General features: G+C 42.7%; 9 protein-coding genes and 2 pseudogenes across 22 annotated transcripts; 4 read left to right on the top strand and 7 right to left on the bottom strand.

The window, feature by feature from the left end:
- Positions 1-7,388: 7,388 nt before the first annotated feature.
- On the bottom strand, positions 7,389-9,506 carry CCL20 (C-C motif chemokine ligand 20). Its single transcript, XM_066622663.1, has 4 exons — positions 9,473-9,506; positions 9,179-9,293; positions 8,295-8,372; positions 7,389-7,416 (listed from the first exon to the last, which is right to left on the bottom strand). Exons 1-4 carry the CDS (start codon positions 9,504-9,506, stop codon positions 7,389-7,391), a joined length of 255 nt encoding a protein of 84 aa, XP_066478760.1.
- A 35,718-nt stretch (positions 9,507-45,224) lies between these two features.
- Positions 45,225-57,381, top strand: SLC19A3 (solute carrier family 19 member 3). The gene is made up of 5 exons (XM_066621985.1): positions 45,225-45,374; positions 47,106-47,923; positions 52,000-52,209; positions 53,146-53,287; positions 57,211-57,381. The coding sequence occupies exons 1-5, from the start codon at positions 45,225-45,227 to the stop codon at positions 57,379-57,381; spliced, it is 1,491 nt and encodes a 496-aa protein (XP_066478082.1).
- Positions 57,382-68,948: 11,567 nt separating this feature from the next.
- On the bottom strand, positions 68,949-107,806 carry AGFG1 (ArfGAP with FG repeats 1). 11 transcript variants are annotated; one of them, XM_066619223.1, is made up of 15 exons: positions 107,548-107,806; positions 102,271-102,364; positions 96,268-96,383; positions 94,878-95,040; positions 89,658-89,811; positions 85,342-85,461; positions 84,671-84,745; positions 83,155-83,358; positions 80,055-80,238; positions 79,283-79,362; positions 78,925-79,017; positions 78,137-78,184; positions 76,813-76,968; positions 75,181-75,263; positions 68,949-69,660 (listed from the first exon to the last, which is right to left on the bottom strand). In XM_066619223.1, exons 1-15 carry the CDS (start codon positions 107,712-107,714, stop codon positions 69,601-69,603), a joined length of 1,797 nt encoding a protein of 598 aa, XP_066475320.1. In that variant the 5' UTR covers positions 107,715-107,806; the 3' UTR covers positions 68,949-69,600. The 11 variants fall into 11 exon arrangements, with proteins under 11 accessions (XP_066475320.1, XP_066475321.1, XP_066475325.1 ...); XM_066619224.1 differs by having other exon boundaries at positions 76,813-76,965; XM_066619228.1 differs by having other exon boundaries at positions 80,142-80,238.
- Positions 107,807-115,760: 7,954 nt separating this feature from the next.
- On the bottom strand, positions 115,761-120,946 carry MRPL44 (mitochondrial ribosomal protein L44). The gene is made up of 4 exons (XM_066621095.1): positions 120,743-120,946; positions 119,608-120,076; positions 117,908-118,086; positions 115,761-116,051 (listed from the first exon to the last, which is right to left on the bottom strand). Exons 1-4 carry the CDS (start codon positions 120,892-120,894, stop codon positions 115,880-115,882), a joined length of 972 nt encoding a protein of 323 aa, XP_066477192.1. The 5' UTR covers positions 120,895-120,946; the 3' UTR covers positions 115,761-115,879.
- An 8,582-nt stretch (positions 120,947-129,528) lies between these two features.
- Positions 129,529-155,168, bottom strand: MFF (mitochondrial fission factor). 4 transcript variants are annotated; one of them, XM_066620105.1, is made up of 9 exons: positions 154,985-155,168; positions 153,584-153,746; positions 148,445-148,665; positions 146,280-146,452; positions 145,462-145,550; positions 139,570-139,728; positions 133,305-133,364; positions 131,653-131,737; positions 129,529-130,342 (listed from the first exon to the last, which is right to left on the bottom strand). In XM_066620105.1, the coding sequence occupies exons 2-9, from the start codon at positions 153,619-153,621 to the stop codon at positions 130,211-130,213; spliced, it is 957 nt and encodes a 318-aa protein (XP_066476202.1). In that variant the 5' UTR covers positions 153,622-153,746; positions 154,985-155,168; the 3' UTR covers positions 129,529-130,210. The 4 variants fall into 4 exon arrangements, with proteins under 4 accessions (XP_066476202.1, XP_066476204.1, XP_066476203.1 ...); XM_066620107.1 differs by lacking the exon at positions 139,570-139,728; XM_066620106.1 differs by lacking the exon at positions 153,584-153,746.
- Positions 155,169-161,172: 6,004 nt separating this feature from the next.
- Positions 161,173-258,004, bottom strand: COL4A3 (collagen type IV alpha 3 chain). Its single transcript, XM_066621517.1, has 52 exons — positions 257,903-258,004; positions 236,551-236,607; positions 233,529-233,618; positions 231,628-231,672; positions 230,040-230,084; positions 229,751-229,813; positions 227,787-227,840; positions 226,871-226,897; positions 226,501-226,578; positions 225,747-225,809; positions 224,360-224,395; positions 224,211-224,252; positions 223,586-223,663; positions 221,944-222,006; positions 218,078-218,134; positions 216,484-216,528; positions 215,599-215,652; positions 214,362-214,403; positions 213,312-213,399; positions 212,542-212,577; positions 211,887-212,051; positions 209,115-209,207; positions 208,420-208,515; positions 206,448-206,518; positions 205,081-205,269; positions 203,880-204,048; positions 200,543-200,635; positions 199,391-199,495; positions 198,328-198,425; positions 198,016-198,166; positions 196,585-196,698; positions 194,677-194,844; positions 192,783-192,872; positions 191,256-191,390; positions 187,292-187,390; positions 187,057-187,146; positions 186,753-186,892; positions 185,547-185,673; positions 181,859-181,939; positions 180,820-180,918; positions 179,436-179,486; positions 177,154-177,339; positions 175,820-175,950; positions 173,353-173,425; positions 171,363-171,434; positions 171,149-171,268; positions 169,955-170,053; positions 168,608-168,820; positions 167,793-167,970; positions 166,869-166,983; positions 164,782-164,954; positions 161,173-161,257 (listed from the first exon to the last, which is right to left on the bottom strand). Exons 1-52 carry the CDS (start codon positions 258,002-258,004, stop codon positions 161,173-161,175), a joined length of 5,034 nt encoding a protein of 1,677 aa, XP_066477614.1.
- LOC136646826 (5S ribosomal RNA) lies at positions 206,657-206,776 on the top strand (annotated as a pseudogene).
- Positions 258,005-263,678: 5,674 nt separating the features above from the next.
- COL4A4 (collagen type IV alpha 4 chain) lies at positions 263,679-336,625 on the top strand. The gene is made up of 46 exons (XM_066621516.1): positions 263,679-263,710; positions 263,850-263,892; positions 269,545-269,622; positions 280,661-280,795; positions 283,490-283,534; positions 285,509-285,625; positions 287,000-287,068; positions 288,014-288,049; positions 288,604-288,666; positions 290,672-290,707; positions 291,272-291,313; positions 292,716-292,796; positions 292,968-293,021; positions 294,304-294,363; positions 295,792-295,836; positions 296,286-296,339; positions 296,498-296,567; positions 296,649-296,753; positions 298,047-298,211; positions 299,271-299,363; positions 299,519-299,682; positions 300,088-300,160; positions 302,064-302,170; positions 304,060-304,243; positions 305,331-305,399; positions 306,695-306,802; positions 307,593-307,811; positions 310,611-310,772; positions 312,242-312,412; positions 313,815-313,958; positions 315,982-316,089; positions 317,302-317,483; positions 318,435-318,498; positions 319,546-319,620; positions 320,748-320,855; positions 321,482-321,589; positions 324,102-324,173; positions 325,542-325,670; positions 326,000-326,107; positions 326,839-326,994; positions 327,098-327,196; positions 330,282-330,416; positions 330,846-330,962; positions 331,108-331,296; positions 333,920-334,206; positions 336,362-336,625. The coding sequence occupies exons 1-46, from the start codon at positions 263,679-263,681 to the stop codon at positions 336,623-336,625; spliced, it is 5,025 nt and encodes a 1,674-aa protein (XP_066477613.1).
- Positions 336,626-346,854: 10,229 nt separating this feature from the next.
- Positions 346,855-379,696, bottom strand: RHBDD1 (rhomboid domain containing 1). Its single transcript, XM_066620714.1, has 7 exons — positions 379,614-379,696; positions 370,378-370,851; positions 368,901-369,033; positions 363,108-363,196; positions 361,035-361,058; positions 358,633-358,755; positions 346,855-348,283 (listed from the first exon to the last, which is right to left on the bottom strand). The coding sequence occupies exons 2-7, from the start codon at positions 370,808-370,810 to the stop codon at positions 348,162-348,164; spliced, it is 924 nt and encodes a 307-aa protein (XP_066476811.1). The 5' UTR covers positions 370,811-370,851; positions 379,614-379,696; the 3' UTR covers positions 346,855-348,161.
- Positions 379,697-394,296: 14,600 nt separating this feature from the next.
- Positions 394,297-394,413, bottom strand: LOC136646551 (5S ribosomal RNA; annotated as a pseudogene).
- Positions 394,414-420,375: 25,962 nt separating this feature from the next.
- On the top strand, positions 420,376-504,573 carry IRS1 (insulin receptor substrate 1). Its single transcript, XM_066621925.1, has 2 exons — positions 420,376-425,701; positions 503,501-504,573. The coding sequence occupies exon 1, from the start codon at positions 422,098-422,100 to the stop codon at positions 425,677-425,679; it is 3,582 nt and encodes a 1,193-aa protein (XP_066478022.1). The 5' UTR covers positions 420,376-422,097; the 3' UTR covers positions 425,680-425,701; positions 503,501-504,573.
- The last annotated feature ends 840 nt before the right edge of the window (positions 504,574-505,413 follow it).

Genomic DNA, 505,413 nt, shown 5'->3' with positions numbered 1-505,413 from the left:
TGGGCTGAGGCTGTAGTCCCGTCCACACCTACCTGGGAGTAAGCCCCTTTGGCTATAGTGGGCCTTACTTCTGAGTAGGCTGTGGGAAGAGCATGGCAGTGGGAGCCTGGGCTCTGCTGAGTCCAGAGGGGGCTGAGGCTGCATCCCATCCACACCCACCTGGGAGTAAGCCCCATTGACTCTAGTGGGCCTGAGTAGACATGCACAGGCTGTGGGAAGAGCATGGCAGTGAGAGGCTTGGCTCTGCTGTCCAGAGGGGGCTGAGGCTGCAATCCTGTCCACACTTACCTGGGCGTAAGGCCCATTGACTCTAATAGGATTCCTTCTTGGACAAACCAGCAGGTTTGCAGCCAACTAGCTGAAGAGAATCTATTTTCAAAACTGACCATCCTGTGTTGTTTGCTTCAGTTGTGGTCATTCTTAATCCTGCTCAGGACCCAAACAAACCCCACTGAAAGACAAGTATGTCCAGGGAGCCTCTGAAGACTGTTTTCAGAAATGATCACATAGACAGTTATGAACAAAATACGCACAGTAAGAAAGCCAAGTGGTGACAGACATGAAAAGATTTCCATTTTAAATTTAAAAGACAGCATTATAGGTCAACACAATTATGGTATCCAGTCAAAGTTTAATAATCCATCACTCTTTCAAAGCATTCCTGTGACTCCCTGCTAACTTTTCCTTTGAAGACAGCTCTTTCATGTTTCAAAGACAGGAAATGATACAATAGCAGAGGGATTCTGAAATACTTTGTGGAATAAGATATCTTGACTCTTTAAATGGATTTGTTTGTTTGATTGTTACATTTGTGTTTAGGAATTAATATGTGAAGTAATGGTGAGACAGAGGCCATGTACTATTTTAATGAAACAGCTCTTCTAGGGAGTAGAGTAGAGAGACCTTTATTGGCATTAATTCATGTTCCAACAAATGAGTCATAGTGAGTCAACAAAAAAAGACATAGTGGAAATGGAAAAGGTGCAAAAGAGAGCGACTAAGTTGATTACGGGGCTGGGGCACCTTCCTTATGAGGAAAGGCTAAGGCGTTTGGGCCTCTTCAGCCTAGAAAAGAGACGCTTGAGGGGGGACATGATTGAGACATACAAAATTATGCAGGGAATGGACAGAGTGGATAGGGAGATGCTCTTTACACTCTCACATAATACCAGAACCAGGGGACATCCACTAAAATTGAGTGTTGGGCGGGTTAGGACAGACAAAAGAAAATATTTCTTTACTCAGCGTGTGGTTGGTCTGTGGAACTCCTTGCCACAGGATGTGGTGCTGGCATCTAGCCTAGACGCCTTTAAAAGGGGATTGGACAAGTTTCTGGAGGAAAAATCCATTATGGGGTACAAGCCATGATGTGTATGCGCAACCTCCTGATTTTAGAAATGGGTTATGTCAGAATGCCAGATGCAAGGGAGGGCACCAGGATGAGGTCTCTTGTTATCTGGTGTGCTCCCTGGGGCATTTGGTGGGCCGCTGTGAGATACAGGAAGCTGGACTAGATGGGCCTATGGCCTGATCCAGTGGGGCTGTTCTTATGAGTCATTAAAGTAAAATAAGATGTAAAATAATAGGAAAAACAGCTCTTCTAAAGTGTTCTGAATAGGGACTTTAGAATAGTTTCCTGGTTCACATGCAGCAGCAAATGTACTTTGCAACATGTGCAATGGTTTGCTATAGTTATTGTTTGCTATAGTTATAGTTATGTGAAAAGGCTTATTTGCAAACACATGGTTCTCAAGTTCAAGAGCAGCCTGAGCCGCATTTTATTTGAGTCTGGGTTTTGTAGCTGAAGACACTTCAAATAAAAGCTATAATTTATATAAAAGCTATAATTATATAATTTATAATATATAAAAGCTATAATTTCTGAACTATTCCTGTAGTTAGCTATTCTTAGGCCAAATGTCATTCTTCATTCAAATGTGTTAATTTAACCTCCTCTGGGTAATGCAGCTGTCAAGAGTTTAAATACATAGTCTTGTAACATGTAGTTTGGTCATGTGAAATATTTTTAGTTACATTATATCCAACACTTGTCCAAGGAGTTCAAGTATATTGTACAATCTCTCTCCCCCTCCCCCTCCTCTTTTATGCTTACAACCATTCTCTTAGGTAGATTAAGCTGAGAGAGTGACTCAGGCTGCAATCCTAACCACACTTTCCTGAGAGTAAACTCCATTGAACAAAATAGGACTTACTTCTGAGTAGACCTGGTTAGGATTGTGCCCTCAGGCAGGTTCATGACTGAGTGGTCCTACTGGCTCATATCCAACACAGCAGCCACTATACCACACTGGCTCTGTTATTATTTATCCTCAGAACAACCTGGTAAGGTAGGACAGGGTGTCTGGGTGTGACTGGATTATGCAGTATGTTCAATGGTAAGTGAGGACTTGAGGCCACAGAGGCATTTATATCACACTGGCTCTCAACAGCAAAATGCTGACATATGAAAGCAAAATTACAGATCAGTATTCAAAATCCTTTCTGTAGTTTCAGTGGATACTGAGCTAGAGCACTGATAACAATACAGTTATTATTGCTATGGTTATTATTTATGATGTCATCCAAGTCTTGGGCACTTTTTAAAAGCATTTCATTAAAATGTGAGGTTAAAACAGCTTTTAAAGCTGTTTTTGGGAAAGGGGATTACATTGTTGCCTCCAATGAGCAAACTCCAGCCAAAGTTAAAATACTGTTACATTCTCTTGTCCCACTTCTCAGAGTGATGAGAAGCTCCAGAAGCATAGCATTTCCTGGATTAATCCTTCTTTTAGAGAAGATACCACAGGACAGTTCTGTCGTCTTTGTCGTTTTTTTTAAATTTACAGATATACAGGTTTGAGCATTGGATGGAATAAGAACCACACTCCTATTTCAAGCAACATCTGCTTTTAAGCTGCAACAGCTAACTGCCAGCTCTTCCTCTTGGCTTCCATTCCCATCTCTCCCAGATCAAATCCTAGCTTTCTCTCTTTCTCTGTCTTCCTCAGAATCTCCATCTGATGCTGTCCCTTTGTCTTACAAACAAAGGGAGGGAGGAATCACATTCAGTCTTAGCTTGCCCTGCTCTCAGGTATAACCCTCTTTTGTCCATTCTAGGCAACTGGCTAAGCATTGGTTCAGGGGCTGTCTCCAATGCCATGCTCGTTCTCAACATCAAATCCCAAACTCACAAGAGCACTTTTGCACCATTGCATTCAATGGGAGATGGATGGGAATTGAAAGTGCTTGATGTTGACTGGCTTGAGTCCAGTACATTTTATTGATTTTTACTTTGGAATTGTGCCATTGTGTTTTTGTGTGGTTTTTATTTATAAGTGGTTTTATTATGTTACCTCAAAAATAGGAATGTGGGGAATAAATATATAAATAGCTAAGCATGCCTATTTGATGGCTTGCAACACTGTTGGAAGAATGAAAAAAAAGAAACCAATCCTCCATTACGTTAAAGTAATCATAGTTACAAAAGGTGGTGGTTTTTGCTCTAAAATGACTTCCTCCTCTTAAGTTCCACTGTGACCTAATTATTGTCAAGTAGGTCATTTGGTGGTATTGAGAACTGCATCACAAAAGAGCAAGGTTGACTAAGAAATGGTAATAATTCAAAAGGGGGGGAACCCTTCATATTTCTATTGTTGTTGATGTCTGAATACTGTTAGCTTCCAACAGGTTTTTTCCTCTTTAAGAAATTAAGGGCACAATTGTTCTGCCAAATATCTTAACTCCCTTCTAATACCCACTTTTTGGCTAATTAACACCCCCCTTTTCCAAGAAGCACAGCTGTGGTGTGCAAAGGAATAAACACAGAACTTCTTATCTATAGCAATTAACAAGAATTTATTGCTACAAACACTTACACTCCCTGCAAGTCCTCTTGTCCAGAGGCTTTCCCTCCCCAAAACTCCACTTAACTTAGTGGGTAGAGGTCTGAAGCCTTCAGTCAAAGTCCAATCCAGTCTCCAAAGCACAGTCCAGTCTTCCCAGTCCAATCTTCTGCAGTAGAGTTCCTTCTCTCCAGCAGTGTCTCCTCCAGCAGGGTCCTGGCAGTCCTCTCTTCGGTGTCCTCCAGCAGAGTTCTGGCAGTCCCCTTCTCCCAGTGTGGGTCTGTCTGGATTTCCCTCTGGGTCAGTGTCCAGCTTCTGGCTCTGGGTCAGGGTCCTCCCTCTGGTCAGCATCCTGCTCCTCGCACTGGGTCCAGCTTCCAGCTGGGTCAGGGTCCTGGGTCAGGATAGCTCTGTCTCCTTCCAAAGCGGCCTTTTATCCTTGGATGTCTCATGATCCAAATGCAGCTCAGCTGTGAGCTACCTCATTAGCTCCAAATTAGGCTCAGGTGAGCCATCCCTTCAGTCCAAGTCCATTCAAAGTCCCATCAAGGTCAAATGAAGCTCAGGTGTCCATCCAGGTCTCCATTGGCCTTGATTGACTACAGCTGTGGAGCCAGCCCTGCCCTTCCCAGAGCTGTCAAACAGCTGTCAAAACAGGGAATCGCTGTCAACACCACATCATCCACCTGATGATCTTCTGATCTTCCATTACAACAATCCTAACCCCTTATATGTCAGTGCTTTCCAGCACTGGCATAGCAGTGCCAATGGGACGTGTGCTGCATCCTGCAGTTGGGTGTCACTCATGGAGGACTCCTCAAAGTAAGGGAATGTTTGTTTCCTTACCTCAGAGCTGCATTGACCTTATGTCAGTGCTGCATCACAAAACTGACATAAGGAATTAGGATTGTGCCCTTAGGCTGCAATCCTAACCACACTTTCCTGAGAGTAAGCCCCATTGAACAAAATAGGACTTACTTCTGAGTAGACCTGGTTAGGATTGTGCCCTAAGACTGGCACAATCTTTGTAGCAAATCAACAGCTTAATTTTGCATTTCAGGTGCACTTAAGTAATATTCAAGTGCTGCAATGAGGAGTGATTTGGACATCAACACACACACACAGAGCATTCGATTATATGGTGGTGAGGTGGATGACTGAGCACATGTAATTGTGTGACTGGGCCAGCAGTCAGTGAGGTAATATCCTTCACACTAACCTGCTCATTGCCTTGGAGACAGACAGAAATCCTATGCAGACTTTCTTGAAAGAAAGCTCCATAGAATAACATTGGACTAACTTCTGAATAAACTTGCATAGAAGTGCTCTGCAAGTCAAGTCCATTCTCAGTGTTTTGCCACACTCTAGGAAACAAAATGCACTGCGTGACAGGAGCAGACTTGATTCTCATTGGTCTTCTCACAAGGACTAGGGAACAAGTTTGGCCATGAAAATATTACTGCTAGGCAACCTTGGGTGGTTCTCTGGGTTAACACGTTTGTTCATTGGCACTCTTGTTCTTCATTTACTAGTTCAGGCACTGACAGAAGAGAGGGGGAAGGACTGATGCTATACAGGAGGAGAGAGAAGCCCAGCATGAGCATCAATAGCACAGGGGCTTAGTCTAATGTAGCATATACTCCAACTGTCCTTATTGCCTGACATCTGTCCCTGCTTTAAAAAAAATTTTTTTTAAGTCTTTTTTGGTAAGTATTGGCTCTCTAGAAGTAAATCTCTAAATTGATATTTAGAGATTGATGTTTCTTCACCTAGTGCACACCTAGATTTTTAAAAATATAATGTAAGCTGTAACAGTCTATTTTAGGTTCATTTGGCACAGAAGAGCCTGTAGTAATGTTACTGAGATTCAGACAGCAATTGTTGATGAGGAAATGTATAACAAGTATGTGAAACAGTGTCCCTATTTTTATCTGTGAAATCTGAAAGCATAAATGAGGAGGGGTAACAGAATAACTCTGAGGTAGCATATCATATGCATGGCTGTGGTGATGATGTGTGTCCTGGGCTGGGAGATTTTCCAGATAAATGGGGGGGACAGGGGCATGCTATTTTAATAGCTTACCTAGGTCCTTGGTGGGCTTTGCTTCTAAGTAAACATGTAGAGGATTTTATTATTAAAGACTGAGAGCCCAATCCTAACTAACTTTACAGCACCAATGTAGCCATGCCAACGGGGCATGCGCTGTACCGTGCAGTGGGTGGGCAGTCATGGAAGCCTACTCAAGATAAGGGAATGTTCTCTTACCTTGGGGCTGCATTGCAGCTTCATTGCATTGCACTGCATTGTGCCTGAAATGCACAATGCACATTCCATTGTGCCTGAAAGTTGGTTAGCATTGGGCTATTAATGGTAGGTGCAGCATGTGACCCAAGGAAATCCTAATTCACAGCTCAGGCTCTTGGCCCTACACTGCAGTGACTCTTTCATTCATCATTTATTGAGACCAGATTTCTGAAACCTAGGAGCCCTGGGGCTCCCTGAGACTCCTTCAAGGGCTCCATGAGCACAACATAAATGGCCACTGTCTCCTCCACACTGTCCCATTCTGCTCACAGCCAGCAATCTGAGGCTTCCTGAGATGCCACACAGGCAAGGTTCCCCAAGAGGAGTGAAAGAACTCCAGAGGCCAAAAATTCTGATAACCACTGTTTTAGACATTTAAATTAGCATCTTCACATCTGTCTCAGTTATCCATGAATCTCTTGAATACATAACATGATGCCCACTTCTGATATTACATTTCCCTACCTGAGTTTTTCAGAACAGTTTTATATGGAGGTTTTTGAAAACAGTGTAGTTTATTTTACTCAAAAGTAAGCCCATTTTGTTCAGTAAGACTTGGCCTGTATGCCAGTCTTATAAAAAAAACAACACACCCCTAGTTATAAAATCATTACATTTGCGCTTTTTCTGGCCAGAGTTAATATCGTAATGAGTGAGGCTTTAGTTCAGATTTTGGTGGCTTTCCCTCTGGTTTTGCACATATTTTAGGCCTAAATGTCTCAATGCATAAGATCCCATAATATAACAAACAATACAGAGGTATAATATAAACTTATGTGTTTATTTTCCAGTTCTCAAACATACAAAAAACATTTTAATATTAGTATTTTCGTTATTTTGCTTATAAAGAACATTACTTTGTCACCAAAAGGCATACATGCATATATACTTTGTTCATCTAAGAAACAGGTAAAAATAGAGTACTATGATGTTCATACTAAACACCTCACAAAACAGACAGGATGTATATTGCATCCTATGGGGCACACATTGTATATAATACAATTTAAAAACATTTCAATTAATCACAAAATGTGAACCTACATAAGCAAACAAAGCAACTTCCGTGCGATGCTTCATTCAACCAAATAACGTGATGCAATATGAATCACTTTTGGGGGTTCCAGAGAATCCAGGGATTAGCAGTCAGCAAGCACACAACAGTGTACAGGGAAACAATTCCAACCTAGTTTAGGTTTTTTTGGTCTAGCTATGCCTCTAGCTCCATTTCAGAAACTGTGTTACTGTGACATCTTCTTCAGCTTTTCACTGTAAAAACGAGGAGAAAACAAACTGATAAGCTCCTGCATTACAAATAAGAGGAGAAACGCTATCCCCACCACTGAATGAGGGCTGAATGTGCTGCCCATTCCTCCTGGAGAATTGAGGAATGAAATGCAATGTTTCCAAAATGTGCACAGAGATCCAAAGAAGCAGGTCTGGCCAGGTATGTGAAGGAGAGGTCAGTGGTAGACTAGAGTGTCCCAGCAAACCGGTCCCTGCCTAAGGGCCCAATCCTATCCAACTTTCCAGCTCCAATGCAGCCCTGAGTTAAGGGAACAAATGTGACCTTGAGGAGGCCTCCGTGACTGCCCCACCACCGGATGCAGCACATGGCCCATTAGCACAGCTGCATCAGTGGCATCACTAGAGTTTGTGTCACCTGGTGCAGGAGGCCAGAGCCTCACCCCTCTGATGAACCTCCTCCCATGCAGTGGGCAGGGCAATGCCCTGGGTGGTGCACGTGGTGATGTACTATCATCCTGCCCTGCTGGTTTTGGGGCTATAATGTTTGATAGAATAGAGATATTTCAATGCAGTTTGTTTCATTGAATTCAGCATGAAATTATGCATCAATTGATATATAATATGATGGTATTTATTTGAAAATACCAAGATTTTAAAAATGTTGGTGAGTAGTGGTGTCACCCCCCTTTGTGCATCATCCAGTGTGGCCCACACCCCCCTAGCGACACCACTGGACTGCACTAGCACTGGAAATTTGAATAGAATTTGGCCCTTAGTCTGCCTCATGAACAGGCCAACCCTCCCTTATGGGCAGCTCCTATACTCTGTTAAGCACCCAGCCTTCTGTAGTTAATGCTCAGGCATTTTCCACTTTTTCAAATAAATCAATGCATGCCTACCTCAGCCAGTGGAGGTGTCTCTTCACCCAGCGATCTTTAGGATTTGCACAAGCTTTCAATCCACGCTTCGTGTGAAAACTGGAAAGGTGAGGGAAAGGGGGGAATTATAATTACTAGATTCTAAGAGAGGAAGTATAATCAAACTCTTACAGAGCTATAGGCAAAAGAACCAAGAGGGAGGGTCATATTTTTTCACTATGCTTAGAAGACAATCATGTAATGCCCAATAATAGCAATATCAGTGTAGCTGGGGTTTCCCAGGTGAAAAAGCTGACTGAGGTATTGCACTTGCCCCATACAATGCCTTTGCTATGACACTTGGGCCTCAATCATATGCACCCTTACTGAGAGTAAGGTGGCAATCCCATTCACACTTACCTGGGAGCAAGCCCCATTGACTGTAATTGGACTTACTTCTGAGCAGACATGCATCGGATTGCTAGCTTGGGGGACTGGAGATGATAAAGGCAGCTTCATTTTGAAGCTGAGCTGGATGTCTATGTTCCTGAAAGCCCTCCCTATGAAGCTGTCTTCTACAGAGTCAGAGCAGTGATCATCCAGCTTGTCTCTACTGTCTTATCTATGCAGACTGGCAACAGCTCTCCAGGGTTTCAAGCAATGTCTTTCCAAGCCCTATCTAGGGAGTGAACAAGGGAGTTTCAACATGCCAGCATATGGTCTCCCTCTGAGCACTCCCCAGGGAAAGAATTTCATTGGTGCAGGGGAAGACACTGCTTTGTAAAAAAAAAAAAAAAGTTAACAGTGGCTGACTACTCTAGCCTTTTGCAGTGTCATTAAGGGCATAACATGATTTTTAAGGGCCCCCCCAAAGCCCACCATATTGTTCATGACTAGACATAGTTTTTCTCAATGAGTTAACTTACATGATAGCGTCAATGTCACAGACTTCACTGGAGCGCTGCTCTGTGAATCCCGTAATAGCCCATCGAGGCAGATGTTCCTTGTTGTAAGAGAGGCAGCAGTCTTGGTTACTTTGGGCTGGAGTTAGGAGAAAAAGACATCTTTAGGAACAAGCAACCCTTGATTTATACTCCTTGCTCTGCCTATATATGCATTTTGGACCAATTACCTAACACTTGGCAATGTTGCAAAGAATATTCTGAGCAGCTGGCTTTTAGATATTTCTTCAGCAGGAGCATTGCAGAAACCACACTTACCTTCACTAGTGCCTAAGAGTAGACACAGGCCCATGAGAAGAGCTATGGTGAAGGTCTTCTTGTCACTCATGTTGCTGTTGATGAGCACCTGAGCAAGTTGGCTGTTCTGATCTGGTTGATCTACCTGAGCCGAGCTCTTTATAACACCTGCTTGAGAATTGAGGGAATTCACCATGGGGTGTGTGTTCAGTCTTGCAATTGTGGGGTTTTCCCCACTAACCAGTCTCTGGTTTGACCTGCTTTACGAGAGCATCTAGGCACTGGTTAATCAATTGGAGAAGTATTTTTGTCTTGAGATTATAAACGGAAAGTTCAGCTAAGCCAAAGAGGAAATAGATAACATTCTGTGATGCCATTGCTCTCTGTGGAAACACCTGAGCTTGTGAGCAGGAGGAGCCATGGCAAGCACAGGAAATTCCCAAAGATGGGCAATGCAATGCTATGCACCTTTATTCAAAAGTAATTTTCAGTGTGTGCAATAGTTAACCCTAACAAATGAATTTAAGATTGCAGTCTAACGCTAGGATGCAAAACACCAGACATGCGCAAGGGTTTTTCCATTTCCTCTCCTGCCAGTCACTTCTCCCCCTGCACCCCCCACCAGAGCTGCACCCCATGTGGCATGAGGGGCTGCCTCTGGAAGCAAAATTGGGCCACACTTGCTAGCCCATGAATTTCCCCAAATTCCATCCAAAGTACTGTTCAACAGTATTGAGATATATGTGATTGGTATGATACACTCTCTTGCTAATCAAGATTAAAGGTTTGTATGAATTCTAAGAGCAAGTTCTAAGAAAAGACAGAGGTAAATGGTGTGGCATCTGGACCCCACTCCCTTGCTCTCTGCGTCGCTTTTGTCGCTGGATAAACTGGGACTGAACTAGAAAAAGTCGCTTCACTGCCACCACCCAAAGCTAGAAAATCCAGATGGAAACAGGACATGAAAGAGGTGAACAGAGAGCCCCCATATTCAGGGGGAATCTTATTACAACCAAGCTGCAATGGAATGTGAGTAGCCTGGTAAATGGGCCACTCACTCCCACCCAAGTGAATAGAGACCAGCAGAGAAAACACAAAAAGTGTGTAAAAATTCAAGAAGTTGATGAAAGCCTGAAAAAATCAAAATAATGGAGGTAAAAATAAAAGATTAAACAAAGTACAGATCAATCAGAGAATGGAGAAAACATGGGATGGCTGCAAAAGTTGGCAAAGTTGCTAAAAGGTGACCTAAAGATAAATCAAAAGCCCTGACACAGCAACTCAGGTATGATCCTTAACCTGCTTCTTTACACTATTCCAAGCTCCTGGTTCTTGCATTCACACCTGCAGCAAGCTGAGTGGGCAAGTCCCCCACAGCACCAGATACCTCTCATGGCGACCCCACAAAGGGTGTGTGGGCACCATCTCCACTTTATGTAGCCTGTGGGAGTTAATGCTACTTTACCTGTGAGACTGAGCCTCACCTGAGGGTCAACTGAGCCTAATTTTCTGAGAATCAGGTGGGTTTCATGGTCCAAGAAACTGGCACAGAGCCAGGTTCTTTGTTTCCTTTGGTCCTTTGTTGGTTGGACAGAAGATGATGCTCCAACACAGGATGCTGACTCATCACAGAAGTCTCAGGTGGAAAAGGGGGGATTTTAGGGATTTTCACTGTACAAGTTAATAACTTTACTCATGACTTTTTCCTTCCACTTCAGGCTACTGATTCCATTTTTAAGCCATTTCTGCCTAACGTTGCATATATGCAACAGGGACCAAATGTGTACAGAAATGGGTTTTAAGAAAGATTCAAATTATCAGTGTAACACTGGACAAATAATTTGGTCATGCATATCTGTCCTAATTTTACTTCCTCTGCATTGCTCTCTGTCCTGGTGAAACATTCCAAAGCCTGTGCAGTATCATAGCTTTATATGATAGTCACTATCACTAGCAAAATAAAGAATATGCTTACTTATAGAGATAAAACTGGATTATATTATAACAACGGTGCAGCCATCTGAAATGTCAGTTTTCTATGAATCCAGATTGCTGTTAAAACCAGTTAAGCAAACAGGAGAACAGATATTTGTCCTACTTGGAGATAGGTCTGACTTATCAGGTGGGCTATATTCAGAATTAAGGATCATTCTTGGTTCTAACTACGTGGGTTGCAAGACCATCCTCCCTGTAGCTTGCTGCTGGACTGTCAAGGTTCCATCTATATCATGTGGGGGAAATGTCTCTGGGTTCAGTGCTGCCCTATTCACTAAACTCAGGGAGAACAGAAGGCCTGGTCATGGAACATGGTGGCACTGGGGTCATGATTAGCTGGTGAACTCCCATTTCCCCTGTACCTAGGTATAGCATACCCAAGATTGTCAGGCCTGGTGAGAGTTTATGCCTGCTGCAAATGCATGTAAAAACCTCAATAATGTGCAGAATATAGAAGTGATGGGGGAGGGACTACTTTTTTCCCCATCAGCCTTCTTTTGAAAATCACTGCACCAAGCTGCTCTCCCCAATCAAGGCTCCAGTAGATTTTTGATCATTGTTACAAACATTGTCAGTTTGACCTAGGTACAGGGTGCATTCCATTCAGTGTAGGTACAGTTGGTGTATAGTGCACCTGGATGGATGATCTGCAAAAATAAATCTGGGGAATTTTGCATGGCAATGGGCACCTGGGTACAACCATTCTGTATCTAGGTGCAACATAACATGTGAACAGCACCATGAGAAGAAAGAAAACATCAGAGCCTCATTGCATGCATTTGTGTGTAACTTGTAGTTGTCCTGAAGAGGAATGGCTTTGATCCTTTAGTCTGGAAATAACATTTCATACTTGAAATACAGCAATGTCATACTCTTAATCTGCAAGGTTCTATACCTAACTTTGGCTGTAATCCTATACACACTTACTCGGGAGTAAATCCCACTGAACTCTAATTTACACACAAACATTCAGAATCAGAAGCTCCAGAGCTTCTTCAGAGATTCTACTTTGAACTAAGGAGAACATGAAAGCACTGGGTGTTCTGGTACAGTAAGTCTTAATAGAATATCTGAAGATACACTGGAGCAACAATTTTCAACTTTTTTCGTCTTTCAGCACACTGACAAGTCGCTAAAATTGTCAAGGCACGCCATCGGTTTTTTGACAGTGACAAGGCACACCACACTGCTGGCAGGGTGGCCCACATACCTCAATGGTCCTATTAATAATAAACCCTCCCCCAAACTACCGCAGCACACTTGCAGATCATTTGTGGCACACGAGTTTTCCACAAAACACTGGTTGAAAAATCACTGCTCTGAAGTTTCATGTTTTTACTAGTTGAAACTATTTCTGATAGATTTTATATTATCACATTATATATAAATATAGTTACTTTTATAAATAAAATAAATATAAATATGAGGGTTATCTATGGTTGCTTTCTTATATGCCTGATGTTGTGTTTTATGGCACAATCCTGTGAGTATTCGTTCAACAGAAAATCTCACTGAGTAAGTTTACTCTCAAGTAAGCGCATATAGAATTTCAGCCTTATTCTGTTTTTCATTGATATCCTCTTTATCTTGGTTAAATATTCCTATACTCTGGGATTGTCCTAGACTTGTCTAGCCTGCCTGCCTTGTACTGCTGGGAAATTCCACCACTCAAAACAATATTCTTTATGGGTGTACTGCGAACGTGGAAACTCCCCGTTGAAGTAAATGAAGGAACAATATCAACTTTGTTCCTGGTTAAAATACCTAATTGAATTGCAAGTATTTGTATCTTTCTGATTATTATAGGCAATAAAACAGTGGCAGCATGTTGGCAACCTTCAGTCTCGAAAGACTATGGTATCGCGCTCTGAATGGTGGTTCTGGAACAGCATCTAGTGTGGCTGAAAAGGCCGATTTGGGAGTGACAATCCCTTCCACACTGGGAGCAAGTGCAGTCTGTCCCTGGTCTGTCTCCCTGGCTATGGGCCTTCCTTCTTTGCCTCTTTGCCTCAGTCTGTTGGCCAAGTGTCTCTTCAAACCAGGAAAGGCCATGCTACACAGCCTGCCTCCAAGCAGGCCGCTCAGAGGCCAGGGTTTCCCACCTGTTGAGGTCCACTCCTAAGGCCTTCAGATCCCTCTTGCAGATATCCTTGTATCGCAGCTGTGGTCTACCTGTAGGGCGCTTTCCTTGCACAAGTTCTCCATAGAGGAGATCCTTTGGGATCCGGCCATCATCCATTCTCACGACATGACCGAGCCAACGCAGGCGTCTCCAGCTTAATTGTATCCAGCCTGTGACAGTTTGTATTTCTCTTGAAACATCTCCAAAATTAGAGTGTCAGACAAGTACTTATTCATGAAGATTGGTCCCTGGTCCTCTGACATATTCTGAATAGGGAATTACTATCATGTTCTTTGGCTTAATGGACATGGCTAACTATATTGCAGGGGTAAGCCTGCTAGGTACATAGCCTTGTGTCTTGGCTGAAAGCCAAATCTGTGAAATGGTCAAGGTGTCAAAGTGCCACAGACTGATGGCCCAATCCTAAGCACATCTACTCAGAAGTAAGTCCCATTAGAGTCAGTGGGGCTTACTCCCAGGGAAGTGTGGATAGGACTGTAGCCCGAGACACCACATTAGCCCTGTTCGAACAATACAGTATATCCACAGTGAGTGAGCATGTGTTGAAATAGGAGTAGGTTCAAAGCAGCATCTAACTGGTTGGACTGCACACATGCCCAATTAAATACACAGACAGCAGGGTTCCCAGTTGTAGGGAGAGAGCCCTACACTCTACAATTGCATTCGTACATACACCATGCAGACATTCATGCAGAATGTGCAATCATTCATTCTGCATATGTTGTGAGACCAGAGCAATAGCCCCCCCCCGCCCCCCCCTTCAAGCAATTGCAATGATACTTTATCCTGGTAGGAGAAGAGACACCTTGAAGAGAGACTTTGAGAGTATGCACCTGTTCCTAACACCTTCTATTTGCTCTTACTACACCTATCCTAATACACATCATAAGCTTCTCTCTCTTTCCAGTTTTCCAACTAACATTTGCTAAGGGTCCAGTTCAAAAATGTTAAGATCCCACTACAAACTGCTAAAAAATGTTACCCCGTTGTTTCCCCAAATCACACATGGAGAGTGTTTTGGAATCATGGAGGATCTGGCAAGGAGGTAGGCTGTTGTATCAGCAGTGGCCCCTTTAAGGGTTAAGGCCTGGGCATTCAGCAGAGGGTGTGCTGCACAGCTGCAGCCACTTGAATAGGGCCCTCAGGCATAAAAGCACCTGATGAAGGGCCACCTTGGTGTGGGTAGTAGAAGGAGGAAAGGAGACTGGGTTAATGGCCAAAGGATTATGAAAGTGCTGGTGGGTGAATGGACTTTAGAGCAGAAATTGCTGGAGATACTGAGATTGGTGTTTGGCTGCCATGCCTAAGACCTGTGGAGGACCAAGGTGTTGCTGTAGTGGTGGGAGGAGCTGCTGGCAGGAGAGCTGTCTGTGACAGATCAGGAGAGAGATCTTGGGGTGGTGGTGGACAGGTTGACCCAAATGTGCTGTGATGAAAAGTGTTGACCCAATGTGCGTGGCAGTGAAGAAGGCCAATTCTATGCTTGGGATCATTAGAAAAGGTATTGAGAACAAAACAGCTAATATTATAATGCCATTGTACAAATTGATAGTAAGGCCACACCTGGAGTATTGTGTCCAGTTCAGGTCACCACATCTCATAAAGGATATAGTGGAAATGGAAAAAGTGCAAAAAGAGAGTGACTAAGATGATTACTGGGCTGGGGCACCTTCCTTATGAGGAAAGGCTATAGCATTTGGGCCTCTTCAGTCTAGAAAAGAGATGCCTGAAGGGAGACATAACTGAAATGTATAAAATTATGCATGGGCAGGATAAAGTGGATAGAGAGATGCTCTTTACACTCTCACATAATACCAGAACCAGGGGACGTAGTAAAATTGAGTGTTGGGAGGGTTAGGACAGAGAAAAGAAAATATTTCTTTACTCAGCGTGTGGTTGGTCTGTGGAATTCCTTGCCACAGGATGTGGTGATGGCATCTGGCCTGGATGCCTTTAAAAGGGGATTGGACAAGTTTCTGGAGGAAAAATCCATTACAGGTTACAAGCCATGATGTGTATGCGCAACCTCCTGATTTTAGAAATGGGCTATGTCCGAATGCCGGATGCAAGGAAGGGCACCAGGATGAGGTCTCTTGTTATCTGGTGTGCTCCCTGGGGCATTTGGTGGGCCGCTGTGAAATACAGGAAGCTGGACTAGATGTGACTATGGCCTGATCCAGTGGGGCTGTTCTTATGTTCTTATGTACCTCTGGTTGTGTGAGAGAAAAACTTATCTCACTTTGCCATGCATACTTTTATAAATCTTAATCATGAATCTCATTTGCCATTTGATTGCCCCTTCACCTAGTTTGGAGAGTTCTTTTGGAGCACTCTGCTTTGGTTTTTACCATCCTGAATAGTTTAGTATCATCTGCTAATCTGCCCACCGCACTGCTGATCCCTAACTCTAGATCATAGACAGGTTTAAAAGCACTCATCCCAAGACAGCTTCTTGGGTACCCCAATTCTAACTTCCTCCACGTGAAAACTGTTAAATTTATTTCTGCTATCTGTTCTTTAACCAGTTAGCAGTTCAGAAGAGACCTGACCTCCACTGCTAAGTTTATTCAAGAGCCTTTGATTTTGGACTGTGTCAAAAGTTTTTTGAAAGTCCAAGTATCACAAGGAACTTCTCCATCCACATGCCTATTGACCTCCTCAGAGAGTCACTATAGAAGGGTATCTCTGAGTTTTTTTTGTGCAGAAACCATACTCAGTTTCCTTCAGCAAGGCTCATTCTTCTATATGCTTAATTAATTTTCTAGTATGTTTTCCACCAGTTTTTCCAGAACCCCATTTGGTTGCCCATTCACCCAGTTGGAAAGTTCTTTTGGAGCACTTCACAATCTGCTTTGGTTAAGCTGATTGACCTGGTCAGTTCGGGCATAGATGTCTGCCTTATGTCTTCTGTATTGAAGACAGAGACAAACAGTTGATTCAACTTCTCTGCAATTCTCATATCCTCTTTAACCTTTCCTTTTATTGCTGCATTATCTAATGGTCCAACCACTTCCCTGGCAGATTTCTTGCTTCTGGTGTATTTAAATACAGTAAGTAGTTGTTTGCCTTGAAGTTACATTCTGCTAAATACCTTCCTGCTATATGAAACCCTGATTGTTACAGCCTTTTGCGTAACACAGTGGTTCTCACACATGACCGGAAGTGACATCATCAAGCAGGAAAAATTTTAACAATCCTAGGCTGCAATCCTATCCACACTTACCCAGGAGTAAGTCCCATTTACTAACATTGTTAAAAGAATATACATAGTAGCTTGTTAAAAGTACTAGTCTGTAACATTTCCCCAAATGCAGTCACATGCTATAGTAGCATCAAGTCTAATATATTAAAAATAAAATATTGAAATGAATGGGGACCCACCTGAAATTGGCTTGTGACCCACCTAGTGGATCCTAACCCACAGTTTGAGAAACACTGGTGTAACACTTATGGTGCAGTCACTGACCAAATAACACACATCTGTGAAATAATGGTTCCCACAGACAACAAGGAAGTAACATTAAAGTGCAAGCCACAAACTACTTATACTGAAATACACAGATTCCAGTAGCGGTAAATGTGGTGAGCAACTTCCTCCTATATGTGTCAGACAACCCAACCCTATGCAGACATAATTTCCATTGACTTCAATTGGACCTACTCCAAGTAAGGGGGCATCGGATTGCAGTCTTCTAGCACAATCCTATGCATGTCTACTTAGAAGTAAGTCCTATTGTGTTTGGGTTTACTCCCAGCCTAAGGCTGCAATCCTATACAACCTTTCCTGGGAGTAAACCCCACTGAACACAATGGCACTTACTTTTGAACAGACATGCACAGGATTGTGCCTGTTACACTTAGTAAGGTGACATATGCACCTTTTCATTTGGAAGATCTTTAATTGGTAAACAAAGGCAGTATATTGATTTCTATGTTTATACCATCGGTGTTCTAGGCTGTGATCTGCTATTCTTTGAAGTACCAGTGTCAAACTGTCAGGAGTATTGGTTTAACAGCATTCTTTTAAAACCTTACTTGAATGCAACTTGCATTGAAATCAGTTATACTTACTTTCAAATAAATGTGTTTGGGATTAAAGTACTAGTCTGAAATTCTGTTGATGTATAAATAGGAAGCATTTCAGCTACTTGCCCTACACTACCACTTCATTCTGCTTTCATATGTGAAAGGTACCTTGGGACATTAAAGTGACTCTCAGCATCTTCAGAGTCTAGTTATGTACTGTTAGTGCTTTTAAAATATCACAGAAGTGTATCTAAATTCTAGTTTTGTTAAACATGCTGTGGAAGAAAATGGGTGCAGTGTATTCATGGCTAAGTGTTGTAAACTGTGAATTGAGTAACCCCCTTTTGAATGCTGCCTCTGTTATGAATTCATTGGTAGAGGTGTTTGAAAACTGAGTTATTTATCTTACTCACAAGTAAACCCATTGTGTTCAGTCAGACTTAGGGTGTAAGTAAATCTTTCTTACTCACCAGAAACAAGCACCTTTATTCATTGGGTCATCTTTGACAAATCACTGCCTCTCACCTTAACCCTGTATCTGCAGTGTAGGGGTAATAATGTTGGCCTGACTTCCAAGGCTGTTGTATGATTTAAGAGATAACAAATACATATTTTCATGTATTGATTTAATAGTGTTCTTTAAGTAATTTTTTCAAGATTTGGCCCTTGTAAGAGTGCAGCTGTTACTCAATTGTTGCAGGAATCAAGTTGATTTTTCTATAGCAGGGAAAACTCCAGGAACTCTACTTCACATTAGCACTTTTCTTGCACTGTGTGCGTTGTTGCTATATGGGTGTCACAGGCACTTCCTAGAGCAGTGATTTTCAAGCTTTTTCGTCTCATGGCACATTGACAAGGTACTAAAACAAGGCACAGCATCAATTTTTTTGACATGCTGTTGGTGGGGGGCTCACATCCCCCAATGGCCCTACTAATAAATGACCCTCCCCCAAACACCTATGTCACACCTGCAGGCCATTCATGGCACACCAGTGTGCCACGGCACAGTGGTTAAAAATGGCTATCCTAGAGAGTGATTCTGTCCCATCCCCCTATGTTTGTAACATTTTACATATTACACTGAAGAAAAAAATTAGGAGCTGAGTACAGGTTGTGCCTCGTTATCCACTGGGGTTCCGTTCTGGAACCTCTACTGGATTAAAAAAAAAAAAAGGAAACTATGGATACCAAGACAGTGGAAAAATAGCTTTAAAGACACACTTCCAGGTTTCTTACTCCTCTATTGTCACCCCTGAACACATTTGCATAGACACTATATGGCATTTAGCCACTAGATGGGGAGAATAATAGAATCTAACGGAATGAAATTAACAGTGCCAAGGTAGGAAATTGAATTTTGGTGTTTTTTCCTTGTTACAAGGTGCTTAAAGGTGGACGTCTGCATCAGTGGTAAGGCAAATCAGTGGATAACAAATCATTGCATTTTGATATCCCACCTATACAGTAATCTTAGGAACACAGGAATATCATGTTCCACTTAGCCTGGACATGTTTCTGTAGCCCTTTCAAACAAACAAAATAATGTTAAACACTAGTAAAGCTACTTTCTCCCTTCTGTCATTTCTAAAAAGATCATTGAAATGATCTTTTGTGCATGTTTCCAATTTTGTGGTAGTGATTTTCGTAAGTTATTTAGACCATGTTGGATGACCTTGAAATTCCAACTGTATAATAATAATAATAACAGGTATTTATATACCGCCTTTCTTGGTCTTTATTCAAGACTTTATTCAAGGCGGTTTTCATAGGCAGGCTTTATTAAATCCCTTATTAAATAGGGATTTTTACAATTTCAAAGAAGGTTCTTTCTTTCAAGAATGACTACATTCAAGGTGTTTCATTCCGATCTGGCTTCACATTCTGGCCTCCATCCTCCCACGCTCAGAGCAGATGGAATTACCTCAGACCAAAAGGAGGTAGTCGTTTCTACATACTCAAGGGAAAGCCTAAGTACACAGGAGTACATACATTTGCAGATTAAAAGAAAAAAGTAAAGACCACCATCTCCCCGACAAACCCACCTGTTACAAAATCAGCAAGCATGGAGGCCCCCACAAAATGAGTCACAGAATGCTGAAGAAATACAAGCTTAGAAAACCACATCAGAACAGGGGGGTGGGCGGCCAAAAGAATTGGCTTGCTTGAGCTAACTAGTTGTTATTTTGCTATTCATTTTAATTTTTGTTGCATTATTTGTCACTATTTATTGTTATTTGTAACAATATTAACATTTGGTTGCAGGCCCACTTGTTTTCAAAATTTCTAGTCCACCGTTCCATGCTGAACATGAAACAAGCACAAGACAGCTTTTTCTGATCAAAGCATAATAAAACACACAATAGCAAAATACACAAACAATAAAGCAGTTGCAACTATGTGAATGTTCTGTGACTGGGTTTCCCATGACATTTAGATGCAGAGCAGTAGGGGTGCTCTGTGATGCAACTGCTTTTAGCTTCAGAGTGAAAACTATACAGGCTCCCATTTGTCTGCATATACGATTCCCCTTCCATTCTAGCTTCCGCTTTGGGCTGGGGACAATTGCATTGGGAAATCAGCAAAGGCCCCCATATTCTCACCCACTGGTGTAGCAAGGGGCGGCATCGCCTGGGGCAGTGACGTCACAATGTCACGTGATGCTGTGACATCACATGATGCTGTGACATCACTTCTGGGTTTGGAGGAGGGTGGCAGCAGCTTCACAGTGTGGCTGCCACCCCCTGTCCCTTCTTCAGCAGCTTCCTGGCCAACCTTTGGTTTATGCCAAGCCGCTGCAGGCCCCCAAGCACAGTACTTGGAAGAGTCAGCCTGGAAGCTGCTGCTCAGTGGCACCCCCATTCCAGTGGCACCTAGGGCATGAGCCCTATTTGCCATACCTTAGATACACCACTGCTCCCACCCCAGACCAAACTGGGCCCCCTAGGTTTTGAAAAGAGGAAATCACAGAGGGAGTGCCAATCACGACACTGTTGCATAACATCTCGCTTGTCCCTGAAAGTCTTAGCTGCCAAGGGTAATTGAAGATATTTCAGACATGTGTGTGAGGTTGCTTAGCTTTATGACACTCAGGCTGCAATCCTAACCACACTTTCCTGAGAGTAAGCCTCACTGAACAAGATAGGACTTTTGAGTAGACCTGGTTAGGATTGTGCCTTCAAGTAGCCATTTTTTTTTAAAAAAAGCTATAGTTTTACTATAGCAAATAAATGTTTGCTATAAAGTTAAAGAAAATGAAATTTCAACGAGCTATTTTAAGCCTCTAAACAGTTTTGGGGTTAGGGTTTTTAAAATTATTTCCTGAATAATAAGGATCTGTTGATTTCTTAGCGGTATCATTTTAGATTAACCCACATGGCAATTAAGGGCAGTAATAAAGGGCACAGCATCACCGATAACACCCAGTTGAATGTACACACATCCGGTGTTTTGCTCTCTTGAGTGAATGGTTTGTGAAATTTCTTTGGCAGCATCACAAAGGAGTTGAAGCTGCAGCCCAAGTCAGTACGTAACAGCTAACCGAGATCCTTTCATTGGTCAAAGTTCAGCTTGTATAAACTGACTACGTTCCATTTCTCTATGCTCACACGAAAGGTGGGCAGGTAGCCACAGACTCCTGGTTTCCTGCTTTTGTAGAGTTTGTTCCTATTGTTGAATTTGCATTGAAATTGCACTTTTAACATTATACAAGTTTCTATGGCCACAAGGCTTGGGGGGCGGGGAACCCAGGAAAGGGACCAGGAAGAAAGGACAGAAAATAGGAAGCGAAAAATCCCTGGTGTAACTTCCCACTGTGTGGGCTACAAGGAAGAGTAGAAAGCTACTCACAGAATTTGAAGCCAGGTGAAAAACATTGTAAACATGTTGCTGTTTGATTTGCTGCTGGTGTAATCTGGAGCAAGGCCAACTTCCATGTGCCTGTCACGCCATGCTGAGAAGCATCAGCCTGAGGGCATAATGTGTGGGCTTAACTCTGTCATAAATCTTTCCTCAGAATTTACTCAGAATATTGAGGCTTAGGCCTCAGGCGACACCACCACCCAAATGGCACCCTTCCCACTGGCTTGTACCTTGCTGAAAACAGGTTTCCATCGAACTAACAAGTGCATTCGAACAATGTGAAAATACATACAGAACTGGACTGCATTTGTGATAACAGCTTTAGAATATGCGGTTGAAAATCTGTATACATTATAAACTGAGCAACTACCACTGCTTTAGAGTGAATGTGGAATTTCAAAACCCTCATGTGGAGCATTAAAAGAAGTACTTTTGTCCATTAAATGCTCACGGTCTTCCCTGATCATTAAACATGATTTTTCCTCTTAAGCTGCACCTCTGCACCTGAAAGTAAGCCCCATAGAATGAAGTTGTGCTTTCTTCTGAATGAGCATGCCTAGAATTACAGCCCAATCCAATCCCAGGCCTGCCCAGAAGGTGCAGCAGCTCTGGTGCTGCATCTGCTGCATGCTGTGGGCTTGCCAGGACCAGGCAGTGATGGAGAAGTAAGTAAAAAAAATTTTTTTTTGCTTACCTGTTCCACTGCTGCATTGTCTTCAATGGGTCTACTCAAATCTGCACCAGCTGTTTGACTCTCATAAATCCAAGTGGGTCCAAGGGGGCATGTTGAAACCAAGCTGATGGTCGAGGATATCAGCTCTGCTGCTGCCCTAGCCTCCCCTCAACACACCCCTGGCCTGTCTTGATCCCCACCCCACTTACCCATTGGCATGCATGCAAGGCTGCCAGCCATTTGGTGGCCCCAACTCATGTGCCGTTGCAGTGGCTGCCGCACCAGCAGCCCAAGCCTTGTTATGACAGAGTGTGAGTTCTGTCAGCACAAGGTCCAGATAGGACTGGGCCCAGCCAGTGTTATACTTGTGCTTACACTGATCCACGGTCAACAAGAGGATATTCATTCTTACTATATCTGAAGTTAGGCTTGTCGTGGGAGATAGGACAGCCATACTTCTACCCACTGCTTTGCCCAAGGGATATCTGCACTCAAGCAATAGAGAAGGGAACATGCATACCCTTCAAAGGACTAAAAATATTTTTTTTTAAAGCAAAATGCTCATAAAATGGCACTGCACTGCTGGAGAAAGAAAATAAAGTTGCCACCACTTTTTTAAATTTCTAAAAGGCAAAATAAATGAGGTATGGTGACCCTTGACCCTAGACTGTAAAGTCACTGGATGGCTAGCCCAGTATAAGCATAGCAACATAAGATAGTGGGGGGGAAAACTGCTTGGTGTTTAGAATCATTTTGCAAGTCTGAAGCACAGAGAATAGTAAAAGCTGTTTGACTTCATTTAAAGAGCAAAGTTGCTAGTCTGACCGAAAGAAGCTGGCTGAAGCCTTAGCCCAGGGAATTTACACTTTGTAGCTCAAGAGATAGCAGGTGCTAGGTAACTTCTGAAGAGGAATGAGGTCGCTCCTTAGCAAAGCAAGGGATAAAGACAAAAGTTAAAAAGCTTTCATACTTTATGCTTTTAGGGGAAAAGACATATGGAAACCAAGTGACCTTTGATACCAAACCAAAGTACGTACTCAAGGTAACTGGTCACAATAGTTATATAGAATTAAGACATAGAAGTCAACTTGCTTGATTTTAGTGAAATTGTTAAAAGAAGTTTAAAAATCTTTGCTTTGCAGAGGTTTGCAGAACACATAGAAAAGAGATAAGATAGGTCAATCAAACAAGGCCATCCTAATTAGGATGAGTCTGAAGGGGATGTATGCCAAGAAATGAATCTGAAGTTCTGCCAAAGATGAGGTCTTCACACCTGTGTTTAAGTATTTTTGTACCCTCTTTAATGAGGATGGTATGGAGACCTGTCAAGGAAGTCCTAATTGAATTGATGGATGTGAATAAGATTCAACACTGGGTCAAAACTGAGTAAATGGTAATATAGCGTACCCTGCTGGTTTTTGAAAACTTTTGGGAATTGTGCAATTTTGGCTAAGTTTTAAGGTGAAACTCCTCCTGTATGTAAATCAGAGCCAATCAATGGTTTTGCCCACTTATTGCCCACCTATTTTCTATCTTTTATGTAAATAGTATCTTATCTATATCCTATTAGGAATTAGCCCCATTTCTGATGTCACATTTCAGCAAATGGGAAGTCTAAATTTTCAGACAAAGGGCTGAGAAATCTATAAGAGTTCTGGGCACTATCAAACTCATTTCCATGCTTTGGACATGAGTCCCGTGGACCAACTGTATACAATTCAAATAAATGCTGTGAACCTTCATCCCCGTGTACCGAGTTGTTCTTGAGTTGCTTATCAGCCCTGCAACAATAAACACTCATGTATTCAAGAGAGACAGCAAGAGGATGCTCAGCCTTGAAAGGGTTTAATTTCAAAAAAAATAATGGTAGTTTTAAGTTCACCAAATGGCACTGGCATGTTGGGAGGAGTTGTGGCACATAGGATTGCAGAGGTTGCCAGAACTATCCAGTTGGAGTCCATGACATTAGCACAAACACATTTCACAGTACCAGCAGTCACAAATGATGCCTAGAGAACTAGAATCACATTTTCCAAGCCTGGGAAAATGCAATATCCTTGCAACAGAAACATTATATTTACGGATATTTACTGTACAGTTAATTGAGTGGGAAGAACCTTAGGTGGAATTGCCTGCTGAAACGCTACTGTCTAGTCCAGTGTTTCTCAAACTGTGGGTCAGGACCCACTAGGTGGGTCATGAGCCAATTTCAGGTGGGTCCCCATTCATTTCAATATTATATTTTTAATATATTTTTAATATATTAGACGATGCTACCATGGTATATGGCTGCATTTGGGGAAATGTTACAGACCAAGTTACTATGTATGTTCTTTTAACAATGATAGTAAATGGGACTTACTCCTTGGTAAGTGCAGGTAGGATTTCAGCCTAGAATTGTTAAAAGTTTTCCTACTTGATGATGTCACTTCCAGTCATGACATCACTTCTGGTGGGTCCTGACAGATTCTCATTCTAAAAAGTGGGTCCCAGTGCTAAATATGTGAGAACTACTGGTCTAGTCATATCCTATTTGAATCATATTCACAAGATGAGCCTTAGGAGATGGGAGAGCAGCAAACTTAAGAAAGCAAGATAAGACACCAGCAGCAGATTAATTTGGATGGAAATGTTGTTAGACTGTTGGGAATATCCTGTAATTATTCTATATAGATTCTTATCTAGATTGCTATTCATTATCCTTTGCACATATGGCAGTTTGCCACTAGCCACTAATCTTTACAGCTGCTCATTTTGACATAAATTTCTATTCTGTTGCAGGGGGTGGGAGAGGGTGGTGAGATGATGTTCCAGGGGGTGGGGAGGGATTTTTTGGTGGGATAGGGTGGAATGGGGGAGGATTGGGCCCAGGAGAGGGATTGGATTGGTGGCAGCAGCACACACCAAATCCTAACCCCCATTCCCGAGCCTCAGAGTCCTTCACGGGCTTCTTGGTTTGCACCAGCTAAATACAAACCCAAGTAGTCCTATAGGACAGGCTGGGGCTCAAAAAATATCCCCTTACCCCAAGGTGATCTCCAGGAGCCTCCCAACCTGTGCTGGATAAAGCACAGGTCACTGTTGCCTGGTGTTGTACTGGTGCAGATTAGGATTGGGCTGCCCATCTTATAAGGAACCAGGGTACTGCCAAGGAATCCTTTGAGGTGTTCAATGAAGGTTTGTTTCAAAAGAAGTCCTTTCAAGTCACCTTACTGTGAGATTCTTGTCAATGCTGGCTGATGCTACGATGAGCATCTTAAATTGGTTTAGGGCCCAATCTCATCCCATTTTCGAGCAGTGGTGGAGCTGTGCCAACAGGGTATGCACTGCATCTTTTGGGGGGGGCAGTTGTGGAGGCCTTCTTAAGGGAACATTTATGCCTTTATCTCAGGGCTTCTTTGCAGCTGCATTGGTGCTGGAAATTTGGATAAATTGGGACCTGAGTCTCTAGAAGCTGATTGGGCCAGAACCCCTCCCCTGAGAACATCTTTCTGGGGGGGGAGGAGGCAGGAAGTGGCTTCTACATATGGAAAAGTCATCAACCACCCATTTCCTTGGGGAAGTGCTACCCATCTTGGTCTGTTATTGGATTTAAATTGTTTCTTAGCTTAGCAATTTTTAAGTGTTAGAACCATCTTAGTGTAATACTAATATGAACTAGCTAGAAGTCATTTTAGAGCCCAATACTATACGGTGCGCACTGGCTTACAGTGCTGCACTGTATAGGCTTACAGTGGGCAGGAGGGAGGCGAGACCTTTGTCTTTGGGGTCCTGAGCCTTTGTATTGGGCCGTCAAACCATTGGGCACGAGAGGTAGGTGAGGGAGTGGGGGGCTGGGGAGGTGGCATTCTGGGGTGGGACAGGTGGCCGGAGGGCAGGGAGAGGGTGGGGAAGAGGGAGGAGGAGGTTGGGATGCCAGGCAGAGGGAGCAGGAGGTTGGGATGGGGGGGGAGGAACTGGCCAGGGAGGAGAGTGGGACTGGCTGAAGCCTTTTCCACTGGAGCCTATCCTCAAATGTTGGACTGAAAAGCCTGAATTGGGGGTTCTCAAATCTGTGCCTGCAAAATAACCAGCACAGACTTGAGAAGCCCCATTTAAGAGTCTGCACCCTTACTCAGGGGAAGGAGACGAATGTCCCCTTCTCCTGAGAAGACTTCCAGCGGCTTCCCAGCGCCTGCAGGATACAGCTATCACCATTTTGATGCTGTTGTTCCTCCGGGCACCAGGAAGCTTAGGATTTGGCTGCAAGTTCCTTGTGCTATTAGACCAGTGGTTCCCAACCTGGGGTACATGTGCCCCCAGAGGTACTTGCCAGGGTACTTGAAAAGGAATTGAATAATGGTGGGAAAAGGCAGATCTGTATTAGAATGCCTTGCGGGGCTAGTATACCAGCAAGCAGAGGGGCAGTGAGAAGGCTTTCGATTGCTGCTCATTTGGATGTTTCTGCTTTTATATTTCTGATGTTTTGCTATTTTAAGATTTTGGTTTTGTTTGGGGACAATGACTTTTAATTTTCTTGTAATTGATTACTGTTGATATTAAGTTGCAAACTGCTTTGAGGTCCCCTTGGTGGCATGTGATGGGGATATCCCTTCTGAAACAGGTAAATAAAAATCAGATAAGCTCCAATTGTCAGGTTTCACAGTTCCAAGCTTGACAGAACAATTGATGCCACATAAATTCCAAGGAACTTGCTTCACGTGGATGTCCTACTTTACAGAAACAATCAGAAGGTGTTACACTTTTCCCACATTAGTCTTATGAAAATTTCAGCCTGCAAATTTCTCACATTGCAGCACAGCATAATTTGCTCTCCGGGGGAGGTTTTGTGGGTTGGTTTAATCCACCAAAGAAAATAATTTCTTCATAATAGTATGTGCAGGACAGTAACTACTACACTTGTACAATTTTTTTAGGCGTTTCCCTAACATATCACATGGACTTTGAAGTCTAAAAATGAAAGCACTTTGGGGTCACAAGTTACTTTACATAAATATACTTTTGGCCCAAGTATGTCTTCCTTTTAAAATAACTGCTCTTTGAACAGAGATCAAGGCAGCACAAAATTCACCAAAATAAATGAAACAATTAAAAGCCATTTGACCAATTGTATTCAAGGAAGTAGCAGCATGGGGTCCCATTTATGTAGCCATAGACTGGTAGAACTTGCAGAATCCTGGGAATTTCTGTTTTCCTTTGGACATGAAATACTATGAGTATATTTCTCAATTCAAGTCTATTGAATTGAGAAATAGACTTTGGCACAACAAGAAAGGAGCAATATATTTGTATTTTTGCTGAGTAAGCACTTTGTGCTAACTGGGACTTTCCTTGAAGGCAAAGTTCATTTTCTAGCCATAAATGCACTTTGCGTTGATCTGTTTGCTTTGTCATTTTGCCAGTTTGCAAGACCACTTGGACTCCCTGTGTGTTTGATGTCTGCAGAGAATCTTCCCCCAAAATGCACTAATTCAGTGGCAATATAGAATGCATGCAATGGTGAGTAATCACAGGCAAGATGAATGTGGGCAAAATAGTATGTCTGAATGTTCACAGTGCACTAGGAGAGTGGGGATATGCTATCCTAAAATGTTACAATTATCTAGAAATAAATGGGGGAACAAAATAGAAAAAAATCAAATAGAAGCATGCAAAATAAATTTTACAATTCTGTTCTGTACATTGAAGAAATATGCGTAAACAATCTATCCTCTCACAAAAATTCTGTAGGTCTGTTTAAAAAAAACATAATCAGAAGAATTTGAGCACCTATGCTGCATTCTTTATCCTGATTAGAACAAGTGAGTTTTTGGGAGAAGGAAAGAAAAATGAAGGCTCCCTATGCAAACTGTCCTGAAGTAAGCCCCATTGCTTTTGAGGAAACATACAGAGGTTTGCACTGTTACTCAGAAATTCCTAGAACAGTGCCAAAGGAAAATGGACCAAAAAAAATGCCTTTGATTTGATTTGATGTGTTATGACGTGGTAGAGTGTTCATATGGTGAATTGTTCGTATAGATGTTTTTAACTTTTTATGTGCTTTAAAAAATAAAACGAGAAAATATGAGGTTCTTTAAATAATTTAAGGGTTTTTTCCAGGAAGCAGAGAGGAAAAAAAATGGTTTGCAAAGAACATTAGAAACAAGGACACTTGTAGAGATTAAGGAACAAAAATTTAGAGTCATAGAGAACCAGAGAGGCACAAGGGGATGAAAGAAAAAGCATTCCCCCCCCCCCCCCCGCATACCAACCACAGGAATCAAGGTCAAACTAGATGCTACACAGAATGTGTTCTGTGGTCCGATGTGTTTTGGGTTTTGCTGTGGGTGGACATGAAATGGGGCAAAGTCATGTCATGGAAAGCTTTTCCCCCCACCAAAAATAGTGCACAGTGGGGAAGGGACCACAATTAGATCCACAGAGAAGGCAAAGTCCTAAAACTCCCCCACACCTCTGCCATAGTTTTGCTCCACCTGCCACAATATTGACAAACTTCCCTACAAAATACACAGGCCACATTCTGCATTCCTCATGATGTTTAGGTTGCATTCTGCATTCATCATGATGGCCGGTCCAGAGACCAGAACAGAAATTACTCATTCATTTTCATTTTTTTTCTTTGCAGATATGAGGACTATATGTTTGATGTTTAAAAAGAGTAAATTTCCGTGGTTCTGTGGACAAGCACAATGAGGCCAATTTGCTGTTTTGATGGGCTGTGTGAATAGCACAGCTATTTTGAAAAGTTGGCTTAGTTGGCCACCTCTGTGGAAACTTTCTCAGGTATCCAAAACCAGGCAAGTCTACACACATGTCAAACCTTCCAGTATGTCAGGCTGTCCTTCCCTTAAACTCTTTCTAGCATTCTTACCCACAGCCTCAGATTTTGGGGCTAGCCCCCACTCTTAACATAAATGAAAATTATGAGAAACCCTTTCTGTACCTGATTCGTGACTTCCCTCCCTGGTCTACACAGTCTCAGCCATGACCAAGGCATGTGAGTTGCTAAATGCCCTGCTGATGCCCAGGGAAAACATAGTATTAAATGCGCCAGTGCGTCCCCATCCACTCTGCTCAATTTCTTGGGTGCTGAAGCCTGGCCAGGCAGCTTCCAAAGCGGCTCCCACATAGATGGAGTGTATGCTGTAAGCAATCCGAGATAGCCAAGAGCTCCCCATGTGCCTCTAAATATCCTCTGAAACTGATGAAGTATTAACAAGGAGGAGGTCAGGTGCCTGGGAGGAGATTGTTGCTGGTGGTTGGACTGGTGTAAGCTGGGCAGATGCAACAGTTAAGGAAGCCACCACCGCACCATCGTCCATGACCCTTCTGGTCAGTCTCATCCATCTGCAGGTGCCAGTATATTGTGTTAAGACTCAACCTGCAATCATCATGCCACAATGCTTGTTAGGGGGGATGCAAACCTGGATTTGGCAAGCAGCTTGTTGGGGGGGGGGAATGCGCCCCCTTAAAGATACCCAGATACTAGGCTGCCCAGTGAAGCCTCACAAGCCAAAGGGCAACGTAAGCAAATTTCATGTTAATCCTCGCACATGATGCTGGGGGTAGCTCACTTGTGCCCATCAGCAACTATAAAGGCAGCTTCACTAAAACCCGCCAGTATCTTCCATATTTTGCAAGTCCCTAGTGTAATCCCACCATCTGCTCCTGGGCCTAACTGAAAGGCCTTTTTCTCTAGCACCAGTAGTGAAGGCATGAGAGACAAAAGGAGGGGGAGAACCTTCCTTTGGGAAGGGAGATGACCAGCCAAATCTGCTGAACCTGCATGTCGTCCTCCGGCAGCTGGATCTGAAAGGTTATGCCACCCATGCTCAGGTGGCATACTGGTCCATGTTGAGCCAAGGTCTCAGAGGACTGCGCTCAGAGTCTAGGCGTGCCCCTGAGCCGTCTGCCAGGATGCTCTTTCTAAAAGGGGGGAAGAGCCTCAGCTCTGTCCTTATTTATTCAAGAGACATGCTGGGCAAAAGTGTCTGCATGTTTATTTCAAAATGCCTATAGAAGTGAAGCTGTCCCCAGATGCTTGCAGATTCCCAATGCTGGCTGCAACTTGGAACTTACAAAACTAACAAAATACCTTTGTCCCAGGCCAAGAAACTAGCAACTACACTGCTACATTGATTTAATGGTGACCGATGGTCGGGTCAAAGGCTTCAACCAATGAAGTAAACGGGGGGCATCTAACTGGTGCCGCTCCCCTTTCTGGCTGCTGGCGGAGGCAGTGCCTCCTCTGCAGCTATCCCGTGCTCACCCTCAGGGTCCAGACGAGGGCCAACTGCACCCTAAGGTGAGTGGAGACTGCTTGCTTTATGCTGCAGAGCCTGCAGGCATGTGCTCATGAACAACTGCTCCTAGAAAAGCTGCCAGCCAAGATGCCTTCGAAAGTGCATGGGATCTGCACCCATGGCATATGTCCCAGCACCTAGGACTACTAAGCCTTGTCGCTAGCTATCAGGTGACTGCTACCTTTCCAGCTTCCCCAAGTCCCTTTGGGTGGCATAACCAGCCATGTCTCGAATCCCACTGTGGGATTCTCCACCCTCAGTGGGGTTTTACTAGATAGCGAAAAGCCCTAAATCTAGAAATGCTGCTCACAAGCATAGCCCTGCTGAGCACAATACACCATAGCCCTGACAGGTATGGTGTCTTATGTCCTCATATTCTAAACTGGTTGGCCCCAGAGGGCACATCCAAATTACGTCTGAGGCATAATTTGCTAGTCCTTTTGGACCTCTCAGTGGCTTTTGACACCATTGACCATGGTGTCCTTCTGGGACGGTTGGCCAAGGTGGGGATCGGGGGCACTGTTTTGCAGTGGTTCCGGTCCTTCTTGGCTGACAGGTCCCAGATGGTAGTATTGGGGGACTCCTATTCGGCACCCTAGCCCTTGAGGTGTGGGGTGCCACAGGGTTCTATAGGGTTCTGTCCCCCATGTTGTTTAACATCTACATGAAACTGCTGGGAGAGGTCATCTGGGGATTTGGAGTTGGGTGCCATCAGTATGCTGATGACACTCAGCTCTATCTCTCCTTTCCACCTGACTCCAGGGTGGCTGTCTCTGTCCTGGAGCGTTGCCTGGAGGCAGTTGGGATCAGGATGAGGGTGAACAAGCTGAGATTAAATCCAGACAAGACAGAGGTCCACCTGGTGAAGAAATCCACGATGTGGGTGCTGGACTCTGCTCTGAATGCACTCCCCCTGAAAGTGCAGGTTCGCAGCTTGGGGGTTCTCCTGGACTTGCAGCTCCTCCTGGATGTCCAGGTGTCAGCTGTGGCCAGGGGTGCCTTTGCCCAGCTTCAGCTGGTGCGCCAGCTGCGGCCGTACCTGTCTCAAGTGGATCTGGCCACGGTGGTCCATGCCATAGTGACATCAAGATTAGATTATTTTAATGCGCTCTATGTGGGGCTGCCCCTGAAGACAGTCCGGAAGCTACAACTAGTGCAGTATGCGGCAGCTTGGGTAGTTGCTGGGGGCTGGCGGTTTGACTCTGTCACGCTGCTACTCCAGCTGATGCCCAGGGAAAACATAGTATTAAATGCGCCAGCGTGTCCCCATCCACTCTGCTCAATTTCTTGGCGGCTGCACTGGCTGACCATTCATTTCTGGGCTGAATTCAAGGTGCTGGTTATGACTTTTAAAGCCCTAAATGGCTTGGGACCAGCGTATTTGAGAGACCGCCTTCTTCCGTATAATCCGGTCCGTTCTCTAAGTTCATCAGAAGGGAACCTGTTGGTTGTGCCGTCATTGAGAGTGGTGAAGGGAATGGCGGCCAGAAACAGGGCCTTTCGGTGGTGGCAGCTGCACTATGGAATTCCCTCCCCTTTGAACTGAAAACAGCTTCTTCATTATTAACGTTCCAGCGGGGCCTGAAGACTTTTTTTATTCAGGAAAGCCTTCGAGGCACTATAAGGGCTGTTTTTACAAATTTATAACTTATGTCTTTTACTGCGTGCTTTCAGTCTGCTCCTATGTATTTCATCTTGTTTTAGTTGTTTTTACGTGTTTTGCGTTTTTAATGTTTATCTGCTTTGTATTTTTTAACTTGATTATTAGCCGCCTTGGGTGCCCTTCGGGGAGATAGGCGGAATACAAATCCAATCAATCAATCAATCAATCAATCAATCAATCAATCAATCAAAATCCCTTTAGCCAAATTGCCCAATACTTGCAACTCCCTCCCCTCCCCAGCCCAGGGGGGGGGGCAATATCCCTGTAAGATACTTTGAGTTTCTCTACTATCCCAACCACCAGACCCCAGGCTGCTCCTTGTCAGGTGCATAGTCTAAATTGCCTGGGTTTTTTTTTTTTTGGGGGGGGGGGCAGTAGCCACAGCCACCCGTGCAAGTAAAGTGCTCCCTTTTAGGCCACCGGGGGGGGGCTGAATTGGGCTGGGGGTAGTGCTCTGCTACAGGCTGGTGCAAGATGGGAAGCCCCAGTTCCTTGCATCCCCATGTGCCCATTTAGGAGCTACTGGATCTGTTCTGGCTTGCACTCACAGGAGCTCATCTTATGCCTGTATACTCATCAGTAAGTCCCATTAAAATCAATGGAACCACACTCCCAGGAAAGTGTGGACAGGATTGTAGCCTTAAGTCCAGCTATGTCTACCCGGAAACGAGATCCCTTATACTCGGTGGGACTTATTCCTTGGAAGATGGAGCAAGGATGTTCAACAATATGCACGAAGGCAGCAATCTCATATCCCTTACTTTTGGAATAAGTCCTGTTGAAAGCAGTGGGACTTATTTCTGAGTAAACATGCATAGGATTGCATTGGAAAAATGTGCTAGAAATGTAGTAAAATTAAACATATCGTAAAGGTGGTCATGTTCACTTCATCCCAGGAAATCAGAAGTGTACAAATACTGGGGGAGGGCTCTCCTAGGCCCTGTGAGCTACACATTTTGTCACCATTTCAGTCTGGCTGCAGCATTTGGTGCAGCACCCACCTACCTTCCCTTTGTTGGATGTCTTCTTTTTTCCTGTACTTTTGGCCTATCATTTCATATTTATAACACCCCCGAAGCTCTTCAGCAAGTTCAGCTGGGACATGCTCCTACAGCAATCTTTGTCCTTTGTCTGAAATGCAATTTCTCACAGTGATCTGCTCAGGTGAATTGGAGTCTGGTGTAGCCGCCTACTGAGATTGGCACATGCCTATCGACTGGGCAGCCAATCCTGCCTATCTAGATAAAATAGTGGGATGGGAAGATGGGTTCTACCTCTCTAATCAGATGACTCTATACCATCATTAAACTTAGGTGACTTAAGTTCAAGCACTGACAACTGTATGCAACATTTGGGTTTTAGAGGTAGTCTATCTCTGACTGTAAGGGAGTGGCAACAGGATACAGTGGCATCACTAGGGGGGTGCGGGCCGCACTGGGTGACGCGCACGGGGGGGTGACACGCACTGGGGTGAAACGCTAAAATTGCGGTGGTTAGGAGTAACCCCATCATATTATATACTGTTGGATGCGGAATGTTGAGCAGAATGCAATGCAAAAAACCAGAGTGAAATATCTCCTTTCTATCAAAAGTTATGGATCCCTATGGAAAGTGAAAGTGAGCCGTATCGTGCGTTTACTCGCAAGTAGGCCAACTTGCCTTAGCCTGTCAGAAAGGGCAGGCTGAGAGGAATCCAACTATACCAGAATGATCCTGATCCAATGAATGCAGCCCCCAAAAACACCTGAGAAGGAAGCCCCTCCCTCCCTCCAAGCAGATTAATGTATTGAGCCCTATGGAAAGCGAAACTAAGCCTCATGGTTGCGTTTACTCGTGAGTAAGCAAACGTGCCTTGGCTGGTGTGGAAGATCAAGTGAAGGAAAGTGCAAGGCTACCAGAATGGTCCTGATCCTATGCACCTGGAGCTAAACAAGTGCTCCAGAAGGCAGCCTCCCCCCCCACTAAAAAGGATCAAAACGGAGGCTTCAGCTGATAATGTGAACCTTTTTGAGACTTGCAAAGCCAGGTGGATCCTGACAGTGATCTGGTTTAAACAGAAGTTCTTAAACTGAACTGGGCACTGGGGAGGGCTGAAAACCTTACTGATTTTTTGGGGGGAGAGTGTTATTGCAGGTAGGCTACAGATGAAATTCACTTGGTGGAACAGGGCTGTCTTCTGCTTATTTAACTATTTGTTTTACTTTAGTTATACTTATTTATTTTAATTTGCCTGATGATGTTACTTCCACCATCACTTCTGGTGGGTCTTGGACAGATTGTCATTCTAAAATGTGGGTCCCGGTGCTAAAAGTTTGAGAACTGCTGCAATAAGGTGTTAGTAAGTTGACACCCGGGGGGGGGGAGGTGACACCACTAGTGACCAAAATCACAGTTTGCAGGAATAATACCAGCGTGTTATATATCAATCAATGCGTAATTTCATGCAGAATGTGTTCTATCTTTGTTCTATCAAAAGGTACAGCCAAAAAACCAGTGGGGGCGGAGTGATGGCACATCACCACACCCACCACCTGGGGTGTTGCCCTGCCCACTGCATGGGGGGGGTGACGTGCTGGCATCCCACACCGGGTGACGCGAACCCTAGTGACGCCTAGTGGATACAGGTATCTTGTCTTGTGTGCTCCGTGAGGTATCTTAGGCCACTGTGAGATACAGGAAGCTGGACTAGATGAGCCTGTGGCCTGATCCAGCAAGGTTGTTGTTATGTTCTAGCTAGATGCTTTTAGGGCATTTTAGTTGCCCTTTTTATTCTAAGCTAGTCTGTGACCTTTGCTCTTGAGTTACACCCCAGCTCCCTCTGCTGGGCATCACTCATTACTGTATCCTTTGGTCAAGCTTTTTCTTTATTTCCACCCATCCAAGTTTAGGAATTTCCATTAGCTTCTGTGTACTTTTTCCCTCTACCCCAGTGGCATAGCTAGAGGGGGTGCAAAACACTAGGTTTTGCAGGGAGCCTCACTGCAGCATGCAAGCAGCCCCTCCCCTTCGGAGCCATTCTGGGTGGTGGGAGCAAAACGGAAGCATACACTTTTCACCCTCTCTAGCTATGCCACTGCCTTCCCTTTCCCAAATTTAACTGGTTTTTTTGTTTTGTTTGGGATTTTTAATAATCTAGTTATATTCTACTCCTTAACTGCCTAGACCATGGACATTTCAGTGCTTGTTTTAAATTTTTAAAAACCCCTGAGGTTCTGTGCTCTCCAAGGAGGGGGGGATTTTTCCAGATGGTCCCCGACTGCCTGGTCTCTGTGAGATGTGGCAGTGGATAGAACTACCAGTTCCCTCCCCCATTCAGTTGCTCACTCACTTAAAAAGAAAAGCAGAGAGCAAGAAGAGGTATGTGAGAGTTAACCACCAGGCAATACTCCCCTAGGACTGCCTGCCTGCTGCCAATATATTCCCTGGCGCACCCTGAATGCAATTCAGGATTAGCTGGTTGCCTTTTAGAGCAGAGTAGAAATTTTTACTGATTGGCCTTAGTAGAGGTTTCTTTTGCCTACTTCAGCTTCTTGTGGGTCACAGCAGTCAGGTCTTGTGCAGGTATGGGGTTAAAGATTGGAGTCAGTGCAGTGGCATTGTTAGGAGGGTGCGGGGGGGGGTGCAGACTGCACCAGGTGACACACTTGTGGGGTGATACTACTACTGCCAAAATTGTGAACACAATTTTGTGAAATCTTGGTATTTTTGAATAATACCATCATGTTATATATATCATTTGATGTATAATTTAATGCAGAATGAAACAAAACAAACTGCATTGAAATATCTGTAATTTATAATAGTTATAGACAAATAACCAGAAAAGGAAAACACAACCGCCTTATGTTAACAAAGAGTGGATTTTTAAAACTCAAAACTGACCAATAAGGCTGTTTGTTCCAAGAGCCCATGAGGTGGTGTTATGACACAGCAGGAAACCAGTAAGATGTTAGCATGAATCAGCTCTCATTTCCATGTATCAGAGCTAATACAGGAACTCTTATTCAATTGTGCCAGCATCATCAAGTTGGCCACTGGTTTTTTTGTTGGTTACTGATTTGTTGGGTGACCTATACAGGTTGAGACTAATTATTCACATGGGTTCCTTCCAAGCACAAACAATGGCAAAAAAACGCACTATAGCAAATCAATTTAAAAAACAAAGTTTCTTTGCTCCGGTGATTTAAAAACAGCCTTGGTGACCTTTTGACTCTAAGATCAGTCATTAAGAAGACAATTCATCAACTAGTCCTCCTCCAAGATCTTAGAAAGCTTCACTCAGCCCCTCCCTTCACCAATGCAAAATGATCACCTTTCTTTCACTTGCTCAGGGGGAAGGGAGGGGTCCGCTGGAGAGAAAAGGATTGATGGATTGTCAGCCAGCTGCCCCCCCCTCTCTCATTAAGGAGGCTATTGTTAAAGGACTGTTCAGTTTTTTAAACTGATTTTAAAGGGGTGCATTTTCCCCTTGTCCAGGGATCAACACATTCCTTCTCATTTCCAGGGGCCATTCGTGTTGAGTCAAATCTGTGTATAAAAAATCCGTGTATAAATAGGCTGGACCTGAACTGTTATATATTAAAATAAATAAATCAAATTAATGGGGGTTACACAAACTGTAGTGGTGCAACTGCGTTTAGGTTGTGTTTATGATATTGTAATTTATTCTGTATGGTCTGCTATGAGAGGAGCTCCATCATAGGGGTGATGCAATGAGCTCTTCTACCGGGAGACACAAACCCTTGTGATGCTTCTGGGTCAGTGTGCACCCCGAGGACAGCTGACCAGTTAAAGAAGACCAATCCCAGAAGTCTTTGCGGCTTGGGATGAGCTTTGAACCCTTTGAGCAAGGATTGTGGAGTCTACCTCAAAGCTTTGTGACTCATAGCTTCCTTGGCCCTCCTCCCTTTGTCCTGGCGTGTAGACAGTGAGAGGGTGGTGATTGTCAGTAAGCAATCCTTGCCTTTCAGTCAGGATGGAAACACCCAAAAGGGCTCTAAGACAGTGGCTGTAGTCTCCTGCAGTGTAAGAACCCACACTTAATTGTGGAGAGGGGTAGAACTTTAGGTTACAGAGTTCCTGTTACAGATTTAGTTACATAAATAAACTATGACCTCTTTAACCCACACTATCCTATCTCTTTCCTTAATCTGGGTATGTAGGCAAACTACTGCCTTTTCTACATGTGTGGTATCACAGGAATCAGGCCAAAAATAATCTTATGGTGGAAAAATTCCCATCAGAACTCAGCTCAGTTCCAGTTAATTCAGCCAAACTTGAGCACACAATACATTTGGCTAGGCTCCTAAATTTGATGAAGGCCCCTATCATCAGACTCTTTTCTTTTTTTAATAATCTCTCCATGCCTGCTTCTTTATTCCATGGCCTGCAAGCAAAAAACAACAAACAAAAGAAAAAAAAACAGGAAGCCCATTGTAAGATGTAGCTCAGTGAGCACATAGTTACATGCAGCAGGCCCCAGATTCAATCACTACCCTCTCCAGGTAGGGCTGGTAAATAACCCTGCAAGTCAGTGTCAACAAGATTGAACTAAAAGGAGCAGAATGAAAGTATCCCTTTAAAATGGTTCACTTCATTCAAGGAGTAGGTGCTAAAACCAAGCCGGTTTTTCAAGGAGGCATCAGCTTTAGAAGTTGAAAGACCGGAGTAACAAGAATATGGCATGAGATGTGCCGTACCAATGAAAACAGAATCAAAGATCAAAAAGATTTAAACTGAAAGTAGATCAGATAGAATGAAAAAAACCAAGAGGAGAGCAAAAGCAATGTGGAAATTATATCTGGAATAAACCATATCTCTAAAGGTTGGTGGGCTCCAACTGGCTTTCAAATGTTGGAGGCCTGGGATAAGCCCTTGCTTATAAGCTGGAAGAATACTATGGCAACTGAAGGAAGGGACATAAGCTACTTTTTCATGTGAGGAAAGCAGAAAAGACCATCCAAGAATTGGAGACTACACTATGAATAACTAAACAAGGAAGTAGAGGTCTGCAGAGGTTTTGGAAGAGATTCGGAAATGCTAAGAGGAAGAGAAAATCACAGGTAGGACTATAGGAAGAAGCTATCAACTTGTGCATACATTGCTATTGAAATTTCAACATTTCAAAATCCAGGGCAGAGCTGGAACTTTCCCTTTGGAAGCCGCTGTGGGAATTTTGGTGAAGGAATTTAGATAAGATTTATCAAATTCTGTATGCATTTTACAAGAACCAAACAGCATGATGCTCTTGCACAACAGGTGGAAAATCCCATCCAGGTGAAAGAAGGTGCTCCAGCAAATGCCAAACAAGGCAGGCTTGTGTGACATACTACAGAGAGAGCCAATGCAACAACGGTAAGGGAAATGAAACGCAGATTGGAAACAATTTATGATGTCCTTTGTGTTTGGTTTTACAGGGTGGGGAGATGCTGGCCTATACGGTTTGTGTTGCAGCATTCTCCTTTTACCTAGAGGGGCTTAATACATAGTAATACAGAAGAATATATATTCCTCTTCTGGAATAAGCCATTGTCACAGGTCATTTTTTATTTTGTGTAGATCTGATCTAGAGTTTGATCACCTCTGGGCCAGCCACGGTAGTCCTGCTGTGATACCACAAAGGCTAAAATTCCTTGCAGTTTTCATGACTACATTGTCTATTTTTGTTAGAACTGTACATTGCTGCTGATTTGCCTCAGAACTGTATCTTCTTTTCATGTGTTGTAAGTGTACAATTATTCTTAGCCTTATCCACAAAAATCATCCACAAAGCTGACTTTTAACAACGTGTTCTTGAAAGTTTAGAATGCCCCAAATGGGATGCAAAATGGGTCATAGGCCTGTGATAGGCCAAAGAAGTACCGTAGATACTCCAGTATAAGCCGATCTCACAGATAAATTGAGGGCATGTTTTGAGCCAAAAATCATGGAATTTTCTATGACCGTCAGATAAATTGAGGGAGGTAGTTTAAACTGAGGGAGGTGTCTGACTATAGTTTTGTCTGGTTTTCAGGTCAGGTCCTGAAAAATAACCCACCAGTAATTGGGCACAATCCTAACCAACTTTCTAGCACTAGCATAGCTGTGCCAGTGGGGCATGTGCTGCATCCTGCAGTTGGGGGGCTGTTACAGAGGCTTCCTCAAGGTATGGCAATGTCTGTTCCCTTCAGTGGCGTAATAGCCAGGGGTGGGGGGTGGTCCGCCCCAGGTACCAGTATTGGGGGGGTGACACCACAATTGAGCCAACATCGCTAACATCGTGGAGGTTACGAGTAACCCTATCATGCTATGTACCATTGGATGTGGAACTTCCTGGAGAATGCAATGCAAAAAATCAGAGCAAAATATCTCCTTCAAAAGTTATGGCCAAAAAACCAGAAACCAAAAAATGCATGGAGCCCTATGGAAAGTGAAACTGAGTCATATTGCGTGTTTACTTGCAAGTAGGTGAACTTGCCATAGTTCGTCGGAAAAGGCAGGCTGAGAGGAATCCAAGGACACCAGAATGGTTCCTATCCACTGAAAGCAGCCCCTCAAAAACACCCAAGAAGGAAGTCCCTTCCCCCAAGCAGACGAATGTATTGAGCCCTATGGAAAATGAACATAAGCCACATGGTCACATTTACTCGCAAGTAAGCAAACATGCCTTGGCTGTTGGTCAAGTCAGGCAAAAGGGAATGCAAGGCTGGCTGCATAGTCTCCATCTGATGAAAGTGGAGCTCAACAATGCTCCAGAAGGCAGCACCCCCCCCCCCAACTTGTGCTGGTGAGGTGGGCACTGGGACGGGCTGAAAATCTCACTGATTTTTTTGTGGGAGAGGTGTTATTGCAGGCAGGTGACGGAAAATTCACTTGGTGAAACAGGGCTGGCTTCCCCTTATTAATTATTTGTTTTTCTTTAACTTATTTATAATTATTCTATTTTGCTTCATAATGTAACTTCCAGCCATGACATCACTTCCAGTGAGTCCTGGACAGATTGTCATTCTAAAAAATGTGTCCCAGTGTTAAAAGTTTGAGAACCACTGCCTTAACTCAAAACAGGCCAATGAGGCATCGGGGTGGGGGGTGACACCCTAGTGCAGTGTTTCTCAAACTGTGGGTCGGGACCCACTATTTGGGTCATGAGTCAATTTCAGGTGGGTCCCCATCCATTTCAATATTTTATTTTTACTATATTAGACTTGATGCTACGATGGTATGTGATTGCATTTGGAAATGTTACAGATCTGTACTCTTAACAAGCTACTATGTATATTCTTTTAACAATGGTAATAAATGGGATTTACCCCTGGGTAAGTGTGAGTGGGATTGCAGCCTAGGATTGTTAAAAATTTTCCTGCTTTATGCTGTCACTTCTGATCATGACATCACTTCTGGTGGGTCCTGACAGATTCTCATTCTAAAAAGTGGGTCCCGTTGCTAAATGTGTGAGAACCACTGCCCTAGTGACCAAAGTTCTGGTAATTGTGGCTTTTAGGAATAATAGCATCATATTATATACCATTTGATGCAGAATTTCATCCATTGCTTGTGGGGAAATATTCACTCCATTTATTTTCTGGTCATTATTATTATTCATTTCATGTCATGACTATTACTATCTCTGTCTCACCTACCTCACAGGGGGGTTGTTGTGAGGACAAAATAAGGGGAGGAACCATGTACACCACCCTGAGCTGCTCAGAGGAAGGGTGGTATAAAAATGTGACTCAATCAATTAATTAATAATATAATTAATAGTTAATTAATTATGTCATATGGGGTGACAAAAATTTATGGGCCCCGGGTGTCAAATGGCCTAGCTACGCCTCTGGTTCCCTTATCTTGAAGTTGGATTGCCCCCAGGTCAGTGCGGGAAAATGGGTTAGGATTGCGCCCATTGTTACCTAAGAACGGTAGTCTCTAATTTTTTATAAATAATAATAATACATGTATTTATATACCGCCTTTCTTGGTCATCAGATTTCTCCTCAGACTTTATTCAAGACGGTTTACATAGGCAAGCTGTTCTAAATCCCCATAGGGATTTTTACAATCGAAGAAAGGTTCTATCTTTCAAGAACCACAACATTTCAGATGGATCTTTTTGATCTGGTATCACATTCTGGCCTCCAATTTCCTCCCACGCAAGCTGACAAGCAGCTCCTTCATCTCTCACATGGAGGGCAGCCAAGACTCTTCTTCGCGCACACCAAAGAGCAGGTGGAATAACTCGGCTCAGCTTGTCAGCTGCTTCAAGGTCTCACCATTCACGGTGCCGGTGGCCTCGAACTGGCGACCTGTGGATGTTATCTTCAGGCAAACAGAGGCTCTACCCTCTAGACCAGATCTCCTGATATTTAAATACAGTAAAATATCCTAAGTCTGATTTTTATTTAACTTTTAAAATTCTGGTCTTCACATCCTTTGCGTAAACACTATCAGAGTAAGTATACTGTAAGCAACATACCAGTAGAACCATTAATAAAATCCTTCTTTAAGCTGCCTGGTGTGTTAAGCCAGAGGCACTGCATATAACATACAACATATAACACATAACTGGGAGTGTGCAATTCAATTCACAGTGGAGAGGCAAGCAACAAGGAATGACTGTGAGCAAGTGCAGCTACACATAGTTGCAACCCTATTTACTCAGAAGTAGGCCCATTGCTTCCTATGGGTGTTATTCTTAAGTCTCCACTTCTCCCATTCCCTGGATTGGAAAAGGAAGCAAGGGATGGAACAGAGATGACGTGTTAAGAAGAGGAGAGAGGTGGGGCTAGAGTGTCTCTGACATTCTAGCCCACCACTTGCTTTACCTCCATACTGCCTCTTCCACTCCATGCCCCTCTTCCTTTTCCAGTCCAGCAAAAGGGAGGAGCAGCACAGGCAAGTGGGTTGACAGAGATGGGCCCAATCCATTGCCTGAGGCAACTGCCTCACTTAGCCTAATGAATCCATAATGAATCCTAATGTTTCTTTTGTAATATTCCTTTACCTGGAATGAAAGGTGTTAGACAGGGGGATAATTTTTGCTTACTGACAGCGGTTGCTGAGGAAAGAAAGCACACCTCTGACCTGATCCTCTCCTATCCACCACGCCCAGGGACCATTGTAACATAGAGAATTAACAGGGGCAGCACTTGCCCTGTTTTCCTGATGAGGGTCAGTCAATTCATGAGTTCAACTGAACTAGGAACCTTAGGCAACAGATTGGCAGGGGGCCCATCGCCCACTTGTCTCCCCTGTTACTCCTTCTGTCTGTCCCCGAATAGGAAGAGGATGATGGAGAGGGATAGAGCATCAATAAATACTTCCCAGGGCCAGCCCATCCATGAAGCAAATGTCGTGGCTTCCCTTAGTGGCAGATGGCAGAGAAGTCACAAGTTCAGGGTGCCTTTCACTCCAGCTCTGCTTCTGTCTCCCTCTAGTCTGCTGCAGTTACAAGCCACATTGATCCACTTCCCGCTGAGCAAGAACTGGATAATCCCTTCTTTTACTTTGGATTGTTGCACTGTTTTCCCAGATCAGGAACTGTAAAATTTCCCATTTTACTTAATGAGACTTTAGTTGCATGGTCCCATTAAATAAAAGAGGAAGTCCTACACTTCTTGGCTTGGGAAAACGGCATGACGGAACAAGGTTGGGGGCTTATTTTTTAGCATGCCGTAGAGGGACAGCAGCAGCAGACCTCAGAAGGCTTTCCAAGCAGTCTGCTCCCTTTTGCCCCCCTTCCAGGCCCACCACTGATGTCTAAACCAGGCTTGAAACCATATTGATATTGCTAAATTGAAATAAATCCAGATATATCACTAATGGTTCCTACATACTGCAATCCCCCCTCCTCCTGTATCTTTCTCACTCCCAGCCCCTTCCTGAAACTCAACCCCCCCTCCTCCTGCATCTTTCTCACACTCAGCCCATTCCTGCAACTCTTGTGGAGAGTGCAGGGAGTTGCTGTGGGTTGGTGGCAGAAGTTCCTTTATGCAAGCTTCCTTCCTCTTTCTCAATGTTTGGATGTAAGCCAGAAAGTTTGATTAGTCGACAAACCGCGATTTCCTGTAACATGTCCACTCAGGTCATAGGCGAGACATTGATGTTCAGAACTCCTCAGCCACCTAAGAACATAAGAACATAAGAACAGCCCACTGGATCAGGCCATAGTCCCATCTAGTCCAGCTTCCTGTATTTCACAGCGGCCCACCAAATGCCCCAGGGAGCACACCAGATAACAAGAGACCTCATCCTGGTGCTCTCCCCTACATCTGGCATTCTGACTTAACCCATTCCTAAAATCAGGAGGTTGCGCATACACATCATGGCTTGTACCCCATAATGGATTTTTCCTCCAGAAACTCGTCCAATCCCCTTTTAAAGGCGTCTAGGCTAGACGCCAGCACCACATCCTGTGGCAAGGAGTTCCAAAGACCGACCACGCGCTGAGTAAAGAAATATTTTCTTTTGTCTGTCCTAACCCGCCCAACACTCAATTTTAGTGGATGCCCCCTGGTTCTGGTATTATGTGAGAGTGTAAAGAGCATCTCCCTATCCACTCTGTCCATCCCCTGCATAATTTTGTATGTCTCAATCATGTCCCCCCTCAAGCGTCTCTTTTCTAGGCTGAAGAGGCCCAAACGCCGTAGCCTTTCCTCATAAGGAAGGTGCCCCAGCCCCGTAATCATCTTAGTCGCTCTCTTTTGCACCTTTTCCATTTCCACTATGTCTTTTTTGAGATGCGGCGACCAGAACTGGACACAATACTCCAGGTGTGGCCTTACCATCGATTTGTACAACGGCGTTATAATACTAACCGTTTTGTTCTCAATACCCTTCCTAATGATCCCAAGCATAGAATTGGCCTTCTTCACTGCCACCGCACATTGGGTCGACACTTTCATCGACCTGTCCACCACCACCCCAAGATCTCTCTCCTGATCTGTCACAGACAGCTCAGAACCCATCAGCCTATATCTAAAGTTTTGATTTTTTGCCCCAATGTGCATGACTTTACACTTACTGACATTGAAGCGCATCTGCCATTTTGCTGCCCATTCTGCCAGTCTGGAGAGATCCTTCTGGAGCTCCTCACAATCACTTCTGGTCTTTACCACTCGGAAAAGTTTGGTGTCGTCTGCAAACTTAGCCACTTCACTGCTCAACCCTGTCTCCAGGTCATTTATGAAGAGGTTGAAAAGCACCGGTCCCAGGACAGATCCTTGGGGCACACCGCTTTTCACCTCTCTCCATTGTGAAAATTGCCCATTGACACCCACTCTCTGCTTCCTGGCCTCCAACCAGTTCTCAATCCACGAGAGGACCTGTCCTCTAATTCCCTGACTGTGGAGTTTTTTCAGTAGCCTTTGGTGAGGGACCGTGTCAAACGCCTTCTGAAAGTCCAGATATATAATGTCCACGGGTTCTCCCGCATCCACATGCCTGTTGACCTTTTCAAAGAATTCTATAAGGTTCGTGAGGCAAGACTTACCCTTACAGAAGCCATGCTGACTCTCCCTCAGCAAGGCCTGTTCGTCTATGTGTTTTGAGATCCTATCTTTGATGAGGCATTCCACCATCTTACCCGGTATGGATGTTAGGCTGACCGGCCTATAGTTTCCCGGGTCCCCCCTCTTTCCCTTTTTAAAAATAGGCGTGACATTTGCTATCCTCCAATCTTCTGGCACTGTGTCCGTTTTGAGGGACAAGTTGCATACCTTAGTCAAGAGATCTGCAACTTCATTCTTCTTAGTCAAGAGATCTGCAACTTCATTCTTCAATTCCTTAATAACCCTTGGGTGTTATTAATAACTCACCTGCTGCGAGTCATATAGCCGTTCTAAGCTGATCACTGTTCCATCCTAAACTGGAATGGCAGTGTCCCGATCACACCCTCTCCATGTAGCCATTCAAATCCAAAGAAAACACAATCTGACTGGAAGTGAATTGTTTTTTGCTGCACTGTTCATGTCTTGACATACATAAAAAACTCTTTTTGTCTGCCCCCCACTCCCCAGTTAAGATTCTCTTGCAAAATGGTTCACTTTACAAGAACAATCTTTTTTTTCCCAGTGGAGAACTTCTTAGTTCCATGTATTTTTATATGTTCTTTTTACTATGTTTTAGCTGGAAGAGTGATGGATTGTTGGAGGAAAATACAAAGCAGAAGCTGGGTTTTCCCCACCCTCATCCTTTGCATATATGGCTTCTTCTCCATGATGAGACCATCGGAGCCTTTCCTCACTCCTTATCTGACAGGACCTGACAAAAACTTGACTATTGATCAGGTACAGTGAAACGTGTGTTATTTATCTTGGAAGAAGATCATGTTTAGCTTGCCTTTCTTTGGGAATTCAAGCTGGCTCACAACCATAATTCAAAATACTATGAAAAGAATACAAAGTACCAGCAACCAAGGAAGATCAAAGATAATTCTCAGCCTTCTCCCAAACAACAAGAGGAAAGTGGGCCAGATGACTCTCTCATGATAAGGAGTTCCATAGAAGGAAAGGCACTACAGAAAAGGCAGGGAGGAGCCTTAACTCAGTGCAAGAGCATCTGCTTTCTGTGCAGAAGGTCCCAGGTTCAGTGCAAACAAGGCAAAGGAAAATCATCATTTGAAGCCTTGGAGAGCTGTTGCCATGCGGTGTGCACAATACTGAGCTAGATGGACCAATGCTCTCTTGGAAGTCCCATCTAGTTGAACCTCAGATGGTGGTGGGTCTCCTGGAAGATTTCAGAATATGGATAGACACATTATTTGCCCTCTAGATCTATTCATTATTGTGTGAAGAAAGTATGGGCTTGTTCAGACACTCACTGAACTATGTGGCAATTGTTTATCTGCCAATATATTGACCTGGGAAGCCCTGGGAAATCACTGCTTGGCAGCTAGGCAGTCTGCTAGTTGCCAATGCTAGATGTAGCCCACACTTGGCCATCCTACTTATGGAAATTAAGTGGGATGTGAATAGATGATGTTTCCAAAGTCCTATACTCCAAATGTGCAACCTCTAGCCTGCTAGTTCTTACATATCCTAACTCTGTGTGTGTGTGTGTGTGTGTGTGTGTGAGTGAGTGAGAGAGAGAGAGAGAGACTCCTTTCTGTCTGTCCATGAGACAGACCCCACCTCTTTCAGGTTTCACTACCTCTTTTTGTTTCACTAGGGTGCAGATGAGTGGTGTAGGCCTTACCTTCAGCCCCTTCCTCCTTTGCTGACAGGGCAGCATCAAGTATGTGAGGCAGCCAAAGAATTAGGATCTTTGAGATCCTCTCTGTTTGAAGCCAGATTCAAACATGTGGTTTACTAAAATGTGTTTCCTTGTGGGTGGAGTTCCCCATCAGTAGCACTTCTGCAGTGGGTTGTTGTACAGACTATGTCAACATAATGCATATGAAGTGCTTTGCACACCCAAAGACCCATATAAATAATGCTTATCATCATAATCATCGATAGAGGGTCCTGGCCCTTCCCTTAAGGAAAGCCACTTCTGATGTATATGATACTTAGGGCCAAACTATGCAGTACATGAAAGGAGTGAGATGTCATTTTTAAAAACTTTTTAAAAAATATAATGCAAAGTGGAGAGAAACAGGGGGGCACCACAGCAGGGGATGGGGACTTAGCACTTTGTCCTCACAGCGGTGGCCCTCCTGTGCACCATTTACCATAGAAAAAGTGGTTTAGTTGTCAGTTCAATGGAAACAACCACAGTCTCCCTGTTTCACGTGCCCTCTACGTGCCATTTCAAAAAATTACGGACCTCCCCACTGTGACCAACTCATGCTTTCGGCATCTGGTGCATTCATGCATTATTCTGGTGGGCCACTGTGAGATACAAGAGACTGGACTAGGTGGGTTTTTGGCCTGATCCAGTTGGGCTTTTCTGAAGTTCTTATTCTGTGTTAACATGTAGTTTGGCCCATAATGAAGTAGCTTCATTATCTCCTTCTATGTTCTACATGCCTAATATTTCTAGTCTCTCAATGTTACAGGATTCCTGGTTTTCCCTTCCAGATAACGCAGCACGTTTTCCCAGTTTGGACCTACTCCTACTTGGCTCTGCTGTTCCCTGTGTTCCTGATCACAGACTACATACGCTATAAGCCTGTCATTATTCTCCAAGGAATTAGCTTACTTATTACATGGCTGTTGCTGTTGTTTGCACACGGTGTGTTGGCTATGCAGCTGGTTGAGTTTTTCTATGGAATGGTGACTGCCACCGAGGTGGCCTATTATGCCTATATATACAGTGTTGTGAACTCTGAACATTACCAGAAAGTGACAGGCTACTGCAGAAGCATCACTTTGGTGGCAACTACCACAGGTTCCTTGCTGGGGCAGCTTTTGGTCTCTTTAGCCCACGTATCTTATTTTTATCTCAATGCCATCTCACTGGCTTCTATCTCCATGGCATTTCTCTCGTCGTTTTTTCTGCCCATGCCTCAAAAAAGCATGTTCTTTCATAGAAAATCTTCCCCAGAAACTTGCACTGGACCAACAAATAAGAACCCACCAAATGCATTAAGCCAGGCAAACTCTCAACAGGACAAAAATACTGCAACATCATCCATCAATCCCCTGGATTCACCTGAACAGCAACTACCGAAAACACAAGGCCAGATTCACTTTCTGCTTGTCCTTGTGCAACTGTGCAAAGATCTGAAGGAATGCTATACCACCAAGAAACTTCTTTACTGGTCAATATGGTGGGCATTAGCCACTGCTGGTTTCAACCAGATTTTGAATTATGTTCAAGTGCTGTGGGATCATAAAGCACCTTCTCAAAGCTCTGAAGTTTATAATGGGGCTGTTGAAGCAATAGCAACATTTTTATGTAAGTATATTCATCCTGTGCTTACATTTATTTGTACATTTTAGTACAGTAAATAAATTAATATAATTTTTTGTTATCCAACATGGCATGAACAATGCAAAATACAAGAGATATCAACGAATTTGCCTCACTCCAGAACTCCATATGCATTCAGAAGTTTATAATACACACCAACTATCCATTCATCTCAACAGAAGCAGAAAATTTACATGAGGGCCAATTAAAATGCATGCAGATCTCTTGTATGCTGCTGAAATCAGCCAGGGAACTCTGTATCCATCAAAGCAATAGTATTTGTAAGAAAGAGATGAGGGCACAGTATACAGGTTGTGCCTCGCTAGCCACTGGGGTTCCGTTTTAAAAAAACAACCAGTGGACACCAAATCAGTGGAAAAATAGCTTTAAAGACCCACTTCCAGGTTTCTTGCGCCTCCATTGTCGCCCCAGAATGCATTGGGGCGCTAGACATTTAGCACTAGATAGGGTGAATAATGGAATCTAATGGAATGAAATTAGAATTATTTAACAGAGCAAAGGTAGGAAATTGGACTTTGGTGCCTTTTTCCTTGTTACAAGGCATTTAAGTGTGGACCCTGGCTTTATATCTATTTACTAACCACAATTAGTGTGCCTTCCCCGTAATCAGTTAGATTTTGTCCTTGTTCAATTTTAGGGGGAAAAAACAAAAACAAAAAGCAGAAAGATGGGGATGGAAAGGTGAACTCAAGAACCAATTTCAGAAAATGGATCTGCTCAGATATTTGAAGATACTGTACTGTACAACTGTGAAAGAATCTCATATAGTAAATTAAATAGGAATAACACAGCCTAGCTGTTATGTATGTAAGTTATGCAGGATCGAAATCCTGCATAACTGATTGGCCCAGACTTATGGCTGGCCAATCGGGTGATGGATCGAAATCCTACCATCCGATTGGCCCTCTAGTTAAGGTTTCAACTGCACCAATCATGGGAAGTCTGGGCGGAGCTAAAGGCTATAAAAAGCTAGGGGTGTTTGCCTTGTGATTCATTGCCAGGTTGTGTTCTGAAGACGGAATATCCATATTGAGTTGTTATCTCTATGCCTTCCTTTATCTGCATGGACCCACTATATAACACTAGCCATTCATAAACAAACTCTTCTGATACGAGGCTGGTCCAAATTCCTATGCCTGAATTTTTTTTTAAATTAGATATTTGCTTTTAAATGAGCTTCAGGCACCACTTATTCTAAACATAGTATTGGACAATTCCTCATAGTAAACCATATTTATTTTCAGTGACTTTCAGTAGACTCTTTGCATACTTAGTTCAGAAACTTTCAGAGACTGATGGAGGTCAGATATTTGTGCCATTGTCGCCTTTATAATTTGTAAAGAAGTGAGCTTCAGTACAGGAGAGTAGCATGCATAATCTTCAAAGAACCAAGTCAGCCATTTTCAACCAGTGTGCTACAGCTCATTGGTGTGCCACAAATGGTCCACAGGTTTGCTGCAGAAGTTTGGGGGGGGGGGGGGTCGGTGGTCATTTATCAGTAGGACCATTGGGGGATGTGATTCCTCCACTGGCAGTGTGGTGTGCCTTGTCAATTTTCACAAAACTGACAGTGTGCCTTGTCAGTGTGCCATGCGATGAAAAAGATTGAAAATTATTGATAAGCAAATTTAGAGGGTAGCCATGTTAATTTGCTGCTGCAAGCACATCAAGAGCCTGATGAAGCGAAAAAGCTTCATCTGAAATAAATGTGCTAGTCTTTAGGATGCTAAAAGACTCTTTGTTATTAAAAGTTAAAATATGCACAAAATTAGGGGGGATATTAAGTGGATGCTTTATCCACTAAAAAAAAAAAATCACTGAGTGTGCACTAATACTTCGTAATAGTCTACAGAGGAGAAGCTCAGAGATGGCAATTTGATTTCTCTAGTCCAATAGATCTGGTACCTCTGCATAGCCCATAATCATTCTTGAACACAAGGCTTCTCCCCTCTATCAGTTGAGGTTGAACACCTCTCTTTTCCTCTCTATTCATATGAAAGCACTGACATAGAAATTACTGATGTGCATTTTTCAGTCCCTTTTGCAGATGACCTACTTATTTTTGCAGCAAGACAAGCGAAAGAGTTGCAACCCGGTTTCTAAAAAGTTGGCCCTATTTTTGATTAGCTGGTTTTGAATTCACATTTTACTGTAAGTGCAGTCCTGCATATACTGGTTATGGAAAGTAATTGTTAGGCACACAAATAAAAGCCCAGAAAATTTATTTTGTAAAGTTAGAGGTAATTGGAGTGAATTAAAATTGGAGTGAATATGATTCTAGATGGTGGGAGTCATTTTCTAGCCTCTACAGGTTGAATGATTCATTCATTTTGAAAGGAAAGGCAGCTATTAATATTAGGCACTGCATAAGAGAACCAGGGTGGAAGGAATTGGAAAGGATATTTTGATTTTCCCCTTTGTGTTTGTGAATCATCTGATTTGGTTCTTGTGGACAGACAATGGAGAAAATTGCTAACTGGAAAGGGCTCATGAAACTTCATAGATGTTGTGTTATTCTGGGTCAAATGTAAAGTGCTGGTTTTGGCCTCTGAAGCTATTTGTGGCTTAGCAAAAATGAACCATTTCTCCTTCTCTCAGCCCACATACCAGGTGTGGTTTGTAGTTCAGGCCCCTGTAGAGCTAACCTTTCTTCAAAACATTAGAACATTGACATGAGCAGGGCTTTTTCTGATGCGGCATCTAGGCCTGGAAATATATCGCAGGGCTGTTTGCCTTTCGTAAAGGTTGAAAAACCCTTTTCCCTCAACTCATCCTTAACTGGTGAGCAGGCAACCATGCTGGTCGTGCTGGTTTGGTTCTGTAGCATTAGGGCTAATTGTTTTAGGTTTTGTGAGCCATTTTGAGCACTGGGAAAAGCAGTAAAGAAATATTTAGAAATAGCAGTATCAGCTTTGAGTTGGAGAGCCCTCTAGCAAGGCACCCTCAGGAGGCCACTTTTCTCCTTGCCGCCAACCACTGCTATTGCTGCATCTCACCACTGTTGTCCACTCACTTGCCAGGGAGCAATCTGGGGACCAAACTGGTAAGAAGGCAATGGCAGCTTCCACAATTGGGTCACTTGCCCCCTTTGGAACAGAAGAGGGGGGCAAGCAAAAAAAGGGCAACCATGAGGAGTGGTTGGGGGGGGCTCTTGGTGGTGGACTCTCCTGCAAGGGTGTGGGCTTCAGCAGGTGCTTAATCGTATCACTCCCTGATGCCAGCCCCAAGAAAAGAAATAAAAAAATTAAAAAAATAAATAATAATAAATAATAATACAGGTATTTATATACCGCCTTTCTAGGTCCTCAGATTTCTCCTCAGACTTTATTCAAGGTGGTTTACATAGGCCGGCTAATTTAAATCCCCGTAGGGATTTTTACAATTGAAAGAAGGCTCTATCTTTCAAGAGCTACAACAATTCAGATGTTTTGTTCTGATCTGGCCTCCATCCTCCCACGCTCAGAGCAGATGGAATAACTTGGCTCAGCTTGTCAGCTGCTTCAAGGTCGCACGGTGCCGGTGGCCTCTAACTGGTGACCTTCGGATGTTATCTTCAAGCAAACGGAGGCTCAACCCTCTAGACCAGACCTCCTGCCCGCCAAATGAAATCCCCTTTTGTTCTTGGTCCTCTCCTTTGCTGGGGCTCCCAGATCTCAGCCTCCAAGTTCTGGCAACATGCTCCAACCAAATGCTCCACCTTCCTTCTGGCTTCTTCCCTTCTGTCTTCCACTCTCTCTTTAGGCTTTCCTCTTCTCCTCCCCCCTGATCTCTATACTTTTTCCACCTGTTCTCCCTCTTCCAACCTCTGGCACTTTCTCACTTTTTCTGCACATTCTGGGAAGTCTCCCATTCCAGCTCCATTCTCCTTCACTCACTGAACCTGATGCCAATGGCGTCGCTAGGGGGTGCAGGCACAGTAGGTGGTCCGCAGGCCACCTTAGGTTTGACATCCTGCCTTAGAGGGAACGCTGGTAGCACTGGTTATATTGGTTCTTTTTAGCATGTCTTTCAACTTTGCAGAGTAGAACTGGCCTAAACTCCATTTCTCTTTCCAGGTTCAATAACATCATTGATTGTGGGCCATGTGAAATTGGACTGGGATCTAACAGGGGAGTTGGCCCTGGGAATCTTCTCCGCACTGGATGCGGCTTCACTCTTTTTGATGCATTTTACCACCAACATCTGGGCCTGCTATGCCGGCTATCTGGTCTACAAGGCTTGTTACATACTCCTTATAACAATAGCCACGTACGTATGTACAGGACCACCTTATCTGTTTGGGTTATTTCTTAGAGAAAAGACTATACATGAATAGTGGCTTTAAAAGCATGAGGCAAGAGGGAAGGGGCAATAGAAAGGATGAACACTGCACCCTGTGAAGCACAAAAGTTCACAAAAGGGGAAAATTTAAAAAGTTTGTTTGGCAATTACTGTTATGTATGTAAGTCATGCAGGATCAAAATCCTACCATCTGATTGGCCCTCTAGTTAATGTAAGTTCTGGCCAATCAGGTGATGGATCAAAATCCTACCATCTGATTGGCCCTCTAGTTAAGGTTTCAATTGCACCAATCACAGGAAGTCTGGGCGGAGTTAAAGGTTATAAAATGCCAGGGGTTTGCCTTGTATTTTGCCAGGTTCTCTTCTGAAGATGGAATAAACATATTGAGCTGTTATCACTATGCCTTCCTTTATTCGCATGAACCCACAATATAACAATTACCCTTTCAGTTGACCACCCAGCAGTGCTGTATGTCTTGGTCAGTCCCCCTTCCCAGTGCCAGGTTGCCTGGGCTCTCTGAAGGACATTGCACATTTGAGGATGGACTGGTACTGAGAGCTCAGGAGTTCGCTTGGAAGGGCCTGGCCTGGTGGTCCCTTTGAGGGATGTTGTCAACTCCTATCCCCACCAGGTATATGTCCAAGTCTAACTTATCAGGGCCGTGTACAAACATGCAACACATACCCCCATTCTCACCCCCACTTAGGATGCACACTGACTTCAACCACATATGCAACTCAACTCATTCAGCCTCTGTACACAACAGACTTATACAATGCTTTGGCAAAATGGCTTTGCATATACACTCCTACTAACCCAAGTGGTTTTCTTTTGTAAGAAAAATAAATAAAACTACAAACCGTTCAATGTTACTGTCGCTATTCTAACCAGTTTAAATTTTAGATTTCAGATTGCTGCCAATCTCAGCATGGAACGTTATGCCTTAATGTTTGGATTCAACAACTTTGTCGCACTGCTAATTCAAACTATTATGACCATTATCGTGGTAGACTCCAAAGGTTTGGGACTCCATATTGAGACTCAGGTAAGTTGGAAAGTTGATGTTAACAGCATGGATATTGCTATTTCATTAAGTTTTAAATGATGTACATTCATTCATTCCAAAGTTACAATCCGGTTGACTCAAGGGTGCCTGCTAATTCTGTATTAGATTGTGGGCATGGTGGGGGTATGCTTAGAGTCAACAAAAATTAATGGTATGACCCTGGAGTATGCACACATGCACAGCAGAATATGAAGTTTCGCTTCTCTGTATAGTATTAAATCAGATCATGCTCATGCTATTAGTCTTATCCTCTCTTTTAGTACTGTATTTCAGGAAGTCTCTGAATCAACAATAAGATGTTCAAAGGTTGACAAAAGTGGATATTGCGTTAACACTTCACTTTGTTTTTATGATAGTATAAGTAAGCTGTCCTGATCCAGTGGACAAATTTTTTAAGCCTCGTGAGTTATTAAACTTTGCCCCTAACATACAGTATCTTGTTTGTAGTTAGTCAATGATCAAAGTGCTTCCTGCAACCTTTACTTAGTATACTCTTATCCTGGTGACCTTCTCTGCCAATGCTTCGCTCTGTACTTAACATGACACACACACCCTGTTCAAGGAGTGCAACACTTCTGGGGGCTTTCCATAAATTGAGGGGGACCTACACAACTATATATTGTTGTAACAATCAAGAGCATGTTTAGAAATGGGATATGTGACATGACCTTGATGGACTTCAAGTTGCTGATAAGGAATGTTCACTGGTCCCTTGCTAGCATGTTGTACCAGCATGAATCATGGGGAAATGTTTATGACACATTGATGGGAGTTCAGTTCTTTCAACTTATACAATGACATGGATCATCAGCTACCATCTCGGTCTCTTTCCGGTCATGATGCCTGCATGCAACTATGCCTCTATCAAAAGGTAATCACAGCCTCTCACTAGTATTCTGCAAAGAAATATAGTAGCTTTAGATTGTCCAGGCTGTGAAAAGGGGTTTCAAATTCTGCATCCAGGTAATCCAAGCCCTGGCCCAGGCATAAATACTTCAATTGCACATATTTGCTTTACTAATTCTGCATAAATTATTCTTGTTTTGCTTTTCATGGGGAAGCACAAAGTAAGTTATAAAGGTCACACACACACACACACCCCAGCCACCAAACATGTGTTCAGCCTACCCATCTACTATTTTAGCAAGCACTGTCACACACTTCTGAGTCTTTCTTCACAGCTATAAGGGCTTGCTGTTTGTTTTAGAATTCAAAGTTAAGATTCTTAAGAAGCTGGATCTGTGCTCAACACCACGTTTTGCACCTTTTCTTCATTCATTCATTCATTCCACCTTTATTGGCATAAACAATCCAACAAGAAAACAAAATTAAAACATTCAGGATAGCCACCAATCATTGATCAGGCAAAGAAATACAGAGAAATTTACACCTTGACAGTGCCTTAAATATATATTTTGCTACATTTGATGAGCGGCACTCATTTCTCCCGTCTAACATGTACCAGACCAAGTCTGTATCTGAACCATGAAAGCTTTCCAGAAATGGATATAGAAATCGATGGTGTAAATCAATATAGTGGGTATAGTACAGAAGTACATGGGTCAAGGACTCTTTTGAGGTCAGGTCGCAAGAACATGACTGGGGACTTTCCAATGGTCTATTAAATCTTGCTTTTAGTACATTTGTAGGTAAGATATTAAACCTATCCAGTGTAAAGGCTCTATGAATCTGAGGTGAACACATGAACGATAGATAGCTTGAACCCAAATCAGAGGGCCATGAAAGACCAATATATAGAGGCGAACAAGACTTACGGGTTGCAGCTTGCAAATCCTGTTTCTCTATATCAAATAATTGGGTCCGAATAAGATTGTAAGCTGCAGACATGGGTAATCCTCCTATCAGATCAGTTGATAGACCTAGGAACTGGAGTCTTTTATGAAATAAGGTTAGACCAGGGAAAAAAGAAACATCAGCAAGAATATTGGAGAGCATGATGTTCTCATTTGCCTCGAAACCAACCCTTAGCCAAAATCTCAAGAATCTCAGCCAGGCCAGTGTTTCAGTTTTATGCAGACCAGCTTCAAGGCACAATGCTGTGTAAGGGACGCAGTGAGGTACTGCAAAGATCTTATAGAGGAATCTGGATTGAACATGTTCTACTAGAGTGGAAATGGCTGAAATCCAGATAGGGGTACCAAACAGCAATCGTGCCAGAACCTTGGACTTAAAGATCTGCACTGTTGCTGGGATATAAGAATTGCCCCAGGTGTAAAAAAAACCGCAAAGTAGCTTGAACTAATAAATTGCTTGAGTTAATAGCAGTCTGGCGATGGGGTGACCAAGTATGCCTATAATGAAACAGAATTCCCAGGTACTTGAAAACTTTAACCTGTTCGATTACCTTACCACCAAAGGACCAAGAGGTAGGTTTCCATTGGGAACCGAAAGCCACTATTTTAGACTTCTCAAAGTTTAATTGCAATTTATTGGATGTTAGATATTTAATACATGAGTTGATTAAACGCTTCAAGCCACCTTTTCTGCTTTGCACCTTTTCTGATCTTCCTTGGAACTACAGCACACACATAATTCTGACACATAGTAATCTTGACAAAGAGTCAAGTTCTCCAGGTAACGGTTTACAAAACAATGGATGTTATTCTATAAATAACATGTTCCCTTCACATGGGGAATAATTTTTGTCAATGTCTTCTCACTGTGTATCTCCCTAACCTGGTCCCATGAGTTAGAGGACACTCTGGTGCAGGACACTCTTGAGTTGGAGGACACTCTGATCATGGCCTTAGAAAGTGAAGATGAGCAACAACAAAAAAAATCACTTTCCCTTGCATGTACAGAACGTATGGTGTTTATAGAATGACACCATACAACCTTGCACATATCAACTGTAGATCTGTACGGTAGCAGAAAAGTACCTTTTAATTGCATTGTTTTCTTCTGTGCTAGATCATTTATGTTTCAACCATCAAATGACAGTCTCATTCACTTAAAGGTTGTTTGTAATTAGACCTGATTAATACTATTAGAGCAGGGTTCTCCAGACTCTGGCCAGCGGGTGGGATTTGGTACCTTGCCTAAGCCCTCTTCTGCATGAATGGTGCTTACCATTCCACAGGGAAGCTTCTGCAAAGCCCCTCTGTGCGCCCCTAGTCTTTGTGCTGGCCAGCTGCTCCTGCGTTCCAATAACCCAGCAGGCTTTGCGCCCAGTTTTCTAGGGAGACATGGCTAGCTGGTGTGAAGACTGGGGCACATGGAGGGGCTTTGCAGAGGCTCCCTGGCAGAACAGTAAGCACCATCTGCGCTGGGGAAGACTTCGCCAGCGTGCAGTGGTCTCCGCTTTGGAGACCACTGTACTAGAGCAACCCCCATATGATATAGTCTTAAAAGGAGAGGAGTTTTCACACATGTAGGAACTGAAGGCTGAAGTGACACCATAATCTGGGGCTCCTGCCACCAGTAATCCTTCCAAGAGGTCTATACTGATGCATGGACCTCTTTGGCTGCCATGCTGGAACCCCACACACAGCAATGACATCATACATCATTGTCGGACTTCTGGTAACCCCAGACTGCTTAGCGCTTGGCTTCCCAGGGCTTTGAGCCACGCACCTTAAAGGGAACACTGCTTGCCACACATCTGGGAGGATCTCCAAGGTGGACCTCTGTCTGGTTTTAGCCTTGGTGGTGGTAGCAATTACCATTTTATTTCAGAAAAAGGTGGGCTGGGGGAGGAAGGAGAGTGCAGGATCCCCTTCGCTCCATCATCCCACCAAAGACAATGGCTGTTCTCCAACCAATGCTTAGAAAGATTAGGCATTACACTGATGGATCAAATGGTTGAAAATTCTACTTTAGCATGACACAAAGCCAAATGTTTTCTCAGGAAATATCTCACCATCTCTCCTTCTTCCTTGTAGTTCCTAATATACGGAAGTTACTTTGCGGTGATAGCTGGGATTTTCCTCATGAGAAGCATTTACACTATTATCTCAGTTAAATGCCAAAAGAAGGCTGAAAACCTTACTGGAAATTCTCCGAAGACTGAGACAGAAGACCAGAATGCAGACCTCTATGCCACACGACTGTGACTTTACCACTTGTAACAAAAACTGTCTTGAAGGCAAACCAGACATTTATTATTATTATTATTAACAGTATTTATATACTGCTTTTCAACTAAAAGTTCACAAAGCGATTTACAGAGAAAAATCAAATAACTAAATGGCTCCTTGTCCCAAAAGGGCTCACAATCTAAGAAGATGCAAAAGAACACCAGCAGACAGCCGGACTACTTGAATAAAGAGAGCAGGGCTTGGATATTCCTGAATGAATTTGCCAAGCCACAGTAATTACATACAAAGTAGCATACCCAATTCTCATTTAATTTTAAATAGTGGATTTATGACACAGAGGTTAATAGACTATCGTTTAATTCAGTTTCTTCAGAATATCTTCAGCAGTCAGATTCATCTCACAGTCACAGTTTCCTCAGTACACTGGATAGAACTGCAAGTTGACTGTTTTCAAGTGAAATTAGGAAATGTATTTTTTAAGTACATCCAAATATAGGCCACTGCTTGTTTAGAGAGACATATCTGGACTCACAGAATTTCTTCACTTGATACGTCTGTGGCAATGCAAATACAAACTGACAACATGCTCTGTTTAAATTCTTAGCTGTGCTAGGAAGTAAATATTAAATGCTAAGACACAGATATTTCAGATACAGTTCCTAAAATTTTATCCCCAGGCAAACAGCCAGCTGGCAGGACAAAAGGCTGAAGTTCTCTCTCCCACCTGTCTTGCTCCTATCACACAATAGACATATTGTAGAAATTTTACTGCCACTCAAAAAGGCAGTCTACCAATTTGCTAATGAAATACAAATCCAACAAACTTTTACATTCAAAAGAACAGAAGAACCCCACTGGATCAGGCCAGAGTCCAGCTTCTTGTATCTCACAGTGGCTCTGCAGATGCCTCAGGGAGCATGCAAGACAGCAGGAGAGCTGCATCCTGTGGCAACTCCCTTGCACCTGGTATTCTGAGGTAGCCAACTTCTAAAATCAGGAAATTACATATACCCATCATGGCTTGTAACCTGTGATGGACTTTTCCTCCAGAAATCTGTCCAATCCCCTTTTAAAGGCATCTAGGCCAGATGCCACCACCACATCCTGTGGCAAGGAGTTCCACAGATTACACTCTGAATAAAGAATTTTTTTTCTTTTGTCTGCTCCAACTCATACCACTCAATTTTACCAAATGTTTCCTGGTTCTGATGTTGTATGAGAAGGGGAAAGAACTATCCATCCCATACATAATTTTATGTCTCAATCATGTCCTCCCTCAGGTGCCTTTTTCTAGACTGTAGAGCATCGATTTTCAACCTCTTTCATCTCATGGCACACTGACAAGTCTCTAAAATTGTCAAGGCACACCATCAGTTTTTTGACCATTGACAAGGCACACCGCACTGCCAGTAGGGACTCACATCCCCCTGTGGCCCTACTAACAAATGACCTTCCCCCCAAACTCCCATGGCACACCTGCAGACCATCCATGGCACACCAGTGTGCCTTGGCACAGTGGTTGAAAATGGCTGCTGTAGAGCCCCAAACGCTGTAGCCTTTCCTTATAAAGGGAGGTGCCCCGGCCCAGTAATCATTGTGATCACTCTTTTCTGCACCTTCAATTCTGTCTATGGAAATGACAGAAGGCATGCATTCAGATGCCATCCGTTTGCTTAAAGTTTTCTTAAAGGACTACCACCTCAACAGAATGTTAAACTATCTATTTTTCTGCCATGCTAAGGGACCAAATCTCTTTGGATTTGGGTGGAAATGTTTAGTCAAGCTAAATTATAATACTGTTTGTAAAGCTCTTATTATCTTGATGGAATCCTAACAATTCTAACAATCAATAAGCATTATTATCCCCATATCATGCCCTCAGACCACCTAGCATGCTCTTGGTGGAGAAGAGATTAGAATTGGGGAAGTCCAAATTAGCACCTTGGTCTCTTAGCCTCTTGCATGCAAAGACTGTGGGGGCTGTTGAAAAGTAAGCTTTAAATTTCAAAAGTGACTTTGCTGCTTTAATCTGTCCCTTGACCTGCAGGCAAACAGTTCCTTACTAGTTTGTGCTGAAAGTTGACTTGCAGGGAGGATCCAACTGACAGGTACAGAGGCACTAAATGCTATCAGGTTAACATACTAGGCCAAACAATTAGAAACCAGATCCAAAAGCTTAGTTCAAACAAGATTATGCTCTGAGCTGTTAGTCTGCATCTGCAGACTCTAGATATGTCACTGAATACTTTAAATACAAGCATTTCCTGCAGTACGAACCAAAGACCTAACCAAACCTGGATGGTTTCAAACCCAGAACCTTTTACACTCCCAAATGGAATCATAGGGGGCTCCACTAGTGAATATGCGGAGTCTCAGGGAACCCCAGAGCACCTGTGCATGCACAAAGTGGCACAGTGCCAAACAGGTGGCGCCCACTTATAGTGTGGTCATGGAGCCCCTGAAGGGGACTCATGGAGCCCTGGGAGTCCTAGGAGCAAACTTTGAGAAATGATGGTTTAGAGCAGTGGTCTCCAAACTGGAAACCACTGCGTACCAAAAAAGCCCTCTCTGTCCCTACCATTCCACCACACTGCCACATTACTTACCACCCAATCTGGGTAAAGCAACAGTCTGGGCAGTCATGTCTGGTGCCCATCGCCTCAGCAGGATTTCTGGACAGATGCAACTGCTCAGAACATTGCTTTGTCCAGATCGGGTGGAAAGATGTGGCAGTCACTGGAGGCCTCTCCTGGGAAGTGGCCTCCAAAAACTGGAAGTAGCTTCCAGAAGCTTCTGTGGGCCATTCTGAGGCCAATAGAGTGGGTCACTGGCCTGTACAAACCAGGAGAGGCCTTGGAGGCTCCTGGTAAGTCATTGCAGGGAGCCTTCAGAGGCATAGGAGCCTCTCATTGGACCTTCTGTATCCATGAATGGTTAAATCTGTGAATACAGAACCTGTGGACGCAGAGGATCAACTTGATATAGATATGCTTCTTCAAGCAGGCCCTAGGTCCAACACAGAGGAAAATTGCCCCTCTGAAGTCTGCCACAGGCGAGGTCATCCAGGATCGGGCGCAGCAGATGGAACGCTGGGTGCAGCACTACTCTGAGCTATATTCCAGAGAAAATGTAGTCACCGAAGAAGCACTGAACAACATTGAGTGCCTGCCTGTGCTGGAAGAGCTTGACAGTGAACCAACCCTAGAAGAACTTCACGTGGCCCTGGACTCCCTTGCCTTTGGCAAGGCACCTGGAAAAGACAGCATCCCTGCTGAAGTCCTAAAATGCTGCAAAGAGATCATCGTCACTGAGCTGCATGAAATCCTCTGTCTCTGCTGGAGAGAAGGTGGAGTACCTCAAGACATGAGGGATGCAAACATCATCACGCTGTACAAGAACAAAGGTGACAGGGGTGACTGCAACAACTACTGCGGCATCTCTCTCCTTAGCGTTGTAGGAAAGCTGTTTGCCCGAGTTGTACTAAAGAGGCTCCAGGTACTTGCAGAGAGCGTCTATCCAGAATCGCAGTGTGGATTCCGAGCCAACAGGTCCACCACTGATATGGTATTCTCCCTTAGACAACTGCAGGAGAAATGCAGGGAACAACGACAGCCACTCTTTATAGCCTTCATAGATCTCACAAAGGCTTTCGACCTGGTCAGCAGAGACGGCCTCTTCAAGATTCTCCCCAAGATTGGATGTCCACCCAGGCTCCTCAGCATCATCAGATCTTTCCACAAGGACATGAAGGGCACTGTTGTCTTCGATGGCTCCACATCAGACCCTTTTGACATCCGAAGCGGAGTGAAGCAGGGCTGTGTTCTTGCACCAACCTTGTTTGGGATTTTCTTCGCTGTCCTGCTGAAGCAGGCCTTTGGAACTGCAACAGAAGGCATCTATCTCCGGACCAGATCAGACGGAAAGCTCTTCAACCTCTCCAGACTGAGAGCAAAATCCAAAGTCCAGCTGAAATGTCTGCGTGACTTCCTCTTTGCCGACGATGCAGCTGTCACTACCCACTCTGCCAAAGATCTCCAGCAGCTCATGGATCATTTTAGCAAGGCCTGCCAAGATTTTGGACTGACAATCAGCCTGAAGAAAACACAGGTCATGGTTCAGGATGTGGACTCACCTCCCTGCATTACAATCTCTGAGCATGAACTGGAGGTTGTCCATGACTTTGTGTACCTTGGCTCAACGATCTCCGACGCTCGTTCTCTCGATACCGAGCTAAACAAGCGCATCGGTAAAGCAGCTACCACGTTTTCCAGACTCACAAAGAGAGTCTGGTCCAACAAGAAGCTGACGGAACATACCAAGATCCAGGTCTACAGAGCTTGCGTCCTGAGTACACTTCTGTACTGCAGCGAGTCATAGACTCTTCGCTCACAACAGGAGAGGAAACTGAGCGCTTTCCACATGCGCTGCCTCCGACGCATCCTCGGCATCACCTGGCAGGACAAAGTTCCAAACAACACAGTCCTGGAACGTGCTGGAATCCCTAGCATGTATTCACTGCTGAAACAGAGACGCCTGCGTTGGCTTGGTCATGTCGTGAGAATGGATGATGGCCGGATCCCAAAGGATCTCCTCTATGGAGAACTCGTGCAAGGAAAGCGCCCTACAGGTAGACCACAGCTGCGATACAAGGACATCTGCAAGAGGGATCTGAAGGCCTTAGGGATGGACCTCAACAAGTGGGAAACCCTGGCCTCTGAGCGGCCCGCTTGGAGGCAGGCTGTGCAGCATGGCCTTTCCCAGTTTGAAGAGACACTTTGCCAACAGTCTGAGGCTAAGAGGCAAAGAAGGAAGACCCATAGCCAGGGAGACAGACCAGGGACAGACTGCACTTGCTCCCGGTGTGGAAGGGATTGTCACTCCCGGATTGGCCTTTTCAGCCACACTAGACGCTGTGCCAGAACCACCTTTCAGAGCGCGATACCATAGTCTTTCGAGACTGAAGGTTGCCAATACAAGATATGCTTCTTAATAAAAACAATGCTGTAATATCGCTTAAAAACACTGTGGACATGTTCCTGGAAAACGGAGTGCTGTGTGAAACCATGTTAAAGGAGGTCATTGTAACACTGTTCTAATATAGATGTGTTACTACACTCACTCATTAGGTCAGTGCTAATGTGTAATTCATGAGCACAGCTGTCCCACAACTGCTATGTAGGAGATGATGGCAAGAGCTACCCCCAGAAGGAGTCAAGCTGTGACTCATCCTTGAGAATTTACAGGCTTCTTGAAGGCAGCATGTAGGTTGGATTGCCTCCTTCTCCATTTTCTCTCATGAAGCATTTCAATAGCAAGAGATTGGTGCCATGCTGGCTAAATCAGCTAAATACACTGATCTCATTGGCACAAGCACTAGCCAGAATATATAGCATCCATTGGCTGAAAGCTCAGCATAGAAAGCATTACTTTTCTTCATGGATTCTTCATGGATTTTGCTTCATGGATTTAAAATGTACTTGCTTTATAATACTGTAAAAATCACACCCAGGACAGAGTGCTATAATACAATAGTAATACTGTAATGAGCTCACCTTCAAACAATAGGACCCCTAACAGCCCAATCCTGAGCTTCCCAGCACTTGCTAGAGCAGCGGTGCCGAAGTGGCTACCCCTGTATCCAGAGGGCACTGGGAAGTCACCAGAAGTCTCCTCAGGGGAAGGGGACCTTTGTTCCCTGCCCCTGGAGAAAGCTCCAAGCCCGCAATGGAGCTTCTCAATTCTGTGCTGGCTTGAAAGACTTCGCAGACTCGAGACATTGTGTGTCAGGTCTTCTGACACGAAGTTCAGGATCCAGTGAAGCACTTAGGGCATGACTACCACCATAGGAGAACCTGATATTTAGTGCAAGATAATGTTTGGTCAATTTGTATTTCTTTTGATCCTAGTTTTTGATACAGAATATAACACATAATATATGACTTTTTGTGCCTACAAATATGCTGTAGAGACACAATCTTGTTTACGTATATCAATTACCCAATGGTAAAATTGGTTTTGTTATAAGTCATTTCACTTAAAGAAGTTGCTGTTTCCAAGAACCTACCAGCTTTAAATAAGGACTTGCTGTATATCTCATTTGAATCTTGTATGTTCCAAAAACCTTAAGATCTGAAGCTGCAATGAGACTTTATGCTCCAAGCCTAGTCAGTACACCGTAGTAAATAGAAATGGGGCATGTGCAATTTTAGCTAAAGCCTGTCATCTCACCCTTCTCCACCTGAGGGCAGCTCAAAATCCAGGGAGTTCTGAAATGCCATTATCACAGGGACAAAACTACTGATCAAACTTCTGATTTTTAGTTTGTTAAGGCTCCACAGAAAAGGTCAGGGAGATACCTTGCACCTCTCTTTCTTGAGTTATTTAACCCTAGCCAACATGGGGCAGCTAAAATATACTTCAACATTTCCATAAGATTAACTTAAATTTGTCACTATACCCTCACTTGTGAACATCATACTAAGATAAAAAGACTCCAGGACGAAGAAAACAACTGGTTGCATATTCAGATCCACATGGTTGCATATTCAGATATTTGATGGTAAATGTGAAGAAGACTAGAGCAGCAGCGGTTAGCTAAGGGGACTGTTAGAAGCAAAGATGATCATGATAAATTGATTTGGACCCGGGACACACAGATATTAACATGCTGCTCTTGTTTAGGAAAAATGACATCTCTGAGTTTGTACTGTGGTTTAATTTTACTGTATTTTATGACACTACATTCCAACAAAGTGCTTATCTTTTGAAGAAAATCAGTTTCCAGAGCTGACAAGAGAGATGCATAAAGAAAAGTAGCTTCTGCACAAGTAGGTGATGCAATGTGGGAGCACATCTCAACTGACACTACTCCTCTGGTCCCACTGAATTGCCCAGGTAATTCTTGATGGGGTGTGTGCAGTCTCTTCTGGAACTTTTTGTTATGTACAACATGCATGTGACTAGAGCTGGATGGGAGACAATAGACATAAGAACATAAGAACAGCCCCACTGGATCAGGCCATAGGCCCATCTAGTCCAGCTTCCTGTATCTCACAGCGGCCCACCAAATGCCCCAGGGAGCACACCAGATAACAAGAGACCTCATCCTGGTGCTCTCCCCTACATCTGGCATTCTGACTTAACCCATTCCTAAAATCAGGAGGTTGCGCATACACATCATGGCTTGTACCCCATAATGGATTTTTCCTCCAGAAACTCGTCCAATCCCCTTTTAAAGGCGTCTAGGCTAGACGCCAGCACCACATCCTGTGGCAAGGAGTTCCACAGACCGACCACGCGCTGAGTAAAGAAATATTTTCTTTTGTCTGTCCTAACCCGCCCAACACTCAATTTTAGTGGATGTCCCCTGGTTCTGGTATTATGTGAGAGTGTAAAGAGCATCTCCCTATCCACTCTGTCCATCCTCTGCATAATTTTGTATGTCTCAATCATGTCCCCCCTCAAGCGTCTCTTTTCTAGGCTGAAGAGGCCCAAACGCCATAGCCTTTCCTCATAAGGAAGGTGCCCCAGCCCCGTAATCATCTTAGTCGCTCTCTTTTGCACCTTTTCCATTTCCACTATGTCTTTTTTGAGATGCGGCGACCAGAACTGGACACAATACTCCGGGTGTGGCCTTACCATCGATTTGTACAATGGCATTATAATACTAACCGTTTTGTTCTCAATACCCTTCCTAATGATCCCAAGCATAGAATTGGCCTTCTTCACTGCCACCGCACATTGGGTCGACACTTTCATCGACCTGTCCACCACCACCCCAAGATCTCTCTCCTGATCTGTCACAGACAGCTCAGAACCCATCAGCCTATATCTAAAGTTTTGATTTTTTGCCCCAATGTGCATGACTTTACACTTACTGACATTGAAGCGCATCTGCCATTTTGCTGCCCATTCTGCCAGTTTGGAGAGATCCTTCTGGAGCTCCTCACAATCACTTCTGGTCTTTACCACTCGGAAAAGTTTGGTGTCGTCTGCAAACTTAGCCACTTCACTGCTCAACCCTGTCTCCAGGTCATTTATGAAGAGGTTGAAAAGCACCGGTCCCAGGACAGATCCTTGGGGCACACCGCTTTTCACCTCTCTCCATTGTGAAAATTGCCCACTGACACCCACTCTCTGCTTCCTGGCCTCCAACCAGTTCTCAATCCACGAGAGGACCTGTCCTCTAATTCCCTGACTATGGAGTTTTTTCAGTAGCCTTTGGTGAGGGACCGTGTCAAACGCCTTCTGAAAGTCCAGATATATAATGTCCACGGGTTCTCCCGCATCCACATGCCTGTTGACCTTTTCAAAGAATTCTCTAAGGTTTGTGAGGCAAGACTTACCCTTACAGAAGCCATGCTGACTCTCCCTCAGCAAGGCCTGTTCGTCTATGTGTTTTGAGATCCTATCTTTGATGAGGCATTCCACCATCTTACCAACATCAACATCTTATGGATGTTCCAACATCAACATGTTATGGATGTTAGGCTGACCGGCCTATAGTTTCCCGGGTCCCCCCTCTTTCCCTTTTTAAAAATAGGCGTGACATTTGCTATCCTCCAATCTTCTGGTACCGTGGCCGTTTTGAGGGACAAGTTGCATACCTTAGTCAAGAGATCTGCAACTTCATTCTTCAATTCCTTAATAACCCTTGGGTGTATGCCATCAGGGCCGGGTGACTTATTGATCTTTAATTTATCAATGAGGTCTGAAACATCTTCTCTTTTAACCTCTATCTGACTTAACTCCTCGGTTAGGAGGGGCCGTTCGGGCAGCGGTATCTGCCCGAGGTCTTCTGCCGTGAAGACAGATGCAAAGAACTCATTTAATTTCTCTGCCATCTCTAAGTCTCCTTTTATCTCCCCTTTCCCTCCCTCACCATCCAGAGGGCCAACCGCTTCTCTGGCGGGTTTCCTGCTTCTAACATATTTGAAGAAGCTTTTATTATTCCCCTTGATGTTGCTGGCCATGCGTTCCTCATAGTCTCGCTTGGCCTCCCCTATCACCTTCTTACATTTCTTTTGCCACAGTTTATGATATATCTAATAAGATCATGTGGTGGTATCTAGAGTAACTTTCCTGAATGGAAGAGCACTCTAGGAATGCAAGCTTCCTCTGGGGGCAGAAGATGCATTCCATTCACATGTATGAAACACTCCCTCCTATTCTTGGAAGGAGCTTGCATTCACACAGTGCAGTTCTGTTTGTGGAAGTGTTACTCTGGATGCTATCCATGATCTTAAAAGTTCAAAATTAACTGTACTTGAATTCTATAAATTTGTATACAAATGCAGGCTTTTACAAGTTTCATTAGTGCAAGAGCACAGATTTACAGGAACAGATTGCAAAGTGAAACTGGAAAAAAAACTTTCATTAGGCCAGCCTTTCATCCATAACAAATTAGATTGCCCTTCAGTGCACCCCAAGGTTCCCAATACAAGTCAAGCAACAATGCACCAACTAGTGTTTTCAATCACATGCAACAAGTTTTTATCTGACATCCATTTCCACTGTGTAAAGTTCAGTTTGATTTTAACTGAAAAGATCAAACGTAACCATAAATATTTATCAGATTCAAAACATAACACACTGAAGACATCACAGAAAATGGAAAGTGCAACTGATTGTTATCAAGTTTGACAAGATGTGAGATCTGCATCAAGCTGCCTTAATCAAGAAACTTAAATCATTCCTGATCTATATATTCCCATAAACAAATACTTTCAAATGTTAGATGAGGATCAAAGAATCCTTTAATTTTCTGCCAATTAAAAGTGGACATCATCACTTACAAGAGAAAGAAAAGCAGAGAAAGTAAAGCATAGAAGAATCTCACTGATTAGTAACTTAGGAGGAGGTAAAGCAGTTAGACTACTGTAAATACTCGTCTATAAGATGAGAAATTTCGACCAATAAATCATTCAAGGGGTCAGGACTGTTCTGACATGCCTTGTCAGTCGGAAGCTTGGAGAAGCTTTAAAAGTGCTTGCAGAGGGGCTGTTAAGTATCTGAGGAACATTTCAGTGATGGCAGACAGCTTACAAACAGGAAGCTTTGTTTACATTTGTCAGAGCTCCGTTTTAGTCTTCTCAGCATGCTCTTCAACTCCAGACTAAGAAGTGCCTCTTAAAACTACAGTGAACAGTAGAAAAAGTTGTCTGGTAGCAATTGAAGCAGGGTGTTATGTGGTAAGCTATTTATGTTGCTTTATATTGGTGCTGCATTTGTTTTGGATGGCTTTTAAAACTGCAAATGCTTTTCTGCAGTTTCAAACCTGGATTTTTTTGTTTTTGCAATTCAGTGCAATGTTCAAGTCTGTTGGTTTGGGGGGGTGAAAGGCACATAGTACAACATTGTTAATGTCTTTAAAAATCGTGGCATAGCTCAGATTCTTTCCCCCTTTTCAATCAGGCTCTAGGGCAAGCTGCAGCTCCTCCTCAAAAGTATCATTCCCCAAGTTTTACTTGACTTATCCAAGGGTCGTGAAACATTCCATATTTTTGGCTGAAAACCTGCCCTTGCCTTATCTGTGAGATCCAATTATAGGTGAGTGTCTGCGGTAAATATTTCACAAGGCATGTTAAACAACTACTTGAACTATACAACAAAGGGGAATTGTTTGCTCCTCTCTCTCTTTTGTATTTAAAATAGCCACCCACAATTACTACACCTCTCTGAACAGGGCATATTAAACACTTGCACCAACCTTTCAAGTTCATAATTTGAAATGCAACACAATGTTAATGAAAAGTGATTCAACAATCAACATGGCACTGAATTTAGAGGAATCTTCATAAACAGATACATTTTTACTTCCACTGAAACCATTCATACAAGTCATGCTTAGAGCACGTATAGGTGGAAGCATATTCCTGATATGTAACACAGAACCTTAAACAATGAGGCAACAAAACTGCAAGACATTCCAATTTCACTGTACCTGCTCCATTTCAGAACCATGTGAGATATGTTCGTTCAATCTAGTTCTAATCTTCGTGTTATTTTATTTCATAAAATATAAGTCTTCATTTGGTACATTTATGCCTTTGTAGCACAATAGTATTTAAATTGAGAATCTGCATGTCTATGCACAAGAATATGATCACATAACCAAGCACTAAAGGGCACCAGATGATTCCCCAAAACACATGAGATAGGACCATCGGCTTTAACTATGAAATCTGCAAGACACCTTGTAAAGAAGTGATTTTTGATCCCAGAGAAAAGGTGCATAGGTAACATGAAAAATTTAAGAATGAGCAAAAGTGGGGAGCATTTGCTGGTGGATAGACTTCCGTAGTGCTGCATGACTCTTCTTTCAACTTTGTAACCAGGATGTACAAGGTTAATTTGCACAATTCAGTTTAGACATAATAAGCAATTCCCTGCATTCGGTACTGTACACTCTTGAAATTGAACCAGATATAGCACAACAATATGACTAGTAGTGGTGGTTCCTGGCACCTTACAGCTTCTGGTTTACACCATTACCTAAGCAGCCATGGTGGTACTGCACATATCAAGGAAGTAACTTGGAAGATTCAATGACTTGATTTAATACAGAACACTGACAAAGAAACTTGCTTTTTCTAATATTTATTTTTTCCACCTGCAAACTGTAGCAAAACATGATCAGCTTTATTATGCAGACAGGTATCCCTCTACATTATAGAGAATTTAGGCATGTATAAATAGAAGAGCTCTTCAGGAAAAGGAAAAAAAAAAACACTTTGAGAAATGAATAAAACCTTCAATTTTGAACTCATAACTCCCAATAGCAATGGTTAAAATGATGTAGATCATTCATTCCAAGAGATATGACAGCACTTCAAAGTGGCTGATCTATTTCCCCCAGTAACATTTTTCACATAACAATGTGTTAAAAGTTACAAATACTGATATGCACAAATAACTAATTTCTAAGAAAAAAATATGTACAGTAATGCAGCATCATGAACGTGGTATTTGTAATAACTTAATATTAGCCAATTTTAATATACATGATACCGTTAACAATCTTCTGCCGATGCACAGATTAAAGGATGTTATCTACAGCCCTCTGTTTTGCACATTACCTGGTGTTTCTTGGTTTAATACACAATGCAGGCTTTTTTTTTTTTGAAAGACTTCTCTTGTGTTTAAAGCTAAGATCAGTGAAACAAAACAATAGTGCAGGAGGCGCAGAGATGTTATGTGATCACATAAAAGTTTTTCGGTAAAGTGTCTATAAGGCTATAAGAAAGGATTGGTTGACGAGCTTCCTGTTGGAAATTGCCCTGCTGGTGCTCCTGCCTGGAAAAAAAGGAAGGGGAGAGAAAAGTCACACACACACAAAATAATTGCATAAAGTCACTGTGAAGTATAATATTTGGACAGACTAATATTCAAATACAAGCAGTTTTGTTTTAAGTATTTCAAGAGAATTTGCAAGAGTAGACAAAATCTTACTGAACATCCACATCCCAGCTATGCTCTGAAAAGCACTCTCATAATCTGGTACTTGGGTGAAGTATTCCATTTTTTAAATACAAGAAGTATTCATAGCACAGCAATAACTATAAAGAGATATGGTGGATGGGGTGGGTTTAATGACATCATTGTTTTCTTCAATGTCGGGCCTCATAATAAATCTTAGCATCAACCCCAGCATTTGGGCAATACCAAATGGTTAGCATTTCCTTAACTACTGCATCAATATAAAGCAGTTATTGGGTGAATGTGAGTTTCTCCCATGTATTGGAGTCAATGAGATAGAAGTACTTTGTTTTTTCCATTTACTTTTAATTATGATAGAACAGCATTTTAATGATATACTAAAGTTACACACATAACATGAAGACAGAGCTAAGAACAGTAAGCAATTGTCCCTTTAATGAGAAAAATATGAGGCAAAATGTGGCACAGATTAAAGGAGAGTTTCACACTTCTGATATTCCTTTGAAATCAGCTATGATGCCAATAGGAATTTTAGGATTGTAAGCTTTAAGAACACCCTTCATAAATGATCTCCCATCTTAATAGACTTATGAATCTTTCAGTATTTTAAGTACATGACAAACTACTTCATAATTTTAAAGGCTATCAAATAATTTAATATACAAAACAAAAAAAGTTTTTGGTAATTTCCCTTGAGAAATCTTAATCTCCTTCTCAGATTTTTTATCCCTTTGTGGTGACACAACTGCATTCCAATCTCCCATCAAACAATAACTTGAATATGAGTAATTTAAGAGTACATCCAATAATTGCCTAAAAAAAAACTCCTCTTTCTTGATTTGGAGCATACAAACCCAAAAGTAAAGTTCTTACTCCTGAAATTATAACTTCCACAGCCAACCACCTGCCTTTTTCATCTGCAAACACAAGTTTTGGTTTTAAATAATCTTTAACATACATAACCACTCCATTTTTCTTCTTTGAATTTGTTGAAAAAATTCTTGTCCTAACTTTCTCTGTATTAAGTAGTTTGTATGACCTTTTTTAATGTGCGTCTCTAAAAGGCAAATCACATCTTTTTTAAGTTTCTTCAAATAATACAATATTTTTTTCCTCTTATTTGGAGCATTAGCTCCATTAATGTTCCAAAATAAAAACTTATACTCCATAGCTAATCTTCTGAACTAATTATTTGAAAGTCTATTTGGGTTTGTTGCATATCCTTTAGATTTTCCTGTTCTCTTCTTTCTCCTCCTCCTTCGAATTCCTTCATAAAATCTTTAGCTTTCTGAACTGTATCTATTCTATACATTCTACTCTGAAATCTAAAGATAACTCCTTCCAATTCACACCATCTAAAGATAATTTTCTTCTGTTTCAAAACATCTACCAGAAAGCCATATTCTTTCCTTTTCTTTAGAATTCTAAGTGGAACCTCCTTCATCACAATAATCTGTACTCCTTCTACTGTAAGCTTCATCTTTGCATGTTGCTGTAAAACCCTATCTCTTGTCCTTTTTCTTATGAAATGCACTAATATATCTCTTGGAAGCTTTCTCAACCTTGCAATCCTTGTATTTACTCTGTAGACTCTATCTCCAACTCCATCTCATTAGGATCACTTTTCAAGCAAATTGCCAAGATTTCTCTCATCCTGGCTCTTATCTCCTCTCCTTCCTGTTCTGTTATAGCTCTGAATCTTAAAATATTTTCTTTTTGCACCTGTTCCATCAATGCCAACATATCCTGATTCCTATCATCTCTGACTTCTAAATCCTCAAATTTTGTCTCATGAACTTTCATTGTATCATTTATCCCTTTTATCTTTATCTCTGTTTCTTCCCACATTTTATCCCAACGTGACATGTTTGTTTGCATCTGTAAATTCATCTCCTGCATTTTTTGATGTAATGTTTCGAATCTCCCATCCATCCCTTCTATTTTTTTCTGCAAACGATTTTCCATGTTCATTAGTAAGTCTTGAATAGCTTCCAGATTCAACTCTTTCCCTGATGATCTTGGTGGGGATTTCTCTTTATGTATCTGTTCCAACGTATTACGTCTCCTGGTGGACATTTTCCCTTTAAAAATCTCAGTCTTTCACAATTCTCAGGTAATGATCTTAAATTTCCACAGATGTTCCAATCTGTAACACTTCACAAGTAGTTATCTTAATTTGCCACCAGATATCTGTATACTCCTTTATGCAAAAAGCTCAACAAGCAGCCTTTTAGTTTAATTCTATTATTAATGTTGGTAACTTAAACAAAGTATTGTAACCATAACAAACTTCTCACTTCCCAGAAGAGATGGTAAACACAACTGATATGCTCAGGGAGAGGAGAAAAAAAACTTTTTCAACACAACAAAAAACGAGACTGTCTTTCTTCTGTCCCACACACAGTAGAGTTTTATAAGAAAAAAAAAACTCCAAAGTAATAAATTCCAAAAGGGTTTTATAAAAACTCTTCTCTTCTCGACAGTCTCGATCCCAGCTTGAAAATCCACCTGACTGGGCATTTAATTCTTAGTCCTTTAATACTTCTTATCTTGTTAATGTTGGTCCTTCTTTATCTTTCAAGTCCAAATATTTCTTGCTCTTTCCCAACTCTGTTCTCCTCTACATGCCCCAGAAAAATAAAGCTGTAGGAAGGGGGGTCAGGCTTACATTTACGTCCGTGGCTGAGCTCGATAGTCTCCAACTCCTTTGCTCTGAAACTGTTTTACACCCAGAGCCTTCGCCCCAGGAAGACAAAACAGGAACGTTCTGGAGTTAATTATGGTTAATCTCACGCCAAGATCCCTTTCAATCCAGGGGTGTTTAAATTAAATCCACAGACGTATCTGCTGATAAGCAGAGCTTCCAGCAGCCGTCAGCCCGCCATGCCTCCCTAACCGGAAGTTTTTAGGGGTTGAGATATTTGGCGACAAATGAATGGAAATATAAAAGAGTTTACCTATTATTCAGAAAGACACAGATCATTTTCAAGAATAGATATGTTCTGGATGACGAAGGATATTGCAATAAAAACTTCTAAAACAGAAATTCTATCAAAGACTCTTTCAGATCATAATCCAATAACTATGACTATTAAGAAGAAACCTACAACATATAGATGGAGATTGAATGAATTGTTGTTACAAAAAGAGGTTATAATAAAGGATGCTAAGAAGAAATTAAGGGAATTTTTTAATTTGAATTTAAATACGGGAACAGAAATGAGGATAGTTTGGGACGCTAGTAAAGCCTTTATGAGAGGATACTTTATTCAGAAAAGTATAGAATGGAAAAAAGAGAGACAAATTAAGTTTCAGAAAATTGAGGAGGAAATTAAAAAGAAGGAATATGAGTTAATAGAAGTCCCAGGAGATAAAAAAAATAGTACAACAAATAAAAGATTTACAGCATCAATTATCTTTGATGATGGTGAATCAAATGGAAATTAAATTAAAGTTTGTGAAGCAAAGATATTTTGAGCATGCCAATAAACCAGGGAAATGGTTGGCCTACAAATTGAGGAAGCAGAGAGAGAAGAGAGTAATTTTAAAATCGCAGGAGATGGGAAAAATGTATACTGATCAGGAGGATATAAAAAAAAATTACAAATTATTATGCTAATTTATACAAAAGTCAAAAAATAGATCAAGTAGAAGTAAAGAACTACTTGGATAAACAAAATTTACCAAAAGTGTCTGAAGAACAAAGGGAAATTTTAAATAATAGAATAACTCTGTGTGAAGTTGTAGAGGCAATAAAGAAGATTAATATAGATAAAGCTCTGGGTCCAGATGGTTTAACAGGTAGATTCTATAAATGTTTAGAAGAAGAAGTAAGTTTACCATTGCTTAACACGATGAATGATATTTTGCAGACTGGGAAAATGCCAGATTCATGGAAGGCAGCAAATATAACTTTGATTCCTAAAGAAGGACAGGATTTGATGGATATAAAAAATTACAGACCTATTTCCTTGTTGAATAATGATTGTAAAATATTTACAGCAATTTTAGCAAACAGAATGAAGAAGATATTACAAAATCTTATACATGAAGATCAATGTGGTTTTTTACCAAAAAGACACATGAGTGATAATATTAGAATAGTATTGGATTTGCTGGAATATTATGATAAAAGGATAGAGAAACAATTAGCATTGATTTTTTTGGACTTTGAGAAGGCGTTTGACAATTTGAGTTGGACTTTCTTGATTGCTGTCTTAGAGAAGATGAACTTTGGAGAGAACTTTATTCAATGGATAAAGTCAATTTATACATCACAAACTGTGCAGGTAGTGGTAAATGGAGAATTATCAACAATGTTTGAGATTCAAAAGGGAACACGACAAGGATGTCCATTGTCGCCACTTTTATTTATACTTGCCTTAGAAGTGTTATGTAGAGATTAGAAAGATTTAAAATTGATAAAAAATTATATGGTTTTGAAGAGGGAGAGACAATATTGGAGAAACAATTAAGATCAGATTAGCAGGTAATATCTAAAATATATAAATTGCTTTTGAAGTTTGAAACAGAAGATGAACAGGTTAAGGAATGCATGATCCAGTGGGCAAAAAATGTGGGCTATGAACTTTCAATGGACAGATGGGAGAAATTATGGATAAAACAGACAAAATTTACTTTGAATGTTAACATTAAGGAAAATATATATAAGATGATTTATCGTTGGTATGTGACACCAAATAAATTAGCCAAAATGTATGAAACTATGTCCAATAGTTGTTGGAAATGTAAGAAACAAGAGGGAACATTTTACCACATGTGGTGGACGTGTTCAAAAGTTAAAAAATATTGGTCACAAATTCACGCACAGATACAGTTGATCTTAAAAACAAATATACAATTGAAGCCAGAAGTATTTTTATTAGGTATGACAGATGAGTATGTGGAAAGAAAAAATGAAGTTTTATTTTTGTATATGATAAGCGCTGCCAGAATACTTTATGCTCAAAATTGGAAGACTATGAATATACCTTTGGTGGAGGAATGGTGGATAAGACTTATGGATTATGCGGAGATGGATAAATTAACAATTTTGCTTAGGGAAAATTCAACAGCAAACTTTTTGAAGAATTGGAGTCCAGTTATTGATTTTTTGAATCAGAGAGAGGATGGGGATTTGAGGTATTTTGGATTTGAAGATTGATTTTGAAGTATTAGTGGTATAGATTAATATTTGTTAATGTTTGGACTGTATGTATTTGGATTATAAGTATGGGAATGTTTTGGCTTCGCTCGTGCTGCTTTATTAGAATTTTGTTTTTTATTAGAATTTTGTATGTATTTGTTTTTCTATTTTATGTTTATTATAGTTAAATAAATAAATAAACAGAAAAAAACCATTTAATATACACTTACCATAAAAGGATTACTAGATACTCCAACTTGCCCAAATGGTGTTACTACTGGTTTCGCCTGTCCAAAAGCAGCAAAGCCTGCACCTTTGTAATAAGATTCAGAAGTTAACTTTAGACTTGCAATCAATTAACTAAAATAATATTACATATATACTTTCTAGCAGTTAATCCCTTGAGTACTGTGATCATATACTGGCACAATCAAAGGAGTAGTATCAATCTCATAACATTAAATACCACATAATAAGATTCACATTGTTAACTTGCTCCTTCACATTACATTTTCCTCAAAGAAAAACATCTCACAAATTAGACTACTTTAAGCATTCCTTGAGTTTTCAAGGAACAGTTTAGAGTAGACGAACTATCCCAATGTTCTCTTGTCCCCTACTACTTTGAACCTAGGGTCAAACTTGACGTGTGGCAAACTACATCAATAAGAGTCATGTCTAGAACTGGCAGTGCATCTTAGCAGACTCAAAGCAGCCATTGTGTGAATTCTGACTGGGATCACTACATGCAGGGAGGAGGAGAATACTGCTTTCCTGTCATACCATTCTTCCCACCAAAAGTGCATCCCAGAGTGGTTATTTCCTGCACACAGAAACCTCCAAGGCACAAAGCTGAAAAGGATAGGGCTAATCTCCCCCTCCCTGTGGACTTGATCCTCTTGCAATTGCTCTTAGTCAATTAACAGACACTTCTATTTTTAAGAATGCCTCTTATCGATGATTTGTAGCACATCAGGTGTGACCCTTTGACCTAACCTAGGCTACATAATCACTTTCTTGAACAGCAGTACAATGCAATCCTCAACAGTGCAGACAGAGAGGGCATTAACCCTTTGCCTGTTCCATGGTTCTGATCCCATTTCCTCTTCCCCCCCCCCCCAAGTTGCTTTTCTTGAAGGAAAACTCTTGTTGGCACTCAAGGGGGGTGTTTCTCTGCAGTAAACAGGAGTTCCACGGAAGCCTGATCCAAATCAGGACCAAGATAGGGGCAAATGATCATGGTATCAACTCAGGATTGCCTGCAACTGCTATTCCTAAGGCATTTGAGATGATTGCATGATAAATATTGTTGAGCTCTGACTTCAGACATGTCTGACCTTTATAATATTTCCTGGACATCTTAAGCAATCAGTATCTTACTTTGAAACAGTTAAAGAACATCCCTCAATAAAAATCATAATATAAAACTGTGCTAAAACCAAGTCCATGCCTGTTCTACTAGCGAGATCTTTTAAGAGTAAAAATCCAATAAAACATCGCAAAAAAATTTTCAGTGTTTGCCAAGTAGCAACTTAGCTGGAATTAAGAAGTTTTGTTCAGGCCAAATGTAATTCACATCAACTATCATTCCTACATTTAAAAACAGGGAACCTAAGAAGGTAAAAGATGCAAGGCTAGTCAAATGAATTTCCCCCACAGCTGTGCACAGTGTTATGCTACCAGACACATCCTTAGACTACAATATAGCATTCAGCTGATTAACTGATGAAAGGATAATCAGGAGTCAAGGGAGCAGAAGGCAGGCAAGAATATCTTCAGAGATAAACAGCCTCAACTACCAAGATGTTCTTAAGTTACTATTGTATTCCCACTTTTCTAAATAAAAACATGCAAGCATTTACCATTTGGTTGCTGGGTGAAAGCAGTCTGAGGAAAGGCTGCCTGGGCTGGGAATGCAGGCTGTTGGAAGTTACCACTAAAGCTAGTAGGAAGACTGTACGAGGCAGGTGTTCCAAATCCTGCAGGCATGCTCATGGATGCTGTGCCAAATGTTGCTGCTGGTAGGGGAAATGTAGCATTCAATGACTTTTGAATTATGTTTTACTATTACTATGACATCACACTAAGCAGCACTTCCGGCTTAGCTCCTTATAATGCAGCCAGTCACATGGCTAGCCTTAAAACCATTAAGCTTCTGGATTTTCTAGGAATACAGCCAAAAATGGTTTGGTCTGCTCCTTTGATCAACTTTACATTTGCCAATATTTCTCCCTAGAAATCTTCACATGTTTTTTGAAAATTCAGAATGTGGAAGTTCACTAGGTACTGCAGACAAGAGCTAACTAGTATGGATTTTAAGAATAGCTTATAGGATCTTGACTAAGATCTTTTAGGGAACAGTATTATGTTTCCTAAAACATTATGGCAGCCCTTCATCTGAAGCAGTCTAGCAGTAACACACATTTTAATTTTTGTATTAAAGACAGCTTAATATATTAAAAGGTCTCCTAACCAAAAGTCTCTAAACCAATTCTTATCTTATTCAGACAGCTAATATTATTTTCTTTTGGTTGTGTGTCTTGATTTTGCTGTAGATAACTGGCACATCTTAATTCTAAGTTATCACATTCAGCCAATTGGTATGGCTAGCCAAGACAGACATGGCACAAGAGCTTATTAAAATAATTGTGGAATAAAGAGGCACACATTAAGAAAGATACGAAACAAATAGTGCACCACCAGAGCTTACAGAAGCTACTATGAGCAGAGAGGTTACTTAACACACAAGCTTGCTAAAATGGCAAAGCCAAACACATTGCAACTATCTGCAATGGTTTGGAATAACTATTGGTTTATCTTCAACTTTGTAAACACAAGCTTCAAAATTCACTCACTTTTAAAGCATCTACTGTTGTGACCATGGAGGTAAGACATAACAGTTTTGGCTTACAATCCTAAGCACGCTTACTAAACAGCAAGTACCACTGAAATGAACAGCATGTACTCTGAAGCACATGTGTTTAGGACTGGGATGTAAATTAAAATTTACACCAAAAAATGCTAAAAGTATTTGAAGTGCATCACCATCCATGTCCACTCCATTTCAAAACATGGAAGAAGGGTTGAAAATGTTGTACATGCAGAGGAACTGTTTATTGGCAATAAGCTTTCACAAGCAAATACAAAGTTAGCCACATGAAACTTATATAAAGTGTGGCCACCTACCAAAATGAGCCTGAGGAAATATACGAGAATGCATTGCTCCTGAGAGGCCTTATGGGAAGCCACAAAAAGACCAGAAAGTGTCAAATGATTTATGAACATCTTGCAAAAATATTTTGCATGACAAAATGGTCAACAATATACCTTCTTAGAACTTCAGAATAATTGTTTGGAAGTGATTTAGTCAAAAACGGACACATTTTAACAAATTCATTCATAACAGCATTCACTAATATAAGCACTCTAAGATACTATTTAACTATGCATAAGAAATGCTTTTGTCATCATTATACACGGTATTTGCTAAAGAAAAATGAAGTATCTTTAAAGTAGCAGTACGGTAAGAATCTGAAGCACAAATATGTTACTGAATAGGTTCATGCTTCAAAGCAGAAAAATAGACAAGTGGACAGTTCTCATTAGAATACAAGTGAACCCTCGATCTAACAAACTGTGATTTAAATGACCTAGGATGTCTGCCTCATTAAAAGCCAGTCATATACACTTTCCACATGTGCATATCCACTGACATCAACGCATTTGAACAGACTTTAAGCAATAAGGGACACCCATTCCCCCTCTTAGTCCATTAAGTCGAGGGATCACAATATATGCAACTGAGTTTCTTTTTTAAGGTGACACATCTAACTGCCATAAAATTAACCTTTTTATTTCATATGAGCATGAGTATATTTAGTATGTTAATCTGCCTTTAAGATACAGATCTATAATTTCAGAAAGCAAGAACATTAATTTCTAACATACATAATTGCACAGTGTTTTTTCCTAACCTGTTGCTGCTCTGTTATTGTTTTGGAATGGGTTCGTAGAAGGTGCTACTGCAGCTACAGGAGCAGCCACAAATGGATTTGTGGAAGGTGTTGCTGAAAAGTGAAGAATTGGCATTGTTAGACTGTTATACATCACTCAAAGTGCCATCAAAAGAACACACAATGACAATTCTAATTTTAAGATAATTTTCATCCTTTTCTTGTTTGAATAAGGAAAAGCCTAGCCTGGCATAAGAAGCTGCACGAAGTGCCTTCAGGAGGTTTCTCAGAACTATTGATACAAGAAAAGAAATGGATATTCTTAACTGGATACCTGAAACACAAGTTAGCAATATTGCTTGGTAACATTTTACAATACCTCCAAATTGAGCAGGAACACTTGATGATGCAGGCTGTGTCTGTGTATTAGCACCCCCTGGTACTGTTCCAAAAGCATTACTGAAAATAATTCACATTCAGCAATATCAGAGTCAGTTACTTAGTAATTAGACACCTACAGCTAATTACAGATGTGAAAACACAAGAGGCCGTTTAGTTACTTATTGGAAGAAAACCACTGTCATATTTTAGCTACAACCATTCCAAATTCCCAGGTCAAAAGCTAACTGGTTTTAGTTAAAAGCTAAATTGTGTGTCCCCCCCAGCAACAAAAATACATGCCCAGCAATAAGACAAAAGAAACACGGATAGGCTGTCAAGCATAAACTTGCACTTTCAGACATTTACAACAACTTTAAATATTTCATTTCTTCTGACATTGTTGGTATCACACACTGCAAATATCTCACTATCAAAAGAGTTAAGCCAAATAAGGTATCATAACAAATGCAATTACTCATACAAAATGGCTTATCACTAAAGATAATTTAGGGGTTTTTCTTCTCTTGCCAGTCTGTTTCAATTTTATCCTACCAACCTCTAGTTGGCAATATTTATAACCAGTTTTAAGTCTTTTGTTTTATCATGCCATTCAACCCCTGCCATCCACCCACTTCATGCTGCAAGTGAACCTGCAATTTTCAAACTATAGGTTTTTAGAAGCACTTGCACTTCATTCAAAAGTGTACAATTTCATTTTTGCTGTTTGTAAACACAACTGGTTTACATGAACTTCTAGCAAGAAAGAGTACCTGCTAACATTACTGGTGGAAGTATATGCATTACTAGAGGTTGCTGTGGAGCTGAACACACTGTCTAATTCTGCTAGTGCTGCATACTTGTCTGAAGATGCACTTGACTGACTTGGGGCTGACACAGCAGGACCTGCTGGTGCTGAACTGACAGCACCGAAGCCACTTCCTTGCTCACTACCACCTAGGGGGAAAAAAAATCAGATGAAAATTTACGTATAGGATTATATTTTATTTGAACATAATGCATGGTAATAATGGAAATGACAATTTTAACTGGCTAGTCTATTACTAGAGAACTGGAATCATGATTATTTTCCCCTACAAATATTTCTTTGTACAAGAAAGTCTGATGCCATGTTCCCAATAACTGCAAAAGGGTCTGAGAAAAGGAGGTGAATCAACCTTATGCCTAAATGTATTTTGTCAAATTTAAGAACTTACTCAGTTTGTTCATGATGCAATAGATTGTGATCCAGCTCAGGAAAACTTTCTACCTCCTCCTCAATGTATATCACTATAGCTAAATTTGGAAACTCAAAGTCCTCTGTGGATACATACTGTGAACCCAGGCTGAATACTTGCATACAGTCCATTTAATGAAAGATCAGTACACCTTAAAGTTGTCCTGTTAGGAATGTTATTCATATTATTATTATCAGTATTTATATACCGCTTTTCAACAAAAGTTCACAAAGCGGTTTACAGAGAAAAATCAAATAACTAATGGCTCCCTGTCCCAAAAGGGCTCATATACATTCATATACCAAGCACATGTCTTCTATTTGCTCCAAAAGGTCTAAAGAGGTATATTGCAATCTGAAGAAACTGAAGAAACTGCAATCAGGTATATTGCAGCCTGATACAACTGATGCATATTACTGGTTTGTCACATGGCAACAAATATTTGAAGCAACCTTTGTGTGCTAAACCAGTGATAAATAACTTTGCCTTGAGTGGTTAAGATGACTAAAGGAGGAAGTCATTGCATCTTGGCACTGCTGTCAACAAATGAACTAAAGGAATGGACATGGGCTTCCACTTGTACCTTCCCTGAAGAAAATTTTTTTTGTTATTCCTTGTTTTGATGCATATTGCAGGTATAATTCAAGTCATAATGTTTGGAAGAACATTTCAGGGCATATGCTCAATAGACAGCATGGAACCAAGAACAAAAATTAAACATGCAAAACCAATAACTACATCACTTTAACCCCCCAAACTACTTGAAACAACTTATTTTGTACGGTTAAAATTGTAGCTAAGTTATAGACTCTACGACCTGTTTGAGCATTTTGTTCTTTTAATTGGCCAGACAAAGTATATTTTTAGTGAAGAATCTGAAATTGGTTTGCATGATCTGCTCATGGAACTTTAGATTATCTACTTTTAGATTTAAATATATTTAAAATTTTATACTGCTTATATAAAGGATGCTATCCTCACTGTTCAATAAAGTTCATCTGAAATAGATCCATAGTTATAATTCACAGGAACGATACTGCATACAGAATTTTGGTATTATTCTGAAATTTTATTCTTAAAACTGCTATTCAAAAGAATGGGTTCCATTCTAAAACCAAATCCATAAATATGTAGGGGTGTGTGTACGCATGCATGAATGTATATGCACACACACACACACACACACACACACATATGAATCTGATCTGGAACTCATTAGAAATTGTAAGAGAAGGGAGAGCATACGCATAGTGGTTAAGAGTGTTGGACAGGGTTCAAGCCCATGCTTAGCCAAGGAGATCACCAAGTGACTTTAGTAACTACATGTCAGCCTCACTTATCTAAAATAACTGTTGCTAGGATGAAATAAGTATGGGGAAAAGACTGATGTATTTCAGCCCAAAGTCCTTTGAGGAAGGGTGGAATAAAAGGTGCAGCAGACAACTTTCAAGACAAACAGAAGTGAGGCTTTGCTGTGGCACTATCCAATTTTGTCTATAGCTCAACATGCCCCACCACCACTCAGTCCAAGAACATCAAGTATCAAGGCTTTTTGCATTCCCTAACATTTGTAATCCAGCACTATAATCTGAATCTAACTGTATTCAACTTGTTATTGTCCTGCAATTGTGACTATAGCCTTAGGACCCTTTTGCAGCTTTTGTGAAGAATGAGTTCTACTGTGACCTCTTACAGGGTTGGTTGATGACCCCTTGTGAACTTTCAGACTACTGTGCATCTTTATCCTATGCAGGATAAAACAAGCTGGCTTCCTCAATCATTTTAACATGGTCTCAGGATTATCTATGCTATTGTGGATGACATAAACATGGGTTTAGGTAATGCAGAAGTAAGTAATGCACTATAGCATGGGTCTCCAAACCCCAGCCCGGGGGCCAGATGCAGCCGGAGGCCAGCCTCAATCCAGCCCGCGGCCAGCCTCTTGTCCCCTGAAAGCCTCTTGGCTGAACATGACTGGAACTGTGCTCTGGTTGCATCTGGAGGGTGTTCTAAGGGCCAGAGAGTTTGAATGAATGAGCCCATTCACTCATCTAAGTTCCATCTCTAATTTATTTATATAAATTTTATATTTAAATTTTTTTTCTGACCCTCAGCACCTTGCCAGATATTTGATGTGGTCCTCTGGCCAAAATGTTTGGAGACCCCTGCACTTTAGGGTAAAAAACAAATCTGAAGACTTATTCAGATTCACAGGGTCATTATGTTCAGCAACACTATTAATCCCATATATTGAGGTCTGCAATTATATAAATTTAACTTATTTTTCCAGTAATCGTTTCCTTGGAAGCCTCATCTCTAATCAGAACAGCTGGGTCTTTACCCACATATTTTGACGTAACCTTATCCAATAACTTATAGGATCTCACTTGCACTCTGGGTCCTGATTTTGCAGAAAAGAACCAAATATACCAGGGACCAATACTTTTCTGTACTACTAGAGCTACTGTGTTTGTATGACGGCCCGTGTTACCAAAATCTGCAAGCATCATGCTACTGTTAGTGATAGATCAAACAGTGTAAAGCAGTAAAAATCTCATCAAGTCTACATTGAAAATCACAGTAAACTACTGCCATGATAAATACGAGGAACAGGTCAAAGAATAAGAATTAGTACCTTGCCCTGTGCTGAAGATATTATCTAAATTAGCAAGAGCTGCGTATTTATCTGCTGACTGGAGATTCGGTTTATTCACTGCAGCTTTACTGGCTGCAGTTGTGTTGCTCTGAGAAGCACTGAAGGCTCCAAAATCAGCACTGGAGGATTTGGGGAAGTTATCAAAGTGTGCAAAATTAGCATTCATTGATGCAGCGCTCCCACCTGTAACAAAATAAGTTAAACATAATGGATACTTCCAAGCTCAAAGAAATATCTCATCAAATGTTTTTGGTGGTCATGTATGAGGATATTTTAATGGGGTCATACGTTAAAGAAGCTTCCTCTATGCCAAATCTTAATTTATTGAAAAACAAAAATGCCAAGCTTGAGAAACCGAGTAGTCATTAAGGGCACAATTCTAACCCACTTTCCAGCACCAACATAAGGGCAACACAGCTCCTAGGTAAGGGAGCAAACACTCGCTTACTTTGTGGAGGCCTCCGTGAATGCCCCCCAACTGCAGGATGCAGCACATGTCCCATTGGCACAGCTATGCCAGTGCTGGAAAGTGGGTTAGGATTTGGGCCTAATTTAGTTGACACCAAAACAGAGCACTGCAGAAGCAGAGTTGTAACATAACTAACCTCAGCAATTCATATGAGCAGCGAGAATTCATTTTAGGGTTATATGTTCTCACACTTATTACGTTGAAGAGAAATGTTTGACGGAACAATGGCCATTTCTTATATCAGTGAGATACTTTTAAGCCAAAAAGTGAAAATTGGAAAAGCTAAGATGAAAACTTCCTGAAAATTTTTAGCAACTCCTTTATTTCTAATGACTACTGCCATATGCAACCCACCACTGCAGCCTGAGGAATAGCAGAAGACCACCAAAATAATCTGTATACCATTTTTTTTCTAAAGGGAACAAAACCCCATCAGTACTTGTATCAGTAATGTGTCCAATGTTTTCAAACTGAAAACTAAAAAGTTTCAGGATTGACATAAAAAGTCAATGGCTGCTATCAGTTGGTCATCAACTGCAGAGGAATATCAGATCCATTGCTGAAGAGGAGTTTGCAAGATCTGCAGCCTCCTTACTTGTACACTGAAGGTCACAAAGACTATTATTCTGCATGGGTAACCTGAATCCAAACAACACTGGAAAGGCCTTCACAAATGTGTTCTCAGGGAGGGAGGAAGAGTACAGTCAGAACAGTCTTAATGCCTCAGAATACTGACTGCTTTTATATAGATACCCTAAAAGGCCAAAATTCCACATTTTTCCAACAAAAGCTGATAGTTCAGTTAACATTATCAGTTTATTTACAGGAAGAACTTCATATTTTTTACTTTCACTTAATATTTTGGGAGGACTATTAACTAAGAACAACTAATCTAACGACCTACAGCTAGCACATTTTAAACCAAGGACTAATACAAGAAAGCCTGGAAATACACATGAGAGTAAGAACAAAAAAGATGGCATTTGAAAATGAAGTGAGCTGAGTTTCCCACTTGGTGGAACTTACTGCGCACAGCCTGGAGAGGAAAAGCGGAAGTGGTAAATTCACCAAAACTGCAGCTAGATGAAAGCGTTCTGAACGCTGGAGAGCCAGAAATTGTGTGAGGGTTAAAGTTAACAAAAGGGAAAAACAAAATTTAAAAAGAAAAGAGTCTTAAGACAACACACTTAAAAGGGAAAGGAAAAAAAGAAAATAAGTCAGCCACATATCAAGACAAGCAGCAACTGTAAGTCCAAGCAAACATTATACAACATGTCCAAATTAAAGAAAGAGGAAAGCAACAGCCCTTACACATGAGATTTTTCAAAAATTAAATATATTTCTGCTGTATTATTTTCTCTTCTAGTAGAGTATAATTACTACTTTCATCATGGATCACAGATATATATTCCGTATATTTTAACCTAAATATGATCCAATATTCTATAGTGCCAGGATGTGACACATTTATTTCATGTGTAGGGATGAAGAGGCTGCAGTGCAAAAACATCGTGCAAGAAAAAAGAAACACAACCCACATCAAATATAGCAAACAAAAAGCAGCATTCACTGCAGGTTTCCCCAGAGCTCCAGAGTGTTTGTGTTAAGACACGAAGAGGCAGGAAAAAGTTAAGAGATATTTAACTGTGTCCAGATTAGTTGCATTAGAAACACTAACAATGTTAGAGCATTTCTACCTGTATTTTGGTGCTGAAAAGCAGACTGAGTTGCTGTGGGGAAACCACCAAAATTACTCGAACCACTAGACTGTCCAAATGCATCAAAGTTTGCAAAACCTGCGCTTGCAGAGTTCTGCGCTGTAAATTGCAAATGAACAAAACATGTTAATGGTATGGAAACAAAAAGATTAAAACCGAATCAGATTATGGCAGGCTTTAAGGGCATCTATACTGTCAACATGCCACTGAAATAATCGATCACTTGTGAAATTATAGTGCCAAGTGTAAGGGACAAAAATTGAACTGAATATGCACTTCCTGATTCGAACTGCCTAATATAGGACTACAAATTATTTAAACGGTACATGTATAAGGTACTTAATACATTTCCACTGACTTTAAAATCAATTCTATGTGCTGCAGCCATTTTCAGTAAGAGTGTTAGACATTGATCTTTATTCTATTATACTGCTTAAGATCCATTATAAAACAGCTTTGTTTTTATTGAAAAATACCATTTACTGAAACATCTTTTCCCTATTTGAAACATTTTTGCTCAACTCCAAAACACTCTGCAAAGTTTCTGTGCAGCTCACTCAAACAGCAACTCCACCCTGATGCATGGTAAACTGCATTCAAAATCGTAAAGAGTTTCATAACTGGGCAATGTGACACAGAAGGTAATGATCCCACTGAACATACTCATATATGACATACTCTCACTTATACTTAGATCAATGATTTTCAACCTTTTTCATCTCATGGCACACTGACAAAATAGTACTAAAATTGTCAAGGCACACCATCAATTTTTTTATAATTGGCAAGGCACACCATGCTGTTTGTTTGGGTGCTCACATTCCCAAATGGCCCTATTAATAAATTACCTTCCCCCAAACTCCCACAGCACACCCGCAGACCATTGGCAGCACACCAGTGTGCCACAGCACAGTGATTGAAAATGGCTGTTTTGGATTTTAGCACTTGAGAAGACACTACACCTTAAAAGGAGATACTATAGCTAATATTTTTCAAGGGAATAATCTAAAAGGAAGGGCAAACAGGTATTCAAATACAAGATATATTTAAAAGTAACTTAGGATTTCACTAGTTTAATTCCTTTACAGGATTGGGAAAGTTAAGCAGGCAATAAAATACAGGTAAATTCACTGCATTTGTGTACAACACACAACACAATGAAGAGAGGCAAAAACTGTATATCCCGATTACAAACATTAAAACTGCTCCTAGAAGGATGCAGTCATGTTTGTTCAAATCAATTTCTCCCTATGTTGGTTTTTGGACCTTGTTGCCCCTCCTGGATTGCCAGGTCACAAAATAAGTCACAATTGATTGAATTCCCCTGTTGTGGTCTAGAAATAGTAAACATATGCAATTTTTGGTACTTTGGCCCCAGTTTCCAGTCCTCCACACTGCTTTTGCCTGTTTGTTTCCTTCGTGCCAACTGTGCACCGCTCCCGCCCTACTTTCTCTTTGGTTCCTCCTTTCTCCAATGCCCTGTCTTCCATCACCCATTGTTTCTTTCTGTTCTTACTTTTAAAATTACTGCCTATTCTGTTCCCACTTCTCTTAGCCATATGGTCTCCTTCCCACTCCACAGTATACTGCCCTCTGATGCTTCTTCAGAGTCCCTCTTCTCTTCAATTGCTTGTCTCCTCCTCAAACATTATACTACACCCTAGGCTTTCCCTTCAGGTTACTCTCTTAGTAAAGTGCTTACTCTGCCCCTTCCTACAAACCTTGTCCCTTAGATCCTCTACCTCCCAGGACCTCATCCCATTTCTGCCCTGCCTGATTTAAATCCCAGTCAAACTTTCAACTTTCATTTTCTCACAGAAATTGTACTGAAAGCTGCTTTATTCCCTAAGTAATTGGACATTCCAGTCCTGAACAACCAGTGTCAGAGACTTCAATGCCGCAAGCACATACAATGTATTGTAAAGAATGCTGAAATCAGAAGACATCAACATTCTTGCTTATAAACCGAACCAGACACTCAGACAGTTTTATGAGAAGTAAGCTATATGAAAAGTAGGCAGAAATGAATTAAGTGAAAGCTGGTGTGGTACAAAAAATATTCTATGAGCCAAGATGTCTCTAATTCTAACCATGCCTTATCAATGGACTCACCAGGTAGCCCCATGTAAGACACTATACTCTTAGTATCAAGCCCGCCCCCCCCCCCCGCACTAAGGGGATATGATTATGTACTTCACAGGGTTGTTTTAGTCATTGAGATAGTATTCAAAACACTGTCCATTCAATTGAAAGGGAATTCAGGTAGTTAGCCAGAGAAGAAAAGGCTGAGGGGAGACATAATAGTGCTTCAAATCCCTGGAGGGTTATCACATGAAAGAGGGCAAAGATTCATTCTACCCAAGAGAGCAGAATGAGAACTAATAGGTTTAAGTTGCAGGAGGGGAGATTCTGGCTGACTATCAGGAAGAAATTCTTAATGGTAAGGCAGTTTGACAAAGGAAACAAATACCAATGGAAGTGGTGGTGGGGTTCTCCCTCACTAGAGCTCTTCAAGAAAAGGTTCGAAAAGTACCTTTTGGAGATACACTACAGAAGATTTTCCTGCTTCAAGCAGGAGGCTGGACTAGATAGTCTTGAAAGCTCTTCCAACTCTATTACTCTAAAGATTATCCAGTGAAGGTACAGCTGGACTTTTGTATCCATGAGGGATCCATGACTGGACATTCCCTCCCCTCCCCTCCCCTCCCCTCCCCCCTCCCCCCTCCCCCGCAGATACTAAAACCTGTGGATCAGCAAGTTCGCAGGTTGGGTCCAACAGGACCTCCTGATATGACCAAAGGTGTTCTCAGGTCACATCTGAAGGCCTTCTGAGGCCTGGAGAGGTCACATGCAACTCCTGTGGTGTTCTGATTTTCATAAAAACTGAGGCCTCTTTAAGCCTCAGAAAGCCTCCTGGATGCAACCAGAGAACAGCTCCCGTCATGTCTGTGAGCTCAGGTCAGGCCCACCAAAGCGAGTTCAGAACCTATGGTGAGTTAAATTTGAGGGTTGTGAACCCGCAGATAAACAGCAGAACCGTATCATTAGCATACTTGTATTTCCACTCAAACACTTTAATACACAGGTTGAGCTGATTCAGAAATGTAAACTGGTACTTAGCGCACATCACTATACTGTAACAAAAAGCAAGACAGCCCCATAAACCATGAACAGTGCCAATGGGCATAAGGAAATTAGCTGTTTTCCCTTTACCAAAACAAAACAAAAACTTGCAGACTAAAAAGGTTGAGAAATTTACATTTAGATTCCCAAGCAAAGTCAGCTGAACCTACTGGCTGCCTGAGGTAGTTTCAGAGTAACACCCTCATACTTCTGCTGCCCCACTCTGAAACCCACGCACCTCTTACTGCTCCATCATCTGTGCACACTCTTTAAATGAAACAGAAAATGTGGAGTGTGTTGGGATCACTCCTACTGTGCTCCATATTTCCTCCTTCATTTAAACTTTGAAGAGCCCAAACAGAAAAAGGATCCAGATAAGCAGATAGGATTGCTGTGTTCAGATTCTTGGAGGACAGTGATCTGGTCCCTGCTTTCTCAACTTGCTACTTCCTCTGCTGGAGCACTTCAAAACAAAGCAGGAAAAGGGGGGTGCACTGGGAGCAATCCCAGCATGCTTTGCCATTTCTGCTTTGATTAAACAGCCTATGTACAAAAAGGGGCAGGTAAAGAGGCCAACTCTGCTGGCAGCAGACTAGGCAGCAGTCACCTTTTTGCCACCATCCTATGCAAAACATCATTTGTGCATGGAAAGGCCAATCATGCATCCAAATGTCATTTATCAAATTCACTGTCCACCTAGCTTCATTCAATTGCAACTGCCTTTCTTGCTATGTAAGGCAACAGACCCCAAGCCATGTGGGTTTCCTCACTTGCGGTTCTCACAGTTACACCATATTCACACTTAACATTATTTTTCTTGGAGAAAATGCTAGGGGTACATTTGACAGTACATTATTACTTTAATCCACCTTCAACTCTCTGAGTCTGCCAGTTAGAAGCAAGGACAGATGATCTGGCCAATCAGTCTAATTTCTAGCTGACTCAAGTTTTGTGCTTCATGCTGATAAATTCAAATTGTCATCGGGCTGTCCTTTGAGTGGGCAAAAGTGACCTGTTAACAGTATAGTTTAACAGTATAGTTTAACTGTGATTACTGAATCAAATATTGTTTAGAGCAACACTTTATTTAAAAAATGGTCAATTTGCATTGCAATGAGCTGGTTTCAGGATTTGGTATCAGTACCAACTTCAGGAACAGAATATATCCTTACCTGTATGACTGTTGAAATGTGCAAAATTAGCAAAATTAGCTGTAGCTGTGGACTGAGGAGCAGGAGCAGCAAAAATATCCGAACCAAGGTCACTGAGAAGATCAAACTGTTTCTTTTCTTGGGACTGTCCCTGAGACCGAATTACAACAGGAGACTGTAAACAACAAGTTGTAGTTGGTTAAACAAGTATGTAGATACCAACCTAGAGTTTAATTCCTAATGGCAAAGAACACAGCACTTTAAGCCAAATTAATGTTCACCGAGATCAACCTAATCTAACACATTATGAGATTTTGTGACAGTAGAAGATTTGGTAACACCTCTGGCTGACCTGATGCAATTCTTGCACAATACTCACAAACATTCTATATGAGAAACACTGTTAGTGTTTTATGCTACAATCTATTCTTGTGAGTTGGCAAATTTAGCTGAGAAAACCCTTCACTGTCCCTAGGTACATATGAGCAAGGCAGAAAGAACAAAGGACTTTAAAGGTGACTGGAAAAAGAGTCTAGGACAACGTTTCTCAACCAGTGGTTGAGGAAGGAGCTGGGGAGGAGGTAGCGGTTGTGGTGCATGTCGGCACTAATGACGTGGGCAAGTGTAGCCGGGAGGTCTAGGAGGCCAAATTTAGGCTATTAGGTAGAAAGCTGAAAGCCAGGACCTCAAAGGTAGTGTTCTCTGAAGTGCTACCTGTTCCAAGCGCAGGGCCAGCTAGGCAGGCGGAGATCAGGGGTCTCAATGCGTGGATGAGATGGTGGTGTAGGGAGGAGAGGTTTAGATTCGTTAGGTACTGGGGAACATTTTGGGACAAGTGGGGCCTGTACAAGAGTGACAGGCTTCACTTGAACCAGAATGGAACCAGACTGCATAACATTAAAAAGGTGGCAGAGCAGCTTTTAAACTGATCCCTGGGGGAAAGCCGACAGGAGCCGAGGGGCATCTGGTTCGTGACTCCTCATCCCTATGGGATGAGGATGGGGAGGTTAGAGAACAAGGTAAAAGCAGAGTAGGAGAGGAAATTGAGAATGGTAGCGTGATGGGATATGATAGACAGTTTGGCACAATGAGAGGATTCAGGGATAAAGGAGCTAATAAGCAGCCCATCCTGGGGCATTCCATGTACAAATGCTTTTATGCAAATGCCCGAAGTCTCCGAGCAAAGATGGGAAAACTGGAATGTCTGGTGACAAGGGAAAACACTGACATAGTGGGCATAACAAAAACCTGGTGGAATGCGGAGAATCAGTGGGATACCACAATCCCGGGCGATAAACTCTACAGGAAGGACAGGGAAGGGCGTGTTGGAGGTGGGGTGGCCATTTATGTTAAGGAAGGGATAGAATCCAGCAAAGTAGAGACTGAAGGCGGGTCCGACTCCATAGAATCTCTATGGGTTAAATTACCAGGCCTGAGGAGTGATGTAATACTGGGGGCGTACTATTGTCCTCCAGACCAGAAACCAGAAGGGGACCCTGAAATGAGGAAACAGATCAGGGAGGTGAAAAGGAGGGACAGGGTTGTTAACATGGTGGACTTCAATTATTCTCATATTGACTGGGTCAATTTGTGTTCTGGTCACGAAAAGGAGACCAGATCCCTTGACATGCTAAATGACTGTGCCACAGAGCAGTTAGTCATGGAGCCCACCAGAGGATATATATTGTGTGGTACTTAGGATCTGGTTAGAGATGTCAATGTTACTGAGCCACTGGGGAATAGTGATCATGCTGCGTTCCGTTTTGACATACACGTCGGGGGAAGAATACCGGGCAAATCTCTCACAAAAACCCTTGACTTCTGACGGGCGGACTTCCCTCAAATGAGGAAGCTGGTTAGAAGGAGGTTGAAAAGGAAGGTAGAAAGAGTCCAATCTCTACAGAGTGCATGGAGGTTGCTCAGATCAACAGTAACAGAGGCCCAGCGGAAGTGTACACCACAAAGGAAGAAGGGCTCGACTACGTCTAGGAGGGTGCATGCATGGCTAACCAGCCAAGTTAGAGAGGCCGTAAAGGGGAAGGAAGCTTCCTTATGTAAATGGAAGTCTTGCCCTAATGAGGAGAATAAAAAGGAACATAAACTGTGGCAAAAGAAATGTAAGAAGGTGATACAGGAGACCAAGAGAGACTATAAGGAACACATGGCCAGCAGCATTAAGGGGAATAATAAAAGCTTCTTCAAATATGTTAGAAACAGGAAACCCGCCAGAGAAGGGGTTGGCCCTCTGGATGGTGAGGGAGGGAAAGGGGAAATAAAAGGAGACTTAGAGATGGCAGAGAAAATGAATGAGTTCTTTGCATCTGTCTTCACAGCAGAAGACCTCGGGCAGATACCACTGCCCGAACGGCTCCTCCTGACCAAGGAATTAAGTCAGAAAGAGGTTGAAAGAGAAGATGTTTCAGACCTCATTGACAAATTAAAGATCAATAAGTCACCGGGCCCTGATGGCATCCACCCTAGAGTTATTAAGGAATTGAAGAATGAAGTTGCTGATCTCTTGACTAAAATATGCAACTTGTCCTTCAAAACATGTGACACGGTGACAGAGGATTGGAGGATAGCAAATGTCACAACGAAACTATAGGCCGGTCTGTCTAACATCTATACCGGGTAAGATGGTAGAATGCCTCATGAAAGACAGAATTTCAAAACACATAGACGAACAAGGCTTGCTGAGAGAGAATCAGCATGGCTTCAGTAAGGGTAAGTCTTGCCTCAAAAACCTTTTAGAATTCTTTCAAAAGGTCAACAGGCATGTGGATGCAGGAGAATCCATGGACATTATATATCTGGACTTTCAGAAGGCGTTCAACATGGTCCCTCACCAAAGGCTACCGAAAAAACTCCACAGTCAGGGAATTAGAGGGCAGGTCCTCTCATGGATTGAGACCTGGTTGAAGATCAGGAAACAGAGAGTGGGTGTCAATGGGCAATTTTCAGTGGAGAGAGGTGAAAAGCAGTGTGCCCCAAGGATCTATCCTGGGACTGGTACTCTTCAACCTCTTCATAAATGACCTGGAGACAGGGGTGAGCAGTGAGGTGGCTAAGTTTGCAGACGACACCAAACTTTTCAGAGTGGTGAAGACCAGAAGTGATTGTGAGGAGCTCCAGAAGGATCTCTCCAAACTGGCAGAATGGGCAGCAAAACGGCAGATGCGTTTCAATGTAAGTAAGTGTAAAGTCATGCACATTGGGGCAAAAAATCAAAACTTCACATATAGGCTAATGGGTTCTGAGCTGTCTGTGACAGATCAGGAGAGAGAACTTGGGGTGGTGGTGGACAGGTCAATGAAAGTGTCGACTCAATGTGCGGCGGCAATAAAGAAGGCCAATTCTATGCTTGGGATCATTAGAAAAAGTATTGAGAACAAAACAGCTAATATTATAATGTCGTTGTACAAATCAATGGTAAGGTCACACCTGGAGTATTGTGTCCAGTTCTGGTCGCCACATCTCAAAAAGGATATAGTGGAAATGGAAAAGGTGCAAAAGAGGGCAATTAAGATGATTACTGGGCTGGGGCACCTTCCTTATGAGGAAAGGCTACGGCATTTGGGCCTCTTCAGCCTAGAAAAGAGATGCCTGAGGGGGGACATGATTGAGACATACAAAATTATGCATGGGAAGGTTAAAGTGGATACAGAGATGCTCTTTACACTCTCACGTAACACCAGAACCAGGGGACATCCACTAAAATTGAGTGTTGGGAGGGATAGGACAGACAAAAGAAAATATTTTTTTACTCAGCGTGTGGTCGGTCTGTGGAACTCCTTGCCACAGCATGTGGTGACGGTATCTGGCCTGGATGCCTTTAAAAGGGGATTGGACAAGTTTCTGGAGAAAAATCCATTACAGGTTACAAGATATGATGTGTATGTGCAACCTCCTGATTTTAGAAATGGGCTATGTCAGATGCAAGGGAGGGCACCAGGATGCAGGTCTCTTGTTATCAGGTGTGCTCCCTGGGGCATTTGGTGGGGCTCCTGTGAGATACAGGAAGCTGGACCTCAGGAAGATGGGCCTACGACCTGATCCAATGGGGTTGTCCTTACGTTCTTATGTGGTGTGGGTACCACCAGTAGTACATGAAGTGGTATCCAGTAGTACTTGTGGGACCCCCAGACATCTGCTGCCCAGCAGCGAGACCAGTGAAGTGACGTGACAAACATAAGTAGGAAGCTTGGCTTAGTGGGCAGAGCTCCAAAACATGCTTTTCACCCACTCTAAAAAGTGCTCCTGTCCACCCTGAGCCTCTTACTGGTTGGTGTTTGTCACTTCAAATCTGGCCTCTCAACCAAGAAGTAACTGGCAACCACCAGATACTTCTGGTGGTACTTCCAATAGGTGGTACTTCCAATGCAAAGTGGAATAGCAGGGAATAAATGTTGAGAAACGCTTGTCTAGGAAATACAGAAGCTTACACAGAGGAAGCCTATAGTGGAATGAAGCAGTGGACTACAAAGAACCTGAAGAAAAAACAGAGAAGACTAAATTCTGAAGGCATAAGGCAGGGGTTCCCAATCTGTGCGTTGTAAGATCCTGGAGTGTCACAGAAAGCCTGCCAACTGGCAGCAAGACAGCAGCATGAGCCTAAAGAGCAGCAGGAAACTTGGTGCAGGAGGCAGAGCTGCTGTACATGAAAACTGTGTGCTTGAAAAAGCCCTTCTGGGCCTCTTTACTGCTATTTTTAGGCTCCACTCAGCCCTGCAACCTAGAAGTAAGTGGCTAGTTACGTCATCATGTGACACGTTTCGCACCATCGCCATCTACTTCCAGGTTCCAGCGTTAGGGAAGGGCTCTGCCAGCTGGGTAAGCTTGGGAAGCAACAGCATAAGGCATTGAGGAGAGTTTAATGGAAATACGAGTAGGATAGATGGCGACATGGAAACACTACACAAGGCTTAGGATATGATATTGACAAGGCAACTGGGAGAGATAAGACTACTGAAAAGGCAGAGTTGCTGGTTGAGTGTCACAATGGTCCATGACAGAAAGAATGTTAACAGAAATCTGAGGTAACAGCAAGCAGTAGAGGCACAGTGCTGAGTGGTCAATAAGAAAGTGGTCCTGTGACAAAACTTCTCATAGGACTTAGAAGCAAGAAAAACTATGAGCAGATGGCAGAACTAATACTGTTGGACAGGGAACTGAGCAATGTTTCTTGACAGCCTGTGCCAATCTACAACAATGAGAAGTGTGTGTGTGTCTCTTCTTACTCACTTGGTTAGGTGTGCCCTTATTTAAATGCAATGCTGGTGCAGTTTCTCCAAGGAGAGATTTAAGCGGCTTGACTTCAGGTGTACTGCTTGTACTACTAGCTGATGACCCAGATATAGATGCATGGACTGATGCCACAACTTTTGCTTGTTCTGGTGGAACATACCTAAGACAGAGAGATATTTCTTGAGTATTTAATACTATTGTCCCAAATCTATTAATATACCCAAAATCATTCAAAAGCACTGTACCCAATACCCTTGAACCCTGTGAAGTTTTAGACCAGGGGTGTAAACATAAGACCTGGGGCTGGATGCGGCCCTTAAAAGTTTTTTATCCAGCCCTCAGGCTCTCAGCTTCTGAGCAGTGCTGAGGTGTTACTGCTGAAAGGGCAGTCCACATGAAAATTGGGCTGTCCCTTATCTTGAAATACGATCAAGATTTGCATGTTTTCTCTTCTGTCATGTTTGTGTGTGTGTGTGTGTGTGTGTGTGTGTGTGTGTGTGTGTGTGTGTGTGTGTGTAAGTATATAAGTGAGAAGTATATAAGTATATAAGTGAGTATATAAGTATATAGGTGAGAAAAAGTGTTTATTTTTGGTTATGACTTGTTCAATGACATCACTTTCTGTCTAATGACATCACTTTCGGCCCTCAGCAGACATGATGAATGCTATTCAGCCCTCTGTATGAAACGAGTCTGACACCCCTGTTTTAGAACCTCATTAAGGTTGCTTCTCCAAAATACAGCTATCAAATAGAGGCTATTAGATATGCCTCCATGTGGAAGCTGATCCAGACAGTACATCATCTATATAATGGTTTGCATTACGGATTAGTCCTTATTTGGTACATCTTCAGACTGTTGCCAAATATGCCTAACTCCAGCTTGTAGCCTGGAAACGGTCAATACAATAAAGTACTGTAAACAAGAGAGCTTGTAAACTCTCTTGTAAACTGAGCAGGCACCATGCAGAAGTAGTTTCAAGAAGTCTCTACAAGACAAGAGGCCATAGGCACCAAATGTTTCATAATGCAGTTGTATTGCACACCTTGCAAGACAAATCAAATTCAGTTCAAACTACAAACCAACAAAAACTTACAAAAGATTCCAGGTTTATGGGAAAATCTGCCAATCCTGGTTTAAAGGATAATAATAAAGGTAGGCAGGCACAGGCGAAAATCACTTCAGGATTTCAAGTATAACTTTTACAACTGCATAGTCTGTATGTTTATGTCAGTATCTGATAAGACACTGCTCTTGAGTCAAAGGAACATGATACACATTTGAAAAGCACCAGACATGGATGACATTTTGCTGCAAGAAAGCTTAGCATTTTATAGTATTAAAAACCCTGAAACAATACTACTAACAAAGATAGATGTGTACTGACCATCTTTTCTTTTCATATTTTTCTTGTAGAAATTCCTTGACTTTCTGAGGATCCCTGAAGTCTGGAATTGCTGATGATCTATCATCAAATAATCCTAGCCAGATCTGTTTACACACCTTTTGGGGGGAAAAAAACCAGTTTAAGATTAAATCCCCTTTTTGCATAACAGTTGCAACAAATTAAGAGACAGTAATCAGATCCTGCTGTGCGTACTTGCAAGGTTGTTTATTTGTTCTACAAGAATAGTAATTAATACCAGCAAGCAGAACATGCATTATACTTAAGAATATATTGATGTTACTCATCTAAATGCTGTTGATCCCAATTTACATAATCTGCACCAAAATTCCGCCATAAATTGTGTGCACTTTTAATTTGCACAGTTAATGAAATATTTTTAGCATGGTTCATGGTGCTCTCTGTATTATTCTACATCTTGACTGAAACTTGCTATTCACAAACAGCAAGAGATCCAAGGCACTGTAAATAGGAATAATGGAGAGCAAAGAACAGAAGGTAGCGTGCACACACTTAGTGATTCTCAAAAACACAGAGTAGCAGAAGCCCAAGTTGTTGCTGTGTCCAGTGTGATATGACAATTGTTGAACACATGGATTGAAAAAGGTCATCTATTTCATGTTCACTATCACTGCTTCTAATTGAAATGGAAATTGAATTTTTGCACATTCTTGTTGCCAACTGGCATTTAACAGTAATGAAGCTTCCCCTGTGGTGGTCCTTGTCGTAAACTTAGGGGGGTTTGGGGTGCTCAGAGTTCTTGGTTCTCAAATCCTAAAGCCCTCAAGGCCCCTCTGCTCTGTAGTACTGCCACCACCCTGTATGTGCCAGTGCCTCAGTCCAGGGACACTGAGACCCTCTAGGCTTCATTCTATCCCTTGCAGGCACTGAGCCCTTTCTCCAATTAGAGCTTCAGTCCTCAAGTTACTAGACCTCAATGAGCACTTGGTAGCTTGCTGAATGGCTAGGCAGGATTCTGAACCCTTGTCCCCAACAGACAATGAAACAGCTTAGTAAAAGATATTTTAATTTATTAAGTACATAAGGTTACAGTAAGGCAGCAAATGCTAGAGGCATAAACATCTAGGATATATATCAGCAATAAAATAATAAAGCTAGCTGGCTAGCTCTATTAATACCTATCTCTCACCTGGGTCAGTTACTCTTGTAGATCTTTTAGCTCCAGAGCTACCTATGAGGGCAGGTGCCCATGATGGACAATGGAGCTCAAAGGCGTGCAGGATGTCATGACCGGAAGTGGCATCATCAAGCAGGAATGTTGTTGTTTTTGTTTTTTTTACACAGGCTGCAATCCTACCCACACTAACCCAGGAGTAAGTCCCATTTACTATCATTGTTAAAAGAATATACATAGTAGCTTGTTAAAAATACAGGTCTGTAACACTTCCCCAGATGCAGTTACATAACCATGGTAGAATCAATATATTAAAAATAAAATATTGAAATGAATGGGGACCCACCTGAAATTGGCTCGCAACCCACCTAGTTGGTCCTGACCCACAGTTTGAGAAACACTGCTCTACTGTATAATCTGTTTTTCAGTCTCTGGGGATTATTGCCAAAAACTAACTGGAACAACTCAGAAATGTCTGAAGCTTAGAAAAGGTCTCACTGAGCTCTTCCTGTGTTAATTTAAACCAGAGATGGCTATTACAGATCATCCGGCTTTATCCGCAGGTCCAGCATCTATGGATTTCACTCACCACAGATGCTGTGGATACTGGGGTCCACTTTTAAAAATACTTAAACCAGTTGAAATAAGTTAGAAATTAAGTTTCCCCACCTTTGCACGGCAAAATTGCTGTTTTCAGGGTTGCAGGGCAGTCCTGAGCTCCCAGAAGCCATTTCTGGTTTGTGTGACCCTTGGCCTTGGCTCATCCAGAATGCATCATGCAATCCATTCTGAGGCAAGCCAGGGCCAAGGCAAGCAGTTGCACAACCTCGAAGTGACTGTTTCAACAATTTTTAAACCACACTCCCCACCCCACCCCCACAGATACCGAGGGATGACTGTATGTTCTTTGTACTAATCTCAAATTCTAGCAAAAACAAAAATGCATACAATCATCATCGCTTATAACCCGTGATGGACTTTACCTCCATAAATCTGTCCAGTCTCCTTTTAAAGGTATCCAGGCCAGATGCCATCACAACATCCTGTGGCAAGGAATGCCACATATTATGTGCTGTGTAAAGAAATACTTCCTTTTGTTTATTCTACCTCTCCTGCCACTCAATTTTAGAGGATGCCCCCAGTGCTGGTGTTGTGACAGAAGAAAAAGGACTTCCCTCTAGCCATCCAATTCATAATTGTAAGTGTCTCAATCATGTCCTCCCTCAGGCACCTTATTTCTAAACTGAACAATCTCAAATATTGCAGCCTTTCCTCATAAGGGAGGTGTCCCAGACTACTAATATCTTGCTCGCTCTCTTCTGCAGCTTTTCCAGTTCCATTATATCCTTCTTGAGATGTGGCAACCAGAACTGATCATGATACTCCAGATGCAACGTTGCCATTGACTATACTCAAATTTATGCAAGTTGTTCACTTGTAAGTTGTAAGCCAACTTACTTACACGGAGGCCTCAAATCACGGAGGCCTCAAAATGGACTCTGGAGAGCCTAGAAGTGCCTCTCAAGGACCTCCAGAGGTCATACTGAGGCATGCGGAGGTTGCATATGGCCTCCATGGGCCTCAGAAGAGCCTCCGGATAAAACTGGAGCACAGCTCCAGTGACCTCTGGAGAAGTGGCCTCCGAAGCTTTCAGGGGCCTTTCTGAAGCCCACGGAGGCTGCGTGCAGCCTCAATGGGCCTTGGAAAGGCCTCTGGATGTCTTAGAAGGGCACTTCCGGTTTTTGCCTGAAAATCGGAAGTGCCCTTCTAGGAGCTCCGGAGACCATTTTGAGGCCTGTGGAGGCTGCGCGCAGCCTCCACGGGCCTCAGAACAGCTCCAGTCATATGACGTTCAGAGCTTCGCGGAGCCTGAATTTCGCATGACTTGGTTTCACACAAAATTTGGTATTCATGTGGGTTCCAGGAATGGAACTCTCACAAATAACAAGGCTCCACCTATAGTGAAGTGAACACGCATGCACACTCCTGCCAAGTTATGTCTTGTCAATGGCTCTCATTTATGATACACTTCTGCAGGATCTCCAGTAGCCTATGCATGCATCACACAGGGGATAAGACACTTGAATGCATCCATGCACTGAGGAGGCAAGTTGAGATTTAGCACATGTAGCCAGACACACCCTGACAAAGAGTCACATTACATGTTATATGAAGCCTGTCCTGAACAGGTGGACATTAAAGAAAGGAAACCGATGGATAGTGGAAGATCAGGTTGGGACTGCAACATATGGGATGGGAGGCATTAACACTTTCCCACTATGATAATTTCCTTATATGATAATTATAAGCAGCTATTTTCTGTGATTTTCAGGAAAACAGCATGAAGAGAGCCTTCAACTCTTTATCACCACACAATGTAATTCCAATCTTGATAAGGATTTTTTTTTTTTTTTGCATTAAAGGGTCACTACCAGTTTAATTTGGCTATTAATGATATGATTAACATAACATGTACTGTAGTTTGGCCCTATTACACCAGCCAAAACGCGAGATATTAAGGCTGAAATCCTATGCACAGTTATTTGGAAGCAGGTCCCACTGAACTCAATTGATTTTATTCCTGAGTAAACATACAAGATTGCATTCTAAGTTTACTGCACAAAGACCAGATATGCCAAATCACACAAAGGATAGAACATTAAACCGTATTTTCATTCATTGTCTCAAGAATGAGTGCAACAATCCCACTCCTGCTTATATGCTGGTTAGCTCTACTTCTTGCATTCAGCATTTGTCTGCAAAGGCAAACCCTGAATGCAAGAAGAGGTGGCTCCTGCAATTAAAAACTTAGAACATCCCTGGGTTCCAATCACAGAGAGAAAGTCTACCCACATTTACAGTTGCCTCTACAGACGAATGTAAGGAAATAATCAGCAGCAGGTGGAACCACTACTGAAATTCTGAGAATACCATCATGTGTTCCCTTCTTCATAAAAAGGATACTTCTGTTTAGAGGTTTAGGTGGAAAGAACTCCATCACACTTTCACACGTTTAGGTTTCCAATTTCAGCCAGCAATATAGATTTACATTTGCAGAACATATCTGTACCTATCTAATAACCATTTCAAGTGGTCCACCTATTCTAACATGACCAAGAAACAGAATTCAAGATAGGACTACGCAGACAGGCGCATTTCTTTACCGGGATCACCAGGAATGAGGGAACAGAATTAACCCCTAACAAAGATACATTAAGACACATAGCTTTTACTATAGTCCAGGATTCCTGTCCTGGTCTGGTGATTGCAGGAATGGTGACTAGCACAATAATCCTACCTCTGAAATTCCACTCTGAGCTAGTGGAATATCTGCCCAGAAAGGACCAGACTGTCCTGACTCGACATATAACATCTTGAGACTTGACTTCTTGTATCTTTATTTATTTAGAAGATTCTATACTGCCTTTCCCCAGGCTAAGAGCCTGGTGCTCAAGGCATTTTACAAGGTTAAAAATACCTAATAAAGCATAAATAAAAACAATACTTAAATACAGTGGCCAAAAATGGCAGGTTAAAATATAAAATGATCAGGCAAACAGATTAAAAGTCAGATTAAAAAAACATACAAAATTTTTTAAAAATCTAACTTCAGTTGATAAATTTGGTCTCTTATAAAACTATTATTGTTTCTAAAACAACTAAATCCAGTATCAGAACCCGCGCTTTAATAGCAAGAATTTTATTTATTGTTATCAAACCTACAACAACCATTCTTTCTGGGAATTTTAAAGATCAAACTTCCAAATTTAAGGCTGTCAGGCTTGTCATGGTGAGCAGATCACTGCCTTCTGGCATGAATGGTAAGGAAGTATAGCCTTCCACCCAACTATGGAGTTAGAAAGGGAGCCAGGGATAATCCTGCAGTTGCATGGCAATCCCCACTGCCTTCCCAGTAACAATGGTGTGAGGAAGGCTGGGGTAACCTGCCCACTGTATTACTGTGGTGCAGGAAATACTTTGGTCATCCTGCATCTTCCTTTTACATTGTGAAGCAGAAAAGCAATGGGGGGAGGCTTTCTTGGCCACTTGACAGAGATACCCTGGGAGCCTCATCCAGCAGGGCCCTTCTTACATTCATCTTCTTATGTTCTTAAGTGCATCCAAATCCACATTTTCCTGCTTTGCAGCAGGAAAGGAAATGTGGAGGTGGAGAAGACTATATTCAGTGGAGGCATCCTGGGTGCCCCAGGCTACTGCATTCAACAAAGGCAGGACATAAAAGTATGTATGTTGGGAGAGGGGGGTTTCCTAGCTATGCTGGTTGGCAGTGGCAAGTGAACACAATTGTAGCTTGACAACTAAAGCCAGCCAACAATTGTGGAATGTGTTAGATGTACATTCAGCAACTTTCCCCTTCCCTCTGCCATTAAAGCACAGCAATGGCATGTCACTAACATTGTGCAATATGGGTGGGAATCTACATTTCTCAAGAAGTTCCTTCTACTTTTAGCAGGAAATCCCATTCATACTAGAAAATGTGCTGTACACTTTGAACGATGAGGGTGGAGGGAATAGGTTTCAGGAAATGACTACATCAGTATAAGAACAGAAAACATTCCTGCTGCAGTCACCGCATTTCATCTCAGCTAAAATCTCCAAATGTACTCACAAAGATTCCTTTTTGACACTCATAGAGAACAGCAAATCCAAGTTATCTTGTTTTCTGAATGAGCATTTAAATTATGTTGTCTTTTTTTCTTTTATCTTTTCCTTTCATGATTGACTGAATTCATTTTAAGAAAATTAATTATGTAGAATCATATTATTCTATATAGACTCAACATAGAATCGTATTATATAGAATCAGTTATATATCCTGAAATACTTACTTCATTTCCATGTTTCTGCAGAAATTCTATTTCTTGTTGCGTGAATGTGGTCATGGAAATGGACTTCACTCTGTGAGGTGGATTTAAACCTCGCCTATAAAACAAGTTATAAAATAGTCATGCAAAAAGCCTTCTAAAAGAATAGATGTTTTGCCATATATTAATTTTTAAAGTTACCATTGGTCCAAACAACCATAACACATTTGAGAAATCTTTAAAGAGGTTGAAAAAACAATCTGTTTTCCCCTCAATTTTAATTCAAGTTGATGAGAAGTTAGGCCTAATAAGCTTAATTTGTTTACAGCAATTTTCATAGTTCTAGAACCTGCTTTACAGGCATTAACTGATAGAAGCAGTTTACAAACCTACAGTTAGTCCATTCTATATTTTAACAGATGTTGTTAAAGTCTAAATTGCTTAGAATACTGGATGTTTTGAAAAACTTCAAGGATAAAAACACCTTCAGCAGATTCTTTCTGAAACTTCTTACTAAAGACTTCACCAATTTAAGTCTAGTCAATGGGTGGATAGCAGAAAGGTAAAAGGCTAGAAAACTTGAGGTTCAATACGCTCTTTTTATATAATAAAACTAGAAATCAGAGTACTGAGAGCTAGAAATCAGAGCTAGGCAGGCGGAGCTCAGGGGTCTCAATGCGTGGATGAGATGGTGGTGTAGGGAGGAGGAGTTCAGATTCGTTAGGTACTGGGGAATGTTTTGGGACAAGCGGGGCCTGTACAAGAGGGACAGGCTTCAACTGAACCAGAATGGAACCAGACTGCATAACATTAAAAAGGTGGCAGAGCAGCTTTTAAACTGATCCCTGGGGAAAGCCGACAGGAGCCGAGGGGCATCTGGTTCGTGACTCCTCATCCCTATGGGGCGAGGATGGGGAGGTTAGAGAACAAGGTAACAGCAGAGTAGGAGAAGAAATTGAGAATGGTAGCGTGATGGGATATGATAGACCGTTTGGCACAATGAGAGGATTCAGGGATAAAGGAGCTGATAAGCAGCCCATCCTGGGGCATTCCATGTACAAATGCTTTTATGCAAATGCCCGAAGTCTCCGAGCAAAGATGGGAAAACTGGAATGTCTGGCGACAAGGGAAAACACTGACATAGTAGGCATAACAAAAACCTGGTGGAATGCGGAGAATCAGTGGGATACCGCAATCCCGGGCTATAAACTCTACAGGAGGAACAGGGAAGGGCGTGGTGGGGTGGCCATTTATGTTAAGGAAGGGATAGAATCCAGCAAAGTAGAGATTGAAGGTGGGTCTGACTCCACCGTAGAATCTCTTTGGGTTAAATTACCAGGCTTGTGCAGCGATGTAATACTGGGGGCGTGCTATCGTCCTCCAGACCAGAAATTGGATGGGGACCTTGAAATGAGGAAACAGATCAGGGAGGTGACAAGGAGGGACAGGGTTGTAATCATGGGGGACTTCAATTATCCTCATATTGACTGGGTCAATTTGTGTTCTGGTCACGATAAGGAAACCGGATTTTTTGACGTACTAAATGACTGTGGCTTAGAGCAGCTAGTCACGGAGCCCACCAGAGGACAGGTGACTCTGGATTTAATATTGTGCAGTATGCAAGACCTGGTTAGAGATGTAAACGTTACTGAGCCATTGAGGAACAGTGATCATGCTGTGATCCATTTTGACGTGCACGTTGGGGGAAGAATACCAGGCAAATCTCTAACAAAAACCCTTGACTTCCGACGGGCAGACTTCCCTCAAATGAGGAGGCTGGTTAGAAGGAGGTTGAAAGGGAGGGTAAAAAGAGTCCAATCTCTCCAGAGTGCATGGAGGCTGCTTAAAACAACAGTAATAGAGGCCCAGCAGAGGGGTATACCGCAAAGAAAGAAGGGTTCCACTAAATCCAGGAGGGTGCCCGCATGGCTAACCAGCCAAGTTAGAGAGGCTGTGAAGGGCAAGGAAGCTTCCTTCCGTAAATGGAAGTCTTGCCCTAATGAGGAGAGTAAAAAGGAACATAAACTGTGGCAAAAGAAATGTAAGAAGGTGATACGGGAGGCCAAGAGAGACTATGAGGTACGCATGCCCAGCAATATTAAGGGGAATAATAAAAGCTTCTTCAAATATGTTAGAAGCAGGAAAACCGCCAGAGAAGCGGTTGGCCCTCTGGATGGTGAGGGAGGAAAAGGGGAGATAAAAGGAGACTTAGAGATGGCAGAGAAATTAAATGAGTTCTTTGCATCTGTCTTCACAGCAGAAGACCTCGGGCAGATACCGCTGCCCGAACGGGCCCTCCTGACCGAGGAGTTAAGTCAGATAGAGGTTAAAAGAGAAGATGTTTCAAACCTCATTGATAAATTAAAGATCAATAAGTCACCGGGCCCTGATGGCATCCACCCAAGAGTTATTAAGGAATTGAAGAATGAAGTTGCTGATCTCTTGACTAAGGTATGCAACTTGTCCCTCAAAACGGCCACGGTGCCAGAAGATTGGAGGATAGCAAATGTCACGCCTATTTTTAAAAAGGGAAAGAGGGGGGACCCGGGAAACTATAGGCCGGTCAGCCTAACATCCATACCGGGTAAGATGGTGGAATGCCTCATCAAAGATAGGATCTCAAAACACATAGACAAACAGGCCTTGCTGAGGGAGAGTCAGCATGGCTTCTGTAAGGGTAAGTCTTGCCTCACGAACCTTATAGAATTCTTTGAAAAGGTCAACAGGCATGTGGATGTGGGAGAACCCGTGGACATTATCTAGTAGTTGGCAACCTTCAGTCTCGAAAGACTATGGTATTGCGCTCTGAAAGGTGGTTCTGGAACAGCGTCTAGTGTGGCTGAAAAGGCCGATTCGGGAGTGACAATCCCTTCCACACTGGGAGCAAGTCCAGTCTGTCCCTGGTCTGTCTCCCTGGCTATGGGCATTCCTTCTTTGCCTCAGACTGTTAGCCAAGTGTCTCTTCAAACTGGGAAAGGCCATGTTGCACAGCCTGCCTCCAAGCGGGCCGCTCAGAGGCCAGGGTTTCCCACTTGTTGAGGTCCACTCCTAAGGCCTTCAGATCCCTCTTGCAGATGTCCTTGTATCGCAGCTGTGGTCTACCTGTAGGGCGCTTTCCTTGCACGAGTTCAAGGACATTATATATCTGGACTTTCAGAAGGCGTTGGACACGGTCCCTCACCAAAGGCTACTGAAAAAACTACACAGTCAGGGAATTAGAGGACAGGTCCTCTCAAGGATTGAGAACTGGTTGGAGGCCAGGAAGCAGAGAGTGGGTGTCAATGGGCAATTTTCACAATGGAGAGAGGTGAAAAGCGATGTGCCCCAAGGATCTGTCCTGGGACCGGTGCTTTTCAACCTCTTCATAAATGAACTGGAGACAGGGTTAAGCAGTGAAATGGCTAAGTTTGCAGACGACACCAAACTTTTCAGAGTGGTGAAGACTAGAAGTGATTGTGAGGAGCTCCAGAAGGATCTCTCCAGACTGGCAGAATGGGCAGCAAAATGGCAGATGCGCTTCAATGTCAGTAAGTGTAAAGTCATGCACATTGGGGCAAAAAATCAAAACTTTAGATATAGGCTGATGGGTTCTGAGCTGTCTGTGACAGATCAGGAGAGAGATCTTGGGGTGGTGGTGGACAGGTCGATGAAAGTATCGACCCAATGTGCGGCGGCAGTGAAGAAGGCCAATTCTATGCTTGGGATCATTAGGAAGGGTATTGAGAACAAAATGGCTAGTATTATAATGCCATTGTACAAATCTATGGTAAGGCCACACCTGGAGTATTGTGTCCAGTTCTGGTCACTGCATCTCAAAAAAGACATAGTGGAAATGGAAAAGGTGCAAAAGAGAGCGACTAAGATGATTACGGGGCTGGGGCACCTTCCTTATGAGGAAAGGCTATGGCGTTTGGGCCTCTTCAGCCTAGAAAAGAGACGCCTGAGGGGGGACATGATTGAGACATACAAAATTATGCAGGGGATGGACAGAGTGGATAGGGAGATGCTCTTTACACTCTCACATAATACCAGAACCAGGGGGCATCCACTAAAATTGAGTGTTGGGCGGGTTAGGACAGACAAAAGAAAATATTTCTTTACTCAGCGTGTGGTCGGTCTGTGGAACTCCTTGCCACAGCATGTGGTGCTGTCTAGCCTAGATGCCTTTAAAAGGGGATTGGACAAGTTTCTGGAGGAAAAATCCATTATGGGGTACAAGCCATGATGTGTATGCACAACCTCCTGATTTTAGAAATGGGTTATGTCAGAATGCCAGATGCAAGGGAAGGCACCAGGATGAGGTCTCTTGTTATCTGGTGTGCTCCCTGGGGCATTTGGTGGGCCGCTGTGAGATACAGGAAGCTGGACTAGATGGGCCTATGGCCTGATCCAGTGGGGCAGTTCTTATGTTCTTATGTTGGGAGAATTAGGACAGACAAAATAAAATATTTCTTTACTCGGTGTGTGGTTGGTCTGTGGAACTCCTTGCCACAGCATGTGGTGATGGCATCTGGCCTAGATGCCTTTAAAAGGGAGTTGGACAAGTTTCTGGAGGAAAAATCCATTACGGGTTACAAGCCATGATGTGTATGTGCAACCTCCTGATTTTAGAAATGGGCTATGTCAGATACAAGGGAGGGCACCAGGATGTAAGTCTCTTGTTATCTGGTGTGCTCCCTGGAGCATTTGGTGGGCTGCTGTGAGATACAGGAGGCTGAACTAGATGGGCCTATGGCCTGATCTAGTGGGGCTGTTCTTATGGGCTCTAAGGCTGCAATTCTATCCACACTTTCATGGGAGTAAGCACCATTGACTATAATGAGACTTACTTTTGAGTAGACAGGCACAGGATTAGACTTTTAGGCTTCAATCTTATCCACCCTTTCCTGGGAGGACACTCCACTGACTATAAAGCACTTACTTCTGAGTATACGTGCAAAGGCTTGCACTGTTAGGCTGCAATCCTATGCAGTTTCCTGGGATTACTCCATTAACTATAACCCATTAACTATAACGGAACTTACTTCTTGAGTAGACAGGCAAAGGCTTGGGCTCTTAGGCTGCAATTCTATGCACACTTTCCCGGGAGGAAGCCCCGTTGACTATAGTGGGCCTTACTTCTGAGTAGACAGGCATAGGCTTGGGCTCTTAGGCTGCAATCCTACCCACAGCTTCCTAGGACGAAGCCCCACTGCCCGCAGCGAGCCTTACGCTGAGCAGAGGCCCGGGCTGGGGCCTCAGGGGGAGAGAAGCGCCTTCGCCCCCTCCCACCGCCCTGCAGGAGCCGCGGCGCCCACTCACAGGATGCCGGAGCAGGAGGTGCAGACGAAGCTGCCCACCGTCATGTCGGTGTAGGTGGGGCCGCGCTGGTCGCAGTCGAAGCACTTGCGGTTGGGCGCGAGGCTGCTCATCTCCCTCAGCAGCTTCAGGTGCTTCTCCTCCTGCTTCCGCTTGGCGCTCGCCGCCATGGCTCCCGCCGGCCGGCCGGGCAATCAGCCCCGGCCGCACACCACAACGGGCGGCCGGGGGGGCCGGGACCGTCCCGCTCGAGGCGCGGCCGCGGGGGCAAGCCTGAGCCTGACCTCGCGCCCCGGCGCGCGCGCGCACCAACCAACCAACGGAACGGCCGCGGCGGGCGGGGAAGGACGTCTCGGAGCGGGCCCGGGCTGCTGGCCGCCTGGCGAGGCGAGGCGGAACCTGTGCGGCGGCACCTTTCCCAGGCGAGACAAAGAGAGGAGCGGCGCCGCGGGCCCGGCGAAAGCCCCGCTCCGTGGGGTCCTGGGGCCTCCCACAGCGCCCCCTCCCGCCCGGAGGACCGCCCGAGCGCGAAGCCTCCGCCTCGGGGAGGCGGTCACCTGGCCCGACCCTGCCTGCGGGGGGGGGCAGCACCTGAGGCGAGGCAGAGCCAGGAGCCCGCCGGGGAGCCGCTCTCCGAGCTCGCCCGGGCGCTGTCCTGGGCACGCTCCCTGGGGAGGCCCCGCCGCACTCAGGGAGGCTTCCTCGTGAGCAGGCTGAAGGGGACGGGGCTGCATGTTGCCTGAGGGCGCGCTGGAAGCGTCCCCTGCCCGCACACTCACACGTGTAGGCACTGGCACACAAGATGCGCGCACGCACGCACACAAGATGGCAGCTCAAGTGTCACTTCTCTCACAGACACACACATGTAAGCACTGGCACACAAGATGCGCACACACACACAGAGGCAGACAAGATGGCAGCTCAAGTGTCACTTCTCTCACACATTCACACATGTAAGCACTGGCACACAAGATGCACACACACACACAGAGGCAGACAAGATGGCAGCTCAAGTGTCACTTCTCTCACACATTCACACATGTAAGCACTGGCACACAAGATGCACACACACACAGGCAGACAGGACGGCAGCTCAAGTGTCACTTCTCTCACACATTCACACATGTAAGCACTGGCACACAAGATGCGCACACACACAGGCAGACAGGACGGCAGCTCAAGTGTCACTTCTCTCACAGACACACACGCACACACACATAAGCACTGGCACACAAGATGGCAGCTGATGTGTCACCTCTCACTGACACATGCACATATATGTTAGCACTGGCAGATAAGATGCATACACACACACACACACACACACATGTAAACACTGGCAGACAAGATGGCAGCTCAAGTGTTTGAATCAGTATGATTTATTCAGTTAATAAATATAGTAGCTATTAACATAATACGCAATCAGAAGGCCTGCTATAATAACATTGACAGTCCAATTCTAACCTGCACTGCTGTAGTCGGGCCACATGGCCTGTGCTGTATCCAGCACAGAAGGCAGCTAGAGATCTCTTCAGGGTAAGGGTTTTTTTTCCCCTTACCCCAAGTAGTGCCCCAGCCTGCCCTATGGAGCTACTCAGATCTCTGCCAAACATAGCTGGCGGAAGTCTGAGCAGCCCAGCATAAGGCTGCGCTGGCCTGGGAGGGACAATAGGATACAGAAGAGGAGGCTGCCAGTCCCACCCCTCCTGAGCCCGATCTGCCCCCATTCTGCCCTCCCTTGCCCAGAAATGCCCTCTTCTGCCTTTGAAATGGCCTCCTACAATCTTCTCCCAGCTCCTTCACAAAACATGCCACCGCCAGCAGCCAGGGGCTCAGAACTAGTGCTGGTTGGTGGGGTGGCGCAGATCATCCTGCTGGCGCTGCTTCCTCCCATGTTGTAGTTCAATGCTTTGTGGAGCTTTTATGATGGCACACACCGGTGTAGCAACCGCTGCATCAGTGCTTCAGGGTAATAAGATTGCACTGTGAAATTCATTTCAGTGGTAAAGGTTGGCATTTGGATTCCCTACAGCAGCCGTTTTCAACCACTGTGCCATGGCACACTGGTGTGCTGTGAATGGTCTGCAGGTGTGCCATGGGAGTTTGGGGGAGGGTCAGTCAGTAGTAGGGCCATTGGGATAGGTGAGCCCCCCATAAGGAGCATGGTGTGCCTTGTCAATCGTCAAAAAACTGATGGTGTGCCTTGATAATTTTAGTACCTTGTCAGTGTGCCACAAGACAAAAAAAGGTTGAAAATCACTGCTCTATAGGAAGTGGATTGCAATTTCACAGTAGAGTGCAAAAACTAGCCTTATTTAACCTGAGACGTACTTCTGACAATGTTAACCCTGTTTTGCTTATAAATTACTATACTGCTAATGGAAGGGTAGATAGACAAAGGATCTCCTCTATGGAGAACTCATGCAAGGAAAGCGCCCTACAGGTAGACCACAGCTGCGATACAAGGACATCTGCAAGAGGGATCTGAAGGCCTTAGGGATGGACCTCAACAAGTGGGAAACCCTGGCCTCTGAGCGGCCCGCTTGGAGGCAGGCTGTGCAGCATGGCCTTTCCCAGTTTGAAGAGACACTTTGCCAACAGTCTGAGGCTAAGAGGCAAAGAAGGAAGGCCCATAGCCAGGGAGACAGACCAGGGACAGACTGCACTTGCTCCCGGTGTGGAAGGGATTGTCACTCCCGGATTGGCCTTTTCAGCCACACTAGACGTTGTGCCAGAACCACCTTTCAGAGCGCGATACCATAGTCTTTCGAGACTGAAGGTTGCCAATATACAATATATAATGGAAGGGGTGGATTTTCACCAATCCCCCTTCCCACTCCACTCTGAAAGATTGCCACAAATTCAGGAGCAGATTTCATGGGGCTGGAGAGGAATTAATGAAAATTACCTCTCCTCCTTGTGCAAATGGAACTTTTATTCATGGTACAACTGAGAACCCCATATGTTGCACAAGGATTGCAAAACTGAAGAAAAACACACTGGTTCCTAACATCAGCAGAGGTTCTCAAACTTTGAGGGAGCTTTACTCCCTCAGTAAGTTCTTGTGGGGGTGTGACAAGGGGGTGTGCTTTGCACTCACTTTATGTAGGCAGGGCTGCAGGAGGTGTAGGGAGCCCTGCACAGCGCATCCTGAGGCTTGGAACGTTCACTAAAAGCAGGTGCAAAGCACCTCCTGCAAAATGGAAGTGTTTTGCGCCGCTTTTAGTGAACATATTCTCTTAGTGAACTTTTAGTGAACTTTTTAGTTCACTCTTAGTGAACTTTTAGTGAACGTATTCTCGGCATCACCTGGCAGGACAAAGTTCCAAACAACACAGTCCTGGAATGTGCTGGAATCCCTAGCATGTATGCACTACTGAAACAGAGACGCCTGCGTTGGCTCGGTCATGTCATGAGAATGGATGATGGCCGGATCCCAAAGGATCTCCTCTATGGAGAACTCGTGCAAGGAAAGCGCCCTACAGGTAGACCACAGCTGCGATACAAGGACATCTGCAAGAGGGATCTGAAGGCCTTAGGAGTGGACCTCAACAAGTGGGAAACCCTGGCCTCTGAGCGGCCCGCTTGGAGGCAGGCTGTGCAGCATGGCCTTTCCCAGTTTGAAGAGACACTTGGCCAACAGACTGAGGCAAAGAGGCAAAGAAGGAAGGCCCATAGCCAGGGAGATAGACCAGGGACAGACTGCATTTGCTCCCGGTGTGGAAGGGATTGTCACTCCCGAATTGGCCTTTTCAGCCACACTAGACGCTGTTCCAGAACCACCTTTCAGGGCGCGACACCATAGTCTTTTGAGACTGAAGGTTGCCAACATAATAGTGAACATTCCAAGCCTCAGGGAGTGCTATGCAGGGCTGCGCAGGGCTCCCCGCATTTCCTGCAGCAGCCCTGCCTTCTTGAAGTAATTGCAAAGCACCCCCCCTTGCCTCCCTTAGCGATGCGATCGCATTGCTGCCTCCCTCCCCTTCCCTGCCCCTTAAAGGGACGGGGAGAAGCGTTACATGAACTGGTGGGTCACAACCCACCAGTCTGAGAAGCACTGAGCTAGAGGGCTAAGGGACACCCTGCCTCCCAGAAACAACTTTGCTCCCTCTATTGGCCAGAAAAGGAGCAGATGCAAAGAGCAGCTTTCCCCTCCCAACCGGAAAGAACACTTAGCTCCAATTGGCAGATTTAGAATGAAAATAAAGCACCTTAAGATCACTTGATAAAAAGGCAGAGCATAATGAACATGCACATGAACAGAATACATCTTCCACACATATAATCCTAGATAGATAAGAATTTGTACATGCAAGCAGAAGCTATGCATACAATTCTCCCGCCCACTGCTAAAGTATGGGTATTGTATTGGCAACCTTCAGTCTCGAAAGACTATGGTATCGCGCTCTGAAAGGTGGTTCTGGCACAGCGTCTAGTGTGGCTGAAAAGGCCAATCCGGGAGTGACAATCCCTTCCACACCGGGAGCAAGTGCAGTCTGTCCCTGGTCTGTCTCCCTGGCTATGGGCCTTCCTTCTTTGCCTCTTAGCCTCAGACTGTTGGCAAAGTGTCTCTTCAAACTGGGAAAGGCCATGCTGCACAGCCTGCCTCCAAGCGGGCCGCTCAGAGGCCAGGGTTTCCCACTTGTTGAGGTCCATCCCTAAGGCCTTCAGATCCCTCTTGCAGATGTCCTTGTATCGCAGCTGTGGTCTACCTGTAGGGCGCTTTCCTTGCACGAGTTCTCCATAGAGGAGATCCTTTGGGATCCGGCCATCATCCATTCTCACGACATGACCAAGCCAACGCAGGCGTCTCTGTTTCAGCAGTGAATACATGCTAGGGATTCCAGCACGTTCCAGGACTGTGTTGTTTGGAACTTTGTCCTGCCAGGTGATGCCGAGGATGCGTCGGAGGCAGCGCATGTGGAAAGCGTTCAGTTTCCTCTCCTGTTGTGAGCGAAGAGTCCATGACTCGCTGCAGTACAGAAGTGTACTCAGGACGCAAGCTCTGTAGACCTGGATCTTGGTATGTTCCGTCAGCTTCTTGTTGGACCGGACTCTATTTGTGAGTCTGGAAAACGTGGTAGCTGCTTTACCAATGCGCTTGTTTAGCTCGGTATCGAGAGAATGAGTGTCGGAGATCGTTGAGCCAAGGTGCACATAATCTTTTGTTTAAATGCCTGCTATGCATTCAGTCAGTGGGACCAAAGTATTTATTTACTTTTGCTGGTCCAGTGAGCTCTTGTGCTTTTCTAGGCTGACACCCAGGCAGCAAATGATGTTTTAGTAAAAGTTATCTATATTACCAACTTAGCTCTATCAGATATAAGGAAATATTTTTCTTAAAAGACAAAAATGGAATTTCACTACAGCAAACCTAGCCCCTGTAGTGACACAGGGGTTAGTTTCCAAAGTCAACACCTAAGATGAGGGTCACATATACTGAAAATTATGCCTGAAAATCCGTTAAATCAAAAAAAACATGCTGTCTCTTTAAAAAACTAGAATCACACTATGACAGGTATGCAAGAACTGGGAGCAACAGGGAGCATCAGTCTCATTTCTCTGTCTCATGCTCATTCTAGCTCCAGGGCATTGCACTCATTGAGTGGAATGGCAGGCACAATTATTGGTACTATGTAAATCAGTGTTTCTCAAACTGTGAGTCAGGACCTACTAGGCTGGTTACAAGCCAATTTCAGGTGGGTTCCCATTCATTTCAATATTTTATTTTTAATATATTAGACTTGATGCTATCATGGAATGTATTGCATTTGGAGAAATGTTACAGTCCTGTACTTTTAACAAGCTACTATGTATATTCTTTTAACAATGATAGAAAATGGGACTTACTACTGGGTAAATGTGGGTAGGATTGCAGCCTAGGATTGTGAAAAATATTCCTGCTTGATGATGTCACTTCCAGCCATGACATCACTTCCGGTGGGTCCTGACAGATTCTTTCTAAAAAGTGGGTCCCAGTGCTAAATGTGTGAGAACCACTGATGTAAATCATTTTTTTCTTTTTGGGGGGAGGGGGCCTAAGCACTCTAGTTGAAGTCACATATGCTGACAGCACATAAGCACATAAGAAGAGCCCTGCTGGATCAGGCCAAAGGCCCATCTAGTCCAGCTTCCTGTATCTCACAGTGGCCCACCAAATGCCCCAGGGACCACACAAGACAACAGATGCAATCTGCATCCCGGTGCCCTCCCCTGCGTCTGGCAATCAGAGGCAACCTGCCTCTAAAACCAAGAGCTTGCATATACCTACTATGACCTGTAACCTGTAATGAATTTTTCCTCCAGAAATTTGTCCAATCCCCTCTTAAAGGCATCCAGGCAAGATGCTGGGTCTATCGTAATTTCTATTATTTAAGCAAAATACAGGGTTACAACATCCAGCATCTCCAGGACATGTGTTGCAATATATGATAATTTTCTGGATATTAGAACACCTCCATTTTTATAAATATCAAAACCAGAAATTGGGGCTGATGTGCTCACTGAACCAGTTTTCGGGATCATCAAGTGCTAGATATCACAACTTTTACTGTATTTACCCATATGCTCTATTTTCAGTATCTTTCATGAGTCCTGAGGAATCAGGCCAAAGGCACATCTGGTCCAGCATCCTATTTCCCACAATGGCCAACTAAATGCCCCAAGACAGCCCTAAGCACAATCTTGTCTGTGAAACAAAGCATGTTTTGAATGATACTGTCCTAAGAAATTCCCCATGAAAGTTTCCCTGAGATCAGCAGAAATCATTTTCAAGTAAATGCATGTAGGAACAAGGTGTCTTAAGCAGATTGTTTTTTCTGAGAACATACCTCCCAACTCTTGAAGCATACATCATTTTTTTCCCCTTACCAGAAAAGGGGAACTACTCCTTATTCTACTCTCATAAGCACACACTCTTGGGGAAAAAAATTGTGCATCCTCAATGTAAAGAATCTCAAAGCAGTCTGAAGGTCATTTATAGATTTTAACAAATTCAGTAGCACTGGAGGACTCTATTAGGCACAGGAAAGCATTTTTTGTTAAAATTTGAACTGTGGTGTGCTTTTAAACTCCTTTGCTGTTAACTCTTATTCTCTTTGCACTCCTCAGTATTGTTCTGTTGGCATCTGAACTTCCATTAACCCTCCTCCTTGCTTTCTCTGCACCCTATAATGCATAAACCAGGGCAGAAGGTCTAGTTTAGAGGTAGAGCAGTTGTCAAGCCCAAAGAACATCTGAAGGTCGCCGGTTCAAGAACACCAGAAGCTTCTGAGACTGCAGTGAGACTCTGAAGCTGACGAGCTGAGCTGCGCTGTTTCTCAGTGTGGGAAGCAACAGGGCCAGAATGAAGACCACACAGAAAAAGATTCCCCCAGAAAGTAGTATGTTCTTGAAAGACAGAACTTCTTTGTTTATTGTAAAAAAAAAACCCCTCAGAGGTTTAGAGAAAGCCTGCCCATGTAAACCACCTTGAATAAAGCCAAAGGAGCAATCCAATGGCCAGAAAAGCGGTATATAAATACCAGTATTATTATCTCTGTGCTCTCTCTCTCTGTTCCAGTTCTCTTTTCAGTTTCCCCATCTGTAGGTCTTTCTGTACACCAACTGTTATTCCTCTCTGCCACCATCGCTATTTTTTGCACCCCTTCCTCTCTTCCATCTGCCACACTACAGTTCGCATTAGTAAACGGAGCAGCATGGCTTACTACTTACTTGCCCCAAGGTAGAAAATGTGATGCCAACTTTGTGCTTCTTAGTCCAGGGGGAGAAGATGAAGACACAGTGTTGCAAAACAGGCATTTTCCATCCCCACACTTTGAAGGGTTATGGGTGGAAAGGACTATAAAACAATTGGGGGGAGGTAATTCTCCATAGAAATTTGCTCAGCAACCACTTAAAAATTGACCTGCTTTACATGGTAGGCTCACTGTACATGGGAGAGAAAAAGGACATCTGGGATCAAGCACACTTACTAGGGAATAACTCCATTTTACCACAGTGAGATTGGAGTAGTATAGGATTACACTGTATTATAAGTGGCAAAGCAATAAATAATGTATTTTCACACCTCATGGAACATTCTTATGTATAAGATACACATCAGAAGAAACACATCAGTTTCATTCTATAGTGGGCTATGAAACTCTACATAAGCTACTGTAAGTATCATCATTCAATGTAACTGCTCTCCAAAGTGATGCTAAGAAATAGGGAAGTCTTATACCACCACCAAGTTTATTTGCAGTTGAGAACATTTGCAAGTGGGCTTCTGAATCCAGGTTTTACAATAGTTCACACAAATATTGTTGCATACAGGAGAAGCAACCTTTAATGCCTAACTGCTGCTCATCGCATTTTCTGCTCTCTCTTCGAATTTTGGAGAAGAATAATCCCAGGGTCGTCTGTTTTCAGTGAACCCATAAAGTTTTCTCAGGGCCACACGGGCAGCCTCTTCTTCAGCAGCCAATATTGTTTCACCAGTTCCTTCTGCCAAAAGCTTCTTATCACTGGAAATTTAAAAAAAGGAAATACTTTTATCAGGAGTCTTGATCACAACAGAGCAACCTGCCATATATAACAGACGTCAGCAACACAGCATTCCTTTTGCCCCACAACTTCAGGCCATGGAATGAATATTTGCGGAATGCAGTTATAGTTCAGTGACATTGAACATGGTTGTAGTGCCGTAGAAGAGAATTGTAGTAAGCTCCAATGGCTCAATGAAGCCTAGTAGGTCTGAAGGAATTATGTGTAGTATATGTATTGTTCTCTGAATGAGAGAAGGTCTAAATCAGAAAACATGTTTCTTCAGGTCATAAAACGCTTAATATAGTTTGAATAGATGCAAAATTCAGATGTAAAACAAACACAGCATGCAGAAATTAACTTATATTCTGTATTCTCAAACCAGGTTCACAGAGAAAGTAGATCATGCATTTCAGAACTGCACTATATGTCACAAAGTTGAATGCTCACCTCCACCAGACCCGCCAAGCCTCCCTACTCCTAGAAAACTAGCTCATCAGGGAGAAGACCAAGGTACTATTGTCTTCTAAGCTGGTTTTCTATGTGCAGGGAGCTTTTAATTTGGACAAACATTCAGTCATGCAAAACTCTACCTACACGCTGAAATGACAATGTCCAAAAACAGTTTTAGCACATGATCTGCAGTCTGTACAGGCACACCTTAAAGCTACAGTAACTCTACGGTGGTCTATATCTCAACTGAGAGCTTTTTTGAGTCATATTAAAATCATGAAAAGCTGGATGCATGTTTCCAAGTACACAAGTAAAATAGGTGTTGAGGTACTTACTCCTACAAATGGAAACACCATGAATGGCCGTGTAAAGACAGTTTAGTTTTTTACAACAGCCAAAGCTTGAGATAGAAGCTTGCATCTACCTGTCATACTTAATAGAAATTACTCAGGGCACAAGAACCCAAGACGGAGGAGAAAGAATTACAAGGCTAAAGAGATCTAACCACTCAGTGAATTTCAACCAAATATCTGGCAGGGAACAAACAATTATGCTTATATAAACCATAAATGAATTTGCAAGATTTCTATGATCACTCAAAACAAAGGGGGGAAAAAACCAAGTAGAGATAGATCAGGGAATGCCAAAGAGCAGAGGTGATGATGAACAGGAAAGAAATAGCAATGGAGGAGCAAGTGACTAAGGTTAGGGCAAAAAAAAAAAAAAAAAGATAAGGCTTGGTTACGCAAGCCTCTCTCCTGTTCAAATCTATCACAGTAATTCAGAGACTTTACAATTTCGAGAACTCTTGGTCAAAGCAGCAACCACTGATCAGAGAAAAAAAAATCCGAAAGAGGTCTTATATTGGAAAATTGAGGTGATAGTCAATACCCATATCTTGTAAAGCTTCCAACCTCAAATATTGAGTGGTAGCAAGTCTACAATTTTTCAGACGCATCTGATACTTTATAAAAATGTGGGGACAGACAAGAGGGCCAGTTCAAAAGATCTTGTGAACCAAGTGTGGTGAGGGTAGAATTCTACCTCCACTGTCTACTGAAAGCATCCATCTAATCTCTGGGTTTGCTAAATGTACACGTGTGTGTGATCATATTTGAATCACACACATGAAAAATCCAATGTATGAAGGTTCAGATAGCACAAATGATTCCCAAATTTTATGTGTGATACTGATTACCTGGTTTGGACTGATGCATGATTCATTTTCTATATATAGGGGTTATTTAAACATCCATGTATTTACAGTCAGTAAGCCCAGATACAGCACAAGTGTTTCCCAGTGTGCGGGCAAAATATCCTGCCCTCCCCCCACCCCTGAAGCATAGGTATAAGATTATCCAAACCAGCCTAAACTTTTACTAACCAATATAATCCAACAAAGTACACAGGAAGTGCAGTGCTAGCTCCTGACTGTCTGGTAAGCCTTGGTTCTGGGACAGGCATATTCCTTTTGGCCAGTTCCTCTATCAGCAAGCCCATGGGATTGATAATATTCCAAATCTCAAATAGCTCTTTTCCTATCATTTGAGGAATGAAAAAGTCCTGAAAATGGAAAATATCAAGAAGTCAATATATTTTACTCCTGGTACATACAGTGAAGATCACCAAAGAGAAAACAAAGATTAGTAGTAAATGTACAGAATTTTCAAAACAGTGTTACAAAGTACCATGGTTATAAATGCTTCTTGTTCATTCTCATTGGTAAAGGTTACCAAAACCAATAGTTTTGATGTCAGATCAAGTGCCTCTTTTTCACATGCATATTTTGAGCTCTCAACAGCTTGAAACTAATATAGTACTATTCCTGTAACTATTCCTTACAAAATGGAGGGCAGAACAGCTAAGGTTTTAACATTATCTTTGCAAAAAAAACAGCCAATTCTTGCTACAATCTTTGCTATTTCCTCATGCTGTCAGCTACAAACCAATACACTTGTCAGCAATCTCATAACAGATGACACTTTCCATTAGCCCATGAAAAGATATTCTCCTATACAGGAATGTAGCTGAGGTAGGTTCACTGCATTCAGAGACAAAAAATACCATGTTGATGATAATTTGGGGCTAGTTCATACTAATGAGCTAGTACTCTAGTATGTTACATCACATTTTTTCCAAATGAGAGTTTTGTTTTTGCATATTATAATAGGGGAGTACAGATGGGACCTTGGTATCCACTGATTTGACTCATTACTGATACCGAGCTCCACCTTTAAATGCCTTATAACAACAAAAAAAGCACCAAAATCCAATTTCCCACCTTTGTACTGTTAATAATTATAATTTCATTCCATTAGATTCCATTATTTGCTCCATCTAGTGGCTGAATGCAGTATAGCACCTATATGAATGGATTCTGGAGTGACAATGGAGGAGCAAGAAACCTGGAAGTGGGTCTTTAAAGCTATTTTTCCACTGATTTGATATCCACTGATTTTTTTTCATCCACTGAAGTTTCCAGAACGGAATCCCAGTAGATAACGAGGCACGACCTGTAATTAAGAAACCTCTTTTCAGTATATTCTACTCCAATTCGCAAATCTAAGTTGGAGCAAGGCTTCAGTTTTGTAAACATGCCAGAGAGTTGTTCACAGAGATTAAATGATAATTAATAATGCTTAACATTTTCTGAGTTTACTTAGTACTTCATATGCATTTGTCTAATCAATGGAATTCTATAAGGGAAGGATTATTATTCCCATATTGCAACAGAGAGTGACAAGGCTTGCCTATAGCCATAAGTTTATGGCAAAGACAGTACTTGAACTTGGGAATTCCAAATTGAACTATTGCATGGGGGAGAGAGAGCACTGGTTCTCATGGACACAACATATAAACAGCTCTGCTTCCAGCATTGTTTCTTCTTCAGACATGTATATAGAATAGAAGCTAAATAATTAAGATGGGTTGTAAGAGATTATATTCCATTGATGCTTGGGCAATAGAATGCAATTCATTACTCTCTATGTGTTAGGATAACAGGGAGTACTTTAGCCTTGGATGGGTGCCAAAGAACTATTAATTCCACTATACATAATACTGTTATGCTACACAATAACTTACCCTGACAAAGATCTCTGTTCTCTGAGGCCCGCTGCTTTGAAGCAGTGCTCCTATTACAGCAAAAAATGTCCGCTGAAGTACATTCGGTGGTTCAGGAAACTGTGCACAAAGCGTCAAGTCTTGTAGGGACAGGTTTCTGGCCAGATAAGACACTAATTCTTCACTGGTAAGGAAGTCAACAAAAGCCTCAATGCCTGCTGGTGGGATTTTTGGATATGCCTCTTCAAAACACTGTGTGAGGTAAGAGCGTGAAAAAGAGGCCCCTTGCTGAGAAAGTTCATGATTATCCTTGAGATGAAGAGCAACTGCTTCCTTCTCTACTCCCAGTTCTTGACGCCTAGCTTCTTCACGTTTAATGTAACACTTATTCACAAATGCAGTTTTGAGGAGGTCCAATGAAAACTTCTCATTTAATCGGTGGCTAAAAGCCTGTATTTCCGCATGGTAATCCCAGTTAGGCTTCTCAGAGCTACATAATAAAAACATGTGCAAGAAAATAAGAAATAGACTTCTGGGCAAAGCCAATTCATCTAGCTCAGTCTACAAATATGGTTTTTATGGGGGGGGGGAAATTCCGTACGGCTCCGTTTTGCCCCCCCTGCCGCGAATGGCTCCAAAGGGAGGGGCCGCTTGCCTGCCACACTGAGGCTCCCTGCCATGGGTGCTCCGCCCCCCTCCAGCTACGCCACCGCCAAGACTTACCGCTGCAGCAGCTGCAGTCCCGCAGCTGTGTCCCTGGGCTCCCATACACTCCATGGTAAGCAGATCCACAAGCTAAGGAGCTACCGTGGCAGGCCAGTTCCCCCCAGATGTGACACTGTGCTAAGGAGAGTCGTGTGTGCATGCCTGGGCCCAGCACACAGTGGCGCAGCTGGAGGGGGGCTCCCGCCAGACTGAGCGCTCCGTCCCCCCTCCTGCTACGCCACCGCCAGCATGTATGGCTTGCCAGTAGGTGCAGCGGCTGCAGCCACAAGCTGGGGGTCGAGTCCTCGGCGCCCCATGAGGGCCGCGTGCCTGGGCCCGTGCGCAGTCACCCCCTCACCGCCCTCTCCCGGGCCCCGCAGACACCGGACCGCCCCCCTCCCAGGCCTTCCACCGAGGAAGGGGCCCCACAGCGCGCCCCGCAGACCCTCACCGGCGCCTGGGCGGCTCCAGCAGCCGCTGCTGCTCCAGGTAGGCGCGCAGCCAGCGCTTCTTCTCCCGGCGCGGCTGCGGGCCCGGCAAGGCGGCGGCCAGAAGGCGCGGGGAGCCCCGCAGGAAGGCAGGCCGCAGCAGCGCCGACGCCATGGCGGGCAAGGGACGCGGTGCGCAGCCTCCACCCGCCGGCTGGCAACCAGCGCCGCGTCCTTTCCGGGCCGACCACGTGGGTGCCCGCGCCTCGCAGCGCTCCAGGGAGCAGAGACCTCTCCCCGGCACCCGAGGCAGCCCCTTCCGAAGCCGGGAGGCGGCGCGCGCCTTGTCAGCTGCGACGGACTTTCCTCCAGCCGTCTGTCCAGCCACCTTCAGAGGCACCCAGGCCAGCTGCCGTCGGCGCGCCCTGTGGCAAGGGGTTCCGCGGGCTCGTCACAGCTTGTGACTCGGGGCAAGGGGAAAAATATCTCCTTAACCCAAAGAAACCTCCATAAGAACAGCCCCACTGGATCAGGCCATAGGCCCATCTAGTCCAACTTCCTGTATTTCACAGTGGCCCACCAAATGCCCCAGGGAACACACAAGACAGCAAGAAACCTGCATCCTGGTGCCCTCCCTTGCATTGGCATTCTGACATGGCCCATTTCTAAAATCAGGAGGTTGCACATACACATCATGGCTTGTAACCCATAATGGATTCCCCCCCCCCAGAAACTTGTCCCATCCCAGTTTAAAGGCGTCCAGGCCAGACGCCATCACCACATCCTGTGGCAAGGAGTTCCACAGATCAACCATACGCTGAGTAAAGAAATATTTTCTTTTGTCTGTCCTAACCCTCCCAACACTCAATTTTAGTGGATGTCCCCTGGTTCTGGTGTTATGTGAGAGTGTAAAGAGCATCTCTCTATCCACTTTATCCTTCCCATGCATAATTTTGTATGTCTCAATCATGTCCCCCTTCATGCGTCTCTTTTCTAGGCTGAAGAGGCCCAAACGCCGTAGCCTTTCCTCATAAGGAAGGTGCCCCAGCCCAGTAATCATCTTATTCGCTCTCTTTTGCACCTTTTCCATTTCCACTATGTCCTTTTTGAGATGTGGCGACCAGAACTGGACACAATACTCCAGGTGTGGCCTTACCATCGATTTGTAGCCTGTTCCTCCAGCCTGTTCCTAAGCTGTGCTGGATACAGCTGTGCAGCTGTGCTGCAGCGCAGCTGAGCTGTAGGTCTGTAACTGGTATGATAAGGAATACTCTCACTTCTCTCTTAAATTGTGCCATATTACTTAATCCTTTCTAGATTATATTTCTTATGCATTTCCACTGTCCAGGGGAGGGGGAATCCTGTGGGCATGTGCTGTACAATTTAGCATCATATATTAGAACAATGTACACAAGGCTTCTTTTATTAGGCCAATACATGCCCCCTACCATTCCTTTAGTTTTTCCCCTCCCTCTTTTTTCAACTAGCCCTATTCTAACCCTGACTGAGAAGATTACCCAGTTTAGGTTACCTCCTTAACTATGTAGAACAGTCTCTGCTTTATGTAGATTGGGAGAATTCCAGAATTCTTTACAGGTCTCTTTTAAGATAACTGTGACCTGAACTACTGAATCTCCTTTGAAATCAACTGTTCTCACAAATTGTTAGGTTTATTCCTACATGCAGATTTGGTGTCATTGCAAACAATGGCGTCTAAGAAAAATTGGCCTTCCACATCTGTGACCATTTTTTATGCCATGCGTATAAGATACCTGATAACAGAGTGTTCTGTATTTGAATACGTCCTTACAGATCTTCCCCAGCTAGTCCAATATCTCACATTGTGGATCCTTCCACCTCTTCTGCATGCCAACTGAAAGGGTGCACCCTTTTGCAACAGTGTGTTTGGCACCCTGGGTTGCCTCTTCTGGATTTTCTTTTGTGCTGCATTTGACCGTTACATGAGAAGTGAATTTTCTTTTTCAAAATGCCTTCTGTAACTGCTTCTAGTATTTTATGGTGCAGAGGTTATCTCTTCCAAGCTGCTCTCAGGTTGCCATTGGTCTCCGACATGCATTTTACCCAATTCTGATGACCTTGTGTAGGATCTTATATCAACTGCATTCTCTTAGACTGTTATATGGGATTCTGGAGAATCTCTAAGGCACCCCTTGCTCACCCAGCACACTCAAGAGGATCCAGCCAATTCAAACAGGCCTCAACAAATGACTCAGCTCTTTTCAGAGGCATCTGAGCTTCTTTATAAATGCAGGTCTTTTCTTGGAACACATGGTGTTTTGGCATAAAGTGTGCATCAAAGTTGGTGAGAATAGGCTCATGGTCATGTACGAGGTCTCGTACATCCTCTTCAGCAAAGATAAATATTGCAGATTTCTGTGTGCCCATAGTATAAAGATATGATTTGTGTAGCACAATTCATCCTTCCTTGTGGAAATCTGTGACCAGGGAAAGGAAACACATTTCTCTTTCTATTCCAGCCAAGACACAACTTGAAAGTGTGCCATTGAATTGCTTCTTTTAAGAATGAATCCGTGGATTTAAAACTAAAACAAAGAACATGTCATAAGTCTAGCTGTCAGCAGGGCTCATGAGAGGGGGGTGCAGGGGGTAATTTGTACACAGGCCAAAGGTCCAAAAATGGGGCCCAGGAACCAAAGGAGGAAGCACAGAAATTCCCTGGGATATTGCATTTTCCAATCCCACCAAGATTTGCTGTCTGTGTGGGATGCTGGAGATGCTACTGTAGGTGCACGGTGGTGTCTGCAAGCCATATATGCTGGGCTAAGGAATGCATACATGACAAGCCTTAAAACTGTTGGAAAGATTTTGAGATTCTTTTTACTGACACAATGCCAAACAGTCACAGACCTTTTTAAAGGGTTTGGAGGCTTTATTTCTACAATAGTTACACAAGCCAATTTATTCAGTTTGGATACAAATGTTCACTCTAGTTACCCATCCTGTTTCTCAAAGAACCACACCCAGAAAATCACATTAAATAAAGTGAGATAAACAAGTTACCCATGTGACACTATATGTCATTTCCACCTCCTCATTGGGCCTATTATGACAGGTTTGGTGCATGGTCCCAGCTCTAATTAGGAGGTCATTCTGCCCTGCATCTCAAAATATCCCTCGCCCACAACTTTGGTTATACAAGATCCCGGAATTTTCCCTTTGGGAAAGTTATGATCTACATGTTCTGCTAACCATTATCTCTTTAGGTCACTTTGACATAATGGCCCTCCTATCTTGTTTTGGAGGGGAACAACAGTCATTCTCTTGGCTCCAATTTCAGTTATTTTTCTCAAACTAGAGAAGATAATCCTCTAAAATCTCTATCAAAACAGTGTCAAATCAGAGGAAACTGCAGCTGGCGTAAGTCAATTCTCATGACATGTTGTGGGCCTGGTAGGAAAGATTTTGAATCAACCATAATATACCAGATGACAACCTCTTTTCTCTTTTGAATGATCCATTAACATATTGTACTGGAAAAATGATTTAGTGTTCTGTGATGCAAAGTAGGAACCATCTAATAAATACATGCTCAGTCCACTATTTTTATTAAGATTCAATACAATAATTTCCATTTTTATCTACAGTACACTTGTCCTTTTTGTCCATAACAACAACACCGTTACTGAGACTGTGTGGCATCTCAACTGTTGTCTTTGTAGGAATAAAGATTCTGGAGGAATATAATGTTGAAAGAGTCTGTTCAAATCAGTGTCAAACCAATTCTTGGTCAAATGGAAATGACTGGACTTTGATAATCCCTCCATGCCTTTCTTGAATTGGACCATGAGTCAATGTAATCATATGGACGGTGGTCACACAGAAATGTTCTACATTCTCTCTCACTTGTCTCCTGTGCATGGACCTTTCCAAGAAAGAAGTTAGAGTGGAAGCAGTCAGAGACTTCTTGAACTGCCATCCTTGATGTCGTCCAGCTGGAGCAAGGGTGGCCCACCTATAAGAATGTTGTATTGCAGGCAAGGGAGAGTTGGGATACATAAGGCAAGAATTAGGAGGGCTTGCAGGTCTGGCTGTGTTTGCCTCTGTCCAAGAAAAGTACCAGAGTCTAAAAACAGACACAAACTTCTCCCCACTACAGCAGCAAGGGCCCCATGAAAACAGCAGCACCCCTCTGTCTCCACACTACAGGAAGATGGAGGAAATGTTGAAAATGGACACAAGACAGTAGAGATTTTCACAGTGTTCTGTTCTTGAACTGTATTTGTTTATTACGTCTCTTTTCCACCTTAAGTTTTTTGTTTGGAAGGAGTTGAAAATGGTGATTTGAAGATGTGTTAAAGTTTCTCTGCATATGAAAGTGTTTCACTTTCTTCTCCTACCCATTTCACTCTCCTATATCTGCCTCAGATTACAAACAGATGTTTTAACCATTCTTCTGAACTCTGCCCTCAGTTTCCCCCAACACCCTTCCTTCCTTCCTTCCTTCCTCAAGGTTCTGCACTCCTTGTCCCTTGCACAGTTTCTGACCATCTACCTCAGTTTTATTCATTCCTTTCCATTTCCCACCATCTCTCTCTTATTCCTTCTCCCTTCAAGATCACACTTTTCTACCACTTGGCTCTTTTATTCCTTTCTCTCCTCCTTTCTAACCTCCTCCCTAAATTCACCACCATCATTCTCTTTTATTCCTCCTTCTCTCCTTTGGTAAACTTAGGGCACAATCCTAACCAGGTCTACTCAGAAGTACTCAGAAGTAAGTTGTATTTTGTTCAAAGGGGCTTACTCTCAGGAAAGTGTGGTTAGGATTGCAGCCTTAATTTAGCCATTTTCTTTGTTACATTAATAGACTCAATATGCCACCACATACCTGTGTTTTATTCCTTTTTTTCTATACCACAGAGCTTTATTCCCCCCCCCCCCCCCCACACACACACTATCAGGTTCAAGCAGTCCACTTTGCTCTTTTTGATTTTTTTCTTCTTTCTTACAGTATCAGGCTCAATCTGGTGCCACATGGCTCTATTTTCGTCCTTCTTTTCTGTCTTTATTAGGCTAAATTTGGCCACTACTTACTAGTGGGCACAATCCTAAGCACTCAATTAGCTGGTGCAAGTCCCGTGTGCTGGACCAGGAATGTTGCAAATGTGGCACAAGGCATGTCTGCGATGACTCCAGAGTTGGGGAGACTGGCACAAGGATGTGTGGCAGCCTCTCTGTGCCAGATCCAGGCCAGTGACAGGTGAGTTTGCACTGGCCAAGGGAGGCCAGCATGGAGGGTTGGGGAGGGTGGAACGGGGATATTTCAGGGTGGGGGAGAGTGGACCAGGGGGTGGACCAGGTCCAGGAGGCAGGTGGGACTGGCTTGGGTGACCTAGGTTATATTCAAACCCCACTCCCAAGCAGCCTAGCATCACACCGGATCTATGCCAATGATTTTGCTGGTGCAGATCCAAGCAGCCCCATTGAGTTTGTGTATTCAGTGTGTTGACTGCCATGATAGATAAAAATATTCAGTTGCAACCTGCCTTGTGTTTGTTGGCAGTATGGAGTGTGTGAGAGATATGTATATTTAGTGTATGGAATAAACAGTCATTTTTGTTTTCTTCTACTGTGTCTAGCTTAGGGTGGGTAAGAAAACACACATTATTAAAATATAAAAACATCTGTAATGAGCCCAGGAAACCCCAGGGAAATCTATAGAAATTACAGAAAAAGCCATCTCTTGGGAGATATGCAAAAAAGGGAGATCACTATGCTACTTGCTTAGTACATCAGAATGCCAGGTGTGAGGGAGGGCACCAGGATGCAGGTCTCTTGTTGTCTTGGGTGCTCCCTGAGGCATCTAGTGGGCCACTGTGAAAGCTGGACTAGATGGGTTTTTGGCCCAATCCAGCAGGGCTCTAATTACAGGTCCAGCCTATTTATACACGGATTTTTTATACACGGATTTGACTCAACGCAAATGGCCCCTGCAAATGAGAAAGAATGTGCTGATCCCTAGAGAAGGGGGAAAATGCATCCCTTTAAAATCAGTTTTTAAAACTGAACAGTCCTTTAACTACAGCCTCCTTAATGAGAGAGAGAGAGAGAGAGAGAGAGAGAGAGAGCAGCAGGCTAACAATCCATCAATCCTTCTCTCTCCTGCAGACCCCTCCCTTTCTCCAGCCTGAAAGAAAGAAATCTGAAAGAAAGGTGATCATTTTGCATTGGTGAAGGAAGGGGCTGAGTGAAGCACTGATGGATTGTCTTCTTAATTACTCTTATCTTAGAGTCAAAAGGTCAGCAAGGCTGTTTTTCAATCACTGGAGAAAGAAACTTTGTTTTTTAAATTGATTTGCTATAGTGTTTTTTTATCCACACAAATAGTGCTTGGAACCCAGGCAAATAATTAGTCTCAACCTGGATGTTCTTGCTTGACTGCAAGTTTCTCAAGATATACTCTGAAAGCCATGAAGACTAGAAACTTGCTTTTTAAAAGGGATACTGAAATTTTCTTAATTCTGTGAAAGGCAGGGCAGCAGGTGAATCTGTGGTCATCATGACCACTCCATCTATGATTCAGGCTTCAGTATCCTCAGCTGCATCCTGAGGCAGCCTCAAAGGCTGAGGTCTGACTACAGTTCTTTTGCAATGCAGTGTGAGATTAGAAAGTTCATACTGCATTAAGAACAACTTTCATAATGGTCATTCCTGGAACTTGTTTTCCATATGATGGCCTATCCCAAGCCCATGTGAATTAATAAGAACAAAATAAATTATTTTTTCTGCACTTCTAAGTAACCATAACCATCCTCCTCCATAATGTAGATTGATAATTTCCCAGCAGTCATGAGTCCCTGCACTTATCATTTTAGAAATTATGCCTCAGTTAAAGAGGATGATGATAATCTCTGGTTTAGTCTCCATCTTGACACGCTGTCTCATCATCGGTACCCGCTTAAATTACCCTTTCCCAGGATCTTCTGCTATAATCTCTGGTGATGGGAAAGATTTGATGATTTCTCCACTCTGTTCTCAACACAGAAATAAGAGAATACCAGAATTGTCTCATGCATAGAGACAATCTGGTGACAGAGTTATCCATGCTAAGCTAACCTACACACTGAACTCCTGAAATAGTAGGACATAGTAGAAATGGAAAAGGTGCAAAAGAGAGCGACTAAGGGCGCAATCCAAACCTGTGCTGGAGCAGGCAAGCCAGGAGGCTTGCGCTGCATCCAATGTGGGTTTGTGGGCAGCAGCGGCTCAGCCAGAGGCAAAGGGAAACTCTTCCCCTTACCTCTGGGTGTTGCTGGCCCCAATGGGTCTCCTCGGACCTGTGCCACTTCTGGAGGTAACGCAAGTCCAAGGAGAGCAGAGCGCTTGAAGCCGCTCTGTTCTCCGCACGGACGGGGGTTGGGATCCGACATAACTGCTCGGTCCCAACCCCGCCTCTAGCTCCCCACACAACCGCCCCGAGGGCCGCCCATTGCCCACCCTCCCCTCTGCCCAGAAAGGAAGGACATCAGGATGCAGGTCTCTTGTTATCTGGTGTGCTCCCTGGGGCATTTGGTGGGCTGCTGTGAGATACAGGAAGCTGGACTAGATGGGCCTATGGCCTGATCCAGCGGGGCTGCACTTATGTTCTTAAATGCATAGTAGGTAGGGCTGTCTTTGAAAACTGTCCAGTCAAAAGGTCAAGCGATGCAAGGGATACCTACAACTATGACATAGAACTCTGAGAAGCACAAATGAACACAAGATCTAATCAGTGTGGAAGTAACACACTTCTGATTAGCAGTCAGTGGTGATAACAGATGACTTTGTAAAAAAAAAAGAGAATTACTTTCTGCAGTGATCTAGCATTCCTGAGTCAGTTTGTATCAACATTTACTAATGAATTCCAACTCAGGAGCTTCATGGTGGAGCCTTCCTTCGAAAAAAAATTGTTGCTGTTTTTGGAATAATCTTTAAGGTGCTACCACAGTGTTGTTTTCGCCATTCAGAAAACAATTGTGCAAGCATACTCAAATGAAACTCAGAGCAGACAGTTCATTTAATAACACTCAGGCAATGCTGCCATACTATGAAATAAGTTGACTGAAGAAAGAAGGTCCCACTTTAAATAATACAGTAAAATCAGAATACATGTGGGGGAACAACATGTTAACATGGATGTTTGTCTTCCCTACTTCTTTGTGATTATAAGCCATAAGGTTCTGTTGTGGGCCTTCTACAACCAAGGGGTGAAGGAAAAGCTATTCCTTGGTTCACATGTGGAGTCATTTGCTTTGGAGAAAACTTTCCGCACTGTACCAACTCCACACACCTATTGTAACACACTAGTTTGGATTTTAAAAGGAACGACAGGAAGCTGAAATCCTGCTTGGTAGCAACATCAGTTCGATTTTGGTGCTTTCAGTTTCAAAGTGAATGGGGAACATAGTTTAGCAAGTTCAATTCTTAAAGTTTTCAGCAAATCACTCTGCTCATTTAGTTTTTAATCATGTAAAGCATGAGGGGGCTTTAATTTTCATTGTAAATATATGCTTTTCATGTCAATTTTATCTTACTCAATGGTGCATTGTCACTGATAGAAGTTTTCACATCATTAATGTGGGGAAATCTAATTTGTAAGATTGGTTGGTTTGAAAGGGTCCATAAGCAAGCAAGAAAATATAGCCTTCATTCTGGTGCAGTGACTTGAGATGCAATATTACAGCCTTTTTGTTTCTTCACATAAAGAAGGATAAGTGCTTTTCAATGTACATATCTTTTACGCACCAGTAGAACACAGGGCACACAGCTCTTTAAAAAATGTAAGCACTGCTTGGGTTGACTATTTTATTAAATACACTACCATAATCTTTAGATCACTCATGGACAGACTTGCTTAAAAATGTATTTTTTTTTAGAAAAAACATTTGCAAAATTAAAGCTAAAATACATTTTACACACACCTCTGATAATCTGCTGAATTATATTAGCAAACAATGTCTTAGTATGTACATGTGCTTGAAGAACAAGTGAGATACTCATGAACCAGGATGCTTTTAATCTTGCACAACAGTGTGTCCAATTTGGTTAAAAGAAAACAAGTGCAATAAGGTTAGCTATAAAAGGTGCTGCATTTAATAATGGAATAACAATGAGAAATTCATACTTAAATTATGCCGTTGTGCAGAATTTCAAAAGTCCAATTTTGTCCTTATAAAGAGAATCATATGCAGGACACCCTACCTAGATTGAAATGGCAGCAATTCCTTTTGCAAAATAATTCAATCCAAATGTACACCAATACATGCAAAAGAAAGATAACAGAATGTTACAACAAATCTGAAAAAAAGTTCCAGCATCCCTAACACTGTAATTATGTTACAGCTGTTTACTGTGGCAGACGTTTCCAGGGCATGGATCATAAGTCACCATACATTTCAGAGACGGAAACAAAGGACATTGCAAATTCTCTGTATTTCTTGACTGTCAAATCTTTTGAAGAGTTGTGGTCTTTTTTAGCGCCGAAGCCAGAGCCAACCATTTATTAGCCAGAAAGCTACAGTAATTGAGTACATGATCATTTCTCTTTTAGCACGTTCTTTGTTTTCTTCTTCCAGAAGCTGTAGGCGACGATTAAGTTTAATTATCTAAAGATTAAAAAAAAGACAAAGATATGCAGTTCAGTTGTTATGCTTCCACAACTGTTAATTACCTCAAGATTTCTCTTTCACCAACTTTAGTTCTGGGTGATCACAAGGCAATCTGCAGCTCTAACAGGTCTTCTGGTTCCACTCTCCTAGACTGCTAGATGTTATTCCCTCATTTTCCACATCAATGCAGACAAAGTGATTTACCATAGATTCTCACCTATAAGATGAGAAAGTTTTGCCAATAAGTCAACTGTAAATCATCTCCTTGCCTTATCTGTGTCACTCAAGGATCAGGGCTGTTCAGGCAGCCAGGGACAGCAAGAGGACAATGGAAAGATAATTAGTGGGCTATTTGTCTCCAGGATAACAAGGCTGAAAGCTGCAGCCAAAAGTTAACCTTTCAGTTCTCCTGAGAGAAAAGTAAGCCAGGCTCAAGGCCTCCATTTAAATCAAGCAAGCCTTGTTCTCTTTGGCAGGATCACACCCAACCCTTCTGCACCATTTTGCAAATCTTAGGCAGGGGTCTGGTTTTTAAAACACCATGATGTAATCCTCATTTCCATCTGAAACAAAGTCCAAGGCTGCTGTTCAGCACACCATTACTTAAGAATAACACCCATGGAAAGCAGTGGGTCTACTTCTGAGTAAATCAGGTTGCAACTATGTATAGCTGCACTTGCTCAGGCACAGTCCTTGTAGCTTATCTCTCTGCTGTGAATTGAATTGCACACTCCCAGTTATGCGTTATAAGTTGTATGCTATATGTTGAACCTATAGCTTAACACACCAGGCACCTTAGAGAAGGATTTGATTAATAGTTCTACTGGTATGTTGTTTACAGTGCACTTACTCAAAAGTTGTGAAGAACAGAATTTTAGAAGTTAATGAATAAAAATGTATCGTATAATTTTTCACCATACTTTTAATAATTAGAGACAGTACAGTTCAGTACAGTTCTCAGGTAACAATTATTGGTAGGTTATTTTTCAGGATCCGGCCTCAGGTAAAAATCAGACAAAATTATAGTCAGATACCCCCCTAAGTTTATCTTTCCCCAACTTATCCAAGGCTTATAGAAAATTCCATGATCTTTGGCTCAAAACCAGCCCTTGACTTATCTGTGAAATCAACTTATGCTCAGGTATCTGCGGTACGTTTCTAGCGCTGGAGGAACCCGAGCATTTCCAAACATTAGCACAAGTTTAGTACTACGCCCCTTGCACCTCACATTCATTATCATAATAGATAAACCATTGACCGTAAGATGGCAAGTGGCATACTGACCACCATACAACAGTTTTCAATACCTGTCGTCTTAAAGAAGCAGCATCCACAACTGTCAGATCTTCTGGTGTTCCGTCAAATGTTGTATCCACATTTGACATTGTGTATCTATGAAAAAACATATGCTTCAATAGCATGCATGTACAGGAATTGCAGGCTAATGGATCAAGCATGCTGCACATAGCATTCAATGCATACCATCATGAAGAAGCAATGCTCAGTCATCATGGAAGAGCAGCTATTTACAAGTGGTTATTCCTGCACAAATTCTTATTCTATTTTAAATGGTACAAGGTAGCTTATGAAAGACATTTCATTTCTTCTTTTTCCCTTCTTCCACTGCATCCCTCAAATGGGGAATCTTCTAAACCAGCAATTTGCAACCAGTGTGCTGTGGCACACTGGTGTGCTGCAAAGGGTCTGCAGGTGTGCCATGGGAGTTTGGAGGAGGTTGATTTAGGGCCATTGAGGAATCTGACCCCCCCCCAGCAGCACAGTGTGCCCTGTCAATTGTAAAAAAATAAAAAAATAAAGGTGTGTCCTGAAAATTTTAGCGTTTTGTCAGTGTGCCAGGGATGAAAAAGGTTGAAAACCGCTGTTCTAAACCTTACCAGTCCAATTTGGATGGAATTTGAAATGTTTTCTGCCTCATCAGCCTCATTTACATAAGGTTGTATCCTGAGTTAGTCATGGATAAGCTTTATCAATGAGACAAGTTATTTATGAGTAACTAAAATCCCATTTATTTCAATGGAACCTGGGAATCCTAACTTTCCACCCTAGGTTGCAGGTGGGCCTAGCACAATCTTTTACCAATGGAATTCAAAGAGTTTCTTTCCTGCAAAACAGAGCATAAAATTGTCCTAGTCACCTTTCTTTTATAAACCATCTGTACAGTCATAATCCATTTTCTAAGGTGGAACAATAAAAAGGAATATTTTTCTATATGGGCAGCAAAGTGAGCCCAACACAAGTGATTGCAATTTTATACTTCCAGGTCCACACTAGGGATTGGAAAGGAAGATGGTACCTTTTTTCCAAATGCATAGAAAGACCCTTTGTTCAGTATATTAGACCCAAGTACATTCAGGAGCAACTGAGAAGCAGAAAATGCTCCGTACAACAAGCAGCATTATTAGGGGAACACTTTTCGAAAGAGCTTCAACTTGATTTTTCAACTACAAATGGAACCTCCCTATTTTAAATATATATATCCCAATCTCAAGAATTCTACACAAGTTTATTAGGTAATATACTATCAAATTGGTTTAACAGTTTATCAGTGCTTTAGTTATCTTGCACAAAATTTCCAACCTAAAATGACACTAATCCTGCTAAAATCAATGAGAAATCTATCAATGACTACTGGAGCATGGAATCATCCCTTAAAGAACTGCAGATATGTTTCCATAAAAAGAAAGTTAGTGAAAGGATTTTAAGATATTGGAAAGGGAGCTCAATATATTCAAAATAAAATGCATAAGACAGTTTTGGCACCTCTTTGTGCATGTGCGTGTGTGCAAAAACATACCAAGGATGCAATATTAAGCATACTTACAAGGATTAAGCCCTGCTAAACTCAGTGTGCTTGAGTAAATAAGTCCAGAAGCAGGCTGTAGCTAGGTTTGGTGAAAACCATGATAACCTACATTCAGCTAACTATATGCAAGTTTACCTGGCGTCATGTTGAGGATTAGAGGAAGTGGCAGCAGACGACCCACCACGTAACACTGGCCTAGGGCAAGTTTTGTAGATAGGAGACAAAAGACATAAGCAGAAAACAAGAAAACAGAGAGAAGAGGTAGAAAAAGTCAAAAGAAAGTTACAATATTTACTATACTGCACTGAAACACTATACCAGTGGTTCCCAAACTGTGCACCATGGTGCTCAAGAGCACCACAAATTCACAGGGGTGCCATAGGATGTCCCTGTGGCCTATTCTTACTGGTTCTCCTGGGTACCACCATCTTTAATCATGCAATTCAAGATGAACACCTGGGATAGCCATACAATGGCGCAGCTGCAACAGGGCCCTGTGACTGCAGGGTACCATGACTGCAGCAAGTTTGGGAACCTCTGTATTATAGTTTTATCCCTATTTAGCTTAAAGTTTTATAAATACTATTACTAGAATGCAAAGGGACTGCAATTCCAAAGTTAATTTTTGGGAAGAAATGTTGGAAGAGAAACTTGCACAAAGACTTATTTTTAAAACTATACAGATGATCTTCCATGCCAAAAATGCTTAGAGGAAAAAAAAGACTGTTGATGCTCAACCACGTATAACATTCTTCACCCACTTGCAGTATGCCCAGGATGCACTGCAGAATTAAACTGCAACTTTCCAGGAAACAATTCAATGTGCAAAACTACAACCATGGATATGTTAGGAAGAGTCAGTGTCCTTCCATTAACAAGAGAAAGAGGTGTGGGTGGGAACAAATATGAGAACATAGCAGATCCAAGTGGTTTTATCTTAGGTTTCTTCTACTTGAGGAAGCTGCTTAGTTTGCATGGGCAAGGGCCAATTTTGGCTGATCTCTTCCCTCTCAATCTTCAGCTATCCCTCTGAAGCTATCTGAATTTGTTCTAAACATTGGGGGACTCTCAGATATAAGCTTCTGTGAGGTACAAGGGGCTTGATGGGAAAGGACAACTAGCATCCAATGCTTCTTCCCTTGTGTAAGCTGGGCTTCTGTGAGTGGAAGAAATCTTAGGATACAGCTGAAGATGATTCACAACTCAGCATGCTGCAGGTTTATATTCTTCAGGTGCTTTAAAGGAGAATTTGTTCCCCTCCTCACTTAAAGACTAGAACAATTTTCAAAAAATGTTAATTAATAACGGCAATTTTAAATAAAAGAAGGTATACCATTTTTTCCAAAAGATCTGGGAACTCATTTGTCAAACTGTATTTTGAAGGTCAAAACCTTTAAAAAAAAGAGCAAACGGCTGGCCACCAAAACTGGCCATACCCTCTAAACAGAGGGTGAAAATGACACAACTTTTGCATCTGTTCATAAGTTAATTTTGTTAGTAGTCATAATACATTTTGTTAGAATACAAGCTTTCTTTTTTTTTTTAAAGCATCGTAGTCTTGCTCCTGACCTATTCAAGTGCTAGTTGCCAGGAGCAATTTTTTGGGCCCTGGTGCCTACTGGGCATCTGGAATTTTTCACCTCTAATCAGAACCAAACAGAGTTGACAATATTCACCCATTATACTTGGTATGCTGCTATTAGACTGAAACACAAGGTTGAACTCTACCTTTTAACAACTCAACATGAGGCTGCTGTTCTCTTTTCAATGAAAAAGAGAGATTATACTACTATTCTAAAATATATCTGATGAAGACACACACTCCACATTTAATATCTTTACTCCACACATGCATGTTCATCACTTACTGACTTGCAACAACTAGCAATGACTTACATATGTGAAATAGCCACCACAATTCAAATAGCAGAGATTTCCTGTCACCTAGCATAGGCTCACATACAATTCAGCAAGCAGTGGCAATCCTGGGGCTTCTGCCACCCCAGGGCTATCCCTGTAAATGCCTTCCCCCAGGCTTCTGGATGCAACCGAAGGCATCCTCTGGTTGCGTCCAGAGGTGTTCTATGGGCCAGAGAGGCCACATGCAGCCTCCCTAGGCCTCAGAAGGTCTTCTAAGGGCCTTAAAATGTCACTTCAGATTTTCCCTGAAAAAACCAGAAGTGACACGGAGGGCACTGCCATGTGCCATCTCTGACCCTTAGAATGCCTCCGAATGGGGAAGCAGAGAGTAGGGGTGGCCCTTGGGGCTGCACAGCTGGGGGTGTGCAGATATGCCACTGTCAGTGAGAGATGAGATATCCTGCTGCTACACTGTTTGTTTAACAGGTTGTATTTTCACAACATTTTTAAAATTACTATTGTTAATTGTAAAACGCTTTGGAAGCTTTTGTTTCAAACTGGAATCGGGATAGAAATGTCTTAAATCAATCTCCAGGGACATACACACTGTGTGCATGAATTGGCTGTTATATGCAAAGTTTGTAGGTCTGCGCTACTCTTGTGTTGCTGGGCAATGCACAAATGCAGCTCAGTTTTAAGAACACATGGAGAGAGAAGACAGTATGTACATACCATCTTAGTTCCAGTTGCTAGAAAGTGTGGTGTAGAGGTAGAAACAGAGGACCTCAGTGTCCCTTTGCCCCTCACAACCCCAGAAGGAAAAATATCAGAACATGTTTTAAAAAATGAAGACAATTGTCACAGAGGAACTCTGCAGATGGTGGCAGGTTTATCAATATACTGTATAAACTGCTAACACTGAATCAGACCATGGTTCCCAACTAATCCAGTGTTGTCTGCTCTGATTGACTGTATGGTTTCAAGATCTCAAGTGAAGGTAATTCCCAGACTTGCTATCTGAAGAAATGAACCAGAGACCTGCAGGCAAAACATGTGCTCTGCCATTGAGCCTGACCCACTTGAATCTTGTAGTGACACTTGTTGACATTGTTTCCCTTTAGTAAATGGATCAATGCTTCATCATAGCAAGCATTTCAGCCCTATATTCATCTTTGTTTCAAACCCTACCCACAATGCTCCGTTACCATTTCAGTCTCTGAATGTTAACTATTTCGGATGGTATGTAGTATCTTGCTGAAAGCATTTATTATTTTTTTTACCTTTTTATACTACAAATTGAATTTTATTCAATTTAGAAACTAGCATTTTGAACAGTTAGTGTTTCAGAAATAAAGTTACTGAAAGACTGCTATAATTGTGAACAATTTTATTGTTTTAATTATTATGCTATAATCTCAAAACAATACCTCAGTTAGCTTCTTTTGGTCATCACTACTACAATGCTCATTTTAGAAGACCAAAGCTGTACTGAAATTGTACACATTTACTAGGGAGTAAACCCCATTAAAGACCGCAGAACTTACTTTCAAGTAAACATTCATAAGATTGTACTCTACAAAAATGTGGTTTAAAATCTAAGATATATCAAAAGGCTCTTTTATTTTTAAAAATAATTTAAGAACAGCTACAACTACAAAATTTTAAAATGGAAAGAACACTAAGCTGCTTTAAAGAGTGTAGAAATATGTTCTCATATTTTATAACAGAGTACGGGTTGTGTCTCATTATACACGAGGGTTCCATTTCCAGAACTCACATGGATGGCAAAAACGCACTAAAGCAAATCAATTTAAAAATAGGTGATTTAAAAACAGCCTTTCTGACCTTTTGAAATGCACACAGAGGCAATCGGTTTCTCCAGGTGCTGAGGCTTCACTAGGAGGCAGCAATCCCTCCCTTCACCAGGAGCAGCAGTGAGGGAGAAAGAATGGAGGTGATAATCACTGCCATTTAGCCTTCTTTCAACATGCTCAGGGGGAAGGGAGGGGTTTGCCTTGTGCCTGGAGAGAAAATGATTGATGGATTGTCAGCCCTCTCTCACATTAACGAGAGAGATTAATGAGGTTAATGAGAGACTCTTAAAGGACTGTTTTCCTTTAATTTAAAGGATACTTCTCATCATGTTGAGATACAAGAACCTGTAAATAATCTGTGAATCATGTAATCACTTGCATGACTGTCTCTCTACAACAGTAAAAAGCAGTTTTTAAAACTGTGATTTTAAAGGGATGCATTTTTCCCCTTCTCCAGGGATCAGCACATTCCTTCTCATTTGCAGTGGCCATTTGTGTTGAGTCAAATCCGTGTATAAAAAATCCATGTATAACAAGAACAAGGTTGGACCTGTATTGTTAAAAACTAAAGTGGGTCAATTTTCACCATCCAAACTACATAAAACAAGGAGAAGCCCAGCAATGTGAACAGGAATAATTTGGATATATTATGTAATTCACTAAATTCGCAGGCATGTTCATGAATGTTCTTGTGATAATAGACTTATGTGATAACGTACGGATCCAGGTAACAGATGTCTTTCATGTAGGGCAGGTATATCTTGTCACTATTCCAAGTTTACACTGGGGTGCTAGTGTTTACCTGAACTCTCCTCTAAGATCAGTTTCTCCCAGAACAACTTCAAGGACAGGGAGAAATTATAAACAGAGAAGAGTTAATTAATATTAGTTACGCAATGATGAATTCTCAACATTTTCATTCATAATAGTAGTACATGCACCCAACCAAAACAGGAACTGTGTAGAATAAAACTTCCACCAGAAAATATTTTGAAAAGAAAAATTAAAACAAACCTAAAACTAAGTTATTGAAAATAGAACAAAGCCAAAGTTCAATCACTTAAAGAAAGAGTTTGCCCAACACTTAAAGAAAACATACCTTAAACCACAAGAAGAATATACTAGGAAAGTCAAGAAAGCAACAATATAACATTATATAAATAAGCAGCATTTTGCAGCCATGCAAGTGATACATTTTCCAAATTTCACATTCCTACATGAATACTAGAATAGCTTCATCCAACAAAGAAATGTATATTAAAGAGGAAACATGCGCACACACAAGAAGATGTCATCCTTGATTTTAAGAGTGAACTTTGGAAAGAACTATAGTAAGAAACCATTTTTATAGTTCCCAGTATACCCCAGGGACATTAACAACAGTAATTAGGCACATAGGTTCTGGCTGCCTAATTTACAGAATTTGAGAATTGAGTAGTGAGGCAAAGGCTGTTTAGAAACTTTATATCTTTATATTAAACAAAAACGCTCTTCTTCAGAAGACAAGCTGGCAATTCATAGCTTTTACTATGTGGAAAGGAGTGGGTTAGGTCTCTGCTGATTTCTCTGGTCACTTTTGCTCCAAGACTAGTACAGTATATGCTTTCCCACTAGATTGGTGCTTAATGTACCCCAATCCTGGAAGTAGGGTAAATTATACTAAAAGGAACATGACCTTTCTACTTGCACAGGTACTCTTCAATTCAACATCCACTAAGATCATAAGATCTCAGGAGCTGTACAATGCAACGTGAGGACTGTGACTCTAAAATGTGCTAGCCAAAATTCCCAATAGCCAACTTGCAAATTCTCCAGTATTCACTCCATATGCAATAGAATATCTACATTTCTGGTTTTCAATCTGACAAGTAATTAAACACATTTGGGGGTGGGGCCCTGCCTTTCAAACACAAGCATAAAGAAAGATTCTGGACAGTTATGTCTGAAAAAATAAACCTGGTTTGTCATATATAATGCTTACTATATAAGCATTTATACTTACTTACCGCTAAAGTTTTAAGTCACAGATTAAACTTCCTCCCACCCATCATTACTTGATGGGCTAACAAGAAGCAAAGAGGTCTTGGAGTTTTGGAAGAATGGCAAGCAGAGCCTGCAGAGGCTCTCTCCTCCAAACATCATATATTTAAGATCACTTTCTTTTCATTTTGTATCCCAAGTTACTATATAGCTTTTCTCCAGGGTGAAGCTACTGCAGCTCTTTTTCTACAGCAAGAACTAAGATAACGGAAACAAACAGCACTTAGCCAAAATCAAAGTCAATTTGTATTTTTATCTCTAGAATCTTTAACAAGACTAATGAATCCATTTTGGCATAGGGGTGTTGCCGTAAAAGGAATATTCTGAAATGTGATTGAGGGAGGGGGGGGGAAACCCTCTCCAAACACTGAAGTGAAAAGATTTACTTAGTCTGGCTTGTGCAGGAACCTTGATTGTATTCTGTTGTCATCCTGTGTCCAATTTGTTCTGGGGGAGAGGTGGGGATTTTAATTCATTATTTAGACATAAAGTCTAGTTAGAGATTTAGACCAATTCCCATGAAATGTGAATTTTGGAAATGTCATTTACAAACAGCAGAAGCAAAAGAAAGCCAAAACATGTTAATTTTATGCCAGGTTCTTTAACAAACCAAAACCAACTAACTAGGAAAAAAATGTAAATTAAAAAAGGCAGTAAACTGGGCAGAATCAGTGATGGCCAATCACCTGCGATTTTCATCCAGCACATCCAAGACTTGCTGGTAAGCCCTACGGGTGGAAGACTGGATAAGCGACAAAATGCCTCGAGCAGAGTAAAGATTAGATCCATCTTCAGAGTACATTTGGGGAGGACAGACACGAACCTGTTGAGGTGATGGTGTCACACTGTTTGCGCAAGCGTGGCAAATGGAGAGAGAAACACTTGTATCAGGTGTAAGTCAGGAAAAGTTTTACCCACCAATCAACCCTTTTGGAAAAATTAAGCTGATCCCATTTTTTCTTATGCCTCCCACATCAACAGGTAAAATACCATCAAGGAAGAGAGTTAGTGGGTATCTTGCAATTTCATCTTGAATTTCTTTGTATGGACCAAAATAAAAGTCATTTTCAAGAGAATGGTTTTGATCCATCATGCTTAAGAGATTGTTGCATTGAAACCAATAAGCACAGTAATATTAAGGTTTGTTGTTTTTTTAAAAAGTCTCTTTTCAGCAGATACTAGCTATAGTTAGATTTTTGACATGCTGTGTGACAGAATCATACATCATAGAACATCAAAGCTTTCTATATCTCAGGTGTTCATAAACAGGAGGAAGGGGCACAAGGTGGAAGTGCTTTGAACACTGGACGTTTTTAGATCAACAAGAGTGATATTAACTGTTACACAAATAGGCTGCATGCAAATGCGAAGAATATGCAAACAGAAGACTAAACACACATACCCCTTCACAAGTCCCTAGAAGTACTAGACATCGTCCCAAATATTCTGACAAGCAAAAATATCTTTCAACAGTCATTGTGAAAACAAAAAGTTGAGGTACTGCCTCCTGGAAAACAAGTCTGGGTGCAATCTGGCACCACTAACACATATGAGAATTTCACTATTTCAACAGGATACTGAATAATTTGTAATTCTTCAAGACTGACCCTCAGAGAGCTGTTAATCCCACCAAGATTTCAGGGAAGTGCAATTCTGAAGAGGTAGAAGAACAAAAGTAGAGAGCAAAATCTTGTGCTAGTTTTAAAGCTTGTGTAATCATCTTTTTTTGGCTTTAAAAAGTGATATTTCTTCCTTTTCACATTTGATTGCCATTCAATTTTGAGATTAGACCAGCAAGTGAAAATATTACAGTTAATTGCTATGCCTCACTGCAACGGCTAACCAAGAAGTAGTATTACATAGTTGTATTTCTGAAGCAATCTGGAAATGGAGTTCCTGGCAGAATCATCAATAGCACTTTTGTTGGGAAGACTGCATCAAAATGGAAATGTTGCAAAAACATCTTAAAGAACTATTTTTTAAATGAGTCTTATGAACATTACCAAGAGGGGGCTCTGGCAGAACCACCAAAGAATTTTCAAAGACAATCCAAGAACAGAATACTCTAATTTTTGCTAAAACTACAGGAATTAACATTCTAGAAAGTGTTAAAGGAAGAATTTGATTGCGACAGTGGGTAGGTTGAAAGAAAATAGAACTGATATCCTGGAAAGATAAGTACGTTTGGGTGTACAAAATTGTACATATGCAATGTCCCTGCCTACACATTCAATGAAATGCCCTGCTAAACTTATGCGCTGTGTAGACATTTATGAACACCTCCTTTGTAGAGTCTTTGTATAAATGTGTCTAATGAATAAACTGAACATTTCAGAAGAAGGATGTCTGTTACACTCTGCCTTGAGCAGGAGCACTCCTGAGTGGTTTAAGATGGACAATAGGCAATCCTGCAATCCTGAGCATATTTAATCAAAAGCAAGTCTTAAAAGATTTAAGGGGAAGATTGTTTAGAAGTAAAGCACTCTCTCACACTGTGACCATGGCAACAACAGAATAGAGATTGTCAGATGTCAAGCTAAAAGCGACTAATTAGTCTACTGCATACCAGTAAAGCTGTAACTGAATACTAATTTCACTAAAATTTCTATATTGCCCAACAGCATATCCCTGTAAGGCAAGTCACTGCTATCATTCAGATCAGATGCAATTCTAAATATAAACCACGCTGCATATGCAAAGTTAGCTACTACTATGAAACAGCATCACAAAAATTACCTGGCAGGTTTTAAAATCGTGCAACCGGATCCCATAAATAGATACTCACAGGTAAGCCTCACTGCATTTAAGAGCTTACTCCCAAATAAGCATGCATAAGATGCATAAGATGCAGTGAAGCCCAAGCCCATTATATTAATTGTTAGTGTACATGCGGACGCAATTTGGTTCTGCATGTTTTCCCCACACACTGAAACAGTCATGATGGAGGGAAGAAATGGGAGATCCAGACCGGAAATATGGTAGGGAAGGATTTGTATCCCCACAACTGAATCATGGGAGTACGAGTTTGCCACAGATCCCAGATGACATCTAAAAAGGAGAAACCTCAGCTTTACCCTACCAACAGTGGGTTGTAGTTTCCCAAGGTCTTCTTCCACAAGTGGACAGTGCCCTATTTGTGCAACAGGACAAGGGCAATTTTTACTCATCTCTCTTTCTCTCTGTAGCTCCCTGTGCTCCTCCAATATCTACCAGACAATCCCGCAATTCTCGGGAACAAATTTTCAGACGTTGTAGACGGCTGCAAAAGGAAGGACAGATGGGTAAAAATCGTCCTTCCCCCCCTTGTGCAAATGGAGTTTTGTCCACTCACAGTTAGGATGTGAGGATACAACTCAAAGAAAGGCAGAAGTATAGATGACATATGGAGAAGTTCTCTACAGAAATTTGTCAGATCTCATTCATACTTTGGTCCAAAGGGATCTAATGGAAAAACTTATCTGCAAGTAGAACCTATGGAGGGGAGAGAAAACAAATTCCCTCACCCCACCTACAAGGCACACCTGATGAGGCCCACCAGATAACCTTGCATGAGCATCACGTTTGTATAGGGCCTATGCATATATAATTCAAAGTGTATAAACCTGAACCATGCAAACAATATTCCACACAAAGGAATCAACTTGTGATGATCCCAGACCAGGAATCCAATGTGTTGGATTTTTCACATTATGCTCACACAGGGACATCTGGCAGAACTACAAGCAGGACTGGCATACTAATGGCAGGGCAGAAAAGTGCAGTCTTGCTTTCTCAACACATATTGATTCTATTTATGGCAGCTTCTAAATTAAAGCAGCCTATCATATTTTTAAAACCATCCATTTTAAGTCCAATTATTTTTTCCTGTATTCATCACAAGAATGACACATGTCAAGTGTATGAAAATTACAATGGGAAACAGGTTCTCTTGCCTTCTAAAAATTCTTTCAGATGCTGTATGCAAGATTAGACAAGGAGAACAATGCTATTAAAGACGCTTTTTCATTTATACCAGTAAATGATTAATAACTAGTGGTCAAGCTTACGTGACATTCTGAGCTGCGTTTGGTGACCGGTAGTGTGACATTATAATTCATAGGACAGTGTCAGGATTCTGCTACCATGAGTAATAATTCTGATTATCTTAAACAGGCAGCTTTCTAAATAAATGGAAGGCCATTAAGATAGGCATTGTTATTACTTTTTCTGTCTAGTCATTACTAGCCCTGGAAAGCATTTGAGAACCTGTGTCTGTTCAAAAAGTTCCCAAGACAGCCACTAGATATAGTTGTCTGACAAATGCAGAGATGACAATGGCAACAGATGACACTGCCGTTCTTAAAGGAACAACAGGAAAAATAGAACTTGTGCTAATCTTCTTGTAGAATTCATAAGGTTTGGCATAGAAGTTTTCCATTGTTACAGCTAACATGCTAGAATGTCATGTCACAATTCATATACTAGAATGTACAAGCTGCCCCAAGTGTTGAAGCTGCTGTTATCTATGGCAAATGCCCAACTACAACCATGCATACAAGAGAACCCAAGAGTCATGGATCACTGGACAGCAGCAAGTAGGAAGAAGGGTTATCAAGATTGTTACACTGTGCAACATTCCCACTAAATGAAGCCATTCTAACCCATGGGGAACCACTGAAGTGCTAGAATGCCATCCTCTCTTCCTTTCTCTTTCTTCCTTTCTCTTTCTTATACAAATGGAATTGGAAGACATGCCTGCTATGGCAACAGCTACATTTAGCAAAGACTCCAAACCTTCTCTGGACACTTTAGTAGATATAATTTGTGGGCAAGTTGCCCTTTGAATGTATAAGGAAGCTGTATTGCTCTGGAAGTGGCTATCAGTTCCAACAGCCACTACAAGCATGACAGAATCTTCTTTAAGCCCATGCCTTGCTCTCAGCAATTCACAGTTAAACTTCTTCAATGGCACTTTTTTTCCCTTGTCACAGTAGACCAGAGAATTGCTGCTCCAGCCCCCCCTTTCCTTTCTCTCCCTACTTTCCCTTCCTCAAGAATTACAAAGAAACATTTGTGCAGAGAAAACAAGAAAGGAGGAAGTTATTTCTTTCTTTCCTGTCATCACTGAAAGCTGAATGAAAAGTATAGCTAAATAAATTATCATGTTTGCTAACAGAAAATCTAATTAAAAGATAAGAAATTGATCAGTCATCAAACTAATACTGCTGAATTTGAACTGAGAAATATCATAGACAAAGCTCCAACCATTAGTTTCTTTTGTGGCAAGCCTCAACCACAATATTAAAATACTTTCATTCACTCAAAAATTCACCCTAAAAGTACTTTACAAATATTATTTAACACTGCACAGGCAGAGAACTTGAAAGAACTATTTAAAATAACACAGTGCAATGTACTACAAAACACCAGTTTTCATTTGATAAGCTTTAGAACTACATAGATCCCCCCCAAAAAATGCTAACCAAAAGCAACCAACATGATCTATGAGATCCTATGAGACTATATAAAGCAAACTGGGATATAGCTCATGACTGCTTTGCAGGTATTTAAGAAGCTGGATTCATATTTTCAATCAGATGCTGTCATCTACCAAAGGATTCCCAACATGTCTGATTACTTTGATAGCCAAAACATAATTGTGTGCTTACATTAACACATTTGAAGATGACTTAGAGATGCATTTAGGACTATTTTTAATAGAGTAAAATAAAGAGTTTAGCAAAGTATGCTTATTTAAAGTTACCTGACCTTACTGTATGAACATTTTTAGCAACTGCCCTAATGCTACGTCCTGCTGCTGAAACAGAATTAAAGCAAAAGAAAGCTGTACAGGTTGATTACCCCTTATCCAGACATCAGAAATTCAGACTTTCAAAATTCCAACTTTTTTTGGGCCGTGACTTAAAAAAAACAACAACTTTTTCCTGCATCTAGGTGGCATAGCACCATTACACACCTAGCAGAGGAAGCCGACAGGGATTTTTCAGGCACTTGACCATAGTGTGATGCATTATGGGGCGCAAGTCAGTGATAAGCTGGCAGGACTTCTTCTGTTTGCATTTTTCATGTGCTTAGCAAGTAAATCGGCAGGGGTTTTTCGCGTGTCTGGACATAGGGTAATGCTTTATGAGGCGCTAGTCAGGGTGAACCAGAAGAGGAAGCTAGCTGCACTGTGACCCCTGGAGGTGCAGAAGGCAGCACAGAGTTGAGTCAAGTGGGTAGCATATTGCAGACTGCAGCACGAGCACTTGTGAAGTGTGAATGCAGTGTGAACACAGAAGTGAGTACAAAGAGAAGTATTTTCTGAAGTGTGAACAAACTTCGGGTCCCATCCCCAAGATATTTCACTATATCTATCCAAGTATTCCAAAATACAGAAAAATTTGAAATCTAGATCACTTCCCATTCCAAGCAGTCTGGATAAGGGATACTCAATCTGTACTCACAACTTTTAAGTTACATTATTTATTAATCAGTAGGATCAGCATTTGAAAAATGCATGGACTGGGAAAGAACATATGGACCCTTTGTTCAAATTAAAAAACACACTACCATACATCAAGAATATTTCTACTTACAGTGACTCATTCCTGATCAATTGACCATTTTGACGACTGGCATTTTCACTCATGGAACGCTCTCTTTTCAGCCTTCCTACTGAGCGAACCTGAAAAGCAAAGCAGGACAAAAAGACATAAAAGCAAAAAAATAAGTATTTCTACAACCCCTTGGCAAGTTCACCTACCACCAGTCAACAGACCACTTCCATTTATGGGCATAATGAATAAAGGGCTGTATTTAAAGCAGCAAGAGCTACTTTCTCAACTGTCTGCAACAGAAGTCATTTGAAGAAGCAAGAGATTATCAGGTGGTGAAGAAATAGGAAGGGCAGCAATGTAGTGAGATATGAAAGTGGAGAAGCAAGGAGGGGCAAGTATAGATTAAGTGCTTGAAACAATCAGAAAACATTATATAAAAATAGTGACCATTGTTAGGAACATAACTAGTTAACATAACGTTAATGCTTACCTGATACTAATGTTCTTAGTATCAGAACAAGGCACATGAAGAATTCTAACAAGTAGAATAAAGATCTATCTCATAATCCCTTAACCTCAACAGGTTCCCACTTCTTTAAATCAGGTAGTGATCCTCCTACAGCTTTTGCCTGTATGACAGACAGGCTTCACTGAAGCAACAGCAAAGCAACCAGAGCTCATGAACCATACAAAATGCTTTGGGGGTACCTTTGCTTTCAGGAACTGTTAGTAATAGCTACTCATACTACATAACTGACCTGAAAAACAGTGCAGGGATTTTTTGCCTTCTTTTTTACTTTATTCAATACAACATGGAAACAAACTGTGACAGAATCAGAGACAGAAAGAATACTAGCCTCTTCATTTTGAGGAGTCTGAAGAGGGGGTCTCTCTAGGTCCATGAAATCTAAAGGTCGCTCGCTGAGTGAGATAACGCGGGGAGGTGTTTTCAGTGACAGAGATTTGAATGGAGTTGATTGAAGAAGATCTAGATCTGGTGGCCTGGAAAGTGGAATGTCTTCACTATGGCCTGTAATAATAGAGTTTCCAAATATTGTTAGAGAGAAATATTCTCTTAATTTGGCCTTGATAAGATTTTTGCCTAGTTCAATTTTGGACAATTTCTGTTCACATAGATAACAAGTTGTTTCTGGACTGAACTTTGCTTTCAGAAGTATTTTACTCAGTAATATATTTGAGAAGCTGATAGGAATACATGGCAACATCAGAATATGGAACTTTCCTGGCAAGAAACCCACCTCTGCAAGTTACTGGTGTTCCAGGTGAGACTTTGAATAGAGTTTTGAGATATTTGTTCTCAGGAACTTCTAGCTAATCTGTCTAATGTAACCTTAGTCCACAGCTTCTTATAATAACTGAGGAAAGCCTTTACTGTAAATAGCTTAAGTGCAGGGGAAATGAAACATCCTTCTTTGCTTTTTGCAAAGCCAAGAACAGCCTGTGATACTCTGAATGCTTTAAGCTTGGCAGAGGTTAGATGACAGATCCAGATGGCAGATCCAGACCTCCAATAGCTGAAACTGTGCAATGACTTAACCTTTCACAGTGGATGAAATACCTTCTAAAGATGACAACCTTTGTATTGGGAAAACAGATAAGCATGGAGGCAAGCAGATATGTACTTTATGGATTTTAATCCTTCTCCCTCCCCTTTTCCCTAACCCAGGTGAAAAACCATTAGAATTAAGAAAAACCTGTAGAACAAATGTCTACTGATTCAAGCAAAAGACTGCTTTTATTTTAAAATGCAGCATATCATGACTGTTCCATGTGAATTAGTACACAGCACAAATCTATTATGCAAAATCATTAGAATAAGACTGGAAACCTACATATATGTACTTCAAAGTACATTCCACTGAAATCAGCAGGACTTTCAAGTGAAAAGGCTTGTTACATACTGGACTCTTCGCTATACAACCAACTCACACTCCCATTTCCTGAAGCCAGTTCAAAGTATACTTTAAGTCATCCACAAGTCAGTATAAATTCTGCAAGACTGTCAACTTGGAGTCCAATCCTATCCAACTTTCCAGCGCCAATGTAGCTATGCCAATGGGGCATGCATTGCATCTTGTGGTGGAGGAATAGTCAAAGAGGTCTGCTCAAGTTCAGGGAATGTTTGTTCCCTTACTCTGGGGCTGCACTGCAGCTGCATTAGTGAAAAAAGTTGGATAGGACTGGGCCCTGAATAGAGCAGAATGTTGCAATGAAAAAATTGGAAGATATTCAGTGTACACAAGCATTTCTGAGACAGTATATAGGGACAGACATTTTGATCACATCTTACAAGTTTATTCCAACAGCACTTTCTTCTCCAAGGAGCTTAGGGCAGTGAGCCCATTAGGCAAAAATTCTAGATACAACTATACCATACTGGACACTTGTTGGCATCCTTCAGTCTTGAAAGACCACGGTATCGCGCTCTGAATGGTGGTTCTGGAACAGAGTGTCCTCTCCAGTGCGCGAAGCCTGGGTAAAGTAGATATGGAGAATAGACTGTTTCCCATGCAGCAAATCCCCCCTCTCCACGTTGCTGAAATGGTCCAAAGGAAAGGCAGAAGCCAGTATGGTTGGATCCAGCGGCGTCGCAGGAGTTGCCAGAACGTGACTGTGTTCAGCCATGAACTGCCTCAGGGACTCCGGCTCTGGATTTTGCCTCGAGGTTGACTCCTGAAGCCTTTTCCGTAACTGGATGTAGCCACAAGGCAGTGGAGGTTTGGGATCAGAGTTTTCCTTCTCTCAGATGAACTGCCTTCCCCGGTTAACGAGTCCCATCTACCCGGTGGCTGTTTAGTCACCTCTTACAACAAGTACAGCCAAACTGAGGGCCTATTCTTATCCCCAACCCCCAGGGGATATACTGGACACTATAAGAATTCTTACATAAATTGTAAATCATTCAAAATGGCCATTTTTTATCAGTAACACATGGGAAGTTAAATGCAGAGTTTGACAGCATAATACTTTGCAACTTCTTCTCACTCAATAGTAAACATACCTGCTACAACAATCCGCTCTGGCACCTGCATTGTTATACTGGCATTCGGAAGCCCTTCTTCAGCAACACTCTGCTCAAGGTCAGCATTTGGTGGTGCTACCTTGAGTTTTTCTGGAACTCTCATTCTCTGGTTGATCCCTTCAGTATAGTTCATTTCATATTGAATTCGATTCATTTCTGCTATTTCGGCAGCTGGAGATGGGAATGCTGCCGCACTCATCCTGGCATGAAACAAAACAACTTGAATTATTTCTCAACAGTAAAAAGTCGTAACACAGGCTTCTTGAAACACAATAAACTAAATCCTTCCACTGTTTACAGAAGGTTTTGGGGTTGTTTTTTTTGGGTGTGTGTATGCAAGAGTCTTTGCTACTGTGCAGATATAATGTCATCATCTCTACAGTTTAGACATCAGAGTTAAGATTCAGCAACATTCTTCATTCTTATTAGTCACCACAATCTTTTCAGAGTACTGCATGGGAACAATCTTCACATTTTCTCTCTTTGTGCAGCACAAAAAAAATGAGGATATTATATAATCAGATCAACCATTCTGGTTGGATGCAGAAGAGATGGTAGCATCAAAAATATTCAACATATAGGGTACAAAGTGAGACAACATTAGGAAAGTGCTCTGGTACTATCTCAATTCTGACTCGTATTACAGAAAAAGAGGATATGCAATAACCAGGTTAAAATATAACCTCTCTTCTTAACAGATTAGAATAAAATCATCTGATTAAATTCTGAAGATTGTACCACCCAAGTCAGTTTCTGCATTCTACACAGCCTGCACTAACTATACCAGAAGGAGAACCATTCTAAAGAAATGAGACTTCTCACACAGATAAGCAAAACATAGTTAAAGATCAACAGCTGAATAAACTAATGAACAAAATACATATATGTACATGTACGTATACAGTACATAAGCTGCCTTGGGTTTTCTTGCTGGGTTAAGAAAAACTGAGTACTGCATTAGTGTTTTAAACTAGTTTTAAACTATATTCATCACAGCTAATCTGTGCATGCCTAGTCAGAAATAAGATCCCTTGTATAGGATTGTGTATAGGATTGCATCCCTATACCATTACAAGTCCAATATTGTTATACACAGATTTTTTAATACACGGATTTGACTGAACACGAATGGCCACTGCAAATGAGAAGGAATGTGCTGATCCCTGGAGAAAAGGAGAAATGCACCCCTTTAAAATCACAGTTTAAAAAACTGCTTTTCTTACTGTTAAAGAGAGACAGTCATACAAGCGATCATTCCATTCTTCAGCTGAGCCAGGCAAAGGCAAGGGATCCTTTGCATTTCTGATTGCTGACTGCCTTTCTATAACAGTAAGAAAAGCTGTTTTTAAACCACAATTGTAAAGGGATGCACTTCAATTTTTTAAAAACTGCTTTTATTTAACACATTTTATGGAATCAGCAGGGAGTCACCTGGAAATGAATCTTTAAATCTATTTTCCACTGTTTTTTACCCACTAATTTTTTTAATCCACTAGGGTTCTGAAACGGAACCCCAGCGGATAATGAGGGACGACCTGTAGTTTGTGCTTGCCTAAAGCAGGAGGACTGACCAGTCTTGAACAATCTACATTTTTTTAAAACTACAATCTCTTCAGTCTATTGACATGTTTTTAAGTTTACAAATCAAGAACATTTAACTCTAAAAAGTTAAGGCCAAGCTAATATTTAAGTGCTCTTCAGTATGTACTTACTTGAGAATGTAAGAAGTGTTTTGCAGGATCAGACCCCAAAGCCTAACTTCATTTATATTAGGTATGGTTTTTTAAAAACAGTAAAGATGGTCAACTTGTATCTCACAAACCACGTATCACTTCAGAAGCAGTTTCTTGCATCACTAACAATTCAAGCTCCATTTGTTGTTTAGCATCAATAACTAGCCACTGATCTTTGACATTCACTACACTTTAGGCTAGCACAGGCTCTGCCTGCGAGCCAGAATGTGTGACATCAGCTGGTTTAGCAAACCTCATCATCTCCCAAGTGATCACAGGAGATTTTCCACATGGAGCTGACTCTCTTATTATGAAGGAAAAATGAGACAAACAATGCTAGGTGTCTGGTTTCTGCCTTGCGGAAACCAGAAAATAAGTGGAAATGTGGGCTAAGAAATCTTCCCTAAACCAGGGCTAGTAAAAATATTTCAATTTTCTAGGCATTTATTTAGTTAACAAACAGTGCTAGGCTTCTGGTTTCTGCCTTGTGGAAGGTTGGCCCTCTGGAAGGTCATGAAGGGAAAGAGGAGATAAAAGGAGACTTAGAGATGGCAGAAAAATTAAATGAGTTCTTTGCATTTATCTTCACGACAGAAGAGCTTGGGCAGATACTGCTGCCCAAACGGCCCCTTCTGACCAAGGAATTAAGTCAGATAGAGGTTAAAAGAGATGTTTCAGACCTAATTGACAAATTAAAGATCAATATGTCACCAGGCCCAGATAGCATCCACCCAAGAGTTATTAAGGACCTTTTGACTAAAATATGCAACTTGTCCCTCAAAACGGCCACAATGCCAGAGGATTGGAGGATAGGAAATGTCACACCAATCTTTAGAAAGGGAAAAAGGGGTGACCCAGGAAACTATAGGCCAGTCAGCCTAACATCTATGCCGGGTAAGATGGTGGAATGCCTCATCAAAGATCGAATCTCAAAACACATAGACGAACAAGGCTTGCTGAGGGAGAATCAGCATGGCTTCAGTAAGGGTAAGTCTTGCCTCACAAACCTTTTAGAATTCTTTGAAAAGGTCAACAGGCAAGTGGATGCGGGAGAATCCATGGACATTATATATCTGGACTTTCAGAAGGCATTTGAAAGGCATCCCACACCAAAGGCTAGAGAAAACTCAGTCAAGAAATTAAAGGGCTGGTCCTCTCATGGATTGGGAACTGGTTGAAGACCAGGAAACAGAGAGTGGGTGTCAATGGGCAATTTTCACAATGGAGAGAGGTGAAAAGCAGTGTGGCCCAAGGATCTGTCCTGGGACCGGTGCTTTTCAACCTCTTCATAAATGACCTGGGGACAGGGTTGAGCAGCAAGGTAGCTAAGTTTGCAGACAACACCAAGCTTTTCCGAGTGGTAAAGACCAGAAGCGAATGTGAAGAGCTCCAGAAGGATCTCTCCAAACTGGCACAATGGGCAGCAAAATGGCAGATGTGTTTCAATGTAAATAAGTGTAAAGTCATGCACATTGGGGCAAAAAATCAAAACTACACATATAGGCTACTGGGTTCTGAGCTGTCTGTGACAGATCAGGAGAGGGATCTTGGGGTGGTGGTGGACAGGTCAATGAAAGTGTCGACCCAATGTGCGGCAGCAATAAAGAAGGCCAATTCTATGCTTGGGATCATTAGAAAAGGTATTGAGAACAAAAGAGCTAATATTATAATGCCATTGTACAAATCAATGGTAAGGCCACACCTAGAGTATTGCATCCAGTTTTGGTCGCCACATCTCAAAAAGGACGTAGTGGAAAAGGTACAAAAGAGAGCGACTAAGGGCCCAATCCTACCCAATCTTCCAGCACTGGTGTAGCCGCAATGCAGCCCCAAGATAAGGAAACAAATGTTCCCATACCTTAAGTGGATTTATTTGGTGCTGCCCCATCACAAGATGCAGTACATGCCCCACTGGCATGGCAGCACTGGCACTGGCAAATTGGAGAGGATTGGGCCCTAAAATGATTACTGGGCTGGAGCACCTTCCTTATGAAGAAAGGCTACAGCGTTTGGGCCTCTTCAGCCTAGAAAAGAGACACCTGAAGGGGGACATAATTGAGACATACAAAATTATGCAGGGGAGAGACAGTGGATATAGAGATGCTCTTTACCCTCTCACACAACACCAGAACCAGGGGACATTCACTAAAATTGAGTGTTGGGAGAGTTAGGACAGACAAAAGAAAATATTTCTTTACTCAGTGTTTGGTTGGTCTGTGGAACTTCTTGCCACAGTATGTGGTGATGGCATCTGGCCTAGATGCCTTTAAAAGGGGATTGGACAAGTTTCTGGAGGAAAAATCCATTATGGGTTACAAGCCATAATGGGTATGTGCAACCTCCTGAATTTAGAAATGGGCTACGTCGGAATGCCAGATGCAAGGGAGGGCACCAGGATGCTGGTCTCTTGTTGTCTTGTGTGCTTCCTGAAGCATTTGGTGGACCGCTGTGAGATACAGGAAGCTGGACTAGATGGGCTTATGGCCTGATCCAGTGGGGCTGTTCTTATGTAACCAGAAAATAAGTGGAAATGTGGGCTAAGAAATCTCCCCTAAACCAGGGTTAGTAAAAATATTTCATTTTTCTAGGCACTCATTTAGGGCCCAATCCTATCCAACTTTCCAGCTCCGGTATAGCCACAATGCAGCCCCATGTTCCCATACTTTACATGTTTACATACTTTCACTTTACATACTTTCACATGTTCTCATACTTTAAGAAGGCCCAAAGTGACTGCCCCTCCACTACAGGATGCAGCGCACATCCCAATGGCACAACTATACCAGCACTGGAAAATTGGATAGGATTGGGCCCTTAGTTAACAAACAATGCTAGGGTTCTGGTTTCTGCCTTCTGGAAACCAGCAAATATGTGGAAATGTGGGCTGTTAAAAATCTCCCCTAAAACAGGTAAAAATAATAACAGGTAAAAATAATAAAAATATTTCCTAGGCACTCATTTTGTTAACTGTGCAACTAGATCCCTGGGATTCTCTCAGCCAGGCCCAGGGTAGATTGAAGTTGATTTTAACCTACAGTATGAATTAAAATTAGTAATGTCATTATGAATTTCTTATAACTTCCACCCCTCTACTGTAAGCTGCTCTGAACAATAGAAAAGGGACATATAAAATAAAGAAATACAAGAAATGATAAAATACTGTACCTAGATAATCAAGGTTGGATAAACACTGCTAATTAGTCTAATGCTTCTATCTGGAAGTGTGTGTAGAGAGGGTTGTGTTTTGCAAGGATCTTTTTGAGTACAATATACAAAACAGTTTGCCATCAACCAACATCAAAATGCCTACCACATAAGTTCTGATGAAAAGGCATCCTCTACTCACTACTACAAGTGCAAGTTCAACTCTACAACTTCCACTAACCTTCCTAAAGGCATGTCACTGGTTGTTCGCTTGCTCATTTTGGTGTTCGCTTGCAATCTTTAAATAAATTATTACTAAACTGCAGCACTGTTTATTCTATATAACAGTCTCCCTAAATAGTAGAACATTTGTACACAAGACAGCATGACAACTGGTTTTCGAGCTGTAAAAGGGAAAAAAAAGAATAGAGAGCGACATTAGGTATTGCACTTCATAAAACATTTGTTTCTATTTAGGTATCTATTCTATAATGTTAGCTTGATAAGATAAAGTGAAATAGCTTCCATACATACTAATGGGGTTGCACAGATGACATTTCTTATAAAATCCCCAATTCAGATTTTGCAAGAATAGATATCATTCACAGTGGTGTTCCTAAAGAAGCAAAACATGCAGCCAGATGACAGCTGCTAGATCTATAAAATAAATAATGCATCCTCAACAAAAATAGATTGTTTCTGCCCAGCCAAGTATAACTATGACAACAGGGAGTACTGTATTTAGCGTGTAACAATTGCTTTGATCCCACACTGCAGTGGAAGCAGATCCAAGATAAGAGAGACTACATGACCACTTAAACCTGTGGTGTACTGTAACCTCCACAAGCATGAGTGTGTATGTGGTGAAAATTGCAGGGTTGGGTGGGTTACAGAACACAAAACCCATACTTCAGTTACTGGAATGGCTACTACTGGACCTGGACTATGAAGATTTGGGTTCCAGACTTACTGAATGACCTTGAGCTAATCACTTCTTCTTTACCCAATCTACCTCACATGGTTATTTGGATAAAAGAAGAGTGGAGAGGGGTTTTGTACAGTGCACCAAGCTCCTTGGAGAAAGGAAAAATAAATGCATCTTGTATGGGGCAATGGAACTGCAAGGTTTGTGAGACCACTGGAACAAAACCTGTATGAACTTGTCCCATCATGAATGGTACACACAGAGTAGTGAAGGTGCCTGATTTAGCCTAATTGAAATAATGATTAGCAAAAGAACAAGGGGAAAATCAGCTTACTCCCAGGTAAGTGTGGATAGGATTGCAGCCTAAGAGCCCAATCCTATGCCTGTCTACTCAGAAGTCTCACTATAGTCAATGGGGCTTACTCCCAGGTAAGTGTGAACAGAGCAGCCTAAGAGCCCAATCCTATGCCTCTCTACTCAGAAGTAAGGCCCACTACAGCCAATGAGGCTGACTCCCAGGTAGGTGTGGATGGGACGCAGCCTCAGCCTTTCCTGAGGCAAGGAGAAACCTCAGGGCTGCCCGCAGGCGGCTGCCTGTCCCAGGGCTCCGGGGAGGGGGAGAAACCCCCAGCCACGCAGGAGGAGCCCGGGGCCTTTGCAGGCGCCCAGTGTAGGAGTGGGGGAGGCCAGGCCAGGCCCAATCCCTTTCACGCTCACCCGGCGGGGGGCGGCTCCCTGGTCCCACGGAATCCCCTCGGCGACTGCCCGAGGCTCAGCAGCCGTTAGCGGTGGGGCATCCAAAAGGCGCGAAGAAGAAGACCTCGGCTCACCCCGGAACAATTAAAAACAACAACAAACGATCCCGCTTGTCCCCATTAAGCTGCCGTAGCCGGCTGCCGGAAACGCACGCCGGCACGCGCCACGTGACAGGGGAAGGGCGGAAAAGAGCTGGCAGGGGTGGGGTTGAAGGCGCGGCGGCCATCTTTGCTAAGGGCAAGAGCTATCTTGGGAGGCTGGGCTTTGCTCAGCACTCTGGAGTTGGGTCTGTGTGAGTGCCCATGAATGAATGAATGAATGAATGGCTGGCTGGCTGAGGTGATTTCTCTCTCCTCTTATGGTTTCTTCTGAGGGGTTTGGCCCAGTGTTGTTGTACAATGCTCAGATTCACCTTGTGTCAGTGTTTCTCAAACTGTGGGTTGGGACCCACTAGGTGGGTAGCAAGCCCATTTCAGGTGGGTCCCCATTCATTTCATTATTTTATTTTTATTGTATTAGACTTGATGCTACCCTGGTCTGTGACTGCATTTGGGGAAAGGTTACAGACCTGTACTTTGAACAGGCTACTCCAGTGGTTCTCACACATTTAGCACTGGGACCCACTTTTTGGAATTAGAATCTTGTCAGGTCCCACCGGAAGTGATGTCATCAAACAGGATGCATCAAACTTCCAATGAGCAGACTTCCCTCAAATGAGGAAGCTGGTTAGAAGGAGGTTGAAAGGGAAGGTAAAAAGAGTCCAGTCTCTCCAGAGTGCATGGAGGCTGCTTAAAACAACAGGAGTAGAGTAGAGTAGAGTAGGGTGAGGAACTCATAAGAGTGCATATGCAGTTCCATTATATAGTTCAGTTAGCATTGTACCCTATTTGCAACATAATTTCAGCGAGTACCCTCTAACTGGCACTTGTTCCATCTTAGCCAGTTCTGACTGCTTTCTGTAGTCCTTGATTTTAACTAGCTTGCATATTTCACACAAATGAAGCTTGTTCCGGGCAGAATTGAGAACATTGCCATACTGAATTTGTCTAGGGGTCAAGATGGAGTCTGTCTTGTCTACAATAGGAGGCTACCCAGTACCAGACAATATCTTCAGACAGATTCTGCTCTAGTTCAGTTTGTCCCCTGCTCTAGCACTTTGCACGGTCCATCTATGGGAAGTACCACTGGAACTTGTCCATCCTGTATCTATGGTCCATCCACTGGAAGTAACTGGCAATGATATCATTGCCAGTTACTTCTGGATTGGAAGGCCAGATGCAATGCAACAAACACAGGTAAGTGGCTCAGGACATATGGGAGGGCTGTTTTGAGTGCTTGAAAAATGCATGCTGGAGTTCACCAAGCTGAGCCTCCTACTGCTGCTTGTCATGTTGCATTGCTGGTCTCACTGGCAGGCAGCAGGGGTCTTGAGGTTCCACGAGTACCACCGGATACCACTTCAAGTACCACCAGTGTTACAAGTACCATTGGTTGACTCAACCAAGTTGAGAAATAGTGCATTGCTTCCCTGTAACAGCCTGATCTTCTGTACCATTAGATACACCTATACTCCCTGAAATCAGTTGAAATCCCTCCCTGAAACCTGAACCACAATACTAGTGTTTTGCTAACCACATTTGTAGCAAGGCAAGTTTTCTCATAGGTTATGCCATTCTGTGTTTCTTTTCTTGGCAATGATTCATCAGTTGTATTGGTGTGTTGATTCTTCCTTGTTTGAACATATCAGCAGAACTCCTGAAGAGTTTCGTTTCCTTAATGCCCCATTCAGGCTTTGCTAGTAGAATGGTGATAGTTTATAGTATTTGCAATATTTTACAGCCTTCAATGTTTGCATCACAAATGTTATGTTTTACTCAATAAAATGTGTTTTCAGTGTAAAACCTTGTTTGATTTCTCAGGGATAGACAGTACTTGCTTATGCTAACCACAAAAATATTGGCAGCTGGATGCCCAAACACTTGTGCATAATGGGGAGAGAGAAAAATAGCAACTGTAGGCTCTGCAGCCTTTTGCATAAATCATGAGAATTGAGTGCAAAGACTGCAGAACCAGTGGGTTAAGATAAGACTTTCCTGTCCCATGTGTACTGAGTCCAAAGTCACTTTGAAAGTACAGGAATAGATGGAACAAATGGGCAAAGATTTCCTCTAATAGATATATAAGAACAATAGTATACACCAGATATCTTCCAGTAACTCAGTTATTTATTGCTAAACATAAAAAAGGTCTTGCTGGATCAGGCTAAAGGCCCATCTAGTCAGCATCTTGTTTATCACTGTGTCCCATCATCAGCTGCCTGCAGGAAGCCCACAACTGGGAGAAAAAGATACACTACTCTTACGTCATTGCTCCTTGCAGCTGGTCTTCAGAAGCACATCGCCACTGAAGCTGGAAGTAGCACATAGCCATCTTAACTAGTAGCCATTGATAGACTTGTCCTCCATCAGCCAACGGCCACTAGAAAAGAAACTGCTCTTGGGTGAGTATGCTATCCCCCTGCTAAATGTACGAGACCACTACTTTATAAGGTGCCTCCTTGCCCAGTTAGCAAAGAAAGATTTTTTTCCTAGTTCATCAGTGGATATGTGGAGCTGGGATTTTTTGCCCCAATGTACTTCACTTAAGCTGTGTACTACAAAAGGAAAGATCCATCTCAGTGACACCTACAGCACTTTACCAGCAAACTGCAGAAGCTAATAATGCTCCCAGTGTTCTAGCCACTAACATGATGTCAGTGCGATTCAATGCTTCATCCCAACTGGATAAAGAAAAACATGTTGGGCATTTAGAGAATCACTGCATATGCTGTACATTCCATTATTCATAACAATGAATGTTGGGAGTCCCTACAACATGCAGAAGTTTTACATGCTTGTATTACACCAACAGAAAACATCCAGCTATGTGGCTCCCAGATATTTATCATCTCCATCTATGCTGTCCTGTAAATTACATTTGTTAAAACAAAAATAATTTTGTTTTAAGTAGGTACTTCATTTGGTCATGTCATCTTAATAGTAGCAAGCATCGGTGCACAAGGAACAGGAAAAATAATTGAAATAATTGTAATGTGTGAAAGAAAACAATATGTAAATCTGTTGCAGTGATATTTTATTTAAGTCCCACATATCTGTTAGTACATCTGCTTGCAATGTGAACAGAACATTCCTGCACCACCATATACTGCTATGGGTTGTGTTGCTGCAAGAATGTGACAGAAGCATTAAAATAGAATTTTAAATATTTACTTCCAAAAATACATTAATGAGAAAAAAATGGCAATTTAAATCTCTACGTTCTACAGCATACATTTCCAAGAGTATGAACGCTGAGATGTTATTTTTATGGCTATGTAGTTTTGCAAAGCTGAGCATTGTGCAAGTAGCAAAAGCAATGAACATCCTTCATGTTAACTTTATTTTAAATAATTTTTCAAGTGCAATATTATAAGTACAAAATAGTCAGAGAGCTACAGTTTTATCATAAATAATAATCGTCATATATAAAGGCCCTGATTGAGCTGTTGCTGTGCTTTGTTGTTTGTAACTCATGAGCCTGAATGGGTATGCACATCCCCTCTCAGATTCATCCATTAACTTCAGTGCCTTGCAACATGCATTTAGCTCCAGGTGCATATTTGTACAGTATTACCTGTATATGGGAACCTCCTTTACTTGATCAAAACAACTTATCTATGGCCACAATTCTAAACACACTGAGGGGCAAGTTCCACTGAACATACTGAACTTACTTCTGAATCAACTTACTTCTGAATCAACATGAGTAATATTGCACTGTTAGGCAATTTAAAATGCATTTTCTAATATAAAGCTTTTCCCACACAGATCCACTCTAATCTTTACCAAAAAGATTGGATTTTACTTAATGGAATATGATTACATGCAGCTGATTATTCTCGACCAATATTAAAGCTCCCAAACATTAGATGTGTAAATTTTTTGTGGTCTTCAAAAAGAGTAAACAGGAAGTTTTTGTAGTTATTTGTACTAGTCAAAATGGGCTTACTGAATATTCTACCTCAGTGATGCACATGTATGACATCACAGTTCAGCCTTGTGAATCTACAGAGTTTCTAGCCCGACTGTTGCACAAACTATTTCATTTATTTGTGGTACACTGACAGTCTGAAAGAAACCCAGTTCTCTTCCACTTTGCAAATGCTTCTCTACTTGGTTGTCTGGAGGCAATTTTTTCTTATGTAGACTATTAGAGTGCTATGTACAAACTCCTCATAGCCAGTTTTTCCCAGCAACAAACAGTAATAAAATAGAATCTCAACCATTCCATCTCTTCAGATTTGCTTCTTCCAGAACTTTGTGAGACAGTGTGCAAATGCACCCCCCTTTATTTAGAGAGGAACTAACCCCAAAGTTCATCTTGTAAATTTCCTTTCAACTAGTCAAGAAGCACTGCAATTATCATGAGGGCAGGTCATTAGAGGGCATTATTAGAGGGCAGGTCCTCTCCTGGATTGAGACCTGGTTGAAGACCAGGAAACAGAGAGTGGGTGTCAATGGGCAGTTTTCACAATGGAGAGAGGTGAAAAGCGGTGTGCCCCAAGGATCTGTTCTGGGAGCGATGCTTTTCAATCTCTTCATAAATGACCTAGAGACGGGTGAGCAGTGAAGTGGCAAAGTTTGCAGACGACATCAAACTTTTCCAAGTGGTGAAGACCAGACGTGATTGTGAAGAGCTCCAGAAGGATCTCTCCAAACTGGCAGTATGGGCAGCAAAACGGCAGATGCGTTTCAATGTAAGTAAGTGTAAAGTCATGCACATTGGGGCAAAAAATCAAAACTTCACATATAGGCTAATGGGTTCTGAGCTGTCTGTGACAGATCAGGAGAGAGATCTTGGGGTGGTGGTGGACAGGTCAATGAAAGTGTCGACCCAATGTGTGGCAGCAGTAAAGAAGGCCAATTCTATGCTTGGGATCATTAGAAAAGGTATTGAGAACAAAACAGCTAATATTATAATGCCGTTGTACAAATTGATGGTAAGGCCACACCTGGAGTATTGTGTCCAGTTCTGGTCGCCGCATCTCAAAAAGGACATAGTGGAAATGGAAAAGGTGTAAAAGAGAGCGACTAAGATTATTACTGGGCTGGGGCACCTTCCTTATGAGGAAAGGCCTCATAAATTTTTAGGAATGGGCTATGTCAGAATGCCAATGCAAGGGAGGGCACCAGAATGCAGGTCTCTTGTTATCTGGTGTACTTACTGGGGCATTTGGTGGGCCGCTGTGAGATACAGGAAGCTGGACTAGATGGGCCTATGGCCTGATCCAGTGGGGCTGTTCTTATGATGCAAAAATGTTATTTCTTTCTTGACCAGAGGAAGGATAACTTGTGAGGCTGGAATACGTTTGGTGAAATTTCAGAAGCTGCATTAAGATTTGATTTTTTATTTTTTTATACTTGATTCCTTATGTTGTCAGAGTTTCAACTTAAATAGACTCTGCTTTAAGAACATGTTAAACCAACATTAATACCATGTTTATTCCATTTTAGTTAGAAAAGTACCAAGATGGCAGCTCTATTTTTTCCAGATAAAATCTGGGAACACCTTAGTTTATAACTTACATGGACCAGGAGTGGCACAGTTCAGCAGGTGACAACCCTGTATTACTACCAGCAGGGCCAGCCCAAGACCTCCTGACACCTGAGCAGCATGCCAAATACTGTTCCCCTTACAATGAGGTGCCAGCCTTTGCTCCTTTCACTCTCCAATGTTCTAGTTCAGCATTCTTCACCCTTGCATGTTTTCTTTTCCTTTCTGTTCCTCTCTTCCTTTTCTAATTCAGGGAATAGAAGGAGATGGAGGCAAGTGGGTGACCACTTCAGTTGTCTTCATGGATGGGTCAGTGCTGACTGCCAGTACAAACAATATAACTCAAGAAAGTGCTTTGCATTTTACCAGAAACAAAGTAGTCAAAATATTGCACTATTTCATTATAGTACAGCACTGGCATTTTCAAGTTCACATAGAAACACAGATTGGCTTAGTTAAAACACATTATTATCATAAAATGCTTTTGATTTGATACAGGTAGTTTTTGTGTGTGCGTGCCCCAGAACTGGAGCTTAATTCTCTAATGGTTGCTTTGTTTAGTGGGGCAACCTCATACAGACTTGACAGCGACTGATTATTTTCTCCAGGTCTCCAGCTTTCAGAGTCCGTGGCAACGGTTTCCTTAAAAAGAAAAAAAGGAAGAAAAGGTCTCATATTTTAAAAATAAGGTGAGAAACTACTGAAAACAGAACTAGAGGTTAGTAATAACTGGGCACAGTACACGTCCAGCTAAATAGAGTTCATGATGGCAGGCAGTTAGCAAAACACAAATGTGTTTGACTTATACATAAATGTTAGCAATGTATGACTAACACACTATCCAGTGGCGTAGCTAGCAGGGGGATGTAACACCACAAATGCCCCAACATCACTAACATCCCGAAGGCTAGGAGTAACCCCATCATGCCATATACCGTTGGATGTGGAATTTCCAGCAGAATGCAATGCAAAAAACCAAATTGAAATATCTCCTTTCCATCAAAAGTTATGGCCAAACAACCAAAACAAAAAAATGCATGCATGGAACCCTATGGAGAATGAAACTGAGCCATATTGCGCGTTTACTCATGAGTAGGCGAATTTGCCATAGTCTGCCGGAAAGGGCATGCTGAGAGGAATTCAATGACACCAGAATGGTTCCTATCCAATGAAAGTAGCCCCCAAAAAACACCCATGAAGGAAGTCCCTCCCTCCAAGAATACGAATATAATGAGTCCTATGGAAAGCGAAAGTAAGCCACAGGGTGGTGTTTACTTGCGAGTAAGCAGATGAGCCTTGACTCCTGGTCAAGTCAGTCAAAGGGAAGTGCAAGGCTAGTTGCCTGGTCCCCATCTGATGAAAGTGGAGCTCAACAAATGCTCCAGAAGGCAGCACCCCCCCCCCCCCAAAGAATAAACCAGAGGCTTGAGCTGGTAAGGTGGGCGCCAGGGAGGGCTGAAAATCTCACTGCTTTATTTGTGGGGGGTGTTATTGCAGGCATCAACCCCCCCCCCAAAGAATAAAACAGAGGCTTGAACTGGTAAGGTGGGCACTGGGGAGGGCTGAAATCTCACTGATTTCTTTTTGTAGGGGGGTGTTATTGCAGGCAGGCTACAGAGAAAATTCACTTGGTGAAACAGGGCTGGCTTTCCCTTATTTATCTGTTTTTCTTTAAACTATTTATAATTATTTTATTTTGCTTGATAATGTCACTTCCAGTCATGACATCACTTCCAGTGGGTCCTGGACAGATTGTCATTCTAAAAAGTGGGTCCCAATGTTAAAAGTTTGAGAACCACTGCCTTAACTCAAAACAGGCCAATGAGACATCCTGGGGGGAGGGGTGACATCCTAGTGACCAACATTCTGGAAAGTGTGGCTTTTAGGAATAATACCATCATGTTATATACCATTTGATGCAGAATTTCATCCATTGCTTATGGGGAAATATTCACTCCATTTATTTTTCTGGCCATTATTATTATTCATTCCATGTCATGACTATTAGTATCTCTGTCTCACCTACCGCACAGGGTTGTTGTGAGGACAAAATAAAGGGAGGAACCATGTACACCACCCTGAGCTGCTTAGAGGAAGGGTGGTATAAAAAGTGAATTAAATTAATAATTAAGGGCTCAATCCTATCCAATTTCCCTTTGCTGGTGCAGCTGTGCCAATGGGGCATGCACTGTGTCCTGTGGTGGGGGGACAGTCTTGGAGACCTCCTCAAGTTATAGGAACATTTGTTCCCTTACCATGGGGCTGCATTGCAGATGCACTGGTGCTGGAAAGTTGGATAGGATTGGGCCCTAATTAATTAAGTCAGTGTTTCTCAAACTGTGGGTCAGGACCCACTAGGTGGGTCGCGAGTCAATTTCAGGTGGGTCCCCATTCATTTCAATATTTTATTTTTAATCTAACAGACTTGATGCTACCATGGTATGTGACTGCATTTGGGGAAATGTGACAGACATGTACTTTTAACAAGCTACTCTGTATGTTCTTTTAACGATGATAGTCAATGGGACTTACTCCTGGGTAAGTGTGGGTAGGATTGCAGCCTAGAATTGTTAAAAATTGTCCTGCTAGATAATGTCACTTCCGGTCATGACATCACTTCCAGTGGGTGCTGACAGATTCTCATTCTAAAAAGTGGGTCCTGGTGCTAAATGTGTGAGAACCACTGAATTAAGTCATATGGGGTGACAAAAATTTATGGGCCCCGGGTGTCAAATGACCTAGCTACGCCTCTGACAATATCCAACCAAATAAGAACAGCCCCGCTGGATCAGGCCAAAAGCCCATCTAGTCCAGCCTCTTATGTCTCACAGTGGCCCACCAGATGCCTCAGGGAGCACACAAGACAACAGAACTGCATCCTGATGGGTATCATCCCAGTATTCAAGTCATATATCCATACATTTATTTTCCTACAAAGAGCATTGCATACTACATGCTAATAAAGGTACAAAGGCAGTTCAGTGTTGTGAGGTACTGTACTCTAACAGTGGCTCAGCAGAGCCCATATAACAATCTAACAGATGGGGACAGCTGCTTGCTACGTGCTAATGCTACCCTTACCGGGAAGCTCTCATTCGTGCTGCTACCACTTCCTGAACCCTGTATGACCCATCCCCATCCCACAGAGACCCACACCACAGAGATGCAAGAAATTTAATATAGCGATTAACAAGTTAGAATAGGGGAGGAGGCAGTATCCTTGGAGGGGATGTGACATGCATGAAGATGTCCAGGGGTAGTGCAAAGTGGAACGCTGCCTGATGCTATCTTGGGTCTCTCACTCTTCCCTACATAAAATTAACACCCAAATCTTTACTGTGTTCCTCACACACTGCCATGAAACCTCAAATTATGCATGGAAAGGATAAAGTGGATAGAGAGATGCTCTTTATACTCTCACATAACACCAGAACCAGGGGACATCCACTAAAATTGAGGAACTCCTTGCCACAGGATATGGTGACGGCATCTGGCCTGGATGCCTTTAAAAGGGAATTGGACAAGTTTCTGGAGGAAAAATCAATTATGGGTTACAAGCCATGATGCGTATGTGCAACTTCCTGATTTTAGAAATGGGCTATGTCAGAATGCCAGATGCAAGAGACGGCACCAGGATGCAGGTCTCTTGTTATCTGGTGTACTCTCTGGGGCATTTGGTGGGCCGCTGTGAGATACAGGAAGCTGGACTAGACGGGGCTATGGCCTGATCCAGTGGGGCTGTTCTTATGTTCTTAAGTCTGGAACTTCCATTTACACATGGATGGTGCAAACTCTCACGCTGTTCCTGTAAATGAAACCGGAAGTCTCGCACTTCCAGTTTTCATGAAAGTGATGTAAGGAGGGGAAGGATTCGCTTTATCCTTGAATGAGTGGGAAGCAGATCAGAGTGGCTTGCATTGGTGGGAGGAAGCTGTGGCAGAATCTGGGTGAAAGACACCCTGAATCCGCTACCAATGCAGTCCACATCAGGTGACTGCATAAATGGACTGGCATTGAAGCTATCTTCAATACTGTTATGGCCTGGGAAAGGGAATTGCCCTTTTGTGGAGTGTCTGTTAGCACTACAACTTTTGTTTAGCTCCAACTGTGTACTGTTTTGCTGTAGGTAGGAACACCTCTGAGACTTACTGACATAACAAGCATACCTGAACATCCTTTTGGGATTTAGTGAAGCCAACCAGAAACTGTAGGAGTTTGAATAATAATTGCATGTCCCTCTGCCATGGCATTCGATGAATGGAATGGCACGAAATGTTTCTAAACATGAACCCGGGGATGCCAGTGCTTGTCCAGAAGCTTCTGAGCCTGCACCTGTATACTATAACAATAAAGTCTTCCATGAAAATAATTCCACTGGTAAGTTTCTGAATTGCAGATGAGAAATATTGGTCTTAAAAAAATCTATGTTTAAAGTACAGTATTCATCTTGATGCTAGATGCATCCCAGAACAAGGATACCAAAAACAGCGAACACAAGCTAGTCTGCATAGGAGGTGGAAACTTTAAATAATCTTGTGGTAATGTTTCCATGAACCATTATGATTAAATGAAGATGAGCACAGGAATGTCAAAGGACCTTTGACAGTACAGGTCCAGCTTTGTTATACACTGATTTTTTATACACGGATTTGACTCAACACGAATGGCGACTCCAAATGAGAAGGAATACGCTGGTCCCTGGAGAAGGGGAAAAATGCATCCCTTTAAAATCAGTTTAAAAAACTGAACAGTGCTTTAACAATAGCCTCCTTATTGAGGGGGGGCAGCTGGCTGACAATTCATCAATCCTTCTCTCTCCAGGCGACCCCTTCCTTCCCCTGAGCATGTGAAAGAAAGGTGATCACTTTGCATTGGTGAAGGGAGGGACTGAGTGAAGCACCTTTCTAAGCACTTGGAGAATGACTGATTGATGGATTGTCTTCTTGATGTCTCTTATCATATCACAAAGGTCAGCAAGGCTGTTTTTAAATCACTGGAGCAAGGGAACTTTGTTTTTTAAATGATTTGCTATAGTGTGTTTTTTGCCATCCAGGTGAGTGCTTGGAATGGAACCCACACGAGTGAGGCTCAACGTGTATATTGCATTTTTAATGTCTGAAAAAGCTCTCTTCACCACTTAGCAAGGGAACAAGAGAACAACAATTAATTCACTGTTATTAATTAATTAACTCCTCTCCTTCCATCCATACACTTCCTTTTCTGCCTGCTTCTTTGGTTTTCAAATCAGGAAGTGAGAGAGAGGGAGGCTGATGCACCTAATTATGTGGGTGGCAGCTGGAGGCGGATGAGAGGTGGGGAGAAGAGTGGGGGAGCAGCAGGAGGTTGGTGCACGTGCTTAAAAAAAGAAAAGGAGTGGCAAAGAGAATGCGCTGCTTCAGGCACACATGTGGCTCAGGTTAATGCTGGACAGAGTCAAGAACTTTGAGGACTGGCTGATCCTGGAACCTGTCCTGATGAACTACGTGGGACAACGTGTTTTAGATTCACAACTTGCTGATTGGAATAGGGAAGTCCCAGTGATATGCAGGTTGCCTATGGTTTCCAAGTTAGTTAAGCTGAATATAAACACAGACCATCTATCTTTTCCTGGTCAAAAGAACACTGTTGCTGTGGCCTAACTTGACCTCATGCTTCTATATAAGAATTTCATTTGTTTTTGGATTTTGGCCTACACTTATTCCAGTTCTGTGTTCTAATTCTTTTGTCCCAGACTCTGGTTTGTTTTCTTCATTGCAACAAGAGTTTCATCTTTTGATTCTGCCTCTCTTCTAGTTGGCACTGCACTCCCTGGACCACTTTACTCATACTGGGCCAAGCATAAGTAAGTCAAGATCATTTGCAGTGGCCATGAGTTGTATGAAACATTCCTTTAGATAAGTAAACATCTCTTCATAAGGCCTCCAACAGCCAATCTATCCTTGATAGTTGCTTTTGATCTCTTTATTTTGTAAGCTAACAAACCCATTTTACCCTTAGCTCTGCCTGAAAAAGGAACATGACTGGGGAACACAATCCCTGAAAGATTCAGTGCTGTGGCTACAGAGATGTTCAGTCAATATTTATTTGGGATTTCTGCTAGGACTGTGTTTTCTAATTAACTGCTATTAAAAAAGCAATGTAATATTATGACCCAGATTTCCAAATGTCTCTTTTACTGACTACTTTTTTGGAAACTACTTTTTTCCCCATGGCTTTCATCAGTGTCCCAACAGTGTTTATTTTTCCTGCTTACCATTACAAAAGAAAATCCCTTCCAAAGAGATTGCCAGCCCTGAGGGCATGATGGAACTGAAGTAGTTTGGCTGTGGACTGCTATTATCATTGCAGGGCCTTCACAGACGATGCACCTACAACAGGAGTTATAAAATGATTACATTAAAAAAAAAATAGTATGATTCCTAAGATGGGGTGAACAAATGGCAGCTCAAAACCTAGATGGAAGACTCTGAGGGGGTGCATCTTGTACACCAACTGTTAGGCTTCACTTTCTTTCACTTGCTCCAGCTATATAAATATTTGTGTCCCCTTTTACAACTCCCTGAAAAATAACTGAGAGGCTGTGTGGGTGTGTCTATTTTGCAAAGAGAGAAAAATTGAATCTTGTAATCAAAAGAATGTATATAAGTCAAGTACATGTATGCAAATTCAAGAAAGAAAAAACACGGTGTATTGTTTTTTATAGAAGGGCCACCTCCAGGTTTTAGATTGCCTTCAGCAAATTGCCTTGCATTGGTTCCCTCCAGAGTGAATGGACCCTGAGACAGTCATTCTGATGCTACTATACAAAGGCTATGGGCATAGAGTGGCCCCTTCTAAGGACTCTGAGCCCTTGGCAGCTGCCTAGCAATGTTGTCCCTGATTCCTAGCTACACAAGTTTTTAAGTGCACCATGCTGTCCTCCAGGTAGCATTTAAATTAAATATTTTTAAATTTTTTAAAAATAATCTGTTTTGCTTAATGTTCTTATTTTTCTGGTGTTCTTAACACTTCATGGATTCACCCTATATACATCCTTTTGCAAAACTGAAGAGGACACACTTCACAAATTTCAATGCTGTTCTGGTTGACCGAGATCGTCATAACCTATTCTGTGCTAATCCAAATAAACTAACATGAAATACAATCAGACAAGAAACTCAAAGTATTAAAATACTACCTGCTGATATAAGGCTCCAAATCTTTCCCAGAAATTGGTGCCATATCTGCTGGCATTGGCTCTGCGGTTGACAGCCAGTATGAATAGTCATTGCGAGAAGCAAAACTACATACATTACTGGGATTGCATAATAAAAAGGGCATGGTGCTAAATCTCTGGAGACAGCTACCGACTGTACCTAGAAGATTCAGAAAACAAGCCGTGATGAGCATCGTTGGACTGTGGCAATCTGTACAGCCATCTTGCAAAATGCAATCAGCAGTATGTATTGAACTGTAATAAAGCCCTGCCTTGTAGGGATGCAGAACTATAATTATCGGTGGCTGAGAGAGAGATGAAGATGCTGCATAAAAATAAAATAGGCAGAAAACAACTTGACTTCTGAATAAAACATTTCTATTTCACCTTTTGGCTCTCAAAAGGACCCCAACTGAAAGTGAGTAGTTAATGTTGCAATAAGTTCCTTCACAGTGTTTCTACAATACTGTAACTGGCACAGCAAAAGCAATAGTGGCGCATAGAGAACTGAGGGTGTAAACTGAAGTGGCGACACAAAGAAATCTTGCCTCTGTTACCGATGTCTGTGATTCCTGTTCCAAATTTCTCATCATCTGAAATACCTACTAGAGGCTCATTGCATACTGCTGGTTCTGTAAACACTCATCCTGTGTGTGAGTAGGTATTAGAGAAGATTTATTTGTTATTGCCTTTCAACCAGATAATGAAATGTTTGTTTTTACACCATCAAATTGTCTTGTTGAATAAAAATATTCTGTTTCTAAGGAATGATTTGAAGCATATGTTTATACAAGTACCAAGGTCCTGTCCATGTGCTTGCTCATTCCCTTGTATAAAAAGAAGAGAATAACCACTATAAATCTGAGTTGTCCCAGATGGACATGAAGGAATCTGTGTTGACTGGCTGTGACGGGAAAAGATGAAGCCTCTATTTGTCAGGTCAGACAAGCAGCCTCCAGGGTATCCAGGCAGCCCTTGTACACCAGGAAAACCAAGGAATCCAGGTAAACCTATGAGTGAATCAATAAAAATAGCTTGATAATATATATATTATATATACACACACTCAATACACGTGTATAAATGTACTATGTGCATGCATACAAATTATATGGAGACACAAATTAGCATTTGCACAATTGTGATTATCCTAGCAAAAATGAAACTGCAATATCAAGATATTTCAGTTACATTAAAGAAAGAAAGTAACTATTGGCACCCTCTGTTAGGTCTGCCAGATCAAACAAGAGAAATAAATAACAGAAGGCAGTCTGTTATGCGGTAGTATATTGAGTATTTTGTAATGTGGTATACCTTTAAAATAAAAGGTCTGATATTTCACAATAAGTGCAATCCTAAAGGAAAGACACACAGATGGTGATGGGGCTTAAATTTTAAAAAATATGTCTTGTCCCACATCATGGCCCATTACAGACAGCAGGTAGTTATTTGTTTCTACGGTTTTGATTAACTGAGATCAACATCCAAAGAATCAACATCTAGAGAGAATTTGGAAATTATTCACAACAAAAAAAGATAAGGCTTAAGGCTAAATGGATTCTATACCAATCCTAAATGGGACTGCTGATGACACTGAGACACCTTTGGCACATACCATCTGGAAACCAGGGCACATGTGATTTCAAAATGCTGGAGAATTTTATTATTTATTCTTTGGAAAATTTTTGAAGTCTTGTGAGTGTGTTTTCCTTAATTGGTTGCTATTATTGTTGTCATCATCATGGCTTAAAGACAGAACTCCTGGAGAAGCTGGGTAAATTTACTGTAGTTTGAGGTCTTGAAATGTGCTGCTGTCAGAGTGAATATAACAATACACTGTACTGAAACATGCTCATACACAGTTCAAGTGGTAGGAGTGAAATCCAGAACTGTGACAGTAATTTACTTTGCAATTCCATTCAGTAGCAAGTCCCACTGGGTTCAATGGGGCTTGCACCCAGACAGTATGTATAGGATTGCAGCCTCAAGGTGATTTAGGTAACAGGTTGTATAATTGAACACAGAGATTTTGAGAAAAGTTTCTGGACTGCGTACGCAAATTAATACTTGATGACGACAAAGATGCAAATGTGGAATAAGTACGAGTATTTTGTACATTGCTGTCTACACCTTCTGTCCTATACCTCTTTGTCCTTGAAATCCTTTGTCTCCTTTTGGTCCAGGTGGCCCAGGAATACCTGGAATTCCACGACTGCCTGGCTGGCCTTCTATACCTGGACGCCCTGGATTCATACAAGGAAATGCATGTTAATATGCTGCAACTATGTATGTACAATCTGGATTTTTTTTAATGCGACATCAGAATGCGAGGAAGAAAATGGAGCTTTGTAATTAGAAACTTTTAATAGTATCAGATTTCAGTGCAAACTAGGAATAGGATGACAAGAATATTTTATGTACTAGATGTGTGACTATTACAGAAATGAGATCATACCAGTAACACTTTAAAACATACCAGTAAAAACTTTAAAAATCTGTTACAATGTTTTTTAAAATAAAAATAGTGGATTTCAATAGTGAACTTCATTGCTATCAGAGCAATGTACTCCATTTTATTTAACTATGCCTTTTCTTAAGAACTGTGGCATTCCTTATAAGATTTTTTATAAGGGAGAACATGGAGCTTGCTGTTGTACATTATGTACTATTAAATGGAAACATTTAATGTGAACTGGACTTACTCAGCAACTCTGTTCATAGTTGAAGGTGCATTTCCCCCCCCCCCCCAACTACCAACATTCCATCATAAGCTGAAGAAGTTGCTTAGTCTTAGAAAAAAAACTTACAGCCCAGTCAGAACTAAATCCTCCCTGCCAATTCAACCACACCACAGAAGTATGTGCTGCATCATGGGGGGAGGGGGGGGGGAGTCCTGGAGGTCTCCTCCAGGTAAGAGAACATTTATTTAGCTGTACTTTAACTGATGCAAGTCCAAGTGGATGTGGGAAGGTGGATCAAGGCTGGGAAGGGGGCATAGGATATTGGTGGCACTGGGAAGGGGGCATAGGATCCTGGCCCAGATCCACCCCTCTCCCCATTCTCTGCCTCATTCATCCCACCTTCACTGCTGTTTTACCAGGTCCAGTGAGGGCAGTAAGCTCTGGTACAAGACTGTGGCACTGCCACCTCTTGCACAACGGCCAGTGGTGAAACACTGCAAGTGCCATTGATAGCTATTTTATGACAGCAAGATACTGTTCCCTCAATTCCCTCCAGTGATATGATTCCTAATATATGATATGATAGACATGTTCCCTGTTCCTGCTATTCCTCTCATTGATTAGGGAAGTAAAAGTGGGCAAATTATGAATCCACACCTGGTGGTCCAGGTGGTCCTCGAGGACCTGGATCTCCTGGATTTCCTGGGATGCCTGGAAGTCCGGCAGGTCCTGGGTTTCCTGGGAAAGAGATAGCTTTCACAGGTGGTCCAGGCTGACCTAACAATGAAAGTATATAAAAAGAATGAGCTGTTTTATGTTAAAAAATCAGAGGGATGAAATGGATTAGTAGATATAGAGAGATGGTGATTACCAGGAAGTCCCTTTGGCCCTTCAGGTCCTGCCATTCCTGGTGGCCCAGATGGTCCCCGATTGCCTTTTTCTCCTGAAAAGAAGATCTTACTTGATTAGCTCGTGTCTGGTTACAAATGTCAATGAGTCAAGATGTCAAGAGTCAAATGTCAAAAGTCAATCCAGTGAAGGAGTCCATTTCATTTTGGTGTGCAATCCTTCAGTAGTTAATATACAGTGTATTCAACCAGTGTATTCAGACTGGTTTGTATCACAACACCCTGTCAATTTCAGTACCAGTTTTGCTCAAAAGTTGGGCCTCTCTGGTTATGGACCCTGGAAATATGACATAAAACACAGATTATTTTATTTATTTAAAATATTTATATCTTGTCTGTCCCCTCCAATCTGAGGCATTCAAGGCAGTATTGGGTTAATGGGTAGGGCTGTCCTAAGATCTCCTGATACCCGAGGTGGCACACCAAATGCTGCCCTCCTTACCTGATGATGTACCAGTCTCTGGTCCCCCCACTCTCCAATGTTCTGGCTCAGCACTCTCCTCTCCTTCACATTTCCCATTCCTTTTCTTCCCCCTTTCCTTTTCCAATCAGAGTAGAAGGAGGAGCAGTGGAGGCAGGTATGTGGACAGAGATGGGCATCCTTCACCATTCTGGTGCCTGATGCAACAGCATCTGTTGGTCTCATGGATTCAAAGGGCCATGTCTTACTGAACATGGACCCAACAGGAGTTAGATTACTGTTTAACTCATAGTGCAATCCAGTGCATCTTTACTCATAAGTAAGACCCACAGAGTCAGTAATTTCAGGTGTATATAGGACTAAAGCCAGGCAGCTCAATCCTAACTTGTTTCTGGATGGGGAGATGGGCGAACGGGAGAGGGAGCGGGCATATCTTGGTAGCACTGGCGTATGTCAGATCCTAACCCAATTCTTTGTCCCCTTCCAACCTTATGTACAAACCACCAAACTTATGTCCAGTATCTGACCCTTATCCGCCTCTCACTGGCTGTCCCACACAAGGGAGGGAGCACTGACGGTGCTGAGCCTGCCTAGTATCTTTGCTGATCCCCCAGTGATTGGGAGTATGGCAGCCAGCCCCATCATGCATGCATTGAACTGGAGAAAACTGGTGGTACCAACGTTGTAAAAGATCCTGAGGATTCTTAGTTCCTCAGAAGCTGATAGAAACTGCCTAGACTATGTAACTTAGCATTCAAATTTATCCATTCACATTTAGTCACATATCAATGTGATAAAGCACAAATATAAGAAATCACTAAAAAGCAGATGAGTCACAACCAATATAACAAGCTATTTGTGGTCTGCCTGAGCCAGGATCAGGCTCCAGAATTCTGTACTAGCTGTAGCTTCCAAGTCATCTTCAAGGGCTGAATGCATTAAAATAATCTAAGCTGTAATTTATAGAAGAGCTCAGATATGTCATGCACCTAAACTATCCAGAAGAAAGCTGCAATTCATCTTAGCTTGATTCTAGCAATGAAAAGAAACCGTTGCTTGACAATGTCATGCATAATTATAATTACAGCTCCTAAAATTGAGCTTCTTCCTACAAGTACAAAAATAAAACAAAGCAAATTTGATACAATATAGCTAATATTTATTCTATGAATATAAATGACAACTTTTTGAATCATGTTGATTTTTACTCTTTTCTAGTTCAGTCTGTATATACAGACAATTTTCTGCATTGGGTTTATTAGCTAGGAAAAAGCAGAGATGAATGCAGTTTGGCTCTTTACCAGTCTAGTTTTGGTTCAGAATCCTGATAAGGAAAAACAAAAAACCAAACCAAACCAACCCCCCCGCCCCCCCCCCCAAAAAACCACCAACACAAAAACTGCAGAGCTGCTTCCACTAAAGTACCTGTTCTGCAGAGGACACTCTGGATTCACAGACCTTAACTAGATAGTTTATTAGTGAAAGGAGCATACAAGAAATGAGAGTACGTGCTTTTGAAATTCATCAAATACCTTTTAGACCTGGGAATCCTAGAAAACCAAGTTCACCTCTAGGACCTTGGTAGCCAGGGATACCTTCAGTTCCCTATGAGTCAACAAGATGAAAAAAGAATCCTATATCAGTGACCATACACAGCACACTATTTTCAGTGAGGCAAAGCTAGCAGATTCTGAGAAGTGGGGGGATGGATGCAGAATAATCATAACAATTATCACAGTTCCTTCAAGAAACTTGATTTTAATATTTCAGAGCACATCAGGGATTTCCAGAGTTCAGATCTGTAGCAATCTCACCTTCAACCTATTTTTCTCTCTAAGTGTTGGAAAGCAGATACAGCTCCCCCTGCAGGACAGTAGGAGGTGGTATATTGTCTAGGAAGCAGATGACCCAGACACTACCTGTCTCCAACCTGTACTATATTTTTCTTTGTTCTATGGAAGTGTGTCCCTACCTGGCTTCTTTCCTCCCCTTATTTTCTCTCTCTCTGTTCCTGAGTGTCTAATGAGCAGGACATCTCTCCATGAGCTTTGACCAGCTGCATGCAGCCGACCATGACATGAAGCCTCACACACTCCTGCAAAGCGAGTAGCTTTAGGATTTCCTATTCCAAAGTTTAGGACCTGAACTCTCAACAGAGATACACACATTTCTGAACTATAAGTATTTTTCTTTGAAACCTTTAAACTGCAAACTAATGGGGTTGGTGGGAAGCAATCAGAAGAAGGGTCTTCTGTTATATGACTCTGCTCGACCCCTTTTTCCAACACTAACAGCCCAATCCTAACTAACTTTTCAGCACTGATACAACCATGCCAATGGGGTGTGCGCTGCATTCTGTGGTGTTGGGGAGGCAGGCCTCCTCAAGATAACTGAATGCTTGTTCCATGACTTCGGGTCTGCATTGCACCTACATCAGTGTGGAAAGTTGGTTAGGGTTGGGCTGTTAAGTACCCTACAGGCGCTGTCTACAATAATAATATTGCTTTTTGACAAAGGACAGAGTAGGAAAAAAATATTGGAATTGAAACATGGGGTTTTTAACCCTGTCTCCTACATAATAGTAATGTATGGATGGGAGGGGGACATTTGCCAGAGAGGATTGGCAGGTGGAAGGGTTTTGGTTAACCTTTCCTAGCCATCATTTTTTCTCTGAAAAATATGCCTCCAGAAGCTTTTAAATAACTTTTTTTCACTAGCTGGGCCCCAAGTCAGTACAGCTGGGACAAAAAAGTCTTAAAGGGGGGGTATCTGGAGGAGAACATTGGTGAGTACCAGAGGAATTAAGCACTCCTCCCTCCCACCTGATGACCCCCCTCTATGGGCAGCCGCTGCAATTCCACTATGCAGGTATTGCATTTCTAAGGTAAAAAAATAAAACCACTTTGTTTAGACAGCATTAATGTCCAAACTTCCACCACTGTTGAGAAGGATAAATGTTGATACAGGATCCTCTTGTGTTTAAAATGCTGAACTGTCTGGAAGTACATTGAATCATTAATTTCTCCAACTCAAATCTTTATGAACAGTGGACTGATCTCGAGAGGGATTACTGAGTTTCATAAATTGCAATACTTGGGTGTCTAGACATAATGCAAGGAAGGCTAGCTCCACTTGTATCTTCAGAGTTTTTGCTATCCTACATATCAAGGAGTGCGGACTAGATATTGCCTTAACCATTGGTGAATATCTTGTTATTGATAAATAAATATATAGGAATGATAACAGCTGGTACATTACTCTGGTATGATAACAGCAAATGCACTAAAATGACCTTTATACCTTTTAGGGCGCTAAACCTGCGCTGGAGCAGGCAAGCCAGGAGGCTTGCACTGCATCCAACGCAGGTTCGTTGGCTGCAGTGGCTCAGCTAGGGGCAAGTGGAAGCTCTTCCCTTTACCCCTGGGTAAGGGCTGCTCGCCCCAATGGGTCTCCTTGGACCTCCAGAGGTGGTGCAAGTCCGAGGAGAGCGGAGCAGCTTGAAGCCGCTCCGTTCTCTGTGGGGACGGGGGTTGGGATCCGGTATAACTGCCAGGTCTCAGCCCCGCCCCCGGCTCCCCACGCTCCTGCCCACAGGGCTGCCAATTGCCTGTCCTCCCCCAGCCCAGAAATGCCCCCTCCCACCTCCTCCCTGTCCCCCCATGTCTACCGTTGCCGCTTGTGGCGGCGCGGGCGCGCTGACACAAGTGGCGGTGAGGAAGCCGCCACGGAGGCTTCTGCTGGCCTCTGCGTGTCAGCACATCTACATGCACCAACGCAGCTTCCTCCCACGGAGGTGCAAACGTGCTTTACGGCACATTTGTGACCCTCCTGGGGGACTTATGCCGGCCTATGTGCTGGTTAGGATTGTGCCCTTAATGCTTACACACCAACACCTACAACTTGATTTCTTCAGCAGCAATTTTATTCTGGTTTTCCTGGTGAACACCCCTCTGCCCCCATTCTACATATAAAATGGAAAATTTTATAGAGTTCACTTACTGTTGATCCGGGGAGACCAATATCACCCCTAGTTCCAGGTGGACCTGGTAAGCCATCTGTTCCTCGATCACCTTTATTTCCTTTAATACTGTAGCTAGGTAGTCCAGCAGGTCCTGGAATACCAGGGACACCTTTATTCAAACAGACAGACAAACCTGAATTAATAAATGCAATTAGGAGTTGTATTTTAAACTAGGAAGAGTACACAAGAACACTAAAAGAAAACCAACAATCCTTAGCAAAACCGAGTATATTAAGTGTATGTATTGTAGACAACACATACTACTGCAGTTTTCCTGCTAGAATTTTAATTCCATGTATAATCACATAAATAATAACAACATATCAATACAGGAAATCACAGATATGGGGGAACCCTATCTCCATGTCCCCAGTGCCCCCTGTGCCTCTCCCTGTTGTTTATGTTGTTTAAGCTAAAGGATTGTGTATCTTGCTTTAACTAGGTGCTATGAGCAGAAAGCTTATAACAAGACAAGCAGGCAGACAGCCTGCAGCTAGAAGGGACAAATGTTAATGTGAACATTAACAGGTGGATCCTTAAAGCAAGATACATGATCCTTTGCGCAACTTTAAACAACATAAACAAAAATAATGGGCACAGGGAACACCATGGATCAGTGGACCACACCTGTAACTATAAAAACTGAAAATATGAGGCACCATCTTAGAAGAGGCATTTTCCCTTCACACTCTCATGCAGGCAATGGGTCTTCTAAGATGGCACCTGCTGTGGTATATACATACACTATATAAAAAAGAGGTATGCCTTTTTCTTTCAAACTATGTTGTAATTATATGCACATGTATGCAGATTTAATCAAACAATCACAATACATTTAATCAACTACGGTTTCTGCATGACAGCCCTACTATCAAAAGCATGAGATTTATGACTATGTGTAGGTTGGCTGTGTGTGTGTGTGTGTGTGTGTGTGTGTGTGTGTGTGTGTGTGTGTTAAGACAAACAAGTATGCAGGGAGACAGATTTTGTTCTTTCCTACTGCACTATGCCCAATGAAGAGCATGCACTGAAGCTACTATTAGCCCCAAGAGAGAAAAAGCTGGTGATACCAATTGATATTTCTTTTTCAAGGTTACTAGCAGTTCTGGGGGTATAGGTTTTCATTGATACCATGGAATAGTGGGAAATAATTAAAAGCCTTTCCCCCACACACCACAATCCTGAGTAGGCCCCCTGAGGACTAAACTGCATTTAATGGTATGTAGTTTGGCTCTTAGTCCTTTGCTTCTTTCGGTATAGATATGATTGTAATATGAAAGAAGGGTAAGTCTATAAAATAACCCCTTCCTACCTGGTTTTCCATCTGGACCAGGGGGGCCTCTATTTCCTTTTTGGCTAGGAAGTATTATGCCTGGTTGTCCTGGAGGTCCTGGTCGTCCAGGTAAACCAGGAGGTCCACTTGGTCCTGCATCCCCCATAAGACCTTTAGTACCTTGCAATCCTGGATAACCAGGTAGTCCAGCTTTTCCTTTGATACCTAGGACATATATATGTTCAATTAGTGGCATACTAATCAGCTTTAAGATAATTTTAAAGAATATGTGACATTCCTACTGGAATTCTGTCAAAGTAGAATGTATAAATATTTTCTAGTGTAATAGAAAATACTCTGGGATGGTAATCCTGAATTATGACCCAATCCTATTGGGCTACACCCAGGCAACACAGCAGAAGCCCTAGTGGTATTCAGTGGGCATGGGGGGGGGTAGGAGGAATGATGTAGAGATCAGGGCTTGGAAGGGGATGTCAAGGCTGAAAAGGGGCAGTAATGGTGGTAGCTGTGCCACCAAAATCCTATCCTCCTTTCCCAGCCTTGATCCACCTAGTAGGGTCCACTCAAACTTGTGCCAGTAAAGTAGCTGGTGCAGATCCCAGTAGACCCATTGGGGCAGCAGATGCTTGCCCCAGCACAAGGAAAGAAATGTTCACTTGCCTTGAGGAGGCTTCAGGAGACCTGAAACATTTGCATGGGATACAATGCATGTCCCTATGGTGCAGCTGCATCAGTGCCGGAGGAATTGGGTAGGAAAAGGCTGCCCATGTTATAAAGAAAGCTTGTGTTACAAGCCTATCTGGTTACATTACTGTTGCACTTTTCTGGGCAAAGTAATGTCCTTCTCAGAGCTAATCTTCCTTCAATAAAACAACCACTTGAAGCAGTGGCGTGATCTAGCATGCCACCCAATACCACCTCAAATCCACCACTTTAGCACATTACAGAAAAAGAAAAAAAAACACAGCTGCTTAATATTTCTTGTGCAGTTTTTTCAATTGCAGAAAAGCAGGATTTCTGGTTCGATTTAAAAGGATTATAAGAACAAAGAAGTTCCTTTGATTTTGTTCCCTGAAAATCAAACCAAAAGTCCTGCAGTTCCACATTTGAGGAAACTGCTACACTACGGAAACAGGATAAGGAGGAGGGTGATCTAGTTTTTGCTTGCTTTTGGGTGGCTAGAAAATGGAGAAATGTGGGTTACATCTGTGGCAGGCTGGAGGAACGTAGTGGCAGCAGCAGACTTGCAACAGGGTGAAAGGCACCCAAATCAGCTGTCCTCTCACCCCCACCAAATACCTTACCTAATGGATGGGCCATTCCTGACCACTTTCCTTCACATTGGAATACACAGTTTCTCAAAGAGCACCCTTTCCCTTCTTTTGTCATTTCAGTCACCACAAAAACAAACAAAGGTGTTTCTACACTAGCAATTTTCTCTGAAATTATGACAAGCTGTGGAGAGTACCTAAATATCTGGATTTGCCTGTTCCTGCAGCTGGAAACAGACGACATAGGAAGATCCCATCATGTGCCCCAGCATGAACCAGGGCCAGGGGGAGGTAGGGCACTCTGAAGGACTGCTAAGACAATTTCCCAGGAAGATCTGAATCTCTCCAAATCCCTTCAGGGATCTCAAAAATAGAGATGGCAGCAAACCAAACCAATGCTTGGACCCAATGGTGTAGTGTTCAGCTGATAGCATGAGTCACTTCAGTCTGAAGTCCTACTTGAGTGGAAAAATTTTCACCAGGAACAGGGACCTGCTAGTACAATAGGAAAGGTGCAGCAGCAAAGCATTCTATATAAAGCCTTGGTTGCCGCCCAAAAGTTGCTGGGACAATAGTTCACTGGGTGATCCACAAGCTCTAGTTGCTTCCTGGACACATCTTCTGCTGTTGTCCTCTTTCTTGCATTTTTGTTAGCACTGCTCAACAACTCCCCCACTGCCTTGTTTTACCCAAATGAACAGGGATAGGACGCTAACTGTAAAAGCCTCTGCTCAGTTTTAGGAGCCCAACAGCTCAAAACACAAACCCAATAAGCATGAATGTTTAGAACTAAGGTAGGGCTTCAGTTCTGTACACACTTCCCTGGGAATAAGTTCCATGTAACTGGGGCCTATTTCTGAGTAGATGCATAGCATTGTGCTGTAAGTCACTCTCACTAAATTCAGTAGAATTAAATTCATTTTAAGACTTCTCTCTCTTGACTGAAGAAAGTTGTAGATCACCACATAAGACAATTCTTCAAAACCATTTTTAGTCAGTAAACCATGAAACTGTGAAATAACATTTTACCTTTGGAACCAGGAATACCTTGAGGACCAGGAACTGGTTGTCCTGGAGAACCTGCACCATAATAGTTTGTATTAAACTCAAAAGTCCTTAAGCACTAGTTGTTAACCTATCGGATTATACTATGTATATTTGCACTTTTTAATTATCTAAACATTAATATATTTAATTATATTTGTATCAGTGTCCGTTGTGGGCAAGAAGAGACACCATGTATAATATGTTTGAGACATCTTACAGCCCAATCCCAATCCCAAGGCACACTTGCTGTTGCAAACGTGCCCTAAAGTGCCAAGTTTTTTAAAACAAAATTATTATTATTATGTCATGGGAAGAGCATCCAAGAGAAAGCAGGTTGAGCAAAGCTATTAGAGCCTAGTGGTTAGTGAACACACACCCTCTCCCGCTCCCTACTTTCCCTTTATTAGACTAGCAGCTGAACAGAGGAAAACCTTGGTAGTGTTTAACCACTGCCACCAACTCAGGCTGCAGAGTCTGGCCAGAAGGGGTCTAGGGGAAAAACCTCTTCCAGGGGAGCACTGAAGCCTAAGAGTTCTTATTGAAAACCAAACCCACAGTAGTATTTGCCGGGCAAAGACATGGCAATCTGCTGAATTACCCATGAACACGAATAGGCAGGCAAACGGTCAAAAAGTAACTAGTTTATTAAACATCCAAAAGAAACATTAAACCAAATGAGGAGAAAGAGTAGAAAAAGTACCCTTTGGATGGGCACTGATGGCTGACTTTGTTTGATGGCCCCAGAGCAGAGCTTGATTAAACAGATACAGTAACTCAGCAGATGGAGCTGAGATGCTATCAAGAACAAAATTTACAAGCTCTCCCCTCAGTGTGTCTCCCTGCTAAATTGTGGAAGTTTTCAAGCTTGCTTGGGATGAAAAAAAGCAAACCAAGCAAGATAATAGTTATTTCCTTTATGCTCTATTCAGGATTACAGTCCCTTTCACTAGCAACTTACATTGTCCAAGAGATCCTTGGTCCTTGCATTTACTGGAGAGTAAGTGGATGTTCCTGTGTTCCAGCACTAGGGTTCTTGCAACCAATTGGCAGAAAAGCACACCTGAACTTCCCTGTTTGAACTTAAGAACCTAGGTTTGATTATCCCATCAAGTTACCTGAGTGGAGAAATGAAACCCACTTGGCTTCTCCTTCCTGCCCCTTTTTCCTGTGTTAGTTTAAAACAATATCTGTTTAGTTTAAAAAGAAAATGTTATTGAATTCATGTAATGACAAAATTATATTAAAATTGATTTTGTCATTACATGCATTCCATAACAATTTTTTTAAAACGAACACAGATTGTGGTAGATTAAAGTAAGTAAAAAATGGCATGAAATTATATTATTATTATTTTTTATTGGGATACCTTGTGCTCCTTTTTCTCCTGGGAGGCCAGGAATACCATCACGTCCTTGATCACCCCTTTCACCAGGTGATCCATCACCACCAGGTAATCCAACAGAACCTGAAAATTATAAATCTTATAAGTTATTCATTTTCACACATGCACCTGAGATCAGAAAAAATCATAAAAATATGATGGCCTTAGAAAATTTTAATATGGAGAAAATGTTTGACAGAGACCATTGCAGACTCCCAAAGACATCAACATGGACATATGAGATTGAAGTTGATTCTAACAGAATAATATTTATTGGGCCATTGGATTTTATTGTTTGTTGTACCTTCTTCTTCTCTGAGGTCTCAACATTTTAAATCTTGCATTTTCTTTATTATATTTTGTATCATTTCATACAAATGAAATGTATGTTACCTGCCCTGTTAGGTGGAGGATTTTTTTTTTTAACTGAAGGGTGGCATAAAAGTCCCTCAAATAAAATAAATATTCCAAATAGTTAAAAAGTCAATAGTATTGACTTTTAAAGCCCTATATGGCTCAGGTCCAGGGTATTTGAGGGATCGCCTCCTTCCATAAAATCCAACTCGTCCTCTCAGGTCATCAGAGGGGGCCCTTCTAACTGTGCCACTACCAGCTGAGGTGAGGGGGATGGCAAGAAAGAGGACCATCTCAGTGGTGGTTCCCCATCTGTGGAATTCCCTCCCCTGGGAACTGAGAACCACTTTAGAGTCCTTTCGGCAGGGGCATCTCAAGATTTTTAGTACAGTTTTATTTGTGAGCCACCTTCAGTGCCCTTTGTTAGGATAGGAAGGCGGGATATAAATTCTATAAATAAAATAAATAAATAATATCAGAGGGAATATCCTGGGGAATGGAAGAGATAAGAATTGGTTCTCATTCAGGTACAAGGAAATCTGCCAATGCACCATACCCCTGGGAAAATGCTTTGATTTTTTTTAAGGCAACTTTCTTTATATTAACAGGGAGGAAATAGAACAAAAAACTAGCTAAATAAAGAATTATAGTTAGGTAACAAGTCACAGACCTGGAGACCCTCTGCGGCCATATTCTCCTGGGAATCCTTTTCTCCCCTTCATGCCAATAACACCTGCACAACCTGCTTGTCCTATAAAAAGAGGAGAGGGGAGGTATTAGAAGAACAGCCTTTAATTAATTTACATGTGAATTGTTGCTCTTTAGGCAGCTCAAACAGGCCATTGATTGAAGTGAGCTCAGGTGACTGCAGTGACTTCCCAGTGGTGGACCTCCCATTCATTTGATGGGACAAATGTCCCAGGCTCGAAGGATTCCTGCCTTTAGGACCCCAAGGAAGCCTCTGTGAGGTTCCAGATGGGGTTGGAAATGGTGCTTCTGGTTTTCCAGAAGCACCGTTTAAAGCGTCAGGGAACTCAGAGAGGCTTCCCTGACGCGTTCTAGAGACATGCAAGGTTCCATCGCACCCCAGGTAAGTGGGGGGAAGGCAGATTTGCACGAAGGGGAAGTGGCGACATCCCAAGGGAGGGCACCACTGCAGACCTTTGCCCCAGGGCACAGGGCTGGGGAGGTCTGCCACTGTGACTTTCTTTCATTTCAGTGAAAATTTATTCATTTTCTCCAACTGCAGTACTGATCGATGCATATCTAAACAGTAAACAAACTGCAGGGTTAGTGGGACCAAAGGCAGAATAGTCTCCCTGAATCACTGCATAAGTAGTTGTTCAAATTAGTACAAGTCCAGCCTATCTATACACGGATTTTTTTATACACGGATTTGACTCAACATGAATGACCCTTGCAAATGAGAAGGAATGTGCTGATCCCTGGAGAAGGGGAAAAATGTACTCCTTTAAAATGCTTTTCTTACTGTTGTAGAGATTTTGATCTCCACATGATGAGAAGAGCCCTTTAAATTAAAGGAAAATGGTCCTTTACAATAGTTAGAGAGAGGGCAGCCAGCTGACAATTCATCAATCATTCTCTCTCCAAGTGACCCCCTCCCTTCCCCTGAACACTTGAAAGAAAGATAATCCTTTCTAAGGGCCTGGAGAGAGACTGATGGTTGGATTGTCATCTTAATGACTCTATCTTAACATCACAAAGGACAGCAAGGCTGTTTTTAAATTACCTGAGCAAAGGGATTTTGTTTTTTAAATTGATTTTCAATAGTGTGATTTTTGCCATCCACATGAGTGTGAGTTCTAGGAACAGAACCCACACGAATAAGGAGACTCAACCTGTACTTTTGTGTGTGTGTGTGTGTGTGTGTGTGTGTATGCACTTGCGTCGCTAGGGTGGTACAGGCCGCACCGGGAGACACACCGCCTTGGGGGAGGACATGCTAACATCGCGGCATTAGGAGCTACCCCATCATGCCATATGCCGTTGGATGCAAAATTCCCAGCGGAATGCAATGCAAAAGACAGAATTGAAATCACTCCTTTCATTCAAAAGTTATGGCCAAAAAACCAGAAGGAAAAAATGCATGGAGCCCTATGGAAAGTGAAAGTGAGCCATATCGCGCGTTTACTTGCGAATAGGCGTACTTGCCATAGTCTGTTGGAAAGGACAGGCTGAAAGGAATCCAACGACACTACAATGGTCCCAATCCAATGAATGCAGCCCCCCAAAACACCCGAGAAGCTCCCCCCTCCCAGCTGCAAGTCTGAGCCCGAAACGAAGCCACGGTCGCATTTACTCGCAAGTAGGCAGACTTGCCTTAGTCAAGGCAGGCTGAGAGGCAGGTTGAGAGGACTCCAAAGACGTCAAAATGGTCCTGATCCAATAAATGCAGCCCCCAAAAACAAGGAGAAGGAGGTACCCCCTCACAGCTGCAAGTCTATGGAGCCCTATGGAAAGTGAAGCAGCTGCATGTTGTGTTTACTCGCAAGTAGGCAGACATGCCTTGGCTGGTGGTCAGGCCAGGCAAAGGGGAATGTGAGGACACCGGAATGGTCCCGATCCGATGGAGCTGGAGTGCAACAAATGTCCAGAGGCAGCCTCCCCCCCCCCCCACTAAAAAGGAAAAAAAAGAGGCTTCAGCTGGTATGGGGAAAGTTTTCTGTTTTGCACTTGCAAAGCCAGGTGGGTCTTTGTATTGATATGCCTGAAATAGAAGAACTTTAACTGGGCACTGGGGAGGGCTGGAAATCTCACTGATTCTTTTTTTTTTTTTTGGGGGGGGGGGGAGGTTATTGCAGGCAGACTACAGAATAAGCTCCATTGACCACTATGGGACTTACTTCTGAGTAAACATGCATAGGATTGGGCTCACAGGCTGCAATCCTACCCACACTTTCTTGAGAGTAAGCCCCATTGACCACAATAGGACTTACTTCAGAGTAGATTCACTTGGTGGAACAGGACTGGCTACCCCTTATTTAATTATTTTATTTTAATTTAATTATTTATTTTAATTTGCTTGATGATGTCACTTCTGGCCATGACATCACTTCCAATGGGTCATGGACAGATTGTCATTCTAAAAAGTGGGTCCCAGTGCTAAAAGTTTGAGAACTGCTGCAATAAGGTGTTAGTAAGTTGACACAGGGGTGTGACTCTACAAGTTTTCAAAATCACTAAAATCAGAATTTGGAGGAATAATACCATCATGTTATATATCAATCACTGTGTAATTTCATGCAGAATGCAATGAAACAAACCACATTGAAATATCTGTGTTATAACAAAAGGTACAGCCAAAAAACCCGTGAGGGTGGCGCAATGGTACATCACCATGCCCATCTGGGGCATTGCCCCGCCCACTACATGGGGTGACTTGCAGGCCTCCCGCACCGGGTGACTCAAATCCTAGTGACGCCACTGTGTGTATGTACATGCGTGTGTCTCCTTCCCGCTGGAACTCTGGAACTCCCTGCCCCATGAAATCTATCCTTTTGATTTGTTAACAAAAGTCCTTTTGTTACAAGCTTTGTCTTGCCACCTGAAAATTTATTTAGTTCAGCAAGACTTTGACCTGACCATGGTGCAATTTCCTTGCTCTTTCTAGGCTGTAATTTAGGGCACAGTCCTAACCAACTTTCCAGCACTGGCCTAGCCACAATGCAGCCCGAAGGTAAGGTAACAAGCGTGCCCTTACCTTGAGGAGGTCCCCTTGTCTGCCTCCCACTGCAAGATGCAGTGCACACCACATTGGCACAGCTATGTCAGAGTTGGAAAGTTGATTAGGATTGTGCCCTTATTTTTATTTATTTTTTTTGGTTGAATTTTTAGATAATTTTACTGTTATATATGTTATATATATATATACTGTTATAGATCATTATACTGTCAAAGCTACGTTATACTGTCAATATGTTATATTGACTGTGAGGTCAATTTGCTGAAATGGAAAGGTGGGGTAGAAAAGCCCCCGCAAAAAGAAATATTCTAAGATGTCAAAAATGGCCTGTAAAGCACCCAAACACATCTAGGAACCTAGAATAAAAAGAAGTATGAAAACAATTTAGGTAGCATGAGACTTTTTTTAGGTGCTTATAGACTAAGGGATTTTGAGTGACACATATAAGCCACATGAGGAGCATCATGATGACTAGGACGGCTATTGAAATAGCAGACCAGCGCAACAGTGTGGGTGACACAATATCACATATAGCACAAAATCCCCATGCTAGGTGATATCTTTTCCACAGTGGATTTTTATGTCTGGGTGCAGTTTTAGAGCATTCACACATTCTCCTTTAACTGGCATGGGAAATATCTAAACTATGCTTCACCTGGAATTCCTGGTATACCAGGATCCCCTCTGTTTCCAGGTAGTCCAGGTTCTCCTACAAGCCCTGGCCAGCCTGGTAATCCACTTTCACCTTTTCTTCCTCTTTCTCCTGGGAGGCCTCGATCACCCTAGTAAGAAACAGTGAAATGAATTTTATTTTCACTATTAATTGTAGTGAATAGGTACTATTTCCTGATAGGACAAACTGTTCTAGGGAATACGGATGCTGACCTTGGAATTAGCCTGTCATCCTTATCATTCTACTAGTGCCATGGTTCCCAAAATCTCTGGGTGATAAACCTGCAGAACACTGGGAGAGTTTGGGAAGCCATAAACGTGTGCAGGGGAGAGGGGATGGTGATGATGCAATTGCCACGATTGCACCACCGCTGGGGACAGAAGGGGTTTTTTCACTTACCTAAGAGAGCACCAGCCTCCAGGGGGTACAAGGAGCCCAACAGAAATGCAGGAAGCCCCTCTGCAGGGCTCCCCATACCTCCTAAAAATAGCAATTGTGACCCACTTCCAGTTTGCAATTGTGACACTGGAAGTAGGTCACAATCACTATTTTTAGCTTTTCTGAGGAGAGGGGAGCCTTGCAGAGGGGTCCGTGGGGCTCTCTGCACCCCCAGAGGCCGGCACTGGCTTAGGTAAGTTAAAATTCCCTTCTGTCCCTGTTGGTGGTGCAATCGTGGTGATTGCGTCATTACCATCCCCTGCCCAGCCACTTAAGGGGGCAGAGACAGGTCTTCTCAGGCTGCGGCGTCACGATGCCCCAGTTTGGGAACGTCTGTGCTAGTATTGTATGCAGCTTAATTGCATGCAGCAAAGATAGGCTTTGCCTAGGATGGGTATTGGTGTGCCAATCTATCTGTAATTGCCAAGGAGAACAAGAACCTTGGTTGAAATTATCTGGATCCTTGCTGAGTTTAGTTCGCACTTCAGCATTGGTTCAACTCAACCCCCACTAACTTTGCAGTTAGAAAATTTGAGGCTCCATTGTCAAGCAGCCTATCAGACCATAGGATGGAAAAGAAAAGGAGCTTACCAGGTTATTGTTACGTGGGGGTAAAGGTTGGGTTCATTAAGAAAAGTCAGATTGCTTTCCAGTGATGCCCTTAGGATCAACACAATAATAAAAAAAAACATGCCAAACTTCTAGACACCTTGATCTATTTGATCTCTTTGATCTATTAGCATCCTATACCTTAGGTCCTGGTGGTCCTGTAGGCTCAGATCCAAGACAAGCAGGTTCTCCTTTATCTCCTGGAATACCAAGGCGGCCAGGTGGTCCAGGTATACCTGAGGGGCCAGGAAAACCTGCAGAACCTCTCTCACCTTTAGGGCCTGCAGTGACATGAATATTGCTCTCAGACTGGATGTTTTATATGAACATAAGAGCTTCAGATTATTTTGTTAACAAACCAACACATTGCTGTCCCCACAATTCAGACACTTTACTATTCGGACACTTTACTATTCAGACCATTCAGACACTTCACTAAGATCACCTGGTACTCCCATGTCCCCTCTGTCTCCTGGAGCTCCTGACAATCCTCGTCTTCCAGGAATGCCTGACAGTCCTTTATCTCCTTTGGAACCTGAAAATATAATCAATACTTCTCTGTGCTAATTGGCTTTTGTCTTAGTATGAAACTTTGAAAGAAGGCTTGAAGACTCACATGATTTAGTATTCTATATAGATGATAAAATAAGTGTTATTGTATAATGGAAGACTATATATACCTGATGGTCCTGGTGTTCCTGGCAGACCATTGGAACCCGCGCACCCTTGGGCACCTTGCTCTCCTTTGTCTCCCTTGAGTCCCGCTCTTCCTGGAAACCCTACAATAGCAATAACAGGAATTAAGCTGAAAACTAGTACTAAACCCTTTCTTCAAAATATTTGTGTGTGGAATGGTAAATTTATAATGTCACCCCATGCACTACGGGTAGCAGACGTCAGGTTGGTGGGTTCTCCATTTTTTTTACTAGGACCCCAAAGTCCACCACCTGGATTCAGGTGCAAGCAAGTGGTGGTGGACATACATTTAGAAATTAAGGAACCAGATGCCTCTGAGAATATGCTCTGCCCAGAATTTATTTTCGGTACTGGAACTGAGGTCACAATCCTTTCATTCCAAACATTCACTTCTTGTTTTCCCCGCAAATCTTATTTATTTCAGCAGCCTCATGTAGGAAAAGCAGCCTTTCTGTTGCTGTTGTAGAACAAATGGAGGCAGAAACCCTTACATATCTACTGGGTTGACTGGGTCAATTTGTATTCTGGTCATGAAAAGGAGACCAGATTCCTTGACATGCTAAATGACTGTGCCTTAGAGCAGCTAGTCATGGAGCCCACCAGAGGATAGGTAACTCTGGATTTAATATTGTGCAGTACTCAGGACCTGGTTAGAGATGTCAATGTTACCGAGCCATTGGGGAACAGTGATCATGTTGCGATTCGTTTCGACATGCACGTCGGGGGAAGAATATCAGGCAAATCTCTCACAAAAACCCTTGACTTCCGATGAGCGGACTTCCCTCAAATGAGGAGGCTGGTTAGAAGGAGGTTGAAAGGGAAGGTAAAAAGAGTTCAGTCTCTATAGAGAGCATGGAGGTTGCTCAAATCAACAGTAATAGAGGCCCAGCGGAAGTGTATACCGCAAAGGAAGAAGGGCTCAACTAAGTCCAGGAGGGTGCCCGCATGGCTAACCAGCCAAGTTAGAGAGGCCGTAAAGGGCAAGGAAGCTTCCTTCCAGTTATGCCCTAATGAGGAGAATAAAAAGGAACATACTGTGGCAAAAGAAATGTAAGAAGGTGATACGGGAGGCGAAGAGAGACATTGAGAAACACATGGACAGCAGCATTAAGGGGAATAATAAAAGCTTCTTCAAATATGTTAGAAACAGGAAACCCACCAGAGGAGCAGTTGGCCCTCTGGATGGTGAGGGAGGGAAAAGGGAGATAAAAGGAGACTTAGATATGGCGGAGAAATTGAATGAGTTCTTTGCATCTGTCTTCACTGCAGAAGATCTTGGGCAGATACCGCTGCCCGAACGGGCCCTCCTTACCAAGGAATTAAGTCAGACAGAGGTTAAAAGAGAAGATGTTTTAGACCTCATTGATAAATTAAAGATCAATAAGTCACCGGGCCCTGATGGCATCCACCCTAGAGTTATTAAGGAATTGAAGAATGAAGTTGCTGATCTCTTGACTAAGATATGCAACTTGTTCCTCAAAATGGCCACGGTGCCAGAGGATTGGAGGATAGCAAATGTCATGCTGATCTTTAAAAAGGGAAAGAGGGGGAACCCGGGAAACTATAGGCCGGTCAGCCTAACATCTATACCGGGGAAGATGGTGGAATGCCTCATCAAAGATAGAATCTCAAAACACATAGACAAACAGGCTTTGCTGAGGGAGAATCAGCATGGCTTCAGTAAGGGTAAGTCTTGCCTCACAAACCTTTTAGAATTCTTTGAAAAGGTCAACAGGCATGTGGATGCAGGAGAACCCGTGGACATTATATATCTGGACTTTCAGAAGGCATTTGACATGGTCCCTCACCAAAGGCTACTGAAAAAACTCCACAGCCAGGGAATTAGAGGGCAGGTCCTCTCCTGGATTGAGACCTGGTTAAAGACCAGGAAACAGAGACTGGGTGTCAATGGACAATTTTCACTATGGAGAGAGATAAAAAGCGGTGTGCCCCAAGGATCTGTCCTGGGACTGGTGCTCTTCAACCTCTTCATAAATGACCTGGAGACAGGGTTGAGCAGTGAAGTGGCTAAGTTTGCAGACGACACCAAACTTTTCCAAGTGGTGAAGACCAGAAGTGATTGTGAGGAGCTCCAAAAGGATCTCTCCAGACTGGCAGAATGGGCAGCAAAATGGCAGATGCGCTTCAATGTCAGTAAGTGTAAAGTCATGCACATTGGGGCAAAAAATCAAAACTACACATATAGGCTCATGGGTTCTGAGCTGTCTGTGACAGATCAGGAGAGAGATCTTGGGGTGGTGGAAGACAAGTTGAAAGTGTCGACCCAATGTGCAGCGGCAGTAAAGAAGGCCAATTCTATGCTGGGGATCATTAGAAAAAGTATTGCGAACAAAATGGCTAATATTATAATGCCGTTGTACAAATCGATGGTAAGGCCACACCTAGAGTATTGTGTCCAGTTCTGGTTGCCACATCTCAAAAAGGATATAGTGGAAATGGGAAAAGGTGCAAAAGAGGGCAACTAAGATGATTGCTGGGTGGGGCACCTTCCTTATTTGGAAAGGCTATGACGTTTGGGCCTCTTCAGCCTAGAAAAGAGACGCCTGAGAGGGGACATGATTGAGACATAGAAAATTATGCGTGGGAAGGATAAAGTGGATAGAGAGATGCTCTTTACACTCTCACATAACTCCAGAACCAGGGGACAGCCACTCAAATTGAGTGTTGGGAGAGTTAGGACAAACGAAAATATTTCTTTACTCAGCATGTGGTTGATCTGTGGAACTCCTTGCCACAAGATGTGGTGACGACACCTGGCCTGGACGCCTTTAAAAGGGGATTGGATAAGTTTCTGGTGGAAAAATCCATTATGGGTTACAAGCCATGAAGTGTATTCTTGCCTTGATATTCTTATGTTAATATTATTCAACATAATATTGATCAATATTGATCAATACTATCAATATTATGTTGATATTAAGGTTACGTCACCTCTGTCTTCGAAGTCTGGATGCCACCTCTCCTTTGCAAAACAGAGCTGGGAGGGTACAATTCCCATCAGAGAAGTAAGAAAAGACTGCTTCTCTCTTTCCTTACTCACTGCTTTTTCCTTTCAGTTTCTCCCTATCAACTACTTCTCCCCCACCTCCAAGTCCAGATTCCAGGCCTAGGTTTGTTTCCTAGTTTACTTCCTTTTCAGTTTTTCCTTTCTCTTTTCTTTGCTTCCTAAAAAAAAAATAAACCTGAAAACAAGAGGACTGTAGTCAGCTATCTTCCAGATGGATGGACAAGAATCTCCTATATTTCAAGCAGCCTATCAGGTTTCATTCTGATTGCTTACTAGATAGAAACAAGGAGAAGTGCTCATCCCAGTACTTAAGAACATAAGAACATCCCTGCTGGATCAGGCCATAGGCCCATCTAGTCCAGCTTCCTGTATCTCACAGCGGCCCACCAAATGCCCCAGGGAGCACACCAGATAACAAGAGACCTGCATCCTGGTGCCCTCCCTTGCATCTGGCATTCTGACATAGCCCATTTCTAAAATCAGGAGGTTGCACATACACATCATGGCCCGTAACCCATAATGGATTTTTCCTCCAGAAACTTGTCCAATTCCCTTTTAAAGGCATCCAGGCCAGATGCCATCACCACATCCTGTGGCAAGGAGTTCCACAGATCAACCACACACTGAGTAAAGACACATTTTCTTTTGTCTTTCCTAACTCTCCCAACTCTCAATTTTAGTGGATGTTTCCTGGTTCTGGTGTTGTGTGAGAATGTAAAGAGCATCTCTCTATCCACTTTATCCTTCCCATGCACAACAAGAAAAACTGCACAAATGCGCAATTTAAATAAGCAGAAAAAGTACACATACATACCGAGTACACCACCTGGAATATTTAAAACTATAACATGGTGTCAGAAAGTCAAACCCAATAACTAATCCACAGTAGTTGTGTCAACATAACATAAATTACTACATGCCTTTTGTTCCTTGTTCTCCTTTGTCTCCAAAAATCACTCTGGACTCTGATGGTCCAGGGGGACCTTTATCACCTGGGTTGCCTTTTTCACCTGAAGGCCCTTGTTTTCCTCTTGGTCCTGGAAGGCCAGGAGAACCTACAATTAAAAAAATAAACTTCAGGAGAAATCTTACCAGCAGTCAATTGCAGCTCAGTTTTTAGGTGGCCTTGAGGCAAAAACCCTGTAAGGGCTCCTGATGGCATAACCCCCAAGTTTTGGGAAGTGCATGTAATTGGCATTTATCCCCCATGCTTCATGGTGCAGAACCATGCAGGCAACAGATGGACACAGGTACTTCTTCATGCTGTCACCCACAGTTATTATGCAGCAGTACAGGCTCTGATCTCTGTCAATTGTCCCATTCTCAGTTAGCTTTCCTAGCTTGGTGCTATTGATTGTGCTCAGTTAGGAAAGCTACTGAGCAGGAGACAAGCAAGAATGTTTCTTTACTACTGCTTCTACAGTTCTTCTGCTGCCACATTCCCTACTGGCTCCTGGTTAGCCTTCTCACTGGATCTTGGCTTGTTTACAGGGAAGCTGTGGTAGCAGTGGGCTGTCCTCTTTCTTCCCTGGCAACATTTTACAATTTGCAGATCCCCTAGTCCTCAACACTGCACCATGGGAGCGTGGGCAGGACATCTGGGACTTATAAAGTGGCATTGGAGGATGACAAGATGGACCACTGCTGCCCAGTAAGTGTTCGCAAAGGTCTTTACTTACTAGGGAGTGATGAAGAACAGTAGCAAATCACTGCCTCAGGGGCTTGTTGGGCATGGGTGTGAATCCTTGCATGGACATGGGCCCCTGGCATGTGCCCTATGACCCCACTTACAGTTGCAGCCCAGCTGCATTCCGGCAAGCAGCTAGCAAATTCCAAAGAACAGCAACAATCACATTTTACAGCTTTCATGAATTGACCATGGGAACTGTATAGTTCTGTTAGGGAAATAGTCAAAATCCTACTGAAGTATTACCCAGAGTTCCTTGGGGAAAGCTATGACAGGAAAGTCATTTTGAAATTGGTTGAAGTTCAAAATTAAAAAATGGGCCAAGTCAAAACAAGGGAGAATCCAAGGGCAGACGGCACTTTTATCAGTTGAAAAGAGCTGCAGTTAAGTCCATTGGGGCTCATGATGTCTTTTCAAAATCTCCAAAGGAAAGATGCAAGCAACAATGAAAATCCCCTACAAAAAGCAGGCATTATTTCAGTTGTATCAATAAAGCAAACATCATAAGCTGAGAAGCACATTCATGGAATATGGAACCACTTGCCTCAAAAGTGTGTGATTTTAGTGAAAAGCTCTCAGCAATTTACAGTAAAAAGCAGTAAAGGACTCAAACTTCTTCAGTCAACTGCTTGGTTCTTCCAAGAAAGGCCCGTCTTACAGGTTGAAAACCATAACACATGAAACCAGTGCATCTGCACAGGTAATTGACCCTCAAGCTGTATGAAGAATGGACCGATATAGCAGGTGCTGCATCACTTACCTCTGCTTCCAGGGACACCTGGATTTCCCAGACCACCAGGTAATCCAGGAATACCTACAGGGCCCATCAAGCCTAGTTCTCCTCTTGGGCCTGTGGGAAGTAAGCAAAACCAAATATTGTACTGTACTGCATTGGTTACTGAATTATGAGAGAAGTACAATGAAATTTATATTTGAAATAAATGTTTGAACTCATACATACATACCGATGTACGTACGTACGTACGTACATACATACATACATACATACATACATACATACATACATACATACATACATACAGAGAGAGAGAGAGAGAGAGAGAGAGAGAGAGAGAGAGAGAGAGAGAGAGAGAGAGAGAGAGCGACCTGCACTGAGTCAGACCACTGGTTTATCCAGTCCAGCATTACCTTCTATGACTAGCAGTGGCTTTCAAAGGTTTCAGGCAGAGTTTTTTCCCCAGTTTTTGCAACCTGAGACCCTTTAACTGGACATTACAAACTGCATTGCTACCACCATGCTGCTGGTCATTTAGTGGCATGTAGTGAACACCTAAATTTGCACTCGCTTGGGATCAAGGTAGAGATGTCCCTGCTCCCAACAGAGAAGGTGCAAGTGACTGGAAAGGCATGGTGAATAGCCCTTTTCACTCCATTAAGGATGGCCTATGCAAACATCAGCTGGTTAATGCTCTCCCCAGGAAGGCTTGCCTAGCGCTAGCGCTAATGGCACTTGAGTGGCAGTCAAATGCATTTTTATTTGTCTGGGCATTCCAGCAGGTGATATGTGCTAGTTTTTAATACTGTCTGTTTGCTCAGCTGAATTTTTATTTTGACTTCACTGCTTGTCATGTTATCTTCTGCTGTATCTTACTACAATTTTCTTTGTTGTGAAATTTTAGTGTATTTCATCCTGCTGTTGTTGGCATCCTTCAGTCTCGGAAGACTATGGTGTCACACTCTGAATGGTGGTTCTGGAACAGAGTGTCCTCTCCAGTGCGTGAAGCCTGGGTAAAGTAGGTATAGAGGATAGGCTGTTACCCATGCAGCAAATCCCCCCTCTCCACGTCGCTGAAATGGTCCAATGGAAAGGCAGAGGCCAATACGGTTGGTTCCAGCGGCGTCGCAGGAGTTGCCAGAACGTGACTGTGTTCAGCCATGAACTGCCTCAGGGACTCCGGCTCTGGATTTTGCCTCGAGGTTGACTCCTGAAGCCTTTTCCATAACTGGATGTAGCCACAAGGCAGTGGAGGTTTGGGATCAGAGTTTTCCTTCTCTCAGATGAGCTGCCTTCCCAGGTTAACGAGTCCCATCTACCTGGAGGCTGTTTAGTCGCCTCTTACGACAAGTACAGCCAAACTGAGGGCCTATTCTTATCCCCAGCCCCCAGGGGAAATTCCCCAGGGGAATCCTGCTGTACACAGTCCTAATGCAACATAAAAACCCTCCTAGTTCAGGCCAAAGGCTCATCTAGTCCAGCTTCCTGTATCTCAAAGTGGCCCAGCAGATGCCTTAGGGAGCACACAAGACCATAAGAGACTTGCATCCTGTTGCCACTCCCTTGCACCTGGTATTCTGAGCTAGCCTACCTCTAAAACCAGGAGATTGCATACATCCAACATGACATATAAACTGGGGTGGATTTTTCTTCCACAAATCTGTCCTTTTAAAGGACAGCCTTTAAAAGGCTTCTAGATCAATCCTACAGTAAGGTGGCTTAGATATCTTTAAATTAATAAAATCCACACTGGACTAAAACCCTTTCCTTGTCCCTAAGTATTACATATGGACTTAGTATTATGCTTTGCACTAATTTTATTTTACTGATCATATCAATAAGCCCTGTGCAGAGCACAATGGCAAATGAGTATTACTAAGTGTGTAGACAAATCAGTTTTGCTTTAAGGAACACTTACCTTGTATACCTGGTATTCCTGGTGTACCAGATTGTCCCTTGATGCCAGGCAATCCTTCATCTCCTTGAGGACCAGGTAGTCCAGGTAGGCCAAGTTGTCCTGGGAATCCTGGGATATCTAGACCTGGAATACCTGGATCCCCTTTGGCTCCGACAACTCCTCTGTTTCCTAAGAAAACAGACACATTGCAATAAATATTATGTTCAAGAGAACTGTGGACCATAAAGTTACGGTTTTGAGAACAGAAACTCTGCATGAAGTTTGTCTGGCATCTTTGAGCACAATTGCCCCAGGAAATCTATAAATCATGCACACAGAGGAGCAATAGGTTATCATGACAGATTGTATTTAGAACCTATTGGCTAATTTTAAAAGAAATGAGAGAAACCTTGTTCAGGTCTGGCACAGAAAACAAAAGCAACCTACTAGCTATTGGGCAAAAATCCTTTCTGGTCACTCTCCAAAAACAGAGACAAAAGGGACTTTATACCAGTAGCCCTTCTGGTTCACAAAGTACTTTGCAGAAGAAAATGTCAATACACTTTACTTGAAACTTTGTGGGTCAGCTGTGTTAAGATCTTACGCGACGAAAACATCTCCTTTGTAATAATAATAATAATCATTATTATTATTTCTTCCACCCTTGTAGGCCAAATCAAAACCTAAACTTTATTAGATTTTATTTAGCAATCCCAGAGTAACCCTGGATGGGAGAACAAGAGCCATGTCCTTTGGGTGAAGGTGCACCAGGCACCCTACAAAGTGAACAGTGAACTGATGTTCATTGTTTTGACCGTTTATTCAATATGCTGTATGGCCACTAGCTTTTCCCTGAATTGTTCCTTTGGGGTCTGTGAATATGTGGATGATAGTGAGTGGGAACCTGTCTTGGTGCTCGATTGTATCAGTGTGTTTGCATAGTCATGTGATGCATAGTACTCAATTTGTTTACCCACTTGTTCTCTGTGAGAATTATTTGGGCTGTAATTCTTGGCACTTGGAATTTATGCTTTGGGGCTAATATTGTGCAGTCAGTGGGCCAGTTACCCTCCCCCTGCTAAATAAAAGAGGGGCACCCACTTGAAAAAGTGCCTCTTAACCAGTTAGCAGGAGTAAGTGCTAACTGCATCACTTATTATTTTGCATCACTTGCTTCCTTGATGGTGCACCCCCAAAAGCCCACTCCCAGATATGTGCAGATCATCTTCAGCCTGTTAGATGCACCATCTTCAGATCAGGTGTGCCAGGGCACAGAGCTGGTGGACGTTCTTTGGCTAGCAATTACGACAGTGGCTAGGGAATTCTAGGGATTTCTTTCTCCACCTAGGTTTGGGAGAGCTCAAAAGATCTGGGAAGACCTCTGCCTGTGGGAGTTAGTTCCAGTACAGCATCCCAGTTCTGCTCTTTGTGTATGGGTTCCTCAAAATCTCTTACCCCTCTGCCTTCCTTCTGCTTCCTCTCTTGTTGCCCACATTCTGTCTTCCTTCCCCTCTTCTTCTCTTACCCTTAAGGCTCTGCCCTCTTTCTCAGAGCTACTCCTCCTACCTCTTTTCCTCCCATCACCTTTTTCCATGCTGCTTTCATGTCTTTCTCTTCCTCCTGTTGCCTCTTCTTCCCTGTGTACTCCTCTTTTTCTCCTTCTCCCTGTGTTGGTCTCCCATCCCTTCACTTTCTCACCTCTCTCCTTTTGAAGCTTCCTGTGCTCCTGCCAAGTCCTCCCAGCTGCAGGGAGGTGTGATGCCAACACCATACTTCCAGGTTCAGGCACTTGGCAACAATGTCATTGCCTCACTGTTCATCTTGCCGCAGCTACCTGCTGGCACTTCCCAGGCCTGCCCAGGAACCTGTGTGAGGCAGATGCCACAATTTAATACCACAGAACTGCCAACTATTTTCTGCTTGAATTACCTTTTGGGCCTATTATTCCACATGGTCCTGCTGGTCCTGGCAAGCCAATAAGGCAATCACCCATTTTTCCTGGAGCACCCTTTCCCCCTGGAACTCCTGGAGACCCAGGTTCTCCTAAAAGATAGCAGTGATTAATGTTGAGTTTTGGGCAACTGAATATTCATTCATATTCTTAAATTCTCTCTCACTCACACTCCCCACCTTACTTATAATTGCAATTCACGATCAAATTTACACATTTAGGTCAATGTGGCCATTGTTGTTAGTTGTTGTTGAGAAGCAGTACCAAAATAGTCTTATTAATAAATAAAAACAAAGTTTCACATATGAAGCATGACATCTGAATAGGAAGCCTGCTATTGAGGCTGGAGGAAAAATCCATTACTGGGTACAAGCCATGATGTATATGCGCAACCTCCTGATTTTAGAAATGGGTTATGTCAGAATGCCAGATGCAAGGGAGGGCACCATGATGAGGTCTCTTGTTATCTGGTGTGCTCCCTGGGGCATTTGGTGGGCCGCTGTGAGATACAGGAAGCTGGACTAGATGTGCCTATGGCCTGATCCAGTGGGGCTGTTCTTATGTTCTTATTGGGGGCTATCTGATAGCCAGAACCATTTGAAAATTGAAGATCCCCCCCACTTATCTCATGCTTTGGGTTTCAGTGATATAGTAGACTTGCACTGTTTCAAAAAGGTCAATCAGGAGTTTGGCATCTCAGAGCAGACTCTTCAGAAGAATTGGCTCCACTGAGAGACAAAAGGAGGACGCTCCTGGATGGTGAAGCTTGAACCTTCTTGCGAGAACTGAGGAAACACAACTAACCTGACAGCCTATAATGCTCCCCCCCCCCATTTTGTAGAGTTTATTTTAAACATGGGGCAGGAGCTGCCCTCATTAGAATCAGTTAGACCTGAAAAACAGAAGTACTTTGAATTAGCAGCTAATGTGATGGACTAAAGTGTCAGATAAATTAGTCAGAATTATTGTTCTCCTTTTTCCACTATCTAATCCAGGGGAGGGACAGGAAACAAAATGTACTGACCAGGCTGCTAGAATGACAAGTAAATGAATACATCTCAGAGGTGTGGCTTCATGAAAGTATGGTTACTGCAAAGTAGACAAAATTGGAACTGGGGTACAACTTTCTCTTACTGAAAAGGGCCAAGAATGAAATTGTTTGCATAGCCCTGTATTCAAAGTGAGTAAGAAGAATAATCCACTCCTGGCTACCAGCTCAGAATGCAATGTGATGTAAAGGTGTGATACACATTTTGTAAATAAACAAAAAGAAATCAACTACTGAAAGGAAAATAATTTTTTTTTAAATAAATATGCTTCAGATGAAGGCATCTTACTTAAAATGAACAACACACACAGACTAGATGTACGTATTTATAATACACAGAATTCTCATTGAGGAGCTCTACCTCTTGGGCCATCAGCACCATCACGACCTCGTTGACCCTGAAGTCCTGGAAGACCTGGGAATCCTCTTTCACCTTTCTCACCTGACCTGCCTTCTTCTCCTGGTGAACCTAGTCTTCCCTGTTGTCCAGGAATAAGAGGACCTGGTTCTCCCTAAAACAAAGAAGAAATGTGAATATTTCTTCAAAGAGTAAGAAAAAAATGGATACATACCTAAAATGGATACATACCTATTGGTTAGCTGGAGACCATTTAAACCTCTGCTAATGAGCTGTCCAACTGAACTAACTCAAATTGTTTTTTTTTAAACCCACCTTTTCTCCAGGGAATCCAGGTTTTCCAGGTACACCTGGTTCTCCTAATGTTCCTGGACAACCTGGTGGACCTTTAGATCCTTGAAGCCCTTTATTTCCTATAAAGAAAAATTGCTGTTAAGTGATACAACCTTGCCCTTCCATCAAGTAGTTTAGGGCAATATCCATGGTTCTTCTCACCTGCCACTTGATTACAACATTATGACGTTGGTTAAGCTAAGAAAGAATGACTGGCCTACATGAAGATTTGAATCCAGTACTCCCCATTTCCAATACAACATTTTAACCTCTACACCATGCTGACTCTTATTTTACTTGTGCTAAGTGACCATATAGATACTTATTTTTTCTCACGGTAAACAAAATAGATGGTAAACAAGAGGGAGAAGGGAGAATAAGCAAATACAGACAGGTTAGAAATATGGGCGAATATCACTAAACATTCTTAATGCTTAGTTTTTGCTGGGAGTGAGAATTAAGCAAATAAAATATAAGCCAAGTGCAGATTTTGTAGAGAGATTCGAAATGAGAGAGAGGTGACATCACCAACATGTTCAAGGAAGTAGCTGCACTCTTTCATGATCAAGTAAATCATTTTTTAAAAAATATGGAATTTCAATTCCATAGACAGGAAAGTAAAAAATAGTAGTAAAAAAAGCAGAACGAAAAAATATATAATGAGAGGAGAGTTTAGTTTTATAACAGAGCAACAGAACACTTCATGAAGTATATATACAACACGTACTTCTGAAAGTATATTAAAGCGCCTTGGACAGGAGTGCAAGTTAGGCAAGAATATGGTGTGTCAGTTGGTATGCACTCCCTAATTATGTTGCAAGTCCAGCTGCCAGCAATCTCGCTTTTTGAAAACAGATAGTACCACTTCACACGTAGAACTGAAGTGCTCAAATTAACACATAACTACAATGAAGGTCTAACTGGGATTTTTGATCTCACTTGTCTGCCATAGAATGTATTTGTTTAATACATTTCTTGTACGTTCAACAACACTTTTATTAACAATAACTGTTATTATTCAGGGTACAAAAAGCAAATAAATTACCTTTTAGACCAGGATACCCAGGAAACCCAATCCCTATTAAGCCTGGATCACCATCTGGTCCTGGAAGTCCTGGAACACCACGCTGTCCTCTGGAACCAACACTACCTATGAAAGAATGCAAAGTGGTTCTGACAATTGTATCAAGGGTAGCCCCATCCATCAGTCCCTGAGACAAGAACACAGGTCCCTCAAATCTAGGTACAGGATGGCCTCTTGTTATACAGAGAAGATGCTGAAATCTCTCATTCTTTCTGATTGGCAAAACCTGGCATTTCTAGGCAGGGTTCGGAAAGACCCTGGCCTGAAACCTTGGAGTGCTGTCTGCAGACCAGTGGTCTTCAACCTTTTTCATGCCACAAACCAAACAGACCCACCATAGACCTGGGATCCTCTCTGCCTACTCCCTGTCCCTGTTTTGCCCTCCCAGCACTGTTCACTGTAACCAATTATTCTTATTTGAGAGAGCAGAAAAAGTTACCATGAAGCCTGGCACCAGTGAAAGCTATTTTAGCATAATTGCTTAGAACCTGAGCAGGGCTGGGACACAATCTCTTGGTACCTGAAGGGGTACACCAGATGCCTCTCCCATTACCTGGTGGTGCTCTAGTTAAGTGTTCTTCAACCATTTTAGTTCCCATAAGTTGCCATGATCCCACAACCAAGGTTTTGTGACCCCATTGGGGTCACTATCCCAAGGTTGTAGACAAGATTGACAGCACAATCCTATGCATATCTACTCAGAAGTGAGCCCCAAAGTGTTAAGTTGGGCTTACTCCCAGGAAAGTGTGCACAGGGTTGCATCTTGAATCAGACAGACTAATGGACTAACTAAGCATAATGTAGCTTTGTTTGCCCCCCACAGATTGACTCTATTTCTCCCTTGCTTACTCTCTTGCGCGTCTCACTTGTTTGGCTCTATTTCTCTTGCCTGGTCTCTACATCACTTCTTTGTTCCTGCTGGATTGACTTTACCATTGCAGATTACAGCTTTTTCTTGTAATGCAGTACTTTAGATGAGCTTATAGCACAATACAATGCATGTGTACTCAGAATTAAGTCTTACTGTGCTCAATGGGGCATTCTCTCAGGAAAATGTGTATAGGATTTCAGCCTTAGCTTTGCAACAGTTCAGCTTGAAAAAGTAGGTTTCACCTCTTCCTCCCTGTGATCCAGGTCTTCCATCTGGTCCTCGATCTCCAGGCATTCCAGGAATTGCATTTACTTTACCGGGTTCACCTTTAAAACCTTAAAAGTGCATAATAAAATTAGCCAATAGAACAGACACATCCTGATGCTTTTCAGGATGATGTGCATTGAAAATACTGGTGTGGCTACTCCAAGAAAAAGTGAACAAGTCAAGATTGATATGCATACTACAAAGAAACTAAAATTATTTAATGCCAGTCCTTAGGGCAACAATGAAATAATCAGATACAACAATGAGATTATCAAATATTGGGCATTTGCCTGGGCAAGGAAAGGTACAGTATAATTTTTCCAAACAAACAAATGCTTGCCTCAATCTGTGTAAAAACAAGTTGACAAAATTTACAGATCACAGATTTACAGATCAATGCAGACACCCACCCACAAGTCAACCCCACAGATAAGTCAAGGGCAGGGTCTGAAAAAAAAAAATCACGGAATTTTCTATGACCCTCGGATAAGTCGGGGGAGGGGTTTAAACTTAGGGTGTTTTGTCTAACACCTAACTTAGGTGTTTTGTCTGATTTTACCTCAGGCCAGATCCTGAAAAATAACCTACCACTAATTATTACCTAAGAACTGTACAGTCTCTAATTTATTTAAAACATAGTAAAAGATCATAAGATACATTTTTATTCTTTTTAAAATCTTGTCTTCACCACCTTTTTATAAGCACTATCAGAGTAAGTGCACTGTAAACAACATACCAGTAAAATAGTGTTTCCCAACCTGGGATTCATGTACCCCCAGGGTCACTCAACAGGACCTTTAGGGGTACTTGAAAAAGAATGGCATAATGCAGGTCATGGCTTGCACAGCCAGCAAGGCAGAAAGGGAGGTAGCTAGTTGACTGTGAAAGCCCCACCAAAAGCTAGTTTTTGGTCATCAATTCATGTATGCACCAGTGACTGAAAACCAAAATATGGAAAGTGATCAATCACCCAGAATTTCTCAGGATACTTCTGGTGCAAAACAGTGCAAAGGCAGAGTCTTCTTTTCTTCAAACAGATTAAAAGAGAAAACACTGTGATAAATACATGAAGTCTGGGCTTTCATATGGAGGAGAAGAGGGCTTGTATTATTAATTACAACATTTTGCTAATAGGAAGAGTACAATTTATGGAAATGGGCTGCCAAGAGATATGCAAGTGAAAAAGGTTGGGAACCACTGCAGGAGATCCATGAATCAAATCCACCTTTAAGCCCAAAGCTCTACATATAACATACAACTTATAACACATAAGTTATAACACATAACACATATAACAGAACATATAACATGACACATAATAGCAGCAACTGTTACCCTGCACATGCCTGATCTCATCTGATCTTGGAAGCTAAGCAGGGTCAGGCGTGGTTAGTACTTAGATGGGAGACTGCCTGGGAATACTGGGTGCTGTAGGCTTATATCATTGTCTTTCAAGACTGAAGGTTGCCAACCATAACACATAACTGAGAGTGTGCAATTCAGTTCACAGCAGAGAGGTGAGCTGCATATAGTTGCAACCATTTTTACTCAGAAGTAGACCCACTGCTTTCCATGGGTGTTATTCTTAAGTAATGGTGCACTGAATTGTAGCCTAGGACTTTGCTTCAAATGGAAAGGCGTTTTCATCCTGGCGTTGGAAAAAAAACAGATCTCTGCTAAATGCAAGCCTTTGCAAAACAGAACCAAGCTGCAACAGCATTTGCAAAATGGAACAGAGGAGAATAAAAGGTTGGCTGGAATGTCCCAGGAAAGTTACTATAGAAACTATGTAGGTGCCTGCCCGAGCTGAGCAGAGAAACAAAACTTTTTCCCTCGGATTGACCCAGAGATAAGGTGAAGTGATAATTTGAACTTGATTACTTGACAACAAATTTACATACTATAGGTGAGTATCTACAGCAACCAAGAGTTATGCCTCTTGGGCCTTTTCCTCCCAGGTCCTGGAAAGAGACTATTGTCTTCTACATTATCATGTGGGCACCTGGATATAAGTGGTAGCCCAAGCAAAAGTCAAAATCAGTTATTCTGAATACATTAGTTCTCAGTGATAAATACAGCTGCTCCCTTTCCCTCTTCCTGCCTTGCTTGTGGGTCTGTAATCAGGTCAGGATCAGGGATTGGCCAGGTTAGGCATAGGCCTAGGGGCCCTATATTTCCAGGAGTCCGTCTGGCCACCCTCTGAAAGATCCAGCAGCGAACAGGCCGATGCAGCACAAGCCACTCAAGTTGTTTACACCATCACTGATTTTCGTCACTCTTCTTAACCACAACTGGGCTTCTTCAGACGCCCATGTGAAGTTTTTACCTCTCCTTTCTGGTCACCATGGTTCTGAGAGAAGAGCACACAAGGACACCTGTCCTCTCTCAGTGACTTGGCAGCATCGAGACAAGAGCTACTGAGCCTCTCCCTTTTGTCTTTCTTGACTGTCCAAGCAGGTAAAATGGGAGTGTTCAGGACACTTTTGTGAGTGCCACAGGGACATTGAGACAAGAGCAGCCAGAGAGATCTCTCGAGTCTCAGCACACAAGTGGCACTAAGTGTCCAAAGCACTGTGGGTATGAGTTAGAAAGCTCCATGGAGGTTTTGTCCAAAGTCTTCCAGAACCTGACACTGACACTGACACTGACACTGAATGCAGAACCCAACTATGGATCAAGCCACATAAGGGCATGACATGCAGAATTTCTGTTTGTCTTCCTGCTTAACCTGGACTCAACCCCAATCCTTGACATGGCCAATACATTCATGACGTGAATATCTTTCCAGTGCTAATTCATTATGTTCTTTTTGAACGTTTGTTGTTTGACAAGCAAAATAATTAGGGTGCATCTTTGAGGAAGTGAAGAAACTGGGGAGGTTTACAGGTTCTCTCTCTGCCCCCATGGATGATAACTGCAATACTAACATTAGCATAGTCCCCAACTTAAATCCTGTTTCCATTCCAGAGGTTTGTCCAGAAGCCAGAACCAACATAAGCACCAACATGACTGTCTATAAATTGGACGTCCATAATTTGGGATCTCCCTATACTTGTAAGCATCTTGAGTTAATATTCTAACTCGGGGAACACCTTCTTACTGACTTTACCAAATGACAGATGTCTTAGGCAATTCTGAGTTTTTATATTTATTCTGTGGGATTGTATTATATTCTCCCATGTTGTAAAATAAGAGCATGTACCAGACATATGCCTCATCTAAGAATTTACCTTTTGCTTTTTAATCTACTACAGACATCACAGTCCACTACTTCTGAATTGAATAATGAGGATAAAATGAGAATCCACTGACCAGCTACTCCAGGCAACCCAGGGAAACCAGGAAATCCTTGAGATCCTTTAGAACCTTCTATTCCTGGTGGTCCATATCCTGCTGGTCCAGCTAATCCTACCTGTCCAGGAAGACCTGGGCTACCAGCAGATCCTGGTGCACCTTTGGCTCCCTTTGGACCAGAAGATCCCTGAGAATAATTTGGGAAAAAAAACATGATTAACACAAACTGCTCAGTTTCTAGAATAGAAGCCATATTAGACTGTTTCTGGAAGGAATGACAATGAGGCTGCAATTCTAACCACACTTTCCTGAAAGTAAGCCCCATTAAACAAAATACAAAATAGGACTTACTTCTGAGTAGAACTGGTTAAGCTTGTGGACGGAGATTGACAGTTCTAAGGTGTCAGTGAGACACATAGCAGCTGATGTTAAGTTGGCACCTCATTTGCTTTTTCTTCCAATCAGTGAAATTTTTGGGAAGGAACTATGAAAACGTGCAGACATAGGGTTTTCTCTGCCCTGCAAGAGTTCTCTCTTGGAATGAGAGTTTTCAAAATGTTTTGATGTATTTATTATTTCTTTCAATTAATAAGGTGGTTCCTAAACTGGGGTATTGTGACACCCCAGCCAGGGAAGCCCTGTCTCTGCCCCTATAAGGGGTGGGGCGAAGGCAAAGTCAGCGATGTGATCACCATGATTATGCTGCTGCAAGGACAAAAGGGTTTTTTTTTAACTTACCTGTGGCAGCTCTGGCCCAACAGAAGGTCTGGGGAGCCGGCAGACCCCTTTGTAGGGCTCCCCACACCTCCAAACTGTAAATAGTGAAAAAGGCCACTGCTACACTACTTTAGTTGATACTTTACTCAGCCTCTGATATAACAGGTCTACCTGAGGCAGAAATAAATGACCTGACAATTTCATTCTGATCACCACAAATCAATAGGGCAGGCTTTAAAAAATGTTATACCTTCAGGTCTACAATAAAATCTAAATTAAAGGAAAAAGATTACTATCCAGTTTAGGTTTGTACTCTTGATAGGCTGCATATAGCCTTTGCCACATGCCGCAGTGGTATTATGACACAGAACAATCAAATAAACTGCATGTACATAGCTATCTGGAACCAATACTGACATGTATTTTGCCATATATTTGAACAAATGCTAAATGAATTAATAAGTACAAGTGGCCTATTCTTATAAAAATGACACATACTGACCCGTTCTCCCACAGAACCTCTTGAGCCTTTCAAGCCAGGTTTACCAGAGAAGCCGTCTGAACCTTTTTCTCCTGAGCTTCCTCTGAGACCCGTTTCTCCTCTGTCTCCTGATGGACCTTCTGGATGCACATAGCCAGGCACACCTTTTGATCCTTTAAGGCCTTGGTTTCCTGGAAGACCTGGAAGTCCCTAAGACACAAGCTAATAATGAAAACTATGACAGGTATAGAAGCATTGTTTAGAATTACCACTGCTACAGTCCAAGAACAAAAGTTCCAGTGTTGGGAAAACCTAGCGGAACTTGACTTGAGTCACCGAGTCACTGCGCCCTGCGACTCAGCTCGAAAAAGAGTCCTAATGGGGGCATTTTCCAAGTCTCTGAATCCCCTTTAGTGACTCTCATGGATTTGAGGTGGCCCCCCCTTTAAAAAGCCTACCATGGGAAAAAAGGGGCTGCCGCTGGGAAGTATGTGCGCTGGAGCTCTCTTTACTAACTTCCCTGCTGTCCCCACCCATCTGTAAAGAGGGCGAGAAGTGGCGAGAAGGAGGACCAACACAAGCAGCGGCTGCAAGGCTTACCAGGATGACCTGAGCACTGCAACCTTACTCAGAAGTAGTCCCACTGCAGTCCTACTGCAGGTCAATTAGTGGGACTTGCTCCCCCAAGTAACAACAGAGCCAAGAAGCCATAAGGTTTGAAAGCAGAACCAGACAAAGGAGTCCCTGGGCTTTTGCAGTCAATTGTAAGGCAAGAACCCCCTTGGGCTACTCCTCCTGCTCTCCCTCAGTCAATGAAAATATCCAAATGCCATAGTTTGTCCAATGATCATTGGTTTCTTCCTTCCTATCAGAGATGGGGGGGGGAAAGAGCTCACTCTTGTCTACCCCCCCCCCCATTCATTGACCCTTTCCTGCCTCCTGGCTGGAACTCCCTGCTGCTTGCAATCAGAATACTGGGCCCATGAGGTTTTCCACCCTGTGAAAACAGTAAGCAAGCACCCTCAGACACAGGCAGACTCAAGTCAGCATGTGTGGGGACGAGTGGCGGGTCAGGGTGGCCCCGATTTGAATCTTTTTCAGAGCATTCCACATGCGCAACTCACAAGTCGCCGAGTCATCCCAAATCACACACTTTTGCGATTTGAGTTCCCAAAAATGCAAAGTTCTCTCCACCCTCAATCACTCCCATGGTTGCCATGCATCTAGAATATTCATGGAACTCCAACTTATAATGAACTAAAGCCTTTTAATGAACAACAGCAACAGGCTCTGAATCAAAGGTCAGCTTTCCCAACACAGAACAGACCAGCTTAACATTCTACTTGCACACAATCCATCCTTTAAAAACCATTGAATATAAATCGTACTTGAACTCCAGGAGGCCCCAGCCTCCCAGGGGATCCTTGAGAACCTTTAGGACCAGATAATCCTTTACTACCTGCAATGGAAACACAATAATTTAAGAATAGAAATAGGGGGAAAAATTAGGCTGCAGTAATAGGACATAATGGTATAGTAGGAATAGTATAAAAGGATATTAGACCTTCTTTTCTTGGCAAAAGCAAGAAAATTAAAGGTTGACAGCAACTGTTACCCTGCACATGCCCAATCTCGTCTGATCTTGGAAGCTAAGCAGGGTCAGGCCTGGTTAGTACTTGGATGGGAGACCGCCTGGGAATACTGGGTGCTGTAGGCTTATACCATAGTCTTTCGAGACTGAAGTTTGCCAACCAACCACATGATATAAACACATTTCTAACTTTCTCACTGAACAATCCCATGCATGTCTACCGAGAAGTCTCAATATGGGTTACTCCCAGGAAAGTGTGCAAAAGATTTCAGCCTCAGAATACAAAAAGCATGCACTTTTTATTAAAGTATCATTTGTGCCAGGAAAATTCTGCATCTGCTTCTTTTAATTTATTGCATCTTAGTATCATAGTAATGCTTTATATGCACCAGTACTTATTTGTAACTTTCTTTAGGACTAGATTATGTTTTCAATTTTATTTTTTCTTAAATTATTTTTTCATAGTTAAGGAGTAGAATGAGGAGATGCAGAAGGCAAAAGTGTACAGTGTATGGATTGGTGGATTGCAGCAAAAAACACCTTGGTTGTTTTCAGGGAATATTTTCAATGAGAAAATAGCATGAAATTAATACGCTGCATCATGGTCTTTATTTAGATCAGGGATGGCTGACTTTTCAACTTTTGGGCCCCTGGACCTTTAACAAGTGTGTAGAGGAGGGAGAGATGAGAGTTGACAAGCTGCACCTGCTAAAATTTCCTCTTCTACACAACTGTTAAAGGTCCAGGAGCCCTAAAGTTGAAAGGCTGGCCATCCCTGGCCTAGATTAAGCCCCTCCCCCTTCAAAATCTGTGTGACAGTGAAAGCAAGTACCAAACTAGATTATGACACAGTGAATGTCTCATCTGGTTTAGTTTTCACTCTCACCTAAAGCAGATAAAAGCTTTCATTGGGTTTCTTTCATTCTAAAAGGCCTCAAGTGCCCATAAAAAGTCACATAAAGCCAGCCAAGGAAATTTGTTCCTCCCCAATCACATCTATGCCCATAAATATCCTAAGGTGACACTATTAAACAAGCTAGAATGAAGTTCTGCTTGTAAACTGGGATCAAGTTATTACACTGGAATATGTCCTTACACCACCTGTGAAACTGTTATGTCTAACAGAGGGCACTATGACATTAAATCTTGTATGCCTGAAGATCTGAGGCTGCCAGTTCGAAACAACTGGAAGTATCCGAGAACTGACAACATGCTGATATACAGATGAGCTGACCCTCGGTGGCAGAGAGGAGTTGCCCTCAAGTGGAGCGTGGGAGGCGAACGGCCAGAGAGAGGCCAGACCAGGAAGGAATCCAGCTGGAAGGAGGAGTTCTATGAAAGACTAGAACTATTCAATTGTAAAAATCCCTATGGGGGTTTAGAACAGCCTGCCTATGTAAACCGCCTTGGATTAAAGTCTGAGGAGAAATCTGAGGACCAAAGAAAGGCGTTATATAAATACCTGCATAAACAAACAAACAAACAAACAAACAAACAAACAAACAAACAAACAAACAAACAAACAAACAAACAAACAAACAAAGCACTAGCTATTAAGACTAGGATGCAAGGCCTACATTTATTCAGTCAGTTTGGAAAACCATCTTTTGCATAAAAGGAAAAGTCATTTTACTACTTTACAATTTACTGTATAGCTAAAAGTCAAATATTCTATAAACTGGATACATTATCCGTTAAAGACCCCTCCCCTCTCATGACCTTAGTATATTTTACCAAAATTTTTAACACTGGCACACCATCCAGTTTACCTTTAGCCCCATCTTGACCCTCTGATCCAGAAACACCAGGAAGGCCAGGTGCTCCAGTAGTATAGGTACATTGGTTACATGGGCCTGCTTCTTCACCTGTAATAAAATTATACTTCTCTCAGATAATAAATCAGCAAATTTTCCCTCTGCCAAAAGCACAGAGTTCCACAGGCAAGCTTAGCTATTTATCTGCAGGACTCTGGAGTCATGCTGATACATCTAATCCCTTGTTACATGTGCTTTCTGTGACCTACAACACTGTAGCCCCCCAAAGCAATCAGTGAGGTAAAATTTGCCAATAATTAAGCTTCAACACGAGAAAAGGGTTTTTGGTATTTTCAGACATCACAACAGCATGCACCAAGAGTATATCTCAGAATAAACCAGGGAGCTGACACATATTGCAATGACAACATGTACCGCCATCCATCTGCACTTAGTGTGTGCTAGAACCCTCTTTATCTCCTGCCAGCATTCAACAGGTGACTCAGCTACTCTGAGTTAATTTGCATAATCTGTATGGGCTGAGAATGAGAGCTAAATCTTGTCTGATTGCTCTTTGATGCAAAGAAACGTGAACACATTCTATGCAAATAGTCTAAATATTGTCTGCCTAAGCTCTGTTTACCATTTCTGTTCACTGCCTTGCTGTCCTCTTTCAGCCTAGAAATATATGCATAAGCAGAATAACTGACCTTTTGTTCCACTGTCTCCTGGAAGGCCTGGATACCCCATGCATCCTGGAATTCCAGGCATTCCGGGTGGGCCTCTTTCAAAAGTTATTGTACCTGTTTATGGATGAGAGGGACAAAAATCTAGCTTTAAACCAAGTACACAAATGACTGTACCCAGAGCTGACCTGGTGCCTGAAGGTACCTCCCAATGGTACTGCCCCAATTGCTATGCTGCCTTTCCACAGGGAGTGGGAAGGGCATGGACATGCATTGGGAGGGGCGATGATGAAGGTGGGGACTTTGCCGTAGACTGCCTGCCTCTTCTTTAGCAAGGGAGAAGGAGGAGAGACAGAGAGGGAGACTACAATGATGTTGGTGGCCCAACCTATTGCTTCAGTGAGCAAGGAAGATAAGAGAAGATGACAACCAAGACAACATTCTTTTATCTTTCTGATCAGCTGCTGACACCACCATTGCAATTTCAGCTGCCATCTATCTATCTATCTATCTATCTATCTATCTATCTATCTATCTATCTATCTATCTATCTATCTATCTATCTATCTATCTTTTCCTCTTTCATCTCGCCCAGGTTACCTACTTCTTCCTCTGAGTCTGCCACTCTCTTTGAAACTGTGCAGCTGAATGGAGCAAAACAAGGAAGTTGATACAAGTGGAAGTGGGATGGTGATTCTTCCACTTTCCTTTTTCCTTCCTGCTCTGCTGATTTATTCCAAAATATAGAATGGCAGAAAGTGGAGGGAGAAGTAAGGGCTTGGTTAGGTGTTGGTGGAGGTGACTGATGTGTGCAGGGTGCCACCCATCTGTTACCTTAGGCAGCCACCTCACCTTGTATCTTGCCTGTACTATTCAGCTTTAAAAGAATTTTGGCAAAATTCATAACTATCATTGACGAAAGAAACAAGAATTCTAAGCTATATATGCGCAAAACAAGTATCAAAACCTCAGTGAATGACATTTACCTGAAATTTTAAACATTTTGGGAACCTTAGATAATAGTGGCATTTCTTGGTCCACCCACAAAGAGCCTCTAAATAACTAATGACCTTTTTCAATCAGTACATAAAACAATCGGAGCAAAATTTTTTAACAATGATGAATGCTGGAAAATACTTGGACATAGTTATCAGATTTCTCATGCTAAAACAAACACACACAACTCTTCTATTTGGACTTCCCCCCCTAATATTAATAAAATAGTGGCCTTCAGAACATTCTCCTAGCCATTATTAGGAAGTTAGTTTCTTCCTCTTTGCATTTTGTCTCATGCACTGTGTTTTTACTCATCTGCAGAGAGTGGGTGTCAATGGGCAATTTTCACAATGGAGAGAGGTGAAAAGCGGTGTGCCCCAAGGATCTGTCCTGGGACCGGTGCTTTTCAACCTCTTCATAAATGACCTGGAGACAGGGTTGAGCAGCGAAGTGGCTAAGTTTGCAGACAACACCAAACTTTTCAGAGTGGTGAAGACCAGAAGTGATTGTGAGGAGCTCCAGAAGGATCTCTCCAGACTGGCAGAATGGGCAGCAAAATGGCAGATGCGCTTCAATGTCAGTAAGTGTAAAGTCATGCACATTGGGGCAAAAAAATCAAAACTTTAGATATAGGCTGATGGGTTCTGAGCTGTCTGACAGATCAGGAGAGAGATCTTGGGGTGGTGGTGGACAGGTCGATGAAAGTGTCGACCCAATGTGCAGCGGCAGTGAAAAAGGCCAATTCTATGCTTGGGATCATTAGGAAGGGTATTGAGAACAAAATGGCTAGTATTATAATGCCGTTGTACAAATCTATGGTAAGGCCACACCTGGAGTATTGTGTCCAGTTCTGGTCGCCGCATCTCAAAAAAGACATAGTGGAAATGGAAAAGGTGTAAAAGAGAGCGACTAAGATGATTACGGGGCTGGGGCACCTTCCTTATGAGGAAAGGCTATGGCGTTTGGGCCTCTTCAGCCTAGAAAAGAGACGCCTGAGGGGGGACATGATTGAGACATACAAAATTATGCAGGGGATGGACAGAGTGGATAGGGAGATGCTCTTTACACTCGCACATAATACCAGAACCAGGGGACATCCACTAAAATTGAGTGTTGGGCGGGTTAGGACAGACAAAAGAAAATATTTCTTTACTCAGCGTGTGGTCGGTCTGTGGAACTCCTTGCCACAGGATGTGGTGCTGGCGTCTAGCCTAGATGCCTTTAAAAGGGGATTGGACAAGTTTCTGGAGGAAAAATCCATTATGGGGTACAAGCCATGATGTGTATGCACAACCTCCTGATTTTAGAAATGGGTTATGTCAGAATGCCAGATGCAAGGGAGGGCACCAGGATGAGGTCTCTTGTTATCTGGTGTGCTCCCTGGGGCATTTGGTCGGCCGCTGTGAGATACAGGAAGCTGGACTAGATGGGCCTATGGCCTGATCCAGTGGGGCTGTTCTTATGTTCTTATGTTCTTATGTTAGTATTACACATGGACTAATTTCTAGCTAAACTGATTATTGAGGCAGGGTCTCTTATACCTAAAGATTCTCAAATAGGCACGGTGGGATGTGAATCTGGTAATGGATCGAACCATGTGGTATAATTTGCCATGTTCTTTCCTTTGCTATTTACCCTAACTGGTTTTCTTGACAAGGATGGCCAGTGGTAGTGATAGCTGCTGTTTAAAAGATACGTTTGGACTATACAGTAACTCCTGATTTGATCACAAAAAACACCAACTCACCCAGAGAGAGGGAGAGAGAGAGAGAGAGAGAGAGAGAGAGAGAGAGCACTGACCTGGTTCTCCTGAAAGACCAGGTGATCCAGCTGGGCCAAGTCTTCCTGGAAATCCAGGACGCCCTGGTTGTCCAATAACATTCATGCCAGGTTGTCCTCTATTTCCTTTACTTCCTCTGAGGCCTGAAGAGCCTTGGAAACCTTTTGGACCAGGTCTTGAAACACCTAATGCAAAATTGTATAAATCAAATCATTGCAATGCATTAACAAAATATATTACAACTAATGTTTCTGTGTTTAGTGTATAAATATTTGTAGCCATTAAGACATGTTTACTTCAGTGTTCTATTACAATGATCACTGAATTTCTTGTAGTATATACAGATCAAAATAAATAAAACTTATAGCCCAATCCTATCAAGGGATCTCACAATCCATCACCCTAAGTCCTGTTATGGCATCATAAAAGGCCCAACACAGTTTGTTGCAGGACCGCTGGTGCAAATGGCTGGAGGCTACAAGTGCACTCCAGGCCAGAGGCTCCTAGACGCCATGCTGGAGCAGGTAAGGTTGTAGTGGGAGCAGTTTGTCGGTGGGAGGGGAAGAATCGGTGGAGGATCAGGGGAGGGAGCAGGACAGGCATTTCAAGGCTGGGACAGACTGTGTATTTATACTATATATAAGGAAATATTACCATTAGTGTTATATTACTTACCTGGCCTACCATTGACACCAGGGGGACCTCGTGGCCCTGCAATAACAATGTCTTGTTGGTATAATGTTGAGCTTTTGTTAGTTTAGATTTATCATTTGCTATTCAATTCACTTTAAGAATTTCTGCTGCAATCAATGGGAATGTTATGGCCTCATGGACATTCTGCTTTGAGGACAAGAAGGTTCCATATTCGGTCAAGGACCAGTGTCTGGGATCAGCATGAACAGGCATGATCAGATGCAAAACCTTTCTGATGCCTTTTAAATATTTTACAAACTAAGCATAGACCTATACAAACAGCAGAATTGTGGTGGAGACCTGATGCAGCAGAATAAACTGTACTATGTTTTGTAGTATACAGTCATACTTTTCAATGCTCCCTTACATAAAGACCTGAAAGAAGAAACAAATACAACAGGGAGCGAAAGCCAATTTTCCTGATATACTATCAGGCTTTTACTTGCAAGGAGGTTTTCACACGGGAAAGCATTCAAATATGGTACCCCCACCTCAAGCCCAAAGTGATACAATTACCTCACGATTCTACCATCTCATTCTTCTGCATGTGTAGACATATGCAGACGTAAACATAACCAGGACTAATTACAAAGTATTCTGACACTGAGCGCCAAAAGCCCATCCTTCCCATCTCTCATTGCTCCCCTAAAGCACATGGTGTGAGATAGTTTACTCAGCAGATGCTTCTTCAAACACTGACATAGTACAGAAGGCCCTTAGTATTGTATCTAGACCCATTTATGATCTTTTACCAGGTGCACCAGGCTGGCCTTTGGGTCCAGGGGGTCCTATGTAGCCTTTACTTCCTTTTTCACCAGGCATGTCAGCATAATACTCTGTCTTAAATAAAAAGAGAGAAATAGCGAGAGAGAAATAGCGAGAGAGAGAGAGAGAGAGAGAGAGAGAGAGAGAGAGAGAGAGAGAGAGAGAGAGAGAGAGAGAGAAACAATAACAATGAAGAGAAAAGCATAGCTACCAGTGGCAATTGCTTCAAAAAGTAACTTCAGGGGAGATTAGACAGGAACCAAGGAGCTAGGGGATTCTGCCCAAGCCCAGAGAAATGGGCTGGAAGTGCTAAAGCCAAATGGCAAAGGAGCTGGCCTTAGTCCTTGGCACCACACATGAGCTTGACAGCCAGTGGCCCCTGAAGCCTGAGTCCCTTTCACAGGAATGACTCAGAAGAATGCTCCATTAACTGGATTCTCCCAAAGGACTGGTCCCTTCCACACCTCCTATGTCTCTCATGCTCTCCAGTTCTCAATCCAGGCAATACAGTAGGTGAAAACCAATGCATTGGGATATAGGGCTTGGCTTCCAACTCAAGAGCTGCCCCTTAAAGATTCTCCAATCCCCTATTGAGGGGTGGGGGCTGAGGCTAGGAGAGATAGTTAGGGCAAGGAGGGATTGTAAAGTTGAAGCACAGACACCAACTTCAATTGAAGCATATACTCTTGGAACAAGTTTTTTTGTCCCCTGGACTCTCTCCAGGTCCCTGAACTACCTAACTTAGACTACACCAATCAGGAATTGAACCCTGCCTGCCTGGTCCAGTTGTCCCAGGTTGTTTACCATACCTGCACCCCCTTGACTTGGGCTAAGCTTTGCTAGGCTGGCCACTGAAGTTGAATGTCAGCTCAGAGAAAATTAATTTTTAATAGGTTAAATAAGGTCCTTATTAAATGCATTTTAGTTGCATGTCTCTAGAAGTGAAATTTGTCATTTTAAAAAAAATAACTGTATTCTTTTAAAGGTTTTTTTGTTTTTTTTAATAACCTATTAAGGCAAACACAGTTTGCACTTACTGGACCCTGCATTCCTTGACGTCCAACTTCACCTTTTCTCCCCTGATTTAGAAAAAAAAACAGGTCATAATACATTCAATATGGAAAACATTGAAGTTTTTCAAAACTTATGCAATTATAAAGTCTACTGACATTCCTGGATGTAAATTAGTCATAATATGGACTGGATGTTAAATGGAAGTGTGTAAAGTTAATACACAATATTTAAAGTTTTATAACTGTTAATGTTAGATTAGGTTAACGTTAATTAAATAATTATCCTAAATATGTTAGAAAATATTTATGAAAATTAATATTAGATGCATTAAAAAAAGATATGTTCACCCAGACTGAAAAAAGCAAAAATCCTAGGTGACATGCATGCATTACTATTTAAACCTTGTCATTCAAATTCCGTATGCAGTATCTTTACATTGTACCTCAAAGATTTTTAGACAATGAATTTCTCAATGACACCCCTTTTAAGTTGTCAGCAGATATGTTTTTGACAGTTGTGGTCAAACAATTTGAAATCAGTTCCACAAAACAGCCCAATTCTGCAATGTTTATATTTGTATAATATTTGTATATTTGTATTTATATTTGAGGACACTGTTCCAGAACCACTATTCAGAGCGCGATACCATAGTCTTCCGAGACTGAAGGTTGCCAACATAACATACATTTGTAGAATTACTTTGTCTTGCCCATTGTGCAACCACAATCTGCTCTTCATGTTCTAATTTAGGAAAAAGTACTTACAGTTCAGACTGTGGAATAAATACACACCACCAGTCTGCCTGCTATTCAAAGCAGGCTCTGCTAGTGTCAAAAGTCAGTAAGACAGTATCATAGAAAAAGCTCTCACTGAGAATTGCAGGTTCAATCTATTGGCTATCAATTATATTCCCTAAGCAGCCACAGGTATCCAACAACATCTGCTAAGTAGGTGGTCTTTTCTATATTTGGTTCTTACCCATGCCTAGATCCTTCCCACAGCTGCAGTCTTTGTGTCAACCTGTTTCTGAAAAGTGCTGATCAGCTTTCCATAATGGGTTTAGTTTGCCAGGCTGATCATGCCTCTATGAACTGGCCCAAGTTTGCCCAGCGTTTCATAGCTGAGTCTGGAGGTGAACTTGGATTTCTCTGGTTCTAGCTCCACACTACACTGTCTCGCTTCACACTACACACTCTCACTAATTGATGAAGCAAAATATAACAGACAAGTAAAGTGGTAGGAAAATAACCAGGTTTTTACCTTGGATCCCACTCTTCCAAATGGTCCTGGGAAACCCCTTTCACCTTTCTCTCCCTGAAGGAGAGAGAAACTGATATTAGAGAGAGTAAAAAAACTAATTTAATGCATAACATGTACATTTGAGAGTTGGCTAGCTTCATACCCTCCATTGATTCTGATTTGTTCACTACAGTGTTAAATTTTCAAGTAAATTTTCATGAGGAACAGCTGTCATGCCAAAAGCAGTATGGAGGTCTGGGATCTTGTGCTCCTTCTAACCTGTCCACCTCCTTCCCTCCCAGAAACTGCTGCAACACTACAGGGGGTTTCTGGGAACATACTCAGTTTGCAAGCGGCAGTGTGACCAGAAAGGCTGCCTTGGGTCCACCAACTATGCACAACTACAGAAAAAAGCAGCTGTTCTTTATATGGTTTCTTCAGTTGGAGAAGTACTGATTTGATTTAAACTGAGACTTCTGCGTTTGAAGAAACCTACAGTGAGCAAGGTAAGGAGGCGGGTGGTCCACTTTCCAGTTGCTTTTAGAGGGCAGAAAACAGATCAAAACAGGCTGCATCTGCAGCAGGCTGGAGGAAGGCAGTGACAGACTTGGTACAGACACCCCGAATCTGCCCCTCCACAATCTGTCATTGATGCAATTCACATTATACCACCTAATGGATAGGCTTCCCCTGCAATTTGTGCAGGACTGGCAATTTGGCTTTACCTTATCCCCTATCCCTGTAGCGATCCACCCTCCCAAATGACGCTGGGGAGGAAGATGACTGTCAATTTCTTCTGTCAATAGCCCAGGGCCTTTCCAAGCCTCCACTGCCATAACCATCACTATGTATTTGCACTGCTTATGTAATTTATGACACAAAACAATTTTAAGATTTTCTTGTTACCAGTAAACCAGGTGGACCAAGGAGACCATCCTTTCCAGGTTTACCCTAATAAAAATGAAATGCAAAGGTCAGCGGTACATGAATATGAACTATATCGTCTTCATTATTACAAAACAAAATAAGGGAAATAATGTATATAGCTACTATCTGTCATTGCCAAACAAATATTTTGTTTTGGTGCTTCAGAAGCTAGACCTATTCTTGGATATATCTGAAGCACTGGTTCAGAAATGGCATGGATTTGGCCATATCAGTTCTAGTTTTGGTGATATGAATGAATGAATGAATCTTTTATTACGGTCACTGACCAATACAGTTGGTGATATGGCATGCCCAGCTTAGATACTGAGGTGCAGACGACAGGTTGAATCAGCATATAAGGTGGCTATGCCATAACAAAACTAGAGCTGATAAGGCAAAACTCATGCCATTTTTGGAATCAGTGTCCCAAATATATGCAAGAAGAGGACTAACTTTTAAGGCCCCAAAATATGTGTTGTGCTGTGGTATTTTAAAAAAATTTACCCCACTTTTCTGTGGCTCAAAGCAGTGTACAACATCATCAAACACAACTTAAAATACTAAAAACAACTATATAAAATATAATTCACAAGATAATAACAGTATTTTAAAATCAAACCAACAATATAATGAGTGAATAAAAGTGGAAATAAAAGTAAAAACCATAAAAGCAGCATTAAAACTCATAAAAAGTGACTAAAAGAAATCACCTTGGGCATTATTGCTCTTCAAAGGCTAAGCAAAAATATACATTTTTAAACCCCATCAAAAACTAAAGAGGATATTTTCTGGAAGCTTGTTCCATAGATATGGTGCCACAAGACAGAAGGCCCTGGACCTTGCTGCCATCCCCTTAGCCTTGGTTGGCAGCAGTATCCTAAGCAGGGCCCTCTCTCAGGGACAGACAGGATTATGTGGCAGAAGGTGGTCCTGCAGATATCCTGGTCCCATGTCCTGTAGGACTGTAAAGGTAATCCCCAACACCTTGAATTTGGCTCAGAATTGAGTAGGTAGCCAGTGTAGCTACCTAGAGCAGCAGCATGGCAGAATCTCTGCAACCTTATGAGTAAATATGACCATTTCTCAGGCGTGTCCATGGGCTGATGTGTCCCCCAGAAGATTTGACCCCTATTATAACTGGGCTCTCCCAGAGCCACACTTTCAGCAGTGACACTTCTGCAGAGTCCATAGGTGGGAGACAGGAGGCCTTGGAAGGCAAGCAAAGAGTAAGGAGCAGACCAAGAAAGGTGGGAGGGTGGGAAGGTGGGAGGGAGAGATGCTGCTGCTGAGTTGCCAGAAGAATATGATCATCATATGGGCCATTCTTTTAGAAGTATTGCTTCTGCCAAGACCACTCTGCAGACCATCTCTCAGTTGCTGAGCTGTGAAATGACACTGTAGCAGCTAATGAGTTTCTACGTGAGAACAAAGTGTTTATTTTTGGCCATCATCTGCTTAATGACAAAACTTTCTGCTTAAAGATGTAACTTCTGGTCCTCAGCAGGTGCCATGAATGCTATTCAGCATTGGTTTTCAAGACAAGACCTATCAGTCACACGAAAAGATTGCCTACCTGGGGTCCTGGCTCTCCTGGGTCTCCTTTTGCACTTTGAAAATTTCCAGATAAACCCTAAGACAAAGAATCACTCAGTTATGACAAGCGTAACAATATAACATTTCTGTTAATACACCTTACAGAGCCATTGCTATGTAGTGCCAAACCATAGTGCTTAAGATGATGGTATTTCATGATATTCTACATCCAGATTCTAGGGTCTTTTAATTTAGAATAGATGAATTTTGACTTTTATGTAATAGATGCTAAAATATTAAATAATCAGAAAGCATACTTTTCATTCTAGATATTCGTAGTCTGGATTAATTGAAAGTATTTCATTCAGCACACTCCTTTTTTCAGTTACTGTTTCATCTGATACGTTGCAATCAAGCAGCTTCCATTTGCCCTTTGTAGTACTTCAACACTGAAGCAACAACTTAAGTTGAATAAAATATTAAGCCACAATACTTGCTGCTTATGGTGGTTAGTTCAGATTGAACTATATTGCTTTTTGGTGGGAGAAAAAAAATGGGACTATTGACATTCAGTATTTGGTGTATCCAGGCAAGAAGTTCTTTGGCCTGTGTTGTTCTTTTTCATATGCTTTTCATAACTGGCCTTGAAAGTTAGTGAATGTTCTTTTGACTGAACACTATGTAAGGCTCCAGGAGTCCTACAGGAACCATGGCAGTAGGGGTCAGTTGTCTTACTTTCTCTGACATTGAGACAGCTCACAGGGAGGGAGAGGAACTGACTGACTTGCACCTTAGTGCTACAATGTGCCTCCCTGACAGTGGATAGAAGGGAAACTACAACCTATCAGCCCAGAAGGAATTGGAGAGCCAACCAGGTCACTGCTGACTTTGTATATGAACTTCCCCATAACTGGGTTTGGGTTCCCAGTTGGTGCTTCTTGACTGACAGAGAGGATGCCAGACTCTGCCTTGCCTTCTCATCCAACTCCTCCAGAATGTGACTTTGACCATGTCAGATCTGCTTCTGTCTTTCAGAATATCATCTGCCTGCTCTGGAACCTATTGGTTTTTCTCCAGCTGGTTGCCTCAGACCATACTGGGCAGTGACACATTGTTTAAGATCTTCTATTGTACTATTGGAATATTTAAATTTGCATGTCTGTGAACTTTCATCAATGGCCCCTTACACCCATTAATTCAGACCTTGCTAATTTTATTTGACAGTGGATACTAAGAAGCAGTGGTTCACAATCCCAGAACCTAGCTACATGATTATCCTAGTCCACGACCTTCATGATCCAAACGCAAGGTTCTCCCATCTTTTGGCACATCAAGTTAGATTTATTGGAGTGAAAGAAATATGACAGGAATGCAGGTAAAAGGCACAGGTGGAAAGGAGGTGATTTTAAAACAAATTCTAATAAGGAAACAAACATCATTCTAATGAAGGTGACTTTTATCACTATGGTTTGTTTTCCTGATAAAAATAAACCTCCTTAAGCTGTTGTTTCACCTGATGAGGAACATATTTGGGCCCTCAATCTGAGGTAATTTAAGCAAAAGTATTTGTGTATCAATCACACAGGTCTACACACATTTATTGACTTAAAAGTTAGACCTATTATTGGGTATATTTTGTGTGCTGAATCAAAAAATGGCATTGGTTTTGCCAACTCTCTCTAGTTTGGGGTGGTAAGGCATAACAACTTTATAAACTGATTCAAGCAGCTTCCTCATGAGGAAGCAATGGCGTAGGCTTCCTCCTGAGGAAGGTGCTTAAGGGCCCAGTCTGATCCATCTTTCCAGCCCCAGTGCAGCTGCAATGCAGCCCCTTGGTGAGGGAACAAATGTTCCCTTACTTTGTGGAGGCCTCCAAAACTACCATCCCACCACAGGATGCAGTGCACACCCCATTGGCATGGCTATATCAGGACTGGAAAGTTGGATAGGATTTGATCCCAAATCAGCATATAAGGTGGCTATGCCATATCCCCAAAACTAGAGACAACTAAGCAAAACCAATGCCATTTTTGGATTCAGCACCCCAAAAATATCCTAAATTTGTCCAAATACCCTTGGCAATTAAAGACTTTTTTGTAGGCCTGTGTTATAGATACTTAATGAGCAGATGGTGGTTGTGCCAGTCGCACACTAATACAGGCGTGCACTGCTTAATGATCTTCCACTTAACTACCATATATATGATAGACCATATATACGAGGGTCGCCCAGAAAGTAATGCACCACATTTTTTTTCTCAGCCTACAGTAATGGTACGAATGCGAAACTTTAGATATACATTATTTGAATTTTCAGGAGTGCGCACACAAATTTTTGGTTTCTTCAGACAGATAGCATAGCTGCAGCAGTGTTTCGAAATGGCGTCTGTAAGTGATGTACGTTACAAGCAGCGTGTCATCATTGAATTTCTCACTGCGGAGAAAGAAACTGTTGGGAACATTCACAAACGTTTGTGTACAGTTTATGGAGAATCTGCAGTCGACAGAAGTACGGTTAGTCGCTGGGCACAGAGGGTGAGGCCATTAGAAGGCGGTTCGGCAGAGCTCCAAGATTTGCAGCGTTCGGGGCGGCCATCCACGGCTGTCACACCTGACAAGACGCAGCTTGCTGATGTGCTCATTTGCGAGGACCGACGCATAACGACTAGGCAGTTGGCACTGAAGCTGTCAATCAGCAAAGGAAGTGTGGATGCAATCATCCGTGCTCTTGATTACTCAAAAGTGTGTGCACGATGGGTTCCGCGCTGTCTTACGGTGGACCACAAATCTCTCAGAAAAAACATTTCTTCTGAGTTGCTGAAACGTTTTGAAGATGAGGGGGAAGCGTTCTTGTCCAGGATTGTGACAGGTGATGAAACCTGGGTTCACCATTTTGAGCCCGAAACAAAACGACAGTCGATGGAATGGCGTCATCCTCAATCTCCACAGAAGAAAAAATTCAAACCAACTGCTTCCGCCGGTAAGGTCATGGTCACTGTGTTTTGGGACTGTGAGGGCGTCATACTCATTGATGTGATGCCAAGAGGCAGCACCATTAATTCTGAAGCTTATGTGAAGACATTAACCAAACTCAAGAAGCGCTTCCAGCAACTTCGGCACCATAACAACCCAGGTGAATGTTTGATTCAACATGATAACGCTCGGCCTCACACAAGTTTGAGGACTTCGGAACACATCACTAAACAGGGTTGGACTGTGTTACCCCATCCACCCTACAGCCCTGACCTAGCTCCCTCAGACTTCCACTTGTTTGGGCCATTAAAGGATGCCATTTGCAGAAGACATTTTGAGGATGATGAAGAGGTGATTCGCACAGTGCAGAAATGGCTTCGAGACCAGAACAAGGAGTGGTACCGACAGGGCATACATGCCCTTGTGTCTCGCTGGAGGAAGGCCATAGAATTGGACGGAGACTACGTGGAAAAATAGGGAGTGTAGAAGAAACATCATTCTTTCTTGTGTGTAAGTTTCATTGTGTTCAATAAATAATTGTTGAAGAAAAAAAAATGTGGTGCATTACTTTCTGGGCGACCCTCATATATATGTGGTTAAAGCACAACAAAGAGGCTTTTAATCAGGCAGTCAGGTTTCCCATAGCCTGCAGCAGAGTGTGTGCTAACACAACAAAGGAACTCCTAATGCGAAGAAGAAGCAATCTATCTCCAGTAGCCTGTGCAGCCAGCAAGTGTCTGGCAGGGAGTGTCTATTGAAACAACAAAGGCAATAGATTGGGCTGAATGTTCACTTAATGACATGATTGCATAACAACAGGGATCGGAGAACACATCCTCGTCGTTGAGTGGTGCACACCTGTATGTGCTCTTACAGATGAGATATAAGTGAGAAGAATATTTCAACACCAAGATTCTGATTTAGTACCACTTACTGTATCTCCTGGTGGTCCAGGAGGTCCTGGAGACCCCCTATCTCCTTTATCTCCCTTTACTTCCTGTCACAAAAATATTAAAAGTGAAGTAAGTATCTACTCATTCAGTAAATCCAAAAAAGAATTCTGTGCTTTAAAAAACAAAAACAAGAATACAAACGATATGTTTATTAAAATGGGTATCATGAGCGTGATATAGAGACAAGCATGCTGCACACCTAACATATTTTCAGCACCCTTGCAGGATTTGTCCATTTCCCCCCAAAGTGTTTTACAATGCCCCATTTTTAAAGATCAGGTCCACGTGTTAATTGCCAATTGAGAAACTTGTACATGAATTCCGGTGGTGCCACCTGCCCCCACACGAGGCACAGCAGGGCTATCCCTCAGCTGATTGACTGGGGCTAATTGGAAGCGGGGCACTGTGCCCTGAGACCCCTCAGTTGGGAGCAAGTGGCGATCCGAGCCGGAGTGCCTGCCCTTTGTTTGGGCGCCTGCGGGAGGGGGGCAGCGGATGGTCACACTCTCTCCCCGGTGCTTGGCCACATGGACGAGGAGTGAGAGGAGCTCCCAGGAGTGGACCAGCTCCCTGCCATCTCCTCTTGCCCTGAAGGCTCAGATAAGCCCCTTTCACCCCCTCCTCTGCTCCCTTTCCCCCTGTTGCTGGTGACTTCATGCGCTTGCGGGGAGGGCAGCAGACGGCTACGCTCCCTCCTGGGGTGCGGGGTAAAAAAGTGTGCATAATGGAGGCAGATTTCCAACTGATACATCTGCTGCCAAACTGCTATTTGTTTTAAAAGGAATTTAAAATAAAGTTGAGCGGTATTTACTGAAGGGCAGATGCTATTAGACTCCGAATCTGGATGAAAGACAGGAGTGGTGCCTTTACTGAGCTATCCCACACCACACTATTCTTAATTTTCAAGGTCGAAAGTGCCATGAAACTGTTGGAAGAACAACAGCATGCAAGCTAGACCCGTACAATAACAGTCGGTTATTGCAGTGGTTCCCAAACTTACTGGGGTCACGGTGCCCCCCCCTGCTTCTTTCTCCTGGTGCAGCCAAGCACTGCCATCTTGGATCTTGCGAGATCCAAGGTGGCAGCACCCAAATTTTGAGAGATTTTGCAAGATCCAAGGTGGTGGCACCCAGGAGAAGATGGTAGGAGGGGCCACTGGAACATCCCGCTGTGCCCCAAGGTATCACAACAGACACTTTGAGAACCCCTGGGTTATTGCATATGTGTTCACTCCCACCAGTAGCGAAAGCTGTAACCTATTCAGCTCCTAGTTTAAAGTCTTGAGAGTTGCTCTCTTCTGCATTGACTAGGGACTTATTAGCCTCTCTTCCTGTTGTCTTATGTCTCCCTTCTCTAGTGGCCATGACCAGTTAATTCTCTTGTTTCATTTTGCAATATAAAAATGCTTTGCGTAACTCAGCTGTGTTGTAAAAGAGTTTGCTTTTCCTACAGCTCTACTAACAGTAACCCTTCCTTCTGTTTCTTGCTGGGATATGCAAGACCATGGGTGGATGAAAATATCTACCATTTACACAGAACATTGTAGCAATGAAATTTAGGTGAATAACTGTATTTTTGGAATATAATTTTATTATATGGTAGTTAACCATGTAATACTGTTACCGTTGTATTATCGGCTCCAGTTAGAGTAACAATAACTGTTCCTGGTGGTCCAGGGGGGCCAATTAGTCCACTATCACCCTGTAATTGGGGGGAAAAATCATAGATATCATCACATACCACTATCATATACTTACAGCAGCTAGAACATATATGTAAAATATTTTCATCTCATCTTTTGACCATAAGGTCCTGAAGGTAGTTTACAAAACTGGAATGCATCTAGTTAAAAATAATAATATCATATTTGTAATCTACAGTGAGGCAAAGACCATTAAGCACAATACAACAAAGTGTACAACTCACCACTAAAAGCTGGGATGGGGAGAAGGAAGCAAAGTTTTCACCAGGTGCCTAAATGCTTATATTGTTGACACCTAATATTGTTCAGCGGAGAGAGTTCCATAAGCTAGGATAGCATTTCAGAGACTTTGCCCCTGGTAGCTTTCACAGTATCAGTATGAGTACAAATAGTTATATTTTAATTAGTTTCCAGGGTGGAAAATGCCTTAGGAGAGGCATGATGTGTTGACCTACTTGACAGAAAGGATTGTAGGAAACAAACTTTCTAGCAAAAGAAATCATAATCAGTTATTTTAGAAAACACATACAGAATATATTCTGTTACCTTTATTCCTTTGGCTCCAATACCTTTAACACCCATAAGGCCCTGAAATAGAAATTAAACAAAAAAATTAAACACGCAAATTATGGAATCAGTAAATTATGCTAGAGGTACTTCAACTGTGTTTGTACGTATCACAGCTCTGAAAATACCTTGGGCCCTGGAGATCCGGGACTTCCTTGTGCTCCCTAGAAAGCAAAAAGCACAGACTGAAAAGAGTGCATGCATAACCTGGAATATATTATAGATGAAACATCAGTTATATTCTGTATGCAGAGATAAGGAGGTGGAGAGATGGCTAAATACCATTGCATTATTTTAATTTACTTCAGATAAAGATCCATGCAGGAATGATCATTTACAAGTACAAAACTGCACACAAGCAACAGACTAAACAACTCACCATTAGTCACATCTGTGACATTACGAAAAGTGACAGGTTCCACCCAAGGGTGGTGAAAATCTCTTCTGCTAGTATTGGGGAACATAGCGCTGACTCCCCTCTAGGTTTGATTTTTGGATATTATGTCACCATTTTCTCAACTTTTCCCATTGCCCCTGAACACCGAAAACAGGTCTCAGAGTTGCAAAATGAATGGAATGGATCATCCCTTGCAACCCTTTCCCTCCATTTGGTTTTGGGGTTTGCAGGCTCCCTATACCAGCAGATGGAATAGGCCACTCTAGAAAAGGAGAAGGGTCATCGTTTCATGATATCACACTTCGGCTGCAATCCTATGCACACTTTCCTGGGAGTAAGCCTCACTGAACACAATGGGACTTACTTCTGAGTAGACATGTATAGGATTGCACTGTTAATGGCAAACAGTGGGTAATATCTTAGTCTAAAGAGCAATGAGTATTTTTTTTGTTTGTTATGAAACTGAGCTTATAAAACTCAGAGGTAAGAGTTTATAAAAGAACCAGAGGTAAGACTGTTGCAATTGCTGTGATCTAGCAATGCTTATGTACCATCACAGATGACAACTACAGAAGGATTGTCACTGCCTGGGATTCAATTAAAAAAAAAAAAAAAAAAAGAGGATGGGCAGTATTAACCTATTGATAAATAATTTCTGCTGGCATCATGACTGCAACAGTCTAACTCCAATTCTCCCTCTCTAGAGAACCTGGGTGTTTCCGCCAAGTCAGCACCAGATTTTGGTGAATTCTATAGTTCCAGAGAAAATCTGAGAACTCAGCAGTGTCAATGGAGGCAGCCACGCTTCTTGTACTAGTGCTGGATCCCATTGCTGTGAAATGGCATGAAATGGCCAGTCTACAGATGTGCAATTTTATTTACTTCAGCATCAGAGCGTGGTTTATGGTTGGTTTCTAAGGATGCAATCCTAAACACACTTACCTAGAAATAAGTTCCACTGAACACAATGGGACCTACTTCTGAGTAGATATGTTTAGGATTGTACTGCACAAGAGTTAACACAAAACCCCCGTTCAATTTCAATACTATTGGGACATGACATAGCTCCTTGAATAATTCCAATCTGTAATGTAGAGGAATTCAGATTTTCTACTTACTGAAAACCCAGGAGGGCCTTCAGGTCCCATCTGCCCTGGTAATCCTCGAGGTCCTGGCTCACCCTTCACATCAAGAAACAGAAATAAGTCCTTACAAAATACCCTGTTACCAATCTTGCTTTATTTGTATAGTGTTTTGCTCCCTTTGAACATAATTTTGAATCTTATTGATCCTTTGAGTCACAGTATAAAGTAGTTTGTTTATTGAAAGGAATGGTTTTTCCCTTTAAACAGCCACCATAGTGGGGTATTCCAATCTAGATCAGAACCATAGTTAACCATGTTTTGTTCTTTAAATCCTGTCTTCCTGTGCCATTTTTCTGACTAAAATAGTACACCCCCCACCCACAGCTGCTATTTGCTCCAAGAAGAAAGCTACTATCAGTGCCAATTGTTCCGTAAAAAGCACTTTCCTGATCCACATGGGCAGAGCCTTGCTGCATAGGCTATATAACTACAGTGCTCTAGCATAACTGAAGATTCCATGATTTGCAGTCCCACTAACAATATATTTAAGCAGGTGTTGCATAGTGACTAAGAGACTGAGCTGTAAAGCAGGACTTTTCTGGGTCAAATCTCACCTTTGCCGTGAGCCACTCTCTCTTAGTCTCAGCTACAATATAGGGGACAATACTTACCTGATATGGCTGTTGAGATCACAACATGTGAAACACACTCAAAAAGTGCTACAAAAATGTTAGAAATATTATCTCTAAAATACAATCCTTTGGAATAAATTCTTTTTTGGACGTACCTGAGATCCAGGCAATCCTGGCAATCCAGGTTCACCCTGTTCACTATAATCCCGGTCATATCCATTTGCAGAATATCCCTTAGGAATTAAATGATGACATTAGTCCAATAGGTTACTTATTATGTTCAATTTATTTATTATGTTCATCTGTTAAACAAAGAAACATTGGTCCAGCAAGCTGGGGAGGAGAAGATTAGCCACCAGAAAGCATCAAAATAAACACAACAAACAACATATTTTATGATTGGATGTTTAATGGTGACCAGAGAAGTTTTGCAAAAGTCTCATAATGGGAGTACAAGGGAACTGCATTAGTGTATTCCTAAGGCCATATATACTGTTCACTTGGTTTACAGGCTTGCAAACTTACTTTTTCTCCTTTGATGCCTTTTGGACCCTATGTAGAAGAAAAATGTAAAATAACATAATGCTGATATCAGTGTATCAAATCTGATATTCAAAACTGAACAACGCAATGTCTAAAAAAGAGAATTGTGTGTCAAGGGAAGTTTTCAACATGACAAAATGCTTTTAAGAACCGGTTGAAATTGTAAAAGAATCTACCATTCAAACCAGAAATATTCCTCCTAAATGTGACATCGGAAATTAAAGACCAATCTAAGAAACACCTTATTGAACATATTGTTACAGCGGCAAGAATATTGTTTGCGCAAAAATGGAAATCTATAGATGTGCCAACTAAAGAAGATTTAATAGATAATGGAAATGGAAGTTTTAACAGAAAGAATGAGAGAGAGAGAGAGAGAGAGAGAGAGAGAGAGAGAGAGAGTAAGAAAATACTGGAAGTTTTTTTTTATGATTGGGTAGATAAATTTAGTTAGATAAAATTGAGTGTTTCGTAAAAATCAATTTTTTATATTGATAAATATGCGAACCTTTGTATTGATGATTATTGTGTTTTTTTTGTGTTAACTGAATGATGTATGTTGGAATCTGGGGCCAAACCTTATGTATAACCTGTGTTGTACCCTACCCAAAGTTAAACCTATTTCCTTTCCTGTATCTGTAATGAATAAATAAAATATATTAAAAAAAAAAAAAAGAAATTGTAAAAGAATCAACAAGGGGAAAAATGAGACCCAATATCCAGTCAATCAAAGTCACAGCAAAATAATAATCTTTTTGCAAATTATAACACAATTTCCTGCCTCTCTTTTTTTCTAGTAAGTGCTCTGCTCCTTAATTCACTTACATGAAGTATGTTAAACATCTGGGATGAGTAATCTATAAATGACTACATTTGATCATCGTGAACCAAAACTTACTGGTAGTCCTGGAAATCCTCCTTGCCCTGGGAACCCTGGGAAACCTTGGTCACCCTAGAAAATGCAATTTTAAATCATGTGGGATGAGAAAGATTGGCACAGAGAGACAGATGACAAGAAACTACCTTATACTGAAAAAGTCATTGATCTATCTAGGTCACTACATAGACTGGCAGAAGCTCTCCAAGGGCACAGATAGAAATTTTTCTCTGCCCTATCTGGAGATGCTAGGTACTGAACCTGAGACCTTCTGTATGCGAAGCAGATGCTCTTCCATTGAGCTACAGCCCTTCTCCTAATTCCTTAGGAAGAAAACACATGAAAATGTGTTTCATATTGAGTCATATCTTTTACACAGACAGGCAGCAGGTCTCCTGGGTTTCCAATTGAGGTCTTTCTCAGCACTACCTGGAGATACTAGAGATTGAATCTGGTATCAAAGTAAGATCCTTCTGAATGTATAGTAGATGCTCTACCCCAGGGGTGCCCAATATGTCGATCGCGAGCTACCAGTTGATCTCAGGCTTCTCTCCCGTCCACACATCCCTAGAAGTGAGCCCCTGGCAGGCTTGTGAGCCCAGGGAGCGAGCCCAGGGAGTGAGTCCAGGGAGCCCAGGGAGCGAGCCCAGGGAGTGAGTCCAGGGAGCCTAGGGAGTGAGCCTAGGGAGTGAGCCCAGGGAGCCCAGGAAGTGAGCACCTGGCAGGCTCCTCCCTGGGAGAGGAGCTGCTGGCAGGCTTCTCTCCCGTCCACGCATCCCTGGGAGTGAGCCCCATTGACTCTACTGGGGCTGACTTACCTTTCCCCTGTTTTTGCACTGGTATGTATGGAGATCTGCTCCCCCCAACTTCCATCTGTTGGTTCTGTGCGCAAGGGTTTTTGCACTGGTCTTGCTGTGATGTCTATACAGAGATCTTCCCTCCCCCACACCTTTCCCCTGCTTTTGCACTGGTATGTATGGAGATCTGCCCCCCCCCCAACTTCCATCTGTTGGTTCTGTGTGCAAGGGGTTTTGTACTGGTCTTGCTGTGATGTCTATACAGAGATCTTCCCTCCCCCACACCTTTCCCCTGCTTTTGCACTGGTATGTATGGAGATCTGCCCCCCCCCCCAACTTCTATCTGTTGGTTCTGTGTGCAAGGGGTTTTGCACTGGTCTTGCTGTGATGTCGATACAGAGATCTTCCCTCCCCCACACCTTTCCCCTGTTTTTGCACTGCTCTGTATAGAGATCTGCTCCCCCCCCCCACTTGTATTGGAATCAAGGAAGATCTGGTGAGGAGGTAGATGTGGTGTCAGCAGTGGCCCCTTTAAGAGTAAGGCCTGGGCATCCAGCAGAGTGTGCTGCACAGCTGCAGCCACTTGAAGGCAATAGGGCCCTCAGGGATATAAGAGTACCTGAGGCAGGAAGGGCTCCACTTTTTTATGTGAGTCAGCCTTTTCCTAAATGAAGATCATTAAGTCCAAATACCGTTCCACCATGACTGATGAACATTTGGAAGTGTGCTTGAGGCTGGCTGTCAGCAGCTACTGTCCGACTATGCATCCTTGGCTGATTCACTTCAGTGCAAGTCATCAAAGTAAACTCAAGTAATTACAAAAAATGTTTATAGTTAATTATGTTGTGTTGTGCAATATTGGCTCATGCAGTTATGCAAGGTACACCAACATACATTGTACACATAAAGGTTATATGTTATGATGGCGCGAACATTGTAAAAAAAACTCTGGTAGATCTCCGGGCCTTGCTGGGTTTCAAAGTAGCTCTCGAGCCAAAAAAGTGTGAGCACCCCTGCTCTACCCATACTTCACTACAATGTAGTAAACCTTTGGAAAAGTGGAGCCCTGCAATTCCACACATATACTTTCTCTGACTTCTCACAGGCTCTCTGGATAGAGTGCCACAGGGTGATGCCTTACTAACTGTGCACCTTATCAGCAAACCACCAGTAATGTTTTATTCCTACCTTTGTCCCATTGCATCCTGGTATACCCGGACGTCCTGGAGGGCCAGCATTTCCTGCTTCACCCTAAAAGTAGTTACAACATTGCCAAGATAACGGTGCATGTTCAGGAGAGTCATAATAGAGTTTTGACTGCACGGAACATTGGCTTAGGAAAACTAGGTACCAATATACCCAAACAACAAACATTGATATAAATAAATCTTGAAACTGTAAGGAGGTAACAATCATAAAAAAGTAAAGGTAGTAAATACTCTGGAATGGTTCAGTCAACTAGTTTTATTTCACTTACTGGGAGACCTGGGGGACCCGAATAACCAGGAATTCCTGGCATTCCCTAAATAGAAGAAATACAAAAAAAAATAAGTAAATAGCCTATTTTCAATAAAATAAAACCAGTATTTTCTATAGAAATTGGGCTGCTGTCAGTTCAATGGTCAAACGTATCTCCTTGCCCTAGAAAAACATTATAGATGGAGAGCCAATATACTTAGCAGATGCTTTCTGTACCAAAAACTCCACACATTACCAGTTCAGATTCTGCACATCATTCATGTCAGTTTTAGATTCTCATTTGAACCACTGAAACTCTGTAGGATACTGCAAAGATGGTTGGACATCAGACTAGGCACGCATAGGCCTGTGCACACATACTCCTTTAAGACATAACTAAAAGTTTCTTATCAGTTATATTTAGATGAATAAACTTAAAGTGAGGCCTAAGATTTCCAAAATAACTGCACTTACAGCACAAACATATGCATGTCTACTCAAAAGTAAGTTCCACTGTATCCAATTGAACTTACTCCCAGGAAAGTGTGTATAGGATTGTAGTCTTACAGCCCAAACCTGAGCTGCCCCGCGCCCAAAGGAGCAGCAATACCAAAATGGCTACTGCCGCAACCTATGGGTTTCGGGAAGGCGCCAGTCTCCTCAGGGGAAGGAGCCATTCGTCCCCTTCCCCCAGGGAAAGGTCCAAGGTGGGGCTACTCAAATCTGCACCAGCTGCTTTGCCGTTGCAGAGTTAGAGGCCCCATGTCGGGGCAGGATGTGGGGTTCTGGATCCGCGATTGAGAAACCGGAAGTGGGTCGTGACCTTTGTTTTTAGATTTTCTAAGTCTTGGAGAGCTCTGTGGAGGCTGATACTGTTGCTGCAAGTTATACTGGGGAGTAAAACGAAGCCCCCACTGCCCCTGGCAACTGTGTGATCCTTGGGCTCATACCGTTGCACTCCCCCTCCCCTATAGACTTATAGCGGCCCCAAACTCCCAGGATGTTTGGGAACCACTGACCTACTGGGTCATTGGGGCTCCCCATTAGAGCTAAAATCCTATACACTGCATAGAGTGGTGGGTTTTTCGTGAGGATTCCATGGCTCCCCTGGCTGGTTTCCACAGCTTGGGAGCCATGGCTAATAGTTTGGGAACCACTGCAATAGGGAGAAATGTGGTGTTTAACCCTTCACTTCCCAAATTTTCCTGCTCAAAATTGCCCCCAAGGTACTATTTGGCTCAGATGGGAGGTGGAATAGTTATCTGTATTTTTATCCCCATGGGCTTCAGGAGTGATTCTGACTGAAAAAAATGGACACTCACTATTTCAAAACAAACTGCAGCCCCCATAGCTATGATACAGTTTAAAAACAACTCGGAGAGATCCAGTCACAGATCTCTTGGGTAACATGCGGTGTGACCCTAAACTCTGTTGCATCTGGCTTCCAGGTATTCCTGAAAGCTTGCAAGGGCTCTGCTGCATGTTCTAACATAAGGAGTCGCATCAACACAACATTACACTTTTGAGATCGAGCCCATCACTTTTAGATAACTGCTGTAACTTTTAACTTGATTGTTAGTATAATGTTGATTGACCAAAATACCAACCCTTGAACCTTTAGGACCAGGAAAGCCTATTGGCCCAGGAAAACCCTAGGAAACAAAATGAAAGAAACTGTTAGCCAGAACTCTGAATAAGTGACTTCTCCTCATTGGTTCTGCCAGCTGAGTGTTGTCTATCAGCGGTGGCCTGCCTTTCAACTTTAGGGCTCCTGGACCTTTAACAACTGTGCAGAAGAAGGAATTTCAGCAAATGCAGTTTGTCATCTCACACATGACAAGCTGCACCTGCTGAAATTCTGTCCTCTGCACAATTGTTAAAGGACCAGGAGCCCTAAAGTTGAAAGGCTGGTCTCCCCCAGTCTGTACTGACTTGCAGTGGCTTGCTGAGAGGGATTTTTTCAAAGCCAGCCTGGAGCCGCTGGGGAATGAACCTAGCACTACCAGTACATGCCAAGCACATGCTCCACCACTGAGCTATGAAACTTTGAGCACAAGTCTATGCATGCTTACTTAGAAGTAAGTCCCATTGTGTTCAATGGAGCTTACTCCCAGGAAAGTGTTGTAGGATTGCAACTTTTATTGCTCTATAGAACATCCAATGATCATATCCATCTGTTCTCGTGTGCCCCATTTTTGTTGAACTCTTGGCCATTAAAGCAATTAAAATAACTGGTAAAAATCAAGCTCCCTGATTATAACACCAACCAGCAGAATGTCTATTTTAGAAAGTAGAAAAAAACGCCTTAATGAAAACAATCCTATTGGTAACAGAAAAATGAGAACTGCAAACACAAAAACCTTTAAAAAAGGTCGAAAGCAATGACCTGCCACCTATTCTTCAGGCTGAGTACAGCAACAGAAAAAAAGGTCACCAATCAAACAGAATTTTCACTGATGGTAGAAGTCTGCATTATTCAACCATGAATTGGGTTTTTTGTAAATATATCTCAGGGCAGACATATTAGACATACATCGTTAAGCAATACGTATGTTGAACTCACAAACCAAGCCTTTAAAATAAAGACTTCAAAATATGTTCTTTTATGAACTGAAACATGTCAAACTATTCAAAAGAACGGAATGCATAAATGTATGGAAGAAGCAGAGGTCCCAACAATGTATATGTAGCCTACACTTAAATATTTTGTATATGCATTGGAATTGCACAGATAGTGCACCATGGACAGGACTACTCTCTATCATGCACATTCATTGTATATGCTTCCTTCATCCAAACAAGGTTCATTAGAGGTAACTTAAGACCCAATCCCATCCAACTTTTGAGTGCTGGTGCAGCCATACCAAAGGGGTGTAAGCTGTATCCTGTGGTGGTGGGGGGCAGTCACAGAGGCCTCCTCAAGGTGAGGAAGTTTGTTTCCTTACCTCAGAGCTGCATTGTGGCTGCATCAGTTCTGGAAAGTTGCTTAGGATTGGACCCTTAACAACAACAAAAAGCTCTCTTGTGGTACCAAAAGTGGCTGTATAGCAATTCAATATGCGTGTGGGGTCCATGACACTATCAGTCACTTCAGCTTACAAAAATTGAGGGACTTGGATTTTATGGCAGTATTCTAACTTATACAACAGGGCAGAACTCAGTCAATGTTAAAACTTCCAAGTCTTCCTGATTTCAATGGGCAAGATTTTTAAAAATTTCTTGCTATGGTTTACGGCCAAGCAAATCAGTTTACTTACTTTTGGAGTTCATGTTAAATTTGTTTGAGACTCAAGTGTTAGTTTCTCAAAAGCACACTCAAATAAAATGGACATATATGAACTAAACATCTGAGTATTTTACATTCTTAAATTACAGACTCAAAATTGTATTACTTTTCTTCAGTGTCATCCCTAATAATCTCTCTCTCTCTCTCTCTCTCTCTCTCTCTCTCTCTCTCTCTCTCTCACACACACACACACACACACACACACACCTCATTACAACATACCTTAGGTCCTTCTGGCCCAGGAGGACCTTCTGGGCCAGGGAATCCCATTTGTCCAGGGGAGCCGGGTAAACCAGGAAAGCCCTTTTCACCCTGTAAAAAAAAAATACATATTTATATGTATCATTTTCATTTTTGTGTCTGTTATTTTTCAGTGATTAGGGTTACCAACCCTCCAGAATTGGCCTGAAGTCTCCACGAAACAGCATTAGTGTCCAGTGTCCAACAAAAAGCACTCCTGGGTATTTTAATAAGGCCTCCAGGAATTACCAACACTACATCATGTTGGAGAAAACATCTCCACTAATTAATTCAATCAAAGTTGGCAATCCTAATACTGATTGGAAAAGGGCTAATAGCTTTGAGTGGTTATTTAAGTCAGTGAATTGGAATGGGGGGAAGCAAAGGGTCAATCTCCTTTTCTTTGTACATTTCTCTGGCTTCAATCTAAGTTCTGCCCCTAGAAATTGCTTTTTTGAGAAATAAAAAAAGCTTTGGGTGTTCCAAACATGAACCTTCCATGTTGCACATCTAATTTGGCCCTAATTTAGCAAACAGGTAAGTATATGCCTACCCATTTTTTTCTCCATAGCATATTATTCCAGCATCTACCACAGGAGGGCACACACTACAGTCTCCTGTAAAAATATTGGCTTTCTCAGACCTTACTGTTTACTTCACAGGAGGAGGAAGAGCAAACTATTCTCAGTATTCTGGTTGGCTTCATGCAGCATAATGGAGAATAGGGATTAGTGCAATACACAGAAAGGCTAATCAGATATCTCCACCTCCCTGTTCTACAAATTTTAAATATTATTTTGAAATTACATGGGTTTATGTAGGACACTGCTTATACTGAGCAATCCGTCAAGATCAGTGTCATCTAATGTCAGCAATGTTGTCACTGATTGGTGAAAGACCTCTAGGGTTTCAGACAGGAGTCTTCCCCAGTCCTATCTGCAAATTCCAGGAATTAAATCTGGGAGCTTTTCTATGCAAAGCAGTTGCACTATCAGAATTACAAACTCCTTCTCTGCAAAGCTAACCTCTAACACTATGCTTCTAGTACAACTCTGGCTAACTAACTTAGGGCCCAATCCTATCCAACTTTCTAGCACCTGTGCAGCCGCAATGCAGCCCCGAGGAAAGGGAACAAATGTTCCAATACCTTGAGGAGGTCTCTGTGAGTGCCTCCCCACCACAGGATGCAGTGCATACCCAATCGGCACAGTTGCACCGGCACTGCAGAATTGGATAGGATTGGGCCCTTCCTTCCTTCCTTCCTTCCTTCCTTCTCTACTGTGTTTCTACCCTGCCTTTCCTCCCAAAGGGACCCAAGGCGGCTGACAACAATTTAAGTACAAAGAACATAAAACTGCAGTTAAATCAACTTAAAGAACATTTGATATACAACAAAGTCTGCATGATTCCGAACTACAACCTTATAATGTAAAACATTTACAAATTATTTTACATATACCATTCTTCATTATAAATATTTTCAGGACCATTAATATAAATAAAAAATCAACAGGCTGCAAATAGCTGCCAGTAAAAGCTGCAATTAAACAGCTTAAGGTAAAGATAAAAGATAAAATTTTAAAAATTCTTTACCAGGCTCCTAAAATACATCAATGCAGGTGCCACATCGTCTCTCTAGAAGGAGAGAGGAACCACAACTAAGAAGAATCTCTTCCCGATCAGCACCTGCCTTACAGTCCAATTCTGAGCTGCCCAGCCCGTGTGGTTGCTGTGGCGCCAAAATGGCTGCCGCGGTGTCCGGCGCGCAACCAGGCCGCCAGCAGCTCCTGGGGGAAAGGGGACTTCATTTCCGTTCCCTATATAAGGGAAGAAGTGCTGCTTGATTCTACAGCAGCTCTGGAGCTGCCGCAGGATCAGAGAGTCCCGTGTTGGACCACACAGTCCCACACAAGGTTCAGGATCTGGTGGAGCAGAGTTTCATTGGTCCCGCCTCCTCCCTCCCTGCTACATCCCCTACCATGGTCCTCCCTGATCTCCCACCATCCCAGAATGCCTTCTCTCCGCCTCCTCCCACACCCCCAGTCACAGCCATCAGGCAGTGAAGGCAACCACTGGGCAGCAGAACAATGACCCAGTGCCAGTGCAGGGACTGGGCCTGCAGTAAGGGCTCACAAATGTGCCTTATGGCATATTTGCAACAACGCGCGCCAGCGGTGAGCCATCAGCCAGGGCTCTGGATTAGGCCCTTAGACAGTGGTGGGAACCTGAACAAAGACCTCTGAAGATTATCACAATGCACAGGCAGTTTGATATGTGCTCCTTCAAGTCTCTTGCTTTAAAGATAAGTACCAGTATTCGAAATGAACCAGAAACCAGTACAGTTCTTTAGACACCAGTGAGACATCTTTCCTGCAACCAGTCCCAGTTAGTAAGCTAGTGGCTGTGCTCTGAACTCTAGTTTCTGAACTTTCTTCAAAAGGAAGCCCCATATACAACAATGCATTGTGGTGGTAATGACAATACTGTACAGGATCCTGAATAGTAGAAATTATTTTGAGTCTCCAGAATTACATGTGAACTTTTTATAGGAAAGAGAGATTACAGCGAGCACTGCCAAACTTCAGTTTGTCGTTTATATATCCAAATCCACTGGTGGTCTTGATCTAAAAATTCTATGTCCCATTCATACCAAAGGAATAAGAAGCAGAACATTACAATTGAAGTAATTTGTCTATTCGCATGCACAAATTTGAATGCACAAATCAGAGGTTTCATAATTTTCCTTTTCTTAAACGATGCCCATTCTATTCTGCTTCTAGTGCAACTGCAAGATTATCAGTTGTTTGAAATACCAAAAGGCTGATAGCGCTTTCCATTTACAAGTTTTTAGAAATCTCATGCAAACTAGGATGCAATCTTAAATACATATATTATGGAGTAAGCCCCATTGAACATCATGAGACTTACTTCTGAATAAACATGTTTAGGATTGTGCCATTAGTCTTTGGGATAAATGATAAGAAAAATATACACAGCCTCTTACCTTACTGCCTTTTATGCCATCACAATAGCAGAGGTTTTTGCCATTGCAGATACAGTTCTGAAGAGAAGAAAGCAAAATCTTGAAAACAAATACAGTCAAACATTGTCTTTTCCTTTTGAAATTAAAATATAATATGCAATATCTTTAGTGAAATATGTGATTTTTGCAGTAATTTATTCCCTCTAATCATGTGTAAGAGTCTTCCATTTTCTGTTTTAATTGAACCTAAATGACCACATGAAGTTGTCTGATACCAAGTCAGACCCCTGGTCCATCCAGTTCAGTATTGACTACACAGACTGGCAGCAGCTCTCCAAGATTAAACAGGCATTTTTACCAGTCCTAATCACAGAAGCTAATGATGGAACTTTGGTGCTCTGCTACTGAGCTACAGTTTCATACTACTGATTCCAAACCTGGGAGCTAAACTGGTTTTCTCTTGAAATACTTCATGGTTCAGTTCCATCACTAATTCTTACACAAGAATTAGAAGTTCCTCCATTAGATGCCAGGGCATGGCCTCGCTATTCCAAACTATTTAATTTTGGTTTCCTTCTGAATTGGATTCCAGCATTTTTCAGCATTTTCTGGAGGTGGGAGATGATTTCTACGGTCATGTCCACAGTATTGTCCCTGTCTAAATTCATTCAGTTTTATTTTATTTTCCTCATTCTCCCTCAGTCTTCACTGTGCACTTCCATACTGCTCTTGCATTTGTGAGAGAAAAAAGAGACGCAAAATAAATCAGGGACTGATAGCACTTCCTCACAAGTAAATCTACTCCTGGGAAAGGGTTCCAACCTGTTGGTGAAGTCAGCGGGCTGGGGTGCTTCCTCCCACATAGATAGCTAGTCCTAACTATGAATCCACTGGGTGCTTCTTCACCGGCACAGCCATTGAAGCAGAGATTTTCCAGACAATTAAGGCAAGCCACATGTTGAGTGGGCTTCCAAACAGCTGTGTTTCATTATATAAAATCAGGAAAACTTATGAGATAAGACAGGTCCACCTCAAAGGTGTTATTTTGAGTGTCTCTAGGGATATGTAACTCAGATGTGGCCATAGGAAGTGTCCAAGCCTGCTTCAGAGGTCACACAGCTAAAAGTACTGATTTGACCCAGTTGCCTCTGCAGAAAATACAAAAATACACTGTCCGTTAAATCCCCCTATGTTTTATGCATAATGCATATGCATAAACACTGTAAATTATAAAATTCTATATTGTGTTTTGTGATTTTCATCCCCCACCCCCCCAAGAACAAATGCATATGAGGAGAGAGGCAAAGGAAGGGTCCCTAATTGTGTGAACAAAGTCGTCCTCTGCCCATACAGCTGTACGTGTGGGGACTTTGGCCAGGTGCTCTAAAGTGCAACTAAAGTGACACACAACTGTTACCCTGTGCATGCCCATCCTTGTCTGATCTTGGAAGCTAAGCAGGGTCAGGCCTGGTTAGTACTTGGATGGGAGACCGCCTGGGAATACCGGGTGCTGTAGGCTTATACCATAGTCTTTCGAGACTGAAGGTTGCCAACCATTTTTTTCTAAAGTGCACATGTAGGTCAAGGGCTGAGATGCGCATTCACTCCACAAAGGGAACAAATGCCTGCAAGGGCTTTAGAGAAAAAGAGAGTGGAGATGTGAGTGGAAAAAAGAGTGAAGAAGTAGTGAAAGGTATGGATGATGCATGTGCATGCATACTAGAGAGACCGATAGGTAATATGCATGCAGGACAGACATAGCTAGGGCAGAAAGTAGGAGAGAGAGAGAGAGGGGGGGATGGGTGAGCAGAGAGGGGTACATATGTTGTTCGAAGTGGAATTTACCAGCCAACATCTTGGCGGCAGGCCCCAGCTCTTATGCATTGTACTAGATTGTTGGAACATAGCTTAGAATTTTCATTGGATACACTTTGGGTGGCTTTGAGACTTTCTTCCTTTTATCTAACCGTCTATTCTCATGCCTGTTGGGACAGCAATGGCAAATTATGATGAATCTAAATAAAATATCAAGCGCTCAGATCTTTTGAGGTGGTCTTTCCCAAGTGATTCATGAATGTTTTTGAAACAGATTTACTTGTTTTAAAACATATCCTACCTTTCCCCTGTAAATCTCTCCATGATTTGGGTACAGGCTATCTTAAATAGTGCCTCCTTCCATACATTCCAGCTCGCCCTATTAGGTCACCTGAGGGGGCTGTTCCACAAGTGCTGCCTTTGTCTCAAGTGAGAGGGGTGGCACCTTGGGGCGGGGGCAAGCCTTCTCTGTAGTGGCACCACAACTATGGAATTCCCTCCCAGGGGAATTAGAACTACTCCCTCCCTCGTGGCTTTTCAGTGAGGGCTCAAAACATACCTGTTTGATCTGGAATTTGGTTGCTGATATTTGCCTTCTGTGCCTCTTAAATACTGCTGTGATTTGACTACTTCCCTCAACTAATCTGTGTCCTATTGGCTCAACAATGTTTATTAGTTTTTGATCTGTTTTGGTTTATGTTTCACTATGAAATGTTAAAATTAATGATTTAGGGCCGAATCCTATCCAACTTTCCAGCCCTGGTGTAGTCGTAGCAATGGGGTCTGTACTGCATCCTGTGGTGGGAGGGCATTGCCTAGGGGCTGCATTGTAGCTGCACTGGCACTGGAAGGTTGAATAGCATTGGGCCCTTAATTCTTTGTTGGATGTTTTTATTTTTACCTGTTGTGATACTTTGTACTTTATTATAAAGCTTTGTATGCCACCTTGGGCATTTGCTTCAGCATGGGAAAGGTGATAAATAAATAAATAAATAAATAAATAAATAAATGCAGCCAAGGTGACATACACATGAGCAATACAACATAAAAATAGCATAAAACACCCCAATTCAACAAAAACTAACTATCTCCATCAGCAATTGCACCAAGTGAATTTACACAAATTCAATGAAGGCCAGACAGAACAGAAAAACTTGCCACGGGAAAGTCACAGTAGTGACGGAGACAGTCTTTTAACTCATCAGGGAGGGAGTTCTACAAGTTCAACACCACCACAGAGAAGACCCTCTCTCATATTGCCACCAGCCTAATTTCAAAAGATAGCAGCACTTGCAAGAGGCCTCCCCACCCTCTTAATTGGCCAGCTGCTTCATATGGGAGGAAGCAGTGCCTTCAGGAACCCTGGTCCCAAGCCGTCAAGAGCTTTAAAGATCATTACTAGTCCCTAAACCAGAGAACCAATGTAGTTGGAAAAGTAATGGTGTGACAGTCACATATATTGAGGGCGCAATCCTAATTCCTTATGTCAGTGATTTGCAGCACTGGCATAGTGGTGCCAATGGGATATGTGCTGCATCCTTCAGTTGGCTGTCACCCACAGAGGTCTCCTCAAAGTAAGGGAATGTTTGTTCCCTTACCTCAGAGCTAAATTGCCCTTAGTGCTGGAAAGCACTGACATAAGGGGTTAGGAATGCGCCCTCAGTTGCATTAGGCAAGAGCTTTAGTTTCTAGGCGGTGTTCAAGAGCAGCACCACGTACAGAGCTTTACAGCTTAAACAGGGAAATCTTGTATTTGTTTATAATCCCCTTTTAAACCTAGAAGTCACTTAGATGTCACTGACAGATTCCTTTGGGGAAAAAAAAACCTGAAGTAGGTTTCTTCCAAACATCTGCCCTTAAATTAGAACAATGTGTATCCCTCCTCAATTTCAAAAATCATTCCAAGTGTAGTTCAATCTCTGATTCGTACACAACTGAGCCAGAAATCATATCTGCTTCTGTTAGAAGCCAAGATTGAGCTTCACCATTCCAAATTATGCAGAAGAGATTACAGCAATAATTAGCTTCCTTTTTTTCCCCCTTTTTTTTTTTGCAATTAATCAAAGCAGACCTCCAAAATGATGGAGAAAGGATGATAAAAGTAGGTGGGTAAACTGATAATTCAAATAACAGATAAAAACACTAAGTGCTATCCCAGGCATGTCTACTCAGAAGTAAGTCCCACTGAGTTCAATGGAGTGTACTCCCAGGTGAGTGCGCATTGGACTGCAGTCTAAAAAACAAAAGATCCTCCCATCTTTCCTGGAGGATGATTTTATCACATATAGTATTTTCTTCTTCTTCGAGGAACTGGGTTCAACCCAGTAGTGATATTTTGCTACCATGACAGGAGACCAGATATCCACATTTATTTTGTATTTTAATACTTTAAAGTATTTTTTATGTTTTCACTTTAATATTTTAAATACTTATTAAAATGCTATTCATTCAAAAATTAACATTAAATCTGAATCATACAAAATAAGTTTCCAATGAATGTTCCATGTTTCTGTCAATTTGATGTACACAGCAGTAATGCAAAATTTACCCAACAGTTTTCAGTATCAACCACCATAAATGTCACTTCCGCACTTTCCACTTGGCTTGTTACAAAACTATAACAATGCTTTTGCTGCTTTTTTTTAATGGTCATTTCTTCTAATTTACAGATTGTCTAACCAATGACACACATCACTTGGGAGCAAACTGGAGAGGACAAAAGAAGAGTCAGAGCACTTGATAGCTTTTCCGAAAAGCCATTCTAAAATAGAGGTGGTTTCATTCTTTCCACTGAAAACCAAAGCCCCATTGAATGACTTTGTTTATTTTATAAAGGCCTATTATTACTGTCCTTGTTACTCTGCTTGTCTTGCTACTGGGCTGAATTAGAACTGCCAGTGAAAGGGCAAAGCGAGCCAACACAGCACTGTGTTAGGAAGAGAGGAGAAAAGCAGAGTGATGACAATGTAATAGGTCGTTTAATTTGCTTTAAATTAAAATTTAAAGGGCTTGGAATGATGAGATGGGAAAGTTAAATAAGAAATGAATTAGGTAGTCCTATGCTGAGGTTGGACGTATAATGTCCAGGTTTTCTGAGACCTTTGAGGATGATTTCATGTCCCAATCAAGATGCAGTTGCACGGTGAGAAGATGCAGAGAAATGTTTGTGTGTTCCTCGAGAACCTGGGCAGCCTTTAGATTTCCCCTTTTACAGCTATGGAAATTTAAAAGGTACTTTTGAATAGGAAACACTTGTAGGATAAAATTGTCAGGATTCTAAGCACGAAAAAAATGGCTGTGAATAGGTTTCTTTTATGTTTCTCATAGTTATATAAATGGATCTCTGATGGGCAAAGCAAAACTCTTTTGTAGGACAGCATTTAAAATGTAGATTGAAGACTGAAAAGAGATTTAACTATGGTAGCAGCAGGTACAAGATCAGCATCTTGCTTAGAAGGTGATCTTTGGCACAGGCCATCCTGCAAAAATTGTTTGAAATTGTTTCAGTGTCAGGATCCGCTGATGCTGTTATCAAGAACTTACCACAGAAAATTCTCATGTTTAGTCTTAGAACATGGTTTGAAACGTCTCATGGGTAAATAAAGTTGCAGCTGATGGAATCCAAAATGACCATGAACTGTGGAGACTCTGTCTGCATATTTGGGAATGGACCAAGGACTATTTAGATAACTATGAGCAAGAAGGTACGTACAGGAAAAGGTGCTCTCTGAGGCACGTATCACTACCCTAAAATGACATAGCGACAGCTTGTAAAAGCAGCTGCGCTATTATAACCGCATAATTATTTCACTAATTTTGAACAATGGAATAATCAATTATAGATAAGTGCAAGAGCAATGTGCTTCCTAATTCATACTGTAGGCCTATGCAAAAGTTATTCTCTCTATCCCTCTGTGTGCACGCACACATGTGTACCTATGATCCCCAAAGCAGGTCTCAACTCACATCTCTGTGTGTCCAATGTTTGCATGTACAGCAGAAAGTCTGTATGGGGCCTTCACACATAGACCCCTCTGCAAATAAAAAAGTTGAATGCAGGGCACAGGGCATGCAAATCTCACCTATATTCATAAGCACGTGAGGCACTTTTTGCTATTTGTTGGTAAAGAACCAAATATTTTCTTAAGCACTTCTCATACTTTTGTAAGTGATAAACCTCACATTCTTAACCACTCAGGACAAGAAGGTACTTGACCCAGGGACGGAGACAAAGCAATCTGTCTCACTTATACAGTATTTATGTCTGCATAAATGACTGGTATGCAGGTCAGTAATCAAACTGTTATTTCTGCAAATAGAGCTTACAAAACAAAGCTGATTTTGGTTTTAAAGAGATTGGTTGTTGGTTTAAAAGGCTGAAATTTCAGCTAAATAACCAGAACCATTTCCATTGAGGTGTTATGGATGGAATATCAAACTTGGGCTGGGAAGACATGGGTGCAAAGTTCCATGCAAAAGTGATGAAGCTCATTGGGGTGGCAATCTGATGCACACTTACCCAGGAGTAAGTTCCATTGAGCACGCACAGACTTACCTCTGAGTAAACACACACATGTGATCTTGGATGAACCAACATCTCTCACCCTAACATATTTCACAGAGTTGTTTGAGGTTACGATGAAATACACAGTTTTTATGTTTGCTACTCTGAGCTAAAAAACCTTAAATACTTTCACAATCACAGCTTTGACTGGTAGACATAAGAATATTTTGTAATTAGGTTGTTTTGGGTTATGAATGTGCCAACTTTCAGTTTTCTGGGAGGTATGGAATTATCTCAGCAATTTGGATTTAACACTCTGAGTCTTCTGTTTGGGAAAGAATTGTAAACATTAGTTTTTAGATGTTTCCAGTAATCAGGGTGACCTGGGCTATGAGTGTACCAAATTCCAAGAATGTACCTTAAATATTTTATACTTGAATCAGTCACTCAAAAAGGCCCAAGCACCTTTATATCATCTGCTTGGGACACCTGGTCCAAGTTTGGAGATGCAGAGAGTGAGAAACTGGTGGCAGGGGCTGGGTGGAAGTCAAGCAAGGCTGGGGACAAACAAATGTAAGCAATGCTTTCCCTGCTGTTTGTTCCTCAACAACTGTTAGAGGCATACCTCTTCTGAGCATGGAAGTCTCATGTAGCTATCATAACAGGTAGCAGTTCACTGCCCCTCATTCCTCAAGAATTTGTTGATCCCTTTCAAAAGCCATCCAAGTCAGTGGATATTGCTACATCTTGTGTTGACAGCCAAGGTTCTACAATCTTCATCTTGGTGAGTGTCCCATTATACTCTGGTGAGGCTGTTGAGAGGTGCCCTAGCCCACCTCTCCAATGTGGAGCTGGGGAGGTGGAGAGATTGCCCCTGGGGAAGAGGAGGGATTGTCAGCAATGCAGGCATGGAAAAGTTCCCCATTCTCCAGCTCCAAGCTACAGTTGGTCATTTAGGCAGTGAGTAGCAGCAGTGTTCAGTGAGCTACTTTCACCCCAATGAACTCCAGTCTTTCCTTTTGTTTCCAGGAGAAATGCTGGGGGTGGTCATTTTGGTGATGGGCTGCAGGTGTCCTTGCAATGCCACTCTGCCTGCCACCAGTATAGGACCCAATCTTTTCCTCCAGCTTCAAGGAACTGGAGAGTGGAAGAGAATTATCCCTACAGTTGAGCTGGACTTTCAAAGTACTCTCCAGGTCCAACACAATAGCAGGAAGAATTCCTTCCTCTTCTGCGGGAACAGAGGATTGTTCCTGACCTTCTGCAGAGGCACAGTATGAGGTCAGGTACTGAAGCTGTTTGGACTCTGAGCATACTGCAGAAGCCCAGCAACTCATGCAGACTTCTGCTGCAGACCTGAATCAGTTCCCCAGTGCTCCATCAGCTTACTCATCTTAGGCCTTCTGGACTTGGCTGTTATAAAAGCAGTAATTGACATTCACTACAACAATGGCCTTTGATCAATACCATCCATTACACAAGGTGATGAGATTTGCATCAGCGGCAGATTGTGGGAGGCAATAAGGTGGTAGATTCGGGGTGCCCTTCACCCCAAGTCTGATGTAGTCACCATTTCCCTCCAGCCTAATGCAGAAACAACCTGGACTGGTTGGCCAGATAAAAGTGAGCAGAAAGAGGATAATTTGCCTCCTTTCCTTGCTTCTGGCATGTTGTTTTTTTTTCAAATGTGAAAGTGCAAGATTTCCTGTTTGATTTACGGAGACCATGGGAACGAGGAACACTGTCAATATGTCAACCATGTTAAATTAATGGGCAATGCAGTTATCATAGCAGTGTTTATCTTCTACTGGAAGATTTGCTGCATCTTCATTTTTTAGTTGAGGTGAAAAGGAAGACTCTCGCCCAAGACCATAAAAAATGTTCATATAGCATTCTTGTCTTTCAGCCCCTGGACTCTACCTGCCCTGTATTCCTTTAAAATAATAGTATTTGTCTATTTATTTAAAAAAAAATCCCTCTCTTGCAATGTAGATTATCTATTGTACATGAATGAACTACAAAAATGAATACAACCTGGAAGAACTAGCTTAAGTAGATAATTATGCTTAAACAGCAGTTTGCAGAAGGAGGGAATAGACTGTAAATGCAAGGAATTGGTGAGTCAGGCCCAGTAATTCTAGAATAGTGCCAGCAAAGCAAAATTGTTTCATGCATTCTAAGCAGCAAACATGAACCCACTAGAGTTATCAAAGACTATTAAGGGCTTTATATGTTTTGTTGGTGATTGCTGGAACCAGTAAAATAAAATCCAATTATTAAACCTTCAATAAGTATAGACAACATAGAGCCAAATTATGAGATGTTGAGATGGAGGAAAATATGTCGGTTCCTCAGTCTTAACACACACTGTGCAATCACTTGTGAACTGGATTTTCTTCTGAAAGGCAGCCAACATTGAAGGTTCCCTCTCCCAGAGGCCCTCACAATCTGAAAAAATCAAACAAACCTACAATGGTAACACCAGCAAACAGCCTCTGGGAAGTATGCTGTGTTGGGAAGAATAGGTAGAGTTGCTCTTCCTTTGAGAAATATGAGAGCCCCCTCTTTAAAAAGTGCCTCTTTGCCAAGAATTAACAGTATACTCAACATGTGTAGTACATTCAACAACAGTTTGTTCAAAAACTTTGCTTAGTTCTTGAAATCCTAGCACCACAGGACTTTATTTCCCCCCCTAATTAAATAATATATCAGTTGCCTAATTGCTGGCTTTATTTCTCCTAAGTGATTTCTTTTGATTGTGTTTAAAGAACATTTAATTCATTATGAAATGGTGCAATTTGCTGAAGAATTGTCAAATGGTACATGAGAATCCCAGAGGCGAGGATACGGCAAGGGCTGCATACAAGTGGTGTGAATTCAAAGAACCTGTCAGGAATTGTGAGGAAAGGGGATAAATTTCCCTGTATTACAATAAGTGCACAGAACTGCTAAGCTGAGGGGCTACATGTGAAAAGTTACCTGAACCTCAGCAGTCAATTGCTGTAATGCAGTTGCCCTATTCCTTTATGTAGGAAATGTCAAGAGTCTAGATTGCTTTTCTATTGAAAATACGTAGAGCAGTGCACAGTAAAATGATAATAACAAATTACAATTAAGCAGCTAAAACAGCAAGAAAACATTATGTGGCCCTAAAAGGTCTGAGAAAATAAAAATAAAAACTTCTTAGGAAAAGATCCACTTCCCAGTCTCCACCTGTCTTCACAGTTTAGAGCCTCAGAGAAAGCCTCTGAAGCATGAAACTGCTATCAGGAGCTTAAAGAAAGACAGGGGCTTCCCTTTTTCACTGCACAGCACAATCCTACACACGTCTACTCATGAGTAAGCCCTGCTGAATTCAGTGGGACTGAGGGCCCCATTCTTATCAACATTCTAGCACCGATCCAGCCCCAAGTCAAGGGAACATACTCTCCCTTATCTTGAGGAAGCTTCCATGATGGTCCCCCACTGCAGAATGCGGTGCACACCCTGCTGGCATGGCTGCGCTGGCTCTGGAAAGCTGGATAGAATTGAGCCCATATCCCCTAGGATTCAATCCAATACACACTTACCTGAGAGTAAGCCCCAATAAACACAGTGGGTCTTATTTCTAAGTAAACCTACATAGCAAGGGTGTCCAAACCCTGGCCCGGGGGCCACTTGTGGCCCACTGGGATTCCCAATCTGGCCTGTGGGAAGCCCCCAGTCTACAAGGAGCCTCTAGCCTTGTGGAGACTTGCTGGAGCCTGTGCTGGCCCGGTGCAAGTGCTCTGAGCATGAGGGCTACTGTTTGTGAGCTGTGGGATGAGGGCTCCCTTCACTGCTTGCTGTTTCACGTCTATGGGGCAGTAGCAGCAGCAGAGGAAAGGCCGGCCTTGCTTTGTGCAAGGCCGTTTATAGGCCTTGAGCTATTGCAAGACCTTCATTCATTTATATAAGTTCCATCTCTAATAAATTCATTCATGCTAATTTTTGTATATTTATTCAAATTTGAAATGTAAATTAATTCTTTTTTTTTTTTTCCTGACACAGTGTCAGAGAGATGCTGTGGCTCTCCTGCCAAAAAGTTTGGACACCCCTGCTATATAAGATTGCACTATTAGTGCAACTAGGAAGACTGTATAATCACTTATTATTGCTGATATAAATTATAGTTGTGCTTATCTTTATAAACATTGATATATTCTTCTTTGTTAACTTCATCTCTCCATTAACAATCAATTGAACTGTAAATGTTTTCAGGTTTTCTATTTTTTAAACATTCCTGATCAATTCAAGGGGAAACTCTGCAAGCTGATTACTACTATTACTACTAGATTATTACTATGGAGCATGGTTGGCCTAGCTATGAAACAACCATGATGTAGATTGCATTAGGGTGGGTGGTGGAAGGAGCAGCATAATCAGGATCCCCTTCACTCTGATTCTGCTGCTGCCTCCCTCCACCCGCTATAGTCTCAGACCACATTGATCCACCTCCTGCTTTATAAATGCAAGAGAGGATTGGATCAACCCCTTCCCTTCTTTTGGATCATCCCTTAAAGTTCAAAGTAAATGTCTCCCTTTACACTTTAAATGCCCTGCAGTAAGTGTTGAATATTGCAGCCATATATTGGACATAAACAAGAAGACAAATCTTTGGAGAGAGGCAGTGACATAGCTAAGGAGGTGCAGGGGGTAGCAGATGTACCGGGCATCAAGCTTTAGGGGGGCAACAAGCTGAGCTTGACACTAGTGACCAAAATTGTGAAAATCTTGGTATGTATGAATAACACCATCACGTTATATATCATTGGAAAAATAATTTAAAGCAGAGTGCAATGAAACAAACCACACTGGAATATCTGTATTCTATCAAAAGTTATGACCAATTAACCAGAAAATGAAAACACAACTGTTTTGTGGAACAAAAAGTGAATTTGCTTAACTTCAAACTGATCTATATGAGACTGATTGTTCTGAGTGCCAATGAAATGTTATTATGCTACAGCATGGAACCAATAACTTTTCATTTATTTACTTAATTAAATTTGATTTTATCATGCCGGAGGGGCTACAAAATCTTCTTTGACCCCGGGTAGCAGATAGATGCCTTAGCTATGCCATTGACAGGGGGAGGCAGCAGAGCAAGTGAGTGGTGAGCTGCTGGAGGGAGGAGGTGGGTTCTTCCCAATTTTCACTTTTTAAAAAGCCCAGGCTTCTGGTTGTGACATCACTTCCGGGGCAATATTTTGAGCTTGGCACCGGGCTACACGATCATTAGCTACGCCACTGGAGAGAGGGATGTGTGGTTGGCATAGTTTCCGAGGAAGCAAGCTTTAGGAAGCCTGTTCCAGATGCGAGATGCTGGAGGGGAAAAATGAGGAAAGCTTGATTGTCTGGTGTTCTGCAACTGCAATTCTAATTCACTATCAGCCAAAGATGCTCTGCACTGGGGAAGGAGATAAATTTGAGATAGAGAGCAAAACATTCAAAGCTTGTGTCTGTGTCAAGCAACCTATATGCTGAAATCTCTCTGTACGCTCAGTTTGATCAAGGCCTTACAGCCCAGTCACATGCTTGACTACTCACAAGTCCCTTTATAGCCAATGGGGCTTACTCCCAGGTAAGTAGGGATAGGATTGCAGTCTTACAGCACAATCCTACACCTATTTACTCAAAATTAAGTTCTGTTGTACTCAATGACCATTACTCCCAGGAAAGTATATAACAGGATTGCAGCCTCACAGCACATTCCTATGTATGTCATCTCAGATATAAGTCCCAGTGTCTTCAATGGCGCTTGCTCCCAGGTAAGTTTGTGCATGGGACTGAAGCGTTAATTTGTTTACCTATGGATACTCAAAGTGTGGGTCCATGGCCCACCAGTGGGTCATGACCCTTTTTCGGTGGTTGGCAAAACTGGCAGGGTTGATTAGACTACGTGCATCAAGGGTTAAACAAGCTGGGGAGGGGAGCACTGCTTCCCAATCAGTATTATAGGCACATCCCTTGGCATTTATACATCAGGCAGTGGTCTCTAGAGCTTCTAAAAGTTTGAGAACCACTGGTAAGTGATTCCAGGTACAGTATAACCAAAGCAAAGCATGTTAAATATTGTGTATCCTCAATAATGTCATATTCTATATACATTGTATTGACATTGTTTTTACATTCTGGTATCCTCCTTCACTTTTCGTACACTTTCCCTATCAAAGACAAACCTCTGTATCCTGGAATATCCTCCCAATATTCATGCAAGAATTTCATAGCAGTCTTACGAAAACACTAGGCTTTCATACCACACTTGAAAGAGCCGGCACAATTTCACATAGTAATCCTGTATGGCAGACAATTTTTATTCTTCTCCCCAAATTATCCCAGTTATTATTATTCATATTTTGACCAGTGGTTCAAGGCGTGCATTAGGTACACAGTGCAATCCACTATTGATATCACCATACTGTCTCAAAGGGCAGGGCTGGCCCAAGAACTCCTGTCTGTGGTGAAATTATGGATGGGAAGGATAAAGTGCATAGGGAGATGCTCTTTACACTCTCACATAACACCAGAACCAGGGGACATCCACTAAAATAGAGTGTTGGGAGGGTTACGACAGACAAAAGAAAATATTTCTTTACTCAGCATGTGGTTGGCCTGTGGAACTCCTTGCCACAGGATGTAGTGACGACATCTGGCCTGGTTGCCTTTAAAAGGGGATTGGACAAGTTTCTGGAGGAAAAATCCATTATGGGGTACAAGCCCTGATGTGTATGCGCAACCTCCTGATTTTAGAAATGGGTTATGTCAGAATGCCAGATGCGAGGGAGGGCACCAGGATGCAGGTCTCTTGTTATCTGGTGTGCTCCCTGGGGCATTTGGTGGGCCGCTGTGAGATACAGGAAGCTGGACTAGATGTGCCTATGGCCTGAGCCAGTGGGGCTGTTCTTATGTTCTTAAACTACAATTCCCAGGAGGCCTTGCAGGTCTCTTGTTATCTGGTGTGCTCCCTGGGGCATTTGGTGGGCAGCTGTGAGATGCAGGAAGCTGGACTAGACGGGCCTATGGCCTGATCCAGTGGGGCTGTTCTTATGTTCTTATGAAAGGCCAAATGCTTCCCCCCCCCCTTACCTGACAATGTGTCAGCCTCTGCTCCTCACACTCTCCAATATTCTAGCTCAGCACTCTCCTCCACATTTGCTCTACCTCCTGGTCTCCCTTTTCCTTTTCCAGTCCAGGGCGTTGAAGGACATGGAGGAACAGTGGAAACAATTAGGCAGAGATGGACACCCCCACTGAACTGCTGTCTGAGGACCAGACCTGACAAACATGGTGGAGCTAAAGCTGAGAAAGAGTGGCATAAAAGAACTCATGGCTTAATCACTTTTGTCCTTTTAGGACATTGTCATTGGCTGTCTGGTGGATGGTATCCCTAAAGGACAATGAATGACCATTAACCATTTCCTTCTTATGAACATAAAAGTGTTTAGGGTACAACATTATTCCAGAAATGAACTGGATTTCACATTAGGTAATTGTTGGACCTTGGTTAAGTTTCATTTATTTACTCTTGTTAAATTTCGTATCTCCAATCCAGCTGCACCATGTGCAATAGCCATCAAAATATGAGGTTTTTTTGTTTGTTTTTGGCAAACAAAGGGAAAAAAGTGTTCCTGGTTTAAGAAAATATGCCAATAAAGTAGGTAAAGCATACACAATGGTCTCAGGGCATAGTCTCAGGATACATAATACAACCACTTTACTGGAAATGAGCTGGTAGAAGGTCTGGTCTGTGTCTGGATGAATAACCAGTGGAAAAACCCCATGTATGCTGCTTCAATTTACAGAATAAAAGGAGGAACGTAAATATAAATATATTAATTTCAGAGACAAAATCAGTCTGATAGGAGTGAGCTTTTGTTTCAAGAACAGATTTGTTCCAGCAGGTGCTAGAAAGAGGTCAGAGAATAATAATAATAAAAAAGATTACTAAGACTGCAACTGTATACACACTTTTCTGGGAGGAAACCCCATTGAACACTATGGAACTTACCTTTGAATAGATATGCTAGACGCTGTGCCAGAACCACCTTTCAGAGCGCGATACCATAGTCTTTCGAGACTGAAGGTTGCCAGTATACATACCCTAAAACTCATAGGACTTTGTCAGATTGTAAAATCAAGCATTGGGCAAGAACACACACACACAAAAATAAAAAATAAAAATAGGGCAGGAACAAGGTATGTGTTGAACTCTGCAAGTTATACAGTAAATTAGCAATCAAACTTCATGGTAGCACACACTTTTGCTACATTGTTCCAGATTCAGGTCACTGTCTGGAAGGGAGGCGCTAAGACATGTGTGCTCATGACATTTAATGTTTTTAATTGGTGAGGTTAATTTGCTACTATAAATGATCTGAACCAGTCCATTTAGTATTATCTGTCGGGGGTACTGGTGTTAGTGGGAGATTCCCATGATTGCCACTCCCCATATTATAGGGGAAGATGCTCAACTGGGATAAGAGAGGGCCTCTAGTCTCACAGGTGGGTTCAGGTACACCTCCCTCCTTTTATTCCTGTCTGGGGCCCAACTGCCCCACCTACAGAGAGTTCTCACAACATCATTATAAGAAAGAAAAGTTAATGGGTTACTCTTGTTCAATTTTAATGAACATATTAATGACTAAGGGAGTGCATGAACGATTAGTTCAAATAGAAGACTAACAGTTCTGAAAACAAGCCTTCTTACTTAAGTATTATCTTAGCAGATAAAGCAGCATCATTTGCAGTGTTTCTAGAAGTTGAGAATTCTTTGCAAGGGTATGAATAGAGAACTTTTAGCTTTCTATGCCAAGTGGGCTTAATCTTGAACAGTAGAAGCTTCAATTTTCACCTGCAGAGAGCTGTGATCTCTTACAGGTTGCTGTGGGCAATGTTGATATCTGAAGTGCTAATGCACATCAGTACGTTTCATAGCTGATTTATAGAAGCCTGGGATATGGAGAAAACACTATTTTTTGGTGTAAGTGGCACCGTTGGTAGGGAATGCAATGCAGACTGGGGTTGCAGTGGGGGGATAGGGTGGAAGTACCTGTAAACTCTACCCCCCCCCCCCTCCAAGATCCCAATCCATTTTCTGTGTTTATACCAGAAAAAACAAACATGCTAGGGTTAATGGCACAACTCCTGGTCTAACATTACAACTGAAGCAGATCTTTCTGTCTCACACAGAACAGAATGTCTCTTTTCATATGAGGTTTGCTATTGTACAATATGACACTGTTTTAAAAAGTACTTTTGTTAAAAAATAATTTAAAAAAGCGTTATGGAATGTTTGATCGCGCAGTTTTGTATTAAATTATCAAAATGTTTTGAGTAGTATCAGACAATAACATCTGATGAACAGATGAATCTATACCTTTTTTCTGTTTTTCTCTGTGTGTGTATGCATTGCCATCAATGGAGAATTTCACGTAATTCATCAGATGAAGTGGACTGTAACCCATTGAAGTTTCTGCTGAAATAAATTTCTTATTCTTTAAACTGCTATAAGGCTCATTGCTTTGGCTTACTGTTGCAGGCCTATTATTGTATAAACCAATTTTCAACCTGCACAAATTTATTAACGTATAGTTTCTGGATACAATTTATAGCATATTTTGATTAATTCATATTGCTTCCATAGAGCATTCTGTGACAGGGAACTGCCATTTTCAGATACTTTTAAAGTTTCTAATAATACAGACCACATTTTTTCCATGTTAACATGTCCTTGCCTAACTCCACCAACCATAAACTGTTCTCTAGTACAGAAGTTCCCAGTTGTTTCTTAATCTCCAACTCTCTTAGCTATTAAAATGCTCTCTGCACAGCACCTAGGCTCCACCAGTACTGTCTGAAATAGTCTGAAATACACAGCATAAAGACAGAGGTAAGCGGGGAAGTAAGTTTTACCCAGTTTAGCAAGACTTATCTCCTGTTTCTCAGACTGTGGGTCGGGACCCACTAGGTGGGACGCAAGCCAATTTCAGATGTGTCCCCATTCATTTCAATATTTTATTTTTAATATATTAGACTTGATACTGCCATGGCATGGGACTGCACTGGGAAAATGTGACAGATTTGTATATGCTTTTAACAATGCTACTCTGTATATGCTTTTAACAATGATAGTAAATGGCCTAGAATTGTTAAAAATTATCCTGCTTGATGACATCACTTCTGGCCATGACCTCTGGTGGGTCTTGACAGTCTCTCATTCTAAAATTTGGGTCCTGGTGCTAAAAGTTTGAGAACTACTGTCCTAGCAAATCCACTTAGGATTCAGTTCTAAGTGCTGCATCTCTTGACCGGGACCTGGGGCTTTTTTCTGTATAGTGATTGAGATCATCTTTGTGGTGCTCTTCTTGCAGTTTGCTAAACTTGTAGATTCACACAACCATTTTACCCAATGGCTGCAGCTCAGCTATCACATTAAGGCCTGGTCTTTTGAAATCCATGTTTTCAAAGCTCCAGGGATTCAGGACATGAAATTACAACCTGCCAATGGAATAAAGTTCAATCAAGGAGGGCCATATTGCCACAGGGAAATGTTAATTCAGGGGTTCCCAAACCCCGGCCCTGGGGCCACTTGCGGCCCTCGAGGCCTCTCAATGCGGCCCTCAGGGAGCCCCCAGTTTCCAATGAGCCTCTGGCCCTCTGGAGCCCACACTGGCCCAACGCAACTGCTCTCAGCGTGAGGGCTGTTTGACCTCTCACGTGAGCTGTGGGATGAGGTCTTCCTCCACTGCTTGCTATTTCACGTCTGTGATGCAGTAGAGGCAGCAAAGGAAAGGCCAGCCTTGCTTTGTGCAAGTCCTTTTATAGGCCTTGAGCTATTGCAAGACCTTCATTCATTCAATATAAGTTCATCTTTAATATATTCATTTATGTAAACTTATGTAAATTTATTCAAATTCAAATTAATTCTTTTTTTCCCTGGCCCCTGACACAGTGTCAGAGAGATGATGTGGCCCTCCTGCCAAAAACTTTGGACACCCTTGTGTTAATTGGTTGCCTGAATTGACTCTAAGATGCCATGGCTCATGCAATGCTTCCACAATGTGTTCACTGAAGATACTTTTCACTTCTTGCATTGCTTTGTGATCAATACCCATTGGTTATGCTCTTTGAATTTTAAATATTAGTTGAATTGAATGTTAAATATTTGAACATGGATATAAGTGCCTGGGCTAAAAATCTCCAAACAGCCAGTCGAGTAATTCTGATGATTTTTTTTTTTAAATCAACATTTGGATGCAGTCACCTGGTAAGGAAGCTGCAACCTTGGTGGGAGCCAACAAGGGAGTAGACTCTTTCTGTTTAGATAAGAGAGGATGTTATTGGTGAAGAATGCAAATAATGTTTATAAAATTTAGAGCTCCCTAACAGAAACATTCCATCAAATTTATATTCCTCAAGGGAGGAATTGTGTTTTGAAATGCTTTTTATATCAGGTTGTTTAAAAAGACACCTGAATAGTAGACAAAATGTTTCACACTTCAATATAGAAGCATTCCTTCTGAAAGAGCAGGTCCACAGCCTGGGAGTTCTCCTGGATCCACAATCTCCTGGATCCTGGGCTTACTCCCAGGAAAAGTGCATAGGATTGTAGCCTTAGATTGTAAAAGGAATGATGCAGTAGATATTATATATTTGGACATCCAAAACATATTTGACAAAGTCATTCAGCAAAAGTTCTTAAGTAAACTTAGCAGTCATGAAGGAAGAGACAGGGTCTTCTAGATCGGGGCAACTGGTTAACAGTTACGGAATAGGAAGCAGAAGACAGAAGTAAGTGGACCACTTTCACAATGTAGAGAAGCAAGCAGTGGAGTCCTCCAGTGAGGGATTTGTAAGGGGACCAGTGGAATGTAATTTATTTATAAACAATCTGCAAGGGGTGAGTAATGAGGCAGTGAAGTTTGCGGATGACACCAAATTATTCAGAATGGTGAACTGCCAGAGCAGATTGTGAAGAGCTGCAGGAAGATCTTTCTGAACTGGGTGAATGGGAAAAAAAGAAATGAAAAAAAGGGGGAAGAAAGACAAATCAAGAATAAAGTGATGCACACTGAGACAAACGATTCACAAACACTTAATTTCACATATAAACTGAAGGGATCTGAACTGGCAGTAACTACCCCCCAAAAAGATCTTAGGGTAATGGGGGGGGTAGCTCAATGTGGACAGCTCAATGTGCAGAGAGAGTGAAAATGGCCATTTCTATGCTATTGATAATAGAAAATAACTTGACCGCAAGATGTTGTTTATTTACCTCTTTGGTGAGAATGCATTTGAAATACCACGTATAGTTCTGCTCTCAAAATGGATATTCGCTCTGAAGAAGGTTCAGAAAATGGCAACCAAAATGACAACACTTCTCTGTGAAAAAAGGCCAAAGTGCTTCAGGTTTTTTAGGCTAGAAAACGATGATAAGGTTGGACACATTGGAGATTTAGAAAGTTCTAAATAGCATGGAGAGAGCAGATAGAGATTAAAACATACTCCCTCTCTTGTAACACTGGATCTCAGGTTTGACTAGTGAAATCAATGGATAACATTTAGGAAAAGAAGCCTAGTTGGCTTTCACAGGGGATCAGACACATCAATAGTTACTAGCCACTATGGCCACTCAGTGGTTCTCAAACTTTTTAGCGCCAGGACCCACTTTTTAGAATGAGAATCTGTCAGGACCCACCAGAAGTGATGTCATGACTGGAAATAACATCATCAATCCTAGGCTGCAATCCTACCCCCACTTACCCAGGAGAAAGTCCCATTGTCTATCTTTGTTAAAAGTATATACATAGTAGCCTGTTAAAAGTACAGATCTGTCACATTTCCCCAAATGCAGTCATATACCATGGGAGCATCACGTCTAATCGATTAAAAATAAAATATTGAAATGAATGGGGACCCACCTGAAATTGGCTCATGACCCACAATTTGAAAAACACTGCTCTACATCCAATGAAGCATGAATTGCTGGGGCAGACAATGCTAGAGACTAGTACCATCAAGCTCAGACCTCACCATTGTGGAAAAGTGGGCGCTGGACTAGACAGACCATTAGTCTGATCTAGCAGTTCTTAAGGAAGCCGCATCACTCCTTTCAGCTTTTGGCATGCTGTGGCTCAGACTACATGAGAGTTGCAATCAGTGATAGTAGCAGCACAAGGCATGCTTGGACAGCTGCTAAAGGCCCAGAACCCCTAGGAAGCCAGCATATGGGTGAGTCCCCCTCCCTTTATTGTGGCACAGGATACTAGGTAGGACATTGTGGGGGGAAAATGTGGCAGCCACCAACCACTTGCTGCTGCTGATTCTCCAAGAATGAAAAAAATCAACATCTACTGCTATGGTTCAGGAAAGTAGGATGTGGCCCATCCGAAGTCACCTCGCTGAGGACCCCCTCAAACCTGCAACCAGACCTGATGGAGATGATGTATGGAAGAATGTATTTTGGGGCAAGGAGGCTGGATTTGTCTAACCTTTGAAGGATATTTTTTCACATTTTTATACTCTCCTTCCTCCAAGGAATTCAGGGTGGTGTAGACAGTTCCTTCCTCCCTTTTGTCCTCACAGCAGCCCTCTGAGTCACGTGCTAAGAGAGAGTTAACTGGCCCTGGTCGTCACCCAAGAAGCTTCATGGCTGAGCATGGATTTGAAGCTGGATCTTCCAGGATTTAAGTACAACTCCCAAACCACAACACCATCCAAGATTCCCATTTAAAATATGAGGGGGGGGGGGAGAGGACCTGTCCCTATTCATCCCTGAACAGCATTCTTCCAAGTTGCTTTCACTAAGGCAGGAATCCATCTTCTCCTTTTCATGTAAACTGTCTTGAGAACTTTTTGTTCACAAGTGGCATAGATGTATTTTAGATCAACATAAATAAATCATAACCCAAGCCAGAGCTGCCTGTCAGTTGCTCCCAGATCCAGCTGTGCTGTCAATCCAGGTGGCAAGCAGGAGACAAGTGCCTTGCATTTCTGATCTTCCAGATCTTATCCTTGCATGCAAAAATGCCCCAGGTTCAATCCCCCACACTTTCAGAGAGGGCAGAGAAAAATTAATGTCTGCAACCTGGAGAGCTGCTGTCAGTCCGTGTTGACAAAACTGGGTTCGAGGGACCAATGGTCTGACTCACTATAAGACAACTTCCTGTGATCCTAATGTACTTTCAGTAGCAAGCGCTTCTAATAATGACCCAAATTGTACATTCACATCCAATGACAAAAACAGCAGCAATAATGGTAACAAAAAGAGCCACCAGCATCAACCAGGTGGGGGAGGTTGGTTTTTCCTTAGTATTACATATGGGAATTGGCCAGATTCAGAGTCCAGGCATGGAACTTTAGGACATGGTTAATCAGTCAAAATTTTCAGAGTGATTTTCCACAACTGTTGTAAGCAGCAGGACCCAGCAATATGACAGAAGCACATAATCAGGGATCAGATGCCAGTCTGAACACTGTGACAGCAGAACATCATCCCTTAGAGATGGTTTGAGCTTCCAAGAGTTCCACACTATATGGGTCACCAACAAATAAGGCCCTGTCTTGTGTCATCGCCAGTCATACAATGATGGAACACAGAGTGACAAGAGAGTGACTTGGTGAGGTTCATATGGGAAAACAAGAAGATCTCTGAAGTCCTGCAGACAGCTACTTCTTCACCATGAGAGAATGCAATCAACACACCCGCCTACCTCTAAGAAGGGGGGGGGGTCCTGTAGAAGTGAATGTGTGTTGGGTTGCCACCTCCCCACCACCATGCCAATACTAGGTTACAGGAGCCTTGGGGCAAAGCCTTGCACCGGCCTCCCCATGCCCACCCCTGATGGAGCTGTGAGTACTACCACAGTCATTGGTACTGGGACTAGGGGGTCAGCCTGGCCAGCTGGGCACTCAGCCTGTGCCCACCTCCCCCCCCCCAGTAGGGCTCTTGTGAGCCGCAGGCTCGGAGCGGGGCATCCAACAGGTGACTGCCCCGCTGGCTCTGCGGGACGTCCTGCCGGCAAGAGAGCTCACCTTGGCCGCTGCTGCTGCTGCAGGAAGAGTGCGGCGGCTCTGCCCGCGCAAAGCGGTCGGCAGCGAGGCGAGCAGCAGGAGCGCCAGGCAGGCGGAGGGCATTTCTGCCAGCGCTGCACGGGTCCCGGAGCTGGCACGGCCGGAGCCCCTCAGCAGCTGGGCGAGGCTGCTTCCTCCGGCTCGCAGCCACCCCTGGCACCCTCGCCGGGCGGGGTCAAAGCAGGCGGCTAGGGGTGGGCGGCGCCAAGCGCTACCCAGACCCGGGACTCCTGCGCGCCCGGGGGCACAGCTCTGCGGGCGGGGAGGCGCTCACCTGTGGCAGCTGGCGAGCCAGGTGTGGTTGCTCGCTCCAAGGCAGGTACAGTAGACTGGGGCTGCGCGGGCAAGAGCAGGGTGGCACCAGGGTGGGGTGGGAGGCGACATCCCAAGTGCACCTGCCTGGTACCCTTCCCCTTGGCCAAGGCTCCTTTGGGGGGCTTGGTGGTGGGAGAAAAGCAAGCCCCCCCCCAAGAACAACGCACCTGGCATATCCACCCCTGGAGTGGGGATGGGTGTGTGACAGCCAGATGCTGCCAAGTGGGCATTGTCCAGCTCCAGGCATTGGCAGGATCCATGCCCACTCAGTCTGCCCAGCTGCCAGGCTTGTCTTCATTTCTTCTTTCAAACCCGGGAATCTGCTCCCGGCTTCATGCAGGTGTGAAATAAGCTGCTGTGGTTGCCAAGAATACGGTGGGGCATGCTCACCAGGGCAATTGGATGAGGTTGGCATTGTGCACATTTACATAACTGGCCTGTGCTTGTGTTTCAGTCTGCCATGGTGTCCTCTATCGCCCTCTGTGGTCCAGGTATGATTAGTGGGGACTAATGATACAGGCTCTTGCTTACTGACTGGCATGGGGGCAAGGAAGAGGAGCCAACTAGGACGCAGGTTATTGTGTAGATGCAACGGAGGGCAGCAGGATGCAGGTCTGCTGTTGTCTTGTGTACTCCCTAAGGCATCTGGTGGGCCACTGTGGGATGGAGGAAGCTGGATTAGATGGGCCTTTGACCTGATCCAGCGGGGCTCTTCTTATCTTCTTATGGATTCTTATGTCCATATGGATTCTTGCTCCTCCAGTAGGAGGTCCCAGGTTTCGTCTGTGGCATCTTGGGGGGTGGGGGAGGATTTCAGGTGGCAGCACTAGGAAGGACTTTAGCCTTAAACTCTGGAGAGCAGTTGTCAATTAGACTACAAGTCCAGCCTATTTATACATGGATTTTTAATATACGGATTTGACTCAACATGAATGGCCCCTACAAATGAGAAGGAATGTGCTGATCCCTGGAGAAGGGGAAAAATGCACCCCTTTAAAATCAGTTTAAAAAACTGAACAGTCCTTTAATAATAGCCTCCTTAATGAGAGAGGGGGGGGCAGCTGGCTGACAATCCATCAATCCATCTCTCTCCAGTGGCCCCTCCCTTCCCCCTGAGCATGTAAAAGAAAGGTGATCATTTTGCATTGGTGAAGGGAGGGGCTGAGTGAAGCCTTTCTAAGCACTTTGAGAGAGACTGATTGTTGGATTGTCGTCTTGATGACTATCTCAACATCACAAAGGTCAGCAAGGCTGTTTTTAAATTGCTGGAGCAAAGAAACTTTGTTTTTTAAATGGATTTGCTATAGTGTGGTTTTTTGCTTTTTTTTTTTTTGAGTGCTTGGAACAAAACCCATGCAAATAATTAGTCTCCACCTGTATTGGGTAAGGTGGACCAATGCCCTGACTCACTATAAGATAGCTTTGTATGAATTTCGTCTGAGGATCAGCATAGAACTGAACAGGTTCTGAACACATTTACTGAACAGGCAAGTTAATTGCCTCACTTTGCACAGTCAGCGATGGATACATAAATGCTGTGTTGGCAATTTTATTGCATGAGTTGAAATTCCTACATAGGCATGATCCTGTACCAGAATATAATGTTGAGGCAGGTCACCTAGAGAAAGGTTGCCTGGTATGAGAGGCATGAGAGTTCACTGGGAACAGTGTCTGTATTGTGAGAACTGATATGTGCACATATTTTTAGTTCTTTTTCAGAACTGCTGTTAGTTCTTTTGCCTGAGAAGAAACCAAACAGTGTGCATTCATGCACATAGCCACACCTTTGCGCACCGTGTTAAAGAGGTGTGCTAGTTTATGCCTTTCTGTCTGTCTGGAGCTCTCCAACCGGCTGGCAGCTGTCTGGCTTGATAATGAGCAGAAACTAAGAATTTTTCCTAGTACAAGCAGCTTCCCATGAGTTTTACTTCTCTACCCTACTGGAGTCTATATGCTAAAAAAGAAATTGGGCTGTGCTAGAGGCAGCATATAGATGACTGTCACTTGGTAGCTAGTTAGTGTGTTTCTTGTCTCAGTCAACAGATCTTTGCCACTGACAACAGCAAGAGAAGGATTTGGCCTTGAGTTACCCTGCAAAGAGTGTAATTCTTTCCTTTGCAACTGACTGAGCTGTGACAGCAGGTGCAGTAAGTCAATGAAATGTCACAGGGCTTTTGAAAGCGGATCCTGTTTTACATTAACTGATCCAAGAAGACGGTGTTACTTCCTGAAAACCAACCCAGAAGACAAATTTGGGACATTGCTGTCATCTAGGAATGATGCGCTTTGTAAAGCTTCCAGAGATTTTTTTTTCCTGTTTACTGTTAAGCCTGTAAGTGCTGATTAAGGATGTACTTTCAATATATACTGTATATTTTTTGAAACTACTAAAGTTCTTTGGACATGAGTTGCCCCATGAAATCCAATACAAAGCAGCAGATATCATTACTAGCATCTGTGGATAGAGCTCTGGTAAGTGTCTGTTCCAGCTGTGCATTCTGGGAACAGTTGGGGAAGTCTGCGCCTCCGGCTGGTAATGTCCCCCCTTGAAGTTCCTCTTCTGTTTCCCATCTCCCCCCTCCCCCAAAGTGTGTATTGTATCTCTTTAAAGATGTATTTGTTTCAACTGCCATGTTTATGGATAAGTTTAAACCAGTGGCGTAGCTAGAGGGGCTGCAAAGCATTAACTTTTTCAGGGAGCCTCACCTCAGCATGCAAGGGGCCTCTTCCCCTTTCCCCCTCTCCTTTAGAGTCATTCTGGGCATATGCCTCCGTTTTGCTCCCCTCCCCTGCAAAGGAGAGGGGCCCCTTGCATGCTGCAGTGAGGCTTCCTGCAAAACTTAGTGCTTTGCACCCCTCTAGCTATGCCATTGGTTTAAACAGATATTTTGTGGAGCATCATCCTCACTCTCAGCAGCGACCTGTCTCAGGAGGAGGAGAGGAGGCTGCAGTATGTTGTGTGATTCAGCTTTTTACAAGATTTATTGGCAGAGGAACGTATCCGGCAACAGACAGCTCAGTTACATGAGACATTTGAAACATACCTGGTCCTGACAGGCTTAGGCTGCAATCCTAGACACATCTACCTGTGAGTAAGTTCCATTAAACTCTTTGGAACTTACTTCTGAGTAGACACGTGCAACTTCCTGATTTTAGAAATGGGCTATGTCAGAATGCCAATGCAAGGGAGGGCACCAGGATGCAGGTCTCTTGTTATCTGGTGTGTTCCCTGGGGCATTTGGTGGGCCGCTATGAAATACAGGAAGCTGGACTAGATGGGCCTATGGCCTGATCCAGTGGGGCTGTTCTTATGACATGCATAAACATGCACTGTTTTTCTTTACTCAACTGCAGTGAGATTGAGACCATAACCAGGGATATGGACCTTTAACCCAACTCCCTTCTGCTGTTCCAGTCCAGGTGTGGGGGACCAATCCTGCTGTTGTTTATCCTGGAAAAAGGCTCCCTTACAAAGCTTTCCCAACATACCTTAAAATTATATTTAAAATGAAACATGGTGTAAATTTGAGTTGCTTGTATTCTTTTTTTATTAGGAGATCAGAATGCAGAAGGAGAATGTGAAACTTCATTTTCAGACCAGAATGTGCAGAGAGACAAAGTCCTGGTATTAAAATCAAGAAGTGAGGACTTGAATTAATATAAACTGTATCCATTATGTTTTCTTCAAAGTGGATTAAACTGATCACAGGTGCATGGTAAGTTGTTTTTTTTTTTAACATTCTATCATGTCACTGAAAGGCAAAGAATGAGTCTACTACAAAAAGCTGCAGTGTAGACTTCCTGAAAAGAAAATGGGGATCATGTGAATGTTGTTTGAAATGACTTTCATGTGGTATTTATTGTATGTTGTTATAACTGCTAGATGCTGGCAAATATAATTTCTAACATGCACACAAATATATATAAGATAAATGGCTCTCAGATTTAATGGGCAAGAGGGACAGAGAGCTCTCTTTCACCTTCCCTCCCAGTGTTCCACCCAGTACTTTTCAACAACCTTTTTTTTTACCAGTACCACCTTTTATGGGTACCTCTTTTATGATTACTACTACTACTGCCACCAGAGATGGCAGCTTGCCTCACATTGCCATTTGCCCCTGTAACAAGGGAGAGTCTTCTCTGTTACTGGGTGTGCTGTTCAGAAGACGTGTCACATGTGCATACAGTTATGTGTGCATAAGCCAAATGAAGTGGCCAATGGTACAGGTTAATGGTTTGGCATATAAGGAGAGGGGAAAGCAAAGGGTGAAGGTGCAACAACAAAGAACTTTTGTTGTGAGGATCATAATACAATAGCAAGGGGGATAAACATATTTATTCATGAGTCTCTCACACAGCTCGGCCTGAAATGCAAGTGGTTCCTAGGTAAAAGAAAGCAGGAGAAGGAATCTTGCAAGGGGAAGAGGGCACATGATGGTTCAGGCAAGAGAGGGGGAAAAGTACAGAGGGAAATCAAGGAAGGCTTACAGTGGTGGGAAGGGGAGAGGAGAGGTTGTTGGGCAACAGCTTCACTTGCAGTTGTGTCCTTTTTCCTCCTTTTGTTGTTGCACCCTCTTGTCTCAAAAGAACCTCCTTTTGAAGGACCAGGCAACTGCACAGAAGGACCAGGCAACTGCACATTTTGCCCACTGATGTACCCTCCTGCAAGCCATCTCCACTCCTCTCAGAGTTGGGCCAGGCAAGGCAATGTCTCATGGTCACCATCATACTTAAGTCAAATGCCAACTGCTGCTCTCACATAATACCAGAACCAGGGGACATCCACTAAAATTGAGTGTTGGGCGGGTTAGGACAGACAAAAGAAAATATTTCTTTACTCAGCATGTTGTCGGTCTGTGGAACTCCTTGCCACAGGATGTGGTGCTGGCGTCTAGCCTAGACGCCTTTAAAAGGGGATTGGACAAGTTTCTGGAGGAAAAATCCATTATGGGGTACAAGCCATGATGTGTATGCGCAACCTCCTGATTTTAGAAATGGGTTATGTCAGAATGCCAGATGCAGGGGAGGGCACCAGGATGAGGTCTCTTGTTATCTGGTGTGCTCCCTGGGGCATTTGGTGGGCCGCTGTGAGATACAGGAAGCTGGACTAGATGGGCCTATGGCCTGATCCAGTGGGGCTGTTCTTATGTACTATATCACTAGTGGTTCTAGTACCACTAGAACTCTTGTGGTGCCACTAGAAGTGTTGCAAAGCACTCTTCTCCTCCGCTGGCATGAAGCCTCAGCCCATTCTGTCCTTCAAAATCCCAGATTCTTATCCCCTGATCGCCTCCTACATCCAGATTCATTTGATTTCAGTGTTCTTGGTCCTTCTCACACTATCCTATGTATATTTACTCAGAAGTCTCACAGTGTTCAAGAGGGCTTACTCCCAGGCAATCTATAAGACTGCAAACTTGGCATGAGTATTTACACTTCAGATAAAACCTATTGGTAACTCTTTCACTTTTAGAGATGGCCCCATTTTACTCTGGAACTGTTAAAGCAGTCTGAAAAGTGGCTCGTCTCTTTGTTTTCTAATAAATTGGAGGCTAATTATGCTAACTTAATCTAGATTTCTTTTTTCTACTAGGTGGCTGGTAATAATTGTTTCTTCATTGCAACCAATTTATGGGGTAAGTGGGGTAAGCAAAGGCTCCCATGATTATGTTCCTAGGTCCCTCCATTGCAGAGATATTTACTTTTTACAGAGAATTACAGTCTCCCACTGCTTTGTCTCATTCTAGGATGGCAATATTTTAATTCTATCTTGAGCTGCTACAGAACTTATGGCTGTAGGCTTGAATAGAGATGTTATGGTTATTTTGTTAAAGCTGCAATTGCTGAAGACCAAACTATACTTTACAATTAATATGCAAGTTTGGCCCTTTTTCTTTTAAACAGAGTTTAGACAGCCTTCCAAAATGCCATGAAACCATGAGGGGGGCTTCAGCTGTCTGAACTGAGCCAAGGATGCACCTAGTCCAGCATCCTGTTTCCCACAGTGGCTCACCAGCTGCTTTTGATAGGAGTAGAAATGTTTTGGCTCTTAGCTCCCACTGTGATTTCTATCCTTACATCCCCTTGTGCACTGCTTGCAGTGGAAAAGAAGCTACTTTTTGTTAAGGTTAAAGGTTTTTGTATAAATTATGAGAGGATTGGTGTAGGTTCTTAGTCTTATCCCTTTGTGAGCAGGTTGCAAGAAAACACATCAAATACAGCAGAGTACTTTCAGCAGTTGTATTGAGCAAGGGATATCACATTCAGAGTAGTCATTCAACAGTCCAAGAGTCGGCATGGAGAGCAGTCAGTTCCAGTATAACAAATCCAAATCAGTTTTCCAATAATACACAGTCAAAGGTTCAGTCCATAAGTCAGTAATATCATATACATACATTATCCAGCCTCCTCAGTCACTAGCAGCAGTCTAACAGTTATCTCCAACAACTCCCCTACTGCTGCACTGGAAGCTCCATCTGACTAACCTTATATAGTCAGCTCAGCCAATCAGTACTGGCTTGGTCACACCCAGGGTGTGCCTGTCCCAGGTGCTTGCTGATTCCACTGAATCATCAGTCCACACCTGCTCCCTGAACCAACAAGTAAGCTGTGGTTCTGCTTCACTCAGAACTCAAGCTGACACATTTGTCTTTCAGTTGAAGCTTTTCTAAAAACACACAGATGGATTAGAAACCATGCTGGTGGCTAAGAGCTAAAGCACATCTACCCTAATGTGGTTTTGCAGGGAAAAAAGGGGTGCAAACCTGTGGAAAAGCTATTTTTTTTGTGGCAGTTTGCAAAAATCAATTCATGCAGTGTCCCACAATTGGTGTTTACTCTTCATATGACCATCCAGGTGTGGTGCAACCTGGTCTGCCACCTCACACTCTGTCTGCCTTTATTGAAGAAAAGAACAAAAAGTTCCCTATTGTGCTACTCATGAAGTTTTGTCAGACTCAGGCATGCGAGACTTCTGGTTTTATTCATAGGGATGGCACATGCTGTCCCTGTAAATAAAGCAGGAAATCATGTACTTTCAGCTTTAAGATACTGCCTGGGGTGCATGATAAGGAGGCAGATAATCTACTTCTTGCTTAGGGAAGTGGGAAGCTGATCACTGCAGCTTGCATAAGCAGTGGACTGGAGGGCGGTGATGGCAGACTCAGGGTGAAGTGCACCCTGAAACGTCCCCTTGCAATTTGCCACTAGTGCCATCCACTTCACCTTGCCTCATGGTTGGGATGTTAGCCCCACCACCTGAAGGGTGGTTCTTTGCTTAGAAGTCAGCTGTAGATATGTAAAGTAAGTCAATAGGTAAAAAGCAAAACTATTAATGGGCGCAAAACACCACCCTATGTTTTAAATCAAAACCATAGATGATGTGGGAGATCCATGACTGGAGAACCAGGATGGTGTAGTGGTTCTGGTATTAGACTTAGACCTGGAAAATCCAGGTTCAAATCCCTGGCCAGCCATGAAGCTTCCTAGGTGACCTCGGGCCAATCACTATCTCTCAGCCCAACCTACCTCACAGGGTTGTTGTGAAGACAAAAGGAGGGAAAGAACCATGCGCACTACCCTGAGCTCCTTGGAGGAAAGGCAGTATAAAAATATGAAAATAAATAAAACAATAAATGATTCTGACTTAAAGCAGCTATTGGGGACTGCAAATTAGATAGGAACAGCAGTGCTCAGGAAAGGTGATGTTTAACACTTCCTCCTGAATTATTTATTCTATATTTATATTGAGGAAAATAGCATAGGGGAAAGGGTTATTGGGAAAAATTTTGTAGGGTGAAATGCCTTAGAATAGATAGTGGCGCTATCTAATTTGGTGTCCCTGAACTCTTTGTATGATTGGATGTGTGCTTCAACCCTTTATGAATGAGGCAAGCTGAAGTGCAACGAACTGATGCAAATCATTAGTGTTACATTGGCATGGATGTTTTTGCTAACTACCTTTAAACCATAATTTGCTACCATGATTAGAAGTGGGTTTGCAAAGTGTTGTTTCAGCTGTCCACAATAATGAATACAGTGGTGCAAAACTAATTCTAACCATGGTTGTCTCTGAAAATGAAAGTGAGGAGAGAATTAACGTGAAAGAGAGGAAGAACAAGAAGAGAAGGGGAAAGCATGGGAGTTGGCATGGCGATCCAATCTCACTGTTGGGAGACTGGGTAGCATTATGCCTGCATCAGTCCATTGAATTCTGTTGGCTAAATTGCACCTCATTTTGTACTGAATAGTGACCAGGGTGTTTGGAAGTAAGGCCCAAATCCTAACCATCTTTCCAGCACTGGCACAGCTGTGTCAATTTGACGTGTGCTGCATCCTACAGTTAGACGGCACTCACGGAGGCTTCCTCAAAGTAAGAGAACGTTTGTTCCCTTATCTCAGGGCTGTGTTACCCTTATGTCAGTGCTGGAAAGTGGGTTAGCATTATGCCCTAAATTTCTTAATCTGAAAGTGAGCTCAAGGATATAGCATTGGCATTAAAGCAGCACTTCAGAATATCATTTCAGTAATGGGGAAGGAGCAGAGCTTGCTCTTGCATCTGTTACACTTTAAGGGCCCAATCCTATCCAACTTTCCAGCTGCAATGTAGTCCCTTGGTAAGGGCACAAATGTTCCCTTTCCTTGGGGAGGCCTCTGTGCTTGTCTCCACACGGCAGAATGCAGCATATACCCCATCTGCATGGTTCCATCACCACTGGAAAGTTGGATAGAATTGGGCCCTAAACTGCCTCCTTTTTAAAATGAAAGCATTTGTACCTTTGGCATATGTTCCTTGTCCCAAGATCAATTAATTGTTTGTAGTAGTCATTCCACATGTAGTATAAGTGAGTTAAAAATATTGCTTCTCCTGAGGCGTCACCTCATGTGGTCTGAAACAAGAGAGGAAAGAAAAATTACTCCCCCTGCATTGTTTGAAGTGACACTCTTAGCATGCATTACTGAGCACTAACTACAATTTTAAAACAATTATGTTGTTAATCTCTGTTTTGACTATTTTAGCATTTAATCTTCAATGCTAAGGTAAACATAGGGGGCAAATGTTTTTTCTAGAAGAAAACTGTTTTGTTTAAAAAAAAAAAGCGACCATAAATTCTTGTGACATTGCCATAGAAGCATGTTTTCAACAACAAGCAAAAGAGTTCAGGGTAATACAGATTCATATTCCCATGGGAAACTTATTACAAGAGATAAAGAAAGCCAGAGAATACCTTTTCTCGTGCTGAAGAACAAAAACACAAATGTTGGGGAAATATTTTGGATAAGAACAAAGAGCAGGTTAGTTCACTTTATCAAAGAACTCGGAACAGAGTGCCACCTGAAAAACTGAAATACGAACTCCTTTTCTTATTGGAGAAAGACTCAAGCCCACAAAAGACGAGAAATTCAAGTTAAAGCAAATGATATTGTGCCTTCATTCGTCACACATCACTGCAGTATATGGTATTGCTGTATTAGGTACATGAAATTATATCTAGAAAAAGTGAGCTCAAGACTGCTTTTCTAAGTTGATATCTGTTGTACATGTTCATATGATACAGTTGTGGCAAGCTGTACTGAAATTTATTCTTGCAGATTAATATTGCAACACTAAAAGAGAACACTAGTGTAGTCTCTGTACAGAATGATGTAGTCCACTGCTTCTCACACATTTAGCACCAAGACCCACTTTTTGGAATGAGAATCTATCAGGACTCACTGGAAGTGATGTAATGACATAATGATGTAAGTGACATCATCAAGCAGGAAATTCTTGACAATCCTAGGCTGCAATCCTACCCACACTTACCCAGGAGTAAGTCCCATTGACTATCATTGTTAAAAGAATATACATAGTAGCTTGTTAAAAGTATAGGTCTATAACATTTCCCCAAATGTAGTCACAGACCATGGGAGCATCAAGCCTAATATATAAAAACAGAATATTGAAATGAATAAGGACCCACCTGTAATTGTCTCATGACCCACCTAGTGGGTCCCAACCCACAGTTTGGGAAACACTGATGTAGTCTATAAAGTAATAGTGTGATGATTATAAAGCCAGTTTTTCAGTATGATTTATTTTTCCTGACCTGTATTCTTTTTAAAAATAAGAGAATTGGTTGTTTCCTCACAAGTTCATAATCAATACATACCATTGATGTTAAGTTAGTCATGGCTAACTGAAGTCCCATTAATTTCAGGGGGACTTTTGATTCCTAATGTTCTTGTGAAACAATCCAACAGCTCCAATCCAGTCCTATTTTGTTCAGTGGGGCTTACTCTCAGGAAAATGTGGTTAGGATTGCAGCCTAAGGCTCAAACCAAACACGAACATATTCCTTGTGAAAATACATTCATGGGTTTCAGCTTACATGGGATTTATGACTCTGTCCACTGCAACCCAGGGCTTTCTTCATGGCACAGACCTTACCCCTCTTCCTGTCTGGCCAGGCATCCCTTGGTAGCCTTGTTGGGTCTGCAGAAATCCAGCAGCACTTGCCTTTGTTTGAATACAGCAGTAGTAGGGGGGGGGACATTTCTCTTTGAGGCTTTACCCTTCTCAGGCAGGTTGCTTCCTGATCCAGGCATATATGGTTGTGTACGGGTTGTGCCTCAGTATCTACAGGGGTTCCATTCCCAGAACTCCCATGGATACCAAAATCCGCAGATAACACAGGCCAACGCACATTTTGCTTCCTTAATCATTACACCAATTCCTGGGTATATTTGGGGTGCCGATTCCAAAAATGGCATTCGTTTTGCCCTATCACGTCTCGTTTTGGAGATACGGCATAGCCTCTTTAGTGAATGGTTCAAGCAGCTTCCTCATAAGGAAGCCTACACCATGGGATAAGTAAACCAATGTGTGTTTTGCATACTAGCATGCACTTATTCCATTCAGAATGCCCATTACCATGTGGATCTTTGCCTAAGTACAGTTGGATACCAAACTGTTAATGGAAGGAGCACTTTGCTTGCTCAAAGATCTTGGGACCTTCTTTGTGGTGGAATACTTGTTCCATGAATGGAATGCACTTTCATTCAGGGAAATGCCAATGATACTTTTGAAAGCAATGGAGGGTTGATTTTGATTACACCATATCTGCCCAGCGTTGCATATATGCAACAGGGATCAAATGTGTACACCCGTGGGCTGAGCAGAAATGGGTTAATTGCTGTTTTTTTAAAAGGATGTTCTTGATGTAAGCTATCTTGAATGCTTCTGCATTGAGGCAGGAAGGTGGAGGATGAAGCATGTTACAAACAAATACATTTCTGCTTCTTTTCAGGGTGAATATGCATATTTTGGTCATTGTGGAGGTCGGGATTGCTCAGTTTGTCAGTGCTTTCCTGAGAAAGGCTCAAGAGTAAGTCTGTAGTTCTAACAATTAACACCATGTTAGGTTTTATTGTGAGAACGTTTTGGAAGCCCAATCCTATCCCCCACCACATTATAGCAGGCAGCCACACCAACAAAATGCTGCTGCATGCTATGGGGGGAATAGGATAGCCTGCAGGAGGTAAGTATTTTCACTTACATCCTGGTAGGCTGGCCAGTAATCTATGGGTCTCCTTGGATCTGCATCAATCATTTTGCTGGTGCAAGTTGAGGAGAGCAAGGGAGCATTTTGGGTTGTTAAATGCGCAGTAGGATCCTATGAAAATTACTGCCATTGGATTCATCCCCTCCTATCCTCAACATGCCTCCCAGTTCCTCTCCCTCCCAGGCCAGTTGACAATACTGCAACCTCAACATTTAAGCATCTCTCTCTCTCTCTCTCTCTCTCTCTCTCTCTCTCTCTCTCTCTCTCTCTCTCTGTGTCTGTCTGTCTGTCTGTCTGTCTGTAAGTAAAACAACACATATTCAGTTTGGGAGGTGAACTGAAAATAGTATTGGTTGCGTGACATGGAATGCAATCCTAAGTATGATTACTGAGAAGTCCCATTGTGGTCATTGGGGCTTGCTCCCAGATATATGTGCATGAGACTGCAGCTTTAGTTATGTTACATAAGAACAGGTGTGAAACTTAATATAGGTTGGCCTCCTTATCTGTTGATTTGGTACTCATGGATTTCATAACCCGCAGGTTCCAAACCCATGGGGGAGGGGTCACCTGGACCCTTCAAAGGCAACTGGAACTGCACTCCGGCTTCCCCAGCCCTCAGCAGCTTCCCCAGCCCTCAGAATTCCTTTTAAAGGCATATAAACATCACTTACACTTTCCCCAAGAAATCGGAAGTTGAAGGGAATTTTTTTTGCCCATAACAGGCATTCTGGGGCCCTCAATGGCCATGGGTGGATGAGTATAGCCTCTGCAGGTCTTGAAACAACCTCTGGATGCAACGGGAGCATAGCTCTGGTTGCCTTTGGAGGTTTTCAGTGGCCCAAAATCCACTATCCGCAGATTTTGGCATCCATGGAGGTTCTATTCCTAGAACCCCCACAGATACCAAGGGCCAACCTTCCTTTCTCTAGTAAGTATGAGATGATTATGGAGCCTTCTCCATGAAGAAAAGAATGAATGAACATAAGATAGAAGACAGGCAGTCAGGCTATTAAACTAATGTTTCCAAAATCATACCAATATTTCCAATTTACTTCAAAGATCTATTTATTTTACTATTTATTTATTTACTTAAAATAAATACAATTTATTTATTTATTTACTTATTTATTTACATTATATTTCTGCACTTATTTACATTTTATTCCATTTTATTTCATACAATGTTGTGTGCAGAGACAGTGTTCAACACATTATTTGAAGAAACGTAGACCCAGTTCTTCATGCTGCATGCTCTGTTTATTTGGGGGAAACAAAACCATTCACAACAGTGAGAAATGACCATACTTAAATGAGCTGGAATTTTAATTTCTGAAAAATGCATCATTAGAAGGTTAAATCAAGATCAAATAAAATAGAGCAATGTGAGTAAACAGTAGTTTGAGGCTTGGTTAAAACTTGCTGTTAGCAAATCCATAACATCTCCAATAAGTATAACTGCAGCATCTTTGAACAACAGCCAGTTGGGATTACCTGCTTTCCTTATTGCGTGAGGAAATGTAAACATGTAAGAAAGATGACTAAGGGCCCAGTCCTATTCAACTTTTCAGCACTGATGTAGCCGAAATGCAGGGAACAAATGCTCCCTTACCTTGAGGACACCTCTGTGACTGTTTCCCTACTGCAGGATAAACCACATGCCCCATTGGCACGACTGCATCAGCACTGGAAAATTGGATAGGATTGGGCCCTGAGCCTCTTAGCCAGATTCTTGCAAATAGTTATTTTGGCATAAAGTCCCTTGAATACGACTTTTTAAAATGCCAACTCGAACCCAGCTCAGACTGCCAACTATACGCAGGATATTTGAATCACCCCTTCCTTTTATTTTATTGTATTTATTTACGGCATTTTTAACCCTCCCTTTCTCCCCAAGGGGACTCAAGGCAGCTTACAAAAGGGCAGGTTCCAAAAAAATAAGAACACAATCATACTCAACCCTAAAAATCCATAAAACTTTAAAACAAATATTAAAAACAATGCTTAAGCCTCATCTCCAGTCGGACTTGGGAGAGCTGATCCAGCCCCATAGACACAGGTGTAATCAATTAGCTCCCTTCCCTCCACCCTCCCAGCACGATGGCTCCTTCCTTCTGCCTTCTCTCCCTCCCCACATGAATTCTCCTTTCCTTTTCCTATTTAGGGATAACTACAGCTTAGTGCAACATCTAAATTGGAATAATCATAGTGCTCTTAGTTTCAGTCTCCAGTTTCAAAATGGCTGATGGTAACAATAGTTATTTTGGTTAAGACATCATAGTAACCCATAATTAATACTGAGCATGGAGGGAGGGAGGAGAAACCTGTTAACTTTTGGGGTTTTCTCAATTACCACACCATGATTTGTGATTGGACCCCATAATGTCTGGGGCCTGAGTCTCAGAGAATCCAAGCTTCCTCATTCTGATAAGCAGTAAACCAGTACTAGGGTATTTGCATCCTTGACAAGTGTCCTGATCAAATGAGTACCAGTCATTGGCATCCCTGGACATTCACATCTTTTTTCCCCCTCTCATCCTGATCATTTGTATCCCTCTATAACCGAGCAACAAACTGGGCAATTAATCCCATGTTATATATCCGAAGCCTCTTATCCCAGCCCTAACCCTACCCTACCTTTGCTTTTCACAAATTAAAAAGTACATTATTTATTTACTTTATTTATATCCCGCCTTTCTCCTAGAAGGGAACCAAGATAGCTACATCTAATATACATATACATATTTTGTGACACAAATGTTTGGGATGCAGAAAGAATGGATGCAGATGTCCAATACTGGGATACAGTTATACAGGCCACAATGCACCTGACAATGCAGTAAACCAGGGGTGCTCACACTTTTTTGGCTCGAGAGCTACTTTGAAACCCAGCAAGGCCCGGAGATCTACCAGGTGGGAAGGAAGTGTCCCCCTTTAATGTATGGAGCCCCTGCTGGAGTCTAGTCAGTTTCGTCAGTTTTGTTGCTGCATGCCTGAAGAGCAGCTAAAGTGTCAGTTTCAGTGTCAGTTTAGTGTCAGCGAAATATGTCAGTTTCATCTAGTCACTAGACGAAACTGACATATTAACAGTTTGGAGAGGCAGGGCTCCGCGATCTACTCATTTTGCCTCGCGATCTACCAGTAGATCGCGATCCACCTATTGAGCACCCCTGCAGTAAACCATATTCTTGTTTCCAGCCTTTCCTATATAATAATCTCATTTAATTGTATTTTTTCCTAATGAGTCATTAGAAAACCACAGCAAAATGTTCCCTAAAACTAGTTCTTGTATCTTCTGTCTACTCTGAACTTGTAATAATGCTGTGGTCCAAATAGTTTCCCTCCCCAATTGTTCTTATTATGACTTTATTTATTGTTCTACATATTGTACATCTTAATATGGTGTTTGTAAGCTGCCTTGAGCATTTGCTTCAGCATAGGAAAGGTAGGATATAAATCTGTTTTAAATAGATAAATAAAATTTTGAGAGCTTCCAAAACCTACAGAGTCTAACAAGCTGGTTAAAGTCATTTCTGCCCAACATTACAGATACGCAACAGGAACAAGGTGACCAGATGTCCTTTGTCCAGGACATGTCCTCTTTTTTAGCCTTATGTCCTGGAAAAGAACTTAAATGTCCTCCTTTTCCCTGAGAGTAGACCCCTGCATAGCCTTGTAATTAATAAATTGTATGTAATATAGTTTTAAATTTAATAATAAATAATATAGTGTTATTTTTAAATATTTAAATAATTTAACTTTAAATATTTAAAAAAATAATAAATATTATAGTGTTATAATTAACCACATGAAATCAATAGATTAGTGTTTTTTAGCTTTTTTTGTCATGTCCTGCATTTTTCTGGAATGTCTTACATTTTGGGGTGCCTTGTCCTCTTTTGCAGTTATGACTTCTGGTCACCTTGAACAGGGACCGGATGTGTGCACCTGTGGGCTGGGCAGAAATGGGTTAAGATTGATCTCACCATTTGTCCTGTTCTGACCTCTGAAGTTTGATCCCATTCACTACTCTAAGCTTTGTTGAAAGAGCTAAGGAGATGGAAGAAGCAGGCTCCCATTCATGACCTGACCTAATTTGGCTCCTTTTAAGAGATTGTGTCACATGTTCCAAGCAAAGCTGTTTTAAGTACAGCTACTGTGATGCTAATTTTCTTCTGTTGCCAAAAATAAGGGCCAACTTTTTGTCATCAAATGGTTATTTGTTTCCATTTTTATTACACTGTGAAGGAGAAGTCAACACAACAGCACATTTCAACCTGATGTCTGAGAGAACCTGATGTCTGATTGCATGTTATCTGACATGCCAAATGAAATGGAATGTTAAATAGTTTTGCTATTATGGGCCATGTTATGGAATTATAGTTATGGAAAAAGCTTCAGGAGTCAACCTTGAGGCAAAATCCAGAGCCGGAGTCCCTGAGGCAGTTCATGGCTGAACACCGTCATGTTCTGGCAACTCCTGCGACGCCGCTGAAACCAAGCAACTGTATTGGATTCTGCATTCCATTGGACCATTTCAGCGATGTGGAGAGGGGGGATTTGCTGCATGGGAAACAGTCTGTCCTCCATATCTAATTTATCCAGGCTTCGTGCACTGGAGAGGACACTCTGTTCCAGAACCACCATTCAGAGCACGATACCATAGTCTTCCGAGACTGAAGGATGCCAACAATATGGGCCATGTGAAATATGGTTATAGTAGGTCCCTAACTAATTTAAACAGAAATGTTGTCAGTATTAGAAAGCTGTAATGGCAGATAAGGACATATGGGTGCTCATTGAAATGTTGTCATTTTTATGAAAGGTCTTTTCATGTGTTATCACACACGTATGCAAAGGTGGGGGGGGCTAGAATGATTACTAGCAAGCCCCACCTCTGATGATGTTGCACACATGACGTGTCACCCCTGCTAAAGGCACATGTATGATGCTTCCCCCCCACCAGTATAGGTTTCCAGTGACAAATGCTGATCCCTGTGAGATAGCCTCCCCATGACTTCCCCCTTGGAATGTGTGTCATCAGCAGGGGCATAATTTTATGGGTGCATCATCAGTGGGGGGGGGGGGCTGTGCTTGCTGGTGCAGTCATCCTGCCCTCCTCCTACCTCCTACTCCTCCTACTGTTTCAGCCGGAGGAGAGTGAAGCAGGGGGGCAAACTCTCCCGGGGCCTGGGCTTCTGGGGGGCTGGGGCCATGGCAAAACAAACTACACAGTCCAAGACAAATGAATTACAAAATAAGTGTGGGTACCTTGGTCTCAGCCTATCTGGGACTACGTTTCCATTACAGCTTTAATCCACATTCAATGCTTAGGAAGGGAGGCCCTTCAATCCTTCTGCTTAGGAAGGGAGGCCCAATCAGGCAAATTGCCTTGGGCCTAATGCCAGCTCTTAGCTACGCTGCTCCTACCCACACATGCAGCAATGCACTGGTGTAGCTAGAGCAGGGACAGTTAAGTTCTTGCTATCAGATCCATTCTGGGCAGCAATGACAACTTGCAGGAGATGCCGCCTGGTTTGGCAGCAATGTCCGGAATGTCTCAAATGCTGAGTGGGAGGGGCTGCTTACATGGTGCGTTGTGGCTCCTGTAGTACTTACTAGGCCCCCCTTCTAACTACACCAATGCAGCAACCTTATGAAGAACAGAGTTCAAATCTCTCTATAAGAAAAATATGGAAAATGATAGGGGTTTTTTTTGGTGAGTGAAGATGATTCTGTTTACTTTTGGCAGCTGCAAAGAGCCAGTGGCCTTGGACATGTGCCAGAGAAATTAAGAGACTATTTGTCACGAATGGAAATACTAGCAGTGCATGGTGACAATACCAAACCACCACTACACCAAACCTTGTTGGCATCCTTCAGTCTCGGAAGACTATGGTGTCACGCTCTGAATGGTGGTTTTGGAACAGTGTCCTCTCCAGTGCGTGAAGCCTGGGTAAAGTAGGTATGGAGGATAGGCTGTTACCCATGCAGCAAATCCCCCCCTCTCCACATTGCTGAAATGGTCCAATGGAAAGGCAGAGGCCAATACGGTTGGTTCCAGCGGCATCACAGGAGTTGCCAGAACATGAATGTGTTTAGCCATGAACTGCCTCAGGGACTCCGGCTCCGGATTTTGCCTCGAGGTTGACTCCTGAAGCCTTTTCCATAACTGGATGTAGCCACAAGGCAGTGGAGGTTTGGGATCAGAGTTTTCCTTCTCTCAGATGAGCTGCCTTCCCAGGCTAACGAGTCCCATCTACCCGGTGGCTGTTTAGTTGCCTCTTACGACAAGTACAGCCAAACTGAGGGCCTATTCTTATCCCCAGCCCCCAGGGGAATACACCAAACCACCACTAGGAATAAGGGAACGTCTCTTGTTGAATTCTTTCATTGTTCCATGGGCTTACTGTTCTGCCAAATATCTCAACTCCCTTCTAATGCCCACTTTTTGGCTAATTAACACCCCCCTTTTCCAAGAAGCACAGCTGTGGTGTGCAAAGGAATAAACACAGAACTTCTTATCTATAGCAATTAACAAGAATTTATTGCTACAAACACATACACTCCCCGCAAGTCCTCTTGTCCAGAGGCTTTCCCTCCCCAAAACTCAACTTAGTGGGTAGAGGTCTGAAGCCTCCAGTCAAAGTCCAGTCCAGTCTCCAAAGCACAGTCCAGTCTTCCCAGTCCAATCTTCCCAGTCCAACCTTCTGCAGTAGAGTTCCTCCTCTCCAGTAGTGTTCTCTCCAGCAGAGTGTCTCCTCTAGCAGGGTCCTGGCAGTCCTCTCTTCTGTGTCCTCCAGAAGAGTTCTGGCAGTCCCCTTCTCCCACTGTGGGTCCGTCCGGGTTTCCCTCTGGGTCAGCCTCCCACTTCTGGCTCTGGGTCAGGGTCCTCCCTCTGGTCAGCATCCTGCTCCTTGCTCTGGGTCAGGGTCCCACTCTTGGTCCTGGGTCAGGATAGCTCTGTCTCCTTCCAAAGCTGCCTTTTATCCTTGGATGTCTCATGATCCAAATGCAGCTCAGCTGTGAGCTACCTCATTAGCTCCAAATTCAGGTGAGCCATCCCTTCAGTCCATGTCCATTCAAAGTCCCATCAAGGTCAAATGAAGCTCAGGTGTCCATCCAGGTCTCCATTGGCCTTGATTGATTACAGCTGTGGAGCCAGCCCTGCCCTTCCCAGAGCTGTCAAACAGCTGTCAAAACAGGGAATCGCTGTCAACACCACATCATTCACCTGGTGATCTTCTGATCTTCCATTACACTTACTTTGCCCAACATTCCACTCCTGAAATCCAGTTTTAACTAGGAGAATTTCTAAAATTAATTTCATAAGAACAGCCCCACTTGATCAGGCCATAGGCCCATCTAGTTCAGCTTCCTGTATCTCACAGCAGCCCACCAAATGCTCCAGGGAGCACACCAGATAACAAGAGACCTACATTCTGGTGCCCTCCCTTGTATCTGACATAGCCCATTTCTAAAATCAGGAGGTTGCACATACACATCATGGCTTGTAACCCGTAATGGATTTTTCCTCCAGAAACTTGTCCAATCCCCTTTTAAAGGCATCCAGGCCAGATTCTGTCACCACATCCTGTGGCAAGGAGTTCCACAGACCAACCACACACTGAGTAAAGAAATATTTTCTTTTGTCTGCCCTAACCCTCCCAACACTCTATTTTAGTGGTTGTCCCCTGGTTCTAGTATTATGTGAGAGTGTAAAGAGCATCTCTCTATCCACTTTATGTGAGAGTGTAAAGAGCATCTCTCTATCCACTTTATCCTTCCCATGCATAATTTTGTATGTCTCAATCATGTCCCCCCTCAGGCGCCTCTTTTCTAGGCTGAAGAGGCCCAATAAGGGCCTTCCTTTCCTCATAAGGAAGGTGCCTCAGCCCAGTAATCATCTTAGAGCCCAATCCTATCCAATATTTCACTGCCAATGTAGCTGTGCCAATGGGGTGTGCACTGCATCCTGTGGCGGGGAGGCAGTTACAGACTTCTCCTCAAGATATGGGAACATTTGTTCCCTTACCTTGGGGCTGCATTGCGGCTACACCAGTGCTAGAAAGTTGGATAGGATTGGGCCCTTAGTCGCTCTCTTTTGCACCTTTTCCATTTCCACTATGTCCTTTTTGAGATGGCCTTCCATCAACTTGTACAACGGCATTATAATATTAGCTGTTTTATAATAATAATAATAATAATAATAATAATAATAATAAATATATTAGCTGAATTGGAACACTCATGTTTTGCTTCAGCTTCCTGTTCATTTGCATCTTTCACCCCTTCTGTGTTACCAGTTATTCATTGATTAGGAGAAAGAAGATGACTTGATGTGATCATACATAAGATTGATTCAAAATTCTTTTTGTGCAGTGCTTTACTGAAGGGAGTATGAGTTCCTGCACATGGGTACAATGCAACACACGCACAAAAAAATCCTGCTAAAAATGATACCCAGTACTGCATTAAGTTTGCTTTTATTGCAATGTATTTTCGGTGTACACTATATGTATTAATTTGGAAATAATGCTCTTAGGAACATAGGAAGCTGCCTTATATTGATTCAGGCCATTGGTTTATCTAGCACAGTGTTGTCGAAGTACCAAGGTTTCAAACAAGAATTTTTTTCTGTCTGGAGATGGCAGGGATTGAACCCAGGATTATTATTAATAATAATAATTAATATTATTATATTAATAATTAATATAATAATAATAATAATATTTATTATACCTTCTGCATACATATCATTTACTCTACTACTGAGCTAAGGTCTATCAAAGGTTATTATGATAGCTAAAAGAGAGTCCATATTCGAAGGCAGAATACCAATGTGAAATTCCAAAATCTAGGGAGAAATTCAGATGAGCATTTTGGATACCTCTTTGCTCACCATATCAAAATAGTGTTGTTCACTTTGTGCATACACAAAGCAAGGAGTTCAAGCTCTTGTTTAACTTGAGCTAAGTTCTAGTGTAGGGAGCTAAATTTGCTTTGATTTGACATTGCATAAAGTAATACTGACATCCAGTGGTAGCTGAACTACTTTACTGTTTTTAGAAATCTCCCCCCCCCCCCCAAAAAAAAGCCTAATTAAGGATGAAACTTGTGTGCATAATCACTCAGTGTGGCCAGATGTGGGATTCTTCCTTTTTTTTTTTTTTACAAAAGGCAAAGGGGAGGGGTGTCTTGAAACATGGCAAAACCACAGCAGAAGATGGGACAGCTTTAATATTTTTGCTCTAGCCATGGTTTTTGTTGTGAAGAAATTCTAGTTCTGGTTCAGTTCTACCAGAAGATTTTTTAAAAAAAATCTACCACCAGTATACGTTATTACAAGGCTTCTAGTCCTTTTGAAATAATTAGTAAAATTTTATATTGGGGAGAAACAGAAAAACGGAGAACTGTCATAATCGTAATACAATTATAACATTCTTATAATAATACAAATAATAATAATACAAGTAAATAATTAATGCAAACTTGTGTGTAATCTGTGTGTGTGTGTGTGTGTGTGTGTGTGTGTGTGTGTGTTTAAAGCATTAAAGATATGTTTTCATTAATAAACACCATCACTATCCGTTTCAAATTAAACTGTTTTGTTTAGTTGAGGCTCAACCTCCTACAGCAGGTCAAGTTCAGGATGTACTAAAATAACAGTGGGCTAGTCTTGGCACTGGGTGTTCCTGACTTTGACAGTTAACAAGCCAGTGGAATTTATTAGCACCATCTCGAAGATGCCAGATGCAACATTTTGTCTGCTTTAACTGAACTAATTTGTCATTTCCAAATTAAGCATGGCTTCCATCATCCTCTTTATTTTGACAGCTATCCCAATACTGGAATACTGCAGCAGTCACATTAGATGGGCAGAGATAATGGATGTTATGTAGGATATCAGCTGAGTCTCAACAAAGCTTGCACTCATAATTGTTCTTTTTTTTGAAGTGCAAGAAAGAGCAGCAATGTGCTGACTTCAGATGGTGCACTGATGTTGAATTGGCAGTCAAACTCTCCGTGAATTTGGGAGTGGATTTAATCATTAGTATGTACTATAATTTCTTCCCTTTCTGTTAACTGCCCTAAATTAGAGATTGAATCTGTATCCCTGAAGCCATGCTTGAAGGAATCAATCCCTATTAAATCTGTTCCCTAATTGCTCTACTAAATTTTAATTAGAGTATGGGAAAATATTAGTACACAGTTATTAGTTATACAGAAAAGAAAAGATGGAGTTCATTCCTTTTTAAGGTGCTTGCTGAAATCTGTATGTAAAATTTCAGTTTTCCCTTAACATATGAACTCTGTGACTGTATGGAGCCCTTGCTCCATACAGAATGAATGGTGTCAACTTCTATGCAAATTCTGATCAAGAAATCCCTGAGATTTAAACAGACACTTATTAATTTTGGTGTGATCTTCAATCCATTTACATGAATGAACTTTATTATTTTAAATTCTTAAGCCCTAAGGGCTTACATTTAAGTCAAATACTGTAGCCTGATAAGTCTAGATTGTGGCTTTAGACATATGCTTACCGCATTCAAGCCTATGGTTTTATGTGTGCATAGGTGCTCCACACTATTATATTATAACATAATTTACAGCACAATCCTTTACATGTCTACCCAGATGTTAGTCCCATTGTGTTCAATGGGACTTACTCCCAATATAGGATTTCAGACTTGGTATGCTAGAAATGGAAGATAGAATAATATATTAATGTTAATGCATCATGATTTTTCTCCCATGGATTCCTTGGAGCGATTTTCTGTTGTTTTTATGTAGCATAAAACATGCTAAATCTATTTTTTCTTTTTTAAATCTTTTTTCTCAATCTTTTTTTTCTCAGGGTCAACCTGGACAGCTGGGAGTCCAGGGTCCAATTGGTGTGTTGGGCCCCACAGGACCTGTTGGCTTGACAGGAGAAAAAGGTCAGAGAGGTGATATTGGTTTGCCTGGGCCAGCTGGAGAAAGAGGCAATAATGTAGGTCAAAATACTGCTCACAAAACGTGTTTTCATATTAGGATGAATGCATCAGTGATTTGATTAATGGCTAATGGTAAGCCTTAATGGGTTTCTCTTTCTATGATAGTGAACCAGATGCAGATATATGCTTGGGGCTTGTGGGGACGTGAACTTCCTGCCCTCTTCTCACCCAATGGCTCTCTGTGCCTCCCTACAAACTGTCTTGGAGGGTAGAATTAATTCTGTGGAAATGAAAAGGACCAATTTGTAAAAATCACTCTTCCCCTTTGCCTGAATGGAGGTAATATGATTATGACCCCTTGAAATCACTATTGTGATGCTGTTTGAGAGAGGGCCATAATATTTTGTTCGATTAAATTAAGGGCACAATCCTAACCAGGTCTATTCAGAAGTAAACGAAATAAACAAAAATAAACATCTTTGATATTTTTAAGGAACAGCCACGTACTTCGTCTTAAATAAACAAAGTTTGCATAACTTATAATACCATCAGGAGGAGCAGGTTCAAGGGAGGCTGGAACTGTTCATTGCGAGGAGTAATTTTCCTACAATACTGCTTTTGTTTAGGCCAGGGGTGTCCAAACATTTTGGCAGGAGGGCCGCATCATCTCTCTGACACTGTGTTGAGGGCCAGGGAAATTTACATTTCAAATTTGAATAAATTTACATAAATTTTGCACAAATGAATGCATTAGCAATGGAGCGTTTATGAATGGATGGTTTTACTGAGCTTATTTATAATACACATGAGATACAGAAAAGGGGGGTGTTAAAATAACTCCTGACACACCTAACACAGCTCTTCCCAGGGAAATGTGCAAAATAAACTTCAGAGGAGCAAGTCTGGGCTCCCTCCCCCTCCCTGCAGGAGCATGTTTTTACTCTCTCCCTCCTCCCCATCCTGGCAACAAGCAGCAGCAAAGGAACACAGTCAGCCAGGGAGCTGGTGGGCACCTGCTCCCTCAGGGCAGGAGTTTGTTTCTCCTCATTCACACCCAGAAGGGAGCTGTGTGTCTCCCTCTTAGGCTGAAATCCTATCCACACTTTCCTGGGAGTAAGCTCCATTGACTATAATGGAACTTACTTCTGAGTAAACAGGCATAGGATTGGGCTCTCTGTCCCTCCCCCAGCCAGCATCAAGCACCAAAGAAACAAGCAGGCAGAGAGCTTCGTGTTTTCCCGTTCACAAAGGGACCCCCATCTTCCTCCTTCTCTGCCGGCAACCCTAACAAGTAAAAGCAGCCTGCTTCATCCTCATTCAAACATCCTGCAACTCCTCCCCTGCAGTGCCTGCCCCCAACACCAAGCACTCACAGCCCAATCAACCCACACTGTCCTGGGAGTGAGCCCCACTGACTCTATGGGACTTACTGCTGAGTAGACTTACTGCTTACTGCTCTCCAGCCACATTCAAACATCCCGCGATTTCTCCAATCATGCAGTGCCTCCCTGACCCCAAAGCACACTCAAGCAGCACCCAGCACCCAGACCCACACTTTCTCACTCCCTCCTCCTCGCCTGTCCCCCGCCCCCTCCAAGCCAAACTCAAGCAGGACAATCAGGTACAGGACTTCTCACCTCCATCCAATGCTGGGACTCGGCTGCAGCCTCCCCAAGAGCGTTGCGGATGGGTAGGGCTTCTGCAGAGCTCTCCCGTGAAGTCTGGGCAGGGCAGCCTTTCCCTTGCTGATGCTGATGTTGGCAAGAGCAGCGCCTTGGGCCAGCGAGGGCTCCCGCAAGTCTCTGGAGACTCATTGGAGACTGGGGCTCTCTGGGGGCCAGATTGGGGGTCCCCGGGGGCCACAAATGGCCCGTGGGCTGGGGTTTGGGCAGCCCTGGTTTAGGCAGTCATGGCTGTATTCTTAGGAAGAAGTCTTTTCCTGAGTTAGGCCATTGGTCCAACTAGGTTTCTAGGTTGTGATCTTTAACAGACCTACAAGCTCTTGATAAAGATGCTAGGACAGTGATTTTCTACCTTTTTCATCTCATGGCACTGAGAAGATGCTAAAATTGTCAAGGCACATCATTACTTTTTTTTTTTGACAATTGCCAAGGCTCACCACTCTGCTGATGGGGGGCTCACATTCCCCAATAGCCCTACTAACAAATGACCCAATTTCAAACTCCCACAGCACACTTATGGACCACTCATGGCACACTAATGTGCCATGGCACTCTGGTTGAAAATATAAGAACATAAGAACAGCCCCACTGGATCAGGCCATAGGCCCATCTAGTCCAGCTTCCTGTATCTCACAGTGGCCCACCAAATGCCCCAAGGAGCATATCTGTGCTAGAGATTGAGCCTGGGATCTTTTTCATGCAAACACAGCATCTGACATTTATTTTCTTGAATTTTTAACAATTTCATCTAATCACAAATATCAGTGAACCTGTTCTTTATGATAATAACTTTTCCATACATGCATGGGCTAATACAAAGTGATTGGCTACTTACTGCATCTGACAATGCCTATAAAAGCACATGCAACAATAAATGTGTTAGGCTTATATGGGTCATAGGACTCTTCGTCACTCTTTTATCTTTCAAGTATAATCAAATTTCAGCATGTTTATATTTTTAACGTTTATATATTGGTTTTTCATAGCTGTAATATAATAATATGGGACTTGAAATTTGCTTTAAAATTAATGGTTAGTTTAATGTTCCATAATGTTCAATCTCTTCAGGGTCCTACCGGTGTTCCAGGATTTTCAGGTTTGGATGGTATACCTGTAAGTATGATACTGGTCTTCATGTGTTTTGTAAGATTAGAAAATGGTGTTGTTGCAGTAGAGAAACAAAGATGTAACTTTATTAACCCAGCCATTCGCTTATTTACTATATTTTTGCAGTTTGCTGTTCTAGAGTTCCCAGTGAACAGAAATTGCAAATAGTAAGATTCTCTTCTAAATTAGAAATTTAGACCTTGAATAGCAAGATCAAAGTTGCAATCTTGCTTCTATATTGTCTTATGTTTGAGCATCCCTTATCCAAAATCTGAAACGGGCAGCTGAACTAGTGGCAGCTTTGATTTCTGATGGTTCAATGTGCACAAACTTTTTTCATGCACAAAATTATTAAAAATACTGTATGAAATTATCTCCAGGCTATGTGTGTAAGTAACAAATGAATTTTGTGTTTGGACATGGGTCTCATCTCCAAGATATCTCATTATGTATATGCAAATATTTCAAAATCCAAAAAATTCCAAAATAGTTCTGGTTCAAAGCATTTTGAACATGAGATACTCAACCTGTAGAAGCAAATCAAGAAGGACCGTAGATGCTCTGATCCAGAGTTCAGTAGGTTCTCTGATGCTCCTGTGTTCACATGGTTTCCTGTTGATATATGCAGAATGTAGGTATACAGTATCTCCTCATGCATGTCTCTGCACAAAATGGTACTGTCATGAAATGTGTTAATGTGTGGGAAATTTGTGTGTGCATTAGGACTCCTCCTAAGTATGCAGGAATATTTTGCATATATAAAAAGTATCTGTCATTCATTTCATTTCATTTCATGTCGTTCATCCCCTGGGGGCTGGGGATAAGAATAGGCCCTCAGTTTGGCTGTACTTGTCCTAAGAGGCGACTAAACAGCCACCGGGTAGATGGGACTTGTTAGCCTGGGAAGGCAACTCATCTGAGAGAAGGAAAACTCTGATCCCAAACCTCCACTGCCTTGTGGCTACATCCAGTTATGGAAAAGGCTTCAGGAGTCAACCTCAAGGCAAAATCCGGAGCCGGAGTCCCTGAGGCAGTTCATGGCTGAACACAGTCACGTTCTGGCAACTCCTGTGATGCTGCTGGAACCAACCGTATTGGCCTCTGCCTTTCCATTGGATCATTTCAGTGACGTGGAGAGGGGGGATTTGCTGCATGGGAAACAGTCTATCCTCCATATCTACTTTACCCAGGCTTCGTAGGCACTGGAGAGGACACTGTGTTCCAGAATCACCATTTAGAGCATGATACCGTGGTCTTCCAAGACTGAAGGATGCCAACAAGTGTCGTTCATTTCCAAAGTTTGGACATATGCTTGGCCCTTATATGAGAAATAAGTGTGTTCTAGAATTTCATCTGAATTATGAAGATGAGCTTTCATTAGTTTTATAATAAAGCTAGAAGATACCATTGATAAGTAGATCACAAGAAACGTGTTTTCACATGAAACCTAATATGGAAATCTGCATATAAATCATGACGTCAGAAAATGAATTAGTTTGTAGTTTCTGAACTGGGTCAATTTCTTAGTTTGTAGTTTCTGAACTGGGTCAATTTCTTTTGGGCTTGATGACAGACTGTTTCGGTACTTATTTTTTGTTTTTTGTTTTTCACATTTTTATACCGCCCTTCCTCCAAGGGCTCAGGGTGTGTACACAGCTACTCCCCTCCTTTTGTCCTCACAACAACCCTGTGAGGTAGGTGAGGCTGAGAGAAAGTGACTGGCCCAAGGTCACCCAGGAAGCTTTGTGGCTGAGGAGGTTTTCGAACCTAGATCTTCCAGGTCTAAGTCCACCTCCCAAACCACTACACCACCCTGGCTCTCAGCATATGAAGTGAAATCTCATTGAGGAATAGGTTTAGCAAATGTAGCAAAAGTTGTTTAAAAAAAATCCAATATACATTTTTGACTTTTGTGACTCAGAAACTCAGATTTGATCAAAATTATTTTGTTTATGAATTTGCATTTTGCATTCTTTCAAGGGATTACCAGGAGTTGAAGGACCCAGAGGTGCGCCTGGGTTGAATGGATGTAATGGTTCAAGAGGGCAACCAGGATTTCCTGGAGAGAACGGACGTATTGGACCAACAGGCTCGTATGTGAGTTCAACTTTATTATGAGAAGTACAGAAAATGTGCACGCAAAGAACTGTTCCCTCAGTCTAAATGAATGGGGAAGGCAGTCTGGGCAAGGGAGACATGTGCATGTACAAGTTCACATGTACAGAGGAGATTGCTGGCACGTCTTGTACAAGATTTGGATACTGCACTCATGTTTTATTCTTGTAGATCTCACCTTTCAACATCCTTGCAGCTAAGGTTTACTGCCAAATTCTATCTCCCACCATTGGCACCACTGTAGCTGCCACAGTGGCAGCTATCTGTCCCAATCTGCCCTGAAATTCTCCCTGCCCACAACATGCCTGCAACGCCAACTTACTGGCACCAATGGAAGCTTCAGAAGCTGCTGCTCTGCATGCTGTTGCCTGTTTGTGGCAGCAGCTCAGAAGTGTGTGATGGTGGCCCCCATTGTAAAGGGCCTTGTGCTGCTGGATAGCTAGTTTTGGAATGTGAGGCCCCAATAGGATCGGAGCCTTAATCTTATTCCTTCAATTCTGTTAGGAAGGGGAAGGGGGGAAACGAAGGTGTTTTGTTTTTGTTGCTATATTTGGTCTCGCACTTTAATTTAGCATCCATTTCTGAAGTCAGAGTTTGCGTTTTGAAATTAAATGACTATACAGGTCCAGCCTATTTATACATGGATTTGACTCAACACAAATGGCCCCATGCAAATGAGAAGGAATGTGCTGATCCCTGGAGAAGAAGAAAATGCACCCCTTTAAAATCAGTTTAAAAAACTGAACAGTCCTTTAACAGTAGCCTCCTTAATGAGAGAGAGGGGGGGCAACTGGCTGACAATCCATCAATCCTTCTCTCTCCAGGCGACCCCTCCCTTCCCCTGAGCATGTGAAAGAAAGGTGATCATTTTGCACTATTGAAGGGAGGGGCTGAGTGAAACGCTGATGGATTGTCTTCTTAATGACTCTTGTCTTACATCACAAAGGTCAGCAAGGCTGTTTTTAAATCACTGGAGCAAAGAAACTTTGTTTTTTAAATTGATTTGCTATAGTGCATTTTTTTGCCATCCACGTGAGTACTTGGAATGGAACCTACTCAAAAAATTAGTCTCAACCTGTATATGTAAAAAAATGATATTGGCAAATCAAATAGCTGCTATTATATGCACGTTATCACTTCAGTATTTTTTTTAGTCAGATTACACCTTTATGATTAATGTTCCAACAAATAATGGCTTTTTTCTCTTACATGACTGAGAGTACATTTACACGTTATCTGCATATCACTGAATGGTTGCAATATCAAAAAAGATATTGCAGTATTTTTTTATAAAACTTAATAAAAATTATCCTGAAGGACTTATTCATTGTTTTTTTTTTTTTTTTTTTTTTCCAGGGTACTCCTGGGCAAAAAGGGGAAAAAGGAAACTCTGTATATATTTCTGAGATCATTAGAGGGCCTCCTGTAAGTGAAATGTAATGTTCTAATTCAAATAAAGAGACGCTTAAAGGTTCTAGGAAAGCAACTAAAAGTGATGTGGTATACATGTCAATAACTAAATTGACCTAAACATGAAATGCATGTAATTAATGCTTAGAAAAGTTTAAAAGTGACTATCTTGTACAATAAAAGAAAATATTGTGCTTGAAAAGGAAACTGTATCCAGGTTGTTTTGGGAATCATGAGTTCAATAGCATTTTTCAGACATCTTGTAGTCATCGTTCAAATAGTTTTGGGATTTATCTTATTGTTTTAAAGAATAGTGAAGATACATGTGATCAAAAACTTGACTTCAGGTGCTTTCCTAAAAGATTTTTAACTGGAAGTAGGGTGGCTGGAGCTGATCAAAGGTCTGTTTTTATTTTATTTTTATTTTCTTTTTAAATTTGTTTTTCTGATATCGCTTATCTTTTAAGCTGCAATCCAATATCTACATGTTTGGAAATAACTCTCATGGAACTCAGTAAGGCTTGCTTTTGAGTAACTGTGTATGACTAGTCAAATTCATTTGAATAAAGCTAACTTTTTAAAAAGCATTTGTTTTATCCCTTGTGGGTGGTTAAGATACAAACTTAAAAGTAAAAAATAAATGTAGTTATTAAAATATATGTGTGTGAGTATATGACTAAACTATCTCTTTGCATGGCATATAATTGTTATGTATATGCCTATTCCCTGTATAAATCAGAATCTTGTGCTGCAGTCCTATGTATGCTTATTCTAATGTGAGTCCCATGGTGTTCACAGCTAAGTGTGCATAGGATTGAAGTATTAGCGTTCACAACATTTTCTCTTAGATAACTGCACTGATTTTGGTTTGTTCTTTGGTTGCCTCATAATGCAATGTTAAAGCAAGTAGTTAAAAGGAAGTATGTGATATTTTATATAACAAACCGGTTATATTTACAGGGAGAAAGGGGGAATCCAGGATCCCGTGGCGTGCCTGTAAGCTCTTTTATCAATTTGCTTTCCTTACCCAGTGAAGATTTCACTTCATTCATCTGATGAAGTGGACTGTAGTTCATGAAAGCTTATGCTGACATAAATCAGTTAAGCTTTAAGTTACTGTAAGACTTTTTGAGGTGTGTTTATGTGTTTGATGCATTGGAATAGGCTAAAACCAGTGATGTCACTAGGTTTGCAACACTGGAGCGCCAGGCCAGTGCATCACGCCTATGAAGGGTCCACTTCTTCTGTTGCTTTCGTGACCTTAGTATCATTGTTCCTGATTTATTTATTTATTTGCATTGGCATAATTAGCTTGTATACTGCATAACCCAGGAATTTGTCTAAATTGAACATTAGTCCCAATGAGAATAAAATAGCTGCCTGCTGGAGGTTCCTATAGGCAGAAAGCCAAGCACAGTACAAATAATAAAAACTATTGGTAGTTGGATGACATATTGAAGCTATTACATAAAATACTAGAAAGAATGTCTTTTGAAGGAAATTAGAATGTTTCTGGTATTAACACAGGGCACTGTATCATCTGTTCTCAGGGCCCTAGAGGAGAAAGGGGTCCAAGGGGTCCAATTGGATTTCCAGGTCAACCAGGAGTACAGGTAAGGTGCTAATGTTTTTATCTCTTCATAACATTTTGTGAGTAATGGTGGGCCTTTTGTCTTTTGTTCATCTTAATTCTTAACATGTGAATTTTGAGCCCATTATTTAATGTTTTTAATGTATTTTCATCTGTTACAAGAGAATTCATTGGTTCTGTATGGATATGAAATGAAAAAGAGGTGAATCAGGAATATCCTCAGGTTCACACAAATACACACATGCGCATCTTTGAGCAGTCACATGGAATGATCAAGCAGAATCGTAGATGTTAATTCTATTATTCTTTTGATTGATGAACACTCTGTAGTTTCTTACTGGTGAATGATGTTGTTTTCTGCCTCCTTAAGAGGCAGTCTCAGACAGCCTCAAGATGAGACAGGTAATGTGAGGAACTAGTAAGCATCATCATGATTTAAAGACCCTGATACGTGCTTCCCGCTGTGCAGAAATAATTGCAGGATCACAGTATCAAAAATATGAAAAAGAGAGAGGAGAGTTGGAGGGAAAGAGGAAATCTTCCAGCTGGGAGAAAATGAAAGAAGGAAAGAGCTCAAGAATTCTCCAAGGAATAGGAAAGAAATAATGAAAGAATCAAATTGTGTATCAATGCAAGAGAGAAAAATTGATTTTTAATACTTTAGTAAAGTGAGATGGAGGAAAAGCTGGTTTAAAACTTTTAAAACTATACATGGCTTGAATCAGGGTAGTTAAAAGATTGTCTCTCCCACACTATCCTGACCATCCATTCAGGTCACCTGGAGAGGCCCTTTTGAGTGTCCCACCGTTGAGATGCAGTTGGTGGGGATGTATGGGAGAGAATTCTGTTTTGACATGTATTTTGATGGCACCTGCTCCTCTGGAAAATCAATCTGGCTTCCATCTTAGAGCCATATTAGACCTGTCTGTAAAAATGGGTGGATTTTTTTTAAATATGGGGGATATGAAATAGAAAGGAACCATGGTGGGGTGCATGGGGGACTTTAGGATTTTATTCCTGCTGTTGCGTTCACTTTCTTTTGTGCCATCATGCTCTTTTCAACAGAAAGAAAAGCCCCCATTGAAAGTCACTGGACATTTTTTTCTGTTGAAATTGGGACAAAAGGGGGACTGATTGGGAGTGAAACCCTGGTAAACTCATAAAGCCCCCCCCCCCCATCTTCTCTGCCATAGTTCAGCTGTGCTTTGCATACTTCACCCTGGGCTGCTGGTTAGGGGAAAAAACATAACTATCCAGTGGATCACTACACACTTATAACCCAATTTTATGCATGTTTACTGAGAAGTAAGTCTCACTGTGTTGGATGGGGCTTACTCCCAGGAAAGAATGCATAGGCTTGCAGCCTTAATGTAATGTGTAATTTGACCCTTAGTAGTGTTATGATAGATATGTATTTGTTCAAGCAGAGTTTTGACTGATACGCAAAGTCCTTTACTGGCTTAAATCACTTGCATTCTGATTTTTTTTTTGGTCCTATCTTGCATTTTTTGCTCTAGCTTGCATTTTCTTGTCTTATAGTTCAATTGTTTTAAATTGTTGTTAGCTGCTTTGGGCGCTCCTCCTAGAGATGTAGAAAGGTAGGGTTCATGCGCACTCAGGGGCATGCACAACCCATTCATGCAAATGTTTTGCAAGTCCATTCATCTTGGTCGTTGGAACATCTTATTCTCCAGTACTGGCCCTCTGCCAATTCACCAATCATAGATGCCTCATTTTTGCCCTTTTGCCCCCACTTGCCTACATTCACAGAAATGTCACAAGGATCCCTCCCTAGTTAAAGGAAACAAAACCCTCTCCATGAAATTAACAGAAGAGTCTTCTGATCAACAGAGGAGGAAGCACCCATATATAGCAATTGTACAAAACATGGCATTGGCAGCACAATGTTTCCACTGCTGTTGTAAACATGAGTGCAGACATCCCATAAGGGATTTCAGCTCTGTATCTTTCTCAGATTGAATTCTAGTACAGACTATCTAATTCTTCTTTCCTTGTTTCTCCTGTAGGGTCCTCCTGGTCTCCTTGGTTTGCCAGGTGAACAGGTGAGGGATTTTTTTTTTTTTTTAAATCTATCAAACTGATGTTCCCCTTGGTGTTGTAAAATTGTTCCCTTCAGTTCAGAGCTTCTTGAAATTTCCTTCACGTTTTAAATAAAAGCCACATTTTAATAATTAAATATTTTATATTTTATACTCTATTTTATACTCCATTTTATATTTTATATTCTAAGCCTTAGGAATGAACCTCAACAGATGGGAAACCTTGGCCTCTGAGCGTTCTGCTTGGAGGTAGGCTGTGCAGCATGGCCTTTCCCAGTTTGAAGAGACACTTGGCCAACAGACTGAGGCAAAGAGGCAAAGAAGGAAGGCCCATAGCCAGGGAGACAGACCAGGGACAGACTGCACTTGCTCCCAGTGTGGAAGAGATTGTCACTTCCGAATTGGCCTTTTCAGCCACACTAGACGCTGTGCCAGAACCACCATTCAGAGTGCGATACCATAGTCTTTCGAGGCTGAAGGTTGCCAACAATTTTATACTCACGCACACATGCATTAAAGCTTCTAATCTTTTTTCTTTTCTTTTCTTGACAATTAATACTTCATTAGGGATTTCCAGGTATTGGAGTGGAAGGACAAAAGGGAGAGCCGGTAAGCAAAGAAGTTGTATTTGGGAATGGGGGACTGAATATGTAAAAACGTTACATGGATATCTCAGAGTTAGAGAAGAAAGGCTTCCTTTCCAATTTCCTGAGATTGTTACAAAAATAGTAATTTTAAATCATTTTTTTTAAAAGATAGCTTTAGGGTATAGTTAGGGAGTTTGGACGCAATCCTAACCCCTTATCTCAGTGCTTCCCAGTACTGACATAAGGGCAAAGCAGCTCTGAGGGAAGGGAACAAACATTCCCTTACTTTGAGGAGGCCTCCATGAGTGCCCCCCAACTGCAGGATGCAGCACATGTCCCATTGGCACCGCTATGCCAGTGCTGGAAAGCACTGACATAAGGGATTAGGATTGTGCCCTTTATTGCATAGGAATACATAGGTATCAGCAGTTCTAGGGACCCAGAAATCTTTTCCACAGAAAGAGCTGCAATTGCAGGACATTTCCATACAGAAGAAACTTGTGGAAATGTTTTCATTCTCAGGCTGGGATTTTCATCCCACAGTTGAAATACACAGTATTCAATCATGGCAAACTTTGAAAGCTTAGGCCCCATCCAATCCCCTTCCATCCAATCTCCCTCTAGTGCGGGGGGGGGGGGGGAGCCACTGAAGCTGTGCCAAAAAGGCATATGCTGCATCCTATTGTGGGGGAGCAACCCGAAGGCAAACGGGAGGTAAGCAAAATCATTTTTAACTAACCTCCTTGTAAACTCTGGGGCCACTTACAGGCCTACTTTTGGTGAAAGAGGGGCAGAGAAGTATATGAAATAGATGATAATATCTGGTGAGTGCCATTGCTGCCTGATCTGCCATCTCCTTGCCCCCAGTTCCTCCCTCAAATGCCCTGTACCACACACCCCTTTCCCATGATCTCCCTTCCCCCCGCCCCAGTTTACCTGCTCTGGAACAGGTTCCCATTTGTGGGGGCACCAAATTGCCTGTGGCAGCATACTGTGTATGTTATCATATGGCCTGTTACAACAGTCTAACTTTTGTGAATGACCTACAGGAATTGAATGTATCCAGGATTATAAAAAAGCAGGGAATACTTCAGATTCATTTACTAGATAATTATCTTCAAAGAGAAGCTAAAACTTCAGTTAGTTAATTGTAGGAGTGTCCCTGTAACTGGGATGGATTAATCTGTACTATCAGATAATGCTTGCATGTATGAAAAGTTTGGGTTAAGTTGGTGTCACGAAAGAGTTAGAGATCAAATCAAGGCTCTTCAAAGGTTATACGAGGCTCCTGAAATCAATCCTGTGTATGTCTACAGAGAAGTCCCTTTCATTGAATTCAGTGGGACTTCCTCCCAGGAAAGTGGGAATAGGATTGCAGCCTTAATATCATACAATGTGTTTTACTATTTCCCTGGTTTTCATAGGGTGATGTGGGACCTCCTGGATCTCCTGGGCAGCCATTATTGGTTGGGCCACCTAGTTCTCTACTGTTAAAGGGAGAAAAGGTAAGCAAATTATCAAATTTATTTTTAACTATAGCATTTGTTGTATGATTTTGCTTGGACTGGTTACAATGAAAAGTGATAAAACAATGTTGAAAGTCCCTTTGATGGTAAACAGACCTGTCTGTAAAATGAAGCCAACCGGAAGAAAATATAATAAGTTTTCATGTTTAGGGTGTTAAAGGAATGCCTGGATCAACTGGCTCCAAAGGATTACCTGGCCGCAAAGTAAGTGACATGTTTCTTTATGCACGATTATGTTTCCTAGTGCTCAATGTTCTTCTTTATCTCATGACTTAACAAAAATACTGACAAGTTATTGCCTGAGTAAATGTGCATTTCCCCTTTCTATGTTTGTTGACTTTGTTTTGCATGCATTGAAGCAATTCAATCCATGCATGCATGAATTGAAATATTATGGGATTAGTGAAATGTTGATATTATGATGTAGAAATGCTGTATAAGATGTATTACTATTGATACATTAATATGAATTTGGCATGCTTATTGCAAAAAACTGTTTGCTGATGAATATGTTTTTATGCTGTTTTTGAAGCATTGTTGTATTGATTTTTTTTTTTTGCCTCTTGTTAGCTGCTTTATTTTTGCTGGAAAAAGGGAGATAATATGAATTGCAAAACAGAAACTTATACATCAAACATGCAAGTTAGGTTTCCAGAGATCCAGCTTCTTCACAAATATACATGTTTTTAATCTATTACTGTGATCGCTCCATTTTTTTCAGAATGCATTTCCATAGTTCTTGTATGTAGCCCTATAAATATTTTCACTGATGGGTTTTGGTCCATGATGGGTTATGAATTTCTTTGTTGTCACAGTATCACAATACCAGTAATTCCAATGTCTTCTATGGTCCAACAGTTTTAAATTTCCGCTTTTGTTATCAGGCTACTTTGACAGTTAATTCCTCTTTTATCAATAATGATACTACTGTTGATGGAAAAGAAATTAATCTACTATAAGATTGTAAACAGGTTCATAATGCCAGCAGTCCATGGTTGTCCATATGGTTCATTTCTTCTTTTTTACATGTACCAATCATATGGCTATGGTTCAAATGTACGTCTGAATGTATGGTTCAAATGTACAGCTGCTCTCCTCCCCCGCAAATTATTTCTTTCCATGGATGAAATAGCAGTTTGGGTATCTAACACAAGACTTCTTTATAGTGAAAAATACATGTGTATCCTGCTGGCAATTTCCCTTTAAAGAACTGTTGCATGGATCCCCAAACTACTTTGCAAGCTTGGGGAGTAAGAAGTGGTTTGTGGCGATTTGGAGGGGCAGCTGCCATGAAGGAATTTCTTAGAGTCAAAAACTTTGGTTGCAATTCAAAATAGATTTACCAGGGAATAAGCCCCACTGATCAAAGTTGGACTTACTTCTGAGCAAATTAAGATTAATCTGTTAGTCCCTTAGTTCAATATATGTTGTCCATTGCCTCTATTTCTTAGATCAGTATACTTAAATATGTTTTGAATAATAACAGGGTGCACTTGGATATGGAGAGAAAGGTGAAAAGGGGATTCCTGGCTTTCCTGGAATGAGGGTAAGAAACCGAAGAAGAGCCTTGCTGAATCAGACCAAGGGCCCATCTAGTCCAGCTTCCTGTATTTGTCAGTGGCCCACCAGATACCTCTGGAGACACTCAAGACAACATGATACCTGTATCCTATTGCCACTTCCTTGCATCTGCCATTCAGAGATAAGCTACCTCTAAAACCTGGAAGTTGCATATAGTCATCATGGCCTGTGGTATGTTCTTATGTGGTGGACTTTTCCTCCATAAATCTGTGCAATCCTCTTTTAAGAGCAACTAGGCCAGGTGCCAGGATACAGAAGGAAGTTTCAGACTAAGGCAGTTCAATTGCATACTGTATATTGCATACTGAATGCTAGAAATGGAATTTAACTGTGCTGGAACCCCTGTTCCTTCTAAGACACGCACCCAAGTTTCTGTGCCCTCCAAGCCAAGCTCTGCACAGTGCAGAGCTCGGCAACCTGGAAGTTCAGTGATGTCATCATTGCTGAACATCTAGATGCTGTGCCAATAGAATATTTTCAAAAATTGCTTTCTAGCACGTATTCATTCATTTACTCATTTTTGTGTGCTATCTCTCACTCTCGCTCTCCCTAGACAAACACAAAAACTCGTTCATTTTCCCACCATGATGTTAAGAATAACTGGCATCAACTTTCCTTAAGACTACCCAAAGCTTTGGCAAATCCAGTGTGACTGCTGACTGTTGGTTCCAAATAACTGATCCAAATAATTATATTTTGGTATAATTGGAAATGCACATACTTCACCAGTGCAAACTGTTGCAAAAGTGCCAGAAAACACTTTGAGACAGCACACCTACAAAAAGCGCTGGTAGGAAGGCCAGAGTCTTGCCACTGGTAGCAGTGCACAGAGCTATGTCTGCTAGAACATAGCTTTGGTGCAGGGGTGGGAGAAGGGTAGGGACAGTTTGTATGGGGGGGAGGGCAGTGACAGGGACAGGGGTGGGTGGATCGGGCCCAAGAGGGGGCAGGATCAGTGGTGCCAGTGCGCTCCATATCCTATCCCCCTTCCCATACCTGATCCACTGACACGATAAAGTCGGACTTGCACTAGAGATATTGCTAGCACAGGTTAGAGTTGATCCATTGTGGCTGTTGGGGCTGACTCAGGAACAAGGTCTCAAATGTCTTCTAACCTTGAGGATACTTCTAGCAGCTGAAATTTCCCTGCAAGATGCAGTGGAGCCTACACTGGTGCTGTTGCAATGGAGCAGGAAAACATAGGTAGGATTGGGCTATAAGGCTATACAGACTGTCCTGGGAGTAAATCCCATTGAACACAATGGGGCTTACTTCTGAGTAGAGATCAATAGGTATGTGCTGTAAATCAGTCACTGAATATATCTGAATGTCATTGGGTTTAATCTATTAAATGAAGTAAATTCCGCTATGATTTGTTCTTTCTTTATTGCAGGGAAGTCCTGGGTCTTATGGATCTTCAGGTGTTCTAGGAAGGAAGGTAGCATATATAGAAATTACACCATCATGATTAATTGTTAAAGCAAATGTAGATACCAGTACGTTATAAATTTTATGTCCCTAGTGCACGTACCTTCCTCTGTGTGTAAGCTAAATTCACTAATTTTTCCAATTTTTAAAAATGTTTAATCAAAAATTGTTAGATTTTTAATATGATTACACATTATGGTTGTAGTTTGGCTCTGAATTAGCAAATCTTGTCAACCAAAGCTTAACTCTATATATCTGAACAGTGCAGTTTAAGAAGCTTGTGTTGTGAGTCCCCTTGGGGAGAAAGCCGGGGGTAAAATGCAGTCAGTCGGTAACCCTTTTTTCTGTGATTAGATCATGTTTTACATAACTACCTACCTTTTACTCAAATTAATTTTAGTGAAACTTACTTGAATGCCAATTTCACCTAACGGAAATGAAGAAAAATGTGTGTTTCAGGGCGAGACAGGAATTGTTGGCGATCCTGGAGAAGATGGCTTTCCAGGCAGAAAAGTAAGGTCTCAAAAGCAGAAGGCTATTTGTGATTGATGTTATGATTGAACACATCCCTCTTAGCAGCTCAGAGAGGCCATTTGAGGATTGCAGTTTTTTTTGTTTTCCATGGGTGTCTGTATGTACATAATACTTTGTAAACCTGATCGTACTTGCAGGGTGATCCTGGAGAGATGGGACGACCAGGTTCACCAGGACCTCGAGGAACCCCACGTGTTGGAATAAAAGGTTTAACTAATATTACATTATTTGGTATTTATTCAGTGATACCATTCAAATGTTATTCACATTTTCAGTTATCTCATGCAGGTCTTCGAGGAGACCCTGGAGACCGTGGACCTTCTGGAGATGCCGGGGCAGATGGGTTGAGAGGCCCTACAGGTTCACAAGGCAGGCCAGGGGAAGATGGAGCCAGTAAGACACTTTTTACTTTTAAGAGTAAAAGAGAGTCATATCTTTGTTTTTCACCCTTCCTATAAAGGAAGGATGACATAAAATATAAAGGTTATGGTAGCAGAGCCTGGAGGGGGAAAACATATTACCTGTGATAGCATCTTTTTATTTTGAGTTGTTTTGGTGTTACAATTTTACAAAGAAGAAGAGTTTGTTGTTGACAAGATGTCAGCATGTTTTTTTATACTCATAAGAGCAACTTAAAAAAAGACTGAGAAAAATTGGTTGTCAAGGTATTTGCAAATATTGATGTATTTGACTTTGCTTTCCAGAAGGATTGCTTTTAAAAAATTGTAAGCCCTTTACGTCAGGAAAGTTGTGGTAGGCTACTGCCCATTATAGTTCCTCAAGGTTGTGTAGTTCATGCAGTGCCCTTCCCTGCTGAGACAGAGTTGGGTGTAGTTGGGTATGTACCTAAAAACATGGCCTTGAACATTTTTGTGTGTGGCTTAAACTGAGGAAGGGTCCTCTCCTTTTCCCCTCCTTCCTCTTATTCAGTGCATTTTTTAAAAGGTGGAATAGAACTGGGGTTCCCCACATGTCAGGGAGTGATTGACAAATCAGTAGATTTGCTAAAGTATGAATATCCCCACGTCAATAGTGTGCTGAGTTTGATTGTATTTAGGTGCCTTGTGTTTTATAACATGTTGACAACAACTGGCACAATGGTTACTAACGAAAGAGTGCATTTTATTTGCATATTCCTAAAATAACTCCACAAGGCCTGGCTAAGGGTATCTGGAACATATTAATGTCTCACCTAAAATTGACAAACATTTCCTGCCACTTTATGAGAAATTAAGATTAATTAAAAAAACAAAACTGCTCCTTTTATGTTGCATGGGGAGTAAAATGCAGAAGCATGATGAAATGAAGATGCCCCACTTTTGCTGGGGCACATGGAGCAAATAGTTTGAAGAAAATGGACAGAGAAATCAGTGATAGTACCACTGTCCAGGGGGAAGAGGAGGCATCTGAAAGTCCCTAGAACCTTTCTCCCTCCCTAGGTACTATATCAGAATTAAGTTTTGCTTAAAAATAATCCAGAAGCTCAATTAATTAGGGTTTTATAATGCCCTGCCTCTAAGCAAAGCTACTCCTACAAGTGAGCAATTTCCTGCCATTTCACTTCCTATTAAGCATTAATTACAAGATAACTAATAGGCAATCTGTAATATTATAATATACAAATATAATATTGTAATATTATCTGCAATATTATAATTTGTAATATGTTCTTTATTTTTCCCATAGGTCTTTCTGGTCCCAAAGGTGCATCAGGAGTACAAGGTCCCCAAGGCTTTCAAGGTGACCCTGGTCTTCCTGGTATATCTGAAAGGGCTCAAGGAAGGCCAGGATCTCCAGGACCACCAGGTTTGCCAGGAGCGCCAGGAAGTCAGGGTTTACCTGGGCCACCTGGTAAGATAAGCAAAATGCTTGAGCATTGCATTGGAGCAGCAGTTGTTAATATTCCACAGTGATAGTGAGGACATTACTAAAACAGAGAATGTTTCCAATACCAATTTATCTACAGCACTGCATTTATATGCAATGTACATTGACTAAATGGAATAGATTTCAATTTCTCTATATAGCAGTTTTTTTTACTATCTGTAATTCTTTTTCATCAGATTGCTTCATTTTACAGATCAAAATCTAAAGGGTAAAACTAACGTTTCTCCATCTTTGTTTGTCTGAGAGGGCGCTATTTTCCTTAAAGAAGCAATAGGTGGGAGGAGGGTACTGAACTGCTTTCCCCTTTCAGCAGGGGTTTTGGAACCATGTTTGCATACATGGCTCTGGAGTTGAGGGAAAAGCAGTTGAGGAATGTTTGAAGGGGAAACAGTGAAGTAAGGGAAAAGTTGAGTGCCCTTCTCTTTCCCACTTTTTGAGGCTAGAAACCAAACCTTCCCAAGTCATACTTTGCTTTGGAGGTCTAACAATTACTCCATGTTCTCCAGCCCGTATCTCTCTTAGCTCCACAGTATATGCTCCAACTCAATTATTATTATTATTATTATTATTATTATTATTATTATTATTATTATTATTATTAACAGTGTTTATATACCACTTTTCAACGAAAAGTTCACAAAGCGGTTTACAGAGCAAATCAAACAAACAACTAATGGCTTCCTGTCCCAAAAGGGCTCACAATCTAAAAATCATGCCTGTTGTTCGAACATCGTAGTAAGGGATGATGTTCTACATGACACATAGTAGCAAGATGATTATAATAACTATAAATCTCCCCCTCCCCCCCCAAAAAAGAAAACTTGTAGGGGAAAAGGAAATGAAGATTGTTGGATGGATGCAAATCAGGATTTGCTGCAACTAAAGCAGACTTCTGCTATTTTGTCATTTGGCTCTTTAAAATCTTGCATCCAAGAATAAAGTTCACAGGGTGTTTGAAAATTCTGGAAAGGACAGAGAAGAAGAATAAATTTCAAATGCAAAATATGTCTATTTATAATCAAGGTGTGGCTTGTGATGGGAAAGGGTCAGCTGGCCAACCAGGAGCCAAAGGCCAGAGAGGACCACCAGGAACAAGAGGTGAAAAAGGAGAGAGAGGCAAGTATGCATATTTCAGAGAACAGATGGCTCCCCTCTGTAACATGATGTAATTTAACCATTCATGTTCTTAAATCTGCATTGACTCTAACTTTGCTCTGTAACCTGCATTATGTTAACTGGTTCAAAGCTTTGTATTCTTTGTGCTTATATAGGGGGCCCAGGAAGTTGTTTATGTGGCCCTGGTCCCTGTGGTGTACCTGGAATACGAGGCCCAACAGGCAGTCCTGGGAGAAAAGGTGAAATGGGATTTCCTGGGCAATATGGACAGAAAGGTGATTCAGGCTTGCCTGGAGCTACAGGACAACCAGGTTTCCCAGTGAGTAACAGTAGTCAGTACATCATATTCTGGTTTCCAATAAGATATGATTTCTTATAGTGTTTGTTCCCCTTTCATAAAAATTAAGGTTTATTTTTTGCCATGTTTTGACACTATTTATATGAATGGGCTTTGGTATAGTGATATATCACAAGATTGATTCTTTGGGTGAGATTTAATAACTTTGCAAATGGCTGCTCTAGGGACACCACCTGAATGGCCATTGGTGTCAGCATGAGTAGCGTAACTATCTTATTGGGGGAGTGGGGCTCTGCACTCTCTCTGTGGACATTTGCCCCCTTAACTGGGTCTACCTGCTACTTGTTCACTGCTGCCAGAGCTCCGCTATTAGAGTGATGCATTTCTTGAACTTAACTATCATTTATTTGTTTTTAACATTGTAAGGGAATACCAGGTTCATTTGGTTTGACTGGTGAAAAAGGAGATAAGGGCGACCCAGCTAGCGTAAGGATCAAAGGTAAATATACAACCTACTATATTCATGACAGTAAACAAACAACGTTGGGGCTGTTTGTTTTACTAGCTAAGTCCTGTATTGTGCTTGTATTGGAAAAGACTTGTGGACAATATATGAATTAGCTGAGGAGAAAGAGAGGGATGAGAGAAGCAGCATGTAAACGACAGAGGCATGAAGGGAATAGCAAGAGAAACTGAGAAAATGGTGGATGTTCATTCTCAAAAAATGCCAGTCTGTACGTTTTCTAAGTAATGTATGTCTGCGCGTCTTAATTGATTGAGATAGATCACTGAAAGTAATGCACAGAGCTGCTGTAATTCATGTCCTGTCGATGATCAGTCTTCTGTTGTTTTTGTAGGAAATGAACTATCCCTAAAGTGGAAATAACCTAGGGTATTTGCTTATGCCTGGGAAAATGTTTTATTTTTCATATTTTTACACCGCCCTTCCTCAAAGGAGTTCTGGGTGGCACAGCTGTTTTCTTCCCACCTTTTGTCCTCATAACAACCCTGTGAGGTAGGTGAGGCTGATAGATGATGTCTGGTCCAATATCACCCGGGAAGCTTCATGGCTAAGCGGGGATTTGGACCTCTAAATCCAACACCAGTAACACTGCACTATTCCAGCTTCTCCGGCTTTTTCATTGTCCCTCTCGTGTCATCCACATGCATGGCACTTTACCAAAAAGTGAGAGAGTAGTTTTCTGCCCAGTGGAACCTATAGATAGTAGCGGGCCTTGTGGGGGCAGAGGGGGAAGCCCCAGGTACCATGCCCGCTATGCCAACCACCCTGCCCATCAGATCTGACCCATGGGCAGACAAAGTTCCATGGGCACTCTGCAGCATGCGAAAAACCTTCTAAGGCTTTTCATCAGGAAACTGGAAGGACTCTTTAACATTGCTCCAGAAGCTTCAGAAGGCTTTTTGTGTGCTGTGGAGCATCACATGAATCTCCATTACACCTGATAAGTATTCCCTTGGGGGTGGTGGCGTGATGTGGGGGGAGGAACAGCATGTTGCAGATCTGCGCTCCAGGGTGCCATGGGGGCAGGTCCGTTACTGTGCATAGACCACTTGTTTCTTCAGCTAATGTCTTGGTGGGGGGAATGTCTTCTGTTCTTGTTAGAGGACAACTACTTTACCATTTTAGAGAATTTTCTATCTTTGTTGCCTACTGCATCAACATTATCCTCCTGCCTACAAACAGTATTCATCCCTTTGCTCAGATATTATGTTTGCCTTTCATTGCTGTAAAAATGTTTATGTTCTGTAGCCTTAAGTATGAAAATGTCATATTTAATTGCAAGATATCATGCGGGGATGGACAGAGTGGATAGAGAGACACTCTTTTCCCTCTCGCATAGCACCAGAACTAGGGGACATCCACGAAAGTTGAGTGTTGGGAGAGTTAGGACAGACAGAAGAAAATATTTCTTTATCCAGTGTGTAGTTAGTTTGAGGAACTCCTTGCCACAGGATGTAGTGATGGCATCTTGCATGGATGCCTTTAAGAGGGTACTGGACAAATTTCTGGAGTAAAGGTTCATTACAGGTTGCAAGTCATAGTAGGTATGTGCAAGCTCTTGGTTTGAGAGGCAGGCTGCCTCTGATTGCCAGATGCAGGGGAGGGCACCGGGATGCAGGTCTCTTGCTGTCTTGTGTGCTCCCTGGGGCATTTGGTGGGTCACTGTGAGATACAGGAAGCTGAACTAGATGGGCCTTTGGCCTGATCAAGCGGGGCTCTTCTTATGTTCTTATATATAATATAGTATATAGATAAATACAGCATTCTTTATCAGTCAAGTCAGATTTCTGGTATCACCCAAGATGTTAAGATACATGGATGTGAACATCACAGTGCATAAATATAATTTTCAAATACAGATTTTTTAATTTTTTAAAAGGGGCAAAAGGACAACAAGGTCCCCAAGGGGAACCTGGACTTCCAGGAAAGAATGGCATTGCAGGCAAAGATGGAGATCCAGGACTGCCAGGTGAAAAGGGGTTTCAGGTACATTTTATTATCTTGGCTGTTTCGGTCTTCATTTAATCAATATCTCATTTCTTCTAGAAGTGAAAAACTGAATATCTAGCATTATATATTTCTTTTCGCCCACATAAAACATGTTTGCTGGTAGATACCTCTCTTTAGGACTTAATTCAATGTATTTGAGCAGGTTTTTTCATGATTGCTGTCATTGGGATGAAGCATGGCCCACTTTGTTGTTGTAGTTCTAGCTACTCTTGGTGGGTAGGTTCCAAAGGTAGTACTTGGTGACTCTTGTGTGATGCCATAGCTTTCGATGGCCTGCAGGGTTCATTTTTGTCCCCATGTTCTTTAATATCTTCATGAAACTACTGGGAGAAAAAGTTACCAGGGCAATTGGAGTAGGATAAAATCAATCTGTGGATGACAGCTGACTCATTAACTCCATTCCATCTGGTTCTGGGGCAGTGGTTCCCATACCTTTTAGCCCTGGGACCCACTTTTTTAAATGGCACTTTATCGGGACCCACCTAGCTTTACCAGAATTTTAAAATTTCAAAAAAGATCTAGAAAGAAATATTTATTTACAAGTAAAAATCAGAAAAAAGACTGAAATATTTATCTCCCTATCCTTACGCATGCTTGCAAACTGCAGTATCTGAGCCCTTTGCAGGGTAATTAGCAGTTACACTATCTCAAGCCTCAGGGCTCGAGGTAATTAGTTGTCTGATCTTTCCATCAACCTTTGGCAACCCACCAAAAATCAGGACAAAACCCACCAGTGGGTCTCAACCCACTGTTTGGGAACCATTGAAGTTTGAAAGTGCTGCCTGAAATTGTTATTGGCTGGATAAGAGTGAACAAGCTGAAATGAATCCAAACAAGACTGAGGTACTGTTATTTAGGAGACGTGTGATCCAAGTTATGGAGTTTGCCTATTCTAGATACATTTGCCCTCCCCTGGAAGGATCCAATTCACAGTCTGGGGGTGTTTCCGGACACAGTCTTGCAACTGGCTGCCCAGGTGTCAGAGGTGGCCCTAGGGTGATTTTCTCATCTTAGGCTGGTGCGCCAGCTGCCTCCTTTCTTGAACCTGAGACCTAAGTACTCCCAGGACTATTTCCCACAATATGAAACTGCCCACCCACTGAGATCAATTGAAAGTGCTTTCTTGCATGTCCCATCACTAGCAGAGGTGCAGTGGTGGCAGCACATAAGATAGCCTTCTCGGCATTAATGCAGAGGTTATACTGCAGAAAGTCTTGCCCCTGATTGTAAGTCTAGGTGCATCTCCTGCACTGTTCCAATAGTGACGTGCAGTGCAATCCTACCCTGTGCTGGAACAGGCAGACCAGGAGGCCTGGGCTATATCCAGCACAAGATAGGGGCCCAAAGTGGCTAAGCCAAAGGTAAGGGGAAACTCTTCCTCTTACCCGCGGGTAAGCCACTGCAGCCCCAATGGGTCTCCTCAGAATTACGCCACCTCTGGAGGTGACACAAGTCCGAGGAGAGCGGAGCCGCTTTGCACTGCTCAGGAACGGGGGCTAGGATCCAGCATAGCTCTATGCCAGTTACATTCTTTATTGAAGAATGCAGACCTGACACTTATGCCTTGATTACATTTAGGCTCAGTACTGCAGTGTGCTCTGCATGGGGCTGGCTTTTGAAAAAGATTCACAAACTACAGCTGGTTCAGAATATTTTAGCAAGACTTCTATTGGGTGCTCGATGTGATACGAGCGAGTAATATCCTCAACAGTTTATAATTATGCTTGATTTTGTTAATTATATATTTTTGTGATTGACTGCATTGAATGTAGACTATACAGTTGCTTTTGAGAAAGTATCATCTATGTATAAACGTCTCCTAATATATGATTACATATACTGCATGTTTGTATAATTGTTGACAGGGTGATGCTGGAATAGCTATACCAGGTGATAAGGGAGTTATTGGTCCCCCTGGACCTCCTGGCTCAAGAGGGCCCATGGGACCACCAGGTTTTGGAATTCTAGGTCCACCAGGTGTTCAAGGCCTACCTGGGGATCCAGGAAGCCCTGGTGCAAGAGGACCACCTGGTTCAAGGGGTCAGAAAGGTAATGCAGTTATCTCTGAATACTAACATTGCAAAGAATTTGAAGTTTCTTATTTTAGCTGTGATCAGAAAAAAATATTTTTATTGAAATCGTTGGGGGGAAAAGATTGAGGCTGCAAGCCTGTGCTTACTCACTGGCAATAAGTCCCACTTCTGAGTGAATATGGACAGGATCTGATTGTGTGATTGAAATGTTTTACCCCTGCTAATTGGGTAAGAGGCACTTTTTCAAGTGGGTGCTCCTTTTTTTGTCTGTTCTAGTGGCTGTCTGCTGGTATTCATTTGCATCTTTTCAGATTGTGAGCCCTTTTGGGACAGGGAGTCATTTAGTTATTTGATTTTTCTCTGTAAATCGCTTAGTGAACTTTTAGTTGAAAAGCGGTATATAAATACTGTTAATAATAATAACCTGGGGGCTGGGGATAAGAATAGGCCCTCAGTTTGGCTGTACTTGTCGTAAGAGGCGACTAAACAGCCACCGGGTAGATGGGATTCTTCAGCCTGGGAAGGCAGCTCATCTGAGAGAAGGAAAACTCTGATCTCAAACCTCCACTGCCTTGTGGCTACATCCAGTTATGGAAAAGGCTTCAGGAGTCAACCTCGAGGCAAAATCCGGAGCTGGAGTCCCTGAGGCAGTTCATGGCTGAACACAGTCACGTTCTGGCAACTCCTGCAACGCCACTGGAACTAACCGTACTGGCCTCTGCCTTTCCATTGGACCATTTCAGCGACGTGGAGAGGGGGGATTTGCTGCATGGGTAACAGCCTATCCTCCATACCTACTTTACCCAGGCTTCGCGCACTGGAGAGGACACTCTGTTCCAGAACCACCATTCAGAGCATGACACCATAGTCTTCCGAGACTGAAGGATGCCAACAAATAATAATAATAATAAATAATAATAATAATGTGTAATATTTTATGCTCATTAGGGCACTGCAATGAATACTCGTAATGTCAATAAAGTGTCCAATGAAAATAGATGTTTTACAATCATTTTTCAGTCATTCAACAGAACTTCTGTTGGACTGGGTTGTGTGTGGTGGTGGTTCAAGTTACAACAGCAATTGCTTTTGATCTGTTCTAGGTAGCACTCCTCCATACGAACCAGGATATCCTGGAAATCCAGGGCCACCTGGTGTGCAAGGTATACCAGGTATGATGCTACTTGGCAATGCTTTTTAAAATATGCACATATAAGGGAGGAAGCAATTGCGATCAGGGAGTTGAAGCTAATAGCATTATGCAATTCAGTGGTGAAAGATCACTGAGGAAAAAGTTAAGGTGCACCAAATGTTACTATAAAGGGCTCAAAAAAAAACAACACTGGGTTTGAGCTGTGAGTCACTATACTCACATTCACTTCTTAAGCTATACAGTGGGGAGTTCTATCACTAAGGGCGCAATCCTAACCCACTTTCCAGCACTGACATAAGGGCAATGCAGCTCCAAGGTAAGGAAACAAACATTCTCTGTGAGTGCCCCCCCCCCAAAATGCAGGATGCAGTACACATCCCACTGGCACAGCTATGCCAGTGCTGGAAAGTGGGTTAGGATTTGGGCCTAAGGCTCAAATCCTAAGGGTGTGCTAAGCCAACGGAAAGTGTATTCTGCTGGCATAGCATGCTTTCGAGCTATTGCAAATGTGTCTCAGCTATTGAGAGCGGCCTGGCTGCTGCTGGCTGCTGTGAATGGCCAGGTCCACATGGCACAAACCACAGACATTCGTTGCCTCAGATAAGGTGGTTGGAAAAAGCTGGGGGGAGGGCAGAACAGATTAGTGATGGAGGTATGGAAGAGGGCAAATTGGGCCCAGGAATGGGACAGATTTAGCAGCAGGGGTGCCCTCCAAATCCTGGTCCCATCCCAGGCCTCACCCACCTTCCTAGGTCAATGCAAACTTGCCCTAGATATTCACGCCTTGCGTCAGACAGAAATAAAATGCTGACCATAAAACAATGCCTCAAAGGGTGAAATAAGCTATTATTATAAGCTGCATGTTAGAGATTTACAGGTTGGAAGAAATACTAAATCTGCTCCCATACCAGCCATAGCTAGACAACGATGTCTGGCTATGTCTGTGATGAAGCAACTGCAGCAGGAAAATCTCGGTCATGAGGATGGGTTGATCTAGCCCCAAAAGGTTTTTAGAAAGTCATGCCACTCCTACATTTTCAAAATAGATTCAACCAAGATTTAATTTGCTCTCAAAATGTTAAAAAAAGATTCAGCTTGCAGGGCAATCTGAACATGTTTACTCAGGAGTAAGTCCTTCTGAGTTCAGTGAGGCTTAGGCTGCAATCCTATACCTACCTAGGAGTAAGTCCCACTGAACTCAGTGGGGGCTTATTTCTGAGTATACATGCATAGGATTGTGCTGTAAGTCTCTGGTAACTGTGTGTAGGATTGTAGCCTAATCACACACAGTCTGTATTCTCGTTGTATATTCAGGTTCAAAAGGATTAAGAGGGCCACCTGGTCAACCTGGTCCTAATGGTTTTGATGGCCATAAAGGTCAACAGGGCAGACCAGGAATATCGGGCAGTCCTGGTCCAGAAGGTAAGTCAGAAAATGTACAGATGATTTATTTATTAGGGGAGTGCACAGATTGCAGTACAAGGACCATGCTATGTTATCTTTAACCAGCTCTGCTTCTCTTGCTTTACATGTTGTTTGATCTATGCACATTAAGTGCAACTTAACTTGACCTTGGAGGGGATTTAAAGAGGTTTAGAGCCCAATTCTATGCTTGTCTACGCAGAAGTAAGTCCCATAATAGTCAATGGAGCTTACTCCCAGGAAAGTGTGGATAGGATAGACTTCATAAAGAAATTTGGCGGGGGGGGGGAGGGGAGGTGGAACTGTGGTTCAGTTATAGATTGTATGGGGATTGGATGTCTCTGAGTGGTATGGCATATGCAGAAGATTCCAAGTTTGATGCCCAGCATCTCCATGTAGGGCTGGGAAAGATCCCAGTCTGAAATGTCTGGAGATCTGCTGCCAGTCACTGTGGTTAACACTGAGCCTAGATGTAAAGCCCTAAACTCAGCTCCAAGTACAACTGATTAAAACAGATCAAGTAGCATACTTGAGAGAGACTGTTAGTTGGGACTTGGAAGAGTGTTGTTTAAGACAAAGTTGTCAGTCAAGGGTGAAAGTCATAGTCTGGCTGTATCCCAAAAAGCTTTTTCAAGATACTAAAAAATGAGACAAATATTTATTATGCCAAATGCTGACAATGTCAATGTCCAAACTGCTGTTAGTGTTCACAGTAATGATGACATCGGAAAATAAAACAAAGCAAGTTAAGAAAATGACCTTGTATTACCTCGATTTTATTGTTCTCTAGGTTTCCGGGGTGAGGCTGGTGACCCAGGTGAAAAAGGTGAAAGAGGTTCCAGGCTGGATGGTGCTCCGGGGTTGCCAGGCCCTCCTGGGCTTGAAAGTTCCAAAGGTGCTCCAGGTGACATCAGTTATGGTCCTCCAGGAATGCCAGGCAATAGAGGTCTTCCAGGATTACCAGGTTTGCCTGGCATACAAGGTGATCCAGGTTTTTATGGGCCTCAAGGTATGAAGTACATCTATACTTGTTCATAATATTTGTAACATGAGAGGCTGAAAGATAAAAGGCCTGGTTTGGTTTAGAACAGGGGTGTCCAAACATTTTGGCAGGAGGGCCACATCATCTCTCTGACACTGTGTCGGGGGCCGGGGAAAAAAAAAATTAATTTACATTTCAAATTTGAATAAATTTACCTAAATGAATATATTAGAGATGGAACCTATATGAATGAATGAAGGTCTTGCAATAGTTCAAGGCCTATAAAAGACCTTGCACAAAGCAAGGCCAGCCTTTCCTTTGTTGCCACTGCTGCATCACAGATGTGAAACAGCAAGTAGCGGAGGGGGCCCTTAACCCACAGCTTATGTGGAAGGTCGAACAGTCGTCCTCATGCTGAAAGCAGTTGCGTTGGGCCAGCATGGGCTCCAGCAAGTCTCTGGAGGGCCAGAGGCTGATTGGAGACTGGGGGCTCCCCGCGGGCCTGATTGGGAGCCCCCGAGGGCCGCAAGAGGCCCCCACGCCGGGGTTTGGGCACCCCTGGTTTAGAAAATCACAACTGAAAAAGAGACTGGGAAAAGAAGAAAATAAAAAGGTGTGTGTATTGGTGAAGGTGGGGGGAGTGTGCATAGATAAGAGCTTGGACATACAGAAGCCCCCAAAAGAATTTTGTGTATTTTTTCACATACTGTCTTTCCAGTTGCTTCAAGGAACCACATACTCATTCCCTATGAGGTTGAAACCTCAATACAGTTGTTTAACTTGGAGGGAATTTTACTTTCCAGGATTTTATCCACCAGTAAAGCCCTAGGCATCAGGTTCTATTCAGGGCCTGCATCTCAGAGAAATAGCCTAGTACCGGGAAGGCAAAGGAAAACCCATCACTTGGGTCAAGCACTGAATTTGCATGCCTTGCCATATCTTCCCATGTGGCATAGATGACTGCCAGTCAGGCACTGATAAATTGGCTCTTGGTAAGTTGTATCGGCAACAGTGGGTTAGTGATGTTGTCCCATCTTCACCAGTCTATTTGGTTTTCATTATAATCCACTGAAGGACGCATAGATCAGTGTCAAACAGCGTAGTTAGGATTTTAACAAGGATGAGGTTCACTGAACTGGAAGTACTAATATTTCATGTTCAAAAATTTCATGCTCACTTTGTGGTATGTAAATCCATTCTCCTCAAGCCACAAACCCATGGATGTAGAGATGTTGTGCTGTTAGAGTTATCATTACTTTGTGAGGATTTCTGGGGTTTTGGATGCATGACAAACTGTAAGGCCAAACCAAGTTGTGAAGTCTGCTAATAATGCAGATATTTATATTATCACTCAAAGGCACAGGTGAACAAAAATGTCCTTTTGAATCCAGAAAAGAGAGGAGAACATTCTGTGAATCCATGTTGTGAATAAGGGACAAGATTTTCTCCAGGGTTTCCCCAAGATTTTCCCCTTGTCATGAAACTATTGCATTGGACAGCAGCTTCCAGCAGAGATGCCATTTTCCTGAGTATGAGTTCCAGTCTAAGGCATGCAATTTTGATTTTCTTCCACCTCCAAGGTGTGAACATATTTAAAATCAGGATACAGATTATCTCAGTACACAAGGTATTCAAAAAGACAGACTGATTGATTGTTTTTCAGCAGTGGCTTGCTCCTCAGTCAGCATGCTGAAGGCAGAAAGAGTTGTATTGGGTGGGAAAATCCCACCTTAAAGTATGCTGCTGCTGCTATTACTACAAGACTCCCTTATGGACCTGTATATGCAGAATTTATTTTAAATAAGAAAGCAACCATTCTGGACAGAAATGTCAATACGCTTATATATGTTTATTCAGAAGTAAGTCTCACTGTGTTCAATTGAACTTTCTTCCAGCATTGTAACCTTAGGGCCAAATCCTATCCAATTTTCCAGTGCCAGTGCAGCTGTGCCAAGGGGGCATGCACTGCATCCTGTGCTGGGCAGGCAGTCACAGAGGCCTCCTCAAGGTATGGGAACATTTGTTCCCTTGCCCTGTGACTGCTTTGAGTCTGCACCGGTGCTGGAAAATTGGATAGGATTGGGCCCTTGGTAAACTAATTACAAGATTTAAGTAAAAAAAAATGTGTCAAACCCAAAATTGAAAATGAGATTATCCCATCTTTATGCAATTTTTATAATGGGAACTTTTTTCATTATACAGGTTGAGACTAATTATTCGCGTGGGTTTCATTCCAAGCACTCACATGGATTAGAAAAACGCACTATAGCAAATCAATTTAAAATTGATTTCTTTGCTCCAGTGATTGAAAAACAGCCTTGCTGACCTTTTGACTCTAAGATAAGAGTCGTTAAGAAGACAATCCATCAGCACTTCACTCAGTCCTTCCCTTCACCAGTGCAAAATGATGGAGGGGTCCGAAGGAGAGAGAAGGATTGATGGATTGTTAGCCTGCTGCCCCCCCCTCTCTCTCATTAAGGAGGCTGTTGTTAAAGGACTGTTCAGTTTTTAAAACTGATTTTAAAGGGATGCATTTTTCCTCTTCTCCAGTGATCAGCACATTCTTTCTCATTTGCAGTCAAATCCGTGTATAAAAAATCTGTGTATAAATAGGCTGGACCTGTACCTTCTGTGTAGATTTCTCAAGGAATGCTCTGAAGGCATATGATGCCGTAACCTAGAAGATGATAAGCAGGTCTTGGGCTTTTGTTGGTGCTTGGATGGGAGGCTACTGGAGAACCCCATATATGCTGTCTTAAGCTTTGTGGTAGAAAACAGGGTGGATATAAATGTAATGATAGATGAATAAATGTAATCTCTTTGCAGGACAGCCTGGCATACCAGGATTTCCAGGAGGTAAAGGTCTTAGAGGTAGAAAAGGTGATATAGGAGCCCAAGGATATCCTGGTTCGCCTGGCCTGGCTTGTGACAAAGGCTTACCAGGGCCAGCAGGACCTCCAGGTTCTTATGGGCCACCCGGTCCTCCAGGTGAGCAGATCACATTTACAACTAGTCCTGGAAAGAGAATCTTGCATTTTTTGTAAATTTTGCATTTCAATATGAGCATAAAAGTACATGTATAAAATAGCCCTTGTGCAGAGATTCTCAAGAAGGTTCTTGAGAAGATCAAGAATAATATTAATGGAAGAATATCCTTGCATTTTTCCTCTAAGCTAGATGTTTTGAGACAAGACAGTGCAATCCTATGCATGTCTACGCAGAAGTAAATCCTATTGTGTTCAATGGAATTTACTCCCAGGAAAGTGTGCATAGGATTGCAGCCTGAGAGCCCAATCCTATGCATGTCTATTCAGAAGTCAGTCCCACTATAGACAATGGAATTTACTCCCAGGAAGGTGTGGATAGGATTGCAACCTGAGTTTAGTAAGGTATGCTCGAGCATTTTAGCAGTAGTGCCTAAGAAACAGAGCCTAGGAAAGGGGGGCAAAGGGGGTAATTTGTACCCGGGCCCAGGAGCCAAAGGAGGGGGCCCAGAAATTTTCTAGGATCTTACCTTTTCCTATCTACTCAGACTTGTTGCCCACACAGGATGCTGGGGACACTACCATGAGTGTGTGGCTGCAGCTACTGAGAAGCCATATATGCTGCTCTGAGGAATGCATACATGACATTCCTTAACACAGCGTCAAATCTGGGACAAACTGACCTGCTACAGTAGCTCTTTGGCTTGTGGATCCGCTTAGCATGAAGGCGTATAGAGGTGATCAGGGACACAGCTGTGGGACTGCAGCTGCTGCAGAAGCAAGTTTTGGTATGCACAGGACACTTTCCATTCTAGTGTGAGCCTAAATATGATGATGGTAATGTTCTGCATGATTTTCTATATTTAAAAGATTTGAGAGAGGCTTAGGAGAGTGTTTGGTTTTCTGCATTACTGTATCTAGTTGCTGATGCTACATGGGTGTGCAGACCTGGGCTCCAAAGACTTTTCCAGATGTCTTCACTCTCCCACCACCCTGTTTTGCCCCTCCCTGCCCCCATTCTGCTCTCCTGTCACCGCCCTTCCCCACTCTGTTTCACCCCTTCCCCTTTGCAAAGGGGCCCAAAAAAACCTTTGTACCCCCTGATAAAATTCCTCTCAGAGGCCCTGCTAAGAAACACTTCATACTGGTGGGTTTGACCAACTTATGTATCATCAGTCATAAACTATCCTCCCTTTATCCTGGCATACCAATTTTCCTTTGCAAAATACGTACTAGAGGCTGTGCATGTGTTGTTTCTTTATTCTCAGCAACACTAATAAGCAAGCAGAAAAAGACAAAGTCCTGGAGCTGGGGTCTATGACAATGACATCAATAAACAGGAAAGGAATTGTGATGCGAAAACAGGGGAGTAAGTGAAGGGAGTTAAGAGAAATTAATTAGTTGACATGGAATTCTGAAAGATTTGGGCATTTTTTATGTGATGCAGTGATTAAAAATTTTTTTTTTTTTCAGGTTTACAGGGTTTCAAAGGTCCTCAGGGAGATATGGGTGCACCAGGCCCAGCTGGAATGAAAGGCATGCCAGGAATTCCTGGAATACAAGGGCCACCTGGCCTTCCAGGCAGAAGAGGAAATCCAGGCCTTTCTGGGGAAAATGGATTGCCAGGCACCCAAGGACCCAAAGGTACAAGCACTCTGGTCAAAACCGTCTATGGCCCAAATCCTTACCAATTTTCCAGCACTGACACAGCTGTGCCAATGCGACGTGTGCTGCATCCGGCAGTTGGGTGGCAGTCATGGAGGCCTCCTCAAGGTAAGGGAATGTTTGTTCCCTTACCTTGGAGCTGCATTGCCATTACCTCAGTGCTGGAAAGTTGGTTAGGCTTGCACCCTGAATCTCAGATACAATGCTTCTGTTCATTTATATGCATAGCAGTTCTAATGATGTGCTCTAACTTTCTGGGCCTTCCAAGAACCAGGAGTTGGACCTTGGAGTCAGGCTCACAGTCCATAGATAAAAAGAGTATCCCCAGTGTGGGCAGAGAGACAAGTATTACACTCTGGAAACAGAAAAGTATTAAAATACTCTTCCTTTCTCCCCTTGCACAAGTCTTTCAGCTCAGGGGTACACTGGTGGAAGGTGGAAAAGGGGATGATTGACATGGAAACAGTTCTTTATCTTCTGTCCCTACAACTGCAACTCTTTTATGTTCCATCTTGAGAAAGGCCCCTTACAGCTGAAAGGAGCCATTTCAATGTGGGGCAGTGGAGGGTAACTGGAAGCATTGAGCAAGAAGAGAGAGCACTGGCGAATATTTGCTAAAGCCCTGGAATCTATTTCAGTCTGTCATGTGTCATCGTTATTGCATTGTTTATTATGCTATACAAATTATAATTATAAAATTGAAGTCTATAGTAGCAAAAACGTCAGAGTCCAGTAACATCTTGAAGACCAACAAATATATTGGGGCAAGAGCCTAATTTATCAGATCTGTGAAATAGTTCCATTGCTTGCTCATTTGATTCGAGAGATGACTATGAAAAATGGACAGCAATACATTTGTCTGGGCCAGCTTTAGTTGAGGAAAGACAAATAAGTTTTGTCTGCTGATGGTTGACCTCCCCGCCCTGCCCAGGATTACCTTGTAATTCATTTGTTTCCGTTTCTGACTCCCAAAGTATTCCAAATACAGAATATATTCATTCTTCTGCAACACTATAAGACTATTTGTTGAATACTGGTGCTCCCAAATGTTTAGGCTCCCATAGCTAACTTAGTGCCCAAGATTTCCCATTTCCTTTCTGGCCTTCTGTGACCTGATTCTTCTGGCTCATGGCTTCTGATGATAAACCGCTGTTAGGATTTCTTTCTTCTAAAACTTTGAAGTCTCTTCTGTTTAGCAGCTCCTTTCAAACACTTTCCCTGGTCTTACAGATTTTTTTTTTCCTTTAGAAACTGATAAGAAACATGGGGCATGTAATTTCTAGTTTAAATTATTTCTAAATTCTCTCTTGTGACATTATCACTCCCAGTAGGTCAATACTGTACTATTTAATTGCCTTGTAACATATATATTTCTATAAAGGGAGCAAAGGGTCCCAAGGTATGCAAGGTTTCCCAGGACTCTCAGGAAATGAAGGAGATACGGGGGCTACAGGTGAAAAAGGTGAACAAGGGCAAACTGGTCAGCGTGGTCCTCCTGGAGATTATGGATATCAGGGCTCCAAAGGTATGTAGTCATCTCTGTATGTATTAATGTCTACCCACTTTCTTTCTTTGACATGTAGTGCACTTTGATGTTCTTTTACCTGGAGATTATTAACTACAAATTGAGCATCTTCAATCCAAAACGCTCCAAAATCTGAAACTTTTTGAGTGCTGACGTGGTGCCACAAGTGGAAAATTTCACACCTGATCTCATGTGATGGGTCACAGTCAAAACGCAACACACAACAGACAGTTTATTCAGTGTTCCCCAAGGGAAAAAAGAGCCCTCTTTATCTGCAATATATCTTTTCCATGCACATCCAGATTCCCCCACACAAGCATACCCCTAACATAAATGAATTTTGTGTTTAAACTTGGGTCCCATTCCCAAGATATCTCATTATGTATATGCAGATATTCCAAAATCTGAAAAAAGATCCAAAATCTGAAACACTTCTGGTCCCAAGCATTTCAGCTAAGGGATACTCAACCTGTATTTCCCTAATAATTTATTTTCAATATAAAGTGATTTCTGTAGGGTACTTCCTCTTCATGGTGGTGTGCTGGATCCTGAAATCCCTGTTCCCATATAGTTTAATCTCTTCTGGTAATTGTCATCTGCTACACATACTGTAGCAGACATCCCACATAGCTGTCATAACTGTTTAGTCATGGGAATTCCCTGTAATTTTTTAACTGGGCAGAACTAGCCCAGTCACTGCTTTTAATACACCAAAGGAAAAAGAGGAATGCCAGCTGCTTTTCTGGCTATTCCAGTTTATTCTACTCGCATAGTCTGTGCTGTATGTGACTGATCCTTCCTAGTGTGCCTCAGTGAGATGTGAGATGTTATTATGATACAACATGGAACCAATAAGGTGTTAATATGAGTCAACTCTCATTTCCATGTATCATAATACAGTTACCCCTGCTAATTGAGCAAAGAAGCACTTTTTCAAGTGGTGCTCTTTTTATATTTAGCTGGGGGGGGGGGGATAACTATCCCTCTTCATCCCAGCACAGTGTCTCTAACCAATAAGGGGCACACTTTTTATTTATTAATTAAATTTGATTTTGTCATTGGGAGGGGGGGGGCTACAAAATCTTCTTTGACCCCAGGTAGTAGATAGATGCCTTAGCTATGCCACTGGCTGGGGGGGAAGAGGCAGAGCAAGTGGGTGGCGGCCTGCTGGGGGGAGGAGGCAGGTTTTCCCCCCAATTTTCCCTTTTTTTAAAAACCCGGGCGTGATGTCACTTCTGGTTGTGACATCACTTCCAGGGCATCATTTTGAGCTCGGCACTAGGCTACACGATCATTAACTGTGCCACTAGTCTATGCACGACCTAGAGAGATATATAAGCAATGCAGTTTCCTTCCTTTTCAGTTTTTCCTTTCTCTTTTCTTTGCTTCCTAAAAAAAATAAACCTGAAAACAAGAGGACTGTGGTCAGTTATCAGCCAGGTGAATGGAGAAGACTCTCCTATATTTCAAGCAGCCTATCAGGTTTCATTCTGATTGCTTACTAGATAGAAACAAGGAGAAGTACTCATTCCAGTACTTAAGACCATAAGAACAGGCTTGCTAGATCAGGCCATAGGCCCATCTAGTCCAGCTTCCTGTATCTCACAGCGGCCCACCAAATGCTCTAGGGAGCACACCTGATAACAAGAGACCTGCATCCTGGTGCCCTCCCTTGCATCTGGCATTCTGACATAGCCCATTTCTAAAATCAGGAGGTCACACGTACGCATCATGGCTTGTAACCCGTAATGAATTTTTCCTCCAGAAACTTGTCCAATCCCCTTTTAAAGGCGTCCAGGCCAGATGCCATCACCACATCCTGTGGCAAGGAGTTCCACAGACCAACCACACGCTGAGTAAAGAAATGTTTTCTTTTGTCTGTCCTAACTCTCCCAAAACTCAATTTTATTAAAAATTGTGGTTCCTGCCCTGAGCACTAAAGACTTAGATCAAGGCCTACAGCCTTTGTGGATTGAAGTGACGGCAACAATATTTGCATACATTCACTATGTTTGTTTCTAAGGTGAAAGGGGACCTCAAGGAGAGGATGGCTGCATTTTTCTATTGACAGAGAAAGGACAAAATGGGGAACCAGGCCTTTCTGGAGAGGAAGGTTTACCAGGAATACAGGGTGAGTAAACAACTTATTTCTAATAGCGGAACTGGACATTATTTTTCACTTATGCAACTATCTGCTCACTTTTCTTTTGCTAAATAGCATACACAGGGGTGAAGGAGCTGATCAAAATTGGGACTGTGGCAGGGGAAGGGGCAATTACCCTTTGATCCCCTCCCCAGCTGCAGCTGCAATTTGACCACTGAATGAGCTCCCTTTGGAAGACTTTTTCCCTGCTGAAACAGCAGTTGCAATGAGACCTACTTGAGACTGCAAACTTGGGAAGGGCAAAGCCCCTCCCTCCTGTGGTCTCAATTCGGATCACTTCTGTCCTGCACATGCCATTTAAGCAAGAAGTAACAAGCACACACGTGCCTAGTACATGCTTAAAGTAATGTCTAGCATGGCCTAATGTCACAGAGCAGCAAAACTTGTAACAATAGGTTCAGGCTCTGAGTACCATCTCCCAGGTATTGCCAGGTTTTGGGAAGGACCGCACAACCGTGGTATTGTTAAGTTGAGATTTTGAAATTACTCCATTTCAAGACTTTCGAAAGGCATATTGGGTGGTTGTTGTTGGCAACCTTCAGTCTCGAAAGACTATGGTATCACACTCTGAATGGTGGTTCTGGAACAGTGTCTAGTGTGGCTGGAAAGGCCAATTCGGGAGTGACAATCCCTTCCACACTGGGAGCAAGTGCAGTCTGTCCCTGGTCTGTCTCCCTGGCTATGGGCCTTCCTTCTTTGCCTCTTTGCCTCAGACTGTTGGCCAAGTGTCTCTTTAAACTGGGAAACGCTATGCTGCACAGCCTGCCTCCAAGCGGGCCGCTCAGAGGCCAGGGTTTCCCACTTGTTGAGGTCCACTCCTAAGGCCTTCAGATCCCTCTGAAGTACCCATATTGGTTACACCACCACTAACTAGTAATGAACTGGTCAAGTAACTCCTACTCACTGTTAATTTATCTGTAATAATAAATCCATGTCCTTTCAAAACATTTCCTGAAGTAAATGAACGTAAGGGTACAGCGTTTATGTTACATATCAAATTATCTGACTATAAATGAGAATCGTTAAAATAAATGCACATTTGACTTGTTATGAGTATTAATTGACATTAACTTTCATCACAACAGAGCTGAGTTCTTGTTGTCTTTGCAATTCGTTTGTTGGAACATCTGGACCTACAAAACACAATAATTTATAGAAAATTCTTGAAATAAATTTCAGGTGATAAAGGCAGCCCTGGTTTCAGAGGAATTCCAGGGCTGCCAGGCATAAGTGCACTTCCAGGAACTCAAAAGGGTGAACCTGGAGAGAGTGGGCAGCCTGGCATTCAAGGCCTACGAGGCATCCCTGGGCGTCCAGGGTTGGAAGGAATTATTGGTTTTCAAGGCCAGCAGGGTGATCAGGTATGTTGAGAATATTACTTTCTTTTTTTAATACCAGAAAAAGGGGTTTTGTGGAGATTGGAGGAGGGGGGGCTGGAACAAGGGTGGAGTCAGTGAAGAAGATGGGAGTTACTATAGTTTTGTGGTGTAGTAATTCTTTCCATCCCCCTGCATGTGCATTCTAGGAACTGAGGAATTGCTGGAAATTCCAGCAAGGAAACCGAGGAAATATATTCCTATTCCTGTTTGCACAGGACAGGTCATGCTACACTAATATTTTTTGGCCACTGTAAAGGACTTTCATACAATGAAAAGCTACATGCCATTTGGACACCACCTTCTCTTTCAAGACACTTCAGCTTCCCATTTTATCAAGGATCCACATTTCACATGTGGAAACAATTAGAATGACCCATTTTTGCCAAGTGTACACATTTGGTCCTAGTTGCATATATGCAACATTGGGCAGAAATGGCTTATAATAATAATAATAATAATAATAATAATAATAATAATAATAATAATAAACAGGTATTTATATACCACCTTTCTTGGTCTTTATTCAAGACTTTATTCAAGGTGGTTTACATAGGCAGGCTGATTAAATCCCCGTAGGGATTTTTACAATTGAAAGAAGGTTCTATCTTTCAAGAACCACAACAGTCCAGGTGTTTCACTCTGATCTGGTTTCACATTCTGGCCTCCTTCTCCCACGCTCAGAGCAGATGGAATCGCTCGGCTTCAGCTTGTCAGCTGCTTCAAGGTCGCACGGTGCCGGTGGCCTCGAACTGGCGACCTTGTGGATGTTATCTTCAGGCAGTCGGAGGCTCTACCCTCTAGACCAGACCTCCTGCCCAATGAAATGTGCCCCTCAGTTTTAGTACATGCACCAAGTTTGGAGAGTCATGTCCAATTACAACTTGCACCTCTTTTGCAAACTATAACTGACACATTTTCTTTAAATAAAATCAGGGTTCACGGGGATTGCCAGGTATTCCAGGAAGTCCAGGACTTGATGGTACAAAAGGATCAAAAGGTAAGACTCTTATGGCAATACACCCAAATAATGCATAAAAATACTTATTGTTTGGATTCCTGTGTACCTGTGTTTGGAAAAATTAATATACAAATAAATTCATAATTTCTTATGAATAAAAGGTTATCATTCTACTGCATACCATAGTGAAAGATTTGATCAGTCATGCTGGACTAATGAAGTGGCACCAAACCAATTTTTATATGGTGTTATATCATGGTTTGGATGAGCGTAATGTAAATAGTGTTATGAAATGCTACTGTTGGGATTAAATGAAAGATAAATAAATGTGGTGTAATGAACAAAACAGTTGCATGGTATCTTCATATGCCTGCAGGAGCATAAAAGTAAAATCACATCCAATCAAACCATATTAGTTGATTTAGTTGAAGTGCTTGTTCAGCAAAATGATGGTGGACTTCCTTCTGGACCGAATAAGTTCAGATTACAGTTGGAAAGCTGCATTTACTCATGCATTCCCCCCCTTTTTTTAAAAAAAGCCTAACTGCATGTAAAAAAATAGCACTCTAGGAAGAGAGGTTCTTTAGGTAACTATCTCACCAGGAGTTTTGTTTTTGCTCAGAAATTGGATGATCTGAGCACTTGGTGGGATGGGATTTGGTTTTGTTTTTAAGAAAAACAGAAGTGTTTAGGGATGCAGTCTTAAGTACACTTACTAGGAAGGAAATTCCATTTAACATATGGAGTTAGGGCGGGAAATTTACTTTCACATAATCATACATGTGATTGTGCTGCTGAAAAGACTCTTCAGTGTGACATTTACAGGTAGATAAGTTCCTCCTGTTTGCTCTTTGTTCCTACCACTTTGTAGAGCAGGAAGAACTGTGGGGTGGAGTGTGCTACAGCAAAATTTAAATACAACTACCAGAAAAAGGAGTCCAAATTTCTAAGCCTGTTTGTGTTGTGTGAAGGGAAACAAGCCACGTCTTTGCCTGCTTTCCTCTGTATAAGAATGCAGATTAAAAAAGATGTTTTATTTGCTTGGTGGTGGCGGTGGTGGCGGTGTTGCTTTACCATCTTTTGCAGGTAGCAGAGGTGATCCAGCCATTCACCATGGGCAGCCTGGTAGGAAAGGACTTGTAGGAGATCCAGGATTGCCAGGTGATCATACTTTTGCTTATTTGCTAGTAAATATATGTCGGTTAAATAACTTGCCCACTTTTGCCCTGGCACTTTTTAGAATTGGGCTCTCTCACATCTTGAAGAGATGAACAAGATTTGCACATTTTTTCTTCTGTCATTTGTAGCTAATGAGCTTCTGTGTGAGAATAAAGTGTTTATTTCTGGTCATCATCTGTTTAATGATGTCACTTTCTGTTTAATGAAAGTGATATCATTCACACTTTCCAGCCCTCAGCAGGTACTATGAATGCTAACTTTGGCCCTCTGTATGAAATGAGTTTGACATTCCTGTGGTAGAGATATTTTTCATGGGATACTGCTTGTTACTCCTGGTGAAAAGTAGAAAGTGTGAAGAGGCAATATATGTCTATAAATGCACTGGAGTGCCTGGTGGACACAAGCCCTCGGCTACAATGAGCTTCAACTTTTGGTGTGGTTCAACAGCAGGTGTGCAGAGATGCACCTCCCCATCATGCTTTACAGTGTTCAGCATGGCAAATATCAATGGGCAAGTGAAAAACACATCTGGGATGTAAAGTGACCCAAGAGGCAGTGCTAGCAACTGGAGCAAATATGTGTGGACTGTCCTGTAGTCTGCTTTGGATAACTCCCAACTTTGTCTGAGGGGAAGAAAGAAGGGAAAACAGAATACTTGCCACCTGCTTCTTCATGGTCACTTTGCACATTGCAGTTGTAGGTGTACACCTTATAATGTTTTATGTGTGTACCAAAAATATAATGTGTGGATGTGAAAAGCACATGCTTGAAAACTTCATAGCATATTTGCTTTGGGCTGCAGCTTCAGTTGGCAGGCAATGATGTCCTAAAATGCCTGCTCACTCACTCAGTAAATAAGAAAGTATTATAAAACACTGTAGGTCTCTAGTGTCCTTTCATCCAGGAGAAATGAGGCCTGTAAAGGTGGCCTGAAGCACTCCACCACTTACAGAAGGAGGCAGCTCAAAACAACCAGTCAAATACTGTACTAAATAATGAATAATGAAACATAAAGCAGTGAAATGAATTAAACAATGAAATAAGCATTCTCTTTCCTCTGTTGTGAAATTTTTACGCTAAGAAGTAATTTTTTTTTAATTTTTTTTAAGGAATTGATGGATTACCAGGGGACCAAGGTACAGCAGGTGGTCAAGGGGAAGCAGGAAGACGGGGTCCTAAAGGGTTGCCTGGATATCCAGGAACACCTGGCTTCCCAGGTAAGGTGGAAATAAAGAGAAGAGAATTATTTTTAATTTTATTCTAACCAGCTAAGAGCAATAATCATAAAGAAATGGAAGTAGGCATATTAATAATGGAAGAATGAAACCTGGAGAGAGATGAAGGCTGCTGTGTAGAACTTCTTCACAGAAGGCAGACTTCAGAATAGACCATATCACAGTAGGCCTATTTGGAATGATGGCATGCTCAATGGTCCAACCTGAATTGGCCTTGAATGTGCAGACTGTTAGCACTTGAAGTGTGATACTTGCCATGGCAGACCAAAAGCCAGCCTGATCCGAATGCACTGCTAATCTTCTGTTATTCTTTGCCATCATCTCAGCATAAATTTTATTAAGGACTACTGACTCTTACTGAGAAGTGTTTGTCACTATGTTTGCCTACATTTTTTGAAGATGTTTTGGGTCTTCAGATCTTTGGGTCTTTGGGTCTGCGGCCACACTGTCAAGCAATGATATCCTAAAGTACTTGCCTGCACACATTTGCTCAACCTGTAAATAGGACAATTTATAAAAACACTGCAGATCTCCAGGGTCTGGTGTAACAGGATATTAGAAAGTAGTAAATACTGCTTAATTTTGAGAAACAATTCTTCTACCTACAGGTGTTGAGGGAGCTGCAGGATTAGCAGGAGCTCCAGGTGAAAAAGGTAATCCTGGTCTTTTGGGGCCTCCCGGTTCTCCAGGACTACTTGGTCCACCAGGAAGAAAAGGTAAATATTGTGCATAGTGAATCGTTTTATGACGTGTGATGGCAAATGTAATGGTGTGAACTCATAAGTAACATTAGGCACAATCCTATCCATGTCTACTCAAAAGTAAGGTCTATTGTGTTCAATAGGGCTTACTCCCAGGAAAGTGTTGATAGGATTGCAGCCATTGCCATTTATAACTGTAAATGGCAATGTAAGGCATAAATTAGTACTCTGAAAATATGATTCTGGCCTCTTTACACCATCACTGAAGTTAGGGGTACATCTTAGTTTCGGTGGGACCAAATGTGGAATTAAAATTTTAAATTCCTAAGAAGGAAGGTCAGAACAGACGCTGGATAGAGGTTTTATTTTTGATCCAAAATTATGAACCACTACGCAGGCAAATTAATTTTTAGGGTAGTGTGCAACGATAATTGTATAGTTAAAGTGTCTTTTTGCAGTAATGTCAGGAGCTGATGAAGGACTTGGTGCTAGCAATGGGGCATGGATCAGCAACAACCATCTTAGTTAGATGAGTTGCTGTGTGCAGCAGAGCTGGGAATGGAGCTGATCAAAATGTGAATTTTTTTCTGTGATGCGCAAGAGCTGCACATGCAGGGGTATTTTAATAAGGAGCAGTCAAACTTGCATATCTGAAGTGTTGCAGTTGCAGCAAGTGCTACTGAATATTTAGATTAACTAATAGAGGCAGTATTAGAGAGAGAATACACACCCGTGTGGCATGTTGTGAAGGCATTTCAATCACCAAAATATGATTGCACAATCTTAGGAGGATTGCAGGAGGAGGCATCTAATACTGGCAGCAGCTTTTTGTGGTGGGTTTCCAACTAACAGCATATATGACCTGCCAAGAACAAATACTATTGTAGCTACACCAGCATAACTCACTCTGTATACCATTCAGGCTGGAGGGTGAAAACCACAAGGTACAATATGTATGGGACTAGTCCAAAATAAGTGTATTGTGAACTTCATTTTGAAACAAAGACTTTTTAAAATAGGGATTTATTGTAATGCATATAAACAGTGATACCAAAGAAATTGTATCTACGATAATTAAAGAGTTCAGGATTGGTCTGCTGGGGGGAGGGATTTACAACAGTGGAAGAGGTTTCTGCTGTTGTAAATTGGCTGCGGGCAGAGCACACAGTTGGTTCCCACCACACCTGTCGAACCAGGTAAGGAAGCAGGGTGGGCAGGGAGGGGGCAGGGAGACTGCAGGAGGAGGTGAATCTGGTGGTGATGGTACATGCTGGATCCCATTCCTTCTTTTAGTAACCTCTCCATTTCTTTCTTCTCTTTGCACTTGCACCAGCTACAGAGCTGCCGTGCATCTGAGGAGACCCATTGTGGAGTGGGCAGCTTACAAAGCGGTAAGGGGAAATAATTCCCCTTTCCCCTCCAAAGCCTCCTGCCCCCCCCCCCCGCTGGATACAGTGTTTTGGCACAGCTGCATGGGGGGGGGGGGAGGATAGAATTGGGCTCTTAAAAACCTGGTTTCTGCTGTTGTTTTTTTTCCATTAACAGAGCTCTTATTTAATCGGTGTTCAGATATAGGGAAGTTTATGCTTCTGTTAAAAAGCTAATTGTCCTGTCTTGAAACTATACCTGTGTGAACCGCTCTTGAAATTAAAAAAAAATCATATACATTTAAGAATGCTTAGTTGTAGAATTATGCTGTAAGTCAGCAGTAACAGTTCACTTGAAGTTCAGCCGGTTTGGCTTATATCTGGCAGTACAGAACTATGACTGTTCCAAATATAGCCTTACAAGTCATGTTGTTATGGATTGTTGACAAAAGCACTAGAAATTACCTAGAAAGCAAAGTAAACAAAACTATCACTCATGGCTGGATAAGCTAAGGATCAAGAGTGATTCAAATAGTAAATTGGATTCCAAAGTATGACTGCAGATCCTTAATGTTTACTTATATTGGAGTCAACTCCTGCACATACCAATATCTTTAATCTAACATTTTGCCAAAATAGTGCCATACAATATAAAGAAAAAAACAAGTCAACAGACTTCAATTTTAAGAAATATTATGGTTAGAACTGTTGTGTCAAGAATAATAATTTCATCTGTGTAGTTCTGTGGTTGATACTAGATGGCAAAGAGTAAGACTGCAACCCTATACACACTTTTCTGGGAGTAAGCCCCATTGAATACAATAGGATTATTTTTGGGTAATCATGAATAGGTGTACACTGTTAGTCTATAAATCCTCTTTTAAACGAGAGATCTTTCATACATCACAAAAAGTGTCACCAAAACAGACAAAAAGGCAGGAATATAGTTAGAGTCTTGATTGCCAGGAAATCTGTTAATGCACAAAAGGCAAGGAAGTCTATGGCTTTAGAACTTTTTCAGTATTTTTGAAAATATGTTACATTTTCTTAAAGTGCTGACCTGCAAACTGATAAAACTTATTTGACTAATATTTTGTACAAATGACCATTTCCTTTTTTCATTTCCCTTCATGGTTGGATTTTTCTGCTATGTTTCAAAGGCCTTCTGGGATTGCCGGGTTTAAATGGCCTAAATGGACTACAGGGTCAAAAAGGTTTGCCAGGACCTCCAGGTAAAGAATGAAAAGTGCTATGTCAAACATGTATATTTTAAAACTGTGAGGTCTCATTTGGTATTTAATGATTGGCATTGTGTGATGGCTAACTCGGTATCATCTATTGTGATTGGCTGTGACTCTCTAGTTCATCAGGCAGGGATTTTTCCTAGCCAGAGACTGATCGTGGAATCTTCCTCATATGAAGCTGGTGATCTATCATTGATATGGTTCTTTGCCAGAGATATAGGGGAAGTTATTACAGAAGGGTTGCTGAAAATCACAATCTTAAGAATTGTTGCCAATGGTTGGCCTTAATTTTAACAAGAAGCAATATTAAATTTAAGAACATCTCACTTAAAAAATTTGAAGTTTTATTTGAATGGCTTCAGCTGTCATTAGAATGAGACAAAAATTTGAATGGCTTCAGCTGTCATTAGAATGAGTTAATTCAGTAGTTCTCAAACTTTTTTGCATTGGGATCCACCTTAAAAAAAATTTCTTTAGCAGCCAGTCAAGCCTCAGTGGCTATTGGGCAGCAGTGGTCCTCCCCTCAAAGTAGCAGGTTATTTAACCATTGATGCATATGGCCTAATCCACCCTGTCAGTTTTGCAAACCACCCAAAATTGAGTTGTGACCCACTTGGTCAGTCTGAGAACTACTGAGTTAGTGCAATAAGAACTAGCCACAACACCAGAAAATGAAAAGTAACATAACAATAATCATAAAGCAGAAAAATTACTATGAAGCAAGTTATTTGCTGCATTATAAAGATACAAGCATGTGCCTGATGCAACTAGATGACAAAGTGTTGATCCAGAGAGGTCTGTGTATGAAACCTGAAAGCACTTCTGCACATGCATGGGGGATTGCCAGTATTCCCTTCCAGCAGCACTCTCTCTTGCTTCATAGGGTTCCGACCATCAAGGCTCTTTGGGGGCTGCTGCCTGGAAAGGGGAATTGAACAAACTGTGCCCCCATTGACAGTACTGTGGACATTGTCTAGGGGCCAATTCATCCATGATAAAAACCTGTATGGTGGCTTTACCACTTCTCTTCCTTGGGGGAGCCATTTGCAATCCTAAGGTTTAAAACGTTTCACTAGATTTTTATCCTGCCATTCCTCCAAAGCACTTAAGGCTGTACATCCCTGGAGCTGTTAATGGTTCATCCCCACCCCATCCCGTTTATCTGGAGCACCTCTGTGAAGTTGTTTATGCCTGCACAATTAAACTCTTCATATGAATTTTCAGAAAGAGTTGGTAAGGTTTGGATAGCCTTGTTTGGAAAGAAAGAGCGAATGCTTTGGTTCAGATTTCTATTATGCCTGTTTGTGTCTCTTATTCCTATGAAGTTTCATGCTATGCAATTATTGCCATATAAAGGTTTAAGTGAAATGGGGCCTCCTGGATGCATAGGAGAACCAGGACCAAGAGGTGACAGAGGAGCACGTGGACCTCCAGGACTTTCCCCTCCAGGCCCTCCTGGTAACACAGGCCCATTAGGGCCTCCTGGTAAGAAGCAATTTGTTTCCAGTTTAAAAAGACTTTAGAATTCTCTACTGCCTAGTTTAATGAACGAGAATTGGGGGTTGAAATGGTAAGTTCCATTAGTGACATAAATGAGAGCCAATTGATTCCTGGAACGCTCACAAATATTTAAATATAGTGCTGAGAAAAAGGAATGGTCCTATACCACAAACACCAGCTGGAGTCTGAATAAGTCAATAACAGGGACATTGTGCTAACAATACCTGAATCTTCATACTGTTAAATATTAACTATTTTTACATCTCTCCACTCAAAAAGGAAACATGGCACAATACATTTCCTCCTCCTTACAGGAAGGCCTGGTGCTTCGGGGCCAGCAGGTCGTATTGGTCAGCCTTCTGAAATTGCACTTCCTGGGCCTCCAGGGGACCAAGGCCCTGCTGGGCAAGATGGCATCAGAGGTACTGATTTTCCTACATTTTTCTCATTTAGTCTAGAAAAGGAATAAGGAGATGGTTTCCTACCTTAAAGCAGCTCACAATCTACAAAGTCACGAGCAACAGCCATTGGAAGAGGTGTTATGCTAGGATGAAGAGGAACAGTTACTCTATCCCTGCTAAATAAGAGAGACCATCACTGTAAATAGTGTCTCTTTGCCTAGATCAGGGGTGTCCAAAGTTTTTGGCAGGAGGGCCACATCATCTCTCTGACACTGCATTGGGGGCCGGGGGGAAAAAGAATTAATTTACATTTAAAATTTGAATGAATTTACATAAATGAATATGTTAAAGATGAATTTATATGAATGAAGGTCTTGCAATAGATCAAGGCGTATAAAAGGCCTTGTACAAAGCAAGGCTGGCCTTTCCCTCACTGCCACTGCTGCATCACAGGTGTAAAACAGCAAGCAGTGGAGGGAGCCCTCATCCCACAGCTCATGCAAGACGTCAAACAGTTGCTTTCACGCTGAGAGCAGTTGCGTCGGGCCAGTGTGGGCTCCAACAAATCTCCGGAGGGCCAGAGGCTCATTGGAGACTGGGGGCTCCCTGAGGGCCACATTGAAAGGCCTTGAGGGCCGCAAGTGGCCCCAGGGCCGGGGTTTGGGCACCCCTGGCCTAGATAAAAGAGGTACAGTGATAAGACATTGTGGAAAAAATTGTTGTTATTAATACTATCTAATTTTTTGTTTCAGGTCTTCCTGGCAAACCTGGCCCTCCAGGAAAGACTATGTTTGTTAAAGGAGATCCAGGTGAATGTGGGGCTCCTGGTCCCCCTGGAATTGCAGGTCCACCTGGAAGACAAGGAATTAAAGGAATTCCAGGGAATCAAGGAAGAGAAGGTTCCAAAGGTATGGCTTGAGATTACTGGTTTAGAACAAAGTAGCCCTAAGGCACAGTATTTTCTTAATTTTTATAGGTGAGCAATGTTGAACCAAATTCTTTTTTGTTAAGGTCCAGTGGGGTATCCTGGCCCACAAGGGCCTCCTGGTGCTCCTGGGGAGCCTGGGGATCAAGGTTTTCGAGGACCAGCTGGTCCTTTGGGACCCAAAGGTAATTTTTCTTAATTTTGATATCTCTCTTTATGTAGTGGCTGTTCTGAATTCACACTTTCAGTTTTTGCAAAAAAAACTATATAATAATATGCTTTGCACTTATATGCTTTCATGCCATATTTCATTTATTTCATTTATTTATAATAATAAAAGGACAGAAAAGACACAGTAAAAGAAGTAAAAGGAAAAAGAACAGACCAATACTAAAGATACATTTTTTTTTAAAGTGCATAGAATACCTCTCATAGTGTAACATGAGCGAAGTTGAATATTCTAATTACTTACAGCCTTAATAATCTAAATTTCCACCCTTATATCCCGTTTACCAATCTAGTGATGGGGGCTCAGATAGGCCTGCATTGCAGGACCTGGCACATAAAGTGAGCCTTCGAGGTGGGGTACGTGGGGCAAATCTGTCCTACAAATTGGATTGGGCAATTAATATGGTGAAACCATAAACTCTGTCTGTAGTCCACAAAACTGCCTTCATTTATATTAAATTTTATTTTGTATTTTATCTTGCCTTCCTTGTAACCAGGCAACCAGGAGTATGAAGCCTATACTGCAACAAAAATTTCAGTCTAAAGACCATCTTTCTAATCCCACTACCATTATAACCCTCAGCACCCACCAAAACCAGTACAAAAAAGCTAGGTTTTAACCAGTCTCCTGAAGGAGTGTAGGATAGGCACCAACTGAACCTCATTGGGAGGGCATTTCATCCCTCCAAAAGCATTACCCCTACTGGATGCCATTATACCATGGAGGACAAGGGCACCCAGTTCAAGACCTGAGTTAATGATCAATGCATATGGAAAAGCACATATGAGAGGATACAGTCCTTAAGATATCCAAGTTCCAAATGATTTAGGGCTTTAAAGATCATAATCATCACCTCAAGTTGAGCCTAGAAACAAATTTGTAACCTATACAATTCACAAAGAATTGGGGTGATGTATCCCACTCAGCAGACGAAGTTAACCTAGCCGCATATTTTATACCAACTGAAGTGTGAATGCTTTACATGGGCAAGCCTATCTAAGTCCTTCTTAAAATGTGGTATCCAAAACTGGACAGAGGAGATCCGACAAATGCAAAATACAATAAAACTACTGTTCCTAAGAACTGGACTCCATGCCTCTGTTAATACAGCCCAGCATTGCATTGCAGTGCACAACCCAGTCTTAACAATACATGTGCCACACAGTGATTTCATGGATAAATCACAGGGGAGCTGAGATGGGTTCCTGAGATGGGACGGGGAGGCAATGTTTAGTAATGCAGCTGAACAAACTCAAACATCAGTTGAATTCTTGACTCACCCCAAGGTGAGTGTATTAGACCATGTCTAAGTGATTGGAACTCCAAGAAAGCTCCCTAGTATGTATTGCAATCATGGAACCCAAGACGTGGATTCCTAAGGTGACAAGGATTAAAATCAACACACTTTCCACTCGTAGAAAGCAATGCAAATGAATGACAACACCATGTTATTGGAAATTATATCAAAAGATACATGTAGCATTGATATTAACTCTAAATAACCCTTATTTCTAGATACATCAAATGTGAAGAGAAATTACATGCCTCAAAGTATAGAAGACATGCTATATTTATTATTTCCACATTCCCTTCTCTAGATACCTGCTATTATATTAAGTGATACAATTAATCATTGCCTTCAGCATTTTAAAATAGGAGGCCCTGGGTCAGATTTATTACATTAATCTAAATGATGAATGTATACCACTCATCATAGATTTAGAGTTCTTTTATCTATCAGATTAAATATTTCATGAAGAGATTAAAAACAGATGTTGTGTATAATAATGAAAAATCTGAAAAGCATTCTGATGAATAAGTTGTTGAACTTGCCCTGAATGGTCTCTTCAGTTACTAATGTTTGCTTATTTTACATGCACTGATAAACTAATCTCTACGAAAGGCATACTTAACAGTATGGCAGGCTAAGTTGGGTCATAGTTTTTAGTCAAGCAGTTTCATAATCTAAGCTCTTTGTCCAGGAAGAATGCAAAGTTAAGAGGGCAGTGAAAACGAAGGTCCGTGTGATTTCACCCTATGTGAAATTGCACAGGAAAAGAATAATCTGAAGCAAGAAGTGTTCCAAGTAACCGACTTACAGTAGATGGGTGCCCACATGTTTAATCGCAGTCCTGTTATGGGATGAATGATAATACCACATGCAAACTATTATCATTCCCAGTGCATTCTTGTTCTAATCTGTATGCATGATGCTTGTTTCTATCCTGCATGTGAAATGGCTCTCATGATCTGGTTCCCGGCATTCAAATTCTTCAGGTCGAAGAGGTAAGCTAGAAAAGGATGTGTGCCTTCTAGAGAATATTTCTTTGCATGCCTAGTTCCTTTCCTTTATGCAAGAAAGAAACCTGTTTCTGTTCATTGTAGTTAAAACTGCTGATAAAATTCCCTTACAGGCATGCTGCATTCACTATACCTGAGAAGTTAGTGGCACTTCATTTCTTGACCTGAAAATTCCCATTGTCATTATGCTAATTATACGGGTCTCTTTACCTGTGCTGGAAAATATTTTGAATCTCTGGCTAGCAGTACCATACTTTTAGGAACCAGCATCACATTCAGTCATGCACAGAAATCAATTCATGTATTTCAGGTTCCTTGGTTACTCCCTCTCCTCTGCAGCAAATCTATGCCAACATTGGAGCCCTTACTAAACTTTATATTTTCTGTCTCTCTCTTGGAAAAGCATGTGCCCCATTATCTGACGTTGGAGCACACTGCTCACTTTTAATTAAAAAAGCAAGCAAACAAGCCTTTTTCTCACAATAATCCTGTAGTAATTTTCATACATCTGATATGTTCTGGCTGCAGCAAGAATATAGCATTTATTTCCTTTACTCATATCATATGTGCTTGCGGATTAGATTAATCTAAATACTAGATCGTCGAACACTGGAGTAGGTAATGGTTAGGATCTCTCTGAATTTTCTGTCTACTTACATTGTTCCTTCTGTGCTCAGTTCTTCCTACTCATTCATATATATATATTCCTTTTTTTCTTTTAACACTGTTAAATATTTCAGGTGACCCAGGTGAACCTGGAACACTTGATTCCTCCTTATGTCCCAAGATTCCTGGACCTCCTGGAGTATTAGGCCCAAGAGGATCGCCAGGTCCAATGGGATTAATGGGGCCAGCTGGCTTCCCTGGACTCCCAGGTAACAATTTTGTGACTCTGCATCATGTATGGTGAGGAAGAGGCAGGACCATCAACAGCTTTGTTTATGTATCATCCCAAGCATCTTTAAAGTCCTTCCAACCCCAAGGAAAACTGTACAACTCCATGTTGTCCTGTTTTTATCACACATCTGAAAATGCCTTTCTTCAACTTTTTTGTATTTCTTATTATACATATCAATATTTCTTTTAATAGGATTCAAGTATTTTGGCTAAAGAGACTACTCGATTTGTAGTACTTTAGTGAAATCTTTGTCTCTCTCTCTCTCATAATTATAAATTTTCAAGTTGATAACTTATTTTGAGTAGTTTCTAGCTGAAGCTATTGTGAATTTTCACCTGTTTAATATTAGCTTGATGATGTTGTGTCAAACTATTGTTAAATCTACAGGTAAATGTTTGTATTTCAGGAGAAAAGGGTGAAGAAGGGTTATTAGGTCTGCAAGGTCAGGATGGTTTGCCTGGGCCACCAGGACCACCGGGTGACCAAGGTGAAATTGGAGAAAAAGGATACACAGGCCCACAAGGTAAATATTCTGCCACAAGCAATAATTTGCCAGTTTGAAAGACACTCCACTGACTCTGGATCCATTTCGGAGGACAATTCAAAGTGTCTGCTTAAGCCTTAAACCCTAAACAGCTTTATCCCATCTTGTTTCTCCACTCTATAAGGTCCTCCAGGCCAACCTGGGATGCCGGGACCACCAGGTCCAGAAACGAGAGCTGCTAGTGGATTCCTGCTTGTTGTTCATAGTCAATCAGACAGGGAACCACTTTGTCCAGAGGGAATGCCAACTTTATGGACTGGTTATAGCCTGTTGTATCTTGAAGGGCAAGAGAGAGCCCATAATCAAGATCTTGGTGAGCACCTGCTATTTTTATCATGACAGAAAACAGTGTGTGTTTTTGTGCTTTATTGTTATTGGGTACTCGAATCTGGTACAGTGCACTTGAATGCAATCTTGTCATGGGACAAGACTGAAATAAACTCCACTAGTGAAAATTTGAGATGGTACAAGAGGACAGTATCTTGCTGTAGAACAGTGGTTCTCAAACTTTTAGGGAGATTTACTTCCTAATAATAATGATACAGGTATTTATATACCGCCTTTCTTGGTCATCAGATTTCTCCTCAGACTTTATTCAAGGCGGTTTAAAAGGGCAGGCTGTTCTAAATCCCCATAGGGATTTTTACAATTGAAAGGTTCTATCTTTCAAGAACCACAACATTTCAGATGGATCTTTCTGATCTGGTATCACATTCTGGCCTCCAGTTTCCTCCCACGCAAGGTGACAAGGAGCTCCTTCATCTCTCACATGGAGGGCAGCCTAGACGCTTCTTCGCTCACACCGAAGAGCAGGTGGAATAACTCAGCTGGGCTTGTCAGCTGCTTCAAGGTCTCTCCATTCAAGGTGCCGGTGGCCTCAAACTGGCGACCTGCGGATGTTATCTTCAGGCAAATAGAGGCTCTACCCTCTAGACCAGACCTCCTGCCCTCCTAAGTAAGTCTTTGTGGGGGAGGGGCAAGGGCAGTGACACATTCCCCAAGACTGTGTCGCAAAGAGGGGGCGAGGGGGAGTGCTTTCCTTACTGTGGGCTTGGGCAAGCAGCAGAAGCTGTGGGGAGCCCCACGCAGCCCTCCTCAGGGTTCCCTGAGGCTTGGAATGTTGAGAAACAGCTCGCAATCCACCTCCTGGCTGTGATGTGAAACCAGAAATAGTTTGCGCATGCTGTTTCTCAACATTCCAAGCCTCAGCGAGACCTGTGGGGCTCCCCACATCTCCTACTGGTTGCCTAAGACCACAGTAAGTGAAAGCGTGACAAGATCTTGGGGATTGTTTCGTTGCTCTCTTCCCCCACCCCTTAAAGGGACAAGGGAAACTTTACATGAACTGGTGGGTCGTGACCCACCAGTTTGAGACCCACTGTGTAGAGGGTTTGAAATGGCCCTCCATTCATTTTCATGTAGGTAGGAACTGTAAAACATACAGTATTTGGTGACTGGCATTGGCATGGCCTAGATTTCAAGTGTGACCAGCTGAAGCCCTTGCAGGCACAGCACATCAGACTGAGCCGGTGCTGTTGTTCCACCAAGTTACAGGGTTGGAGGAACTGGGGGATTTTTCCACTTTGAGCAGCTCCATCTGTGTTTCACCTGCAGTGGGTCTTCTCTCTGCCTCCTTACTGGAATCTTCATTATCAGGCTGCTTCTGTAGGTAGCCACCTGCATAAGGAGGGTCCTGCTGCAGGTCAAAAATCCATATAGTCCAGCATCCTTTCAGTGGCTAACTAGATGCCTCTGGTTGTAGACACATGCTAAAGGTCATTCTTGCCATTTGTAGGGGAAGGGTTTGCATTTTTTTTTTGGTTTATTTGTAACAGGTTTTTTTTTTTTAGCAACTACACATGACTTTTTGTCTGCTAGTGTTATAACAAGGAAATGGCAAGTGTGTTCAGATCATGGTGTTCCTGAAATAAAACACCAGTAGCTTTAAAGCACAGTAATGTTTTAGAGCTTGTGCAGATTACAGAGGATTTCAGGAATTATCACCATAACAGCTCCGATGTTTCCTTCTGAAGGAAATCAGTCGTTCAACTCCAGGATGCTGCCAGATGAATGTTGAGGATCCATAAGTGTTAGCAAATCCTCAGACTTCTAAGGGTAGCTTTTATGGTTTTTGAAGGTGGGGATTTACATTTTAATTTGCACTTAGAATCTCCGAGAGGTGAGAGCATTGCACAACCTGAAAACTTCAGAAGTTCAATAAACAACCTTTGAGCTATCCATCCCTGCACACTGCACAATGAAAACCGTTGCACTGTCTGCAGACTTCCTGGCAAGGTTGAACAGGATTCATCATGAACAGAATAATCTGAACCACCTGCCACAGCTGCTGATAGTCCCAGAAGGGGAGGGAGGAGGCTGCCTTGCCTGGAGGTGGGTCTGATGACAGGTTTAATGCCCGCTAGGTAGAGGCTGACTGGAGATAGGCTACCTGTAGAAAATGCTGGCCGTGGGGTGCTGGTGCAATGTAGCTCGCTCACTGGATACGAGGGTCTCAGAATTGCCAGGTATCTGGCTGCTAAGCCTCTGTGTGAAGCCAGGAACCATGATCAGGAGTGGAAGTCACAGAAACTGCTCCTTCTCCTCCTCCTGAAGGGTATGTGAGTAGGAACAGCTCCTTTTGTTTTCGGTAAACCCACTTGTGAATTGTGCAAGACCTCAACTCTTCTTACTGAACTCATGGCCCCAGATCACACAGACATAGCTGTGGAACTAGAACGTTACACCATAAATCATACAATTCATACACCGTACACTGAAGATCATACTCTGTACGATTTTGATACAAATTGTGTATTGGCTATTTATTGGACTCTGTAGAATTTGAATGGAACTATTCAAGTATTCTGTTACAATTTTTTTTTTTAATTTGCATGGATAATGATGAAACCTCAAAAAATTTTTCCCCTTTGTTCTAGGACTGGCTGGCTCTTGTCTTCCTGTGTTCAGCACCATGCCCTTCGCCTACTGCAACGTGAATGACGTTTGCTACTATGCAAGTCGAAATGATAAATCGTACTGGCTGTCAAGTGCTGCTCCTCTACCCATGATGCCTGTCTCTGATGATGAAATACCACCCTACATTAGCAGATGTGCTGTGTGTGAAACGCCTGCACAAGCTGTTGCAGTTCATAGTCAAGATCAATCCATTCCTCCCTGTCCATTGAACTGGAGAAGCCTATGGATAGGTTACTCATTTTTAATGGTAAGATTGAAGACTGTTGGGGTCCGTTTCACCACAGGGACTTGCTATGGGTTAACAGGTCGTGGGTCCCATGATAGCTGCAGTTATCACTTGATAAACGATTCTAAACGTTTCTAAACGTCTTCCAAGGTGCCAGGGGAAGTCAGTGCTACATCTGGGATAGCACCTTCTGCAGGCTACAAGCAGCGTCAAGATGCTAGGATAGGAAAGGGAGGGGTACTCAGCTTCCAGGACTGACCCAGCCTGCTACTGGATAACAGGTTTTCTCCCCTGTGTGGCAGAGATCAGCCACTATTTACACTCTCCCCTGTCTTTCTGTAGCCTTAGTAGATATATTACTGTAGCACAGGCCAAATGAGAAAAGTGGCTTTCTTTTGTCTCCTGATTCCACCACTGCCACCATGTTGGGGAACAAGCACCCTCCATTCCAAGCTGTGGAAAGGGTCCCTGTCCCTCTCCTATCTGACCAGGAAAGGAGAAGGCACTGAAAGCATCTGGCTTCTGTGTCACTTTTGTAGCACAAAATGGGTATACAGCAGCAACTAAAGCCCATCAATGTCAGGAGAGCAGTTAAGGTGTGGCCAGTGATTCTCCAAAAGGGTTTCATTGGTACCTTTCCATTTTCCCACCTTTTAATCCTCAGCACTGCGACTAACAGTGTGTGACTGCTCCCTCTTTATCCTCCTGAGTACCTCATGCTCACTGAAGAAGGGCAGCAACTCTCTGTCTCTCCCCTCCTGAAAAAAAGCTTTTTTTCCCCCCTAAATAAGACTGGGAGTGGAAAATGGCATGAGACAAAATGGAGACCTAGCAGGTCAGGTGGGAATAAAACAGAGGACATCTCCAGCCTCCCTCCTTTCCTGAGCAAGTGGCTTCCCCTTACCTTTACAGGGTTCGAGATTGAATTGTGGAAAGACCCAACTAGGAGCACTGAGGGCTGGCCTCTGAGGCACAAGCATAATGGAAAGAAATGGGCCCATGTTGGAAACAAACTCAGCAGTTTGGTTTAAAACCATTCCTGTGCAAAGTTCCTCCACCCAAGAGCTGAGGAGCCTTCCCTTCAGCGTTTTTGTTTGAGGGTAGGATTAGTGAACATACACACACATTCCTACCAGACAAGGGCAGTACCTTCCTCCTTTCTTGAAAAGTGGCTTTTCTGCTCACAGAAAGCAGGACACCAATCAGCAACCTAAGGAACACCTGAACTTTAGACCAAGTTGTCCTACAGAATTGCAAAAGACTATCCTCACTCCTCCTCAGTCCTGTCATTTGGGATAATGACAGCAAAACTAGATGCCATTTACATCTTCCTGCTCAGGGAAGATTTTTGAGAAGAGCCTCTGTGTGTGCTTTACTTACCCTAATTTGACATAGGGGGTGATATTGTAACATGGCTCTTTCAATCAGTCTTGGCGCAATGGAACATAGGGAAGGGTGTTGTTTAGTACTAATAGACTCTAATCAAACAGGGCAAATGTTTGATCAGAGGGAAAAGAGAGCACAATTGTAGTAACATGGAGTGGGCAACAAAGTGCCCACAACATTGGTCAGCATTACAGTCTGAAAGATATAATTGTAGGAAAATCACATTGACTTCACTAAGATTCTACTAATGGTAGTTCTACTACTTCTACTAGCTTCTACTACTAAGATTCTACTAATGGTAGCTCAGAGTGTAGCTTAACCCATTTTTGCCCAGCCAACAGGTGTACACATTTGGTCCCTGATGCATATATGCAACGTTGGGCCTAAACTGAAATCCTGTGTACACTTACTTGGCAATGTCCCACTGAACTCAATGAGACTTACTTCTGAGTAAATATCAAAGGGTGGCAAGTGCGTTAACCCCTGCTAATTGGGTAAGAGGCACTTTTTCAAGTGGGTGCTCCTTTTTTTAGCAGGGGGAGAGTAACTGGCCCACCTCACCCCAGCACTGTCTGTTCTAGTGGCTGTCTGCTGGTATTGCTTTGCATCTTTTTAGATTGTGAGCCCTTTTGGGACAGGGAGCCATTTAGTTATTTGATTTTTCTCTGTAAACCGCTTTGTGAACTTTTAGTTGAAAAGCGGTATATGAATACTGTTAATAATAATAATAATAATAATAATAATAATAATAATAATAATATCTTGTGCCTTTTTTCGACGTTTCTTCTAGCACACTGGATCTGGTGATCAGGGAGGTGGACAGTCTCTCATGTCTACTGGAAGCTGCCTTGAAAACTTCCGATCAGCACCTTTCATTGAGTGCCAGGGTCAGCGAGGAACCTGTCAGTTTTTTGCCAATAAATACAGCTTCTGGTTAACAACAGTGAACCCAGAGTTGCAGTTTGCATCTGCTCCTCTCTCACTGATTCTAAAAGATGGGCAAGAACAACGGCGGACTATAAGTAGGTGTCAAGTCTGCATGAAACATGGCTAAAAGATGGGGACATTTCTAATAATAAAAAGGGGGTGTAGTAAGTTGCACTAAAGCTGTAAATGGTGCTAATCCCTTGATTTTCTCTGAAAATGTGGAACACTGAAAATGTGGAACAAGAAAGTTGTCACGTACACTACAAGTTTTGAGCTAGTATCAAATGGCTACAAGTCACGTTAGAGTTTGATTTCTGAACAGAGCTTAGATGAATGTAGAAGGCTGATTGTGTATATGAGTAAGCCAAAAGAAAACGAATGAACTGCTGGAGTTCTGAACTTCTGCCTGAAGACAGACTACTTGAAATTTTCCAGCTTCAAGCAAATTGGAAGCCCCAGGAGTGCAGACTGCCCCTTTTTTCACCCGGAGAAGAATTTCAGAGGTACAATAAAACATCAGTGGTGCCTAAACAGCTTCTCAATGTATCTGCTGTGGTGGACCAGGAAATTCTTTTTCCAATGTGCCAGGGACCAGCAATAAATATAGACAGGTAGTATACCAACTCTCAGCTCATCTCTCCTGCTTCTCTCTTCCCAAGTCAGAAGCTTCTCTCCTGCAGCCTCTCATAAGTCCAAGTCCCATGGCAAGCCTCAGGCGGCTTCATGGTTTCAATCTCTCAGCCATTTTCAACCACTGTGCATTGGTGTGCCATGAATGGTCTGCATGTATGTGGCAGGAGTTTGGGAGAGGGTCATATATTAGTAGGTGAGGGATGTGAGCCCCCTGACCAGCAGCATGGTGTATCTTTTCAAATAGTCAGAAAAATTGACAATGTGCCTTAAGCATGTTAGTGCTCTCTCAGTTTGCAGTGAGATAAAAAGTTTGAAAATCATTGCTTCAGATGCTGAGAAACATCTGGAGCTATGCCATGGTCCAGCAGTCGATGGCTTGTGGGCGGGCTCCAGTTCCCAGACCACAGTTTGAGAAGTACTGCCATAAAAGAACCACTTGTCTAGGAACGAGTAAAAGAAGAATGATAAGGGGATCGAAGGATTGCTGGATCAAGCTTTGGAGAAAGAAGAGATAACAACCAGATGGGCAGATTGATGTTGCCCAGAGGAGCAGATGACACAAAGCGCAGCAAAGCCAAATTTCAGCTCTTTGGAGATCACTGACCAAGAAGCAGCATGCACATCAAAACTGTGGCCTCAAGACAGTACTACACTGAAGTTAGGCATTCTCGTCTGTATACTTGCATAGGTATGATTGGATAGGGACAAAATTAGCTAAATATTTGCTAAATATTAGCAAAATATAGGGACAAATTAGTAAACGAATGCAATTAATATCATGCTTTTCTGTTATCAAATAAAACTTTTATAAAGTCTGCATGGGTTTGTCATGACTCATTCTCAAACAGTGGCTCACACTGCAGTCCTATGCATGTTCACTCAGCAGTAAGTAAATAGTAAGTCTAGTTCTGTCCAATGAAGCTTATTCTGAGGAATGTACGCACAGGATTGCAGCCTTAGACGCTCTCAATAAAATCCCTAGGCTATGCTAGGCTGCAGCCAGATCACCTATGGGCTGGTAGGACTGGGAACTGTAGTTTTTATGGCCTTGGTGCAGCTGCACTTGTGGCAGTGTGCTTGTGCTTGCTGGAAATGTCTGGAAAACTTAAAATCCTATCCATAAGCACAAGCTAACTTGCAATAGGTACCTATGTGGAGTGTGTCACTGCTCCAAACTCCTCGGGTCTTTTTGATGCATTCCAATGAGTGGAAGCCAATAAAACATGTATGTTTTCTTCCTTAGTTACCTGTTTGAACCTGTTCATGCTTTATGATCAGTGACAGGCTTGGCTTCCTGACCAGCCATTAGAGATTCAGCTGACAAGTACCACAGTCATTCTTCTCAGTACCTGAGTTGTGGAATTTCCTCCTTAAAGAGATTAGGCAGACTCCTTCTCTCACTTTAGAGGGTTGGTAGAGGAGACGTTTAAATCTGCTGCTTAAAAAGGTTTTATCTTCTGCTATCTTTCAAGATTACTGTCACTCATTTTTAATTTGTTGATTTAAAAACAAACCTGGTTTTATTCCTTTACATGCTTTTTCAGCTGGTTTTATACTTTATTTATTGGATTTGTAATCCGCCTTTCTCCCCAAAGGGCAGCCAAGGCAGTTCCGAAGGGCATCCAAGGCTTTAAATTTAAAACTGGAGTAAAAATGAATTCAATAACAATTTATTTATATTATCAGTATCAGCTTTCCTTATGAACCCAGTTAAACCAAAACAAAAGATTTCATTTCAATAGATAGAATGGTAGTCCCAACCCATGTCAAAGAATGTTGGAAATGTAATGGTCGGCACTAAATGATTGAGGGCAAATCCTATCCAACTTTCCAGCACTGATGCAGTCGTGCCAATGAGACATGCGTTGCAACCTGTGGTAGGGGGGCAGTCCTAGAGGCCTCCTCCAGCTAAAGGAATGTTTGTTCCCTTTCCTCAGGGCTGCACTGGCACTGGAAATTTGGATAGGATTGGACCCTGACTCATTTAGGATAAAGCCGTCAGCCTTACTTTCTACTTGTAAACAATTAGGTGATGCACTTCTTTGAAATTCTACTTGCAGATGTGTCCCCAGTCAGCAAGGTTTGGGACCATGCAATCTACTCTAAGGACAGAGAGTGGGATTTGAGCTTACCTGTGAATTCCCCTTCTCAGTAGTTTTAGGTCGGGTCAGTGTGGTACATCTGGGAAGCTCCTCCCTTTCAGGCAGACAGGTCAGAGGATAGAAGACTAGCTGAAAGGGAAGGGGTTCCCGGATACCCCAGTCTGACCTTGCTTCTTCAAGCACTGGCAAGAAATTGCCATGCTCTCAGCACTACAAATGAGGCAAGTGGAATTGGATGCCCCTTGGCTCCTGTTGGCTTTCTCCCAGGGGTCAGTTTTAAAGCTGCTCTGCCACCTTTTTAATATTATGCACCAGCAGTCTGGTTCCATTTTGGTTCAAGTGAAGCCTGTCACTCTTGTACAGACCCGGCTTGTCCCAAAACATTCCCCAGTGCCTAAGAAATCTAAACCCCTCCACCTGCCTTCACAGTCTCAACCATGCATTGAGACCCCTAAGTTCTGCCTGCCTAGCTGGCCCTGTACATGAAACAGGTAGCACTTCTGAAAATGCAACCTTTGGGGTCCTGGCTTTGAAATTCCAACCTAGCAGCCTAAATTTGGTCTCCTGGCTACATTTCCCCACGTTGTTGCCAACATGGCACCACAACAGCAACCTCCTCCCCAGCACTATCTACCAGCCTATCTAGATGAGACGTGATGCCTGCAACCTTTGCAAGAAGCAGGCAAGTCACCATGTGGTCCTCACATCCATCTCAGACCATCCATCACATCCATCACATTCTCTATTTTCCTGACAATCAAATCACCCACTACAAGGAGCACCCAACCCCCCACCCACTAAGGAGTATCCTTAATGCAACTGGAAACCAGCTTGTTCCCTGAAGAAGGGGTCCTCCCCCCCAGGAATTATTTCTCTCTTCTCCCGGATGATGTCCTCCAGCCCTGAGACTTCCTAACCTGGTAGCTGAGGAGCTGCCTCCCTAAGGGTGGGATGATGCCTGCACATCCCTGGAAATCTTACGATGGTCCTTCTCTGCCTGCCTCTGCTTCTCCAGGTCAACAACCAAGACTTCAAGGAAGAAGACCCATTTCCTGAAGCTCCGTGCACTGAGAACACACCCATGACTTGTACCCCAGAGGCAGACAGTCAGTGCAAAACACTGGATAGCTTCCAACCTGCTGCTGGCTGTCTGACTGCAGATTTTTTTTTGGGGGGGGGGGAAGATTCTTAAGAAAGCTTACACTGGTTTTCTGCCCCTATTCTCAAGGGAAGTAAAGGGCAGTGTTTGGGGCCCTGGCTTCTGTGCCCTGCTGCTGCTGATCTCACACAGATGCTTAACTCGCTCTGTCTTACCTTGGCCCTTTGTCCCAGGAGGCACTTCAGCCCAAGGAGGCCACTCGCAGTACGTGCAGTGAAACATTAACAGGCTAAAGTCAATAGGGCTAAATTGATTTAAAGTTTAGTACTTCAGTTTAACTGGATTTTGAATTGGACTGATACAGAAATTCTTAAAGAATCAGAGTCTAAGCAACAGATGCTTTTGTGCTCTACGAGCACTGCTGTGACTCTTCAGAAAGTATTAACTCATAGTTCTGCTATTCCTGGAGATATAGAAAGCTATGTATCATCTGGATCAAACCTGACAACGAACAGCTTTCCCTATGCCTGACAGAATGCATTCAACTTTAAAGGGAAAGAAAAGTAAAATGCATATTTACTGAATACAATCCTTCATAAGAGTGAACAATCAGACTCATTTGGCTTTCCTTCACCTGCTCTATTGGGCTGTGGCTGGTTTTCAATGTGATGTAGGTAGGCATTAAAAAATTGTGATACTTACTTCACTTCTGTGAACATTGGAGATTCCCATGTAGATAGTAAAAAATAAAACAGAGGCAAGCGAGCAAAATTGCCTGACTTTTAGTAGGAACAAGCAACTTTTGGGTACTGGATAAGTACAGACTCCTGTAGGGTGTATTTTATTCCTTTAGGTCAGTGGTTCCGAAACTTAACAGAGGTCATGGTACTCTTATTTTGTGGCAAACCTTTTTCCCAGCTCTCCCAGGTGCAGCCATCTTGGATCGCACAATTCTAGCCAGATTTCACCAAAAAAACACACATCTCATGTGGTTCAAGATGGCAGCATCAAAGAGAGCCAGAAGAGGCCACCAGGGACATCCTGTGGTGCCCCTGTGAGTTTGCGACAACATACTCAGGTGCTGCGGTGCCCAGTTTGGTAATCACTGCTTTAGGTTCTGAATTGGAAGCCAAGGACTTTGGAAAATACTTGATACAAAATACGCACTGTATGATACACATACAAAAGCCAACCAATACGAGTGGATGGATGGATCAAGTACACTGTTCTTGAATCTCACTGCAAGTTATGCTCTTGCTCAGGGGTGGACAAAGTTTCCACTTTAGGGATCCTGGACCTTTAACAATCGTATAAGAGAGAGAGAATTTAAGCAAGTACAGCTTGTCATCTGTGAGATGACTAGCTGCACCTGCTGAAATTCCCTCTTCTATACAATTGTTAAAGGTCCAGGATCCCTAAAGTTGAAAGTTTGCCCACCCATGCTCTTGTTCAACTCAGTGCATTATACTAATCATCACTGATCTAAGCAGAATGTTGCAGAGCCTTCTCTAGTCAATACAAATCATGTAGCAGGATGCTCACCTCCCTACCAAGTCTACAGAGTTCCCCCAAAGAAAAATCATGACAATGTTTTTGGGGGTTGAGGGAAGGGAATCCTCATTCAGCCCACCAAGTGATTCAGAGGAAGACTCCAGAGATGCCTTAAGGCCTAACAAGTAGGATTAAAACACACAAACACACACTCTACACATTATATATTATGTTTTCATGCAAAATAAAGCGAGCATGGATATTTGTGCATTCCTAGCTACGCATGCTTTGACAATTTATTCTGGCTTTAGATGCCAATTTGCCGTGCTGTCATGACAAATCTGTTGTTACCATGGTAACTTCCACAGTCAGTGCTTAGACTGTCACTGAAATACTACCCTCTACTTTAAACTAACAACAATATTTCATGGCACATTTTTAAAACAGTATTTTACCGAGAAAATGGAGCCATCCACAGGAAACATTCCTTCTTATGCTTTCCTTGTGATGTCTGCATCTTTTCTCTAAACTGACTGGAATCGCAGTCTGCCTGGAAGATCAAAGCTGCTTGGTTGGCAACCTTCAGTCTCGAAAGACTATGGTATAAGCCTACAGCACCCAGTATTCCCAGGCGGTCTCCCATCCAACTACTAACCAGGCCTGGCCCTGCTTAGCTTCCAAGATCAGACAAGATTGGGCATGTGCAGGGTTTGGTTTTTAAAAAAATTATTCTTTTCAATGTTGCAGGGTGTATACAGATCACAGATTCCAAAACAAAAACCTTAAAGGACCAGGCTGAGAATGGGCTCAGGTCTATTTTCAAGCTTCAGGGAGTTGTGGCAACCACAAATTCTGAGATACACACAGCAAAACCCCAAGTTTGTTGGTCCACCCAAAAGTAACTGTGCGGCTGACATACTAGCTGCAGAAACCTGGATGAGCCCACAGAAATTCACAGTGCTGTTGGAAAGCTTTCTGTGTACATGCTGGTACCTGCCATTGTGTTTAGTAATCTGTCATACATACACAGCTGATACATTAGTTCAGAAAGCCAGAACTATGTGCCTGAACCAAAGTCCCTGAAATTATTTGCAGGATATTACATTACTTGAGTAGTAATTGGAGCACAAGTCAAACACTTCTCTAGTGGTTTATTTTCAGATACAAGATGCAGTGCAACTAAGAGGCTGTAGCTCACTTGGATTTCTCTCAGGCTCACTTGGATTTCTTTTGGATTTTCCAAAAATCACTGCCTATGAGACTGCATAGCTGAGTTGGAAAGCTGTTATCTGGGTTGAACAGGGTAGAGTGTCAGCTTACAGGGCTGGCCTTAAGCCGATTTGCTGAAATTGGGCCCTGCGGTGAGCAGATTGCCCACTGCCACAGCTGCGATCTTGGTGTCCTGGAGGCTGGTGAGGCAAGTGGGGCATCTGTGTTTTTGGCCTGCTCGGCTGCCCCTGACAGACCTGAAATGGGTCTCCCACATGTAGTTGGAGGTGATGTCATCACATTACTACCAACTATTTCTGGGTGCCACATTTCACATGTGGCACCACAAGTGCACGGCTGCAGTCACTGTAGTCAGGGTGTAGGTGTGGGAATGCTCTGCATTGGGCCCCACTGCTCATGAGGCTGTCCCTGTCAGTTTATCTTTGCTCAGGATCTTTCTGGGCAGCTTACAAGAACCAGCCACACTACTAAGAAAGGGACAATTATTTTAAACAGCCAACTTCCTGGGTCAGCACAAAGGTGTTCTGAAATAAGGTCCAGTTGCAGCACTACAGTACTGAAAGTGGAACAAAGTACCATACAGTAGTTGCCAAGAAGTCATTACACATCCTTCAGTGGCTGGTTGGTAAGCACTCAGGCACTGGAATGGTGAAGGCTGAAGCTTACCAGCTTGAGGGGACTTGGAGAAGCCTCACTGATGATACTGACCACTTTCAGTTGGGTGTATAATGAACAGCAAAGACCAGTTATATGATGATGTATGTAATGGCCTGGATACAGTGTGTGGTCACCACATAAGAAAAGCACTAGGCCAGTGTTTCTCAAACTTTGAGGGAGCTTTACTCCCTCAGTAAGTTCTTGCGGGGGAGGGGCTAGGACAGTGATGTGATCCCCAGGATCGCATCGCTAAGGGGGAGTGAGGGGGGGTGCTTTGCACTTACTTTGAATGATGCAGGGCTGCTGGAGGCTGCAGGAGGTGCAGGGAGCCCTGCGCAGCCCTCTGCAGAATTCCCGGAGGCTTGGAACGTTCAGAAACAGCAGGAGCAAAGCACCTCCTGCAAAATGGAAGTGCTTTGCGCCCACTTTTAGTGAACGTTTCAAACCTCTGGGAGCGCTGTGGAGGGCTGCGCAGGGTTCCCCGCACCTCCTGCAACGATCCTGGGGATCGTGTCACTGTCCCTTAAAGGGACAGAGGAAGTGTTACATGAACTTTGAGAACCACTGCACTAGGCAATAACATCTGTGTCTCTCACCTTGGTAGGCAGCACTAGCAATTATGGTTGGTTGGCAATCTTCAGTCTTGAAAGACTATACCAGGCGGTCTCCCATCCAAGTACTAACCAGGTCTGACCTTGCTTAGCTTCTGAGATCAGATGAGATCAGGCATGTGCAGGGTAAAAATGCTGCCATACCACCACTGAATTAGGGGAGGTTGGCAAATCAGACATGTAAGTTAATAACAGCACGACCCACTGTTTGCTGAGGTTCTCATTTTCTTTACAAGAGCATAGGAGAAGCTTTTAGTTGTGTGTTCTAAGTTATAACTTATAACACTGAAACTGGAACAGAGTACCATACTCTAGAATAGATGGCACATTTGTGCCCACATAATATGAGGGATGAGTTGTAGACAATTAGGGAATCGATATGCACAAGTGTAACTTAGACTCTAGAAAAGATCTGGCAATATCTCTTACACACTGTATCTAGTACCAACCATCTGCAGCGGAACAGGATTCAATTATTTACGCAATAGCAAACATTCTTGGAAACAAATCAGAAATTGCTATAAATCATGCATTCCCCTTTATGTACTCTTTTTCAGAACTTAACTACAACAAGATTATTCTAGGATAATAGAAATATATCTATTATAGATATATAGAAATATATGTACTATATTTCAATGAATTTAAGGAAAATTCTTCTACAGCAGTGGTTCCCAACCTGGGGTACATGTACCCCCCAGGGGTACTTGCCATGACCTTTAGGAGTATGTGAAAAAGGATTGAATAATAGTAGAAAAAGGCAGGTCTGTATTAGAACGTCTTGCAAGGCAGGAAGGATGGCAGTTAGGTCATCAGTTCATGTATTATCAGATACAGATCAGTAGTTGTATAAATTTGAAATTACAGCAACAATATTAATTACAAACATTTTGCTAATATGAGGGGTACAATTTTTGTAAATGGGTTGCCAAGGGGTATGCAAGTGAAAAAATGTTGGGAACCACTGTTTTACAGGATCAGATAATTCAGCTGTAAATCAGGTTATCTGACTTTTAATTGTAGTGCATACTTTTTATATTGGGGAAGAAGTGGCATATTTCTCAAGCAGAAAATGAGAGATTAAAAACAACACCACAGTTGATCAAAATTGAAGTGCAGAATGTATGTATTTATTTATTTAAAAAGGCAGGGAAATAAAAAATGCCAGTTAATTCACATACTATAATTATGAATGACGAAAACGTTTTATAAACAGGAATGTTTCATGATTGTGGATAAACTATGCAACTAGTGCCCTCTGTCCTCCAGTCAACTTAGGGCACAATCCTAACTGCACGCAAAGCATGTTTGCGCCTCCTCAGGAGGAAGCCAGGCCGGCGCTCCAAGAAGCGCCGGCCTGCAGAGGCTGATGGAAGCCTCCGCACCAGCTTCCCCCCAGCAACTTGCATTGGCTCGGATGAGCTGATGCAAGGACAAAGGGTAGGAGGAGAGAGGGAGGCATTCCTGGGCAGAGGGAGGGAGGGTGATGGGCAGCCCCCGGGGGCGGGTGGGGAGCTGGAGACTGGGCTGAGATCCGGCAGTTATGCCAGATCCCAATCCCCGCCCCCAGGAGAACAGAGTGGCTTCAAGCAGCTCTACTCTCTTTGGATTTGTGCCACCTCAGGAGGTGGCGCAAGTCCGAGGAGATCCATTGTGGCCAGCAGCCCTTTCTCAGAGGTAAGGGGAAAAGTTTCCCCTTGCCTCTGCCTAAGCCGCTGCTGGCCACAATCCTGCACTGGATACAGCACAAGTCTCCTGGCTTGCTTGTTGCAGCACAAGTTAGGATTACGCCCTTAAATGATTTCTGGTATCTTATGAGGTAAGGTGTTTAAAGGGCACCTTCACCACCAACACTTGCAGTTAAGTATATACACCTTGTTCAGTTTACGTGTTACTTTTTGAAAACAGGAAAATGGCAAAAGCTGCCAGTGAATCAGTGAAATCATACAAAATCAAAATATGGCTATAAAGAAAGAAGATTAGAATGGGAACAGTTAGGGTAGATTCTTTCCCACAGGGCAAAAAATAAGCTCAAAAATTTATACTGCTTAAAGCCTGCAAACAAACATTAGTATACATGCATGTGGCTCAGACAGTTTAGAATGCTGTCTAAACACAGTTTTGCACAGTCAGGGCACATATGGAGAAGACAGCTCTTTTCTGCGGCAAGAGGTCTGCAAAATTTGTTTAGAGACCCTCTACAATCACATAAGAGGTTCTGAATTCTCAGCATCTGGAAAGCCCACAGCCATTTTGTGTTTGCATGTTCATCTTCCTTCTCTTGGAATAAAGCTGGCAAAGGAAATGCAAAAATGAAGCACAGCCAAACAATATCCTGCACATAATGAATATTTGATATTTTTACTTGAAATTTTTTTGATGAAATCCAGAAGACAAACAGATTATTTCAACTGTACTTCTGCCATGTTAATTTCAGCTGTTTCTCATGATATGATGTATATACATCCTGGGCAAAACTCCTTGGAGAGGTAGATGTGTCACAGCTTCAAAAACAGAGACCACTGCCAGTAAATCACACACCTTATGCACACTTTATGATTTAAAAATTCAAATTCCTTCTTATATACAAAAAAAGGATGAAGTTCTGGTGCTAGCACATTCACATAAGGGTGCAGTGACAGTCACTGTATGCAAAGATACTAAAGACAAAATCACAGGGGCCCCTCTCTCTCCATACAGGTCAGTTCTTAATGATTTTAGAACTAAAAGATGGCTACAGTTACCAGCCAGCAGGCCTACAGATGGCGTGTCTGAGCAAACCTAAAGTTATTTAGAACAGCTAAACCACATCTTCAATTTCTTCAAGACATATCCAACTCTGTTATGCTTGGATTCCCCATAGCATATTGGGAGACATAAACCCTGATCTACAATGAAGTGTAAACAAGGAGCTCATATAAGCAAAGGCTTGGGGGGCTCCATGTGTACAGCAGCATTCCTTAACAATGAAGAGCTTTTCATAAGTCCCACTCCCTGAAGTGAATAGGTGGCGTCTATTGAACAGCTCCCATTCATTTCAATGGGGTTTATGCAAGAGATGTTTCCATTGGATTGTAGCCAGGATGAGAATACTAGAATTCATCTTAACAAAGAAACTTTTTCCATTAAACGTTTGCATCCACATGTACACGTTTACAATACAGAAGTACGTGATGATCAGACTAGGAAACATCACAAGAAACAAGTTTGATTCAGGAACCACCACCATTGGACAACAAATAAATAAAATTAAACCCACCTATACACACGAACACAAATAATCCCCTGCTGGAAATCCATGACTTGCAGTGTTAAGGATGAAGTTTTATTGATTATAATGTCTGCTACATTTGATCTCAGAAGAAATGTGGTTGCATAGCAAACTTGTATGCTGTCCAAATATAGCAAGTAATTCTATAGTTAAGATCCTAAGAGGAGGAGGAGGGTAATTAGTAATTACTGATCAAACATTAAAACTGTATGATGGAATCTGTTGGAGGTTTCTCTGAAATATAAAATGAATTGACAAAAGTCCCGAATCATCTCAGGTCCATCTTACTGAAATGGATGGACATTATCCAAGACACCATCACAATTATCCCTGAGGAACTAAATCTTTTAAAATATGTATGGCTCTTAGGAATCCCTTCTCATTTCAGTTTAACTTCGAAAGCCCAGATGCCAACAAAACGCAACTCACACCAGAAAATTCTCACACAGCGTCATACATAGTTAGCTCACAGGAAACATTCTTTTCAAATAAAGGCTGCTTATATAAGCAAGCTGATGCTTTGGATGGTACAAACAACACTGCCAATTTTCATCAGACACTTGAGAGTGTTACCACCTTTCAAATCTGTTAAGCCTCTGCCTTCTGAGTTCCTCAGCTGATAATTCATCTGGTGAAAACCAAAAGCCATAGGGTCTCCTCTCGTTGCTGTAATAATGTGTTGCACTGCCACCTGAAATGGAAAGTAAATACCAATCATTGTAATAATTCAACATTGACAACAAGGTATATTTATGAACTTATTCAAAGTTAACTTTTATATTAGACCCAAACCTTTTTTTGCTGTTAGAAGCTGATATTCACAATGGGTTCACCAATTCTTAATCAAGACATATTCTTGTTGACAGAATAGCAGACACTCTCCCATTTACTATGACCACAACACTCTTCTTCTTAATTTTTACTTTGGCACTGATATCGAGCTTCTAGCCCTTGGATATAATCCAACAGGGTGCATACACACAAAGCCCACACTCTAAATTTCAGTCAACACTCCTTTCACCTTCAATAGAAGAAACCAATGAAATATTTTTTCCTGCTTAAGTCAAGCTCCCTCTCACACTAGCAATTTTTTTCTTACTACAACAAACAATTTTCAGTGAAACAAATGGAGCTGCTTTTGTGTGGTCATAAGGGGTTGCCTGGATATTAAAACTGTGTTCAATTTTTTAAAGGAACAAACAGAAATTGTTAGTTTACAAACAAGTTAAACTGCAATCAATCTTCATTAGAAACACAATACAGTGTGAACCCCCTTACAGAAATATGAACAGTTTCTGCAGAAAGTGTGAGCTTCTTCCCAGTCTCTCTTCCTTTTTTTTTTTTTTTTTTTTTGACTCAGCCAAGCTGTTATCCAAAAGGTATGCATGGTTTCATTTGCCATAGAACCCAGGACAGAGACAGGGACTTGGGTTTTTGGACCTTTGAACTCAGTATCACAGGATGTGTTGATGACCACTAGCTTTGATGGGCTTAAAAAGGGGCTCTGAGGCAATAGAGGACTCCCTTGTTCAATAAAATACATCTTCAGTGTACCTTTGAGATTCTCTCCTTTTAAAAAGAACTAGACAAAAGAACTAGAATGCCTATCTTGGACAGCATTATCTAATTGTCATTGAAAAAACAGATAGCCAGATCAAACTGCTATTTTGCAAAGCAGTGTCTCTTTGAAATATCAGATGCTGAGAAGAAACATCAGAGGACTGCGGTTGCCCTTGTGCCCCATTTCTGAGCCACCCAAAGGCATCTGGTTAGCCACTGTTTGAAGCCACCAGATGCTGGACCTGTGGTCTGATTCCGCAAGGCAGCTCTTACGAATATGAGAATGAGAAGTGTGCATGCAAACTGTAGCTCTCGCTCACATTTTTGCCACCTCTGCTTTATCAGCTGAAGGGCCAAGCTGCTTTTTAAATAGTGGCAGTGGGAACTGAAGCAGCAAAACTCTGAAGTCAGCTCCAATTACACACAGTTTTTAGCTATGTATGTATGTTACTTCTTTGGATAATGTCTTGTGCCTTGCCTCAGAGTGCCACCAGCCTTAATAGACCAAGCACAATATAGGAGACACAATGATGAAGACTGCAGTCAAATCTACTTGTGTTCTGTCTTCCTGCTTTTTTTAAGCTCCCAGGGCCCTGGAAGATTGCAGTGACTTAAAGAAGTCCTTACTATCTTCTTCCTTTTGATTTATTTGTTCCAAGGCTGAAAACAAGCATTCAGGACCATTAAACTATCAGTCTATGTTGCCTTTCTCCTAATTATGTATATTAGAAGGGCAACTGTTACAGTTCTCTCTGTACTGTGAGAACTTCAGGAATCTTTGCTCCTGTGCATTTTACAATTTAAAGACTGCTACAAATACAGGGTTATTTGTTGATTTCTTTGTTGGATTTTTTAAAAATAGGAAGTTGCCAATGAGAAATAATTAACCCATTTCTGCCCTGCCCGCAGGTGTACACATTTTATTCCTGTTGCGTATATGCAACGTTGGGCAGAAATGGCTTAATTAAAGACATCCTTAATACCTAGTTGAAATGAGAGTAAGAATAAAACCAAACTAATATCTTAAGCACTTTCTCCAGGAAAGCCAAATGTGTCAGAAGTACTTGGGGTTTTTAAGAGTTGAACATTTCTGTGACTGCTGTCAATAAAGAAGTAGGGTATCTAAGCTAGAACACACCATAGTACATATGAGATGTTTACATCTACTCTACCACTGAATAACTATGACTAAAAACTGATTCAGAAACAGATACAAACTTAACCAAGTAATGTTCCAATTTTCCAGCAGATGGCGCCAGAGGTTCACAGGCAACACATTAAAAGAAACTAGGACAAACCCCAGTCAACAAAGCATTCCGCACAGTAAGCAGAATTAGGGTTATTTTGAAACAGATGGGCTCTACAGAAGCTGCAGCACTGAATATTATAGACTTGTTTATTGTCTGGCTGGTTTGAAACCCAGGGATTATTTGCCAGCATCTAGCACTTTCTGTGTCACATCAGGTTTCATCCAAAGCAGAATAAAGTGCAAACCCACTGGAAGATATAGATATACATTTTTTGTACTAATCCACTGCTGAATTCAGAACTTAAACTTGCTATTATGTGGTCTATTCAGCACCAGAGTGTTTTTTCTGGAATGATCAGCAGCATAACCAACATCCCTAACCCTGATACAGAATAGCTAGCTAACAGATTTAGTCAGCTGGGTAGAGCACAGCAGCACTAGCAAGCTTTTGTATATTGAAATGAAATATGTTTTCAACTGATGGCACTTATTTTTAAATTTCAGTTTAAAAATAATACACCCAACAGCATTAAAAAAAAAGATGTCCTTGGAACTTTCAGGAGCTTTATGGGATGATCATGCTCTCAAAAGGTTTATTAAACTTGTAAAGCAATTAGCTTCCTTCCCTGTCATGTGGGGATAGAAAATTAAGAGCTATTCACTCAGAAGTTTAAACAGATGCAATTCTTATACACCACTGATACACATTAGAAGCGCACAATTTATCAGCCAAGAGGAGCTTTGGTAAACAGAAAAAAGTGTAAAGAAAAGTTACTAAGATTTCCTCGCATTATAAACAGAAATTCTAAATTTGTTCCAGGATGTAAAGTCATTTGGGAAGTACTAAAAGGAGGTTTGAGTCATCAAAAGTCCACTATAAAAACATAAGTATTACAAGAATGGAAAGCAGTTGGCATTAATAAGCGGTCATAAAATGGCACTCACAATACTTGCAGAAAAGGAAATCAATAAGGCAGTGCTTTTTATTGGACCAGTTTCTCACAGTGTAAGAGTCTGAATGATTTCATCAAGTTTCACGGGAACCTAAGAGAATCTAATTCAACCACCCACACAGATCAACTTGTACAGTCCAGTGTGGCATGATCAGCAAAGCACAGTTGCACTGGCAGGGCCACTGAGAGCTGCCACTGGGCCCAGAGCAAGATGCCTGCTTGCCCCCACCTTCCTAAATACATTGGGGTAATAGAAATACACTGAAAGCGGATTAAAGCTGTAGCAGAAACACAGCCCTGGATAGGCTGAAACAGAGGCACTCAAATATACAGGCATGCCCCTGTATCCGCAATGGAACTGCTCCAGGGACCCCTCGCAAATATGGAAACTCTGTCTCCGAACCCATTAATGTTATTTAAATGCTTACAGACCAAAACTGTTCTTGCTTTACAAATCACTAAAACCTTATAAGCTTATTATTAACAGTTATTATTAACAGTATTTATATACCGCTTTTCAACTAAAAGTTCACAAAGTGGTTTACAGAGAAAAATCAAATAACCAAATGGCTCCCTGTCCCAAAAGGGCTCACAATCTAAAAAGATGCAAAGGAATACCAGCAGACAGCCACTAGAACAGACAGTGCTGGGGTGAGGTGGGCCAGTTACTCTCCCCCTGCTAAAAAAAGGAGCAACCACTTGAAAAAGTGCCTCTTACCCAATTAGCAGGGGTAATTATAGTGACAGGCAAGCTGCCTCCTGGCAGCCTGAATGCTTGAAAAAATTAGATTGAAATTAACAGGAAGCAGTTAACCCCTGCATCCTGTTAAGCTTGATCTAGTTTTTTTGAGTGTTCAAGCTGCCGGGAGGCAGTTGGCGCATCCCTATAAGCCTGTATGTGACCTGTAAAGCAAGAACATTCAGTCCAATAAGCATTTAAATAACATTAATGGGTCATCCACAGGTAACTGAAACAATGGATACTGTATCTGCAGATATGGGGGCCCGCTTGTATTTTGTAATAAATTTGTGTTTCACTGTATAGTTTGTTTTCCCATAGTCCAAGGCCCCTTGGAAGTTTGGGGCCCAGGGATTTTGCCCCACTGCTACACCTCCTCAGCCCGTGCACTGGAGAGAGGCACAGAGGAAATGATTGGTAAACTTAGTGCTGTGCATATTCTTTCAGAGACCGTCCAGTAGGAGACTATCTTTTGTCTCTGGACAAAGCAGAGACTAGAGAGGCTGGATGCGAATATGAGCAATGCACACATTGCTATGCTGCCATGTCAGTGGAGAGCAAAAGGAGTTCTAAGAACCTGACTATACCATATAAGAACATGAGAAGAACCCTTATGGATCAGGCCAAGGGCCCATCTTGCCCAGCTCTCTGTATCTCACAGTGGCCCACCAGATGCTCCTGGGAGCACACAAGATATCCTTATCTCATTGCCAATCCATTGCACCTGGCATTTAGTGATAGGTACATTTACTTGTAAAACCCAGAAGCTGCATATAGTCATCATGGCTCATAACCTGTGATGAACTTTTCCTCCATAAATGTGTTCAATGTCCTTTTAAAGGCATCTAGGCCAGGTGCCACAACAACATCCTGGAGCAAGGAGTTCCACTGGTGAATGACAAGCTGATACAGAAATATTAACTTTCCTTAACATAATTGTTATCAGCAACTCTGAAGATCCACATGATTAATCATAATTCCTGGAGGAAACATTAATGGAAAAAGCAGAAGCTTTTGACCCGGGAAGTCTCTTGTTTTCTGGAAGTCGTTGAGGTCTACAGGAACTAAGTGAAGTCATCAGTGTACACATAGTGATTCCTGATCTTATGGATCAAGGCCTGTCTTATATAAGAAACTTATGTAACAAGAAGGACAGAAATGGAATCCCATGAAGTCATTACATGACTGGGAAAATAATGAAGCTAAGAAAATCCTAGCAGACAATAAAAGGTTTCACACTGCTTTTTTTGTGTGTGCTAAATTTTTTGCTTGTGCACACAAACTATTTTCATGTATCATTTATGGATTCTCAAATAGGATTATGATGTATCACTTGGCTTCAGTGGAATGTTTATGATACCAAAAATGTTGGTTTATAACTTTAGGCAAGGAACAAGCACTAGAAACAAAGATCTTTTCACAAAATGATCCTTCTCTTTTGGCAACAAAGAACGTCATACAAAAATGTGGGGGGGGGCATGTCCTATAAAGTAAACTGTTTTCTATCCAGTTTTTTCCTCCAAGTTGCCAAACATTTAGCATAGATTCTAAAAAATCCTGCATGTTTATTATGGAAATACCAAACCAGGGTTTTTTCACAGTCCAAACCAAACTTTGAACTTTGAAGGTCCATATGGGCATATTTGTAAAACTGCAACATTAAATAATAGCTGTATGCAAATCTACAGAGAGAATGTTAAGACTTGCTCAAAATTTAATTTTATAATGGATGAAGAATTAGGACAGAAGTTATATTTAAACATGGGGCTGTGACATGAACATTTCATAACATCATGAGTTGGAAGGGGGCAGGAAAGGGGGTTTCTAGTTTATCATGTGGACTAAAGAACAGTTTTAATAATATTTGGACAACTGGCAACAAGCAACAGTCTCATGTTTGGCTTTAATTCACCTCAGATGACAGACTGTTTCTTCCCCAACACTGCTTGGTCTTGCTAATTATGTTGTAATGCCAGGACATTATTTCATGAGTGTCCAAAGTTCACAAGACACTTCTGGGTACAGTATAAAGACAATATAATGCATTACCCAGCAGTCTATTTGCTATTTTGTGTTTGGAAAAACAAAACAAACCATGTTTGACTCATAAGAGAGCTGCTTATATTACACTCAAGTGAAAAAAGGCTCCATTCACCAAAAAAGATATATCAAATGCATATGAAACAGAAAAGCAGGAAAAAAAATGAGGCAGACAGATTTAAGGCAAGAGCCATGCTGCTTTTATGGCTCTCACTGGCTGGAGTATCACTGACATTTTAGTCCCAAAGAACAGAATATAATTAAATATACTATATACACACTTAAGGATAGCTTTGTTGGGGCTTTTGTGCAGCTGCAATATGTTCTTTCCTGGTGCTTCTGCACAGGCACTATAGTGCTGGGCTGGCAAGAATTTGCTGTCCTGACCTAAGTCAGATTCAAGTTTTCTAAGGACCTCCAGAAATGAACCTCTGGGTAGGTAGGAGACTTTGCATGTTTCTCCGGTTCTGTAAGGCGTCTGAACCACAGCAAGAATTAATTGGTTTATTTCTGTTTCAAGCATACCTTAATAACAGTACATCAATCAGGTAACTGGCTATAATGGAGTTATTAAGAAAAACATCCATATCTAACAGTGTCAAAACACTGACTATGAAGTGATCAAATGTAACATTTCCTGAGATTCTACATCCGTGCTATATATTCTAAATAGCCAAATATCTATTTCCAAGCATTTTAAGAAAGAACCATACAAATACATATATCCTGGGAACGCAATATAATTTAAAATGCCTATATATTAAAATAATACAATTTAAAATGCTGCTATGAGTATGATGGCCAGCTGCTTTTAGCTATTTGTTTGTATTGATTGGATCAGCGATACCATCACTGTGACATCCTTTTTCTTGTTAGTGATTTCAAAGTGTATTATTAGTCAAAGAATTTACTGACATTTTTTTTTTAATTTTCATGTGGGAAGTAAACTAACACAGCTGTGGCTTTGTGAGCAGAAGCCAATCATAAAGCACAGTATTTCCTAGGAACACATTAATCCAGATACTCATTAATCCAGAGCTATTTAAGACCATTATTGAACACGATATAAGAGGCAGCACTTGGCACTTCCCACATCCTGGCCAAGAATGGAAGGATACGCAGAAGTTTTAAGTGCTTGGATTCTATGAGGAGGAAAGCTGTGATACTAAAATCAGCTGCAGAATTGAGTTAAGGAGGACAGAATGGAAAGGGAGATTAAAAATATATATATATATATATATATATGAATGCAGCGACATCTAGCCACTTAAGATGGGTAAGTAAGCAACAGACCTACATAGGGGCCTGGTTCAGATCATGAACAAACATACCTGAGCTTTTGGCTCCAATATCCCTACCTGCCTTCTTTGCATGCAAGAAAAGGAGATTATAAGATTCCACTTTTGAACTAACTGCAGTTTCCCGTTAATGCCTGAAACCAGGAAATGATGAAAAACAAACTAGGATCAAACTGTGGCTTAACAAACTATATCATTCCAAGTTCAGACGTAACAGTAACTGTGGTTAGTTTAAAAAAGTACTGCTTTTGAACTCCTCTCAGACATGAAAGGAAGAGAAAGGGGAACAAAGAGCATATGAGGTCCAGATGCGCAGGCTCTTTCACAATCATTTCTATTATGGTTTACCTAATTATCTGAACTAGGAGTGGCAAAAGGATGCAGGTATCCTTGTGTGCTGTCTTGTGTGCCCCCTGAGGCATGTGGTGGGCCACTGTGAGATACAGGAAGCTGGACTAGATGGGCAAGGCCTGATCCAGCAGAGCTCTGCTTATATTCTTACATTTGTAATAGGTCCTAGCACCATACATGATTGGACTGTATTTTTTTTTTAAATAAATGAATATGTCAAGAATTATTTCTCTTTTATGGAGGTGAGTGTTTTAAGCATTTTCCAAATTTTTGACTTGTGGAACCCAAAAGGTTCGCCATCACTGTCTCAGATTGTATAATTTCCCTCCAAGTATATTTGTCTAACATTGATACTGCTGTGTCATACTAACACTGTCCTATTCTACCAAGCCTTAGGTGGCAAAAAACAGGGACCTGCTCGTTATTCCAATGCAGGTTAGAGCAGCATTTTTCAACTGGTGGCATGTGAGATGTTATCTAATGGTATTTTATGTATTGGTTATACTTAAGATAATCACAACATGGGAAGAGGTACATCAGGAGAAACAGGTTGAAAAACACTGAGTTCAAGTATTTTTAGCTGATTTTGATATGCATTTGTCTATTGTTTAAGTATAAGCTGCCCTAAATGTCAATCTGGGTGGCAGGATGGGATAATTTGAAAAAAGAAGAAAATATCACTTTAAGCAGCTTTGTTTAAAATGAATTCAACAGGAGCTGGGAGGTAGAAGAGAAACTAACCCTTGCATTGATTTGAGAAGCTATGCTATGATAGCTGTCCCAGTTATTGTTCTTGCCCATACCAAGGTTACCCATTTTAAATTCCAGGCATGTCCTTTGAAGATGATATGCAAGTTATCGTTTCAGGCATTCTGAGGTTAGCCACACTCCAATAATGACATTGACAGTCAAATATCATACAGTTGCCAGGGCAGGGAAAAACAAGATTCCACCACCTGCCTCAAGGGAAGATTTACCCTACAGATGAACCTGCATAATCCTGATCACTATGAGAACGCATAAAAAGTGAAAAAACAACATTGCACCATTGCATAATGTCTACAGAGAAGACAACACCAGATGATTTATGCAAATAAGCTATCTACCTGAAAGGAATAGCAAAACCCTTCTAGGTCTCTAGCACTACCTCTACAAGTCCAAATACAGGTTGAGTTTCATTATTCACAAGGGCTCTATTCCAAGAACTCATGTGGATGGCAAAAAATTCACTAAAGCAAATCAATTTTAAAAATAAAGGGCGCAATCCTAACCCCTTATGTCAGTGCATTCCAGCACTGGCATAGTAGTGCCAATGGGACATGTGCTGCATATTGCAGTTGGGGGGCACTCACGTAGGCCTTCTCAAAGTAAGGAAATGTTTGTTCCCTTACCTCAGAGCTGCATTGCTCTTATGTCAGTGCTGGAAAGCACTGACATAAGGTGTTAGGATTGCACCCAAAGTCTCTTTGGTCCAGTGATTTAAGAACAGCCTTGCTGACCTTTGAAATGCACACAGAGGCAATCAGCCTCTCTCCAGGTGCTTAGGCTTCACTAGGAGAAGCAATCCCTCCCTTCACCAGGAGCCCCAGTGAGGGGGAAAGAAATGAGAAGTGATAATTGTTGCCATTTAGCCTTCTTTCACTTGCTCAGGGGGAAGGAAGGAGTGAAGCCTGCAGAGAGCATGATTGATGGATTGTCAGCTGGCTGCCCTCTCTGGCATTATTAAATGACTGTTTTCCTTTAATTTAAAGGGCCCTTCTCATCAGCTTTGAGATAGAAAAATCTGTGTATTCCTCCCCTCCCCCTTAAAAAAAATTCTTGGATAATAAGGTTATACCTGTAATCACTTGCATGACTGTCTCTCTGCAAAGGTAAAAAGCAGTTTTATAAACTGTGATTTTAAAGGGGTACATTTTTTTCCCTTCTCCAGGGATCAGCACATTCCTTCTCATTTGCAATGGCCATTCGTGTTGAGTCAAATCCATGTATAAAAAATCAATGTATAACAAGGTTGGACCTGTACCAACAATCAGATTTGAAAGTAAAGTAACACATATTCACAGAGTTTACTTTAATGAGAAGATTTACACCAATCCTATCCAATATTCTGTCTCCCAACAGAGAAAGAAAGGTCACCTGAAGATTTTACAGAAGGAACTGCCTACTTAATGTCCAAGACGAACTACAATAAAAATAATATCTTTTGAAAAATGCTTCCTTGAAATGACTATGTCCAAACACTCAAATTAGGTCATACTTTTAAAATCAGGAAGCTGAACATTACATGTGAAAAACATTCATCAATGAAGGTACTGCTTCATTGATCGACTTTCTGTAAAAATGCTGAGCTGCATAAACTCTCTGCTAGACCTGATAAGATGCCCAGGATGTGGAGTCCTGCACTTGTCCCCTCCACGGGGCTGAATGGAGACAGGAGGAAGAAACTAGAGCCATTTCAATCTGTGTACACTCCAAGGCTCTGCAGACCAATCCAGGCTCATTTCCTGATGCTTGCTGATGTTGGGCAGAGAAAATGCAGCACAGAAGTAGAGCAGCCTTGGCTAGAGCTACACAGTAGTTGCTCCTGTAGGTGTGCATTCCTGAACCCACAAATTTTGGGTGTTTTTCATTGTCATGAATTAGTCCAGAAATGTTTTGCTCTCAACCACGATGAATCTCAACCTTGCATAGTTTTAAAAAATGACAGATATAAAATGCATATTCATAAGGCTCTGTTTCACTCTTTTTTAAAAGCCGGATACTTCCCAAAGGAAACACGAATGATCACTCCTCAGTATGCCATAAACCTTGCAGATATTTTCAATATGGCTAATCCAGGATGAGTCTTACCTCTGTCATTCAGACTGTTTCTTATTGCCCTTTGAAACTGCTCATCTTCATTCAGTCCACCAGTGTACATATTATAGTCTCTTGGTTGGTAGTAAGGTGAGTTACCTGAATATCTAAAGTACTCTATATAGACAAGAGAGAAGATAAATTAATGATCTATTAATACTGAAAATGAATATTGTATTCAACCTATCTTCCTGCCTGATATATTTGAATACAAATAAAATTACTACATTTAAATGTGAAGTTAACCCCTGGGGGCTGTGGAATAAGAATAGGCCCTCCGTTTGGCTGTACTTGTCTACAGTACAGAGGCAACTAAACAGCCACCGGGTAGATGGGACTTGTTAGCCTGGGAAGGCAGCTCATCCGAGAGAAGGAAAACTCTGATCCCAAATCTCCACTGCCTTGCGGCTACATCCAGTTATGGAAAAAGCTTCAGGAGTCAACCTTGAGGCAAAATCCGGAGCCGGAGTCCCTGAGGCAGCTCATGGCTGAACACAGTCATGTTCTGGCAACTCCTGGTACGCCGCTGGAACCAACCGTATTGGCTTCTGCCTTTCCATTGGACCATTTCAGCGACGTGGAGAGGGGGGATTTGCTGCATGGGTAACAGTCTATCCTCCATATCTACTTTACCCAGGCTTCGCGCACTGGAGAGGACACTCTGTTCCAGAACCACTATTCAGAGCGCATACTGTAGTCTTCCAAGACTGAAGGATGCCAACAAGGAAATGTGAAGTTGTAAATTGTGTGTGTGTGTTCTTCACACAAGTAACATTGACAAGAAGGCATACATGTTAGGGCAAACAATTTCCATATTTTTCAGACTTGCTTTGGGATTCAAAAGTAATACTTCACAGTACTAGCGTACTTAAAATTTTTGCCAAGTAATCAAGCTCCAATTATCACTTCGCCTTATCAGAGGGCGAATCAGAGGGCAGAACCTTTCAACTCTGAAAAGTTTCCTTTCTGTCTCAAGCAGCAGGCAGGCACCAATTTGTTTCTACAGCAACTTTCCTGGGAAATTCCAGCCAAAGTTAACCTTTTATTTTCCTTCCTTCTTTCCCTTTTGCAAATGCTGCTGCAGCCTGGTTCTGCTTTGCAAATGCTTGCAAAGTAGGTCTGTTTTTTTCAACACCAGGATGGGATCCTCCTTTCCATTTGAAACAAAATCCCAGGCTACAATTCAGTGCACCATTATTTAAGAAAGCTGTGGGTCTGCTTCTGAGTAAAAAGGGTTGCAAATATCTCATTTCTGTGCTGTGAATTGAATTGCACACTCTCAGATGTCTGAGACACCTGGTGTCTATTGGTGGGGCTTTCACAGGCAATTAGCTACCTCCCTTCCTGCCTTGCTGGTCCTTGCAAGGCATTCTGGAGCACAACCTGCCTCTTTTGGCCATTATTCCATTCTTTTCAAGTACTCCTAAAGGTCCTATTGAGTGTCCCTGGGAGTACGTGAATCCCAGGTTGGGAACCACTGTTTTACTGGTATGTAGTTTACAGCACACTGACTCTGATAGTGTTTACAAAAGGTGGTGAAGACCAGAATTTAAAAAAGAATAAAAATGTATCTTATGATCTTTTACTATGTTTTTAATAAATTAGATACTACAGTTCTTAGGTAACAATCAGTGGTAGGTTATTTTTCAGGATCTGGCCTTGGGTAAAAATCAGACAAAACTATAGTCAGACACCCCCCCTAAGTTTAACCCCCGACTTATCCGAGAGTGATAGAAAATTCCATGATTGTCGCTCAAAACCTGCCCTTGACTTATCTGTGGGATCGACATGGGCAGGTGTCTATGGTTTGTTGATATTTCAAGGTAGAAACATGCCCTTTCTGCTTAAATGTCCTATATGTTCTTACTAATAATTCAGGGGAAGTATGAAGTCTATTGCTGCAGTTCAGTTAGGTACTACAGGCATGTGAAATCAGGCTTCCACATGGATTCAGATGTGCACTACATACAGGATTGCCAAGTCTGGTCTCACAGCTGATTTTGCTCTTGCATAGACTTGGAGAGAAATCTGGAATCTGACTGTTTGAGAGGGGAAGCAGATGAGGACCATTCAATTCTTCCCAGTTTTTCCTTTTCCATCAAACAGGATTCCATCTGCTGTTGTTAGGCTGCTGGGTGTGCTCAGCTTGATTGGGGCTTACATGCATATTGATATTTGCTTGCTCTTTTCAGAAGGAAACATAAGTTTCTTGGTAAACAGGGCAATAGCTATGAAATTAGGCATGGACAGGAATGTACTTCTGCAGAGTACTTTTCTCTCACCACTGAGAGGAAGTCAACCAGTTCTAACACATCTGGGATAGGCAGGCTAAGTAACCTCCCCTTTTCTACTAAAAATATGAAATCTGAAGCAGTTCTTAAATCATTGTTATTTACCTGAACTGTAGCTGTTTCTTCGTCCTGAAAAGTCATCCAAAGAGTTAAGAACATTTAGCAAAGGATAATGCAATTCATAAGTGTTTTACTAAACTCAAACTTTTTGAATGGACAACAGATTAAACTGACTTCAAAACTCCATATTACATTATGCCTGTAAAGGCTGAAATACTTTTTCCCTCAGTAAATAGTACATGCAAGGTGACTGCTCTGCACTGGAACTTTTGCCTGCACCACTGTCCTGGGCTGGATCTGCTATCTGCTAGTCCAGAACAAATGCTCCTACAGAAGTTTCTCTCCCAGGACAAATAGTTACTATGTGGGAGATGATTACCCAAATCAGCAGGGGCAAAGATGAGGCAAAGACTTCATCTTCTCTCCCCACTCCCTGCATGGTTTGGAAATTGAGGAGGACCTCCATGTATAATCTACCAAGGAAAAACAAGACTTCAGCTTTAATAGCATGCTTAATATAAAAATTCAGTTTGACTATAAAACATATTTGCTGCAACTCAAACAACTGTAGCATAGCTACTGAATTTTTTCTTGTGTAGTAATGATCAAAGGAAGGGATACTGAAATTGCATCAAAATGTGACATGGTTACATAGATAAATACCGAACAAATGCATGAACAAGAAACCCAGGGTCAGTACAATTTCACAATTTCACTTGGTGCGCAGCCACAGAAAAGTGAATACAAAACCATATGAATTGATAGCAGAAACCTCAGGTAAAAGTATTGCATCACTGTTTTGCAGAAAAAGAATACCAGTGCACAAATGAATTTTTCTCTCTCATTTTATATGCAGCCCACTGCATTTTTTGTATGTGTTTAAGACAAAGCTGGGACTGACTGCTGCCATGCAAGATTGCCTAAGTGGCTCTGTCTCTTTTCTGCCTTAGGAGTGTTGGCAGTGAGATGAATCAGTCTTTCATCCCTTCTTTGGGGTTTCTGGGTTGAAAGACATTTGTTTCTGTACTGTCACCAGTGGGGACAGCAGGAAAAAAAAAATTAAAAAGATGGGGGCAAAGTCTGAAGAAGATGTAGGAAATAGACAAGTTCATTGAAAATTACAATTGTTTTGGCGCAAAGCCTTCTTCAGAAGCAAAATAAAACAAATCTTTCTATTCTATTTGTTGTGGTCCACTCAAAGTAAAAAGTTACTTATGGTTGACTTTTCCTCACAATATTGAATTGCTTCCAACACTTTCCCTGGCAGAATGAACAAAAAGAACCTATAACAAGGGGAGGGGCAAGCAGTCAAAACAGGAGCAGCTCTTCAATGACTGTTTTCAAAGCTATCTTTTAATGTTATAAAAAAAATGTACAAAGTAATTTTCAGAATCAAAATAATATATTTTGTTTTGACGAGGCCTGTCGGCTGAAACATGGAAAACAAATCACAGTTCATGGAGGGCTGCACATATAATGCAGACTTGTACACACACACTGTTTTCTCAGCAGTATGCACTGTTCTGTACTGCTTGCACAAACAGAATGTTCAAGAGAACACTCCCTTCAAAAAGTATCACATTATGTAAAATCATGTAAGCGTATCTTCTATTTTTTAAAACCCTCTTTCGTGGAAATATGAGGCATCCTGACTATGCTCTACTATGGTAAATCTCTTACAAAGTACCATGGGGGCGCATTCCTAACCCCTTATGTCAGTGCTTTCCAGCACCGGCATAGTGGTGCCAATGGGACACGAGATGTATCTTGCAGTTAGGGGGCACTCACGGAGGCCTCCTCAAAGTAAGGGAATGTTTGCTCCCTTACCTCAGAGCTGCATTGCCTTTATGTCATTGCTGGAAAGAACTGATATAAGGGGCTAGGATTGCGCCCTGAGTTGTCCATGTTTCTGCTCTCCTTTCTTTAAAAGGAAAAATGCTACAATACACCAAGCATTTGTTAAACTCAGGTAGTATTTAACATGAACACAACCATAAGAAAATTTTAAATCACACTTACTGAATGGAAACACTACATTAATGTGGCTTGAAAATTATGACATATGTTTAATTATACATTAAAGTGAATTATGAAGTAAGTACTGGGTTCATTCTGTACCTGTGCATGCTTCTATGACTGACTTCAGAGGTCCCGCGGTGTACATTAGCCCAACAAGAATACCAGCCAGATGCCCAGCAAAAGAAGTCCTAATAACAAAGGAACCTTTTGTGAGAGGTTTGTTGTATTGCTTCTGATACATTCGCATTATTCCACAACAGACCAGTTAGTCACAGTTTGCAACTTTTGTTCCACACGATACATTTTAAATTGTGAAAACTTTCATATCGCCGAGGAACAACTTGTATTCCTATGTCCAAAAAAATCTGGGAAATACCAATGGTCTAAAAAGAACAGTGTAGCCCAACAGTTCCCAAACTATGCGTGCGGTGCTTGTGGTGCTGCAGTGAACTCACAGGGGTGCTGTGCATGCCACAGGATATTTTCCCAGAAGTTTCAGTAGCAGGTTTTCAAGATAGTAATGCAACTGTGGGGTGGCATGAACAGTTTGGGAACTGCTGCTGTAAATGTTACAGATGATCTGTGATCCAATACTAATTAATTTGCACAGTCATATCCAGAAAGCATGTTCATTCATCAGATCCTGATATAGAAAAATCATGAAAAATGCATGAAAATGTTGAGTAAACGTTTATCTATCTATTGCTATACCAGAGGTCCCCTTCGTAAATCAGGGTTAGGGACTGGAATGGTTGGACATATATAGCAAAATGACTTATAAAGAGGAATTTTCCCCAATAAGAAATAAGGTATATAGGGGCTAATGGGGACTGTATGACCGTCCATGCCCTACGTTTGACTTAAAGAAGGGAATTTTCTCCTACTGCAAACAATTGAAAGAAGGGACTGGAACTACAGAGAATGACACGTGGTCCAGAACACATCTAAATTAGTATGCCTCCTGCAGTAGCAGCCTAAATTGGTACAAATATGGTACAAATTGAAACCCATGCATCAGGATGTTCACTTGTGCAGGCCAACTCAATCCTCTATTCGCAAGAGAGAACTTTTAAACTTACTATTATAACTCCCCTTCAAAATCCTAGTTTAAAATAAAAAGACACTCTCCTAAATTATAGAACAGGAGTGGCCAACCTTCCAAATTTAAGAGTGCCTGGACTTTTAACAATAGTGCAGCAGAGGGAAATTCAGCAGGTGCAGCTTGTCATCTCACAGAAATTCCCTCCTCTATACAACTGTTAAACTGTGGAGCCCTAAAGTTGAAAGGTTGGTCAACTGTGCTATAGAATATCTATCTAGGATTATATAATCAACTAATGCAGGATTTTCAAAGTGAACTTATAAGTGTATCCTTCTAGGAAGTACATTAACAGCCCAGTCCTGAGCTGCCCGGGGCGCCCAGGCTCGACAGCACCGAGAATGGCTGCTGCTGGATCCTGCATGCTTTGGGCTACCGTGGGAGGCGCCTTTCGTCCCCTTCCCCTGGGTAAGGTAAGCAGCCCTGCTTACCAAAAAGGTCAGTGGTAAAGTAAAGGCGCTTGTGTAGGGCGTGGAGCCCTCTATGAGCGACTTGGATCCTGCGGAGCGGAGCTCCACAGACCTGCCTCCCTCCATCCCCCGGTACGCCTCCCGCCTGCCCTCTCTGCCCCCCGCCGGCCTCCCCCCTCCCTGGAACGCCTCCTCCCTGCCCCTGCCCCCATCTACTGTGCCGTGGCTCAGCGGTCTAGGAGACTGCCGAGCCACAGAAGCTGGGCGACTGCCCCACGCTAGCCCAGCACCAGCTGGCACTGGGTTAACACAGGCAGGAGCCCAGCAGTGAGGCTAGCAAACGTGCCTTACGGCATGTTTGCAACAGTGCTCGGTGGCACGGAGCCGTGCCACCAAGCACAGGATCGGGCTCTTAGTTTTCAAAAGTCTCTCTATCATATTATATACTACTTCAGCAACATTCACAGGTGACCGAAAGGTATTCCTAACATCTCTTGTGAAAACACCCCAAGTCAGACCTTCCTAGGAAGGGAGGACATTTATCAGGGGAGATGCAGCCTTCTTCTGAAACATAAAGACTTTCTTTATTGGGTTAGAGGGCAGAAATAACTATGGGCCTATTTGATTCTGCCCTTTCACATAACTTAACTGCTTCTTGTAATGGTAGAAAAAGGGAAAATATATTTCAGTGTTACACCTCTGCTTTGTGATTGTTAAAGCGGGAAGGGTTCAAACAGTTTTGCCTTGACAGAGATGTTCTACAGTAAAGTCTGAAAGACCTTCATCTACTGTAAGAGTGATTATATAACTGTCTACTTGCATGTGTGTGTTACTTTTACCTGCTTAAAAGTTAGAAGACTGATGCTGCAATCCTAAACATACTTATTTGGGAATAAGCCCAGTTGAATGGAATGGGGCTTACTTCTGTGTGGGTATGCACAGGATTGCACTGTACGCATGCTTAAAATACAGAGTTAAAAGAATGGGGAAACTCATAGTTAAATAAAAAACCTACTAATATTCAAAAAGAATATAACTGAAAGTAACTGTTAACCTTATATGTTAAGGAATTGGGTGGGGAAAGAAAAGCCAACAGTAGAAAGAGGCCACTGCATAATTTGTGTTCTTTACTGCTACATCAAAACCTTAGAAGTAGGCTATGTTGTAAATATAATAGTGACGAGAAAGAATTGGAATGCAAGTTAAACAATTGCACAAAAAAGTGTTGACTTAAAGCACTGTACAAAACACCCCTGTAATTTCTTCCTATTAACAAGCTTTCCCATTTCCAGCTATTTCATAATAAATCTGAAGCATTACCAGCCAAACTTGGCTAAAAATAGAAGTTAAGAAACAGCATCATTCTGGATGTCTATGAACTTTCCTCTAGTCACAACTGGATGTTTGGAAAGGGAGGAACCCTACAGGACACCAAGAAAATGACCATTTTATGCCCAATATCATATATCTCTAAAAATTAAACACATCCAATCCTTCAACATTCATGTTACACGAAGAAACTATTTCCACAGCAACAACTCTTGCTAAAAAGGGTTGCAACATGCTATACTAATGCATAAATGACACTGACTGAAATGAAATGACACTGACTGCATTCCTTTATTCAAACAAGAATTGCAGTTACTACTTGAAATCCTTCCTCCGACAGGTAACTGCAAGTTTCAGTTAAATAGTGGTGAGGGGAAAGGCCCTCTGCACTTGCTAATAGTCATTCTTTTTAGAGCTACAGAGGTAAGCTTGGCACTGAGGTATACCTGTGTCCTAGGAGGCCTCCCTTTTCAATGCCAAACTTCCTTCTGTAGCTGTAAGAATGACTGTTAGCAAGTGGAGATGTCCTTCCCTCAGCACTATGTAACTGGAACCTGCAGTTACGCACTGGAGAAACGACTTCCAAGTAAAACAGTATGACCTTCATGCAGGACTGAATACCTGTAGTTATGAATTAAGCACTGAACAGAATATAAGCACGAGGAGAAATATCAAAAGACACCTGATCCTATATCTCACTGGCACATTCAGGTTTTCATCTTTCCATGCTGCCTCCTAGAACAGTGTTTCTCAAACTGTGGGTCGGGAGGGACCCACTAGGTGGGCTGTGAGCCAATTTCAGGTGGATCCTCAATCATTTCAACATGTCATTTTTAATCCATTAGACTTGATGCTACCATGGTATGCGACTGCATTTGGGGAAATGTGACAGATCTGTACTTTTAACAGGCTACTATGTATATGCTTTTAACAATGATGGTAAGTGGGACTTACTCCTGGAAAAGTGCGGGTAAGACTGCAGCCTAGGATGGTTAAAAATTTTCCTACTTGATGATGTCACTTCTGGTCATGACATCACTTGCGGCAAGTTCTGACAGATTCTCTTTCTAAAAAATGGGTCCTAGTGGTATAAGTTTGAGAATCACTGTCCTAGAAAATTTGGGGGGCTCTTAGGTTTGCCAAACAATGCTACATTTCTGCAAATACCCTATAACTGTATACATGGAATTACACAACTGAAAATGTTCAGATGCTTTTCAACAGTACATAATCTTTGTAGTAAAGACAGAGCAAGTAATTTATTTAAAATTTCTAAGAAGTTATGGTTAACTAAAATGGAAAAGGAATGTTTTCTAGCAACACAAAGTCTAATTATACACTGTAAGGTAAGAAACAGTGTATGTGATAACTTAGTTGATGTATTTGAAAATGAATTACATCACCTCACACTAAAATTATGAAGTGTAGATAAAGCAATTTACAACAGAACTTCTCTCTTAAATTTAGCTGGCTATATTCAAGAGAATAATCATATAAATGGATAAGAAAGGAGGAAAATAAATGGGTCTTAAAGCAAAGGAGCTTGTGCAATACAGAGGAGGTAAGAAAATGGAAACAAGAACCGGTCCCGTAGAGAGGCTACTTTGGTAGGGACTAAGGTGTGATGCACAGGGAGTAGCCAACACTAATTTATGAAAAAGGGTGACACTGCCAAAACAGAAGAGATAGGTTTAACAGAAGTATTCAGAGCTGTCTGAAGAGGAAAGACAGGGCAAGCCAAAAAGTAACAGGCAGTACACTAGAAATTAATATAAAACTGGAATACACTGAATAAGAAGCAAATATGGTGAAGAATCAGAGCTTCTAATCAGGTGCAGCTAAGAGTTGATACAGTGAAGTGACGGATAAATTCTTGGTGCAAGTAGAAAAAGGGCAACTGCTATGTAGGAGGGTGGAATAGAAACTGTATGTAGTCATTAACGAGAGACAGAAGATTTGTTCTAATTCAGTGGCTTCCAAACTTCCCAGTGCTGCATCCCCCCTCATCCTCTGCGGTGGAATACCTGTAGTTATGAATAAGGTTCTACAAGGCCTTATTGGAAGGACTCAAAGACCTCTCCCAGGTTGCGCTGGCCCAGCAACCCACTCTGTTGGCCACCAAGGGCTTCTGAATGGCCCACAGAAGCACCTCCAAACAACTTCTGGTGAAACCTGAAGTTGCTTCCAAAATCTGGAAGCCACTACTATGGGCTATTCAGATGCCTGTGGAGGCCAACAGACAGGGTTGCCAGCCTGACACAACATGGGAGAGGCCTCTGGGCCCTCCCAATGCTTCCAGAACAGCTCTGATTTGGAGCCGACTAGAAGCAAGAGGACAGGAGGGCCCAACTTGGGACCCACCATGCAGTGTTGTGACCTACTAGTGGGTTGTGTCCCACACTCTGGGAAATCCTGTTCTGTTCTCTTCTGCCAATTCCTAGTTAGATCTATTTTTGTTTTTTGAAAACCCAAAAGAGGGAGAGAAAAAAAGGAATTTCCCAGTGAGTTGTTGACATAATGCTGGGATTTCAGTGTGGATTGCCCATATCCAAACGTGAGTCACCACAAACCTCAGGAAGCCTTTCACAAGTCAGGTACTTTCAGCCCAACCTATGATGAGGTGCTATAAACTTGAGAAAAAGCAATTTCATGCTCTATTTGTATACTTATATGTATACATTTGTATATGATTAATATGGAATTTCTAGAGGGGTAGCCATGTTAGTTGCAAGAAAACAAAATGTCATGTATCACCTTAAATGCTAACTGATTTATTTTACTCAATGATGCTATAGATATCGCATTTAAAAAACTCTTTTTTATGCTATAGATATTGCATTTAAAAAATTCTTTTTGTCACTTTATCATACACCCCATCAACTTGTCAAAAAGCATAAGGCAGAACAAATGTGCTTTGATGTTCCAGGTATAGTTAAAACAGCAGGCCTCAGTGGTCCAGACACACAATCTATAATTATAGATGCATATAGCTGCATCTAGATACACGTATACAAAATAATTTAGCATGCTCTACAGATGGTTTGACACACTTACCCTGGGTTAAGTAAATGAATTGCTACAAGTTCCAACCAACAAGCATATTTGTTGGAAACATGGATTCCCATGACATTGCTGGTCCCTCCTGGGTGGTAATGGTTGTTAAGTACTTTCAAGGCAAATAATACCCCTAAATCAAAATTAAGCAGAAAAATCACATGAAGAGACATATGCCTAGACTGTATGAGGTGCAAGAACAAATCACAGAGGCTTGAACATCATTAATATGTTACTGTGATCCACTGTCCACTTTTGTTCTCCCTCCTATCAGAAGAGTCAGTCTAGTACTTTTCTGTCAATATCTTAATCCAAGACTATTTATTCAGCTACAGTCTGTGGTGGAAGAGAAACATGAAATTCTAGGTGCTCTTTTTGAAAAATACGTTGATGAGTCTTCTTTGTCTGCAAAAATGTTAAGCCCTTCCTGGCCCTCCAGAGGCCTTTAAAGACCTTTAAACATTACTTCTTATTTTTATGATATTCTGGAAGTGACCTTCTAAGGCTTCCCAAAGGCCTCAAAACACGCTCTAGAGGCGACCGGAGCTATACTGGAGAGTCTGGTTCGGGACCCATGGATAGCGAAAACCACAGGTCCTGAATCTGCAGATACAGAGGGCCAACCTGCATACTATTTGTGAGATGAACAAGTTGTCTGAATACTAAAAAAGCACTAATATTCCATTGTACATTTATTTCATGAAAGATATGATAAATGCCAATTTATGTTAGAGTGCTTTTCTCTACCATTTAAAAAAAATTTTCCAACACATATCCATACAATGTTCTGTTATAAATGCTATCTTTCTGGGGAATGACATCTTTCAGCTATGACAGAATTCTGAAAAACATGCAGCAGTGAGAAAATTAGCATCATAAGCACCATCACAGAATAGAAGAGCTAACACAATAGTTAAATAAAATAATGTTAGTTAAATATTAGAGTGTTCAGAAGTACTCTGGGATCATCACACTTCAAGAGCATGATATCAATTTCAACTCCTCCAAACTGCATTGCTATCTTTCCCCAACAAAGACTAGCATTTCTCATTAAAAATACATACAAATACAGGTGTGTCCCGGTATCTGCAGTTGTCCTGTTCCGGAACACACTGCAGAACTGAAACCACAGGTACCAGGGAACACCTCCCCCCCGAGGCGTCTTCTGAGGCTGGCAGAGGCTGCATCTCCTCGCAGCTTTTGCTGGGCTCTGAATGACAATTACACTGAAAAAACCCGACCTCCAGTTTTTCTTAAAAAACAGAAGTCGTGTTTTTCCAATGTAATTGTCACTCTGAGCCCAGTGTGTGGCCTCTGGTGGGCTCAGAAGACCCTCTGGATGTAAGGAGAGCAGAGTTCCCTTCACCAACAGAGAGGGTGCATGCATGGGGGTGTGTGTGGACCCAATCCATGGATAACTGAAACCGTGGATACAGGGTTGGGGGGCCTGTACAGTAACAAAAAGGGCATAGCATACCTGAAAAACCTACGGCACAGCTCTGTTTGTACATAGGGTTATCCAGAACTCCTGCAAGTGTGAATTCCAAAATCATATACACAACCCCAACCAGCACTGAAAACAACATAATTATACATCCAAACGATACACTTCCCAGCCTTCTTTCCAACTTCATTCCTTTCCAGAGCAGAGAGACCATGTTAAAATACAGGTGCCAATCATCTACATGATGAAATGGTGAAAGATACAAACGGTGCCAATCTCTCTTATAAAATCCTTCTTTGACACTGATGCATACATTCTCTAGTCGTTCCAGGGGTTGTAAAAAGAGAAAAACGTTCACTGCCAAAGTTGCAAGTGTGACTGGGGGAATGTTGTTAAGTCCAACTTGATAGACCTGAGAAAGTAGTAGAAGCAGTCCAGCATTCAATCCTTTCTGTCTTCGCTGCATAGTTGTTCCTTTGATGCAAGGAAATGGCACCTTCTATGACACTGTTGAAATGCAGAAACAAGAGATTTACAATAGCCACATTTTCTCAATTATAACAAAAATATCCCTCTTAATATCAACATACCAATACAATTTACAAACTATCTGCCAGTTACAAATTTTTCTTAATACATCAAAGCTGGAAAAATTTGACAACCCCTACAAGGTCGTGCCTGGGCATTCATGGAGATACTGTTCCCGGAACCCCTGTGGGTGCTCTGGATAAAGAACTCTGGATAAAGAAATCCATGGTCTGTCCGACCCACAGAAAACTGAAAACCATGAAACTGAAAGTACCTGTCTAAAGGCTCTGGCAAGCATTTGCCATTATGCAGAAGACCTCCCAGACATGACCTCCAGTCACAGGTTTTGGAACCCATGGTGGGTTAAATCCAAGGATACTGAATATGTGGATAATGAGGACCCAATGAATGTGATGGAAGTTGAAGTAGAACTGATACTGTCTTATCAAAGGAAAGGAGTTTGTCTTCCTGTACAAGGCCCAAATAAAATGTCGAGAAGAGGAAAATGAATAAAATGTACAGCAACAGCATTTACAATTCTACAATAAAAGCTACTGTCTTTCATCCTTGAAAACAAATCAATGGAAATTATGAGTCCACTTTAATAATCTTTAATTTTGATCCATTTTCCTATTTTGAATATTGATCACAAAGTTAAGCCATTGCACCTTCTTCCTGAGAATATAATCCTATGCACACTACTGTACTTACTCCAAAACCAGAAGGACTTGCATTAGAAATGGGCAACAAGCGACAAACTAGATTAACTTTTCCCCTGAACTCAATACCGCTTAAACAAATGTTTTTGGGTGCAGTCCTAACCCCTTATGTCAGTGCTTTCCAGCACTGACTTAAGGGCAATGCAGCTTTGAGGTAAGGGAACAAACATTCCCTTACTTTGAGGAGGCCTCCGTGAGTGACACCCAACTGCAAGATGCAGCACATGTCCCATTTGCACCTCTATGCCAGTGCTGGAAAGCACTGACATAAGGGGTTAGGATTGCGCCCTTTGTTAGCATACACATTACAGCTACACATTACATGCAATTACACACTGGTGTCTTGTTTGCTGTTTCTTCATTCTAGTACTCTGCTTCCAGGCTTCTTCTCCCATTGGGCTCAAAACATGGACACACATATTGAGTAGAAAAGCTACACATGGGAGGAAGGTTACGTATCTCCCTCCACGCTCTTTTCTACTGTTCTTTGAATTTTCCCCTCCCAAAGTTGTATTCCTAAAAAGAAATATCCTTGCACATATTTGTGCAAAAGGCACAGTTATCTCCTAGTTGTCATAATAAATCATGAACTAGGAAGGAAGCAACACAATTCTTCTAGAACACCTCTCTGGTGTTTTTTTGGAATGCAACGTATTTGCAACACAATCTTTGCAATTATTGAAAACATTCTTCTTCCAACCTCTGCTGCATTCATTAGGAGGTTAATGAAATTTTAGACAATGAAGGATTTATTTTGTTGCCTCCAATGATTTCCAAAACATGCCACAGCTTTCAAAATGTACATATTTACAGCAAAATCTTGAAGTGGATATTTGTCTTTAACTTAAGAACTACCACATGTCTACATTTTTTGGTCACCTACACAAGATAAACATCTGCAACTACATATTCTAAGAAGTTGATTGTTTTGCACAAAGCAAGTGAAAGTACTTAAAAGATGTATGTTTCAATTCAACAACAGTACTCCTTTTTCTGTGGTAAAGTGAAACTGTTTGCTAGCTGAATAGTGTATTAAAAAATTCTTAAGGAGCAGAAATGGAAGACAGCAACTCATGAAAAAACTCTCAGAAAAGGTGAACTAGAATCTATTCTACCCTCAATAATGGTTAATTCTTATCTAAACTGAAAATACAAATTTACAAAAGTAAAATATTAACTGTTAGTAACAACACTCCCATTCTAAAAGTTATTTTAGGAAGTACATAATTTTGAAAGAAAGGGCACAATCCAAACCCATGCTGGAGCAGGCAAGCAAGGAGGCTTGTGCTGCATTTAACGCATGTTTCTGGCCAGCAGCAGCTCAGCCAGAGGCAAGGGGAAGCTCTTCCCCTTACCCATGGGTAAGGGCTGCTCGCCCCAAAGGGTCTCCTCAGACCTGTGCCACCTCTGGAGGTGGCACAAGTCTGAGGAGAGCGGAGTGGCTTGAAGCCACTCCGTTCTCCCCGGGGATGGGGGTTGGGATCCGCCATAACTGCTGGGTCCCAGCTCCGCCCCCAGCTCTCCTGCCCCGGGGCGGCCCATCACCCACCCTCCCCCCACCCAGAAACGCCCCGTCCCACGTCCTCCCCGCCCCCCACGCCTACCTTCACCAGTTGTGTCAGCACGGGTCCGCTGGCGCAAGCAATGGGGAGGAAGCCACCGTGGAGGCTTCTGCTGGCCTCCATGCATCGGCACATCTAGATGTGCTGATGCAGCTTCCTCTCATGGAGGTGCAAACGTGCTTTACGGCACGTTTGCGACCCTCCCGGGGCACCTATGCCAGCATAAGTGCCAGTTAGGATTGCGCCCTAAGCCTCAGTGGTTTGAAGAGGTTTCACTTCAAATGTGCTCAGGATCAGAGCCTTCTAGCCCAGTAGTCTTCAGCCTTTTTAGACTCAGGAATCACCCTTAACTGGTAAAATGGGACCACCTGTTTACCCTTTTCATCTCACCTGCTTACAGACTGGCGTGGCCCATCTGAAGCAAGGCCATCAAAAATAAGCACCATGCCACAAAATCAGCTGCTAAATCTCCTCAAATTTCCAAAGATGATAGTCGTGTAAAGTTCCAGGGGTGCTCCAAATAGTGTCACCACAGAGAAAGCTTGCACTTTCATAAGAGTATCCAACAATCTCAATGCACAATGAGCTGACAAACAGTGCACTAGAAAAGCAATCCTCAACTATGTGGTGGGGCACACTAGTTGCCACAAGAGGTACTGAAACACACCTGAAGAAATTAAGCCACTAGTTTAGATGTATCCACTGCTTTCTGATCATGCACTACTGATTCTCCCATTTCTGTACCAGTAAACGGTTAGTGACATAATGTCAAAGAAGCCAACACCATAAGGATTGCTCCATGGCTCACAGCACACTGGTGCAGCACTGCTTCACTGGTGATGCAATTCATAAAGACTGTTTTAGTTATCTGCAGTTCTGCAGATACTGGGGGACCATCACAATGCATTCTGGGGTGACTTTGGGCAAAGGGAGGAGTCTCCACGCAACCAGGAAGAGGCTGCAGGCAGCTCAGAAGACTGTCTGAAGCCCTCAAAACACAGTGGTTGTGCTGTGCAAGGGTAGGTAAAGCTAGTTTCAACTTTTCTCTTTACTCCACCTAAGTTTTTTAAGTGTGTCCCTGGTATTCGCACGTTCGCAGCATCTACACGGGGGGGGGGGGGTCCGCAATTGAACCTCCGTGGATTTGGGGTATGCATGTAGTTGTTCAGAAGAGCTAAAAAATCTTATATTAGAAACACAAACTTTTGGCTATGAAACCACAGATATTACACTGGCATTTAAGAGCTGTGTTTTTTCAACTCCATTTCCCTTTATCTTGGACTTTTCATGAATAATGCTATTTGATAGCTTGTTAAGACTCACTTGCTTTTCAGAATTGTGCATGTCATAACTTGCAGTAGAAAAGAAATGAGGCAGTTCAAAAGAAATCTTCCAAGGTAAATTATGTAAATAATTTGTAAGCATATTTTTGCTTCCAGGAGTTCAATCACACTGGGTGAAAATCATTTCAGCAAAATACTGCATATGTAACAAGGGTCATTTTCTACAGAAACTTCTTGAAATTTACTCAGCACCTGGGGGCTCACTTCTGGAAGACACATATATCAATATCAGGGTCCTAGTCATTAAGAGATTTGCTTTAATTATATCTGTACCTAGCCCCATTAAAATCATGTCGATTACACCACATACGACTATAAGGTTGGGCACCTGTCTTGGTAAATTCTTGGCATAATTTAATCCTATGTATCACAATACACTTTAGGCAATTAAACAAAAAGTATGATTTGCATTACATCTGGCATGTGAAAGGTAACCCAGACTCTGATGCATAACAAATTACTGCATTTTTCAACAAATTTACTAGACCCTATAATTGTGTGCAGCCACAACATCACTATCAAAACACTGATGTCACAAGAGCTGCAAATGGTATAATATTTACATATGGAGAGCCAGGATGGTACAGTGGTTCAAAAGTTGGACTTTGACCTGGAGATCAAAGTCAAATCTCCACTCAGCTATGAAGCTTCCTTGATGATCTTTGGTCAGCCACTATCTCTCAGCCTCACCTATCTCACAGGATTGCTGTAAGGGCAAAAGGTGGGAGGATTATGAGTTCCTTGGAGGAAGAGCAGTAAAAAAATGTGAAAAATAAAGAAATATAGCACTTAAATAGCACTTAAATATAAATAGCACTTAAATATAAATAGCACTTAAATAAAGCAATGAAGGAAAAACAATTCACTTACATATTATCATGATGTAATCCTTAAAATAACATTGTAAGGCTTCAGTTTTCAAATTCTCCCAGAGTTTGAAACCCGCAGTAAGTCCTTGCCGGGGCAGGGGGGGAGGCAGCGGGGGCAGGGGGAAAGGCAGCGATGCAATCCCCAGGATCATGCTCTGGCTCCACAAAACCGGAAGTGGAGTGCTCACTTTCACTGCTGCTAACCTGGGGAGCCCTGCAGAGGCTTGCACAGGGCTCCCCGCACCCAGGGACAGCTGCTGCAGGGACTGGTGAGTGCACCCCAGTCCCTGCATCCCCATCAGAAGTGAAAGTGGAGCGATCGTGCTCCGCTTCTGGTTTAGCAGAGGAGGGGCGCGATCGCCCCACTTTCCCTTTGGAAGCCTTGGGAAGCTCTGCGGACAGCCACGCAGGGCTCCCCAAACCCCTGGGAGGCTGCAGGAGGCTGTAGTAAGCCCCCTGAGCAGCACAATCCTGGGGATCGCACAGCTGCCTCTTCCCTGCCTTCTGGTTGCCCCTGCCCCTTAAGGGCAAAGAGGCCAGGGCCCTCAGTCTGGGGCGTTGCAATGCCCCAGTCTGAAAACCTTTGCTGTAAGGTATTACTATCTTCACATTGCAGCTGAGGGAGAGAATGTCATGATTAACAGCCCAATCCTTTACATGTCTACTCAGAAGTAAGTTCCATTAGAGTCAATGGAACTTACTCCCAGGGAAGTGTGGATAGGATTCGGCTGTAACTCATTTTTGCCCAGCTTACAGAAATACACATTTGGCCCCTGTTGCACATATGCAACATTGGGCAAAAATCGCTTAAGTCCACCTAAATAAGTTCATGGTAGAGCTGAATTTGAACTGGGTAAGTCCCAATTGCAGCTTATAGTGCAACCTTGCATTTCTAGTAAAAATAAATTCTGTTGAGTTCAGTGAAACCTACTCCCATCTAAGTGTGTATAGCAGTGTTTCTCAAACTGGGTCGGGACCCACTAGGTGCGTCATGAGCCAATTTCAGGTGGGTCCCCATTCATTTTAATATTTTATTTTTAATAGACTTGATACTACAATGGTATGTGACTGCATTTGGGGAAATGTTACAGATCTGTACTTTTCACATACTATGTATATGCTTTTAACAATGATAGTAAATGGGACTTACTCCTGGGTAAGTGCGAGTAGGATCGCAGCCTAGGGTTGTTAAAAATTGTCCTGCTTGATGATGTCACTTCCGGTGAATCCTGACAGATTTTCATTCTAAAAAGTGGGCCCCGGAGCTCAAAGTTTGAGAGCTGCTGGTAAGTAGGACTGTTTAAGCTGAAATCCTATACACACATACATGGAGTAAATCCCAGTGAACTCAATGGGGCTTACTTCTGGGTAGACAGGTATAGGATTGCACTGTTACAGCCCAATCCTATCCACACTTTCCTGGAATTAAGCCCCATTGACTTAGTCTAGAAAAGAGACGTCTGAGGGTGGACATGATTGAGACATACAAAATTATGCACGGGAAGGATAAAGCGGATAGAGAGATGCTCTTTACACTTTCACATAACACCAGAACCAGGGGACATCCATTAAAATTGAGTGTTGGGGGGGTTAGGACAGGCAAAAGAAAATATTTCTTTACTCAGCGTGTGGTCGGTCTCTGGAACTCCTTGCCACAGGATGTGGTGACGGCATCTGGCCTGGATGCCTTTAAAAGGGGATTGGACAAGTTTCTGGAGGAAAAATCCATTATGGGCTACAAGCCATGATGTGTATGTGCAACCTCCTGATTTTAGAAATGGGCTATGTCAGATGCAAGGGAGGGCACCAGAATGCAGGTCTCTTGTTATCAAGTGTGCTCCCTGGGGCATTTGGTGGGCCGCTGTGAGATACAGGAAGCTGGACTAGATGGGCCTATGGCCTGATCCAGTGGGGCTGTTCTTATGACTTACTTCTGAGTAGACATGTATAGGATTGGGCTGTTAATCTTTTATCTGCTATGCTGCACCAGCTCTCTCATGTTTCCAACTTAATGCAACAAAGGAATAGAATAGAAATGTCTTTTTCCACTAAATCTGACATATTACTGGGCAAAACTGCACTTTTTCAAGTAATGCTGCTCTTATATTTAGCATGGGAAGGGCACCTGTCCCTATTCACCTCAACACAATGTTTTTTCTAATACACATTTGCTGATGTTTCTTCTATTAGCTTTTTTGGCATAAAGAGCCAGGTGTTTTTCTTTATAAACCACTTTGTGAACCTTTTTGTTGAAAAACTGTAAATAAATATTTTTAACAATGATATTGACACTGTAAGCTGAATACTGCTTATTAGAAACAGGCAAAGCTTCTTTTCCAACAGACAGCACTCTGCAAGCAGCAGCACACATACCATTCCATCAAGGACACAAGCCATGCAAATGCACATCTCTGGTAGCAGTTTGAACAAGAAACATTGGCAAATTTACCCTAGCAGGCACCTCATGGTTCAAGTTCCTGAAACAGGAGGGAGAGAAGGTTGGGTGGAAGGAGACCAAAGAATATGAACATTTGCAGCCAAGCAGTTCACTAAGGAGCACATAATATCAACTTGGGTACAAGTCTTTCCATAAACGTGACTGCATAGGTCACCCTTGGGCTTATTAATGACTTAACTTTCTTTTTTTAATAAAGAGAAATACTACCTAAGAGGTTTGTTTTATGGCTGAACTAGACATAACATTGGGGCTAGACATCCCCATTGGGGCTGCAATCCTTTACAACAGTGTTTCTCAAACTGTGTGTTGGGACCCACCAGGCAGGTCACGAGTCAATTTCAGGTGGGTCTCCATTCTTTTCAGTATTTTATTCTTAATATATTAGACTTGATGCTACCATCAAGTCATATGACTGCATTTGAGGACATGTTACAGACCTGTACTTTTAACAAGCTACTATGTATAATCTTAGTAAATGGGACTTACTCCTGGGTAAGTGCAGGTAGGATTGCAGCCTCGGATTGTTAAAAATTTTCCTGCTTGATGATGTCACTTCCATTCATGACATAACTTCTGGTGGGTCCTGACAGATTCTCATTCTAAAATGTCAGTCCCAGTGCTAAATGTGTGAGAACCACCGCTTTACATTGTATAGGGTTGCAGTGTTGTTGTTTTTTTATGACGATGCCGTGGCTCCCCTAGCTATTGTCTATGGCTTCCTGGGGGAGCCACAGCTCCCAGTTTGGGAACTGCTGCCATATTCTGAAGTTATAAGGAACCAAATTAAAGTTCAAACTCACTCCTCTCTCTTCAGTTTGAGCTCATTTCTTAAGATTACCTCAGCTACTGATTGGATTCTTCAGTTTCACGCCCTGTATTTAATTTTACCGGAGTCCTGAATAGGAAGTGCTGTAAGACAGGTAGCAGGGTAAAAAAAACAGACTTGAAATGGGTGTCATACTGGAAGGGGGGAGCAGACTTGCCTCACCACTCTTGCAGGGGCGTGTGGTGGATGGGGAGGCAGTGTTTCCCCACTGGATTCCTTTGAAAAGCGCCGTTGTGCGTGAGGCAACCACACACTCACAGCCCAGATGTGCAGTCTGTCAAAAAGTGTGTGAGGCATCCAGGCACTTACAACCCAGACATGCATTGGGTAGGGAGGCAGGTGAGGCAGAGCCTCCTCACCAGAAGCCTTCAAAAAGCACCGCCACTGGGTGAGACACCCAAGCATTCGAAACCTGGATGTGCAGTTGGTGAGGAGGCAGGTGAAGCAGAGCCTCCCGGCCGGAGCTCTTCGAAAGGTGCTGCTGCTGTGTGAGGCACCTAAGCACTCACAACCCAAAAGTGTGGTGCATGGGGAGGCAGGTGAGGCAGAGCCTCCCAGCTGGAGTCCTTTGAAACGTGCTGCCGCAGTGTGAGGCGCCCAAACACTCACAACCCACGTGAAGGACTCGGGTGGGGAGGCTCTGCTTCACCTGCCCCCTGCGCACCACATGTCCTTGCAGCCTTGTTCCCTGCCTCCCAGCTAGACTGTCCTCAGGAACCAGGCAAGAGCCTACCAGCCACCTGGCCAAGCGTTGGCCCACAAGTGCCCAGCTCCACTCAGCACCAGGTAGCATCATGAACAGAAGGCGGAGCAGAAGGGGCCGTCGCCCAACTCCAACTCCTCCTCCTCCTGCCTGGCCTGTGAGGCAGAGGGAAGCGACCCCCTCCTCCTGCCACCAGGGCGAGTCCCCTGAAACAGAACTGCGAGGCACGACAGATAGGCTCCCTCCCCCCTTCAAACTTACGTTCCACAACGCACGCACGCTAGGCCCGGAAAGGGGGAAAAAAACTACAACTTTTGGCTCTTCGCGATGACGTCATAGAGTGTGTGACGCACTTCAACTTTCCACACTAGCGCATGCGCTCTGAGCCCGACGTCCTCCCAGCTCAGGGCGGCGCATGTGCAAACTCGTTCGTCAGCCGCGCGCTTTTTCCCAGTCCCCCTCCCTTGTGTTTTCGGGCGTCAAGTGCAAACGTCTCACGAGGGCGGGAAGCTGCCTCAGCTCTGTGCGTGACTTAGAAGTCAGCTCTCTGAATTCAAAGGGACTAAGCCCAGTCCTAGGCGTGACTTCTCATTAAGAAGTCCCGTTATAGTCATTGAGGCAGTCTTAGGCTGTAAGCCCCGTTGACTTACACTTACCTGGAGTAAGCCCCACTGACTGGGATTAAGCCCCACACTTACCTGGGAGTAAACCCCACTGACTGTAACCCCCTCTGACTGTACAGTGGGGACTATAAGCCCCACTGACGTACACTTACCTGGAGTAAGCCCCACTGACTGCAATCCACTCTTACTTGGGAGTAAATCCCACTGACTTGCACTTACCTGGAGTAAGCCCCACTGACTTAACTCCCATTAACTGGGAATAAGCTCCACACCTACCTGGATGTAAGACTGTAATAGGACTTACTTTTGAGTAGACATGCATAAGATTGGGCTCTAACTCCAAACTTGTATTGAATGGTAACTTGTAGAACATGAAGTATCACCCTCCTCCTGTCCCCAATACAATTTAAAAGCAGGCAGGACAGGTCCATGAAGCATTACATCAGGATCGTGTTGTTGTTGGTTTGTCTGTTTTTTACAATTATGTGTTTACGATTCAGCCACTGCAAGACAAAAGGAATCTGGAGAGTTATCAGGTGTTCCTCAACCCCCCCCCCCCCAGAAACTGACCTTAATGTTGCACCTTTAAGTAGGGTTACCAGATACAAAAGGGGACAGAGTGCCTATACATAACCATTATAGGCACTCTATCCTCCTTTGTATCTGGTAACCCTACCTTTCAGAGCAGACAAACAGAAGTCCTATTAACTCAGCATACTGTTGCCAACAGTAGTGTTTCTCAACCAATGGTACATTAGGTACTTGAGGTGGTGTCTGGTGGTACTTCCAGGACCCCTGGATACCTGCCATCTGGCAGTAAGGCTAGGAACATGACACAACAAACAGTGGTAGGAGGCTCCAAAATATGCAGAAAGCCCTCCCATCCATTCTGAGCCTCTTACTGGTGTTTGTCATGTTGCATCTGGCCTCCCAACCCAGAAGTTACTGGTAATGATTGCACTATGGTAGTACTTCAAACAGGTGGACCATGCAAGGTGGTACAGGAACGACAAATGTTGAGAAACTCTGGCCTACAGAGATGGTAGATCAGCGATCAAGTGCTGGTTTTGCATGGAGAAGGTCCCAAATTCAATCCATGTCAATTCCTCCATAGAGGGCTGGGAAAGACCTTGTCAGAAAACCTGGAGTCTGAAATGTAAGCAATAGTCACCTACAATGCAAAACGTGCCAGCTAGAGAGGTTTCTGTGAAGTGCTCTAATAAGGAGAAAAAGCTCCAAGTTCTGCTAATTTACAGGGCCTGGGAATAGCCAACCACAAAAGAGCCCTTCTAGTGTTAAACATAGGCAGTTTCCCTACAGTGGTGGTTCTCAAACGTTTTAACACTGGGACCCACTTTTTAGAATGACAATCTATAAAGAACCACCAAAAGTGATGTCATTTACCTGGAAGTGATGTCATGGCCAGAAGTGACATCACCAAGCAAGAAAATTTTAAACATTTATTTGAAATAAAGAAGAAATCCCCTAACCCTAAGCTGCTGATCTGTTTTTTTTTTTAAATTCCAAAACATCCCAAAGGCTGCTGTCCTATCCACACCCAGGAATAAGCCCCATTGATTATTGTAAAAAGCTTATCAGGCTACTATGTATAAAATACAGATCTGTAAGGTTTCCCCAAATGCAGTCACATATGTCAGTTACCATCAAGTTTAATATATTAAAAATAAAATACATATTGAAATGAATGGGGACCCACCTGAAATTGGCTTGCAACCCACACTGTGTTTGAGAAACACTGCCCTGGGGTGAAAAAAACCTGCTTTACCCCCCCAAGAATTAAATTAACTTCCTCTTTTGTGAAAATCCCTTATCAGCTGATTTTTGATACAAAAAAGGGGTGGGGTGGGGTACAGAGCAGGCTTATTTTTACTCTACAATGAGGATCAATTTGATCCCTCCCCTTTCCTAATTTCCTCTAAACAATTGTCACACTAGGGACAGCTGGAAGTCCTCTCGTGGCTCCATTGAAAGCACAGCTTCAAAGTGAAGAGTACACTGAGTTTCCAAAAGATGATGATGATGATGATAGTATTTATATGCCACTTTTCAACAGAAGTTCACAAAGTGGTTTACAGAGAAGATCAAACAAACACCTAATGGCTCCCTGTCCCAAAAGGGCTCATAATCTAAAAGAATTTTATAAGAAGAATCATTGTTCAAGGTATTTGCAGAGCAAACAATCTAGAAAGCAGGTTTATTCTGTGCTAGTTAAAAGTTTCTAGCTATAACTACAGTTGAACAATGGAACTAAAGAGCTTGAAGATTCTTATAAAGATTCTTATTTGCAAGTTTTGAAAAGCATGTTGAACTGGTATGTGTTAAGGATCCCTCAGATATCCTAACTTGGGAATGGGGATTGCACTATAATGATCCCTTGGATCCTTACCAGACAAGGGTTTCTAATCCCTGCTGTTAGAATAAGAAAGTTGGCTTTATGACTGTTGTTGTTCCAAGGGCTCAGAAGCAAAACAAATACAAAAATAGAAATAATGCCTTCAGAGGAAAGGCAAAATTACTAATTTTGAACATATGCAGCTGTGTTTGTGACTTCCTACCTACATATGACAGAAATCATTGCAGACTGCAAATAGCACATTCATATAAGTGATAGACCTCATGCCAGGCATGGTAATTGCTATTTGCAACATTCTTTTGCATTGGCAGCTGCACAAGATGTGATTGGATGCTGCAAATTCTACTACTTTATTGAATAAAAAAAAATTATTTTGTTTCTGTAAGTTTCATTTTCCTGTTTTGTAAGATATGATTCTATACTGGGTACTTTTTTAGAAGAGTAATTGATTCTTTATGTAGTTATTACAATGTGATATATAACTTATCTAACAATTGTGTTTTGCATTTTGCTCCATTAAAAAAAAGAGCAAGTGGGGCAATGCCAGACCACCTGGCAAGAGATTGTTTTTGCCTTCCTGCTTTTAATTAAAATCTTGGCGATGGTGGATCATATGATCTGTAGCTAAATGCAGGCTGGTACTTTTGCAATATTTTCTTGTCTATAGAACAACCACAAGATACCTCAACTCTTTTGGTCAGCTAAGCAATAAAATTCATCCTAAGGCTTTATCAGCATGGTGGTTCCTCTTTCTTTGCAAACGTTAATGTTTTGTTTCTTTCCTAATCCCCCCTTCCTAGCTGTTACTCTGCTTGTTGCACTCTTCAGATGTTTCTTTCTCTTATGATGTTCTCTTATGATGACTGTTGCATTATGTGGGCAGTATGGGACTGTAAAATTGGCATACATGTGCGAGCGTGCACCAAGTCCTAGGATGTTGAAAATGGTCTTTTATTTGGTGCCAAGTGGTGAATCGGTGGATGAACACATAAATCAATTTTTGAAAGGGAAGCATAAAAATCCCTGGTAAAGGTGGAAAAAGGAAGGACAGGACAATTAACAAGATGTAAAGAGTTGTAAAATCTTTGGCCAAACAGCTAACAGCCCAATCCTATGTATGTCTACTCAGAAGTAAGCTCCATTATAGTCAATGGGGCTTACTTCCATGTAAGTGTGGATAGGATTGCAACCTAACTCTTATTAGCTGTGAGGTAATTGTATAAGCTTAATACCTTGGGGGGGGGTGGATTTAGGAATCAAGATGGTTTGGTGCTCTGAAGAAGGCAGAATGGAATTGTTGACTGATGCAGTCTTATCCTAAAGCATTATTTCTCAGCCAGTGGTACTTGTACCATCAGGGGTACTTGAGGTAGTGTCCAGTGGTACCCACAGGACCTTCAGACCCCCACCGCCTGGCAGCGAGACCAGCAGTGTAATATAACAAGTGGCAGTAGGAGGCTCCCCTCAGCAGGCAGAGCTCTAGCATGCACTTTTCGTGCTCTCTAAAAAGACTGCCCGTCCACCCTGAGCCTCTTACTGTTGTTTGTCATCTTGTGTTTGGCCTCCCAATCCAGACATAAGCGGCAATGATATCATTGCCAGTTACTTCCAGTGGTATTTCCAATAGGTGGACCATGCAAAGTGGTATGATGGGGAACGAACATTGAGAAACACTGTCCTGCAGCATCCTTTTTCTCAAAAAGCTTGTTTCGATCTATGTAAGCAATTTTTTCATTGTATTTTTTTGTAAATAAACGACATGCAATCTGAAGATTAAAATCAGTCCCTATAGGGGTGCAGCTGGTGCAAGTCTCAGCAGGGCTGACACCACACTGCCTAAGCTTCCGTCAGCTATCTTTGGCTCTCTCTGGGCCCAGCCACTTCGCATGCTCACTGATGATTGTGCTTTCGCTGCTCACCGGCATGAACACAAAGCAACTGCACACAGAGAGAACCAAAAATCATCAAACAGAAGTGGACCTATGGTATTAAAAGCAATGCAATGGGGCAGAAGGTTGGGGGTGACATGATTATATCATTAGAGTCCCAATCCTGTCCAACCTTCCAGTGCTAATGCAGCCAAAGTGCAGTCCTGAGGTAAGGGAATGTTTGTTTTCTTAGCTTGAGGAGACCTCCATGACTGTTCCTACCACCACAGGATGTAGCATGTGCCCCATTTGCATGGCTGCATCAGCACTGGAAAGTTGGATATCCAGTTTTGGGCTGTGTGCTACATCCTGTGGTGATGGGGCAATCACTGAGGCCACCTCAGGGTATGGAAACATTTGTTCCCTGATCTCAAGGCTGCTTTGCAGCTGCGCCGGTGCTGGAAAGCTGTATAGGATTGGGCCCTCAGTCACCCCCGAATTTTCAGAATGCCATGCTCCACAAGATGTGCTGCATTGGGTGTGATGCACCCTTGGGACTGGAATGGATAAGTACAAACTGTTTATGTTCTTAATCAGTAAGCTAAAGGCAATATGTTACTTTATTTCAGAAAAAAACTAGGAAATCCTGTGACTTGCAAAATTCTGTTCAGTTCTAGTCAAGGTTATCATAGTTTGTACATTACTGTTTTACTGAGATATGTACAAAGTTTTGTTAGGATCAGTGGGACAAAGGCTGCAATCCTGTACACAGTTTTCTGAGAGTAAGGACCCAGTCCTATCCAACTTTGCAGCACTGATGCAGCCGTGTCAATAGAGCATGCGCTGCATCCTTTAGTAAGGGGGCAGCCATGGAGACCTTGTCCAGGTAAGGGAATGTCTGCTCCCTTTCCTCGGGATTGCATTGTGACAGCACCAGCACTATGCTGAACATAAGAACAGCCCCACTGGATCAGGCCATAGGCCCATCTAGTCCAGCTTCCTGAATCTCACAGTGGCCCACCAAATGCCCCAGGGAGCACACCTGATAACAAGAGACCTGCATCCTGGTGCCCTCCCTTGCATCTGACATAGCCCATTTCTAAAATCAGGAGGTTGCACATACACATGGCTATGTTCATGGCTATGTTCATACACATCACGGCTATGAACTGACCTATGTTCAGAATTCTGTAATATTCTGTAATATTAGTAGTTTGTAATTCTGTAATATTAGTAGTTTAGATTTGTAATCCTTTCGTCAAAACAGATATAAGAATTAGAGAGAGGTGCTTCGGCAAATCACAAAGCTCACTTCTCAAACTATAAAATGGGAATGTCTTTTCCCCGGTTACTGTACTACATGCATGATAAATAATATAAGTTTTTAAAAGTCATTTTAAAGGGTGGCACTAGCAGTGTTGTCTGCTAAGGTTTGGTTAAATGGAATGATAACACACTATTCAAGATCACATTGTAATATGAATTATCTAATGTACAGTCAGAATTGTATATAAAACAACCTACGGCGGGGGGGGGCACAATTTGACCATTTATAGAGACAGCAGTTTACAGAAATATGTAATGGAATTTGTATGAAAATATATTCTACTTTTCCAAAAACACCAAGCAGCTCAGAATAAAAGAGGCATCATTCCTAGAAATGGGGTGGAGATAGAATGAAAAGCGGTGAACATGCCAAAGCAAGCAACTTTAGCATATTACCCTCTTTGAAAAAACAAGTGTTTGTCGAAAGAATAGAATAGCTTCACTATGTGCTCTCAGGCAAGCACATTTTCTTCAAAAAGTTTGGTTCAATTAATGTTTAATTCATTCACATTTTTCCTAACCATTACATCAATTGATGGAAATCATATTAGGTCCAGAAATTAAAAGAAAAACAAACATGGCCAGACAGAGAGCATTTTCTTAATGATATAACTTTGCAACTCTTATATCATTTGTCTTTCTTGCCATGCTTCAGTGAATGGCAAGTTTTCTTCATTACAATCTGATTACTCCTGACTACTGAGGTCTGATATGCCCAAATCATAACTTTGTTCTCTGATGTTCAAAATGCATTCAAGGGGAAAGGAAAACACTTATGTCTGAAGCACGAATTCAGACGTCTGGATTTTTGTCTTTCATGCATTTGGCCAAAATGATTTATGGTGCAATCTTATGCTCAAATAGCACTAGTGTTTTACTGTCACTGGGAGAGGTCATCTGAGGATTTGGAGTGAGGTGTCATCAATATGCAGATGACACCAGCTCTACCTCTCTTTTTCCATCAAAGACAGGGGAGGTTATTGAGGTCTGGAAATACTGTTAGGAATACTGTAAACCAATGGTTTCCAAAGTGGTGGGTTGCAACCCACCATTGGGAACCAAAACTGTGCCATTCCCCCTTAAGGGGAGTGACCCAGTAATGGGTGTGCCAACAGCTCTGCAGTGATCGTGGTGCCGCAGGGACCCAGGGTTTTTTTGCCTTACCTGGGGGATCCCGCTGGCCTTGGAGAGGGTCTGGGAGGCCCGAAGCCCCCTCCACAGGCCTCCTTGATGCTAAAAATTGCTCCATGCGAAAACTGGAAGTGTGCTCTGATCCTCAAATGGAGCAATTTTTAGCATCGGGGAAGCCTGCAGAGGAGGCTGTGGGCCTCCTGGACTGTCCCCCAAGCCAACAGGACCTTCCCAGGTAAGAGGAAAAATCCCTGAGTCCCTGTGGTATTGCAATCACTGCAGCACCATCAGGACATGCCCCAGGCTTTGCCCCCATATACTCACCTGTGGTCCCAAAGTCTGAGTGGGAACCATTGCTGTAAGCAGTTAGGAATCAGATGTGGGTTAACAATCTGAAATTAAATCCAGACTAAACAGAGGTTCAGAGATCCATGATGCAGGTGTTGAACTATCAACCTATTCTGAATAGGGTTACACTCCCTTTACAAGAGCAGCTTGGTAGATGGGGATTCTTCTGTATTCTCTGCAACTCCTAGATTGCCAGTTGGCAGCAGTAGTTAGGGGGTCTTTGCGCAGCTTTGGCTGGTGTGCTAGGTGTGGCCACACCTGAGTTGATCAGACCTAGCCACAGTTGTCCATACCTTTCTATTGTTATGCATTCTATAAGGGGCTGCCTTTGAAGACTGGAAACTAATTGCAGAATGTGTTGGCCCATGTGGTCTTGGGAAACTGGTGATTTGACTCTGTCTGGGCATTGCTCCTGTGGCAGCGCTGGCTGCTGATGTGTTTCCATGCACATTTCAAGGTGCTGGTTTTGGCCTTTAAAGTCCTTTATTTATTTACTGATTGGCTTACTTACTAAATTTCTTCCCCACTTTATCTCCACAAAGGGCATTCTTTACCTCTTGGAGCCAGAGTATTTAAGGAACTGCCTCCTTCCATATGAGTCAATTCATCCCTTAAGGTAATCTGAGAGGGCCTTGCTCTGCAAGCAACATCTTGCTGAAGTCAGATAGGTGGTTACAAGGAGTAGGGCATTCTCTATGGTGGCATCATCATTACAGAATTCCTCCTACTTGAATGATGGTGAAACACCAAAGTGCATCGCCCCCCCTTTACCCCCACTCCCTGCGCACCAGGCAAGGGTGGGAAAATGGAGGCAGCCTATTGGCTGTATTATCCAGGTTGCAGGGTGGACTGGGTGCCCAGAAGACTCCTCACTTTCTGGCTCCAGTCCGCCAGTTTTGGTGCTGGCCAATATAACCAGATGAACACCACCAGTGTGGGCTTCAGTGCAACAGCATTCTAGCCTTTTGAGGTGTTGTTTGCTAGTATTAACGGTGCTGATCAGTGTGGTCAGATGAACGCCGCTCAGTGTGGGCTTTGAATCACCAGTTTGGCAGGCTTCATTCTGCCCCATGGGGGCTTCCAGTCAGCCTGTTAGCCTATTTTTGGTCAACCAATGTAGTCATTTGTTATTGCCCAGTGTGGACTTCCAAGTTCACAGTTTATATAGGCTTAATTTCAATGTCAGTGGCTCATGGTTGTTTTTCCTTTGGCAGGTCACTGCTGGACATTCCCTGTGAGGTTCTCATCTGTGGCCAATCCATCATCCTCCCACTGCTTAGAGAGTTCTTAGATTCAAGGCCACTTCCCCACATTCTGGTCATCTACCTGGGGGAGAATGACCTGGGCCTGAAGACCTTGTTGTCCTTGAGGCTACAGATCTGGAGGGGTATTTCCATCATTAGGAGTTAGTTACCCAGGATTACCATCCTGTGGCTGGATATGCTCCCCAAAGGGTGTGTCGAGGGGCAGTTGATCCCCATCACATTGATGTTGCCAGGCAGAAGATTAATTCCCACCTGAGAAAGGTCATCTATACTAGGAGTGGGGATGTTATTGCACACCCGGGCATTGTGTATTCTTCACCAGCCCTATTTAGGGGGATTGGGGTTCACTGGTTGGGAATGATATTTTACTCACAGAACTGCAGCAGGGTTTGTGGAGCCTCTTGGCTTCGTGAGGGGCAGTGGGGGTCAAGTGCTAGGCTAACCCCTCATGTGGCAGGTTACATGCGGACAGGGTAGATAGGGCTATAGGGAATTGGCATACATCAGGAGGTCATCAAGGTCAGGGGGTGAGCCTGGACCACTCAAACGATACTGGTTCGGGTCATTGAAGCTGGCTGGCAAGCTCCAGGGCTGGAGCAAGCAGAGATAACAAGTGGGCATGGCCTGTGAGGTCTCTGCTCTTCTGCTGCCTCAACCCCTTCTGGTTGGTGGTGAGCAGCTCTCTTGAGCCAGGGCTGAGGGTGGCTAGGAGCCACAATGTGATGCCTGTGTAGCCTGGAGTAGGTAGGCAGTTAACACCATTTTCCTCAACTTAGTTGCCCGCATGTGGGGGGTGGATTAGTTTACCCTTCGGCAGATTTTATTGCTTTATTAATAAAAGTGACCATTTATCCCAAGCCTTTGTCTGGTGTGCTTATTTCGCAAGTGCAAGATCTATCTTAGTTAGCCCTATCAGTTAGCCTTCTGGTGGAACTGATAACATCTCTTTTTCAATTGACCAACTCTGTCTAGCTTTTTTTCAGTTATCGCTTTGTTATTGTTTTGTTTGAGTTTGGATGTGGGTGTGTGCTTCAGTTTTTAAGTTATGATATTATTATTAGAGGTGTTTGTTTCTGGTGGGTAAGATAGGATTGCAGCCTGGAGGCCCAATCCTATCCAACTTTCTAGCATTGATGCAGCTGCAATACAGTCCCAAGATAAAGGAACAAACATTACCTTGAGGAAGCCTCCATGTCTGCCCCCCCATGCAGTGCATGGCCCATCAGCACTGGAATGTTGCATAGGATTGAACCCTCTTACTTACAGTGGGATTTCTTCTGAGTAAAATGTAGCACCATTTTCAAGCACCTCTGTTTTTGCTATTTATGCTGCTGGTTTTCATGTTTTCTGCTTGCCTTTGATGCTTTTATAATTTATTTAGTTTTCACCTGTTTTTCTCCTAGATGGGCACCCAAAGCAGCTGACAAAAATATAAAATGTGTAAAACCAAACAATTACAAACAACCAACAGCAATCACTCCATAATAAAAGAGTAAAACGGCAGAACATATTATAACCTTTTATTCTGGTTTTATGGTTGCTGTATTTTATTGTGTACATTTTATATTAATGTGGTAAATTGCTTTGAGCAACCAGTGCTGGGGGAGGGGAAGGCAGAGTATACATATTTTAAATAAGTAAAATCAATACATCTGCTTTTGTTCTATCTGTGAATAATATTTCTGTAGCATAAAGAAGTTGGGAAGGCAACGAGTGAGTATTCTATGTCATTTCCTATGGCGGTAGGATGTAGAATTATAGAGAACATTTTTACTAAACACAAAGCAACTCTCCTGTTGCTGTTCCAGTGCTTTTCAAACTGTGAGGTCCCCTAAGGGGAGCATAACTAGTTGCCAGGGAGAGACATACATTCCTTCCTAACCCTTCTCAGAGTGTGCTTTGCATTGTGCCAAGAGGCAAAGTGCTAACGCATCCCACAACTTCTCGGTTAGTACGCACCTCTAGATGCACTGCAGTTCCAGCCTGAGCATCTTTCTGAATTGGATGGTAAGCCCCTTTATATGTCAGTGAATGAATGCAGAATTTTGAACCAGCCCTGAGGTCTTTAGGGGGCACTTAGGATGCAGCCACTGAGTTGCTGGTTTCCCAGCAGCCTTGCTTCAGAGTAGAAAGTACTTGGAGTAATCACATGTTATGTGCATGAGCAAGAAAAATTGGGTCACACTCCTCAAATAACATCTAATTAATGTCCTATTAAAAATGTAAAATCTTCAGACCATCAAATGTGGTCAGTGAGATCCTATAATCTTAAAGGGGATATTTTCTGTGATATATATAATGATATATCCCTTCTCTGTAAGCTTTGGAATTGCATAGTGAGTGGACTAGTATTTATTTTTTTGTTGGTGTAAGTAGACGTGACTTATCCATTACTTATAGTAGTAGTTCCCAAACTGTTTTGACTGATCACTCCCTTGATCTGCTGGGTTATTGGCTGCGAATTCCCATTAGGGCTACAATCCTATACATTGTATAGGGTTGCAGGATTTTTGTGGAGATTCCATGGCTCCCCTGGCTAGCTTCTGCGGCTCTATGGCAAACCATGGCTTCCAGTTTGGGAACTATTGATTTATAGGACGATCAGAGAAAGGTAGGTAGACATGTCCTGTATATTTCGATCCAGGTAGTGGCTGCCAAAGTTACTTTAAGTATTTAGATACATCTCAACAATGGGACAACTGTTTTAGGCAATTTGCGTTAATTACTGAATCCTTTTAAAAATAATATACACACTTTGAGAGCACCAGAACACGAGGAAAGGGTGCTTGCCTCACAGGGAACCTCACAGGGAACCCAGGACTGAAGGCCCAATCCTGAGCCGGGCCTGTGCCAGCATCTCTCGTGCCAGTGCTGGGTGTCACAATGTGCTGTTCACACAACACTGCACCGAGTCAGTGCTGGCGCTGGCCCAACACCAGCCAGATGCTACCCTGAGTTAGATAAGAGCTCTAGATGGTGGTTAGGGCTTCAAGGTGGAGGAGGCATTCTGCAGTGGGGGGACGGCATGGGGAAGGTGGGGGAAGGTGTGGTGGAGAGAGGAATTGGGATGGGGTGGGACCAGTGGAGAGCTCCACTGGATCCTGAACTCTGTGTTGAACCTTCTGGCTGACTCAGAGTCTCTCAAGTCTGTGCAACCAAAATAGCCAGTACAGACTTGAAAAGCCCCACAGCAGGGCTTGGGGCTTTCCTTGGGGTAAGGGCAGGAAAGTTCCCTCCCCCTGAGATCTCTGTCAGCTGCCACAGTGCTGTAGGATGCAGAGGTAGCCACTTTGGCACCACTGCATCTGGTGGCAGTAGAGCCTTTAGGATTAGCTGTTAGCCTGCCCCCTTTGCCCCAAGGAAGAATAATCATTGGTATGTAAGTCTCTCCCCAGGCATATTCTTCTGTCTTGTAAAAATAAAGAACAGCAGATCTCTTTGCATTAGATCTAGTGATAGTTGTAAGGTACACAATTGGTACAACAGTTGAAATTTTATTGTTGAACCTATGCACATCTTGTCTGCCTGTTTTCCTGCCTGTTTGCTCTTTGATCCATCCAGCCATCATTCATTACAGTTAGATCTGAGGTGGATAACAACATGAGGCCATCTCTTCTGATACTGGGGCCAAGCTATTGTTCAGAAATATGTCCAAGGGTCTTTAGAGTTCATTCAAACTGACAGTTTAACTGCTGCCCTAGATGCCTGGTGGATGGCTAGTTATCTCTGGAAATTATCCCTGAGGAAGAAGGGTATATAGAAAATTAAGCAGTAGAAAATTAGTGAGAAGTAGCAAGAAGAGCACTGAGTTTGGTTGTTGAAAACTCTGGTTCCAATATTGGCCTCACTATGACATTTCAAAGTCATTTACAGTTTGCTGCCCGTTAATGCTCCTCTCAAGTCTTCCTCACCCTCCCTAATGGTAGGGCTAGTCCTGGAGTTTGCAATGATATTTTTTGGGATAAGAATTATACTGAACATGCAAAGATATATTAATCATACCTTTCTGGTGGTAAAAATGATTTCACAATGGAACATTCTTCTGACCATGGAAAGTTGCCCTTTTCTGGGAGGTTTACAAAAAGGAGATTGGAGATTCCTTCTACAGGGATGGTTCAATTCAAGTTTAGATAATTTTTTCATTATGGAACTTTACACTGTATAATCCTTAAGATCCCTTTGAACTTTATTTCCATTTATTAAAAAAAAATGATCCACCTAATGTTATTCAAACCTTTCTTCATCTTATGCCAACTATATATCTGCTATACTCAGTGACTATGGAGAACTATTTTAACTACTTGAACACTGTTTTGTTCTCTCCTAGACACCTATGCCCTTGCCTTCATCTATAAGCAATTCAAGCCATCCTTTTGCATTCTGATTTAGAATATGCGACCAAGCATAATCACTATTTTTTTGTAAATAATTATTAGCAGAGGACAATTCTATATATGGACATGTTTGATTTACATATCAATAAATTCTTAATTTTTTTCTCTTTGCACTCCCTAATGGCATTTTATACACAAAGGTACAAGAGCGACATGCAAACCTGCAGCTAGTTTAAAACAAAAAATCTGAGGAGCTCAAAGACATTTTTACATTGCACGTTGTTACAATGAACATATTCATATCTGCTGAAAACCATGGTACTGTAATGTGCTTTTTGAACGTTTACCCCAGCTGTGTTGCCAAACAAAGCAAAACTTCCACGGAACATTGTGTTTTCAGTGGCAACTGTACAAATATTTAATCTAGGCTGTACACTCAAATGAAAGAAACTCACCCGGTATGAAGCTGCCTTATACCAAGTCAGAACAATGGTTCATCTCGTCCAACATGGTCTACTGACAGCACCTCTTCAGGGTTTCCTACTAGGGTCATCTCCCAGTTCTGTTCCCTGAGATTCTTGTAACTGGAGAGATCATGAATTGTACTATAGACCTCAGGCATGCAAAGTATGTATGCCATGTGTATGCTCAGGCCTCTCCCCAGCATGGTCATTCACTAACGGCTGGACTATTTCTTAGCATTATCCAAACTCTGAACAGCATCTCACTCTTCCAAGAAAGCACTCGGAGATGCTTGGGTTGATACCAGAAACAGCTACATGGCTGGAGGGGATGGGGCTGAATTGGAGAAAAACTGGTGCTTGTAGTGTAAGAGGCTATTAAAATTTCTTGCAAGTAGGAGGAACAAATTGTACAAGGGCTACTAAAATATGTTGCTAATCCAGACACCCCCTCCCCATTTTCCACTGCCCACAAACAATCTCAGACAAAACAGAAAGAGGGTGTTTTCTGGATTCTCATGGGATGGTCCTTGAAAATTACCAATTTAGGAGTGGAAGGAATTTGAGGAGCTTACTGGTGGTGGCAGTGGGCTTCCTCTTGCTTTAAACCTGAGCCATTGCCTCTTCTGAGATTCTGAGAAAGTAGTCTGAGAAAGAACAACTTTTCTCCTGGAGGACAGCTTACCACTGGCACCATCTTCTGTCTCAGAATGCAGTAGGTCATCGTGCGACTGTGTGATGTGCCAGAGTGCTCTGATATAGAAGATGCCACCTGGCAGCATCTGGGCACCCAACAGAGAAGCAGTGCTTTCACCACTGATTGTGTAGCTCTCAGAAGCAGCAATCCTTCCAGTTTAAAGAGGTTTTACCACCAGTTAGCCCCTTTATCACCATTTATACTGGCGGTCAGTATGAATCACCACCAGCAAGTCCCTCAGGCTTTTCCAGTCAGAAAAAAAATTGATGCAGCTCTACTGAAGTGTAATCTTATCCACTTCACATTATGTATATTATTATGTTGTCACTCCATTATCATGAAACTTTTCATTCTAGCCTATTACAAATAAAGACCAAAGTTGCTTTTGCATTAGCCTGAATTGCCATCTTTTCTGAATTCACCTTTGATTGGGTATTCAGACAACACTGTGATCAGTCTGTTGCCTTCCTTACAGCACACTGGTTGGCAACCTTCAGTCTCGAAAGACTATGGTATAAGCCTGCAGCACCCGGTGTTCCCAGGCGGTCTCCCATCCAAGTACTAACCAGGCCTGACCCTGCTTAGCTTCTGAGATCAGATGAGATTGGGCATGTGCAGGGTAACAGTTGCTGTGGTTTTCAAAGTCTCTGGGTGTTTGAAAGCCACAGTAAGTGCTCGCAGGGGAGGGGAGGGAGGCAGTGGGGTGGGGGGAAGGCAGCTCAGGCTCAGGGGGGCTGCAGGGACTGGGATGTACTGACCAGTCCCTGCAGTAGCATCCTGGGACTGCAGAGAGCCCTGCACGAGCGTCTGCAGGGCTCCCCAGCCTGCAGAAAGTGAAAGTGGAGCAATTGCACTCCACTTTCGCAAAACCGCTTCACTTTTACTTTCTGCAGGCTGGGGAGCCCTGCAGATGCGCAGGGCTCCCTGCAGCCCCAGGACGCTGCTGCAGGGGCTGTACATCCCAGTCCCTGCAGCCCCATTAGCAATGTGATCCTGGGAGTCGCATCACTGCCTTCCTCCCTGCCCCCGCCCCTTAAGGGGGCAGAGGCCAGGGCCCTCAGGCCGGGGCACCATGATGTCCTGGTCTGAATACCACTGCCTTACAGTGTTTTGGTGTTCTCCTCCTCCTGCAGTTTTTCCGTTTTGATTTGTGGTCATTTTTAGGGAGGCAATAACATGCATTTGCAGCACTTGTCTGTTCAGTGAATAATGATAATATATAATAATTATTATTATAATTATTAGAACTTCTATGCCTTTTGTTAAACACATCTTGCTTGCAGTTTCAGGTTGCTTTCAGGTGAGCATAGCTGGGGAATTATTGATGAAGAGCTCGATAATAGCTCCTTGAATAGTCTCTCTTAATTGCCCCATGTCAATTTCTGCTTCAAAGGGAGGCTTTGATTTCTGATTCCTCTCTCATTTTTATTAGTATTAATATTTTTAAATGGCAAAATCACATCCTTCCTGCAGCTGTACATACTATACTAGTTTAGTTGTTAGAGCAGAGTTCACTATTTTATAGAGTCATTGGCAATGTTCAGGTATATGTTGCACTGGCCAGATCTGCCTTCCTCAGAAAGGGGCCAGCGTTTGTCAGAAATGCTCCAGGCCAGAGACACCCCCTAACAATCCAAGAGTAAGGCTAGATTAAGGAGAATTCCCGCACAGCAAATCTGATATTTCAGGGGAGTACTTCTTCATCCAGAACAGGTAAACACCCAAGTCCTACTGACCTGTACCACCTTTGTCTTTGTCTTGTCTGGATTCAGCTTGTTCATTAGCCTATTTATTAGCCCACATCCAATTATTGGATCTGTTAAGTGGGCAAAGAGGCACTTTTTCAAGTGGTGCTTATCTTGTATTTAGCAGGGGGAGGGTAACTGTCCCACTTCTTTCCAGCACAGTGTGTTTTCTTCTGCATCTTTTGAGATTATGAACCCTTTTGGGACAGGGAGCCTTTTAGCTATTTGATTTTTTTTCTCCCTGTAAATGGCTTTGTGAACTTTTTTTTGTTGAAAAGAGGTATACAGGGGGACCCTCTACCCATTGATCCTGTATCCATGGTTTCAGATAACTGTGGATTGGATCTGCGGCCTCCCATGCGCCTCCTCACACAACCCCTCCAGAGGAGCCTCACAGCCCAATTCTATCCACACTTTTCTGGGAGTAAGCCCCATTGAATCTAATGGGACTTACTTCTGAGTAGACATGCATAGGCTTGGGCTGTGTGGGCCTCAGAATGACTGTTCAAAGAAAAAAACCCACAACTTCCACTTTTTCGTTCACACTTGAAGTGATGTTTTTAATGCCTTATAAGGTGTAGGGAGGCCTGGGGAAGCCTGTGGAGAATCTTCCACAGAATACCCTCAGAATACCCTCCAGAGGTGAGGGGAGTCCAGCACCCCTTGCCCTTGGAGGATGGGGTTGAGGCATCCCCGGGTATCTGCGTTTTCAGTTAACAGTGGGGGGTTCTGGATGCATGCCTATATAATATTCATGATGATAATGTGTGGGCTGGTGATGCACCCTGTCATGCATGTTTACCTGGGCTGCAATCCTACCCACATTTTCCTGGGAGTAACACAATAAGATTTACTTCTGAGTAGATATGCATAGGTGTGCTACCCTGGTTAAGTCTGAACTGGACTATTTTATTCGTGGGGGCAATTTTCTTTTTTCCTGACAGAAGGTTATAACAATTTTTTTAAATGTGATCAACAGAATCATAATTAGTTCAATATCAGTTGCCTCCTTTCTATAGTTCCACTAGTTACAGTACCTCTCATGCAGCGAGACTGTGCTGTTAACAAATATAGTAGATGTCCCATATGCAACGGCGATGCTCAAACTACCATACTATGCTGTTTCCCAGTCTAGCTGACTTTTTCCATTTAACCCTCTGCAATTGTACAACATAAGCTACCCTATCCATTTTTTTCTCCATTTTCACATAGCTTTTCAATAGACTTTGACCTCATTTATTGGTAGATTTGGGCTGTTTTACACAAGGATATCTGTATGGTTCTCAGGCTCTGAGCAACAAAAATAGGCCACCATTGTTCAAGATAGAGAGAAATAAATCAGCGAAAATAAATGTCAATATAAATGGGAAACTTCAACCAGTGTAAAAATGAGTTCCTCAGTAGTGCCAGCAGTAGCTCCTACCTGTTTTATATATGCTATTCAGGGCCCAGTCCTATCCAATTTTCCCTCTCTGATGCAGCTGCAATGCACCCCGAGGTAAGGAAACAAATGTTCCCTTACCTTGAGGAGGCCTCCATGACTGCCCCCTCCTGCAGGATGCAAGTGCAAAACTTCCATGTGTTTTACAAACATTTTTTGTTTTTCCTTGACATAGGAGTCAGGGCAGTGGTTATTTCCAGTGTGGTTTTCATTTTGGGAATAGCCACATTATTGGTGTGGCCCTTGCTCTGCAGGCAGGCACCTAGCACCAAGTACATGTGTTTAAATGTGTGTCTCCTGCATGTTCTTGAATTAAAGGGCATAAAAAGAAATAAAATATTGACATTGGAACACTTTGCTTCCCATCTACTTAGCATGAACTTCCCATCTACTTGGCAAGATGACTTTTTGTAGTTCTGATAAAGTAGCTTCTGAGTTTTATCACAGGTTCTATGTTGGCATAGGTAACACGACATTAAGTTTGATACCATGTAGAAAAGTCAGCAACATGACAGCTCCGTAGCTCTAGTTGGACAGAAAGTCTGTAGCGGACAAGGTCAATGGAAGGTCAGCTACTGACATCACATCATGGCCTAGAGGTCTTGACCTGTAATCATATGCTCTGTAGAATGCAATTCAGCATGACATGATTGAATTCATCTTTAGATTAAGGAAGGTCTCACTGACATATTCTGCTTTGCGTGCAAGGTGATAGTCGGGCTCCTGTTTAATTTGCTAACTTTTATGCGAGGCAAGCAGGTGTACGTTTGCACTTCAGAGGCATTTTTAAAACTCTTGAGAGTAGGCATTTTCCTAAAGTGACATTTACACTGCAGCTAATTTGTATTCTGGTAGCATTCACATGGTGTGCCTGTTGGTCCCATATTGTGGAGTACCTCAGAGCAACCCTCCCCTTTTGTTGGTAATTTTAGGGTCCATGGGTCATAACCTCTGCCTACAGTTTCCAGTCTTTTCTCAGAAGATTAATATAAGCATCTGGTATATGGTGAAGGATCCATGAGTAGTCCTAAGTCTGGCCAAATCAGGGCAAATATCAGCTTTAGGGAAGAAAGAGGAAAAAGTAATTTTCAGTGGAAAAATGAGAAGATTCCTCATACTGCAATCCTAAACTGAATTGGCCAGCCATCTACTTTCCATAGAACAAAAATGTGGGGAATCCCATTTGCAGTATTCTACCATAGCTGTGCACCGTTTAACAATGGGAATGCATTCTCCTATCCCCTTTGTTATGCAATTAGGTCATTAAGTGAACATTAAGTCCAATCTAGTGTCTTTGCTGTGTAAACAGACGCTCTCTGCCAGACACTAGCTGGCTGCATAAGCTACTGGAGATGGAATGAATTAAGAGCCCCTCTGTTGTGTAAACAGACACTATGTTGCAGGCTATGGGAGATGTGATTGCCTCATTAAGAGAATCTTTATTGTGCTTTGACCACTGTCACATGTGCGGTCTGTCGTTAGGCAAACTGTTGTTGAGCGGCATATGCCTGTACACTCTGAAAGTACAGGTCGTGCCTCATTATCCACTGATTTGGTATTCATTGATTTGACTCACCACCAATATTGAGAACCACCTTTAAATGCCTTGTAACAAGGAGAAAAGCATCAAAATCTAATTTCCCACCTTTGTGCTGTTAAATAATTATAATTTCATTTCACTAGATTCCATTATTCACCCCAGCTAGTGTCTGCATGGGACATAGTGCCTATACCAATGCATTCTTGGGCGACAATGGAGGAGCAAGAAACCCGGAAGTAGGTCTTTAAAGCTATTTTCCACTGATTTTGTATCCACTGATTTTTATTTTTTTTAATCCACTGAAGGTTCTGGAACAGTGTTTAGTGTAGTGATTAGTTTGGCCCACTGAATTTGCTTCTGTTCACTTGACAGAAAGTTGAGGCAGTTTGTAGCTGGTAAGAGAAGTTTTATACTTGCTTTTTGGGGGCCCAGGAAGTATCATTTGATTTGGTCAGGCTACTATCATGCAGACAGTAGTATCTTCACGTTCACTGCCATGCCTACCATGCCGATGAGCTCTTTGGTCACACCCCAGGCCATTCCTGCATTTAGCAGTTGTTTGTAGAGATGAACTCTGAACATGGGGAGAGTGTCTCACCATCATCTAGAACCCATAAGGGAGCCCAGGCAAGGGGATCATTCTAGCCTTTGGAATTTGAGACTTTTTTCCTTGAACTAAACTTCCTCTATGCCCCCTAATAATATCACAGACTTTTTGAAGTGCCCCTTATCATTTGGTGATGAGGATGTTGGCATAAGCCAAAGCCTCGCACGTACAGGGACTTCCAGCCATTTTCTGTGAAGAGATGAGTTTTCCACATTGTAATGTGCCCCCATTGCTCTAGTACAGGGGTGTCAAACTCATTTCATACGGAGGGCCACATAGCATTCATGATCCCTGCTGAGGGCCGGAAGTAATGTCATTAGGCAAGAAGTGATGTCATTAGACAAGTCATGACCAAAAATAAACACTTTTTTCTCACTTAGAAACTCATTAGCTGCAAATAACAAAACAGAAAATATACAAATCTTGATCATATTTCAAGATATGGGAGAGCCCAATTTTCATGTGGGCTGCCCTTTCAGCAGTAACACCTCAGCACTACTCAGCAGCTGAAAGCCTGAGGGCCATATAAAAAGCTTCCGAGGGCCGCATCCGGCCCCGGGCCTTATGTTTGACACCCCCGCTCTGGTAGGTTAAGGTCATAAGGGGAATGGTAGGACATGGTTTCAAGTTGTGACTGAATGGTTGAAATAAGGCACTGTGGCAGTTTGATGCTCAGGGTGAGTTTGTAGGTCTATTTCTCAGCTTTCTAGTCTCTGGGGGAGGGCGTTCCAGGATGCTTCTCCTTCTCTGCCACGACTTCCACAGTGATCCTGGTTTTCTCTCTGTGACCCACTTGAGAGAGTTTCTCTACTTTGGCAGTCAGTTGGTGAATCTGGGGGTCTTCTGTGCCTTACCTAATGTGTCCCAGGTATGATCCCACATCTGGCTCTGGGGTTGCAGAGGGCTGGAAGTAGATTTGGGCTCTTGGGCACAGGGGGCATGCCCAGGGCTTGTAGCATCTTCCCAATGACCAGCTGTAGTCAGGGAGGAATCACTTTCTGTGTGCAGTCCTATACCTTGGTTGGATTGTGGTTCTTGCCTCTCGCCTTCTTCTGACTCGCTTCTATCCCCATCTGTATTAGCTTCCATGTTTCCTTGCCTCTGCCCACTGTCCTGCTTCCAGTCCCCTCCCCCTTCATTCTGGTTCACCTCCCAGCACTCTCTTGTCATCTGCCTCCGTCTTGCCCCTTCAGCCTCCTCCTTTGGTCTCCTGTCTTTGCTTTCCTCTCTCCTTTCACTGCTGCTGGCTTTCTCTACTCTCTCTACTACATCTCCTGGACTCTGCGCCCTTCCTCCTGCTCTTCCTCCTTTCCCCCTGCAGTCTCTCTCACTTCCTTAGCCTTCCTAGTGCCTGCCCACTCCTTCTAAAGAGGCCAGGTGGGATCCCCTTGCAGCAAAGCAGTGGTGCTGGCCACGGCCTCTGAGAGGAATTTTATCGGGGTACAAAATTTCTTTGGGCCCCTTTGCAAAGGGGGAGGGGTGAAACAGAGCAGGGGAGGGTGGTGACAGGCATGCAGAATAGGGGCAGGGAGGGGTGAAACAGGGTGGGGGGAGGGTAGAGACAGCCGGAAAAGTCTTTGGAGTCCAGGTCTACCAACCCATGTGGCATCAGTAGTGTCCCCAGCACCCCCAATTGTGGTAGTGTTGCCAGCATCCCGTGCGGGCAATAAGTCTGATTAGATAGGAAAATGTAAGATCCCAGGAACTTTCTGGGCCCCCTTCTTTGGCTCCTGGGCCCCCCTTTTGACCCTGGGCTCGTGTGCAAATTGCCCCCTTTATCCGCCTCTCCTAGGTCCTGGTGCTGGCACAGGCTACCCTGTATGCTGCAGGGGGTTTTTGGCTGCTGAAAGTTTCCTTGGAGTAAGGAAACATTTGTCCCCTTGCCACAGGGTTAGCCTCAACAGCTGCTAAGGGTTAACTTGGACCTGTGTCACTGGTATCACTGGCACATGTCCACATTGATTCAGGCCCAGAAGGGGGATTTGGATACAGTGTGCACTGCCAATTCCCCACCTGTATACTCCCTGTTCCACACTTCCATGCCCCAGTCAACCCCCTTTCTGCTCCCCATCCCATTTTGCCCCTTGCACTGGGCTCACCTGCTCCAGCGAGCACGCATCACTCCGCCACCATATGTGGGAAGGCTCTGGACTTTCCACTGGTATATTGGCTCCCTGCACTACTGCAAAGTGCTATATGATGCTGTTGCGGCAGCCTGTGCTGGCAGAACACACATTCCGCTGGCACAGGACTTGGTTGGCACTGGGCCATTTGAGTAGACTGGTATAGATGGTGCTTTACACAGAATGAGAGGTCAGATTCCTTCTTTGCGAAAGATTGGGTTATGATACTAGGGAGGATTTATATGACACTTCCAAGGCAACATCTTATTTATTTTAAAATAATTTTATTTAGGGCACAATCCCTACCCCTTATGTCAGTGCTTTCCAGCACTGGCATAGTGGTGCCAATGGGACATGAGCTGCATCCTGCAGTTGGGTGTCACTCACGGAGGCCTCCTCAAAGTATGGGAATGTTTGTTCCCTTACCTTGGAGCTGCATTACCCTTATGTCAGGGCTGGAAAGCACTGACATAAGAGGTTAGGATTGCACCCTTAATTTATTAATTTATACTGCCTCTCTAATTGTGTTGCCCAAAGTGACTCATGGTAATAAGAAACAGACATGCAACACAAATTGAAAAACAAGAGAATGATTATCCAAAAATCATGTACAATCAGGAACCAGAGACAGAAAACACATTTCACTGAAGAAATCCAGTCTTTGACATTTGTTTTCATTAGACCAAATCAGTTTCTTAGGAGAGGCGTCAAGAAAGTGATTGACCCAGTTAAGCATGTTCCAGTGAAGTAACAAATAGAGCAGTAATACTGTAAATGCTGTGTTGTGGGGCTGGCTCGAAATATGGAACACTTTCCCAGGAATTACACCCCCTACTTGCTTCTGGCCATTGAACAAGCCAGACACCAGACTCCATCCCTCTTGTGTCTTTTCTTCTAGTGATCATGGTGATTTACAGCCTGGCTTAAGTTCAAGAACGTTTTTGATTCTGGATCACTCCCAACCCTGAAGTTGTTTGAAAACTGGTGATTTGATGTGCCAAAGTCCGCAGGGTTTGTTTGTTTGTTTGGTGGGAGAGGGCTTGTATTGAACTCTTCACTGCTTATACAGACATAAATGCAAATGAATTGATTGAAGTTGGTCCTGGCAACAAGTCTTCAGATACCAACAATCAAGACCCTTGGGGCTGCTTTTCAGTAGCATAAAATTTGTGGATTAATCATCATCATCTGGAAAAATTGCATTGGCCCCATTAAATTTGTGAGGTGCATGTCATGGATGCCCATTTTGCACATGAAATAAACCCTGTAAATCTTCTCTTAGTTGGGTTCTCATACTCAGGTTCATAGCACAATCTCTAGCTAGAGTGTGGTTTGCTTCTCAGGCACTGCAATCCTAACTTGCGCTGGAACAGGCAGGCCAGTGGACCAGTGCAAGTTTGGGGCTGGCTGAGGCTCAGCCCGAGGCAAGGGGAAAAAATTCCTCTTACCCCAGGGAGAGCCGCAGCGGCCCCAATGGGTCTACTTGGATCTGTGCCGCCTAAAGAGGTGGCTCAAATCTGAGCAGAATGGAGCAGCCTGGAGCTGCTCCACGCCATTTGGGAACGGGGTTAGGAACCAACATAACTGCTGGGTCCTAGCCCCACCTCCTGCTCCGTGCCCGCCTGCCTACAGGCCCGCCAGCCCTCTCCCCACCCTGAAACGCCTCCTCCTCACCTCCCCTAGAACCTCATGCAGCTGACCTCGGCTGGAGTGGACCTACCATTCCCCGTCAGCACATAGGCTAGATGCAGCCTCCATGGCCAGTGTGCATCCCTGCATCGGCCCAGCTTACTCACACAGAGATGCAAACATGCTTTATGGCACATTTGTGATCCTTCCAAGGAGGACAAGACACTTGTGCCGGCCCAGGGCACAGTAAGGATCATAACCTTATTTGAATATATTTGACCAGACAAACCCAGAAGGACCTACAACTTCTAAAAATGAAGGTGAACATGGTCATTTGTGAGGAATGATCTGAGGGTCCTAGCTGATCTGCTTTATGTAAGGAAGCAAAAAGAATAACCCCTGCTAACTGGGTAAGAGGCACTCTTTCAAGTGGGTGCTCCTCTTTTTAGCAAGGGGAGAGTAACTAGCCCACCTCACCCCAGCAGTGTCTTTTCTAGTGGCTATCTGCTTTTGTTCTTTTGCATCTTTTTAGATTGTGATCCCTTTTGGGACAGGGAGCCATTAGTCATTTGATTTTTCTCTGTAAACCGCTTTGTGAACTTTTAGTTGAAAAGCGATATATAAATACTGTTAATAATAATAATACCCTGTTCTGTTCTCTCATGAATGTCAAACTTCAATCGGAAACCTATTGGAGCAGGGACATGAGTTTTTTACTTGCTTATGCAGCAAAGAGCCAAGCACATTGCTGCTGCTGCTGAATAAATCAACATCATCACATAGCCAGGAGATCTAGAATTTTGTGCTCCAGAGCTCAAAATGTGCAACCAGAAAGCAGGCAGTTATAGGGTACTCTGTACACTGTACTTCAAAACCCAGAGGCAATGTATTGGGAGATCATGCAGTGCCTATAAAGCTCCAGAAGTTGTTCCTAAATTGAACCATTAATTGTAGCAGCTTTCATAGAGGGTCCAGTTATTTGGTTGCGCATTGACACGCAACCAACATGAGTGAGCTGTGGACATTTGCTGATTGTATGAGCCAAGTTACCCACTGGTGGCCTGTCATATGTTAAATTGACTTTACAAAAGCACTGATAAAACACTCGTTCCTCTTACCCCCCAATGAAAGATATGCATTTTATTCTGCAGCAAGAAACATTTCTAGAATATTGTCAATTTCTGGATTTGATGGCAGTATGGTTAGTTTTAGAGGGGCTTCTGCACCCTCCAAAATCAGGGTAATTTACTGGGGGCAAAAAAACATAATGTGCAATAGTGCCAATGTAAAGTATTGATTCTACCATGCCAGGATACTAGCCTTGTTACATCAAACAAGACCATAATTTCCTTGAATTTGAAAGCTGTTCTTTCTTATGTGGTTTGTTGTGCTAGGAGTGTGTCAATGTGATATCTGCAGAGAGACTGAGGGAACTGTCCTTAGCTGCCCTACTTTCATAGTTTGTCATGCTCAAGTCTCTGGAGTCTATGCTTAGAGGCTGGACTAGAGGCTGCTTGCCTTCTGCCATACTTACAATGTGTACAAGAAAACAAACATGAACAGGAACAAGAGGTGAAAAAATAGCCAGGCACTATATGATGGATACAACAGAGTGGAAAATTCTCAGTGCTATGCACAGGGCGGTTCTATAGCTGTATAAAGACAATAATAGAAATCACATCCTCTGTATCCACATCTCGGTGCAAATAACTATGGTTGCCCATTGACTTTTCATTTTTAATTCCATCCTGCATGTCAATACCGTCTCCTGTAGTATAATAGAATGGCCATGGGAAGCTACCTTTAGCTTGAAAAGAAAATGCTGGTGTCTCTAAACCAGCTATTTTCAACCAGTGTGCTGTGGCACATTGGTGTGCCGAGTGGTCCGCAGGTATGCCACGTGAGTTTGGGGGTGGGTCATTTGTTAGGGCTATTGGGGGATGTGAGACCTCCACCAGCAGAGCAGTGTGCCTTGTCAATCGTCAAAAAACTGATGGTGTGCCTTGGCAATTTTAACACCTTGTCAGTGTACCATGAGATGAAAAAGGGTTGAAAATCACTGCAAAACTCTTCCACTTACATGGACTGAATGAACTCAGTAACCCAACACTACCAATTTTTTTGAATCCAGTGCATCCTTTGAATCCTGTGGGGTACAACATTTATGTCTGCCCAAGGGGAACAGGTGTCCCCATCGCCTCCATCACTGCTGCCCCTGCAGGAGCACACACACACATGCACACTCTCTACTTCTTCTACTTCACATACAAGGATGAGAGAAGAAAAAGAAGGCAAGGATGATGGCAGTGGCCGCAACCCTCTCAGCCTACTTCCTCCTCCACAAGTGAAAAGGAGGAGAGAAGATGGCTACTTCCACTGTAGCAGCTACAGCAGTTACAGCAGCTACACTGCTACTATTGTTACCTACCTTCCCCTCCCAAGCTTCTCCACTTACCTGTTTCTTTCTCCTTGTTCCATCCCTCTCTTTTGAAGCAGTATAGCAGAGTGGGGTAGAACAAGGGAACCAGGAGAAGCAAAAGTGTGGTAGTGCTTCTCCCAGCTTCCTTGCTCCAACCCTGTCTGCTGTGCTATTTTAAAATGTAGAGCCGCAGAATAAAAAAGCAAGGGAGCAAATGGGGGCTTGATGAGGCAGCCACGGAAGGGGGCACTGGGGGTAACCCGCACTCATCCATTGCCTGAGGCAGCTTGTCTCATCTTGCCTCATGGCCCTGACAACATGTTTCCTCAACATGTATTTACACCACAGTTGTGGAATATCTGGCTGGCCATTTTCCTGCATGGAGGGAAAGGGACAAAATAAACCGTTGCCAGGCAATTACAAGGCACAGTCCTCCAATTCTTGGAATAGGGGTGGATGGAATTGGTCATGGCATCTTTTGTGTGTCTAGCAAGTTGGTTAGGCTGAACTGAAATATGTGGCATCTAGAAGCAGTAGCCTGCCAAGCTGGATTGTTGTCAGTATGATCACTGCCAAAGGCACTAGAAGCAATAATGTCTACAGGTGCAATCCTAACCCCTTATGTCAGTGCTTTCCAGCACTGACATAAGGGCAATGCAGCTCTGAGGTAAGGGAACAAACATTCCTTACTTTGAGGAGGCCTCTGTGAGTAACACCCAACTGCAGGATGCAGCACACATCCCATTGGCACCGCTATGCAGTGCTGGAAAGCACTGACATAAAGGGTTAGGATTGTGCCCTACCTTGGTCACAATGTAACTTTGATTCATTCCTTTTATTAGTAGTACAGGTCCAACCTTGTTATACACAAAATTTTTATACACAGATTTGACTCAACACAAACAGCCACTGCAAATGAGAAGGAATGTGCTGATCCCTGGAGAAGGCGAAAAATGCATCCCTTTAAAATCACGGTTTAAAAAACTGTTTTTCTTATTGTTGTAGGGAGACAGTCATGCAAGCGATCATTCCATTCTTCAGCTGAGCCAGGCAAAGGCAGGGCTCCTTTGCATTTGTAATTGCCGACTACCTCTCTACATCAGTAAAAAAAAGTTGTTTTAAAACCACAATTGTAAAGGGACGCACTTTTATTTTATTTAACACATTTTATGGTATCAGCAGGGAGTCCCAGAATCAAACCCCTGTGGATGTCGAGGCACAACCTTATTCCATTAGGAGCAATGGAGGGGCAAGAAACTTGGAAGTGGGTCTTTAAATCTATTTCTCCACAGTTTTTTATCCACAGATTTTTCCCCCCACTATGGGTTCCAAAACAGGGCGACCTGTTAATTGCTGTTAACCACTACTTTAAAAATGTCTTTTTACCTCATTAGCAATGTTACGTTCATAAAATTTGTAATTTTGAGTGATTTCCCATTAATATTATCTATCAGTGTAACAGTACGTACAATGCTGAACGGTAATATTTCAGCATAATACTAAATGCATGTTTGAAGAGACTCTGGGCCCAGTCCTATCCAACTTACCAGCACTAGTGCAGCCGCAATGTACCCCTGTGGTAAGGGAATAAATGTTCCCATACTTGAGGATGGGAACTTTCCCATACCGTGCCTCCCCAGCACAGGATGCAGTGCATGCCCCATTGGCACAAGTGCACCAGCACTGGAAAATTGGATAGGATTGGGCCCTCTGAGTCCTATCCTACAGCATTCATAATGCTTACATTACTCTTCTTGCAGTGTTACAATATCTTTTTTTTCAAAGAGATGTAAATGTGTTGGCTTTCCTTGGTTCTTTTGTAAAGCTATTAACATTTCAGTCTGATGCTTACAATGGTTTTAAGAATATTTATATGTTTAATAAGTGTAAGAGAAAAGTATTCTCAATATGTAGTAATCATAGTAAATGTGCCTTATCAAAACTGCATTACTTTGCTTGAAGGTACCGTATTATTCCCTGAATCAGCCGAAAGTTCCATCCCTGTTCCATGTCTCTCCAAATTATTGCAGATATCTGGTGTTCAAAAAAATACCTCCCGAATATGACTCAGCCCTTGGGCCAGGAATCCTCTGGTGCTTTCGTTTTCATTGCTCTCTGGATTCTACTATATTTTTATTAGAACAATGTCACAGGTCTGTTCCACCCTCCTTGTTCAAGAATTCCTGGATCTCAATTTTTTTGTAGATCCCTATTAATTCTACTTTCAAAATTGGACAGGTGATTCTGCCACAAAATACACATGACTGGGCAATATAGTTAGAAAGGCTTTTGTCTGACTCCGTAAGAATAATATACGAGGAAGTCTTTAATTTTCAGAAGCTGGCTATTGAAGCAAGCAATAAAGATAATTGCAATTGAACTTCAAGGGTCATCAGTTTGATTGTTATTCAACAGTCATTTTTAGTGTGCTGGGTTAGTAGTATATCAAAGGGAATTCCTGATTTTTCAGCAGGAATAAGGGAAAGTAATGCAATATATAAAGAAGAATGGCAGGTAGAGAGGAATAAATTGCCCATAGGTATGAATGATTATTCTCAGTATGATGTTTTCAGAGGAAATATATTCTGTGGTGACTGTGTTGTTTTTCTAGTAGTCTGGGTTCGGTAGAGTCCATGGACTGCAACTACTTACTTGACCTGTTGGGGTCAACACGGCAAATTTGCATATTGCTAATCTTGGGTTTGGCTGTGTAATTCTGTTCCCAGTGGTTTCAGTCTATCCACCTATGCAAATGACAAAGATGACAGTGAGCAGACCATTTAGAGCGCAATCCTAACCCCTTATGTCAGTGCTTTCCAGAACTGACATAAGGGCAATGCAGCTCTGAGGTAAGGGAACAAACATTCCCTTACTTTGAGGAGGCCTCTGTGAGTGACACCCAACTGCAGGATGCAGCACATGTTCCATTGGCACCACTATGCCAGTGCTGGAAAGCACTGACATAAGGAGTTAGGATTGCATCCTCAGTCACCTATGCAGCATAAATTTTAGGGCATAAGTCACTCTTCCTGGTCCTATTGTTTCATAACTAAAGGATCAGAGTGAATTAGTATGTATCATTCTCCAATATGTTTCAGGGTTTACTGGACACCACAGTGTCATTATAGTAAAGGATAAATCAAAGTATCTGAATGCCGGTGTTGTAATACTCTGGATGCTTCTCTTACGCATATGCTTTGGTCATGTTCAGAAGTATTTTTTTGAGGGGATGTCACCTGGGCCCAGCCCGGGTGGCCAAAAGCTCCCCAGGAGCAGGGATCTCCTCTAGGGTAGAGGCCTCCTGGGGGGGGGGTAAGACCCAAGTGCCATCAGGACTGGGGTCCCTGGCAGAACACCTACCCAGGAATAGGGGCAAGGACCAGCTGGGAACAACAAGCAGGCACGTAGTCAGAAGGGGTGGGGCTGGCCCAGCAGGGGGGCGTGGCCTCATAAGAAGCCTGGAGAGGGAAGAGAGGGGAGGCTCCTCTTCAGAGGGAGGGAAACCAGAGGGGGAAAACCACCCCTGCCTGAAGGAGAGGACGAGGACGGAGGTCCTCCCCGGAGAGAGGAGGCTGGGGCAGAGATCTCCCTGACCCTGGACCCAGAGGGTGACCTCTGGAGAGAAGGGGTTATCAGGACAGGGGCTCGCAGCCAACTATACCCCGTGGTGGCCAGCTGCCTGGGGGACAAGCACGGAGGTATCGGGGGTCCCCCTAAGGCCAGCTAGCCTGACTCCGACCAGCAGGGTTGCAGACCTCAAGAACCCTGACCCCTGACCGAGAGACGCTGGGTGAAAAGCTCAGGCTGAGACTGCCAAGGAATGGGCAGGGTCGGGTCTGGAGCCTACCAGGCGGCGGCGGCGGCATGTGTCAGCATGATGTATGGGCTGTGATGTAACAGTCCACATGAATGTAAAACGGCTGACGCGAATAAACCGCCTGTGTTGAACAACTATACCTGCCTTCCGTCACTTAATCCACCGCCGACCTCTGTTCATCGACCGGGTAAGCCCCTTGCATTCGGTGGCAACCCCAGGGAAGGGGCCTCCTCCCGCTATGGACATTACAGGGGAATAAGTTATTAACTGTATTAGTGTAGCGTTGCAACAATCACTGATATTTGCCAATACCTATGACCTTTTGAACTATTCATCTATACCTTGGAAGGAGGAGGCAAACTACATAACAAAAAAATCAATTTAAAATTTCTTCATTGAAGTGTTTTCTTCTCTTGCCACCTATTTCTGCTACAAAACTTATTATACTTCACTTAGGGAATAATCCAGAGTCACCCTTGGGCCGGCGCAAGTCCCTTGTGCCAGCCTGTGAAGGTTGCAAACATGGCGTAAAGCACATTTGTGCCTCCTCAGGAGTCAGCTGGGCCAGAGCAGGGAAGTGTGCTGGTCCATGGAGGCTGAATCCAGCCTCCATGCCGACTTGGAGATAGAGACTTGCGTTGTCCAAGCTCGGCTGACACAAGGGTCTGGGGTGGGTGGGAAGGAGGTGGGGAGGAGATGGGAGGGAGGCTTTCCGGGATGGGGTATGGAGGGTGGTCCCGGGGGTGGGTGAACAGGGAGTGGGAGGCAGGACTGGGACCCAGCTGTTATGCTGGATCCTAACCCCATTCCCTGAGCAGCTTGGAGCAGCTCCAAGCTGCTTTGCTCTCCTCAGACTTATGCTACCTCTGGAGGCGGCGTAAGTCTGAGGAAAGCCATTGGGGCTGCAGTGGCTTACCCAGGGGTAAGGGGAAAGTTTCCCCTTGCCTCTGGCTGAGCCACTTTGGGCACTATCCTGTACTGGATACAGCACAGGGCTCCTGGTCTGCCTGTTCCAGTGCAAGATAGGATTGCACTGTTAAAGACCTAAGTCATTTCATCCCAAACTCTCAGAGTGAGTTGCAATACTTTAAGACAAATAAAAATTAAAAATGGAATTAAAAATATTCCTGATACATATTAAAGGTGCATTAGAGTGCTGGCCTGTGCATTTTTTTTCTCAGAAGTAAGCCCTATTGTGTTCAACTTTCCAGCGCCGATGCAGCCCCAGCACAGCATTCTGTGGTGGAGGGGCGGTCACGGAGGCCTCCTCAAGATAAGGGAATGTTTGTTTCCTTATATCAGGGCTGCATTGTGGTTGCTTTTGCCCTGGAAAGTTGGTTAGGACTGGGGTGAAACTCACAGGCAGATTCCCATAGAATTGTACCCTTACATGAGGCTAATATTATCTATTAGGCAGTCATTGGGAAAGACGATTGCCTAGACCGGGGTTGGCAACTTTTCTGTCCAAAGGGGTTGGTCGTTCAGCAATGACATCATCACCAAACTTCTGGGTTGCCAAGCTCCCAGAAGCAGCTATGCAGAGTCCAGCTTGGAATGCAAAGCTTCTCACTCAATTCGCCACGTGCTGGACAGTGAATGGAAGAGCCATCTGCCCAAGCTTGTGAAGGGGCACTGGTTCTTCATGAGGCTGGGCAGATAGCTCTGTCCAGTGCACAGCAAATTGGGTGCGAAGCTTCACCTTCCAAGCTGAGCTTTGCATGAACCGTATGACTATGGGTAGTGGGCTGGATCTGGTCCGCAACCCATACCCCTAGATCAGGGGTGCCCAAACCCCAGCCCAGGGGCAACTTACGGCCCTGGTCAATCCCAATTGTTACTCCTAATCCAGCCCATGGGTAGCCCCGAGTCTCCAATGAGCCTCTGGCCTCCGGAGACTTACTGAAGCCCATGCTGGCCCGGTGCAATGGCTCTCAGTGTGAGGACAACTGTCTGACCTCTTGCATGAGCTGCGGGACAAGGGCTCCCTCCACTGCTTGCTGTTTCATGTCTGTGATGCAGCAGCAGCAGTGAAGGAAAGGCCAGTCTTGCTTTGTGTAAGGCCTTTTGTAGGCCTTGAGCTATTGCAAGATCTTCATCCATTCATATAAGTTCCATTTCTAATATATTCATTTATGTAAATGTATATAAATTTATTCTAATTTGAAATGTAAATTAATTCTTTTTTATTCCCAGCCCCCAGCACAGTATCAGAGAGATGATGTGGCCCTCCCGCCAGAACGTTTGGACACCCCTGGCCTAGATAGTAACATATGCCATGGACAACTGTGTTCTGTCTCTGGATGCTTCTTCTCAGCTAAGGTCCTTTAAAAAAATGTTCAAAGCACTCCTGTTGATGACATCACCTATCCTGCCGGAGGAGAAGCCCCAGAGTTCCTCACCCTCCCTGCTCCCCCTTGACTACACCTCTGGATACCCCCACTTTCATGAGTGAGGCAGATGGCTACTAGAAAGAGACTTTTCTTGTGACACCCTGACTTTGGAACTCTCTCCTTGTGTTGGCTCATCTGTTGCCTCTGGTATTATTATTTAGGTAGCAAGCTAAGTCTGTCTTGTTCACCTGAGTTTTCAGTTAACATCATTGAACCTATAAAGCTGCCTGATACAGAATCAAATGATTAGTCCCTCTGTTGTCCAGTATTGTCTACTGAACATCTCTCCAGGGTTTCAGAGGCCTTTCCCACGCTTATCTGGAAATGTCAGGAATTGAAACTTGCAACTTTTCTGCATGCAAAAGATATGCTCAACCACAAAGTAACAGGCCTCCCCAGTGGTTTTTACAGGTTTTTATTCTGCATTGTTGGGTTTTATAAAATGAGGTTTACTGCTACTTTATTTCAGTATGGATAGGTTTAGAGCGCCTTACTCTTATGATTTTTCTTGTTTATCATAAGCTACCTTGAAGACTTTATCTAGCAAAATATCTAGCTAGTATAGAAATGTTTAAAATAGCATAAATATTGTACCAATAAAAATGAGCATACATTATGAACTATATTGAATTAGATTTTTTTTTTTTTTTTTTTTTTTGGCAAGAATGATATGTTGGGGGGATTTAAGAAATATAACTGGACTACAGATGGCAGCATTGAGCAAAGTATTTTCTAAATTGTGATGCTTCCTGTTTTAATACTGGGGATGAACTAAAAACTATGTTTGCAAGTCTATTTCAGTCATGTTGAATGTTTAATTTAGCACATAAAGATTTTGGAAAATATAGTTGATGCTATGTTAGGGAAATAATTAGAGTTCAGTGGAAAGGTGTGAGAGGGGAAATTTGCAAATATTTCCAATCATCCATAAAAAGAGTCCTGCCTTTTTGCCACATTTTAGGGCACTCTACAAAAAGGGCTGCAGTGCAAATCATCTCCCTTTCAAGATAGGGCCAGCCCAACACCTCCTGATATCTAGGCAGAGTACCAAATGCTACCCACTTTCCCAGCAGTGTATCAGCCACTCCCTGAATTGAAAAAGGAAGTGGGGAACAGAATGGAAGAGAAAGTGTGGGGGAGAGAAAAGCGGCAGGCTAGAGCACCTCCAGTTAGGGATGCATGAGTGTCCATCTCACTTGTCCTGGCTTGGTGATTGCTTACATCCCAAGGGAACATGTGTGAATCCCTGCAGTTTTGAGAGTAGTCACATGGAGCACTCACAAAATGCTCATACATGCCCAAACTGTGCTGCTCTGCTGCCAGCTCCCACCACCCTTTTCCAGAGCTTACCTTGGGAGTGAGGGAAGGCAGCTGTGCAGGCAGGGAATAATCCAAATTGCCACTAGCATCTCCTCCAACCCCAATGTACCTCATAACAGTTGCTTTGGGGCAGGGGAAGATTTTCTTCTTGCTGGGAAAGATGCCGAGCATCTTTTCTCTGCAGAGGCTGCTGGGCCTTAGCCTCATTGCAGCCCCAGCAAGAAAAAGACGTTCTGCTAGATCTGGGGTGCCTGTCCTGTAATCTCTGGAGCCTGTCCTTTTTTCACTGATCCTAGGTAAATGTTCCATGGTGTAGTGGGCCTGAGGGAAAGGAGGTGGTAGTCCTGACAGAGGCAGTTAGCAGAATCAGGGCAAACACAGTCCTGATCACATGTCACATTTTCATGTGATGACAGTTGCCTTCACCTTGACCTTACACGCAAGAAATTGATCAGGGGGCCCAATATTTCTGAGCTTCCTTATTCAAATTCTTGTAATATCTTACCTCTGATGTATTAGCCCACCACTCTCCAAGCCTCTCCTCCTCTGGCCTGCTACAATCTCCTCTTCCTTTTGCATCCAGGGAGCAAGAGGTGGAGGAGCAGCAGATGCAGGTGACTGGATGGGGGCTGGCAACCTACTGGCTGAAGTGACCACCTCACCTGGCCATGTAGATGGGCTGGCCCTGTCTCTAATCAATGCGCAATTGTCTTACTGAAAGGGAGAGATTGTGCTGTATACTGTGCTGCAGATTGTCTCTTTCAAATTGTTAATTTGCAAGTATTTTCTTGCTTCACAGGGAGGCAATGAAATCATGTTTGGTTAGAATCACCCATGTGGTCAATTAAGGACATTTTACCCTCACTCAACTCTATTTGCACTCATGGACATTGTCTGGTTCACTATGTGATTGGCTGGATTTAAACCAGGAAGAAAATATTAGAGGACTAAGGTGGTGCTGAAGTGACTGAGCCAGTGAAGCCATGGCTAAGAAGAGGCCCAGAAAGGTAAACCCTCTGCTGTGTTGTGTTTGGAAAGCACCTCAGTTTCCTCAAAAGAACGATGATTGTCCTGAAAATGTATATGTGAAAACATTTGGCACACAGCCTTAGAAGTCATTTTGGGATCCTCTATTTCTCTAGAGCAGCCATTTTCAACCACTGTGCCACAAGTGGTCCACAGGTGTGCCACAGGAATTTGGGGGAAGATCATTTATTAATAGGGCCAATGGGAGATGTGAGCCCCCACTGGCAGCATGGTGTGCCTTGTCAATTGTCAAAAACCTGGTGGTGCGCCTTGGCCATTTTAGTGCCTTGTCAGTGTGCCGTGAGATGGAAAAGGTTGAAAATCACTGCTCTAGCGTGTGGTGTAATATAAACTCACTTCAGATTTGCATTTGAAGAAACAATAAATTACTCCTGAAACCCCTATGGTGTTGTAGTCAGACAGTCAGAGAAGGATAGGGGAAACATAGGTTCAAATCTTTGCTCAACCAAGAAATAGATAGAATGACCTTGTACCAGCTACTCTCTCACACCCTAACCTACCTTCAAGGGTTTTCAACAGGATGGAATATAAGGAACCATGGAGGCCAGGCCACCCTATGCTTCTTGGAGGAAAGCAACTCTGCTGGTAGCAAAAAAGACAGCAAATTGCTTTGAAACAAAAGTTGGGAAAGCAAAGCTAAATATGCAGATGATGGAAATACTGAAAGGACAGCTCACGCTAGTGAAGCCAATTAGAATACAGCAGAATAAATGGCTAGTGAATCATCCACACAGACAACAATATTTAATTTTCCAAATAACTTTAAAAAACAACAACTTTGTATTGAAATTATGCATAAGGCTCATTTTTTTTCTGAAAACAAATCCATAAAATTTGAAGTAATTTTTACAGAGGAAATTGCCAATCCATCTATTTGTCAGTATATATTTCTTCCAACAGAAAGCATCTTCTATAATACAGTATTTGGGATTTATGACTAGGAAATCACCACAGTTCTTGGAAAAAACCTTTGTGAAAAATTATCAAATAAGGTCCTAAAATTAGGGCTGGGTGAGAATGAGCTGCTTTCCCCCATCAAACAAACAATTCTAGAAGGTTATCTGTATACACACCTGCAGCTTGATCCCCTGCATCTTTTCTCAGAACTATGTTTTTCTGTTTCACAGGGACCTATTTCCAAGAAAATCTGCATGTGACTGTAATAGCCTAAGGCTGCAATTTTAAGCACACTTAATCTGAAAGTAAGCACCACTGAAATCAGTAAACATGCATAAGATCAGGCAGCATGTGTAACTACTTAAAATTGGACTGCTCAGGATGGGACTGCAGAGCTACAATGGTAATTGCACCGTACTAGGCTGATTGAAGGACAGTAGTAGGGCTTACTTGTGAGCCAGGATGTTTAAAATCATGATGCATATGTGTCAGGTTTTGTCCTCTTGGATTTTCTGAAAGATGGATTACGTATTTCAGGGGAACCATGTATCTCCCTGTGGTCCAAATTCCTCTCCCAATTTTCCCACCCACCCATCCTGCCTGTGGATAAAGTCAATGTACTAGTGAGTGTGCAAGCACATGCTCCAGTCAAGGGGGGGGGGAGAAAGAGCCCTCAACCCCTTCACTTACCTGGAGCAAGTGCTTCAATCTCTCCCTTACTTCCTCCATGCTGCTCCTGTTTCAAATGCACAGGAGCAGAGCATGCTGGGAGTAGAACATGCTAGGTTCCCAGCATGTTCTGCTCTTGCACATTTGAAACAGCAGAGGAAGGCTGTGCACTAAGCTCCAAGGAACAGAAGGGAAGGGGGATAGGCTCCAGATTGCCTGTCCCTGCTCATATCGAACTTTGTAAGCATAGGGTAGGTGGTGAGAGGTGATCTGGAGCAGTGGATTTTATTTTTCATCCTTCAGCCCTGTAGCGCAGAAAGGGACTGGTGTCACTGCTTCAGTCTGGAGAGCAGCAGACATATGGAATTGGGAGCTGGTCAGTTTGCTGTCCCTCCAACGATGCCATTCCATGCTATGGTTTCATGTGGCTTCATGGAGAGGCCAGCCTTTGTTTCTTTATTTATTATTTGGTCATATATAATTTATGCCCTGATTTTTAGACTTTGGCTAGACTCACAAAACCATAAAATTAAGGTATAGGAGTAAGAGAGTCCCCCCCTCCCCTCCATAACGACATCACGTTCCTAACAGGGAACACCAGTTGTCATATACAATTACAGTACAGGATATATATATTTTCATGTTTCTTCTTCAAGAAAATGATTCATTCATGGGGATGTTGATTGTTCTGGGTTGTTTGGTTTTTCTTTGTTTTTTACTGGGAGAGACAGGAATTTCTACGGAGTAAGCAGGAATGATGGCATGAAAATACAGCAACATTGCATTGAAGTTAGTAGAACAGTAATAGTGTCTGCTCAGTTCTGTACTGTAGTTCTTTAATGGAGATTGTAGTTGGAGGGGCTAAATATGAAATTGCATATATGTTTGGTTAGAATTTGGTACTGTTTCTGTATTTCTTAGTAATGAGGTTTGCATTAACATGGTAATGTGCTAATAACATAGGTAATGGTAATTACACAGGTAATTAGCATTGGTAATGCAGTTGCAATGAAAAGGTATGCATGTATTCTAGGTCTACCATCACTAAAGCAATTCTACTTAACAGTTATGTTTGGCAACATGTGAAACTATGACTTAATTTTGTGGTTTACTTGAAACATGTAATAAAATGCTAGCCTTGAACTACTTAAGTCCTTGTGATGCAGTGGTAATGATTCCACTGTCACCAAAGCCTTATTTCAACTTTGGACTGAGCTCTTGCGACTCAGTCCGAAGAACAATAAAACATTGTACTAGATTAAGTGCTGTAGCTTTCACATTCATTGGTCAGTGCTTGGGAGGCTTCATGGAAAATGATAATAGCAAGGAGCGTGCATGCTTATAGACTCTGGTTTCTTATGACGACTCAGTCCTTTCAGTAGTTTCCAAATGAAGATAATTAAGGGGGCCTGCTAGTATCCTCTTAACCACAAACTCATCACCATTGAACAGACTCATTACTGTCTAGACCAGCAATTTTCAGTCCTTTTCATCAAATTGCACATGGAGAAGGCACTAAAATATTGTCAAGGAACACTATGAGTTTTTTTACAATTGACAAGACTCACTGCACTGCCAACTGGGGCTTACATCCCCTAATCACCCTCTTAATATATGACCCTCACCCAAAGTGCCATAGCACACTTGCAGACCATTCAAAGCACACCAATGTGCCATGGCACAGTGGTTGAAAATCACTACAGAGTGCTATATAAAACACTCTGAATAACTCCTGAAGGTAACTCTAAAGGAAGCTTTTTGTGCACACCTATAGATACACTATCCCTTGCTAAGTTGTCCTCAGACTCACTGTGCCTAAACTGATGTTTCAGTTTTGCACAGATTTTCACACCCATAAATAAGAAGTGTGTATTTTGTATTATGGAGAAGATCATGTCTACGTATCATTGTCTTATTCTGATATGTGAAGAGTGAAGTACATTCCTTTATTCAGTTTCTGACATGTGTAGAAGGATTTAAAAACCAAACCAAACCACCAACAACTGGTGAAACAATCCTCACATTACAAAAAATGTGTGTAGTCTGGGCATATCAGCATTTCACTGGAAGAAGGGTATCATCCCTCAAATGCTATTTTAATCTCTTTTGACATTCCACTCTAAAAAAACCCAAGCAATTGGAGAGACTTCATATCTATTGCAGCAAAATAAATGAATTGTAATTCAACCTACAGATCAAATATTCCTTTGATCTCAGGAAATTCCTGGAGACCAACAGCAACAAATTTTGTAGGGACAGCTGGAACATGGCAGCTCCATGAGGAGATTTTTAGGAACTGGGCTAGTTTTGGAAAGAACAGTGAAATAAATGGGCAGTGTCTAAAATTCCAGTAAGGATGTGAAGGATGGTGGAAGATGTGAATATGGAGGATGTGAATGGTAGTGAAATTCCAATTCTAAAAAAGATGTGAATGGAGGATGTGAATCCTAAAAGGAATGTGTGTGAAATTGGGCAATACCCTCTTATTCTCCGTCCAATGGGGATTTGACAGTGGTTGTTAAATAAGTGGCAACATCTGCCTTAAGAGGAGCGTGTTAAAAAAAGAGCAAAAGAACCCTGCTGGATTCACCCCTAGCATCCTTTTCCCCACAGGGGCTAACTAGTCATTATGAAGCCCACTATCTGGTCTCAAAGCCCAACCTCCTGCCCAACTATTGCCTTCTCCCCCAGCATTGGGTAGTCAGGGCAGGGGGAAGGTGGTGACAGCTGGAAAAATCTTTGGAGCACAGGTGTATTGGGCTTCCTAATGCAGAGCTCGGGTCTACCTGCCCATGCAGTGTCAGCAGCAAGATGCAGTAATATGGAAAATCAAATGCACTCCTAAGTCTCTCTAAAATATTTTAAACAGAAAATCATTGCAGAAAATTAGCATAATTGTATTCAGGCTCACACTAGAATGGAAAGTATCCTGTGTGCACCAAAACGTACTGCTGCAGCAACTGCAGCCCCTCAGCTTTGTCCCTGAGCTCCTAAATGCTCCTTCATGGCATGTGGATCTGTATGCTGAAGAGCTACTGTAGCAGGCTAATTTCCTCCCAGATTTGACGCTCACATATACATCAGTGTCATGTATGCATTCCTTGACCCAGCACATATGGTTTTTGGTAGCAGCAGCAGCTGTGCACCCAGCATCCTATGTGGGCAGTGAGTCCAGGTGAGATATGAACTCAGGAAATTTCTGGGGTGCCTTCTTTGGTTCCTGGGCCCCCCTTTTGACCCTGGGTCCAGGTACAAATTAGCCCCTTTACCACCCTCTCATGGGCCCTGTCACCATGATCTTACAGCAGTAACATCACACCAGCTTCTGGGGCAGCTCATGAATTTTTACTCATAAACACTCCCAGGGCGTTCTTCTTGTGGTTCCAGTTCTAGTGGATGCATCTTTAAGAGGGGACATGGCTTCTCCTGGCCCTGGCATCAATCTCTTTAGTCATGTTTGAACCTGTTTCCCCCTCCCCACCCTGGTCCATCTTTTAGTGTAGTGTTTCTCAACCTTTGTCCTCCACCATAACAGTTCACGTGGTCCACCTATTCGAAGTACCACCGGAAGTAACTGGCAGTTACTTCTGGGTTGGGAGGCCAGATGTGACAACACGAACACCAGTAAGAGGCTCAGGGTGGACTGGAAGGCTTTTTTGAACTTGGAAAAGCTTGCTTTGGAGCCTCCTACTGCTGTTTGTTGTGTTGTGTTTCTGGTCTCTCTGCTGGGTGGCAGGTGTCCAGGGGTCCCTTGAGTACCACCAGACACTACCTCAAGAACCACTGGTGGTACCTGTATCACTGGTTGAGAAACACTGTTTTAGGGTCAATTTTTGCTGTCAAGGAAGCAGCCCCAGCATGTTTCTTACTGGGAAGCAAGTGAGTGCCAACTGAGGCCACAATCCTATCCACACTATCCTGGGAGTAAGCCCCATTGACTATAATAGGATTGGGCTCAGAGGCTTCAGTCCTATCCACTTTCCTGGGTGTAAACCCCATTGACTATAATGGGGCTTACTTCTGAGTAGACATAGAATTGGGCTTTGATGCTTCAATCCCATCCACACTTACCTGGGAGTAAGCCCCATTGGCTATAATGGGGCTGACTTCTGAGTAGATAGGCATGGAATTGGGCTCTGAGGCTTCAATCCCATTCACGCATTCCTGTTGAATAAGCCCCAGTGAGGTTAATGGGGCTTACTTCTGAGTAGACAGGCATAGGACTGGGCTGTCAGTGGGTTTTTATTACCAGGTGTGCTTAGACTTTGCAGCTTTAGCAAGCCTTGAGAATCTGAGGGGGAAGGAGAAGGGAAGGGGGAAAGACTAAGAGCCCAATCCTATGCATGTTTTCTCAGAAGCAGGTCCCATAAAGCCCCATGAATGGGGCTTACTCCCAGGGAAGTGTGGGGAGGACGGCAGCCTGAGAGCCCAATCCTATGCATGTCTCCTCAGAGGCAGCTCCCATAAAGGTGAATGGGACTTACTCCCAGGGAAGTGTGGACAGGATGACAGCCTCAATGTTTTGTGGGCTGAGGGGCTGCTGGAGCCCCACCGCGTCCTTCCTTCAACCACAGCGGCCACCCGTCACAGAGGGAGGGCGGAAGAGCCACAGAGCCCCCTCGTTTATAAATCACACGCTACTGAATGGCGTCTCCTCCCTCCCTCCCTCCCTCTCTTATGGGGGGGTTTTGAAAAATACTACGCCGCGCCTCTCAGCCAAGCCTGGGTGCCGCCCCGTCTGGCTTCCAACGGCCTGAAGGACAGGCGGGCGCTCCAATCGGCGCGCGACCCCCTCCCGCCCCAAAGGCCCGAGGTAAGCGCGCGCGCCGCGGTGCTGAATGAAAGCGGCGCTGGGCGGGGGCCGTCCGGAGCGCCGCGCCACTAAGCTAGGCTGCCGCCTCTCGCCGTGTGGAGATGGGGACGGTCCACGCAGCGGCGCCGTCACGTGTCTCTCCCCTCGGAGCGAGACGGAGTGTCGGCGGCGGCTGGAGGGGGCCGGGCTCGTCAACACAGGCGCAGCCGCCGCCGCTTGTTTTGGTTCGCAGCGTCTGGGGGGCTGCAGAGGAGCTGGGCTCCCGCGCCGTTCGCTCGCCCTTCTGAGGCGGCGCCTGCTGGTGCTCCTCCCGGGGGGAGGAAGGGGGTTTGCCGCCGCCCTCGGAGGCTCCCCTGCCTGGAATGAAGAAGAGGAGGAGGAAGCAGCGCGCGCCCCGCAGACGCCAGGATGCCCCTTCCCCTCCGCCTGCTCGCCTCTACCCCGCCGGCGCCCCCCGCCTGCAAGCGGTGCGCTGTCCCTGAGCGGGCGGGACTGAACGGGGTCGCCTCCTGCGCCCGCTGAGGAAGGAGCCGCAGCCGCAGCCTCAGCCGCGCGCTGACTGGAGGAGGCTCGCCTGCCCTGCCGTGCCGTGTTGGTCGCTGCGCCCTGCGGAGGAGACCGTGTGGCTGATGCTGCCCCCTCCAGCCTCCGAGCGGGGCTCTGAGTTCCACTTCTCAGACCCTTTTTGCCCCCCTCCCCACAGGAGGGATCCAGCGGACTGCTGCAGCTGAAGCCCCCCTTCTTCTAAGGGGTGCCCCTGAGTTCAACTGAGACTTCCTCTCAAACCCTCTTTGCCCCCCCACAGGAGGGACCCCAGAGGACTGCTGCAGCTGTTGCTCCCCCTTCTTCCAAGGGGTGCCTCTGAGTTCCACTTCTCAGACCCTTTTTGCCCCCCTCCTCCCCACAGGAGGGACCCCAGAGGACTACTGCTGCAGCTGCTCCCCCCTTCTTCCAAGGGGTGCCCCTGAGTTCAACTGAGACTTCTTTTATCTGCAAAACAAAACTGATTTTGGCCCCCCTTCCTTCCCACAGGAGGAACCCCAGAGGAATACCCAGAGGATTGCCGCTGCTGCTCCCCCTCTTCTTCCAAGGGGTGCCCCTGAGTTCAAAGAAGACTTTTTTTTTTGCAAAACAAACCCTTTTTGGGGCCCCGCACAGGAGGAACCCCCAGAGGATTGCTGCTGCTGCTGCTGCTTCCCCCTTCTTCTCCTTCCTCCAAAGGGTGCCTCTGTGTTCATCTGAGACTTATCCTTTTTATGCAGAACAAACCCTTTTTGGCCCCCCCTTCTCATTTTCCTCCCCAGAGGATATTTAATCTGCATCTGAAACAGCTCCGGCTTGAGGGTAACTTGAGAAGGGGAGGGGGCTGTTTTGTTTGGGAGAGAGGAGCAGGGGGAACCCCCATCCTGGAGGAATTTGGACACCCCTCTCTCCACAACGGATGAAATGATGCACTTCTCCCCTTTCACAGAGGCTGCTCCTGGGACGAGTCTTTCCTGTGGTTTCATCCGGACTGGACTTTTGAAAGACACGTTTCTGCGGCGGCGGAGGGTGATTTGGGAATAAAAAAAGCCACCCAAACTCTCTTGCTTCAGGAGCTGGAAGGCACTCTGCTCCCTGAACAGCTGTTCTCTGCCTGCCACTCTTCCTTTCCCTCCTCCCGTCCCGCTTCAGAAAAAAGGGGATTTGGAGCGATTTTTTGCTGGTTTGGGTTGTTGCTGCATTGAATTGTGTTTTGGGTCACTGCATTCTTTTTCTTTCTCCTCCTCCCCCCCCCCCCCCCGCCGACCACTGCCTTGCCTCTGCTGTTTTTGGAAGCTGCCAGTTGCATTGAGAGCTGCATTGCCTCTCCCCCCCCAGCATGGCGAGCCCCACGGATAATAATAATGAGGGCTTCTTCTCGGATGTCAGGAAGGTGGGTTACTTGCGCAAACCCAAGAGCATGCACAAGCGCTTCTTCGTGCTGAGGGCAGCCAGCGAGTCAGGACCCGCCCGGCTGGAGTACTATGAAAATGAAAAGAAATGGAGGCACAAGTCGGGTGCTCCCAAGCGTTCAATCCCCCTGGAGAGCTGCTTCAACATCAACAAGAGGGCAGATTCCAAAAACAAGCATCTGGTGGCTCTCTACACCAAGGATGAGCACTTTGCCATTGCTGCTGACAGTGAGCCTGAGCAAGAGAGCTGGTACCAGGCACTGCTACAACTGCACAACCGGGCCAAGAGCCATCAGCATCACCACCACCACCACCACCACCACCACCATGGAGATGTCACCGTGGGTGGTGGGAGTGTTGGCATAGGAGAGGCTGGAGAGGACAACTATGGTGACCTGGCCCCTGGCCCAGCCTTCAAGGAGGTTTGGCAAGTGATCCTGAAACCAAAGGGTCTGGGCCAGACCAAGAATCTGATTGGCATCTACCGCCTGTGCCTCACCAACAAGACCATCAGTTTTGTGAAGCTGAATTCAGATGCAGCGGCTGTGGTGTTGCAGCTGCTCAACATCCGGCGGTGTGGCCACTCAGAGAACTTTTTCTTCATTGAGGTGGGGCGCTCTGCGGTCACCGGACCAGGTGAGTTCTGGATGCAGGTAGATGACTCTGTGGTAGCGCAGAATATGCACGAGACCATCTTGGAGGCTATGCGGGCCATGAGCGAAGAGTTCCGGCCCCGTAGCAAAAGCCAGTCTTCCTCCAATTGTTCCAACCCCATTTCTGTGCCTCTACGCAGCAGGCATCATGTCAACAACCCCCCACCCAGCCAGGTGGGGCTCTGCCGTAGGTCCAGGACTGAGAGTGTGACTGCCACATCTCCTGCTGGCAGTGGTGTGGGAGGTGGAGGAGGGACAGGGGGCAAACCCAATTCTTTCCGTGTCAGAGCCTCTAGTGATGGAGAAGGTACCATGTCCAGGCCAGCATCAGTGGATGGGAGCCCGGTGAGTCCAAGTGCCAACCGAACCCACTCACACAGGCACCGCGGCAGCTCCAGGCTTCACCCCCCTCTCAACCACAGCCGCTCCATCCCAATGCCTTCTTCACGCTGCTCCCCTTCTGCCACGAGCCCAGTCAGCCTGTCATCCAGCAGTACCAGCGGCCATGGCTCCACCTCGGACTGTCTTTTCCCACGTAGGTCCAGTGCTTCAGTCTCTGGCTCCCCCAGTGATGGGGGATTCATATCCTCTGATGAGTATGGCTCCAGCCCCTGTGATTTCCGCAGCTCCTTTCGCAGTGTTACCCCTGACTCTCTGGGACATACCCCACCTGCCCGGGGAGAGGAGGAGCTGAGCAACTATATATGTATGGGGGGTAAGTCTTCTTCATCCTGCTGCAGTGTCACAGCCCCAAATGGTCATTTTACCCCCCGCACCAGCCATCTTCAGCAGCAGACCCGTTACTCTGGTGCCCCATGCTGCCCCCGGCTTGGTGGTGAGGATCTGGGTGATCCAGAGAAAGGATTTAGGAAACGAACTCATTCTGCTGGTACCTCCCCTACTATCTCCCATCAGAAGACACCTTCACAGTCTTCAGTAACCTCTGTTGAGGAATATACGGAGATGCTCCCCTCCTACTCCTGTGGTGGTAGCAGGCTCTCCTCCTACCGACATTCTGCCTTTGTGCCAACCCATTCTTACCCTGAGGAGTGTATAGAGATGCACCATGTGGAGGACAACCACCATCGGACCAACTCTACCCCACATACAGATGATGGCTACATGCCAATGTTGCCAGGAGTGGCCCCTGTCCCCAATGGTGGTAGTACTCCCAAGGGTGGTGATTATATGCCTATGAGCCCCAAGAGTGTGTCTGCCCCACAGCAGATCATCAACCCTGGGCGAGGGGGCCGTCATGTGCAAACTGTGGTGGACTCTAATGGCTACATGATGATGTCTCCAAGTGGCAGTTGCTCTCCTGACAGTGGTCCCACTGGCTATAGCAAGTTATGGATGAATGGGGCTAGTCACCATCCCAAACTCTCAGTGGAGAGTAATGAGGGGAAACTGCCAAGTGGTGGCAGTGATTATATCAACATGTCTCCAGCCAGTGGCTCTGCGACCAGCACCCCTCCAGATTGCTACTTTACCAATGCAGGACCTCCAGGCCCAGAAGAGCCATCAGGGCAGGGTTCCACCCAGTCTCACCACAAGCCCATCTATTCCTACTTCTCCCTACCACGTTCCTTCAAACACATGCAACGCAGGGCAGGCGAAGAGGGAAGCACTCAGATGCGCATGTCCCTCAGCTCTGGCCGCTTGCTGTATGCTGCTGCTGAGGACTCTTCCTCCTCCACTAGTAGTGATAGCCTTGGTGGCTCTGGGGGACAGGAGGGTGGTGGCTATCCTCTTCCCACCCAAACACAGCCATTGCTGCCTGCTCCTGGTACTGTGGACATGGCCGTGCGGACCAAGAGCCGTTTGGCCAGACCTACTCGCCTGTCTTTGGATGGCCCCAAGGCCAGCACCTTGCCTCGCACCCGGGAACAGCTCCCAGAGCCCAAAAGCCCTGGTGAGTATGTGAACATTGAATTCAAGCAGCCAACTTTCCCATCACCTTCACCCCATGGTGATGCTGGCTCTAGTTCAGAGGAATATATGAATATGGATTGGGGAACTGCCTGCCCAGCCATGCAGCCAAGTCGGAGCGGGGCAACCTCCACTGGTGGCCGAGACTACATGAGCATGCAGCTGGGCAATGGGGGGCAGTATATAATCTGTGGGCACACATCCTCGCCTTCCCCTCCAGCCCTTTTACTTAACTATGCTGACATGAGAATGGGTCGTAGTCGGCTGGAGAAAAGCCCACCAGTTGTGGGGCTACCTTCCCCACACCCCCAGACTCAACCAGGCGAGCTTGCTGCAGTCTTGTCCCACTCCTGCTCCTCTTCCATGATGGGGGGTCCAGGGATGAGCAGTGCTTTTACACATGTCAGCCCCAACCGCAGCAGCCAGAGTGCCAAAGTGATTCGTGCTAACCCACAGGGGGGTCGACGACGACACAGCTCAGAGACATTTGCTTCTACCACCCCTAGTGGTGGCCTTGGTGCCTCAGCTCTACCCCATGGACCAGGCGGAGGTCCAGAGGACACTAAACGCCACAGCTCAGCCTCCTTTGAAAATGTCTGGCTCAAACCTGCCTCTAGTGAGCTTGGGGCCCCATCTGGCATTGGCACAGCAATGAGGAGGGAGCTGCCAGCTGGTGGAACTGGAAGCAGCATTGAGAATGGGCTCAATTACATTGACCTGGACTTAGTGAAGGATTTTAATCACCGCCAACATCACCATCACCACCCCCATCCTCAGGAGAGCACTTCTCTGCTAGGGGGCAAGCAGCCGACGCAGCAGCATCAGCCACCTAAATCTCCTAATCAGCCTTGTGGGAGTAGCCACTTGAGTGATGAATTAAGTGCATATGCCAGCATCAGCTTTCACAATCGGGAGGACATCCAGTAGCTGGGCAGGAGCCAGAGAGAAGGTGAGTATGTTGAAAGCTAACACTTGTTTCATAAGGCTGGAGGGTCAATGGGGATGTGCAGAATGGGGTTGGGAAGGGAAACAAAACTGCTTTAATTCCAAAGGTGATTTAATTGGCTCTTTTGTAAGTATTTAAGGGACTTACATTAAGTTTTGAGCATGGTCAGCTCACATTTTGTGAGCTAGGTTATGTAATAGACCAATTCTGTTATCTTGTATTGGTGTGTTTCCGTTTAGATCACTTCTAACTCTCACCCCTGCCCACCACTACCTCATTGATCTTTGTTGATTCTCAGGTTATTGATGGGGTCATACCAGAATAAGTCTATTTTAATGTGTGTAAACAAATCCTTTAATTTCAGTCAAGTAGGTAGGTTCAGGGTTAATACTGTAGCCTGTTTATGGATGTTATATAAACAGTGTAATAAAACAATGTTCTGTGAAAGGATTGTTAATGGGGAAAGGGGAAACTCAATAAATAACTAAAACCTCAAGTTACAAAGAATGCAATCTGCAGAGAAAATATGCATACCTCATCACCAAATACATTTTGGTGTTTTGCAGTGCAATATTCCTTGTCATTGCATTTGTTATGAAAGTAGCAGCAGCTGCATAAAGGGAGAAAGCATTGCAGAATGTTTTAGCTGGGGAAAGCCTTGATAGGAGACACAAAGACTGCAGACTTAACACTTAGTCTGTAGTAAGTGTATTCACTTACTCTGTATTCAGTGGGGCTTCCGTCTGAGAAAACATACTCAGGATTGGGCTGTAAATGGTTTTTAAAAAACAATTATATTTCAGCTTAGTGTTGCAATTTAACTGTTTTTGTAGAAACAAAGTAGCATATCATGCAACTCCTCTGAAGCATAGTCTTCTTAAACATGAGGCTGGAAACATGTCAGGGCTACACATTATTGTTGTTGTTCTAGTGTGGGTGTTTTCTCTCTAAAATCCCCTAATCTACTTTTGGCTTAGATTCTAAGAAGTGTCTTTGTGGATGCTCTACTGCCCTACTTGTTTAACCTACAGAAATTTGCAGCTGAAAAGAAAGGGATCCTCTGTGTGTGCATGCTCCTGTGCGCCTGTGCAAGAATCTGTGGTTTATATGTGAAAGAGGTGTGGTCTTAACCCTTCAGACAAGGGAGTAGGAATTGGAAACCTCTGCACTCTAATCCTGAATGAACCAGTGACAAGTTCTGTGGCCTTGGGCAAGTTTTTCTACGTGTAAAACGCATGTAGTAATCTCATAGTGTAAGGGTTGCTATGGGGATTATGTGAGATGATGTTTACAAAGCATTGCAAACATGAAACAAACTGCACGCTAGCTTAGCAGCATGTATATGAATTTGCTTGGCATTATTAAGAAAATTTTCCCCAGAGTGGTATTACACTGAGCAAAATAAAGTTGATGAATTAACAGTTCTTGCATTGTAAATGAGGCAGATTTCTGTAAGCCCTGTTGCATTACTGTGTTAAACATGGTAGTGAAAAGAATGTGATAGGCTGGTTTATGCTCTGATGGGTCTGTATAAGGAAGCATAAAACAAGAATGAAGCACTTACTCATCACTGTAGTCTTTTCCAAAGTGTGTATATACTACTGGTGTGAATATGATTGTGGCTTTTTGCAAAATGTTTCTTCCACCAATTATGCTTGTCAAAACTTTGGCATTCTGCACAGCTATGACTGTTCCAAGCTTTGTATTATTGCAGTCCCTCATGCTCTGGGCTGTCTCCTTCCCACTACCCTCTATTTTTGATCCATGGTAATCACTAACGAAAAGTAGAAAACATTTATACTGGCACGGATGGAGGCAAATGCGGCTGCAGTGTTTTTGAACTTAAAATGTCATAACAAATACTTTTATGTTCTGTGACATGTTTTAATTACTTGTGTGCAAACACCAATGATGATGTTGAGAGATGGCAGTGGTAAAGGCTCCTAGAAAATGCAGAGGTGACATTCCTGTATGTTTAACTTGGGCAAGTTAGAATGAAAATGGAATAAAACATTTTGCCATTGGAAACAAAGTTCTTTATTGGTTTTAGAATCTCTGATACCCACAATTGGTCATATGCAATGTTAGTTCTGCTTTCATTGTAAAAATGTGAGGCATGTTGTAGAGACTGGATGCCTGAAATCCTTTTCTCAGTGGTTATGTTATGTAAAATAATTTGTTTTTATGGATGTGGTTGTGACAGTCGCACATGTTGCAGTCACAGCATCTTGGGCACAACAATGAATTGTGATGTGCTGTTACATGTTTTCTGCAGTCCAGCTGAAATATAGTCTAAACTGTTTTCATGGCACCAGTCTCTAGATTCCAATTTGCCAAGAACAGAATTGCTTCTCCCATTTTGTTTCTACTGTTATTGGCGATATGTTCCCTAGCTACTGCAGTACTAAGAATGCAGTATTGGCGTTCCAGCAGTATGTATATGCAGTACATGTTTTTTCAATCCTCTGCTTCCCTCCTTTCTTGCTTGTTTCCCAAGCATGTTACCATCAGATCTGGAGAGCAGTTACAGAATTACATAACAGTTCATGTAAAGCCAGTGATTGTGAAAGTGAGATGCATGGCTGTTAATAGTCTGGAGTTATGAATGTGGCTGCAGTACCTCATGGTCTTGCTAAAATTGCCAACTTTTAATTAAAAAAAAATCAGTTATGCCTTTTTAAAGTGTTTCAGTCAACTAGCAACTGTATTTATTTCACTGTGGCGGGGATCATGGTAAGGAAATAACACAAAAGAACAATAAGTCATATGGTGCAAGTTTATTTTGCAGATTTGTTTCCCAGAATGCATATGTTGCTGTCTTGGAATATCTAGCTAGCTGAAACTTAGTTTTGGGAAACTTTTTAAAATATTATGGAGAAGGAATGAGTTAAAACTGAGCTTCTTTCATCCATAGGTGGAAGGAGGCAAGCTGTTTGCTTTCCCTAGGTCTAACTCCAAGCTTTGTCTGTCTGAGAGGTAGCACCTGCATGCCTCTCTCTTCTGCCAGTGATAAGAACATGCTACTTTCTGCCACCGATGTTTAGAGGCTGCATGAGGGCAGCATGCATGTGTAGCATCTGGCTCCTCAGGGCTTGGCGTGGGTGGGATGGGGGGGCGTGGGTGGAATGGGGGGGGCTTGGTGTTCATTTTCACATACCTAAGACTTTCTCACACATCTTGGAGGGATTGTGAACATGTATCTCTATTATGCAAGAATTCCTCTCCCTGGTGCACCTTCATACAGTACACCCTCTTTACTAATAAGGGAGTGATATTGAGCAAATGAATTTCAATATAGAGTTGGGACAAACCTCAGTCTATATTTCCAGCCCTAAAGAATGCCCTTCCTCAAAAGACAATCCACCTAGTACAGAGTCACACACAATAACCATCAAATTGAAAATGGCCCATGTAAAGCATTTTGCATCAATCCCATTATTTGTAAATTATTAACTTTTCTCTTGAGCAACAAGCCTTTATTTCACACTACATATGCACTTGTATGTCCAGTATCAGTATGGCAAATGTCCATATGTTTATAAAAATAACTAATAGGGTGATGGAAAGGCAAAAGGTGTTACATTGCAAAAAGTATTTAAAAATAAAATGCAGAATGTCCATACATTTATAAAAATAATAGGATGGTAGAAATGCAAAAGTTGTCAAATGGCTCTCCTTTATCAGGCCTGATAATGCTTGGACTGTTGTGCTTTTTATCTGGCAAAAGAGAAGTAGTTGGTGACTCTTCAACAGTGTGTACTGGTTCTCAGTCCTTCTTGCCTCCGTAGGCAAAAAATGTAATTCTTAAGTTGTCTTAAGGTCAAGAGTATTTTTGTTTCCTAATCCTCTTACGTTGCCCTTTTGTGGGTTTATGAGAGGTTACTTTGCTGCCATTTTGTGTGTATGTGCATGTGCATGATGATCACTGCAGTCCTATGTATGTTTTCAGTGGGAACTGGACTTACCTCTGAGTGAACATGCAATGTGTCAGCTTTTCCTGATGCTGATGGAGCTGGTTGATTTTTAGTTTTATTCATAGCTGAAGAGAATTATGCTTACCTTCTCACTCGGGAACTGACAAAAAGCAATGTTTGGACAGTCATGTTTTGGCTGGAGTGGAATTCTCTTACCAATATTGTGTCATTGGCACAAGCAGTAACTGTTATTGGCCAGTTTGGATTACTGATTGCTCGGAAGCCTCAAATTGCATTGCATCTTTATTTAGGTGCACCTGAGATGTCCATTCTCAAGCCTGTGTTCCCATGGGCACAGCATCTGCGGAGTTGTTCAGAAAGACTGTGCTTAATTTGTGCATTGTTCTCACACACACGCACACACGCACATACACACCCCATTGCAACAGAAATAACGCTGTTCATCCTGGAGGATCTCATTCAGTGAAGTCATGTGTGGAAATCTTAATGTTCTAGCCTTCTCCTTTTTACAGTGCAAGTACTGTTGTTATATGTCATGTAATTGACAGAATCATCTAGGGAAGGGAAAGAGTGAACCTGATCTTCTGCAGTGTTCACAAGAGCAAAGGTCTCTGAAGTTAGGGTATGATTCTTTTTAAAGAGGAGTCCTGTTCTTTCCTAACTTGGTATAAACAGTGTTAAGGGGCTTTAAGGACTCAAAGTGAATATGTTACAAGTTTTGTGAGTGTGATCCAAGAGGGCTTTTAAGTTTTCAGCCATCAAACAGTGGCTGTTTTTGTGTAATCAAGAGAGAACACACTGTGCATGAGTTGATTTTCAGTGATTTGAATAATGTCATTTTCAGAACTCTAGCAGTCTTTTGCACTATGCAGGTTAAGTAATTTTTTGGTGCCTATGATGTTAAGGTTCTAATATATGGCTTACTGAGCTGAGGCAGTGATGTCTGCTTTTTCAGAAACCAAAATGAAAGTATCTTATGATATCAAAATAAACCCCATCCAATTTTTGACTGGGAATGATGCCAGTAGACTTTTGTCTTCATTCAGGATTTGTCTGCTGATCCAAATACTGACCTAGAAATAAATCCCTTAGTCCCACCACCCACTCCTGGGAGCCTGGAGAATTATGGTAGTACTGGTGAGAGACCGGCTCCTCACTTACCAATCACTATTGTAACACTGTCACTCTTGCTTGATGACAAGTCATTTTTTTCTTAAAGGATTTGTATTCTCCTCCAGTGCTTAGCTATTAGAACATTCTGCAACGCACAATGTATGTTAAAATCACATGCAACAAAAAGCTACTGTATGCCTTGTACTTTTGTGTGTAGCTTACCCTCTTTAATTGTATGAGCTGACAGTATGTGGGGCACACTTTGGGGAGCTCGCATGCCATGCCAACTATATCCCTGCCCATACTTGACTGTGATAGCATTGCATCAGCACTGGGTAGAATTTTTTAAGTGATGTCTGCTTTTACATGACTCTCATGACTGAGTGGGCAAGACTTGTTTCCAAAACTGGTCATAGCCATATTGGGGTTTTACATAGTTCCACCCACTTAGAGGAACAAGCTGTCCTCTGATTGCATGGCACTGTGCTATGGCTTGGCTTGAATGTATGCTTGTGTGAATAAACATGGTGCACAGACTGCTGAGTTCTCTGGTTGCTCTGATTTTTTTTGTGTCAATATGTCAAAGTGTGTTTGAATGTACACACATGCTGAGAATTTATGCTTACCTACTATTGCCTGTTTGTGAATTCAGGGAACTTGTCAGAAATTTTGAGCATACTGTTTGTAATGTGTCTGTAACATGATGTCAGAACTTTCCTCCCCATCCCTCCCATCCCCACTCAGTTTCACAGCTCCTGCCCACCATTGCCCTTTTGTTACCTGCTCTGGCAGGGTCCATTGGGTGACACAGAGTGCTGCTGCCTCTTGTGGCCATTTTGTGACATCAGAACTCTATTCCTTTTGCAAATGCTTCCCTGTGACAGCTCTATCCTACTTAGGTTTGGGCTATAAGAAATGGAAGCAGTGCCAAAGACACGCACTACAAAAGATTTTGTAGCTCTGGAAGCTTGAAAGTCCACAAGAAATACAAGTTTTGTGCATTGCAGCAGTATGATAGTCCAAATGGGATGTGTTCTGCTGCGTGTACTTGACTGTTTTTCATTAACTTATTATTTGATATACTTGGCCTGTATCTCATTCTGTGCATAAGCAATTTTTTCCATCATTGTATTATCATGCTTTGTACTGTTGAAACTTTCAGCAGCACTGTGACTTTTAATATTTGTCAAAAATAATTTCCTGTCATGAGCCACTGATCCATTTAAGAAGAACTGAACATTTCTAAAGGTGTATACTGTGAATGCTGAATTAGTCTATGCATACAATAAATGAGGGGGGATGAGGTTAAAAGTAACTTAAAATAATAACCTATTTGCTTCTGGTGAAAAAAACTTATCCCAGTGGACCTACCTTTGCCCTTTCTCAATTTTTGGAACAATTGAAGCAGTCAACCGTGATGTTCAGAGATGTGTTTGTTTGTTTTTTAGTGATAATGAAATAAAAATGCGTAACACTGCTTTCTGTGCTTCTCATTTTTGTAAAAACAACAAAAAAATTACCCCAAACAATAAATCAGTGAGAAAAATAATAAATAATGGACTGGACTGGGTGTGTGTGCATGGGGAATGACTTCATCCTCTGGTACTATACCACCTAAATTACCTACCTCAGTAGTTCCCAAAACTTTTAGCATTGGGACCCACCTAAAAAAAGTTTTACTTTACCATCCATGCAAGCTTATGTGACTATAATGGTGATTGGGCAGCAGTGCTGCCCCCCAAATAGTAGTGTGTCAAGCAGTAACCCTTGATGCACATAGCCTAATCTACCCTGTCAGTTTTGTGAACCACCAAAAATTGTGACCCACTGGTGGTCTCCCAACCCACAGTCTGGGAACTGTTGACCTTCCTAGTACATTTTTAAAGTAATTATAAGTTATAAATTATAAAAATGCACCCTTGGAATAAAAACACATAACCCCACCTTCTGCACTATTCCTCCTTGGGGGAAAAATGAAATTTGTGAAAAAATAAAAACATTTAAGAATATATCTTGATGGTTTGTGATCATGATGGTCTTGATCCAGACCGAGTAGTGCACAAGTCTTCACATGCAGCTTCTGAATGCTAAAGTGGGATTTGTGACCAGGAAAGTCTTTCTTTATAGTGTATCATCATTATGCATTGCACTTTCCTGAGAAAGTGAGACAAATCCTTGTGGCAAGAGGCTCAGAGTCCAAAATGGGTACATTTTGGAGGGACAACAGAGGCGGGGGAGAAAAGTTGTGTCAAGGTAAGTGGGAAAGAATATGTGGTTATTTCATGTATGTGTACTTCCTTTTAGTTGCAGTAAAGGGACTATGTAGTGTTCTGTCTGCTTTGTTTAGTGTGCCAGCTACCACTTATCCTGGGGAGAAAAGATCTTGATACCATCATCCGTGCCTTGGTACCTTCTGGAACAAATTATTGCACTGCATTATATTTAGCTGCCTTTGAAAAATGTTCCAAAGTTACAGCTTGTTCAGGATGCAGTCCCTTGGCTGTCAATCACGACCTGCCCATTTGCTTAGCTGCCAAGAGGATCCTCAACATTTGGTGAGGTGGGTGCTAGCCAGAATGGGTCATTTTGTGTAATGATGTCTAGGCTTTGGGATCCCTCACTAGAGAACCCCCCCCCCCTTTCAGGTATAAGTGAAAATGATATAGTTTAAATATTCCTTTTAAAGGAGGAAGGGATCAGTGACCCCAATCTTTTGTCAAAGATAGAGAATTAAAGCAAATACTGAAAAGTTCGTTTTAAATGAAAAATGCTTTTAACATGTTCTTTATCAAACAATTGCCAGTTTCAATCATTTTTGTACTGCATTTTATGGACCCTTTTGAAATACTGTTGTCCACAAATGTGGCTCTGTTCCTAGTTTGCTGAAATTATAATCTTAGTCTCTTGACTACATTGGTTTTACATGTTCACCTTTGCTTAACTGGGTATTGTTTCAGTCATTTTGGAATAAGATATGGGTATAAGCACTTTGTGACAATCCACAATGGCAAAGACCATGTGCAGTTTCTTTTGGAGAGACCTGAATAAATAACATTAATGATGTATATTATCAGTAGAACTTTTAAAAACCCATATCAACAGTAAACAGTTAAAGGAGACGTTAAATAAGTGTAGCGCTTCTAAAAACGAAAAAATGACTTGAAGCGTATCTCTCTGATCATATTTGACACATCTAGGTCACATTTAACCTTGTATAATTAGAAAGGTTTGCTTTTTCCTTCATAAAACCTCACAGTACAGTTGGAATGATAGTGCAAAAAGTGTGCATTTCTTACTTGAAGTGCTTCTCACAAATTCAATTGTGATTTTAGTGTCTGAATAGTAAATTTGATTCTGAATGCCTCACTGATACATTGCAAAGCATTTGTTTTATTTCTTTTCCATTCAGAATTTAGACAGAGTATATGCCAATTGCTGTCAGAATGTTTGGAGCTTAGCTGTAGACATTTAGCCCTATTTGAAGTGGAGACTTCAGCTTTGTTAAAATACTGGCATTTTTAAGAAAGTTGAAAACTAGGCACCTGTGTTTTGCTTTCTGAAAAATGTTTTTTCTAATTCTGGATTTCAGCGAATTGTCTAATAGGATGGTTCCAACGTCTTTAGCAAATTCAGTTATTCTTAGGTCTGTAACCACAGAGGGTCAAGCTACGTGTACATCTAAATGCACTTTTAAGAGGCATGATTGACACAGAAAGAGCTCTCTCTCCCCCCCCCCCCCCAGTAAAACAGTTACACTAAAACAACTGCAGTTCAGATTGGGACAGTAGTAAACTGGGAGGCTAGTTCTTTTGCCTCAAGCCACTTTGTAGTTGAAAATCTTTGTTTTGTCAGTAGCTGTTTTGCAGAAGCACTTTGGCGAGAATAAAAGGTGTGAGGATAAAGAGCTTGTCTTCTAGCTGTACTACTGGTCAAGATCATAGCCCTGCAGCTGCTTTTAGTAGGGAAAAGAGGTGTTTCTGATGGTAAACATTGCTGTACTTTTAAAAGCACAATAGATGCATGTCAAATGGCAAAAGAAAGAAGAAAAAAGGGAGGGGCTGCCCACCTTCCTGGATCAACATCCCCTTCTGCTTTGGCCTTCTTCTTTGGCATGGCTTGCCCGGTATCTTATATGGAGCCTCTCCTTCAGTAATGTAGCCTGGGGCTGGGTCACCCAGGATATTTCATGCCCCATAAGACCTGCTAGTGTCCTTTCCTCTCTACTAATGATAGGTTCAGAACACCTTGAGAGATTACATCAACCTCTTCCTCAGGTGTGCAGGCTGGTCCAGCTACAGTTGTTCTCCCAGTATCTGCCCAGATAGCCTTGATGCCTTCAAGCAGAGCCAGGCCCCCTCCCACCCGGGAGTCTCATTCTTCTTCCAGCTTTGTTTTTTGCTTCCTCCCAGGCTCTTTTCTCAGCTCTCTCTCTTAGGCTGCTTTGTCTCTTCTCACTTCCCTCTTGTTCCTTTTGTTCCTCTGCTCCTTTCTTTTCCATCTCTCTGGTTTCTTCCCTGTTCTCCTTCCACCTCCCTTACTCTGTCTGCCCCATTCCTTTTTTCCTTCCTGACCTCCTAGAAGACTTCTAGTGGTCCTAGCCCAGTTCTCCTGCTGCTTGTCCAACCATTTGTCAGATGGTCAGAAATGGCTGGTGGCCAGGGATGTCACTGGCTGTTGCTCCACTGCCCATCTAATTGAAGGAACTGTGCAAGGCACCACCACCTGATTTGCAGTGCCATGCCCTCTCTCCATTGGCCTGATACACTTTATGGGGGCTCACAGGGGGCCAAGGGAGAATTTCTGTGCTCCGCAGATGATTGGCATGTGGTAAGGGTTTTTCCCTATTCTGTTTCATACTAATCTGTGTCTTGTCTTTCTTTGGCCAGGTTGGTTACAACTGGCAGGTGTAGTGAGAGATATAAGAATGGGGTTTGGTGTGTGTATCTTGAGATCAAGGAGGGCTCAGAACCAATCTTGATAGGCTGCTCATCTTGGGGATGCTCGGTGGGAACCCTTTAGGTGAAGATTGCAAAGTCAACCTCAAAGGCTGCTGATCTTGGAGAGGTTGGTACAATTCACATCTACCTCAGCTTCTTCTGAGAGTTGGTGTAGTTAAGGTGGGATTATCAAATGGATTGGAGTCAGGTGGGAATGCTGGAAAGAGGGAATAGGTAGTAGTTAGCCATCTCTCCCAAGGGGTGGGGGGGGGGAGAGTCAGTGTACAGTGGTGCCTCGCATAACGAAATTAATCCGTTCTGCGAGACCTTTCGTTATGCGAATTTTTCGTTTTGCGAATCGCCTTTTCCCATAGGAATGCATTGAAATTTAATTAATGCGTTCCTATGGGCAAGAAAAGTCAGAACAAAGTCAAATTTGGTTTACAAAGTGCTCTTTAAAGGCATACATGCTGTACAGAGGATTTCAAAAATTTCAAGCACAAAACTTCAACTTTTTAAACATGACAGAAAAACATTTAAAAATCAGCAAACATGAGGCAGGACCATCTGACTTGAGGCTCAACACTGAAACTGAACAGAAACAGTCACAAACAGTCCTTGGACTGTGCAAAACTCTTCAGAAAATACATTTTTAAGGCATGTAATGTAAACAGGGACATCATACAGAAACCAATACAGAAACTTTTTAAAATCACCAAAGGACTCTCTAAGGCTCTAGGGGACACTTGTACACAAACATTTTAAGGTGACCAAGTCAGGCTGAAGTGTCTCAATCTACAGGACCAGTCTTTTAAGTCAGGAAACTGGAGGCAGACAGAACTGTCTCCACATCACAGCAGCAACAACAACAACAACAACAACAACAGTATTTATATACCGCTTTTCAACAAAAAGTTCACAAAGCGGTTTACAGAGAAAATCAAATATCTAATGGCTCTTTTACGTTCCCAGAGCTGCGTAGGGTCTCTCTGGGGATGGCACAAAAACTGGTCAACTGGGAGAAGGCGCAGTAGAGTAGGCAGGGACACTGGCAAATGTGGAGAAGGCGCAGTAGAGTAGGCAGGGACACTGGCAAACGTGGAGAAGGTGCATGCAGGAATGGTCTCAGGCTGGCTAGCTAGGACAGAAGCAGTTTACAGTTAGCCAAAGACAACCTGGAGACATACCCCTCTGTCCCCCAAGTCTCAGCATCACTGCTCTAACTTACCTTAATTTAACAACTTGGACAACTGGGAGAAGGCTTCAAGGCTTGACTTCAAGGCTTCTAGGAGGACGAGGAGGAGGATGAAGGCAACTGGGCACCACTGGTAGAAGCAGCAGGTTCCTCTTCCACTCTTTGCTTCTTCATGAAGAACTTCTCCATGGTCTGCTGCTTCAGCCGCCCCTCTGAAAGAGGACATGATACTTGTATCAAACATGTTCGCAAGGTCATGTGCCAGAGCCTTGTCTGGGTGGTGCTGCTGTGCATAAGTCTGCACGTTTTTCCACTGTTGGCAGATGTCCTTCAGTTCCGTGGAGGACAGCTGTTCCTCACTTGACGAGTCTTCCTCTTCCAAAGAGGCCTGCTCCTGCGTAGCCTCAGGAACATCAGAACTGGCAGCCTCTCCATGCCTGACCATGCTGTGGATTCCAGATCTGGTTTTGAATCTTTCAAACCAGCCTCTGCTTGCCTTGAAGACTTCTGGCTCGGCTGAGGTTCCTGGCTCTTGCTGTACGAGGTCTGCGTGCAAGGCCTTGGCCTTCTCACAAATGACAGCCTCAGTCACTGTATCCCCTGCACGCTGCTTCTCTTCCATCCAGATGAGCAGCAACTTCTCCACCTCCTCCAGAACAGCTGGCCGGTTCTTCACGATCCTGGTGACTCCCTTGGCTGCATCTGTCGCAAGGATCTTCTCCCTCATCTTCAGGATGGTCCCGATGGTGGATGGATTCCTCCCGTACTCCCTGGCGAGGTCTGTCACTCGCATGCCTCCATCGTGCTTCTGGATGATCTCCTTCTTCATTTCTAGCATCATCTTTGTCCTCTTCCCGGCCTCTGCAGGAGCAGCCTTCTTGGGACCCATGTCAGCAGTTGCTATGTTCGCAAAAACAAAAGGCAGTGCTTCACATCCACTTCACGCACACCTTCCCACCCCTGGCCAAATCTGCCCGGGACAAAAAAGTGGCATAACAGCCCCCCCCCAACACAGGAGAACAAATGCAGATGGTGAAGCTACGCTCCCTACCTTTCCACTGCTTGAGATGTCCCTGTGAAGAAGCTCCTTAAATCCTGATCTGGAAAAATGGTTGCAAATGAGTTCCACAGATTCCCCAAATTGCTGGAAAAACTCCCCTAACCTCCCCAAAACAGCAGGCCAAAACTGGCCAGCTGGCCCCCCAAAACGTACCTCAAACGCTGGCCACCACTTCCCAAAAGTTATGAAAAGTTCAAAGAAACTTACCTTAACTGCTGGTAGTAGGTTCCCCAAGGAGTTGGTGAACTGCTCAGAACTGCTCAGAACAGTTGACCAAAGACAGGGTTCGCCCACAGCACAGGCCACAGTTGCTCCTGGAAGTCAACCCTGGAACTACACGTGGAGAAGTGAGCCCAGGCTGCATTGGGGAGGCTTTTTAAACCTCCAGGCACAATGCATTCTGGGTATTAACGGTTGTGCGATTTAAAACAAACCAGGACAATAAAAAAAAAATTTGTTATGCGAAGCATAAGTCATAAAAATTTGTTGTGCGAGTTACCAAACTTCGCACAACTCTTTCGTTCTGCGGGTTTTTTGCTGCGCGGGACATTCGTTATGCGAGGTACCACTGTAGTTAGGATCTGTTGCAAGTTATTATATGTAATATTCAGTAAATTGTGGCCCATTTATAATTTCAAATGTTTCTCATTTATTATTGGTATATGCAGGCAACTGTCAAATATAAAATTATAAGTTTTGAGGAAATCTTAACAGTGAATTGTAGGGTGAAAATAGTGGATACCCTTTTCTTGCAGCATCGAGTAAGTCTAAAAAGAAAATGGAATAAGTTAGGAGCCACTAAATTTCACATTGCTGAACATTTGTAGTTTTAATATATGTCAAATCCATTCAAATAGAGGGAAAATCTATTTTGTTTGGCTCTGGAGGAGGAGAGTTTCCTATGGTCAATTAGCACTTCTTGCAGGTCCACCTTCTTACTCCCAAGTCAACATTTTCCAACCTGTTTACACTTTCACTTTTTTCAGGCATGCTAATTTTTTTTTTTTAAAGTTTATAAACACAGTTCTTCCATGATGCAAAATTCTCTGCCTTCTAGTGGGGTAGGGGAGGGTGAGTCAAGTCTTCTGACTGGCAAAAAAGTAAAGAATGCAGTAAAGATTTTTTAAAATGTTTGTTTATTCCATATAAATGCTCTCAAGACAGCTAGTTCCTCTATAGTTCTACTTAGGGCTAAAGTCCAGCATGGTTGCTTGACCTCAACTGGCATAATGAATAAATGGAAACTCAAATACAGTACAGAAAAAGCAACAGGCAGCTCATACGGTGCAAGCCAATTTGCTCAATTTTTTGAGTTCAGTGTCTTGGTAAGTTCTCACGCACTTGAGATTTTATTTGGAGATGTGTGCGATTGAACCCGGGAAATGTATAAATGGCCTCTGCTGCCATCTCTCTCCTGAAATGGTCACTATCTTTAAGAAGTATGAAAACCTCACTGCTAGATCAGCTGGACTAGTACTCTGTTGATAGCAGTGGCCTCACAAATTATTATTATTATTATTATTATTATTATTATTATTAAATGTGAAATGGAAATGTGAATGCAGCGATGGTGCCTTGGATTAACGTGCTTCGATCACAGCACGTACAATGATATCTGACAACAACTGGGAGTTGCACCAATTGTAGAAAAAATGCAGGAAGGAAGAGATGGTTTGGACATGTCGTGCGCAGTAAAGAAGATTCTGTGGTGAAGACAGCTATGTATCTGGACCCTGCTGGCCGGCGACCCCGTGGTAGACCCAAGAAACGATGGTTGGATTGCATCAAGGAGGATATGAAATGTGTGAGTGTCACCCCGAGGATGCCCTGGATTGAGCCAAATGGAGACAGGCATGCCGAAAAGTGGACCCCGCCATAGCGTGGGAACAACGCTAGGATGATGATGATGATGATGATGATACCGCTTTTCAACTAAAAGTTCACATAGTGGTTTACAGAGAAAAATCAAATGAGTAATGGCTCCCTGTCCCAAAAGGGCTCACAATCAAAAGAGATGCAAAAAAACACACCACCAGACAGCCACTAGAAAAAGCAACTGCTGGGGTGAGGTGGACCAGTTACTCTTCCCCTGCTAAAGAGGAGCACCCACTTGAAAAAGTGCCTCTTACCCAGTTAGCATGGGCCATGATAGTCAATGTGTTCATTTCCATTGTGTTTATTCCTTGCATCTCATTCTCAGAGGTGTTGTAAATGTGGCTCCACCACTGATTTATATAACGGCTGTATGGTACCTGTTTGATTTTCAGACTTGGTGCCTAACACTAAATTTGCCCTTTTTTGCTGTTGCAGCACAGACTTGCTTCTTCCTTTTTTTATAAAAAGGCAATCATTGATTTCTTTCCTTGGTAACTACATCCAAAGTAGAGTCACTATGAGAAATCTTCAAGCTTTAGAAGCATTCTGTTACAGGGGAAGGAAAGCTTAGCTTGTGATAATAGAGCACATTTCTGGCTTATTGTAATGAGATAAAAATGTTGGTACCTCACCTCTTCTTGGTGGAGTTTACAGATGTGCCCCCTCCTTCCCAATATATACTCTAAGCCTCAGAAAGAAAGAAAAAAAAACAACTTTAAAGAACTTCAGAATAGACCAGTTTTGGAATGATCTGCACAAGTATTGGATTGTTTGAAAAACAAAATCCCTGCAAATATTTCTGGATCTGCATATCAAGTACAAGCAAATAGCTTCTGGAATTCACAACACAAATAAATTACAAAAGAGTAGAGTAAATAGGATAATCTGCAGTCAGGGCTATTTTTTTCAGTGGCAGAGAAAACTCCTAAACCTTTGTTTGAGAGCAAAGGAAAGGGTAGGTGGAACTGAAGATATTCAGCAAAGGATACAGTCACAGATTGTCAAGGGTCTTGCATTTACCTTATTGTTTGCAATACAGGTTGAGTCTCATTATTTGCCAGGGTTCCATTCCAAGAACTCACTGGGATGGCAAAAAACGCACTAAAGCAAATCAATTTTAAAAGCAAAATCTCCTTAATCTGGTGATTTAAGAACAGCCTTGCTGATCTTTTGAAATGCACACAGAGGCAATCAGTCTCTCTCCAGGCTCTTAGGCTTCACTAGGAGGAAGCAATCCCTCATTTCACCAGAAGCAGCAGTGAGGGGGAAAGAATGGAGAAGGAAAGCAGGATGAAGGCAGAGAGAATGATTTGATGGATTGTCAGCTGGCTGTCTTCTCTGGCATTATTAAATGACTGTTTTCCTTTAATTTAAAGGGCCTTTCTCATTAGCTTTGAGATAGAAAAATCTGTGGATAATGTGGGGGGGGGTGTTTGGGTTCAGTGGGATGGACCCCAGAGTGTCCCTGGGGTAGGGCCTCAGGTAGTAGCAGGGGGTGGGGCTTTGCGTCACCCTGATCCCATACCAAGATCCAGGTCTACAGAGCTTGCGTCCTGAGTACACTTCTGTACTGCAGCCAGTCATGGACTCTTCACTCACAACAGGAGAGGAAACTGAACGCTTTCCACATGCGCTGCCTCAGACACATCCTTGGCATCACCTGGCAGGACAAAGTTCCAAAGTTCTGGAACGAGCTGGAATCCCTAGCATGTATGCACTGCTGAAAAAGAGACGCCTGCGTTGGCTCGGTCATGTCGTGAGAATGGATGATGGCTGGATCCCAAAGGATCTCCTCTATGGAGAACTCATGCAAGGAAAGCGCCCTACAGGTAGACCACAGCTGTGATACAAGGACATCTGCAAGAGGGATCTGAAGGCCTTAGGAATAGACCTCAACAGGTGGGAAACCCTGGCCTCTGAGCAGCCTGCTTGGAGGCAGGCTGTGCAGCATGGCCTTTCCCAGTTTGAAGAGACACTTGGCCAACAGACTGAGGCAAAGAGGCAAAGAAGGAAGGCCCATAGCCAGGGAGCCAGACCAGGGACAGACTGCACTTGCTCCCAGTGTGGAAGGAATTGTCACTCCTGAATTGACCTTTTCAGCCACACTAGACTCTGTGTCAGAATCACCACATTCCTTCTCATTTGCAGGGGCCATTCATGTTGAGTTAAATCAGTGTACAGGTGGAGCCTATTTATCCTCCTTAGTTCCTTTCCGTGACTAGTCTCTATTAACAAAATACTTGTGCTAAATTCCATAGTTAAGCAAATATGCTGCAGCCTGACACTTGGGACTGGAAGGAAACTAAGGCAGCTGTTATCAATCCCCTCCCCTCCCATGTACTCAGCCCTCCCATTGCCAGCTGTCCTGCTTCTTTCACAGGTAGTATGCTGAGCTTTTAAGATTCCAGCCCTGTGTGTTTCTACTCAGAAGTAAGCCCCACTGTAGTCAATGGGGCTTACTCCCAGGAAAGTGTGGATCGTTTTGTTTGTGTTGGCTGGAGCAGGAGAGCCTGCACCATCTGGGGGGAAGGGATTTGGCAAACACTCCCTGGGTTTTTTAAAGCAATCCCCTCTCCTCCCCCTCTGTACTCAGCCCTCCCTGTTGCCAGCTGTCCCTGCTCTTTCACAGGTGGAATGCTGAGCTTTTAAGAGTCCCATCCTATGCATTTCTATTCAGAAGTAAGTCCCATTCCAGTCAATGGGGCTTTCTCCCAGGAAAGTGTGTAGAGGATTGTAGCCTTGCTGGGCTGTTTTGTTTCATAGGCTGGAGCACGGAGAGCCTGCACTGTTGGGGGGGGGGGGAATTGGGCAAACACTCCCTGGTTTTTTTTAAAGCAATCCCCTCTGTTGCTACCACACCTGTGTGTGTGAGTGTGTGTGTGTGTGTGAGAGCGAGTGAGCAGGAGAGCAAGCTCTACCTGCACATGCTCTGGCTGCAGAGGTTTTCTGCCCCCCCCTTCCCCTCTTCAGCCTCTTTGCTGACTCAGGGGCTCCAGGAGTCTTACTGTTCCTTCGCAAGGGGAACCTCTTCCATGGCTCCAGGGCTATTTCCCTGTCTGGGTGAGGCAGAGCCTTTTTGCAGTGTTTTAGGTGCCTGGAAAGGAGCAGAGGCCAGTGCAGGGCAAAGGTGTGTGTGACTTTCAGTTTCCCCACCCCATTCAAGTTGAGACAAATCTGCAGATGATAAATCCGTGGATAAATAGGTTGCACCTGTAAAAGAAATCCATGTATAACAAGGCTGGACTTGTACTACGTAATCCACAATGACTTATTTGCTTAGCCTTTCTATACAAGTTTGTTTCTGTTTGAGTTTTAAAACACAAGTTTTATTTTCAGTGTTAACTTAGTATTTTGAAATGGAACCTTATAATGACTGTGAATTTGATTTGAATGAATGAATGATTTGAATTAATGTCTGTATGAATGTAATGTGCATTCTCTTATCTGTTTTACCAATTTCAGATACTTTATGTCTGTGCCTGCACTTTCTCCCCCCTTCTCCATTTTCCTTTAGTTCTACAAAAGTTGGAAAGATGTAAATCAATGTTAAGGTTTTCCTTCTAAAAAATAGAATTCATAGGAAAATACTTATTTTAGCAGTCTTGTATTTGAAGCATAAGAACATAAGAACAGCCCCACTGGATCAGGCCATAGGCCCATCTAGTCCAGCTTCCTGTATCTCACAGCGGCCCACCAAATGCCCCAGGGAGCACACCTGATAACAAGAGACCTCATCCTGGTGCCCTCCCCTGCATCTGGCATTCTGACATAACCCATTTCTAAAATCAGGAGGTTGCGCATACACATCATGGCTTGTACCCCATAATGGATTTTTCCTCCAGAAACTTGTCCAATCCCCTTTTAAAGGCGTCTAGGCTAGACGCCATCACCACATCCTGTGGCAAGGAGTTCCACAGACCGACCACACGCTGAGTAAAGAAATATTTTCTTTTGTCTGTCCTAACCCGCCCAACACTCAATTTTAGTGGATGTCCCCTGGTTCTGGTATTATGTGAGAGTGTAAAGAGCATCTCCCTATCCACTCTGTCCATTCCCTGCATAATTTTGTATGTCTCAATCATGTCCCCCCTCAAGCGTCTCTTTTCTAGGCTGAAGAGGCCCAAACGCCGTAGCCTTTCCTCATAAGGAAGGTGCCCCAGCCCCGTAATCATCTTAGTCGCTCTCTTTTGCACCTTTTCCATTTCCACTATGTCTTTTTTGAGATGCGGCGACCAGAACTGGACACAATACTCCAGGTGTGGCCTTACCATAGATTTGTACAACGGCATTATAATACTAACCGTTTTGTTCTCAATATCCTTCCTAATGATCCCAAGCATAGAATTGGCCTTCTTCACTGCCGCCGCACATTGGGTCGACACTTTCATCGACCTGTCCACCACCACCCCAAGATCTCTCTCCTGATCTGTCACAGACAGCTCAGAACCCATCAACCTATATCTAAAGTTTTGATTTTTGGCCCAATGTGCATGACTTTACACTTACTGACATTGAAGCGCATCTGCCATTTTGCTGCCCATTCTGCCAGTCTGGAGAGATCCTTCTGGAGCTCCTCACAATCACTTCTGGTCTTTACCACTCGGAAAAGTTTGGTGTCATCTGCAAACTTAGCCACTTCACTGCTCAACCCTGTCTCCAGGTCATTTATGAAGAAGTTGAAAAGCACCGGTCCCAGGACAGATCCTTAGGGCACACCGATTTTCACCTCTCTCCATTGTGAAAATTGCCCATTGACACCCACTCTCTGCTTCCTGACCTCCAACCAGTTCTCAATCCAGGAGAGGACCTGTCCTCTGACTGTGGAGTTTTTTCAGCAGCCTTTGGTGAGGGACCGTGTCAAACGCCTTCTGAAAGTCCAGATATATAATGTCCACGGGTTCTCCTGCATCCACATGCCTGTTGACCTTTTCAAAGAATTCTATAAGGTTGGTGAGGCAAGACTTACCCTTACAGAAGCCATGCTGACTCTCATAAGAACATAAGAACAGCCCCACTGGATCAGGCCATAGGCCCATCTAGTCCAGCTTCCTGTATCTCACAGCGGCCCACCAAATGCCCCAGGGAGCACACCAGATAACAAGAGACCTCATCCTGGTGCTCTCCCCTACATCTGGCATTCTGACTTAACCCATTCCTAAAATCAGGAGGTTGCGCATACACATCATGGCTTGTACCCCATAATGGATTTTTCCTCCAGAAACTCATCCAATCCCCTTTTAAAGGCGTCTAGGCTAGACACCAGCACCACATCCTGTGGCAAGGAATTCCACAGACCGACCACGCGCTGAGTAAAGAAATATTTTCTTTTGTCTGTCCTAACCCGCCCAACACTCAATTTTAGTGGATGTCCCCTGGTTCTGGTATTATGTGAGAGTGTAAAGAGCATCTCCCTATCCACTCTGTCCATCCCCTGCATAATTTTGTATGTCTCAATCATGTCCCCCCTCAAGCGTCGCTTTTCTAGGCTGAAGAGGCCCAAACGCCGTAGCCTTTCCTCATAAGGAAGGTGCCCCAGCCCCGTAATCATCTTAGTCGCTCTCTTTTGCACCTTTTCCATTTCCACTATGTCTTTTTTGAGATGCGGCGACCAGAACTGGACACAATACTCCAGGTGTGGCCTTACCATAGATTTGTACAACGGCATTATAATACTAACCGTTTTGTTCTCAATACCCTTCCTAATGATCCCAAGCATAGAATTGGCCTTCTTCACTGCCACCGCACATTGGGTCGACACTTTCATCGACCTGTCCACCACCACCCCAAGATCTCTCTCCTGATCTGTCACAGACAGTTCAGAACCCATCAGCCTATATCTAAAGTTTTGATTTTTTGCCCCAATGTGCATGACTTTACACTTACTGACATTGAAGCGCATCTGCCATTTTGCTGCCCATTCTGCCAGTCTGGAGAGATCCTTCTGGAGCTCCTCACAATCACTTCTGGTCTTTACCACTCGGAAAAGTTTGGTGTCATCTGCAAACTTAGCCACTTCACTGCTCAACCCTGTCTCCAGGTCATTTATGAAGAGGTTGAAAAGCACCGGTCCCAGGACAGATCCTTGGGGCACACCGCTTTTCACCTCTCTCCATTGTGAAAATTGCCCATTGACACCCACTCTCTGCTTCCTGGCCTCCAACCAGTTCTCAATCCACGAGAGGACCTGTCCTCTAATTCCCTGACTGTGGAGTTTTTTCAGTAGCCTTTGGTGAGGGACCGTGTCAAACGCCTTCTGAAAGTCCAGATATATAATGTCCACGGGTTCTCCCGCATCCACATGCCTGTTGACCTTTTCAAAGAATTCTATAAGGTTGGTGAGGCAAGACTTACCCTTACAGAAGCCATGCTGACTCTCCCTCAGCAAGGCCTGTTCGTCTATGTGTTTTGAGATCCTATCTTTGATGAGGCATTCCACCATCTTACCCGGTATAGATGTTAGGCTGACCGGCCTATAGTTTCCCGGGTCCCCCCTCTTTCCCTTTTTAAAAATAGGCGTGACATTTGCTATCCTCCAATCTTCTGGCACCGTGGCCGTTTTGAGGGACAAGTTGCATACCTTAGTCAAGAGATCTGCAACTTCATTCTTCAATTCCTTAATAACCCTTGGGTGTATGCCATCAGGGCCCGGTGACTTATTGATCTTTAATTTATCAATGAGGTCTGAAACATCTTCTCTTTTAACCTCTATCTGACTTAACTCCTCGGTCAGGAGGGGCCGTTCGGGCAGCGGTATCTGCCCGAGGTCTTCTGCCGTGAAGACAGATGCAAAGAACTCATTTAATTTCTCTGCCATCTCTAAGTCTCCTTTTATCTCCCCTTTCCCTCCCTCACCATCCAGAGGGCCAACTGCTTCTCTGGCGGGTTTCCTGCTTCTAACATATTTGAAGAAGCTTTTATTATTCCCCTTAATGTTGCTGGCCATGCGTTCCTCATAGTCTCGCTTGGCCTCCCCTATCACCTTCTTACATTTCTTTTGCCACAGTTTATGTTCCTTTTTATTCTCTTCATTAGGGCAAGACTTCCATTTACGGAAGGAAGCTTCCTTGCCCTTCACAGCCTCTCTAACTTGGCTGGTTAGCCATGCGGGCACCCTCCTGGATTTAGTGGAACCCTTCTTTCTTTGCGGTATACACCTCTGCTGGGCCTCTATTACTGTTGTTTTAAGCAGCCTCCATGCACTCTGGAGAGACTGGACTCTTTTTACCCTCCCTTTCAACCTCCTTCTAACCAGCCTCCTCATTTGAGGGAAGTCCGCCCGTCGGAAGTCAAGGGTTTTTGTTAGAGATTTGCCTGGTATTCTTCCCCCAACGTGCACATCAAAACGGATTGCAGCATGATCACTGTTCCCCAATGGCTCAGTAACATTTACATCTCTAACCAGGTCCTGCGTACCGCACAAAATTAAATCCAGAGTCACCTGTCCTCTAGTGGGCTCCGTGACTAGCTGATCTAAGCCACAGTCATTTAGCACGTCAAGAAATCCGGTTTCCTTATCGTGACCAGAACACAAATTGACCCAGTCAATATGAGGATAATTGAAGTCCCCCATGATTACAACCCTGTCCTTCCTTGTCACCTCCCTGATCTGTTTCCTCATTTCAAGGTCCCCATCAGATTTCTGGTCTGGAGGACGATAGCACACCCCCAGTATTACATCGCTGCACAAGCCTGGTAATTTAACCCACAGAGATTCTACGGTGGAGTCGGACCCACCTTCAATCTCTACTTTGCTGGATTCTATCCCTTCCTTAACATAAAGGGCCACCCCACCTCCAACACGCCCCTGCCTGTCCCTCCTGTAGAGTTTATAGCCCGGGATTGCGGTATCCCACTGATTCTCCGCATTCCACCAGGTTTCCGTTATGCCCACTATGTCAATATTTTCCCTTGTCACCAGACATTCCAGTTCTCCCACCTTTGCTCGTAGACTTCGGGCATTCGCATAAAAGCATTTATACACGGAATGCCCCAGGATGGGCTGCTTATTCGCTCCTTTGTCCCCGCATCCTCTCATTGTGCCAAACCGTCTATCACATCCCATCTCCCTACCTTTCCCAATTTCTTCTCCTACCCTGCCTTTGTCTTGTTGTTCTCTAACCTCCCCATCCTCATCCCATAGGGATGAGGAGTCCCGAACCGGATGCCCCTCGGCTCCTGTCGGCCTTCCCCCAGGGATCAGTTTAAAAGCTGCTCTGCCACCTTTTTAATGTTATGCGCCAGCAGTCTGGTTCCATTCTGGTTCAAGTGGAGCCCGTCCCTCTTATACAGGCCCCGCTTGTCCCAAAACGTTCCCCAGTGCCTAACGAATCTAAACCCCTCCTCCCTACACCACCGTCTCATCCACGCATTGAGACCCCTGATCTCCGCCTGCCTAGCTGGCCCTGCGCGTGGAACAGGTAGCACTTCAGAGAACGCTACCTTTGCGGTCCTGGCTTTCAGCTTCCTGCCTAAAAGCCTAAATTTGGCCTCCAGGACCTCCCAGCTACACTTGCCCACGTCGTTGGTGCCGACATGCACCACAGCCGCTACCTCTCCCCCAGCACTGTCTACCAGCCTGTCTAGACGAGAAGTGATGTCCGCAACCTTCGCACCAGGCAGGCAAGTCACCATGCGGTCCTCACATCCATCGCAAACCCCCCTCTCTATGTTTCTAATAATCGAATCCCCCACTACAAGAAGCCCCCGACCCCCCTCCCGCCGAGGAGTATCCCGAGTGCGCTCGGATACGGGCCCATCCCCTGGAGAAGGGATCCCCCCTAGGGGATTGTTTCCCTCCTCTCCAGGATGACGTCCTCCAGTCCCGAGACTTCCCACCCGGGCAGCCGAGGAGCTGCACGCCTGAGGTTGGGACGAAGCCTGATCGTCCCCAGAAGTCTCCCCACGGTCCTCCTCTGGCTGCCTGCGCTTCTCCAGGTCAGACACCAAGGCTTCAAGGGAGCGGACGCGTTCCCTGAGAGCCTGGAGCTCCTTGCATCGAGGACACACCCATGACTTATGCCCCAGAGGCATATAATCATACATGTGGCACTCGATGCAGAACACTGGATAGCCCCCACCCAGCTGCTGGCTGTCTGACTGCATAGCTTTTTTGTTGTTGTTGTTGTTGTTGTTTTATTTAGGGGTCCTTTTAAAAACCGTACACTGGATAGCAGCCCTTTTCTCTAGGGAAGAGGAAGGGCAGTGTCTGGGGCCCTGGCCTCCTCGCCCTGCTGCTGAACTCGCCCAGATGCTAAACTCTTGTGCCTTACCTGGCACTTAGTTCCCAGAGGCACTGGGTTCCCAGAGGCCCCACGCGTCTGCAGAGAGCCTCACGCGATGGCCTGCCTAGCTTTATACTCCTGGCTGGCTCCTCCCCCCTCCTTCCTTCCTGATTGAAAGGGGGCTGGCCTTCCCAGGTGAGTTTACAAAAGCTCAGGAAGGCAAATGGCTGCTGATGGGCGTGACCTACTCTGCAGGCTCCTGAATGGACTGCTTGGGGCTCTTAATGGGTTGGGAATTGGCCCTTCCTAGGTCCTTTCCCTCCTAGTTCTGCTCTCTTAGGCTGGACTGTTTTTGTAACCTCAAGCTAGTTTTTATTTGGGTTTGTTTAATTATTTATTGCTCTCTAGATCCTGTGTCCCAATTTACTGACCTGTTTAGGTTATGTTCTAACTTAGATTAGGTTTAACCTGGGTTAAGTATAGGTTTAATTTAAGCAAGTAGAAAACCTGCTTTTCACTTTATCCTCCTCCCTTTCTTCGATTAAGTGCTACCTTAGGTGCAGCTAACTTTCAATTTTGATTTAAATGCCTGACCCTTGGGCACTTACTCACGAGTAGGACGCTGCTCTTACTCACGAGTAGGACTCTGCTCCTGCTCAGAGTAGCCCTATGTACCTCCCTTAGGTGCTAACTTTCAATTTTGATTTAAGGTTGCTTTAAAGGTAAGGTTAAGGTTAGAAGACAGGGAGTTAGAAAGACAAAGCGTTAGAATGAGTACACTTACCTCCTCCTCCTGCTCCTCCTCCTCTCCTTCTCCAAAACTCAGAGGTCTCCTTGCCTTCTCCTCGCCCAGATGCTAAACTCTTGTGCCTTACCTGGCACTTAGTTCCCAGAGGCACTTGGGGTCCCAGAGGCCCCACGCGTCTCTCCCTCAGCAAGGCCTGTTCGTCTGTGTGTTTTGAGATCCTATCTTTGATGAGGCATTCCACCATCTTACCCGGTACGGATGTTAGGCTGACCGGCCTATAGTTTCCCGGGTCCCCCCTGTTTCCCTTTTTAAAAATAGGCGTGACATTTGCTATCCTCCAATCTTCTGGCACCATGGCCGTTTTGAGGGACAAGTTGCATACCTTAGTCAAGAGATCTGCAACTTCATTCTTCAATTCCTTAATAACCCTTGGGTGGATGCCATCAGGGCCTGGTGACTTATTGATCTTTAATTTATCATTGAGGTCTGAAACATCTTCTCTTTTAACCTCTATCTGACTTAACTCCTCGGTCAGGAGGGGCTGTTCGGGCAGCGATATCTGCCCGAGGTCTTCTGCCGTGAAGACAGATGCAAAGAACTCATTTAATTTCTCTGCCATCTCTAAGTCTCCTTTTATCTCTCCTTTCCCTCCCTCACCATCCAGAGGGCCAACCGCTTCTCTGGTGGGTTTCCTGCTTCTAACATATTTGAAGAAGCTTTTATTATTCCCCTTAATGTTGCTGGCCATGCGTTCCTCATAGTCTTGCTTGGCCTCCAGTATCACCTTCTTACATTTCTTTTGCCACAGTTTATGTTCCTTTTTATTCTCCTCATTAGGGCAAGACTTCCATTTACGGAAGGAAGCTTCCTTGCCCTTCACAGCCTCTCTAACTTGGCTGGTTAGCCTCCTGGATTTAGTGGAACCCTTCTTTCTTTGCGGTATACACCTCTGCTGGGCCTCTATTACTGTTGTTTTAAGCAGCCTTCATGCACTCTGGAGAGATTGGACTCTTTTTACCCTCCCTTTCAACCTCCTTCTAACCAGCCTCCTCATTTGAGCACCATAAGTATGTTCATAAGTTTGCATTTTGTCTGATGTTTTCAGTGATACTTGGGTTTTAAAGGAAGAATGAAATGAGCAGGTAGGCATAAAATACAAAACATTGGTCAGATTAATTTGGTAAAGAACAAATTTTTCCGTGGCAAGGAATAATATAAATGTAGAGCTTGAATCTAAAGTTCCTGAGCAGTAGTTTCTTCTGTTTGTGTAGGGTGTGTTGATTTTCCTCCCTATCCCCTGCAACCCCTCCCCCCAAAAAAAACAAACTCCAGGGCATAACGGGAACCTCTGTTCTGTGCTCACATGCACATATGGGCCTGCAGGCTAGAATAAAATTGGAGGCACATGCAGAAGTGCCCTCCGCTGCGCATGCAGAAGTGTCTTCAACTCATGAAGCTGGATTTTTGATTAAAGGCAATACTGTATATTTGCAAATGAGCTTCCTATCAGCATGTGCACTGTCAAGTGGTTAGTTAGCACCTTGTAATATTTCTATGAAATAAAACCTCAGAGATATGTAGTTTGTATCTGTTGTAGCAGTTGACCATTATCCAAGTTGGGGCATTGCCCCACCACAATTTGTTAGAGCAGTATGAAAGTAATGCAAAAGGACTATAGACTCCTCTCCCCCCTCCCCCCATTGCATTTCTGTGGTTGTATTGAATTGCAGGTGTGAATCTTTCCCAGTTATCTAGTCCCTTGGCCAACGGGCCTTCCAGGATGGCTTATAGAAAAGTTTTTTCTTTTAAATGCAGTAAGCCAATAAAAGCAAGAATAAAACAGAGCACGGCATGCTCAATTTTATAGTATAAAACTAGGGATCTGAAGATCTAAAAAGTCTGGGCAAACAGAAAGATCTTCTCCTAGTGGTGAAAAGGTATCAACTGAGCCTTTTTGGGGAGAACAGTTCATAGCTAGGATTTCACACTTGTAAAGGTCTTATTGGTAGTTGCTACCTGATTTGCCTCTGAGGAAGATCTTTCTCTTTCATATATGATATACGTGATAGCACAACCATTCTAATCTAGAAGCTTATGTGTGGTTTGGTGTGGGGGAACTCAGTATGTATGTCTCCAGTGCTCTGAACAACGAAAGGCTGTACTCCCCATGAGTGGAATGCCTTCACAGGTTGGGCAAGTACATGTTCTGTTTTGTTCTGATTTATAAATGCATGAACAATGAAATCTCCACTCCTATGAGTTAAATTAACATAGAGGTGTATCTAGATACAAAGTTCTGCTTATAATTTTACCTAATTAACAGTTGTTAAATGCTGTAATAAATATTTTCTTCATGCAACTTTTGTGTTTTGCAAGTTTATACAAGGGGAAAGGTGTGCAGGCATGTAACTGGAGTATGTGGTTTTCTTGGGCCTTTGAACTAAGTAAGGAATGTTTCTCAAGATGGAAGAATGAATGGTTGGATGGTGCTTTTTGCCTCAGGACTTGAAACTCACAAGAGGAATGTTACCATGTATTCAAAGCCTGTTGCACACAAGCCTTTGTTGAACAAGATCTTGGCTAGAATCTTTGTTATTATCAAGCAGGCAAACACCACCACCACCACAAAAAGCTCTCTGCAGTGGTTTCATTGAATGATGGTGTAGAAAAGAATGTGAAGGATGTGCAAATTGTGATATAGCATTGTAAATCAATGGCAGTTTCTTTTCTATTTATATAAGAAAATCATTCAGAGCTAAGACTGCACATAGCAGTCTACTTCTAGTGTTTCCTTTGACTGCCAGCAGTGACATGTAACCATCTCTCCTATGCATTGCTGGGTTCAGATGTTAACTGCTCTGTCCTGTTGAATTATCCCATTTATCCTAGGTAAACCTACTTCTTAGGGTAACAAACTGCATTAGCAGAGAAAGGTAGTGCATTTGGTACTTCATATACCTCAGGAAGGGAAAGGCTGTAGTACAGTACCAAACTGCAGAAAAGGTGGGGTGGGGGGGCAGCAAGAAAAAAAACCTACACAAATTTTGCCCGCATGTGTTAGTTAGGGTGGAGGGATTTAATGAATTAGGGCAGGGGTGCCCAAACCCTGACCCGGGGGCCATTTGCAGCCCTTGGGGGCCCCCAATCCAGCCCACAGAGAGCCCCCTGCCTCTGGCCCTCTAGAGATTTCCTGGAGCCCGCGCTGGCCTGACGTGATTGCTCTCGGCATGAAAGTGACTGTTTGACCTCTTGGGCAAGCTGCGGGTCGAAGGCTCCCTCCTCTGCTTTCTGTTTCATGTCTGCGAGGCAGCAGCGGCAGTGAAGGAAAGGCCGTTCTTGCTTTTGTGCAAGGCCTTCATTCATTTGTATAAGTTCCATCTCTAATATATTCATTTATGTAAATTTATTAAAACTTTAAATGCAAATTAATTCTTTTTCCCCCCCGGCCCCCATAACAGTGTCAGAGAGATGATGTGGCCTTTCTGCCAAAAAGTTTGGACACCCCTGGATTAGGGTAAGGGTTGGGGTTAAGCTTACTGCATTTTTTTCTTTGGGCAATTTTTGCGGGTTTTTTTTGATGTGGACTTTTTTCCAAGAACCAAAAGGGGGATAGGATCTCGCATGTACCATTGCCACTGGATCCACCCCTACCCATAGCCCCCCTATTATGCCCTCCCCCTCCTGCCTCTCTCAGTGACTTACATGCTCTGGTGGGTGGTGGGAGAGCCAATGACGCAGGTGGGAAGGTGCTGGCCTTCCCTTCAGCATGCCCAGCAGTGGGCTGCCAAAATGTCTTTTACGATGGCGCTTTCTGTTTTACCGCAGTCATTGCCAGTGAAAGAAGCACTAGGTAGTCGACCAGTAGGATTTGCATTTAAACTATAGGATTGGGCCATTAGAATATTCCACCAATGGCAGCAAATCTGCTAGAATGTGTGAAACAAATCAGGTGTGGACCTAAAATAATTTGTGGCAGCTGGAAGGGACTGAGCCAAAGAAAGGAGACCTCCAGCTACCTTTTCTCTTCTCTGTCCACTTTCCCCTGCCTCTACTACTAATTAATTGGGGTTCTTGTTATCTGGCACCATTCTTTAAAGCTGAGGGAATTGGGGTTATCCCATTAATGTGATTTAAGCTGTACCTGCATTTCAGCACATCATTGCAAGGCTCAGAAATGATTCCTGACATCTGTTCTCAAAAGTACTCTGTTGAAATTAATACTAAGCCCTGGTTAAATTTTAATTGGGCATATCAATAATATAATACCTAAGAGCATTCTGTGACTGGAGTATCTAATTATACTAATATCCTTAGATGTTCTATATTTTCCAGAAATGTGTGCTTCAAGATTGACAGGACCTCAGCTTTGTTTTGATGCAAATTGATTATCATTTTACAGGCTAGAGTAGCTCATCAAGTTTTATTCTCCCTTGGATTTTGTGACGTTAATTGCATCTTATGGATTCAGGTCACAGCAATTGCTTTAGTTGGAGCTAAGAGGTATGAAAATAGTAAAAGTGATGTTCACTTATTCATAAATAGTGGATCAAATACTAATTAAAAGTTTTCTGTTGCATAATTTGTATTTTCTCCCAGTGACTAGAACCCAGTCCTGAACATACATGGGTATCTTCAAAGGTGGCGACTTCTATCTGTGCAGATTGATTATCTTAAATGTGATGACTGTTTTTAGTAAGTTTTTAATAAGATTCTGCAAGATCACAATCTGCATACCCCAACTTGTAATGAAGTCAGTGGAATTCAAGCAAGCTGTGTGCTGGATTGCAGCATTCAAGTTATAATATGTCCATGACCTGTGGTGATGCTGAAGAATTAGTCTGAAGCTGCACTCTTTGTGGTCTTCAAATACTTTTTATCATTGCCTTAGTGATGTATGACTGCAAACTCTGTGTGATCCTTATTTAAAAAACTGACATCTGTAAGCGCTCCAAGTTTTGCTGGAGTGTCTCCGAGTATGCAGAAGTCATATTCACTAAAATGGGATTGCCCTTCAAAGCATTAATCTTCATAAATGAAGATGTCTTCATAAATAACCTGTCTTCTTAAATGATCTGGAGACAGGTCTGAATGACCTGAACCCTAAATGACCTGGAGACAGGGTTGAGCAGTGAGGTAGCTAAGTTTGCAGACGACACCAAACTTTTCCGGGTGGTGAAGACCAGAAATGATTGTGAGGAGCTCCAGAAGGATCTCTCCAAACTGGCAGAATGTGCAGCAAAATGGCAGATGTGTTTCAATGTAAGTAAGTGTAAAGTCATGCACATTGGGGCAAAAAATCAAAACTTTAGAAATAGGCTGATGGGTTCTGAGCTGTCTGTGACAGATCAGGAGAGAGATCTTGGGGTGGTGGTGGACAAGTCGATGAAAGTGTGGACCCAATGTGTGGCGGCAGTGAAGAAGGCCAATTCTATGCTTGGGATCATTAGAAAAGGTATTGATAAAGGATAGAGAGATGCTCTTTACACTCTCACATAACACCAGAACCAGGGAACATCCGCCAAAATTGAGTGTTGAGAGACTTGGGGCAGACAAAAGAAAATATTTCTTTACTCAGCGTGTGGTTGGTCTGTGGAACTCCTTTCCACAGAATATGGTGATGGCATCTGGCCTGGATGCCTTTAAAAGGAGATTGGACAAGTTTCTGGAGGAAAAATCCATTACGGGTTACAAGCGATGATGTGTATGTGCAACCTCCTGATTTTAGAAATGGGCTGTGTCAGATGTAAGGGAGGGCACCTGAATGCAGGTCTCTTGTTATCAGGTGCGCTCCCTGGGGCATTTGGTGGGGCCGCTGTGAGATACAGGAAGCTGGACTAGATGGGCCTGTGGCCTGATCCAGTTGGGCTGTTATTACCAGAAATCACATTGTCCAATTGGGTTTATTTGCCATTTACTGGTGGAACCTATTTATCCGTGTTAGTTCCTTTCCGTGACTTGTCTCTAACAAAAAACTCGTTGTACTAAATTCCATAGAGTTACGCAAATACTCTGCAGCCTGACACTTCCGGATGGATGGAAACTAAGACAGCTGTTATCAATCCCCTCCCCTCCGATGTATTCAGCCCTCCTGTTGCCAGCTGTCCGGCTTCTTTCACAGGTGGGATGCTGAACTTTTAAGAGTCCAGTCCCGTGCATTTCTACTCAGAAGTAAGCCCCACTGTAGTCAATGGGGCTTACTCCCAGGAAATTGTGAATTGGATTGTAGCCTAAATCTCATGCCTTTGACTTGCTGGGCTGTTTTGTTTCCATAGGCTGGAGCCTGCACCATCTGGGGGGGGGGATTCGGCAAACACTCCCTGGGTTTTTTAAAGCAATTCCCTCTGTTGCTACTGCACCTGTGAGTGAGAGAGAGTGCACAATCCCCTTTGCTGCACGTGCTCTGGCTACAGAGGTTTTCCTCCCCCCCCTTCCCCTCTTCAGCCTCTTTGCTGGCTCAGGGGCTCCAAGAGTGTTACTGTTCCTTCGCAAGGAGAACCTGTTCCATGGCTCCAGGGCTGTTTCCCTGACTGTGCCAGGCAAAGCCTTTTTGCAGTGTTTTGGGCTGCCTGGAAACTGATCGAGATGCCAGTGCAGGGCAAAGGTGTGTGTGACTTTTAGTTCCCCCACCCCATTCCCGTTGAGACAAATTCACAGACAAAAAATCCATGAATAAATAGGTTGTACCTGTATTTATCTATTTGATTTGTGCCCCATCTTTCCCCCCCCCCCGGAGGATACCCAAAGTGGCTCACAGTCCAATCCTATCCTTCGCCAGCCCACAGCATACAGCGCTGCTGATGGAGTGTGGACTGCATACTATTGGGCAGGGAAACCAGATGGTCCAGGAGAGTTATGTCAGAATCTTTTTTCTTTTTCTTTTTTACTTACCTCCTCATATGCTATCTGGCCTCCAAATGCATTTTCCTTGGACCTGCACCTGCTGTGTGAGTCCAAGGCGACTAATGAGGGTGGGTCTCGATCAGGAAGGGAGATAGGAACTTGGTGTGTGCTACTGCCACTGAAATTCTCCCCCCATGTCCCTAAATGGCCTCGCTTCCTGCCCTGAATTTCCCAGGATCCTCTCCCCAAACCGCCTCCACAGCCAGCTTACTGGCAGCAGCAGAGGTTCAGTGGGTTGCTGATGCCCAGTTGCGGCCTCTAACCATTTGCGTAGGTGTCCATGGCTCACAAGAACTGCCATGCCACCAGATAACCAGATCCGCCACTGTAAGTCCAGCGCAGGATTGGGACGTTAGGGAATGTTGCATATATAGATATATTATGATTTTATCTTTTTAGATTGTGAGCCCTTTTGGGACAGGGAGCCATTAGTTATTTGATTTTTTTTCTGTAAACTGCTCTGTGAACTTTTTGTTGAAAAGCAGTTTATAAATACTGTTAATAATAATAATAATATTTGTAAGATTGCAACTTTGAAAGGAAACCATTTCTTTTACTACAACCTCACAAATAATTATGTGGGAAACAGCAGCCTGACTTCCTTTTTGTTTTGAGTTTTCTGGGCACTTTCTGCTCTTTCTTCCCTCTATCACCAAATATGCTAGGGAGAGGCACCTGCTGTAGCATCATAGCTGGAAAAGAGTGGTGGTAGGTAGGTAGCTGGTTTATAACTACAGGAAGGTTGGCGCATCCTGGCAATCATATAGCAGTCATACCATGAATTAGTGTCAAGTAGCTTCCTGCCATTGGCTACAGCAAAGTAAGTTGTTAGACTCAGTAGTTCTCACTCATTTAGTACTGAGACCCACTTTTTAGAATGAGAATCTGTCAGGACCCACCGGAAGTGACATCATCAAGCAGAAAAATGTTTAACAATCCTAGGCTGAAATCCTACCCACACTTAACCAGGAGTAAGTTCCATTGACTATCATTGCTAAAAGAATATACATAGTAGCTTGTTAAAAGTACAGGTCTGTAACATTTTCCCAAATGTAGTCACATACCAGGCTAGCATCAAGTCTACTATATTAAAAATAAAATATTGAAATGAATGGCTCACCTGAAATTGGCTCGCGACCCACCTAGTAGGTCCCAACCCATAGTTTCTGCAGCTCTTAAACCCAGTCCTCTTTCCCCTTAAAATGAATGGTTTCTGTCAAAATGTCTCTAATTATTGAATCATTTTAACATGCATTTCTTGAATGTGAGGCCTATTAAGAGGGCTGAAATAAATATTAGCAGATTGACTTGTGACCTTTTGGTTTTGGTTGTGAGCATACAAAACAGGCCTTGCCAATATCTTATATCCCTTTTTGAAGTATGTTATTTTCTACTCAGCAGGTTAAAAATCACTGAATAGAGCAAAATTGGCTGAGATGACACCATAGTTTTCCTCTACCTTTGACTCTCTGGCTGTGTCAAATATTTTAGCACCTTCTAATCTCTCTGTCACTCTATGACAGGATTCCCCTAAGTTCATTCTACTTTAGAAACTGAAGGTCACATAGCACACTCTTCCTTTCATTTGCCATCTGGCAGTTTATTATTAGCAGTACTGTGGAAAATAGAAATTGGAAACAGAGGACCAAAACAGCCTTTGCAGGTTCAGCCATTTTGCTCCACCAAAAGGAGCCATTTCTTCTCAGATGGCACTTTGGCTAAGAAAAGGAGAGTTCAAAGTCAACATTTTAGCAGGTGCACTCTTCTGCAATAGGTGTCATTACTAGAATGTCAGAAATTTATAATGACAGCACATGAGCTAAGCTCATCTTAGGATATGGCAGTATTCCTATGATAGTTCTTGCATCAACACTACCCTTGCATTAATAAATGATTTTGCACCGTTGGGGAACTGCATTTTGCAAGTTTCTACAGAATTTTGCCCTCATTTATAGGTTGGAATAGAGAATGCAATCCTCATGATGCATTCATGTAATTCCCTATACTCTTACCCAGGCCCCATGCTGAGGGACTCCCCAGAAGTAGGTCCTAAGATCTCATGGGATCTTGGGCTGATCACATGGCTGGGAGGGGTGGGGCTGTCTGGGCCAGTGGCTGGGCTCATAAGGAGCCCAGCAACCACAGAGGGAGGTGGCTCCTCTCTCAGCTGCTGCAGCATGGGGGAGGGTGGCCAATCAGGGTAAAAGCCCTTTCCTTCACTGACCCTTCTCTCACCTGAGAGTGGTCAGAGATCCCGACCCCAGGGAACGGGAACTGGTCCTGGGAGCGTTCAGGACCAGGACCCTCTGGGGCTTTGTAGAGCCCAACCATAGCCAGTTGGGGCAAGGGCCAGTTCCCCCCCCCCAGGGCTCAACCCGCAAGCAACTCAGGTGGACCCTGGGCTGGTTAGACCTCCCTTGGGGTGCTCCCAGCACCAGCAATAAGACAGTGGTGGCTTTGGCCTCTAGAGCAAGTGATCCCCTCCTGCAATTTCAACCAGCCTTTGAGGCCCAACCTTGGCCATGGGTGCTCTCTGGCAAACTACGAGGGGTGGTGGTAGAAAGGACTGGGAGCCTGCCCAGAGGCCAAAGTTGCAACTGTTCATGTTAAGGAGCCTGTGAGGTAACAGGATCCCCATGAATGTGAAGAACTTGACAAGATTAGATAGGCTGTGCAGGCCAGGATTCTAAGCTCCACATCCATTTGTCCACTAAACTCTTCTTCTGCCAACTATCCAGGTAACCCCCCCTGTGCCATCCGAGCCCCCAGCAGCCATGGACAATTACAAGTGGTAAAGAAATAAAAACACATAGCACTGCTTTCTGCCGTTTTCCTCCTTTGGGAAAAACAAAATCTGAAAAAAAAAAATTAAGAAAACCTCTAACTATGGACTTTAACCTGAGAAATGATGCTGATCAGGAGGTAAGAACTGTCGGTAGCTATCAAAGAAAAGAATCTACAGACCATCCATGTCCTCTGTACTCTTTTTATATATCCTTACGATTTGTTTGGTTTTAAAAGGTCTCGGGTTCAATCCCTAGCATCCTCATGGAGGACTAGAAAAAGATTCCTGTCCAAAATCATGGAGGTCCACTGCCTGTTGTGTAGGCCACTGTGAGTAGAGGGACCAGTGGTCTGACACCATATAAGGTAGGCTTCTCATGCTCTGATCCTGAAGATCATAAATCAGAAACGTAGACGTTAAAGATGATATCCACAACCTGCAATATTCCAGTTCCTTCCTCCTCATATATTTATCCTTGGCCCACCCATATTCTTTCTTACTTAGCACATTAACCTGTAATCTGCCCTGCTGTCTTTGCTTGTTAATTGGAGTTTAAGAGCAACAGGAAACAATGAAGAAGGATGCAAATCTTTCATTATCTAAAAGGAGTGTTTTGTCCTTTTTTCCAGAATAGATCTTTTGATGAAAAGTAAACCTGGAAACTACTTGGTGTCAAGTTATTTGAAATGTTTCTGCTTTTTTATTATTAAATACCCTTTGGGGTTTTGTGTCTGCATGTGGAATTTCCCTCCTTGATGGAAACATTTGGGGCTTAGCAAGCCTCACCCTTAGGAAGTGCTAGATGGTTCATCACACAGCTTCAAAATAACAAGGAGTTCCAAATCCTCTGTGCCTAAAGTAACTGAAAGAGATACTAGATTTGCTTCTTAGCAATGTTAAGAATTGACAGTTGTCTTTCCCACAGTTCTGTTGTTTTAACCCACAAAGGACAAAGATATGGTCACTCGTATATTTTCACCTTTGAATGGAAAAACACTGGGGAGATTTTGAATAGGGGAAAAGTGGCTGGAGGAGGGGCTGCAATAATGCTTTTTCCTCCAGCTGTTCCCTTGCTCAGATTTGCAGCTTAACTGTGGTTACTTTAGGTTTTTAAATAACGGAGGGAAAGTAACATGCAACTGGCATGTAATGACTAGTTTGGCCCTAAGCTTTCTTGATTTCAGGGCATGTTTTGGAGCATTTGTCTTTATGAAGTTTTATTTGTCACAGTATGATTCACCCTTAGGCAGGGCAGAATACCTTGAGTATTGATGTGCACTGTAACCAGTGAGGTAGGTTAAGCTGATAGTAATTAATTTGAGCAAGACCACCCAGTGAACTTCATAGCTGAGCAGGGAATTTAGGATTCCCATGCCCCAGCCCAACATTAACTCAGTGGTTCTCACACATTTAGCACCAGGACCTACTTTTTAGAATGAGAATCTGTAAGGACTCACCAGAACTGATGTCATGACCGGAAGTGACATAATCAAGCAGGAACATTTTTAACAATCCTAGGCTGCAATCCTACCCACACTTACCCAGGAGTAATTCCCATTTACTATCATTGATAAAAGAATATACATAGTAGCTTGTTAAAAGGAGAGGTCTGTAACATTTCCCCAAATGCAGTCACACACCATGGTAGCATCAGGTCTAATATATTAAAAGTAAAGTATTGAAATGTATGGAAACACACCTGAAATTGGCTCACGACTCGCCTAGTGGGTCCCGACCCACAGTTTGAGAAACACTGCTCTAGCTCATTGTTTCCCAAACTGTGAGGACTCACCAGTGGGTTGTGAGCTGATTTTTGGTGGGTAGCAAAAAGTTTCTGAAATACATTTTTTTAAGAACTGTACAAGCATCCTTGCTCAGTTTGCAGAGGAAAATTGAAGCAGCAGGCAGTTTGGATGGAGAGACTGCTCTCATGGCTGGAATGCTAACCTGTGGTATGAGGAAATCTTCATACCTCAAATTAAGCCATTTCTGCCCAATGTTGCATATGCTCAACAGGGATCAAATGTGTACACCTGTGGGCTGGGCAAAAATGGGTTAAAATGTCACATGTTCCAATTTTTTCTAGTAATTGCCATGCTGTATATCAAGTATGAACTCAGTTATCAGCTTTTTTTCTGGCCTCAAGTCCCTAACTGCATTTCTTGCTCTCCGCTTCAGCCTTCTGGGTATCCTGGAAAGACTGTAAAGGTTTGGGGGCACAGTCCTTGAACTCTCTTTCTAGGGAGAGTCTTAAATGACTACATACATATACTATATGCAAGGTTTCTAGCAGCCTTGGGAGCGCAGGACCCCAATTATTATTAATGTATTACTTTTATTTATTCTTAATATTAATCTTTTTTGTCTAGTAAAGCTGTGTGGGTTGTGATTGTCATTTTAGAAAGTGGATCCTGGTGCTAAAATTTCTGTGAAGCGCTGCTCTATACCTATAGAGATGCCTATACCATCCTATACCATCTCAGTTGCTAAGCTATACTTGTGCAACCTGAAAAAGCAAGAGACTCATGAAGGGAATTCTTTCCAGTGTTTTGTAATCCTAAAAATAATGGACAAGACATTCCACTGCCTTCCCTGAACTTGCTTTCAAATAAGTATTCTTAGGTCACCTCAGGGACATATGTTGGAAGGGTTCTGGTTTATTAATTGACGTTTAACTGGTCTTTTTCTTTTTATCCTTCCCCTTCACTTGCTGGAGCTTACTTGCAAGATACTTACTCTATTTCAAGCATGGTTTATTTCATAACTTTCATTATATCAGAATAAATAATAGGAATTTAAAGACTACCATAACTGTGTATGCTCTCCCCCCCCCCTTCCACCGAGGAACTTGCAGGGCTGCCACTGAACTCACAGTTGGAAAATCCTCAGAAGAAAGTTCTGTTTATATGCCCACTTTTTTTTTTTTTTTTGGAGCCTCCACAACCATGCTAATCATGGTAACCTTGTGTACATCTCACACACAGTGATGCCTGTTGGTGCAATGCCCCTTCTACATATGTGCCCCCTGGTCTAAGTTAAGTAGCCAAATGCTCCCAAAGCACAGATATGAGCCGCTGGCTAGTGTGTATCAGTCCCTGGTAGTCCCAAAATGAAGAGTATGTTCTAGACATTCCTTTTCTGAACAGGGTCTGCTAGAATCCTCTCTCCTTTCTGACAAAAAAAAACGAACTATGAACCGTGCTGTCCTTAGTGTCTGCTTGGTTTGAAGGCTAACAGCAAATGCTAATTAATAGGGAATCAAGGTCAACTAGGAATGCATGTCATATCTACCTACCAGGTTGAAATCTGAGACCAGAGCTCAGAAAGAGTCATCTAAAAGTGATAGTCTGTTCTGAATTTATGAAAAGCTAGTAACCATACCAGCCATGAAGGCAAAAAAAAAAGGTATCCTTAATTTTCAGTGTGTTTTAAAACACCAGTCTTTTTCCCAAGGGAAAAATGTCTTCACATCTAAAACCAACATGCAAAATGGAGTCTGTATCTTTCCACTGAACTAATCCGCATACTTGATGCGTGCATCAACGTTTTGTTGAATCTGTACCCTCAAAAAAACAAAAAAAAAAAACACAAATAGTTTTCTAATGTATAAGTAATTATTTTGTCTGGTGACAGAAAGAGCTTATTCACTGGGCCTAACATGCTAGGCACAGAATGTTAAACTTCTGAACACCTTTATATATGCAACAGATGAAGGTATATATATAGGTGAAGGCCCATACCACCCATCAGTGTTAATTGTGTCATTGTCCCTAAGGTGCTTGTTCTTTGGTAACTAGCGGTCTCAGGAGAATCATGATCAGAACCAAGAGACAGTTAGAGGGGCTTTTAACATTTTACTCTGATTGTGGTCCTGTTATGTCCATGTCGGGATCCAGCTCTAGCCCCGGGGGTTCTAGTGCCCTGGCAATTTGACTTGAGGTAGTTAATGATTTACCCTGCCAGGGGAGGGACCACAGTGACTGATGGCTTGCCTTGCAGAGTTGATTTATTCAGGTAAATAGCTTTACACTCATGGGGTCCTTGTAACTTCACAAGGACCCTCACCAAGTCTATTAACATGAGTTCTGCTGGACCACCAGTTCTCCGTTGTGACTTGACTGCAGCCCCCTCTGGCTCCCTTGCTGGTCTCTTCCTGAGGTTTGTCCCGTAGGGGGCCATAATCCCCCCAACAGTCCTGATGCGAGGCTGGTTGTGGGGCTGCTCTTCTACTGGCTAGCCTTGGGAAGGGCTGGCTCCCTTGTCTTGGGCTGGTCCCTGTTGCTGCTTCTCTCTGAGCCAGCTGGGTGGAGGCTCCTGTGGCGCGTGGCCTTCGATCCCCCCTCATGGTGGGGTAGCTCCTGACTCCCAGTGGAGGGGTGCCTAGTGGCCCTCCAAGGCTAGGGTCAGGCAAGGATAAGGCAATAGGGTTGCTTCCCCTGGCCGCCCTCTAGAAGCCCGAGCTTGGCGAGGAGCGACTGCCCTCCTTAGCATCTTGGCTCCTTATGAGCCTGGCGGCTGGGGTGCCTGGCTCCTTCCCTTCTGTTCTCAGGGAGGACCCAAGATCTCATAAGATCACCAGCTCCTCCGAGCCCCCAACTTGCAGCATTGTGCCCCGCTGGTCGGTTCATGCCCCGACTCCCATTGGGGTTTCCAGGGAGTGCATGTCTGTGCCACACGTCCTCACCTACACCCCCCTGTTCTGTGACTTGTTTGCCCTAGGACTGAACTTGCATTCATGCCAATGGGAGCTTCCCTACTGGGACAACACACCTAGTCTAAATTGAAGCTACAGTGGGGGCAAAGGATTAAAATCCTCCTCCCCCTGCCATGGTCCTGATCCCTTCCTCCATGGCTATTATTTACCCCTCCCCCCAAAAGGCATGTCAAGACTAGTTTGCCCTCAATGTTATATGGGAACTCCTTCCCTTCTTGGGGGGGTGGGGGAATTTCTCATATCATACTGACCTTTGATGCAGAACAGACAAAAACAGTAAGACTATGCCAATAAAGGTTTACTGAACTGAACAAGAACTGAACAGTAAGACTAGCATTGTTTGTGTTTGCTGCAAGCCCAGAAAGAGTCTCGGTGGTATTTATATGGTATTTATTTACCATATTTTTATCTCACCTTTCCTTATGACAGTGGTTCCCAAACTTTTTCAACTGGCAGCTCCTTTGTCCTCCTGGGCTTTTGGCCATGGCTCCCCATTAGGGCTACAATCATATGTATACATTGTTTAGGATGGTGGTTTTTTTGTGAGGATTCCATGGCTCCCCTGGTTGGTTGCTGAAGCCACTGCCCTAAGGGGGGATGGAAGATTACCTAGCGCACTCATGCAGGGAGCTAGAGAGAAAATGTATCCTACTTGGGCAAGTAGCAGCAGTTCATTTGTCAGCAAGATGGAGGAAATATCCCTTGAGACCATGGCATGAAATGCAGTGGCAGTCAAGAACCCTGTCATTCCAGGGGCAGCACGAACCCACAGCAAGTGGATGTGAGATGTGGTTCCATCAACAAAGTAATGAAGGTGCTCTTCAGGTTCTGCAAGATCTGGGGCTCTCCAGGAAAGATAGTGAGGAAACAGGCATGTACAGTTTGATGCATTGTTAAAGGACTCTAGGAATGATAGTATAAGAACAGCCCCACTGGATCAGGCCATAGGCCCATCTACTCCAGCTTCCTGGATCTCACAGCGGCCCACCAAATGCCCCAAGGAGCACACCAGATAACAAGAGACCTGTATCCTGGTGCCCTCCCTTGCATCTGGCATTCTGACATAACCCATTTCTAAAATCAGGAGGTTGTGCATACACATCATGGCTTGTACCCCATAATGGATTTTTCCTCCAGAAACTTGTCCAGTCCCCTTTTAAAGGCGTCCAGGCCAGTCGCCATCACCACATCCTGTGGCAAAGAGTTCCACAGACCAACCACACGCTGAGTAAAGAAATATTTTCTTTTTTCTGTTCTAACTCTCCCAACACTCAATTTTAGTGGATGTCCCCTGGTTCCGGTGTTATGTGAGAGTGTAAAGAGCATCTCTCTATCCACTCTGTCCATCCCCTGCATAATTTTGTATGTCTCAATCATGTCCCCCCTCAGGCGTCTCTTTTCTAGGCTGAAGAGGCCCAAACGCCGTAGTCTTTCCTCATAAGGAAGGTGCCCCAGCCCCATAATCATCTTAGTCGCTCTCTTTTGCACCTTTTCCATTTCCACTATGTCTTTTTTGAGATGCGGCGACCAGAACTGGACACAATACTCCAGGTGTGGCCTTACCATAGATTTGTACAACGGCATTATAATACTAACCATTTTGTTCTCAATATCCTTCCTAATGATCCCAAGCATAGAATTGGCCTTCTTCACTGCCGCCGCACATTGGGTCGACACTTTCATCGACCTGTCCACCACCACCCCAAGATCTCTCTCCTGATCTGTCACAGACAGCTCAGAACCCATCAGCCTATATCTAAAGTTTTGATTTTTTGCCCCAATGTGCATGACTTTACACTTACTGACATTCCTCAGGGTCCTTCCTCAGCATCCTGTCTGAGCCAGAAAGGAAGTCAGGTAGGAGGAGGTGGTAGTGATGAAGACAGGGTGTGTGCAAACCATTTTTCTTTCAACTGAAACCTTTGGAAGTAGGTGCTTTGAGGAACAGGGCATCCCCCTCTGATTCCTGTCACAGACACTCCCCCCCTTCTTTTGTCCAAAAATTGGGGAAGGGTAAAGTGATGACAGCAAGTTATGACTGGCCAGTGAAGCCAAGCCAAATCTGTGGATCTCCACAGGATAATGTGAGCACCAATCAGTAGCGAGACTGTTTGAAAGGAAGGACTGATGGCATTTCTGTGTTAGCTGCCTTTACTTTAACACTGACGAGTTCCAGAAATCACACTAACACCTGGCTAACAGCACTGTATATTTTACTAAGATGGGAGCTTTCAGTCACCTGGGGGTAGGATACAAGAAAGGGATGCAAAAAGGGTAGTAAACAAAGTCTTCAAGCAGGTTTTTGTGGCTGCCAGTTCAACAGTAGGCCCGCAGGTGTTGCAGCATACCAGGGCTTTTCCAGCACAGCTTGTGTGACAGCAGCCCCAGGGCCTCCTTGGCTTCTTCTCTGCAGTCAAAGATCTTTCACTTCATTTCTTCAGTGGACTTTCACCAGCCGTCCACAGACCTGCACCAAGGTGGTGACTCTGCCGCTCTCTTTCTCTGTCCTTCAGATCTCTTCCTTTTTATAACCTCTCTCCAACAGGTCCTCCACCACCCTTTCCAGGTCAGAGCTGCATCTTATAGCTGGAGTTGTTTGGCAGTCTTGTTCCATTGCAATAGTTAGGGTCAGCATCTGAAGTTGGCTAGGCTGGGCATTAGCTGAGGGCAGTACTCTCCAAGGATTCACCTAACTGATACATGAAGCCCCAGTCCTCACCTATTTGAAGGGCTGTGGTAGAATAACATACTTGGTGGAGCATGCTGCTCCCTCACTGTCTTCTAGTACTGATTGGTTGGGAAAAGGGGAAAAGGCTTGCAGGTGTTTGTCCTCTTTTCCCCACCACCCCTAACCAGTCTGATTCCTCTTGATTAACCTTTCTAAACATTTCAAAGCAGCTTTCAGAAAGTAAAACAGTTAAAAAACCATGAAGACTGTATAAAAATGGGAAAAAATTGAAAGGCATGCAGCAACAGCAAATAAATAACAGCCAGCGTAAAATCATTTCTAAGTCAAAAACTTTCAGATGTTAAAAAGATTTCCAGCTTCCACTTAAATGGGGAGAAAAGGAGGGAGCCAGTCGAATCTTGCTAAGGAGGAAGTTACATAGTGCCACCATAGAAAAGGCCCTGTCCTTGGTCCTCAGTTGTGAGGTTACTTGGGTGCTTGAAACATTTTTTAATGTTCTCTGATAAGAATACTTAAAGAAGCAAGAGGAAGGTAGAAGTTGCTGCAGGATGCATTTGGACTTTGCAGCTCGTCTGGTGCAAGGTCAAAATTTGAAACAGTTGGGAGATATGTTTGTGGAAGAATGAAAAGGGTTGTGTGGGAGAGAATGAGCAAGCGACTGAGCTAACTATAGTATGAGGCATTAAGTTATTTGAGTGGGAGGTCGTTTTTTGGAGTGGGAGTGTCTGCAAGTTGTGCTGCAAGATATCTTAGCCAGGACAGGAACTCACCAGAGAGCCACAGACATTCACCCCAGGTTATCTGGTGAACAGATGTGTAGAGGCCTCATTAGGGCATATGAAAAAGTTGTATGGATGATACTACAGTAGAGACAAATGATGCTAGTAAATATTGAATATATTTCATTGTCGCAGGTCTTTATGTATTGGTGCTCAGGGTTGGCGGAAGACTGATTTGCACAACCCGTTTGACCTGTCCTTAGATGCTGGGAAAGAGCATGATCAGCTGTGTATGACAACACCGGGAATGAGTGCTCATCGAAGCAGTTGAGTAACTGCTTTATTGCAACTTGGACATCCTCTGTGCTTTCAGCAATCAGATATCATTGCAATGCCAGAAGCTGTACGAATTGGCGCTGTGAATCCCAAAGATGAATGCAAAGCTATACACAAGGGGATTGCATTCTAACTTGGGGGCAGCTCATTAATTACTAACCCTGAAGGAACATTCTTAGTATACTCAGTTGCTCTTCTGGGGTTGCTTTTGTTGTCACTTTATTAACTTTTAAGGTAGGAATTGAACAAGAGTGATTTACATAAATGTGATTGTAAATTCATATTAACAGAAAATATTTTTATTTTGATTGACTTGCACATACAAACGGAAGGGTAGAAAATCAGAGAAATTGCTTAAGCAATTCATTTTGTTGGCAGCCCAAACTCTTCAATTAGAGTGGTTGGGTGCAATCCAACAAATGTTAGTCATGCCTAAATCCAATTAAATAAATGGAATTTAATGCCTACAACTGTGGGATTTACTTGGATATGCCTGCGATTCTCTGGTTTGTGCTTGTGTAGTTTAGTTGTGTAGATAATGATCACATGAAAACTTCAGTTACAGATTCATTAGTACATCTTATGAAACTTTCACCCAGTAATTCTGGGTTCACAGTTGTATACCATAGCATATACTATACCATAGCATATGTCAAGGAGTTGTTGCCATAGAAAACCCTTGCACATGAAGGTGATGGAGGAAACTGCAGATAACCAGTTGCGTTTACTTGATTCCTGTAAAGTAGCATCTTCTGTGCTTGTGTGGGTTCGTGTGTATATATTTATCCATTATCTTATTACCATTATTATATCGTTATATCTTATTATCATTTTGAGTATCCATCAGACATGATTTAGCTTCAAATAATGCTTAAAATTAAGTACACTTTCTCAAACTTTTGTTGCCATGGCAAATGATTTTAAGTAGACATTTGTGCAAATAATAGACATAAGTTAAGTTGAGAATATTATTCCCTAAAACAGTGGTTCTCAAACTTTAAGCACCCACTTTTTAGAATGAAAATCTGTTAGGACTCACCAGAAATGATGTCATGGCCAGGAGTGACATCATCAAACAGGAAAGTTTTTAACAATCCTAGGCTGCAATTCTACCCACACTTACCCAGGATTAAGTCCCATTTACTATAATTGTTAAAAGCATATACAGAGTAGCCTGTTAAAAGTACAGATCTATCATATTTCCCTGCTTAAGTTTTAGATACTGCCTAAACATCAACCGCAAACATTTCATTTTATTGTAAAAAAAAACTTGGAAACACTTGAAAGTTACTTGCGAAATCTAGGATTCCCTGATAAAATGCTTCATGTCCTTCCATCTATATCCTGAAGGGATTCCAGATATGGCCCATAATTCCCACGGCAGTCCACAGACTAAGAGCACAATTCTAACGAGGTCTACTCAGAAGTAAGTCATATTTTGTTCAGTGGAGCTTACTCCATTGTGTGTGGTAACTCAAGTGTGGTTAGGATTGCAGCCACACTTTACTAAGGGTCAGTTTACGTATGCATGGTCTTGATATGATCACTTGGTGACTTATCACTGTGAATCTCATCAAAATGTGTAAACTGTTTCCATTGAAAGGACTGGTCCCGGATAATGCGAAAGCTCTGTCTGTAGAGATTAATCTGTTATGACTGTTTGGCATGCGCAAGTCATTACCAATGCTGCTGTTAACAAATGAAGAATGAAATATGCATGTAACAACAAGACTGTGCCTTATTGGACTACACTAAAGGCCTTTTTAGTCCAGCATTCTGTTTCCCATTGTGGCTAACCAGATGCCTCTTGGAAACCCACAACTGGGACAAGGACAATAGCCCTGTCCTGTACTTGTTCTTCAACATTTGGAGTTGTGGCGACTTTGATCTTTAAGGTAGCCCATCATGACTAGTAGACATTGGTAGGCATCATCCATTTATTTGTCTAATTTCTCTTCTCGATATCTCAGCTAGTGGCTATCTTGTACGTTATATACATTATTTACTTCGTGAAGAAGTCCTTCCTGTTGTCTGTCCTGAATCTCCTGCCAGTCAGTTTCAGTGGATGACCCCACATGGTCCTGTACACAAATCAGTCAATTCCATGAGTTAAAAAAGTTTCACAACATTTCTTTAAGAATTACACAAATTTAACAACTTGAAGCAGCAGTACCACTATTAGTTTGCAGTGTTTCAAGAATTAAAAGTTACAGGAACTGGAACTGGCCTGATATTTGAGCTCTTCAATTGCTATTTTACTCTTTCAAGTTACATTTCTCTTATCAAGAAGTACTAGACAACAGGTAATATATAAAAGGAAGAAAAATGGAATTCTGATGTTTTTCTCAAAAGTTTAGCATTCTGTGTTATTGAGGTAGAAGGAACATCTGGATTTGGATTGGGCAGGAAATAGCCCACATGATGGAAAAAATTACAATTCGAAAATGTCTTAAGTCTTGATAAATGTCGGACTTGAGACCCAGCCAACAAAACTAACCCTTTTCTCCCACTTTTAACTTTGCTGTTCAGTCTGATACAGAGTTTTGCAGAGTATGAAATTGTGCTGCTTGCAACTTCATCATATTGGTTGGTACTGAGACAGGAAAAAACCAGCCTTTGTTTCTAATCATTGTGGCTTTGGCCTTTGTGGCTTTTTGCATTTTGTTTGGGGGCTTGTGGTAAATTTGGCTAATGTTAGATCTGTGATTTTCAACCAGTGTGCTGCGGCACATGATGTGCTGCGAATGGACTGCAGGTGTACTGTGGAAGTTTGAGGGAGGGTCATTTAATAGTAGGGCCATTGGGGGATGTGAGCCTGCCACCAGGAGCATAGTGTTCCTTGTCAGTTGTCAAAAAACTGATGGTGTGCTTTGACAATTTTATCACCTTGTCAATAGGTCAAGATGAAAAAGTTTGAAACTGTCTTAGATACTAGATTTGTATTTCTGTAGAGCAGAATGAAGATAGGACCATCAGATACATCTGTCTGTCTGTGTCTGAATTAGAGCAGAAGGATCCCCATGATGGCAGTCTATTCATCTTTAAGGAAAATCCCATATTACCAAGCTATCATGTGATAGGTGCGCTTTTGATGTGAGAAGTCTGCTAGTATGAACCCTTCTTAGCGAGTAATGAACATAAATGATTTTTTCCAGCTTTGAAGACATATTCTTTTGAGCATGTCATGTTTTTGCTACTCAAGTTATGTATTATTGGTAGAGGTGTTTGCAAATGATTTTTTTTAAATTCAGAAGTAAGCCCATTGTGTTCAGTAAGACTTGGGCTGTAATCCTGTTTTACTCACTGGAAGCACTCTATATTGGACTGAAATTAAGTGTAGTGCCCAGGATAAAAATACATAAAAGAGACACACGGATCTTTTCAGTTTCTGAGTTGACTTCTGTTAGTGTCACTTTGTCTTCTGTGGTCTATACAAGACATACATGAGACAAGACCCTCAAACTGATTGCAGCTTTCTCCTCGTCTGTCTGAGGATCCCTGGGGGAATTTCCCACACCCAAGCCCTACAGAAATAGAAGTGGAGATGATGGGAGAATACCTGCATATGATGCCTGCATTGTTTGTCCTCTCTCTGAATTCAGGGACACCTGGTGGAGTTATAAGTGCTATTGAAAAGTCTGTTTTTGTTATTAGTTTTGGACAGCAGTCTCCAAACTGTGACCCACCGTGTCTCCAAATAACCTGTCTGGGTATGGTGGTGGCAAAGGCTTTCCATTCTGTCCCATGACCCTCAGTTTTCACAGCTGATCATTTCAGAAACTCACGCTGGACTTCCACTGCCTGTCACCCCAGAAGGCTCTGTTCCCCAATTTTCTGGAGGAAGCAGTGGCCTGGTACAAGGTTCTGAGTTGATGGGCTGCAAAAACTGAAGGTTGCATAGCAGAACGGAAAGCCTTTGCCACCGCTGCACCACATCTGGACAAATAATTCAGGGACACCAGATCTGGCTTTGTGGACTGGGGTTTGGAGGCCCCTGGTTTAGAAGACCTGACCTGATTGGCTAGTGCTTTTCAGTCAATAAGCTTGCAGTAAGATGGGGGTGTTTTGCAACCTGAACCCTGCCCTTCAGAAGAGGTTAGACAAGGAGGGCTCAGGACCAGGAGAAACCATCTCTCACTTCAGAAATGACTAGGTAGTAAAACACTTTCTCTTGTACATAGCAGCTATCCTTGGAGGAAGTGGTACTTGCATAAGGTGGTACTTGCAAAAAAAAACTAAAAAAGTAGCTTGAAAGGTTGTGAAGAACTGATATCAAATAGTAATATATTACAGTGCATGACTGAGAATTCTTCTGTAATCTGTCTGAAACACAGTATGTTCTTCATTCTGTTCCACTATGTTTTTTGTATGTTGCCCTTTGATTCCTGGCTGAAATTGGAGAGAATGTTCTTACCCTTCTCTCTGGATGTGCTCTGATATCCAGAGGAGACACAATGAGTTCCATGGTATTGTGTATGTTGCATTTGTGGATATCAGACTTGCTATCAATCTCAGAGATTTCAGAGAAATCTTAAGTCCCTAGTTACTATTCTGTTATGACCTGTGGTCTAATGAAATAACCTGTATCTTCCTGTTTACTGTTTGGAGACAAGTGACAAGGATTTTTCCTAAACAATAGTACTACTGGTCAAACTTCCAAGCTATGTTTAGCACTGTGTGCAAATGAATAGCTCTCCAGCTCTGTGTAGCTCTCATCCCATACAGTGTGGTGCTGAATATATTTCTCCATTCTTCACTCTCTAAGCCAAATTCTGCAGAAGTCTCTGCAGCAAAATATAAAAGGGGTGAGGAGAAGTGGGAATTGCTGTTTATATAAGCGAGTGTGTCTTGCCACATCAACAGCTGCACCTTACGTATCTTCAGACTCACATTTGCCTTTTTTCTTGATGATGATACTCAGTTTGTTTTCTAAGTTTAGGTCCGCATAAACAGCCAGCAATGAAACTTAGCAGTATCAGCTTTCCTCAATCCAGTGAGGGTAACCTCAGCAACTCATGCAGCTTGGCAGAAATGGGCACGTATAACTGTACCGAGGAGTCTGCTATTACAGTGTTATATTGCACCCTGTTCCTTTCAAAAGGTTTATTCCTTTACATAGGCAGATAAAGTTCTTGTTAAATCCCAATTTGTTTTTGAGATAGATATATTTTTAACAATACTGAGACTGATTCTCTCCCATTCTTCCAGGAAGAAACAGTTTGCTTTGTAAAATAATCACCATCCACACTTGATAGTCATTTTCACAAAAATAAAATGATGTTAATTTTACTTTAACGTCAAGGATTTTGTCAAAAACATTGCCTTTGTTTGCTGCATTTGCATACCGAATGCAATTTCAACCTTTACTCCATGCTTCTACTAAAGCAGTGGTCTCCAAACTCTGGCCCATAGGCCAGATAAGTCCATTATTCATTTCAGGTGCAGCATGGCGGAGGCTAAGTCTTTATTGTTCCAGCGCCCAGCAACCAGTTTTTTTGCATCATGTGATTGCAGACTTCACATTGGGGAGCTGCTTCCCCACGAAATTGGGGCACAGAGCTGTCTGGGCCAGTTGGCAGCGGAAGTGGCTCCTTGGCGTGAGGCTCTGCGATCACAAGGTGTAAAAGTGGTTGCTGCTTGCTGGAACGATAAAGACTTTGCCTCCTCCATGCTGCATCTGGAATGCATATTCTGGCGGACCAAATCTGGCCCGTGAGCCAGAATTTGGCGACCCCTGTACTAAAGCATGCTGAAGGCTTCTCTTTATGGCACATAGATTTTTCATCTGAATATGAGTACTGATGATGTGCTGTCATTTCAGATTTTATATATTAAGCCTAAGTAAATTCCCTAGAAAAGGATGCAGCTGTTTTGGTAGTGTGACTTAGGTGTTGCGCTTTTTAGTTGTGATCTTTTAGATAGAGACAACTCTTTCGTTGCATACTTTTGCCGGACTTTGAACAAAGGCATCTCAGTAATTGAGACACTGCCTTCTTTTTCTCAATTGTTTCAAGCTTAGCACTGGGGCCTGCAGAAGCAGAATGTTTTTTGAAAGCTTATCTGAAATGTTGCAGGACACAGGTATCAAGTTTTTATCTACTTGAGTAGTGTTAATTTGATGTGTTACTGCTCAGTCACATACAGTCATTTGGTTTTTTCTTTGCAAGATTGTTAAATCTCCAATGCTAATGATCACAAATGTCTCATATTTTTTCTGCATTTGAAAGAACGGTGACTTGTTGTGTCCAGCCCTCCTCTGGCAGCCTTTGCTTTTCTTTGGTGAATGGTTCCCTTTATTAGGGCTGTTTTTCAGTCCTATGTTCAGAGCATGGGAAATGCTGCCGTATGACTCCTTCCCGTGCCACAAGGGTAACATGAGAAGCTCCAGGCCACATGGGAAGAACCTGTACTGCAGTTTGCCCCAACACCCACATTGCCTGAGTTCTCTGGAAAGGCTACTATGGGGAGGAGCTACAATGTGGGTTCTTTCTGTGTAGTCATAACTTCTCATGTTTCTGGAGCAACACAGAAGGAACCACAATGCAACATATCCCACCCAGTGAATAGAGTGTGGGAAGGGGCTCACAGAAGTGACTGATTGGATATGTGCACTTTTGTTCAGAAATGAAATAGGTTTTACATTTTTAAAAAAATCTGTCAAATCATCTCTTCAGTACCATTGAAATATGTATTTGGCATGATGTCTCTGTTCAGAGAAAAAATAAATGTCAGTACATACCAAAATATATTGTAATAAAGGAGGTGCAGCAAAATTTCTGAACTTGATTTGCTACAGCTGCTCTTCTGTGTTTAATGTTACAAGATGTTTACCAGCTGCTCCATGGTCTATATGCTAGGTTCTCAAAAATAACCAATTGGTATCACTTGGTTGGTAAATTCCCTTCATTTTTTTTTACGAACAACTCCATGTCTGCAGATGTTCAAACTAGTGTGTGTACCTTTACACAGAGCAGGTTGAGTCCACCCTATGGACTTGTTAGATGTACGTTAATATAAGGAATAAAACTATTATGTGTGTGTGTGTTCTTTACATATACAAACATGTTTTTAAAATGTATACATGTTTAAAAATTATTTTGATTAGTCTATGTAACAAGAACTAATTACTGTAATTCGCTCTTTATTTAAGCATAAAGGAACTTTAAATGCCTTTAATGGGCTGAAAAATGTAACTGAGCCCTAACTGGAAAGGAAGTTTGATTTGATTGTGGGAATATATGTTTTTCCCCCCTTTTCTAAAGGATGTGTGGAGGATGGTTGAGGCTGGGGATGAGATTAAATTGAATAACAGCAGATAGTCATATAATAACTGTATTGATGTCTGTGAAATCATGGTACAGTCTTTCATCATTTTGAGGGATAGACACTCTGGTTGCAGGAGAGTGTAATATTGTTTAAAATGACTGTGCAGCTCTTCTGTCTGTATTAGGCTGTAACTAGGGTCTTGAGTACAGATTGTCAGCTGCTAGCTGATATGGATGGCAGTATAGTCACCACTGGTTGGGATGTCATCAATAACTGGTTTCAACTACTGTGTCCCACTTTATACATGCATCTTGGGTAACATTGCAGTACCATCGTGTCTGTACCATGAGTGGACGGACACTACACTCACATGAGTGGTGTGAAGGTCCTTCCCTTCCACCGCAGATAGCTCCCTGTTTGAACCAGGCTTTTTACAAGAGCTCCTGATTGCAAGGAGGTTCCATTTGCATGATCTTCTGCTGGAGTTTTATGTGATTTATGCTATAATCCAAACCTGCAGTTGAGCCAGCATGGCCACCCTCATGCCTCAGAATGCCAGATGCAAGGAATGGCACCGGGATGCAGGTCTCTTGTTGTCTTGTGTGCTCCCTGAGGCATTTGGTGGGCCACCGTGAGATACAGGAAGCTGGACTAGATGGGCCTGTGGCCTTTTCCAGTGGGGCTGTTCTTATGCCGGCTCAGTGTCACAAACATGCCACAAACGTGTTGCAAATGATTGCACTGCAAACTTTGCAAATATCGGCGTAGGCATAGTTACTATATGATACTCTGTATATAGATGAGAAATATCAATTTTGTTTATATTACTACCTTTTTGAATGTGCTGGTACTATATGTATACATTTTGTTCTTATATGTTACTGTGACCTTATTTTTATACTGACATTATTCAAATTGCATTATATAAATATTGCTTTTCTTGATGCAGTTGAAGCTATTTTTAGCGTAATCCTATCTTGCACTGGAACAGGCAAGCCAGGAGGCCTGCACTGTATCCAGCGCAAGATAGGGGCCCAAAGTGGCTCAGCCAGAGGTAAGGGGAACAAAAATGCATCCCAGTCACCTTTGAGAATTCTGTCCCTGTCAAAATCTGAAAGTTTTAGCTTTTGTATTGGTTTATCTGAATAATTGAAACAATAAAACCTTTTACTTACTTACTGTGGTTGCAAAGTCTTTCAATTCAGTATTGAAATACCTTGGTTAATGCTGGTATATCAACATTATATACCATTACATTAGATGTTAGCTTTGAATTCTAAAAGCATGATTGATAAATGACCTGCACAGTGACCTATTTCCATTTTTTAAACTTTTGACTATTTAACACTAGTAGTTCAAAACCAAATTGCCATCACACATAGGGCTACGTGTTATGGAGAATTTAAATGAGTCACTTTCTGAAGTTGGCGAGGTGCCAGGTGTGAAGAACTCGATGAAGGCTGGCTGGGGCCTCTTCACTGTAACTTAATCCAAAGAGCAGATAAATTCTTTTCAAAGTCAAAGCTAGTAATGAGTTCTTTCGTGATATACAAATGTAACACCAAGTTATAAATGGTGGATGGATTTAAGGGCTTCCTTATTCCAGAGTTCTAAGTCATGACCAGATCTGAGTCAGCTAACTCTTAAAGATGGAAAATCCCCATCCCTCGTGAAAAATAAATTCTCTGGTAATACCTTCCATTCAACTCAGATTTCTCCACAAAGGCTTTTCTTGGGCCAGCTTCCTTTCACCTTTTGTGTCTAGCTCACCATCAATTAACCCTTTCTATCCATCTTTATTCCTTTTAAAATTAAGTTCTGTATTTTCCTTTTGACTTTTTCCAGAAAAGTCTTTTTCCAGTGGAAACTGGTGCACGCATGGAGTGGTTTGGGATCATTTACCGGCTTCATCCAGTAGATTGAATAATTCACTGTGCTGTCAATCTTTTAAACCAGTTGTGGGTTGGAAAGATTGGAATAACTTTTTCTCCTTTGATTCCCGAAGAGCAAATGTTGCCCACAGACTTTCACCAGCCTACTTCTAATGCCGATTTACTTTATCCTATAGAATAAACCAACTTGGACATTTTTCCTATTGCTCATCTAGTCTTGATCATTCATTTGGACCCACCACTTTTCATCTTGATCAAGTCCCCCCTCTCTGTTTAGCAATTATTGCACCGCCTGTTCTTTCTTCTCTTACCCGTATTGTTGATCTCCCTTTGGATACTATCCTTCTTGCTTTTCGTATGCTGTTGTGTGCTCAATTCATTAAAAAACCTTTTTTTGGATCCCCTTTTCCCTGTGTTACCACCCTACTTTCTTCATTTTTTAAAAATCTCCAAACTACTTGGAAAGTTGTCTGGTCTCAGTGCCTCACTGCTAATTCTTCTTTTCCCTGTTGAATTTGGCTTTTGCCTCTACTGTTCTACTGAGACTGTTCTATGTAAAATATCTTATGATTTTCATTATGCTAAGTCATAAGGTCACTTCTCTACTTTTATTCTCCTCAGACTTTATCAAATTTTAATATAGTTCATCATTCTTTTATCCTTTGGGATTTTGTGGCACTTTCCTTTCTTGGATTCATTCCAGTCTTACAAATTGTTCTATGTTTTATTGTTCAGTTGAGTGAGTGAGTGGGTCTTCTCACTGACCCCTTCCCTTAATTCTGTATATACTTTACCTTGGCATTTTGATTTCTTCATTTGGTCTGTAGTATCACTGATGATCTCCATCTCTATATCTTTGTTATCTCCTGCTCTTCCTTTGCTCTTACCAATATTTTCAATTGTCTTACACCTCTCTGCCTGGATTTCAGATCATTATCTCAAACTTAATCTACTGAATGTATTGCATTTCCTCCTCAATTGTCACTTTTGCCTTCTCTTTTTATTGGCCACTTCAGTCTTCTCTACAGGTTAAGATTTGAGGAATTACCATAGATTCCGTCATGTTGGCTACTGTAATGTTTGCAAGTCAGACTTCCAGTATCTCAGTTCAAACCTTTTATCTCTTTTCAAGTCTTTCTGCTTTTTTCATATCAAGTCTAAGCTTCTTAATTTTTACGTCTCACCATGATCTTTGCCCTTCTCTCCTGGCCAGCAGTGGTGGGGCTGTATGATCATATAAAATATTCATTCCCCGACCCTTGGATGTTGTCATAAACATTTGGTGATGCTGAAGGTGTGCACTCCTCCCATTGAAAAGCATTCTGTTTGAGGTTATATGGAAGCTCTAACCGCAGTGCTTACTCTGTGATAGCTCATTCACACATGCTACGAGTTTACTCGTAGTTTCACACAAGTAATGTTTCATTCATTAAGCACTGTATACATGTGTTTGTACCAGCCTGAAGTACTAGCCTTCAGTACTCTATTTCCTTTTTCTCTCTGAGTAGGTTCTCAGGTTCTCTCTGCCTACTCTTCATACACTGTTGTCATTGCAGAGTGTTGAATGTTATGCTAAACTCTGGATTTGGAGTGATTGCAGAATGGTTAGGCAACATAGGGCACAATCCTAATCCCTTATGTCAATGCTTTCCAGCACTGACATAAGGGCAATGCACAGTTGGCAAACTTCAGTCTCGAAAGACTATGGTATCGCGCTCTGAAAGGTGGTTCTGGAACAGCGTCTACTGTGGCTGAAAAGGCCGATTCGGGAGTGACAATCCCTTCCACACTGGGAGCAAGTGCAGTCTGTCCCTGGCCTGACTCCCTGGCTATGGGCCTTCTTTCTTTGCCTCTTAGCCTCAGACTGTTGGCCAAGTGTCTCTTCAAACTGGGAAAGGCCATGTTGCACAGCCTGCGTCCAAGCGGGCCGCTCAGAGGCCAGGGTTTCAACAAGGGCAATGCAGCTCTGAGGTAAGGGAACAGACATTCCCCTACTTTGAAGAGGCCTCCATGAGTGACACCCAACTGCAGGATGCAGCACATGCCCCATTGGCACCACTATGCCAGTACTGGAAAGCACTGATATAAGGAGTTAGGATTGCGCCCATAGACTATATATTAAAAAACAAAAAAACAAATGTGGATTGCTACGTAACTGCATTTTCTGTGAAACTGGAAATACTATTCCTGAGTGCAGCCAGATAGGCCATGCTGATATCCTTGCATTCATTTCAGTGCCCAGAGTTTTCTGAAGAAAGAAGTGAAGGGTGAACCAAAAGAGCATGCATGGCATTGCTTGGTGGAAAGCAGTCCAGCACTCAGCATTAACTTTCAGATATGATCTAGTGCAGCTCTGATGAAATGAGACAGTAGTACCTTTTAACTGTAACCTATCTTCACCAAGCAGAATGGCTTTCTATTGCTCAGACCACCGAAATAACAAAGTATGTGAATTGCAGATTGTGATCTGCTCAGGCTTTCTGAGTGTTCAGCAAGCAGCCGTGTGTTCTTTATCATTAAATGGCATTAATGTCAGCTGAGGTCATCTTCATAAATATGGCTTCAGTTGTATTGCTAAACGGCAATGTTTTAAAAGCAGTGTCATTGTTTAGCACTTATCCAGGCACAGCATGTTTTGATCTGTATAGGGAATATTTTACAAAGTGGAGGCCTCAGAAGAAACATAAACAATAGGAAATGGAAAGGGCATCTGTTTTCTATTAGTTTTAATCTTCAGCACTTCTCTGTCCTCTAATGTTATGGGACGTTTTAGTTGCATATGAGAGACCATGGCTTATAATATTACAAATGTCCTGGTTACATTTTACTATGTTTAAAAAAAAAAAATGGAAAAAAAGGGAGGAGAAAAATGCCACAATAAAATGCATGAGTCTTTAGCCATTGACTGAAATTGCAAGTGTGGTTGAGAAGGAAAAGGGAGCTGTTTTTAAATTATTCTGTTGTAACGTATCTTGGTTGGTGATCTCTAGGTTCAGACTAATTGCTTCTCAGTAACGGGGTCTCTTACGACGTTACTCAACCAGCATGCAAGTGACAGTGGTGTGAGAACTGTATTTCTGATTCCTTGGTAGTGTCGGAAGGATGGGAAGAGGTTCTCTGAAGACAGATTGCAGCAGTGCGCATAGTTCAAACTGAACCTGAACCTGAAACTAGTTTCCCTTAGTGTGATTGGCAATGTCTGTGTGCTTGCGCGTGCGTGTGTGTGCTTCATCTGGTTATCACGGGCATCTGTTGGATAATTTCCATGGCAAGTAACAAACCCCCACTCTCACTCCACCCCAAGCAGTCTGAACTGTTTTAAATTTATTTTTATTGTTTCCGAATGTGTAAACAAACATGTATTCATCTTCTTACCCACAGAAGTACTCATGTACTTATTTTAAAAAAATGTACTCTTGCTTTCCCTCTTGCACAATTTCAGGAACATTGCATTTTGTTCAAATATAAAGCTAAACCATGGTTTAATGTTACCAAGTTGAGGCGGCATAAGCATTGGGCTTGTACATGCTCTCTTCCCTTCCCTTCATTCTCAAGGGGAGAGTGAGGCATTCCCTGAGGCATTACTCTCTGAGGCATTTGGTGGGCCACTGTGAGATACAGGAAGCTGGACTAGATAGGCCTTGGGCCTGATCCAGCAGGGCTGTTCATATGTTCTTCAGGGGAGGAAATGAAGAGACTTTGTTTTGGTTTGTCCTAAACTACTCTTAGGGTGCAATCCTAACCCCTTATGTTAGTGCTTTCCAGCACTGGAATAGCGGTGCCAATGGGACATGTGGTACATCCTGCAGTTGGCTTCCTCAAAGTAAGGGAATGTTTGTTCCCTTCCCTCAGAGTTGCATTGCCCTTATGTCAGTGCTTTCCAGCACTGACATGAGGGGTTAGGATTGCGCCCCAGCTGTTTAGCCCCTGCGCACAAACAATTTTTTCCCCAGGTTTGGAAATAATGGTCATCAGTGGTTTTTCCAAACCATGGTTTGTCTGCCACTGCTTTAGAGTATTTAAGAAGAAGCCCTTCAGTAGCCCTAGTTCATAGGACTGCTTGTGTAGGAACTGTAGTCACCATTGGGTAGGATCTCCAAGCAGAAGCAAATTGTGCATCAAAATATGTTTATTTGACCTAGCCTTTAGTAGCTTGATCAGTTCAGCACTATTTACTTTTTTTTATCTGCTCTTGGCATTACACCTTCATAACAGATTATTGTACATTTGAATATTTTTAAGTAAGAGTTTTTTGCCTGAGTAAAGCTTCTTAATATCTTAAATTTTTCTTTGGATTGCGTTTTTGAAAACAAATTGACTGGGAAATTTCTTCACTTGAGGCACAGATCCTTCTTTTGAGGTTCTGTAATGATATTATTGCAGGGAAATACACTTTTAAGAGCCCTGAATTGCTGCTTTCTAATTAGAAATACATGCTAATATCAGAATCTTAAATCATCACTTATACGCATTATGAACAATTGCTATTGCATCGGTCTGGTTTTTTTTTGAAGTTAGGTTCCAGAGAGCGACAGCATGCTGATCTAGAGCAGTAGTGCCTACCGGTTAGCAGACTTGCTCCCTTCGTGCTCCCTTCTGTTTGAATTTACAACTGAAATGTTCTTGGTAGATTGAATCCATTGCCACCACTGCAGATCAGGCTAGCCACTGAAACTCCCTCAGCAGAACCCCCCTCCTAAAACAATACCGAACCTCAGGGGTCTCTTTCAAAATCACTCTGAGCACCTGCAGAGCAAGGAGACATGACAATCCACTATACTTCCCATACCAGAGACCGGGAAGACTCAAGGTTAAACTGTAAAACGTTTATTAAAAGTCCAATAAAAGGAAAAGGGAATTTTAAAAAATCAAATTACATGAAAAACAGTAAGGAGAATTGGTCAGGAAAAGGGTTACTGCGATCGTTCATCTGCCAGCAGATGGCACTTGAGGTACTGCGGACTTTCATGTGTGTGTTTTAATTCAGAGCTGTGCAGTGAACTTCAGTTGAGCTTTGGAAATGTTTTCGAACAGCTTAGAGAAAGCAAATAATAAAACATAAATTTCCCAACTAATAAACAGTTCCTTCTCTGATTTTACCCAGGTGTGGAGCTCACCAGCTCTTTACTCACATGCAGCGAGGAGCCTCTCCTCCTGGGAGTTCATGGAGTTAGGTTCTGGAGCTGTTGGAACAAGAAGCTGTTCAGGCCATTTACATTGTTGAGACTCACCCCTCACCTAGCACTGAAGCCAGTGGAGGCAAGGTAGCTTCCTTGTTCTACCACCAGGACCGGGCCAGGAACAGCTATGAGTCTAAGCAGCATTACCATGGTGGCACATTTTTCAACCCTGTAAATTTGTCACTGTGTGCAAACATTTCAGCTTGCCTTATTGATCAGTCGTTCCTAGTCTCACCTAAATTTGACCTTGATTTTGTGCTTTGATCTGGAGTACGGAGCACTTGAATGACCTTTTCAGTAGCCTTGGGAAATTTATGTAAACCTGCTTAATAAGGAACTTGTAATATGTAATCCTACATAGAATTAACTGCAGTGGATCATGGATGTGTTTGAAGAGAATGAAGTTATTAGCAGTGATTGAAAGGGGAAAGTTTGTATACAGTGTTGTATTACCGCTCCATTGTGAAATAACTTCTTGTTGACCGTGTGTTTGGTGGCAGTGATACAGCAGGTGTAGGATTTTCTTTTTCCACTGGGATGACACAAGTGGTCTAATGACATAATTTATATCAAGTATCTTACAATGTGATCTTCATGACAGGACATTTGATATGGCTCAGAGCTTGTGGTGGATTCATTTACATTCTCTGTTATGATCCTTGTAGATGACTAAATATCACCACTGGTGTTTGTTGCTCATGTAGACAATCCTGATCAGGGTGGCTACTCCTGTATATCAACACTAATAACTATAATTAAGTGAGAGGACTTAACTAAGTAGTGGCATAGCATTCAGGAGGGAGTGTTGACCTTTGGTCATAGATACCAGACTTTTATACTAGTTATACAGATCCTTTACACTAGTTGTGCAGAACCCCAGATAGAGCATCCCAAGACTGTGTTGTGGTGAGGTCAGTGCCTTTCCCACACCCATTCCTCCCATTTATTCTACTTTCAACAGGATATTAGAGGGGAAGGGGAAAAACCTTGGATCGTTAACATAATCTTTCCTAAACCTCCAACTGTTCCTTGTGTAGTAAGAAATCTGAGAAGGATGGGGATAAGTCTTTCCACTTCACCCTCTCCTGTGACACAGTGATGTGGGAAGGACAGGAATGGCTCAAAGAGGCTCCTCCCCCCGTTCTTTTCCATAGCTTCACAACTCTTGCTTAAAGTTCAGGGAATCGTACATTTTCAATAAGGATCCTTTTTGCAAATGACACATGGAGAATGTTACTCCAATACTCTGCCATCTTCGTATGTTTCTAGTGTGTTTCCAGGCCCAATTCAAACTACTAGTGTTGTCACCCCAAATGGCCAAGGCCTCTCGGTGCTTGATGCATTAATCTTCCCTCTCCAACACAAACGTATAAGAGCCCTGCTGGATTAGGTCAAAGGCCCATCTAGTCCAGTTTCCTATATCTCACAGTGGCCCACCAGATTCCTCAGGGAGTACACAAGACAACAAGAGACTTGCATCCTGGTGCCCGCCCTTCATCTGGCATTCTGAGGTAGCCTGCTTCTAAGATCAGAAGTTGCACATACGCATCACGGCTTGTAACCTGTGATGAACTTTTCCTCCAGAAATTTGTCCAATCCCCTTTTGAAGGCATCCAGGTCAGATGCCATCATCACATGCTGTGGGTTCCACAGACTAATTACACGCTGGGTAAAGAAATATTTTCTTTTGTCTGCCCTAACTATCCCAACACTCTATTTTAGTGGATGTCCCCTGGTTCTGGTGTTGTGTGAGAGTGTAAAGAGCATCTCTCTATCCACTTTATCCATCCCCTGCATAATTGTGTGAGAGTGTAAAGAGCATCTCTCTATCCACTTTATCCACCCCCTGCATAATTTTGTATGTATCAGTCATGTCCCCTCTCAGGTGCCTTTTTCCTACACTAAAGAACCTCAGACACTGTAACCTTCTCTCATAAGGGAGGTGCCTCAGTTCAGTAATCATTTTGGTGGTTCTCTTCTGCACCTTTTCCATTTTCATTATATACTTTTTGAGATGTGGTGACCAGAACTGGACCCAATACTCCAGATGTGGCCTTACCATCAATTTATACAATGGCATTATAATATTAGCTGTTTTTTTTCTCAATATCTTTTCTAATGATCCCAAGCATGGAATTAGCCTTCTTCACTGCTGCCGCACATTGAGTTGACACTTTCATCAAACTGTCCACCAGTACCTCAAGATCTCTCTCCTGATCTGTCACAGACAGCTCAGAACCTATTAGCCTATATGTGAAGTTTTGGTTTTTTGCTCCAATATGCCTTTCTTTACACTTACTTGCATTTAAATGCATCTTCCATTTTGCTGCCCATTCTCCCAGTTTGGAGAGATCCTTCTGGAGCTCTTCACAATCCCTTCTGGTCTTTACCACTCGGTAAAGTTTAGTGTCATCTGCAAACTTGGCCACCAAGTCGTTTATGGCAGGTTGAAAAGTACACCGCTTTTCACCTCTCCATTGTGCAAATTGCCCATTGACATCCACTCTCTGTTTCCTGGTCCTCAACCACTTCCTAATCCATGAGAGGACCTGCCCTCTGATTCCCTGACTGTGGAGTTTTTTCAGCAGCCTTTGGTGAGGAACCATGTCAAATGCTTTCTGAAAATCCAGATATATAATATCCACAGGTTCTCTCACATCCACATGCCTGTTAACCTTTTCAAAGAATTCTAAAAAGTTTGTGAGGCATGATTTGCTCTTACAGAAGCCATGCTGGTTCTCCCTCAGCAAGTCTTGTTCATCTGTGTCAACCATTTTCAACCACTGTGCCGTGGCACACTGGTGTGCCGTGAGGGGTCCACAGGTGTTCCACAGGAATTTGGGGGAAGATCATTTATTAGTAGGGCCAATGGGGATGTGAGCCCTCCACTGGCAACATGGTGTGCCTTGTCAATTGTCAAGAACCTGGTGGTGTGCCTTGAAAATTTTAGTGCCTTATCAGTGTGCCGTGATATAAAAAAGGTTGAAAATCACTGATTTGTGCATTCTAATATTTTATCTTTGATGAGGCATTCCACCATCTTATCTGGAACAGATGTTAGGCTGACTGACCTGTAGTTTCCTGGGTCCCCTCTCCTTTCTTTATAAATGATTGGTGTGGTTAGTTATCCTCCAATCCTCTACCACCGTGGCCATTTTAAAGGAAAAGTTGCATATTTTAGTCAAGAGATCAGCAACTTCATTCTTCAGTTCTTTAATAACTCTTGGGTGGATGCTATCTGGGACTGGTGACTTATTGATCTTTAATTTGTCAATTAGATCTTAAACGCCTTCTCTTTTAACCTCTATGTAACTTAGGGCCCAAACTTAGGGCCTAATGCGATGCAATAGCATTGCAGCCCTGTGGAAGGGGAACAAATGTTCCCTGACCTGAAGAAGCCCTTCATTGATACAGCTGCACCAGTGCTAGAAAATTCGACAGGATTTGACCCTTAGTCAGGAGCAACCGTTCAGGCAGTGGTTTTCTGCCGTGAAGACAGATGCAAAGAACTAATTTAATTTCTCTGCCATATCCAAGTTTCCTTTTATCTCCCCTTTCCCTCCCTCACCATCCAGAGGGCCAACCACTTCTCTGGCAGGTTTCCTATTTCTAACATATTTGAAGAAGCTTTTATTATTCTCCTTAATGCTGCTGGCCATGTGTTCTTCACAGTCTCTCTTGGCCTCCCGTATGACCTTCTTACATTTCTTTTGCCACAGTTTGTGTTCCTTTTTATTCTCTTCATTAGGGCAAGATTTCCATTTATGGAAGGAAGCTTCCTTGCCCTTTACAGCCTCTCTAACTTTGCTCGTTAGCCTTGCTGGCACCCTCCTAGACTTAGTTGAGCCCTTCTTTGCTATGTAAACGTCCGCTGGCCTCCATTACCTTTGTTTTAAATGGTCTCTATGCACTCTGGAAAATTTGACTCTTTTTCCGTTCCCTTCCAATTTCTTCATAACTAGTACCCTGATTTGGAGGAAGTCCACACTTTGGAAGAAAAAGGTTTTTGTGTCAGATTTGCTTGGCACTCTTCCTCAGACATGCATGGCAAAACAGATTGCAGCATGGTCACTGTTCCCCAACAGCTCAGTAACATTTACATCTCTAACCAGGTCCTGAATATCACACAACATTAAATCCAGAGTCACCCTTCCTCTGGTGGGCTCCATGACTAGCTGTTCTATGGCACAGTCATTTAGCAAGTCATGAATTTCAGTCTCTCTTTCATGACCAGAGCACGATGTGACCCATTCGATATGAGGATTTGAAGTCCCCCATGATTACAACCCTGTCTCTCCTCGATGCCTCCCTGATTTGTTTCCTCATTTCAAGTTTCCTTTCAGTTTTTTGGTCTGGAGCAGGGGTCTCCAAACTTTTTGGCCAGAGGGCCGCATCAAATATCTGGTGTGGTGTTGAGGGCCGGAAAAAAAACTTAAATATAAAATTTAAATAAATTAAATGAATGAATAAATGAATGAATGGGCTCATTCATTCAACCTCTCTGGTCCTCAGAACACCCTCCAGACACAATCAGAGCACAGTTCTAGTCATGTTCAGCTGAGTGGGCCAGAGGCTTTCAGGGGACAAGAGGTTGGCCATGGGCAGGAAAGAGGCTTGTTGCGGGCTGCATGTGGCCCCCGGGCCGGGGTTTGGAGACCCCTGGTCTGGAGGATGATAACATGTCCCCAGTATTACATTGCTCCGAGCCTAGTAATTTAACCCACAGCAATTCTATGGTGGCATTAGACCTCCATAAAAATCTCTACTTTGCTGGGTTCTGCCCCTTCTTTAGCATAGATGGCCACTTCACCTCCATTAGGCCCCTCCCTGTCATTCCCAGAGTTTATAGCCTGGGATTGCAATATCCCACTGATTCTCCTCATTCCACCATGTTTCTGTTTATACTCACTATACCAATGTTCTCTGGCCACCAAACATTCCAGTTCTCCAACATTTGCTCCGGAGACTTGGGGCATTTGCATAAAAGCACTTGTATACAGAGTCTCCCAAGATGGGCTGTTTCTTTCCTCTTTTATCCTTGAAGCCTCTCATTCTGCTGGATCACATCCCATCATGCTTCCACTTCCAATTCCCACTATGTCCCTATTCCCAACCTATGCAAGTACTCAGATTATTATTTCATCCATTTCCTTCTATTCTCTGAGGTGGGGTGGCTGTCTACATATGAGAAGGCATTCTGTGATGGTTACTCCCACTCTATGGAATTTTCTCACCCAGAAGAGCCACCTGTCTTCCTCCATTTGACCATCCAGCAGGTGGCTAAAGTCTTCCAATTTTAGATGGCAATTGGATATATGGCAGTTCACTGTCATTTGCTGTTTGTATGCTCAGTTTGGCTACTGCTACAAATTATTTTATGTTTTGTTGCTTTCTCTCTTTTTCATTTTGAATTATTTTAATATTGTAAAATCCCCTGAGGGCTGGGGATAAGAATAGGCCCTCAGTTTGGCTATAAGTACTTGTTGTAAGAGGCGACTAAACAGCCACCAGGTAGATGGGACTCGTTAGCCTGGGAAGGCAGCTCATCTGAGAGAAGGAAAACTCTGATCCCAAACCTCCACTGCCTTGTGGCTACATCCAGTTATGGAAAAGGCTTCAGGAGTCAACCTCAAGGCAAAATCCTTAGCCGGAGTCCCTGAGGCAGTTCAAGGTTGAACATAGTCATGTTCTGGCAATTCCTGCGACGCCGCTGGAACCAACCGTATTGGCCTCTGCCTTTCCATTGGACCATTTCAGCGACGTGGAGAGGGGGGATTTGCTGCATGGGAAACAGTCTATCCTCCATATCTACTTTACCCAGGCTTTGCGCACTGGAGAGGTTACACTCTGTTCCAGAACCACCATTCAGAGTAAGATGCCATAGACTGAAGGATGCCAACAACTTGTAAATGTTAATATCTATATAATGATAGATTTATTGTTTTTGTTTGTTATATTTTGCTCTTGTTAGCCACCTTGACTACCCTATGATAAGAAGCTAGGATCAAAATATTTTAAATAGGATAATGCTTTATATTTTCTCATCCAGTAGACCAGCCCAGCTGGATACTAATTTGTGTTACAGAATTCCTTATTGTATTACAATATAGACATCATTAACAAACTTTAACTAAATATTTTTTAATTCCTTTACTGCTGTCATGGGTAGGGGAGTACCTGTCTTGGGCTTCTTATCTTATTCGTGTTATCATAACTATAGTAGGGTCTGTAACTCCATGCGTTCCCAGGTGCTGTATGGGTACACGTTCATGACTTTACTAACAAGACCTTCTTTGTGGGGAAAAGAGTGAAAATATTCTTCCATGCATAAAGAATTTGTGAACTATAGCTCTCCTGATTAAACCGTACTTAGCGTAATGTTGTTTGCCTTCATTTCCAGGAGCACATTGTCTGTTAGGGCTATTCTGCTGGTGTAATCATTGCTCTTTGCACAGATAAACTCTGTCATAGGTGTTGTCTTTCAGGATTAGGGATGATGTGAGTTTACATACTTAGTAGTGGTTTTGAGATTTTCTATCCTGTTGGTGAAACATGCACTGCTCTCATATTTCCACTCTCATGTCACAATAAAATAACACTTAAAAAAAACAACACCAAGATGAAGATGAAGGTAAAGAGCAACGGTCTAGTGCACGGGTCTCCAAGCCCCGACCCGGGGGCCAGATGCGGCCCACATGGCCAGCCTCTTGTCCCCTGAAAGCCCCTGACCCACTTTGCCAAACATGACTGGAACTATGCTCTGGTTGCATCTGGAGGGTGTTCTAAGGGCCAAAGAGTTTGAATGAATGAGCCCATTTATTCATTTATTCACACATCTAAGTTCCATCTCTAATTTATTTATATAAAATTTATATTTTTTTTCGGCCCTCAAAACCATGCCAGATATTTGATGCGGTCCTCTGGCCAAAAAGTTTGGAGACCCCTGGTCTAATGCATTGGTTCTCAAACTGGGATGTCAAACTGGGACGTTGTGATGCCCCAGCCAGAGAGACCTGGACTCTGCTCCTTTAAGGGGTGGGGAGGGGGGAAGGCAGTGACACGACCTGCTGAACTGCACTGCTTTGGAGGGGCATGGGATTGCTGCCACTTACTGGAGCCTGCAGCAGCTGCCCAGAGGTGCAGGGACCCCCTACACCAGCCTCTGTAGGGCTCCCCACACTGTGGAGGCTCTCAAAACCGTGATCATGACCACTTCTGATTTTGCATTTGCGAAACTGGAAGTGGTCACAATCACGATTTTTACTGACTCTGCAGCATGGGGAGCCTTGTGGAGGCTGGCACAGGGGCTCCCTTTACTCCCAGGAGGCTGCTGCAGGCTCTGGTAAGTGGCAGCAAGCCCCGTGCCCCTCCAAAGCAGTGCAATCCAGCAAGGTTGTGTCACTGCCTTCCCCCAGCCCCCGCACACACTTACTGTGGCTCAAAAACTACCTGAGAGTTTGAGAACTGCTGGTCTAGTGCAATTAAAACCCATATAAGTTAAAGGCACATTCATCATTGCAAGACTTTATTTGCTGTAAAAGGAGCCTCTGCCATGTAACCTGCTTAATTCTAAACAGGATTTCAAGGGTGTGCTCACTTGCATAGGCCTGGGTGGTGAGGGGTTCCTTGTAATGCTGAATAAACTCACCATTTACAGTGGTGCCTTGCAAGACGAAATTAATTCGTTCTGTGAGTCGTTTCGTATTGCAAAATTTTCGTTTTGCGAAGTGCGATTTAAAACAAAACAAAAAAAAATGCAAAAAAATTCGTCTTGCAAAGCACAGCCATAGAAAAATTCGTCTTGCGAGTCACCAAAAAAATGACAAAACGCTTTCGTCTTGCGAGTTTTTCGTTGCGCGAGGCATTCATCTTGCGAGGCATCACTGTACTGGTAGTGGTAGTCCCATGTTAAAAAATCGCACGCTGATATTACTTACGCAGCTAAAAACCTCTTTAAAACTGCTACTCTTCACCTTTGGATTCTTTGATTTTTTGATTATGATTAATAGTTTTTAAAACATTTACCCTATGATATGACTTTAAAAAAAAAGTTTTCCAGAGTAAGATTATGTTGCCTTGCATATCATGCTTAATAGTTTGCGGTTTTTTGTAACAAGTTTGACTAAAGAAAGCTTTTGGAGATAATAAAAACAGATGCTTTTAAAGTGGTTGTCTACATGAAGAAATAAAGGAATTCTTGTAAACCTTATACTATAGTATTTATGTGTCTTGGGGGGGGAACCTTCAACAAGCATTTTAAACTCTGCTTTTCAGTATAGAGTTGAAAGGTTGTCTAGATGACTGAAATTCAGTCTGACTGTGGTTGAAATTTGAAGGTCTTCAAGCAGTAGGAGGCTGGAATTGCAGTTGGGAGCCTGTCACGGATCTGCTTCAAACATAACACTAATGTTTGAATCCTAGTTTGGCCGGCCTTCATTACAGCACCACTTCTGCTGATGCTATGCCAGTCATAAAAGGTGCTCCAGCAGCGTTCTGAATAGTCTGCTGCCAGGGACACTGACGGGAAGACCAGAGCTTTCCCATGCGCTTCATCAGTTTTCCGGGGGGGGGGGGGGGAGATAGAATTTGGCTCTAAATTATTTAAAGGGAGATGTAGTCTTGCATTTTCTCCCCTTCCCATGCCTTCTCTCTTACACATTGGGGATGAAGATTAACTTTAAGAACAAAGCACGATTCCATGTTCTATGTTGTGTATGAACTTGGAGAAATGCAGTTTTACGGAATTAGAACAAACCAAGGTATTAAACCATGATTTGGTTCTGTTTTGAAATCCTGGCTTTTTCTAAATATATTTTATTTACAAATCAGAGTTCCCTGAGCTTGTACATAATCAGAAGCTGTGGTTTCTTCTTGAAGTTCGAATGAACATGTTCACTTTCCTTCAATATGCAAAGTAGGGGGGGTGGCATGAGCATGCAACTCCTTTTGGGTCATTCATGTTGCACTAATGCTGTGGTTTTCAAACTCTCCGGGAGTTTGGAAACCTCAGTAAGTCCTTGCAGGGGAGGGGAGGGAGGCATTGAAGGCAGGGGAAAGGCAGCGACACAACCCCCAGGATCTCCTGCTAAGGGGGCTGCAGGGACTGGGATGCACTCACCAGTCCCTGCAGCAACCTTCCCAGGGTGCGGGGAGCCCTGTGCAAGCATCTGCAGGGTTCCCCATCCTTCTAAAAGGGAAAGTGGAGCGATCGCACCCCACTTCCGGTTTTGCGGAGGTGGAGTGCGATTGCTCCACTTTCCCTTTTAGAAGGATGGGGAACCCTGCAGATGCTTGCACAGGGCTCCCCGCACCCTGGGAAGGCTGCTGCAGGGACTGGTGAATACATCCCAGTTCCTTACTTCCCCCTACCCCCGCCCCTTAAGGGGAAAGAGGCCAGGGCCCTCAGGCTGAGGTGTTGAGACGCCCCAGTTTGAATACCACTGCACTACTGTTTAAAACATTATGTCTGAACCCAGTCATGGAGTCTGGCAGACTGAGGATTAAGGTGGGTTTAGTTGTGCAAGGGCAAGCAAGAAGTGGCTCAACACAACAGTATAGAAACAATTTCTGCTACTAAGGAGAAAGTCTGGAGACTTGTCCCAAATTTAGGTGGGCACATTACAGAATCTGTATTAATAACTTCCTTTAAGTAGAAAATTTTTTACATTCTGATGGTACGGAACTGTGCTGAAGAGTTCCAGTGGGAAAGCAGTAGTCTGTAGAGTTCTTAAAGGTTTATTTTGGGGACTTATTCAGTATTTTTTGTGATCAACTTTGATAAAATCTGCTGAGAAACTACGTGCTGGAACATGTATACAGGGTGCATACACTTGTGGACTGGAGTAAGAAAAATGGAATGACATTTATTGGTACAAAGTGTAATGGCTTGCCCTTGGGGAGTAATAACGAACACTCTCTTACTGAGAATTCTTCAGCTGGAAACACCACAGGAAAATGCAAGTGATTTGGAAATCCTGGTTAGTCCTCAAATTATCATGTACTGCTGATGTTATGGAGCCACAAAGTTAGCAGCTCCAGTTTAGGTGATACTGTGGGATGATTTGCTTATTACTTGATGCCACTGATTTCCTTTTTCTTCCCATACCAGTGGTCCAGACATGTAAGCACTGTAATGTATGAACCAGAAATGTCTACTTTCATTTTGATATGGGAGGCTCCAAAATGTACATCCCCATCCATTAAAGCTGCACATTATTAGGTCTGCATTTTTTGCTTACATGAAGCATAATTCATGTGAGCAGACCAATCATGTTTGAGGGATGGAGAAAATGAAGACGTGTGAGAAGGTGAGGCATTTCTAGTAGGATTAAGAAAGTTTCAGTCTCAGAGTAGCTGAGTTACTCTTCAGCCGGTGCAAGTCCTGGCCCAGGAATGTAAAGCACACCTCCTTGAGAGCAGGCTGGTCTGGCACAAGGATGCATGCTAGCCTCCCCACACCAGACCTGGGTGGGGTAAGTTTGCGCCCGCTGAGGTATGCCCGTGTGGAGGGTGGGAGAAGGTGGCATCTACCTTACACTGAATACTGCGCAGGCCACTTGGCCTGCTTGTTCAAGTGCAAGTTAGGATTGGATTGAACTGTCAGTGGTTCCCAAACATTTTTGATTCGCAGTTCCCTTGATCTACTGGGCCATTGGCTAAGGCTCCTCATTAGGGCTATGCACTGTATAGAGCAGTGGGTTTTTTGCGGGGATTCCAGTCCTCCCCTGGCTGGTTTCTTTGGCTCCTCGGGGAGCCACTGTTTGGGAACCCCAGATCTTAGTGAATAACGCATTTGTGACTTCTGTTCAGAATGTTGTGTTCAGGATTGGTCCCTTTTCTTTGAGAAAGATTAATTGTAAAAGCTACTCCAGCTCTGTTAACTCAAATAACTTGATTGAAGATAAATATGAGGGTGTCTTGACAGTGTGCCAGGAGTACTCTTTCACTACTGTGCTTTTGGGAAACAGCTTGGAGTGAAATGGGATTTGTTCATCAGAGAAACTCAGCGTATTTTTAGGGGGAAAAAGTTATTCAAGAAAATGTATGAAAGGTGTAAATGGGTAATATTGTGTATTTAATTTCTGCACATAACAAAACTGACCTTTGTCATCAGAAGACCAAACAGCCAATATTTATAGCTTTTCAAGGAAGATTTGTGCGATTTGTAGGCGTTTGTATGAGTTTTACGTTCATTTATTACTGAAAATCTAACATATAGTTTCCTGAAAATCTAACATATAGCTTTCTGAAGTATCTGTGGAATAGGGAATTCTGATGCAGAGTGAGTCAAGGGTGAATGACTTAAACAGAGTGAAACTTGATTAACTACAATTAGGGTTGAGGAAACTGTTGTCCTCCCAAAGTCAGATGCTGTAGTGGTGAGTCTGGAATCAATATCAGATTAGAAAGTCAGGACTTATTGCATGAAAGCTGTTACAAGCAGTGCTTTTTAAAACACATGTAACATGCACTTATGGGGGGAAAAACAATTATGCGTAGTGCCTGTGTTAGTATAATTCAGTAGGGAAAGGAAAATGGGAGATGAGGATGAAGCTGCAAAATATTTTACTTTAGTGCTTGGATACCAAAAAAGGATTTCATATCAACAGCATAGCTAAAGGGGTGCAATCACTAAGTCCACATGCTGGCCTCCAAGAAGGCTGATGTTCATTTCAGGGCAGATGGAAGCTGGCTGCTGTGTTGGGTACAATCCAAGTTTGTGTATGAAACTGGTAAGTGGATACTTCCTTGAAAAATAGTCTACAGTGATTTTCAAAAACCTTCTTTTCACTATTTCACATTTGCCACTATCCTAAGGTATTTTTAATATCCTAAGGTATTTTATCAGGTATTAAAATATCCCGAGGTATTTTTAACAGTATGAAATTCAGACGTTGCTACCACAAACTGATTATTTTCTTTAATATTTTGGTAAAGGTATGGGAATTGATATGGTTTTCCCACCTAAGGCAAACAAGTGGGGTGCCTGTGACAATGGCTGTATTTGTGGAAATTCATGGCTGCTGGTTGAAGAGCATTATGGGGCTATAATTGAATCTTGTTGCATGTGGCATTCATCACAATTTGAGATGACACCCCAAAGGGTGTTGTTAGGTGGCTATTCATAAGTTCTTGGACATTTCCTTTGAAGGTTTCTTTTCTTTTCCTATTTTACTTATACATGCAGCTGTCCAATGCAGTAGAATGGCAATTTAAGATGTTACTACCTGTTATGTTGAAAATACTACTTCCTGCAGCTCTGTGCAGAAGTTATTGTTTGCATTGATAAGAATATGTGGGTTGGGGGAGTATACTGATAAACCCTGCTCTAGCATGCACATACTGAAGCCGTGCTCCCCCATACAGATAGTGTTTGTTGTTGTAGACAAGTGCTGTTTCATGCTGCCCTCCTTCAGTGCATTCTATTCCACATGGATAGCAAAGTCTGCAATGGACTTCTATATCTTTTCCATGCTTCGCCCTAGTTCTGTGGTTTAAGGGTTGGTTCATAGGTGCCTGCACATCCAACAGTGGTGATGAATCTGTGGTAACTCATTTACCCATGCAAGTCATCTCTTCACACAGGTTAACTAGTCATATTCTGGTCTGGTCTGGTCTAGCAGGGCAGGAGGGTCTGGTCTAGAGAGTAGAGCCTCCGTTAGCCCGAAGATAACATCAGAAGGTCGCCAGTTCGAGGACACCGGTAGTTCCCTGAACGGCTGAGAATGGCGAGACCTTGAAGCAGCTGACAAGCCGAGCTGAGTGATTCCACTTGCTCTTGGTGTGAGCAAGAAGCGTCTTGGCTGCCCTCCATGTGAGAGATGGAGCTGCTTGTCAGCTGTGTGGGAGAACTGGAGGCCAGAAGTGAGACCAAACCAGGAAGATCCATTCTGAGATGTTGTTGGTTCTTGAAAGAGAGAAGCTCTATGTTTGTAAAAATCCCCTTGAGGGATTTAGAAATGCCTGCCTATGTAAACTGCCTTGAATAAATTCAGAGGAGTAATCCGATGACCAGAAAGGTGGTATATAATTACCTAGTTGTTGTTGCTATTTCCAACCTTCATGCACCACATACTTCTGCTTTACATGTATTGTAATAAATCTTTTTCTTGGGGTAGCTGGGTGATGTTTGCTTTCTTACTTTTAAGCCTTAAAAACAGTGGATTCCATAAACGGTATCCATTAATACCTGAGCAGAGATATAAAGCATAGGAAAGGTGGAAAGTAGGGGAGCACTGTGTTTGTCCAGTAATTGATGAGTACTGTGTTTCTATAATGCTGTGAGATTGTCTGGCTGTTTCCATAATGCCTCTAATTTCTAAATGAAATCTAAATTTAAATATATAATTTAATTTATTTACAGGTTGATCCTTATTATCCGTGGGTTCAGTACCTGTAGATTTGAATTCTCGCAGGTTCAAAACCTGTGGGTGGGGTGACATATAGCACTCTGAACCCGACTGGTTGGGTCCGGAGGCCCTTCTGAGGGTGTGGCTCACTCTAATCCTGAGAAAGCCTTGTAAGGCCTCTAGTAGGCTGAAAAGCACAACTGCTGGTTTTGGGCTGAAAACTGGAAGTTGTGGTTCTTGGCCTTCTGTAGGCCTCAGAAGCCTGTGTGTGGGGAAGCTTTGGGAGCCCTGAAATCCGTGGATTCCAACATCCACGGATTTTGGTATCTATGGGGGTTCTGGGAATGGAACCCCTGCGGATAATGAGTGCGGCCCCGTATTTGAACTGTGACCTAGAAATGCTAATGTGTCTGCTTTGACTGTGTAGTTCAGGGAATATTCTTTAAATCATATTCTTTGCAGGCATCAAATTAGCATAATTTTAAAATCTCAAGGAATTGCCGGTTTAAATACATTGTACCCAAAAATTTGGAATTTGAGACTTCATGTCAGGATCATTTGTTTCTAGTTAAATCATGCAAGGCAAACAGAAATGACACTGTTTTAAATGTGTTTTTAAAAATGACTTAAGATTGTTAATCTTGCAACTCATCAGTTCTTCACTGAAACCTTTAGTGTTACTCCCTCTCAAAAAATGAGAAATTCCATTAGTATAATTTTATGTTACATTGCTGATACCACTAAATGACGTATTTAACAGATGGTTTTTGCACAGTGTGGAATGAGCTGTGGTTCAACTTGATGAAAGTGTAAAGAATTAAGAACCCCAAAACCAAAACAGGCTGTAATCGTTTTAGTGGCTGTATCCAAATCGTTACCTGTATATATGATGCAAGTTTTGTTACTGTTTCTCATGACTTTTGTTTCTGAGTAAAACAGAAACTTACTTGCTGTCCTTCATTAATGAAAATATTTTCTTTCTGGGACTTTGAAAATGTAAAATTGTTGTTTCCAAAGGTTTTGGAAGACATACTCAGAGATGGATACTGAGGGATAAACTTGCAGCATCTAGTTCAACCTTGCATAGTGTGAGCTGATTAAGTAATTCCCTGCTACTTTTGAGGTTAATCCCACTGACGTCCAGAATATCTTGATAGCTAAATCAAGGGAACTGTTTGTTTACTGTTTGTAAGAAAGAAGCGGCTTGCCTTGCTTATAAACTGGTCTTTACTCTATTTTGTTGTTGTTGTTAAAGTTCCCAGTTAGATCAGTATCATTCTTCCCATCTATAAATGGTACATCTTATGTCTATGACTGTTTTCTGTCTTCTTTGCAACAAAACTGAAGGATACCAAATCTTCAGAGCCCATTTTTGCAGATATCCTCCTAGTATTAAATTGTAGCGCTGTTTCTTGTTTATTTACAGGCATGCCCCAGTATCCATGGCGGTTCCATTCCAGAACCCCCCCCCCCCCCGTGGTTATCTGAAACCGTGGTTACCTGGGGTCACCCCCTCGCCCTCCAGAGGCAAGGGGAGCTCTTCTACCCTTGCTTCTGGAGGGTCTTCTGAGCCCCACAGAGGCTGCATGCATCTGCCTGTAACCTCTGCGAGGCTCAGAATAATAATAACAATAAAAATAACAACAACAACAACAGTATTTATATACCGCTTTTCAACAAAAAGTTCCCAAAGCGGTTTACAGGAAAAAAAAATCAAATAACTAATGGCTCCCTGTCCCAAAAGGGCTTACATTCTAAAAATATGCAAAAGAACACCAGCAGACAGCCACTAGAAAAGACACTGCTGGGGGGAGGTGGGCCAGTTACTCTCCCCCTGCTGAATAAAAGAGGAGCACCCTCTTGAAAAAGTGCCTCTTACCAGTTAGCAGGGGTGAATGGCAGTTTTGGTTGGAAAAATGCAACTTTTGGTTTCTGGAGGGAAACTGGAAGTGACGTCTTTATGCCTTATAAGGCAGGGAATGCTTCCCTGGGCCTCAGAATGCCTTATAAGGCATAAAACATCACTTCTGGTTTCCCTCAGGGATCTGGAAGTTGCATTTTTTTGGCCAAAAAAGCCATTCTGAGCCCTGCAGAAACCATGGGCGAATGCGCATGGCCTCTGCGGGGCTCAGAAAAGCCTCCGGAGGCAAGGGTAACTCTGCTCCCCTCATGTCTGCATGGGGGGGGAGGGTCAGCGGATCCGATCTGAAAGTATCTGAAACCGCTGATACCGTATGCATAGATACAGGAGCCCCTGTATTTATTTTTCACATTTTTATACTAACCTTGCCAGGAGCTCAGGTTAGTTTACATTCTAACCCTCCCCTCTTTTTGTCTTGACAACAACAGCATGAGGTAGGTTAGGCTGAGAGATAGTGACTGGCCCTAGGTCACCCAGGAAGCTTTCTGGCTAAGGGGGTTTTTGAACCTGGATATTCAAGGTCAAAGCCCAGTACCAGAACCACTACAGAACAATTTCCTTTTCCCTATATGAAGAATAAGGTAGGTAAGTGGAACAAAGATGGCAATGGTGAATGGCCGTGATTTAAATTTAAAATCCCTTCTATCTCACTGAAAATTGAGTCACTAATATTTTCTTTCAGGCTACTAGAGTGTGCCTTTCTCTTCAGTTGTCAGAACACCTGAGGTAGTCCACCTTCTCTTCATCTACCCAGCCTAGTTGCTTTCAGAGCCGTTGAGGAATCTAGAATCTAGCCAAAGCTACTGCACTGCATGTGGGAATGAGAATGGACAAGTAAAGAGGAAAAATGACACTGCTGCATATTTCTTGACTTGAAAGAAGGCTCATTTTATAAATGATTGAGAAACATAAGGTTTAAAGAACTTTTAACCAACACTTTCATAGGAAAGGATATAAGTAATATGTAAATAAACGGGTAAGCATGTTTTCCCTCTTCATGAAAGGAGGATTCAGTTGATTTCAGATAAAATGTTGCTACATCGCCTAGGTAGATGTTCTTTCTATCGAATTGGGAGCTCAAGGACTTGACTTCTTTAAACAAAAGGCTTAGGGCCTTTGTCATTGTAAAGGTATGAGCTATGCATATGTGAAGTATGAAAATGTGCTTTAAAAATAGGGTTAACCATGGCATAGGTAGCTGGTATCTTCCTGTTGAGCAGTCATGAAAAGGGAATGAATTGCCAGCTGGGTCATGTCTTAGTGCTATCTGCATGTATCCTGCAGCAGATATTGAGCAGAGACCAGTTGTTAAAGGTACCTTGTAGTGAAATAGTCTTTTTTTCTGTTCTTCAAGTACATTTTTCTTGCATTACCAATGTCTTCCATACGTAAAGTCAGCCGCAAAGCCGTATTATTGGGGAATCCAGCTTGAAGACTGTGGCAAGTAGGAAATGGATTAAACACAGGTTTTCCCTATTTTCAGGCTGCCAACAATGATGTCATTAATGTTAACGACCCCTACCACAGCCGAGAGCCCTCTCTTAAAACTCTTGTCCTCTGCACAGTTTTGTGTGTTGTTAAGGAAACACTGATGTTTGTTGATAAGAAACAAAGGGAATATCCAAATATCCAAATATTAAGAACTGTGGAAAGCATTCTCTTCCATACTTCTCCAGTGTCTTATAACAGGATTTATTTTTGCCCTTACTCCTCTAGTTAACAGAGAAAGAAATTGATTTTTTAAAGGATGGAACACTTTTTATTCATTTTCATTTTTCAGATAGCTTTCTTAGTCAGCATCTACCACATGTTCATATCATCTCGTATTTATAAGCCAAAATTGTTTTGTTTTTTGAATGCTGTATTGTGTCCCTGGATCATATGTGCTACTTAAATTATAGGATATTGCTGTCTAGCAGTTTTGACAAGCTTAAATTAAATGCTGCTAAAAGAAGAATTTTCCATATTTAGCCTTCAGAAAGAGAGACCATCTGATTTTTGCCTCAATTTTGCAGTCTGAAGTCTGAGGAAAGGAACGAGCAGTGCTGTATCATGTTATTGAAATTATCTATAGCTTATTGATTATTTGGCAAGATATTAATGGTATAGTTAACTATGGTAAACTGAGTCTGTGAAATATATGTCTTGGTAATAACAATTTTTAGGTGCAGTCCTGCCCTTCACTTGGGCCGACGCAAGACCCTTGTGCCGGCCCAGGAGGGTTGCATACATGCCACAAAGCACATTTGTGCCTCCTCAGGAGTAAGCCGCGCTAGTGCACGGAAGCTGAATCCAGCCTCCGTGGTGGCTTCTGTGGCAAACCTTGCGTCAGCCCGGTTGGGCTAGCCAAAAGGTTCTGGAGTGGGTGGGGAGGAGGCAGGGAGGAAGCAGGAAGGAGGTGTTCCTGGGCAGGGAGAAGGTGGGCGGTAGGTGGCCCTGGGAGTGGGAGTGGGTGGCCCTGGGAGTGGGTCACACTTATGCTGTATCCCAACTCCCGCTCCCGGGGAGTTCAGAGTGGCTTCAGTCCTCTCTGCTCTCCTTGGACTTGCACCACCTCAAGAGGTGGCACAAGTCTGAGGAGACCAATAGGGGCAAGGGTGCCTTACCCGGAAGTAAGGGGAAAAGTTTCCCCTTGCCTCTGGCTGAGCCAATTTGGGCCCCTATCCTGCACTGCATACAGCGCAAGCCTCTTGGCTTGCCTGTTCCAGCGCAGGGTAGGGCTGCGCCCTTTGTCACTTTTTCTGGCTGTACATTCATTTGCTGCATGATTTGCTTTCTTGAAACATTTAAGTTTCTATTGTTTTTTGTTTTACAAATATATTCTGTATACTTAGAGCAGGATGGTCCAACTTTTAATAGCTGGGGGGCAGCACAACCCCAGCGTCACCCCCCAAGTGTGCAGATGTGGAAGTAATTGGCAGTGATGTGATGACATCACTACCTGTTACTTCTAGATTCTGAGCCACTGAAGCAAGTAGAGCAGAAGGCAGTGGGTATGGCAGGTCTTTTCGATCTTCCTGCTGCGCAGAAGGGAGCTTGAAAAGGGTGGTGGCTGCCGCGAGGCTTTTCTGGGTCTACCAGAAAGGGCCTCGTGGGCTGTATGTGGCCCACAGGCCTCTTGTTGGACCACCCTGGCTTAGAGTAATGTCCCTCTGCATCTAATTTTATCTTTGGACTATACGAGTTTGTACAGGCATATGCAAACTATTGATAATGAGAGCCAGTATGGTGTAGTTCAGGGGTGCTCACTTTTTTGGCTCGAGAGCTACTTTGAAACCCAGCAAGGCCCGGAGATCTACCAGAGTTTTTTTTACAATGTTCGCGCCATCATAACATATAACATTTATGTGTACAATGTATGTTGCTGTACCTTGAGCCCCACTGAGTATAACAGGACTTACTCCTGAGTAGACATGCCTAGGATTAGGCTGTGAGGCTGCAATCCTAGCCACACTTACCTGGGAGTAAGCCCCATTGAGTACAATGGGCCTTACTCCCGGCATTTCCTCCCAGAGGCACCTGAAGGGGGGGGGTCGGCACTCCGCGATCTACTCATTTTGCCTCGCGATCTACCGGTAGATCGCGATCCACCTATTGAGCACCCCTGGTGTAGTTGTAAGGTTAGGTAGATAACAGGAAGTCACCACACAGTTTTGAAGATCACTGGATCACCTTGGGCCAGTCACTTTCCCTTCAGCCTATCACGCAGGGTTGTTGTGAGGATGAAACTGGGGTGGGGTGTGGGGGAGAAGCATGTAAGCTGCACTGAAGAAACGGCAAGATAAAACATAATCGGTTGTAATAGTGGTGAATTTTTTAATTAGCAAAAATGTGATCTTTCTCTTTGACACTGGAAATTGCTTTCACCTGTTTATCCCAGAGCAACACACTTTGACATGTATAAGAGAGCTGTATATTTCTGTCTCCATTTCTTTGATTATATATATCCAGCGCAGGTTAGAGCATGTGACTCTTCTGCTCAGTACAGTTTGTTCCTGCACTAAGCTGTTCATTCAGCTATGCTGGAAGAGAGCCAGATATAAGATGAAAAGCAAATCATGTGCACCTCACCCTTTCACAGTTGAAATGAGGCAATGTCTTTCTTTGTCACTAGGCCTTTTAATAAAGTTCGGCAATACTGTCAATTTTGGGCCCAGCACACTTGAATGTTGTGAAACTCTGTTAAGTGAGATATAGATATTCCTGTAGGAATCGTCCAGTAGTTTTGCTGTTGGGGTTCAGAAGAGAAGGTTAGTAAAATAAACAAACAATTTTAAAAGTCTCCAGGGAATTTTCAGAGCATACCATACATTTGCAAGGATAGGCTTTCTGTTTACATGAAGGACTACACAAAATAGATTCTGTTTCTTGGGCAATTAGCACATCTAAGGGCACAATCCAAACCTGTTGGGCTGGCCCTTGGGCCGGCCTGGGAGGGTCGCAAATGCGCCTCAGATGCATCTACATTGTGATTTATACAATTTGATTTAGTTGAGAATTGCAGGAAGTAAAGGCAGATTGGTAAGCAGAAACATCCTTAAAATAAATCACAATGATATAGTTGGAGAGGATCCATAACTCTGGTAAAGATTCCAGTTTCAATCTCTGGCATCCCCAGGTAGGACTAGGAAAGACCCCTGCCTGAAATTGTGGGGAGCTGTTCCCATTCAGTGTAGACAATACTAACCTTGGTAGACCAATGGTCTGATTCAGTTTAAGACAGTGGCGTATGCATTTTCAGAACTGGATTCTTCACACTGTGGTCTAGCAAGTTTTGTGTATGTGGTATAGCTTATTTCCCAAGCCTCTATTAGTGCAATTATTCCACTAAAGGCAGAATTAAAGAGTGCCAGTAAGCTAATTTTCTATCCACGACTGAGATGACTTACCAGTATCTCTGTCCTCTGTTTTAGACAAAATGATCTATATTTGCATTTATCATCCAAGTCCTCCTTGAGCCATAGTGGTGGTGATAATTTGTCTAACACTTTTAATGGGCAGAAAGTGTTGCAATAATCAATCCATAGTGCATACCTTTAGAGTCTTAAAGCAAAGGCCTTCCCCACCCACTGTCCCACTCTGTGTGAATATATGAACTGTACAGTTGTGCTCCCATAACCATGGGGGTTCCATACTGGAACCCCTTTCCTGCAGATACCTGAATCCACGGATACAGAAGATATCCCCCACCCTCTGCTGCGCTTACCTCTGGTGGGTCTTCTGAGCCCTGCAGAGGTTTCATTCATCTGCCCACAGACTGCGGGCGTCAGGATGACTGTTACAAGTGAAAGAAGTCACTTTCAGTTTTGTTGAAAAACTGGAAGTGACATTTTTATGCCTTCATTGATAATATTTCAGAAGAAAACACTAATAAGAAGGTGACTGACTAGCAGTTTTAATGCTTGGAGATTGCGGTCTCCTGCATCTGTGCGATTAATGAAGGAGAGCCATTTCTTCCCCAGACTGTCTTTTCTTTGGTGTACATATTGCATTTTATTTGAAATGAAATTTCAAATAAAATTTTGAAGTTTTTGTCATGTACCATCACCACCCAGATACAGGCAGGCCCCAGTAACAACAGATCTGGTGTCCACAGTTTCAGTTATCCATGGAGCCAGAGGATACCTGGGACCTATTTTTAAAAGGTTTAGAAAGAGAAAGAAAATGCCAAAAACTGTGTATCCGGAACATAATCCCTGCAGGCAGGGGGTACGCTTGTACAATATTTTCAATCTAGTCTGACAGTGGCAAAAGTTTTGTTTCCACTTAACCTCTACCAGAAGTTAGCATTGATCAGAGGGTAAAAGATGGGATAAATTCTTTGTCTCTCTGCTCAGAATCTCTTGCCCCAAGCTGCTTTTGTCTGAGACATTGTTCCTTATTCTTTGTGTTATTTGTACAAGAATTGTCAACTTTTAAAAGTATATATTTCTGTAACTAATTGTTTCTTTCTTTTTCTGTTCTCAGAACTAGCAAGAAAACTGACAATGACCTATACAACCTCAGAAAAAAATCCTTCTTTGAACTCATGGGTATCTAGACTCTGTTTTGTGTATCACAACTAGGACCTCGCATCTTCTTCCTCAGTAGATGGGTACGATGCATCCAGTTCAATTTGTTTACTTTACACAAACCTCAGGAGTTAGTTGACTGAACTGCACATTCTTTTTTTCTTTTCTTTTTTCTTTGTGCCAAGCAAAAGCACTGTGACACCTGGACAATGAGTCTATGATTACTTCCTCCTCTACCATAAAGACTTGGCTGGCTACAGTGAACTCATGTGCCCCCCACTGTAATATGGTGGGAATGGGCATATTCTACTAGCTCATTTACATAAGACATGAAATTTTAATTTGCTGCTGAAAAAAAAAACACCTGTATGACAAATCATCAGTGTAAATTATTACATACAAACTGTTAATGTTGGTTGAAGAGTATTAAATATTTAACATAGGTTTTTTTTGATTTATACATGTACTTTTTTAATTAAAAATGTAACTTTTTCCTACAGCACATCTTTTTTGATGTGGAACTGAGGTATACTATATTCTGTTGTAAACAGAGTGGGGTTGGGGCGGGGCGGGGAAACTGCTTAAAACAAGGTGATTTAAGAATAGAGTAGGGTGCTATTCTTTTTAAGATTGTAATTCAGAATATAATATAATATGAATCAATGGCCCGTGGATCTGGATTGTACAGTCGTATTTACAGATATCATTGTTTGTAAGATAGCCCTGAGGTTGAACTGAGTTCTTTCAAGAAGAAAAGAATGATGGTTTGTATTCTACCTGTGAAACATTAGACTGTATTACTGAAAAGTCAAACTTCACTGTGCATGATATTTACAAGCGTGAGTTTGAAATCGTTGGTTGCACAGGAACTTAAAAAACATCAGAAAAATAAATCAAAGTCTTCCATTGTACATATTAGAAGAAGAGGAAAACAAATGAAACAAGGGCAAATTCTTTGAATCAAAATATCCCTGGAATGAAATATGTGGGTGTTTGTAAATTCTGGAAATCTTTCTATACATAATAAACTAGATACTGTTTTATCTTTATTTTGCCTGCTTAAATGGCTTACTCTGTTTACTGACTATCTACTGTATGTCTATGCTCTTTGAAGGTATGCCTGAATTCTCAATGGTGGAATAGGTCACTCTTGAAAGTGTTATTTTAGAATGAATATTCAAATTGTAATTCAGTACTGAATCTCATAAGAATGATCATATCCCTTTGGTCTTACTGAAATATTGAGTAATGTTTTCTCAACCTAATAATTGAAGGAAATCCATTTCCTATAAGATTGCATTTGAGAATTTCACAGTGTCTGCAGAAACACTGTTAGGTCCTTCCCATAACCTTTGATATCAGCGTAATTATGATTACACCTTTCCCCCTTTATTCATCCCTAATATGTTCCTGTAAACAGCCCTTATAGTGAAAATCTGGATAATGAGTACAATTATTACATTAATGGGAAAAATTCTGACATGTTTCAGAGCCATTCCAACTTCCTCCCAAAATCATCCTAAATACCTGATAGCATAAGTTAAAATGTTTGTGGCATGATAAAATAGAATTAATAATATTTAATAGCAACATCGTACGGCATCAATGAATTGTAAAATCAAAGAAGAAAATGGTTTCAGAAGTTCTAGCATCACATAATGAGGTTTAGCACCTCAAGGTTTAGTTGCATATTTGAGCAACTCTCTTATATTTAACCTGTTTTTCCACTTTTCTCATCTCCTGTTCTTTAGGACCTATGTTCACAGTAATTTGTAGACATATAGCCCAAAAGATACACTGTAAAAGGAATTATGTCACATCTGTGCTTTGAAAGCATGTGGACAAGGTACACATCAGGCAATTCATCTC

This window comes from Tiliqua scincoides, chromosome 3, assembly GCF_035046505.1.
Source record: "Tiliqua scincoides isolate rTilSci1 chromosome 3, rTilSci1.hap2, whole genome shotgun sequence".
In the NCBI taxonomy this organism is placed as follows: Eukaryota; Metazoa; Chordata; class Lepidosauria; order Squamata; family Scincidae; genus Tiliqua; species Tiliqua scincoides.
The sequence above is the reverse complement of the archived record's forward strand: the minus strand, read 5'-3'. Positions and strand labels throughout refer to the sequence as shown.

Bases quoted from the DNA above. Each gene is read 5' to 3' on its own strand.
- MFF (XM_066620105.1), bottom strand. From the start codon at position 153,621: ATGAGCAAGCGAACAACCAGTGACATGCCTTTAGGAAG. The intron at 146,453-148,444 runs GTATGTTTACTA...CTATTATTACAG, and splicing joins AGAGCGGATTGTTGTAGCAG to GCCATAGTGAAGACATTCCA. The intron at 133,365-139,569 runs GTGATTGGCCAT...AACTTGCCCTAG, and splicing joins GTGCTGGATGAAAATCGCAG to GCCAGTGTTACGTGGTGGGT.
- MRPL44 (XM_066621095.1), bottom strand. From the start codon at position 120,894: ATGGCGTCGGCGCTGCTGCGGCCTGCCTTCCTGCGGGGCTCCCCGCGC. The intron at 118,087-119,607 runs GTAAGTTATTGT...TTCCATTTTCAG, and splicing joins GAACAGAGATCTTTGTCAGG to GACTTTTTCATTCCTCAAAT. The intron at 116,052-117,907 runs GTTAGTAAAAGT...TTAAATTTCCAG, and splicing joins TACTTTGTTGGATTATATTG to TGATAAGAAGCTTTTGGCAG.
- CCL20 (XM_066622663.1), bottom strand. From the start codon at position 9,506: ATGGGCCTGTGTCTACTCTTAGGCACTAGTGAAG. The intron at 8,373-9,178 runs GTAAGTTAACTC...TCACCTTTCCAG, and splicing joins TGTGACATTGACGCTATCAT to TTTTCACACGAAGCGTGGAT. The intron at 7,417-8,294 runs GTAGGCATGCAT...TCGTTTTTACAG, and splicing joins AGACACCTCCACTGGCTGAG to TGAAAAGCTGAAGAAGATGT.
- AGFG1 (XM_066619223.1), bottom strand. From the start codon at position 107,714: ATGGCGGCGAGCGCCAAGCGGAAGCAGGAGGAGAAGCACCTGAAGCTG. The intron at 79,363-80,054 runs GTACTCTTTCTT...AATTATTTTCAG, and splicing joins TCCACCAGTAATGTTAGCAG to TAATGCTTTTGGAACAGTAC. The intron at 75,264-76,812 runs GTAAATGCTTGC...CTTATTACAAAG, and splicing joins TTTCACCCAGCAACCAAATG to GTGCAGGCTTTGCTGCTTTT.
- COL4A4 (XM_066621516.1), top strand. From the start codon at position 263,679: ATGAGTATTTACACTTCAGATAAAACCTATTG. The intron at 299,364-299,518 runs GCAAGTATGCAT...GTGCTTATATAG, and splicing joins AGGTGAAAAAGGAGAGAGAG to GGGGCCCAGGAAGTTGTTTA. The intron at 330,417-330,845 runs GTAACAATTTTG...TTTGTATTTCAG, and splicing joins TGGCTTCCCTGGACTCCCAG to GAGAAAAGGGTGAAGAAGGG.
- COL4A3 (XM_066621517.1), bottom strand. From the start codon at position 258,004: ATGCCCTCCGCCTGCCTGGCGCTCCTGCTGCTCGCCTCGCTGCCGACC. The intron at 180,919-181,858 runs GTCTGTGACTTG...TATAATTTTCAG, and splicing joins TGGCCGCAGAGGGTCTCCAG to GTTCTGTTGGATTACCTGGT. The intron at 167,971-168,607 runs GTACTTGTATAA...TGAATCTTCTAG, and splicing joins AGCACATGGACAGGACCTTG to GTACAGTCGGTAGCTGTCTC.
- RHBDD1 (XM_066620714.1), bottom strand. From the start codon at position 370,810: ATGCAGCGAAGACAGAAAGGATTGAATGCTGGACTGCTTCTACTACTT. The intron at 363,197-368,900 runs GTAAGTGTGTCA...CTTTGTTATTAG, and splicing joins ATTCATTTACTTAACCCAGG to GACTTCTTTTGCTGGGCATC. The intron at 361,059-363,107 runs GTACAGAATGAA...ATGACTTTTCAG, and splicing joins AGTCATAGAAGCATGCACAG to GACGAAGAAACAGCTACAGT.
- IRS1 (XM_066621925.1), top strand. From the start codon at position 422,098: ATGGCGAGCCCCACGGATAATAATAATGAGGGCTTCTTCTCGGATGTC.
- SLC19A3 (XM_066621985.1), top strand. From the start codon at position 45,225: ATGGATTGTTGGAGGAAAATACAAAGCAGAAGCTGGGTTTTCCCCACC. The intron at 47,924-51,999 runs ATGTAAGTATAT...ACTGGCCTAAAC, and splicing joins GAAGCAATAGCAACATTTTT to TCCATTTCTCTTTCCAGGTT. The intron at 52,210-53,145 runs GTACGTATGTAC...TTTAAATTTTAG, and splicing joins CTCCTTATAACAATAGCCAC to ATTTCAGATTGCTGCCAATC.